This window comes from Pinus tabuliformis, chromosome 2_1, assembly GCF_031772625.1.
Source record: "Pinus tabuliformis cultivar Carrire ecotype Pingquan chromosome 2_1, CPIR1, whole genome shotgun sequence".
Lineage (NCBI taxonomy): Eukaryota > Viridiplantae > Streptophyta > Pinopsida > Pinales > Pinaceae > Pinus > Pinus tabuliformis.
This window is the reverse complement of record NC_142299.1, coordinates 746,179,539-746,756,254: the sequence shown is the minus strand read 5'-3', so window position 1 is coordinate 746,756,254 and position 576,716 is coordinate 746,179,539. Positions and strand designations below refer to the sequence as shown.

At 38.0% G+C, this 576,716-nt stretch overlaps 1 long non-coding RNA gene, 1 other non-coding gene and 1 pseudogene across 3 annotated transcripts; 2 read left to right on the top strand and 1 right to left on the bottom strand.

Annotated features, from left to right (window-relative positions):
• Positions 1 to 69,574: 69,574 nt before the first annotated feature.
• LOC149202738 (putative CoA ligase CCL13 pseudogene) lies at positions 69,575 to 70,015 on the bottom strand (annotated as a pseudogene).
• Positions 70,016 to 120,329: 50,314 nt separating this feature from the next.
• On the top strand, positions 120,330 to 120,402 carry TRNAK-UUU (transfer RNA lysine (anticodon UUU)). The gene has a single exon. It is a non-coding gene; the product is annotated as a tRNA-Lys (tRNA).
• Positions 120,403 to 280,093: 159,691 nt separating this feature from the next.
• On the top strand, positions 280,094 to 522,001 carry LOC149202736 (uncharacterized). 2 transcript variants are annotated; one of them, XR_016253570.1, is made up of 6 exons: positions 280,094 to 280,206; positions 280,295 to 280,469; positions 285,711 to 285,770; positions 285,870 to 285,977; positions 286,066 to 286,238; positions 521,552 to 522,001. It is a non-coding gene; the product is annotated as an uncharacterized LOC149202736 (long non-coding RNA). The 2 variants fall into 2 exon arrangements; XR_016253571.1 differs by lacking the exon at positions 285,711 to 285,770.
• The last annotated feature ends 54,715 nt before the right edge of the window (positions 522,002 to 576,716 follow it).

Below are 576,716 nucleotides of genomic sequence, written 5' to 3'. Positions count from 1 at the left end.
GTCTTCACATTTATATTCAGATGTGTACATATGTGAAGGGTTAGCATGTATTTAACATGTTTATTTTTATTTTTATTATTTATTTATTTATTTAAAAATCATAATTGAACATTTTAATTAAAATTTATGGTTAATTAAGTTAGATTTATTTTAGTTTTTATGTTTAAATGGTTAATATAAAGATGGGGTGTTAATATAAGGGTAGACTTAAATTAATGATGGTCTCTCATGAAGTTTTAGTGACAATATAAATTTGGAAAAATAGTAATATGTTAGCTTGGAAGGACGATTAGAGGCACTTAAGCAATGAATTTGGATGGAATGTTAATAAAAAGGTAGACTTAAGTTAATGATGGTCTCTCATGAAGCTTTAGTGACAATGCAAATTTGGAAAAATAGTAAAATGTTAATTTGGAAGGATGATTAGAGGCACTTAAGCAATGAATTTGAAAATGGTGTAAAAAGATGAAATGTAGAAAAATAAAGCTTTAGTGACAATGCAAACTTGGAAAAATAGTAATATGTTAACTTGGAAGGATGGTTAGAGGCATTTAAGCAATAAACTTGAAAATGGTGTAAAAATTTGAAATGTAGAAAAATGAATCATTTTTCCAAATATATCATTTTAATTTATGTAAATTGTGTCTATGTGAATTTTGAGTTTTCTTAACATTGTATGTTATTTTTCATACAAAATATAATGCATATGTTTGAATCAGTACAACTTTGAGTACCTAAATGATGGAATCTTACTACAAATTTTGGAGAGATGTAGAGAACAAATTGTTCTTTTGCACAACTAATTTTCAAAATTTATAATATTAATTTTATATATTTTTTAGATTATGAAATTTAATATATGCTTGAAATCACAAGGGCTTCCATTAGTGTAACCTAAAAGGGCCTTAACATTATTAAACATTTTTTTAGATTGTGGGTCTCAATGTCCTCTAGTTCACCATATAATTTTTTGATCAAATGGTTAAGGCCAAAAATAGTTATAATCGAAATAAACAAGGGATGTATTTTAAGATTTTAATAAATGTCAAGAGAAAATTGTATTGAAAATATTAAACACTATTATTTTTCCAAAAAAATATATATTTACAATCTCAGAGTCTGTATCCCTGTATACTTTCATGAACAACATATTTGTCTAGCTTGTAGAAAAGTAATGTGTGTGTGTTCTCAAAAAATGATGTTTTCATGTATTTGTAGCCCACCACATTTGTGATTCCAACCGTATATTTGAAGCAACCAAATCATCATGCAGCTAATATTCCTTTCTAGAAAACATTTAAATTCAAAACACCGTGTGCATGTTCCTAGCGCTAAAAATGTGTATACATTTCTAGCAATAGGAGTATGAGTGCATCCTTGCTACTAAGAATGCGCATTTGTCCACGCCATTAAAAACATGCACATGTTCCTGCAATTAGGAACTTTAAGACATGGGAAATAGTTAAGGTGGGGTTTAGGGGGAGGAGGAGAGGGAGGGAGGGAGGGATAAAGGAGCCAAGGGGGATAAAGAGAGAAAGAGAGGGAGAACACAAGGGTGAGACTGAGTGAATGAGTGAGTGAGGGGAAAAGAGGGGTAGAGAGTGCATGAGATTAAAAAAAAATGAGAAAGACAGGGAAATATGGTGAAGAAGGGGGCGATAGAGTTGTGGGAGACACATGGAGGAAGAGAAAGGAAAAGTTGGAGGGGCGCTTTTCCTATAGGAGGGACTAAGGAAGGGAGGGAGGGAGAAAGAGAGAGAGAGGAGAAAGAGCGTGTGGTGGGGGAGAGAAAGAGAGAGAGACGGATATAGGGAGGGATATAGAGACAAAGATGGAGGGAAGAGAGAGAAAGGGGGTTGTTTTGAACAAGAGATTGAGGGAGAGAAGGAGAGATAGAGATATAGAGGAATGGGGAGGGAAAATGGGAGAGAAAGACAGAGAGATGACGGGTGAGGGGGAAAGAGGGAGAATGCAAGAGGGAGGGAAATAGAGATAGAAATAGGGGTGGGGGGGGAGAGGTGTGGAAAGAGAATGTGAGAGAGAGGATTAAGCAATAGTGAGGAGAGGAGGGAGATAGAGCTAGAGGGATAGAGATGGAGATGGAGGTGGGAGATAGAGGGAGAGAGAGAGGGAAGATGACATAGAGAGAGAGAGTGAGAGAGAGATGGAACGAGGAGAGAGTTGAAGGGGGGAAATAGAGGGAGAGAGAAGTGGTAGAAGAAAGATAGCTAGAGAGTGAGGACGAGAGAAATAGACATATAAAGGTGGAGAGAGAGATTGATGGGGAAATATAGAGAGGGAGCAGTGAGGGAGGGAGGAGAGAGAGAAGTAGAGATAGAGAGAGAGGGAGAGAAGGGGGTGAGGGAGAGAGGTAGAGAAGGTAGGGTGAGGGAGAGAGGGAGAAAGGAAAAACTAAAAGGTGTTTGATTTGAAGGAGGGATTTAGTGAGCAGGGGAGGGATAAAGAAAGAGAGGAAGAGGGAGAGAGGGTGGTGGTTTTGATTTCTCAAGAGCAATAGATACAAGCACTAATTTATGAAAATCAATAATTACTTCTAATGTTGTAGATATTATTTTAGCACTTCCAATTTATCATTAAGAAAATAAACTTTATAAATTCAACCATAAATGCACAAGGACAATAGAGATCACAATGCACAAAGACAACACAATATTTAGCCTAGGAAAACCCAATTGGGGGGAAAACCCAAAAACCTTATCCTTAGAGAAACTCTTTGGTTCAATAAGAGATTCACCGAATTATGCTTGTCAATATGGTCGTCAAACTGACCAATAATACAATGGTCAAACTTGGTCAAACTACCCTCTTTGTCAAGCCCAACAAACTCGATCCTATTTGATTTGCCTAGGCCAAATTTCATCCTCCCAGAAACTGCCCAAAAACTTAGACCTTCTGCCCAAAATTTTGGCACTACTGCCTAGAATATGCCCAAAAAATCACATGTGTAAATTCAAAGAGAGATAGAGAATATGCTTGAGATATCTTCGTCCTTCTTCTTGTTCTTATTTGCTTGGATTCCCAAAAGATACTTTGATGTTTGAGTGACCAAATTGTGCATGTGGAAGAGGTTGAATTCTTATATACAGTGTTTTGCTTGTCCTGAATGGGTCTCTTTTCACTAGGGCTGACTTAACCTGAAAGAGGGCCAACTTGACAAGTTTGGAGCCAAAAATTCAAAAATTCAAAATTCAATTTTTTCTCTTTTGAAACCAACATGGAGAACATGTCTTATATTAATTATTTCAAGGCCTAACAATAAAATGACATGAAGAACATGTCTTATATTTTTCATTATGTATTTCAAGGGCTAAAAATATTAATTATGAATACTAACCATAGCTACAAAATTCAACACTCCCTATTAGATAGGGAAATATTCATAATGACTATCAGATGTTCTCTTGTTGACAAATTTATCTAATAAAAGGTTACAACAATTAATCATCAACATCAGCATCAACATCATTCAACTACCATAATTTTTCTCAACAACTTTGACACATGGTAAATCAATAAAATCAACAAGTTACCATAATTTTGGTCAGTACCTTTGACCTATGGTGTATCCTCACCATAATCTTGGTTGGTACTCCTAACACATGGTACAACATTAGCATCAACTAGTCACCATAATTTTGGTCCATCTAACACATGGTATACAAACTAGTCTTGGTTCACCATCATTCCGGTCAATATCTTTGACACATGGTGAATCTCCAAAGGCCTCACTCTTCATGAGTAATTCCAGGCCTAATGCTAAATGTGCTCACTCAACCTATTTGGAGAGTATGAGCTTGATGTTGAAAGGCACCCACTCAACTGAGTGATCCTGGGCTTCTAGGACCTTTATTCCTAATTTCAATCAACATACTTGACATATGAAGAATGGATGTCCTCTACTAGACCATTCTCCCTAATTCTAGTCATACTTGACACATGGAGAATGTTTGTCCCTGATGCTATCTCATCAACACTCCCTCTCCCTAAGGGAGGTATTCTCAACAAGTCTAAGATTGTCCTTGAAGTATATAAACTTTTCTCTAAATAGAGGCTTTGTAAGAATATTAACTATCTTCTAATTAGTAGAGATATATTGGAGCTTCACTTCTCCCTTTTGCACAATGTCATGAATGAAATGGTACTTGATATCGATGTGCTTTGAATTGTAATGGAAAATTGGATTATGTGTAAGCTTCACACAACTTTGAATATCACAATAAGTCATGGTCAATTCCAAAACCTGATCAAATAGTATTGTCAGTAACTTCCAAAGACAAAATGCTTCACAACTCGCTAAACTAGCTACAATATACTCAGCCTCGAGTAGTGGTGAGTGCAATAGAGGTCTGCCTTATGCTCATCCACTAAATCATAGCAAAGCCCAAACTGAAGAAATTTATGGATGTACTCTTTCTATCTTCTGCACTCTCTTCCCAATCTAATTTTGTATATCTTTACAATTGTATATCACTGTTTGAGATATATATTAAACCACAATCAACCGTACCACGTAAATATCTCAATACATGCTTTGTTGCAATCCAATGATCATGTCTTAGTTCCACTTAAAGTTGGCTCAGAGTGTTCACTAAAAAGTAAGTGTTTGGCTTGGTATTAACCAAATATATCATGGAGCCAATCAACCTTTGGTACTTGGATGGATCTACCAAATTTCACTCAGAGTATCTCAACTTCCTCGGATTAGTCACCATGGGAGTTGCCATAGATTTACAATGCATCATTCCAAACTTTTGAAGGTTCTTGATAATATACTTTCTTTGACTAAGGAATATTTCACCAGACTTATGCCAAACTTCTGGTCCCAAATAGTAGTGCATCAAGCCAAGATCCTTCATATCAAATTCAGAGGCCAAATCCCCATTACACTGAATAATGAGAAAATCTACACATGTCAGAAATAAGTCATCAACATAGAATAATAAAATCACAGGTTCATTCTTCTCAACCTTGAGATAAAGGTTTTGATCAACATCACTTTTAGAGAAACCAAGTCTTGTCAAGTAGCACTCAATTCGAAAATACTAGGCTCTAGGTGCCTACTTAAGTCCATACAAGGATTTCTTTAATCTGCAAATGTAAGAATCTTTCCCATGAACCTCAAAACCTTGAGGTTGTTCTATGTACACTTCTTCCTCAATCACACCATTGAGGAAAACAATATTTACATCCATTTGATGTAAATTCCAACCCATAGAAGAAGCAATAAAAATAATAGATATAGTAGTAGTGTACCTGAAAAATGGAGCAAAAGTATCATTGCAATCCTCTCCCTCTTTATGGGAGAATCCTCTAAACACAAATTTGGAGGCCATCCCCTACATGATTAATCTTGTATATCCATTTGGAGGTCACTATTGACTTCCCTTTCAGTCTAGGCTCAATTTCTCATACATCATTCTTCACAATAGATTTGTATTCTTCCATCAACACATCCTTCCACACTTGTAGGCTAGTTGCATCTTCATAGTTTGAGGGTTTAGAATTAATGAGATTAGTCATCAAAAAATACCTCTTCTATCTCTTGCTTTCCCTAAAGGTTCCACGTAGATTTGCATGTCCTTTTGATTCCTACAAAGTAGATCTAAGAGAAGCTTTCATTTTCTTGATTTCTGGAACAACAACTAGATTCATTGGTTCACTAGGCCCTTCTAACTCTTGTTGATGATCTATGAGATGATTTGAAGGATTGGATTTATCCCAAGTGAAAATTCCATGTAAATAAAGTTAATAAAGGAAAAATAATAACCACGGTTATGGGACACTTATTCCAAGCTGAATGTTAGGCAAAACATCCTAGTGTGAGTGTTCATTTGGTTTATTATGGCTAAGGAAATCGGCAAAAGCAATGGAAAATACTTTGGAAAGGCACGAGGCATTAATTGGAATTTTATTTATGAAAAATAATAGAAATTAGGAGAAAAGGAAGGTGAAAGGTCACAGGTTGCATGTGAGGAGGAAAATGAAGGAATATAATGAAAAATTAAAGAAAATAAAGGCCTCATTAATAAAAAGGCTTCTGAGAATAAGTTGGCACCTTTTGTCAGTTTAGTTTTGGAGCTCTCTCTCTATTCTCTCTCTCTCTCTCACTCTTGGAAATTTAGATTTTTCTTGGAGCACTTCAACATTGGATCAAGAAAATCAAAGAAGGTAAGAGGAATCAAGGATCAAGCAAGGAAGAGTAGGATCAAGCAGCTACAATGGGATTATTTGTAGGTACCTATTTGCATGTATGATTTCCTTGCTAGATTTGGCATGCATGGTACATGCATGTGTGTATTTGATTATATTGTTGTCATTGGCATGGTTTTTTCCAGGTGTGATAGTGTTCTTCAACCTTGCCTTTCCATTTCTGGATAGCCATGGTGTGATGGGGTTCTCATGTTTTGGTTGAGTTGGATTCGGATGGATTCTAAATTGAGTGATGTGGTCTCTGAAAGAAAGAACACCTGGACTATTGATTCCCAAATCAGAATGTTGATTGTGATAAATCCTTGGCCCAGTAACCCCTGAATTGGACTGTGGGTTGTGGTAAATCCAAATCTTGTGTTGCCTCATTGGGCCTAGGAATCCTCGACCGGTGAATGGTGAGATATACGGTAAAGCCTAGAGGTGGGTGCCCTCAATTAGGCCTAGTAATCCTTGGTCGGTGAATGGCAGGATATATGGTAAATCTTGGAGGGTGGAGTCTCAATTAGGGCCTATTGATCCAATGGGGAATGCAGTAAATCCTAGAGACCAGGAGACAGGTAAATTCCTCACATTGTAGGTGGAGAAATCTGGTGGCATCCATACGTGTTTAGGGCCTAGTTCTGGTGTGGATTGTGGTAAATCTTGATTCTATTAATGAGGGTGAGACGGTTTAGCCTCAGGAAGCCTTGATTGATTTTGGTTATGAGTCCCACATTCATGCTTGGAATATGGCACGGGGGTGATTACCTTAAATAAAGATTTGGTTCAGCCAATCTATCGTCGGGTGGTTCGTGGAAGTCCCATACCTATTTGGATTTTGCACTCATTAATAAGAGTTATTTATCCTTGGTATTTCATGTGCAAATGTATTGGTTTATATGTGGATTTTATGGTTGTTGTATCCTTATTATTTATGTTGTTATATGCTGGTTATGAGTATGTTTATGACAAAGATGATGTATGGCTCTCATCATAGTTTGATTTGTAAATAAATGAAAAATGAACATATGACCTAATAGATGATAATGTGATTAGGAATCAATGCTTCTTAGTGATTATCATATAAGTATGAGACCCCTATGCTCAGATTTATTGTTATGACCTGTAGAATGCATATTTGTGACATGTTTGATGAAATACCGGTCATGGCTAGTAGGGGTCCAGTCAAGTCTTTGTTCAAGTATTTGCATTAGTATCATTGTTTCAATGTTAATTTTCATTTTTGGAAGTTTCATGAAGTTATGAGAAGTATCCTGATTCCTGGCCCTTGTTGTGGGAGTCACTAGAGGGTCCCAGTCGCTTGCATGCCCATGTCATGGGAGCGATTGAGGCTCTATGCCAGTAAAATGTCAAATTACCTCAGGGGTTGGTCTCCTGGAAGGGTTGGTTGACTCCTTAAGGTTCTGTAACATGTGTAGAAGGTCAGATTGGTTGTGTTTTGTCGATTCCACTTCATTAACTACACATGGGGAGTTGAATTTGATCATAGTAGCCTCTCTTCACATGTTTGCCCCAGTGGATCGGTTAACTTAGGTAAATGTGGGAGGAGGGTGTTACAAAGTGGTATCAGAGCATGGTTCACCCCTTAGACTGGATGGGTGGTTTGTTGGTCATGCATTTATATCGGTTTCATATGTGTTATCTATGCTTTGTTGTCTATGTACTTGTTGAGTATGCATGGTTTTGGGCATGGTTGCATTTGTGTTGCCATATGAAAGTGGATGGTTTTTTGTTGGATGTGTTTATCATGAGTATAGGACAGTTATGCACTAGTTATGCATGACAGTGCTTGTATGTTTTGTGTATGCATGCATGTCGTACATATGTTGATTATGCATACATTGACATGGTTGTAGTTTTTATGCATGTGGTCATGATGTGTGGTTGATATGGTCATGAATTGACTACTGAAATATGGTTGGGATGATATCTATATGCTATTATGATTATGTTTATACATGTATTGCGCTAATCTAGTTGATCTTATAGATGATATATCCTCCCCGAACTATACGAAGGTATGTTGATTATGTTTATATTTTGGTTTAGCTGACATGGTATGCTTGGCAGGTAAGAGATCAAAGATGACTAGCAAGATGGTAGACTACAATTCCTGAGACTCTCCCTATGGATTTGATGAGAAGCGTGGTGTTGGGTACTCTTCTAACTTAGCATACACATTGAGAAGCTTGAAGGAAGAAATAATGAGCTGCAAAGCAGATAATGACATAACCATGCAGGCACAGGAGAAACAAGCAGAAGTCAATGTAGTAATCCTTTAGAGTTTGTCAGAATTGCAAAGACAGGGACCACTTCAAATCATCCATGAGCAACCGAATAAAACTAATGGGGCATATGGTAGTAGTTCTCATGGTGGTCACAGGTCGGATAGGGATGACACGATTAGTGTTGGTAGGTTCTTGGACACTCTATATAGGAGAGGTGATGGACATAGGTACTATTCTAGTTTTGATTCTGACAGGCACTATGATTGTCATCGTTATCACCCTTATAGGAGGAGTGAAAATGGATATTTGTCGGATGAGTTTAAAAAAGCTAAGCCACCTACCTTTGATGGAGATTTGAAGAAGTCATAGGATGTAAAGGCTTGGTTACTTGGGATGAAGAATTTATTTGAACTACATGAGTACACAGAGAATATGAGGCAAAAATAGCTATCTTCAACCTCAAAGGGAAAGCAGACATCTGGTGGGGAGATGTAAAACGGGTCAGAGACATCAGGACAAAAAATTTGAGTCGACATGAATTCAAAAGGATTTTCAAGAAGAAGCACTTGTCAGAAAGGTACCATGACAGTAAGGCCAAATAATTTTACGAGATAAATATGGGATCGATGGCAGACGAGGAGTATATGACTGAGTTCCTAGAGCTATTGAGGTATGTACCGTATCTCAGAGGATTAAAAGGCTAAATTTCAGAGATTTATCAGTGGCTTTCCATTAGATTTTAGAGATCAGATTGAGTACGATGAGCCTCAGTCACTTGAGGAGGTTATTTGGAAATTGAGACACTGTTATGAGCAGTCAAAGCGTAAGAATGAATCTCAGCAAGGATGGAAAGGGAAAGATAAAGGTAAAGGTAAATGGCAGTCAAAAATAACATGGTCTTAGAATGTAGAAGAGAAAGAGAATGTTGCACCATACAAGAAGTTCAACATAGCTAGACAGGGACATGGGTCACAGCAGCAGAATAGAGGTGATGGTACAGGATGGTTGCAGTGTTGGACATGTGTTAAGGAACATATTAAGGGGAATTTTCCATAGAATCAGGGTGGTAGGCCTCATATTTACAGTGCACAGGAGGCATAAACAATTTGGGAGGTTAGGTAGAGCATTCCATGGATTTATTCAGTGTTGCATAACAAGTCAACGGAACACCAGGAAATTGTTATCATGATGGACTATAAGCTTTATGATCAAGTTGTTTTCATTTTGATTGACCCTAGATCTAATTATAGTTATGTTAGTCCTGACCTTGTGGATAAGTGTGGTTTGAATAAAGAAGTGCGTGCAAAATCTTGGTTAGTGCAGTTGATTACAGGTACGAAGAAAAGAGTGCATCATTGGTTAAGAGCTTGTGCATTTGACTTGAATGGCATGCCTAAATCAACACATTTGCATGTATTTCCATTGGGATCGTATAGTATGCTTTTGAGTATGGATTGGTTGTATCTTCACAAGACTAAGTTGGATTTTTATGAAAAAGTCATTCAGTGCCTGGATGATAATCGAGAACATAAAATCTTGTAGGGTAAGAAGAAGGCAACATCAGTTAGAATGGTGACAGTTATGCAGGAAAAGCGTAGTTGTAGGAAAGGGCATGTGTTATTCACATTTCATATTTCTAGTGATAAAGGTAAGGAGGATGAGGATGCAAAGGTATTGATCAGGTACCTAGTTCTACAACAGTTTCAGGATGTATTCCCTGCATATATTTTAGAGTTACTGCTTTCTATTGAGTTGGTACTAGGGGCAGCACCAACATCAAAGGAACCTTACAGGATGAGCACACCAGAGTTAGTAGCGCTGAAGTTGCAATTGAAGGAATTTCTTGACAAAGGATACATTAAGCCAAGTGTATCACCTTGGGGTGCAATGGTATTGTTTGTGAAGAAGAAGGACAATACTTTAGGCTATGCATCGATTACAGGCAATTGAAAAAGGTAACCATCAAGAACAGGTATCTGTTGCCAAGGATTGACGACTTGTTCGATCAGTTAAAGGGAGCATCAATGTTCTTGAATATTGATCTAAGATCAGGATATCATCAGGTACACATTAAGGAAGAGAAAATATACAAGACAACTTTGCGGACCAAGTAAGGGCATTATGAGTTTGTTGTAGTTCCATTTAGTTTCAGTGATGCTCCAATTACCTTTATGTTCTTGATGAATTGCGTGTTGTGTCCTTATCGGGACAAATTTGTTATTGTATTCATTGATGACATCTTGATATATTCTAAAAATGAGGAAGATCATGCTGAGAATTTAACAACAGTGTTGAGACTACTAAGAGAGCATCAGTTGTATGTCAAATTTAGAAAATGCGATTTCTTTCAGACAAAGGTACATTACTTGGGACATGTTGTTTCCAAGGAAGGAATAATAGTGGATCTAGAGGGATCTAGAGAAGATAAGAGCTATCATGGAGTGGGAAACTCCTAGAAACGTGGATGAGGTAAGATCATTTATGGGGCTAGTGGGCTATTACAGAGGTTCATCTGGAACTTCTCTCAGATTGCATATCATATTACATCATTGCAGAGGCAAGGTAAGAAATTTGAATGGACAGAGGAATGTGCAACAAGTTTTGAGAAGTTGAGGAAGTTATTGACAAATGCTCCAATGTTAAAGATTGCAGATCCAGACAAAGAGTTTGTGATATGTAGATATGCTTGCAAGAGAGGACTTGATGGAGCCTTATGCAAGAAGGACAGGTAGTATGTAACGAGTCACGGAAACTGAATGAGAATGAGCAAAATTACCCGACACATGATCCTGAGTTGGCAGTGATCATCCATGAGTTGAAGATGTGGAGGCACTATATTCTTGACAGGAGGTTTGTCTTGATGAGTGATCACAATGGGTTGAGATACTTGTTTGATCATCTGAATCTGAATGTCAGGTAAGCTAGATGGTTGGTTTGACTTTGAGATCAAGTACATCAAGGGAAAGGAGAACAGGGTCGCAGATGCTCTTAGCAAGAGAGTACAGGTGAATCATGTAGTAGTTATGAGTTCTTACACGGACAGACTTACAGGATCATATCTTACAGGAAGGACAGTTGGATGACAGGTACATGGAGCTTATGCACAGGTTACAATAGGGTACAGGTGATTAGGATGTGGACTATCATCTCACAACAAATGGCTTGATCAGATTTAGGGACAAAATATATATGTTCCAGACAGTAGTGATCTCAATAACACTACCTTAAGAGATTTTCATGAGAAACCATATTCAGATCACCCAGGATACCAAAATACATTGACAACAATGAAGAAGTTTTATTATTGGCTGAATGTGAAAAAGGAGGTGGCAGAGTTTGTGGCTAGATGTTGGACTATCAACAGATAAAAGCAGAGTGTAAGCATCCACGTGGACTACTACAGCCTGTTCTGAGTCCAAAGTGGAAGTGGGAGGTCATTTCCATGGACTTAATTACAGGTTTGTCGAGGACATCTAGAAAACATGATTCCATCATGGTTGTCGTGGATAGGTTGACAAAGGTAGAACACTTCAATCCATTGAAGTCTATGTATTCAACTAGTGGTGTGGCACAAGTATTCATCAGATATGTGGTCAAATTGCATGGTGTACCAAGGAATATTGTGTTAGATAGGGATGCAACTTTCACTTCTAGATTCTGGAAAGAGTTATTTCCAAGTTTGGGTACAAAGTTGGCTTTTAGTACAACTTATCATCCACCGACAGATGGACAGACATATATGGTTAACAGGATATTGGAGGACATGTTGAGGATGTATGTGATGCATCAACAAAAGAGATGGGAGGAGTACCTTGCATTGGTTGAGTTTTCTTATAACAATGGTTATCAGGATTCAATGAGGATGAGTCTGTTTGAGGCATTATATGGGTGGAGTTGTAATACTCCCATCATTTTGAGTGATCTAGTGAAAAGGCTATCGATTGGACCGAATAAGTTCGAAGTAATGGTACAAGATATGTGTTGAGCCCTGAAACTACATCTCTTCTACACACTTTCCTAGACTTTTTCCCCTCACCAGTGCCTCATAAGCTATCAAAGATCATTACATATTGATTCTGAGAGTGCATTTAAGTGGTTTTCTAACTATATTTTTGTGTTTGCTATTTGACTTACATTTTTCTCATCAGCTGCGGAATGCAGCCACTTTCCGCAACTGACTTGAGATTCCGTGGTTGTTTTTATTGATCTCTAGGTTACAGGTGTCAGCAAGCAAAACAAGGCACGTGGGCAGTTCAGAAATGATCTGGACATGGACCAGGTCCTATTGGTTTAGCCAGATTTGTAGAGGAAAGCCTTGGTCAAACGGTGGTCAAACGAGGAGTTCTACGGCAAACAGGTCTCTGTTTTCAACACGTGAAGGGTCTGAGACCGTTCCTAGATCCATGGATTCATTTTGACAGCTGTAGACTGCCTCCACGACGCAAATCCAACAACCACCTTTTGGTAGATTGAATGATCATGGCAACCAACACGCTAAGCTCATGGGTGCTGTCTTTTTACGTGTCCTCTGCTGAAGGTGTTCCATAGGAAAAACAGTTATGTAATTTCCTTTATAAATAACGTGTTTGCAAACGCATGTAGCTAGTTTTTTTTATGTAGTCTTGTTGTTAGTTCATGTACTATGTCGTGACATTGGTCCTGTTGTTGTAACGAGAGGATCCTTCCTCTGTTTTGCAATATAACAAGACTCTGTTTTATATGACTATGTGAGCGTAATTTCGGACTAACAGCGTTAACCAAGGCCATGCAGAGGGCCCCTGCTGGATAAGGTTTCATTTCTTTATTTTTGTAAAGTTTTTATATGTTGTTGTCTTATTTCCATTGTAGATATTTCATAGTTTGTTCACCTGTGTATATTTCATATTTTAGTTATGGTGTTAATGTTTCATTCCTGTACATGATTTTCCAAGCATTGTATATTTTTTCTAACACTGATCAGTGTGTTTCAGGATAGGCTAGGCTCGGGCATTTTCATATAATTTTTGCATCAAATAGTGACATGAGATTGGCCTCTCTGCTGACTTTGTTTTCTTAGCTTTTCAATTTCAGTTATGCTCTGATTTCAGTCTTATTCATTTGTTGTTGTTAGTTAGTTTAGATATCAAATTCTTCATGTCATTTAACGTTATCTCCAGAGCCATGGCTTAACCCCGAAAAGCTACTTGGCAAGCTATCAGATTATGAGTGAAGTGATTTGATTTTACTTTTATTTATTTTTAATTAGATATCAGGTTCTTCATGTTATTGACGTTATCTCCAGAGCCATGGCTTAACCCCGAAAAGCTACTTGGCGAGCTATCGGACTATAAGTGAAGTGACTTGATTTTACTTTCATCTGCAATTAGGTAAATTAGATATCAATTCTTCATGTTATTGACGTTATCTCCAGAGCCATGGCTTAACCCCGAAAAGCTACTCAGCGAGCTATTGGACTATAAGTGAAGTAAATTGATTTTTCTTTCATTAGTCTGCAATTTTTGGTTTGTTTGAGTGCAATAACTTAACTTTTATTTATGTATTTAGATGAGCAGCAGAGATAGTGATTTCATGATCAGTAGTTCATCATTTGTTTGATTTGAATAGTTGTACATTTACATTCTTGTTCAAGTACTAATTTCATCACTAGTATGTTTTGAGATCCTCTGAAGTGTTAAGCTCTGGAAGTCATCATAAAGGACATAATTGCCTTAAAATCTATATCCTTACTTGCATTCTAAAGTATTCTTTAAACTTAGGAATAGGATTTCCATTCGCATTAGGAGACAAACAAAGATAAAATCCCCAAAAACAAAATAAAATTGAAAACAATAAAAAGTAAGAAAGAGGTTGTCTTGCACATATAGTGCACCACACTTCATCAGTTTACAACTCCCAGATTGATAATTAATGTAGCAATTTAGGACATACTAAGTTGACTAAAAAATATGCAGGTTATCAATAAGAATCTAAAGGCAACACAGGACATGTAGAAAAAAATTCAGATTGAAACAGGTTGTTTAGGGAGTTTCAGGTTGGGGAACAGGTGTATGTGCACATCAAGCCCAAGAAGAGCTCCTTGATCATTAGATCATGTGCCAAGATGGAACCTCAGTTTTGTGGACCTTTCAATATTATTGATAGGATTGGACTTGTAGCCTATCGACTTGCGTTGCCTCTGACAGTGAAAGTCCATGATGGTTTCCATGTGTAATTTCTTAAGAAGTATGTTAAAGATGTTGATCATGTGATTGATTGGTCTATAGAGGTGGAGCCAGATGGAGAATTCTAGTCGGAACCTCAGTGTATATTGCAGAGAAAGATTCTCATGCTCTGGAACCGAGAAATCGAGTGGGTTAAAGTGTAGTGGAAGCACTTTGGGCCCGATGAAGCTACATGGGAGATGGCAGATCAGATGCAGGCTATTTATCCTTCTCTATTCGTTGGTTGAGCGGATGATTTTGGCATATGTTTTGGTGTGATGTTTTGGTATATGTACATATGTATGTGGATGTAAATACCATGAGGCATTGTGTTAAAAAACCAATAAGCGGTATGGGTGTCATGTTGTTATGATTGTTATGTTTTTATGTGTCATGTTGGTTTTCTTCTCAACATGTTGATCATTGTAAACATTGCCTCAAGCTAATTTATAAAACTCCATGGGCAGTATGTTATGATTACAACAATTGTGTTGGTTATAGGTGTCGTTGAACATCGAGGATTGTGTTCCCCCAAGGGGGAGGGTTTTGTAACATCCCTGGTGAAAATTCCATGTAAACAAAGTTAATATAGGAAAAACAATAACGACTATTATGGGACACGTATTCCAAGCTGAATGTTTGGAAAAACATCCTAGTGTGAGTGTTCATTCGGTTTATTATGGCTACGGAAAGTGGAAAAGGCAATGGCAAAGGATTTGGAAAGGCATGAGGAATTAATTGGAATTTTATTGATGAAAAATAATGGAAATTAGGAGAAAAGGAAGGTGAAATTTCACAGGTTGCATGTGAGGAAGAAACTTAAGGAAAATAATGGAAAATTGAAGAAAATAGAGGCCTCATTAATAAAAAGGCTTTTGAGGATCAATTGGTACCTTTTGTCAGTTCAGTTTTGGAGCTCTCTCTCTATTCTCTCTCTCTCTCTCTCACTCATGGAGAGATTTTTCTTGGAGCACTTTAGCGTTGGATCGAGAAAATAAAAGAAGATAAGAGAAGCAAGGATCAAACAGCTACAATGTGATTATTTGCAGGTATCGATTTTCATGTATGATTTCCTTTCTAGATTTGGGATGCATGGTACATGCATGTGTGTAATTGGTTCTCTTGTTGGTTATTAGCATGGGTTTTTCCAGGTGTGACAGTGTTCTTCAACATTTCCTTTCCATTTCCGAATAACCATGGTGTGGTGGGGTTCTCATGTTTTGGTTGAGCTAGATTGTTGGATGGATTTGAAACTGAGTGAGGTGGTCTCTAAAAGAAAGAACACATGGACTAGTGATCCCTGAATCAGACTGTGGATTGCAGTAGAGACTTTGGCCTAGTAACCCCTGAATTAGGTTGTGGGTTGCGGTAAAGCTGGATTTTGTGTTACCTTGGTGGGCCTAGGAATCCTCGACTAGTGAATGGTGGGATATACGATAAAGACTAGAGGTGGGTGCCCTCATTAGGCCTAGGAATCCTTGGCAGGTGAGTGGCAAGATATATGGTAAATCCTAGCAAGTGGAGTCTTGATTGGGGACTAGTGATCCAGTGGCAATTGCGATAAATCTTAGAGACTACGAGATAGGAAAATTCCTCACGGTGTAGGTGGAGAGATCTAGTGGAATCCATGTTTGTTTAAGGCTTATTAGTCCGGTGTGGATTGTGGTAAAGCCTGTTTCTATTTATGAGGGTGAGGTGGTTTAGCCTTGAGAAGCCCTGGTTGATTTTGGTTATGAGTCCCATATTCATGCTTGGAATATGGCATGAGAGTGATTGGATGAAAGAAAGATTTGGTTAAGCCAATCTATGGTTGGGTGGTTTGTGGAAGTCCCATACCTGGTTGGCTTTTACACTCATTAATAAGAGCTCTTTCTCCTTGGTATTTTATGTGTAAATGTATTGGTTCATATGTGGACTTTACAGTTGTTGTATCCTTATTATTTCTTGTTGTTATATGTTGGTTATGACAGTGATGATGTATGGATCTCATCATATTTTGATTTGAAAATAAATGAACAATGAATATATGACCTAATAGATGATAATGCAGCTAATGTGATAAGGCATCAATCATTCTTAGTGTTTCTCAAAAAATTATGAGACCCCTATGCTCAGATTTGTTGTTATGACCTGTAGAATGCATATTTGTGACATGTTTGATGAAATTTCTGGCATGGCTAGTAGGTTTCTAGTCAAGTCTTTGTTCAAATATTTGCATTAGTATTATTGTTTTGATGTTAATTTTCATTTTTGGAAGTTTCATGAAGTTCTGGGCAGTAGCCTGAGTCCTGGCCCTGAAAAAGTGGCACCAAAACCGAGATCGCAGGCTCAGAACTAGTTGAAAAAGTCCCCAATCGCTGGCATTCCCTTCCTGTGGGAGTGACTAGAGGGTCCCAGTCGCATGCATGCCCATTTCATGGGAGAAACTGAGGCTCTAGGTCAGTAAAATGTCAAATTACCTTAATGGTTGGTCAACTAGAAGGGTTGGTTGGATCTTGAAGGTTTCGTAACATGTGTAGAAGGTAATATTGGTTGCGTTTTGTCAGTTCCACTTCCTTAACTACACATGGGGAGTTTAATCAGATCATAATCGCCTCTTGTCACATGTTTACCCGAGCGGACCGGTTAACTTGGGTAAATGTGGGAGGAGGGTGTTACATGGATGGACCTGAGCCTTCTTCCTTGGGAACTTCAGGTTCATCATTATCATCATCATCAAAGCCCATGGGAACTTCTTTAAACTTCCAAGAGGTAAAATTCTCATCAAAGGTAACATCCCTACTAACTTCAACTTGTTTTTGTCCAGGAACATAAATTCAATAGGCCTTTGATGACTTGTTGTATCCAATAAATGTTCCTTTCTTTCCTGAAGGCTCTAGTTTCTTTCTTTTGTCTTTGCGTACATGTATGTAAACTGGACAACTAAATATTTTCAAATGTACAACCTTTGTTTTATGTAATGTGAACACTTCTTCAGGAGTCTTATATTCTAAGATTCAATGATGACTTTTATTTTGAATATATATTGTTGTCGTGGATGCTTCACTCCATAAGAACATGGGAAATTCCTGATCATGCATCATTACCTTGAAATATTCTTCAATGGACATGTTCTTTCTTTCAAAAACTCCATTTTGTTGTGGATTTTAATGGACTATCAACTCCCTCTTAATCCCAACTTCTTTACAAAAGGCAACAAGTTCCTTGGAAGTGTACTCTCCTCCATTATTTGAAATCAGAATCTTGATTTTCTTTCCTGTAAAGTTTTCTACTTCAACCTTGATTCTCGAAATTTGTTGAGGAATTCATTCTTGGTTTTCATGAAGTAAATCCATGTTTTGTAAGAGAAGTCATCAATAAAAGTTACATAGTACAAATAGCCTCTAAGAGATTTCACTCGCATTGGGCTGCATATATCATAATGAACTAGATCTAAGATTTAGGGGGCCCTATTTTCACTACTTGGAAAAATATTCTTAACATTCTTCCCAAGCGCACAACCTTTACATACTCCTTCATGCTCGATTTTCAATTTTGGAACACCTGAAACTATTTGATTTAAAGTTTGAAAAACTCTATAGTGAAGGTAGCATATCTTGTATGCCATAGTTCACAGTGATTGATATCATTATGCACTAATGCTTGAATTGGTTGTTTCAAAAGTCTATATAACCTTCCTTCACAAACTCCAATTATTTTAGTAGAGTCTATACTTGAGCCCTTGTTCCACACAAGGAATTTTCCATCAACAAATGCTATTCTAGATTCTTTATCTTCCAACATGAAATAGAAACCAAATTATTTTTCAAACCTGGTACATATAGTACAGTTGCTAAGATGAACGTTTTCACCTGATTCCAACTCAATGGATGTTTTAGTAAAGTCTCTAGTTGAGCCCTTATTCCACACCAGGGCTTTTCCATCAACATATGCTACTCTAGATCCTTTATCTTCCAAACATGAAATAGAAACCAAATTATTTTTCAAACCTGATACATATAGTCCCAACACCTTTGACTACATAATTGTTCTTATCTCCAAGCTCTACCTTTTGAGTACATAATTGTTGTTATCTCCAAACTTTGCCTTTGACTACACAATTGTTGGTGATTTGTAAGGGGGTGGGCTTTCAATCCTATTAGATGCCTTTGGGTCTTGGGTCATTAACTTATTTCCTTATGTCTTAGGAAAACAAATTCTCAACAAAACAATAGCACTTAATAACAAATGTTATAATAATTCTAATTAATATAATTATTAATACAACTTTTCAATTAATATAATAAATATTAAAATAAATAATTTGGGAATTTTAATTTTTCATTTTCTTTGATTTTATTTATATATTAAATAAAAAAATATACTCAATTTAGAATATATACTTTTAAAATAATAAGATAACGTCTTCCTTATTTATTTTAATTTTAATTGTTGAAGGCTTCTTATTAAAACTTAAGGTGGATGAGGATCTATTGACTTTTTTAATTTTTTTAATTGAGGGTCTATATTGATTCTCAAGGGAATATGCTCAAGCATATGCTTAGTCTTAATTCTTATCAAGGGTTGTAGTGTGTTAGTTTGTTAGGGTGCATTGACTTTTAATAAATTTTAAAAATTATATTGAGTGCCAAGTGGTTCCCAGCCCACTAATTTCCTAGGGATTTGAGATTATTCCAATTCTAATAAGCTCATCTATGATAAGTTCCTCATTATTATTTATAAATTAATTTATATATAAGCAAATTTTATTTAGCAAAATGGTCCATTACTTTTAATAAATTTAAAAAATTATATTCGTGCCAAGTGGCTCCCTGCCCACCAATTTCATGGGGATTTGAGATTATTCCAATTCTAATAAGTTCCTCCATGATAAGTTACTCATTATTATTTATAACATTCATTTATATATATGCAAATTTTATTTAGAAAATAACTAAATATTATATACTAAAAACTAAATACTAAATTTGCAAACACAAATTTTTGTGAAGGGACTCGAAAGAACTAAATACTAAATTTGCAAACACATTTAGGAACTAAAAACTAAACTTGCAAACACACTTAAATACTAAATATTAAATTTGCAAACACACTTTTTTTCTTGAAGAGAATAAGGTCAATACAACAATATTCATATGCACATAGTCATTTCTCATCATCATGTCACTCGTAAGTAATTGAACCTAGGTAAAGGAGATAACAACCATTATGCCCAACCACGAGATAACCACAACAAAAAAATCTACATATGATAATTGTTAATAGTATTTCAATGAAATAACATCTTTCAAATTAATACGAGAAATAGAGATTTCAAATATTTATACTAAGAGGATCCTATTAATTTTTTGTTTGATTACAAATAAAATAAAATTGCTCTTATAGTTTGGAATTTAAAATCTTTTTGTTAAGAAAAATTACACACAATATAATTTTTTATTAAAATAAAAGACAAATTGAAATAAAGAGAAACATGATCAAATTTACAATAATCAGGTCAACTTTACCCACTAAAAATAACATTCAACTAAGCTTACACGTTTATAATAACTTAAAATTTTTCCAAAATAAAATAAAAAGAAATTCTAAAACTTTAATTAATTTTATTTAAAACTACGTAAGTTTATATAATTTGAATCATGATCAAAATATCAAAATATCGTTTTACTTTTAAAATTAGGTTAGGATAAAACTCTAATTACGTCTGTAACTTTTCCAAAATGAATAACTACCAAACAACTTCAATGTGTTTGCTTTGATACTATAAATATTATAGTGGGTACGACATATTAACTAGCTCTAGCTAGATTCAAATCTTTTATGTAACCACCCATAATTGCAATGCAGAATTTTTTTTTCCCCTTTAAATTTAAGTGAGTTTAATTTGTCAAAATCACAATTTAATTTTTTTATATTTAGCCAATCTAAATTAAATTATGATTATATAAAATTTCTCAAAGGCAAGTTTTAAGGAAAACATGGTTCTTTATTAAATCTCATGTATTTGTTTGAAACCCAAAACACTATGTTTTAAATCTCACACAATTATTATATTAATAATAAGTATGAACAACTTTGCTATTAATTTAACTTTTTGTGATATATATCTCAATGAAAAATCACAATATGACATGTTTGAAATAACAATTATATTATAGATGTAAATTTCTAATAAACCGTAGTTTTTAGTGAAATAAATGGATACACCTAACCGAGGTGGTAAGCCAATGCCATAAACTAATTTCACGAAAGTCAAAACAATTAAGACACATTAACTAAGGCCATAGATTTAATTGTGTGAAAAGTCAATATTTCAATCTCACTAGTGAGTTAATACTAGGTAATTATTAGTGACAATCATAAACAAAACTTGCCAAAAATAAATTTGTTGTTTACACTGAGCAACCCAACTATTTCATACATTACCACCAACAAATTTCAAATAATCACATAAAGACATTTAAACCAAATTTATCAAAATTTTAAAATTATGAATAACTTTAACACAAAAACACCATTCATTCCTTATTTATTAAACTTGTTGCTTCTTGTTCTAGCATGTTTTAGCTAAGTGCGACTGCCATCAAATCGAGGGTACTCCGCCATCAATCTTGATGACCATGGGGTGTAATTGGGCTCTCATTATGCTCTCCATTTTAATAGGAAACTAAACATCGTCAAGAAACTTAAATGCTAGTATATACTATTGATCCACCATTCAATTATCCATCGACTTAATCCACTACCATAGACACCATTTTGCTCAAACTTATTGATGGGAGAATTATTCCCACACATCATGAAAAAGGTAAGTAAAATATATTGCCTTAGTCATGCTCCATTCTTCCTTGATCCAAGATTGCTCCTTTATTCACTAATGCATCAGCCACTGTGTTCAAATGTTGATATATGTGGTAAAATTTGATTTCCTCGAAATGTTGAATTTGCAATATTATCCTTTGCAGAATGGGGGAGAGGGGAATGGTAAAATTTTCCCTAGCTTGCCTTAGTTGTTTGATTATTATCATTGAGTCACCAAAGACCAATAGCCTATGGATTCTTCTCACTATAGCTATTTCTAGACCTTGCCATAAGGCCAAGTATTCCACTTGATTGTTGGTTGATGTACCCAGTCCCCACACCAATTGTGACTCTTTTTGTTCATCGAGGTGTAAAATAACCACTCTCGCTTTTGCCAACCCAAGGTAGAGGATTTTGAAAACACCAAAACTATGACATGTTTATCAGAATTTATATGATGAGCACATTTTGGAAATCCATCAACCACTCTACATCTAGTGACACTAATCAATGAGAAATATATGCACCCTATCAAAATTTTGTTGCTATTGAAGACAGGGCACTCAGACCCAAGATAGCAGGTGTGCCCAAAAAAAAAATATGATAGTTGGCCCATCAATTTCCTCCAATACAAGTCACTCCACTATCAAATGTGTAAGATCCAACTCAAAATGTCTGACGTGGACCAAGTATTGGCATGTCCCTCCAAAAATATTAGGTAATGGTTACAAGTGTGGTCTCTAAGGTTTAATAATTATCAATTCATGTGAAAATACTTATATCCCCTAATTTGAGGAGTCAACCCACTATCTAAATTCTCAATCCATGTGAAATATATGCTAAAAAATACCTTGGAACAAGGGGATGGCCCTTCTTTAACAATAAAAAATGATATCAGTAAAGAGATGTCAATGTGCCAAGGTAAGGACAATTGGACCACTACTCAAAGATGGGCATCCACAAGCTAGCAATCTACTCCAACTCCAAATGTAATGTCACGACTATTGAGGCATGATACAATGCCTAATGCAATGTAATGATGCTTAAGGAAATAATGTAACTCCCAGTGTAATGCAAAATTCTCAAGATAATGTTATAAGTCCTAACACAATGCCACAATGTGTAATGCAATGTCATAATGCTCAAGGAAAAAGGCTCCTCAAAAGTTACATGGTCTATGGGTTTACCTTCAAATATGTTCCATAAAGTCAACAATGGGAGAGTGCTCCACTAAAAAAGATACTAAACCTTACCCAAATCTATCCAACAAATAAAAATTGTCAAAAAAGTAAGGGCACCCATGTAATATACCTCCATCAATATTAATCATGCCAAGTCACCTTAAAACCTTACGATGCCCCATCACAAGCTCATATAGTATGCATGGACCCATGCAACAAGAAGATGAGTGCTCAATATGAGACCCTAGTCCACATTAACATAAACCACTCCAAGAGGTAAACCATGTCACATAAGCAAGGATGCTCACATCATAATCCTCCAAACAAGATAACTAGTTATTGTAAGGGATAAGACTACATCAAAATATGTGCAGATGAGGAACACTCCACAAAGTGTTCTAGGTGTCAAAAATATTCAAGGAAACTAGAGCACTCAAGAGATATCCCTTCAATGGGGTATAATATCATCATCTATTAACCAAGAAAAAAATTATGGCACCATAGTGGAACATATGGGGTAGCGAGAATATCATCAAACATATGTCACAAAAATGATCCATGAAAAACATGAGGCATAATAAAAGTAGCTTCTACAAAAATTCCAACCTTTGGAAGGCTAGAACCATCTGCCACCTTGCAAATCTTTGAGTCATGTGATAAAAATCACATGTAAAATCCTTGTGTAATGTGGGTGATAACACACGTTGTGGTTAATATATACCTCAAATTTAATCATTTTGGTTATTTAGATTATTATTAGTTTTATTTCATTTCTTTAACTATAACAAAATTTCTAGAGAATCAGTAACTTCAAAAGATTGACTGCAACTATTACATCAGATACAACTATTTCATAAATGCCATAAATGATTCAGTAACAACAAGTCTCCAGTGTCGAAGAAACTTTAACTAGGTAATAAAAGAAATAAAATTATTTTTGTATGCCTTGTTAATTGGGTTTCATGAGCAAGAGGTTTATTTGTTACTGGCTCCCGTTGAGAACCTTAGGATTTATTATTGAGTCAAAGAGTCAATGTCATGTATGAAGAGCTCTTCTTGAGAATATGTAAAATATATATGAGTCAACCTAGTGTCTAGAAAAGCCCTCCAAAAGGACAAGCACAATCCTCTTGATGTCGGCCTGCAAAATGAATTAAATACACTCATGTCAGTTCACTTGAAATGACACATATCCTCATGAACATAAGTCGGTTAATTTATGGAAGACGAATTACTATAAATACCCAGCTAGGGTCTGCGCAAAATTAGAAGGTACAAAACTTGGATCCTATGAAATTTTGGATGAGTACAGAGGTACAATATTTTGGATGGCTACAGTAGGGTACATAACTCAGATTCCTCTACACCTTCATGGGTAATCACAGTGAGTAATAACAGTTTCATGATCTCACATTCTCAGAGATCCTTGTTCTTTGGATACCACAGAGATGAAATTCTTCGGCCTCTTCACAGTCTTAATGATTATAGTCTCAACCTCCTCAGTGGTTACAATCTCGACATATCTCAATGATGAAGATCTCGATGCAGGGAGAAAAACACAGTCACAGTCTTGGAATAGTTGTGATGATGAGGATTTAAGTGATCCCATAGTAATACACTCTCAACATACTAGACATAGTCATGATCTCGGCATAATGTGAAGGTGCAGAAATAATCTTGGTGAAGGTGCAAAGATCTCAGTGGTGCAATAATGATGACTTCGATGTAGCAGCAGTGATGATGATCTCAGCTATGACGAAGAAGAGGATTGATGTCTTGGTCTTGGGGTGGCTAAATAGGTCAAGGGTCATGGTCTTGGTATTCGTCAATTGGAATCTCTATAAGAAGAATTTTGTGTGGGTTTTTCTCTCAAAGAGTGAGAGGTTTTGGCCTTGGCAGAAAGCCAACTTCTTGTGTTCTTGTCTCTTTTGTTTTGGTAACTATTTGATGAACTAAGAAGACACACTCTAATAATATCAAGCAAAGATTGTGCTAATAAGGAAAAGTTAAAAGTACCTCACAAATAGTTATCATGGCAAGAAGAATGTTATCAACCTACATTGCCCTAGATTCTTCAACATGGTATTAGAGCTAAGGTGTTGAAGTCAAAGGAAGGGCAACAAAAAGAGACATTCAAGGATTAGTTTTCAAGAAGGACATCAAAGAAAATTGAAGTACTTTGTGTTTCAAAACCTACATCAAAGATTGAAGGATTAGTCTACAGCAGTATACAATGGAAATAGATTTTGTCTATATAATCAAGGAGACAATCTACAATAGCAAGACAATTTATTCTTACAGCATGACTTATTTGGATCCTTATTTGAAGTTCTAGGATAATTTCATAGTCTCACACTATCCACAGTATCAGAGCTATGTTATTAACATATCGGTGCCACAATATGATTAAATAATATCAGTCAAAAGAAGATAAGTTAGTTCTTCAATACATCTCTCAGTCACGGTGCTAATTCAGTCCCTCTATTCAGTCTTGAAATAACCATGGTGCTAGCCACAAATTTGGTGTCATTACAATCTCTATCATACCACAGTGATCTCAATAACTTATAGTCTGGAGCAGTTTTGGTGCTTGGTGTTGGATAGTGCAAGAAGGTCTCAAAGATCTTTGAAGGGGGATTTTAGTTGTTCATGCTAGGCAACTCAAGCAAGGATCTACAATAATATCACATCAACTCGAAGATTACCCCAAGGAAGAATCAATGCATCTTCAACGTGATCAAAGTGAAGATTTTATCTTCTCTTGCAAAGTAAGTATTTATCATTAATCAATTTGGTAAAATGACTTCGTGATTGCAAGGAGATCTATAGGTTGGTTGGGTCATCGGAATTCCTTGCATAAGAAAGGAGGATAGATACAGTCCTTCGAAGAGAAGTCATTGGTATCTATGGAAAAGTATCTGAAGGTCAAGCATCGTTTGAATGCATGGAAAAGGATCAAGGGACTTAGAGGATTCTTATGAAATCAGTTAAAGTTCCTCTCATCCCTATGTAGCAAGAGAGGAGACATAAAAGAGATATATGAAATGCTAGAAGATATACTCTCTGAAATGCAATGAAGAAGTTCATATCACTTAGACTTGATTGAAGGTATCAAATAATGAAGGAATATCTTCATGAGATCTCAATTGGGAGATCCGAGAGAGATGATAAGAAGATAATCATCATTGATCTAACTGATAAGCAAGATAAAAAATGTCCATGAACAAGAAGGTTACCTCATTCGACAACTTGTGGTCTCTATGCTAGATAGAAAATGACGAGTTGAGGGCAAAATTGTTGAAGGTTAAAGGACTCAAACATTTGCATAAAGGAAAGGGATGTTTGGTCCTCAAACAAGACAGAATAGTGCTATGGGAAGATTATGAAAAGAAAGCTCATATCGTAAGAAAGATGGAGGAAGCTAAAGAGAAGGGCCCTAGAAAGAGGAACATATCTACTATGATTGAGATGGTATCCCTCACAAAAGGGTCTTATCATAAGCTCATAAATATTTTGTTATAGATGACCATGATAATTAGATGCATCATGGCATCATGGACGCATTAGAAATAAGAGCTTGTGACATCACCATGGGAGTCATGAAGGACAAAATCCATGGTAGACAAACATGAAGGGTATGGATCTTGGGATCCTCATTGGGCATTGAAGGAAAGGATGAAGTCATCTAGGACAAGGCTCATCATACATCAAGTCAAAAAGGAAACATCTGCTAGATGGGGATATACAAGATCCTCAAAATTCTCTGATGGAATCCTCACCGGAGGGTTCACTAATATAGAGAGGAAGCAAGTGTTTCATAAAAAACTCCAACTTGTGGAGTTAATAGGATGATGGTATGATGACATGAGAGATGAATCATATCAAGGGGTTGAAGATATTTTCAATCAAGGAAGCTGCTGGAAGAAGCCTAGATGACCTAACGGTAAAATGTGGTATGTATGCTTGTATTTGACATTATAAAGATATGTTGTTTGGTTGTAGGTAACATGGATAACTACTTATATCTTGAGAAGCATGATCAAGGGAAAAGGATATCCTCATCTGAAAGGATGCAGGAAGGCATAAGTCACACTAGATGAAGTCAACATAATATGTTCTCATATGAAGTATGAGGTGGTTAACTACAATTAAGAAAATCTAATTGGAAGCTCTTGGGAATGGAATGTGTGAGGAAGGAACAGATCGTGAGATATGAAATCATGATGAAGGTGATCAACATCCAAAAGAACAAGAAGATTTGAATAGGAAATCTCCTAGAAACATATGAAGACTCTAATGAAAGTCTGAAAAAGATGAAGACCCTTGACAATGGATATCTTTGGGAGACGTGTCAATATGTATGCACGATGTTGATACCTACATGAAGATTTCATGATGAAGATCCATCTCGTAAGGTATGATTTTATTTAATTTTGTGTTTTTATTTCTTGAATAATATTTGGATGAGTTCATGTAGGGCTACTGGAACAAGAGTTGTAAGTACAAGTACAACTAGCATTCATGTGGTGGATGGAAATTCCTGAAAGAAACATGATGAGGAAGAAGTAGCCATATGAAAAAGGTTCCAGATATGTATCAAGAAGGCCACTTTCGATAAAGAAAAGAATGACGTGACAAACCAAGAAGGAAAGTGATGGATGGCTAATTCCCTACAAGGAAGAAACTCAACTAAATTTCATGACATCAAGGAAAGAGTTTGATCAAGGAGTTGAAGGACCCACGAAGAAGAAATTGCTGATGAAAAGGAGAGTCCCTAGTTAAGAGGGAGCTTTGACAAGTCCCTAATTAAGAGGGAGCTTGGGCAAGTTCCTAGTCAGAGGGAACTTTAGTACATTCCTTTACAAGAATGGGCATATCTTCCCTAGTTAAGAGGGAGAGATAAACACAACATTCTTGTCTTCACATGGGAAGAAATAATGGAAGGATTGGGTAATCGTCTAGCATCTGATGCTCTTTGAGGATGTGCAGAGCATCCAAGCTAAGAGTAGGCAAGAGGACCAATATTTTTTGACGACTGGGAACCCAAGATAAGAATAATCCTAGAAGTTCATACTCAGTGAACACCCGAGTGGGTATGTACCTTGAGAGACAATGATGAAGGTGTCTATAGTCATTGGTTTCGCCAACATTGTGCTCTGATCTAATGAGAGATAGAGTTGTAAGTCAAGGCCTTGTTGTAGAAAAAATGTTGGTTACTATGATGCTAAACAAATGGTTTATCAATATGATTCTTGTTATGAGAAATTCTTCATATTGAGAATGACCAAGTACCATAATGAATACCTCCCTAGTTAAGAGGGAGTGTTGAAGAAATTGTAACTAGGTTCAGTATTCATAATGACATGATCTTTGTAAATGATGAAATAAAAGAAATAAAATTATTTTTGTATGCCTTTCTACATGGGTTTCGTGGGAAACATGTTTGTTTTTTAGTGGCTCCCATTGAGAGCCTTAGGATTTATTATTGAGTTAAAGGGTTAATGTCATGTATGAAGAGCTCTTCTTGAGCATATGTGAAATATATATGTGTCAAACTAGTGTCTAGAAAAGCCCTCCAAAAAGACAAGAACAATCCTCTTGATGTCGACCTGCAAAATGAATTAAATACACTCATGTCGGCTCACTTGAGATGACACATCTCCTCATGAACACAAGTCGGCTGATTTATGGAGGATGAATTACTATAAATACCCAAATAGAGTCTGTGCAAAAGTAGAAGGTACATAACTTGGATCCTCTGAAAATTTTGGATGAGTACAAAGGTAGAGTATTTCGGATGGATTCAGTAGGGTACAAAACTAAGATTCCTCTACACCTTCATGGGTAATCATAGTGAGTAATAACAGTCTCATGATCTCGCAATCTCGCAATCTCGGAGATCTATGTTCTTCGAATACCATAGAGATGAAATTCTTCGGCCTCTTCACAGTATTAATGATTATAGTCTCAACCTCCTCAGTGGTTACTGTCTTGGCATATCTCAATGATGAAGATCCTGGTGCAGGGAGAAAAACACAGTGACAGTCTTGGCATAGTTGTGATGATGAGGATCTAAGTGATCCCATAATAATACACTCTCGACATACAAGACACAATCATGATCTCGACATAATTTGAAGGTGCAACAATAATCTCGGTGAAAGTGCAGCAAGGTGTAAAGATCACAGTGGTGCAATCATGATGACTTCAATGTAGTAGCAGTGATGACTTCAGTAGCAATGATGATGATCTCAGCAATGACGAAGAAGAGGATTGGTGTCTAGGTCTTGGAGTGGCTAAATAAGTCGAGGGTCATGGTCTTGGTATTCGTCAATTGGAATCTCTATAAGAAGAATTTTATGCAGGTTTTCCTCTCAAAGAGTGAGAGGTTTTGGCCCTGGCAGAAAGCCAACTTCTTGTGTTCTTGTCTCTTTTGTTTTGGTAACTATTTGATGAACTAAGAAGACACACTCTAATAACATCAAGCAAAGATTTCGCTAATAAGGAAAAGTTAAAATACCTCAAAAACAGTTATCATGGCAAGAAGAATCTTATCAACCTACATTGCCCTAGATTCTTCAACATTCGGAGACTTGAACCCGGAAATAATTGTTTACCAAACCACTCGAGCTAAAATCCTTTCACTAATAAGATAAAAAGGAGGACATGGGGTTGGGATTTGATCCACTTATATGTACAATTTTTATTATTTTTATTAGAGTTATATTTGTGCTCATTATATAATAAATATATTTATCATTTTTGTAATTAAATTTCATATTTTTCTAGAGAAAAAATTATGGAGTTGTCTTTAGTGCAACTTTTTGGGCTTTCCAGTGCCGGAATTTGGCAAAAATTTTTGAGGTGAAATCTTGATTTGTGTTATTTATACTAGTTTTTTTACTGTATATATGGATTCAACACCCTGAAAAACCCTAGGGCACTTCGATTGTGCAGGGGTTACCCATCAAGCTTGTGATTTCAATAAATTCATGTCGGATTTTAGAGAAATTAGACTGGAAAAACCCACTAGAAAAGCTTCCAAAAAGTCTCACTAAAGACAATTCGAAAAATTATAAGGAGTTCTAAAAAATGTTTCTTTATATTTATAAATGTCGTAGTCTAACTAATAGATGAAATGACCGTTTTTTAATATTTTCTGGTCAATTTTATTCAAAATTCAGTAAGATTTTTAAAAATCATAAGTTGTTTAATCTACAAAGATCAAGTGCATTAGTTTTTTTTAGACAATTCAATCCATTTATACATTCAAAAGTATATTTTAAATAATAATAAAAACACAATCTTACTAAATATTATATTGTTATTCCAACCAGGATGTGGGTGTTAATCAAGTCATTTAAGGCGATTAGACGGTCGGGCGGCGGGAGGACTGGCCACATGGCCGCCTGCATCTTCCCCCATGCCAACCTGAAGGGCATTCATGGCACCTTGCAGGCGCCATTAAATGAGTGCTCTGGCCGAGACATCACCACAATGCTCATAGCAATGGCCTCCGCAGACCATAATGTTATTCCTCCTCCCCTGCTCCACTGCGTTTGTCCTCCTCAAGCCGCAGAGCCCTGTTCACGCACAGTAATGGGAAACCGCTGCTGGCTGCTTAGCTGTATAGACCTTGGCAACGGGTTTCACTTCTCCCATACCAGGCTCTGCAATTTAGCTCCTGCTCAGACCTCCTTCGCTCAATCTCTGCGCAGTCATTCCAACAATCTCCCCGTTGATAGCCTTGTTTTGAATCCTGCCATGGCTCGCATCCGCCACCGAATGCGGAGCAGGAGAGGAGGCACTCATGGCGGGAGCATCCGCCCTCCTACAATGCCTAGCCTAGACTCTGTCTCCCCCTCCACTTCAACTGACATTCCCAATCCTTATGGCTCCTTCTCTAGCCGGTATCCCGACACCTGCAGCGGAAGGGGAAGAGCTCAACTCCAAGGTGCAGGGAGGAGGGATGTCGTTGTCCATACAACCAATTTTCCCCTTCCTCTGCACCCAGCTCCCCATACAACGCAATTCCGTTTTCACAGCACCCTGCATCGACCTGTAATCATAGCCACCGTCACTATCACATTCTCTGAAGAAATCGACTCGCCGGAAGCTCCACCTAAGCACAATGCTGAGCAGCACAAAGAAACAGATGCAATCGCAACCCAGGCAAACAACAACTCGACGAAGATGTTGCCACCCTGCATGGAAAAGAGTTGGTTGGCAATCAGCAGGCTGCTGAAGGAAGAATTGGCAACACGCAGGCTTCAGGAAGCAGACCGAGAGACACGTTCGGACCGCATGCAGGTGCGGGCAGCACCGCGGGTGCCCATCCAGCTCGAGGCAGCGGCACATCAGCAGAAGAGGATGATTGGTATCAATACGCGTGTCTGATCGAGGAAGAACTAGCCCCAGACAATCTCTAGTTTCAACACTTGGCAGCCAGGTGTCGCCCTTCTGCCAAGTGGATGATTTTTTGATGACTGGGCAATTTCGGTTATGTCTGTGTTTTCCGGTTATGTTTATGCAATGTCTGATATGCTTTTGGTCAAAACTGATAACCCCTATGTGGTTTTGTTTTGCTTTCATGGACTGGTTTCCCCATTATTAGGGCAGTCAAAGTTAGATAATCATTTTTTTTATAAACGATGCTCAGCACTACTAAGGCCCGAGCCTCATTGTAATTATATTTTGTCTCATATTAATAAAATAGTTTTACTTAAAAAACCAAAAAAAGACAAAACTAAACAAAACTAAACTAAACAATTTTAAATTATTCTCTTTTATTATTTAAATTTAAATTTATTGAAAAAACACGACACAAATATGTTACTCACACCCATATTAACATGGAATCAAATGCCCAATAATTAATTAAATTAAAATTTTAAAGTATTAAACATTATATTCATTAAAAATTCTGAAATGATTAAAGTTTATATTCATTAAAAGGCACGGAATTTTTTTAAAGTAAATATGTATTCACCGATAATGAAACACCGAACAACTGTGATAATAACCCATAAAAGTAACCCCTTAGTTTATTAAATTTTATGTTCACAAAAATAAATAAAATGTGCTAAAAACTATCTCTTCTTTAAAATATGTACCAAAAATGTCGACAGGTTTTTTTGGTATCTTTGTGAATATATATTTTTGGGGTCTTTAATGAATAAATGAAAAAAATTTAATTAAATATATATTCACCCATAATGAAATGCCAAACAACTTTGATAGTTTGATAATAACCTATCAAAGTAACCCCTTAGTTTATTAAATTTAATATTAAAAAAAATAAACTATGTGTACGAAAATGTCAATAAGTATTTTTGGGTATCTTTTTGTCGAAATAACAAATACCTTGAAATAACAAATACCTTTTTATGGAATGTGGACATATGCAGTGATAGCAAAGACCTTTCCCAATGATTAATCCTTCGCTCATTTTCACTCTTGGGTTGTTCAAGTGTATAATTCTCACTTCCTTATTGGGATTTGACTTATTTATTAAATACATTGTTGTATGAATTATCTACAATTAATATGACTTATAAAACCTTGAAAGGTTTTGACTTTTTTAATCAATGTATTATATAGGAATGATCTTCACATATATTGACTTACAAGGCATTATTGGCATGGTTTGGAAGTGCATCTCCATTCTCAACTATTAAAGTTACTCTTATTTTATCTCCATATGTGTCTTTCTTATTTTATCTCCATATGTGTCTCTTTTAACTTTAAATTTACTGGTGTAACTTGGGTATTTTTTTTTTTTAAACTTATTTTAATATTATAAATTTATTTATTTATTATTATTATTATATTTACGAACTATATTAAGTATATTTATTAGAAAGGATTATTTATTATTGTTTTAATTAGGGAATCTAATCCGAGAATATTAAAAGAACTATGATCACTTATTAACAAAAGTGCTTACGTTCGAACTCGATCAACTAATCTAACCCTCAAAGCTCTTTCACATTTAAATTCTCGAAACAAACAAAGATTTTAGTTTATTTTGAATAATGCATAAAAAAATTGTTTAGTAATCATCAATTATGGGACCACAAATGTCACTATTTAAGTAACCCCCCAAACACTTTTATTTTGAAAATTGTATCTTACCAACCTCCCAATTGGAAATCCTCACAAATCGCCTCACTCGTCCAATGTAGAAATTCATTCAACCATTTATATTTAGAGTAGTCTAACGAGGCAATAAATTCGCCCGAAAATAGTGGAAAAATGGCATGATTTTTGCCAAAATCCGGTACAATTTTTGGGAAATTTGGGTTACAATTATCAAGCTTCAGGGTTTTGAGTTCCCAGGGGGTTTTTGATGGTGTTGAATCCATTTCCAGCATCAAAAAAATGATTCAAACACTCTTATGATCATATTTTTTGAAGGAAAAAAACCGTCGAATTCTGGCGAAAAATAACTTTCAAGGCGAATTTGTGAACTCGATGGACAAAGCCTTTATATTTGAGGTCAATGTGTCATCCATCACTCGTAAAGGCTTCTCAAATTCAGGCATGATTTGTCAGGTAATGCAGAGAAGCACCACAACACCCTACATATAGAGAAGTGCATAATCATCATTTTTCCTTTATTATAATTAAAGTGAAAATTGAACTTGTAAATGGTAAAAATATTATAAAATTCGTCTAAACTTTTATTTTTCAAATATTAAAATATTTCTAAAATCCATAATAAAAATAATGATTACACACAAAATCTACAATGAAGATAAAAATTACCATTAAATAGGAAATATTAGCAAATATAAATTACTTGGGAAAGAGAAAAAAAAGCGCAGGACAAGCTAGCAAGCAAGAAGCAAGAATCTATGTAGAGGTATAGACCCTATCCACCCAAATGAGGGGATAAGGATTACCATTGAGTGGGTGGTGTGTTAGCAAATGGATTACCTATAGGTTGGGAAGAGAACAAAGGGCAAGCGAGCAAGCTAGAATCTACGTGGACGTATAAATCCTATCGACCTGAACACCTTATAGCTATGCTTTTCCTAAAGTAAGGCCTAAGTTGCAAGCAAGAAATTATTAATAAAGCTAAGCATTCATAGTTGGAATAGCTACTTGGTGATGTTTTTATTACTGAGGGATGAAACGTGGAAGTAAGATTTCATTGGCTGGATACGTTACCAAGCTTTCTCATCTTATCGTCACAACAAAAAACAATCTATTTTCTGTTTTTCCATACCACATTTCATATTGTAAAATTGCAATCCGGTTGCCACTAATATCCATGACGAGAGAAACCAGAGACATCCTAAAACATGAGAATAGCAAGGACCAACCCATACCTTGCCTATCATTTCTGCTTGCATGCATAAGCAAAGGCTTTCGTTAAGCATTAGGTAGATTGTGCGGTCAAGAATAAGGTAGATGGTGTGATTTGAGTGTAATTTAAATGTAGATTTTGGAATATTTTGAAAATATAATAAATGAGATGTAAAGTGAGATATAAATGAAATAAATTTCGCTAGAATATAAATGAAATCATATTTCAAATATAAATAAATAGTTAAGTCCCAAGGGATAATTCAGTTGGTCGAGTTCCCATTAGTAAATACATTTCCAGTTGGGAGGTCACAAGCCTAAATCTCCTCGACGCCCTTGGGGTTAGGCCTGACCAGATAAGCCAACGGGTAGATCCCAGCAGGTAAATCTGCCTAAAATATTACCCATAGATATTGCAGCTACTCAGTGACCATGAACCATACAAAAAAAAAGGAAAAAAAGGATCATTTCTTTTTTTAAGAAGAGTTTCGGCGTAAATCACACGTAGAAAACCTTTGTCGACGCGTTTCAAACCAACTAGTGTGGTTCATCATCAGGACAAGTTGAGGAGTCAGATCATGGCTGCAAGTTAAATAGGGAGAGCAGATCTTCCAAACGGCTAGGTGTGACCATTAACGGCTATATAAAAAACGGCTAGATTATATAATAATATTATAATGTTAATTATAGTCAAAGTAACCAATTTCCTTCTTAATAAATAATTCAATAATTTATATATTATAATATATTATATAATTAAATCTTATTCTATTTCTTTTTATTTATAAATTTGGTTATTAAATTAATTTATTCAATTTATTTAATCCTTTAAATCAAATAGGAATAAGATATAATCCATCTTGGTCATCTAAAAGGGTTACTTTATCATTTTATTTATAAATTTTATTTGGTTATTAAGTTAATTTGTTGAATTCTTTTTAATGAATTTAATATTTTTTAAATTTAAATATTTTAGTTAAAATTTATACGCAATTCAAATATTTGACTATTGTTTAGCATTCCGAGTATTTGACCATTGTTTGACATTCCAAGTTTGAATAGTTAAAATGTGTATGCGTTAAATAACGGTTTTCTATTTCAAAGTTACGTACCAAGATTTGGTTTGAAACGAAGAATCCCAAAGTCATTCAAAATTCGAAACATATAACTTTAATCCAACTAATTTACAAATATATAGAGTCGCATGTTAATCTGGCATGTTTAGAATCTAAGGGTCAAGATAAAGTAGGTAAACATGTTAATATACATCTTTTAAAGTTTGAAATATCTAGACGTACATGTTGATTTGGCCTATGTAAAATATAATGATTATTTTTAATTATTTTCATTGGTTTGTAATTTAATTATATTACCAAAAAAATATTTTATTTATTAAAAATTTAGCCAATAGAATAATTATTTTTAATTCTTTTCATTGGTTTGTAATTTAATTATATTATCAAAAAAATATTTTATTTATTAAAAATTTAGCAATAATTATATATAGATGCAGTCTAATTTTTAGACGTAATCAAAATGTGATAAAGATTTTTAAAAATTTGAGTTTAAGTTATTTAATCTATAAAATTTAAATGTCCCATGAGATTTTTCAAGGAGCTGAATCCATTTATGCATTCAAAAATGCATTTTAAATAACAAAAAATCACATTCATTCTTGAAATTGTTTTGCCTATGAAAAATCTACTTCATCTATAAATTAGACTATATATATATATATATACGCTCATATATGTAAATTAACAATTATGTTTAATTATTTTCCATTTCATTTACTTTTTATTAAATCCTTTTTCTTATCTTAAAATTAAAAAATATAGAAAATCACATCATAATAATTTTAAATTTCACAATCACTTAATATTCTAAAAATAATATACTATCTAACTTTAATATTACACAGTTATCAATAGCCTTATCATAATATTCTTATATTTCATCGTCGCCCAATATGAAACATATCATTTCATATGATATCAATGTTCGAATTATATTGAAATAATATACTATCTAGCTTTAATATTACAAAGTTATCAATAGTCTTAACATAATATTCTTATATTTTATCGTCGCCCAATGTTTTAGAATATCTAGTTATAAAAAAACAATAATAATATGAAATATATCATTTCATATGATATTAATGTTGTCATTATATTGAGATCCTTATATTACTAGTTTTTTTTAAATATATAAATTAGCAATTGCACTGAGAGGTGCAAAAGAATGTTGATAGTTGATTTGAAATGTTGGGAAAACTTGTTAATGCTATGCAAACTTCCTCACCAGTATTAAAAATGTGTTTAGGATCGTCTTATATTAACCAAAATGTGAAGGACTAATGTGTCAAGTGTTAAGTGTATTTTATTAGCAGTTCATGAGGTTAATTAGCTGTTTAAAAACACATATGCAACAAGTAAATCACAGAGAAAAAAAACATAGCAAACTCATAACACAAAGTTGATAAATGAGTTCACCCCTCCTGCGCTACATCTCCTTGGAGATGCTTCAATGGTTAGGCCCTCTTTGGATTAATGGTCAATTCTCTGATTACATGCACCTGCAGTGCTCCAATGGCTTTGAAACCCACTCCATTGGATTCAAAAGACCCAAAAACCCCAAAAATGACTCTCCAAACTCTACAATTGGACTTCAGTTGATCTAGGCTTGACCTCGTCTCCTGAATTGGATTCAAAAGACCCAAAAACCCCAAAAATGACTCTCCAAACTCTGCAATTGGACTTCAGTTGATCTAGGCTTGACCTCCTCTCTTGGTGGCCCTAGGTTTCCTTAAACGTAGAAAAATCACGTACGTAAGTGTTTTTATGCCTCTGAAACCTGTTACAAGCAATCAAAGCGTAAGAATGAATCTCAGCAAGGATGGAAAGGGAAAGATAAAGGTAAAGGTAAATGGCAGTCAAAAATAACAAGGCCTCAAAATGCAGAAGAGAAAGAGAATGTTGCACCATACAAGAAGTTCAAAATAGCTAGACAAGGGCATGGGTCACAACAATAGAATATAGGTGATGGTACAAGTTGGTTGGAGTGTTGGACATGTGGTAAGAAACATATTAAGGGGGATTGCCCATAGAATCAGGGTGGTAGGCCTCATATTTACAATGCACAGGAGGCGCAGATAGTTGGGGATGTTCGACAGAGCATTCCACAGATTTATGCAGTGATGGATAACAAGTCAGCAAGGCACCAGGAAACTGTTATCGAGATGGATGGTAAGCTTTATGATCAAGTTATTTTCATTTTGATTGACCCTGGATCTAATTATAGTTATATTAGTCCTGACCTTGTGGATAAGTGTGGTTGTTATGAAACCAGCTCAAGAAAAGATAGAAAAGATAGATCAACGCCTTAGAATTCAGCCTCTTCGAGGGGGCAACTTCCTTTACATTACATAAATGAACAATTCTTGGATGATTCAAATGACAAAACCTCCTTCCTATATAGGAGTCTAAGGAGTCACAATATAACCCAGCCGACCTAACAACAATAATATAAAGCCACAAAAATAACAATAGAGGGATTCTATGGGGCACAGTAATAACAATAAGGGGATAATAGGGGCACAACAATATTAATAAGGGATGCAACTACAATATTAATGGGGTAATCACTAGTATTATAGGGACCCAACATGCCCCTCTCCTTCAAAAAAGTGTTGTCCTCAACGCTTGAGTAGTTCTGGATGCTTCTGTATAAAATTCTCATCCTCCCATGTGGAATCTTCAGCGAATAAGTTCTTCCACTTGATAAGATACTCTGAAATTGATTGATTTCGTAGCTGTCGAGTTCTTGTTTCTGTGACTGCTTCTGGTTCCAATATAATTTTTCCTTCCTCGTCAAGTTCTGGCAATCTTGTTTGAACTGGGAGCTTGTCGCCTATAACCTTCTTTAAACATGGAACATGGAAAACTGGGTGCAATCGAGAAGCTGCAGGAAGCTCCAATTTGTATGCCATAGTACCAATCTTTTGCAACACCTTGTACGGACCATAATACTTTGGTGATAATTTATTATCCTTCTTAGCTTGCTTGAGGGACATTTGCTTATATGGTTGTAGCCGTAGGAATACATAATCACCTACATGAAAACTTCTTTTGTTGTGATGTTGATCTGCTTGTTGTTTCATTCTATTTTGTGCCAACACGAGGTTATCCTTTAAGAGTTGGAGGACTTGTTGTTGATGTTCGATGTGATGTTCCACTGCTTGAACCTTAGAATTTTCTCTTAAATATGATGTGATGGATGGTGGCTGATATCCATAAAGTGCCATAAATGGGGTCATTTTTGTTGCTGTATGGAAGGAAGTGTTATACCACCATTCAGTCAGAGGCAACCATTTGACCCATTGTGTCTGTTTATCAGATACAAAACAACGAAGATATCCTTCCAAACATTTGTTTACTATCTCAGTTTTCCCATCAGATTGAGGATGATAAGATGAGCTATGAGCTAACTGACTACCAAGACAAGAAAATAATTATGTCCAAAAATTTCCAGTGAAAATGGGATCTCCATCTCTTACAATAATCTTTGGGTTTCCATGTAGCTTTTGAATTGTTTCCATAAATGCAATAGATACTGTACTGGCTTTAAATGGATGTGATAATGCACAAAAGTGTGCATACTTGGTAAGTCTGTCAACTACCACCATGATGACACTCTTTCCCTTAGACTTGGGTAAACCTGTGATAAAAGCCATTGAAACCTCCTCCCAACGTTGGCTTGGAATGGATAAAGGTTGTAATAGACCCGGGGTCTTAATTGTTTCAACTTTATTTTGTTGGCAAACCAAACATTCTGCCACAAACTTTTGAACATCCGATTTAAGGCCATCCCAAAAAAATTCCTTCTTAACCCTGTGGTAAGTTTTTAAAAATCCTGAGTGCCCTCCTAAGGGAGAAGTGTGGAATTCCATAAGAATCTTTTGTTTTAGTTGGGAATTCTTACAGAGGTATAAGCGATCTTTGTACCATAAAGAATCATTTTTCCAGCTAAATGTATCAAACGTACTGGAATCTTGTTGTAACTTTCGAGTAAGTGCCCACACTTCTTCGTCATTCTTCCATTCCTCCCTTGCTTCATTTATCCAATCTGGTTGGATAATAGAAATGGTGCACAACAATGCTTCCACATCCTCATCCTTTCTTGAGAGTGCATCTGCCACCACATTTTGCTTCCCTTTTTTGTAGATGATTTCAAAGTCATAACCCAACATCTTTGTGACCCACTTTTGTTGCTCTTCAGAGGATAATCTTTTTTCTAAAAAGTATTTAAGGCCATCATGATCCGTTTTTACCTTGAAGTGTCTTCCCATTAGGTAGGGTCACCATTTCTTAAGTGCATGGAGTATTGCCAACATTTCCTTCTCATAAATAGCTTTGTGTAAAAACTTTCCCTTGATTGGACGACTTTCAAAAGAAATGGGTCTTTCATCTTGCATTAAAACAGCACCAATTCCATTTCCTGAAGCATCACATTCCACAATAAAGGTTTTTGTGAAGTCTGGTGTAGCTAAGACCAGTGCTTGGCACATTGCCTCTTTAAGATGTTCAAAGGCCTTTGTTGCTTCTGGAGTCCATGAAAATGCATCTTTCTTCAATAATGTTGTTAAAGGTGCTGCTATTCTCCCATAATTCTTAACAAACTTGCAATAATACCCTGTCAACCCGAGAAATCCTCGCAGATGCTTTATGGATGTGAGGATTTTCCATTCCTTAATGGCTTTAATTTTGCTAGGGTCTACCTTAACTCCTTCATGAGATACAATATGACCCAGATATTCCATCTCTTGTACTCCAAAGAAACATTTGGATCTTTTTTCATATAATTGTTTCTCCTCCAATAGTTGTAGCACCCTGTCAACATGTTCAACATGATCCTTCCAAGACTTGCTGTAGATTAGTATATCATCAAAAAATACTAACACGAATTTTCTAAGGAATGGTTTGAAAATGGAATTCATCAAACCTTGAAATGTTGAAGGTGCATTGGTGAGGCCAAAAGGCATGACCAAAAATTCATAATGACGCTCATGAGTTATAAATGTTGTTTTCGGAATGTCTTCAATCTTCATTTTGATTTGATGATATCCTGAACAAAGATCCAACTTGGTGAAGTAAATTGATCCATGCAATTCATCCAGTAATTCATCAATGACAAGAAATGGAAACTTATCTTTAATAGTGAGCTTGTTGCGCTCCCTATAATCCGGACACATGCGCCATGATCCATCCTTCTTGTGCACTAATACTACTGGAGCAAAGAAAGAAATTTGACTTGGTTGAATTATACCAGCCTCTAGCATTTCTGCAATCATACATTCAATTTCACTCTTTTGGGCATAGGGATATCTGTACGGCCTGATGTTTGGAGGAACACTTCCTGGAATCAGATGAATAGCATGATCATGATCACGAATAGGTGGGAGACCTTTGGGAGTCTCAAATACCTTGGAATGATTGTTCAAGACTTTTTGGAGATCTAGAGAAATAGATGATTCCAATGTGGAAACATCTAGCGAACATAATTGTGCAATGACACCCCTTTGTTCCTTTCTTAGAAGCTTTGTCATACCGTTAGAGCTTATTATCTTTCCTGGTTTCCCTGCAATACCCCTTAATTCAACTTCCTTTCCTTCCACAGAAAATTTCATGAAAAGTTCTTGAAAATTAAAATCTATTGTACCCAAGGATTGTAGCCATTGGACTCCTAGTACAACATCAACACCTCCCATTGGAATGGAAAGCATTGGGCTAGTCAATACATATTCTCCCATCGATAGCTTGATATTATGGCACTTTCCAGAGCAATTTATTGTTCCTCCATTTGCAACCATCACTTGACACTTTGGTGTTGGATATAAGAAGAAATTCAATTCTTTTGCTATCTTACAATCAATAAAATTGTGGGTACTTCCTGAATCAATCAACACTATTACCTTTTTCTTCTTGATTTGTCCTTATCTTGATGGTTTGAGGAGTGGTAATTCCAGCCAATGCATTACAAGATATGGTTGGATTCATTTCTTCTTTATCTAGGCTTTGTTCCTGGAGTATATCCTCTTCTTTTGACCTTTCTTGTTCCTTTTCTTCTTCCTCTTCGCAATCTATGTAGAATAATTTCTTCTCAGCACACTTATGACCTTTAGTTTATTTGCTATCACAACTGTAACAAAGCCCTTTTGCTCTTTTTTCTTCCAATTGTTGTGGTGTCAACCTTATAGGTTGTGGAAGACTAGGGGCAACAACACTTCCATCTTTATAGTTGTGAGTGGTATGCTTCCTGGTTGCCATAATTTTGCTTTCTATTTTTCTTGCTAACCTAAATGCCTTCTCTAATGAATCAAGTTCCCAAAGGTGAACATCATGTTGGATATTATCCTTTAAGGACCCTATGAAGACATCAATCCTATGCTCCTCTGGAATATTTTTTACCCTTATGTTCAATTTTTGGAACTCCTCAATGTGCTCCATTATTGAACCCTTTTCTTTGAGACTTATCAATTGGCTAAAAAAAGTGTTTCTTTTTGTATCCTCATAATGTGCTGTCAATTCTTTCGTAAAAATTGGCCAAGTGATAATTTGTTTACGAGAGCTGATCCAGGTGGATGTTGGTGGCCACCCACCTATCCCATTTGGACCCCCAACTGTCTCTTTCAGTCTTTTCAGTTTCCTAAATTGTAGCACAGTTTACTATTTTTAACAGTTTTTCGGGTCCTGAACTTCCGAAGCCATTTTGAGGCCCTAAACGACGTTTTTTGGGAAATCTGGGGCAACATGGGTCTATAGACCCATGTTGCCTCCCAAAATGGTAGTAATCGGATAGATCTTTCTAACGAGCTATCGTACGCGTCAAACGGAGATCGTATGCCAAAGTTACGACCCCGGGAAATTGATGTACCAATTTACCCAAACGGGGCCCACAATTTGGCGTTTCATATTCTAGGGTTAGATTTCGGAATGTTAAGGGTTTTCCATTGTTTATCAACAATAAATAGGCCTTCGAGCCTCATTGTAACACAGTTCGGAACAGTTCAGAGGCATGTAGCCGCCACATCTCTTCTTAGAGATAAGCTACCATCGCCCTAGCTGGTTTCTTTCTATTTCTGTTTGTAAGCATATTTCAGTATTTTACAGTAATGAAATGAAGTATTATTTCCGCTGCATCTTTGTGTTTATGGTTATCTCTATATTTTATTGCGTTCCTGTTTAAATCCGGATCAGTGGTATCAGAGCGGTCTGTTTTTTCTCTGTTTTTCTTTGCCTGTCCCCAACGAGGGCGGGATATAAGGAGTTAGGGCTTGAACTGGTCGAACCTTTACAAGACCAGCCTCGCAAATCTCGACGGCCTCCCATGGCGGATGAGAAGAAAGACGAGGGAGCAGGAGATCCTATCAAAATCTTGCTCGAAGAAGCCCTCGAGCGACAAAGGAACGCGATGATGGATAGCTTTGCGCAGATCCTTCAGCGGCTACCCAGAGGCGACGCATCGGCTTCCAACAGCGACTCTGGAAATGCCACACCGTTTAAGGTACAAGTTAATTTTGAAATCCCCATCTTCGAGGGTCAAATAGACGCAGATGCCGTAGATAAATGGTTAAATCTACTAGATGGGTATTTTTCTGTTCATGAATTTTCAAGTCGGGAAAAGATTGTTTTCGCTCTTCTCAAAGCAGCCCCCCACGTCAAGGACTGGTGGGAAACCTACTGCGAGCAGAAGGATGAAAGTACAGGCTCACTATTTTTAGCCGCACCCACTTGGAATGACTTCCGGGATGCCATCAAGGAGCAGTACTACCCTGTCGGAAGCTATGAGGACAAATACATCAAATGGACCACACTGCGGCAGGGACGAGACCAAGATGTGCCGGAGTTCACAAACATTTTTCATACCCTTCGCACACAGTTGAGTATCAAAGATTCTGAGCTGCATCTAGTACTCAAATACCGTGGCTGCCTGCATAGATACATCCAGGAAGAGATGGTGTTCTTGAACATCTCCTCACTCGGCACAGCATACCGATACGTTGTCAAAATCGAGCAAAAGTTCAAACAGAAGAAGCGAGACTTTGGATTTTCAAATCCGAAGCCCAAAGGACAAAGCCAAGGCAGGGTGACCCAAGACAACCCGTCGAAGCTGCAAGAAAAGAACAACACCATGAAGCCGAAGAAGGACACAGGGAAGTGGTGTGAGTTCCACAAGAGTCCCACTCATAACACAAGTGAGTGTCGGACCAAGCAGTCGCTGGTGGCTGAGTTGAAGGCTTCTGAATCAGATGCATGTTCTGACCCTGAGCCAGAACCCGACACGGGGAATGGCAAAGGGAAGCAAATCATTGATGCGGATCCCAGCGCCACTGTTGCCACCGCCAAGATCCAGAAAGAGGAGCCTGAAAATCCAGAGGAAGGGGAGCATCTTTCCACTCACATATGTGGGTGAAGGGTTCGCCACTACAATTCATTGTCGACAGTGGCAGCCAAAAGAACCTCATTTCAGCAGAGGTCGTGAAGCGGTTGGGCCTAGTGACTACACCGCACCCGCAGGCGTACAGTATCGGGTGGCTTCACGAGGGACGAGATCTGAAAGTTTGCCAGCAGTGCCGCCTTTCCTACAGCATCAAACCATTCACAGACGAGGTATTGTGTGATGTTACACCTCTGGATGTTTGTGATGTATTATTAGGCCAGCCATACTTGTGGAGGCGACATGTTGTGTATGAGTCCAGGCCTCGTGCTATCATTATTTCTTTGAATAATTCATTATACAGGATACCGGAGGTAGCCCCACCTACCGCCACATCTTTGATCACCGCTAAGAAAGGCAACAAGCTCATCTCCCAGACCAGGAAATTCATCTGTATGGGAAAGATCGTTGCTACATCCATGGCCCCCGTGAAAGGTTCCTCCATGCAGCAGCAGCAGCAAAGGGATACAGTCATGACAAAACACAGGAACAACTTCTCCTCACCCATAGGGGTAATACACAAGTTTCAGGTGGGCAACAAAGTCTGGTTGCATCTCCAGAGATAACGCCTTACCAGAACCCATCAGAAACTCAGACCACTCCGACATGGTCCTTACACCAGTACCAAGGCTACGGGAAACAATGCTTTGAAGCACAACATTCCTCCATTCCTTCGCTTGCACCGAGTGTTCAATGTGGACCGTCGTCGACCATGCTTCCCACCATTTCTGGACACATCAGAGATTGCAGAACAACTCACCAGAGAACCAACTCAGCAGAAGCTTCCTCATCTCAGGGAGGAACTCAACGCAATGGGGACCATTGCTTCCTAAGGGGGGAGGAATGATCCAGGTGGATGTTGGTGGCCACCCACCTATCCCATTTGGACCCCCACAACTGTCTCTTTCAGTCTTTTCAGTTTCCTAAATTGTAGCACAGTTTACTATTTTTAGCAGTTTTTCGGGTCCTGAACTTCCGAAGCCGTTTTGAGGCCCTAAACGACGTTTTTTGGGAAATCTGGGGCAACATGGGTCTATAGACCCATGTTGCCTCCCAAAGTGGTAGTACTCGGATAGATCTTTCTAACGAGCTATCGTACGCGTCAATAGGAGATCGTATGCCAAAGTTACGACCCCGGGAAATTGATGTACCAATTTACCCAAACGGGGCCCACAATTTGGCGTTTCATATTCTAGGGTTAGATTTCGGAATGTTAAGGGTTTTCCATTGTTTATCAACAATAAATAGGCCTTCGAGCCTCATTGTAACACAGTTCGGAACAGTTCAGAGGCATGTAGCCACCACATCTCTTCTCAGAGATAAGCTACCATCGCCCTAGCTGGTTTCTTTCTATTTTTGTTTGTAAGCATATTTCAGTATTTTACAGTAATGAAATGAAGTATTATTTCCGCTGCATCTTTGTGTTTATGGTTATCTCTATATTTTATTGTGTTCCTGTTTAAATCCGGATCAAGAGCAAAGCCATTGATACCATACAAACTGATTTGGTTCCAAATATAAAGTTGCAATACGTACCTTTTGTGTGTTTTGCACATTATTGAGATCGAAAAATTGCTCCATCTGTAATATCCATGTTGCGGGATCCTTGCCATCAAACTTCCTCATATCAATTTTTGGAATATGGTGGGTCTTCGATCCCACATTGGAGTCTATGAAATCATGGTTAACATTTCTTTTGTTCGCATCATGAGTTTCCTTTGCAACCTTTTCACCATTAGTAAGTATTTCTTGTAGAAAATTTGTCAAATCTATCTTCAAATCTGCCATGTCTGTCTTCAAATCTGCCATGTCTCTCTTCAAATATGTCTTCAAATCTATCTTCAAATCATCCATCTTAGCTTCCATTCCCTTTATCTTATATTCCACGCCATTTATCTTAGCTTCTGTTAGCCTTTGTGAGCGTGACATTTGTTGCACTTGTTCTTGTAATTTTGATATATCGTGTAGCATTTCTTCCTCTTCTTCATGAGTCATGCTAGGACTTTCAGTTTGCTTACTAGGTGTTTGCATTTTCTTTCCTCGGGGCATCCATTATTGATAATAATGCTCTACTATGCCCTTTGAATTCCTTCAAAATAAATTTTCAAACCAATCTTAAGCAAAAATTTAAAAGAATCTACACACCTTTTTTCACTTTGTAGGAGCTCAATATTGCCTCTGATGTATCTCTGTACTTTCAGATCATCCAGTTCTGAAATTGCGACCTGTAGTAGCCCTTTGTGTCCTCTTTCCAATGCCACCAATCTGATCCAAATTGGATTCTCCAAGGAAGAGTTATGCAAAATCTCCCACAGTGACCTGATTATAGACTAGTTCAGTAGAGCGAACTTGTACGACATGCCACGAGTCACTGTTTCGACCTTTGGCTCTAAAAAATATATACAAGAAACTACAATCTGTCCTCTTTCTGTACCTTCTTACGAAATTTCAATCAGATGCTCAGAGAGAAAGTTATGACGATTTTCCCCAGGTCACCTGTTTGGAATGAAATTCAGGAGTCTGCAAGAAGACCAACTTCCTCAGATCATATCTCCGCAAATATAGCATGAACAGCTCTGAAATTCGGACCAAGATTCAGTGCGATTTCTTCTCAAATGGGTTTTTTTTTTAGCTTCTGAAACGTCGCAGAAAAAAGTTATAGCGAAAATTCCACGATGACCTGTTTGGAGTAGCGAAACCCTAGAATCCAAAGCTCTGATACCAAATGTTATGAAACCAGCTCAAGAAAAGATAGATCAATGCCTTAGAATTCAGCCTCTTCGAGGGGGCAACCTCCTTTACATTACATAAATGAACAATTCTTGGATGATTCAAATGACAAAACCTCCTTTCTATATATAGGAGTCTAAAGAGTCACAATATAACCCAGCCGACCTAACAATAATAATATAAAGCCACAAAAATAACAATAGAGGGATTCTATGGGGTACAGTAATAACAATAAGGGGATAATAGGGGCACAACGATATTAATAAGGGATGCAACTACAATATTAATGGGGTAATCACTAGTATTATAGGGACCCAACAATGTTTTGAATAAAAAAGTGCAAGCAAAATCTTGGTTAGTGCAGTTGACTATAGGTACAAAGAAAAGAGTGCATCATTGGGTAAGAGCTTGTGCATTTGACTTGAATGGCATGCCTAAATCAACACATTTGAATGTATTGCCATTGGGATCATATAGTATGTTTTTGGGTATGGATTGGTTGTATCTTCACAAGACTAAGGTGGATTGTTATGACAAATACATTGAGTGCCTGGATGACAATGGAGAACATAAAATCTTGTAGGGTAAGAAGAAGGCAACATCAGTTAGAATGGTGACAGATATGCAGGCAAAGCGTAGTCGTAGGAAAGGGTGTGTGTTATTCACAGTGCATATTTCTAGCGATCAAGGTAAGGAGGATGAGGATGCAGAGGTATTGAGTAGTTACCTAGTTCTACAACAGTTTTAAGATGTATTTCCCACATATATTTCAGAGTTGCCGCCTCTCAGAGAAGTAGACTTTTCTATTGAGTTGGTACTAGGGGCAACACCAACATCGAAGGCACCTTACAGGATGAGCACACCAAAGTTAGTAGAGATGAAGTTGCAATTGAAGGAAATGTTTGACAAGGAATACATTAAGCAAAGTGTATCACCTTGGGGTGTAATGGTATTGTTTGTGAAGAAGAAGGATGGTACTTTAGGCTATGCATCGATTACAGGAAATTGAACAAGGTAACCATCAAGAATAGGTATTCGTTGTCGAGGATTGACGGCTTGTTCGATCAGTGTAAGGGAGTATCAGTGTTCTCTAATATTGATCAAAGATCCGGATATCATCAGGTATGCATTAAGGAAGAGAACATATACAAGACAACTTTCCAGACTAGGTACAAACATTATGAGTTTTTTGTAGTTCCATTTGGTTTTACTAATGCTCCAGCTACCTTTATGTGCGGGACAAGTTTGTTATTGTATTCATTGATGATATCTTGATATATTCTAAAAATGAGGAAGATCATGCTGAGCATTTAACAATAGTGTTGAGATTGCTAAAGTAGCATCAGTTGTATGCCAAACTTATCAAATTTAGTTTCTTTCAGACAGAATTATATTACTTGGGACATGTTGTTTCCGAGGAAGACATAACAGTGGATCTAGAGAAGATAAGAGCTATCATGGAGTGGGAAACTCCTAGAAACATGGATTAGGTAATATCATTTATAGGGCTAGTGGGCTATTACAGGAGGTTCATCAGGAACTTCTCTTAGATTGCATATCCTATTACATCATTGCAGAGGAAAGGTAAGAAATTTGAATGGATAGAGGAATGTGCAACATGTTTTGAGCAGTTGAAGAAGTTACAAATGCTTTAGTGTTAAAGATTGCAGATCCGGAAAAAGAGTTTGTGGTATGTACATATGATTGAAAGAGAGGACTTGATGGAGTCCTTATGCAGGAAGGATAGGTAGTATGCCACGAATCACAGAAACTAAATGAGAATGAGCAGAATTACCTGAAACGTGATCTTGAGTTAGCAGTGATCATCCACGCGTTGAAGATGTGGAGGCACTATCTTCTTGACAGGAGGTTTGTATTGATGAGTGAACACAGTGGGTTGAGATACTTGTTTGATCAGTCGAATATGAATGTTAGGCAAGCTAGATGGTTGGTTTGAATTTGAGATCAGGTACATCAAGGGAAAGGAGAACAGGGTCGCAGATGCTCTTAGAAGGAGAGTACAGGTGAATCATGTAGCAGTTATCAATTCTTATGGGATAGACTTACAGGATCATATCTTATAGGAAGGACAGTTGGATGATAGGTACATGGAGCTTATGCATAGGTTACAATAGGGTACAGGTGAGCAGGATGTGGACTATCATCTCACAGCAAATGGCTTGATCAGATTTAGGGACATGATATATATGTGTCAGACAGTAGTGAGCTCAAGAAGACTATCTCGAGAGAGTTTCATGCGAAACCATATTCAGGTCACCCAGGATACCAAAAGACATTGACAACAGTGAAGAAGTTTTATTATTAGTTGAATCTGTAAAAGGGGGTGGCAAAGTTTGTGGCTAGATGCTTGGACTGTCAACAGGCAAAAGCAAAGTGTAAGCATCCAGGTGGACTACTACACTCCATTCTAATTCCAGAGTGGAAGTGGGAGATCATTTCCATGGACTTCATTAGAGGTTTGTTGATGACATCTAAACAACGTGATTTCATCATGGTTGTGGTGGATAGGTTGACAAAGGTAGCACACTTCAATCCGTTGGAGTCTACATATTCTGCCAGTGATGTGGCACAAGTATTCATCAGAGATGTGGTCAAATTGCATGGTGTACCAAGGAAGATTGTGTTAGACATGGATGCCAAGTTCAGTTCTAGATTCTGGAAAGAGTTATTTGCAGGTTTGGGTACAGAGTTGGCTTTCAGTACAACATATCATCCGAAGACAGATGGACAAATAGAGAGGGTTAACAAGATATTGGAGGACATGTTGAGGATGTATGTGATGTATCAGCAGAGGAGATGGGAGGAGTAACTTCCGTTGGTCGAGTTTTCTTAGAACAATGGGTCTCAAGATTCACTGAGGATGACTCTGTTTGAGGCACTAGGGCGGAGTTGTAATGCTCCCAACATTTGGAGTGATCCAATGAACAGGATGTTGATTGGTCCAGATATGATGGCAGTAATGGTACAGGAAATGCAAGTTATCAAGAAGAATAAAAAGGCAACAAAGGACAAGTAGAAGTTTTATGCAGATCAAAACAATTTGTTTAAGGAGTTTCAGGTTGGGGAATAGATGTACTTGCACATCAAGCCCAAGAAGATCTCCTTGAGGATTGGATCATGTGCCAAGCTGGCACCTCGGTTTTGTGGACCTTTCAATATTCTTGAGAGGATTGAACCAGTAGCCTATCGACTTATACTGCCTCTGACAGTGAAAGTCTGTGATGTTTTCCATGTGTCATTTCTTAATAGGTATGTTAAAGATGTTGATCATGTGATTAACTGGTCTGTATTGCAGGTGGAGGCAACTGGAGAATTCCAGTCAGAACCTCAGTGTATATTGGAGATAAATATGCTCATGCTCCAGAACCGAGAAATTGAGCAGGTTAAACTGCAGTGGAACCACTTTGGGCCTGATGAAGCTACATAAGAGATGGTAGATCAGATGTGGGTTATGTATCCTTCTTTATTCGTTGGTTGAGCGAATGTTTTTGGCATATGTTTTAGTGTAATGTTTTGGTATATGTACATATGTATGTGGATGTAAATACCGCCATGAGTTGTGTTATAAAGCTCCAATAAGCGGTATGGGTGTCATGTTGTTATGATTGTTATGTTGTTTTGTGTCATGTTGGTTTGCTTCTCAACATGTTGATCATTCTAAATACTGCATCAAGCTAAGTTATAAAGCTCCATGGGCAGTGTGTTATGCCTAAAACAATTTTGTTGGTTGTAGGTGTCGTTGAACACTAAGGACGATGTTCCCCCAAGGGGGTGGGTTTCGTAACAACCCTGGTGAAAATTCCATGTAAATAAAGTTAATAAAGGCAAAATAATAATGATTGTTATGGGACACGTATTCCAAGCTGAACGTTGGGGAAAACATCCTAGTTTGGGTGTTCATTTGGTTTATTATGGCTAAGGAAATTGGCAAAGGAAATGACAAAGGAATTGGAAAGGAATGAGCCATTAATTGGAATTTTATTTATGAAAAATAATGGGAATTAGGAGAAAAGGAAGGTGAAAGTTCACAGGTTGCATGTAAGGAAGAAAATGAAGGAAAATAATGGAAAATTGACGAAATAGAGGCCTCATTAATAAAAAGGCTTCTAAGAATCAATTGGTACATTTTATCAGTTTAGTTTTGAAGCTCCCTCTCTATTCTCTCTCTCTCACACTCTTGGATAGAGTTTTCTTGGAGCACTTCAACATTGGATCAAGAAAAGCAAAGGAGGCAAGAGGAAGCAAGGATCAAGCAACTACAACGGATTATTTGCAGGGATCAATCCAAACTTGACCAAGTATCCTAACCCTCAAAACTCGACCAAGTATCCTAACCCTCGTAACTCTTTCACCTTTATATTCCCAAAACAAACAAAGATTTTAGTTTATTTTGAATAATGTATAAAAAAATTGTTTAGCGATCATCAATTATGGGACCACAAATTTCACTATTCAAGGAGCCCTCCAAAAACTTTTATTTTGAAAATTGTATCTAACCAACCTCCTAGAAATCCTCACAAATCACCTCGCCCCTCCAATGTAGAAATTCATTCAATCATTTATATTTAGAGTAGTCTAATGAGGCCACAAATTCACTCGAAAAATAGTGGAAATTCTGGCATGATTTTTGCAAAAATCCAATAAAATATTTGGGAAATTTGGGTTATAATTATCGAGCTTCAGGATTTTAGGTTCCCATGGGGTTTTTGATGGTGTTGAATCCATTTCCACCATCAAAAAAATGATTCAAACACTCCTATGATCATATTTTTTGAAAGAAAAAAAATATTGAATTCTAGTGAAAATTAACTTTCCAAGCGAATTTATGACCTCAGTGGACAAAGCCTTTATATTTGAGGTCAAGGTGTCATCCATCACTCGTAAAGGCTTCTCAAATTCGGACATGATTTGTCACACAATGCAGAGAAGCAACACCACAACACCCTGCATACAGAAAAGTGCATAATCATTATTTGCTTTATAAAATATTATAAAATTTGTCTTAACTTTTATTTTTAAAATATTAACACACAAAATCTACCATCAAGATAGCAATTACCATTGAATGGGAAATATTAGCAAATATGTATTACTTATACGTGGGAAAGAGAAAAAGAAAACAGGAGAAACTAGCAAGCAGGAAACAAGAATCTATGTAGAGGTATAGACCTTGTCCACCTGAATGAAGGGATAAGGATTACCATTGAGTGGGTGGTGAGTTAGCAAATATAGTGTTGAGTGAGCAAATATGGATTACTTATAGGTTGGGAAGAGAACAAAGGGCAAGCGAGCAAGCTAGAATCTATATAGACGTATAAATCCTATCTACTTGAACACCTTATAGATATGCTTTTGATAAAGTAATGCCTAAGTTGCCAACAATAAATTATTAGTAAAGCTAAGCATTCATAGTTGGAATATCTACTTGGTGATGAAACATGGAAATAAGATTGCATTGGCTGGCTACGTCACCAAGCTTTCTCATCTTATCGTCACGACCAAAATCAATCCATTTTCTGTTTTTCCATACTCTGATATTTCATATTAAAAAATTGCAATCTAATCGCCATTAATATCCATGGCGAGAGAAACCAAAGCCATCCTAAAACATATGAATGGCAAGGACCAACCCCATACCTTGCCTATCCTTTCTGCTTGCATGCATAAGCAAAGGCTTCGGTTAAGCATTATGTAGATTGTGCAGGCAAGAATTAGGTAGATTGGTGTGATTTGAGTGTAGATTTTGGAATATTTTGAAAATTTAATGGATGAGATGTAATGTGAGATATAAATGAAGTTAAAATATAAACGAAATTAAATTTCAAAATATAAAGAATAGCTATGTAAAGAGATGGAACAAATTCTCATATGGATGAGATGTAATGTGAGATATAAATGAAGTTAAAATATAAGCGAAATTAAATTTCAAATATAAAGAATAGCTATGTAAAGAGATGGAACAAATTCTCATAAATACATAATTTTATGTGGGATTAGACTATACTATTTGTGGAGATTAAACCTCTCCACTTGACCATTAGACCACATCCTGGGACTGAAAAAACATTCTTATACTAAACTTCTGGCTGAATTTGCAAACAGTAATATCCTAGTGAAAATGATTCGGTGTGCATGACTAGGTCATAAGTTATAACATGTTTTTATAAAATTTGAACCCCACAACCTGCATCAGCCTGTGTTTTGCTTCATTGATCTCACAAGCCTTTGCTTACGTCAAAGGATAGTTCAGATTACTTGTGACTTGTCAGTAAGTGAGGTAGGAGTGGCATCCACGTGGGGTGACATCCCTATTTTTATTGACGTCTCCATATTTTGGTTTGAAATTTATACGCAATTCAAATATTTGACCGTTGTTTAGCATTCCTAGTATTTGACCGTTGTGTAACATTCCGAGTTTGAATAGTTAAAATGTGTATGCGTTAAATAACGGTTTTCTATTTCAAAGTTACGTACCAATACCATACTCGCTGTCCATTGAATAATATAGCTTTCAGCAAGAAGTCATTTACAATTCAAAATATATAACTTTAATCCAAGTCATTTACAAATATATAGGGTCGCATGTTAATCTGGCATGTTTAGAATCTAAGGGTCAAGATAAAGTAGGTAAACATGTTAATAATATGCATCTTTTAAAGTTTGAAATATCTAGACGTACATGTTGACTTCGCCTATGTAAAATATAATGATTATTTTTAATCATTTTCATGAGTTTGTAACTTAATTATATTTAAAAAAAATATTTTATTTATTTAAAATTTAGCAATCTAATTTTTAGACAAAATAACTTTTAATCAAACTGTTGTAAAAACTTTTAAAATTCAAGTTTAAGTTGTTTAATTTATAGAATTCAAGTGTCCCATGGGATTTTTCAGGGCTGGGTCTATTTATGCATTCAAAAACGTATTTTAAATAACAAAAAATCACATTCTTTCTTGAAATTGTTTTGCCTAATTCATATGAAAAAGTCTACTTCATCTATGTAATTTAACAATTATGTTTAATTATTTTCCATTTCATTTATAATATTTTTATTTATTTTTTAAATTCTTTTTCTTATCCTGATATTACAAAAATTAGAAAATCACATCATAATAATTTTAAATTTCACAATCACTTAATATTCTAAAAATAATCTACTATCTAGCTTTAATATTACAAAGTTATCAACATCCTTATCATAATATTCTTATATTTCATTGCCACCCAATATTTTACAATATATAATTATAAAAAAAACAATAATAATATGAAACATATCATTTGATATGATATCAATGATTAGCATTATATCAAGATCCTTAGATTACTAGTTTAAAAAAAAAATATATAAACTAGCAATTGCACCTAGAGGTGCAAAGGAACGTCGATAGTAGTGGGGGGAATGTGGAAGGCAATAATCAAGCGAAATATATGGACAATGAAATACAATAGGAATTTGAGTTTCTATATATGTTCTATAGAGTGTAGTAGGAGGTACATATGAAATTTAGCAATAATTATATATAGACGTAGTCTAATTTTTAGACGAAATAATCTTTAATCAAAATGTGATAAAGATTTTAAAAATTTGAGTTTAAGTTATTTAATATATAAAATTTAAATGTCCATGAGATTTTTCAAGGAGCTGAATCCATTTATGCATTCAAAAATGCATTTTAAATAACAAAAAATCACATTCATTCTTGAAATTGTTTTACCTATGAAAAAATCTACTTCATCTATAAGTTAGACTATATATATATATATATATATATATATGCTCATATATATATATATATATATGCTCATATATATAAATTAACAATTATGTTTAATTATTTTCCATTTCATTTACTTTTTATTAAATCCTTTTTCTTATCTTAAAATTAAAAAATATAGAAAATCACATCATAATAATTTTAAATTTCACAATCACTTAATATTCTAAAAATAATATACTATCTAACTTTAATATTACAAAGTTATCAATAGCCTTATCATAATATTCTTATATTTCATCGTCTCCCAGTATGAAACATATCATTTCATATGATATCAATGTTGGAATTATATTGAAATAATATACTATCTAGCTTTAATATTACAAAGTTATCAATAGTCTTAACATAATATTCTTATATTTTATCGTCGCCCAATGTTTTAGAATATCTAGTTATAAAAAAAACAATAATAATATGAAATATATCATTTCATATGATATTAATGTTGTCATTATATTGAGATCCTTATATTACTAGTTTTTTTTTTTAAATATATAAATTAGCAATTGCACCGAGAGGTGCAAAAGAATGTTGATAGTTGATTTGAAATGTTGGGAAAACTTGTTAATGCTATGCAAACTTCCTCACCAGTATTAAAAATGTGTTTAGGATCGTCTTATATTAACCAAAATGTGAAGGACTAATGTGTCAAGTGTTAAGTGTATTTTATTAGCAGTTCATGAGGTTAATTAGCTGTTTAAAAACACATATGCAACAAGTAAATCACAGAGAAAAAAAACATAGCAAACTCATAACACAAAGTTGATAAATGAGTTCACCCCTCCTGCGCTACATCTCCTTGGAGATGCTTCAATGGCTAGGCCCTCTTTGGATTAATGGTCAATTCTCTTATTACATGCACCTGCAGTGCTCCAATGGCTTTGCAACCCACTCCATTGGATTCAAAAGACCCAAAAACCCCAAAAATGACTCTCCAAACTCTGCAATTGGACTTCAGTTGATCTAGGCTTGACCTCGTCTCTTGGATTGGATTCAAAAGACCCAAAAACCCCAAAAATGACTCTCCAAACTCTGCAATTGGACTTCAGTTGATCTAGGCTTGACCTCCTCTCCTGGTGGCCCTAGGTTTCCTTAAACTTCAACGTAGAAAAATCACGTACATAAGTGTTTTTATGCCTATGAAACCTGTTACAAGCAATCAAAGCGTAAGAATGAATCTCAGCAAGGATGGAAAGGGAAAGATAAAGGTAAAGGTAAATGGCAGTCGAAAATAACAAGGCCTCAAAGTGCAGAAGAGAAAGAGACTGTTGCACCATACAAGAAGTTCAAAATAGCTAGACAAGGGCATGGGTCATAACAACAGAATATAGGTGATGGTACAAGCTGGTTGGAGTGTTGGACATGTCATAAGAAACATATTAAGGGGGATTGTCCATAGAATCAGGGTGGTAGGCCTCATATTTACAATGCACAGGAGGCGCAGATAGTTGGGGATGTTCGACAGAGCATTCCACAGATTTATGCAGTGATGGATAACAAGTCAGTAAGGCACCAGGAAATTGTTATCGAGATGGATGGTAAGCTTTATGATCAATTTGTTTTCATTTTGATTGACCCTGGATCTAATTATAGTTATATTAGTCCTGACCTTGTGGATAAGTGTGGTTGTTATGAAACCAACTCAAGAAAAGATAGAAAAGATAGATCAACGCCTTAGAATTCAGCCTCTTCGAGGGGGCAACCTCCTTTACATTACATAAATGAACAATTCTTGGATGATTCAAATGACAAAACCTCCTTCCTATATAGGAGTCTAAGGAGTCACAATATAACCCAGCCGACCTAACAACAATAATATAAAGCCACAAAAATAACAATAGAGGGATTCTATGGGGCACAGTAATAACAATAAGGGGATAATAGGGGCACAACAATATTAATAAGGGATGCAACTACAATACTAATGGGGTAATCACTAGTATTATAGGGACCCAACATGCCCCTCTCCTTCAAAAAATTGTTGTCCTCAACGCTTGAGTAGTTCTGGATGCTTCTGTATAAAATTCTCATCCTCCCATGTGGAATCTTCAGCGAATAAGTTCTTCCACTTGATAAGATACTCTGAAATTGATCGATTTCGTAGCTGTCGAGTTCTTGTTTCTGTGACTGCTTCTGGTTCCAATATAATTTTTCCTTCCTCGTCAAGTTCTGGAATCTTGTTTGAACTGGGAGCTTGTTGCCTATAACCTTCTTTAAACATGAAACATGGAAAATTGGGTGCAACCGAGAAGCTGTAGGAAGCTCCAATTTGTATGCCATAGTACCAATCTTTTGCAACACCTTGTATGGACCATAATACTTTGGTGATAATTTATTATCCTTCTTAGCTTGCTTGAGGGACATTTTCTTATATGGTTGTAGCCGTAGGAATACCCAATCACCTACATCAAAACTTCTTTTTCTACGATGTTGATCTGCTTGTTGTTTCATTCTATTTTGTGCCAACACGAGGTTATCCTTTAAGAGTTGGAGGACTTGTTGTTGATGTTCGATGTGATGTTCCACTGCTTGAACCTTAGAATTTTCTCTTAAATATGATGTGATGGATGGTGGCTGATATCCATAAAGTGCCATAAATGGGGTCATTTTTGTTGCTGTATGGAAGGAAGTGTTATACCACCATTCAGTCAGAGGCAACCATTTGACCCATTGTGTCTGTTTATCAGATACAAAACAACGAAGATATCCTTCCAAACATTTGTTTACTATCTCAGTTTTCCCATCAGATTGAGCATGATAAGATGAGCTATGAGCTAACTGAGTACCAAGACAAGAAAATAATTATGTCCAAAAATTTCCAGTGAAAATGGGATCTCCATCACTTACAATAATCTTTGGGTTTCCGTGTAGCTTTTGAATTGTTTCCATAAATGCAATAGATACTGTACTGGCTTTAAATGGATGTGATAATGCACAAAAGTGTGCATACTTGGTAAGTCTGTCAACTACCACCATGATGACACTATTTCCCTCAGACTTGGGTAAACATGTGATAAAAGCCATTGAAACCTCCTCCCAACGTTGGCTTGGAATGGATAAAGGTTGTAATAGACCCGGGGTCTTAATTGTTTCAACTTTATATTGTTGGCAAACCAAACATTCTGCCACAAACTTTTGAACATTCGATTTAAGGCCATCCCAAAAAAATTCCTTCTTAACCCTGTGGTAAGTTTTTAAAAATCCTGAGTGCCCTCCTAAGGGAGAAGTGTGGAATTCCATAAGAATCTTTTGTTTTAGTTGGGAATTCTTACAGAGGTATGAGCGATCTTTGTACCATAAAGAATCATTTTGCCAGCTAAATGTATCGAACGTACTGGAATCTTGTTGTAACTTTCGAGTAAGTGCCCACACTTCTTCGTCATTCTTCCATTCCTCCCTTGCTTCGTTTATCCAATCTGGTTGGATAATAGAAATGGTGCACAACAATGCTTCCACATCCTCATCCTTTCTTGAGAGTGCATCTGCCACCACATTTTGCTTCCCTTTTTTGTAGATGATTTCAAAGTCATAACCCAACATCTTTGTGACCCACTTTTGTTGCTCTTCAGAGGATAATCTTTGTTCTAAAAAGTATTTAAGGCTATCATGATCCATTTTTACCTTGAAGTGTCTTCCCATTAGGTAGGGTCGCCATTTCTTAAGTGCATGGAGTATTGCCAACATTTCCTTCTCATAAATAGCTTTGTGTAAAAACTTTCCCTTGATTGGACAACTTTCAAAAGCAATGGGTCTTTCATCTTGCATTAAAATAACACCAATTCCATTTCCTGAAGCATCACATTCCACAATAAAGGTTTTTGTGAAGTCTGGTGTAGCTAAGACCAGTGCTTGGCACATTGCCTCTTTAAGATGTTCGAAGGCCTTTGTTGGTTCTGGAGTCCACGAAAATGCATATTTCTTCAATAATGTTGTTAAAGGTGCTGCTATTTTCCCATAATTCTTAACAAACTTGCAATAATACCCTGTCAACCCGAGAAATCCTCGCAGATGCTTTATGGATGTGAGGATTTTCCATTCCTTAATGGCTTTAATTTTGCTAGGGTCTACCTTAACTCCTTCATGAGATACAATATGACCCAGATATTCAACCTCTTGTACTCCAAAGAAACATTTGGATCTTTTTTCATATAATTGTTTCTCCTCCAATAGTTGTAGCACCCTGTCAACATGTTCAACATGATCCTTCCAAGACTTGCTGTAGATTAGTATATCATCAAAAAATACTAACACAAATTTTCTAAGGAATGGTTTGAAAATGGAATTCATCAAACCTTGAAATGTTGAAGGTGCATTGGTAAGGCCAAAAGGCATGACCAAAAATTCATAATGACCCTCATGAGTTCTAAATGTTGTTTTCGGAATGTCTTCAGTCTTCATTCTGATTTGATGATATCCTGAACGAAGATCCAACTTGGTGAAGTAAATTGATCCATGCAATTCATCCAGTAATTCATCAATGACAAGAATCAGAAACTTATCTTTAATAGTGAGCTTGTTGAGCTCCCTATAATCCGGACACATGCGCCATGATCCATCCTTCTTGTGCACTAATACTACTGGAGCAGAGAAAGAAATTTGACTCGGTTGAATTATACCAGCCTCTAGCATTTCTGCAATCATACATTCAATTTCACTCTTTTGGGCATAGGGATATCTGTACGGCCTGATGTTTGGAGGAACACTTCCTGGAATCAGATGAATAGCATGATCATGATCACGAATAGGTGGGAGACCTTTGGGAGTCTCAAATACCTTGGAATGATTGTTCAAGACTTTTTGGAGATATAGAGAAATAGATGATTCCAATGTGGAAACATCTAGCGAACATAATTGTGCAATGACACCCCTTTGTTCCTTTCTTAGAAGCTTTGTCATATCGTTAGAGCTTATTATCTTTCCTGGTTTCCCTGCAATACCCCTTAATTCAACTTCCTTTCCTTCCACAGAAAATTTCATGAAAAGTTCTTGAAAATTAAAATCTATTGTACCCAAGATTGTAGCCATTGGACTCCTAGTACAACATCAGCACCTCCCATTGGAATGGAAAGCATTGGGCTAGTCAATACATATTCTCCCATCGATAGCTTGATATTATGGCACTTTCCAGAGCAATTTATTGTTCCTCCATTTGCAACCATCACTTGACACTTTGGTGCTGGATATAAGAAGAAATTCAATTCTTTTGCTACCTTACAATCAATAAAATTGTGGGTACTTCCTGAATCAATCAACACTATTACCTTTTTCTTCTTGATTTGTCCTTCTATCTTGATGGTTTGAGGAGTGGTAATTCCAGCCAATGCATTACAAGATATGGTCGGATTCATTTCTTCTTTATCTAGGCTTTGTTCCTGGAGTATATCCTCTTCTTTTGACCTTTCTTGTTCCTTTTCTTCTTCCTCTTCGCAATCTATGTAGAATAATTTCTTCTCAGCACACTTATGACCTTTAGTTTATTTGCTATCACAACTGTAACAAAGCCCTTTTGCTCTTTTTTCTTCCAATTGTTGTGGTGTCAACCTTATAGGTTGTGGAAGACTAGGGGCAACAACACTTCCATCTTTATAGTTGTGAGTGGTATGCTTCCTGGTTGCCATAATTTTGCTTTCTATTTTTCTTGCTAACCTAAATGCCTTCTCTAATGAATCAGGTTCCCAAAGGTGAACATCATGTTGGATATTATCCTTTAAGGACCCTATGAACACATCAATCCTATGCTCCTCTGGAATATTTTTTACCCTTATGTTCAATTTTTGGAACTCCTCAATGTGCTCCATTATTGAACCTTTTTCTTTGAGACTTATCAATTGGCTAAAAAAAGTGTTGCTTTTTGTATCCTCATAATGTGCTGTCAATTCTTCCGTAAAAATTGCCCAAGTGATAATTTGTTTACGAGAGCAAAGCCATTGATACCATACAAACTGATTTGGTTCCAAATATAAAGTTGCAATACGTACCTTTTGTGTGTTTTGCACATTATTGAGATCGAAAAATTGCTCCATCTGTAATATCCATGTTGCGGGATCCTTGCCATCAAACTTCCTCATATCGATTTTTGGAATATGGTGGGTCTTCGATCCCACATTGGAGTCTATGAAATCATGATTAACATTTCTTTTGTTCGCATCATGAGTTTCCTTTACAACCTTTTCACCATTAGTAAGTATTTCTTGTAGAAAATTTATCAAATCTGTCTTCAAATCTATCTTCAAATCATCCATCTTAGCTTCCATGCCCTTTATCTTATATTCCACACCATTTATCTTAGCTTCTGTTAGCCTTTGTGAGAGTGACATTTGTTGCACTTGTTCTTGTAATTTTGATATATCGTGTAGCATTTCTTCCTCTTCTTCATGAGTCATGCTAGGAATTTCAGTTTTCTTACTAGGTGTTTGCATTTTCTTTCCTCGGGGCATCCGTTACTGATAATAATGCTCTACTATGGCCTTTGAATTCCTTCAAAATAATTTTTCAAACCAATCTTAAGCAAAAATTTAAAAGAATCTACACACCTTTTTTCACTTTGTAGGAGCTCGATATTGCCTCTGATGTATCTCTGTACTTTCAGATCATCCAATTCTGAAATTGTGACCTGTGGTAGCCCTCTGTGTCCTCTTTCCAATGCCACCAATCTGATCCAAATTGGATTCTCCAAGGAAGAGTTATGCAAAATCTCCCACAGTGACCTGATTATAGACTAGTTCAGTAGAGTGAACTTGTACGACGTGCCACGAGTCACTGTTTCGACCTTTGGCTCTGAAAAATATATACAAGAAACTACAATCCGTCCTATTTCTGTACCTTCTTACGAAATTTCAATTAGATGCTCAGAGAAAAAGTTATGACGATTTTCCCCAGGTCACCTGTTTGGAATGAAATTCAGGAGTCTGCAAGAAGACCAAATTCCTCAGATCATATCTCTGCAAATATAGCATGAACAACTCTGAAATTCGGACCCAAGATTCAGTGCGATTTCTTCTCAAATGGGTTTTTTTTTTTTAGCTTCTGAAACTTCGCAGAAAAACGTTATAGCGGAAATGCCACGATGACCTGTTTGGAGCAGCAAAACCCTAGAATCCAAAGCTCTGATACCAAATGTTATGAAACCAGCTCAAGAAAAGATAGAAAAGATAGATCAATGCCTTAGAATTCAGCCTCTTCGAGGGGGCAACCTCCTTTACATTACATAAATGAACAATTCTTGGATGATTCAAATGAGAAAACCTCCTTTCTATATATAGGAGTCTAAGGAGTCACAATATAACCCAGCCGACCTAACAATAATAATATAAAGCCACAAAAATAACAATAGACAGATTCTATGGGGTACAGTAATAACAATAGGGGATAATAGGGGCACAACGATATTAATAAGGTATGCAACTACAATATTAATGGGGTAATCACTAGTATTATAGGGACCCAATAGTGTTTTGAATAAAAAAGTGCAAGCAAAATCTTGGTTAGTGCAGTTGACTATAGGTACAAAAAAAAGAGTGCATCATTGGGTAAGAGCTTGTGCATTTGACTTGAATGGCATGCCTAAATCAACACATTTGAATGTATTGCCATTGGGATCATATAGTATGTTTTTGGGTATGGATTGGTTGTATCTTCACAAGACTAAGGTGGATTGTTATGACAAATACATTGAGTGCCTGGATGACAATGGAGAACATAAAATCTTGTAGGGTAAGAAGAAGGCAACATCAGTTAGAATGGTGACAGATATGCATGCAAATCGTAGTCGTAGGAAAGGGTGTGTGTTATTCACAGTGCATATTTCTAGCGATCAAGGTAAGGAGGATGAGGATGTAGAGGTATTGAGTAGTTACCTAGTTCTACAACAGTTTTAAGATGTATTTCCCACATATATTTCAGAGTTGCCACCTCACAGAGAAGTAGACTTTTCTATTGAGTTGGTACTAGGGGCAACACCAACATCGAAGGCACCTTACAGGATGAGCACACCAAAGTTAGTAGAGATGAAGTTGCAATTGAAGGAAATGTTTGACAAGGAATACATTAAGCAAAGTGTATCACCTTGGAGTGTAATGGTATTGTTTGTGAAGAAGAAGGATGGTACTTTAGGCTATGCATCGATTACAGGCAGTTGAACAAGGTAACCATCAAGAATAGGTATTCGTTGCTGAGGATTGACGACTTGTTCGATCAGTGTAAGGGAGTATCAGTGTTCTCTAATATTGATCAAAGATCCGGATATCATCAGGTACGCATTAAGGAAGAGAACATATACAAGACAACTTTCCAGACTAGGTACAGACATTATGAGTTTTTTGTAGTTCCATTTGGTTTTACTAATGCTTCAGCTACCTTTATGTGCGGGACAAGTTTGTTATTGTATTCATTGATGATATCTTGATATATTCTAAAAATGAGGAAGATCATGCTGAGCATTTAACAATAGTGTTGAGATTGCTAAAGTAGCATCAGTTGTATGCCAAACTTATCAAATTTAGTTTCTTTCAGACAGAATTACATTACTTGGGACATGTTGTTTCCGAGGAAGGCATAACAGTGGATCTAGAGAAGATAAGAGCTATCATGGAGTGGGAAACTCCTAGAAACATGGATTAGGTAATATCATTTATAGGGCTAGTGGGCTATTACAGGAGGTTCATCAGGAACTTCTCTTAGATTGCATATCCTATTACATCATTGCAGAGGAAAGGTAAGAAATTTGAATGGATAGAGGAATGTGCAACATGTTTTGAGCAGTTGAAGAAGTTATTGACAAATGCTTTAGTGTTAAAGATCGCAGATCTGGAAAAAGAGTTTGTGGTATGTACATATGATTGAAAGAGAGGACTTGATGGAGTCCTTATGCAGGAAGGATAGGTAGTATGCCACGAATCACAGAAACTAAATGAGAATGAGCAGAATTACTTGACACGTGATCTTGAGTTAGCAGTGATCATCCATGCGTTGAAGATGTGGAGGCACTATCTTCTTGACAGGAGGTTTGTATTGATGAGTGATCACAGTGGGTTGAGATACTTGTTTGATCAGTCGAATCTGAATGTTAGGCAAGCTAGATGGTTGGTTTGAATTTGAGATCAGGTACATCAAGGGAAAGGAGAACAGGGTCGCAGATGCTCTTAGAAGGAGAGTACAGGTGAATCATGTAGCGGTTATCAATTCTTATGGGATAGAATTACAGGATCATATCTTATAGGAAGGACAGTTGGATGATAGGTACATGGAGCTTATGCATAGGTTACAATAGGGTACAGGTGAGCAGGATGTGGACTATCATCTCACAACAAATGGCTTGATCAGATTTAGGGACATGATATATATGTGACAGACAGTAGTGAGCTCAAGAAGACTATCTCGAGAGAGTTTCATGCGAAACCATATTCAAGTCACCCAGGATACCAAAAGACATTGACAACAGTGAAGAAGTTTTATTATTAGTTGAATCTGTAAAAGGGGGTGGCAAAGTTTGTGGCTAGATGCTTGGACTGTCAACAGGCAAAAGCAAAGTGTAAGCATCCAGGTGGACTACTACACTCCATTCTAATTCCAGAGTGGAAGTGGGAGATCATTTCCATGGACTTCATTAGAGGTTTGTTGATGACATCTAAACAACATGATTTCATCATGGTTGTGGTGGATAGGTTGACAAAGGTAGCACACTTCAATCCGTTGGAGTCTACGTATTCTGCTAGTGATGTGGCACAAGTATTCATCAGAGATGTGGTCAAATTGCATGGTGTACCAAGGAAGATTGTGTTAGACATGGATGCCAAGTTCACTTCTAGATTCTGGAAAGAGTTATTTGCAGGTTTGGGTACAGAGTTGGCTTTCAGTACAACATATCATTCGAAGACAGATGGACAGATAGAGAGGGTTAACAGGATATTGGAGGACATGTTGAGGATGTATGTGATGTATCAGCAGAGGAGATGGGAGGAGTAACTTCCATTGGTCGAGTTTTATTAGAACAATGGGTCTCAAGATTCACTGAGTATGACTCTGTTTGAGGCACTATATGGGCGGAGTTGTAATGCTCCCAACATTTGGAGTGATCCAATGAACAGGATGTTGATTGGTCCAGATATGATGGCAGTAATGGTACAGGAAATGCAAGTTATCAAGAAGAATAAAAAGGCAACAAAGGACAAGTAGAAATGTTATGCAGATCAAAACAATTTGTTTAAGGAGTTTCAGGTTGGGGAATAGCTGTACTTGCACATCAAGCCCAAGAAGATCTCCTTGAGGATTGGATCATGTGCCAAGCTGGCACCTCGGTTTTGTGGACCTTTCAATATTCTTGAGAGGATTGAACCAGTAGCCTATCGACTTATACTGCCTCTGACAGTGAAAGTCCGTGATGTTTTCCATGTGTCATTTCTTAATAGGTATGTTAAAGATGTTGATCATGTGATTAACTGGTCTGTATTGCAGGTGGAGGCAACTGGAGAATTCCAGTTAGAACCTCAGTGTATATGGAGATAAATATGCTCATGCTCCAGAACCGAGAAATTGAGCAGGTTTAAACTGCAGTGGAACCATTTGGGCCTGATGAAGCTACATAAGAGATGGTAGATCAGATGTGGGTTATGTATCCTTCTTTATTCGCTGGTTGAGCGAATGTTTTTGGCATATGTTTTAGTGTAATGTTTTGGTATATGTACATATGTATGTGGATGTAAATACTGCCATGAGTTGTGTTATAAAGCTCCAATAAGCGGTATGGGTGTCATGTTGTTATGATCGTTATGTTGTTTTGTGTCATGTTGGTTTGCTTCTCAGCATGTTGATCATTCTAAATACTGCATCAAGCTAAGTTATAAAGCTCCATGGGTAGTGTGTTATGCCTAAAACAATTTTGTTGGTTGTAGGTGTCGTTGAACACTAAGGACGATGTTCCCCCAAGGGGGCGGGTTCTGTAACAACCCTGGTGAAAATTCCATGTAAATAAAGTTAATAAAGGCAAAATAATAATGATTGTTATGGGACACGTATTCCAAGCTGAACGTTGGGGAAAACATCCTAGTTTGGGTGTTCATTTGGTTTATTATGGCTAAGGAAATTGGCAAAGGAAATGACACAGGAATTGGAAAGGAATGAGCCATTAATTGGAATTTTATTTATGAAAAATAATGGGAATTAGGAGAAAAGGAAGGTGAAAGTTCACAGGTTGCATGTAAGGAAGAAAATGAAGGAAAATAATGGAAAATTGAAGAAAATAGAGGCCTCATTAATAAAAAGGCTTCTAAGGATCAATTGGTACATTTTATCAGTTTAGTTTTGAAGCTCCCTCTCTATTCTCTCTCTCTCACACTCTTGGATAGAGTTTTCTTGGAGCACTTCAGCATTGGATCAAGAAAAGCAAAGGAGGCAAGAGGAAGCAAGGATCAAGCAACTACAACGGATTATTTGCAGGGATCAATCCAAACTTGACCAAGTATCCTAACCCTCAAAACTCGACCAAGTATCCTAACCCTCGTAACTCTTTCACCTTTATATTCCCAAAACAAACAAAGATTTTAGTTTATTTTGAATAATGTATAAAAAAAATTGTTTAGCGATCATCAATTATGGGACCACAAATTTCACTATTCAAGGAGCCCTCCAAAAACTTTTATTTTGAAAATTGTATCTAACCAACCTCCCAGAAATCCTCACAAATCACCTCGCCCCTCCAATGTAGAAATTCATTCAATCATTTATATTTAGAGTAGTCTAATGAGGCCACAAATTCACTCGAAAAATAGTGGAAATTCTGGCATGATTTTTGCCAAAATCCGGTAAAATATTTGGGAAATTTGGGTTATAATTATCGAGCTTCAGGATTTTAGGTTCCCATGGGGTTTTTGATGGTGTTGAATCCATTTCCACCATCAAAAAAATGATTCAAACACTCCTATGATCATATTTTTTGAAAGAAAAAAAAAATCGAATTCCAGTGAAAATTAACTTTCCAAGCGAATTTATGACCTCAGTGGACAAAGCCTTTATATTTGAGGTCAAGGTGTCATCCATCACTCGTAAAGGCTTCTCAAATTCGGACATGATTTGTCACACAATGCAGAGAAGCAACACCACAACACCTTGCATACAAAAAAGTGCATAATCATCATTTGCCTTATAAAATATTATAAAATTTGTCTTAACTTTTATTTTTAAAATATTAACACACAAAATCTACCATCAAGATAACAATTACCATTGAATGGGAAATATTAGCAAATATGTATTACTTATACGTGGGAAAGAGAAAAAGAAAACAAGAGATTTGATTATTAACAGGTAAACATGTTAATAATATGCATCTTTTAAAGTTTGAAATATCTAGACGTACATGTTGACTTCGCCTATGTAAAATATAATGATTATTTTTAATCATTTTCATTCGTTTGTAACTTAATTATATTAAAAAAAATATTTTATTTATTAAAAATTTAGCAATCTAATTTTTAGACAAAATAACTTTTAATCAAACTGTTGCAGAAACTTTTAAAAATTCAAGCTTAAGTTGTTTAATTTATAGAATTCAAGTGTCCCATGGGATTTTTCAGGGCGTTGAGTTTATTTATGCATTCAAAAACGTATTTTAAATAACAAAAAATCACATTCTTTCTTGAAATTGTTTTGCCTAATTCATATGAAAAAGTCTACTTCATCTATATAATTTAACAATTATGTTTAATTATTTTCCATTTCATTTATAATATTTTTATTTATTTTCTTAAAATCTTTTTTCTAATCCTAATATTAAAAAAAATTAGAAAATCACATCATAATAATTTTAAATTTCACAATCACTTAATATTCTAAAAATAATCTACTATCTAGCTTTAATATTATAGAGTTATCAACATCCTTATCATAATATTCTTATATTTCATTGCCACCCAATATTTTACAATATATAATTATAAAAAAACAATAATAATATGAAACATATCATTTGATATGATATCAATGATTAGCATTATATCGAGATCCTTAGATTACTAGTTTTTAAAAAATATATATATACTAGCAATTGCACTGAGAGGTGCAAAGGAACGTCGATAGTAGTGGGGGAATGTGGAAGGCAATAATCAAGCGAAATACATGGACAATGAAATACAATAGGAATTTGAGTTTCTATCTATGTTCTATAGAGTGTAGTAGGAGGTTAAATTTAAGAAGAAAGTTACAGTGACATAAATGTCCCAAAACAATGGCAATCCTTGTAGGCATGAGGTACATAACAGAGGAGTTCATTTTTTGGGGGATTTTTAAAATGGCATGAAATAAATTATGAACATAAATAAGAGTGCATAAGGGTTGGGAGGACGCGTTCAACATCGTTGAAAGTGATTGCTTTAATAGAAAGGGTGAGAAGGAAGTGATGACATTTGATCTTGGTGGAGATGTCTCTAACATATTGTGGCATGCTTGAAAGGAGGCAAAGCTTCTTTGTTGTCACACCCAAGAGTTTAGTTGCAGCATCATCGAAAACAACAACATTTTCAAGATGGTCAGTAGGGTCATGCAATTCAAGATGGAGTACATAGCAGTAGTCACATCCAAGGATGGAATTGTTGCATTTCATGCAATGCCACATGTTGTTGGATCATTGGACAATCGTTTACATGCATTGCATCCCATTAATGCTAACAAAGCATACAAGGAAGTAAAAATATTCCATGTTAGTTATTGTCGCCATAGCACGAACAACAATCCATAGAGTTGGCTTATCATTTGAATCCACACTCACTTTAATAATCCTTCTTGGGCATGATTCTCTTTTTTCTCTTGTGAAGTATCTAAAAAAGTGACAGGGGTCCTCCAAATGCCATTGAAACCCCAAATCTCTGAGCAAATGCAATAGCCATAACTACTCTAAACTCCTCCAAATACTTTGACATCATCAAAGGAAATAGATGTGCCCTTGACAACCTTAACACCACTAGCATGTGCATTCCTGATGAAATCAAAGTAATCCCAAACCTCCCCTTCAGTTTTAGGACACTGGACTAGAACCCTACAAACATACTTAGAACTATTGTAATAAAAATCCTTCAAAACAACCTTCAAAACCTTCATATCAAGGCCACCCACCTGGATCAACATGGCTTCTATTGCAACAATGATTTCACTGAGAAGAGACGTGATGGACATGGGCAAGCCAGTGAGATTTGTAATCATTGTTTGGAAACTCAATCGTGGCTCCAACCACCCCTGGGCAATCTCTTCTAATCATTTTTTTGTCTAGCTCTTTGAAGTTGTTCTCTGAGTTGTATTGACTCGATCCATTTTGTTTTGCTTAAGTTTTGTTGCTCTTATTCCTAGTAGAATTGGATCTTGGCTAAGTTCACAGGTACCTCATGTTCATCCATGATGTATCCTAAATATTGAATTATATGTATTCCAAAAGATAATTTCTCCATATTAGCATATAATTTGTGTTGTTGTAGAGTCTTCAAGACATACCAGAGTGATATAAATGTTTTGCTTAAGTTATGGTAAACCAAGTCATGTTATTTATGAGTTAATCATTCACTTTCTGTTATACTAATCTAAATCAAGATCCAAATCAAATTCCAATTATTCTTCTTTAAGTTTTTCCAACAATGATTGTTTCAAGAAACATGTGTTACTCACACCATTTTCTAATGTCCTTTTTTGACTTTCCATTGTCATTCTTTACCTAAAACTAGGATTGGTTGTCTTGAAATTGGCTCTCTTTGCTCTTTCCTGTACTCTATGAGTTAGGGCTATCTTTACTATGTTTTTGTTGTGATACATTTGCAAACCCAAACTCTCGATTATTCTTATATTCATTTTTTTTTTTTGCTCAATTTTGATATCATATCGATAAGAAACTCCTAATGAAGAGATGTCCAAGAAATTCATTTCTTCTAAGGTATACTTATATAGACCATTATGGTATTTTAAAATTAAATAATCAAAATTTTTAATACCTAGTATCCTTTTTTTGTTTTATTTAACAAATAAAAAATATACTCTTGTTACATAAAAATAATGTGATTGTTTTAATTGCTAAATCTCATTGCAAACAATAAAAAACAAAACAATTATCACTTTCAAAAAAAAATAGTTCTTTATTTTGGTTAAACAAACTTTCATGAATATATATAATAAAATAGTCCTTTATTTTGGTTAAGCAAATTTTCACCAAATTTATTGGAAATGAATTTCCTTCTTAATAGAAATTCTGATTATATAAAACTAAGAGTCAAAAAGTTCTGTGAGTGAAAAACCTTTGAACAATAATTATAAATCAATTTCCTTCCTAATAGAAATTTTAATTTAACCCTATAAAACTCACAATCAAAAAAATTTGGTGAATAAAAAACCTTCGAACAATTACTATAAGAAAACAAGGGAGCCACTGTCGTAGCGGTAGTCCCTGCCGGGGTTTTTGCAATATTCGTGAAGCGTCTGTTGAACAGCCAATGCTTGGGCTCTGTGCGTAAGGAAAGGAGACATAAATGGCATCAAGTTGAACACAGTGTAAAAACATCATCTTCACCTGCATATATATGTTACATCTGACCAGGTTTTTTAATCATGATATTTCATTTTTAATGAGCATAAATAACAGTTTCAACTTCGATGCTGCAAATATTCTCGCCCCCTGAGATTATAATGTCTTTTGATCTATGCTTGAGCTCAAGGTAGCCGTCAGAATGAATGACCCCTAAATCACCAGTGTGAAACCATCCATTTTCAAATGCTTTGGCTGTAGCTTCAGCATTTTTGAAGTATCCGTTCATGACTATGCTGCCCTTGATCATGACTTCACCAATTGTAGTACGGTCATGAAGAACACTTTCCATTGTGCTGGGATTCTTGACATCTTGTTTAGAAACCCCCAAGTGAGGAACCCCTTGCCAGGTCTTTAGCTTGAATTGATCCTCTGATGGAAGCTTACCCCATTCAGGCTTCCAAACACATGAGGTTATGGGACCGTAGGTTTCAGTGAGGCCATATATGTGTGTTATGTGGAAACCGAGTTCCTCCATTCTGGATAGCAATCGGAAAGGAGGTGACAATTGATCAGAAATATATCACCAGAATATAAACAAGGTGACCTGAGTTTACCGTGGGCAAAATAACATAGCTTCTACCATATCTCTTTTTGAAGACAAGAACAAGGTTACCTAATCTAAGTATTTAGCTTAAAATTAGAAACACATTTTCTATTAAATTTCATGATGCCAGTGATGGTTGTATAGAGATATGTTAGAATATCTGAATTAGTAAAGCATAGGCTAACGCTGGCAACATCCCAGTGGAATTTTCATCCAATCGTTTTCTACCACTGTGTAAAATTAATGTTCCAGATTTAAGTTTTTCCAAGTAGATTATTTGTGCTCTCAGAAGAAATTTTGTACCCTAAAAAATCAAGAGATGAAACATACCCAGCACCAAATCTGGAAATTTCACCTGCATCAATAGTTGCAAAGAGACAAATTTAATGATATGCTCCTTTATTAATCCATGTTTTCACAATTCTAGTGTCTGATTGCAATTTACCACGAGTTCATGAAATCTGTCTAATATAAGTGGTGACAGACTAAAAAATGATCCGTAGAATTATAGTATGGAAAAAGACTACAGGGACTTGAGAAAACTCACCATAGAATTGAATGAAAGCCGATGGAAGAAAAAGTGGGCCCACCATGAGAGTAATCCACATAAAGCTCTTCAGAGGCCACCATCCTTAATGCCACAAGTCATGAGATTCATGTACCTTTGTAGATCCAACTGTAGGATAGGCATGCAAGGCTTGCATGTGGCCCACATGCCCCACCCCCACTTCGCCAAGAATCTAACCTAGGCCAGTCGTTCATTCCCATGGAGTGCATCATATAGATTTTGGGCCTGGATTGATTTTGTACTGGAAAAGGACTAGTGCACATCTCAGGCACATCAACAAGAAGTGACACTCCCTCGTTTTTTATTTGAGTTTGTCTAAAATTCTACATGGCCCCATTTTTCCATGCAAGGTGCCATATGCGTAGGTGTGTCACATTGTATATAGTGATGCATCTAGTTTAAATGCATACCTGAAACTAGTAATATATTTTAATTCCTGAAACCAAACCAAAACAAATAAGCAGACAATCCTAATTTCATCAATGTAGTAGTTGTGGCTATATCTGGGTCTGTGAAAAGGCTGGAGCACCTATGGTTTGGGTCTGTGAAAAAGGCTAGAGCACCTGTGGTTGGAGCGGCTGTGGCTAGATCTGGGTCTGTGAAAAGGCTGGAGCAGGAGAGACAAAGGAATCGACTACCTTGTAGCGATGCAAGACAGGGCAGTGGCTGTGAACATGTTGAAGCTATTCCCATTTCTGAATAATGGTTGTAAATGAGATTTTCGTTTTTGTAGAAAATAATAGATATCTGATTAATATACTAATAATTTTATTAGACTTAGATACATTGAAATCCCTAAATCCCTATCAGCTACATTGGTTTTCTCTTGCATTCAATAAAGATATCCATATATATATGAACAATGAAGTTATCAACCTACTTGAATTGGCAAGAACTCACTTCGGATGCATAACCAACCTCGTCGCTGCTGATGGCATAAGAGTCCATTGTCACTAAATGCATCATAGGCAAAGTCATCAATGCCTTCCTGTGCAAGGCTTCTCTTGTTCTGCTGTTGGTTCCTGTGCAAGGCTTCTCTTCCTCCGTTGTTGGTTCCTGTACTAGCAGGTTTTAGTGAGGAAACTAAAAATAAGATCCATTACTACCAGGTTTTAGTGAGGAAACTAAAGATAAGAGCCATATACCCTAACCTCAACGATGATGTCACATTGTTGCGGAAACATTGGGTATTAATTTGAAGAAATATTAAGTTCATGGACATTCAAGCATTCAAAATTATTAGCCAGTAAAGAAGTGGTTTAAGTGTTCTGTTTCTAACCTCAATTATGGCTCCAATTGCACATGGAAATGTCCTGCAGGAGTAGGCGACTATATATACTTATATGAGCCACTTTGGTGGGCTGGCACGATTACTAGTAAGTGCATATTCTGTAAATTATTTCCTCTTTAAATCAAGGAAAATGACTGTTTTGTTCATTTCATTATCGACATGCTAAGAAATCCTTGTCTCCAGGTCATGGCTTCTGCTATTGATAAGTGGTTTTGTATTTATAGTTAACTATTTGGCCAAACCATCTATGTTGTAGCATGCAAGCCCATAAATTTGGCTTTTCTATTTATCAATTTAGTGGTAAGAGGGATTAAGTGTTGCAACTGTGTTTACACGCTCAAACTACTGATATGGTCTAATTATGTAACAAACTCCCCTGAATCTTCTTGAATGATTTGGAACTTTGATTTTGTTTTTCAAGTATCTGGGTTGATTCAGAATTGGGCAAAACCCTTAGACTTCCTTGAGCTTGCTCAAATAAATTTTAGAATTCTACCTCCATGTAGAGATTAACCAGAGAAATTCGCAGTGCATTAGAAGCTGGTCCGGCCCTCATAAACTGCTTCAGGTTGCGGGAAGCTATGCAACTGGCTCGGCTTGGCTCTGCAGGAAGCAATGCAACTGGCTCGACTAGGCTCTTTTTTTGTCTTTCCCGGCTCTGAAGTGAATAGAACTGACCGCATCTTACCAGCTTACTACTTTAGTAACTGAATTTGTTTTTCATTCTAAAATACGAGATATCTTTCACATTTTACATCAGTAATTGAATTTATTTTTTATTTTGAAATATGCTAAATCGATGCGGATGATGTAGGATTCACAGAGGATCTTGCGAACCTCACAGGGAAGCTTCCGGGATCCTCTACAGTGCTCCAGAGGCCTCGGCCCTCATAAACTGCTTTAGGTTGCAAGAAGCTATGCAACTAGCCTTTCGTTGGTTCGTGAAGCATTCCTCGCGCTTGCCTGAAGCCACAGGGATTTTGATAAACACCTTCGAGGAACTGGAGGGTGAATAGATCAAAGCACTGAGGGATGGAAAGGTTGATCCCACTGATGCTAGGCAAATGCCCCAAATTTATCCAGTTGGGCCGCTCATATCATCCTCACCTATTGAATATGAAGTAGATTTCCTCAAGTGGTTGGAAAAACAAGCGTCCTCTTCGGTTCTGATATCATTTCAATGAATTTTCATCCCGGCGGGACACTTTCTACTCTGCTCCTCAAACTAGCTCATAACTGAAACTCACTCTCTCCCCTGCTCCTCTCCTCTAGAGGAAGGATTTCTAGACAAATGTGGACGCCTCTACATAGACATCAAACATCTGGCACTTGCAGCATGCAGGGCACGGAGAACAGGCACCAGAATAACTTTTTTTTTAGAAAAATTAGGATAAATTAAGTTGCGTGCACTAAAATAACATCGGGACAGGCACCAGAATAACTTTGTTTTGAGAAAACTTAGGATAAATTAAGTTGCGCGCACTAAAATAACATTGGGCCAAGTGATGCGGGCAATAAGAGGGTAAACTGAAAACTTTGGTTAAAATTTTCTTGCAGAGAAAGTGCCCAGCATAAACTTTGGTTAAACAGTAATTAACCCGTACAAATTGATGGTCAATGCGAAAATTAATAGCGAGTCAACGCCGTATCGAACGCTATAGTCCCTGCTATGCCGAAGGTAGGGACTAATAATATTATTAAATACATCGTCATTGTCAATCTCTATTGGCATTCTACCACTATTGGCTTCCTACCCACAAATATTAAAAGAATATAGTAAAAGAAAAGGCATTAGATATATTGATAAGGTTGAACTCCATCAAATGGAATAGAAATAACATTTTGGAACATGGCGGATAAAGAATATGATCGTATTATTAAAAAAAGAGTGCAAAAAGAATATGATATTATTGTTTGAAAAGCGTCAAAACAAAGCACAGAAATATTTTTATTGGCTATTATTCACTACATGACAAACAAATATATAGATGAACTGAAAAACAATGAAATTCTAATGCAGGTGCTGGATATTTAGAGCGATATTTGGTGTCAATAACAACTGTAGAACAAGGGAGCCACTGTCATAGTGGTAGTCCCTGCCGGGGTTGAGAAACCAATCCCGCATAGGTGCACAACTACAACACTAAGTGGGTCCATCTGTCAACCACTCGTCCACAATGAAATACATCAACATGCATGTTTACCAGATGTAACCAGATGTCACACTTCAACATTTGTTCATATTACCTCATGGCACGGACACTTGCATTGCATGCATATATAAGAAAATTCAAATTTCTTTCACTGATGATAGAAGAAGGTGTTTCGAGATGAACTATAACCAGATGCACGAGTATTCAAAATAGCTATAAAATTATTATACACCAAAAAGTTGCTGAAATTTTTTAATATTGATTGCATGTGTGACTCCTGTGCGGCCTCATCTCTGGATAGATTCAGTCTTATTTGAAACAAATCAAGGACTATTCGGCCCACTAATTAGGGTAGTTTTGAGACATTTACAACAAATATCCATGATTGCAGTGGCATGGTCGCGGTGGAGTTGAAGGCTTGATAACAATTGTCTTCTGTGCAAAAATCTTGTGACTAGTATTCTTCCGGCCTCCTTTGAAGATTGAGTAGAAGTGATTAGAGGAAAACCTCACAACAATGCGGCCTTATTGTCTAATCTCCGCAGTCGTGAATATTCATCCTGGGAGACCTTCTATCTAAAACATTTGGCATTGCATTCTCCAGTATTGTGAATTCACGAAGTCTTGAAGGTACAACAGTGAGGGTTTTGCTTGTTAAGACATTGTGATCACCCTAAAGCAACAGTTCTTCTTGAAGTCCAAAATTCTGAGCATAAGGACCTAATTACATTAACCTCTGTGGCAGTCTTTAGGGCATATATATATTTCTTCCTGTACATGCATCTATTTTTGTGTAGAGTTGACCTCTGGGCATCAACGGAGCAATAAACTTGTTGCTTGTGGTTTGAAGCCTTGAATCAGCAGTGCCTACTTGAAGATCAACGTCACTGTTGACAAGGATCCTGGTATCATTTGGGATTGCACACCTCAGATAGGAGTAACTTAACACATGTATGTTTTAATGATCTGAATCATGCTTCTTATGCCCTAGATATTAATGCTTGGAGCTATGGGATATACATTCCTCCTTGTCATAATTACTCCTGCATTAATGCAGTTTTATTACAGATTGATTGCTTTTACTGCCTATTTGAAGTTCAAAAATCTTGGTGTTATGGGACAAACTTGGAATAAACTTCGAACCAACTAAATCTGAGAAGTATAACATGTATTACTCCAATGACAAAATTAATGTCAGGATTACAACGAATAGATTTTGGTTAGTTAAATGAAGAAATATGCTAATTTTAAAGCCAGCATTAAAACATAACATTTTATGTTAAATACTTTCCGCATAGGTGCACAACTACAACACTAAGTGGGCCCATCTGTCAACCACTCATCCATAGTGAAATACATGAACATGCATGTTTACCAGATGTAACCAGATGTCGCCAACACGGTTCGAACAGACCTCAACATTTGTTCATATTACCTCATGGCGTGGACACTTGCATTGCATGCATATATAAGAAAATTCAAATTTCTGAGAAAGCCAAAGAAGGAGCTGAAGGCTGATTGCCAATTTTACGGCAGTGATTTCTCGCAAGATAGTCTGTCGAGTGGCCACTTCGCGTATTTCAACAGTTCGTTTCGAAAAGACGGTATGTTGAGCCTCTATGGCTCTTCGTTGAATTATTCGGATAATGGAATGCAGAAGGACTGTAAGGCTTTGAAGACATCACCCGCAGCTTCCAACGCAGTTAATTGCAGAGAGATCCTCGTGAAGGAAACCCATAGGGTTGTTCATACCGAGGTATGCTCCCTTTGCTATTTTTGAATAATTGTGTGCATGGAAGGCATTACATGATTTCATCTATGTCCCGTTCATTTGAGTCTTCAGTATTTTATCCTGATCGGTTGCAAGAAAAAGTATCAGTGAAAAACTTGTCCTCGCTCATATTTGTAAACTATGTTTGTTTGCGAATAAAAACATTTTTCTTCTACAAGTGTTTCAAGAAACATGAACTTAAGGAAGGTAAGTAGCAGGCTTCTGCCAATATCACGAGCACCATACAACTAAATCAGTGGATTAGAAAGGGAACTACTATTTTTGAAACTAGGGAAACAAACACAATAAACTCTGAAAGTTGAACTCTAGATCGCAAGGGTCTTCTGATAGAACTTTTTCGTTAAAATAAAACTTTCATGTAGTACAGAAGAAAGAGAAATTTCCTGAAAAGGTGAAGAATGCAAACCTAGGCCTAGAGTCTCCAAACTGTAGTATATGCAACAACGGATTAGAAGGGTTTTAGATGCAGCATGCCCGGAATACAGGGCCATGCAACGATATGCAATTCAAGCAATGGATTAGTATTATTTGAATTCCTATATTTGAATAGAACCATGAAGACATTTGTAACTGTGCATGAACATGGTAACCACCTGGAGAATGAAAAATCCTGCCCAAGCAAGGCATGAGGCAATTATCAAGAGAGAGCCCTTAGTTCAGTCTTTGCCAGGGACAGCTGAGGCAGACTTTACATATTTGGTATTCCGTTCCGAGTAACAGGTTTCCATAAGTCTCTGAAGACTTACTCCTCTTGTCATACTTCATTTTGGTAAGTCCATTTGAATTAAGTAATTAAGAAATTACAGTTTAACTGAATTTTGAAATTCAAAATTGTTTTTTGAAGAAGCATAACAAAAACAAGCTACTGTAATCATTTTTATAACTTGTTTAACTGAATTTCGAAATTCAAAATTGTTTTTTGAAGAAGCATAACAAAAACAAGCTACTGTAATCATTTTTATAATGAAAAGTTATGGTTTTTTTAGGCTGACAAAAAGAAATAATTGAATTTCGAAATTGTACCTCCAGGCGCAGATTAACCAGATAAGATAGGCGTTGGATGAAGCCGTGGATCGATGAAAAAGTGCAAATTAACTAAAGAAGTGTTCGGTGAAACAGTGGATCAACGAAGAAGTGCAATTAGGCTCTTGTCTTTCTCTGCTTTTCTTCTGCGAATTGAACTGGCTGGCTCTGATGCGAATTGAATTGAACTGACTGTGCTCTGATGCAAATTGAATTGCCTGGCTCTGATGCGAATTGAATTGAACCGACTGTATACAATCTGTTGTAAGCCACACGAGGACGCCTCTATCAATGTGACTACATGCAAAAAGACTCACAGACGGTCACCACCTATCTCGTCATGCAGTTCACTGCTCTGAACAATCATGTCAGCACGCAACAGTGACAAGTGTAAACAAGTGTAAGCTAGATAAGTTACAAAAACTTTGCATAAAATAACTTCCCGAAACCTTATTACTTTGCATAAAATAACTTGATCGGCCTTTGTTTTAAAACACTTAGGATAAAATAACTTGCACTCACTAAAATCACATGGAGGCAAGAAAAAACTTAGGATAAAATAACTTGCCCTCACTAAAATCACATCGGGGCAAGAGACGCTTGCAATAAGAGGGTGAAATCGAAAGTTTGGTTAAAATTTTTTGGAGCCAAATCGCCAGCAATAAACTTTGCTTAAAATTGCTTAAACACTGAAAATTTACGGTCAACAGAAGAACTAATACCTGGTCAATGCTCGATCGAACGCTATAGTCCCTGCTATGCCGGAGGCAGGGACTAATAATACCAAAATAGTATTGCTTATATAATATTTCATCTTATGAACATGGCGAGAGAATAAAACCAATAGGAACCTGCATATTGCGAGAGAAGAAAATGAATAGGAATAGGAGCAATGAGAATTAGCCATGTGTCAACTTTGAATAGGCACAAGGAGTACGAAATTGAGGGTCTTTTATTGGCATGTGATGTCAATGTTAATATATAATAATTTTATATATTAACAATTTCCCTTAGACGTGTAAAGATATACTGAATGAATAGAATATTTGGGGAGATCATCTAGTCATAATCCGGTGTTGAATTTATGTGCATAAAGTCTAACAAACTTTCCAATAAAATCAGTAATTAAAATATAAATTGTTAATTATTAAAAATTAATTAAAACTTTGTGCGCTCAAGTATGATTAGTTATCAAATAGTATCAAACTTAAAGAAATATTTTATCACTAAATGAAGATTGTGTGAATTGAATAAACCAAATTTAGTCTTGAGTAGTCATTAACCATTCTCAATTATGAAATGTTATAACTTATGACTTAATTTCTTATTTTAAGAAAAATCATAATAAATTTATAATTTTACGTGTACAATGTATAATTATAAAAAAAAATTTTTTTAAAGAAAATGAATAAAAAGAAAAATTAGTCATTAACCAAACTTCAATTATACCCCAACAAAAAAAAAAAAATTAAAAAAAAAACTTAGTTCTTCAAATCATAATAAAAAACTAAAAAAAACTTAGTTCTTCAAATCATAATAATTTTAATACTTTTATGTGTATAATATTTAATTAAAAAATAAATAAAAGTAAAAGGAAAAGGAAAAAAATACTCAAAAATTTCTTATAATTCTAAAAAAACACCTGGAAATAAGAAACTTATGTAACAAAAACACATAATAAGAAATTTATAAAACTTATAATACAACTAAAAACTAAAAATTAATCTATTTTTTTTTAAGAATGTTTTAGAGTTATTTATATAAAATATGATTTTACACTATATTATAAATTATTATTTTTTAAATATTGAAATTATATTAATTTTAAGCCAATTCTTTTGTAAAAATCACATAAGAGAAATTATATTAATTTTATTATGTAAATTATTATATTAACTCTATTATGTAAATAAATTTACATAGTATTTCATTCTAAATATAATATTTATTAAAAAATATAAAATTAATTAATTATACAAAATAATTTGAAAATACTTTTTTTTTTTTTGGCTAAATTTAAAATGATTTTTTACAATAAACTTATAATTATTAAAAAAAAATACTTACTAATATATAAAGTTGTAAAAAATACTTAATAATATACAAAGTTGTAAAGTTTAAAATACAAAAGATAAGGTTATGTTAATTTGATCTCACTATATGGTAATTATTAATATTTATATATAGTTCAAAATACAAATAGAGCCCAAATCTCGTGATTCGACTCACAGATGTTTCTACGACCAGGCAGCCACTCTACCACTATTTTCTGAAAACAAATGGGGTTGAATTTCCAAAGCCAAAGATTCAAGACTTGCTCCCGAAAATTATGAAATGTGATTCAGCCCACAGATGTTAATATTAAAAATGAAGTTAATATTTATCTACATGAATATGATGAATCAAATAGTGTAGAACTTGTTGAAAGAGAAAACCCATCAAATAAACACAAAATACTATTCAGATCTAAATGAAATACAAGATTTCCATGGGCTTATGTTGTAAAATATTGTAATGGTAATTAAAGGATAAAATGTTCTAGATGTGTTAAATTTAAAAGTGAGACTCCATTTGCAAAAGACGGAACTACTACTCTTATTGGTCTAAGTGGCCATGCAAAATCAAAAGCTCATAATTTTTTTTACAACTTTCAATGGAGGGACAAAGAAAACAAAACAATATTCCAATCACTAAACATGTAGAACTAACGGTAGATGTTGAGAAGGAGAGAATTATACAAGTGATTGAAAACATGTATTTTATTGCTATAAATGATTTATTTTTAGAAATGTATAAGTCAATATGTGACTTGAATAGGTATAAATGCACTACACGTGCTTCCAACAAATGAATATTATCCATCTACAAATACCACACCAAGAAAATAGTTTCTTCAAGTTGCTAAAAAGGTGAATTGGAACAAACTAGAAGAGGAGATTTTACGTAGTCCATTTTACTCAATTTTAGTTGATGAACGCACTCATCTAATTATGGAACACCAATTGATTGTTTATATTACATATTTGACAAATGGAGGAAGAGTTCAATGTTTAACAAATTTTATATGTTTGCTTCAAATAAAGGATGGAATAGCTCAATGTACGTATGATCTAGTGATAACTCTTTTAGCATAAATGGATTTATATTTGATGAAGTTTATCAGTTTTGGTTTAGATGGTGCATCTTCCATGAGGGCTATTCATGAAGGTTTATCTTCTAAGCTTCGTATGCTCCTCATTTATTAGTTATCCATTGCATAGCTTATAGGGAAGCATTAACAACCAATGAGGCTTCATCTCATTTTCCAGAGTTGCAATATATTAACAAATTTGGAAACAAAGTTTATTCATGGCTTGGGAAATCAACTAAAAAACATGGAAAATTGAGAGAGCTAATGTATACATTTCAAATCACTAAGTTAGTGGTCTTACAAATTCATCAAATTAGGCGGCTTTCTAGAGGAAAGGTCATGGAAAGACTTGTTAAACTCATGCATTCTTTGTTAAAGGATTGGGAGTTAGGGGAGAAAATATTGTATGAGTTGGAAACAATATTTCAAGTGAAATTTTGCATCCATCTACTTGCAAACATGTTCGTTGAATTAAATAATTTGAATCAAAATTTCTAAGAGGATCATGTTGATGTTACATCTATTGGAGATACTTTAGATGTTTCTATTAGCATGCTTCGTAAACAATTTTTGGGAAGCATTTTTGGTGTAGATGCAGTGCACATGTCTTATGTTTTAGTTAAAGCATAAAGAGGAACCCCTCAATTTGCAGATAGCATAGGTATGGTACATTTACATCCATTGAGGTTCGAAAGTTTTCCAAATATGAAAAGATCGGGGCTCCTAGATGATTGTATTCTTTTGGGAAGAAAATGTTTTTTTGTTGTTGTAAAAGTGATTAAATCTTTAGATAGGACATTCATAGATTTACATGTATTTAATGTGGCTAATTTTTTCACTTTTCAACATTATTATGAAGAAATGAATGATATAGCATCTCCAGCAAAAATATAGCTGAAATGTTTATGTGAAAAATTTAGCATTGGGGAATCATCTATTGTGGTTGCTACTAGATGTTTGGGTGAAATTGATGAATTTATTTGCACTATTTGTAAATCATATGCTAAAAAGAATATGTATGGCATGAGACCTATGTGGAGATGAACCTAAATGGTTTGAAGGCTTTCCATATTTGATGCAATTATGACAAGCTATTCTCATTATCCCAACAACTACATTAATGTGTGAAAGAGGCTTCTGAAAATTAAACACGATAAAAAATGATGATAGATAAAGACTTTCATTGGAGACACTATATATGTTAATGTTTCTATCTCTAAGTGCACCTCATGCTCTAAATAAGGTAGATTGGAATGCTACTTATGATGTATGGAAATAAATGAAAACTAGAAAGTCATTTTCATTGGGAAAATAGATTTATATTTTCAATTATGTAAGTCCAAATACTTTTGAAGATTATTGAATGAATAGAAGAAGCATATGTTTACCTTTTTTTAATGGAATTTGATTTTTTTTTTTTCTTATTTACTAGTTATATGTAGATTTTATAGTGTTTTAATGTAGCTACTCTTTTAATTTTTAATATTTTAAAGATTTAGACACGATTTAGAAGGACACTATTTCATTATGCAATTTTTTTTTATGAGATTTTTCTTTAATATATATTTTTCAGTAGAAGTGCAATTTTTTTTAAAACCTTTCATCTTGGAAGGGTTAGATGAATATATGCTCTTCCAAATGAAATTAAGAGCATACATTCAAATTTGATCACTGCTTTCCAGCCCTTTCCACCTGTCAGTTTTTTACTTTATGGAGGAGTTTTTTTAAGGACAAAAATGGAGAGCAGAAATTGGCTTTAGCTGGGGTGAACAATGTTGCCAACTGTACAGAGGAATACCTTCCGTGTAAATATAAGACTTTTAATTGTTTATGCTTTTAGTATATTCTTCAAGATATACCATATTATCATATGACTACATGATTTTTTATGCTAATTATCTTTTAATAATCATTTTTTATACATTTTAATTAAAAATTTACCTTTATGTATTTCAAATCTTCATTCTAAGTTATATTTATCCTTATAAACATTCAACAATTTTTTTTAATTTTATTTTTTAATTATATATATATATATATATATATATATATATATATATATAAAATCCATGGTCATTTCACTAGATTTCTTATTCATAATAATTTGTCACTAACAATTTTTTTCTATTTATATATTTTGTAAAAAAATGATAATTTATTTTATTCATGCTCATTCACTAGATTCCTGATTCATAATACTTTGTCACTAAATGTTTTTTGGTTGGGTAAACAAACTAGGTTTACTTTACATTATTATCATCAATAACAAATTTACCTTAGTTTTATCGGCCAATGTTTATCCCATGGTTAATATCTAATAACTTTATATAATATGGAACTTTTAATTGTTTTAAGCTTTTAGTATATTATTCAATATATACCATATTATTATATGACTACATGATTTTTTATGTTTTGAGGTAAAGTCCAAGGTTTTTGTGTAATTAGGGAGGGGCCACTGTTACTTCATTAACCCTCTTTTGCACTTTAGCTTAACCCTCTTTCTACTTAAGGAGGGATTCCTTATGATAGAGTTACTAGAACTTAGAAATTTAGGTCTAAGGTGAAATGAAGAGAAAGTTCTAACAATTTATATTTCAAAAATTCAATAACAAAGTAGATAGAAGTATCAAAGGCTAGTGGCTTTCAATTGGAAATGGGGTCGAGTCAAGGATAACATGGGAGATAATCCTTATGATGGAAAGATGATGATAAGGACAAAACACTCCGACAACGTTAACACTTTCCTTGTTATCCCAATTATTGTAGAAATTTAACTAATGACATTATTAGAGCAATAATATCTAACACTTATGAAGATAATGATCTCTTAGAATGAAATATATGTGCATTCAAGTGGATTGAAATTTTTCTCTCTACATTATTCTTCTTCTAGCTCTACCACACGATGTTATCTTACTTCACATCTATGGAGACTCTTAAATAGTTATCAAATGGTTACAAGGGAAAGTAGTTCTCAAAAATTATAATTTACTTCCTTTCTTTCAAAAAAATATCCAAAAGACTATCATCTTTATCACAAATCTCCTTTGATCATATATACATGCACATGAATGAAGAAGCAGATAAGCACTTGAAAGATGGATTGGATTTGGACCAAGGCGCATGCTTGGTCACTAAAATTAAAGAAGGCCATAGAACATAATTTCTTGTTGACCCTTAGGTTTGAGGAGCTCTATGAGTTGCACATTTATCTTCCTAGTTTGTATAGATCTGATAAACAACATCACTATCAATTTTATTGGGGATGGGTATATTTTTTTTGTCAATGTAATCATAAATCAACATCTCTATAAGATGTTTTTCTCAGTTTTTTGGGTGGATGTTATCTAGTTCTTCTAGGAGGACATTTACTGAGGTTGGGGGCCATCCAAATGCATTGTGCATAAACCGATGTAACCTTTATTTTCATTATAAATAAATGTTTCAGTTTTGTTTCTTTAGAACAAAAAAAGAATTGATCAAGTTTCCATCCAAATGTTTATATGGTTATATTTATTGGTTTAGAACTCTTTAAATAGAAATTTTGTTTCCTTGTCGATTGAATTTCTAAGAAGTTAAGTGTAAATTACGAATGGGGAACCTTTATTTTCATTATAAATAAAAGTTTCAGTTTTGTTTCTTTAGAAAAAAAAAGAATTGATCAAGCTTGCATCCAAATGTTTATATGGTTATATTTACTGGTTTAGAACTCTTTAAATATGAATTTTGTTTCCTTGTCGATTGAATTTCTAAGAAATTAAGTGTGAATTTATGAATGGAGAGTGGCATCAACTTGCATGTGTTAAGTATATCTCATACTAAAATTCTTCTCTTAGGTTGAGCACATGCCATTTAGATAATAAATTAATAATTTACAATCACCCTAACAATGAGAAGAATCCAAATATCAAATATCAAACAACCAAATTTGATAAGTTCAAAGGAAATAAATCATATTTTCCAAATTATTTTTTTTTCAAAATCTATTGACCAATTATCAAATTTTAATTAAAAAAAACCACATAATTCAAATATTCAAATATATTATTTTGTTTTCAAAATCTATTGACCAATTATCAAATTTTAATTAAAAAAAACCACATAATTCAAATATTCAAATATTTTATTGATTAGATAAATCAAGTTCCCATCTCATTATATGAAATAATATTTAATAATTAAAAATAGCCACATTATTCAACTCCATCCTAATTTTTATAATCATAAATAATAATATAATCAATTATCAAAAACTTCTAAAAAATAACTTATTAATATTCTTGAGTTGTAAAATAAATAAATTATATTACTATTAATTATATATTTATATATAATTATAATTTGCAATATCGTCTTTTATAGACTAATTAAAATATCATTTTTATTTATACTAATGAATTCATTCATGTATCACCTCATTCTTAACTTATAACTTACAATTCAATAAAATACTTTTTAAATCCAAAATGTTTGAGGTAGTTATTAATCTTATTAACAAAATTCTAGGGGTTATTTAAATATGTACAAGGCTTAGTCTAATTGTGTATATATCTTTTTTTAATCTTTTGATCTCGTAACTTTGGGATTGGTCTGTATAGAATTTTTAATGAAAGTCGTCATCATATAAGGCACTTTTAATATACATTCTATGTGTTTAAAATAGTACGAGTTTTTCTAGGATTTTTGTTTTTGTTGGTTCTTTGTAGGGATCCACGGATGTTGTCACGTCCCCAATTCTTTTTTCGTTAAATTGGTTGGGTGCGGCACCGCCTAAGTTAATAATTTTATCCATCGTTAATTAACTTTACGAACTTCGCCTTCAACAATTAACATTATTAATGTGCGGAATCCATCAATAATACAAGAACAATAATAACCCAATAATATAAGAGAAGTAATATTTTTTATTATATAAGAGAAAGATTACAATGACTGGGAGCCGCGCTCCACCGGCGTTCATAAACAAGGCGGGCGCCCGCCCGTGCAAGAGCACACGGCGGTCTTGCCTCAACTTTAACCGAATATACAATACAACATACACAAGTTCTTTGTCGAACGGGCGGGCGCGCCCGTGCACGACCCACGCCCAACACCAACCCAACTCATTGTATATACTTTGGCGGGCGGGCGCCTCAGTGCACCCTCCACCACGCCTTAACCAATTCTTCAACCAAGTGCCAAACCCCGTGTAGAGTGCCTGGCGAGCGGGCGCATATGCGTTGCCCTTGCTGCGGCTTCGCTCTTCCCTTTTGCGCACTTATTACTTGACTTGCGATGAGCCAAGGTTGATGCTCCAAATGAGCGTTCAACCCAAGTGTTTATACACTATCGTGGGAGGTGGCTAGCATTCGGCCGACCTCCAAATAACTTTCAACCTGCGCGCCTTTTGAATGATATGCGATGCTTTTACATGGTCGGCCCGCCCATGGTGCGGGACCGCCCCACCAGCTCGCCCTACATCCACCATCGCACCTCGGTCGGCTGTCTAAACGAGTCCTCCACAACTCGCCATATATATGTGTGAGCGCCCTCCATACTTGCGCGCACGATATAACTGCGCCTTCACTTGTTGGAGCGCTCGCACAATCCATGACTTAGTCATTTTTCGCGATGGGAGGGGCACGCGCCCGTGCATGCAATCGTAGGGCGTTACAGATGCTCTCAAGCTAGGGAGTGAATATGTTTTTCGTTGTAGGAATCCACAAATGGGGAACGTCTTGATCACTCCCACTTATGGAACGAGATTGTGTTGGATCCTGTATGAGAAAATCAACAGTTTTTGAGACACTAGATTTGAACGAACTGAGAGGGTGCGGCCGTACTGAAGGTTTACTAGGATGGGCGTATCTTTAGTGGATTGCGAAGGATCAAATTTTCTTTCATATGGTGGATGCAATTGGGTAAATAAGTTGCAGCGGAAACCTCTGCGTTTAGTCATTAATGGTGTAGTGCTTCGGAGGGAGTGGTCATGTCAAGTATGTACAATGGAGTTGTTCACTCTCTGTTTTTCTTCTAGCAGACAGAGATCTCATATTTCCTCTTATTCACAGGGTATGGAGGTGCTAAAGGAGACATCGCCTATGTTGGGTCTGGGGTTGGTTGCATGAAAGTTTGGGGTTTCTCCCTTTCCTAGGAGACCCCCATCTCTTCCTCTTAGATCTGGCTGAGAGACATTTAGGGAAGGATAATTCCATATTTTCCTAAAAAACTTAAATGGGAAGACTTTTTTCTATTGGATCTAGGGTTCAGGTCTAGTGGAAAATTTGAAGCAGGCCATTCATGACAATATGGGTATTCTTGTATCTTTACAAAGTTTAATATTTGAGGGGAAATTGATGCAAGACACCCTTCATTTGAAATATTATGGTATTGAAAGGAACTCAAGCATAATATTAAATATAAGGCTATAGGGGAGAGCTTCAAGACACATAAACCCTAAGGGACTAGCTTCATTCAAGGATGTAGTGAAAGGGAAGAATGTCACTCCCTTTGTTAGGATCCAAAATATTCTAGGCCCTTATGGAGTTGAGAAAATGGATAAGGTACCAACTATAGACGTAAAAACCTAGAGGTAAAATCATATTTTTCTTATCTACAACGTAAGGCATTGATATGCAGGTTTAATAGGTTCTGGCCAACACCTGAAAAATTATATCAGTGGGTGGTTTCGTCATGGACACCAAACTATGATCTCTACCTTTTCTTTAAGGGTTTCTTCATAGTTCAATTTGATACACAACAAGATATGGAAAAAGTTCTAAACGAAGGGCCATGGTTTTGGGGTAGAGTTGGGCTTTTTATTACCCCATGGTTCCCAGAATTTGATGCTACAAGCATGGTGGTAACAACAATGTCGATATGGGTGAGGTTACCAAATCTCCCTCTTCCCTTCTGGCACCATCAGGTCCTGGAGAATATTGAAAATAATCCGAGTAAATTCAAAAATATGGACTTAGACATAATAGCAAAATGCATCTTTACATTTTTCAAAATATGTATAGAGATAGACTTTAGTAAAGATATACCTGATCATATTCATTTAAAACATTAAAACTTTTAGTGGACTCAAGTTTTAGATTATGAGAATACAACATTTAGATCTTGAAATTGTTATCAAACAGGACACCGGTAGAACACTTGCCCACAGGAACAGAAGATCCCAAAAAAGAAAAAGACGCATGCCTCTAAGCCAAGGGGTTGGTAGTTTCCTAACACTTTTGAAGATGAAGAAGAAGAGCCTATGGAAAGGCTCCAAATTTAGATGCTCAGACACAACTTAGTATCCAATAAAATGGAGGAGTTTGGGATTAGACATTAATCGTGACTTACAACCATAAGGGAACTAAATCAACATAGACCATAGCATCAGAGCAGCAGAAAGCGGAAACACCCATCGAAAAGGATGTTAGGTCCCTATAATACTAGTGATGCCCCATTACTATTGTAGTTGTATCCATTATTAATATTGTTGTACCCCTGTTGTCCCCATATTGTTATTATTGTGCCCCATAGAATCCCTCTATTGTTATTTTTGTGCCTTTATATTATTATTGTTAGGTTGGCTTGGTTATATTGTGACCCCTTAGACTCCTATATATAGAAAGGAGGTTTTGTCATTTGAATAATCAAGAATTGTTCATTTGTGTAATGTAAATGTGGTTTCCCCCTCGAAGAGGCTGAATTCTAAGGCATTCAACTATCTTTTCTATCTTTTTGTGAGTTGGTTTCATAACATTTGGTATCAGAGCTTTGAATTCTAGGGTTTCGTTGCTCCAAACAGGTCATCATGGCATTTGCGCTATAACTTTTTTTCTTGAGACATGTCAAATGCTAAAAAAAACCCATTTGGGACGAAATCGTTATGAACGTCGAGTCCAAATTTCAGAGCGTTTCACGCTATATTGGCGGAGATATGATTGGAGGAAGTTGACCTTTTTGCAAACTCCCGAATTTCATTCTAAACAGGTGACCTGGGGAAAATCGTCATAACTTTTGTTTTGAGCATCAGATTGAAATTTCGTAAGAATTTACAGAAAGAGGACGGACTGTAGTTTCCTGTGTATATTTTTCAGATACTAAGGTCATAAGTGTGCTAAGAAGAAATTATTCTACATAGATTTTGAAGAGGAAGAAGAAAAGGAACAAGAAAGGTCAAAAGAAGAGGATATACTCCAGGAACAAAGCCTAGATAAAGAAGAAACGAATTCAACCATATCTTTTAATGCATTGGCTGGAATTACCACTCCTCAAACCATTAAGATAGAAGGACATATCAAGAAGAAAAAAGTAATAGTGTGGTTGATTTAGGAAGTACCCACAATTTTATTCATTGTAACATAGCAAAAGAATTGAATTGCTTCCTATATCCAGCACCAGAGTGTCAAGTGATGGTTGCAAATGGAGGAATGATAAATTGTTCTAGAAAGTGCCATAATATCAAGCTATCCTTGGGAGAATATGTATTGAATAGCCCAATGCTTTCCATTCCAATGGGAGGTGCTGATGTTGTATTAGGAGTTCAATGGCTACAATCCTTGGGTACAATAGCTTTTAACTTTCAAGAACTTTTCATGAAATTTTATGCAGAAGGAAAGGAAGTTGAATTAAGGGGTATTGCAGGGAAACCAGGAAAGATAATCAGCTCTAACTGTATGACAAAGCTTCTAAAAAAGGAACAACGAGGTGTAATTGCATAATTATGTTTGCTAGATGTTTCCACATTGAAATCATCTATTTCTCTAGATCTCCAAAAAGTCTTGGACAATCAATCCAAGGTATTTGAGACTCCCAAAGGTCTCCCACCTATTTGTGATCATGATCATGCTATTCATTTGATTCCAGGAAGTTTCCCTCCCAACATCAGGTCGTACAGATATCTCTAGTCCCAAAACAGTGAAATTGAACGTATGGTTGCAAAAATGATAGAGGCTGGTATAATTCAACCTAGCCAAAGTTATTTCTCTGCTCCAGTAGTATTGGTGCACAAGAAGGATGGATCATGGCGCATGTGTTCAGATTATAGGGAGCTCAACAAGCTCACTATTAAAGATAATTTTCCCATTCCTGTCATTGACGAATTATTGGATGAATTGCATGGATCAATTTACTTCACCAAGTTGGATCTTCGTTCAGGATATCATTAGATCAGAATGAAGACTGAAGACATTCCGAAAACAGCATTTAGAACTCATGAGGGTCACTATGAATTTTGGTCATGCCTTTTGGCCTTACCAATGCACCTTCTACGTTTCAAGGTTTCATGAATTCCATTTTCAAACCCACCCTTAGAAAATTTGTGTTAGTTTTTTTGATGATATACTAATCTATAGCAAGTCTTGGAAGGATCATGTTGAACATGTTGACAAGGTGCTACAACTATTGGAGGAGAAACAATTATATGCAAAAATATCCAAATGTTTCTTTGGAGTACAAGAGGTGGAATATCTGGGTCATATTGTATCTCATGAAGGAGTTAAGGTAGACCTTGGCAAAATTAAAACCATTAAGGAATGGAAAATCCCCACATCCATAAATCATTTGTGAGGATTTCTTGGGTTGACTGGGTATTATTGCAAGTTTGTTAAGGATTATGGGAAAATAACAGCACCTCTAGCAACATTATTGAAGAAAGATGCATTTTCATGGACTCCAGAAGCAACAAAGGCCTTCAAACATCTTAAAGAGGCAATGTGCCAAGCATCGGTCTTAGCTACACCAGACTTCACAAAAACCTTTATTGTGGAATGTGATGCTTCAAGAAATGGAATTGGTCCTGTTTTAATGCAAGATGAAAGACCCATTGCTTTCGAAAGTCGTCCAATCAAGGGAAAGTATTTACACAAAGCTATTTATGAGAACGAAATGTTGGCAATACTACATGCACTTAAGAAATTGCGACCCTACCTAATGGGAAGACACTTCAAGGTAAAAACGGATCATGATAGCATTAAATACTTTTTAGAACAAAGACTATCTTCTGAAGAACAACAAAAATGGTTCACAAAGATGTTGGGTTATGAATTTGAAATCATCTACAAAAAAGGGAAGCAAAATGTTGGGGTAAATGCACTCTCAAGAAAGGATGAGGATGTGGAAGCATTGTTGTGTGCCATTTCTATTATCCAACCAGATTGGATAAACGAAGCAAGGGAGGAATGGAAGAATGACGAAGCAGTTTGGGCACTTATTCGAAAGTTACAACAAGATTCCAGTACATCTGATACATTTAGCTGGAAAAATGATTCGTTATGGTACAAAGATTGTTTATACCTCTCTAAGAATTCCCAACTCAAACAAAAGATTCCTTTGGAATTGCACGCTTCTCCCTTAGGAGGGCACTCAGGAATTTTAAAAACTTACCATAGGGTTAAGAATGATTTTTTTTGGGATGGCCTTAAATCAGATATTCAAAAGTTTGTGGCGGAATGTTTGGTTTGCCAACAAAATAAAGCCGAAACAATTAAGACACCAGGTCTGTTACAACCTTTATCCATTCCAAGCCAACATTGGGAAGAGGTTTCAATGGATTTTATCATAGGTTTGCCCAAGTCTGAGGGAAAGAGTGTCATCATGGTGGTAGTTGACAGACTTACCGAGTATGCACACTTTTGTGCATTATCACATCCATTTAAAGCCAGTACAGTTTATACTGCATTTATGGAAACAATTCAAAAGCTACATGGAAATCCAAATATTATTGTAAGTGACAGAGATCCCATTTTCACTGGAAATTTTTGGACAGAATTATTTTCTTGTCTTGGTACTCAGTTAGCTCATAGCTCATCTTATCATCCTCAATTTGATGGGAAAATTGAGATAGTAAACAAATGTTTGGAAGGATATCTTCGTTGCTTTGTATCTGATAAATAGACACAATGGGTCAAATGGTTGCCTCTGGTTGAATGGTGGTATAACAGTTCCTTCCATATTGCAACAAAAATGACCCCATTTATGGCACTTTATGGATATCAGCCATCATCCATCACATCATATTTAAGAGAAAATTCTAAGGTTCAAGCAGTGGAACATCACATCGAGCATCAACAACAAGTTCTCCAACTCTTAAAGGATAACCTCATGTTGGCACAGAATAGAATGAAACAACAAGCAGATCAACATCACAACGAAAGAAGTTCTGATGTAGGTGACTAGGTATTCCTACGGCTACAACCATATAAACAAATATCCCTCAAACAAGCTAAGAAGGATAATAAATTATCACCAAAGTGTTATGGTCCATACAAGGTGTTGCAAAAGATTGGTACTATGGCATACAAATTGGAGCTTCCTGCAGCTTCTCGAGTACACCCAGTTTTCCATGTTTCATGTTTAAAGAAGGTTATAGGCAACAAGCTCCCAGTTCATACAATATTGCCAGAACTTGACGAGGAAGGAGAAATTATATTGGAACCGGAAGCAGTCATAGAACAAGAACTCGATAGCTATGAAATCGATCCATTTCAGAGTATCTCATCAAGTGGAAGAACTTATCCGCTAAATATTCCACAAGGGAGGATGAGAATTTTATACAGAAGCATCCATAACTACTCAACCGTTGAAGACAACACTTTTTTGAAGGAGAGGGGCATGTTAGGTCCCTATAATACTAGTGATTCCCCATTACTATTGTAGTTATATCCCTTATTAATATTGTTGTGTCCTTATTGTCCCCATATTGTTATTACTGTGCCCCATAGAATCCCTCTATTGTTAATTTTGTGCCTTTATATTATTATTGTTAGGTCGGCTTGGTTATATTGTGACCCCTTAGTCTCCTATATATAGAAAGGAGGTTTTGTCATTTGAATAATAAAGAATTGTTCATTTGTGTAATGTAAAGGAGGTTTCCCCCTCGAAGAGGCTGAATTCTAAGGCGTTCAATTATCTTTTCTATCTTTTTTTGAGTTGGTTTCATAACAAAGGAATTTGGGAGCACAAGGAGATCCCATGTATTTGAGGGCTCGGACTCAGACAAAGAAGTCCCCTTATAGGCAGATTGAAATTGAATGGAAATATTAGCAATTGCTCCCATACAATGAGTTTGGCAAAAAGTTTAGAAAAAAGAAAGGAAAAAAAAAGAAAAGAGGAAGCTAAGTGACTATTATCACACATAGCCTTGGCAAAATTTTGTAATTTGTTTTCAATTTTTTTTTTTTAATTTTTATTATACACCAGCCAAATGGCTGACATGGCTGAATTCTTACTAGCATTTGCAAAATGTGATTTTGTTCATTGTTTTGAGATTGAATAAAAAATACAATTTTTCCTTTAGGAAAAAAAACAAAACAACAAAAACAAAAACAAAAACAAACAAACAAACAAACTTTACTATTGATTATTAAGGTTAATATCAATAAATATATAATTGAGTTTTCTTTTAATAATCCATTTTTTCATTTTATACACACTTTTAAATTATAAATTTAACTTTATGTATTTCAAATCTTCATTCTATTTTATATTTAACCTTATAGACTTCTTTTCATTCAACATTTTTTTTTGTTATATATATATTATAATTTTTTTCTTATTTTATTTTATTTATGATCATTTTTTTCCTCCAGGAAAAATCATAATTTCCATTAAGTAAATTGATGAAAATTACATGTTGTATGGTTCATAGTTATCAAAATAAGAGAAAATCGTTGAGATAGTGCCTTCCACTGCAATGTAGGTTCATCCTATGAGATATATACATGTACATACAAAATTGTTATAAATATGAGAGTCGTCCAAAAAACTGTAGAAAGTTGTGGGATATTAGTGTTGATTATGTCCGCAAGTGTCTCTGGTGAGCCAAAAAACTCGAAAATATCAAAAATCATTCTTGTATGTGCACAAGTGCCTATTGTTCATCAATAAAAAATCTATGATAATATTGGAAGTTTTCTGAGTCAACCACCTTTGTAACCTGCCAAGTGCCAAACCTATTTTTTTTGCCTTCTTTGGATAGCTGATCGGAAATATGGTTATGCTCCCTGTAAATGTGGAAACAAGATATAGTATCAAAAAGAGATTTGAGCAGAAGCACCTCATCCAATAAACTTCTGAGAATGTGTGCTGGAATGTGGATTTTAAAGTGAACCAATTGGCCACCACTTTGGAATCATTGTTGGCTTAGGGGGTCCTGACCTAGGTTCGGAGTTAGTTGCACCAACCAACAAAACCCAACACTACTGGCCCTTTCGGAAACAACCCGCATAGCGCAAGCTGCAGTCTAACCTGAATCAGTATGAGGGGATGCAAGAACCAAGTTTCTGCATCCAAACATGATTGTGATGTATTTCTATACCCCAGATCTACCCTCGTGCAGATCTAACCTCCCGATAGAGCCTAAACCCTAAGGTTAGCTTCCATTAACTCCAATCCTTCGTGAAACAGATGCAATGTATTCTTAAAAGCTAATACGTAACAATTTGCTATTTTCGCGCCCAAATACAAGTCTTTTAGGGCTTCCGAGATCTATATCTATTGTAGCGCATACCCATCCTCCTAATTCGAAACTAAGTTAAAATATCATTAACACTTCACGAAGCTTATACAGTCATATTATTAGATGTAAGAAAGTTCAAATAACCCAAACGACACAAATATAAAGAATTAATTCTTGTAAAATGGTAAGCAGATAACAGATAAAAATATAGTAGACAATTGCTCATAACTTTGCTTCAAAATGATCTTTATTAATCAGAATATCTCAGTACAGACTTGATCTGCCCTGTACACACAGCTGCAGGGGTCCACACACTCAGCTGCAGACTCTTCCTAGGCCTCTGTGCACTAAGTTGCAAAGCCTTTCTTCTTCTAAGCTAAGCCCTCTTAAGCTCTTCACTCTTCTACCTTACGCTCTTCCACTGCCTTAGACTCTCTAAGACACACCTATTTATAGTCTTTTTCATACAATGCCATAGTCCGTGTGTAGAAATTTTGAATAATAAACACATATTCAACAGAGATTATCCTGATTATACACTATTGCGGAATACATGCATAATACATAACCTCCTCTACGTTGATCATTAATTTGCAGAAGCAGAAACAATAACATGCGCACATAGAAGCATCAATCACACATATCAACACAGTATTTTCCCGGGGAAAGCATCTCACTAAAAACCCCAACTATCTGTATATTATATTGAGAAAGAACATGTAACAAATATAGTACAATAATCCTCTCAAGTACTCAGTACTATCTCCACCTGTTACACACAATACAGCTCAGATCTAATCTCCAAATCTCCTCCACTGCTTTCCTGCCTCCACTGCACAATCCTGCAAGAGAATGAATGAGAATGGCTGATCCAAACTCCTATTTACCTTGTGAAAATCACCCACACTGTAAATCATGTGAGCACAAGCTATATTTCACTTGGTATTGGCCCACACTACGCAGAGATCATTGGCATAACTCAATCCCATGCATGTGCACAATCTCATGCACAACTGATAGCAATATCAACCACTAACGCCTATCTCCACTGAACTGTACATGCACTGAGTTAACTGATGTATTCTTCAGTTGCATTATGAGTTAATAATTAGTGAATTAATTAATAACTAATTCACAAAACTCATCACTTAGTCTATTGATCAGTTAGACTAAATACAACTAGTTCAACTAAGTCAAACTGAACACAACTCCATTAACTGCTCATCCAACTCCACAGAACTCAACCACATGAGTTCTAACTGATGTCCTTCATGCAATAGCTCAACTAACCCACAAAGAAAGCGTATTTCCTTCTGACAGCTGCATGTGCCACATCTGTAGCTCAAACTGAAGTGCTCCAAGAGAATAAGATAAAGTTTATAGTCTATGTTGACACCTAATCTTCATGATTGGGTGAATTTATGTAAATAATTAAATTAGTAATGTGAACAGTCATCGGGAGATGAACTGAACAATCACTCCCTATTGTATATAACAAAGACCTACCTAATGGAATAAATGAATCAGTTTTTCTGCCTAATGGAGTTACTGCCTGGCCTGACATGGTATCAGAGCCAACTCCTTTTTTAGCTCTCATGCTCCTTGTAACTCCTCTGTCTGTCTGCCATATTCCTTTTACCTGGCTCTCTGTCAGCTAGAAGGTGTCTGTCCATGAATGTTTGATGATTTGCCAAATTCCATTTATAAAACCTGCGCCCTGCTCTTCTGAAGCGTTGTCCTGTCCAGCGCTGTCCATACTGTCCAGACAGAAGCGTTGTACGTTAAAATTTTTTGTGAATGGCCCTGACATGGGAACGTTTGCGCTGTCATCCTGACCTGGTTTGAAACGTTTGCGTTGTCTTTGTGAATGATCTGACATAGTATTCTGCTGATTTGTGAAGGTCCTGACGGTATTGGTATCAACGCTGCCTGACGGTCTTGGATGAAACACTGTGATTGAACGTTGTTCATTCCTTATGCCCTCGCCTGTCTTTGAGATCTTTCTTGCATGGAAACTAATCTTACCAGTAGCCACATTTCCTGTTTTGCATTTTTTTGAAATGGGGGCGACGTTTGGTTGGGGTACATTCACTGATTCTTCTTCTTCAATGGAATGAATGGTTTTCCCTCTGCTTGTAGACAAGCGTGCCCTCTTCGTCTTCATCCTGCATAGGCTCTCTGTTAAAAAATTAACCCCTTTGTTTAGATTGGACAGCGCAATTTTTAGTGTGTCTTTGTGCAGAAAAAATACGAGCGACGAAGGTCGACTAGGGTTTGAGTGTGTCTTTGAAATGCCAGACTGGACGCCGATTCAGTGAAATGCCCAGCGTATTTACTGCTTCCTCAAGCATTTCATTTCGTTGAGCGGTAAGGATATCACCTACTGTGTAATGATAATGCCTTGATTCGACCTCTGTCCGGAATCGACTAGAATTTGCTTACTCAATGGCCCTTCAATTCAGCCCTGCAAACTTCAATTTTCGCCTGCCTGGACGCACATCAGAGATAATGTTTGCTCGGCTTGCTCTTTATGTTTGATGTTACTGGCTCCTGATTCCAAACTAATCCCAAGGACTTAAACTGTGAATGCGGCTTAACTACGCATTTTTCTTCCTCGCATACATGCTAAGACCCTGGTTCGAATTTTTGCTTGAGCGCTTGATGTCAGGGATGTTGGGTGTAACCCTAGACCACCCAAATCTCTCTTTCAGTGGGGGTCTGTTGGGCAGCGAAGTATAATGTTTGTAATATTTGAAAATACATACATATGTATTACACCATAGTGTTGGTTTCATAAAGTTGTTTTCAAAGTGACTAACATAGTTAACGCCCCTGCGTTTGACTGTGTTTAATATATTATTTGAGGCCAGAATACATTTTGATATCAGAATCAATTTTCTTTTAGTAGCAGAAGTATTTTTACAGATCTTGGGTTTTACAATGCATTCAATCATATCTATGGTGGGAATAGTTCTCACTGGCAAGGAGAACTATCCTGAATGGTCCCGGATGATAAAACACAACCTCATCTTCAATGAGTTGTGGAAAGGAGTGTGTGTCGGAGAAGGAGATAATGACCCAGTACAGCCTACCTCAAACAAAGAGCTCGTCATTTGGGAAAACAAGAACAACAAAGCCTATGCATTAATCGCAGCATCTGTAAATGAAGAGGTGAGTCGCCATATTTCGTCATATTCAACTGCCTTTGAAGCCTTACAAAGTCTGAAAGAACTCTATGACTCACATTCTGCACTTGAAGTTGTTCAACTCATGATTAAACTCTTCACTCTTGAACTGCAAAATAATGATCCTCTTGCTCTTGCATCTGAATTAAAATCTATAATGCATGATATCAATTCCACTAAGGTTGAGCTGGATATCCCTCTTATTGCTTTTCTCAAGGCACTTTATCCCTCTTACTCCAATTATCTTAAGTCTTTGCAAGCAAATGGCAATCTCAAAGATATAACCTTTGACTCTCTTGTGAAAAAATTTGCTGAAAGAGAGAAAGCTTTTGGAAAGAACACAGCCCCTGAATCTTTTGAAGAGACTTGTGTGCCTTGCTCATAAAGAAAAGCATCCCGCTCAAGATTCTACAAGAGGAAGAGGTGGACGAAGAGGAAGAGGAAGATATTTCAGAGGCAGGGGGGGCAGACATTCTCAAGGAGAAAAGGCAGATTTGCACTGCATTCGCTGCAAAAGAAATGGATCACATGATGCCTCTACATGCAAGCTACCATGGGACAAAATTGAGCAGAAAAGAAACCAACAGAAAGGTAAAGTTGATGATACAGACAAAGGTAAACCACCTGAATCCGCTCACTATGTTGAGGCACAATGTAACATTGGAGTAAATGAAGATTTGTTTAATGCTTCACTTGCTTCATGGAAAAATGATTGGTTGCTTGATTCAGGAGCAACCTGCCACATGACTCATAGAAAAGATTTTTTTGAAGATTTCACTGACAATGTTGATGGAGCAGTATACTTTGCAGATCAATCAAAAATCAAGCCATCAGGGCTTGGCATAATCAGGCTTAAACTGCCTGGTCTTCCAGACTTTCTTCTGTATCATGTTCTATATCTCCCACAACTCAAGATAAACTTGCTGTCCTTGGTCCACATCCGCCAGCAAGGTCACTCCATTCATATGTTTGATGGCAAGCTTGAGGTAAGAAAAGCATCTGACCACTCACTTGTCATGAGGGGAACAGAAGAAGAAAGGCTTCTCAAACTGCAAGGAACCTCTGCTCATGCACAACATTTCTCATATATTTCTCATCATGAAGAAGGTACACTTCCATCAAGTTTATTATGGCATGCTATATTTGGACATTTAAACTATGACAGTCTCCACTTATTGAAGAAAAATGGTGTTGCTGGTTTGCCTACAATTCCTAGGAAACTTAAGCAATGTGATGCTTGCATTCTAGGAAAGCATAGCAAACAGTCTTTTCATGATTCACATTCAAGAGCACATAGGAAGCTTGAACTCAATCATTCAGATTTATGTGGTCCAATGCCTGTTCCTTCTGCAAATGGAAATAAATATATCATGACATTTATTGATGACTACACTAGAATGTGTTGGGTTTATTTATTGAAGAACAAATCTGATGCTTTTCAAACATTCAAGAATTTTCATAAATGGATTGAAAATGATGCACAATCTCATATTGGGTCTATTCGCATTGATAATGGAAAAGAATACACATCAAATGAATTTGAAAATTATCTTCGCCAACATGGGATCAAACATCAAACAACTGTGCCTTATAATCCCCAACAGAATGGTGTAGCTGAAAGAATGAATAGAACAATCTTGAATATGGTACGATCCATGCTTTTCTTCAAAAATGTAAAGATAATGTTTTGGGTTGATGTTGTTCTATGTGCTACATATATAAAGAATAGATGTCCATCTAATGCTATAAGAAACAAGACTCCTTATGAATTGTGGTATGGACATGTTCCTTCTGTAAAACATCTCAAGGTCTTTGGTTCCACCTGTTATGCTTTGATACCAAAGGTACATAGAAACAAACTTGGTGCTATGTTGGGTCCCTATAATACTAGTGATTACCCCATTACTATTGTAGTTATACCACTTATTTATATTTTTGTGCCCCTATTACCCCCATATTGTTATTTCTATGCCCCATAGAATCCCTCTATTGTTATTTTTGTGGCTTTATATTATTATTGTTAGGTTGGTTGGATTATATTGTGACTCCCTAGACTCCAATATATAGAAAGGAGGTTTTGTCATTTGTATCATCCAAGAATTGTTCATTTATGTAATGTAAAGGAGGTTTCCCCCTCGAAGAGGCTGAATTCTAAGGCGTTGATCTATCTTTTCTATCTTTTCTTGAGCTGGTTTCATAACATTTGGTATCAGAGCATTGGATTCTAGGGTTTTGCTGCTCCAAACAGGTCATCGTGGCATTTTCGCTATAACATTTTTTCTGTGACGTTTCAGAAGTCGCAAAAAAAACCCATTTGAGAAGAAATCGCGCTGAACCTTGGGTCCGAATTTCAGAGCTTTTTGCGAGATATTTGTGGAGATATGATCTGAGGAAGTTGGTCTTTTTGCAGACTCCTGAATTACATTCAAAACAGGTGACTTGGGGAAAATCGTCATACCTTTCTCTCTGGGGATCGGATTGAAATTTCGTAAGAAGGTACAGAAAGAGAACGGACTGTAGTTTCTTGTGTGTGTGTTTCAGATTCAAAGGTTGAAACAGTGACTCGTGGCATGTCGTACAAGTTCGCTCTACTGAACCAGTCTAAAAACAAGTCACCGTGGGAGATTTCACATAACTCTTCCTTGGAGAATCCAATTTGGCTCAGACTTGTGGCATTGGAAAGAGGACGCAGAAGGCTACTACAGGTAGCAATTTCAGAATTGGATGATCCGAAATTATAGAGATACATCAGATTCAATATCAGGCTTCTATAAAGTGAAAAAAGGTGTGTAGTTTTTTTTTTAAATTTTTGTGTAAGCTTGGTTTAACGGAATTCAAAGGGCATAGTAAAGCATTATTATCAGTAACTGATACCCCAAGGAAAGAAAATGCAAACACCTAGTAAGGAACCTGAAAGCTCTAGCATAACCCATGAAGAAGAGGAAGAAATGCTACATGATATATCAAAATTACAAGAACAAGTGCAACAAATGTCACACTCACAAAAGCTAACAGAAGCTAAGATAAGTGGCGTGGAATCTAAGATAAATGGCATGGAATCTAAGATAAATGGCGTGGAATCTAAGATAAAGGGCATGGAAGCTAAGATGGATGATTCGAACACAGATTTGAAGAGAGACATGGCAGATTTGAAGATAGATATGAAGACAGACATGGAAGAATTGAAGAAGTTGCTACAAGAAAGGGTCACTAATGGTGAAAAGGTAGTAAAGGAAACTCATGATGAGAACAAAAGAAATGTTAATCATGATTCCATAGATGCTAATGTTGGATCGAAGAATCACCATATTCCAAAAATCGATATGAGGAAGTTTGATGGCAAGGATCCCGCCACATGGATATTACAGATGGAGCAATTCTTCGATCTCAATAATGTGCAAAACGCACAAAAGGTACGTATGGCAACTGTATATTTGGAACCAAATCAGTTTGTATGGTATCAATGGCTTTGCTCTCGTAAACAATTTATCACTTGGGCAATTTTTACGGAAGAATTGATAGCACATTATGAAGATACAAAAAGCAACACTTTTTTTAGCCAATTGATAAGTCTCAAACAAAAGGGTTCAGTAATGGAGCACATTGAGGAGTTCCAAAAATTGAACATAAGGGTAAAAGATATTCCAGAGGAGCATAGGATTGATGTGTTCATAGGGTCTTTAAAGGATAATATCCAACATGATGTTCGCCTTTGGGAACCTGATTCATTAGAGAAGGCATTCAGGTTAGCAAGAAAAATGGAAAGCAAAATTATGGCAACCAGGAAGCATACCACTCACAACTATAAAGATGGAAGTGTTGTTGCCCCTAGTCTTCCACAACCTATAAGGTTGAAACCACAATAATTGGAAGAAAAAAGAGCAAAAGGGCTTTGTTACAATTGTGATAGCAAATACACTAAAGGTCATAAGTGTGCTGAGAAGAAATTATTCTACATAGATTGTGAAGAGGAAGAAGAAAAGGAGCAAGAAAGGTCAAAAGAAGAAGATATACTTCAGCAACAAAGCCTAGATTAAGAACAAACAAATCCGACCATATCTTGTAATGCATTGGCGGGAATTACCACTCCTCAAACCATCAAGATAGAAGGACAAATCAAGAAGAAAAAGGTAATAGTGTTGATTGATTCAGGAAGCACCCACAATTTTATTCATTGTAGGGTAGCAAAAGAATTGAATTGCTTCCTATATCCAGCACCAGAGTGTCAAGTGATGATTGCAAATGGAGGAACAATAAATTGTTCTGCAAAGTGCCATAATATCAAGCTATCCATGGGAGAATATGTATTGACTATCCCAATACTTTCCATTCCAATGGGAGGTGCGGATGTTGTACTAGGAGTCCAATGGCTACAATCCTTGGGTACAATAGCTTTTAATTTTCAAGAACTTTTCATCAAATTTTCTACGGAAGGAAAGGAAGTTGAATTAAGGGGTATTGCAGGGAAACCAGGAAAGATAATCAGCTCTCATGGTATGACAAAGCTTCTAAAAAAGGAGCAAAGAGGTGTAATTGCACAATTATGCTCGCTAGATGTTTCCACATTGGAATCATCTATTTCTCCAGATCTCCAAAAAGTCCTGGACAATCATTCCAAGGTATTTGAGACTCCCAAGGGTCTCCCACCTATGCGTGATCATGATCATGCTATTCATCTGATTCCAGGAAGTGTTCCTCCAAACATCAGGCCGTACAGATATCCCTATGTCCAAAAAAGTGAAATTGAACGTATGGTTGCAGAAATGCTAGAGGCTGGTATAATTCAACCGAGTCAAAGTTCTTTCTCAGCTCCAGTAGTATTGGTGCACAAGAAGGATGGATCATGGCGCATGTGTCCGGATTATAGGGAGCTCAACAAGCTCACTATTAAAGATAAGTTCCCCATTCCTGTTATTGATGAATTACTGGATGAATTGCATGGATCAATTTACTTCACTAAGTTGGATCTTCGTTTGGGATATCATCAAATCAGAATGAAGGTTGAAGACATTCTGAAAACGGCATTTAGAACTCATGAGGGTCATTATGAATTTTTGGTCATGCCTTTTGGCCTTACCAATGCACCTTCAACATTTCAAGGTTTGATGAATTCAATTTTCAAACCATTCCTTAGAAAATTTGTGTTAGTATTTTTTGATGATATACTAATCTACAGCAAGTCTTGGAAGGATCATGTTGAACATGTTGACACGGTGCTACAACTATTGGAGGAGAAACAATTATATGCAAAAAGATCCAAATGTTTCTTTGGAGTCCAGAAGGTGGAATATTTGGCTCATATTATATCTCATGAAGGAGTTAAGGTAGACCCTAGCAAAATTAAAGCCATTAAGGAATGGAAAACCCCCACATCCATAAAGCATCTGCGAGGATTTCTTGGGTTGACAGGGTATTATCGCAAGTTTGTTAAGAATTATGGGAGAATAGCAGCACCTCTAACAACATTATTGAAGAAAGATTCATTTTCATGGACTCCGGAAGTAACAAAGGCCTTTGAACATCTTAAAGAGGCAATGTGCCAAGCACCGGTCTTAGCTACACCGGACTTCACAAAAACCTTTATTGTGGAATGTGATGCTTCAGGAAATGGAATTGGTGTTGTTCTAATGCAAGATGAAAGACCCATTGCTTTTTAAAGTCGTCCAATCAAGGGAAAGTTTTTAAGCAAAGCTATTTATGAGAAGGAAATGTTGGAAATACTCCATGCACTTAAGAAATGGCGACCCTACCTAATGGGAAGACACTTCAAGGTAAAAACGGATCATGATAGCCTTAAATACTTTTTAGAACAAAGATTATCCTTGAAGAGCAACAAAAGTGGGTCACAAAGATGTTGGGTTATGACTTTGAAATCATCTACAAAAAAGGGAAGCAAAATGTGGTGGCAGAGGAACTCTCAAGAAAGGATGAGGATGTGGAAGCATTGTTGTGTGCCATTTCTATTATCCAACCAGATTGGATAAACGAAGCAAGGGAGGAATGGAAGAATGACGAAGAAGTGTGGGCACTTATTCGAAAGCTACAACAAGATTCCAGTACTTCTGATACATTTAGCTGGCAAAATGATTCGTTATGGTACAAAGATCGCTTATACCTCTGTAAGAATTCCCAGCTAAAACAAAAGATTCTTATGGAATTGCACACTTCTCCCTTAGGAGGGCACTTAGGATTTTTAAAAACTTACCACAGGGTTAAGAAGGAATTTTTTTGGGATGGCCTTAAATCAGATATTCAAAATTTTGTGGGGGAATGTTTGGTTTGCCAGCAAAATAAAGTTGAAACAATTAAGACACCGGGTCTATTACAACCTTTATCCATTCCAAGCCAACGTTGGGAGGAGGTTTCAATGGATTTTATCACAGGTTTACCCAAGTCTGAGGGAAAGAGTGTCATCATGGTGGTAGTTGACAGACTTACCAAGTATGCACACTTTTGTGCATTATCACATCCATTTAAAGCCAGTACAGTTTCTACTGCATTTATGGAAACAGTTCAAAAGCTACATGGAAACCCAAAGATTATTGTAAGTGACAGAGATCCCATTTTCAATGGAAATTTTTGGACAGAATTATTTTCTTGTCTTGGTACTCAGTTAGCTCATAGCTCATCTTATCATCCTCAATCTGATGGGCAAACTGAGTTAGTAAACAAATGTTTGGAAGGATATCTTCGTTGCTTTGTATCTGATAAACAGACACAATGGGTCAAATGGTTGCCTCTGGCTGAATGGTGGTATAACACTTCCTTCCATACAACAACAAAAATGACCCCATTTATGGCACTTTATGGGTATCAACCACCATCCATCACATCATATTTAAGAGAAAATTCTAAGGTTCAGGCAGTGGAACATCACATCGAACATCAACAACAAGTCCTCCAACTCTTAAAGGATAACCTCGTGTTGGCACAAAATAGAATGAAACAACAGACAGATCAACATCACAGTGAAAGAATTTTTGATGTAGGTGATTGGGTATTCCTACAGCTACAACCATATAAGCAAATGTCCCTAAAGCAAGCTAAGAAGGATAATAAATTATCACCAAAGTATTATGTTCCGTACAAGGTGTTGCAAAAGATTGGTACTATGGCATACAAATTGGAGCTTCCTGCAGCTTCTCGATTGCACCCAGTTTTCCATGTTTCATGTTTAAAGAAGGTTATAGGTGACAAGCTCCCAATTCAAACAATATTGCCAGAACTTGATGAGGAAGGAAAAAATATATTGGAACCAGAAGCAGTCACAGAAACAAGAACTCGACAGCTACGAAATCGATCAATTTCAGAGTATCTTATCAACTGGAAGAACTTATCCGCTGAAGATTCCACATGGGAGGATGAGAATTTTATGCAGAAGTATCCAGAACTACTCAAGCGTTGAGGACAACACTTTTTTGAAGGAGAGGGGCATGTTGGGTCCCTATAATACTAGTGATTACCCCATTATTATTGTAGTTATAACCCTTATTTATATTGTTGTGCCCCTATTACCCCCATATTGTTATTTCTGTGCCCCACAGAATCCCTCTATTGTTATTTTTGTGGCTTTATATTATTATTGTTAGGTCGGCTGGATTATATTGTGACTCCCTAGACTCCTATATATAGAAAGGAGGTTTTGTCATTTGTATCATCCAAGAATTGTTCATTTATGTAATGTAAAGGAGGTTGCCCCCTCGAAGAGGCTGAATTCTAAGGCGTTGATCTATCTTTTCTATCTTTTCTTGAGCTGGTTTCATAACATGCTAGAAGTCGTAAGTGTATCTTCCTGGGGTATTCAAACACCTCCAAAGCATACTGACTCTATGATGAAGTAAACAAAAAGTTTGTTGTATCTAGAGATGTAATTTTTCTTGAATCATCCAAAACTGACAATGTTGTTGAGCAGCAACTTGATCGCTTGGATAAATTCGCAAAAACAAAATCATTTCAAGAATTTGATAATCAGATTCCACATCTTGAAGGGGGGATTCCTATACTAGATCAACATGTGGAATCTTCTTCTGAAGAACACTCTCCCCCGCATGAAAATCCAACAACGGATGATGCTTTAAGTGATGTAATTGATAGAATTGGGAGACTCAATCTTGATTCAGTCCCAACTCAATCAACAGAGAAGCCTGGACCATCTCAGAAAGGTCCCCCAAAGTGGCTGACGAAGACACTTGAAAGTGTTCATCCTGATGAAATTGGAAAAATAGGAACTAGAAATTCAAACTGAAAAAATGGAGGTGATGTAGATGACTCTAATTCACCTGTTGATATGGATGTTTCTTATGATTGTGAATTGAACTTGTCTACAGATTTTGAACCAACTTCCTTCAAAGATGTTGCTTCTCATGATGAATGGAAAGAAGCAATGCAAAAGGAGTATGATGCCCTCATAAAGAACGGCACTTGAAAGCAGGTTGATCCTCCATTTGGAACCAAACCAATTGGCTGCAAGTGGGTCTACAAGAACAAGTATAAAGCTGATGGCTCACTTGACAAGCATAAAGCTAGGCTTGTGTCAAAATTTTTTGCACAGAAGGAAGGGTTTGATTATGAGGAGACTTTTCCCCCACAGCAAAATGGGCCACCATCCTAACACTCTTTGCACTAGCAACTCAGAATGGTTGGAAAGTCCATCAAATGGATGTAAAAACTGCTTTCTTGAATGGAGATATAAAAGAGAATGTTTTTATGTCCCAGCCTGAAGGATTTGCTGTGAAAGGACATGAACATAAGGTATGCAAACTTTTGAAGTCCTTGTATGGCCTCAAACAAGCACCGCGAGCCTGGTATGAAAAACTAACTGAGCATCTTCTGAAACTCAATTTCAATCATTTTGATCTTGATGATGCAACTTTATTTGTCAAGAAAGTTGGAAAAACAATTGTATATCTTGTGGTATATGTAGATGATATTTTAATGACAGGGAGAAATGAAAGCTACATTGCATCCATAAAGAAGGAATTGGGAAAAAGTTTTGAAATGACTGATTTGGGCTATGTTCATTACTATCTTGGCATTGAAGTAACCCAACATCCAAAGTCCATATTTCTTTCTCAAAAGAAATACAATGGATATTTTTTGAACAGGTTTGGCATGACAGAGTGCAATCCTCTTACTACTCCAATGGAACAAAACTTGAAGCTCACATCTATTGAAGGAAAGGAATTTGAGGATGCAACAAAGTATAGACAGCTTGTAGGAAGTCTCAACTACCTAACTACCACCAGACCAGACATTTCATTTGCTGTTGGAATCCTCTCCAGGTTTATGCAAAAGCCTTGTGAGGGACATTGGTCTACTGCAAAAAAAGTTCTAAAGTACTTGAAGGGAACTCAAGACTTTGGAATCAAGTACACACAGGTGGATGACTTCAGCTTGATCGAATACTCTGATTCAGACTTCGATGGAGACAAAGAAACTGGGGTATCTACTTCAGGATATGCTATGAGTCTTGGATCAGGAGTTGTCTCCTGGAGATCACGCAAACAATCAGTTCTAGCAGATTCCACAACAGAAGCAGAATACGTGGCAGCAGCTGAAGCAACAAAAGAAATTGTGTGGCTTAGGAAAATTCTTGAAGATTTGCAGGTAAAACAAGTACAATCAACTCCACTCATGATTGACAACACCTCTGCAATAAATTTGGCCAAGAACCCAAAGTTCCATGATCGAACAAAGAACATCAATACTAAATATCATCTGATTCGACATCATGTTGAGGCCAAAACAACCCATCTCCGTCATTGTTCCACAAATGAGCAAATTGCAGACATCTTCACCAAAGCACTTGGAAGGGAAAAGCTTGAACGATTCAGAATGATGCTTGGACTCACCAACATCCCTTCAGATTAAGGGGGGGAATGTTGACACCTAATCTTCATGATTGAGTGAATTTATGTAAATAATTAAATTAGGAATGTGAACAGTCATCGGGAGATGAACTGAACAATCACTCCCTATTGTATATAACAAAGACCTAGCTAATGGAATAAAATGAATCAGTTTTTCTGCCTAATGGAGTTACTGCCTGGCCTGATAGTCTAAATATTATTATGAGACAATAATATTTGACTTTTATTTTTTTGACTAGCAGTCTAAAAATAGACTCTGATCACTCCTGCTGTGATCCAAAAATAGACTTTGCGCCATAATTTGCTTGTGGGCCCACTTAGTGAAGGCAACTCCTTTCCACTAAGCTCCATCATCTTGTTGCATTTTCAACAAGCATTTCTTGTTGCACACTTTTCAACACCGTGGACCATGGGTGAATCTCAAAAATTGACTCAAAACTTATCCAAAACAAGAGGCTAAGCCCCTTTGACTCCTATTCATCTATGCGCTCCGCATCTACAAATCGAAGAGACTTCACAAATTTTACAAAATTGTACCAAAATTTGGGTTATCTAACCTCAAACTAACCTAGGGGACCCCATCCCGACATGCCCCCAACACCAAGATCGTGACTCGCCCTCAATTCACTTTGTTGGCGCTGCAATCTTACTGCAAGGATCCACCAACTCCACTTGGATCATTGCAACTTCAGCAGCACTCTGTGCTACTGCCTGTCGAACCTCCTCGACCAATTTTCAATGGTTGGTCCTTCTACAGCTAGCCTCATCGTTCTCCGCATCTGCTGTAGTCCCTTAAGCTTATCTTGAATGGAGATCATGATCTAATAAGCCTCATCCAACCAAGGCTGCAACTTAGCCTTTAACAAGGCCTCTTTCTTCTATGCCTCCTCTACTTGTGCCAGTAGCTGCTTTCCTTCCTGTAACTTGGCAAGGTGTTGCACTGGTGCTAAGGTCCGCACAGTCACCCTGATCTCATCATATTGGCACTTCTTCTCCCTTACCTCTGTGTTTAATGTCTGTAGGTTTGGATTCTCCTGTAGATTGGTCCATAACTCCATAGCCTGATCAAACATTGCCGCACAGTCAGTGACTGTGGTATCTAAGGTAGCCATGCCCTCCTTAATTTAGATTTTGCGCTGCTCCCGGACCTCAGGCGGAGTCGTGGGCTGCAACTTCAACTATAGCTATGCAATCTTCATGTTGAACATGAAAGTTACTCGTCCAACTTCTGCTCTAGCCTCACGCACACCAATGACCAATTTTCTGATTTTTGCTTCAAGCTATGCATCCTCCGGGATGTGACATTCAAGCACCATCTTATAGGCCTCCACTACTGTTGAATCTAGACTTGAACTATGGGCCTGTAGTTCCTCCTTTCCCTTCAGAGCCTGTGTCTTCTCAACGAACATTTTTTCATTGTTGACTTTGCACTTGCTTATGAGGTTTAGGGTGCGATGCTCCCTAGTTCTCAACTCATCTGTCAGCCCCTTATGAAGTGCATGGAGGGCTTCGAGGGAGAGTGCCGTTATATTCAATCCTATATCCTTGACTGTACTAATTACAATATGATCCTCAGTTGACTCTGCTCGAATGGACCCGTCTAGCAATGGTATAGTTCTGAGATCCAGTGTCCTTACTAGCTTTGTTGCTTGGCTTGTCCCAAGTATCAAGCTCACTTGCTCCGCACTCGCTTGTCAAACACCCACTTTTATTTTGCTCATTTGGATATGCAGCTCACATAGATCCTTCCAGACGCTCCCAACATCTGCATGTATTGCTGCTCAAACTGTTGCAACACTTCTGTTGTTGTATCCCTTATTTTGTTGTCGATCTCATCGAGATCACTTTCTGTTAATACCATGGGATCAACCTATTTTTTATCAGATTAATGTTTTTTCGTGTACCACCCTTATGCTCCTTGCCACGTTTTTTCAAAATAACGAGGGTGTTCTTCCCCTCATCACCTCCTCCACCTTGGTATGAAATCTCTTCTTTCTCTGTCTCTGGCGAAGGCAACTCATGCTACTCTTTTTCCGCCTGCTCCTTAGCAGCACGCTCTTGCTCTATGTGGGCTTTTTCTGTAGATTCCTTCTTTTTTTGTTTTGCTAGGGCACACACAGCTTTCTTAGTGGCCTCCTTTCTTTTCTGCGCAGCAGAACTTTTTGTGCCCGTGCTTGTTCCAACATCTAACTCTGATGGGGTGCACCACTCTGTAGGCCATAATCCTACGATCTCCTGCACGTCCGTTTCTGACACCAAATAGGGCAACTAGTGCCATTTCTGCTCTGGATCCTTCTGTGCTTGGATATAGACTCTGTGGAAGTCATCCTTGAATGTCGTGTAGGCTGACAGCTACATGAACAAGGTTGGGGACAACCTTGGACGTTGACTGAGTACCATATGGATATCCATTTCCATAAAAGTCCAAAATATCTTTGTTTATGTAATCCATGCAGCATCCTTTGTAGATCATAAAGAGGCGAATTGCATTGCCTCCAACAATCCTTCCTCGAGATGAGGAAATGGGTTATCCTTCGGCAATCTCCATGCAATGAGCACAATTAATAATAGCAACTAAGCATAGTGGAATGGCTTGGTTTCCTCTTTGGCCTCTCAACAATTCGCTAGGAACTCCTGACAAAGGTACTTGGCCCAATTAAATTCTATGCCTTTCATGCACTGTGCAGCAAGTGAAACTACTGGTGCCGGAACTTCGTCCACACGACATTTTCTCATAACCTTTCTTGCTAAAATATGGGTAGCAAATTGAACTGCCTGGTTTGAAATAGAGACAATGGAATACCCTTGCGACTTCTTGAGGAGGCTGTATTCCTTCTTCATCTTGTCTGCAAGCTCTTTCTCCCCAACCTTCCCTCCAAACTCCTTGGTAGGGTTCGCGCCTTTGTAAGGTAGCCGTGTGATTCTGTGAATCAACATGTCCATGATGGGGATAGGCTCTCCTAGCCATAAGCACCCATCATGCACCAGCGTGAGGAGCTGGCGCACACACATGGTATTGATGTTAGAGCGGTGATAATGCGGCACTAGTAGCATGTTCAACAATCCCGACTGCTCAACTCCGCGGACCCATTCCATCGGCTCCAATGTTGTAACACCCATTTCTTCATAATAGATCTTTCACATATATTTATCTGTCGCCAAATGTGGAAACTTAGTGTGGTCCACGAGGTCCCAATCCTCCATCTTTAACAACGGGATTCGCATGAGCCGAGGACCTTCAAAGGGGACCTGCTCAGGCAGCAGGGGCATGGACACTGTAAACTTCCTGGTATCAGGGTCCTTCGTTACCTTTTCTTTTCCCTTTCGCGGAGGGATATACTTTGGCAGCCTCGTCATGGGTTCGATCCCCTCAGCGTCCACATCCTTGATGCCTTGGAATTCTTCTTCCTCAAGGTCCACCACCTGTTCAGGCTGCTTATCCTTTTTCTCCGGGTTCTTCCTCAGTGACATCCTCGCTGGCACATTCTTTTGCTTCTCCTTCACGGATTGTTTTGGCTTGGCTGGTTGTTTTTCTCTGGTAGGGGTGTGCTTCGGCCTAGGTGACCTCGGCATCGTAGGCACAACAGCTGGAGCTTCCATACTTACAACTTCCGGGGCTATTGCGTCAGAGACAACATCGTCACCACTAATAGTTTCAGCAAGGTTTGTTGCAGACATTTACTCAAGAATAATCTGACGGTTTATCTCAGGCAATTCGGCAAACACTTGGCTCGCAACTAAATCTTTCCAATCTTGATGATTCATCCAGCGAAGGCAATATCACTCAACTGTAATTCTCAAACAACAAAGTGTTTTCTTGCAGGCCAACATGCCATATTTATAGGTGCTTTTGAATTCAAATCTGACCGTTCCCTCCAAATTCTGATAATAAATGTTATTTTGGTGGCAGATCTTCAAATATTTTTTCCTTAATTACTGCCACCCCGCTCCTCTTAATCGTCTTCTGGCCATCAAGTCATGAATAGTAACTCTAATGTTCATTTTCCTGCTGGAAAGTGCAGTACCTTCCCCCATGGTGTAGTTTCCCGAGCGCAACTTCATTTGTTGCATATTCATCTCTCTCCGCGCAGCTTGGTTGCTGCCTTGTCCTCCAACACGGGCAGTGTAGTTTATAGTTTTGTGCTCCCTTGCAACTTCCCGGAGCACCAAGACTATCCTGCGGCCATACAGTGATTGTGCAAGATCCCCTGTATACAACTTCAACCTACTCCCATTCACTCTTCCCGGGAAGGGTTCCCCATTCAGCTTCGCGATCTGAATTGCGCCTCCATTTGTAATTTCTTTGACAATATATGGCCCTAACCAATGCATATGGCATTTACCCAGAAATTTAGTGAATTTACTATCATATAATAGGACAAGATCGTTTACCTTGAATCTGTGAAACTTGATATGGCGATCATGCCATGCTTTTTTGCGTTCCTTCTGCACTTGTTGATGGAATCTTGCCAAAAATCGGTCTTCTTTGAGCTCCATCAGCTGCGCAAGTCGTTCTTCCAAGGCCTCACGATCTGCCATATTTGTTAAAGCTTCTATGCGCAGACTAGGAACAATGTCTTCCATCGGCATTAATACTTCAACCCCATATACTAATCTGAACGATGTTTGTCCTGACAACCTCTTACAAGTAGTCCTATAAGCCCATAGCACTGTAGGTATGCGTACATTCCAGTCATCATGCTACGCATTACAGATCTTCGTCAGTATGTTCTCCAAAATCTTGTTAAAATATTCAACAGTTATGTTTGCCTGCGGGTGATATGGTGTACTCTTCTAATGGTAGACCTGGAATTCCTCAGTCAACACGCTGATCGTTTTGTTGAGAAAGTGCGTACCCCTATCACTCATCAACACTTTCGAGCATCCAAATCTTGTTAGGACATATTCAAACAAGAATTTTTCCATCGTAGCCTCAGTATAATCCTTAACCAGTTGTGCTTCCACCCATTTGGTTAGATATTCCATCATAGTGATAATATAGCGCACACCCGTTTTCTTTCCAGGGGGCTGAATTGGCCCAACAAAATCAATCACCCACTTCTCAAATGCCTGCAAGGACACCTGAGGATGTAGGGTTAGCTCATCCCTTCACGATGGTCTGCTAGTTCTTTGACATGCATCGCACGCCTTGCAGTAGGCCTTGGAATCTTTGTGCAAAGTTGGCCACCATAGTCTTATGCACAAAATCTTCTGCGCAATTGTTTTGCCTACATAATGGACTCCCGCATCTCCCCCACGAGCTTTAGCAAGAATGTTGTCCCACTCAAAGTCCAGCACATATCTTCGCAATATTTCATCTACACCCATTTTATACAAATGTCCTGTAATAACTAAAAAATCGGTCGCACACACTACTAATTCCTTCTTCTGTGAACTTGTATATCCTTCCAGTGTCATCCCCATAGTCAAGAAGTGAATAATTTCTGCAAAATTTTCATCTTCTACGTGCACCACAAAGAGCTGTGCATCTGGCAACCCTTCCTCTAGATTACTAGGTTCCTCTCCTGTTTCAATCCGCGACAGATGGTCAGGTCCTACATTTAACCTTCCTGGCTTCACAATGACTTCAAATTCATACTCCTGAAATAATAGAAACCATCTGCAGATCTTCCCCCCCAACACAGGCTTGTTGACCAAGTATTTCAAGGCAGAATGATCTGTATACATCTTGAAATGCCCTCCTAACAGATAGTGCCTAAATTTTTGCAATGTGCAGACCATGGCTAGCCCTTTGCACTTAGTTGTTGAATAGTTTCTCTTGGCCTTTGATAAATTCCTACTTGTGAAGGCAATAGGATGGTCCAATTCTCCTTCACCAACCTGTGTTAATACTTCACCCAGTGCAATGCAAGAGGCATCCATATGTACATGAAACTCCTTTTTCCATTCGGGGAATACTAAGATCAGTGTTGTGACCATCTTTTCTTTTAACACATCTAAGTTGCACTGACATTCTTTGTCCTAACAGAATGTCACGTCCTTCTTTAACAGTTTCTCCATGGGCATAGTAATTTGAGCATAAGCTTTGATAAATTTTCTATAGTATCCTGTATGTCCCAGCATCACCCGCAGCTGCTTGACATTCTTAGGGGCCTCCAAGTTTTCAATTACCGCAATCTTTGCAGGGTCCACTCTTGCACACAATAGGAACCAGCAAGATCCCGAAAGGTACACAAAATATGCATTTTTTCAAATTCAGCACTATCTGGTATCTGCGACATGTATCCAACATCAGGCACAGACTCGCTACATGGCGCTTCACTAATCCAAACACCGTCCAGTCATCAAAGTACACTTCTAGAAACTTATGAATGAACTCCTTGAACGTTGCTATGACTATATGGGAAAATATTGCAAGCGCATTCTTTAGTCCAAATGGCATCACAGTGTACTAAAAACAACCCCACTCTATCACGAAGGTTGTCTTGCTTCTATCCTCTGGCACGATCTTGATTTGATGATACCCCGAGAACTCGTCAGTAAAAGAATAGGCCTCCTACCCTCCAACATTTGCTAACACTTCGTCTGTAAACGACGTCAGGAATGGATCGTGAACACAAGCATCGTTAAGCTTCTGCAGATCTACGCAAATCCTTATTTCACCTTTTTGTTTCTTTTCCTGGACCACCATCGAGCTCACCCAATCAGATTCTTCAACAAGTTCTATGATGCCTGCCTTTAGCATCTTATCCAGCTCTTGGCGAACCTTTTCCTTATACTTAGGATTAAGGTGATAAGGCCTTTGTTTAATAGGCTTCGCATCAGTTTCAATGTGATCTTCATGACACCCAAATCATCGATGATGCCCTTTAAATCGAAAAACTTAGTGGGAAAGAGATCCTGGTATTCGCAAAGTAATTCAACAACTTTATCTACTATAGCGTCGTCCCAATAATCTCCAATTTTTACGAACTTCGGTTCTTCTTTAGTGCCAATGTTTACTTGCTTTGTCTTCAAAGGTGCGGAGATGTCTAGGTTTTCTATTTGTGGGCCTTTGATGTCGCGATGTCCTTCTATCTCCGAAATATTGATGTTCCTTGGGTCTTCTTCTTCCTCTTTAGTAGTCACATTATAACATTCCAATGTGTGGCGCAATTCTGTGCTCCAGTCTGGTTGGGTCCATTCCATAGTTTCCTTTGGTGTTCTGAAGATAACCGCTTAAATTTCTTGTAGTGCTTCATCAATGCTTGCAAACCCATCCTCAAAACTAAAAGTTAATAAGAACCCTTCCTTCAATACATCCCATTCTGTGGTGCCATGGCGGAGCTCTGTTTCGAAATACCAATTCATGGGGATTGTATCCAAGGTATGACAAAACATGTGTACCCATTCTGGCTACGGTTCTATGCCCCATGCCTTAGTCCATTTTTCCAGGTGATCATGCAGATCATACTTTCCATTATACTTCTCATTTATTCTGGTGTTAGCATGCCCAAATCGTAGCTTCATCATTCTTTTGTAATCTCACCATCTAGAAAAACTATCCTGACGTGTACCCCACCATCGTGTAAGTGTAGCACATAATGCCAACTCTAATTCTTGGAAGCGGTGATCCTCAGAGACCTCATGCTCAAATTCCTCCAAAAACATATCTACGTCATTTAAACCATCATAATAAGGTAATTTTATTACCTCCGACGAAACACAGCGCAATGCTTTCGCCATCATATTGCATCGCAATGTAGAAACTTCATGTAAGTGATTCTACCAATGCTCTAACTCCTCGTCTGAATCAGAGGTGCATGAACTCTTCCGGTCCCATGCAATCCACCCATCTGTCATCAAATTGATCCAGTCCTGATCTTGCGTTTTTATCTTGTAAATTTGATCCGGTTCATCATCATTTTCTTCATAATCGAGGACGGGTTCAATATAGCACGCCCCTTCTGTGGGATCCAATGGCACTATAACTCGAAGCAACTTTCTTTCAAACGAAATGGTCCTATTCTTCAATTTAATGACCCCATTCATATTAATAGCCCAATCAATTCCCTGGAGCATGAGGTAGGGATTACTATCATCGACAATTTCTATAACTTCAAAGTCTGTCGTCACACTCACACCTTCAATGTCAATTGTTACTCCATATAATCATCCCATGGGGATGATTTTCTGTTGGTTTTCCAATCTGAGTTGAATCGAAGACCACTACAACACAAGCCTCCCTATCCTTTCCCATGTCTATTTCAGTAAAACATTTCCATCGGACCCCAGATCCAAGACGACCTGATCCATTTCATAATCACCTATCTACTGCTAGCCTCATCTCTCGCCTTGTTCGTGCCTTATGCTTGCTAATATTTCTGACCACGCGGTGTCCATAAAGGGCTTTCTCTTTTCTGCCGCATTTGTTTATTAATTCCAGTAGGCCTTCCACAGCCTTGCTATCGCGCAGCAACTTCATGCAAGTTTCCAAAAACGTAGTGAGTACAGAAGGATCAACCTCTGCAGGTGCATTGACTTCTTGTATCTTGTCATGGTTCCCTGAGGTGGAGGCCTCAACGAAGCTCTTCTTGGCTTCCATAAATGTTTCCTTAGTGTGATCCAAATCAAAGTCAGCTTCTTTTTCTGGCGCTTTGCGGACCCATCCCTCTTCTTTAGGTTGTTTACCTTTATCAGTGTCAATCATCATTCCACTTCTCAACACAATATTAATGCTTTGATCTTCTTTGCGGGGCTCAGCCCTCATCATTTGTAAATTCTACGTCAACTGCTGAGGCTGCATTTTCTTCTCTTGCATTTTAGCTATTAGCACCGGGAATTCTTCTATAGTATGGTCAAATTGTCTGTAATATTGACATGATGGGTGTGTAGGATTATAGCACTCTTGCGCATAGTGCCCTGATTGTCCGCAGTTGTAGCAGATAATCTAACTATGACCTCTGCCAGGTCCTCCTCCTCCTTGGCCACGTTCTCGACCCTGATAAAATATACGCACTTCTCTGGTGCCTTGATATGTAGGCCGAGTTTCTACTTGCATACGGTACTTAGGGGTTCTTTCCATCATCAGCTCATAGCTTTGACAATGGCGCTCATCGTGGCCCATAAATTTGCAGAAATTACAGAACAACTGCTGGGGTGTCTGAACAAACTTCTAAAGTAAATGGCAATTATTCGTCACATGTTGCCCAGTAACTTGACAAATGGCACACCACAGTGTAGCCCCCATGCTCGGCCCTATTGGGGCTTCTTGTTTCAGGGGAATCACCCGCCCTCCTACAATATAACTCATGTACATGGGACAATGATCCTTATTGTGCCCATAGCCCTTTCACTTCAAATACCAGACTTTTGAGCACATTTATGGTTTAGTGTCGTTGTCTTTCTTCAAACTCCATAATTCTAGGTCTAAGCTCGCTAATTGTGAGTGGATCTACTATACTCCCAGGTTCATATCCTGAATAGGTGATGCATGCAGCCTCATTGCGATCTCCAAGGCTTTTGCTTGTATATCTATCTTCTGTTGTGACAAAGCGATTCTCAAATGGGGTAGAAGCGACGCAATAAACCAGTCGCGATGCTGGCTATCCGAGATCTACATGTTAGCATGTCTGATCTGACACTTCAACCTCTAATCAAAGTCCCAAGGTGTCTCTTCCACCTTCATCATGATCTCTTTGAATTCAATCACTGACTGTGAGTCAGATTTAGGCTTACTAAACTCTTTGTTTAAAGTTGTCTTAGTCTCTACTAGCGTTGCAAGAGGATTATCAACACAATACTTAATGTACCAGGTTAGTGTGTGATCCTGCAAAGAAGTAACCAACTCTGTCTTCTTTATATTATCATCGGTGATATATTGCGTTGTCCATAGAGCGTTCGTAACAAACCAGAACTGATTTGGGTCTTCAATTCCTATTCCTTTGAAAATCAACATCTTCATTGCGTTCTCCATGTGTAATGGTGGTGGTGGAGGTGGAGGTGTGGGTGAAGGTGTATGCGGTGGAGGTGGAGGTGGAGGTGGAGTGGATGGGTGATTTGTTCTAGGAATCCCTTGAGTGATTAGTTGAACAACACTTCACGGCGTAGTCTGCCTTGCCCCTTCGTCGTCACTTGAAGGAGGTCCAATCAATGGACTATACTCTGGTCCTGATCCTTCGCGATTTCTAAGGAATCTTCCACTTCGTGTAGCTCCGAACATCAAGATAATGGCATCACCCATTTTTCACATAATAGAATTTTAGTCCAAGTATTCAATGATCTTAAATACTTACCTTGTGATCCTTTGAAGAATCGTCACTCTACTTCGTTATAGCTGAATGAGGTATCAACTGCAAATTCTATAAGAAATCCTCCAAGAATTCAATCAAGCCAATGATCGACAACCCGCGCGATCGTGTTGTCAGAAGCTTCTAGTCATCGTATTAACTCTAGAGTCCAAACTATAGGACTATTGAGCTTCCACCTTCCTTGATTGTCTATCAATTTAGCTAACGATTCATACAGTTCAATGGGGAAGGTGCAGAAGAAGATCTCGTGTATCTCTGTATATAGATATTTGTTCAACCAATCTTCCTTTGAGAGGCATGGATTCCTGTTTTCTTACGCCGCGAACTCGTCAATTTTCCGATCCAACCACTTTTCAATTTCTTTCTTAGTTGGATTCCAATGATGCAACATGACACATCTCTTTCAAGCAGATCCCAATCTTGACAACAGAACCACTTTTTGGCATAGGGGGTCCTGACCTAGGTTCAGAGTTAGTTGACCAACCAACAAAACCCTACACTATTGACCCTTTCGGCAACAACCTGCGTAGCACAGGTTGCAGTCTCACCCGAAGCAGTATGGGGGGATGCAAGAACCAAGTTTCTGCATCCAAATATGATTACAATGTCTTTCTATACACCAGATCTACCCTCGCACAGATCTAACCTCCCGATAGAACCTAAACCCTAAGGTTAGCTTCCATTAACTCCAATCCTTCGCGAAACAGATGTAATGTATTCTTAAAAGCTAATTGGTAACAAATGGTTATTTTCGCGCCCAAATACAAGTATTTTAGGGCTTCCGAGATCTAGATCTACCATAGCGCAAACCTATTCTCCTTATTCAAAACTAAGTTAAAATACCATTAACACTTCGCGAAGCTTATCCAGTCATATTATTAGATGTAAGCAAGTTCAAGTAACCCAAATGGCACAGATATAAAGCATTAATTCATGTAAAATGGTAAGCAGATAACAGATAAACAGATAGTAGACAATTGCCAGTAACTTTGCTTCAAAATGATCTTTATTAATCAAAATATCTCAATACAAACTCGATTTTCCCTGTGCACACAGCTACAGGGGTCTACGCACTCAGTTGCAGACTCTTCTAGGCCTTTACGCACTCTGCTGCAGAGCCTTTCTTCTTCTAAGCTAAGCCCTCCTAAGCTCTTCGCTCTTCTACCTTACGCTCTTCAACTACCTTAGATTCTCTAAGACACACCTACTTATAGTCTTTTTCATACAATGCCATGGTCTGTGGACCATGGGTGAATCTCAAAAACCAACTCAAAACTTATCCAAAACAAGAGGCTAATCCCCTTTGAATCCTATTCATCTACGTGCTCCACATCCACAAATCATGGAGACTATACATATTTTACAAAATTGTACCAAAATTTGGGTTATCTAACCACAAACTAACCCAAGGGACCCCATCCCAACAATCACCAAACACTTGTAGATGATTGCAATTTTTCTTAACATAGTTGTGTAACTCAACATAGTTGTTTGTCCCCTGATCCAGGCTGAATTTTATTTTGTAGTGGTGAGTTTGTGTGAGATAGAGGACGCCACCTCTACCACATCGGCCTTGTTGAGAAGAACCATCAAAGTATGCCCATGGAGAGGTATAGTCAATTGCTTCCATGGCTACATAATGAGGAGCAGGAGGATTTTGATCCTCAGGTAGGAGAGAGAAGATTGCTGAAATCTGAGCAGTTGATTGATCTGGGGAGAACGGTATGTCTTGAAAAATCAGTTGGTTCCTACCAATCCATAAGCCCCAACATGCAAGGAGCAGGATATTTCACTGTTTGTGAGAAGTGGACTCATTCCACCAGGATTCCCAAGCAAGAGATATATTTTTTCCTTGCCAATTTTGAGATATGTTCATTCCCTGCTTTATGGAAATCCAAACTTGTTTTGTGACCTGACAATGGAGAAAGAGATGTTCTATTATTTCCTCTGATTCTCTGCATAAGGCACACCAGGTGGGTCCATAATAAGATCGATGTTTCATATTTTCACCAGTAGGAAGTTTATTTTCTAGTATACACCAAAATAACAACCTAGATTTTGCTGGCCCTTTTAATTTCCAAAGGTGTTTCCACCACCAACAGATATCATGCGGTTCCTTTGAAGCGATCTTAAATAGATAACCATCTTTTGGTGTATACAATCCCTGTTTTGAAGGAGCCCACAATAATTTGTCCTCGCGGTCGGTTAAACAAATGTGAATGGATGACAAAGCCCTGATATAGTTTCCCCAAGTATTGTGCCAATGTATAGGGATTTGGAGATCCGCAGTAGTGTGCCAGTGTTTCCCCCATATATCATATCGCTCTAGATCCCCAATCTGATACAAATATTTGATCCTATGAGATGTAAGATAGGTGACCAGATCCGAGGGAAGAATGTGATTGTCTCCACATCCAGACCAGGGGTCGATGCCAATCCTAACATGGTGCCTAGATCCAATGCGCCAAGCCAGACCAGATGTGATGATCAAGAAAGACTTTAGGACAACTTTCCAGATGGTAGATATATTTGAATGTTGTTTATTTGGTAGCTGAATCCAATCTGAGATTGATAATGGGTGTATATATTTTTGTTATATCATGTCGGTCCATAGATTGTGTGTGGTAAGTAGCCTCCATCCAACCTTGGCTGCCAGAGCTTGGGAGAAGGAGTAGAGATCTTTTAAGCCCTAGCCTCCCCAAGATTTGGGGAGCAAAATTATGTCTCGTCTAAAAGCAAAATTACACCCTTCCTTTGCCCCCCGCCAGAGATATCCACAACAGGTCCTCTGAATGAGATTGAGTATCCCCTTGGGGATCCATGAAAGAGCCATCTAGAAGACAAGAGTGGCTTTAATGACAGATTTGATCAAGACAAGCCTGGCAGCTCTAGATAACCACTTATGACACCAAGATTTGATTTTCTTTTCTATTTTGGCTACCAACCACATCCAATCTTCCTTCAGATAGTCATTTGGCTTCAGCCGAAAACCCATATATCTTATCCCCTCCTCAAGGGGCACAGATTGAAAAGGAAAGAATTGACGAGCATGTGTAATTTCCAACTCCGAACAGTTACAACATGTAATAGTATATTTATGCTGATTTGGGGACATACCTGTAGCAGTGCAGAAGATATGGAGGATCGATTTGAGTTGATTGATGTCGTTGCATGATCCATCCAAAAAGATCAGAACATCATCAACGAACAAAAGGTGTGAGAGGATTGTTGCATTTCTAATGCGAATTCCTTTGAGAGTACCATGGGAGATCGATCTGTGGATTAGTCTACTTATTCCTTCAATAATTAGCAAAAATAAAAGGGGAGACAGCCAAGGAGAGGATGCGTAAGCATGACTCGACCAACGGGAGAGGTCCGACAGGGTGAGGTAACGAACGCTCGACTAAAAGGCCGCCATCGCTCGACTGATAAGGAGAGGAACTTGAAGAACCACCGGGCCGCCATCGCCCGCCTCTCCCACACCAGAGAAGCACATGTTTCTCTACTGCTGCTATAATATGCTATTGATTGTTGGGTTGGTTTCAGGGAGGGTGTATAGCTCAGTTGGTGGAGCATCGGGCTTTTAACCTAATGGTCGCAGGTTCGAGTCCTGCTATACCCACGCCTGCTTGACTGATAGAGGTTATTAATACAGTGACCCAAAGTGAGGTCCCGTTCGGAACCAGAACGGACAGTGAGAGGAAGGTGAACAAGGTCCGAAAAGGACGGACTTTCTTTATCACGTAAGAAAAGGTGGGAATGGTATCGGAGCACGGCCCTATCTAAGCCCTCTCTCTACTTGTAAGTAATTTTATGTAGCACCATTGATTAATACCGCAAAAGAGGTAGATGTGATACAACACATGATCCACTTGATAAAGGAGTTTTGGAAGCCCAGATGGGTGAGAATCAGTTTGATATAGAGCCAGCTGACTCTGTCAAAAGATTTGGAGAGATCAATTTTGAGGATCATGCCCTTTAATCTCATGGTTTTAATGTTGTGAATCCCTTCTTGAGCAATGCCAATGGCTTCATGGATTTGTCGATCTTCAAGAAAAGAAAATTGCTCTGAGGATATATGGTGAGAGAAGATAGGGCAAAGCCTGTTGGCAATGATTTTGGAAATGATCTTGTAGATGACATTGCAAAGGGAGATCAGCCAATAGTCATTCAACAAGGATGGGGTATCAGATTTTGGTATCAGAGCTATGAAGGTAGAGTTGAAGGCATGGTACATTTGACCCGAAGAGAGAATTTCCTCAACAACATTTAGGAGATCATGACCAATAAGTTCATAAAAATTGAGGAAGAATTTGATAGTCCATCCATTAGGTCTCAGACTCTTATCCTTTTTGAACCAGTGTAGTATATATTCCAATTCCGCAGGTGATACAGGATGTTGTAATTCATCATTGTCTTCATCAGAGGCAAAACTAGGGAAGGCCTGCATTGTTTGCATGATTTCCCCCAAAGAGGCATGTCAAGGTGCAGAGAAAAGGGATTTGAAGTGTTGCACGCCCAGTCTGGCTAAATCCTTAAAATTTGAAGCAAAATTTCCAACATCATCTTTGAGGGACCAAATGGTATTGTAAGCTCTCTTAGCCTTTGTGTATTGGTGAAAAAGTTTTGTATTATCATCCCCAACCTGTAACCAGATAGCTCTGCTCTTTAGTCTCCATGTTTCTTCCCTGGCTTCCAACAGTCATCTCTTCTCTCTTTCAAGATGAATAAGGTGGAGTTTGGATTCATGAGATAGATATCCCCCCCCTCTGGTTGTTCCAGCTTATCTAGTTCAGATTCGATCTTCTTAAGGGCTTCCTCATCCCTCTGTCGTTTCCATTTGAGCCATTTGAGGGTTTTCCTTTTAATATTGCATAGGTTCTCATTGAATTGTGAGGCCACTGATCTTTGATTTGTAGGATCACACTTCCTCCAGTTATCATTCACTATGCTTCGAAATTCCTCCTCCTTGAGCCATGTTGAATTGAATTTGAAAGGGGCTTTGGGCTTGTCGAAGTATCCAGTCATCTGGAGGTAAATGGGATGGTGGTCAGATTGGCCTCCCGAGCTGACCCATTGCTTGAATTGTGAGAGGTGTTCCAGGAGGGATTCCTTAATCAGAAAACGATCTATTCTTCGAGCAATCACAACCTCCTTAACCGGATGGTTTATCCAAGTGGGAAGGAGTTTTTCCATGTCAATGTTGATGATATTTTGCGAGTCAATAAGTCGAAATAAAAAAAATCAATAGGGAGTCCTCATGTGCATGATGGCCCCAGCATTCCTCCCTACCCAAGGAGAAGTTCAAATCACCCCCAATGATGAGATTGTTTGAGGTCATGAAGGGTTGATTCATCAAGGTATTCCAAAAGATAGCATGGTTGTGACATGGCCCATATATGTTAACAATCCTAAGTGGTACCCCAAGTTCCTCAAAGAATATATCAGTCGTGAGGTAGTTGAGGTGACCCCAAATGTTGGATAATTTAACAGTCCTGGAGTTGAAACCAAGAGCGATACCCCCAGAATGGCCCTACGTGCTAATGGCATGAAATTTCTAGCCCTTGAATAATGTAGATAGTTGGTGCTCAACCTCCATACAGGATCCCAAGGTTTCTTGTAGAAAAATAATGTCGAGACAGTATGATAAAATCAGTGTTTTAGGGCTAGCTTTTTTGAGGGGCTAGCTAACCCTCGAAAGTTGAAAGATAAACACTTCATGGGGGAACCGTGGATGGGGCATGGGCTGCTCTAAGGACCCCTTCAAGAGATAGTTTCCGGCCAGTGAAAATGTCTAGGCTAGCTTGGTTCATAGCCTTTGAGATATGTGACTTTCATCCATGAGCGATTTTAGGCAATTTTGATGGGATATAGGGCCTGGACCAGTGCCATGGTTGGTGAGGACAAATGGCCCAGAGGATGGATGAGTCGAGGATCGAAGAAAGTATTGATGTCCCATACTGGAAGTAGAGGAGGAGTCACCCTGAGATAGAAGGGTAGGGGAGGGAATCAGACAGCAAATAGGGAGGGATATTGTCGGATGGCATAAGGCCCTCATATGGACCACATGAGAGAGGGTGCCCAAGAAAGTAACAGTGGATGAAAATGGAACAGAGGTATTTGTAACAATGCAAGAATTAAGAGGAGGGGGAGGGGAAGAAATACTCGAAGGAGTTGAAGAAGATGGGTGAAGAGGCTGCAAAACCACACCAATTTTTTGCCTCCCATCCACGATAGAGTGAGTAACCTCCCTAGATGTCGAGTTGTCGAGAGTAGTAGGGGGCCGGTGAGCTAAATATTTGCATGTTAGAACCCAACTGGCATGTTCATCCTGAGTAAAATTAAGGGTGAACCAACCCTTTTTCATAGTGCATACAGAGCGAAAGGCATCAAGAGCGTGTCCCCATATTTCCTGTGCCCATTTTCGGAGAAAAATGGCAGAATAATTTCACCCTCTGACCCTGCCAACCAAAACCCTTCCTGTTGTGTCCATGATATCATCCAATCTAATACCTTTTCTAAAAACTAGTGCCCAATTTTTATCCTTTACTTTGGGGAATTTGGTTTTCTTGAGTCCTCTTTTATGGCTGCCATCTTGATCTGGTAGTGTGGCCTCTCCAAGAACAGACAAATTTTATGCTTGAGCCGATACCTCTGGCACCTTCGGCAGAGGGAAGCATGATCCAGATTCAAAGCTGAGGGGATGTTGCACGTTTGAAAAAAAACATAGCTGCTTTAGGGTCAAAAGGAGCTTCATAATTGACAGATGATCCAAGAGGGGTCAATGGGGTGTCAATATGAGAAGATGCCTTAGAAAAAGATACAAGTAGTGAGCCAAGTTGATTAACCCCGCAAACCTCAGGAATAGGGATATCAGTAGGGAGAGAGGGGCTTCAGGGATTTAGGCAGGAGTCATGAAATAGGAGGGAATTTTGGGATGAATAAGTCAGGGGATCCATAGGAGCATGCGTGTCAAACTAGCCAAAAGATGCGGTACCAACAAAAGAGTCAAGTAAAGGCATAGGACAAGAAAGAGGGGAGAAAGTCGGAGTAATAGAGGAGGGAGAAATATTTCCATCTGGCAGAGGAGGCAGCAGAGGGAATATTTTGGGCAGTGGTTCATCAAATGTCTAGTCTGTCTCCATCCCGAGGAACAGATGTGGCGAGATAGCCCAAATAGATTTTTCTGGGGAGGAATCAGTTGAGAAGTCCACCAATTCTTCGTCCATGGTGATTTTCCACTCTGGCAAATCAAAAAAACTAAAAAAATTGGATAATGAAAGCTACTGACAAATGGCTTCCTTTTGTCGGTGAGTGGGAGAAAGAGTCAACCATAGAACGCTTCGCGCTAGGGTGGTTATCAAGTGAAAACCCTCTCGGACATCATGAAACCACCATGGAGGACCTGTCGAGCAGGTGAAGCAAGGTTAGAGAGGCGAACTGTTTGAAGAGTTGATTACCGATACTGCCACCTTATTTATGATCATTGACTAGAGTTATGATTCATAATACTTTGTTACTAAATTTTTTATTGGCTTGGTAAGAAAATTGGATTATGATCAATAGAAAAATTACCTTAGTTCTATCCATCAATGTCTATCCCATGGTTAACATATACCAACTTTATTCAATATGGAACCTTTAATTATTTTAATCTTTTAGTATATGCTTCAATGTATACCATATTATCACATGACTACAGGACTCTACGTTTTGAGGTAAAGTCCAAGGTTTTGGTGTAATTAGGAAAGAGGCCATTGTCACTTCACCAACCCTCTTTTTCACTTTAGGTTGACCCTCCTTCTAGTTAAGGAGGGATTCCTTATGATACGGTTAATAGAACTTAGAAAATTAGGTCTAAGGTGAAATGAAAAGAAAGTTATAACAATTGTTTTTTCGAATATTCAGTAAATAAAGTGCATGGAAGTATCAAACACTAGTGGATTTGAATTGGAAATGGGTTCAATTCAAGGATAATGTGGGAGGTAATCATTATTATGGAAATATGATGATAAGGCTAAAACATTCTAGCAACATTAACTCTTTCCTTGTTGTCCCAAAATTTAGAAATTTAACTAATGACATTATTAAAGCAATAATATCTAGCACTTACGAAGATAATGATCTCTTGGAATGAAATATATGTGCATTAAAACATATACCAAGAATAATACAACCATAAAAAGCATCCAAAGATAATATAATGGAAAATGAGAGAGAGCTTCTCAAATTCCTACTTCATCTTCGAAAAAATATGTTTTTATTCTGTATGAGGAATATACATGTTTCAATACTAAAGGGACTGTCAGACAACACATATCAAAGCCATTGCAAGAATATATCTATCATGATCTCAAAATGTCACATATAAGAATTAAACCCATACTGGAAGGATACCAATATTTCTCCCAACCACTTGAGCTACACCCAATTGACTTATCAAATTTTTTCTTCATAAACATAAGTTAAGATAATTCCAAAAACATGAGAGAGATTACTAATATATAGAAGACTCCTCATCTAGAAGGAATTTCATTGATCCTCCAATGCATCCAAAAGATATTCAACGAAGCTCCCAGAGATTTCTTCCCCAACCTAGCCATGAATTTTTTTAAGAGAGCAAACACATATATAGGTTTGAGATCCATCTTCATCTATAACAAAATATGAATTATTTCCTTGAATCCATTAACATCTCTAAGGAATATAATGAAAAAATATTTTCAACAACTTCATTACAAAAAGAAGCAATATTTTATCAAAATCCATTTTTTTCTCCAAGAAGGAACAATACAACAACTTCCACAAAGTCTTCCATGGTGAAATTCCCTATCAATAATACATAAAAGGTGGTTCGTGTTGCCTCAACAGATAGAGAACTCCCAACATGGGTGTACATCTATAATGGTATCCCGACATAGCCAAATTTCTCAAGCAATAAATGTGTACTACTGATCAAATGTGTGGTCAAAAGTAACAAAAAAAAATTGGTAAAGGATTTTGAAAACACCAAAACTATGACATTTTTTGTCAAAGTTTCTATGATGACGACATTTTGGAAATCCATCAACCATTTTGCATCTAGTGACACTAACCTATGAGAAATCTTAGCGCCCTATCAAAATGTTGTTGATGCTGAAGATAGGACACTAAGAGCCAAGATAGAATTTGCACCAAAAAAATAGAGTATGATAGTTTTCCCCTCAATCTCGTCCAATACAAGTCACTCCATTATCAAATATGTGTAAGATCCAACTCAACATGGCTCATGTGGACCAAGTAGTGAAATTTCCCTCCAAAAATAGTAGGAAATAGTTACAAGTATGGTCTCTAAGGTGTAATAACTATAAATTCATGTGAAAACAGTTATATCCCTTAACTAAGGAGTAAAACGACTATCTAAGTCCTCAATCTATGTACAATATGATAATAAACACCTTGGAACAAGGGGATGGCCCTTCTCTAGCAATAAAAAATGATATAAATAAAGAGATTCATGTTGGCATTATGATACAAGTGTTGTCCTTGATGGAAATTCACTCACAAGTCAGTTCGAATTTCAAAAAAGGCAACTCACAGTGTAATAGGTCAATTCAGAGGTAACTAGGCATTGGTACCGAAGAACAGGAAGTTCGAACAAAGGTCTACTGATTAGAATTAAGAAGTTGAAGGAAAAGGATGTTTTCAGATAGTTTAAGCTGTATACGCATGTTCACCTTGTCAAAACAGCGTATACACGCAGGTTCACAGAACAAAAAGGGTGTATACGTATGCACGCACTTTCACAAGAGGAAAAGTGCGTATGGGTTGGAAAATCAAGGAAATTCAAGATTAAAGAATACCAAGGGTCAATACTATTGTATTAGCCCACAATATTGAGTGGAGTAACGATTATTTGATCCCATCCAAGAATACCACAGGCTCTAAGTATTTTTTTGGTCCGAGGTATTAAGAAAGGCCAAAAACTATATAAGGAGGAGAAGATCGAAGGGCTAAGTGTGCAAGTGAAAGGGTTTCTCATGAATACTTCTATCTGAATTATATTTTATGTTGTAGCGGCTATGATGATGATATGATCTGAAATATTTTGTGCACCTTGAATTCAATGTTTGATCAGGATCATGAGACCTGAAATGACTTATCATTGAATGATCTAATATTGGTTGGGCTAGATATGATTTCTTACACATGTTTTATTCTTTAAATGTCATGATCTGGGTATGTTTGAAATCTGGAATAGAAGCAAATTTGTAAGTTAGTATTTGCAGATATATACGTTGGTTCGCATTGGTGAAGGCACGTCTACATGTTGGTTCAAAGCTTCCAAGTAGCGTATACAAAAGAAAAGTTTGTTATTCAGAAATGATTGATCTATCTAATCAATGTTACTGGTTTAACATTATCTGTCAATGATGTCTTCTTAGATCTGAAAGTAGAACTGAATACATAAGGAGATTGAGTCTAATCGATTGATTGATTAAGTGAGAAGGGTGATATTTACTGCTGACTTTCTAGATCTTTGTAATTTGACAGTAGATGTTCATAATTGTGTAAATCATCTTCTGGATTCATCTCGCATTAGGTTTGTTGTTATGATCGAGGTTTTTTGTACAGATTTGATTCAGAAGTTTTATGTTTCAGTAGTTTTGAAGGTATACACAGGTTTGGTTAAAGGAAGTAGCGTATACACGCAGGTTGGGTTCAGTAAAGTAGTGTATGCATTCTGATGTATGATTTTTGAGGTTGTAGTTGGTTCTGAATAATGATGTAGGTTTCTGCGTTCAGCACAGTGTTCTGGTGACAGTGATCTGAATGTTCAGATTAACTGATTATTGGTTGATGCAGTTTGGGTTTCAAAGTTTCTGATGGGTCCAGTGAGAAAATTTGATGAAACGAGGCATTCATATTATGTTGTTGTGTACCAGGAGCATCCCGTCTGAAAATTTATGAAACGTGGTCTCTGGAGGAAGAGAGAAGGTCGTAGCCTTATGTAGGTCGACGCCTACATACTAGTAAACATATCAGCTATTACAAGAGCTAGGGGGTTGTTTCTCCCTTCCAGTAGGAGCTGGAGAATGAGAGAAGGTTGTAGCCTTCTACAGGTGGGTTCCTATGTACTGGTATGAGTCTGCACCAATACAATATTGTAAACAGATTTTCTTTATATGAAAAGAAGACAAAGACGACAACAGCAGGTGGTTTTTCTCCCGCATTGGGTTCCACCTTAAATCTTGGTGTTTGTGAGTGTTTCTTATGTGTGATGGTTTATTATGTTATTACTGCAAATAATTACTACATAATAAGATATTGTTGCATTGATTAAAGACAACGCATGATAAATTGACTAAATCATAAGATCTTTGGGTATACATTGGTTTCTTTAATCACATTAGCATGCAACGCAAGTTCACTTCACTAAAGTAGCATATATAAATCTGATTGGGAAATGAAAAATTATTGGATTGTAAAAATTGATTCAACCCCCCACCCCCCTCTCAGTATTATTTCCAACAATTGGTATCAGAGCAGGTCCTTCAGAAGAAGCTTGATCACTTGAAGGGAGATATTTCAAGATGAACAATCACGAAGGCATGGGATCTATCAAACCACCAATCTTCAATGGGAACAACTTGGTATATTGGAAAATAAGAACCAGAGCCTATCTTTAGTCACTTGGAGCCAATGTTTAGGAAATTGTGGAAGGAGGATATCAATTTCCAGTAGCAATACCTACAGATACAGCAGGTAAGAAGTTATACGAAACCAATGCCAAAGAAGTCAATACTTTATTGGGAAGTCTATCAGAATCAGAATTCATCAAAGTCATGCAGCTCAAGACAACCAAAGAGATATGGGACAAAATCATTCAGAGCTACGAAGGAGACTCCCAGGTAAAACGTGCTAAGCTCCAAACTCTCAGAATTCAGTATGAAACTCTTAAGATGCATAGTGATGAAAGTATTGCTAGTTACTTTTTACGTGTAGATGAGATTGTTAATTGTATGAAGAATCTGGGTGAAGAGATAAAGGAGGCTACTTTAGTAGAGAAAATTTTGAGATCTTTGTCTTCTAAATTTGAGTCAAAAGTATCTGCCATAGAAGAAAAGCAGGATCTTCAATCTATTACTGTGGTTCAACTTCATGGAATTATAACTGCCTTTGAAATGAGGAAAGGAGGTCCATCAGATATGAGAGAAGCCGCTTTCAAAGCTTTAGCAAAGGGAAAAGAAAAGGAAGAGCACAATGAATCAGGATATATTTAAGAAGAAGAAGATGAGGTAAACTTTGTCAAGAAGCTTCAACAGGGTTCCGGAAGATTTAGAGGTAAGCTACCATTCAAATTCTTTTCTTGTGGTAGAGTTAGCCATTATGCTGCCAAATTTCCTCATAAAGATAATTATGAAAAAGGAAAGGAATATGCAAAAGGAAATAGAAAACAGGTTGTTAATAGAAGAAGTTACTATACCCATGAAGATAGTGATGGATTATCTAATAGTGATGAAGATGAAACTGAACAAGATTATAAACTACTCATGGCTTATGACAATGATGATTTTTTGGATGCCTTAGAAGAGGAAGACTTTCTTGAAGAAATCACAAAACTCAAAATCTGTTTGGAAGAAAAGAATATGATCATAGACACATTGACACATCAACTCACTGAAAGAGAAAAACACAATGAAAAACTAGAATGTGAAGTTATGGGTCTAAGAAAAGAACTTGAGAAGACAAAATATCTTAATCTTATATTTTCTAAAGGATCAAAAACTTTAAATAAAATCATCAAGGTTCAGTGTTCTCCTCTTATAAATACAGGTCTCGGATATACTGAAGAATCATCCCAATCACAAAAGTTGTCAGCCTCCACCAGAAGTTATCTTGATGCAGCAAAGACCAGTGAACAATATGTCAATCATCAAAAAAAGCCTAAAAGTACTCATCAGGTAAATCATGCTCAATTTACTCCAAGGATGAACATCAATAGAAGCATCAACCAAAAGGTAAACAATGCCAAAAGATTCTATGATCACATAAACTTCTTTAATGGACAATGATTTTCATGCCATAACTTTGGGCATAAGGTTGCTCAATGTGTTGCTTACAAAACTATCATGACTAGAGAAGCACAAATCAAAGGAGCGTAACAAGAATCAAGAAAAGTTCCTATAATAACTTTTCTCCTCTTGAAGATGAAATTGAATGTTTGTTTTGTAATAACTTTGGTCATGAAGAATCTGAATGCAGGAGCAAATTTCGGCCAACACTTCAAAAGGAGCAAACATCATCAAATTCCAAGGTATGGAGAAAGAAGGAATTTCAATTAAAAAGATGTGGCATAGATATGTTTGCAGAAGGACAAGAAAATCAGTGGTACATTGACAGCGGATGCTCTAAACACATGACAGGTGATAAAGAGAAACTTCATTCATATAATGCTTTAGAAAAGGAAAAGAATGTCTCCTTTGGAAATGACACACCAGCTGTCATTAAAGGTAAAGGTTCTGTTTATTTGAAAGAAAAGGTTAAAGCTGGAAATGTCATGTATGTTGATGGTTTAAAACATAACTTGTTGAGTGTCAGTCAAATGTGTGATCAAGGAAATGAAGTTGTGTTTCGATCAAACGGATGTGTGGTTCGTGAGCTTGATATAGGAAAGACTGTAATAAAAGGTACAAAAACTCCAAGCAATATATACATACTGAAAGGAGGACAAAAGCAATGCTATCTAAGCAAAATGGATGAAAACTGGTTATGAAACAGAAGATTGGGGCATCTAATATTTTCTCAAATAAGAAAAGAATGCAAGCTCAAGGTAGTCCGTGATCTTCCAGATATCAGCATCCCAGAAAATACCATATGCAAACCATGTCAAGTTGGTAAGAAAACCAGAGTTCATTTCAGTGAAAAAGAAGGATCAGCAAGTAAGCCTCTTGAACTCATCCACACTGATTTGTGTCGACCAACAAGGAAAAAGTCACCTCGTGGAGAATAATAATTTATTTTATCCATTGATGATTTTTCTATAATGTGTTGGATAGGTCTACTAAAGCATAAAGATGAAGCATTTGAAAAGTTTAAAGCCTTTAAAGATTTAGTTGAAAATGAATCAGATCAAAAAATCAAATGTCTCAAATCTGATCGAGGGGGAGAATTCATATCAGATGATTTTTTTTTTTTTTGTGAACAACATGGAATAAAAAGGCAGTTCTTTGTTTCTAGAACTCCTCAACAAAATGGCATAGTGGAAAGAATGAACATAACAATTCAACAAATGGCTCGAGCTATGCTTGATGAATCTGGAACTCCTGCCACCTTCTGGGGTGAAGCTGCATTTACTGTCGTGACTATTCTCAACAAAGCTAATGTTCGGGTAAATAGTGATCAAACTCCATATGAACTTTGGTATGGTAAGCCTCCTACTGTAAAACACTTTAGATTTTTTGGAAGCAAATGTTTCATAAAAAAGAATAATGAAAAACTTGGTAAGTTTGAACCCAGAGCAGACAAAGGAATTCTTCTTGGTTATTCTTCTAGAAGTAAAGGATACAAATGTTATAACAAAATACTTTGGCATTGGGTTGTGTTATATTCTTTCCACATGGTTAATAGGGGGTTTGAGGGGCACTCGTAACCCCACTTTATGGGGTCCGGGGCAACGCCCCGGAAAATTTTGGTTTTGGACCCTATGTTAGGTTGGGCAGACCCACCTATGGTTTTGTGCATGATTTTCGCACATGTTTTTTGGACACGATGGTTTTCGGTCCATGGTATTGGATGCTTCGGCATGTATAAATATGTATTGTAACATTTAAAGGAAAATAATGAAAAATCAAGCTGGCAGTCCCGGTTTTGGGATCCAGGGGAAAATCTCTGTGTTTATGTGTTTTATGTGTTCTGCTCTTGCATTATTTATTTTCTGTGTTTTACATTATTTATTTTCTGTGTTTTAGAATTCGTATGCAGGTAATTTTTGTATGGGGTTAAAACCTACATTTGGTATCAGAGCAGATTTGGCTTCAAGGGGACGCATTTGTTGCTGAGGGGTTTCGCTCGGGCTTGTGGTAGACCCTATTCAGTGGGAGATCTGCGAGATCGATTCTGGTGGTGAAAGAAGATGGCGAGCAGTGGAAAGATAGAGATCAAGAAATTTAATGGTTAGAGTTTTGAGTTGTGGAAAGTCAAGATGGAGGATCTGTTGGTGGATAAAGATCAGTGGATCGTGGTAGATCCGAGTACTAAACCAATGGGAGTGTCCGATGAAGAATGGAAGAAGTTGGATCGGAAGGCAAAGAGCACAATACGATTGTGTGTCTCAGATTCAGTATTGCTGAATGTATCACGGGAAGCTACGTCGAAGGTTTTGTGGGACAAGTTAGGGACTTTGTACCAATCTAAGTCTCTGGTGAATAAACTGTTCCTGCGGAAAAAGTTGTATAACTTGAGGATGAAAGATGGAGACTAGGTGACAGAGCATCTGAACGCTTTTAATATTGTGGTAAGTCAGTTAGCATCTGTTGATATTAAAATTTCAGACGAAGATAAGTGCATCAGTTTGTTGTGTTCTCTACCAGATTCATGGGATAGTCTGGTTATTGCAATAGGTAGCAATGCAACTGCCTTGCAGTTTGATGAATAAGTCTCAGCCTTGCTGACGGAGGAGATGAGACGGAAAAATATGGAGAGCCAAAATGGTGATGCCTTGTCTGTATGAGGACGGCCCCAGAACAGAAACAAAAATAAGTCATCGAGTGGGAGATCTAAATCTCCAGGAAAACCTGTAAAGGTGGTGTGTTGGAAATGCGGAAAGGAAGGCCACTTCAAAAGGGACTGTAAATCTAAAGCTCCTGACAAAGGAAAGGGATCTAATGAGGCTCCTTCTGCAGAGGCAAAAACCACCTCAGATGAAGGTGGGGATGTGTACTTGGCTTCTTCAAGTACACATGTAGATCATGAGGCATGGTTGATTGACTCAGGTGCATGCTTTCACTTCACTCGCCATAGAGAGTGGTTCTGCGAGTATGAGAAATATGATGGTGGTAATGTCTTCTTGGGGGATGATAGGAAGGCTAGAATCATTGGTCGCGGAAAACTAAAGTTGAAGTTGCAAGATGGAAGGGTTAGAACACTTCTAGGTGTTCTACATATTCCTGCATTAGCCAGAAATCTTATTTCTGTTAGCAAGTTGGATGATGCAGGTGTAAAAACAGTGTTTGAGAAGGATACCTGCAAGATGGTTTGGGGAGCACTGGTATTGATGCAGGGAGTTCAGATTGGAACTCTGTACAAGCTGAAAGGTAGCACTGTTATTGATGGGTGCAATAGTTATGTGGTTCCTGAAAGTGGAGCAGAAAATCTAGTGCTCTCTGGAGAGAAGACCATGCTGTGGCATCAAAGGCTTGGACATATTGGAGAAAAGGGCCTTCAGATACTTCATGGTAAAGGTATGGTAGAAGGTATGATTAATAGCTCTCTGGATTTTGATTTCTGTGAAAATTGTGTATATGGGAAGCAGAATCGGGTGAGTTTCCCCTCTGGTAGTAAGAGGGTGAAACAGATATTAGAACGTGTGCACAGTGATGTGTTTGGACCTGTGAATGTTCCATCACTAGGTAAGTCTGTGTACTATGCATCATTTATAGATGACTTCTCAAGGAATACATGGATATATTTCCTTAAGAAGAAATCTGAAGTCTTTGACAAGTTTAAAGAATTTAAGGCTCTAGTGGAAAACCAGACAGAGAAGAAGATAAAGGTGCTGAGGACAGATAACGGTGGAGAGTTTTTCCATAAGGAATTTGAAGAATTTTGTAAGAAGTGTGGTATAGCATGGCAGAAGACTACTCCATATACACCTCAGAAAAATGGAGTTGCAGAAAGAATGAGTAAGACATTGATGGAAAGGGCAAGAAGCATGCTTAGTGGTGCCGGATTAGGACAGGAATTTTGGGCAGAGGTGGTGGATACTACATGTTACCTGGTCAATAGGTCACCTTCATCAACGTTGGAGGATAAGACTCCACAAGAGGTATGGACTGGTAAGAAACCCTCTCTTTCACATCTAAGGGTATTTGGATGTGATGCATATGTACATGTTCCAAATGAGAGACGAACCAAGTTGTATAGTAAATCTGAAAAGTGCATCTTTATTGGGTATAAGGATGGTTTAAAGGGTTATAAGCTTTGGAACCCAGTAATAAGGAAGGTTATGTACAGCTGAGATGTGGTGTTCAGAGAGGTGAAAGATGTTATTAAACTTGAAGTCCAACCAAAGGAACCTGAGAAGATAGAGTTTGAGCTAAAGGAGGAAGAATCAGACTCTACAACAGAGGAGGAATCAGAAGATGAAGAGCCACAAACTCCGGCTGTGAGAAGATCAGTTCGAGAAAGAAGGCAGCCAGAAAGGTATAGTCCATCTGCTTTTTGTTCAAATTTTGCTTTGTCTGTTACTGATGATGATCCCAGAACTGTGAAGGAAGCAGTGGATTCAGAGGATGGAAAACTCTGGAAAGAGGCCATGGTTGATGAAATGGCATCTTTGCACAAAAATGAGGCTTGGGATCTGGTGGAGTTGCCAACTGGAAGGAAACCCATTGGCAGCAAATATGTGTTCAAAAAGAAGACAAATGCAGAAGGAAAAGTGGAGAAATACAAAGCTCGGTTGGTAGCAAAAGGTTATTCCCAACTGCCGGGAATTGATTTTGGTGATATTTTTTCTCCTGTTGCCAAGGTAACTTCTATTAGATTACTTTTATCTGTTACTGCTGCTTTTTATTTTGAGGTAGAATATATGGATGTGAAGACAACATTTCTTCACGGGGATCTGGAAGAGGAGATCTACATGAAGCAACCTGAAGGCTTTGTGGTGAAGGGTAAGAAAGAACTAGTGTGTAAGTTAAAGAAGTCTCTATATGGGTTAAAACAGTCACCAAGGATGTGGTATCAGAAATTTGATACATTTATACGGGGACTTGGCTTCACCAGAAGCAAAGCAGATCACTGTGTGTATTTTAAATTAATTGGTGACCGTGTTATTTATCTGGTCTTATATGTGGATGATATGTTGCTGGTTGGAAATTACAAAGAAATTATCTAGGATTTGAAGACCCAATTGTCCTCCAAATTTGACATGAAAGATCTTGGTGCTACAAACTATATTTTGGGCATGGAAATTAAAAGAGATCGTACAAAGATGAAGCTCTGGTTAAACCAGAGGAAGTATGTTGAGACAATACAGTAGAGGTTTAATATGCAGGATAGTAAACCGATGAAGGTTCCTATTCCTATAGGTGTGAGGTTATCTGCTGAACAGTGTCCCAAGACATAAGAAGAGGAAGAGGACATGTCCCGTGTTCCATATGCAAGTGCAGTCAGTAGCCTGATGTATGCAATGGTATGTACTAGACCAGACATTGCACATGCAGTGGGAGTATTGAGCAGGTTTATGTCAAAACCAGGGAAGGAGCACTGGACAACAGTGAAGCGGGTTTTCAGGTATTTGCGTGGCACTAGTGATTATGGTTTGTGCTACCAAGGAAGACCAGGATTGAACAAAGTGTTGGATATTCATGGCTTTGTTGATGCAGATTGGGCTGGAGATTTGGATCAGAGAAGATCTACAAGTGGGTATGTGTTTAACCTATTTGGAGGTGCATTCAGTTGGATGAGTAAGAAACAATCTGTAGTGGCACTATCAACTACAGAGGCATAATACATGGCAGCCACTCATGCAAGCAAGGAAGCAGTTTGGTTGCAGAGATTGTGTTCAAGTATGGGGTTAGTACAGGGAGCTATAAGGATAGACTGTGACAGCCAAAGTGCAATTTTCTTGGCAAAGAACCCCGCATATCATTCAAAGACAAAGCACATTGATGTTCAGTATCACTTTGTGAGGGATATGATAGAAGACAAAAAGGTGTTGTTGGTAAAGGTGGACACTTTGAAGAATATTGCAGATGCATTGACAAAATCTATGAGCTCTGAGAAGTTCTCTTGGTGTAGAGAGACAATGGGCATTTCAGGGCTGGAAAAATGACTAAGCTCTCTTGTGGCCCCCTGTGGAAAGAAAACAACAAGTGGGAGAATGTTGGGTTGTGTTATATTCTTTCCACGTAGTTAACAAGGGGTTTGAGGGGCACTCGTAACCCCACTTTAGCAGAAAATTTTGGTTTTGGACCCTATGTTAGGTTGGGCGGACCCACCTATGGTTTTGTGCATGATTTTCGCACATGTTTTTTAGACGCGATGGTTTTCAGTCCATGGTATTGGATGCGATGGTTTTCGACCGATGGTATTGGAAGCGATGGTTTTCGGTCCATGGTATTGGATGCTTCGGCATGTATAAATATGTATTATAACATTTAAAGGAAAATAATGAAAAATCAAGCTGGTAGTCCCGGTTTTGGGATCCAGGGGAAATCTCTATGTATATGTGTTTTATGTGTTCTGCTCTTGCATTATTTATTTTCTGTGTTTTATAACTCGTATGCAGGTAATTTCTGTACGGGGTTAAAACCTACATTCGGAAAATTGTTGAATGCATTGATGTAGTAATTGATGAAGCATGCAGAAATCTAGAACAAACAAAGGATGATGACAATGAGGAAGACGATGAATGATTTTCCATATCAAATCAAAATGACATAGAAGAAGAAACCAATGAAGCATCAAAAGAAGATACAATTGACAGGGAAAATACTCCATCCAGGTATGTTCAAAAGAATCATCCAGAATCTCAAATTCTAGGAGAAAAAGGGTCTGGAGTGCAAAAAAGAAGAACTCTTGCAGAAACTTCCAGTTATCTAGCATTGTTATCCTCCATAGAACCACAAAATTTTAATGAAGCTCGCAAATATGAATGTTGGGTTAAGGCAATGAATGAATAACTTGACCAAATTGAAAATGATGGTACTTGGGAACCAGTTCATAGACCTCTTGATAAAAATGTTATAGGAACAAAATGGATATTCAAGAATAAATTGAATGAAAATGGAGAGGTTATTAGAAACAAAGCAAGACTTGTCTGTAAAGGGTATGCTCAACAAGAAGGTATAGACTTTGAAGAAACATTTGCACCTGTTGCCAGACTTGAAGCCATAAGAATGTTTCTTGCTCTTTCAAGTTTTCAGAAATTCAAAGTATATCAAATGGATGTAAAATTTGCATTTCTTAATGGAGAGTTAGAAGAAGAAGTTTATATTGAACAAACAGAAGGATTCATTCTAGGAAATGATGCAAAGCTTGTATGCAAGCTCAAAAAGGCTCTTTATGGACTGAAACAAGCTCCAAGGGCTTGGTATTATCGCCTTGACAAATATCTACAACAACAAGGGTTCACAAAAGGATCTGTAGACAACAACTTATACACCAAGATTGAGAATGATAAACTACTAATTATTGTTGTTTATGTTGACGATAGGCAACAATGAAGAATCTATGAGTCAGAACTTCGCTTCGGTTATGCAGCAAGAATTTGAAATGTCCTTACTTGGTGAACTTACTTATTTTCTTGGTCTACAAGTTCAGCAAACAAAAGATGGTATTTTTCTTTCACAAACTAAATATCTCAAGTAGATTTTGAAGAAGTACGGAATGGAAGATTCTAAACCAGTATGTACTCCAATGGTAACAAGATGCAGTCTCAGTTCTAACAATGAATCACCTACAATGAACCAACTGGCATACAGATCTATGATTGGAAGTATGCTTTATCTAACAGGTACCGGACCTGATATCATGAATGCAGTAGGAATTGTTGGAAGGTTCCAAGAAAATCCAAAGGAATCACATCTTTAGGCTGTAAAAATAATATTCAAATATCTTCAAGGAACTCAAGACTTCGGTCTATGGTATCCTAAAGATACAAATCTTACTCTTCATGCATATACAGATGCAAACTGGGCAAGAAATGTTGATGATCGAAAAAGCACTAGTGGAGGTGCATTCTATATGGGATCATGGTTAGTGCCTTGGTTCAGAAAGAAACAAAGTTTGATTACCTTATCTACAGTTGAAGAAGAATATGAGGTTGTTGCATCTTGTTGCACACAACTACTTTGGATGATGCAAACATTGCAAGATATTCAAATCACATGTACTCCACCGATCTCCATTCTATGTGATAATACAAGTACCATTAACATTTAAAAAAATCCAACCATTCACTCCAAGACCAAGCACATTCCCATTAAGTACCATTTTCTACTAGAACAAGTGCTTGAAAAAAAGGTTAAATTAGAGTATGTTCCCTCCAAAGAACAGGTTGCTGATATATTCACCAAACCACTTCCCAGAGAAACATTTGAATATCTCAGACAAAAGTTGGGACTAGTTTCTGCATCATCCTGCGGTTAAATCCAGTTTTCAGAGGAAGGTTACTATATGCAGGTTTCATGAAGGATAGTTGTGTACACACGTGAGTTTCTATGGTTGTAGGAGCGTATATGTTTTTCTGATAGAAAAACAGTGGGTCAAACTCTGATATGGGTGCTCAGTCTGATATTGATGATTACAGTCTGTTGATATGCTTTGTTCATTGATTTTTATCTGACTGATGAAGATACCTTGATGAATGATTTGTTGACAATGCACAGGTAGCACAGGTTCAGGGGGAGCATTAGCCTTCTTAAACATTCTGCATTGTTGGCATTATGGTTGCTAACTTCATCTATGGTTTCATCTATTCATAACAATTGTTGCATAGGTCATGTAAAGATCTAGGGTGTTATATGTCTCCTTCTGTCATAGTCTATTTTTGAATGAGTCCTATTGGGCATATAATGTAATTTGTATCCCCACTATGAATGGGATGGGTGATGTAATAATTGATGTATTTAAGTCATGTATAAACAATTGGTATATCCCCACTTTGTTGGGTGGATGAGTCAAATTTGGGTATATCCCCACTTGGTTGGGTGATTGATGCATGTATGAGTCATTGGTATTAGATATGTTATACTCACTTAGTTGAGTTATAGAGTCATGTTTTTTCTTTTAAACAATATCTTTGCAAACTCTGCATGTACTTAGGGGGGCATGGACAGCATAGTGTATCTCAAAGGGGGAGAATCTCTTGGTCTGCCCTTTGCCCTTGATGTCAAAGGGGGAGAGTATTTTGGTGTTGCTTGATATCTCTAATAGTTTCTACAACTTGCAGTAATCAACACCAATATGGTTTCCATCAAGTCCAAAGGGGGAGATTGTTAACATTATGATACAAGTGTTGTCCTTGATGGCAACTCACTCACAAGTTAGTTTAGATTTGATAAAAGAAAAACTCAAAGTGTAACAAGTCAATTCAGAGGTAATAGGGCATTGGTACAGAAGAACAGGAAGTTGGAACAAAGGTCTATTGATTAGAATCAAGAAGTTGAAGGAAAATGATTTTTTCAGATAGTTTAAGTTGTATACACATGTTCACCTTGTCAAAGCAGCGTATACACGCAAGTTCACAGAACAAAAAGGGCGTATACATATGCACGCACTTTCACAAGAGGAAAAGTGTGTATGGGTTGGAAAATCAAGGAAATTCAAGATTAAAGAATACCAAGGGTCAATACCATTATATTAACCCACAATATTGAGTGGAGTGATGACTATTTGATCTCGTCCAAGAATACCACAGGCTCTAAGTGTTGTTTTGGTCTGAGGTATTGAAAAAGGCCAAAAACTATATAAGGAGGAGAAGATCAAAGGGCCAAGTGTGCAAGTGAAAGGGTTTCTCGATACTTTTATCTGAAGTATATTTTATGTTGCAGGGGCTATGATTGTGATATGATATGAAATATTTTGTGCACCTTGAATTCAATGTTTGATCAGGATCATGAGACCTGAAATGACTTATCATTGAATGATCTGATATTAGTTGGGCTAGATCTGATTTCTTACACATGTTTTATTCTTTAAATGTCATGATCTGGGTATGTCTGAAATCTAGAATAGCAGCAAAGTTGTAAGTTAGTATTTGCAGATATATACATTGGTTCACCTTGGTGAAGACGTGTCTACACACTGGTTCGAAGCTTCCAAGTAGTGTATACAAAAGAAAAGCCTGTTGTTCCGAAATGACTAACCTATCTGATTAGTGCTGCTGGTTTACTACTGTCTGTCAATGATGTCTTCTTAGATCTGAAAGTAGAACTGAATGCATAAGGAGATTGAGTCTGATTGATTGATTGATTAAGTGAGAAGGGTGATCTTTACTGCTGACTGTCTAGATCTCTGTAATTTGATAGTAGATGTTCAGAATATTACTGGTTGGTACAAATTTGATTTAGAAGTTTTATGTTTCAGTAGTTTTGAAGGTATACGCAGGTTTAGTTAAAGGAAGTACGTATACAATCAGGTTGGGTTCAATAAAATATTGTATGCATTCTGATGTATGATTTTTGAGGTTGTAGCTGGTTCTGAATGATGATGCAGGTTTCTAGGTTCAACATAGTGTTCTGGTGATAGTGATCTGACTGTTCAGATTAACTGAATGTTGGTTGATGCAGTTTGAGTTTCAAAGTTTCTAATGGGTCCAGTGTGAAAATTTGATGTAGCGAGGCCTTCATATTGTGTTGTTGTGTACCAGGAGCATCCATTATGAAAATTTATGAAACTTGGTCCCTGGAGGAAGAGAGAAGGTCGTAGCCCTATGTAGGTCGGCGCCTAAGTACTAGTAAACATATCAGCCAGTACAAGAGCTAGGGGGTTGTTGCTCCCTTCTAGTAGGAGCTGAAGAATGAGAGAAGGTTGTAGCCTTCTGCAGGTGGGTGCCTGCATACTAGTATGAGTCTGCACCAATACAAGATTGTAAACAGATTTTATTTATATTAAAAGAATACAGAGACGATAAGAGCAGGTGGTTTTTCTCCCGCATTGGGTTTCCACCTTAAATCTTGGTGCTCATGTGTGTTGCTTATGTGTGATGGTTTATTATGTTATTACTGCACATAGTTACTGTATAATAAGATATTGATGCACTGATTAAAGATCAACACATGATAAATTGACTAAATCATAAGTTCTCTGGGTATACGTTGGTTTCTTTAATCATAGTGGCATGCACATGCAAGTTCACTTCACTGAAGTAGCGTATATAAACCTGATTGGGAAATGAAAAATTATTGAATAGTAAATACTGATTCAACCCCCCCCCAAGTATTATTTCCAACAATTCATACATATGTGTCAAGGTAAGGACAATTGGAATACTACTCAAATATGGGAATCCATAAGATAACAACATACTCCAACTCCCAATGTAATGTCACAACTCTTGAGGCATGCTACAATGCCCAATGCAATGCAATCGTGCCCAAGGAAATGACATAGCTCCCCATGTAATGCAAAATTCCCAAGGTAATGTTAGAATTCCTATCACAATGCCACAATGCCTAAGGCAATGTCATAATGCTCAAGGAAAAAGGCTCCTCAAAAGTTACAAGGTGTATGGGTTGACCTCCAAATATGTGCCATGAAGTCAACAATGAGAAAGTGTTCCACTAAAAAATATGACAAACCTTATCCTAAATCCATCCAACTACCAAAAATTGTCAAAAAATAAACAACACCCAAGTAATATACCTCCATTAAGATTAATCATGCCAAGTCACCTTAAAACCCTATGATGCTCCATCACAAGCTCAAATAGTATGCATGAACCCATGTAGCAAGAAGATAAGTTCCCAACATGAAACTCTAGTCCACATTATCATAAATCACTCCAAGTGGTAAACCATGCTACATAAGCAATGATGCTCACATTGTAATCCTCCAAACAAGACAACTAGTTATTATAAGGGATAGGACTACATCAAAATATGTGCACATGAGGAATGCTCCACAAAGTGTTCTAGGTGTCAAAAATATTCAAGGAAACTAGAGCACTCAAGAGATACCCCTTCAATGGGGTATAATATCAACATTTATTAACCAAGAAAAACATCATGGCACCATAATGAAACATATTGGGTAGCAATAATATCATGAAACATATGTCACAAAACTAATCCATCAAAAAAATGAGGCACATTTAAATTAACTTCTACCAAAAATTCCAACCTATGGAAGGCTAGAATCATCATGCCACCTTGCAAATCTTTGAGTCATGTGATAAATATGAAAAATCCTCATGCAACGTGGGGGATAACACACCCTATGGTCAATATATACCTCATCTAATTATTTTGGTTAATATATACATCATTTTAATTATGTTGGTTATTTAAATTATTATTAGTTTTAACATAAATGAAAATTTCTAGAGAATGAGTCACCCACTACCTAACCACGCAAGCTAAGATCCTTTGACTAAAAATATAAAAAGAAGGACATGGCAATGGGCTTTGATCCACTTACATGTACAATTATTACTATTTCTATTATTGAATTAAAATTGTGCTCATTATATATTAAATTTATTTGTATTTTTATATTTGAATTTCGTATTTTTCTAAGTAAATTTTTATAAAGAGGTCTAAAAAACATTTCTCTATATAGACAAAAAAAAACCCTTTCTGGTCAATTTTGTTCAAAATCAAGTAGAGATCTTTTTAAAAATCATAAATTGTTTAATTTGCAAAGATCAAGTGTCGTAGGTATTTTTATGCATTTGAAAGTACATTTTAAACAATAGAAAATCACAATCTTACTAAAAATTATATTGTCGGATTCCAACCAAAAAACCATTTCATCTATTAATTAAACTTGGTCTTTATAAATAATGTCTCTAATAAATCAATTTACATAAATAAATACAGCTTCAATGTTTCTCAATATTTAAAAGTAACATTTCTAATCAATATTTATATAAATTTAAATTAATTTTTTTACTATTTAATTTTATATTTATAAAAACACCAAAATATATTAACATGGAATCAAATGCCTAATAATTTTCACAATAATTAATTAATCTAAATTATTAGATTTTATATTTAAAAAACACAACAAATTATTAAATTATTAAAATTTATATTCATTAAATAATGGAAATTTTTAAACTAAATATATATTCATCAATAATAAAACTCCACAAATAAAACTACTGCAAATAGGTTCCAGAGAAGTGCATAACTATCATTTTATGAATTCAGAGAAGTGCATAACTATCATTTTATGCATTCAGAGAAGTGCATGATTATCATTTTACCTATTATCATAGTGAAAGTGAAAGTTGATTTTGAAAATTGTAAAAATATTATAAAATTTGTCTTAACTCTTAATATTTTTCAAATACTAAAATTGTAAATTGTAAAACTAGCAATTTCCCCTAAAGGTGCAAAGATACGCCACAGGAATTGAACATGCCTATCATGTTACTACAAAAATGTTGCAGCAAAGGAAAGACAACAACCTAAAGGGTGGAGGATGGAGGGGAGGAAACGTGTTCAGGCTTGCAACAGTCTCACAGTTGTGTCGATGTCTGTTTGACAGATGTTGCTCTAACCACTTGGCTAAATAATTTTTTTCCAATCATACCGCTATGTAAAAATCTTATAAACATATTATATCCAAGTTATAACATGCAGGGTAATGATGGGAAACATTACTATAGACCTGGTGGGCACTAGTGCACAAAAAATGTAATTGCACAGAGGAAATGACTAAAGTCAGTGTGTGTTGATAATGGAATTAAATAAATATCATCTTTCACTTATTTGTATTGGATCATTATATTGTTTTTCATCCATCTCGATGCATTTGGAGTGGAAAAAGTGGAGGAATCCGCCCACAGGACCGTTTTTACCCGCGGGACCCAGTTTGGTGAAATGGGGTTTGAAACCTTCCAGGAATGTTTGGAGGCATCAAACAACATTTTTTGGGGGTAAAATTTTGCTGATTTAGTGCAGCTCCTTTTCATGACATTTTACACACGTAGACCTTTCTAACAATGCAAGAAGCGCATCAATCAGAATTTGTATGCAAAAGTTATGCCACTCAGAAGTTGACCTTCTTGTATTCACACCTATAGTTCGAGAGGATGCCCATCAGCCCCCGTTATTCATGGAAAAAGGGGCTAGCCACATGTTTGTGATGTAAAAGGCTCTAGAAGAGTCTATTTTGTAACTCTAGTTAAGAGTTGATGTAGTCAAACTTAACCACTAGTAGGCTATTGAGTTGTGTTATAACTGGGCCACTAGGAGGAAGACGCATTCCATTCTTTCGAGAGAATTTTGTTCCATAGTTGTGCACTATAGCAGCCCACAAGCCACAAGCATTACTTCTTTGTAACTGCATCCACATTTCCAGACAGAGAAAGAGAGCGAAGCAACCTCACCTTCTAGTTGTGTTTACTCCCGAAAGGGTTTCCCACTAAGCATATCCTATGCCTTGTGTGTGTGTTTGTGCTTATTTTGTCGTTCTCTACTTTTCTAGATAATTTCCATTCACATGTATGCATTAATTATAGTAAAATCTACAGATCTAGAAACTAAATTAAACCGTAATAGTGTAGAATCTCATATTTTTAATATAGTATTATCAGAGCTATTATGACGAACTTTCCAGTGGAATATCCATGACAGTTTATGGATCATTCACTTGAGTGACCTTCAGATTGCAGGATATTCTACAATCAACATAAAGAAGGGGGTTTGTTTTAGAATTTTAGCTATCTCCTTTTAAAAAGTTTAAATTAATTCAGAGCCATTTTCCTCGAGCCATTAATTCTAGTTTTAAATTTAAATTTTGTCTGGTAAAGATTTGTTGGAATTGCAAATTTATGTGGTGTAGTTTACACAATCCAAGTGTCCAAGTAAAGTTTTTGGGCATTGTATCCACTTATGCATTGAAAAATGCAATTCTAAAAATGAAAAGTTACATATGCTATATGCATATATAGAACCAATATAGATCCATTTTGAAAAGGATTAAATCTCTTGAGGTGCATACTTTTTTTCAAGTTTTTCACTCTAAAAGAGGTTCACATATCAAGATAATGAATCATATGCCTGGTAAGGTTAAAATGGATCTAAACCAAAATGTTGTTTTTTAAATATTCTGCCTTTTGGTTTTAGTTTTTTATTATTATTAAATTTACATAATTTTAATGTTATAAGTGAGTTGAATTTATTTATACATAATAAATAAATAAATAAAACATTTTAAAAAACATAAAATTACAATTTGACTAAATAATAGAACATGTTTTTAAATTAAATTTATTTATAATTAAAAATATATTTAAAACAACATAAAATCACAATTTATGGATAAGTTCCACAAGCGTACTTGGGATAAGGAGCTAGGGAGAAAGAAAAAATACTATATTGAAGAGTTTAATCCCACTCATAATCATCAACAAAAATTGTACATAGGGCCAATATTTCTTGGAGAGCCAAAATTCTTATTGCTCAGCTAAGGACTAATTCTCATCAACTCCATTGTGAAACAAGGCGCTAGAAAAGGCCAAAAGAACTGTGGGAGGAAAGAGTATGTATTTTTTGTTCTTCCAAAAAAGTGGAAATAGAAAAACATTTAATTTTAGAATGTGAGACATTCAAAGACAACAAGGAAAGTTGTATAGATATTCTGACAACTATCTCTTGGCGTAATCTATTCAACGAGGGGTTTGTTGAGAACCTAGGAGCGTTTATTGTGAGGCTTCACAGGAAAAGGGTTGAACACAAGAACCAGATGGAGAAACAATCTGTCCCATAGGCTATCTTTAGCCTTGTGGACATTAAAATAATTTCTTTCGTTCTTTCTTTCTTTCTCATGATCTTTCCAGAAGTACTTACGGTTGCTTTTGTGCAGCTCGTACGGGTCCCACAATAACGAGTGACCATGTAAGTTAACCATAGTTAATAAGCCTTTATGTCAAGGATGGTCATTCCTAAACAAAAAATACCCAATAACATCTCAGGTTGAAGCAGATCGAGAGACACGTTTGAACCGCATGCAGGTGCGGGCAGCACCGCGGGTGCCCATCCAGCTTGAAGCAGCGGCACGTCAACAGAAGAGGATGATTGGTATCAATACGCGTGTCTGATCGAGGAAGAACTGACCCCAGACAATCTCTAGTTTCGACACTTGGCAGCCAGGTGTCGCCCTTCTGCCAGGTGGATGCTTTTCTGATGACTGGGCAATTTCGATTATGTCTGTGTTTTCTGGTTATGTTTATGCAATATCTGATATGATTTTGGTCAAAACTGATAACCCCTGTGTGGGATTTTCTTGCTTTCATGGACTGGTTTCCCCATTATTAAGGTAGTCAAAGTTAGACAGTCATTTTTTTTATAAACGATGCTCAGCACTACTAAGGCCTGAGCCTCATTGTAATTATATTTTGTCTCATATTAATAAAACAGTTTTACTTAAAAAACAAAACTAAACAATTTTAAATTATTCTCTTTTATTATTTAAATTTAAATTTATTAAAAAAACACGACACAAATATGTTACACTCACACCCATATTAACATGGAATCAAATGCCCAATAATTAATTAAATTAAAATTTTAAAGTATTAAACATTATATTCATTAAAAATTCTGAAATGATTAAAGTTTATATTCATTAAAAAGCACGGAAATTTTTTAAAGTAAATATATATTCACCGATAATGAAACACCGAACAACTGTGATAATAACCCATAAAAGTAACCCCTTAGTTTATTAAATTTTATGTTCACAAAAATAAATAAAATGTGCTAAAAACTATCTCTTCTTTAAAATATGTACCAAAAATGTCGACAGGTTTTTTTGGTATCTTTGTGAATATATATTTTTGGGGTCTTTAATGAATAAATGAAAAAAATTTAATTAAATATATATTCACCCATAATGAAATACCAAACAACTTTGATAGTTTGATAATAACCTATCAAAGTAACCCCTTAGTTTATTAAATTTAATATTAAAAAAAATAAACTATGTGTACGGAAATGTCAATAAGTATTTTTGGGTATCTTTTTGTGGAAATAACAAATACCTTTTTATGGAATGTGGACATATGCAGTGATAGCAAAGACCTTTCCCAATGATTAATCCTTCGCTCATTCTCACTCTTGGGTTGTTCAAGTGTATAATTCTCACTTCCTTATTGGGATTTGACTTATTTATTAAATACATTGTTGTATGAATTATCTACAATTAATATGACTTATAAAAACTTGAAAGGTTTTGACTTTTTTAATCATTGTATTATATAGGAATGATCTTCACATATATTGACTTACAAGGACTTACAAGGCATTACTGACATGGTTTGGAAGTGCATCTCCATTCTCAACTATTAAAGTTACTCTTATTTTATCTCCATATGTGTCTTTTTTAACTTTAAATTTACTGGTGTAAATTGGGTATTTATTTTTTTTTTAAACTTATTTTAATATTATAAATTTATTTATTTATTATTATTATTATATTTACAAACTATATTAAGTATATTTATTAGAAAGGATTATTTATTATCGTTTTAATTAGGGAATCTAATCCGAGAATATTAAAAGAACTATGATCATTTATTAACAAAAGTGCTTACGTTCGAACTCGACCAACTAATCTAACCCTCAAAGCTCTTTCACATTTAAATTCTCGAAACAAACAAAGATTTTAGTTTATTTTGAATAATATATAAAAAAATTGTTTAGTAATCATCAATTATGGGACCACAAATGTCACTATTTAAGTAACCCCCCAAACACTTTTATTTTGAAAATTGTATCTTACCAACCTCCCAAATGGAAATCCTCACAAATCACCTCACTCGTCCAATGTAGAAATTCATTCAACCATTTATATTTAGAGTAGTCTAACGAGGCAATAAATTCGCCCGAAAATAGTGGAAATTATGGCATGATTTTTGCCAAAATCCGGTAGAATTTTTGGGAAATTTGGGTTACAATTATCAAGCTTCAGGATTTTGAGTTCCAGGGGGTTTTTGATGGTGTTGAATCCATTTCCAGCATCAAAAAATGATTCAAACACTCCTATGATCATATTTTTTGAAGGAAAAAAAATCGTCGAATTCTGGCAAAAAATAACTTTCAAGGCGAATTTGTGAACTCGATGGACAAAGCCTTTATATTTGAGGTCAATGTGTCATCCATCACTCGTAAAGGCTTCTCAAATTCAGGCATGATTTGTCAGGTAATGCAGAGAAGCACCACAACACCCTACATATAGAGAAGTGCATAATCATCATTTTTCCTTTATTATAATTAAAGTGAAAATTGAACTTGTAAATGGTAAAAATATTATAAAATTTGTCTAAACTTTTATTTTTCAAATATTAAAATATTTCTAAAATCCATAATAAAAATAATGATTACACACAAAATCTACAATGAAGATAAAAATTACCATTAAATAGGAAATATTAGCAAATATAAATTATTTTGGAAAGAGAAAAAAAAACGCAGGACAAGCTAGCAAGCAAGAAGCAAGAATCTATGTAGAGGTATAGACCCTATCCACCCAAATGAGGGGATAAGGATTACCATTGAGTGGGTGGTGTGTTAGCAAATGGATTACCTATAGGTTGGGAAGAGAACAAAGGGCAAGTGAGCAAGCTAGAATCTATGTGGACGTATAAATCCTATCGACATGAACACCTTATAGCTATGCTTTTCCTAAAGTAAGGCCTAAGTTGCAAGCAAGAAATTATTAATAAAGCTAAGCATTCATAGTTGGAATAGCTACTTGGTGATGTTTTTATTACCGAGGGATGAAACATGGAAGTAAGATTTCATTGGCTGGATATGTTTCCAAGCTTTCTCATCTTATCATCACAAAAAAACAATCTATTTTCTATTTTTCCGTACCACATTTCATATTGTAAAATTGCAATCCAATTGCCATTAATATCCATGACAAGAGAAACCAGAGACATCCTAAAACATGAGAATGACAAGGACCAACCCCGTACCTTGCCTATCATTTTTGCTCGCATGCATAAGCAAAGGCTTTCGTTAAGCATTAGGTAGATTGTGTGGTCAAGAATCAGGTAGATGGTGTGATTTGAGTGTAATTTAAATGTAGATTTTGGAATATTTTGAAAATTTAATAGATGAGATGTAAAGTGAGATATAAATGAAATAAATTTCACTAGAATATAAATGAAATCATATTTCAAATATAAAATTATTGTTAAGTCCCAAGGGATAATTCAGTGGGTTGAGTTCCCATTATTAAATACATTTCCAGTTGAGAGGTCACAAGCCTAAATCTCGTGGACGCCCTTGGGGTTAGGCCCGACCAAATAAGCCAATGGATAGATCCCAGCGGGTAAATCTGCCCAAAATATTACCCATAAATATTGCAACTACTCAGTGACCATAAACCAAAAAAAAAAAGAGAGATAATAATCATTTCTTTCCGATTAAAGAAATTATATATAAAATAGGCTCTAAAAAATACATATGCCTACTAAAAAATTTTGAAACCCAACAACCTAGTTGCTTCAACAAATGGAAAGTACAGACCGGGGAGCCTCCAATAAAATACATCAGCCTGTGTTATGTTTCATTGATCTCACAAGCCTTTTCACGTCAAAGGATAGTTCACATTACCTGTGAGTGGCAGCTGGTAGAGAGGATATTTTGGTTGAAATTTATACGCAATTCAAATATTTGACTATTGTTTAGCATTCCGAGTATTTGACCATTGTTTAAAATGCGTTAAATAACGGTTTTCTATTTCAAAGTTACGTACCAATGCCATACTCTCTGTCCATTGAAACTCTCTACAAAGAAAGAAGTCATTCAAAATTCGAAACATATGACTTTAATCCAACTAGAATCAAGGGTCAAGATAAGGTAGGTAAACATGTTAATATACATCTTTTAAAGTTTGAAATATCTAGATGAACATGTTGATTTCGCCTATGTAAAATAAATGTTTATTTTTAATCGTAATTTAATTATATTACAAAAAAAATATTTTATTTATTAAAAATTTAACAATAATTATATATAGACGTAGTCTAATTTTTAGATGAAATAATTTTTAATCAAAATGTGATAAAGATTTTTAAAAATTTGAGTTTAAGTTGTTTAATCTATAGAATTTAAATGTCCCATGAGATTTTTCATGGAGCTGAATCTATTTATGCATTCAAAAATGCATTTTAAATAACAAAAAATCACATTTTTTTTCTTGAAATTGTTTTGCCAGAATGCTGTGAAAAAATCTATGTCATCTATAAGTTAGACTATATATATATATATATACATATATACGCTCATATATGTAAATTAACAATTATGTTTAATTATTGTCCATTTCATTTACTTTTTGTTAAATCCTTTTTCTTATCTTAAAATTAAAAAATATAGAAAATCGCATCATAATAATTTTAAATTTCACAATCACTTAATATTCTTAAAATAATATACTATCTAACTTTAATATTACAAAGTTATCGATAGCCTTATCATAATATTCTTATATTTCATCATCGCCCAGTATGAAACATATCATTTCATATGATATAAATGTTGGCATTATATTGGAATAATATACTATCTAGCTTTAACATTACAAAGTTATCAATAGTCTTATCATAATATTCTTATATTTTATCGTCGCCCGATGTTTTAGAATATCTAGTTATAAAAAAAACAATAATAATATGAAATATGATATTAATGTTGTCATTATATTGAGATCCTTATATTACTAGTTTTCTTTAAATATATAAATTAGCAATTACACCGAGAGGTGCAATGGAACGTTGATAGTTGATCTGAAATGTTGGGCAAACTTGTTAATGCTATGCAAACTTCCTCATCAGTATTAAAAATGTGTTTAGGATCGTCTTATATTAACCAAAATGTGAAGGATTAATGTGTCAAGTGTTAAGTGTATTTTATTAGCAGTTCATGAGGTTAATTAGCTGTTTAAAAACACATATGCAACAAGTAAATCACAGAGAAATAAAACATAGCAAACTCATAACACAAAGCTGATAAATGAGTTCACCCCACCTGCGCTACATCTCCTTGGAGATGCTTCAATGGCTAGGCCCTCTTTGGATTAATGGTCAATCCTCTGATTACATGCACCTGCAGTGCTCCAATGGCTTTGCAACCCACTCCATTGGATTCAAAAGACCCAAAAACCCCAAAAATGACTCTCCAAACTCTGCAATTGGACTTCAGTTGATCTAGGCTTGACCTCCTCTCCTGGTGGCCCTAGGTTTCCTTAAACTTCAATGTAGAAAAATCACGTACTTAAGTGTTTTTCTGCCTCTAAAACCTGTTACGAGCAGTCAAAGCGTAAGAATGAATCTCAGCAAGGATGGAAAGGGAAAGATAAAGGTAAAGGTAAATGGCAGTTTGAAAATAACAAGGCCTCAAAATGCAAAAAAGAAAGAGAATGTTGCACCATACAAGAAGTTCAAAATAGCTAAACAAGGGCATGGGTCACAACAACAGAATATATGTGATGGTACAAGCTGGTTGGAGTGTTGGACATGTGGTAAGAAACATATTAAGGGGGATTGTCCATAGAATCAGGGTGGTAGGCCTCATATTTAAAATGCACAGGAGGCGCAGATAGTTGGGGATGTTCGACAGAGAATTCCACATATTTATGCAGTGATGGATAACAAGTCGGCAAGGCACCAGGAAACTGTTATCGAGATGGACGGTAAGCTTCATGATCAAGTTGTTTTCATTTTGATTGACCCTGGATTTAATTATAGTTATGTTGGTCCTGACCTTGTGGATAAGCGTGGTTTGAATAAAGAAGTGCATGCAAAATCTTAGTTAGTGCAGTTGACTACAGGTACAAAGAAAAAAGTGCATCATTGGGTAAGAGCTTGTGCATTTGACTTGAATGGCATGCCTAAATCAACACATTTGAATGTATTGCCATTGGGATCATATTGTATGTTTTTGGGTATGGATTAGTTGTATCTTCACAAGATTAAGGTGGATTGTTATGACAAATACATTGAGTGCCTGGATGACAATGGAGAACATAAAATCTTGTAGGGTAAGAAGAAGGCAACATCAGTTAGAATGGTGACAGATATGCAGGCAAAGCGTAGTCGTAGGAAAGGGTGTGTGTTATTCACAGTGCATATTTCTAGCGATCAAGGTAAGGAGGATGAGGATGCAGAGGTATTGAGCAGTTACCCAGTTCTACAACAGTTTCAGGATGTATTTCCCACATATATTTCAGAGTTACCGCCTCATAGAGAGTAGAATTTTCTATTGAGATGGTACTAGGGGCAACACCAACATCAAAGGCACCTTATAGGATAAGCACACCAAAGTTAGTAGAGATGAAGTTGCAATTGAAGGAAATGTTTGACAAGGAATACATTAGGCAAAGTGTATCACCTTGGGGTGCAATGGTATTGTTTATGAAGAAGAAGGACGTACTTTAGGCTATGCATCGATTACAGGCAGTTGAATAAGGTAACCATCAAGAATAGGTATCCGTTGCCGAGGATTGATGGCTTGTTCGATCAGTTTAAGGGAGTATCGGTGTTCTCTAATATTGATAAAAAATCCGAATATCATCAAGTACGCATTAAGGAAGAGAACATATACAAGACAACTTTCCAGACTAGGTACGGACATTATGAGTTTTTTGTAGTTCCATTTGGTTTTACTAATTCTCCAGCTACCTTTATGTGCTTGATTAATTATGTGTTGCATCCTTATCGGGACAAGTTTGTTATTGTATTCATTGATGATATCTTCATATATTCTAAAAATGAGGAAGATCATGCTGAGCATTTAACAACAGTGTTGAGATTGCTAAGGTAGCATCAGTTGTATGCCAAACTTATCAAATTTAGTTTCTTTCAGACATAATTACATTACTTGGGACATGTTGTTTCCGAGGAAGACATAATAGTGGATCTAGAGAAGATAAGATCCATCATGGAGTGGGAAACTCCTAGAAACATGTATTAGGTAATATCATTTATGGGGCTAGTGGGATATTACAGGAGGTTCATTAGGAACTTCTCTCATATTGCATATCCCATTACATCATTACAGAGGAAAGGTAAGCAATTTGAATGGACAAAGGAGTGTGCAACATGTTTTGAGCAGTTGAAGAAGTTATTGACAAATGCTCCAGTGTTAAAGATTGCAGATCTGGGAAAAGAGTTTGTGGTATGTACATATGATTGAAAGAGAGGACTTGATGAAGTCCTTATGCAGGAAGGACAGGTAGTATGCCATGAGTCATAGAAACTGAATAAGAACGAGTAGAATTACCCAACACATGATCTTGAGTTAGCAGCGATCATCCATGCGTTGAAGATGTGGAGGCACTATCTTCTTGATAGGAGGTTTGTATTGATGAGTGATCATGGTGGGTTGAGATACTTGTTTGATCAGTCGAATCTGAATGTTAGGCAAGCTAGATGGTTGGTTTGAATTTGAGATCAGGTACATCAAGGGAAAGGAGAACAGGGTCGTAGATGCTCTTAGAAGGAGAGTACAGGTGAATCATGTAGCAGTTATCAGTTCTTATGGGATAGACTTACAGGATCATATCTTACAGGAAGGACAGTTGGATGATAGGTACATGGAGCTTATGCACAGGTTACAATAGGGTATAGGTGAGCAGGATGTGGACTATCATCTCACAGCAAATGGTTTGATCAGATTTAGGGACATGATATATATGTGCCAGACAGTAGTGAGCTCAAGAAGACTATCTTGAGAGAGTTTCATGTGAAACCATATTCAAGTCACCCAGGATACCAAAAGACATTGACAACATTGAAGAAGTTTTATTATTGGTCGAATCTGGAAAATGGGGTGGCAAAGTTTGTGGCTAGATGCTTGGACTGTCAACAGGAAAAAGCAGAGTGTAAGCATCCAGGTGGACTACTACACCTCATTCTGATTCTAGAGTGGAAGTGGGATATCATTTCCATGGACTTCATTACAGGTTTGTCGATGACATCTAAACAACATGATTTCATCATGGTTGTGGTGGATAGGTTGACAAAGGTAGAACACTTCAATCCGTTGGAGTCTACGTATTCTGCTAGTGATGTGGCACAAGTATTCATTAGAGATGTGGTCAAATTGCATGGTGTACCAAGGAATATTGTGTTAGACATGGATGCCAAGTTCACTTCTAGATTCTGGAAAGAGTTATTTGTAGGTTTGGGTACAGAGTTGGCTTTCACTACAACATATCATCCGAAGATAGATGGACAGATAGAGAGGGTTAACATGATATTGGAGGACATGTTGAGGATGTATTTGATGCATCAGCAGAGGAGATGGGAGGAGTAACTTCCGTTGGTCGAGTTTTCTTGGAATAATGGGTATCAGGATTCACTGAGGATGAGTTTGTTTGAGGCACTATATGGGCGGAGTTGTAATGCTCCCAACATTTGGAGTGATCCAGTGAACAAGATGTTGATTGGTCCGGATATGATGGCAATAATGGTATAGGAAATGCAAGTTATCAAGAAGAATAAAAAGGCAACAAAGGACAGGTAGAAATGTTATGCAGATTGAAACGATTTGTTTAAGGAGTTTCAAGTCGGGGAACAGGTGTACTTGCACATCAAGCCCAAGAAGATCTCCTTGAGGATTGGATCATGTGCCAAGCTGGCACCTCGGTTTTGTGGACCTTTCAAGATTCTTGAGAGGATTGGACCAGTAGCCTATCGACTTATACTGCCTCTGATAGTGAAAGTTCATGATGTTTTCCATGTGTCATTTCTTAATAAGTATGTTAAATATGTTGACCATGTGATTAACTGGTCTGTATTCCAGGTGGAGCCAACTGGAGAATTTGAGTCGAAACCTCAGTGTATATTGGATATAAATATGCTCATGCTCCAGAACCGAGCAATTGACCAGGTTAAACTGCAATGGAACCACTTTGGGCCTAATGAAGCTACATAGGAGATGGCAGATCAAATGTGGGTTGTGTATCCTTCTTTATTTGTTGGTTGAGCGAATGTTTTTGGCATATGTTTTGGTGTAATGTTTTGGTATATGTACATATGTATGTGGATGTAAATACCGCCATGAGTTGCATTATAAAGCTCCAATAAGCGGTATGGGTGTCATGTTGTTATGATTGTTATGTTGTTTTGTGTCATGTTGGTTTGCTTCTCAGCATGTTGATCATTGTAAATACTGCATCAAGCTAAGTTATAAAGCTCCATGGGTAGTATGTTATGCCTACAATAGTTTTGTTGGTTGTAGGTGTCGTTGAACACTGAGGACGATGTTCCCCCAAGGGGGCGGGTTCTGTAACAACCTTGGTGAAAATTCCATGTAAATAAAGTTAATAAAGGCAAAATAATAATGATTGTTATGGGACACGTATTCCAAGCTGAACGTTGGGGAAAACATCCTAGTTTGGGTGTTCATTTGGTTTATTATGGCTAAGGAAATTGGCAAAGGAAATGACAAAGGAATTGGAAAGGAATGAGGCATTAATTGGAATTTTATTTATGAAAAATAATGGAAATTAGGAGAAAAGGAAGGTGAAAGTTCACAAGTTGCATGTAAGGAAGAAAATGAAGGAAAATAATGGAAAATTGAAGAAAATAGAGGCCTCATTAATAAAAAGGCTTCTGAGGATCAATTAGTACCTTTTATCAGTTTAGTTTTGGAGCTCCCTCTCTATTCTCTCTCTCACACTCTTGGACAGAGTTTTCTTGGAGCACTTCAGCATTGGATCAAGAAAAGAAAAGGAGGCAAGAGGAAGCAAGGATCAAGCAGCTACAATGGATTATTTGCAGGTATCAATCCAAACTTAACCAAGTGTCCTAACCCTCAAAACTCGACCAAGTATCCTAACCCTCGTAACTCTTTCACCTTTATATTCCCAAAACAAACAAAGATTTTAGTTTATTTTTAATAATATATAAAAAAAATTGTTTAGTGATCATCAATTATGGGACCACAAATTTCACTATTCAAGGAGCCCTCCAAAAACTTTTATTTTGAAAATTGTATCTAACCAACCTCCCGGAAATCCTCACAAATCGCCTCACCCCTCCAATGTAGAAATTCATTCAATCATTTATATTTAGAGTAGTCTAACGAGGCCACAAATTCAGTCGAAAAATAGTGGAAATTCTGGCATGATTTTTGCCAAAATCCAGTAGAATCTTTGCGAAATTTGGGTTACAATTATCGAGCTTCAGGATTTTAGGTTCCCATGGGGTTTTTGATGGTGTTGAATCCATTTCCACCATCAAAAAAATGATTCAAACACTCTTATGATCATATTTTTTGAAAAAAAAAATGAATTCCAGTGAAAATTAACTTTCCAGGCGAATTTGTGACCTCGGTGGACAAGGCCTTTATATTTGAGGTCAAGGTGTCATCCATCACTCGTAAAGGCTTCTCAAATTCGGACATGATTTGTCACACAGTGCAGAGAAGCAACACCACAACACGCTGCATACAGAAAAGTGCATAATCATCATTTGCCTTATAAAATATTATAAAATTTGTCTTAACTTTTATTTTTCAAATATTAAGATATTACACACAAAATCTACCATCAAGATAACAATTACCATTGAATGGGAAATATTAGCAAATATGTATTACTTATACGTGGGAAAGAGAAAAAGAAAACAGGAGAAGCTAGCAAGCAGGAAACAAGAATCTATGTAGAGGTATAGACCTTGTCCACCTGAATGAAGGGATAAGGATTACCATTGAGTGGGTGGTGAGTTAGCAAATATAGTGTTGAGTGAGCAAATATGGATTACTTATAGGTTGTGAAGAGAACAAAGGGCAAGCGAGCAAGCTAGAATCTATATAGACGTATAAATCCTATCTACTTGAACACCTTATAGATATGCTTTTGATAAAGTAATGCCTAAGTTGCCAACAATAAATTATTAGTAAAGCTAAGCATTCATAGTTGGAATATCTACTCGGTGATGAAACATGGAAATAAGACTGCATTGGCTGGCTACGTCACCAAGCTTTCTCATCTTATCGTCACGACCAAAATCAATCCATTTTCTGTTTTTCCATACTCTGATATTTCATATTAAAAAATTGCAATCTAATCGCCATTAATATCCATGGCGAGAGAAACCAAAGCCATCCTAAAACATATGAATGGCAAGGACCAACCTCATACCTTGCCTATCCTTTCTGCTTGCATGCATAAGCAAAGGCTTCGGTTAAGCATTAGGTAGATTGTGCAGGCAAGAATTAGGTAGATTGGTGTGATTTGAGTGTAGATTTTGGAATATTTTGAAAATTTAATGGATGAGATGTAATGTGAGATATAAATGAAGTTAAAATATAAACAAAATTAAATTTCAAATATAAAGAATAGCTATGTAAAGAGATGATATTTTTTTTTTTCAATCCAAGAAATAATGGTTGGAACAAATTCTCATAGATACATAATTTTATGTGAGATTAGACTATACTATTTGTGGAGATTAAACCTTTCCACTTAACCATTGGACCACATCCTTGGACTGAAAAACTTCTGGCTGAATCTGCAAACAGTAATATCCTAGTGAAAATGATTCGGTGTGCATGACTAGGTCATAAGTTATAACATGTTTTTATAAAATTTGAAGCCCCACAACCTGCATCAGTCTGTGTTTTGCTTCATTGATCTCACAAGCCTTCGCTTGCGGCTCACGTCAAAGGATAGTTCAGATTACTTGTGACGTGTCAGTAAGTGAGGTAGGAGTGGCATCCACGTGGGGTGACATCCCTATTTTTATTGACGTCTCCATATTTTGGTTGAAATTTATACGCAATTCAAATATTTGACCGTTGTTTAACATTCCTAGTATTTGACTATTGTTTAGCATTCCTAGTATTTGACCGTTGTGTAACTTTCCGAGTTTGAATAGTTAAAATGTGTATGCGTTAAATAACGGTTTTCTATTTCAAAGTTACGTACCAATACCATACTCGCTGTCCATTGAAACTCTCTACAAAGATTTGGAGGGCTCACACATTTAAATTATGAATAATATAGCTTTCAGCAAGAAGTCATTTACAATTCAAAATATATAACTTTAATCTGGCATGTTTAGAATCTAAGGGTCAAGATAAAGTAGGTACACATGTTAATATGCATCTTTTAAAGTTTGAAATATCTAGACGTACATGTTGACTTCGCCTTTGTATAATATAATGATTATTTTTAATCATTTTCATTTATGTGTAACTTAATTATATTAAAAAAAAAAAATTTTATTTATTAAAAATTTAGCAATCTAATTTTTAGACAAAACAATTTTTAATCAAATTGTTGTAGAAACTTTTAAAAATTCAAGTTTAAGTTGTTTAATTTATAGAATTTAAGTGTCCCATGGGATTTTTCAGGGTGCTGAGTCTATTTATGCATTCAAAAACGTATTTTAAATAACAAAAAATCACATTCTTTCTTGAAATTGTTTTGCCTAATTCATATGAAAAAGTCTGCTTCATCTATAAGTTAGACTATACCTATATATATGTACACTCATCTATGTAATTTAACAATTATGTTTAATTATTTTCCATTTCATTTATAATATTTTTATTTATTTTTTAAAATTCTTTTTTCTTATCCTGATATTAAAAAAAATTAGAAAATCACATCATAATAATTTTAAATTTCACAATCACTTAATATTCTAAAAATAATCTACTATCTAGCTTTAATATTACAGAGTTATCAACATCCTTATCATAATATTCTTATATTTCATTGCCACCCAATATTTTACAATATAAAATTATAAAAAAACAATAATAATATGAAACATATCATTTGATATGATATCAATGATTAGCATTATATCGAGATCCTTAGATTACGAGGGTTTTTAAAAAAAATATATAAACTAGCAATTGCACCGAGAGGTGCAAAGGAACATCGATAGTAGTGGGGGGAATGTGGAAGGCAATAATCAAGCGAAATACATGGACAATGAAATACAATAGGAATTTGAGTTTCTATCTATGTTCTATAGAGTGTAGTAGGAGGTTAAATTTAAGAAGAAAGTTACAGTAACATAAATGTCCCAAAACAATGGCAATCCTTGTAGGCATGAGGTACATAACAGAGGAGTTCATTTTTGGGGGGATTTTTAAAATGGCATGAAATAAATTATGAACATAAATCAGAGTGCATAAAGGTTGGGAGGACGCGTTCAACATCGTTGAAAGTGATTGCTTTAATAGAAAGGGTGAGAAGGAAGTGATGACATTTGATCTTGGTGGAGATGTCTCTAACATATTGTGGCATGCTTGAAAGGAGGCAAAGCTTCTTTGTTGTCACACCCAAGAGTTTAGTTGCAGCATCATCGAAAACAACAACATTTTCAAGATGGTCAGTCGGAGGAGGGAGAGTCTCCATGATTCTGCCCTTGACAATGATCATCCACGCATGTTTTACTTGCTACCACCCCAAAAAAGAACAAACATGAAATTGAGTGCAAACACATGTATATGGTACACATTTCCAATTTCAGCACTACATTTTGTTTCTTGGCTTTAACAGTAACGTCTAGAATATGTATTGTGCTCAGTGCCCAACTCCAGTTGAGAAATATTTGAGAGTGCCCATCATTCCAGAGCAGCCGGCTAGTACATGTCTGCAAAGTGGCCCATATCATGATTGCAGGAAAGAATTCAACAGCTCATGATCGACAACGAACTCACCGTTGTCAACAGGCTAGCGGGCTATTACAGGAGGTTCATTAGGAACTTCTCTCAGATTGCATATACTATTACATCATTACAGAGGAAAGGTAAGCAATTTGAATGGACAAAGGAATGTGCAACATGTTTTGAGCAGTTGAAGAAGTTATTGACAAATCCTCCAGTGTTAAAGATTGCAGATCCGGGAAAAGAGTTTGTGGTATGTACATATGATTGAAAGAGAGGAATTGATGAAGTCCTTATGCAGGAAGGACAGGTAGTATGCCACGAGTCACAGAAACTGAATGAGAACGAGTAATTACCCAACACATGATCTTGAGTTAGCAGCGATCATCCATGCGTTGAAGATGTGGAGGCACTATCTTCTTGATAGGAGGTTTGTATTGATGAGTGATCACAGTGGGTTGAGATACTTGTTTGATCAGTCGAATCTAAATGTTAGGCAAGCTAGATGGTTGGTTTGAATTTGAGATCAGGTACATCAAGGGAAAGGAGAACAGGGTCGCAGATGCTCTTAGAAGGAGAGTACAGGTGAATCATGTAGCAGTTATCAGTTCTTATGGGATAGACTTACAAGATCATATCTTACAGGAAGGACAGTTGAATGATAGGTACATGGAGCTTATGCACAGGTTACAATAGGGTATAAGTGAGCAGGATGTGGACAATCATCTCACAGCAAATGGTTTGATCAGATTTAGGGACATGATATATATGTGCCAGACAGTAGTGAGCTCAAGAAGACTATCTTGAGAGAGTTTCATGTGAAACCATATTCAAGTCACCCAGGATACCAAAAGACATTAACAACAGTGAAGAAGTTTTATTATTGGCCGAATCTGGAAAAGGGGGTGGCAAAGTTTGTGGCTAGATGCTTGGACTGTCAACAAGAAAAAGCAGAGTGTAAGCATCCAGGTGGACTACTACACCTCATTCTAATTCTAGAGTGGAAGTGGGAGATCATTTCCATGGACTTCATTACAGGTTTGTCGATGACATCTAAACAACATGATTTCATCATGGTTGTGGTGGATAGGTTGACAAAGGTAGCACACTTCAATCCGTTGGAGTCTATGTATTATGCTAGTGATGTGGCACAAGTATTCATCAGAGATGTGGTCAAATTGCATGGTGTACCAAGGAATATTGTGTTAGACATGGATGCCAAGTTCACTTCTAGATTCTGGAAAGAGTTATTTGTAGGTTTGGGTACAGAGTTGGCTTTCACTACAACATATCATCCGAAGATAGATGGACAGATAGAGAGGGTTAACAAGATATTGGAAGACATGTTGAGGATGTATGTGATGCATCAACAGAGGAGATGGGAGGAGTACCTTCCGTTGGTCGAGTTTTCTTAGAACAATGGGTATCAGAATTCACGGAGGATGAGTCTGTTTGAGGCACTATATGGGCGGAGTTGTAATGCTCCCAACATTTGGAGTGATCCAGTGAACAGGATGTTGATTGGTCCGGATATGATGGCAGTAAAGGTACAGGAAATGCAAGTTATCAAGAAGAATATAAAGGCAACAAAGGACAGGTAGAAATGTTATGCAGATCGAAACAATTTGTTTAAGAAGTTTCAGGTCGGGGAATAGGTGTACTTGCACATCAAGCCCAAGAAGATCTCCTTGAGGATTGGATCATGTGCCAAGCTGGCACCTCGGTTTCGTGGACCTTTCAAGATTCTTGAGAGGATTGGACCAGTAGCCTATCGACTTATACTGCCTCTGACAGTGAAAGTCCATGATGTTTTCCATGTGTCATTTCTTAATAAGTATGTTAAAGATGTTGATCATGTGATTAACTGGTCTGTATTGCAGGTGGAGCCAACTGGAGAATTCCAGTTGGAACCTTAGTGTATATTGGAGATAAATATGCTCATGCTCCAGAACCAAGCAATTGAGTAGGTTAAACTGCATTGGAACCACTTTGGGCCTGATGAAGCTACATAGGAGATGGCAAATCAGATGTGGGTTATGTATCCTTCTTTATTCACTGGTTGAGCGAATGTTTTTGGCATATGTTTTGGTGTAATGTTTTGGTATATGTACATATGTATGTGGATGTAAATACTGCCATGAGTTGTGTTATAAAGCTCTAATAAGTGGTATGGGTGTCATGTTGTTATGATTGTTATGTTGTTTTGTGTCATGTTGGTTTGCTTCTCAGCATGTTGATCACTGTAAATACCGCATCAAGCTAAGTTATAAAGCTCCATGGGCAGTATGTTATGCCTACAACAGTTTTGTTGGTTGCAGGTGTCGTTGAACACTGAGGATGTTGTTCCCCCAAGGGGGCGGGTTTTGTAACAACCCTGGTGAAAATTCCATGTAAATAAAGTTAATAAAGGCAAAATAATAATGATTGTTATGGGACACGTATTCCAAGCTGAACGTTGGGGAAAACATCCTAGTTTGGGTGTTCATTTGGTTTATTATGGCTAAGGAAATTGGCAAAGGAAATGACAAAGGAATTGGAAAGGAATGAAGCATTAATTGGAATTTTATTTATGAAAAATAATGGAAATTAGGAGAAAAGGAAGGTGAAAGTTCATAGGTTGCATGTAAGGAAGAAAATGAAGGAAAATAATGGAAAATTGAAGAAAATAGAGGCCTTATTAATAAAAAGGCTCTGAGGATCAATTGGTACCTTTTATCAGTTCAATTTTGGAGCTCCCTCTCTGTTCTCTCTCTCTCACACTCTTGGACAGAGTTTTCTTGGAGCACTTCAACATTGGATCAAGAAAAGCAAAGAAGGCAAGAGGAAGCAAGGATCAAGCAGCTACAACGGATTATTTGCAGGGATCAATCCAAACTTGACCAAGTATCCTAACCCTCATAACTCTTTCACCTTTATATTCCCAAAAGAAACAAAGATTTTAGTTTATTTTGAATAATGTATAAAAAAAATTGTTTAGTGATCATCAATTATGGGACCACAAATTTCACTATTCAAGGAGCCCTCCAAAAACTTTTATTTTGAAAATTGTATCTAACCAACCTCCCAGAAATCCTCACAAATTGCCTCACCCCTCCAATGTAGAAATTCATTCAATCATTTATATTTAGAGTAGTCTAACGAGGCCACAAATTCGCTCGAAAAATAGTGGCAATTCTGGTATGATTTTTGCCAAAATCCGGTAGAATCTTTGGGAAATTTGGGTTGCAATTATTGAGCTTCAGGATTTTAGGTTCCCATGGGGTTTTTGATGGTGTTGAATCCATTTCCACCATCAAAAAAATGATTCAAACACTCCTATGATCATATTTTTTGAAAGAAAAAAAAAAATCGAATTCCAGTGAAAATTAACTTTCACGGTGAATTTGTGACCTCGATGGACAAAGCCTTTATATTTGAGGTCAAGGTGTCATCCATCACTCGTAAGGGCTTCTCAAATTCGGACATGATTTGTCACACGGTGCAAAGAAGCAACACCACAACACCCTGCATACAAAAAAGTGCATAATCATCATTTGCCTTATAAAATATTATAAAATTTGTCTTAGCTTTTATTTTTCAAATATTAAGATATTACACACAAAATCTACCATCAAGATAACAATTACCATTGAATGGGAAATATTAGCAAATATGTATTACTTATATGTGGGAAAGAGAAAAAGAAAATAGGAGAAGCTAGCAAGCAGGAAACAAGAATCTATGTAGAGGTATAGACCCTATCCACCTGAATGAAGGGATAAGGATTACCATTGAGTGGGTGGTGAGTTAGCAAATATAGTGGTGAGTGAGCAAATATGGATTACTTATAGGTTGAGAAGAGAACAAAGGGCAAGCGAGCAAGCTAGAATCTATCTATGTAGACGTATAAATCCTATCTACTTGAACACCTTATAGATATGCTTTTGATAAAGTAATGCCTAAGTTGCCAGCAATAAATTATTAGTAAAGCTAAGCATTCATAACTGGAATATCTACTCGGTGATGAAACATGGAAATAAGATTGCATTGGCTGGCTACGTCACCAAGCTTTCTCATCTTATCGTCACGACCAAAATCAATCCATTTTCTGTTTTTCCATACTTTGATATTTCATATTAAAAAATTGCAATCTAATTGCATTAATATCCATGGCGAGAGAAACCAAAGCCATCCTAAAACATATGAATGGCAAGGACCAATCCCATACCTTGCCTATCCTTTCTGCTTGCATGCATAAGCAAAGTCTTCGGTTAAGCATTAGGTAGATTGTGCGGGCAAGAATTAGGTAGATTGGTGTGATTTGAGTGTAGATTTTGGAATATTTTGAAAATTCAATGGATGAGATGTAATCTGAGATATAAATGAAGTTAAAATATAAACGAAATTAAATTTCAAATATAAAGAATAGCTATGTAAAGAGATGAAACAAATTCTCATAGATACATAATTTTATGTGGGATTAGACTATACTATTTGTGGAGATTAAACCTCTCCACTTAACCATTAGACCACATCCTGGGACTGAAAAAACATTAAACTTCTGGCTGAATCTGCAAACAGTAATATCCTAGTGAAAATGATTCGGTGTGCATGACTAGGTCATAAGTTATAACATGTTTTTATAAAATTTGAACCCCCACAACCTGCATCAGCTGTGTTATGCTTCATTGATCTCACAAGCCTTCGCTTGCGGCTCACGTCAAAGGATAGTTCATCCAGGTAGGAGTGGCATCCACGTGGGGTGACATCCCTATTTTTATAAACGTCTCCATATTTTGGTTGAAATTTATACGCAATTCAAATATTTGACCGTTGTTTAACATTCCTAGTATTTGACCGTTGTTTAACATTCCTAGTATTTGACCATTGTGTAACATTCCGAGTTTGAATAGTTAAAATGTGTATGCGTTAAATAACGGTTTTCTATTTCAAATATTTGACCGTTGTTTAACATTCCGAGTATTTGATCAGTGTTTAACATTCCAAGTTTGAATAGTTAAAATGTGTATGCGTTAAATAACGGTTTTCTATTTCAAAGTTACGTACCAATACCATACTCGCTCTCCATTGAAACTCTCTACAAAGATTTGGTGGGCTCACACATTTAAATTATGAATAATATAGCTTTCAGCAAGAAGTCATTTACAATTCAAAATATATAACTTTAATCCCAGTAATTTACAAATATATAGGGTCGCACGTTAATCTGGCATGTTTAGAATCTAAGGGTCAAGATAAAGTAGGTAGGTAAACATGTTAATATACATCTTTTAAAGTTTGAAATATCTAGACGTACATGTTGACTTGGACTATGTAAAATATAATGATTATTTTTAATCATTTTCATTCGTTTGTAACTTAATTATATTTAAAAAAAAATATTTTATTTATTAAAAATTTAGCAATCTAATTTTTGGACAAAATAACTTTTAATCAAACTGTTGCAGAAACTTTAAAAATTCAAGTTTAAGTTGTTTAATTTATAGAATTCAAGTGTCTCATGGGATTTTTCAGGGCGTTGAGTCTATTTATGCATTCAAAAACGTACTTAAATAACAAAAAATCACATTCTTTCTTGAAATTGTTTTGCCTAATTCATATGAAAAAGTCTACTTCATCTTGTAATTTAACAATTATGTTTAATTATTTTCCATTTCATTTATAATATTTTTATTTATTTTTTTAAATTCTTTTTTCTTATCCTGATACTAAAAAAATTAGAAAATCACATCATAATAATTTTAAATTTCACAATCACTTAATATTCTAAAAATAATCTACTATCTAGCTTTGAGTTATCAACATCCTTATCATAATATTCTTATATTTCATTGCCACCCAATATTTTACAATATAAAATTATAAAAAAACAATAATAATATGAAACATATCATTTGATATGATATCAATGATTAGCATTATATCGAGATCCTTAGATTACTAGTTTTTAAAAATATATATATAAACTAGCAATTGCACCGAGAGGTGCAAAGGAACGTCGATAGTAGTGGGGGGAATGTGGAAGGCAATAATCAAGCGAAATACATGGAAAATGAAATACAATAGGAATTTGAGTTTCTATATATGTTCTATAGAGTGTAGTAGGAGGTTAAATTTAAGAAGAAAGTTACAGTAACATAAATGTCCCAAAACAATGGCAATCCTTGTAGGCATGAGGTACATAACAGAGGAGTTCATTTTTTGGGGGATTTTTAAAATGGCATGAAATAAATTATGAACATAAATCAGAGTGCATAAGGGTTGGGAGGACGTGTTCAACATCGTTGAAAGTGATTGCTTTAATAGAAAGGGTGAGAAGGAAGTGATGACATTTGATCTTGGTGGAGATGTCTCTAACATATTGTGGCATGCTTGAAAGGAGGCAAAGCTTCTTTGTTGTCACACCCAAGAGTTTAGTTGCAGCATCATCGAAAACAACAACATTTTCAAGATGGTCAGTGGGGTCATGCAATTCAAGATGGAGTACATAGCAGTAGTCACATCCAAGGATGGAATTGTTGCATTTCATGCAATCACATGTTGTTGGATCATTGGACAACCATTTACATGCATTGCATCCCATTAATGCTAACAAAGCATACAAGGAAGTAAAAATATTCCATGTTAGTTATTGTCGCCATAGCACGAACAACAATCCATAGAGTTGGCTTATCATTTGAATCCACACTCACTTTAATAATCCTTCTTGGGCATGATTCTCTTTTTTCTCTTGTGAAGTATCTAAAAAAGTGACATGGGGTCCTCCAAATGCCATTGAAACCCCAAATCTCTGAGCAAATGCAATAGCCATAACTGCTCTAAACTCCTCCAAATACTTTGACATCATCAAAGGAAATAGATGTGCCCTTGACAACCTTAACACCACTAGCATGTGCATTCCTGATGAAATAAAAGTAATCCCAAACCTCCCCTTCAGTTTTAGGACACTGGACCAGAACCCTACAAACATACTTAGAACTATTGTAATAAAAATCCTTCAAAACAACCTTCAAAACCTTCATATCAAGGCCACCCACCTGGATCAACATGGCTTCTATTGCAACAATCATTTCACTGAGAAGAGACGTGATGGACATGGGCAAGCCAGTGAGATTTGTAATCATTGTTTGGAAACTCAATCGTGGCTCCAACCACCCCTGGGCAATCTCTTCCTAATCATTATTTTGTCTAGCTCTTTGAAGTTGTTCTCTGAGTTGTATTGACTCGATCCATTTTGTTTTGCTTAAGTTTTGTTGCTCTTATTCCTAGTAGAATTGGATCTTGGCTAAGTTCACAGGTACCTCATGTTCATCCATGATGTATCCTAAATATTGAATTATATGTATTCCAAATGAGAATTTCTCCATATTAGCATATAGTTTGTGTTGTTGTAGAGTCTTCAAGACATACCAGAGTGATATAAATGTTTTGCTTAAGTTATGGTAAACCAAGTCATGTTATTTATGAGTTAATGATTCACTTTCTGTTATACTAATCTAAATCAAGATCCAAATCAAATTCCAATTATTCTTCTTTAAGTTTTTCCAACAATGATTGTTTCAAGAAACATGTGTTACTCACACCATTTTCTAATGTCCTTTTTTGACTTTCCATTGTCATTTTTACCTAAAACTTGGATTGGTTGTCTTGAAATTGGATCTCTTTGATCTTTCCTGTACTCTATGAGTTAGGGCTATCTTTACTATGTTTTTGTTGTGATACATCTGCAAACCCAAACTCTCGATTATTCTTATATTCATTTTTTTTTTGCTCAATTTTAATCTCATATCGATAAGAAACTCCTAATGAAGAGATGTCCAAAAAATTCATTTTCTAAGATATACTTATATAGACCATTATGATATTTTAAAATTAAATAATCAAAATTTTTAATACCTAATATTTTTCTTTTCTTTATTTAACAAATAAAAAATATATTCTTGCTACATAAAAATAACGTGATTGTTTTAATTACTAAATCTCATTGCAAATAATAAAAAACAAACCAATTATCACTTTGAAAAAAAAATAGTTCTTTATTTTGGTTAAACACACCTTCATGAATATATATAGTTTCAAAAAAATAGTTCTTTATTTTGGTTAAACACACCTTCATGAATATATATAGTAAACTAGTCCTTTATTTTGGTTAAACAAATTTTCACCAAATTTATTGGAAATGAATTTCCTTCTTAATAGAAATTCTGATTATATAAAACTAAGAGTCAAAAAGTTCTGTGAGTGAAAAACCTTTGAACAATAATTATAAATCAATTTCCTTCCTAATAGAGATTTTAATTTAACCCTATAAAACTCACAATCAAAAAAATTTGGTGAATAAAAAACCTTCGAACAATTACTATAAGAAAACAAGGGAGCCACTGTCGTAGCCGTAGTCCCTGCCAGGGTTTTTGTAATATTCGTGAAGCGTCTGTTGAATAGCCAATGCTTGGGCTCTGTGCGTAAGGAAAGGAGACATAAATGGCATCAAGTTGAACACAGTGTAAAAACATCATCTTCACCTGCATATATATGTTACATTTGACCAGGGTTTTTAATCATAATATTTCATTTTTAATGAGCATAAATAACAGTTTCAACTTCGATGCTGCAAATATTCTCACCCCCTGAGATTATAATGTCTTCACCCCCTGAGATTATAATGTCTTTTGATCTATGCTTGAGCTCAAGGTAGCTGTCAGAATGAATGACCCCTAAATCACCAGTGTGAAACTATCCATTTTCAAATGCTTTGGCTGTAGCTTCAGCATTTTTGAAGTATCCGTTCATGACTATGTTGCCCTTCATCATGACTTCACCAATTGTAGTACGGTCATGAAGAACACTTTCCATTGTGTTGGGATTCTTGACATCTTATTTAGAAACCCCCAAGTGAGGAACCCCTTGCCAGGTCTTCAGCTTGAATTGATCCTCTGATGGAAGCTTACCCCATTCAGGCTTCCAAACACATGAGGTTATGGGACCGTAGGTTTCAGTGAGGCCATATATGTGTGTTATGTGGAAACCGAGTTCCTCCATTCTGGATAGCAATCGGAAAGGAGGTGACAATTGATCAGAAATATATCACCCGAATATAAACAAGGTGACCTGAGTTTACCGTGGGCAAAATAACATAGCTTCTACCATATCTCTTTTTGAAGACAAGAACAAGGTTACCTAATCTAAGTATTTAGCTTAAAATTAGAAACACATTTTCTATTAAATTTCATGATGCCAGTGATGGTTGTACAGAGATATGTTAGAATATCTGAATTAGTAAAGCATAGGCTGACGCTTGCAACATCCCAGTGGAATTTTCATCCAATCGTTTTCTACCACTGTGTAAAATTAATGTTCCAGATTTAAGTTTTTCCAAGTAAATTATTTGTGCTCTCAGAAGAAATTTTGTACCCTAAAAAATCAAGAGATGAAACATACCCATCACCAAATCTGGAAATTTCACCTGCATCAATAGTTGCAAAGAGACAAATTTAATGATATGCTCCTTTAAGAATCCATGTTTTCACAATTCTAGTGTCTGATTGCAATTTACCACGAGTTCATGAAATCTGTCTAATATAAGCGGTGACAGACTAAAAAATGATCCGTAGAATTATAGTATGGAAAAAGCCTGCAGGGACTTGAGTAAACTCACCATAGAATTATAGTATGGAAAAAGCCTGCAGGGACTTGAGTAAACTCACCATAGAATTGAATGAAAGCCGATGGAAGAAAAAGTGGGCCCACCATGAGAGTAATCCACATGAAGCTCTTCGCTTGCGGCTCTCGTCTAAGGATAGTTCACATTACTTGTGACGTGTCAGTAAGTGAGGTATGGAAGAAAAAGTGGGCCCACCATGAGAGTAATCCACATGAAGCTCTTCGCTTGCGGCTCTCGTCTAAGGATAGTTCACATTACTTGTGACGTGTCAGTAAGTGAGGTAGGAGTGGCATCCACGTGGGGTGACATCGCTATTTTTATTGACGTCTCTATATTTTGGTTGAAATTCAAATATTGACCGTTGTTTAACATTCCAAGTTTGAATAGTTAAAATGTGTATGCGTTAAATAACGCTTTTCTATTTCAAAGTTAGGTACCATAGTTGAGTACTCTCTCTCAATTGAAACTCTCTACAAAGATTTGGTGGGCTCACACATTAATCAAGTTAGGTACCATACCTCAATGGAAACTGTCTACAAAGATTTGGTGGGCTCACACATTAATCCAAGTCATTTAGATTATGAAACATATAGCTTTAAGCAAGAAGTCATTTAAAATTCGAAACATATAACTTTAATCCAACTAATTTACAAATAGATATGGTCGCTCGCATGTTAATCTGACATCTTTAGAATGTGATGGTCAAGATAAGGTAGGTAAACATGGTAATATACATCTTTTAAAGTTTGAAATATCTAGACCTACATGTTGATTTCGCCTATGTAAAATATACTGATTATTTTTAATCATTTTCATTCGTTTGTAAAATTACATGAAAAAATATTTTATTTATTAAAAACTTAGTAACAATTATATATAGGTGTAATTTAATTTTAGACGAAATAGTTAAATTCAAGTGTCTTATAGGATTTTTCAGGGTGTTGAATCTATTTATCCATTCAAAAATGCATTTTAAACAACCAAAAAATCACATTCTTTTTAAAATTATTTTGTTAAATTCAAGTGAAAAAGTCTATTTCATCTATAAGTTAAATTATACCTATATATATATGTACTCACATCTATATAATTTAACAATTATGTTTTAATTATTTTCCATTTTATTTATAATATTTTATTTTATTTTTTTAATCTTTTTCTTATCTTAAAATTAAAAAATATAGAAAATCAAATCATAATAATTTCAAAATTCACAATCACTTAATCTTCAAAAAATAATCTACTTTCTAACTTTAATATTACAAAATTATCAACAACATTATCATAATATTCTTCTATTTCATTACCACCGAGTATTTTAGAATATCTAGTTTAAGAAAAATAATAATAATATGTGACGAGGTAACTCCTAAATGCATATTGTGTTTATTGATTAAGATTGCTCATGGTTATATACAAGGAGGGAGAGACTCTTGGGTTTCACCTCCCAGTGTCTTTTCATTTTCCTATTCTCCATTATTTACTATTTACATTATTTACAAATGTTCACCCAATCCCAATGATTAGGCGTCAACATTCCCCCCCTTAATCTAAAGGCATGTTGGTGAGTCCAAGCATCGTTTTGAATCTTTCGAAATTTTCTCTTCCAAGCACTTTGGTGAAGATGTATGTCATCTGCTCATTAGTGGAACAATGGCGTAGATGGATTGTCTTGGCCTCAACATGATGTCGAATCAGATAGTATTTTGTATTGATGTGCTTCGTTTAATCATGGAACTTTGGGTTCTTGGCCAACTTTATTGCAAAGGTGTTGTCAATCATGAGTGGAGTTGAATGTACTTGTCTCACCTGCAAATCTTCCAGAATTTTGTTGAGCCACGCAATTTCTTTTGTTGCCTCAGCTACTGCCACATATTCTTCCTCTGTTGTGGAATCCGCTGATTGATTGTTTGCGTGATCTCCAAGAGACAACTCCCGATCCATTACTCATAACATGACCTGAAGTAGAAACCCCAGTTTCATTGTCTCCATCTAAGTCTTAATCAGAGTATCCAATCAAGCTGAAGTTGCCCACCTGGGTATACTTGAGTCCAAAGTCTTGGGTTCCCTTCAAGTACTTTAGAACTCTTTTTGGAGTAGACCAATGTCCCTCACAAGGCTTTTGCATAAACCTGGAGAGGATTCCAACAACAAACGAAATGTTTGGTCTGGTAGTAGTCAGGTAGTTGAGACTTCCTACAAGTTGTCTATACCTTGTTGCATCCTCAAATTATTTTCCTTCAATGGATGTGAGCTTTAAGTTTTGTTCCATTGGAGTAGTCAAAGGATTGCACTCATCCATGCCAAACATGTTTAACAGATCTCCAATGTACTTCTTTTGAGAGAGGAATATATACTTTGGATGTTGAGTTACTTCAATACCAAGATAGTAGTGAACATAGCGCAAGTCGATCATTTCAAAACCTTTTCTAAATTCCTTCTTTATGGATGCAATGTAGCTCTCATTGTTCCATGTCATCAAAAGATCATCTACATATACCACAAAATATACAACTGTTTTGCCAACTTTCTTGACAAACAAAGTTGCATCATCAAGATCATAATGTTTGAAGTTGAGTTTTAGAAGATGCTCAATTAACTTTTAATACCAGGCTCGCGGTGCTTTCTTGGAGCTATACTCGGATTTCACAAGTTTGCATACTTTATGTTCATGTCCCTTCACAAAAAATCATTCTGGCTAGGACATAAAAACATTTTCTTTCAGATCTCCATTCAAGAAAGCAATTTTTACATCCATTTGATGGACTTTCCAATCATTCTAAGCTGTCAAAGCAAAGAGTGTCCGAATGGCAACCCATTTTGCTCTGGGGGAAAAAGTCTCCTCATAATCGACCCCTTCCTTTTGTGCAAAACCTTTTGCCACAAGCCTGTCTTTGTGCTTTTCAAGTGAGCCATCAGCTTTATACTTGTTCTTGCAGACCCACTTGCAACTAATTGGTTTGGTTCCCAATGGAGGATCAACCAGCTTCCAAGTGCCATTCTTTATCAAGGCATCATACTCCTTTTGCATCGCTTGTTTCCATTCATCATGAGAAGCAACTTCTTTGAAGGAAGTTGGTTCAAACTCTGTAGACAAATTCAATTCACAATCATAAGAAACATCCATATCAACAGGTGAATCAGAATAATCTACATCACCTCCATTTTCTCTGGTTGAATTTTTTCTTCCTATCTTTCCAACCTCATCAAGATGAACACTTTCAAGTGTCTTTCAGCCATTTTGGGGGACCTTTCTGAGATGGACCAGGCTGCTGAGTTGAGTGAGTTGGGACTGGATCAAGATTGAGTCTCCCAATTTTGTCAATCACATCACTCCAAGTATCATCAGTGGCTGGAACTTCATGTGGGAGAGAGAGTGCTTCAGAAGAAGATTCCACAGATTGATCTAGTATAGGAATTCCCCCTTCAAGATGTGGAATCTGATTATCAAACTCTTGGAATGATTTTGCATGTCTGAATCTATCCAAGAGATCAAGCTGCCACTCAACAACATTGTTAGCTTTGGAATATTCAAAAAAGATTACATCTCTAGATACAACAAACTTCTCATTAACTTCATCATAGAGATAGTATGCTTTGGAGGTATTTGAGTACCCCAAGAAGATATACTTACGTCTCCTTGCACCAAGTTTGTTTCTTTGTATCTTTAGTATCAAGGCATAACAAGTGGAACCAAAGACCCTGAGATGCTTTATCAAAGGAATGTGGCCATACCACATTTCATAATGAGTCTTGTTTCTAATAGCATTAGATGGGAATCTATTCTTTACATATACAGCACATAGAACTGCATCAGCCAAAAACATCAATTTTACATTCTTGAAAAACATCATAGAACGTACCATATTTAAGATTGTCCAATTCATTCTTTTAGCTACTCCATTTTGTTGGGGATTATAAGGCACAGTTGTTTGATGTTTGATCCCATGCTGGTGAAGATAGTTTTCAAATTCATTTGGAGTGTATTATTTTCCATTATTAGTGCGAATACATCCAATATGAGATTGTGCATCATTTTCAATCCATGTATGAAAGTTCTTGAATGTTTGAAAAACATTATATTTATTTTTCAATAAATAAACCCAACATATTCTAGTGTAGTCATAAATAAATGTCATCATATATTTATTTCCATTTGTAGAAGGAAGAGGCATTGGACCGCATAAATATAAATGAATGAGTTCAAGTTTTTTATGTGCTCTAGAATGTCAATCATGAAAACACTGTTTTCTATGCTTTCCTAGAATACAAGCATCACATTGCTTAAGCTTCCAAGGAATTGTAGGCAAACCAGTAACACCATTTTTCTTCAACAAGCGAAGGTTGTCGTAGTTAAAGTGTCCAAATCTAGCATGCCATAAAATACTTGATGGAAATGTACCTGCATCATAATGAGAATTGTATGAGAAATGTTGTGCATGAGCAGAGGCACCTTGCAACTTCAAAACTTCTATCCCCATCATGACAAGTGAGTGATATGATGCTTTTCTAACCTCAACCTTGTCATCAAACATATGAATGGAGTGTCCTTGTCGGCGAACGTGGACCAAGGACATCAAGTTTCTCCTCTGTTTTAGGAGATATAAAACATCATGCAGAAGAAAGTCTGTAAGACCAGGAAATTTGAGCCTGATTGTGCCAAGCGCTGATGGCTTGAGTTTTGATTTGTCTGCAAAGTATATTGCTCCATCAACATTGTCATTAAATTATTCAAAAAAATATCTTCTAAAATCCATGTGGCAAGTTGCTCCTAAATCAAGAAACCAATCATTTTTCCAAGAAGCAAGTGAAACATTAAACAAGTCTTCATTTACTCCAATATTACAATGTGCCACAACATAGTGAGTGGATTCAGGTGCTTTACCTTCCTCTTTTTCATTGGTTTTACCTTTGGCTTGATTTATTTCCTGCTCACTTTTGTCCCAAGGCAACTTGCATGTGGATGCATCATGTGATCCATCTCTATTGCAACGTATGTAATGAAGATTAGATTTTTCTCCTTGAGAATGTCTTCCCCCCTACCTCTGAAATTTCTTCTTCCTCTTCCTCTTCGACCACCTCTTCCTCTAGAATAATCTTGAGCATGATCCTTCCCTCTATGTGCAAGACACGCATCTTCTTCAGAAGACCGAGGAGTTGTCTTTTTCCCAAAAGCCTTCTCTCTCTCAACAAAATTTTTCACAAGGGAGTCAAAGGTAATCTCTTTGAGGTTTCCATTTGCTTGCAATGACAAGAGATAATTTGAATAAGTGGGATAGAGTTCCTTGACAAAAGCTATCAAAGGAATGTCTAGTTCAACATTAGTGACTTTTATATCATGCATAATAAATCTTACTTCTGGTGCTAAAGCAAGAGGATCATCATTTTTCAATTCCAGGCTGAACAATTTAATCACCAATTGGACAACTTCAAGTTCAGAGTGTGATTCATAGAGTTTATTCAACTTCTATAAGGCTTCAAAAGCATTTGAAAATCGTGAAATATGGTGACTCACCTCTACATTTACAGATGTTGCAATCAAGGCATATGCCTTGCTGTTCTTGTTTTCCCAAATGGCAAATTCTTTATCTGAGGTGGGCTTTGCAGGTTCATTATCTCCTTCTCCTATACAAACTCCTTTCCACAGCTCATTGAAAATAAGAGTGTGTTTTATCTTCCATGACCATTTTGGATAATTATCTTTCCCAGAGAGAACTACTCCAACTATAGAAATCAATGAATGCATTTAAAAAAAATGTGTATTGTGTAAAAATCGGTCTTCTGCTGGAAAAAATGTGTACTTGTTGTGTAAAAAAATTGTGTTGTAGTAGCAATATTGTGAAAATATAATTTTGATATGTATATATCAGAGGTATATTTGTGGAAGGCATTATATGGGGGAGGGTATATTTGGGAAAGGTGTATATAGAGGAGGGAGAATATAGAGGAGGGAGTAGTTGGGGAAAGTGTTAACTAGGGAGGTATTAAATGGTGCAACAAACAACATTAATTATGGTGGATAGTGTTATGGTATACAATGGAGAAATGGGCCAGCAGTATTATGGTGGACACCGTTATGGTATACGATATTATTAATGTACTGAGCTAACAGTAATGAGTATAATGGTATGTGTTTGCATTGGAGTAATGGTATGGGGAGAGGTATTATATAAGAAGGGGTCACGTTGTGGATGGACAGTGAGGTCGATGGACAATTCGATATACGTATGGTGGGAGGATGTATGGACCGCTGCACAGTGGGGAGAGTAGCGTGGTATGGCGGGTGCCAGAGGTATTGTAACTGGAAGGGGCGTATGGGAGTCGAACCTTAGTACCACAAACTGGGAGCGGGTATGTTGACCGGCAAGTATAACGTGTAGTGAGGTTTGTGTTAATTAAAATAAACACAGTGTGGAGTATGGGAGAAATGAGGTGGGAGGCGGAGTATTACACGACTTTGGTGGGAGATCCTGGGATATATGTTAACCATTCAGCAGTTTGCAGGAGCTATATCATTCAACAACGGGAGATATATGAAGGCGGAGTTATATAACTATGTGAGGAACAGTAGGGGTTATATAAATGTGTGACAACATTCAACACAATGCAATCAATGTCGTACATACCATTCGTGACACAGTCACAACACTTCCACGCTGACCGCACCAGCGCACCGCTCCGGCTTCAATGCACCTTATCATCGCTTGATCTTCACCATACCAACCACACCACGCTTTCACACACCGAGATGAATCTTCTCCTTATGCTAATATGCTAGCAGCACAAGATGTTGCACAAAAATATGTGCAAAAAATAGTGAAAATAACGTGGCGCAGAAAGCAGAGAGAGAGAGGGGTAAGCAAAGAGATTTGAATAGCAAACTAGAGGTGTCAGTATGTAGAAAATAGGTAGGAGGGAGTTACGAGGCAGAAAGGAAGCCAAAAATGGGGTTGGCTCTAATACCATGTCAGGTCAGGTAACTCCTTAATGAAAATTGTGTTTATTGATTAAGATTGCTCATGGTTATATATATGGAGAGAGAGACTCTTGGGCTTCACCTCCCAATGTCTCTTTTTTTTTTTTTGATATCTAGCTGAATCGGCAATGGCAGTGGTATCATACTCGTGTTACACGGGGTCGAATCCCACCGGCTGCCACTATAACAGCTAGGAGGAACCGCCCAACGCATAAAGAACGACCCCTCAGGGTAAGACGAGACTTGAACCCGTGACTTGCACAGTGACACGAACGACTTAGCAGACCGTTCGCTGACCACAAGACCAAACCCCTGCGGGCACCTCCCAGTGTCTCTTCATTTTCCTATTCTGCATTATGTATTATTTACATTATTTAAAAATGTTCACCCAATCCCAATGATTACGCGTCAACAATATAAAACATATCATTTGATATGATATCAATGATTAACATTATATTAAGATCCTTAAATTACTAGTTTTTTAAAAATATATATAAAATATATGGAAACGAGACTCTTTTTTTAGTCATATCTCATATCAAACATATTCACATTTATATTTGGATGTTTGTAAAGGGTTAAGATGTATTTAACATGTTTATTTTTATTTATAAATTTATTTTGATTTTGATTATTTATTTATTTATTTAAAAATGATAATTTTACATTTTAATTAAAATTGAGGGTTAATTAATTTAGATTTATTTCAATTTTTATGCTTGAGGAGTTAATATAAAGATGGGGTGTTAATATAAAGGTAGACTTAAATTAATGATGGTCTTTGTTTTAGTGACAATGCAAATTTGGAAAAATAGTAATATGTTAACTTGGAAGGATGATTAGAGACACTTAAGCAATGAATTTGACAATAGTGTAAAAAGATGAAATGTAGAAAAATGAAGCTTTAGTGACAACGCAAACTTGGAAAAATAATAGTATGTTAACTTGGAAGGATGATTAGAGGCACTTAAGCAATGAATTTAAAAATGGTGTAAAAAGATGAAATGTAGAAAAATCAATTATCTTTCCGAATATATAATTTGTATTTATGTAAATTGTGTCTAAGTGTGTGAATTTTGAGTCTTGCTAACACTAGATGTTATTTTTTCATACAAAATATAATGCATATGTTTGAGGTAGTACAACCTTTGAGTACCTAAATGATGGAATCTTGCTACGGAATTTGTAGAAGTGTAGAGAACAAATTGTTCTTATGCACAACTATTTTTCAAAATTTATAATCTTAATTTTATATATTTTTAAAATTATGAAAGTTAATATATGCTTGAAATTAAAAGGTCTTCAGTTGGTGCAATCTAAAAGGGTTTTAACATTATCAAACAATTTTTTTTAGATTGTGGGTCTCAATGTCCTCTAGTGCACCATATAATTTTTTGATCAAATGGTTAAGGCCAAAAATAGTTATAGTTGAAATAAACCAGGGATGTATTTTAAGATTTTGATAAATGCCAAGAGAAAAATGTGTTGAAAATATTAAACACTATTATTTTTTCTATGTATGTATATATATATATATATATATATCGAGAGAGAGAGAGAGAGAGAGAGATTTACAATCTCATAGTCCACTCTATATCCCTTTGTAGTTTCATGGACAACATATTTGTCAAGCCTATAGAAAAGTAATGTGTGTGTGTGTGTTCTACAAAATTGATGTTTTCGTGTATTTATAGCCCACCACATTTGTGATTCCAACCCTATATTTGAAGCAACCAACTAATCGTGCGCCTAAGCTTCCTATTTGGAAAACATTTAAATTCAAAACACCTTGGGCATGTTCTTAACACTAAAAATGTGCATACATTTCTAGCAATAGGAGTACAAGTGAATCCTTGCTACTAGGAACATGCATGCGTCCATGCCACTAAAAACATGTACATGTTCCTACAATTAGGAACTTTAAGACATGGTAAATGGTTGAGGCGGGGTTTGGGGGGAGGAGGAGGGGGGAGAGGGGGAGGGGTGGAGGAGCCAAGGGGGATAAAGAGAGAAATAAAGGGAGAGCACAGGGGTGAGATTGAGTGAGTGAGTTAGGGGCAGAGAGTGTATGAGGGTAAAAAAAATGAGAGACAAAGAAATTTGGTGAGGAAGGGGGGGAGATTTGTGGGAAACCCATGGAGGAAGAGAAAGGCAAAGTTGGAGGGGTGATTTTCTTGAAGGAGGGACTAAGGAAGGGATAGAGAGAGAGAGAGAGAGAAAGAGAGAGAGGAGGAGGGGGAGAAAGAGTGTGTGGTGGGGGAGAGAAAGAAAGAGAGGGAGAAAGAGGGGGGGGAGAGAGGATGAGTGGGGGATATAGAGATGATGGGTGGGGGGAAGAGATGAGAGAGGGAGTGAGGGAGAGATAGAAAGAGAGGTATAGAGAGAGGGATAGAGGGAGGGATATAGAGATAAAGATGGGGGGAAAGAGAGAAATAGGAGGTGTTTTGAATGCGAGATTGAGGTAGGGAGGGAGAGATAGATATATAGAGGAATGGGGAGGGAAGAGGGGAGAGAATGAGAGAGAGGAGTGGTGAGGGGTGAAGAGGGAGGAGGAGAGAGGGAGGGAAATATAGATAAATATAGAATGGGGAGAGAGGCATGGCAAGAGATTGGAGTGAGGAAGAGAGAAGGGAGAGGGAGGGAGATAGAGATAGAGATGGAGATGGGAGAGAGAAGGAGAGAGAGAATGAAGAAGAAATATAGAGAGTGAGAGAGAGAGATAGAGCGAGGGAGAGATTTGGAGGGGGGGATAAAGGGAGAGAGAAGGGTAGAAGAGAGAGAGAGAGAGAGAGAGAGAGAGGAAGAGATAAATAGAGAGAGAAAGGTGGAGAGAGAGATTGATGGGGAGAGATAGAGAGAGAGGAGTGAGGGAGGGAGGAGAAAGAGGGGGAGAGAAGGGGGGTGAGGGAGAGACATAAAGAAGGTAAGGTGGAGGAGAGAGAGAGAGAGAGAGAGAGAGAAAACTAAAAGGTGTTTGTTTTGAAGGAGTGATCCAGGTGAATATTGGTGGCCACCCACCTATTCTACCTAGACCCCCCAGTCAGTTTCATCTATTTCCTTAATTGTAGCATAGTTTACTATTTTTGGAATTTTTTGGGTCCTAAACTTTTAGAGCCATTTTGAGGCCCTGAACGACTTTTTTTTGGCAGAATTTCTCAATATTTTTTATGGAAATCACATCAATAGTCATAGTCCTTGGATAGATCTTTTCAACGAGGTATCATATGTGTCAAATGAAGATAATATGACCAAGTTATGACCCCGGGAAGTTGGTTGCCCAACTAACCCCAACGGGGCCCATAAACTCTTGATGTTACATCTCCTCGAGTTAGGGTTTTGGTTGTTTATGGTTTTCTCTTATTGTTCAATAATAAAAAGGTCCTTGAGCCTCATTGTAAGTCAATTCAGAGGCATATAGCCTCCATATCTCTTCTCAGAGATAAGCTACCATCGCTCGAGCTATCTTATTTCCATTCTATTTGTAAGCATAGTTCAATATTTTTCTATTAATGAAATGAAGTGTTTTTCTATTGCATCTCTGTGTTTATGATTATATCAGTAAGTTGTTGTGTTCCGGTTTAAGTTCAGATCAGTGGTATCAGAGCGATCTGCTCTTTCTCGATTTTTCTTTGCATGTCCCCAACGAGGTCAGTGTATAAGGAGTTAGGGCTCGATTTGGTTGAACCATTGCAGGATCAACCTCGCAAAACCTGACGACCTCCCATGGCGGCAGAAAAGAAAGACAATGGGGTAGGAGATCCTTTCAAAATGTTGCTCGAGGAAGCTCTTGAGCAAAAAAGGGACGCGATGATGGATAACTTAGCCCATATCCCTCGACGGCTACCCACAGGAGATGCATCTTCATCCAACATCCACTCTAGAGGCACCACTCTTTTTAAGGTACAAGTTAACATCGATATTCCCATATTCGAAGGCTTGATAGATGTAGACACCGTAGATAAATGGTTAAATATATTGGAAGGATATATTTCAGTACATGACGTTTCCAATCGGGAAAAGATTATGTTTGCACTTATCAAAGTTGCCCCACACGTCAAGGACTGGTGGGAAACCTACTATGAACAAAAGGATGAGACTGCACCCTCGTTGTTTTTAGTTGCACCCACTTGGAATTCTTTACAAGACGCCATCAAGGAACAATATTACCCTATCGGGAGCTATGAAGATAAATACATAAAGTGGACCACGCTACAATAAGGAAGGGACCAAGATGTGCCAGAGTTCCTTTTCATACTCTTTGCATGAAGCTGGATATCAAGGATACTGAGCGGCATTTGGTGCTCAAGTACCATGGTTGTCTACACAAATACATCTAGGACGAGATGGAGTTCTTGTACATTTCCTCGCCCGACATGGCGTATCGTTACACTATAAATATTGAGAAGAAGTTTAAACAAAAGAAGCGAGACTTTGGATCTGCAAATCTAAAGCAAGGAAAAGGCGCCACCAAACCACAGAACAAGGGACCAAGCCAAGGTGGGGCTACCCAGGACAACCTACCAAAGCCGCAAGCAAAGAACAACACCACGAAGACGAAGAAGGACACAAGAAAATGGTGTGAGTTCCATAAGAGCTCCATTCACAATACAAGTGAGTATCGGACCAAGCAGTCACTGGTGGTTGAGCTGAAGGCTTCTGAATCAGACGCAGGTTCTGACTTTGAATCAGAACCCGATAAGGGGACTGGAAAAGGGAAGAAGATCATTACTACGGAGCCAAGTGCCATCGTGGCCACCAAAAAGATCCAAAAAATTGAGCCTGAAGATCCAGAGGAGGGGGAATGCCTCTTCCACTCATAGATGTGGGTGAAGGGTTCTCCGCTGTAGTTCATTGTCGATAGCGGGAGCCAAAAGAACCTCATTTCAACAAAAGTCATGAAGCGGCTGGGCCTAAAGACTACAACACATCCACAATCGTACACCATTGGGTGGCTTCACCAAGGACGATATCTTTGTTTCAGCTGACAATGTCGCCTTCCCTACAACATCAAGCCCTTCATGGATGAGGTACAATGTGACGTTGCTCCTCTTGAATTTTCTGATGTATTGTTAGGAAAACCATACTTGTGGAAGCGACATGTTGTATAAGAGTCTAGACCTTGCTATGTGATTATTACTTTGGCTAATAAGTTTTACAGGATACCGGAGGTAGCCCCACCTACTATCATCTTTTTGATCATTGCAAAGCAATGTAGTAAGATCATTTCCCAGACCAAGAAATTTGTTTTCCTTATGATTCACCCCCAAGGCAAGAAGAAGGTTGTGGCCACGGCTTCCATGCAGGGCTCCTCTACATAGCAATAGTAGATGGACAAGGTCGTGGAGGAGTATAGGGATATTTTTGCCTCACCCACAGGGGTACCTCTGCATTGTCAAGTCAAGCACTCTATCGATTTGACCCCAAGTGCGTCGCTACCCAATGGACCGATCTATCGACGCTCTGTTTTGGAGAACGATGAGATCAAGAGGCAGATTCAGGAACTACTATAGAAAGGGAACATCAGGCCAATATCATCACCCTATGGGAGCCCGATTGTATTGGTACAAAAGAAGGATGGGACCTAGAGGCTTTGTATTGACTATCGAGCGCTGAACAAGATCAATGTCCAGAATAGGTACCCAATCTCGCGGATTTATGACCTTCTAGACTAGCTCAAGGGGACCAAATATTTCAGCAAGATTGGCTTGAAGTCAGGTTATCAACAGGTTCCTATCGAACCCTCCAATGTGTGGAAGACTTCCTTCAAATCCAAGGAGGGCCTTTTCGAATGGTTGGTCATGGTTCGGATTAACGAACGCCCATGCAACCTTCATGAGACTGATGGACGACATCTTGCAACCCTTCACCAATGTATTCGTGGTGGTGTATTTAGATGACATCTTGATCTTCAGCCAAAGTTGGGAAGAGCACCTCTACCATATTCGACATGTCCTTCAAACCCTTCAACAACACAAGTTGTGTGCTAACTTGGATAAATGCACCTTTGGCCTGACCTAGGTTCAATATCTACGGTACATCATTGATGAGCAGGGTGTACATGTGGACCCGTCCAAGATACAAGTCATTCAGGATTGGCCAGCCCCAACCACTCTAACAGATCTCCGCAGCTTTTTGGGTCTTGCCAATTTCTACCGTAGGTTCGTGTTGGGGTTCTCTCATATCACTTGGCCTTTAAGTCAAATCACCAAGGTGGAGCGAAAGAAAAGTTCTTTTGGTCGGAACCCCGACAATGAGTGTTCTCCGAGTTGAAGAATCGCCTATGTTCTCTACCAATGCTCACATTACCAGACCTGCAACAACCATTTGAGATTGAGACAGATGCCTCCGACTATGCTATTGGCACGGTTCTTATTCAACATGGGCATTCGGTGGCTTATCATAATGAGACACTTTCAGACACAGTCCAAAAGTACCCCACATACGAAAAATAAATGTATTCCATTGTGTAGGCTTGCCTTCAATGGAAGCATTACATTCTGGGGAAGGAAACGGTCATCCACATAGACCACCAGCCTCTACAGTTCATACAGACACAAGGGAAGTTGTGGAACAATCGCCATCACAAATGGTCCACTTATCTACAACAATTCCATTTGAACATTAAGTATAAGAAGGGCAACACCAATAATTTCATTGATTGCCTCAACTGACCACCGGTCATGGCGGTAATCACTGTGCTCGACTCCTGTGGGCATGAGACGTTGTGGTGGCCATATCTTTACAAGAGTGATTCAGAATTCAGCAGCATATACCAAACACCCTTGGAAGGGAAGCAAGTTCCAAATTTTCACCTTTAGGATGCACTGTTATGCCACTTGGGACACATATGTGTTCCTTCAAGTGAGCGTGCCAATATAATTTGCGAGGCACATTGCAATCAGGTCGCTAGACATTTCGAAGTAGAGAAAATAGTGGCGGTATTGCAGAAGTATTTTTATTGGCCAAAACTTCGTCAGGATGTTGGGAAGTACATTAGATCCTGCACCGCTTACGCCATTGCCAAACCAACCATCAAGAAGCAAGGCTTATATACTCCTCTACCTACTCCTAGTTGGCCTTGGGAATCTGTCTCCATGGATTATATGTCGGACCTTCCTTCTACTAAGCATGACAACGATTGCGTTTTCGTGGTCGTTGACAGATTCTCTAAGATGGCCATCATTGCGACCTGCAATAAGAGTATCACAGCAGAGGCCACTACTAAGCTCTTCTTCGAGCAAGTGTGGGTACACTTTGGGATCCCACAGTCCATTATCTTAGATCAAGAAAGCAGATTCTTGAGTGCATTTTTGTCAAGTCTATGGTCAATGATGGATACAAAACTTACTAAGTCCGCAACTTTCCATCCCCAAACTGATGGCCAAATAGAGGTTGTCAACAAGATGATCGTACACATTTTGCGCATGTACAACTTGAAGCATCCACGCACATGGGATGAAAGTCTCCCCTATGTCCAACACAGCTACAACAGAGCTCTCCACAGCTCAACAGGCCACAATCCCTTTCAGGTAGGGATGGGATTTCAGCCATTATGCCCCATTGATGTGGCCATACCAATTGCAGCCACTCAGGTAGATTCGGCTCACGTGCAGTCTAAAGCTGAAAGGGATAACAACTTCATTGAGCGCATTCAACACATCCACCAACATTTCCATGATATATTGGACAGAGCCAATGCTAAGTACAAGCAGTTCCATGACCAACATCAAGTGGCGCACAAGTTCCAGGTAGGCAACAAAGTTTGGCTTAATTTGCAAAAGGAGCGCCTTGCTAGACCTCACTGCAAGCTTCACCTGCTCCAGTATGGGACATACACCATCACCAAGGCCATCGGTGACAATGCCTTCGAGCTTAGCATCCCACCATTTTTTGGTATACACCCAGTCTTCAATGTAGATAGCCTTCGACCATACTTTCCACCATTGTTGGACACGTCTAACATTGTAGAACAACTCACACCGACAGAGCTCAACCCAAACTGCATGGAATAGAGCACAACTGATCAGATCATGGACACACAGATCAAGAACACTAGCAACAGAGGATACAATTATATCGAGTTGTCAAAGTACGCCAACTCCTTCACTAAGGCTCAAGTTCAACAGAAATATCCTCACCTCATGGAGGCTCTGCACGCAATGGGGACCATTGCTTCCTAAGGGAGGAGGAATGATCTAGTTGGATATTGGTGGCCACCTGCCTATTCCACCTAGACCGCCCAGTCAGTTTCTTCTGTTTCCTTAATTGTAGCACAATTTACTATTTTTGGCAGTTTTTCGGGTCCTAAACTTCTGGAGCCGTTTTGAGACCCTAAACGACATTTTATTTTGTAAAATTGCTTAGCAATCGCGCCAGCAGTCGTATCCCTCGAAGAGATCTTTCCAAAGAGGTATCATAGGCATCAAACATAGATAATATGACCAAGTTACGACCCCAAGAAGTTGGTTGCCCATCTAACCCCAACGTGGCCCATAAACTCTTGGTGTTACATCTCCTTGGGTTAGGGTTTGGGTTGTTTAGGGTTTTCTCTTATTATTCAATAATAAAAAGGCCCTTGAGCCTCATTGTAACTCAATTCAGAGGCATGTAGCTGCCACATCTCTTTTCAGAGATAAGCTACCATCGCTTGAGCTATCTTATTACCATTATGTTTGTAAGCATAGTTCAATATTTTTCTATTAATGAAATGAAGTGTTTTTCTGTTGCATCTCTGTGTTTATGATTATATATGTAAGTTGTTGCGTTCTTGTTTAAGTTCAGATCAAGGAGGAATTGAGTGAGTGAGGGAGGGATAGAGAAAGAGAGGAAGAGGGAGAGAGGGTGGTGGTGTTGATTTTTCAAGAGAAATAGATACAAGCATTAATTTCTAAAAACTGATAATTACTTCTAATGATGTAGATATTCTTTCAGCACTTCTGGTTTATCATTAAGCAATTACACTTTAGAAATTCAACCATAAATGCACAAGGACAATTTAGATCACAATGCATAAAGACAACACGGGATTTACCCTAGGAAAACCCGCTTGGGGGAAAACCAAACAACCTTTTCCTTGGATAAATTCTTTGGTTCAGCAAGAGATACATCTGATTCTCCTAGTCAATATGATGGTCAAACTTGGTCAAATTTCCCTCTTGTCAAGCCCAACAAACTCGGTCCTATATAATATATCTAGGTCGAATTTCAACATCCTAGAAGTTTCCCATAAACTTAGCCATTCTGCCCAAATTATGTTGCTTAGAATTTTGGCCCTGCTGCCTAGAATACACCTAGAAAATAGCATGTGCAAAGTCAAAGAGAGATGGAGAATATGCTCGAGATATCTTTGCCATTCTTCTTATTCTTCTTCTTCGCTTAGATTCCCATAAGATACTTTGATGTGTGAGTGATTGAATTGTGCCTTGTGGAAGAGGTCGAATGCCTTATATATCGTGTTCTACCTGGCTTGAATGGGTCTCTTTTCACTGGGGCCGACTTGATTTGAAGGAGGGTTGACTTGACAAGTTTTGAGCCAAAAATTCAAAATAAACAATTCAATTTTTCTCTTTGGAACCAACATGAAGATCATGTCTTATATTAATCACTTCAAGGGCTAACGATAAAATGACATGAAGGACATGTCTTATATTTTTCATTTTGTATTTCAAGGGCTAAAAATATTAATTATGAAAACTGACCATAACTACAAAATTGAACACTCCCTCTTAGCTAGGGAGGTATTCATAATGACTATCAGATGTTCTTTTGTTGACAAATTTCTCTAAGAAAAGGTTACAACTATTCATCATCAACATCAACATCATTCAACTACCATAATTTTGGCCAACAACTTTGTCACATGATAAATCATCAACATCAACAAGTTACCATAATTTTGGTCGGTACCTTTGTCCTATGGTGTATCCTCACCATAATCTTGGTGCGTACTCCTGGCACATATTACAACATTAGCATCAGCTAGTCACCATAACTTTAGTCCATCTAACACAGTATATAAACTAGTCTTAGTTCATCATAATTCCATTCAATATCTTTGACACATTGTGAATCTCCAAAGGCCTCACTCTTCATGAGTAATTCTAGGCCTAATTCTAAATGTTCTCACTCAACCTATTTGAAGAGTTTGAGCTTGGTCTTGAAAGGCACCCACTCAACTAAGTGATCTAGGGCCTCTAGGACCATTCTTCTTAATTCTAATCAACATACTTGACAGAGGAAGAATAACTATACTCTACTAGACCATTCTCCCTAATTCTAGTCATACTTGACATAGGGAGAATTTTTGTCCCTAATGTTATCTCATGAACACCCCCTCTCCCTGAGGGAGGTATTCTCAAAGTCTAAGCTTCTCCCTGAGTATATAAACTCCGCCCTAGACAGAGGCTTTGTAAGAATATTAGTTATCTGCTCATTAGTAGATATGTATTGGAGCCTCATTGCTCCCTTCTATACCATGTCATGAATGAAGTGGTACTTGATATCGATGTGCTTTGACTTGTCATCGAAAACTAGATTATCTACAAGCTTCACACATCTTTGATTATCACAATATATCACAGTCAATTCTAGCATCTGATCAAATAGTCTTGTGAGTAACTTTCAAATCCAAAATGATTCACAACTTGCTAAACTAGCTACAATATACTCGACCTCGGCAATGATGAGTGCAACAGAGGTTTGCTTTCTGCTCATCTAAGAAATCATAGCAAAGCCCGAACTGAAGCAATCTATGGATGTACTCTTATCTTCTACACTCCCTTCCCAATTTGAATCTGTATATCCCTACAGTTGTATATCAATGTTTGATACATATCTCAAATCATAATTAATTATAACACGTAAATATATCAATACATGCTTTGCTGCAATCCAATGATCATGTCTTCGTTCTACCTAGAGCTGGCCTAGATTTTTCACTGCAAAGAAAATGTCTGACCCTGTATTAACCAAATACATCAAGAAGCCAATCAACTTCTGGTACATGGATGGATCTACCAAATCTGACTCAGAATCTCTCAACTTCTTGAGATTAGTGACCATGGGAGTTGCCATATATTTACAGTCCGTCATTCCAAACTTCTGAAGGTTCTTGACAATATACTTTCCTTGACCAAGGAAGATTTCAATAGACTTCTGCCAAACTTCTAGTTCCAAATATTAATGCATCAAGCCAATATCCTTCATATCAAATTCAAAGGCCAATTCCCTCTTACACTAAATAATGAGATGCTCTACACATGTTAGAAATAAGTCATCAACATACAATAACAAAATCACAGGTTCATTATTCTCAACCTTGAGATAAAGAGTTGGATCAACATCACTTTTGAAGAAACCAATTCTTGTCAAGAAACCATCAATTCGATAATACCAGGATCCAGGCTCTTGCTTAAGTCCACACAAGGCTTTCTTTAATTTGCAAATGTGAGACTCTTTCTCATGAACCTCAAAAACTTGAGGTTGTTTTATGCACACTTCTTCCTCAATTATACCATTCAAGAAAACATTATTTACATCCATCTGATGTAAATTCCAACCAATAGAAGAAGCAATAGAAATAATAGATCTAATAGTAGTGTACCTGGAAAATGGAGAAAAAGTATCATCGTAATCCTCTCCCCCTTTTTAGGAGAATCCTCTAGCCACAAATTTCACCTTGTACTATTCAATAATGTAATCCACTTCAGTCTTAAGCTTGTATATGCATTTGGAGGTCACTACTAACTTCCCTTTAGGTCTACGCACAATTTTTCATAGAACATTCTTCGTAATAGATTGGTATTCTTCCATCATCGCATCCCTCCAAACTTGTTGGATAGCTACCTCTTCATAGTTGGAGGTTTCATATCAATGATATTAGTCATCCATGTTTCATATCCATAATACCTCTTTGGTATCTTGTTTTCCCTGAAGGTGCTACATGGAGTTGCATGTTCATTTTCTTATTGTAAAGTAGATCTAAGACAAGATGGCCTTTTCTTGATTTCTAGTACAACAACTATATCCATTGGCTCACTAGGCCATTCTAGCTCTTCTTGATGATCTACAAGATGTTATGAAGGATTGTGTAGACCTGATCCTTCTTCCTTGGGAGCTTCACGTTCTTCACGATCATCAGAGTCGATGGGAACTTCTTTAGACTTCCAATAGGAAACATTCTCATCAAAGGTAACGTCCCTGCTAACTTCTACCTGTCCTTTCCCATGAACATAAATTCAATAGGCCTTTAATGACTTATTGTATCCAAAAAATGTTCCTTTCTCTCTTTAAGGCACTAGTTTCTTCCTTTTATATTTGGTTACATGCATGTAAACTAGACAACTAAAGATTCTCAAATGTCCAACCTTTGGTTCTTTTCCGGTGAACGCTTCTTCAGGGTTATTCTCTTATAAGATTCAATGAGGACTTCTATTTTGAATATAGACTCTTGTCGTGGATGCTTCACTCCATAATAACATGGGAAAGTCTTGATCTTGCATCATTTCTTTGACAAATTCTTCAATGGACCTGTTCTTTCTTTTAGCAACTCCATGTTGTGACTTGTAAGGGACTATCAATTCCCTCTTAATCCCAACTTCTTTACAGAAGGTAACAAGTTATTTGGAAGTCTATTCTCCTCCATTATTTGATCTTAGAATTTTGATTTTCTTTCCTATCAAGTACTCTACTTCAACCTTGAATTCTTGAAATTTGTTGAAGAATTCATCCTTGGTATTCAAGAACTAAATCCATGTTTTGTGAGAGAAGTCATCAATAAAATCTACATTGTACAAAGAGACTCCAAGATATTTTAGTGGCATTGGGCCACATACAACATAATGAACTAGATCCAAGAATTATTTTGACCTATTTTCACTGCTTGGAAAATACTTCTTGAAATTCTTGCCAAGCGCACAACCTTTACATACTCCTTCATGCTCTATTTGCAATTCTGGAACACCTGAAACTTTTCGATTTAAAGTGGGAAAAGCTCTATAGTGAAGGTGAGAATATGTTCTATGCCATAGTTCACATGGATTGATATCATTATGCACTAATGCTTGAGTTGGTTGTTTCAAGAATCTATATAACCTTCCTTCATGAACTCCAAGTATTTTAGCAGAGTCTATACTTCAGCCCTTGTTCCACACAAGGAATTTTCCATCAACAAATGCTCAAGAGATTTCCAATGATGTAAAGTTTTTATGGATCCGAGTCCCCGATCAAAAGCTATACTCAAAATAAAATGTGTTCTGTTAACATCGGCCATGTCAAAATTAGCATGTGATGTGGTGTCTGTGTTGTTTTTCGATTTGTTCCACATGGCGATTCCATTCATGAACCAATGGTCCACTACACTAGCTCGGGTCACATTGATTATATATATATATATATATATATATATATATATATATATATATATATATATCTATATATAGATCTATATTAAATTTCATATTGCTTAGAGATTTGGCATAACACACATATATATTATATGTATCGCATTTATAAATTATTTAGATTGCTTGGGGGTTGACATATATACATCATGCCCACCTCACTCATATCCAACAAGGTCCACTGTCGAGACCATATATATGTGTGTGTGTGTATTATAATCCACGTCGCTCGGAGGTCTGACCAACTGACACACACCAATCCATAGATCATAATCATATACACCATGACTAGCTCACGAATATCTAATGAGATCCATGGTCAAGAACCTGGTGGGCCCTCCCTGCACCACACCCTTTGTTAGGTCAGTCAGCGACGATACAAATTAACATGTGGGGTTTAAGCCTAGAGCTATGATTATCCCAAAATCCAGGCAAGGCCTACCCTACATTAGGTCTGGGGCCAATCGTATTATACATTTAAATCACCCCCCCCGCATTGGGTCTGTGGATAATGATATTATATAGTTAAACACCCCCCATGGGGTCCACGGGCATCGATGATATATAATTAAAAAATTTAAGCCTTGAGGCCTGACAGTTGAAAGCAAGGCAGGCACTACCAAGGTCTACCCTAATTAGGTCCATCGAAAGCAATAAGGCAATTTGCAATAATAAACTTATGTGGCCCAAGACCCAAATTACTTGATGCAAATTAAATTGCATGGTCGTGAGGAGATTCAACTTTATTAAAGGCTCAAAGGCTAACTACCTGCTACTTAGGATATATTTCCATGTGTTTTTAAGTATCTCCATATATTGCATGCATATATAGGCGCATACAAGTCTTGAGAAACATATATATATATATATATATATATATATATATATATCTACGCCGATCCAATAGAGTCTATAAATTCGTACAATGATTGGGAGGGGAGTCGAAGGGTATTGTAAACATGATCAACTCTACCAATATACGATTTTTATGGGCTCGTACTAGTTCAGATAGGAAAATCCACCTTATTCATAGGGAGGTGTTGGCTTGAAAGGTAGATGAAGGAGGATGGGGTTTCAAAGATACAAAAAATTTAATTTGGCCTTATTACTCAAAAAAATTTGGAGGGAAAAGTGCGGTGATGGATTATGGCATCAAATCATTAAGTTTAAATATCTTAAAAACAAGGAATTATGCAGTTGGATTAGAGAGGGAGCACCGGATCCTAAGGTTGTATCACAATGTTGGAGAAGCATGTTGCAAACAAAACACTAGTTCCTTGGGAACCTAAGATGGGAGATTGGTTTAGGGTCTCTTCCAGATTTTGGTTTGGACACGTTCATTGGAGTGGAAGGTAATCATACTCTATCATTATCCATGATTTCATTTTTACATGAATTGAGTATATATGTTCTTAAAGATGTTACTTGTTCACTCGGGATAGTATCACATACAACCTCTTGGAAATATGTCGAGGATTTGGGTCTAACGGGTCTCTTTGCTAAATAATGGAAAGTATATATATTACAATTGAAGTATGCAGGGATAATGTTGAATCCAAATGAAGACAAAATGACTTGATGTGGTGAATTTCATAAAGGACAGATTAAGGTTGATGAAGCATACTCCATAATTAAGCAGGTTACATCTGTGAAGCTTCACTACAGTTGGCTCTACAAGACATGGAGGTGGAATATACCACAAAAACTCAAATGTTTCATTTGGTTAGTGGTTCATAATAGAATTATGATGTAGGATAATCTTATCAAGAGGGGATTCCAGGGTCTGTGTAGGTGCAGTGTATGTTTGGACCAGGTACAAGATGTTAACAATCTCTTCCTGTAGTGTCCCTTTCAGTTTCAGTGTGGTTTGGGGTGCTCAACATTTTAACCTTAAATAATATTAGGATAGGACAAACATTGTGTCAAGTCTAAAGCAGTGGGTTTTTTATTTCAAGTCTCACAAGAATTTGTCGCTTTTTGTCCAATGGGGATTTGGAGGGAAAGGAATGCATGCATTTTTTAGGAAGTGCAGCTAGATGTGAGGAGGAATTGCGTTAAGATTTCAACATATTTCAAGGATTATGGTATCCATGAGGAGAAGAAACCAAAATCCAATCGGTGCCCAAGGAACCTATGGGCCTTCTATCTAGTCTATTTATTTGATGGGGCCTCATCTTTTCAGTCTTGTGGCAGTGAGATGGCCATCCATTTGGGGCCCAAATACTTTTACAGCTTCGTCTGGTTTAGCAATAAAGGATCCAACACCAAGGAAGAACTTCTTGCATTGTGGAGAGTCTTATTTTGTTCCAAAAGACTTGGAATTGAGGATATCATCATATTCGATGGCTCCAAGGTAGTTTTTGAATGGCAAAGCGAGAGATATAAACTGGAGACTCCTGAGATTTATAAATGGAAGAGCAGAACCAGGTTGTTGATTAATGAATTTATAAGGGTCTTTATTTCCCATATTTACATAGAACGAAAGAGAGAGGAAAACTTATTGTCAAAAGAAGGATGCAGTGCAGAACCGGGGAAGATCAACTTCTAGGATTTTGTAAATGGATGCCTTCAACGGAATAGAGATATCATGATATGATGGGAAGTCATAGGAACATAGTCTCATGTGATGTAATTGAATTTTATGGTATAAATTCGTGACAGGGATATTTTGTATTTTGATTTTTTGATTGTTACTTAGAGGTAGTTACCTTCATGTGTAAAGGAAAACATAGAATTGGTCTTCATAAATATAGAAGGAGGATAGTATAGAGAGATAGATTATGTCCGAAACTATGTAAGATGAAACATGTTTATGTTAATATTTTGCTACAACAGGTAGTAAGTGGAGAAAATCATGTGTACTTGAACTTTTCTTTTATAATGAAAGATAGCATTTTTTCTTCGTGAAAAAAAATATTCCATGCTTTTTTGTTGGGAATTTTTTTGCTCCAATGTCCAAAGTCCAAATTCCTTGTAGAGGAAACACTCTACAAATGTCGTTCCTCCATTTATATTGCTCCATGGAACTAACATAGTCGATGCTTTGTCTACCAACAATTATAGCAATACTTGGTTTCGTGATTATGTTGATTGTTGTAAGAATGCTTTATAGTGTGGCCATGATCTCGACAAAGAAGACAGATCTTTTTATCATCCCATTTGTCCTTGGTGGGATAAGCTTTAGCAATATGATTTTGACACCACAGATGATGCATCCCTCTCTTGGTTTTGATTGGGGAACTCTAAGCAGGTGTTTGCATAGGATTTTAGGCTTTGGCTTCTTGGAAGCCTTCACATCCTGCATTCTTGCTCTCTCAATTTTAGTTCCATGGACATATCTATCGATAGTTTGGAGATAATCTCCACTAGACACAAAATACTTCTTGTGATCGAAATGTCATCTCTATAATGAATATTTCTCTCCATTAAATGATTGTCTAACCACCAACAAGGTGAGGCCTTTTGAATAATTAACATAATAAAATGAAAGAGTAATTTTGGACAACATCATCATGGGCCTCTTTACATTTATCAAGGGCTCGAAGGACGTGTATAAACATTCTGAGGCCTTTGGGAATTACAAACAACCACTCAACTAAATTTTATAAAATAATTGGTAATTCAACCGCGGATAAACACATGTTTATGATCTCGACAATACACATTTATTAATCCTCCAATTCAAATGCTTATTAATTCAATATTTTGCATGATTACTTGCTTGAATATATAATCACGCAATGTTAACATAACGAACCAATATTCCTTGGTTGCAAATTTGATGTAAGTCGCTTTATATTTTAACCAAGGCCCAAAGGCTAAGCCATTAACTTAATCGAAATATAAATTGGTATATAGTCTGTCCATGGTGGCTTATAGGTCAAGCGATCCAGGTTACATTAATTTGAATCTAAAACAATTAATTGAACTAAACACATAATTGGTGGTTTATAATTACCCAGACGACAAGGTTGAGGCTAGAAGAGGCACAATCCTAAATCAACTTCTCATATAATAGATATACACCTCAGTTGCTCATGAATGCCACTCTTAATAGTATGAGAATGTAAGGCCAATGAAATCGCTTAATAGAAATAAACACCACTCCAATTATGGTGGTTTTTTTTTTGTCTCTTCAGTACTATGGTGGTTTTTTTATTATTCTTTGGTCAAGTGTTGAGTGGTATGGTGGTTACTACACAGACCACTCAACACTTGACCAAAGAATAAACTCACATTATCGACCAGTTAGATATGTAATATACCACTACCTAACTGAGGACAACTACAATAGGCTATATTCATAATTGTAATGGTTAGGAAATGTGAGAGAGAGACAAGAATTACACAGACCTTTTCCCCTCTTAATCTTAAAAAATGGGATATGCAAGCATTTCATAAACAAAATACGAATTCCATTCAAAAATAAAGTTCAATTTTTTTAAACTAGACACGCAAGATACGTAGTCTTAGCACCAATTCAACATATAAACTCTAACTGCACTTATGAACATCGGAGGTATAATTTATGCACTAAAAAATAACCATGGACATGTATAATAGACATAAAAATATGATGTTGAATATTGTAACACCTCGGTGAGTTATCCATCAAGAAGGTAAATTCAGGAATTAAGTGTTCACACATAATTTACAAAGAGGCATAGATACAAAAACATAGCTCGATGTTCATAAAAACAACGAGATAGGATCTGGTTACTTATTTGAATGGTTTTAATGGGAAATTGAAGGAGGGACTTCCACTCTCCTCCCAATCGCATGCTAAATTCATTATGATCTCTCTTATAGTAGACCACCATCATCCATTCTAGAGAGGAGAATGTTAAGGAAAGGAAGGCATCTATCCACCTCAACTTCCATTATGAACTTGATGGATTCAGATTGGGAATTAAGGTGGTTCAGAAATAGATCCAATTTTTCACGACCATGGGGCCAAATGACACAAGTGTCATCAACAAACCTCTTCCACTTCTTAGGGTGAAATTGAGCTGAGGCTAAGGCCTTGGTCTCAAAATATTCCATAAATAAGTTAGCAACAATAGGGGAAAGAGGGGAACCCATCGCAACACCACAAGTTTTCTCATAGAATTCACCCTGAAAACTGAAGAAAGTCGAGGTGAGGCAAAGGCCAACCAATTTGGCAGTGTCCTGGTCATTGATTCGACTAATGACATGATTGGCTTCTTGAAAGGGGATTTTTACAACGTCAAAACTAACAAGCAGGTCTCCGAGGTCCAACCTTACATCCTTCCATTCTTGAACAAAGGACGCAAAGTCCTTAACATAGGAATCAATGTGACCCACAAGAGGCTTAAGCTTAAGAGCTAAGAATTTAGCAAGAAGATAAGTTGGCCCACCTATTGTGTTAACAATAGGTCTCAAAGGGACCCCAAACTTGTGAATCTTAGGAAGGCCATAGATTCTAGGGGTGAGGGGATTGCTTCAATGAGCTTTCAGGAAAGAGGATTGAGAGACACATCCGAGTTAATGGTTGTTGCTACTTCTTTAGAAACTGACTTAATGGGATTCTTTTTAAGCTTGAGGTAACAACCACTGTTAGTGAGATGGTCAATCATTTTGTTGACATAGTCAAACTTATCCAAAATGACAACGGCCCCACCTTTGTCATCTTTTAGGATGACAATGTCGGGGTTCTCCCTTAGGGCTTTAAGGGCGAGAAACTCAACTTTGTTAAGGTTTCTCTTGGGAGGCTTAGCCTTCTTTAGAACAATAGCACAATCTTGCCTGATTGCCTCCTTGACATTATCTGGAAGATCCCTAATACCAAATTCAATGTTACAAATAATGTCATCGATGGGAATCTTCTTAGGGGCAAGGGAAAAATTAAGCCCTTTATTAAGGAGACTAAAGACAGAGGGATCAAAATTAGAACTAGAAAGGTTAACGACATTCTTAAAATTATGAAGAGGGGAGGAGATGCAACTACTATTGTTATTATTATTATTATTATTCAAAATAATAATAATAATAATATTATTATTATTATTATCTAAAATATTAATATTAGTATTATAATTATTATTATTTAAAATAATATTATTATTGTTATCATTATTAAAATTATTATTATTATTATTTAAGTTATAATAATTATTAATAATATTATTATTCTCAATAATACCAATGTTATTATCAATATTATAAACATTATTATTACATTTAATTATATTCATAGATTGATTAAGATTAGGAAAATCAAACTTATTAAAGCTATAATAGATCAAGGCCGAGATGGGAGAGGTCAATGACGAATCAGAACAAGGAAGGGGACAGGGTAAATTTGGAAGGGACATTAACCCTGGGGAGGAAGAGTTGAAAGAATTGACGGGGTGGATGAGAAAGTTGGTGGGGCATGCAACATCGAAATGGGGTTGGATAGGGGTAGAGAAAGTTAACGAGGGAGACGAGATTGGGGAGGACGTAAAAGTCAAAGAGGAATAAGATGGAGAAGCCTCAGACTGCAGGGTAGAGGAATGGGAGACGCTTGGAGGCTGGGAGGTTGAGACATCAGGAAGAGTCGAGGAGGAGGGAGGAATACTTCCGTGGTTGAGTTCATCGACATGGAGGGAAGAATAGAGCGACGAGTATGATCCAAAGTCAGAGCTCCTGAGGATACGTTCATGAGAAAAAATGGTGAAATCATGAGAGCTAGGGCAAACGGTCCAGCTAGTGAGAACTGATGGGATAGAGGTGTAGGCTGGCACGTAGGACGCAACACTTCCCGATTCAGATTTTAGCCCAAGATCTGGCAGAGCCGTAGATTGAAGCAAATGAGACTAGTTCAAAACTTACCGGTGAGCCCACGCACTGAGTGCAGAAACCTGCTCTTCCTTGATCCTACTAGATGCCTAATCACCTGATGTATGTGAAATAACTTTCATCATTCTATCAAATTTGGTGGAATGTTTCTTCTTCAAAATCTCCTCCAGACGACTAGCTTTTATTGTAGATCCACCTTCAATAACTCCCCACAAAAAATAGGATACATTATTCGCCCTCCTTTGTCATCTCCCATTTGATGCATATATATCTCAGTGTCACTTCCCTTTATGTCCCAGATCCTTTACATGCACACTTTTCCTTTCAAACCTTAAGGAGGGAAATTGGAATGCACACCACCCAACCAACTTGTCCCTTCACATTCCCAGTGTTGTCCCTTCACATTCCCAGTAGTCTATGGCTCAAATGACTCAAACAAGTTGGCCCAACCGCATTAATTATGGATTTAGTCAAAACACGAGATGCCTTTTCCCACTCAATAAAAAAGGTTTGGTATTTAATTCAATGGGTAATGGTACGGATTTTCATGTTAGCAAGCAAAACCCAACAATCTTAACTCAAACCAGGGATTCATAATGCAGTCCAACATTCAGTTGTATAATTTTATTAATCAAGTCTGATTAACATTAATATCAAATATTAATTACAGTTTCAGGTAATCGTTGATCTCCCCACATTGTGTGGTTGTCACAATAGTAAGGGTAGAACAAGGGGATGGTACAAACCTTGACCCCTTAAAGGAACACCTTCATCAGTGTTGTATGACAAAGAACAAAGGTAATTGATTCATATAGCCACAACTCCTTGTATCAGTGACATCTTCCATGTCTTGAATTTGTCAGGTACAACGACAGTGTTCAATGCCTCTAGAGGAACAAATTCAGTTCATCGCTTCCTAGGACACAACCAATGGATTTTTTATCCCACTGAGTATGCTCATGAATTCTTAAAAAACAATTTACTTTGGTTTCTTCTTCCTTGTAATCACACACCTTCCAAGTTTAAGCATCTCCTTCTCTACTTCTTCAGTCCCTCAGGCGATACATTCCTTGGCAAGGCCCCCTCATGTAGAAAGAGTCTTATCAGCCAATGCATATGTAACACACCCCTCCTTATCTACCTTGATAACCTAAGGTGGTTACAATACTAATCTGATTCCCAATGTACAATTAAGGAAATGGGGTATAAATTTTTCATTTCCTTTCTTTTCCATTTGTATACTACATCATATTTTCTTATATTATCCAACACGCAAAAATTGGTTGTAGTTGTATTTGACAACCATTTCTATTTTCCTTGGTTATAGTGTATTTAACAACATTTTCTATTTTTTTGTACCTCTACTATGTTCTGTACCAATTATTTATAGTGTTACAATAATGAATCTTCTTTACGATTACCATGATTTTAGAGAGTTGTCAAAGTTCCTAGAGTAGTTACTTCTCCCAAATAACAAAAAATACTTAGCTTCCGTTATCCCTTGCATACTCCACCCAAACCAAATTAAACCTTCGTTGAAATTTCTTGTGGAAAACCTCACAATCAGATACTAGGCAAGTCGAATATAATGTTAATGTTCCTTGCATTTCCTCCTGCCTTAATTGAAAATACATGCAAAGCATCAAGATTCAGAGGAGTTTGATTCGGTATAGGAAGAACAACATGACATTTAACACTTCGGTGAATCACAATAGTCACCTTGGATGCCTAATATCCCTATGAAAAATTGACATTTATCAAGTGTGGTCAAGGTGGAAGTACTTGATCCTATCATGTTTATTTTGATTAGTGTTTTATTAACTTGAAAATATTGACTTATAATTATTAAGTAATATTGGTATATATGTACACTTGTGAATCTGTAATTTTATTTTACTGATATGACTTTTATTATTTGTTATTATTTAATTCTCAAGATGTCTTCTCAAATCTACCTTTGGATAAGATATGGTCTTCTCCAATCTATTTCTAAATCAAATACCCATATTTCTATTCCTAAGGTGTCTTCTCAAATTTACTTTTGGATAAGATATGGTCTTCTCTAATTCATTTCTAAATCAAATAGATATATATATATATATATATATAGATATTCCCAATGTGTCTTCTCAAATATACTTTTGGATAAGATATGTTAAGGAAATTCAAGGTTATTAAATTAAAAGGATGGGGGGTAGTCATGGCATTAATGCTAAGTGGTTGAGGTGGATAAAAGGAAGAGACATAAAGGGAAGTAGGATGAGAGGAGAAGGGGGCGAGATCCTTAGTCTTTGTTTTGGAATTGGAGGATTTTATTTCGGGGAGGAATGTGGAGAAGGAGAAGGGAAAGGATGAAGAGAAAAATGAGAGAATTCAAACTTGGATCTATTGGAGAGTGTTGGTTTAACTTTGATACACTACAGTTGGTTGAACTTGGGCTCAGAGGGCTAGGGAACCTGTGGAGGCTCCCTAGACTAGGAAATCATTCCTAGTTGGTTGGTAGGGAAATTCAGTCAAGTAGCCCAGTGGGAGCATCTCACCAGAATTAGGAGCATCCCAACTAAGCTACTGATACATGTATTCTCCCATTTGTTGATTATTTATGTAAATCGCTGAAATGAAATTTTGTACTTGTTTAATCTGTTGAAAATAAATTTTACTTGTATATTATCATCAAATAAATGTTGAGCTATAAATAAGCTATTTTCCTTCTTATTACGTTTAAATTAAAGGATAAATTTGGTTTAGTTAAAAGATCTAGGTTAAGTCCTCACATGTGGTATCAGAGCCAAGTTTCAACTCTTCCAGACTTTATAGGCCTTATGCACTTGCTTCAACATACTAAAATTATTTGTTTAGAGAAATTTCACTGCCAACTCATGGGTAGATGTTTGCATAACGTATCTATGTATCCAATAGCATTTTTCGTGTTATTTTTCCTTTTGGATGGTTCGAACAATAGATACACACTTTCTGGATTCACTAAATGCGCTTCAGGTTATCCATTGAACTTAACCCTATATATACACCCCTTGTCTACAACTACATTATTTCGTTTAGAAGCCTGAGATATATTAGTGGCTCTTCCCTAGTGATTTTACTTGAAAGTAATCAAGTAGTCTGCCACTGAGTGTCCCTCATAATTTGAGTTCATTTAAGCTATAATTTTTTTTATCTAGTCTCAGCCTCTATTCTCGAACATTCCGTGTCTGGGTACATTTCCATCTTGTCTTGTTTCATCTTCAAGATCAAATTAGCAAATGACCTTATGTTCGTGATAACATCACGTTCGGTAAGCTTGTGGATCTTAGCTTTGTTTGCATTAGTTTGATCAAACTTTATTAGCATTAGAGCAATAAAACTCTGGCCCTTTTTCAAGTTCATTTCCGACAGAAGGTTGTATCACTTGGCCTTTTCCAGCTGAAATGCCTTGAGATCTTTGGATGAGTAATACCTCTAAGTGTAACGGGGGGGGGGGGAAGGTGCGTGATGGCAAAGGCTTTAACCCATCATAGGAGGCTTTCCACGTGAAATTGATAAACATATAAGGAGGAAGTCACTTGAAATATAATACAATCTATTCTATAGAACAAGCATTGTTCATGAAATTTGACTAGACACTACAAATGCTTAAAGTAGGCTTTAAGTTGTGTATGTTTTTTTCTTCTTAGGAGATAGTTGTAGCTTTCACACACCCTACTCTAGCTCATGTTCGCTTTGGATTATCCACTCACAATAATGAAAGGAGATCATTGAACTCAAGGCCAATGAGACAGGGCACGACCTTGGAGAAGAGAGAGGACATCCGGGAGTAGGCATGAGATAACAACTCCCAAAAGAGGCACAACTACAACAACTTAACCATTTTCGGTGAACTTTGGATTTAAGACAAACTATGGACTTTGGGATCCACTACTTGTCATTGCGAACTAAATTCCTTCCTTGGATGTGTTGTGAGGTAGTTCGAGGAGTGAGAATGAATCAAGTATTCCCCCAGTTTCAATGACTTAGTTGTATCTCCCCCTTCAATGTGTCGATTGCACAGCAGGGGGGTCATAGGGGGGGTGGATATTCACAGAGTTTAAAGAGTTTAGATGAAAGGTCAAAATGAAGGAATCAACTAGCGTGAAGGATACAAACAAATTAGCAGCTTAAAGGGCAAAATATCAAACAACAAAGTTAGCACAACCTGAATAAAAGGGACAACAAAAAGCGGTTCAATAGCTACCCCTATCTTCTTGCATGAAGATATTTTCCTTTCCTAGAATAAATCTTAATCAGTTTTAGAATATTTCTTAAGTTTTATTATTGTATAAATAACTCTCTTCTCGAGATGTTATGGGTTCGGAGTTCAAGATTCATTGTTCATTACTTGTTAAGTCTTGACTGTTAATTCTACTTTGAACCTGGAAGCCACCTTTGAAGGAAGCTTTTCTAGACACTTGATGTACTCAGCTTTTCTAGAACATTAATACAAAGCAAAGGATTCTGAATCTGGTTTTACATAGTTTTTGTTATACTGTAAGTTTTTCCAGTTATCAATCATTATGTTTTTCTTCATATGCTTATGAATTATAGAGATATCTAGGTAGGAAGAATTGTGTCTCAATTTATTCATATAAGCCCCTGAAGTGATCATTTATTAAGAGAATGGATTAATGAATTGTCTGTTTAGCTAATCCCCCCTAATCAGTAAATCATCAACATCTTGTGTAAGCTTAATTATACTGCCTTGAACCTTTGGAACGTAGTTTAAAAGGTTTTCCCACTTAAGATTATTCTGTTTTACAGTCTGGAAACTGTGATAATCATATTATTTGCTATAAAATAAACATATAAGGAGGAAGTCACTTGAAATGTAATACAATCTATTCTATAGAACAAGCATTGTTCATGAACTTTGACTAAACACTACAAATGCTTAAACTAGGCTTTAAGTTGTGCATGTTTTTTTCTTCTTGAGAGATAGTTGTAGCTTTCACACACCCTACTCTAGCTCATGTTCGCTTTGGAATATCCACTCACAATAATGAAAGGAGATCATTGAACTCAAGGCCAATGAGACAGGGCACGACCTTGGAGAAGAGAGAGGACATCCGGGAGTAGGCATGGGATAACAACTCCCAAAAGAGGCACAACTACAACAACTTAACCATTTTCGGTGAACTTTGGATTTAAGACAAACTATGAAAGGAGATCATTGAACTCAAGGCCAATGAGACAGGGCACGACCTTGGAGAAGAGAGAGGACATCCGGGAGTAGGCATGAGATAACAACTCCCAAAAGAGGCACAACTACAACAACTTAACCATTTTCGGTGAACTTTGGATTTAAGACAAACTATGAAAGGAGATCATTGAACTCAAGGCCAATGAGACAGGGCACGACCTTGGAGAAGAGAGAGGACATCCGGGAGTAGGCATGAGATAACAACTCCCAAAAGAGGCACAACTACAACAACTTAACCATTTTCGGTGAACTTTGGATTTAAGACAAATTATGAAAGGAGATCATTGAACTCAAGGCCAATGAGACAGGGCACGACCTTGGAGAAGAGAGAGGACATCCGGGAGTAGGCATGAGATAACAACTCCCAAAAGAGGCACAACTACAACAACTTAACCATTTTCGGTGAACTTTGGATTTAATACAAACTATGGACTTTGGGATCCACTGCTTGTCGTTGCGAACTAAATTCCTTCCTTGGATGTGTCGTGAGGTAGTTCAAGGAGTGAGAATGAATCAAGTATTCCCCCGGTTTTAATGACTTAGTTGTATCTCCAGGTTTTGATTCATGCAATTTCGCATCGGTTAATTGATTTGATTCACTACTCACTAGAATAAATAAAAGAGGCAATTGCATATAAAATACCCTGGAATATTAGAGCTTATTTAAACACAATTTTAGATGTATTTTATAAATCATTACCCCGCTGTGGCACTACTTGCTGATTAAAAAAAATATCTAGCACCATTTCAAGTGTAGATAGTGTTATGGTTATCATTCATGTCTGAACTTTGGATGGAAAATACATTAGTCATATTAAAAATTGAAATCTTTATTTTCGAAGTCGAATCTCATGGGTTGACAAAATGATTATGGCAATAACAACATTAATATATTTTAATATAAATAGAATACTTTTGTTCAAGGCTAAGGGTGTATAATTTAGTCTATTTTATCGCTGGAGATATTTAATTTTGGCGCTAAACATGGCTAAGAAATATTTCTCCGACAATATTATATTTGACAAAATATGTGGCCAAGCTAAATTCTCATCGAACACGTGTTTCTCACATGATTTTTTTTTTTGTCATGCAAATGGTTCCCTATCTCGCCTTTGACTTTAATGGTGTGGTTCTCCATCCCAGACAAATGGAATTGGGCATAACTTTCGATTTAACAAATTGTCTCTGAGAATCCAAGCTACCACATCTCTCAATAGTTTCTAAGTTCCAAGTGATCTAAGTAGCATAGTATTTAAAATAAAAATATTAATGATGTCTAGGTTTCAGTTTCTATCACAACCAATATGATTTGCAATTACTTTGGAAAAATATAAAAATGTGTAGTTTAATAGTAAATTTAATATTTTATTATTTAAAAAACCTACCTATGATGATTTATAAAATTAATATGTTATTATTATTTTATTTTTTAAGAAATGAAATCCATAAATATTTGTTTTTAAATATAAGATTGAAATTAAAAGCTATTTAAAAGTAAATGATTATACTATTTCATAATAATAATATGTAATAGTAATATGGAATATGAATAGTTAAATTACGTTTAAACGTTTATATATTTGAAAATTTATTCACATATATTTCAATTATTTTAATATAAACATTTTGAAATTATTGGAGTTCTTTTACAAATATAGTTCAAGTGTGAAATGTGGTAGGAAGAACAACTTTTATAAATGTAGTTTCCTTTTATTGATAAAAATAGTTCAAGAGCTAAAATTTAGTACACAGTCTCGGCACTTTAAGTTTAATAGTAAGCTATTGTTTTCATACTTATTTTTTCCCTTATCCTTAGACTTGAAATTATAGAAATTAATGATATTTTCTTAATGGAGAACAGTAGCAAATATCTTATATATTTATTAAAAAAATAAAAATAAAACGACTCGGAAAACCTAATGGATTATCTTGAGAACAACAACTAGAGTCCAAGCAAATAGGATATGAGGCAGATTGTCATACAATTGGAACATGAGAGAGATCAAACATGGGATAACAGTGAACATTAGCCCACTTGCTATGTTAATGAAAAGAAATGTAAAAAATGAAAAATCGGTTAAAATTCTAATAAATAATAATAGAATTATATTTGAAAATTTAAAGTTTTATATTTTCAAATATAATGATTAATAACATGTATTTTTAAAGATTCACAAGTTTAAATGAAAAGTATTCATTCACACATTTAAATCAAAAGAAGTAAGGTATGCATTTATATTTTTAATGGATAATTAAAAGGAAGTAAAGTATGTATTTAATTTTTTAATGAATAATTAATTGTGAGTTATATATTACATTATTAAAAAAATTAATATATTATTATAAAATTGTTTAAGCGTGTCTTTTACATGGATATTAATCAACGCCAAGTAGATTGTTTTATTTATGGATTAAACTTTAAGATTAGGGAAATAGTGCGGATATGGAAACCATGTTCAGTTGCAGAAGTTGTTGAACATGCTCGTTATGTTGAAGAGCACTTAAATATAAAAGGTGGAAACAAAACCATTTTTCCATAATAGCCAAGGTTTATGGGGAAGGCCCCTTATACCTTCTCTAGGGGAGGAAGTTTGAGACCACTGCCATATGGAAACAAGGTAGTACCCAGAGCATGAACAATGGGGATTTCAATGGTTACCAGTGCAGCGTCACCGGTAGCTTCGAGGACTCATGCAAATCACGGTCAGACACGAGGAGCCACAAGAAAAGGTAGGGTTCTCAGGGGAAGGATATATTTCCAAAGAACTCCATAACATTATGTTCAGAGTCTACCTCACATCACTTGTTCGGGATGTGGGGGATCTCATTACCAACACGATTGTCCTGAGTTACAAATTAGTAACAGCCGTAGAGAAGGAAAAACACCAATGGGGGAAGCAATTTGCCACCATTGAATCTATGCAACAATTGATAACCAACAAGTTGAACACCAAACTGCCATGGTAGAAACCTCAAGTATGATCAACAATGTAAAAGTTAAAATATTGTTTGATTATGGTGCTACATATAGTGTCATTTCACCAGTTGCATTAGAAAAATGTGGGTTGGCAGCCTATGAGCACGATGACTTTAAACAAGTCGAAATGGCTTCTGGGATAAAACAAGCAGTAGGACCTAGTGTTGACCAATGTCAGGTGAATCTCGGGGTGTGTATAACTAATTTGAAGGCATCCATCACAACACTAGGGACATACGATGTCATCATCATAATGGACTAGCTAGAAGCTCATCGAGCTTTAGTAGATTGTTTCAAAAACAAGGTGATTTGTTTAGATGATGAAGGTAGGTCGATTGCGATTTGTGGTATCAAGAGAGGAGTGTCCCTATGATTCATCTCCACGATGAAGGTAAAACAATGTCTTTGGAAAAGTTTTAAACTATATGCGGTCAAGGCCGTAAGTGACCATAAAGGACCCTCCCTTGATCATCACCCAGTTTTGTCAGAATTCGAGGATGTTTTCCCTAAGGAATTTCCTGCATTACCGCATGTGAGGGAGTTCGATTTCACAATCGACCTAAAACCTAATGCAAAACCAATCTCCAAGACACCCTACAGGATGACAACTCCAAAACTTTGTGAGTTGCAAATGCAGAGAAATGATATTTTAGACTTGGGATGCACCAGTGATTTTCGTCAAGAAGAAGGATGGTTCCTTAAGGCTATGCATAGATTACAGGGACTTGAATAGAGACGCAATAAAGAATAGGTACCCGCTACCTAGAATAGATGACCTATTTGACCAGATGAAGGGAGCAACAGTTTTCTCAAAGATTGATTTGCAATCGAGATGCCATCAATTGAGGATTAAGGAAGGTGACATCCGTAGTTGTACCATTTGGTTTGACCAATGCACCAACAGTATTCATGAGTCTCATGAATGGTGTGTTCAGGAAGTATTTAGACAAAATTGTGAAAGTCTTTCTGGATGATATTCTCATGTATTCCAAGAAAGAAAAGGAACATGAAGAGATCTTAAGGGTTGTAACGAATTTTTTAAGGGAGGATCAATTGTATGGAAAATTGTCAAAATGTTCCTTCTTTCATAAGAAAATTCATTTTCTTGGGCACATCATTTCAAGAGAAGGGATTTCAGTTGACCTAGAAAAGGTAAAGGCCATAATGGATTGGCGAGTGTCAAAAAATTTTCATGAGGTGTGTAGCTTCATGGGGCTAGCAGGTTATTATCACAAATTTGGTGCATAGCTTCATGGGGCTAGCAAGTTATTATCACAGATTTGTGGAAGGGTTTTCAAAGATTGAAAAACCCATCACCACATTATAACGAAAAGGGGTTAGATATGAATGGACATATGAACATGACACTTCATTCACCGAACTAAAGAGGTTACTAACTAGTGCACCAATCCTTTGAGCTTCAACCTTGTAAGCATCACATTCACTTGCAAACAGTTAAATCCTCCTTGCACAAAGAAAACCTGGCTCAAATACCAAACTTGATATGAATGGGAAAATTAATTTTGTTGTGCTAAATTTCTCTTCAGAATATGTAAAAGTGCTTAAGGATTCATGAGGTTAACTGCAAATTTTAACATGCGTTTTTGAGTGTTTTTATGTAAATTTCATGTACAAATTAAGGTAAACAAATGATTGAACAACAACATATAATAGACATGAACATCACCAAAACAGTATCACAACAACATATGATGAAGGAGTTCACCCCGCCCGGGCTACATCTCTTTGGTCCAACTTCCAATGGCTTGGCCCTCTCTATTATGCTCAAAAGTGTGAATACATCAATTTACAATGCTCAGATAGCTCTGAAATTTGTTCCAATGGCTCCAGAATGCCCAAAAATGCATGTCTAGCCTCTTCCTGCTCTTAATTTGGTCAAAAGCTCATTCAGTTATGATCTCCCCAAGATTTGCTACTATTCTCTCTACGAACGCCCCAAATTCTGGCAGCAAACCCACAATTTTTCCTGAATTTCCGCTAATTGGGCACCATTTCCGCCGATTTCAGGGTGAATTTGTCGGGCAGTTTAAAAGCTCGCCAGGGCCTTAATTCCGAAATTTGTGGCCACATGGGGTGCCACGTGCCCGGAAGCTAAGGCCAACGACACGCCCCCGCCAGACGGGGCCCCACTCCACTCCTAAGAGGTCATATGGCACAATAGGATCGAGGGCTGGGACCTTAACTCCCTCCCCCATCAGAGTTCTCGCCAATACACAGTTTGAACCCTGCAGTTATGGTTTCGCGATCACATGTTTTCCTCCACCACGGTCACTGTTTGTTAACGGTTAAGGTTACAACAGGGGGGCCGAGGGGGGGGACGGGGCTAGCCTCCCACTTGTGGTCACGCCTCCTAGCGGTGACCAGGGCTGGGGCTAGACCCCAAGCCCCTTCCCCCATACGCCATTACATCATACCATATTATCAATCAAGGTTAAGACTCCTGTGATAGCTCGACTGGTGTAGGCCCTTGGTGTTTGTAGCGAGGTCACAGGTTCGACCCCGCCCACTGGTGCTCGGACCTTTGACCTATTTTGGTGGCCCTCGTGTTGCCACGTGGTAGCCTGTGCCAAAACACTCTTCCCAATGAAAATGCGCCATCTTGGACAAATTGAACTGTGCCACTTGGCACTCTTCCATATGCCGGAGGAACCCAGTCACCTACCCTATCATCACATAATCATCTTGCCATGTAATTAATACGAACTGTTGACTGTGTAGTGCTACTTCTCTTTTTTTTACAAATTTGCCTTTTTGGGAAAACAAACAGACCATGATTTTGGGATCATATGGTGTCCATTTCACACGAAACGAGTTGCATCAGATTTAGGAGGATGAGCACTAAGCGTTCGTTCAGCTTCCACACCAATCCGACAACTTTGATTTTTGAGCAAAATTTTTAGCACCTAATCATATTTTAAGGGTATGTGAAAATCACATTGGTTGAGTGGTGCGCATGAGAGAATGGAAAGGACATGGATGTGAAGGGTTGAGGGAGACGGTTCCATGTACTTTGTTTTACCTAAGGTTTTGAAACCTCTTGAAAGAATGTTGTCTGAATGTATCCCAATTTCTTGACTAAGCCTTTAATTTCCACCACAAGAACAAATGATGTGCTAATATTTCTAGGTGCAATGATGTGAAAAATATTTTTTCGTCATAGTCATACATTTGGTGCAACTCAAAATATTGATCGAGTCTATTTATCCATCTTATGGCCTCCCTTTCATCGTCTCCATCAAATTTGAGTACATCAAATTTTAGTTTTTTGTGTAAATATGATAAGGGAACCAAAATTAGATGAATGTTTTGGCATGAAAAAAGTAGAGTGTTAATTTTGACTACTCCGTCACTTGTTCATGTTCTTGCTAACTTCACTTTCCATGTCTTCAATTCTTTTGGAAAAATCATCCATTTTATTCACTTTTTGAGCCCAATGTGTCAAAAGACTTGTATCAAGGCCACTCAAGTGGTGAAGATCTCATCCACCAAAGCCTTCAACTCTTCTATATCTACATACCCAAGCTTGCTACACATTTTCGATGTTGTATATTTTAATTATTTTGGCTTACTATCAAAGTGACCATAGGTAGGTGATGTAATGCTTGGTTTTTGAGTATCCTTGGAGGACGTTTTGGAACTCTCTATCCGTCTTAATGAGAATTGCTAAGAATTTCATTGTGAGTTCTACAAATCTATGGGGCTTATGGTCACATGGTGAGCATATGGAATATGGCATGTGGGGTGTATAATGGTATATATCGTATGGAGAAATGAAATACAAAAGCATAATGGAATGCAAGGGTAAATAGAGATTGCAATGGACGAGTGGAGCTCATGAAAGAATAACAAGGATGTGGATGTGAAGGTTTGAGGGCAAGGGTATGGTGCTAAAGAGATGGAAGGATGGTTGCAACGAGGGTTGTTGATACACAGTGAAAATCTACAAAAATTGGCTGAACAAATGGATACAACAAAGGGAATGAGAAATGTTACATGATGCATGAATGGGAAAACAAAGTGATGAGAGTGAGGGATTAGAGAGAAATGTAGACGTTGAAAGGATGGTGGATGTTGAGGGACTGTTGGAATGCAACAAGTTGAGGAAGCATAATGCCTTGTCATTATTACATGATAATAATAGCTCTTTCCTAGGATTATTATTAAATCATACTTACTTTTAGGTATATTACATAGATTGTAGAAACTTATGTGATTTTTAGTAAGGAATAGTTCTAGTGAAATATCCAAGACAATTTAGATATCAATTTGCCTTGGATTTCCCCCTCTCTATAATGGAGGCATTTGGTGCTAAAATTATTCCTAGAATTTGTTGATTTCCCATCCCTTATATGCCATAAATTACACATTTAGATCAAATCAATTTGTTTCCTTTTCCACACCCATCGATTCCATGAAAGTGAGATTAAATTTGGAATGTGCACTTGGTTCTCTAAACTTGTCCTAGTTTCTCTTTTCTTTATTAAATCAAAAATGTTTTTTACCATAAAAATGTGAACAAAACCACATGTGAGTTGATGCTATTATATTATTTTGGTCTATGATCTACGAGGGGGATTATCAATAATGAACATTAAAACAAATCTAATAATAAAAACCATAGAAATAAAATTATGCTTACGTATTCACATTGATTATTCAACTATTTCATATACAAATCACGAAAGCAAAATGTCATAATGGCACAATGCTTCAACACTAATAAAACATAAATTCCATTATTAAAAAATGTATGATATACATAGATTTAGAAATCAAAAGAGGCAAACCATTATATATTGACACAAACATGATTGATATTAAGTTTAAGGAAAATAAGTTAGTTTGCATTCTCACCTATCAAATTTTGTCTACTATTATAATAATGCAAGTGGAGGTAGAGGAAGAGACAAAGAATATGAAAATAATTTTCTGATTGGAGTACACCAACTTTCTCTATGGTCTTGTATTATCTTAAATGGTTGTTGTAATTGTTGAGCTAATTTGTTTACCGAAATTAACACAAATATTTCCTATCAATCCGGGTTGTTTATGCTTTGAGGCAAGTTCACTATATGTGAAGATCAGATGTAATCAAACCTTGAAAGATAAGTTATTCAAAAACTTAAAGCAATATATCCTACAACTCTAATTCAATTAGTTTGAAAAGAGGAAAGATATTGAAATGGTTCTTGACTCAAGAAGTCCACTTTTGCCTCAATTACCACTTAATGAATCAGAGATTAAAACCAAGAACTTAAGATGGATAAATTATTAATGAAAGAAGGCTCCTAACTTAAGAGACACATAATGTGTTTCATCATAATTCATTCATCTCAATACCAAAATCACATAAAGAAACTACTTGCATGCAATCAAAGGAAACTAGTTTCAATTCATCATATTAGTAGAAGGGATGCTCAACTTGAACACTTTGTTTTTCCAACTTAATAAGATGATGAATAAGCTAAGAACTAATGAAATCAATCACCATTCATTAACCATAAAGCAATCTGAAGTAAATCTTTGAAAAACCAGTTCTACAATAACCAGATTACAAGAAATAAAACTAGTTAACAAGGAAGTGTACTTAGCTTGGAATGGGGGCCCTCCACCCTTGCCTTGCACACTTGAGAAGTGATATCAGAAGCTCAAATTCAGTCACACATCCATAGCATTGAACAGCAAAATAATAATAGCACAAGTCTTCAAATTAACTCTCCAATCCAAAAGTGTCTCAGCATAAAAGTATAATAAGTCAATACATAAGCCATCAAAGTCTTGGCTCTTAAATAAGAAGTCTCATGAAAAAAATTGATCTATATTCACTCAAACAAACCCATCTACTCTTATCCATCTATCTAAGTCGAATTCATTACTCCCATCCCAAGAAATATGACCAATCCCATAGAATCTCAAAACTGCCCTATTTCTATGGGATTTCTGAATGACTAGTCATGATTGACTAGCACCAAATGGGCCTAATAAAGCTTGTTCTGTTCGAGCTAAGCATAGCTGGCTTAGTCCTAGTTCCCAAGCTGTCCATCCATGCATTCAATTCATGCCCAAGTGTCCTACAACCACATCAACCATAGAGCTATTACGGGAATTTCTGAATCTGCCAATTTTGCACTTAAAACCAAACTTTCATAAAAACTTTAGAAATTGAAAAATTAAAATTAAATACCTGAATGGATATCAAATATACATCAAAATGGGATGAATGAAGGGAAAATGGATGGCAAATAGATGGATTAGTAAGTTTCTTAGAGCAAAAATAAGACCAAAACTAAGGCCCAACATCTCTCCCTTGCTTATCATCAAGCATGTCCCCATGCTTGCTTACTCCTCTTTGATCTTCTTCTCTCTGTAGTAGATGTTGTACCTGTAGATGCTTCCTGTTGTGCTACCCTGACCAAACAATCCAAACCTGAGTCATGTCTTTCCCTGAACAAAGCTGCTTTTACCTTCTGTTTTTCATACTTTGCCTGCCACATATTCTTTTCCTTTAACCATTTAAATGCTTGCTTAGAAAGTAGATCATTTTTCCGTTTTAGTCTCCCTAGCTCTTCATTTAGCTTTTCATTTGCCTTGACCAACTTAGTATTATCCTTCTTACTTGCCTTCTTTTCCTCTTTTAATTGTTTTTCCAAGATTTTACTATTTTCTAATTCGTCAGTTAAGTCCCTGATTCTTCCCAAATTGATTTCTTTTTCAAAATCTTGTGTTGTTTTCATTAGTGATGCTGCTGCTGCATCATCATATGAAGAATCCTTCTCAAATACTTCTTGTGCAATGTCATTTTCTTCCTGTTTTTTTGGAGAATATGTATCTACTTCCTTTTCTAAGTCAATGGGACTTTTATTCCTAAATCTTTTAGGAATAGACATAACAGATGTTTCATTTTCCTGCATGGCCATGTTATTTTGCTGTTTAGCTCTTGTTCTGGGATACAAGGGTGAACTCATCAATCCTCTGTTTTCCTGCTCTATTTTATCCTGTACTTCATTAATCTATTCAATAAACTGATTTTTAGACATGAACTCTCTCCATACTATGCCTTGTGACCTCACTTGATACTCAACTAGGATTTTGGTCAATCCCTGGTGGTAAATCTGTCCTGCTTTGGGCCTGTGTTCATGTCTCACTGTTTCAATCATTCTCAAGAGGCTCCTATATAGGAAATATGGCAAGTTAATCCTATCCTCTCCCTTAATATGCTGTAGAAGCCGGACATGATACAGGTGGGCAACACTATATCCTCTATCACAAGTCAAAAACTTATGGATGACCAAAACCAACTCACCCCATGGTTCATTGAACCATTCCCTTGGTATCCCCTTTGTTCTATCAAAAATCCCTTTCCGGTTCTTCTCAAGAAAGAAAGTCCATGCTTTCTCCTTGAAGTGCAGGCCTTTGTAATATTTCTCACCTATCATTGGTAGATCTAAAGCTTGGGAAAGGTATTCCTGAGTCACAGGAATAATAACATCTCCTACCCGTGTCTGGTCCTGACTGAAATTGTTTATAAAGTCCCTGGTTATCTCTTTAGAGTGGCCATCAAATTTTTGTAAAAAGCCTATCAGTCCTGCTTGCTAAAGTTTTCTATAATTTCCTTCCTCCAGCTCTGTATCTAAAATTTTGGCTCTACTCTGGTTGACATTGTTTCTAAAAACAAGTGAATATATGCTTCTGCTGTTACTAATTTCATCTTGACAATAAAAATTTATGACTATTGTTCTTTCCAAAATGAAATTATGAAAGCATAGAAGCTTACCTGCTTCTTCACAACAATTTAACTTTGATTTCCTCAGCCGCTGTTTACTCTTTCTCTGCAGCAGCACTGTTTTAAATCCCTGTTCAAGCAATCAAACACCTATATATCCTTGTCAATATGCTAAACTCTGTTCTGGTAAACAAAATACATATGAAAACAACTTTTCCATAAAGGGTCCTTAGTTTTCTAATGTATTTGTTTAGGCATTATTCTTATACTGTTCCATGTATGCCTATCACCCTACACTGTGTATACTGTCACCAAAATCAAGCAATATGTTTACTGTGTATATACAAGCTCTTAAAACTGGCAGTGCATTCAAATGGCTCTCAGCCTCCAACATAAAAATTTGAAAATCACCAAAATGCTCTCGGCCTGTTTATCTAAAAGCTTGAAAATCAAAAGCGCTCGGCCTCAAAAAAAATTTGAAAAACCAAATAGCACATTTAAATAAAATGGATTTTAAATGGCTCAGCCTTTACTCTCTCTAGCAATCAACAACGCTCGGCCTCCTAAAAAAAACTTAAACATTACACAGCTCCTTAAATGGCTCTCGGCCTACACAGACTTCAACCCATTGTTTTAACCAAAACAATGACACATATTTCATGTTTGTTTGCCTTACAGGCTGTTTCCATTCATAGGCATGCGATATATCAATCATATAAACAATGAAATCAACCAACAGCGTGCAACAAAACAAGCATATCATCATAAAAATCACATCTTCGGCGCTATGAGCTAGACTCTGCCTCCTTTGTTTTATAGACTTTGTTTTGGTTTGCAAAACTGCACTCTATTTTGGTTTACAAAACTTCACATGCAAGCCCATACCACTAGCGTGTTATACATGCAACAATGTTGAACTTAAATTGCTGCGCTGTTTGCTAGTGTTTTATGCCATGATATACGCAGTGAATCTTATCGCCAAGCTTCATGTTTATTAACTGCTGTCAACCGACCTTAAGGTTGTTACTGCTGGAGTTAATGCGTGGTTTCGGCGTTTTACCTGGCTGTCAACGAGCGCTGAGGAGTGTTAAATGGCGCTCTGAATCCATATTGCTTCGTTCAGCTAACTAATGGCAAGAGCAGGATCATTAATCATTAATCACAGGCAGTATACAATCACATCCCATATTTCCCGAACTAAACAAACCATATTGTTATCTGAATAAATCCCGAAAGTTCAGCGATCACTCAGCGTTAAGTTCGGGACAATTTCCTTCTTATATCCTCTCAAACCCGCTTCAGTTTCCTTTTTACTAGCTTGCAGCTCCAAACACAATCGTTCTGAGCTATTCGGCGATGAAGAATTAGTTTTGAACAGTGCAAGAACCATCGGTCAGTTCATGACCATTTCATGGGTGTACTGTGCACTATGTTTATTGGTGCTTCAACGTATGGTTGATATGGTTGTCCTGTTGACAAGTCGCCCGACTGTGTCATGAGGATGGCCGAATTATGTTTTCAATTTGAACGTATGCGCATAACTCCCTCCACAGCGCACAGTCCAATGGGAAATGGTCGCCATGCCACGGTGTTTACCCCGTACCTGTGTGTTGGCCTGTGTTGTGTAATGTATTGATTTGGATTGTCGTTTTACTCATTGTGTGATGTCGTTTGATTTGGATGCTCTACCTTGGTTGCATGCAATATGATTTCCGCACATCATATAAACTGTCGTGTGCTTATAACCTTTCTTGGCACTCATTCTCATATGCAATGATTTTAGGCGATGCGCTCTTATGCAATGAGTTTGGGCGATGCGCAACTAACCTTTAGCCCATATGCAATACCCCGCTGCCACATATTCAACATAGATTTGACTTTGTACGCGGTCTTGCCACATGTATTGCACACAGTATTCTCCTTATTCTATGCGCTATATGCACCTTACCTTATATCAAAGTTTATGATATATGCATATTATCTCACTCAACCATTTTGACTATAGCGCATATATTGATATATGCATATTACTTCAATCAACCATTTTGACTATAGCGCATATATTGCATTTGTTTGTTTTGCATATGGCATATATAGATTTACATATAGCGCATTACTTATTTGGTTATATGCACATCTTTATAATTTTAAAATGACCATCTTGGGTCATATTTAAAATTATCACCATTACTAATCATTGAGTTGTATGTGCAGGTTGAAAAGTTGTCCCAGTTTGGTCTTTTTATGCTTCTAAAGAAAAATACTTAGGGGTTAATGATCATGAAATGGATATAGGATATTTATGGATATGAAATGGAATATGATGTGTAAGGGTTATAGGGTATGTATAGGGAATATAGGGTATGGAATGATAATGAATATCTTTAGGTACTAATTCCAATTTAACAAAGACTAAAAATTTCTAAGAAAAATTTGAATTTTCAAGCACAAAATGACTATACATATACTCCCCTAGATGATGTCTGTACACGTGGGATGAAATCAGTTGATCAAATGTTGTAGATGGATTGAAAAGTAAACTTTATTGCTGCTCCTTGTTCTTCATGCTCTGGTTCTTGAATTGTTGTTCAGGTCCCTCTGTAATGATTTCTTGATTCAGGTCCTTCTGCAATGCTTATGGAATATATACATGTTGTTTTGACATTTGCACGTCCTTCAGGTCCCTCTGTAATGATTTCTTGTTTCAGGTCCCTCTGTTGACAATACAAGTTCCATCTATACTTCAGCTATCCAGCTAAAGTTCTTGTGCAATTCTCCCCCCTTGCTTAAGATTTGACTTGTCCTCAAGTCAGTTATCTGTGGAGAATTTGCTGCATTGAATTTATGTGAGAACAGTAGAACAAGAATATGGAATTCATAGAGTCCAAGTTGCCCTGGTTTTCCCCTATGAATTCGTGTTTGCTTGGTGCCAGTTTCCTAGTTTTCACTAGCAAACAGTTTTTTTTTTGTTTTTATATATATATATATATATATATATATTATATCCTTTTTATTTTTTTTTCTACTACAAGACTGGAAGATGGCTGAGCCTGGTGTGCCATGATTTCCAGTTCTGTGTCTTCTACCAGTTGTTTCATAAATTCTTCCTTATTGATAGGCCTGTTATAAACTTTGAGCCTATGTCCATTTACTACAAATGAGGTGGAGTCCTGGTCGATTGTCCTGATCTTTACTGCTCCATTGTCAAAGATTTCTTCGATTTCATATGGGCCTAGCCAATGTGTTGTGAACTTTGCTTTGAAGTCTTTGAATTTGGAGTCAAAAAGTAATGCCCAGTCTCCCTTGTGAAATGTCTTAGTTTTGATATATCTATTGTGCCACTTCATTCTTTGTTGTTGCACCAATGTGGCATGTTCTATGGCTTGTTGACGATGCTCATCTAGTCGATTCAATTCCATGATCCGCTACTGTTGTGCTTCAGACAGGTCCAGTCCTAGTTCAGCTGCCAGTTTGTATGTGTGTATCTGAAACTCTATAGGCAATAAGGCCTCTTTTCCATATACCAACTGGTATGGACTAAAACCAGTTGTATTCTTCCATGTGATTCTGTAGGCCCATAGTGCATCTTTTAATTTTTCAGACCAATCTCTTCTGTTCAGCTGTACTGTTTTAGTCATAATATTTTCTAGGACTTTATTTGTTGATTCAACCTGCCCATTTGCTTGAGGGTGATATGGTGTAGACTTTCTGTGTTTGATCTTGTATTTCTCTGTTATATCTTGTACCAACTTTGATGTAAACTGTGCTCCTTGATCTGTTACAATTTGTCTGGGTACTCCGTATCTTACAAAGATTTCTTCAAAGAGAAAGGTGACCACTGTATCTTCTGTTGCTCTGGTTACTGCTTTGGCCTCCACCCATTTGGTGACATAATCTGTACATACTAGGATGTACCTCTTTCCATTTGATGGTGGATTAATAGGTCCAACAAAATCGAGTGCCCATTGCTCAAATGGTTCTATGAGGACCTGTGGCTTGAGCGGCATCTCATCTGATATGATTGGTCTCCCTGTTCTTTGGCAACTGTCACATTGCTTGACATATGCTTTGGAGTCTCTGAAGATGGATGACCAGTAATAGCCCAATTGCAGCACCTTATATGCTGTTCTTTTGTCTGCAAAATGACCACCACATGGTTCATCATGACATGCTTTCAGGATGTCTAATATTTCATCTTCTCGCACACATTTTCTAATCATCAAATCTGAACCAATATAAAATAAATCACCATTTACCCAACTATACCTAGAACTTTCTCTAACAATTTTTCGTTTCTGCTTTTTAGAGAATTGTGTTGGAAACTTTCCAGAAGACAAATAATTTGCAATGTCTGCAAACCATGGTGTTTTTACTGTTATGGCAAACAGGTGTTTGTCTGGAAAGTTGTCTACAACCGGATTTGGATCGTTGGGTGAATGTATGCGGGACAGAAAGTCAGCCACTTGATTTTCTTTGCCTGGTCGGTCTTGTATTGTGATATTAAATTCTTGTAATAATAGTAACCATCTTGTTATTCTTCCATTGGTGATGGGTTTATTCATCAAGTATTTGATTGCTGAATGATCTGTATGAATGAAAACTTGATAACCTGTTATATAGTGCCTGAATTTGTTTACTGCATGTATAACGGCTAACATTTCTTTTTCTGTGACTGTGTAGTTCAATTCTGCAGGTGTTAAATTCTTGCTTATAAAGTATATTGCATAATTGAACAGGTTCTCTTTCTGCCCAAGAGAGGCACCTATCGCGGTATCAGATGCATCAGTTGAAATATGAAATGGCAAAGACCAATTTGGCCCACGGAGAATGGGTGCAACTGATAATTTTTCTTTTAGAATTTGAAATGCATTTTGACAATCATTTGTCCAGTGAAATTCAATATCTTCTACTAATAGTTTGAAAGAGGTTGGGCTATTTTACTAAAGTTTTCAATGAATCGTCTATAGTAGCCTACATAGCCCAAGAAACTTCTTACCTCTTTTTGTGTTGTAGGAGGCATTAAGTTAACTAGGACTTGGATTTTTGCTGGATCCACCTTAATTCCTGAAGCGGAAATATGGTGTCCCAGAACTATTCCTTCTATCAACATCATATAGCATTTCTCATTGCTCAATGACAAATTTGTTTCAATGCATCGTTTCAAGACTTTCTCAAGGTTGTTTAGGCAATCATTATATGTGTTTCCATAAACTGTGAAGTCATCCATATAAACCTCTACACATTCGTGAATTAGATCAGCAAATATTGCAAGCACTGCTCGTTGAAAGGTTGCAGGTGCATTGCATAAACCAAATGGCAAAACATTATATGCATAGGTTCCCCATGGGCAAGTGAATGTTGTCTTGTCTTGGTCTTCTGTTGCTATTCTAATTTGGTTGTACCCACTAAACCCATCCAAGAAGGAGAAAAATTTCTTTCCAGCTAATGAGTCTAACACCTGGTCAATGAATGGTAGGGGAAAATTATCTTTTAATGTGGCTTTGTTTAGTTCCCGATAGTCCACACATACCCTCCACTTTCCATTTTTCTTTGGTACTATTACCAATGGAGAAACCCATTGACTATCTGAAATAGGATAGATGAATCCAACATTTAACAATTTTTGCAGTTCCTCTTTCACTATTTCTTTCATCATGGGATTCATTCGTCTTTGAGGTTGCCTTACAGGTTTGAGTTGATCATCTATATAGATGTGGTGGATACATGTGCTGGGATGGATTCCTTGCATGTCAGTATAGTCCCAGGCAAAAGCTTTTGAATATTTCTGTAATAATGCAATTACCTCTTGTTCTTGTGCTGATTGCAACTGGTTTCCAATGTTCAAATGTTTTCCAGGATATACCTCAATTGTTTTTATTGTTGGATTGGAGATTGTGTTTACAGGAAATATGTCTATAAAAGAATTCCGCAAAGTTTGAACAGTACAAGTTTCCTGAAAGCATTGATTCAAAAGATTACTTGCAGCTTCATATTGGACCTCTCTAAGCTGCTCTAAAATACTCGGTTCTGAAATGAAAAGATCCATTAAGTCTTCATTCTCTTCTTCTTCTCTAAAGTCAAAGAATTGATTTATACTTAAAACTGATTTAGTTTGCTGTTTTTCTTGAGTTTCAAGTACTGATTCTAGAGAAGTTGATTGTGCAGGTGAATAAAGAGCAATGTGTTTCCTTTCATCTCCATGTGAAATAATCATGCTTCCTGATCTGCATCCTATAAAGGCATCAACGGTAGCTAACCATGGCCTGCCTAAGATTAGAGGATGTCCTCCCAAATTTGTTTTTGGTTGCAAGATAAGGAAGTCAACAGGATACTCCCATGAATCCAAAGAGACTATGATATCTTCTAATATTCCTTCCGGAACAACTTTAGATCTGTTTGCTAGTTCTAAAATTGTAGAAGTTGATCTAATGTTGTTTAAATGCAGAGTTTTCATTGTCTCCATTGTCATTACATTTATAGTTGCTCCCAAGTCTATTAATGTGTTTGGTACTGAGAAATTATTTATTGATATAGTAACCATAGGGATACCAGGATCAATATATTTCTCTACAATGGTTTGTGTAGACATGAGGCTTGCTAGTTTACCAATGACTTGGATTGTAGTAGGATCCTTCTTCTTTTTTCCTGTTTTCTTAATGCACAATTCCTTTGTTGTTTTAGCATATATTGGTATTTCTTTAATTGCCTTCAACAAAGGAATTTTTACATAAGCATTTTTTAACTCATCTAAAATATCAAATTCAGGAAGGGTCATTTCTTTTTGTTGTTCCACTAACCTTTCAGGATAAGGTGGTGTTTGAGTTGTAATGGTTTTTCCTTTCCGAATTTGTATCTCAGTTTGTGATGTTTCAGGTGATTCTCCTTGTTCAGTTGGTTCTTCTATGATTGGAGGAGAATCCTTTTTAAGCACTTTTCTAGACCTTAGATGGAAATCATTAAGAGGAAGAATCGAATATGTGGGAAAACATGCTGCTTCCTCTACAGTGTATGCAGATTTGTCCACCTTATTATTCGGATTTGCCATTGGTTGGGTTGGTAATTGAGTTGGTCAGGGTTGATTTGTGGGTAGCTGTAACTGTTGTGGTTGGGTGAACAACGGTGGTGGATTCTGCTGTGGAAATGGCATGGATTGTGGATATGCAGAATTTTGTTGTTGAAATGGTATGGACTGTGAATATTGTGGATATGCAAATGGCTGTTGGTATTGTTGCTGGTATTGTTGTTGATACTGTTGAGGTGGCTGGTTCCCATAACCATATCCTCTCCAACCTTGTGCAGGTTGTTGTGGATATTGTTGTGGAGGCCAAGCCTGCCATGGCATTAGAGGGGTCCAAGGATTTTGAGGTGGATAGAGGTAATTTTGTTGAGGGAATTGTTGTTGATTTTGTTGAGGCATCCTAGGTTGCCATGGTCTTCGTGGTGCTACATAATAAAAACCTTCTATTCCTAGCACTTATTCCATTGAGTTCATTTGTAATTCTTTCAATCTTAGATAGTTTTCTGTGGAATGATTTTCTGTACAAAGACCACACACCTGAATACTATCCAAAGGACATTCTCTCAATGGATGTTTCTTTCTACATTTGGAACAAAAGATTGCTAGAGCTTGTTCTTGTTCTTCTTTCTTTTTATTTGCCTTTAGAACATCTACTTGTGTTCCTAATGTACTTAAGAGGTCTATTTTGAGATTTTCCAATAAGCTTCCTATTTCTGCTCTTGTTATCCTTCTTGCAGCTGACTTTGCTGCTTTTGAACTTACTTCTCTCTTTCCGGTTTTTGATCTTCCTCTAGAATATTTTTGACATAACTCAACAATTTCTTCGAATGGTAGGTTTGAAATGTCTCCTTTACCCATCACATTCAAAATGTCAAGGTATTCATCCCTTACACCCTTGAGAAAGATTGTTCGAATGACTTCTTGATTTAGAGAGTGTTGTTTAGATTTTTGTAGATTATATGCAAATCTTTCCAAATATTCTTCTAAACTTTCATCTTCTTGTTGTGTCATTCTGAAAACATCTTCCTTTGAATCTCTAGATCTACAATAAGCTTGATATTTTTTAAGGAATACTGATCTCATATCATCCCAAAAAGCTATTGTTTGTTCTCCTAAACCCATGAACCATTTTAAAGTTGTTGCTTTTAATGTGGCAGGGAAAAGACGAAGTTTATGAATGTCATCAGTGTATCCATATGTTCTACATAAAATATCAAATTCAAACATAAAAGCATCAGGATCTTCCGTTGACATTCCATAAAAATTTGGAAATACAGAAGGTGGAATATTTTTCATTTTCACCTCTTCTCCTAATATTGCACTTGTGTCTACTATTGGAAAGCCAAAGGTAGCCTCTTGATTATTACCATCTTCTTGTCTTTTCCGATCATTTTCTATCTTCCTATCATTTTCTTGTTTTGCCTCCTCTCTCTTTCTTCTCCATTCTCTTTGTTGTCTTTCATACTCAATTCGTTGTTCAGGAGTGAAAATAGCAGATCCATGTCCCTCTTCTGCCATTGGTTTAGTTGTTTCAATTTTGGGTGGAGATTCAAGTTGTTGAAAGACAGGTGGATTTATGGATGGAAAGACAGGTTGTTTTTCTTTGATAATTTCTTTTTGTTTTCCTGAAATTGAGGGTTGTTTTTGTTTTGCTTCCCAAGCTAACAAAGTTTTCCTCTCAATCAAAGTTAATCTTTGTCCAGTTCTTTGTTTTTCTGCCAATTCCTCAATTATTGGATTACCAGTAACTGGGGTGTTTGATGATCCTATCTCTATTTGTGGGGGGTTTTTAACAAATCTACCTTGAGGATATCTATATCTAGGCATAAAGAAACATAACTAAAAAGGAATGTAACTAATGTTTTTGTTTTTTTTTTTAAATTTATCTTTCTATTGACTATGCCGATATTTGCCTCCCCGGCAACGGCGCCAAAATGTTGAGCTAATTTGTTTACCGAAATTAACACAAATATTTCTTATCAATCCGGGTTGTTTATGCTTTGAGGCAAGTTCACTATATGTGAAGATCAGATGTAATCAAACCTTGAAAGATAAGTTATTCAAAAACTTAAAGCAATATATCCTACAACTCTAATTCAATTAGTTTGAAAAGAGGAAAAATATTGAAATGGTTCTTGACTCAAGAAGTCCACTTTTGCCTCAATTACCACTTAATGAATCAGAGATTAAAACCAATAACTTAAGATGGATAAATTATTAATGAAAGAACGCTCATAACTTAAGAGACACATAATGTGTTTCATCATAATTCATTCATCTCAATACCAAAATCACATAAAGAAACTACTTGCATGCAATCAAAGGAAACTAGTTTCAATTCATCATATTAGTAGAAGGGATGCTCAACTTGAACACTTTGTTTTTCCAACTTAATAAGATGATGAATAAGCTAAGAACTAATGAAATCAATCACCATTCATTAACCATAAAGCAATCTGAAGTAAAGCTTTGAAAAACCAGTTCTACAATAACCAGATTACAAGAAATAAAACTAATTAACAAGGAAGTGTACTTAGCTTGGAATGGGGGCCCTCCACCCTTGCCTTGCACACTTGAGAAGTGATATCAGAAGCTCAAATTCAGCCACACATCCATAGCATTGAACAGCAAAATAATAATAGCACAAGTCTTCAAATTAACTCTCCAATCCAAAAGTGTCTTAGCATAAAAGTATAATAAGTCCATACATAAGCCATCAAAGTCTTGGCTCTTAAATAAGAAGTCTCATGAAACAAACTGATCTATATTCACTCAAACAAACCCATCTACTCTTATCCATCTATCTAAGTCGAATTCATTACTCCCATCCCAAGAAATATGACCAATCCCATAGAATCTCAAAACTGCCCTATTTCTATGGGATTTCTGAATGACTAGTCATGATTGACTAGCACCAAATGGGCCTAATAAAGCTTGTTCTGTTCGAGCTAAGCATAGCTGGCTTAGTCCTAGTTCCCAAGCTATCCATCCATGCATTCAATTCGTGCCCAAGTGTCTTGCAACCACATCAACCATAGAGCTATTACGGGAATTTCTGAATCTGCCAATTTTGTACTTAAAACCAAAATTTCATAAAAACTTTAGAAATTGAAAAATTAAAATCAAATACCTGAATGGATATCAAATATACATCAAAATGGGATGAATGAAGGGAAAATGGATGGCAAATAGATGGATTAATAAGTTTCTTAGAGCAAAAATAAGACCAAAACTAAGGCCCAACAGTAATGTCTAACTATAACTCATCATTGAATATGTGTATCATGGTTTGCATCATTATGTGATTGAATATTAGGGCTACTAGATTAGAGTGTACTAATTATGTGATTAAGTTGCTAGTGCAACTATAGCACAATGTTTCTATACACAATTTATGGATGTTATTTTGAATGGGTTGTAGTGTAGTGATTAGGCTACTAAAGTATAAAGTATTGGTTTAACTATGTCATAATGTTTTTACCCACAAATCTAATCTATGTAAATGTGTAGAAGTTTTTTATTATTGACCCATGCTATGAAATTTGTACAACATGTTGTTGTAGTTCTATTCTTTATCTTTATAAAGTAGGGCATAATTCTTTGTTCTTTGACCATTCTATAATCATAATGCCCTAAATCATTAGATTCTTCTTAACAACTAAATCTTAATAGAGAATATTTAAAGACTTTAGCCATTTCACAAAAGCCATACCTTAAATTAATAACTTGTAAATTTCAACAATGAAATAATTGAATGGGATTATTATCTTTATTAGTTAAATTTTGAGAGCATAGTCTTTTGGATTTTCAATTCTAAGTCCCATTGTTGAAACAACTTTCTAATAATTGATTTTATAACATGGTTGTTTTTTAGAAATTTTAGCATTTAAAAAGTCACATTTACCTTAAAGTTTCCAAGTGAAAATAAGATTTGTTGTTTCTTGGTGGTGTATGAATTCAATTTTCTAACAAAAATATCAAAAGAACATTATTATTGTCTTTGTTTTTGGGGCCAAAAGAAGTGATAAAAAATTCTAGGATGTCAAAGTATTTCATTAGATGTTGCAACACAAACTCTACATATAATCTTATGGGAAGTACAATAGAAACATCCTCATTATTGTGGAGTTTGTGGTAAAAAATCATGTAGGATATGTCCTTCTAGTATATACAATTTTATTATGTGATGCATTGACCAATAAAAAGGTAGCATTTATTCTCTAGGAAAGGTTAATGAATTTTAGGGTTCCTAAACACCAGAATTCTATTAGATTTTTGGAACTTTGAGCTATTTGATATGTTTATATAAAATATGCTGGGCCTATTACATACAATTATCCTCCCTTTATGTAGCATAATCATACAATTGTTATTATGTCTAACTAGTTGATCCAATGATAATCTTTATGGTATTAGCCAAAGATGCTCAAGTTTCTAGAATTTTTAAATATATATACCAGGCATATCAATCTCTCCATCATGCTAAGAATATTCATGTTTGTAACTAGAGGTTTATTATATCATTTTTAAGCTCTCAAGGATACTAGTATTGTTATTCAGCCATCCATATCAATTGTGTTCAAATTTTTAATTTCGGGCTCAATGAGGTTTTTTATATACATGTATTTTTATGACAACAAAAAAATTGAATGAATTATAAGTTCAAGATGACTAAATTTTACAACAAGACACAAAAACAAATGTATTTGGGCTCCAAATGTTGGTTCAAAAATACTTCAATTGCTTCTAGTTCCTATTATTATTGATTCTTTGATTGCATGATACTTCATTAATTAACCATTTGAATAGGAAAATATGACATTTATTTATAATAAATAATTTATTGACTCATTGTGTTATAATAGTTTAGGTTGACATTTCATACCCACAATATGTGATCCATATTCAATATGAGAGAGAGACATGCTAATAATTGAAATTGTTGACACCTAATCATTGGGATTGGGTGAACACTTGTAAATAATGTAAATAGTAAATAATGGAAAATGAAGAGTCATCGGGAGGTGAATCCCAAGGGTCACTCCCTCATGTATATAACCATGAGTAATCTTAATTAATAAACACAATTTGTTTTGAGGAGTTACCTCCTGGCCTGACATGGTATCAGAGCACAGGTCCCAGTCACTATTTTTGGCTTCCTTCCTGCTCTTGTAACTCCTTCCTGACTCTGTTATGCATTTCTGCATATTGACATATCCCTGCCAAATTTTATGCATTCTATTCTAACTATTGAAGAATCGATTTGCTGCATTGAGACATTTTTTTTTGCCTCCTATTAAGATTGGAGCGAGTTTCTACATTGAATGGTGTGTTGTGGCTGGTGCATTGAAGTCGACGGTGTTGTGGTGCGTCTACACGAATGGTATTGTGTAAGAACATTGATATATCATGGTATCGTGATTGCATATTGTTATCACTCCGAAATTTCCAGGGGTTGTTCAATGCATTAAAAATAAATATCAGAGGTAACTACAAACCTACTTTGGAGCTTAGGATCTAGCCTTCCTAACCTTAGAGAGGGCTCTCTCTATATGATTTAACTTTGTTTATTTTTATGGATTTTAGGCTAGTTATGTCTGCTTAATTGGATTGGTTTTGATTGGTTGGTGGAATTCATGATCTAGATGAATAGGTGCTTTTCCATTTCCATTGGGCTATGGAGTCAATATGACTTTGAAAACAGAACAATCAACAAACTATAAAGGAAGTATTATAGGGCAAGATAGGTGAGCTATATCAGATCTCAAGGCTGAATGGTGAAATGATTTTTTAATCGGGATCAAGGAGAAATTAAGAATTCCTCAAACCAGATACTGAAGAAGGATGAAGAAAATCAATCGGGATCAGAGGGCAATTAAGAATTCTCTAAACCAAATATCAGAAGAAAACATAGAAATGTATAACAGTTAAAAGCAGAGTGTAATGTTTAAGAAAATTCTGCAGTAAAACTCCTGTTATAACATTTAAATTTAGAACACATGAAAGTTTATGAAATACTTAGAAAGAAACATGAACAATTGAAATTTATACTTCACTAAGATAGCTCAACACATGAATCCTGTAAAGAAGTCTCTTTATAACTTGTTCTGTCTGTCAACTGGAAGTTGGTACAATAACCCTCAAGTAATAGATCAGTCAGCTACAGAAATATTCAGAAATCCACACCTGATACTTCAATGATGAAGTATTTATACAAAACTTTACAAAATACCCTGTCAACTGACTATGATTTATTTAAGGAAAATAAATGTCTTTATGCAAAAAGATAGTGACACATGTTTGACTTACTCAAATCTGTCCTTTTTTATTTGCTTGTTGTTACTAGACTATTTCTTTCATCTGCCTGTCTTTCATCTAATTTTCTTTCACGCTGTCTGCTCCTTTCACCCGCTTGTCTTTCACTTGATTCTCTTTTTTTCATCCTTTATAGTAATTCACACCATTTTTCCCATGTTTCTTCATTTGGGAGTTTGATTTTCATCATCCTCAGTAAATCTCATCTGCTTCTGTATACTTGGCAAATGTAGGCTTGTTCACAAAAAGGTGATTTACCTCATGCTGGAGGTAAAAGAATTTTTCTAAGGTCTAGAGGAGAACTTTGCCTGTGGGCACACATTTCATGGATGAACTGATGGAAGTCTCTTTAGCTACTTCTCTCATATTTTTATCATAGTCTTCATGTTTCATCAGTTTATAATTGATTACCAAAGGATTAGGCAGACCCTTCTGTCTCAATACTTCAAACTTGCCAAAAAAGTTTCATGTTTTGACATTTCTCCTCAAGTTATATCATCAGATTTCTTTTGAAAGTAGCTTTCTTCAATTCTAGAATAGTCTTTGTTCTGTCACTTATCCCAAGCTCCTCTAATTCATACTTGTTTTTAGAATTTAGAAATTTGATTATTTTAGAGGCTTCCTTTGGTTTCTCCCCAAGATCTGCTTTTACCCTTTGAGTTACCTCACTGGCTTCCTTCACCAAATCATTATGTTCAAATATTACCTGTATAGAAGGCCAAATATCATTCAATCTATTGGCTTCTTGTTTCTCAGCTTGATGCATCACTTCTGCTAATTTCCTTTCATCTTCTAAGCTCTTCACTTGCTCCTTGAGCTTATTAATCCATGTTGTTTGAATGGACATATCTTCCATTGCTTGAATCAATTTGTCGGCCTCATCAGTGGGATGGGTTGTTGGTTTTGCTGATGTTGTTGCTGCTGTAGATCATGTAGTTGCTAGAACTGATGTTGATGTTGTTGCTACTGTAGCTCCTATGGGAATAACAGTAATGGGAACTGCTTCTCTACTAGCCTGTTTTTCCTATACCAGTTTATCCATTTATGTGTCCATTTCTCTTAGTCTAGTTGTCAACTGGATGATTAAGTTCATCATCTCATCCTTTTGGTTAAGTGTCTCCAAAACCTCCTTGGTTTGTGGATGCTCAATGGTTGGTAGCTTTAGCTGTTTCTTGAGTGCAGCTATGTCTGCATTTTTCTTTTTAATGAGTTCTTTTGCTGCCTTTATGTTAGTTGGATTATAGTCAATTTCAATTAACAAATATTCCAATGACTTAATCATGTTGTCCTTTGCTTGTGATGAGGCCCTTTCTAGCTTTAATTGCGATTGTACATTTTCAAGAGAATTCTTCAATTTCCAGACACTTAGAGATTTTTGTGTCATGGTTGAATATAACATTTCTCCCGCCTGTTTATGAAATTCAATCTGGTCGATTTGATGCACATCCTTGGCATGAATTTCAAAGGTTGTTTTCTTATAATCTTCTGAAGTTCTTGGGGCCTTTACCTCTAGCTGTAGGAAAGTCATCTGCATTTTCCTTGTTTTGGGGTCAAAAGCTGCAAGCAACCTACTCTGATCACTGGGAGTTTGTTTCCAATATTGTGTACATATAGCAACTTTTAATGCTTCATTTTTTTATTTTAATCTCTTTGTACCTCTCCATGATATATTTCTCTTTTTCCATTGTTTTTCTAGATGATGAAACTTCTGCATTATTATGATTTTGAATGATCTATGCACTAGAATATGAGGGCATAGGTGTTTCTTCTACATGTGTTGAGGGTGCATCACCCCTGATGATAATCTTTGTTTCTGCTTCAATTGTATTTTCATGCTCTATTAATGGATTTAGCTTGGTTTTATTTCTACTCACAAGCTTAAATTTAGTATCAGAAGTAGTTTCAACTGAGTAGGATCCTTCTTCTCTAGCCCTTTTTGAATTTATGTCCTGTGGGTCTGGAGGATGCAGGATGGAACTAGTATCAACCTTCTTATCCACCTCTTGAAGAGTGTTTTCCAACCACTCTGACTGGTTGGGATACTTTTCAATTTCTGGTTTTGACTCATGGATAAAGGGGATCAATTTGAATTTGACTCTTAATTTACTTATGACACCTAAAGTATCTTAATTCCATTTGAAACTATTGCTAAACTTGAACTCTTGTAAAACATTTATCTGCTTCCTTTCCAGCATTTCTATTGTTACATATAAAAGGCCATGTTTGGTTTTTAATCTTGAACTAGGTCTCCTTTTTAGCTGAAAGGAAATGGATTTCATCAGAATTCAAGATTTGTCTAATGTATTCCAAAGCAAATATCCTCATTGGGAGGTATTTGGGAAGATTGTATGGAACTAGTTAGCTTCCATACACTCTGATCTCTGTATGATTTTGGTATAAATACCAGTCTCCTGTTTTACTTTGATCTGACAACTATAACACCTTCTTTATCTCTTCATTGATTCTAGGTTGAATTCTACTGATAAGCATATTGAAAATTGGATAAAAAAATGAATCAATGAAGACTTTATAGTTGGATTCTGTGGGATCCTTTCTGATCAAGGATGTCCAAAAGACAACAAATTGGGGATTACCCTATGTGTCCAGTTTTTGGAGGCTGACTGCAAACCTTTCTTATTGGAAATACAAAAACATATAGAGAAAAACTGAGGAGTATTTGAACACTCCTTCTTCAAGCAGATTGACTAGTTGATCATGTATTGTATTTGATAGGAATTGGGCAAAGTTGAAAGTTATAGTTGGAGGCTGGCCCGGGCAAAAGATAGAGAGGAAACCCAGGATGGATTCATCTACATGCTCATCAGTAAAATATCCTAAAATACAAGATAACATGGTTACAATTTGCCTGGTTTGTTCTGGGAACATGGCAGCAGAGTATGGTGGGTTTTTCTTAGGAATTTGAGTTGTTTTAGGGAGGAAGGTCTGAAATATTTGAGACCTTTTAGGAAAGTCTAGCTTTAGGTAAAGCTCAGTAAGGGTTTCAATGGAAAGAGGCACTCCCTTTGGTTGTGGTTGAATCTGTAGCATTTGATTAATGGATTGAGCATTGATAGTGAATAGGATTTCTTGGGCAAGGGTGACTATGGCTCTTTCATTTCGAAAATAATTGATTTGGCACAGTCTAATGAGTTTAGAGAATTGGTAAGTTTGTGGAAAGCCATACTTGGGTAGGTTAGAATCCCAGAGATGTATATCATCTACCTGGTCAATGAATTTGTTATGGCTCCAGCAATGGAGCTCCAAGATATTGGAATCTGTCATAGTGTCAACGATTTTGAAGTCTTTATCGGCCGAGGGTAGGTGTTCGACTTCTGCTACTGGCGGTTGAAGAGGGTTTACGATTAGAACACTTTAGGAAGCCAATAATTTTGATTTCTTTTATTAATTTGGTATTTAATTGATGGAGGTGGGTATTTAGAATTACCTATAAATCGTGAATTTAGGTTGCGGAAGGGTTCAGACGGCAGCAGGGGCTATTTTTCCAGTTGGCGATGGATTTCGGTCTGCTTCGCAAATCAACAGAGAATAGGAAAATAACGGAATAGAGAGGGTTTTATACTTTGGAGACTCAGTGGTTTATCGCATGGTGCGGTGGTTTATCACATGGCGAAAGGCGATATGGTGGTTTGGGACTAGGGGATGCGATAAGATCTGGTGGCACCATGTGGCAGGGAGGGGGTGGATGAAACCACCCATTTCGCAACCTTCATTAGCTTTAAACGTCGGATGTAAGGGGAATGCGGTAATGCATGAGGACCGTTGGATGTGATCCATGATCAAGCAGTGGACGGGGTTTTTATATGTGGGGAAGAGTATGAAGTGGGGTTAGACATCAATACCGTGGGGAGTTAAGCATATAAGGTGGGGGAAATGTATTAAGCAGGGGGGAAGGAAAGTGGGGTCCAATTGATTTTTATTTTATGCTTTAAAACCATGCAAAAGTGGGTTTTGCATGTTTTAATTGAATTATGCAGAGTTAGTAAAGGGAAATTGGATCTAAATGATGGACATGGGTCCTTTAAGGGGAAAATGGGTTAGGGTAAGGGGAAAGGAAGGGGATTTTCATTTGGGAAGAGTTAAAAAATGATATTTTTTACTAAGCATAATGATGCTTATGATTTTTGAAAAGTATTCCACCTACCCTCTAATTTATACTAACATTTTTTCTTTCTTTTATTGGGTGCATTTGAGCTTGCTGACACTTTTATTTTCTTTTGATAAGAAAACTAACTTATTTCTAAACTTATGCCTTCCAATGGCTCAGATTAAACTTATGAGCTCATTTTTATTCTCTACCTCACCAATGATCTACCAAGATTAAATGGTTTGGTCAGATCTTTATTCATTAACTATCATGACATAAAATTTAAAAGCATGAATAATCAAGATTAAACTGTATGATCATCAAGAATTGTGGCATTTTGGACAAGCTGCACACAATTTTATTTTCCGAGGAAAAGTAAACAAAGAGTAGTGGCATTAGAATGTGCAACACTTTCATAATTTCTTTTGTTTGTTTTTGTGGGGTTCATATTTTATATCTTTTTTTATCTTTCTTTCTTTTGGTCCTTTGATTATTCTTTTAGGACGTACCCTCTTTTCATTTTTTAATATGGAAAACATTTGCAAACAAAGCAAATGTATGTACAACATTACAAGACTTAACATAGTCAATTCAAAATTATGATCCCTGTTATTATAGGAACCTAACAGTGGCTCCACTTGGGATGGCATCTCTATGTGAGATGTCAAGAACTTTCTGATTAGTGGCCTTGGAACCTTGATTGTGCTTCACCTGGAACTGATTTCTGTGATCTCCTTTATTCAAACATATGATGTTATATATTTTAAATCCTAAGATTTCCTTTTTAGGCTTGAACTTTACAAGATAATCATCCACTCCAATCTAAACTTTGCTATGATATTTACAGTGAATAGAACAAATGAATTATTGATTATTCTGGTGAAAAATAGTGCTTCAGCATTCGACCATTGACTGGTCCACTTTGTAAGTCTTTCCCATCTAATTCTTTTAAGAAAAACGCATTGTTTCCTCTGTAACCATAAATAATATATGGTCCTTTCCAGATAAAGTTAAATTTCCCATGTTTTCCTTTGTCTTCCCTTCTAGAATCCCATTTTAATACTTGATCACCTATGAAGAAATCCTCTGCTTTGGTTTTCTTATCAAAAATCTTCTTGATTTTGTCTTAAATTACTTGGGATTTGATATAAACTTCTTTCCTATTTTGCTGCAAATGAATTGTTTGGTTTATCCTCCTTTGGATGTCATTTGGTTCTACTTGCAGCTCTTGAATCATTTTCATTACTGGCACTCCTAATGAGGATGGAAAAACAACATCCATCCCATATACCAATTGATAAGGAGATGTACCAATAGATTTCTTAGTAGTAACTTTGTCTGCCCATAGGGCATTCACCAACCTTTTATTCCAGGTTTTCTTGTTATCTTCTAATAACTTCTTGATGATGTTGACTAGGCTTTTGTTTGAAGATTCTGCAAGTCCATTACCTTGAGGGTAATAGGCAGTGGAATGTCCTAGGGTGATATGGTATCAGTTACAAAAATCTACCATTTTCTTAGATTTGAAGGCAACAACATTATCAGTGATGAGCTTTTGTGGGCACCCAAATCTAGAAAGGATGTTGTTCTCAAGAAATGAAATAATGACAGAATATGTGGCTTGTCTAGAAGGGATGGCTTCTATCCACTTGGTGAAGTAGTTAGTGGCTGTCAAAATCCATTTATGTTGGGCAGAGGAGGGTGGGTGAATTTCCCCAATAAAGTCTAAACCCCATTGTTGAAAAGGCATTTCTACTGAGATAGGTTTGAGGGGTAATGGTAAGAGTTTCTTCTTCCCTTCAAATATTTGGCATTTGTGACAGGAGGTCACATATTTTCTGACATCTGGAAAAAGGGTGGGCCAGTAAAAACCTGCCCTCAAAATCTTATCAGTAGTTGTTTTCTAGTATAGGTGTCCCCCACAATCTCCTGCATGACTTTGTCAGCTTCATCTTTTAACAAACAATTTAACAGGATGCCACCATGATCTTTCCAAAATAAAACATTGTCTAAGATACAATATTTTGTTGCTTTCATTTTTAGGAATCTACTTTTAGTTCTAGATAAACTAGGAGGAGCTTGTAGGTTGAGTAAAACGAATATAATGTCTGCATACCAGGGTGAATCTATAAAAGCTTCACTAATTTGTGGAGTCACCATCTCTTCCTGATCATCTATGGCAGCAATGAAATTTATGTCTAAGGCTCGACAATTCAATTCAGCCATGAGTTTGGCTAAAACTTGGCCTTTAATCAATTTTGCAGGCTTGATCTCAATTTCATATTCTAGTATGGTGGCAATCCATTTGCCTCTTTTTCCATCAGGCCCATTTTGAGTTAGAATGTCCTTTACCACTGAATTTGGAACATATGCTATTATGTGAGTGTCTAGTCAATTTAACGTCTTAAATTGCTCTACATAAATTATCAATCCGGGTATCGTAAACTGATGAAGTGTGGTGCACCATATGTGCTTAGTTAACCTTTTTCTTACTTCGTTGTTTTATAGTTTATGTTGTTTTTGGGGTTTTGTTCTTGTTGGTTTCCTAAAGTGTTTAATGCAAATGGAAATCCTATTCTAAGGTCTTAAGAATACTTTTAAAGGTCAAGTATGGATGTAGATTTCAAGACAAGGTTTATGTCCCTTATGGTAACTTCCAAAACTTAGCACTTCAAAAGATCTCAAAACATGCTATTAATACTTGAACAGGAATGTAAATATGCAGCTACTTAAATCAAACAAAAGATGAAATACTGATCATGAAATCATTGTCTCTGCTACCCATCTAATTACAGAAATAAAATCTAAACTATTGCACTCAAACAAACCAAAAATTGCAGACTAATGAAAGCAAGATCAATTTACTTCACTTATAATCCGATAGCTCGCCAAGTAGCTTTTCGGGTTAAGCCATGGCTCCGGAGATAACGTCAATAACATGAAGAATTGATATCTAAATTACCTACTTGCAAATGAAAGTAAAATCAAGTCACTTCACTTATAATCCGATAGCTCGCCAAGTAGCTTTTCGGGGTTAAGCCATGGCTCTGGAGATAACGTCAATAACATGAAGAACCTGATATCTAAATTACCTACTTGCAAATGAAAGTAAAATCAAGTCACTTCACTTATAATCTGATAGCTCGCCAAGTAGCTTTTCGGGGTTAAGCCATGGCTCTGGAGATAACGTCAATAACATGAAGAACCTGATATCTAATTGCAGAGATGAAAGTAAAATCAAATCACTTCACTCATAATCCGATAGCTCGCCAAGTAGCTTTTCGGGGTTAAGCCATGGCTCTGGAGATAACTTCAAATGACATGAAGAATTTGATATCTAAACTAACTAACAATAGCAAATAAATAAGACTGAAATCAAAACATAACTGAAATTGAAAAGCTTAAGAAAAATTTCAGCAGAGAGGCAAATCTCATGCCACTATTTGATGCAAAAACATGTAAAGAAAAACTAATCTACAATCAACTGGTTGAACACACTTGCATGAATTAAAATTGCATGAATGGAAAATCTAAACTATCAAACTTGAAAGAAACAAAATGACATACATAAATGAAATAAAAGCAAAATTACAAAATAAAATCTACTCTACCTTACATTCTAATATGCTCCATGACATCTACTTCACATCTCCTTCGATGTTTAGAACATCAAATCTTTATTCAAATTCTTCAAAATTACAAAGTACAACAAAGCTCTCCAAAGCTTTCAAAAGCCAACAAGGAAGAACTATAAACTCCAAGCTAAGCTAAGACTAACAAGCTAACAAGCTCTAAACTAACAAATGAAGGAGATAGATCTCCTATTTATACAAAAATATGAGGAGCCAGCTCATTAATGAGAGTCCATGAATCTCTCCCTCTACCTCTAGAGTCTTAATCAAAATAGGCACTAATAAGACACATGTCTCCTTAGAGTTTCAATACAATTAGGAGATGTGACACATATCCTCATGATCCCATGATTCTTTCCACTCAAATTCGAATTTCGCCTTAGAGTGCCACATAAAGGTCTTCTACAAGCCTCCTTTTGACCTACACATGTCAACAATCTCAACCCACTTGTTAGGTATAAGCATATGCACATTATTTCCTGATTTTTAACCACAAATTCACTTAAAAAGGCTAAGAATTAATAAAGTTTGGAAAAACATAAATGTGGCCCAATGATAATGAAAGTAGGATGAATGTAGTGACATAGTAGTGAAATGGAGGTGATATAATGGACATAATAGTGAAAGTGTAATGGAAATGAATGGCATTTTCAAGACCCAACAGTGAGAGTATAGGATATATACTTTGAAATATTTTATGGCTTTCACTAAAGCAAGAGCTTGCTTTTCCATTATATTATACTTTAGTGTAGCATCTCTCAAATTTTTACTGAAGAAAGTGATGGGTTGTTCATAACCCTCATCATTCTTTTGCAACAAGACTGCTGCAATGGTGTGCTCTAAAGCAAATGAAAAAATTATGAAATCTCTGTTAAAATTAGGACTTATAAGGACAGGTGTTTTAGTAAGGGCTTCTTTGATTGCTTCAAAAGACTGCTTAGCCTCTACTATCCATTTAAGTGTTGAACCCTTTTTTAACATGTTATTCAAATCTCTAATTAGTTCTGCTAAGTTAGAAATGAATCTTCTAAGAAAATTTATTTTACCTAAGAATGCTTGTAATTCTTTAATGTTCCTAGGATGACTGATATTTAGGATTGCTTCTATTCTAGCTGGATCAATTCTAATGCCCTCTTTTGAGATTATGTGTCCCAGGAGTTTTCCTTCTTCTAATCCAAAAAGTGATTTTTTAGGATTTAAGGATATGCCAAACTTTCTGCATTTTATGAATACTCTTCTTAGATGATCTAGATGTTCATTATCTGACTTGGAAAACACTGTGATATCATCTAGGTAGATGACTAAAAATTCATGGATTTCCTTCGCAAAGGCTATGTCCATGGCTCTTTAGAATGTCGCCCCAGCATTCATTAATCCAAAGGCATTTTCAAATACATGAAAGTTCCCTAGGGAGTGGTGAATGCAGTCTTTGCTTGATCTTCAAGTTGGACTAGGATTTGATTGTATCCAGAAAATCCATCAAGTAATGTAATTCTGGATGACCCTACTACCCTCTAGAGAATGTGATCCATTTTATGGATGGGATAGTTATCCTTCAGTAATACTTTGTTCAAGTTTCTGAAATCAACACAGAGTCTGATTTCTCCAGTTTTCTTTCTATTGGGGACTAAATTAGAGACCCAATCAGAATATCTTATGGGAGCTATGATTTGAGCATCATACATCCTTTTAACTTCTTTCTCTATTAATTGCATAAGAATAGGGTTAATTCTCCTTAGCTTTTGTTTAAAGGGTTTTTTATTTTCTTTAATTGGTATCTTATGCTAGATAATGCTGGTATCATAAGACTTGAGGTCTTCATAACTCCAGGCAAAGACATCTTGGAATTATTTAAACAAGCTAATGTACTTCAGCTTTTCATCTAGGGGTAGTGTCTTGGATATCTTGATAAGCTTAGGACTTTCTTTTGTTCCTATATTACACTCCTCTATACCTGACCTAAGAGGCTCCATGTTAGGTTTTCTAACGACATGATTCGAGCCAAAGAGGTCTTCTAGTGGGGCTAACCCCTTAGGCAAAAAAATTTCTTTGAGGCTCAAAACTTCTAATTCATCACTGATTAATTCCTCAATTTCAACTGTCTCTAGTTGTTTTATTTCTAGTTTGGTGAATTTGGTTGGTTCTAGCTTATTTACATTATTTAAATCTATTTCATTGTTTATGGTATAATCTGATGTATAGTCAGTGTCTATATTACCATTTCGAAATTCTCCTTCAGAAATCATAAAATCATGAATTTGATTGTTATGTGAAAAAATTTGTCAATACTTTAAATTATCAGGTATGGTTGGTCTATGTCTTACCTCAGCTGTGAACCGATGATTTGGCTAGAAGGGTAACCTGCATGTGCTGGAAAAAGTGGCTAAGCTATGAGCTTGCATGTTTTGCTTTCTTGGAATGACAACAAAGTCAGTTTCAAGGAAACAATTTATCAAGTCTAGGATGGTTTCTCTGTAACAACTAAGTCTAGGGTTATTAGTAATGTACTCACCCTTGACTTGTTTTATAATGAGTTCTGAGTCTCCCATGATGGAAACTCTTTTAGCTCCCAGTTTTCTTACAATTTGAAGGCCTAGCACTAATGCTTCATATTCTGCCATGTTGTTAGTGCATTTGAAATTTAATCTGAAAGCATGTCCTTCTGAATGATCATTTTCTAAATTGTAGATCCATACTCTAGCTCCTGCTCCTAATCTATTTACAGATCCATCAAAATCTAAATGCCACAGAGATTCATGTGTTATGTTTTCACTATCAATTTCTTTGTGTTTTTCTTCTACAATTGTGATTTTATCTTTGTCATTGTCTTAATTATATAAGATAAATGAGTCCAAATCAGAATGCATGGAATAAATAGAGTAATTTTGTGGTCTTTCTGAACTACTTACCATGTCTTTAATCAAGGTCTCTTTGTAAAGCTTTCTTTGCTGACAAAATACAGAAATGGTAGCATATGACATATCTAATTGCAATGACCCTTGTAATTTTGCTCCCCATGAGCGAGATAACAACATACCATACTTGGGTGGGATATCAGCAACTACTATATCCATAACAATACTCTTTTTTGAGCACTGGGCTAGAGTTACACATAGATATTTTATCGGGACAAGACATTTGACTTGACTAGAATCAAAGGAAAACAGGTCCTTGTAGGGTTTGGTGATGTCTAAGTTTAATCTTTCCATGACTGCTTTAGGCATTAGGTTATGAGATGCTCATGAATCCAACATAGCATTATGTAATATTCTATCATGAACGTTTAAGCTAATACAGAATGGAGGGATACCCCCTTGTTGATGTTTTCCATTTACTTCTGGACCGAATAATAACTCTGGTTGATCATTATTAATGTTTACAATATCTTCGCCTTCACCTATGTTTAGTGTTTCAGTGATTTGTGATTTGTATGATTCATTTTTTACCAACTCTATTAAAGGAATTGGTATTTTCAATTTGGTTATCTCAATTTTGATATTGAATGGAATTTGAGTTTTGCCTAATTGAACAATTTTATTCTTAGCAATTGTGGTTTGTGTGTTCTTGTCTTCTTTATCAGCACTTGCTAATTCAATTTGTATGTCAACTATTTTGTTTTCAATTTTCTTGTTTGGAACAGTTTGAGTTGCATTTGAAGTTTGAGTTGTAGTTGAAGTTTGAGTTGCAGTTGATGTTATGTCCACAATCTTTGGGCTGGAAGCCTCCTGAGCTCCTCTAAGTAGAATTTGTAGGATCTTGGTCACAGGAGCTTCTACTATTTTCTTAGTTTGGGTTTGGAATAATTTCTTAGGAGGAACTTTTGTGTTCTTTTTGCTTCTAAGGCTATATTGTTTATGAACTTCGTAGATAGCAGATTCATAGCCTTGTTTGTAGTCAAAGGACTCTCCAGACTCTAATTGTAATTGTTGTAACATGTACAATTCATGTTCTTCCTGAGTAAGAAAAATGGAATCCTCATTGTTTACTCCCATCAAGTTTATCTAGGTGTCCTGGTCTTCTTCATGTTGTTGTGAACTTTCAGCTTAATTTTCCTGGAAAGGTGGTCTAACCTGTTGATCGGGTACGACTTCTCTTGATTTTCCTGTATTGAGATTTTTTCTAAAGTTGGGGTTCCTAATTTGGGGTCCTCGTTGATTTACCCACTGAGGCTTTCTTTCCATATTCTCTAACCTATCCATTATCCTTTCTACACTTTTAGCTAAACTATCAATCTTAACATCTGAAGTGGATGGTTCTTCTTTAATGGTAACTCTCCTCTCATTCCTCATCCTAGCTCTTTTAGCCAATAAGTTAGCTTCTACACTAACTGCATCACTCTATATTTGTTCTAAAGTTGCAGAGTTTCTTTATCTTAATTGATAGGACATGTCAGCATCAAAACCATCTGGAAATTTAATCAGGGTAAGGTCTGGCGGGGGTCTGATATTCACTGGAATTGCATTGTAAATGTTGTTAAACCTAGTACAATAATCCTGGATAGATTCACTAGGAGATCTCCTTATGCTCTCATATTCAGATAATATCTGGAGAGGGTTTTTCTTTCTTTCCCACCTATTTATGAACAATTGGTGGAAAGCATCTAGATCAACAATATGTTTAGGAGGTAAAGATTTAAACCATTTTTTAACATCTCCTGCTAGTGTTTGTGCAAATAATCTCATTTGTACATCAACTTCATGTAACTCAAAATAATCTGTCATTTCATTTACATGTTGTTGAGCAGTATACTGACCTTGCTCCTTGAGCTTATTAATTTGTGTTGTTTGAATGGACACATCTTCCATTGTTTGAAACAATTTGTTGGCCACATCAGTGGGATGAGTTGTTGGTTTTGTTGATGTCGTTGATGTTGTTGCTGTTGTAGATGATGTAGTTTTTGTAACCGATGTTGATGTTGTAGCTCCTATGGTAATAGCAGTAATGGGAACTGCTTCTCTGCTAGCTTGTTTTTCCTGTACCAGTTTATCCATTTCTATCTCCATTTCTCTTAGTTGAGTTGTCAACTAGATGATTAAGTTCATCATCTCATCCTTTTGATTAAGTGTCTCCAAAACCTCCTTGGATTGTGGATGCTCAGTGGTTGGTAGCTTTAGCTGTTTCTTGAGTGCAATTATGTCTGCATTTTTCTTTTTAATGAATTCTTTTGATGCCTTTATTTCGGTTGGATTATAGCCAATTTCAATTACCAAATATTCGAGTGACTTAATCCTATTGTCCTTTGCTTTTGATGAGGCCCTTTCCATCTTTAATTGTGACTGTACATTTTCAAGAGAATTCTTCAACTTCTGGACACTTAGAGCTTTTTGTGTCATGGTCGAATATAACATTTCTCCTACCTGTCGATGAAATTCAATATGGTCGATTGGATGCACATCCTTGGCATGAATTTCAAAGGTTGTTTTCTTATAATCTTCAGAAGTTCTTGGGGCCTTTACCTCTCGATGCAGGAAAGTCATCTGCATTTTCCTTGTTTTGAGGTCAAAAGCTAAAAGCAACCTACTCTGATCACTAGGAGTTTGTTTCCAATATATAGTAGCTTTTAATGCTTCATTTTTTATTTTAATCTCTTTGTACCTCTCCATGATATCTTTCTCTTTCTCCATTGTTTTGCTAGATGATGAAACTTCTGCATTATTCTGATTTTGAATGATCTGTGCACTAGAAGATGAGGGCAGAGGTGTTTCTTCTACATGTGTTGAGGGTGCATCACTCGTGATGATAATATCTCTTTCTGCTTCAATTGTCTTTTCATGCTCTATTATTGGATTTAGCTTGGTTTTCTTTCTGCTCACAAGATTAAATTTAGTATCAGAAGTAGTTTCAGCTGAGTAGGATCCTTCTTCTCTATCCATTTTTGAATTTATGTCCTATGGTTTTGGAGTATGCAGGATGGAACTAGTATCAACCTGCTTATCCACCTCTTGAAGAGTGTTTCCAAACCACTCTGACTGGTTGGAATACTTTTCAATTTTTGATTTTGACTCATGGATGAAGGGGGTCAATTTGAATTTGACTCTTAATTTACTTATGACACCTAAAGGATCACAATTCCATTTGAAACTGTTGTTGAACTTGAACTCTTGTAAACATTTATCTGCTTCCTTTCTAGCATTTCTATTGTTACATATACAAGGCCCTATTTGGTTTTTAATATTGAACTGGGTCTTCTTTTTAGCTGAAAGGAAATGGATTTCATTAGAATTCAAGATTTGTCTGATGTATTGCAAAGCAAATATCCTCATTGGGAGGTATTTGGGAAGCTTGTATGAAACTAGTTGGATTCCATACACTCTGATCTCTGTATGATTTTGTTATAAATACCAGTCTCCTGTTTTACTTTGATCTGACAACTGTAACACCTTCTTTATCTCTTCACTGATTCTAGGTTGAATGCTACTGCTTAGCATATTGACAATTGGATAAACAAATGAATCAATGAAGTCTTTATAGTTGGATTCTGTGGGATCCTTTCTGATCAAGGATGTCCAAAAGACAACAGATTGGGGATTACCCTCTGTGTCTAGTTTTTGGAGGCTGACTACAAACCTTTCTGATTGGAAATACAAAAACATATGGAACAAAACTGAGGAGTATTTGAACACTCCTTCTTCAGGCAGCTTGACTAGATGATCATGGATTGCATCAGATAGGAATTGGGCAAAGTTGAAAGTTATAGTTGGAGGCTGGCCTGGGCAAAAGATAGAGAGGAAACCTAGGATGGATTCATCTACATGCTCATCAATAAAATATCCTAAAATACAAGATAACATGGTTACAATTTTCCTGGTTTGTTCTGGGAACATGGCAGCAAAGTATGGTGGGTTTTTCTTAGGAATTTGAGCTGTTTCAGGGAGGAAGGTTTGAAAGATTTGAGACCTTTTAGGAAAATCTAGCTTTAGGTAAATCTTAGTAAGGGTTTCAATGGAAAGAGGCACTCCCTCTGGTTGTGGTTGAATCTGTAGCATTTGATTAATGGATTGAGCATTGATAGTGAATAGGATTTCTTGGGCAGGGGTGACTATGGCTCTTTCATTTGGAAAATAATTGATTTGGCACAGTCTGATGAGTTCAGGGAATTGGTAGGTCTGTGGAAAGGCATACTTGGGCAAGTTAGAATCCCATAGATGAATATCATCTACTTGGTCAATGAATTTGTCATGGCTGCAGCAGTGGAGCTCCAAGAGATTGGATTTTGTCACAGTGTCAATGATTTTGAAGTCTTTATCGGCCAAGGGTAGGTGTTCGACATATGCTACTAGCGGTTGAAGAGGGTTTACATTTAGAACACTCTGGGAAGCCATTAATTTTGACTTCTTTTATCAATTTGGTATTTAATTGATGGAGGCAGGTATTTATAATTACCTAGAAATCGTGAATTTAGGTTGCAGAAGGGTTCAGACGGTAGCAGGGGCTTTTTTTCCCGGTTGGCGATGGATTTCAGTCTGCTTTGCAAATCAAAAGAGAATAGGAAAATAGCGGAATAGAGAGGGTTTTATACTTTTGAGACTGGGCGATTTATCGCATGGCACGGTGGTTTATAGCGTGGCAAAAGGCGGTATGGTGGTTTGGGATTGGGGGATGCAATAAGATCTGGTGGCCGCATGGCAAGGGAGGGGGTGGATGAAACCACCCATTTCGCAACCTTCATTAGCTTTAAACGTCGAATGTAAGGGGGATGCGATAATGCATGAGGACAGTTGGATGTGATCCATGATCGGACAATGGACGGGGTTTTTATATATGGGGAAGAGTATGAAGTAGGGTTGGACATCAATATCGTAGGGAGTTAAGCATATAAGGTGGAGGAAATGTATTAAGCGGTGGGGGGGGGGAAGGAAAGTAGGGTCTGATTGCTTTTTATTTTATGCTTTAAAACCATGCAAAAGTGGGTTCTGTATGTTTTAATTGAATTATGCAGAGTTAGTAAAGGGGAATGGGATTTAAATGATGGACATGGGTCCTTTAAGGGGAAAATGGGTTAGGGTAAGGGGAAAGGGATTTTAAACAAGGGAAGGGGATTTTCATTTGGGAAGGGTTAAAAAATGATATTTTTTGCTAATCATAATGATGCTTATGATTTTTGAAAAGTATTCCACCTACCCTCTAATTTATACTAACATTTTTTATTTCTTTTATTGGGTGAATTTGAGCTTGTTGACCCTTTTATTTTCTTTTGATGAGAAAACTAACTTATTTCTAACCTTATGCCTCCCAATGGCTCAGATTAAACTTATGAGATCATTTTTATTCTCTATCTAACTAATGATCTGCCAAGATTAAATGGTTTGGTCGGATCTTTATTCACTAACTATCATGACATGAAATTTAAAAGCATGAATAATCAAGATTAAACTGTATGATCATCCTGAATTGTGGCATTTTGGACAAGATGCACACAATTTTGTTTGCCAAGGATAAGTAAACAAAGATTAGTGGCATTTTAATGTGCAACACTTTCAGAATTTCTTTTGTTTCTTTTTGTGGGGTTCATATTTTATATTTTTTTTATCTTTCTTTCTTTTGGTCCTTTGATTATTCTTTTAGGACATACCCTCTTTTCATTTTTTAATATGGAAAACATTTGCAAACAAAGCAAAGGTATGTACAATATTACAAGACTTAACATAGTCAATTCAAATGTATGATCCCTATTATTATAGGAACCTAACATATATCATCCAATTGTGTGTATATCGTGATTGTATTATGCAGTGGTATATAACAACCTCGACCTTGCATCTTTCACTGTGAGTGCCATACTTGGCCTCCATACACTTCCATACCATACCTCCAAACCGCCTCCTCCATACTTCTTTGCACAATTAATATCATTGACTCCTCCATGCTATATAACTCCCACAGTTTTCATGGCTCTGCTCGAACCGGTTGTTGCGTCCCGCCATACCACACTCCAAGAAAACTCATATAATATCACTGCTCAGACTCCCAGTTTATGTAGCTCCTAGTTGCAACTCCGAGTCATAAGATAAAACTCTGCTCCCATTCCACAATTAACACCGCGCCTCCAGTTATATATCTTCGCCCCTACACTGCCTCCATATCACAGGTAATAACGCTATGCGTTAACACCATACCATTGACACTCTCGACCTTTAATACCACCATTGCTACCATACAACCCCATCCATAAATCCTCTCTCAGCCTTTAATACCACCACTAGTACCATACAGTCCCATCCATAAATCCGCTCTTGTTTTGTTTAACTATGAAATATGCATGCGCAGTTTTGTTAATAACGTCTCATACCATAAGTCATAATTGTGGGGCTCGAACTCATATAAACCCTAACCCCCCTATAAAACTCTCCCTCCTTCATATACTCCCTTCCTTATATAATACCTATGCTACCTATTTATATCAAAATTGTAATTTTTTTTACAAAACTACCATCAGAATTGCAATTTCTTACAGCATATTGGTAGAAGAAGTACATTTTTTTTTTTACAGTACACACATTTAAAATTGATTCATTGATCTCTATAGTTGGAGTAGTTCTCTTTGGGAAAGAGAACTATCTAGAATGGTCAAGGAATATTAAACACACTCTCATTTTCAATGAGCTCTGGAAAGGAGTTTGTGTAGGAGAAGGAGATAATGAACCTGCAAAGCCTACCTCAGATAAGGAATTCACCATTTGGGAAAACAAGAACAGCAAAGCCTATGCCTTGATGGCAACATCTGTAAATGAAGAGTTGAGTCACCATGTTTCACCATTTTCAAATGCTTTTGAAGCCCTACAGAAGTTGAAGGAACTCTATGACTCACACTCTGCGCTTGAAATTGTCCAATTGATGATTAAATTGTTCAGTCTTGAATTACAAAATGATGATCCTCTTGCTCTAGCATCAGAAGTAAAATCTATTATTCATGATATCAAAGTCACTAATGTTGAGCTAGACATTCCTTTGATAACTTTTGTCAAGGAAATTTATCCCACTTATTCAAATTATCTTGAGTCATTGCAAGAAAATGGAAACCTCAAAGAGATTACCTTTGACTCCCTTGTGAATAAATTTGGTGAGAGAGAGAAAGCTTTTGGGAAGAAGACAGCTCCTTAGCCTTCTGAAGAAGTTGTGTCTCTTGCACATAGAGAGAAGAATTATGCTCAAAATTCTTCCAAAGGAAGAGGTAGTCAAAGAGGAAGAGGAAGAAGAAATTTCAGAGGCAAGGGGGCATACACTTTCAAGGAGAAAAATCTAATCTTCATTGCATACGTTGCAATAGAGATGGATCACATGATGAATCCACATGCAAGTTTCCTTGGGACAAAATTGAGCTGGAAAGAAATGATGCGAAAGGTAAAACCAATGACAAAGAGAAAGGTAAAGCACCTGAATACGCTCACTATGTTGTGGCACATTGTAATATTGGAGTAAATGAAGACTTGTTTAATGCTTCACTTGCTTCTTGGAAAAATGATTGGTTGCTTGATTCAAGAGCAACTTGACACATGAATTAGAAGAGATTTTTTTGAATAATTTACTGACAATGTTGATGGAGCAATACAATTTGCAGACAAATCAAAACTCAAGCCATCTGGGCTTGGCACAATCAAGCTCAAATTTCCTGGTCTTCTAGACTTTCTTCTGCATGATGTTTTATATCTCCCATAGCTGAGGAGAAACTTGTTTTCCTTGGTCCACATCCGCCATCAAGGACACTCCATTCATATGTTTGATGGAAAGGTTGATGTGAGAAAAGCATCATATCACTCACTTGTCATGACGGGGATAGAAGAAGAAAGACTTCTCAAGCTACATGGTACCTATGTTCACGCACAAAATTATTCATACATTTCTCATTATGATGGAGATACATTTCCATCAAGTCTTTTATGGCATGCTAAATTTGGACACTTGAACTATGACAACCTTCACTTGTTGAAGAAAAATGGTGCTAATGGTTTGCCTACAATTCCTAGGAAACTTAAGCAATGTGATGCTTGCATTCTAGGAAAACATAGCTAACAATATTTTCATGATTCACATTCCGGAGCACATAGAAAACTTGAACTCATTCATTCAGATTTATACAGTCCAATGCTTGTTCCTTCTGCAAATTGAAATAAATATATGATGACATTTATTGATGACTACATCATAATGTGTTGGGTTTATTTATTGAATAACAAATCTGATGTTTTTCAAACATTCAAGAACTTTAATACATGGATTGAAAATCATGCGCAATCTCATATTGGCTCTATTCGCACTGATAATGGAAAAGAATACACTTCAAATGAATTTGAAAACTATCTTCGCCAGCATGGGATCAAACATCAAACAATTGTGCCTTATAATCCCCAACAGTACAGAGTAGCTGAAAGAATGAATAGGACAATCTTAAATATGGTACGTTCCATGATGTTTTCAAGAATGTAAAATTGATGCTTTGGGATGATGAAGTTCTATGTGTTGTATATGTAAAGAATAGATGTCCATCTAATTCTATTAGAAACAAGACTCCTTATGAAATGTGGTATGGCCACATTCATTCGGTAAAGAATCTCAAGGTCTTTGGTTCCACCTGTTATGCCTTGATACCAAAGGTACATAGAAACAAATTTGGTGCAAGGAGTCGTAAGTGTATCTTCTTGGGGTATTCAAATACCTCCAAAGCATACCGTCTCTATGATTAACTTAAAAAAAAAAATTGTTGTATCTAGAGATGTAATCTTTCTTGAATCTTCCAAAGCTGACAATGTTGTTGAGCGAAAATTTGATCGCTTGGATAGATTCGGACATGCAAAATCAGTTCAAGAATTTGATAATCAAATTCCACATCTTGAAGGGGGGATTCCTATACTGGATCAATCCGTGGAATCTACTTCTGAAGCACTCTCTCCCCCACATGAAACTCCAAACACCGATGATACTTTGAGTGATGTGATTGACAGAATTGGGAGAATCAATCTTGATTCAATCCCAACTCAATCAACTGAGCAACCTGGACCATCTCATAAAGCTCCCCCAAAGTGGCTGACAAAGACACTTGAAAGTGTTCATCCTGATGAGGTTGGAAAGACAGGAACAAGAAATTCAACCAAGAAAAATGGAGGTGATGTAGATGATTCTAATTCACCTATCAATACAGATGTTTCTTATGATTGTGAACTGAATTGTCTACAGATTTTGAACCAACTTCCTTCAAAGAAGCCGCTTATCATGATGAATGGAAAGAATCGATGCAAAAGGAGTATGATGCCTTGATAAATAATGGAACTTGGAAGCTGGTTGATCCTCCATTGGGAACCAAACCAATTGGCTGCAAGTGGGTCTACAAGAACAAGTATAAAGTTGATGGCTCACTTGACAAGCACAAAGCCAGGCTTGTGAAAAAAGGTTTTGCATAGAAGGAAGGGGTCAATTATGAGGATACTGTTGACCCCACAGCAAAATGGGCTACCATCCAGACACTCTTTGCCTTAGCAGCTCCGAATGGTTGGAAAGTCCATAAAATGAATGTAAAAATTTATTTCTTGAATGGAGATCTGAAAGAGAATGTTTTTATGTCCCATCCTGAAGGATTTGTTGTGAAGGGACATGAACATAAAGTATACAAACTTGTGAAATACTTGTATGGCCTCAAGCAAGCACCGCGAGCTTGGTATGAAAAGTTAACTGAGCATCTTCTGAAACTCAACTTCAAATATTATGATCTTGATGATGCAACTTTGTTTGGCAAGAAAGTTGGAAAAACAATTGTATATCTTGTGGTATACATAGATGATCTTTTGATGACAGGGAATAATGAGAGCTACATTCCATCCATAAAGAAGGAATTGAGGAAAGGTTTTGAATGACTAAATTGGGCTATGTTCACTACCATCTTGGTATTAAAGTAACTCAACATCTGAAGTCTATATTCCTCTCTCAAAAGAACTACATTGGAGAATCTGTTGAACAAGTTTGGCATGGCGGAGTGTAATCCTTTGACTACTCCAATGGAACAAAACTTAAAGCTCACATCCATTTAAGGAAAAGAATTTGAGGATGCAACAAAGTATAGACAGCTTGTAGGAAGTCTCAACTACCTGACTACTACCAGACCAGACATATCGTTCGTTGTTGGAATCCTTTCCAGGTTTATGAAAAGTCCTTGTGATGGACATTGGTCTGCTGCAAAAAGAGTTATAAAGTACTTGAAGGGAACCCAAGACTTTGGACTCAAGTATACACAGGTAGGCGGCTTCAGCTTGATTGGATACTCTGATTCAGACTTTGATGGAAACAAAGAAACTAGGGTATCTACTTCATGTTATGCTATGAGTCTTGGATGAGGAGATGTCTCCTGGAGATCATGCAAACAATCAGTTTCAGCAGATTCCACAACAGAGGAATATGTGGTAGCAACTGAGGCAACAAAAGAAATTTTGTGGCTCAGGAAAATTATGAAATATTTGCAAGTAAAACAAGTACATTCAACTCCACTCATGATTCAAAACACCTCTGCAATAAACTTGGCCAAGAACCCAAAGTTCCATGATCGAACGAAGCACATCAATACAAAATACCATCTGATTCGACATCATGTTGAGGCTAAGACAATCCATCTATTCCATTGTTCCACTAATGAGCAGATTGCAGACATCTTCACCAAAGTGCTTGGAAGAGAAAAGTTTGAAAGATTCAGAATGATGCTTGGACTCACCAACATCCCTTTAGATTAAGGGGGGGAATGTTGACACCTAATCATTGGGATTGGGTGAACACTTGTAAATAATGTAAATAGTAAATAATGGAAAATGAAGAGGCATCGGGAGGTGAAGCCCAAGAGTCACCCCTCATGTATATAACCATGAGTAATATTGATGAATAAACACAATTTGTTTTGGGGAGTTACCTCCTGGCCTGACAGAAATGAATGGCATTTTTCGCTTTTGTGTTTCCAATCTCTCTCTCTCTCTCTCTCTCTCTCTCTCTCTCTCGGTGGATTACATATTGTAGATCCAAAATGTTGACCTAAACTTTTCTCATGTAATGCTCATCCAAAAACGATCTATAATAATCCAACACACTATGAAAGTCTAAGACAACATCCTCTTTATTTGTTGACAAATCAATAAAATGAGGAAAAATATAATCACTATTTGCTTTCTCACAAAAAACATTTGCATGATGTAATGTGTTAGAATATACCACATGTAGGGTTCATAGAAATATCACACTCTCAACTATATTTTTTTATTTCCATGCCAACATGAAGAGTAATTAACATGTTAATATCAACATGTAGCAAATTTACATTCGTAGTTGAGATTTGACTTTATTAATCCTATTTATACGAAATATGAACATATTTTATAAAAATATGTGTATTATTTTGTAGCTAAGTGAAAATATGAATATCTAGATCTACAAACCACTTTCAATACTTTCTTTAACTTACATTCACCCATGAGTTTAAATCAATAATCATATACATTATGTATAGAAGCCAAATATAGAGTAAATACAAGTTTCTAATGCCACTTTCAAAACTTGTTTATCTCACATTCACAAACAAGTTTAAATCAACTATAAACAACCAATTTGTTATTAATCCTTTATAAATTTGAATGGGTATAATGGTTAATAACATGTGTTTCCTCCTATGAGGACATTAGCTGAAATATAGAAGTGTGGCGAGAGGGAAGGCTATGTACACCTTTGAAGATTTTAGCAATCAAATTGCTATGTGGAGGGGGTTCTTTCTCCCAAAAATAAGGGGGTATGTGCACCTTTGAATATTTTAACAGTCAAATCACTATGTAGACGGTATCTTTATCCCACAAATAAGGGGGTCTCATACACAAGTTTGGTGTTTGGCTCTGTTGTGACCTCAAAATTAAATCAATATTATATTTGTATTATATTATAAATCCGATAAAAAATATGATTTTAAGATACAACATAGGTCCATAATAGCAAAAGGATAAGTTGGTTATTGGACCTTTTACAAGTTTTTCATTTCCTAGACTCTAAATGGTGTTTCACATTGTGGTAATCATCTCCTTTTTGTTGATTTCTGGTAGCATCGAATATGCACTAAGCCTCAAAATTTGCAGGGAGGCTAGGACACATGTATTCCAGAATACCCAAAAATATTTTTGGGAAAATCCACCCAGAGACAGTTTTATTAAAATAATTAATTATTTTTAATGGATGCCTAAGTCTTAACTTAGGAATTTAAAATAATTAAAGGGTATTTATAAAACTAGGTGTGAATCTTCTAGAAGAAGATGAAGGTCGAGTCAATATGATCTGAGCCATTGATTAGAATTTAATTTGGGTCGTTGATTACTCAATGAGAAGAATATAAGAAGGACTTCGATGGGAATTTGGATGACACATCAAGTGAGAGATTAGAGATCGACTTTCTCAAGAGAGCAGCATAGCAGTTGCCAGAGAGGTCACCAAGGAGATTTCTTACAATGAGGGGCAAGGATAGTTTTCTGGTTGGAGAGTTTCCTGATCCGAGGATACATTAGAGGAGGCAAAGATAGATCTAGAAGAGGCAGCACATAGCCACGCTGGGCAGCGTAGAGCCACTTTGAGGCATTATAGAGTCCGAGAGGAGATTCAAAATTTGCTGGAGAGTCAAGTTTAAGAGCAAAAGTCGGGGTGTGAGACCGAAAGGGCAGAGATTCGAAGTTCTAGAGGCAAATCGACCAGCAAGAAGGGTGATGCATAGCCTAGTAATTGTGATGTTGAACTGCATCAGTTGGCGAAGAGGCAACCATAGTTTTAAAAATCGGTCGGCTTGAACCGAAAACTGGTCAAATAGGCCAATTCATTGGACAACGGAGTCAAATCGGCCAAAAAACTTGGTTAAAGGGTCCATTTCGCCCAAATTTCACAAAAATCGGACCAAATCGGCTGGTTTATGATGGAATCGGTTGATTCCATCATAAACTGGTCGGTTTATTGCCATGGTAGCTATAAACCCCACATAATGAATTTTTGTGAGTTTTGAAGTTATTTTGAGGGAAATTTGGGGTTGTTTTCCTCCAAAAATAGTCCCTCCAAGAAAAACATGCCTACCCTCTCATTTTCCTTACACATCTCAACCCTAGAAATGTTGGCAATTAATGGTAATGTTAAATGGCTCATGATGTTTAAGAGTGGTTTTGACCTCATTGGATTTCATATGGAGAAACTAGAATTTTAGATTTCACTCAGAATTCAGCAAAATTAATGGTTTTCAGGATTTCATGGTTTGCGGGTTTGTAATGTTTCCATTTGATTCTATCATACATGAAGGTAATAGATTGGCATTTGATCAAGAGCATGAATCCCTTTAAGAACCTTGATGTTGGTGGAATTGATTGTTGAACTTTGTTGATGTTAGTGGTATTGATTGTTCAACTCCTCTACCATGGCCTTAACAAGAATGTGCGCTTCACTCAAAGTAAAACAATTGGTTAGGCATGCTAACATTTTTCTACCACATTATAAGGTTGAGGAGATGAACCCTTCACTCAAACCAAAATCATTGGTTAGGCATGTTAAACCTTTTCAATTTCTATCATGTTATAAGGTTGAGCAATCCAAGTCTGAAGACTTTGAGCTAGATAATGTTGATGTATCTCTTGTTGATGATCCCATTTCTAGTAGCGTTGAATCAATGATGACTTTCATGAGTGACCATGATGATCAGTTATTTGAAGTTTTGATGTCTATTTTTTCTACTACTACTAAAGTTTTAGAGGAGTTTTAGGAGTCCTCAAACTATAATCCATATTACTTATGTAGCTCATGTTGATGATCTCTTGTCTAGTAGTAGTGGTGATGAGTTTGATCGTGATGAGGAGTGATCATGTTGTTGATCATTGATATGTAGACTTGTAGTAGGTTTGTGACCCCATAGCTTAGAGCATTGTTTTCAAACTCTAGAGGCCATTTAGAGCCTCATTGATTATGTATTTTGTTGTTGATATGTATTACACTCGATGCCATTTTGATATATTCACCTTTACATGGTATATAGATGAGAAAACCTTACATATTTTGTCTCTATTGGTTTGGAATCATGGTTTTAAATCTTAAAAATAGTTTTTTTTATTAAAAGCTAATTATTTCATGTATTTTTTTAAAGACTAGCTCATTTTGACCTGAGCAGTTCTGATTTGAAACCCAGTTTATTAGGTGGACCGTCTAGTCACCGATTCCGATTTTTAAAACTATGGAGGCAGCGCAGAGGCAGTGTGGGGCTTGCCATCCAGAGCCTGGATCAATATTGAATCTCCAATGATAGTGTAAGGTATTTCTCACTAATTTCTTTGTCATTTAGATTCTCTGTATCAAATAACCAGTAAGGCATCCAAAGATTGTATTCAGAAACTACTACATAATAATACAAACCCTTCGCTGCTGCATTGATTTTTTGGCATTGGGTTTTTTCGGGGACATTTGTCCAAAAACAACAGTGTCAATTGTGTGTGTGGTTATTTCTTCTTGCTCGGTTCTTGTTTCCGCATATAATTTAATTAGTGAAGGATGTAGTCATATTTACTTCGATATTTATAGTGTAACACAGTATATAACTTGCATGAATTAACACGTAGGAGAAGTAATATCAGTTTGTTGCAGTAGGGATTTGGGTGAAAATGGTATCAGAGCACAGGTGAAGTAAGAGATCAGGCTGGAAGAGCCTAGCATTGAAGAGAAGGAGATCGAAGTGCTGCGTAGGTAGTAGATCAAATCCCTAGTGGGTTTGGGTAGTCCAGGACAGGAGGGCAAGATGCTCGAGGAAAATATCTCTCTGAGTGGGTTAACAGAGAGGTAAGATTTCTAGTTCGTGATTTGTCATTGGTAGAGGGATTAGCATAGCAATAAATTCATCCTTGAGCAGTCTTCTGGTGGGACATAGTTTTCTGCAGCAGTTGCTGGGGCAGAAAAACGTTAGAAGAAGGAAGAAGACACTTTTTGAGGGAATTCCTTCCTTAATGAATTTTGAGCCAAGGAATTCTATTTCTTAGTTGTTGAGTAGCAGTAGTGAGGAGAGAATCTACTAACTCTAGTAGGGAGTGTGTAGGCCAGCCTAGCAGTTGCACAAAGGAGAAAGGGAGTAGTTCAACTTTTTGTTAGCAAATATGGTAGCTAATGGGTTAAGAGATCAAGATCGATTGGACAAAGCATCCAACTATATGATCTGGAAGGTTAGGATCTCCTGCCTTCAAGATGAACATCATCTCAAAACCTATGTCGATAGTGTGGTAGTTGAACCTGCTGATGCAAATCCACTCAAGAAGTACAAGGTTGATATGGCGAAGGCCAAGCGGTTGATCCTCAATGGAGTGAGGGATCACGTTGTATGTCACATTGCTGGAAAAAGTAAGTCCAAAGAGATGTGGGATGCCTTGGCTATGTTGTATCAAGGATCTTATGAGTAGTGGAAGATGTACTTGGTGGAGAAAATGAGATCTGCAAGGATGCAGAAGAGGGAATGCATTGATTTGTTCCTATCGAAGTTTCAGGAAGTCTGAGATTAGTTGGCAGTTGTAGGATCAACGCCTCAGCCTATAGAGATGGTGAGGTTGGCCTTGAATTCAGTCTCAGAAGAATGGAAAGTATTTGTCAAGAGTATCCTGGGCAGAGAGAAATTTCCAGATTGGGAAGGGCTGTGATCTGCTCTTCAACAAGAAGAGATGAGGCAAGACTTAATCAACTGCAAACTTGATGGCAGCAACAACAATGGGATGAAGCCCAAGAAGGAGGAGGAGAATGAAGCCTTGCATCAAAAGGGCAGTAGGAGCAGCGGAGGCAAAAGAAGGACGTCTCGAAGATCAAATGTTTCTGGTGTGGTGAATTTGGTCACTACGCTACACAGTGTCCTCTCAAGAAGAAGGAAAAGGATGAGAAACATGATCGACGGGCTACAATCACAAAGATGGAGGAGGAGGAGTTTTCCATGATTGCCTATATAACTCTAGGGGAGAGGTGGGGTGATCTAGAACTGTAGTTTGAAAGAACTATAGATGGGCAGGATCCTTGAGAAGTCCACCTCTTGGATCAATACCTTGCTATGGGAGCCCATAATCAGTAGTAGCAGGATGGACTAGTGTTAGATGGTGCAGTCAAGTGCCAGAGTGATAGAGGTAGTGGCTAGTAGAAGTCAGATACTGAGCAATGCAGAGCTAGTGTTGGCAGTAGTGCAGTTGGCACAAAGCAGAGTGAACAGTAGCGTAAAAGCTTCACCGACAACGTAGAGTCTAGCAACAGTCAGAACTCGGATGACAAATGCATCAGACTGAACACAGTTAGTTCATTATTTTGGTTTTTTTTTTTTTTTTTTTTTTTTTTTTTTTTTTTTTTTTTTTTTTTTTCTGTTGTAGATGTTGCAGTGGTAGTAACAACAGAGTTGCAGTGAAAATGGAGTAGTTGACAGCAGTTCAACGGAGTCAGTAGCAACACAAATGCATAGAAAATTAGAGTTGTGCAGTAGTTGATGGGCAATGATGTCAGACATCAACAACGTAGATGGAGATGTTACAGAGTTAGGGTAATGCTTTAGTAGGTTACATTACTAGAGCACATTCCTCGCTAAGAGGGAGTGTTGATTTCTGGTAGCATCAGATGTGCTCTAAGCCTCAAAATTTTGCAAGGAGGCTAGGACACATGTATTCTAGAATACCCAGGAATCATTTTGGGAAATTCCACCCGGAGACAATTTTATTAAAATAATTAATTATCTTTAATGGATGCCTAACTCTAAACTTAGGAAATTAAAATAATTAAAGTGTATTAATAAACTTGGGTGTGAATTTTCTAGAAGAAGACAGAGATCGAGTTAATATGATCTGAGCCATTGATTAGAATTTAATTTGGATCGTTGATTACTCAACAAGAATATTATAAGAAGGACTTTGATGGGAATTTGGATGACACATCAAGTGAGAGGTCAGAGATCGATTTTCTCAAGAGAGCAACGTAGCAGTTGCCAAAGAGGTCATCGAGGAGATTTCTTGCAGTGAGGGGCAAGGACAGTTTTCTGTTGGAGAGTTTCTTGATCCAGGGATATATTGCAAAAGAGGAAGAGGGAGATCTAGAAGAGGCACTGCAGAGCCACGCTGGGCAGTGTAGAACCACGCCGAGGCAACACAAGTCTGAGAGGAGATTCAAAATTCGCTGGAGAGTCGAGTCTTAAAGCCAGAAGTCGGGGTGTGAGACCAGAAGGTCATAGAGTCAAAGTTCCAGAGGCAAATCAACCAGCAAGAAGGGTGATGCAGAGCCTAGTAGATGTGACGTCGAACTCTGTAGCCTGACACAGAGGCAATGTGGGGCTTGCCATCCAGAGCCTGGATCAGTATTGGATCTCTAGTGATAGTGTGAGGTATTTCTCACTAATTTCTCTACCATATAGATTCTTTGTATCGGATAGCTAGTAAGGCATCCAAAGATTGTATTTAGAAACTACTACATAATAATGCAAACCCTCAGCTGTTGCACCAGTTTTCCCGCATTGGGTTTTTTTGGGGACATTTATCCAAAAAAAACGGTGTCAATTGTGTGTGTGGTTATTTCTTCTTTCTCAGTTCTTATTTCCGCATATAATTTAGTTAGTGAAGGCTACAATCGTATTTACTTCGATATTTACAGTGTAACACAGTGAATAACTTGCATGAATTAACAAGTAGGAGAAGTAATATCAGTTTGTTGTAGTAGGGATTTGGGTCTCCAAATTTTCACACTTTTATGAGAGCTCAAGTTTTTTGAAGTGATGAAGCATGTAATTAAGATTATTTTTTCATGCCATTTCCTTTTTTTATTATATTACTTTAAAATATAATTATACTTTTACATATTTTTACATACACACATCCACCTCTACATACACAGAAGGGTTCTACACTACTTAGGTTGAAACCTTGGTTCTTTGTTTGGTGGTGCCCCATCCAAAAAATTAAAGAGCATCTTGACATGTGTGGATGGTTTCCCTAGTAAGCCTTGTGGTGTAGACTAGCCTACTTAACCCATAGGGATTGAATCTAGCACCCACTAACATGAAACTAGACAAGTTCCCTACAAAATTGACACAACCAATTTAAACAAAAGACATCTAAACAACAATTGAAGTATCATTGTGAAAAGATGCTCAAGCAATAATTCCACTTCCTTGATGAATTCTCTTTTGCACATTGACAATTTTCCCTTTGAATTATCAAGAAGTAGCTAGACCACTTTGGGTTTCAAATAATTGGATGTTGGCTTCTCTTTACTACATAGAAACTTAGTTATATAAGCATTTATTTATCCCTTGTGCATTTGCAAATTTCTCTTCTATGTGTTGATATTTTTCCATTTACACCACCTATAAGTAGTCATACCAATTTTGGCTTTTAACAGTTAATACCTTGAATCACTATATTACTTAGAAACTCGATCAGATGTGGATTTATCTTTCTCTTGTGTGATTGCAACAACAAAGCCTCGACAATCCACATGTTTGTACTACTTTTGTTCTAGAGATTCTAGAAGAACCCTAGCATATTGTTCCAAATGAATATGAACATGTGATTGATAATCAAAACAAGCTTTAGAATATCTTTTAAGGCCATGGGAGAGATTCTTTAAGAAATATTTTATTTCTTATTTTGTAGCAACTACTATCCCTGTAATAATACATGGATGAGGCAAGACAAGGAAACTAATATCTAATTCTCTTTCACAACTTAACATTTTAAGTGTCAAAATGGCATCTTCAATTGCATTTTCTCATTTAAGTAATTGCTTAGGTGCACATGGGTAGGGATATTACACTCGAATGGTGTCAAGTTCATCAATTTCCATTATTGTGCTCATGATGTTTATCTTTAGATTCTTCTCCTCCACTTGGGGTGCAAGTTATTCTGGTAATAACCCTTATTTTTCCCATGCATAAATAATATCTTAATCCTCTTTTCACACTACAAGTCCACACAACCTTAATGACTTGAAGGTAGTTTTTGCTAAAAATAGTGCACATTTTGGTTAATTTTGCTCCTCTTTTTTTTTTTAAATTCGTCTCTTAGTGTAGTTTTTCCTCTTTAAACAAAACATGGTAGAAATGTTATTTTATAAAAGGCGGCAGTGGAGGGTAAAAACCATAGTTACAAGATTTTCTTAGCCTTAACTTTCAAATAAAAAAACTCATTCATTATTTTCCATGTACATTGAGTTCCCGTGTCTTCGAGAATTGTATCCTGGCTATTCTTACTGGTATATTTTCTTTAAAAAAATATCAAGATACAAATTGCTCTATAGTGCATAAGATTTAACAAAATACATGATAATGTTGTGCCTCTTCTAGCCCCAGATTCATTGGATTTGATTATTGGTTGTCAATGCCCATGTCTTCAAGAATTTGTTGCATAATCATATCCTCCTATATATTCAAATGTACATCATTGGTGGACATCTAAAATGTGACTATTTTCTTTTGCTAAAATTGTGGTCCAAGTTCCCGAGCATTTTACACTCCACTTCTAAAGAGTGATTTGTAGATTTTGTTATGCCAAAAATTGTCATAATTATGTAATTATAAGTTGAACAATAGTGTTAATTCTCATGAAGCTTTATGGTGACTAAGAATATTGTGGGTCTATTATGGTGATATGGATTGGATCACTATATTATCTTTCATCCATCTTGATGCTTTCATAGTGGAAAAATTAGAGGAAAAAGCTCATGAGACCATTTTTATCAACAATCCCATTTTGGAAAATTTGAGTTTTAAACCTTCCAAAGACAATTTGAGGCATTTCCTGAAGTGTTTTTGGGTGAAAAAATTATTTCTTGTGTGAGACCCTCTAGATTTGTTCTACACTCATATACCTTTCCAATGACACAAGAAAGACCTCAAATAGATTACGTATCAAAAAGTCATGCCACCCAAAAATTGGCCTTCCTGTTTTGACCACCATGATTCAAGAGCATGCCACATTAGCGTCATTACTCATAGAAAAGGGGCTAGCCACATGAACACAATGAAGAATTCTCTAGAAAGGTCAACATTGTAACTCTAGTTAATAGTTAGAGTAGTCAAACTTAACAACTAGTAGGCTATCAATTTGTGTTATAAGCAAGCCACTATGAGGAAAAGGGGTTCCATTCTATTCAAGTGTATTTTATTGAATATATGAGTCGAGTAGTTGCAAGTGGATAGAAATAGAGAACAAACAAAGGGGGTTTATTTTTCTAGAATCCCATGGGCCATAGGTCTCACTCTTTTTTACTTGCATCCATTGTCATTCAAAGAAAGAGAGAGCAAAGCAAACTTACCTTCTAGATGAGTTTTCTATCATAAGGGTTTCCTAGAGCATATATTGTGTCATTGTAGTTTGTGAGTGTTCATTTTTTCCATTATTCATTGCTTTTAATATTTCATGTATTGCATGCATAAGTAAGAACAATAAGTTAATAAATCCAAGAATATAAGGAAAATTAACCTTCATAGTATCTATTTCGTATTTTCAATATATTTTATCAGATATGCTTTGATGAATTGTCCAGCTGAATATCCACAACAATTTATGGATCACATAGTGGATGGAATCTTGATGCCAACAAATGTTTCTCTAGATGTATTTAGCCTCCCCATAATCCATAAAACTGGTAAAGAATAGGCCTGTTAGTTTTTACCAAAAAATAAGTTCGACTTAGACACAAGAAATACCTTGTTGCTTACCCAATAAACCAAGGGAAAAAACAAACTGAAGAAACCAAAGAAAAATATTGTGAAATAACCAGAACCCCCAAAAAATAAATCCCATTCACAAATTGGAAAATTGTCCACGTTATGGATGACACATGGATATGGTGGACCTTCAATCTTAGAGACACAAGTGGCTTTCAAAATCCAATTAAAGGATTCGACACACAAGAGACGACATCCAATAACCAAATAATGGAAACCTAAGCCAAAATCCCTTAAGATTAAATTTTGAAGAATCATTCATAAACAGGGGTATTCTCTCATTATACTATTGTCATTATTCTTTCTCGCAGAGCATGCGTCCATGACCAACTCTAATATCTCATCATAATTAAAACAAATCCACACATAGCATTCATAAAGCATGCCATTATTAAGAGTGCACATGCAAAAGGGTGATATACAAATCATGTTGAATCCATTCACCTCATATACAATCCATCTATCTTGATTGTGCACCATGTGGTTAATTAATGTGGGGTACAAGTCATTATTCAATAATTAGATTACCCTTCTCCTCATATGTAATCCATCTATCTTGATCATGCACCAAATGGTTAATTAATGAGAAGGTACAAGTCATGATTTAATAATGAGATGACTAAGTGATGGGGTGATACTGTAACATCCCTCTTTTCCATGGAATCCATTCTTGAAGTTATGAGGTTGGATTGGCTTGATTTTTTGCTCGGTAGTTTTGATCTTAAGGGACTTGGAAGAATGAAATCTTTTAGAAACAACTAGCTTCCTTATAATATTTTCTATAACAGAGGTGATATTATTATTAGAAGGGAGGGATTTTGAAACCATTAGAATGATTACTAAATTCAAATCCCAAATAACAATTAGACTTCTTATTCCTAGTTTGAAAAGAGTGGCCCCTAAATAAGAGTGTAAGCATCAACCTAGTTATTCAAAGATTTTTCAAGATCCAATGAAAAGTTTGTTTTTAGGATTCCTTTGGGACCGAGAATGATCCCATTGTGCCCCTCACCAAACCCAACCCCTGCGACCCCTTCATCTTTTATATAATATAGGGCAAGCATATATTATGGCAAGTTTGTTTGGCACTTTATACTTGTCAAAGATTTTGTGGGAGTAAGCTAATCTTGTAGCAAAATGAACTTTTCTTCTTTTTCTTCTCCTTGATAGGAAACAAGGGATTATGGAAAATCTCCAACATACTTCCCCTCATTTTCAGGATGGTACTCAAGGAAAGACATAGATTTGTCATTGACTAAGGAGCAACATGTCATAATTGTGGGATTTGAATTTGGGTAGACAAAATAACAACTTTTATTGTACAATCACTTGAGTTGGACCCACTTGATGAAATGACCATATTTCTCACTATAAAGAATGTGGTAGAAATTTCAAATATAATTAAATTTTTATCAATAATCGAAGATATTTACATAATGGAACAATGGCCATAAGTATTTTTTCCAATTTTGAATTTACGAAAGTCATCATAATTTTGGATCAAATGGATCTATTTTTTTATTTTTATCAAATATAACTAATTAAAAAAAATTATTGCAGATTTAAATAAACTTATTTTTTAAACACTTTTAATGTAATTTTAATTTTACATATTATTTAAATAACAATATATCATAATTATTATATATATATATATATATATATATATTAAAGAAGTAAACAAAATTTAGTTAATAATTAGGTTTAATTATAAAAGAAATGTTTATTAGATTTTTTTATTTTTTTTTGTAAACTTAGGCATTCCTCTTTCTATATTACGATAACAGAAACTTACAACAAACTAATGATCAGGTGGCAAATCTGCCTGTAGGAAACCAGACCGCCACCTATCAGCGTTAAAACCAGACCAAAATTTAAATATGTCTTTCTCCTTCATACTGTCATATCCAAAATGCTGAGTATTTCTATCTAAACTAACTACACAACCATTACATAGTAACTAGGCACAGTTCATTCCTAACATCATTTTTAAACAAAACCAGAGACTCATCTCTATCATTCCTCATCTGACGAGGTGACCGGGGCAGGCACCATGGCACTGCACCCGGGTTTCACTTGCTTCTGTTCCATTGCCCATTTCATTTCCTGCAACATTTGTTCCATCTTCATCAGCATCACGTGGTTTCGCGCTGTCTGGACTTGGACAGCCGCAAGCTCTTTCAGGAGGGTTGCCTTTAGCTTATTTGCTTCCTCCCTTGTCTGGATTTTTTCCTGTTCCTCTCTCTGCTTCCTATCTTCCTCCTCTTCTTCTCTGACAGCTTGGTTCATTTCCATAGATCGGGCGACCACATGTTTCATTATCCAATACTGTTGCAACGTCTTATTAAACAAAGATTTTCTGCTCCTAGTATTGCCGGGGTCGAGGATCAGCTCCTCCCATTCCCCTCTGGGAATTTCCTTATTCTTGCTAATGGCCCTCAGCTCTCGTTCCCACTCATGCATTTGAGCTCGTGTTTCCAGGGAGTTCCCAGCCATATACGCATTAATCAGGAACATGCTCTTCTCTGAGTCTGGCTGTCTTCCTCTCCGCTTCGGCTTGCTACTGGTACCTTCTTCCCTCGTTCAAGCTTGTTTTGCCTTCTTCGAAGCCATCTTGCGGTCCTAAAACCTTGACTTTATTGATGCTTGCCTACCACCTTTCTTCGCCATGACCTGAGATGAGGGCTGAACGCTGAGCCTTGCTGCCACCTTTCGTCGATCCTTCATTCTTCATGCTGTGTTGCATGAACGTTCTAATGGCCACCTCAGGATTTTTCTTATACCCTCTCCTTTGTATTTTCAATCTACCCTCCACTTGGCCACTTGATTGCCCGACTGTCATCCCCACATCCCTTCCTCGGGATTTGGTGATACCTGTCTGTCCTCCTTTATTCTTCATTAATCCTGCATTCTCCTGGCTGCTCCTATCGTACCCTTTCTGTACCCCCGCTGCCACCTGTTGTCCTTCCTCTGCCATTTATCCCGTCTTCCCACACTCCCTCCAGATCATTCCTTAATGATTCCTCGGTTCTCTCTACTTCCCCTTTAGGTGCCCTTGCCCCGTCATCTGCACTGCTTTGTCGCTTATGTCTCTCTTGTCCTTTCTTACGGATATGCTGTCCATTACTACCCGCAGCGATCTTTCCCCGCATCTGTTATGTCCTATCTGGTTCTGGTCGTTTGCCTCGGTATTTCCATTACCACCCTTATCGTCGTCCAGTAATTGTTGTAGTCTATCACACTCCTCTTGAAGCAACATATCCATTCCTTCATTGTCGATCAACTTTCCTCTATTCCGACTACCCCAATTCGCCAACCAGTCAGCTAGTTTGTTGCCCGAGCGCCTCACATGGGAGGGGATGAGATAGTTTATTTTGGTAAGGAGTTTCCCTATTTCGCCGATGAGCCACACTGTGCGCCAGCTCTTACTGATTTTTTCCACTGGTTTTTGCTGTTGTAGTTGCCTTACCATGTCCACCACCAATTTAGAGTCTCCCTCAATTTGGAGATTCTTAATTTTTACCTGTATCGCAATTTCCAGGCCCCGCTTCAAAGTATGTAGTTCCGCTTCATTATTTGTCGCCTCCCCGCAGTCCATTGCAAATATTCTCAGGGTGTTTCCACAGTGATTTCTAAAGACTCCCCCGATACCTGCTTCTCCCAGGTTATGTTTGGTAGCCCCGTCGAAATTTAGTTTTGTGAATCCCTGTGGGGGCTATCTGAACTTTGTTCTTTTTGCCACCTCTCTGACATGGGCTTTTCTTTGGACACTCCTGCTTATCATACTCTGGTTTACCTCTAATCTCTTCAGGATTTTCTCCTCCAGTGGCGACACCTGCCAATCCTCGTCTTTCCAACTCTCCATTAAAATCGTTTCTCTCATATTCTGAGGGTTTGTTCCCATATGTCTGTTGGAGCTCGGTTTTTTGCCTTAAAAATGACACTATTCCGTGCCTTCCATATGTTCCAGATCAAGAACCCAGTGGAGAGCAGCCATGCACGATTAATCACCGGAGTTTGGTAAGGTTTCCTCGGCCAGTTTTCTATGGAATTAATAATGCTTTGATAATTTCTATGACAACGCTCAAATAGTTTGCCATGGCTTTCCCATAGGATGTTGTTGAATATGCACCGTTTCATCAGGTGCTCCATAGTCTCCTCCTGCGAATTACAGAGCACGCATCGAGATGGTCCTTGCCGCCCCTTCCTCTGTATCTGGTCCCAGGTAAGCGCCCTTCCATGTAACATAGTCCAAACAAAGAACGACACTTTCGGCCAATGTTTAATTTTCCATAAATTTATCCATTTTTTTGTCTCTACCTGTTGATTCTGGTTAACTGTGTGAAAATATCCTTCTAATATTGAGAAAGTGCCTTGAATTCGGGTGCCCCATCTTAGAATATCTGACCCAATTTTCCTCGCCAGTTTTCGAGATGCCATCTCTTTGTAATAATCTTGCCATCTGTTTGTGTCCGGGGCCCTTTCCCAGTCTTCTTTCTGCTTCCAGTTACGCCAATATCCTCCTACCCCTGGTTTCCAGAATTTGCCTACCACCCTCCCCTCTGTCTGGGACGTGAATTCACGAATGGCTTGGAGGTTTTCTTTGAGGATGATGCTACCAAGATTCCTCCCAAAACCTGGCTTTATCTCAACCTCTTATCTCCCAAAAACTATAATCTCTTATCAATTCCTTGTTACTCCTTGCCAGGTTCCAAATTGCGGAGCCTCTAACCTCTGTCTGGCTTCTCACTTTGTCTTCGGGTTCCCCTGTTTCCTCATATTTCCTTTCCCATATCACTTTCCACAAATCTTGGCTACCCTGGGACCACCTCCACCAAAGCTTTGCCCCCATCACTTGGTTAAGAATGAAGGGGTCCCTTAATCCTAAACCTCCGTCTTTGGTTACCCTGCTAAGCCAAGTCCACGAGATTAGGGCCCATTTCCTAGACTTACTAGTTCCCTGCCAAAGAAATTTCTTGAACATCGCGACCATCTTTTGACTAATGGACTTGGGGATAGCTTGACATGAAATCTGGTAGATTGGGATAGCCTGCAGAACAGCTTTTAATAGAATTAACCGGCTAGGGGCATTTAGCGAGCGAAAAGTCCAATTTTCCATCTTGTTCCTAATTTTTTTAATTAAGGGTTCCTAGTTAAAAACCCTGTATTGGTGCTCATTAAACATAATGCCCAGATATTTTGTCGGGAAGGTTCCAATTCTGAACCCCATGGTGCGCACCAAGAATATTTGGACCGCAAGCGGGGTGTTAAAGAAGAAGACCTCAGTTTTCTCCTTATTAATCTCTGTCCCGGAAGCTTGATTAAATTCAGATAATGTTTTAACAATCTTCTGGGCCTCCTTGAGCATGGCCTGTCCATATAACATGACATCGTCCATGAATTGTTGGTGCGAAACAGGGAGATCATTCCCACATATCTGTAGCCCCTTTATCTGATCCCTCCCTTTATCTGATCCCTGGTGACCTGGGCTTTTACCAGCCTACCCAAACCTTCCGCAGCCAAGATAAAAAGAAAAGGAGACAGGGGATCTCCCTGCCTTAATCCGCGCGAGGGGTTGAAGGCTTCAGAGGGGGAGCCGTTCAGCAAGACTGGCATTACGGGGGTACTTACCATTGACAGGATCCAATTTACCCATCTTTGATCAAATCCGTGGGCCTTGAGAATGCTCTCCAAGAATCTCTAGCTAATGCGGTCATACGCCTTCGACAAGTCTAATTTGATAAGCATACCTGGGTTTCTAGAATTTTTCAGGGAGTGAATCACTTCTTGGGCCACTATGATTTCTTCCGTTATCTGCCTCCCTTTGATGAAACCTGTTTGTTCTTGCGCTATGAGTTCTGGCAGAATCGGCTTGAGTTTGTTAACCATAATTGAAGCTAAGATTTTATATACCACGTTACACAGAGATATGGGTCTAAACCCCTGCGGTTCGTCCAAACTGCCATTCTTAGGGATCAATGCCAAGAGAGTGGCATTCAGTCCCTAGTGCATTCTTTTAGAACACCTTAATTCCTCCACCAAGTCTAGCAAGTCGTTTCCTAAAAAACTCTAGGTTGCTTGGTAAAATTCTATGGTAAAGCCATCGGGACCTGGTGCCTTATTCTTAGCCATTTTATTTACTACTTCCTCTAATTCATCCTTGGAGATTACCCTGAGCAGAGCCATGTTTTGTTCTCTGGTAACTTTCTTAGGGATAAGTTGACAGACCCTTTCTATGTCCCCTGTTCTGTTTATGTTTGGTTCTATTAGGACTCCTTTAAAATGCTCCACCAGGAGGCTTTCCATATCTTTCTGCTTCATCACTCTGTTTCCTTGACCGTCTTTCAAGGAAAATATTATGTTCTGATGCCAGTGATTCAACATCGCTTTGTGGGAGAATTTGGAATTTTTTTCTCCCTCTCTTAGCCATTGGACATGGGATTTCTGTTTCCATAGAATTTCTTCCTATTTTCGTCTTTTCTCCAGTTGATTGATTACCCTGCCTTCCTCCTCGACTACCTCCTCATTCCTTCCCTCTGTAATGGTTTGTTGTTGTATTTCCTCCAGTCTAGTCTGGAGTTAACCTTTCTCCTGCTGTATATTGTCGAATTCTTCCCTATTCCATTTTTTGATTTTGCTCTTTATTTCCTTAAGTCTGAGCTGGAACGAATGCATTTTGTTCTGGCCTTCCGTTCCCTTCTTACTCTCTTGCCACCAGTTCTTTACTTTGTCTAGGAAATCTGGGGCTCTAAGCCAAAAGGATTCAAAACGAAAGGGTCTCTTTTTATTCTGATCATTCAAAGCTATTTCCAGCTTGATTGGCCAGTGATCGGACCCTATAGAGGGTAGGATAGAGGCTTCGTAGAAGATATCCAACCCTATTATGTACTCCAAGACTAGAAATCTATCTAGTCTTGACGCGATTTGTTTGGACCCCCCTCTTCTATTGTTCCAGGTGAATTTCCCATTTATAGTAGGGATATCAACCAACCTTAATTATGTTTGGACATCTCTGAATCTTTCCATCTCCGGATCTTCTCTACTTATTCCTCGTTTTTTCTCTTCTCTTGACATTATCAGGTTAAAGTCCCCTGCGATAATCCATCTATGTTCCTGGTGCATGTTTTTCATTTTTTCTAAATGGGTATGGGGTCCATACCCATCTTAATCTGGGTATGGGGTCCATAGACAGCCGACACCACCACCCATTCACTGTGCCCAATGAGTCTGAATCTTCCAGTCAGGATTCTTGGCATTTCTATCCACCAATCTGATAGGACTTCTACTGGATTCCAAGTAACTGCTATCCCACGTGCACTTCCTTTGGCATCAATGGTAACTTGTTCATATTGAGGTGTTATTTTATTAAGAATTTCCTCCATCCGCTGACCTGAAATTTTAGTTTCTTGAATAAGCATGATTTGAGGTTTGTCCTTCCTCAGTCTTGCTGCTAAATGTCTCTGTTTCCCTCTGCTGTTTAAGCCTCTGATATTCCATGATGTCAAAATCATTGATTAATTTGGGATAGGTTTTGGAACACCGCTGACAGTGGTACCATTCTCCCTGTATTCACCAACATTTCTCCCATTAGTTGGATGGAATCCTTAAGGTTTTTCCTTCCTCTTTTTTCCCCCCCTTTCCTTGGCTTGGCTGATCTATTCTATTTTCCTTCTGGCTCTCTTGATATTCTTCTGGCATAGTTTTACCTTTTTCCAGTTTAGCATTATACTGTTGAAAGGTTTCTGCATACAACCTCTTCTGATCTTCCGGGATAAATCTCTCATCCAAGTTCCTCCACTCATTCAGTAGTTTTCTTAGGACTTCTTCCTCTTGGCTTAAATCTTCCCTATTCGTTTCCAAATCCATCTCCATCTGTTCTGTTGGTTCTTCCTGTTCCTTACCTTTGTCCATGGTCTCGCTTGGGGCTTTCCTTTTTGTATGTATTCTTTCACTACTTGCGCTATTGTTTGACTCCTTATCCTCTTGATTTTCCATAGCTTGGTCCTCCTCTTCGCCCTCCTCCTGTAATATATCAAAACTGTTTGATTTCTCTGGTGTTGAATGTTTTTCCTTCCTATCTTCCCTGGGTATTTCTTTGTTCATTTTCCGTTTACTTTTCACCTCTTGGAATCCTTCTTGGTCTATTGGCCCTGTCTTTTGCAGGTTACTTTTCCTTTCTTCTTCATCCCGTGTAATCGGGCATTCCTTAGCCAGATGGCCATGTACATGGCACCTACGACATCTAAATGGTATGTGCTCATAGTCTAACTTTTGCTGCCAGACTTCTTCATGATACTCTATTTCCATAGAGTCTGGGATGGGATTTGCTAAGTTCATATAGACACATATCCTAGCGAACGAGGTGTACCTTCCTTTCTTCATGGATTCTGCTATTTTCACAAAACTTCCTATAGATTTTCCTATCCCCTCCAATATTTCTAGATCCCATAAATCTATAGGTAGTCCAAATAATCGAACCCAGACTGGCGCTGCTAGAAATTTTTCCCTGTCAAGGTTGTAGCATTCCTCCCAATAACGCATAAACAGACCAACATTATAATGGAAATAGGGGCCATTTTCAAAAACTTTTTCCTTATCTTTAAAGTTTGAGAAGATTACCGTGAAAAAGCCCTTTGCTCCCAGCTTGAGCTCAATGTGGCCTTGGGGCTGCCATTTTTGCTGAATCCACTTGGTAAGTTCTTTTTCTGACAACCAAACTCCTACGAACTTGTAGATAAGGGCGTGATCCTTCATATAACTTCTGTACCCTTCTAGTTTATTTGATGGAATCACGAACCTGGGTCTCTCCTCTGCACATGGCAGGCATCTGCCCCTTCGGCCGACCTGCCATGTTGCTCCCAACACTGGACCAACGCTCTGCGTTTCCTTGGTCGCCTGACTGTTCTGACCGTCTCCTGTCACAGTATCCCTATAGGAGGGGATCTCTCCCCTCCTGACATCTTCTGTCATACCTTTTGTCTATCAGATGTCAGCGTTTTCTTCTGCTAAATCCCTCTGGTGTCTGCACCCTTGCCGAACCTTCTCTCCTCCCTAGGGTTTTACCGCCTTGCCACCATTAGGTTTTTGGTTGCAGAGCGTTTTTTTAGGGGGATCCCTCCTTTATTAGATTTAATTTTAATGTGTATTAAAAATAAATTAAAATATTTCTAATAATATATTATGATTTTTTTTTCGAAATGTTTTTAAAAAAATCTTTATATTATCACTTGTAAATAAATTATATACTTTGTTTATGAATAATAAGTTACATTAAAATTTAGTTAACAAGAAATATCTATTAATCTTATAACTTTAATATGTGTATTTAAAATAATTCAATATATTTTTAATGATTTAACTTATGATAAAATTTTCAAATGCATTTTTAATTTATTTAGGTTAATAATTTTTTTTTAAATAATTTTTTTTTTGCACCTAAGTGAATGGGAGGATGAAAATTTTATAATGTGTCATATTATTATATTTGTCCAAAAACAGGTTATATTGTAATCAATTTATGGTCTAATGTCTCAATTTTTTCAATATTAAAATTTTAAAATATTTAAATATTAAATCAATTATTTCATAATTGTAAAAATAATTTTCTATTTTTTGAAAAATATATTCCAAATTTCTAATTAGAAAAAGACAATGAAATGACTAATTTTATGGGCTTAAAAATATATTTGTCAAAATTAAACTATTTTTTTTGTAAGTTTGATAGGACTCTCTTATTTTCGAGTTTACATGTCCATTATTCATCCGACTAATATATATTAAATATCTTGTACCTTACATTAATTAATTATTAATTTTCGTATTACTATTTTGGAGTCACTGCCTTATCCATATTTTAAAATATATTAAAAAACCATTACCCACACAAATCAAATCACAGAATTAATTTTCCTTGAAGAATGAACTGATGCACACACATGCACTGATTCTTTGATCTAGTTGTAACATTAAATATCATCGTCTGGAAAACACAAGTGAATTGTTGGAACATGTCTGAACCAATGGGATCACTTCGGTCTGTGTTTAAATCAAAGATTCAGTTTATAGAGTATTTTTAGAATGTTAGAATATTATTTTTTCATTATTGAAAGCATTTATTTATATGTAATTTTAGTTTTTTTTTATTATTTTTACTTTAATTTAACTATAAATACTTTTTGCATAAGAGGCAGGTACTAAGTAGCAACGCTGCATATTACACTTGTTTGTATTGTTTTTAAATCACAATGGCCCATTCTAAATTTGTGTGCTTTGTTTTGGGCCTAAGTGAATGGTGGGGCGTGTCATCCCTCGAATTTGATGATACATCGTATTGTTTTGAAGTTACAATGACACTACTTTTTGTGTTTTTTTGTAGGAAAGAAAAAAACCAATAGATTTTTATATTAATAATAGATTGTTTACATTTAGGAAAAAATACATTTTGAATAGCACAATTATCTAAAGAAGACTTTATGAGCAACATAGTCCATGTATCCCATGTAGCATCTGCCATAAAGATATTTCAAAGTAGTAGAAATTACATATATGTTCTCTACAACTTAAAGAGAAATATATAAGTTCTTATTATGAAAAAAAAACAAAAATGTTATCATTCTACAAAAAAAATACTCATGTAAAGCAGGGAAAATTTTAGGGGCCAATTTTCGCATGTGGGCTAATTTTCCACGTTTTTTCAAAAAAAAGATTTGTGAATTTTCTTTTTTTTTTTTCAAAAAATGATTAGCCCAAATTTTATAGTATAAAAATATTTTACCTTAAACATCGCCAAACATTTATAAGGACTATATAAAATCATTAGAAATTTCAGGTTTTTTATAAAATTATCACCAGACATTTTATAGCTTGCACATTAGGAACTAGTAATATTCACCAAGATTTCTAAAAATTAAGATAAATTTATTTCCTTAAATATTTCCTTGATGTAAAGTGGATTTTCCCAATCCCATCATATCTGTCATTGATGAACGCAGAGTAGAAGATCTCCCAGGATGATATTTGTGACCAATTTTAGATAAAGCATCAGTAGTTCCATTCTGTTCCCGAAAAGTATGAGTAAAATTCAACCCACCAAACAAACCAATCATGTTCCTCATTCTTTTCATCCAACAGGAAAGCATAGGAGGATAAAAGAAAATCTTCTCTGTGTCCCATTCAATAACCGCTTTGGAGTCACCAAATACATCCATCACCTCAATGGATAACCATTTAATGCAATATAAGACACTCTAGAGTGCAATGGTCTCCATCCTAGTGTTGCAGTGCCATTGTTCCAATAGAAATGAAAATATTGGCCAACCTTTAAAACAATGTATGCCCTGCCACCACATATATTCTTATTTGTAACCTCATTGAAAAATCCAACTGGGTATCTGCTCCAGATATCCACAAGTTTGATGCATCTCAATGGTCCCTTGTTGGCCATAGGTCCAATCTCATTAAAGTATGAACAAATATTAACGCAGATGAACTTTATGTCTAGTGGTATATTTTAAAAAAATGCAAGAATTTTTGTACCTCCAAATGCCCCACATAATATAGAAAGGAAGAGATCAATATTCCTTGAAGCCCATCTTCCAATCTTGTATACAAGCATCCATGGATGTTGTATTCCAATCAATAGATATCTTTAAAGTGTTCAACATTGCAACAAATGGATAATTTAGCGCAAGATGTGTCACGTCCTCAAGTGCAACCACACATAATACACACTTGCCTGGTCCAATGAAACCCCTGTCCCACCACGCAACCATTTCCCCAAAATGACCCAAATCCCACGAGCTACCTAGGATGGATATTGAAAAATTAGGATCATATGCCACTTGGACCTTATTTAAATAACATATTCCCATATTATGGATATGTCTGATGAGTGTTATAGGAAATGTATGATCACTAGTGAATCCCCGAACAGGATCCAACCCAATCTCCACCACTGTGCCCTATCCAATATCCCATCTTAAGTTCCCAATCAACCAATGTTTAATTTTCCTCAAACCATTCCATATGTATGAAACCAAGCAAGGTGCCCAAGCCCCAACCTTTATCCACTTAGTCATCAACATGTCCCTTTGATATTCCTCCTTTATAATACGTTGCTAGATGCCATTTCATAATGCATGCCACAGGATCTTCACCCCCAAATCCCAGCTAAACTTCTCAATATTCATTATACCCCATCCACCATCCTCTTTGTTCTTGGAAATATCTTCCAACCAAACCAGATGAATCTTTTTTACGACATTGGAACTGACCCAAATAAAAGTAGAATAATATAATTAATTTATTTGATGATATTGCGACGCAATAAATACAGATGAATCTAATAAAAATGATGTGCTGCAAGACCAAATGAACTAGAATCAACCTGCCACCAAGTTTCAACCACTTTAGAGACCATTTGGATAACATTTGATCGAATTTTTCAATCAACCAACTCCATTCTCTAATGCCATAATTATTTGGTTTCAAATGAAAACTAAGATTTGAATCCAAAATCCATTGGGACTACCTCAACAACAAATACATCAGCAATGTCCACAACAATGTTTGGTTCCAATGTCGCATCGATCAACATAGATTTTGCATGGCCCATATAAAGGCCAGAGCCATGACCAAAATCGAAAATAATATGGTGTAAATTTTTCCATTCCCCATAGAAAGCCTTCCCAAGAAATAAGAGATCATACACAAATATTAAGTGAATGATGGAAATGTTTTGGTGGTCTGCAGCTCTAAGAAAGAACCCTGGTGATGAGCCTCATAAATCATTCTACTCATCCCATCAATGAATAACAAAAATAAAAGAGGGGATAAAAAAACTTCTCTACCTCAAACCCCTAGAGGCCTTGAAGAATCAAGAAGGCACCCCATTAATCAATACTACAAAGTTTATAGAGGTGATACAAGGCATAATCCAATCGACTACCTCCACCGAGAGACCAATCTTGTGAAGGATCAATCACAAAAAACACCAGTCAACAAATTCATAAGCTTTTATTATGTCTAATTTAAATAAAAAAAACATTCTTCTTTTTTAACTTAATGGAGTGCATATATTCCTATGAAATCACCATTGCATCTTGAATTTGTCAGTTCTTTAAGAACGCAAATTGTCTAGATACAATATCTTTTGACAGGGTATCCTTCATCGATATTGCAATAATCTTCAAAATCATTTTGTAGACAATATTGCGCAGTGATATTGGCCTATAATCCATTAAGGATTTTGCCTTTAATACTTTAGAAATCAAAGCAATAAATATGGAGTTTATAACACCAAATATCTTATAGGAGATCCATAATTCCTCAACAAGAAGAAGCAGGTCAGAACCCATGAGATCCATAAAATGTAAAAATAGTTCCACAAGCTACCCATATGGCCCGAAGTTTTTGAAACTCACAAATGATTTTCACACCAAATATAGTGCATCATATGTGATCGTCCTGAATTTTTTTCATTTTCCCCCTCATCAAACATTCTTGGATAAATTGAATGACCTCTAATTGATTATCAATGTCCATCCCTTCTCTAACACAATATAGATTCCCAAAGAACTGGATCGCCTCCTCATGTAGTTCCTTCAGTGAGGAAATATGTCAGTCTACTTCCCCACTTCAAATCTCATATGGTATTTTCACTTCTTTGGGAAGCAAATTTTTGAAAAAAAGTTATATTTTTATCGCCCTCAACAATCTTAATGGCATGACCTTTAAGCCTCCATTATGCTTCTTGTTGATTTAGAATATGCCTCTTTCTCCCTTCAAGATCCAGTTCCATTTGTTTCCAAGTATCATAAAAGAAACCCGAATTCAAAGGGTTAGCAATGGCCGTGAGATTTTGGTCAATTTCATATAATTCTTTGATGTTTTTTCTCTCTTTTTTTCACTAATCCATCATCGTACCACCTTTTTGAGTTTTGATAGTTTCCAACAGACCATATCCATGTGAATCATTTTCATGATATTCCCCCTTTGGCCATAAATCTCACATCAATCACACGAATTCACAATATTCCTTTGTTAACAGAATCCCCATTCCATTGAGCGGATGGGAAACAGATCGACGAAAATTTTTCAGATCGCCAGTCAGACGCGCCAAATGACCCGCGAATGGGAGAACAAACTTTAAAAGTTTGTAGATTACATGCACCGATTGCGATGGCATATCATCAGGCAAGATTGGGATCCCCGCAAGCATCGGCTTATATCTATTAATTAGGCAGAGGTTTCCCACTATCTGCACGTCGATTCAGATTGGATTGAAAACTCATGGCTAGATTTATACAGAGTTGTCTCTGCAATTATAGATCCAGCCTCCCCCATCCTGGATCTGAAATCAAAGAAGGTGAAGACCTACGTCAATGGGGATACACCTCACAGGAATCAACTCCAAATCCTTTTCAGCAATCCATGGAGACAAGAGCACTCCAGACCCGCCCCTAGCCAAACAATCTCTAGATCTGGTAGATCTAAGGTCGAAAGTATAAGTTGGAGAGAGAGTCGAAGCATTGAACAATGGATAACAAGGGTTACAATTTACAAATTGCCCGGCCTCATGGAGCTCCATTTGGTTTTAGATCTGAACGGTGTCCCCCATTATGGCAATCTGTGCTCTGGGAAAACACATGGGAAAGATCTGGTGGGAACAAACGTGATCTCAACAAAGGTTACTGATTATCAGAAGCTTTTTGATGCAGTGCAGATAAATCACTTGATCTCACCGAAGAGTCATTGTGTCAAGATTTCTTCCCTCTTTCTCACTCGTTGATCAGGTGGAAGGAACAACAAAGTTTGTTTTAAAAACAAGGCTTGATGGAATCGCAGAGATGGATGTTGGAGACCCGACCCATAAGAGGACGGATTTGGGCTGTCAACCCTCAGATCCGAATGAAAGAGAATTGGCCCAAATATTTATTAAATCCCTGACTGGGAAGTCAGTAAGTATGAGGATTGGAATATGGAACGAGCACAAGTTTTGCAGCAGAAGATTCATCAATAGATAGGTATTCCAAAATGTTTTCAAAGTTTGATTTATGCAGGGAAATATTTGCAAGGAGTCAAGTTACAGGACTATGGTATAGGAAATGATTCTACCATCATCCCGAAATCACGTCTACTTGGAGGTTGTCCAAGAACCAGCTCCAGCTCCAGCTCCAGAGGCCCAACTTCTTTCAAGGACACAGTTAAAAGGAGATAAGAACCACAAACTAAGGAAGAACAATGTCCCAATATACCTGGTCCCTATATTGTGGAACAAATGAACCAGGTGTCGACATTGACAATCAACATGCCAGAAGTTAATGAGATATACTCTGAATTTTATACAAAAGCAATAATATGCAGATTCAATGGATTTTGGCCCAAATTAGAGAATTTACATCAATGGATATACTCTACCTGGACAGAAAACTGTGAAGTTCATTTATGCTCAAAAGGGTTCTTCATAGTCAAGTTTGATTCAACAACAGATCTGCAATATGTTTTAAAAGAGGGACCATGGTTCTGGGGCAATGCAGGTCTCTTCTTGACACCATGGTTCCCGAATTTCGACACATATACCATGGTGGTTTCCAGAATTGCGGTCTGGGTCCGACTACATAATCTTCCTCTTCATTTTTGGCATCACACAATATTTCAAGGAATAGGGAATTCTTTGGGGAAGTTCTTAAAAGTGGATGCAGATCGTGTCTCTAAAGGAATTTTCACTTTTGCTAGAATATGCATAGAGGTAGATCTTAGTAAAGGATTACCCGATAGAATTATTCTACTACATAACAATCTAAAGCGAACACAACCACTTGATTATGAGAATATGGCCTTTCGTTGCCATATGTGTTTACAAACCGGTCACCTTCAAAACACTTGTCCATAAGCAAAAGCAGATCCAAAAAAGAAAAAACCGACAATATTCAAAACCAAAAGGATGACAATTTTCTGAATCACAGGAAGCTGAAGCAGAGGAGGAAGAAATCATAGAAAAGAAAAACTAAAAACAAAAATGTCCAGAAGTCGCAGGAATCTATGCAGAAGAATGATGAAAAACATAACTCCTCAATAGTTCCTATGCCTTCCATACAACAACAGCAGGTAAAGAAAATCCCAACTTAAAAAGACGTTAGCGGAACCAAAAGAATACATGCACCAAAAAGTTCAGATTCAAATAAAGAATCACCTCTGAATATAACAAAAACGCAAATGTCTATTGTATCTTCCACTCCCAACAATAATAGTTGGAGGAAAGTGGAAAAAAAGAAAGGCAGAAGGGAGTAGATTATTTTATGAGTTTTTTGTCTTTGACCTTGGATTCCAGGATCAGTTATTTTTGAATATGCTTTTTTAATCATCTACAATATGTAATTTTGTTCATTTATGAAGAAAGTTGTGATTTTTCCTTGGGAAAAAAAAATCCCCATGTCATTGGAAGATAATGGGAACATGATCAGATAGCATCGCCGAGGTGACCCACGAATGCATCGACCCCAGACACTCCAACAAATTTTCAAGAACCAAAAATTATCAAACCTTTTGGCTATCCCATTCAAGCCTGGATGTTCATTCCTATAGGTAGGCAAAATAGGCATCATCATTATATCCACTAATTTTTTCACCCCAAAAATCCCTTTAAAAAACCCCATGGGATCAATTTTCATTTTGACCCCCAAATCTCCTCAACAGATATTGTCAACTTTAAATCACCAACCAAGATAAAAGAATTGATCTTTAACATACTGCATCTATCCAACCTATCCCATACCGCATCTATCCAACCTATCCCATAACTCCATCCTAGAGTCATATGGGGAATATACATTTAATATATGAAAGCATAATTTAGATCCTATGGAGAAACTAGAGAGAAAAATACTTGCAAAAGTTTTATGAGCCCTGAAATTAACCACACGAGGATCCCATAACGTGACCAAACCCCCGGATTGACCGAGGGCATTGATCAAACAAAAGCACCACCTGGAGCACAATTTTAAAAGTATGACCGTGCCTTATCCCCCGATGCCATCCTCCCCTGTATAAGGATGAAAAATGGGCTATGAGTCTGAATCAAATGTTGCAAATAACACCATTTTTAGGCATTCCCAAAACCCCAAATGTTTAAAGACAAAACCATCATGGCTGAGGTAATTCAACAAGAACTATATCTCTAAGAGCTCGAGCATCTGAATCAACATGGAGGTTTGGAATTTGGGGGTCCATACATTCAAAGAATTTTAATGATAGTCCAATATAATTCGGCTTCTCAGACAAGGCCAGTTTATGTCTACCCCTCTGCTTTCCCCGGATAGTAACATTCCTCATAGAATCAAGACTCATAGAGGGGAGATCCGAGGAATTAATTTTCAAGTGTATAGAAAATAGCTTGATATTCAAAGTTGGATTAAGTCTCAAGAAAGCAGTTTTGATGGCAATAGAATTTGAAGGGGAAAATTCCCCCAAGAAAGATCCAAATCTAATAACCAGAGAGAATGGATCCATGGGATGAATAAAATGTCTCTCCAAATTTATAAGGTCTGAGCCCATCAATGGTAACTTAGAAACCGAAGAGTCATTAAGAGGGGAACAAATCCTCATTTTGGGGAAGATTTAAATATAGTTGACACACCCGAATAACATGATTCATAAAAGGAGATAATTGAACATCCAATATATCCCCCACATTACCATTAGATACATTTTTCCATGCATCAATAAAAATGACATCCTAAAAAACAACTATGGATAAATCAACAGTGAAATGATGATCAATACCTAGAGAGACTGAATGTACTGTAATAGGTCCACCATCCAAAACTACATCAGAATATGAGGTATCAATCTGCCACTCCAAATATGAACAATCTGTCGACCCTTGAATCCACTTCGAAACCCCATAGCTCCAACAGAAATTGGAAATTAGGGGGCTCGTCCCATGGCACCCCAAGCACCAGAATAGGGTCCCCTAATAATCTAAATTAAATATTTGATGAAAAAATCAAATTGTATTTTAATTTTCTAATTTGTTAAAGACATCAAAGTGATTATTTTTTTTAAATGCATTTATAAAATAAAATAAATTAATTGAAAAATATAAAATCTGAAAACTATATTGTAATTTCAAGTAGCACTTACAACTATACTATGTATCTATATTTAAATAATGTATTTAATTTATACAACAATTTAAGTAATTCATACTTTATATTATATTATTTTATGGTTTTGATTTGAAATTTTTGAAGTTTGTAAATTTTACATAATGGTGTGTAGGGGAAGATCGTGCAAACTCATTTTAGTTTATAAGGGTGGAAGGATAGTTGGAAATGGGGCAACTTTAATTCTAAATTGGTGCTTTGAGAATTAAATATGAAAATTTAAAACAATATTACATTAGTGAGCTTTTTTTTTCCAAGGAAAAAATTGAACTTTCTATTAAGGCAATAAAAAGTTACATTTGTAGATGCAGTTGAGCATTTAAAATACTATATGTCCATAAGTAACATATAGTAATCCATCTCTGGGTTAATCGTAGAAGTGGAAACTACTCACACTCAAAAAGTCAAAAAGAGACATTCAAATCATGGGCCTCCCCATTAGTGAGGAAAACGACCCTTTGGTAACTAGATATTGTTCAAAATATACAAAAATGATATAACCGGAAACATCATGTAAAGTTTATGTCAACTATAAACCAACAAAATCAAAAAAGTAACTAACATAACCGAATCAAAAAGAATTTTTGATGGACATCCCTTTCCATCAAGAGATAAACAACTGTTGATTCGACACACGGATCCTGTCTTCTTCAACTTTTGTTATGCGCCAAGAGCCCATAGCCTGTTGCAGACCCTCCTTAGAAAGGAGATATGCATGAGTGTTCCGCTCCCTGTAAATGTGACATACAATTATGTAATCAAAATGTTGTTTCAAATGTAAAGTTTCTTCAAGTAATGGAATCAAAATATAATTATAACATCTTTGTTCATCATTAAGCCATTTTATAACATTATGTTTGTCTCCAAATATTTGAATCGATCCCATCCTCATGTGAATAAGCCAACATAGTAAAAGTTTCAGAGATTATAGTTCAACAAATTTATTTGATCCTGAGCCAAGGCCCACCAAATCTTTCAAAAAAAATTGTTGTTGACATACATGACAAAACTCAAGCCACAAGTGCCCTGTGAATTAGACGCACCATTAAAGTAAGCCCATGGAATTTCACCTCTTATCTGTTCTTCTCTAATGTACCTAGGTGTCTTGACAGGGTTTGGCGGAGGTATAAGAGCATAAATCGAGGCACTTTCTACAATAATAGGAGAATGAGAAGGGACCAAATCCTGAAAAATGCTTCTGTTTAGAGCTAGCCAAATGCCCCATGAGATTATCAAAGGGAAGCTTTTCATGTTTTCCTCTAGGCCATCCCTCCACCATCTTTGCCAGGCATCACATATATTTTCCCCATTCCAAATTTGGGCTTTCCCCAAGAGTCTCAATGTTTCATCCCATGTTTTAATACTAAATGGACACCTTAAAAAGAGGTGTTGGACTGATTCTTCCTCACTTTTGCAAAGAGTACACCATCCTGGACCCATTTTGTCTCTCTTATGAAGGTTATCCCATGTAAGGATTTTGTTTTTTAGGATACACCAAAATAAGAGTCTTGATTTTGTAGGGCTTTTTAGTTTCCAAAGTGACTTACACCACCATTCATGTACTCCCCAAGCCCTTCTTACCATAAGGTAGTTGTAACCAAACTTTGGAGAGTATTTTCCTGTAGGAGCATGTACCCATCTAAGCACATCTGACCGATCCCTTAATCGAACATTTGTTCTCTGGAGTTCTATGATATAATTCTTCCATTCATCTTCCCATTGGGGTTCCATTTGTAAGTATTCCGTTAATTTCCATCCCTGGTGCAAGAAATATAAACCTTGGGAATGTAAGCAAGTCATAACATCCCATGAGAGGGAAAAAGCCTCATTGCATCCCACCTATGGATCTATGCCTATTCTGAGCTTCTCCCTTTTGCCAATGTGTCAAGCCAATCCATCTTCTATAATATCGAAAGAGTCCAAGTCACCTTCCATACAACTGAAACATGCGGGGACTTCTTGTCAGGACTTCGCAGTCATTCATCCATGGGAGTCAGGTCTATGTATTTCCTTTTGATAAATGTTGTCCACAGATTCTCCATTTTTATTAGTATCCACCCCGATTTTGCTGCTAGTGAGGATGCAAAATTTAATAGATCTTTTATGCCCCATCCACCCCATTCCTTTGGTCTATCGACTTTGTCCCAGGCTACCCATAGCAGCACTGAGTCCTCCTTTGTTCCATCCCACAGGAAATAGTTGCACACTTTCCCGATTCATGAAAGTATTTCGTTTGGAACCCATGTCAGCGTCATCTAGTATACAAGAATTGCGACAAGAACCGATTTAATCAAAACCAATCTTCCCGCTTTCGACAACCATTTATAATTCCAATGTTTTATACGATTTTCGATTTTTGCCAGGAGCCAATACCAATATTGTGTCCGATAACTGTCTGGTTTAAGGTGAAATCTTAGATACTTGAAACTATCCTTCATCGACTTAGCTTCAAATGGTAGAGCCGAGGTAACACTGGTGGTTGCAATCCCTGAGAGACCTTTGAGGATCAGAGATGATTTTTGAGAATTAATTCACTTTCATGTTGCTGCTAGGAACAGGTTGAGGTCAACTTTTATGTGCTGGATGTCACTTCTATTTTCATCACTGAATAACAATATATCATCTACAAACAACAAGTGGGTGATATACAGATTTATAGCAACTTTGATACCTTTTAGGTATCCTCTTCTCTTCCCAGCCAAGATCAGATGACTAAGTCCTTCTGCGCTAATAAGAAAAGGAGGGGGGCAGTGGAAATCCCTGTTAAATACCTCTTTGGCTATGAAAGAAAGAGGAAGTTTCCCCATTGATCAAGACAATGAAGCTAACATTTGATATACATCCCATCATCCAAATTTTTTTGTTGTTTTCGACCTTGTTTGTTGGGCAGTCCCTGTAAAGGTGTCTGTGTTCATGGCATTTGCAGCATCGAAATGGTATGTGCTCATAGTCTACCGTTTATTCCCATTCTTCATCATAAACTTCTAAAATGATCTTGTCTGGGAGTGCTCCAGATAGGTCCATTTCCACACAGATTCGGGCGAAAGAAGTGTATTTGCCTCTCAATGTCACATATGATGTCTTAATAAAATGACCTAGTTTATTGCCAATAGCTTTCAAGGACTCTGGCATCCAATAATCTAAAGGAAGGGAGTATAGTCTTATCCATACTAGTACTGAGGTGAACGTTTCTCGTTCTGGGACAAAATTGATCACCCATGGTCGCATGTAAAGGCCTGCAGTAGCGTAGAAGTATGGTCCTCCCTCGAACACTATGTCTTTATCTTCTAAGCTTGTAAACACCACCGTAAAAAAGCCCTTGGATCCAAGGTGCAGGTTTATGTCCCCTTTGGGTTTCCAGTGGTTTCTTATTCATGCATGTAAACCTTTCTCCGTCAGCCAAATCCCCATCAATTTGCATATGATCGCCTATTCTGTCATGTGATCTCTGTGTACTTGAAGCGCTGGGTCACTCAAAACAACCCTAGGAGTGATGGTCGTTTTGGGTTTGCAGATCCCTGTTGCCCTTTGGGTTCATCTTTTCAACTGCCCCCCTCTTTCCTCTTCTCCCTGCAATCTTCCTCATGGTTTCCTCTCTATTCATGATTTTTGATATTTCCTGTATTGGTATCCTCAGTTATCGCCTCTGCTGGTCTCTTGACATTGTACAGATCCTTTTCCTTCTGTTCGCAGTCATGTGACTGTAGGAGGGAGCCTAACTCCCTCCTCCACAATCCTCCATGGTTGACAACACCAAACCCTAGCTCAAAACCTAGTTCTTGTACCGTCTTTCGTTCAAAGATTTCCAAAACCTATCAATTTTATTTATTTATTTTTATTATATATATATATATTTAAATTTTGAATATATTCATAAAATAATCAAAATGTTTTTCATTAATTTAATTGGATATATAATTAAAATAAATTTAACCTTAAAATTATTTTTTAGAATCTAATAATTTTTATAGTGGAAAATTGAAATAAATTTATCTCTATCAACAACCCAACAAAATCTAAAACTTGAAAACTATAACCCAAATTTCCCAAACTTTAAACCCAATTTTAATAAAAATTTATGAAAACTCTAACCCAAATTTCCCAAACTTTAAACCCAATTTTATTTATGAAAACTCTAACCCAAATTTCCCAAACTTTAAACCCAATTTAATAAAAATCTACCAAAATTTCCACTATTTTCCCATTAAAACAATTGTAAAACATAATGGAGCGATTCGTGATAAAAAAGTTACATTTGTCTTTTTACACGACATGCACTGACCATGACGGAGTTGTTGCATCGACAACAACGCAAAAGCTAAAAGCCATAAAATAACAGACGGAAAACCCAGAAAAACAAATCATCTGACACTGTTTCCATTCTACTGTCCGCCCTTCTGTATGACACGATAATGCTTTTTGCTTCTTACATATATGTAGCAGGCTTTTTGGCTTTTTGTAAGTAACCGTTGCATGGTTATGCCTGTGCCTCCTCTCTCGACCTCCCGTTTATTTAAACACTTCCATTCATCACCCTCCCATGCTTTCTCAATTCCAATATCGATGGAGGTGTGCAACCAGCCTCCTCTCGTTCTTTCATTTAAACTTCTAAATTTCTAAATTCCTTTGATTTTGTTGTTGTGGACGTCCAATTCATTTTTGCTTTGGAAGATTTCTTTGGCTTCTTGATTTTTACACTTCTTTATGTTTCTATGGGATTGGGTTTTTGAATTGTTGTTGCTTTTATTCTCATTTATCGATTTTTCCCATTACTTGAAAGTCTGGAGACATGTATCTGCACTTGTAAATGGAGTCGACAATTTCGGACAATAAAAACTCAGTAAGCCTTCAGGTAAACAAGTTTCATCCATTTCTCTTTCATTTCATATTATGTTAAATGGAAGGTTGAGGAGAATTACTCATAAATCTTTGTTTTCTGTTTTCTTTTCGGACAATAAAAGCTCAGTAAGCCTTCAGGTAAACAAGTTTCATCCATTTCCCTTTCATTTCATATTATGTTAAATGGAAGATTGAGGAGAATTACTCATAAATCTTTGTTTTCTGTTTTCTTTTCAGTGCTTTCCTCTGCCCAAGGAATGACAGCGTGCAAAAAGTTGAGTTGAGCTTCGGATTGTGCCATAATGGCGCCTGAAAGAGGAGGACGGTCATGTTGTTCTAAACTTGGTAAATGCCTGTTTTGGTTGCTTTCTGTATGATTTCCTCTGCATCAAGAGGGGACGAGACCCTAACCATATGACTATGGGTGATGTAGAATTACAGATTCCCTACGAGTTGGGTTTGGGTCTTCAGATAAAATAGACGAGGAAGAAAATTGTGATGAAGTCGCCTGGTTAGCCGATGGTGAAAATTGTGCCCCCAACAAAATGTTGACGTCTTCTCTTGTCTCACAGCAGCTACCAGTCTTCCTGGACCACGACAGTGAAAAGGTAGGTAGTCTCTGCTTCCGACATTGATTATCTAGATGAAATAACATGCATAGAAAGTGCATTTAATTTCTTTTTGAAACACTAAGTGAGAGGACGTTTTGTGGAGTAGATGTTACAGACAAATATTCCATCAATTACATCTGGGTTTAATATATCAGTTTTTAGATATCAACTAAATTTACGTTTAACACAGTAGTTTTCAACAATTCACATTTCAAAGGAGCTATAAATATGTTCTTCTTCAATATTTAAACATAGCATATGAATGCATAAGAAAACGATGCCATTTTCTGTCACTAATATGCTATCAACAATAATTATGTTCTTCATTATCTAACCTAGGATATGATGTATGAAGAAAACCATTTGTTTATTGTTATATTTTTTTATTTTGTTGTATCTTATCGGCAAACAAGGCACTCTAAATGATGGTTATTTTGGTTATTAAGACAATATCACTTATTAATCTACGGCTAGAAATACTTTCGCTAGACTATCTTGGAATACTACATGACCTGTATATATTTCATTTAATTTAGAGTGCTGAAAGTTATTTTCTTCTCTGGGTGAAATTTGGAGGAAAATTCATTATTTATCACCCAAACTAGAATCTAATAACTAGAATGCAATCATAATTGTCTAGCAAAAAGGGTTTTAGAAGGAGAGAAAATACTCTCGTGCTCTTCTTTTTTGATCACAAAATAAACTTATGCCTAAAAATGTCAATGCATTGCATTGCTGGTGGTATTGTTTATAATAGTTTTGAAATTCTTTAAAAGACATCAGATTATATATTTATTATTGAGTAACTAGGAGTCCATTGTTACCTATTTTAGATGCAAACACACTATTTATATTCTTTTCCAAAATTTAGGTTTTTGTTTTGTCTAAACATTGATTGTTCTTTTTTTTATTCACAGTTACAACGCTGTATATTCCATATGAGGAATACACATATACTGTCAATACTGTGAACATCTATCATGTCACTCGCAGGAATTGATCCTGGGTGTGGAGGGTTCCATTCCTTCCTCCCAACCACCTAGAATAACCTCAATTGATGTTGATTGTTCTTTCTATTACCATTTGAGAAATACATAATTTTACAAGTTAAAAACATTTTTCACCATTCATACATACATTGGGAAGCATTGGACTCTACAATTTAAAACATAGAAACTTTCCTTCCTTTGATAGTCCGAGAGAGACAAATGCACAAGTGCACTTACATGCATATTACCGCAGGGATAGGATCTAAATGACTATCCACTAATTTTTTTTCTTAAAATTATTTCATGAGTTGAATAGGAGGGGTTTCAGTTAAATGTTTGCATGAGCATGAATCCATGAAGAAAAAAATTATACTGACTATTAGGCACGAAGAAATGTTGTTACCTTCCTTCTCTATACTGAATTTTAGGCATGAAGAAATGTTGTTGCGTTCCTTCTCTTTTTGTTGATTGCTATCAAGTGAAACTTGTTATCTTGCTTGGTGGCCTTTGGGTCCAGGGAGGTGTTGTCTGTCTTAAATGTTAAATAGAAGTCATTTGGTACATATGAACTAAGGACGTAGAGTCCATGACAGAGCCAAAATCAGTCTAGGAGAAACAAGTGGAGTCATTGAAACCATTGACGAAGATAGAGAAATGTGAAGGGGGTTAGGGCATGCTTAGATTTATATTCCCTTCATTTGATGAGATAGGTTGGTTATAATTTCTTTATATCACAGGAGCAATGAGAAGATATTTCTAAAATCCTATTGCTATCTTCTTTCTCCATAGTGTGCATTTTCCTTTCTATTATTGTATAGTTGTAACACTATAATAGTGTATAGGAAAATAGGAGTATAAGAAGTAACAACCTTTTTCCCATTGTCTGTAGCACTTTCTTCTTCCCACCATGGCCCTGGAGGTTTCCTTTGCCCCCTATTTCACCTTTATGGACTTATCACCATTTAATTTTTGGCTTATCTCCTTTAAAACTCAAGATGAGAAAGTGTTCATTGTTTTCACCTTTGACTCTAGCTCAAGGTCTATACCCTTTCTTTAATTCTATAATATGTTGTAGATGGCTATGCCATTTTTAATTGGTGTAGCTTACATATAGTTTCATCGCTAGTGTCATTATTTTATGGAATCTGATTTCATTTATGGAGAATCCATATCATGGGTGGCTATCATATCACATATTTGCTTACCATCATGTCATGTCCATTTACAAGGTTTAGCAATGATTTTAGTCCCTCTCATTCTCCTAAGTTTTCTTTTTCTTTTCGCCAACTTTTTTTTCTAACTCTACATTTATTCTCTAAGTGATCGATCTCCACTCCTTTGCAATTCCTCAAGATTCAACTCTACTTTCTACTCTCTTATTTAGTAACTTACCTTCTATAATTCTTTTTTTTCTTTCTATAACCCTAATTTGCATAATCTTCATTATGATATCCTTCTTCCCCTTGTCCTATTAGGGTTAGGTTTTAACCTCCCCTTCCTCAATTTCCCTACTACTCGACTATTGTGGTTGCCCTGGTCTTTACCATTTTTTAACGTCAAAGTTCACAACCCTCCAAAAACTGTTCACTTTACTTTACTGTTTTAAGTGTAAGCCTAAACCATTATCAAGGAAATAATACTTTATAATCTCTTCAATTGTCCTATTAGGGTTAGGTTTTAACCTCCCCTTCCTCAATTTCCCTACTACTCGACTATTGTGGTTGCCCTGGTCTTTACCATTTTTTAACGTCAAAGTACACAACCCTCCAAAAGCTGTTCACTTTACTTTACTGTTTTAAGTGTAAGCCTAAACCATTATCAAGGAAATATTTCTTTATAATCTCTTCAATCTTGGCTTCCTTGAGCCAAACTACATATATCTTCTGTAGTGGCACCAGCCTCCCAGGGATTTTGGCACTAAATTTGTATCGAAAAAGACTCTGTAAAAGTTTTCATAATATGGAGCATTAATTGCACAATCACTAACAGGTATAGAAGTTATATGATGTTATATGTTTGGTAGCAAAAAAAATTCTTTAGTACGATGAGTTTCTATTGTATCCATGCTTTGGCATTCTTTTGTTTGACTTATAGTGCTATCCAAAGATGACCCTGTAAAAGTTTTCATAACATCGAGCATTCATTACATATTTACTAACAAGTATAGAAGTTATATGATGTTATATGTTTTAGTAGCAATTTTTTTTTTATTACAATGAATTTATATTGTATCCATACTTTGGCATTCTTGTCTTTGACTTATGATGCTATCTAAAGAAGCTTCTACTTCATCATTTTTTCCAAGAGAAAAAATGCACATTCGACATTTCAAGCAGAAATCAGAATATACATAGAGATAAGGCTTTGTGGCTCTTGCAGAGGACTAGTCACTCTGTTTTTTTTAGAAAAACTAAACCATAAAAAGAAACTGCCTGAAAAGTCAGCATTGTAGTCATTCCAAAATATATGGCCAAAAGTGTCAGGTCTGTAAACAAAATGAATTGTTCAGTCTAGCAATCCGCAATGGAATTCTTCACATATTTTTCCATTGAAAAGGCATCGTTTCAATGAGCCTTTATACATGTCAAATCCTTTTCTGGGACTACTCTTCCTTCCTCAGATTTGTTCGTTTAGATTTTCAGCCAACCCTCCTGTAGCAGCAGTACTTTCTTGGAGAGTTTGATTGCTTCCTTGTTAAGTTTTATCAATACCTGCTGGAAGGAAACCATTTTAAACTTTATCTATTTTATTCTGTCCATGATAGGTTGAAGTAGTAGATTTTCCATATTGTTTCTCTCTTGTCCAATCTATAATGAGCATAGAGTCTCCCATTATTTTGATACAAGATACTCATCTTTTTGATGCAATTTTTAGCAATAAAAATGCATATGGTTTAACCCTATCGTTATTTTTTAACCTATTGCTGATTTGAAAGATATACAATGGCTTTCCTTCAAGAATAAGATGCCTCCAGCTCATACATCTGGAACCCCATAACTCATTGCCTTTGATTTATCATATTATGGAGCTATTCAAAACACGGGTTTCTTACTTTGTTTTGGTTTCCAAATTCCTCTATAAGCAAATATGATTTTATAATTGACCTGAATCAGGAGAATCTCCTTATCTTGAAATATAATATCATTTCGTAGTTAGCCATAATTCCCAGATAACAGTGCACTGTTTTGTCTTAATGCCATTTCTCAAAACAAACCAAAAGATTCTCGTCTTCCCAAGTTCCTTTTCCATCTGTCATTTCATATTTTCACTTGGTACTTGTTTTGAATAACGACAATGTAGAAATAAGGGATCAATAGATTCATCTTATAGAGAATGCACCTCTCTGGCCCCTGGCATGTTCTCTCTTCACAGTTGTCCCAAGTGAGGAATTTATTGGATAGTGCCAGCTATAAGAATTATCTGGTTTTTAAGTGACAATTCAACTTTCAAACAGATTTCCACCACCACAGCTTTTATCTCTCTTCATTCTTCTACATTCTGACCCCGTAGCTCAATTTTGTGGTATAATTTCTGGTAGCTTTGTTTTTTGACGAGATAATTTAATCGTCTTCTTTGAGCCTTGTGGCACAGTGACTAAGACTTGAAATAAACTACTGCCATTTTTCTACTTCCCCACTTTGAAGATCTAGTTGAATTGCGGATTTCCATTCTTGTTTCCATATAGCACTGGTACCCCTCTCCATAGCATTTTCTAAGCTGTAGATTGTTGTTTCTCCACGATCTTGGGTCTAGGATAGAATCTTAGAATATCTGATGCTACCAAACCAAGAATCACAACGATACTATTTTGCACAGCGGAATATAAACAACAGTAAATCTGCTAGTGCACAAAATATGGACAACTTTTGTAAGTAACCGTTGCATGGTTATGCCTGTGCCTCCTCTCTCGCCCTCCTATTTATTTAAAACTTCCATTCATCACCCTCCCATTCTTTCTCAATTCCAATACCAATGGATGTGTGCAACAAGCTTTCTCTCGTTCTTTCATTTAAGCTTCTAAATTTCTAAATTCTCATTTGAAATTTCTAAATTGTTATTTTTTTCATTTTGTATTTTGGTGTTGTGAATGTCTATTTCGTTTTGCTTTGGAAGATTTCTCTGGCTTCATGATTTTTACACTTCTTTATGTTTCTATAGGATGGGGTTTTTGAATTGTTGTTGCTCTTATTCCTTATTTATCGATTTTTCCCAATACTGAAAGTCTGGAGACATGTATCTGCTCTTTTAGGTATTTTATCCCATTACCGAGTTAACAATTTCGGACAAAAAAAGCTCAGCAAAGCTTCAGGTAAACAAGTTTCATCCATTTTCTTTTCATTTCATATTATGTTAACTGGCAGGTTGAGGATAATTATTGATAAATCTTTGTTTTCTGTTTTCTTTTCAGTGCTTTCCTCTGGCCAAGGAGTGACAGCATGCAAAGAGTTGAGTTGAGTTTTGGATTGTGGCATAATGGCGCCTGAAAGAGGAGGGCATTCATGTTGTTTTAAACTTGGTAAATGCCTGTTTTGGTTGCTTGCTGATTGATTTCCTCTGCATCCAGAGGGGACGAGACCCTAATCATATGACTATGGGTGATGTAGAATTACAGGTTCTCTATGAGTTGGGTTTGGGTTTTCTGATAAAATAGACGAGGAAGACAATTGATGAAGTCGCCCAGTTAGCCGATGCTGAAAATTGTGCCACCAACAAAATGTTGATGTCTTCTCCCGTCTCACAGCAGCTACCAGCCTTCCTGAACCACAACAGTGAAAAGGTAGGTAGTCTCTGTTTCGGATTTTGATTATCTAGACGAAATAGCATGCATAAGGTGCATTTTATTTCAGCCTTGGTTTCTTTTCGAAACACCGAGTGAGAAGAATTTTTATGGAATAGATGTCACAGGCAAAAATTCCGTCAATTACATCTAGGTTTAAAATAGCAGTTTTCAAATATCAACTAAATTTACGTTTAACACAGCAGTTTTAAAAAATTCACGTTTCAAAGGAGCTATAAATATGTTCTTCAATATTTAAACATAGGGTATGAATGTATAAAAAACGATGCCATATTGTTTTCGATGCCATTTTCTGTCACTAATGTGCTGTTAACAACAAATATGTTCTTCATTATCTAACCTAGGATATGATGTATGAAAAAAGCCATTTATCTCATTATTTGTTAACGGGTTTTATGCGTTACTCCTCTATATTAGTGTTTATACGTATTTTTTTACAATTATGTTTACTGTTGTCTTTTTATTTATTTATTTTATTTTGTTGTATCTTATCGGCAAACAAGGCAAAATAAATGATGACTTTTTTGTGTGGTTATTATGACAATATCACTTATTAATCTTAAGTGGACAAACACAACTTGTCATATTTATAGTCTTCTCACATTTCTAAAAAAGAAAATAACTAATTGCTACGACTAGAAATAATTTCACTAGACTATCTTGGAATATTATATGACCTGTATATATTTCATTTCATTTAGAGTGCTGCAAGTTATTTTCCTAGCTGGGTGAATTTGGAGGAAAAATCATTATTTATCACCCAAACTTGAATGTAATAACTAGAATGCAATCATAATTGTCTAGCAAAAAGGGTTTTAGAAGGAGAGCAAAAAGGGTTTTAGGAGAGAAAATACTCTGGTACTCTTCTTTTTTGATCACAAAATAAACTCGCCTAAAAATGTCAATGAATTGCATTGCTGGTGGTATAGTTTATGACAGTTTGAAATTCTTTAAAAGACATCAGATTATATATTTATTATCGAGTAACTAGGAGTCCATTGTTACCTATTTTAGATGCAAATACACTGCTTATATTCTTTTCCAAAATTTAGGTTTTTGTTTTGTCCAAACATTGATTGTTTTTTTGTTTGGTTTTCACAGCTACAATGCTGTATATTCCATCTGAGGAATATATATATACTGTCAATACTGTGAACATCCATCATGTCACTCGCAGGAATTGATCTTGGGTGTGGAGGGTTCCATTTCTTCCTCCCAACCACCTAGAATAACCTCAATTGACGTTGATTGTTCTTTCTATTTCCATTTGAGAAATACATAATTTTACAAGTTAAAAAACATTTTTCACCATTCATACGTACATTGGGAAGCATTGGACTCTACAATTTGATACATAGAAACTTTCTTTCCTTTGATAGCTTGAGAGAGACAAATGCACAAGTGCACTTACTTATTCACAATTTTACATGGATATTACCACAGGTATGGGATACCTCATCTTATTCCCATGGAAATCTAAATGACTACCCATTAATTTTTTTTCTTAAAATTATTTCATGAGGTTAATTGGAGGGGTTTCAGTTAAATGTGTGCATGAGAATGAATCCAAGAAGAAATAAATTATACTGATTATTAGGCATGATGTTACCTTCCTTCTCTATACTGAATTTTAGGCATGAAGAAATGCTGTTGCATTCCTTCTGATTTTGTTGATTGCCATCAAGTGAAACTTCTCATCTTGTTTGGTGGCCCTTGGGTCCAGGGAGGTGTTGTCTGTCATAAATGTTAAATAGAAGTCATTTAGTACTTATGAACTAAGGACATAGAGTCCATGACAGAGCCAAAATCAGTTTAGGAGAAACAAGTAGAGTCATTGAAACCATTGACGAAGATAGAGAAATGTGAAGGGGGTTAGGGCATGCTTAGATTTATATTCTCTTCATTTGATGAGATAGGTTGTTTATAATTTATTTATAGCACAGGAGCAATGAGAAGACATTTCTAAAATCCTAGTGTTATCTTCTTTCTCCATAACGTGCATTTTCCTTCCTCTTATTGTATAGTTGTAACACTATAATAATGTACAGGAAAATAGGAGTATAAGAAGTAACAATCTTTTTCCCATTGTATGTAGCACTTTCTTCTTCAAACCATGGCCCTGGAGGTTTCCTTTGCCCCCTATTTCACCTTTATGGACTTACCACCACTTATTTTTTGGCTTATCTCATTTAAAACTCAAGATGAGAAAGTGTTAATTGTTTTCACCTTTGACTCTTGCTCAAGGTCTAGACCCTTTCTTTAATTCCATAATATGTTGTAGATGGCTATGCCATTTTTAATTGGTGTAGCTTACACATAGTTTCATCGCTAGTGTCATTATTTTATGGAATCTGATTTTATTTATGGAGAATCCATATCATGGGTAGCTATCATATCACATATTTGCTTGCCATCATGGCATGTCCATTTCCAAGGTTTAGCAATGATTTTAGTCCCTCTCATTCTCCTAAGTTTTCTTTTTCTTTTTGCCAACTTTTTTTTCTAACTCTACATTTATTCTCATTGCTTTTAGATGATATTTCTCTAAGTGTTCAATCTCCACTCCTTTGCAATTCCTCAAGATTCAACTCTACTTCCTACTCTCTTATTTTTTTAACCAGAATGAGTCTAGATTATGTTAAAAAAGTCGCACCCATTTGCAACAAAATCGGGTCTTTACATCAGTTTATCCATGCTTCAACAAGCTGATAAAAATTTCTTGGCCCATCTAGACTATTGCAGTAGATATGGCTATCCTGCTTACAAAAATTTCCCATTCTGGGATATCTACAACTATAACTTCGACATAATTGAAATAAGAGGTATATACATTTACAGTTCATCATTTTGATAAAACAAAAACAAAACCAATACAGAGGTGGTCAGATATCCATAGGAGTTGGGCAGTTTAGATCCAGGCCAGGGGAGGCATCTTCTGAGTCTTTGGAATTCTCTTGGTCTGTCACGCCCTCCATGTTTGCCTCCATGCCATCCTCCATGGCTTCCACCTTGATCTTCAAATTTTCCAGCTGATGGCGCAGTGCATCCACTTCGTCCTCCAATTGCCTGATGCGTTCCCATTTCTCAATCTCCCGTTCCTGCATGGTCATGTTCTCATGCATTTGCTGGTGCATGTTGCATTGGAGTTCTGACAGTGCTTCCCTTAGGTCCCAATGGTCTTGAACACAGGTGAGACAAGAGGGTCTGTATCTACCACCCTACCCCGAGGAACCGGCCCTCAGCCCACCAGACCGCGGCCTGTGGCTTCCCCACGTGCCCGACCAAGAACTGTCTTTTGTACCTTGCATGCTGGCTTCCAAAACCTCACTTTTTATCAGGCTCCAGAAATTGTCACTATTTTCCACGATCTCCCACAGCCAGGCACCCTCTCTCACCCACCAAAGACTGCCCTGTTCCTCGGCAAGTATGCACCTCCCAACCTCTCGTCGACTCCAATTCTCCTCCCTCTTCCGGAGAGAATTACGAACCCACCCGGTGTCCCAAATCCAGTATGACTGCAAACACTCAGAACAACCCAAGCCCAAACCATCCAACACCCGTAACCTTCCAATTATACTCAGAATTTCTTTATTTTCCTTTAGAACCTCAGACAGATAGACCTTCCTACCCTCATTTCGACTTTTCACAGCATAATTCCCAACCTCCATGACACTGAAACTGATACACAACAACCTCGACTCTAGCCACCAGGCTTTCGCAGAGGCCACCGTCCCACTCTCAAACCTTAAAACATACAAAATCCACATACTGGTTTGCACTTTATAATTGTTGCCTGATTGAGAGGTGATGCAGAGATGAGTGAGGAGATTGCTGCAATCAAGATCCCATGAGTACTCCATCATAATTCTACCATCCTCCATTAATTTCCCACCAAGCTCTTGATCTCTATCAGTCATCCCCACAATTCTCCCACGAGCGAGCCCGACTTCACTGAGGTCCTGAATTAAATTCTACTTCGTAAATCTCAAATCCTTGCAGACGCCCAAGGTGCTGCGCTGCCCAATTCTCCAAGAACCAGGGCAAAAACGGTGAGGCCGCACGCTGTGACTTAATCTTGAAACAGATGTGGTACAAAATTTCCATATGACTCCACGTTTCGAGCGAGCCTGGATGTTCATGCTTGCCACGAGTCCTCATGGCTGGCAGGAGCTTGCAGAGGGTGATGCGACAGGGGGAGGAGGAACCTAGGGTGGTGATTATAATGCAGAGGGACAAAGGAGAAAGGGGAGGGGCCACAGGGAAGGGGGAAGGGGAGGGTAATGAGGAAGGGGAGGGGGAATGGGAGAAAGGGGAAGGGAGGCGGGAGGGATGGGGGGAGGGATAGGAAGGGGGAGGACGGGGGGAGGAAGATGCCAGGAGAGAGCTAGGGGGAGGAGGGGGAGGCTTCATATCTTTATGGTATGCTAGATGCGACTTTTCCACTTCCTTAGCTATCCTTTGAGACTTTATTTCCCGCCTACATATATCTCTCTTCATTTTCTTAAGGAATTTTTGTCGTGCTCACGACATCGTTTATTACACATTTTTCCTCCTCCAGATGGCATGCCTTATTAGCCTCTCTATCAACATCATGGTTATTTCCCCTCAAGACATGATAGAAGGACATCGAGTCGAAAGCAGGGAGCAAGTTCTGGGCTCTCATAATGATTTGATTTAGGTTAGAGATATTAGCCTTTGAAGTGTTAATCATATGCCTTATAATGATCATGGAGTCTCCTAACACCTGAATCTTTTTTATCCCATTTCTTTGTGCCAGGATTAGTCCCAGGAGCATTCCATAAGCTTCAGCTTGGTTATTGGTCTTTCAGCCTAGCCCCCAAGCATAACTAAATTCAATGATTTCTTCGGGATTAATGAGAACTCCTCCCCCTCCTACCACTCCATTGATACTCTTCCTACTCTCTTATTTAGTAACTTCTAATTCCCCATTTTTCTACTTACCTTCTATAATTCTTTTTGTTCTTTCAATAACCCTAATTTGCATAATCTTCATTATTAGATCCGTCTTCCCCTTGTTCTATTAGGGTTAGGTTTTAACCTCCCCTTCCTCAATTTCCCTACTACTTGACTATTGTGGTTGCCTTGGTCTTTAACGTCAAAGTTCACAACCCTCCAAAAACTGTTCACTTTACTTTACTGTTTTAAGTGTAAGCCTAAACCATTATCAAGGAAATAGTGCTTTATAATCTCTTCAATCTTGGCTTTCTTGAGCCAAACTACATATATCTTGTGCAACGGCACTTGCCTCCCAGGGATTTTGGCACGAAGTTTGTATCGAAAAAGACCTTGTAAAAGTTTTCATAATATGGAGCATTAATTGACAATCAGTAACAGGTATAGAAGTTATATGATGTTATATGTTTGGTAGCAAAAAAATTCTTTAGTACGATGAGTTTCTATTGTATCCATGCTTTGGCATTCTTTTGTTTGACTTATAATGCTATCCAAAGATGACCCTGTAAAAGTTTTCATAACATCGAGCATTCATTACACATTTACTAACAAGTATAGAAGTTATATGTTTTAGTAGCAATTTTTTTTTTTTTTTACAATGAATTTATATTGTATCCATACTTCGGAATTCTTGTCTTTGACTTATGATGCCACCTAAAGAATCTTTTACTTCATCAGAAATCAGAATATACATAGAGATAAGGCTTTGTGGCTCTTGCAGAGGACTTGTCACTCTGCTTTTTTTAGAAAAACTAAACCAGAAAAAGAAACTGCCTGAAAAGTCAGCTATTGTAGTCATTCCAAAATATATGGCCAAAAGTGCCAGGTCTGTAAACAAAATGAATTGCCCAGTCTAGCAATCAGCAATGGCATTCTTCACATTTTTTCCATTGAAAAAGCATTGTTTCAATGAGCCTTCATACATGTTCAAATCCTTTTCTGGGACTACTCTTCCTTCCTCAGATTTGTTTGTTTAGATTTTCAGCCAACCCTCCTGTAGCAGCAGCACTTTCTTGGAGAGTTTGATTGCTTCCTTGTTAAGTTTTATCAATACCTGCTGGAAGGAAACCATTTTAAACTTTAGCTATTTTATTTTGTCCATGATAGTTTGAAGTAGTAGATTTTCCATATTGTTTCTCTCTTGTCCAATCTATAATGAGCATAGAGTCTCCCATTATTTTGATACAAGATACTCATCTTTTTGATGCAATTTTTAGCAATAAAAATGCATACGGCTCAACCCTATCATTGTTCCTTAACCTATCGCTGATTTAAAAGATATACAATGGCTTTCCATAAAGAATAAGATGCCTTCAGCTCATACATCTGGAACCCCATGGCTTTCTCCATAATAACTCATTGCCTTTGATTATCATATTATGGAGCTATTCAAAACACGGGTTTCTTACTTTGTTTTGGTTTCCAAATTCCTCTATAAACAAATATGATTTTATAATTAACCTGAATCAGGAGAATCTCCTTATCTTGAAATATAATATCATTTCATAGTTAGCCATAATTCCCAGATAACAGTGCACTGTTTTGTCTTAATGCCATTTCTCAAAACAAACCAAAATATTCTCGCCTTCCCAAGTTCTTTTCCATCTGTCAGTTTCATATTTTCACTCGGTACTTGTTTTGAATAAGGACAATGTAGAAATAAGGGATCAATAGATTCATCTTATAGAGAATGCAATTCTCTGGCCCCTGGCATGTTCTCTCTTCACAGTTGTCCCAGGTGAGGAATTTATTGGATAGTGCCAGCTATAAGAATTATCTGGTTTTTAAGGGACAATTCAACTTTGAAACAGATTTCCACCACCGCAGCTTTTATCTCCCTTCATTCTTCTCCATTCTGACCACATAGCTCAATTTTGTGGTATAATTTCTGGTAGCTTCGTTTTTTGACGAGATAATTTAATCATCTTCTTTGAGCCTTGTGGCACAGTGACTAAGACTTGAAATAAACTACTGCCATTTTTCTACTTCCCCTCTTTGAAGATCTAGTGGAATTGTGGATTTCCATTCTTGTTTCCATATAGCACTCGTACCCCTTTCCATAGCATTTTCTAAGCTGTAGATTGTTGTTTTTCCACGATCTTGGGTCTAGGATAGAATCTTAGAATCTTTGATGCTACAGAACCAAGAATCACAATGATACTGCTTTGCACAGTATAATATAAACTAGAGTAAATCTACTAGTGCACAAAATATGGCCAACTTTTTATAATTTTTCAACCCAACTTCGTTATATTAGTCAACATATAATACAATAGTCTAGGGCTCCTGTACCAGGGATAATGGCCCTCATACATCCACTAGTACAAGAATACAAAACTGGGGCTTGGTGTCTGTCCATCAACAACCAATCTAACCTCAACAAGATACTTTGACCATCTCGCTGATGCAGTCGACTCTCTTAGATCCTCTCGGTCAGAGTTGTGGGGGAGCGCCCCCGCCCCCCTCGAACCCGTTCCCAATCCGCGCTTCAGGCGGGAGCGGGCTGCCGACTAAAAAATTTTCGCTTCCTGCCAATTTTGGGAGCGTTGTTGGGAGCGTCGCTCTTGGAGCGAAATTAAAAACCTGGGAGCGATCGGGGAGCGATCGCTCCCGACCGCTTCCGACCTTTAAAAAATCGCTCCGGGAGCGAATCGGGCGGCACTGGGAGCGTTCCGGCGGAAAAAAAAATTTGCGGACCCCAAAAAATTATCATTTTTTATTTTTTGTTTTAAAAGCCCAATGGGCCAAAAAAACATTTCATTATCACTTGAATGAGTTGAGAAGAGCTGGAGAGCAAGAGCAAAGGAGCTAGGAGAAGCGAGGAGCAAGTGCCGAGGAGGAAGGAGCAACCCTGCAAAGAGGTAAGTAACTTAGTAATTTAGTTAGTTTAGTTAGTTTAATTTAGTTAGGTAGTAATTTAGTTAGTTAATTTAGTTAATTTAGTTTATTAACTTTATTTAGTTTAAAAATCATGAATCTAAATTAAATTTATTAATCTAAATAAATTAAATTAATTTGCAGATTCAAAAACCTACAAATATCAAACACCATGGACCTGGCTATATTTCTTGGCATTTTCCTCTTCTTGTCCCTTTTATGGTTATTATGGTGCTGGAGAGTAGGAAACGGAGGGGCCAAACTGAAGAGGGGGATGAAGAAGTTGGAGAAAGTCGAATTGATGAAAACCCTGGTGAGGAGGAGCTGGAGGAGGGTGAACATGACCCTCAAAAAACTAAACAAGACCAAACCCCATTGTGGAAATATGTTAACAGGGCTGAAACAGGGAGAGGGGGTGGAACCACTAAATTTCATTGCCCCCATTGCAACAATGATTACACAGGTTCATACACCCGTGCTAGAAGACACCTCTGCAGGAAAAGGCCATGGGATGGAGACAAACAAATAGGAATCAAAACTTGTCCAGCGGTGTTAGCAGCGGATAGAGCCAAATACATAAGGGAAGATGAGGAAGCCCAATACAAATCAAAAAAATCAAAGGGTTTCTTTGAACCAAGCTCACAATCACAAAGAACTCCTTCAACATCTTCCCAAGGCAGTGGATATGGAGGCACAGGGTCATCAGCTTTAAGGCGTAGAACCATATCAGATTTCCTTGATGAGGGGTGTAGGAATGATGTGGATTCAAAGGTTTATAGGTTTCTCTATGTATGTGGGATACCATTCAATGTTCTTCGCTCACCTTATTGGCATGAAATGGTTTCTGCCATAAATGATGCCCCTAAAGGATACAAGAGCCCTGGGTATGACAAGGCAAGAATCTTTGGCCTTGATCATGAAAAAGCAAAAATATCACATTCTTTGAATAGAATGACAAGTTCTTGGACTGACCATGGGGTGTCCATTGTATCTGATGGATGGACAAATGTAAAAGGCAAGCCATTGATAAGTGTTCTCGCTGTGTTTGTTAGTGGTCCCATCTTTCTAACTGCACATGATTACTCAGACAAGTTCAGGACCGCCATCAACATTGCAGAAGCATTACTTGAAACAATTGACCGTATTGGGCCATACAATGCAGTGTTCCACGGGGACTCGCCCCTCCCCCCTAGAGGTCTAGTTTCCTCGCACCCCCGCGCTCCGGGGAATTGGGGACGAGTAGGGGACGTTTCTCCACGCTCCCAAAATGAAGGAAACTCGGGGGCACGTGCCAGGGAAACGTTTCCCTTCCCTGAGGGGGCGTTTCCAAAAAGGGGGACGTGGGGGGACGTGAGGGGGCGTGGGGGGACGAGAGGGGACGTGGGGGGGCGTGGGGGGACGAGAGGGGACGTGGGGGGACGAGGGGGGACGTGGCACACCTTTAATGCATTAAAAACCATTTTAATTAACTAAATGTTGAACTTAATCTTTAATTAAGAGTTAATTAACATTTAGGGTTTTGGAAAATCGTTGTTTCATGTTATAAAAACGACACCTTGAACCATGAACAACACACTCACAGCCTTTGCAAGTTCGCTGAGCGCTCCACTCACAGCGTTGGATTTCACTGTTCAGATTTTAATAAACAGTGCCTGTATCATTATTGATTGTATTAGGAATTGTATACAAAAGGTAAATTACCTAAAAAAAGTCAGTGAATTAATACAATTAGTTGAAAGTGCAAGCTAGGAAAACCAAGACCTTGAATCGGTTCAATATGGGCTCTCCCCGTTCATGGTGATAGTAGGTTTAGGAAAAGAGCCTATTGTCACATGTTCTGAAAAGTGGATCTGACTATTTTGTTTCCAGGAACCAATTAACCACAAGTATGGGTGAAAAATCCGACTTGTAAAAACTTAAAAGACTGCCTCCTTGACTACCATGCGTTGTGTTGATGAGACCTGACTGAAATATAATATTGTTGATATAATAAGACCTGATTAAAATACAGAATGTTAATATTCCACCAGCCACCCAACTACTTTCCTATATGATTTCTCAAAATTCTGCCTTGACATCTAATTTTGATCCCATGAGAACTTAAAGGGTTCAAAATAAACATTCACTCAAAGAAAGAAACCAGCAGGATCTGTAAAATGGAAACTAACTAAGCAGTCTAACAACATGAAAAGAAGAAAGTAACTTCCACTTACGTGTCTATCATTTTTTGCATGAGATTGGCGATGGAAAAATTTATGGCACAAGGTTATGGTTGTCACAATGGTTACCTGGGAACTGAATAAACAATAGACAGTCAGCCTATTACTATATTAGGCCTATGGTCTTTACCTGTGGAAAAAGCATCCAAGTTCTGTTTAGTCCAAGTTCCAAAAATGATTTCTTTTAGACTTTTTCTCTAGGTTAGCAGTATCTAAAACAGAATTGTGAAGGTATATCAGACCTATGGGCTAGTCCTATGGAAGCATTGCCAAATAGGCTATTCATATATTAATATTATCAGTTGAAAATCTACGCCCTGCCTAACTAATAGGTCAAGAACTTAGAAGTCCAGTTTCTCAAAATCATTATACATAATCCACTATAGTTTTGAGTTCTCTCTATGTTTAAGTTTTCTTCTAAGAAGGACAGTTCTCTCTTTGTTTAAGTTTTCTTCTAAGAAGGATTGTGTAAATTTTCAAATTCATTGCTTTCTTGCTCTAGGAATTCATATCAATGATCATGCTTTGCAGCTTTTCAATTCAATCCAAATTGTCATAGTGGACTCAATTAATAAATTATATTTTATATTTATAAATTTTTAAGACCCTGACGCTCCCCCATGTTTCCTAAAAAATGGTAGGGAGCTTTTGCATAGGCCGCTCCTGCGCCCCCTCGCTCCCTCGCCCCCTCGTCCCGGAACCTTGGTGGAACATTGATACAATGTCATCCAAGTCATCACTGATAATGCTCCTAATTGTAAGGCAACGGGAGCAATTATTGAGGATAAATACCCTAACATATTTTGGTTTGGATGTTTGGTTCACACATTGAACCTTCTGATGCATGATGTTGTCAAGAACAAAAATGCACAATACCAATGGATTGGTGATTTGTACAAGAAAGGCAAACAAATGATAAAATTTATTACAAATCATAGCAATACCCATGGCCTTTTCCGCAGTCACTCGAGATTGGAGTTGTTGAAGATTGTGAAGACCAGATTTGGTAGCTATTACCTCACCTTCAGGCGCCTTTTGAAGGTAAGAGAGTCATTGGCTAGCATGGTATCAAGTCCACATTGGCAGGTATTAAAGGAGAGGGCTACAAATGCAGCTGACAGGCAAGGTTTTGAACTGGTGGAGGAGGCGGCTCTTGATGGTCAGTTTTGGACAAGTGTGAAGCAAGTATTGGATTTCACCAAGCCCATTTATCACATGATTCGGTTTGCAGATACAGACAAACCAGTGATTGGCGAGGTGTATGAACAGATGGATACCATGTTGGGGCAAATAAAAGATATTGTTCATAACAGAGATCCCGACTTGTACAAACTGATTCACGATTGTGTGTGTGAACGGTGGAATAGACTTAATCTTCCACTACATTGCTTGGCGTATATCCTTACGCCAAAATACTACTCTACATATTGGTTGGGCCAACCTGCACCAGGGGATGGGATTAGGACCAAACCCCATTTAGATGCAGAGGTAACTAGAGGATATTTGGAAGCATTAGAAAAGTTGATACCTGACAGGGAGGAATGTGCAGCTGTGCGCCTTGAAATAGGCAAATACTTCAGTGGCATTGGTTTGTATGGTAACTTCCATGCAATGGACGACAGAGATAGATTTGATACTCTCACATGGTGGGAAACATATGGTGGCCAGGGACTTTTGCCAAAATTGGCAAAAAAAGTTCTTTCACAGGTTGTAAATACTTCTTCTGCAGAGAGGTGTTGGAGCACCTACAGCGACATACATAATGTGAAAAGAAACAGACTCAATGAAAACCAAGCAGAAAGCTTGGTTTATGTGCACTACAACTTGAGGTTGTTGAGTCATTACTGTGATCGGGCTTATGAGGATCCCACATATAAAATTTGGGACAATCACCCAGAGGATGACAATTTGGAGGATGGCATTGTACATCTTGAAGAACTGGAAGAGGAACTTGTAAGGGATGAAGATGAAGTAGTTGCAGCAGCCATGCCACCTCCACCTCCACCTCCACCATCCAGTAGCAGTGCTCGAGGTCCGAGTCTTGTTCCTTTGCTGTCGCCACCTCTATCTACACCCTCACGTGGAGGTTCTAGTTCTAGTCGTCGGTCTGTGCGGGAGACTCCTAGAAGACCACCACGACCTGCTTATACTCCTGGAGACTCTCGTGGCAAGGGCCACATGTAGATTTACAGTTTACTTGTCTTTTTTAGTTTCTATTAGACTTTAGTTTTCATAAATGTTGAGTTTTGTGTCCTTGACTCTTGACTCTTGACTCTTTCATATTATAATGATATTTTTTGTAAACAATATATCACTGTGACAATGAAAATTTGAAGTTTGAAGTTGGGCCTTGGCAATTATAACTCATTGGTAATGATTGTGAATTATGAATATGATGCTTCGTGAAAGACTAAAGTTGTTTCATTTCATTTCATTATTCATGTTTCATTTTATAAATTTATAACATTTCATATCATGTTAATAGTTAGAAGTTAGGACTTAGAAATATCTAAGATATTACTTCTTGTAATGGTTAAACTTAGCTTACAAGTACAACTTTGGTGATCAATGATGATAAATGTTATTGAATTTTCAATTTTGAAAGCTTGAAGTTGAAACTTTAAGATTGAATTTGACGAATCATGATTCATGAGACTCAATATGTTGCAGTTGTAATATGTATTTTACTAACTTGTGGACATGGTTGATGACGATTATAATTTCTAGATGATTGCTGTGATATAGTTCAATGATCAATCTATGTTTTTTTATGTTTTTTATGTCTAATTCATCATTCTACATGTTTTTGTTGACATATATGTATCAAAAATTAAAAAATATAAAATATATATATATATATATATATTTAAAAAATCGCTCCCGGATTCGCTCCCAAACCGAGAGCTTCTGAAAATGGTCGCTCCTGCTCCTGTTTTTGCTCCCGCTCCCCGCCCCCGCTCCCGCTCCCAAGCAACATTGCTCTGGTTGTACCCTATACGTGCCCAGTCCTTCCCCTCCCAATTTGCAGCGCCTGCCTCTATCAATGCTCCAAGTCCATCTGGCCACTGAATCTCGGTTATCAAATCTGCTCACTAGTTGTGCCTTAGTCCATCAAGGGAACAACACATCGAGACTCCTGTTGAGTTGTTCACAACTCCACTTGAGAACAACTCTCAACTGCCCACTGCTACTCCTTAGCTACTCAAGGACTTTAGCCCACTATAGTCTTCTTGCGCTGCTCCAATGAAGACTAACATAAGGCACGGAGGGCTGCCACCTATCACTGTAAGATGTCCATCTCCCATAATGAACATGGGCTAGGAGGACTGCCCATCATCTGTTGTAGAAGTCCTTCTCCACATACAAGTCTAGGGTTGCTCAACTGCTCCTCTGGTTCGTCAACCCTTGAGCTCAACAACTGCCACTCTAGCAACAATTTTTGTCCATCAAAGGGTTGCACACCAGTCTCCAATTTGGGCACTATCATGCTGTCCTCCAACAGACCATAAATGCCCAATCACTATCCACACTTGGTCCACTGTCACACTGCCCTCCAACAGTCCACGAGTGACCAATCCTTGCTGTAGCATCTGCTCCTAGTTAGGGCATCCAACACCTAGGAAACCCCTCCACATGGCTGTTAATAGACTTCCAAATTGTCCTCTCCTAGGACACCATCCACTAGCATCAATTCAACCTTAACACATCAATACAATACATACCTTGCCCTGTTAAGCTTTTGCGTCATCTTGGTGTAGTCTACTACACGCTCAACCGTCTCTCGCATTGCCTGCACTAGTGTTCATGCACTCGTGTGTCATCTTGGTGTAGTTTGCTACAAGCTCAACCCTCACTCGCACTGCCTGCACTAGTGTTCCTGCACTCGCGCTTTCCTGCACTCGTGTGTTCCTGCACTTGCGCGTTCCTGCACTCGTGTTCCTCCACTCACGCGTTCCTTCACTCGCGCGTTCCTGCACTCACGTTCCTGCAACACTGCCCATCATCTATTGTAGAAGTCTTCCACATACATGTCTAGGGCTGCTCAGCTGCTCCTTTGGTTCATCAATTCTTGAACTCAACAACTGCCACTCTAGCAACTACATTTGTTCGTCAAAGTGTTGCACATCGGGCTCCGACTTGGGCACTATCATGCTGTCCTCCAACAGACCATAAATGCCCAATCACTATCCACACTTGGTCCACTCTCACGCTGCCCTCCAACAGTCCACGAGTGACCAATCCTTGTTGTAGCATCTGCTCCTAGTTAGGGCATCCAACACCTAGGAAACCCCTCCACATGGCTGCTAATAGACTTCCAAACTGTCCTCTCCTAGGACACCATCCACTAGCATCAATTCAACCTTAACACATCAATACAATACATACCTAGCCTTGCTCAGCTTCTGTGTCACCCTGGTGTAGTCTGCTACACGCTCAACCCTCACTCGCGCTGCTTGCACTAGTGTTCTTGCACTCGCGCTGCTTGCACTGGTGTTCCTGCACTCACGCTTTCATGCACTTGTGCGTTCCTGCACTCGCATTCCTGCACTCAAGTTCTTCTTGCACTCAAGTTCTTGCACTCGCGCGTTCCTCAACTCATGCGTTCTTGCACTCACGTTCCTGCACTTGCGCGTTCCTGTACTCGCGCGTTCCTGTACTCACGTGTTCCTGCACTCGCATTGCCTTTCTTGATGTGTAGAATATGAAAGATGCTTCTTGGATGTGTCTAAATGCCTCACACTTGACCTATATTTATAGGCATCAAGTGGCTCCAACGAATTTGTCTTTGGGCACTACTTTAACCTTAAACCAACCTACCCATCTAGTCAAATTTACCCATCTTAACTTCAAAAATTCATTTCTCTTCAACCACAACTTGAAATCGGATGATTTTCACTGCGTCGGATTTGTCTTGACAAGTACTATCATCCTCATCCATGACATGTTGAAATCTATGCATAGTTTTGTCCCCAACATCAATGGGTGCAAAACCCTAGCTTGGGTTTCAAGCCCACAAGGCCATTTGTGGAGCTCCTTTCTCCAAATCCTCAATCCTCAAGGCTTGGAGTACTTCCCAAGCTACAAAAATCAACACTCCCTCTTGGCGAGGGAGGTATTTCCAGGACTAGGAAGTAACCATCATCATCGGTGACACTAGCCCATTTGGCGTCCATCACTGCAGCATACCCTGTAGAATGAACCTGGAAACCTCGGTAGTGCCTCTGCCTCATCACATCTGAACTTGAAGATCCCAAATCTCCATAGGGCTGCTCCCTCTGAGACTGGACTCCCTCTGAGCCTACATGATCTCCACTGGTTCAGTCCTGTAAGCACTCATCCTCCTGGATCAAATACTACTTGTGCAAATCCCTCCAATCTCGAATATGCAACATCACGATCCGATGAAGACTCTAGCCTGCCAATTTGCAGTCCATCACATGAAGCCATCTCGATCAACTTGATCTCGTCCAAGCCAAAGAAACCCTCGAGCTGTCCCAACTATCCATGACAAATCAACAGAAGTCCATGATCAACAATTTTCCTTACAACAAACTGTTTTTCACTAGGCTCACCACCAATTCACTAGAACTCCCAGCCAATCTCCCTGCCAAGCCAGTCAAGACCACATCTCCATGTCTTCAGCTGAACCCTTTGCTCCATGTTCTAGACACCCACAACTCCCTGTTGATTTGGGGTAGCATCGGATGTGCTCTAGCCATGAAATTTGGTTGAGAGGTTAGGGCACATGATATCTCCAATACCCAGAAAGGTTTGGGCAGATTCTAAACAGTTTGGGAGATATAAAATAATTAATATTTTTAATGGAGTCCCTAAGTCTAAACTTAGGGAAATTAAAATATTAATGTGAATTAATATAAAACAGTGTTAGAATGGTCCAAAAGACATGGATCAAGCCAGATCTAATCTTAGCCGTCGATTAGGGACTTAATCTCGGCCATTGATTTGTCAACGAGAAAAGTATAAGAGGAGGCTTGAGGGTCACTTGGAGAATACACCAGAGTGATCAATCATTCTATTCTCTAGAGCGGGGTTTGCTAAGAGAGATAGAATTAGTGATCAGTTGCAGCAAGGGGCAATGGGTACGAGGCAGAGAGGCAGGGATAGTGCCGAGAGACCAACGTAGGAGTAGAGAGAGATAGACACAGAGCCAGAGGGAGCCACGCAAAGGCAACAGAGATTGCGCAAAGTCAGAAGGGCCTGCGTCATCCACGCAGAGGCTGTAGGAGTGACGCAGAGAGCTAGAGAGGCTGCACATAGCCTCAGTAGGCTGACGTAGAGGCCAGCAGGGCTGATGCTGAGCTTCAGAGTGTGCTGGAGAGGGATTTTGTGGAGCATGCTTTCCGAATACTTGTTTCTGAAGAGAGGTATTGTTGCCAAATTTTTATCTCTGTTGGGTTAGCCAATTTGGCACCTAGTGTACTCAGAAAAGAATTGCTTAATAATAAAACCCTCAGATTGCTGCACTGGTTTTCCCGCATTGGGTTTTTCCGGGGACCTTAGTCCAAAAATAACAGTGTCATTTGTGTGCTTGTTTCTATTTCCTTTAGTTGATATTCTGTAATGCATTGAGCATGCACTTGTATTTATTTTCAGTATTTACATGGTAAATAACTTGTTAATTAACAGAACAAGTAGGTAGGAATAAATCAATAATGTGCATGGAGGGTTTCTAACTGTTAGACTTAGAAACTTTAACATGGTATCAGAGCCAAGTTGCAGATCATGGGAGAACTGAGGACATCAACAGAGTAGAGTAGTAGCAGCAGAAAACAGTTGTCCCGAGTGACAAAAGTTGTTCCTAGTAGCAAAGAAACAAGGAAGGGGTGACGCGGTGCATGCATCATCAAGTTCGAGCCAAGAAGAGACTGCGGAAAGGCAAAGACAGGCTCACGCAGAGCCACGTAGAGGCCAGGAGGGTTGACGCACTTGGCTGAGGGAACTAGTTTGCCGATGCCGGGACTGCTCAGAGCCTAGGAGCTGTCACCTTCAGGTTGCTGGGGTTTAGGAGGCTGTGGGTAAGTTGCAGAGTGGAGTTGGTGGGGTATTGTAGTCAGAACAATACCTAACAGGGAAAGGCCAAGGAGGAGGGAGTTTCTACCGAGGGTTTCTAGCCGAGAAATCTGGATCAGTGGTGCAGTTGCACAAACGATCAGAGTAGGGGGCATCTCGACATCGACAGAAGGGTTTCCAGGAGGGAAATCAAGGCTCAGAGGGAGTCACATCGAGAACTTCCAGGAGGGAAGTAGAAGAGCAGCATGGCACTACACGGAGTAAGAGACCAGGACAGACTGGACGGAGCCTCAAACTTTGCAGTCTGGAAGGCTAGAATCTTATCCGTACTTGACAGAAATCATGTCAAACACTTCATCTTGAGGATGATAGCGATCCCAATTGACCCAACTGATAACGACAGGTATGAGGAGGCAATGGTGAGGGCCAAGAGCATCATCCTTGACCATCCTTGACGGGGTCAAGGACCATGTAGTACCACACATTACTGAGAAGGAAACGACAAATGAGATGTGGGAGGTTCTAAAGAAATTGTACCAGCATACTTCTGTGCAGAGAAGGATGTTACTAGAAAATCAATTGCGGTCATACCAGATGAAGAAGGGAGAACCGATCGACACCTTCCTCGGTCGACTGAATGAGATCCGGGATAAGATGACTTCCATAGGGGCCATGCCATATCAGGAATTGATGGTGAGAACAGCCCTAAATGCATTCTCAGAAGATTGGGAGGTATTTGTCTAGAGTATACTAGGTAGAGCGGCCCTTAAAGAAATTGTACCAGCATACTTCTGTGCAGAGAAGGATGTTACTAGAAAATCAATTGCGGTCATACCAGATGAAGAAGGGAGAACCGATCGACACCTTCCTCGGTCGACTGAATGAGATCTGGGATAACCTGACTTCCATAGGGGCCACGCCATATCAGGAATTGATGGTGAGAACAGCCCTAAATGCATTCTCAGAAGATTGGGAGGTATTGTCCAGAGTATACTAGGTAGAGCGGCCCTTCCACATTGGGAGGAAATGTGGGCGGCTCTTCACTAAGAATAGATCAGAAGGCTAAGCAAGGCGGGAAGCAGCGGCAAGGGGATCAGAGTCAAGAAGGAGGAAGAGGAGGAGGATGTTGCCCTAACATCTAAGGGAAAGCAAGAGAAACGGAAGAAGAACGACCTCTCCAAGATCAAATGCTTCCATTGTGGGGAGCTGGGTCATTATGCGACCCAGTGTCCGAGGAAGAAGAACAAGGGAGAGGCCTCCGAGACCAAGGCAATATAAGCAAGGGCAGAAAAGGAAGTGGAGACAGACAATGACTGTGCCATGAGTGCACACACGCCACTTGAGCGGAAATGTGGAGACATCGAGCTGTAATCCAACGGACTACAGGTGATGAGGGGTAGGATCCTCGAGGTACCCAGCCTCTTGGATTAGACCATGCTATGGGAGCCCCAAAGAGGAGTAGCAGGACTGGCGGATGTGGATAGAGATGGATGCGGATGAAGTGGCAGAGATAGCTACAATGTAGAATTCCCAGGACAAGGCGAGGCTAGCAGGCTGCAATAGTGTAAGAGGCATAGGAGTGTTGCACCAGTGCAGGATGGCACAGAGAGGGGTGCAACGATGCGAGATGCAGGGAGTTGTTGCAGCAACACAGAGGTCAGAGAGGGAGCACTTGTCAGCGGCAGAGGGAGCTTCAACATCAGGAGTACTCTAGCCTGATGAGAGGAGATGCAGTGCAGACGCAGCAGTGGCAGTGGCAGGGCCATGGGCAGTAGCACGGATGCAGAGGGAGCTGTCGTACAAATGTAGCAATGGCAGTGGCAGAGCTATGGGCAGCAGTACAGGATGCAGCAGTGCATAGGATGATGGGCAGTAATACAGGATGCAACAGTGCAGAGGATGATGGGTAGCAGCCCTAGCATCAACACAGGGACCGATGCTAGTTGATCAGGGTGATACTTAGTAAGGAGTATTGCTAGAGCACAGTCCTCGCTGCTCTAGCCACGAAATTTGGCGGAGAGGTTAGGCCACATGGGATCTCCAATACCCAGAAAAGGTTTGGGCAGATTCTAAACAGTGTCAGAGATATTAAAATAATTAATATTTTTAATGGAGTCCCTAAGTCTAAACTTAGGGAAATTAAAATATTACTGTGAATTAATATAAAACTGTGTTAGAATGGTTCAAAAGACATGGATCAAGCCAGATCTAATCTTAGCCGTCGATTAGGGACTTAATCTCGGCCGTTGATTTGTCAACAAGAAAAGTATAAGAGGAGGCTTGAGGGTCACTTGGAGAATACACCAGAGTGATTAGCCATTCTATTCTCTAGAGTGGGGTTTGCTAAGAGAGATAGAATTAGTGATCAGTTGCAGCGTGGGGCAGTTAATACGAGGCAGAGAGGCAAGGACAGTGTCGAGAGATCAACGCAAAAGCAGAGAGAGGCAGACGCAGAGCCAGAGGGAGTCACGCAGAGGCAGTAGAGACTGCGCAGAGCCAGAAGGGCATGCGTCATCCACACAGAGGCTGCAGGAGTGACGCAGAGAGCCAGAGAGGCTGCGTAGAGCTTCAGTACGCTGACACAGAGGGTTTCAGGCTAACGCAGAGGCCAACAGGGCTGACGATGAGCTTCAAAGTGTGCTGGAGAGGGATTTTGTGGAGCAGGCTTTCCAAATACCTGTTTCCGAAGAGAGGTATTGCTGCCAGATTTTTATCTCTGTCGGGTTAGCTAGTTTGGCACCTAGTGTACTCAGAAAAGCACTGTTTGATAATAAAACCCTCGATAGTTGCATCGGTTTTCTCGCATTGGGTTTTTCTAGGGACATTAGTCCAAAAATAACGGTGTCATTTGTGTGCTTGTTTCTGTTTCCTTCAGTTGATGATCTGTAATGTGTTGAGCATGCACTTGTATTTATTTTCAGTATTTACATGGTAAATAACTTGTTAATTAACAGAACAAGTAGGTAGGAATAAATCAGTAAAGTGCATGGAGGGTTTCTAACTGTTAGACTTAGAAGCTTCAACACTCCCTCTGAGTGGCTTTGTTGTGCACACTCTCATTCACTGTCCCTCAAAGTAACTTAGATACCCTCTGATACCATATTGTTTTTCCACTATCTTGGGTCTAGGATAGAATCTTAGAATCTCTGACGCTACCAAGCCAAGAATCACAACGATACTACTTTGCATAGCGGAAATATAAACAACAGTAAATCTACTAGTGCACAAAATATGGACAACTTTTTATAATTTTTCAACCCAACTTCATTATAGTAATCAACATTTAATACAACAGTCTAGTGCTCCCGTACTAGGGATAATGGCCCTCATATATCCACTAGTACAAGAATACAAAACTGGGGCCTGGTGTCGATCCATCGACAACCAATCTACCCTCAACAAGATACTCTGACTATTTGGCTGATGCAGTCGACTCTCTCAGCTCCTCTCAGTTGTACGCTGTCCCTGCCCGGTCCTTTAGCTCCCGATCTACAACCCCTGCCACTATCAATGCTCCAAGTCCATCTGGCCACTGAATCTCGACTATCCAATCTCCTCACTAGTTGTGCCTTAGTCCATAAAGGGCACAACATATCGAGGCTCCTATCGAGTTGTTCACAACTCCACTTGAGAACAGCTCTCAACTGCCCACTGTTGCTCCTCAGCTACTTAGGGACTTTAGCCCACTATAGTCTTCTTGTGTTGCTCCAGTGAAGACTAACATAGGGCATGAAGGGCTGCCACCTATCACTGCAAGATGTCCATCTCCCACAATTAACACGGATTAGGAGGACTGCCCATCATCTGTTGTAGAAGTCCTTCTCCACATACAAGTCTAGGGCTGCGCAACCGCTCCTCTGGTTCGTCAACCCTTGAGCTCAACAACTGCCACTCTAGCAACTACTTTTGTCCATCAAAGTGCACGAAGCTCCAACTTGGGCACTATCACGCTGTCATCCAACATACCATAAATGCCCAATCACTATCCACACTTGGTCCACTCTCACGCTGCCCTCCAACATTCCATGAGTGACCAATCCTTGTTGTATCATCTGCTCCTAGTTAGGGCATCCAACACTTAGGAAACCCCTCCACATGGCTGCTAATAGACTTCCAAACTGTTCTCTCTTAGGACACCATCCGCTAGCATCAATTCAACCTTAACACATCAATACAATACATACCTAACCCTGCTCAGCTTCTACGTCATCTTGGTGCAGTCTGCTACACGCTTAGCCCTCACTCGCACCGCTTGCACTGGCGTTCCTGCACTCACGCATTCCTGCACTTGCGTGTTCCTGCACTATCGCATTCTTGCACTCATGTTCCTACACTCGCACGTTCCTGCACTCGTGCTACCTTTCTTGATATGTAGACTATGAAAGATGCTTGTTGGATGTGTCTATATGCCTCACACTTGATCACACTTGACCTATATTTATAGGCATCAATTGGCTCCAATGAATTTGTCTTTGGGCACTACTTTAACCTCAAGCTGACCTTGCCCAACTAGACAAATTTACCCACCTTAACTTCAAAAATTCATTTCTCTTCAACCACAACTTGGAATCAGATGATTTTTGATGCGTTGGATTCCTCTCGATGAGTACTATCATCCTCACCCATCACATTTCGAAATCTCTCCATAGTTTTGTCCTTAACATCGATAGGTGCAAAACCCCAAGCTTTGGGTTTCAAGCCCACAAGGCCATTTGTGGAGCTCCTTCCTCCAAACCCTCGATCCTCAAGGCTTGGAGTACCTCATAAGCTACAAAAATCAACATAGATCCCATTGTAACAGAGAGAATTATTTAAAGGATCAGAAAGCCTATAATTTTTTGCGAAACACATTTATGGATCTTTCTCTATACTTACCTCATTCCCTCTTCCCTACCTTCCAACCAACCATCTTCTTAGAAGAGGAAAGGCTTTCACCAAAGCCCTTTGAGATGATTGAAGCCCCTCCAAATTCCTTCCCTTCTCTCCTAATCCAATTCTTTATTGATCCAGGTGCTATGTAGTTCTCAGATATCACTTTTTTCCACAATCCTTCATCTTGCATTATTCTCTATAGGCACTTGGAAGCTAGTACTTGTTGCCTAAAAATCTAGCAGGTCTTGTGAGGGGAGCTCACAAGACAAGAACTAGACCAGGGGACAATAATGAGGTGGAGGCCCACTGTCACCACGACACACCAACTCCTGCGCTTTAGTGGATTTTCGCCACAAGGGAGGCTTACCAATAGGTCACCTAAAGGATAGATCTAGTCCAAGAGGTAAAGGTAACAAAATAGGCCAAGGAGGGATGCTCTTCTTAGGGACAAGGCTTAGCTAACACAATTAGGGCAATGTGCATTCACCAAGAGGCCTAGTTAGGGCACAATGTGACCTAGGGTTAAAGAATAATCAATGACAATAAGCTTATCTAGGATCAAAAGACCAAGAAAAGGACAAGAAGCCTTCAACAAGCCTCAAGTTGAAGCCTAGGGCAAACTAGGGCTTTTCTAGGGCACAATTTACCTAGGGCAAAGGACGTCAACCCTAAAATGGAGAAATTAACAAAGGGAAAAGGTTAATTTTGAAGAAAATACCTCACAACCAAGTGTTTAATCTCTCCACAAGGCAACAGTGTCTACCTTAGTTGAAATTTATGCCCTAACCCTAGCTAGCAGCGTACCTTAATAGGTTGAAATTAGGGTTTGGGATAGAAAAGAGTGAGTTTATAAAAGTGTTTGGTGTGATGAACAATGTTACCAAGGCTAGCGTCTTGACCTTGGGTGATAGAGTCTATGGGATTCCTAACTTAGGAGAAAGTACTAAACCCTAGCAAGGAGTAAGGGAAATATGAAACCCTAGCTATTATTTTTGTGAGGGAACAAAGTCAATGAGGAGAGCTAGTTGAAAGATTCACTCATGGGATTGTCATACAAATTCTATAAGTGAGTAATCCATGCAATACCATTGCTAATATTCCATAGAATAATTTTCAATAATAACTAGTACATAGAAGTCCTAGATAATTAACCATTCCATACAATAGCCACAAAATATAAAGATTTATCAATTACAAGGAAAACTTACAAGATAGAATGCATGAATCAATCCTTATTTCTCTAAAATGACATCTCCAATACCAAAGATAGCTCCATAAGCAAAAATTCTCAATAGATCACATCTCCACATGATACAAGGTACACTTCAGCTAGGCCGAAATCTATAAGAGGGCTGAATTAGATCACAAGTGACGATGAAAATGAAATGTGGCTAACCTCTATGTTTAACACAACTATTTTAGGCTAACGAAGCCCCTAAAGTCAAGTTTGACATTAAACGACCTTGCGTTACAAGCTAACCAATTAGCTAATGACAAAATAAACCAAATTAGACACACATGTAAGCCATAACCTTTGAAATTGCTAATGTCATGCCCAATTAAGGCTCAAAATGCCATGCCAAAGTGTGATGAGGTGTAAAAATGTGTGTGTAAATGCCTTGATGATCCAAAATTTGGCGGATGGCCCTCAAATCCACCTCAATATCTCATGTGGGGTCTCAAGTGTTGATTTGGGGTAGCATCAGATGTGCTCTAGCCACAAAATTTGGTGGAGAGGTTGGGGCACATAAGATCTCCAATACCCAGAAAGGGTTTGGGTAGATTTTAAACAGATCAGGAGATATTAAAATAGTTAATATTTTTAATGGGGTCCCTAAGATTAAACTTAGGGAAAATAAAATGTTAATGTGTATTAATATGAATTTGTGTTAGAGTGGTCCAAAAGGCATGGATCAATCCAGATCTAATCTTAGCCATTCATTAGGGACTTAATCTTGGCCGTTGAGATGTCAATAGGAAAGTATAAGAGGAGGCTTGAGGGTCACTTGGAGAACACACCAGAGTGATCAGTCATTCTATTCTCTAGAGTGGGGTTTGCTAAGAGAGATAGAATTAGTGATCGGGAGTTGCAGCTGAGGGGCATTGAGTATAGAGAGACAAAGAGGTAGAGATAGTGCCCGGAGAGCAGCGTAGTAGACAGGGAGAGTGACACAGAGCCAGCCAGGGCTCACGCAAGGCCATGCAGAGGCAGCCGGGAGCTGCGCAGGGCATCAGAGAGGCCAGCGTCGTTGACGCAAAGGGCTAGAGGGTTGACGTAGGGCCTCCTAAGGCTGATGCAGACCCATCCGGGGTGACGCAGGGCTAGCGCTGGGTAGAGAGGGGCTGACGCAGTCTAGAGAAGGCTGACGCTGGGGTTTCTGGGGCAGATTGGTGCTGAGGAGCTGTCGGAAGGATTATCCGGGGTTTCAACCAGGAGATTTGTCTCAAACTGAGAGGTATTACTGCCAAGGAAATTCTCTATTGGGTAGGCTAGTTTCGACACCCAGATTGTACTCTGATAATGCTCAATAAGAAAACCCTCAGATAGCTGCACCGATTTTCCCACATTGGGTTTTTTCGGGGACATTGGTCCAAAAATAATGGTGTCATATGGTGTGATTGTTTTTGTTTCTTTCAGTTGTTGATTTGTAATATGTTGAGCATGCACTAGTGTTTATTTTCAGTATTTACATTGTAAATAACTTGTTAAGTAACGAAACAAGTAGGTAGGAATAAATCAGATAAAGTGCATGGAGCGTTTCTAACTAAGTAGACTTAGAAACTTCAACATGGTATCGGACCCTGATTGCAGATCACAAGAGGACTGAGGACATCAGCCGGGCGGAGCAATAGTAGCAGAAAACAACTGTCCCGAGGTGACAAAAGCTATTTCTAACAGAGTAGCAACAAGGGAAGGGTGACGCAGTACCTGCGTCATCAAGGGTGAGCAGGGGAAGAGGCAGCGCAGAGGCTAAGGAAGGCAAAGGGAGCCTCATGCAGAGCCACGCAGAAGCTGGAAGCGTTGACGCAGTTGGCTGAGGAGGCCGGGTTGCTATTGTCGGGATTGCGTAGAGCCTAGGAGCTCTCACCTTCAGGTTGCTGGGGTTTAGAACGCTGTGGGAATAATGCAGAGTGGAGTTGGTGAGGTACTGTAGTTAGAACAATACTTGATAGAGCAAGGCCAAAAGGAGGGAGTTGCTACTGAGGGTTTCTATCCGAGGAACACGGATCAGTGGTGCAGTTGCACAAGACGATCAGAGCAGAGGGCATTTCGACAGTGGCAGAGGATTTCCAGGAGGGAAATCGGGTCTCAGAGGGAGTCCAGAGGAGAACTTCCAGACAGAAAGTAGAGACTCAGAGGAGTCGAATAGAGAACTTCCAGGAGGGAAGTAGAAGAGCATCATGGCACTACATGGAGTAAGAGACCAGGATAGACTGGATGGAGCGTCGAACTTCGTAGTTTGAAAGGCCAGAATCTTATCCGTACTTGACAAAAATCGTGTCAAGAACTTCGCCTTAAAGGTTATAACTATCCCAGTCGACCCCAATGATAACGACAAGTACGAGAAGGCAATGGTGAGGGCCAAGAGCATCATTTTTGACGGGGTCAAGGACCATGTAGTACCACACATTGCTGAGAAGGAAACGACATATGAGATGTGGGAGGTGGTCCTCAAGAAGTTGTACCATCATACTTCTGTGTAGAGAAGAATGCTACTTGAGAATCAGCTAAGGTCGTATCAGATGAAGAAGGGAGAACCGGTTGACACCTTCCTCGGAGGACTGAATGAGATCCGAGATCAGTTGACTGCTATAAAAGCCACGCCGGATCAGGAGTTGATGGTGAGGGCAACCCTGAATGTTGTCTCAGAACACTGGGAGGTATTTGTCCAAAGTATACTGGGCAGAGGGACTCTCCCACCTTGGGATGAGATGTGGGTGGCTCTTCACTAGGAAGAGATCAGACGGCAGTCGAAGACAGGTAGCAGTTGCAAGGGGATCAAAGTCAAGCAGGAGGAGGAAGATGTTGCCCACCTTAGGACGAGATGTGGGCGACTCTTTGCTAGGAAGAGATCAGACGACAGTCGAAGACATGTAGCAGTAGCAAGGGGATCAAAGTCAAGCAGGAGGAGGAAGATGTTGCCCTAGCATCTGAGGGAAAGCAGGAAAAGCGGAAGAAGAATGATCTCTCCAAGATCAAGTGCTTACACTGTGGGGAGCTGGGTCATTATGCGACCCAGTGTCCAAGGAAGAAGAGTAAGGGAGAGTCTTCCGAGACTAAGGCAGCGCCAGCGAGGGCAGAGAAGGAAGTTTTGACAGACGATGATTGTGCCATGAGTGCACACGCACCACTTGAGCGGAAGTGGGGAGACATCGAATTGTAGTCAGGTGGACTACAGGCAATAAGGGGCAAGATCCTCGAGGTACCTAGCCTCTTGGATTAGACCTTGCTACGGGAGCCTCGAAGAGGAGTAGCAAGATTGGCTGAATTGGGTAGAGATGGATGCGGATGGAGCGGCAAAGAGAGCTACAGTGCAGGAGTCCCGAGACAGTGCAGAGCTAGCAGGCTGCAGCAGTGCGAGAGGCGCAGGAGTGTTGCACCAGTGCAGGAAGGCACAAAGAGGTGTGCAATGGTGCGAGATGCAAGGAGTTGTTGCAGCAACACAGAGGTCAAAGATAGGGAGCACTTGACAACGACAGAGGGATCTTCAGCATCAGTGGGTGTCTCTAGCCCAACAAGGAGGTCAGTTGGGAGATCAATTACTTACTTCTCAGTAACTGAGTTGCAGTGCAGCAGTGGGTAGCATGATGCAGCTTGATGAGAGGAGGTGCAGTGTGGATGCAGTGCTGGGAGAAAGGACCAGCAACAGCATGGATGCAGAGGGAGCTGTCGTACAGATGCAGCAGTGGCAGTAGCAGAACCATGGGCAGCAGTACATGATGCCGCAGTGCAGAGGATGTTGGGCAGGAAGGCCTAGCATCAGCACAAGTACCGATGCCGGATGATCAGAGTAATACTCAGTGAGGAGTATTGCTAGAGCATAGTCTTCGCTAAGAGGGACTGTTGATTTGGGATAGCATCGGATGTGCTCTAGCCATGAAATTTGGTGGAGAGGTTGGGGCACATAAGATCTCCAATACCTAGAAAGGGTTTGGGTAGATTCTAAACAGAATAGGAGATATTAAAATAGTTAATATTTTTAATGGGGTCCTAAGTCTAAACTTAGGGAAAATAAAATATTAATGTGTATTAATATGAATCTGTGTTAGAGTGGTCCAAAAGACATGGATCAAGCCAGATCTAATATTAGCCGTTGATTAGGGACTTAATCTCGGCCGTTGAGATGTCAATAGGGAAAGTATAAGAGGAGGCTTGAGGGTCACTTGGAGAACACACCAGAGTGATCAGTCATTCTATTCTCTAGAGCAGGGTTTGCTAAGAGAGATAGAATTAGTGATCGGGAGTTATAGCTGAGGGGCATTAAGTATAGAGAGACAGAGAGGTAGAGGTAGTGCCGGGAGAGCAGCGCAGTAGCTAGGGAGAGTGATGCAGAGCCAGCCAGGGCTCACGCAAGGCCACGCAGAGGCAATCGGGAGCTGCACAGAGCCTCAGAGAGGCCAACGTTGTAAACGCAGAGGGCCAGAGGGCTGATGCAGACCCATCCGGGGTGACGCAGGGCCAGCGCTGGGCAGAGAGGGGTTGACACAGTCCAGAGAAGGCTAATGCTAGGGTTTCTAGGGCAGATTGGTGTTGAGGAGTTTCCAGAAGGATTATCCGGGGTTTCAGCCAGGAGATTTGTCTCAAACTGAGAGGTATTACTGCCAAGGAAATTCTATGTTGGGTAGGCTAGTTTCGACACCCAGGTTGTACTCTGATATTGCTTAATAAGAAAACCCTCAGATAGCTGCACTGATTTTCCCACATTGGGTTTTTCCGGGGACATTGGTCGAAAAATAATGGTGTGATTGTTTCTGTTTCTTTCAGTTGTTGATCTGTAATATGTTGAGCATGCACTAGTGTTTATTTTCAGTGTTTACATTATAAATAACTTGTTAAGTAACAGAACAAGTAGGTAGGAATAAATCAGATAAAGTGCATGGAGGGTTTCTAACTAAGTAGACTTAGAAACTTCAACATGGTATTGGAGCCTGATTGCAGATCACAGGAGGACTGAGGACATCAGCTGAGCGGAGCTATAGTAGCAGAGAACAGTTGTCCCGAGGTGACAGAAGCTGTTTCTAACAGAGCAGCAACAAAGGAAGGGTGACGTAGTGCCTGCGTCATCAAGGGTGAGCCGGGAAGAGGCAGTGCAGAGGTTAAGGAAAGCAAAGGGAGCCTCACGCAGAGCCACGTAGAAGCTGGGAAGGCTGACGCAGTTGGCTGAGGAGGCTGGGTTGCTAGTGCTGGGATTGCGTAGAGCCTAGGAGCTCTCACCTTCAGGTTGCTGGGGTTTAGAAGGCTGTGGGAATAATGCAGAGTGGAGCTAGTGACGTACTATAGTCAGAACAGTACCTGACAGAGCAAGGCCAAGAGGAGGGAGTTGCTATCGAGGGTTTCTATCCAAGATACCTGGATCAGTGTTGTGGTTGCACAAGACGATTAGAGTAGGGGGCATCTCGACAGCGGCATGAGGATTTCCAAGAGGGAAATCGGGACTTAGAGGGAGTCCAGAAGAGAACTTCTAGACGGGAAGTAGAGACTCGGAGGAGTTGAACAGAGAACTTCCTGGAGGGAAGTAGAAATGCACCATGGCACTACATGGAGTAAGAGACCAGGATAGACTAGACGGAGCGTCGAACTTCGCAGTCTGAAAGGCTAGAATCTTATTCGTACTTGATAGAAATCGTGTTAAGAACTTCGCCTTGAAGCTTATAACTATCCCAGTCGACCCCAATGATAACGACAAGTACAAGGAGGCAATGGCGAGTGCCAAGAGCATCATCCTTAACGGGGTCAAGGACCATGTAGTACTACACATTGTCGAGAAGGAAACAACATATGAGATGTGGGAGGCCCTCAAGAAGTTGTACCAGCATACTTCTGTGCAGAGAAGAATGCTACCTGAGAATCAGCTGAGGTCGTATCAGATGAAGAACGGAGAATCGATTGACACCTTCCTCCGCGGACTGAATGAGATCCGAGATTAGTTGACTGCTGTAGAAGCCACGCCGGATCAAGAGTTGATGTTGAGGGTAGCCCTGAATGTTGTCTCAGAAGACTGGGAGGTATTTGTCTAGAGTATACTAGGTAGAGGGACTCTCCCACCTTGGGACGAGATGTGGGCGGCTCTTCGCCAGAAAGAGATCAGACGACAGTCGAAGACAGGTAGCAGCAGCAAGGGGATCAAAGTCAAGCAGGAGGAGGAAGATGTTGTCCTCGCATCTGAGGGAAAGCAGGAAAAGTGGAAGAAGAAGGATCTCTCTAAGATTAAGTGCTTCCACTAAGGGGAGCTAGGTCATTATGCGACCCAGTGCCCAAGGAAGAAGAGTAAGGGAGAGTCTTCCGAGATTAAGGCAGCGCCAGGAAGGGCAGAGAAGGAAGTTTTGACAGACAATGATTGTGCCATGAGTGCACACGCACCACTTGAGCAGAAGTGGGGAGACATCAAGTTGTAGTTAGGCGGACTACAGGCAATAAGGGGCATGATCCTCGAGGTACCCAGCCTCTTGGATCAAACCTTGCTACGGGAGCCCCGAAGAGGAGTAGCAGGATTGGCTGAGTCGGGTAGAGACGGATGCGGATGGAGCAGCAAAGAGAGCTATAGTGCATGAGTCGCGAGACAGCGCAGAGCTAGCAGGCTGTAGAAGTGCGAGAGGCGCAGGAGTGTTGCACCAGTGCAGGAAGGCACAGAGGTGTGCAACGGTGCGAGATGCAGGGAGTTATTGCAACAACACAGAGGTCAGAGATAGGGAGCACTTGACAGCGGCAGAGGGATCTTTAGCATCAGTGGGTGTCTCTAGCGCAACAAGGAGGTCAGTTGGGAGATCAATTACTTACTTCTCAGTAACTGAGTTGCAGTGCAACAGTGGGCAGCACGATGCAACTTGATGAGAGGTGCAGTGCGGATGTAGTGCTGGGAGAAAGTACCAGTGGCAGCATGGATGCAGAGGGAGCTGTCGTACAGATGCAGTAGTGGTAGTAGCAGAACCATGGGCAGCAGTACAAGATGCAGCAGTGCAGAGGATGTTGGGTAGGAAGGCCTAGCATCAGCACAGGTATCGATGCCGGATGATCAGAGTAATACTCAGTGAGGAGTATTGCTAGAGCATAGTCCTCACTAAGAGGGAGTGTTGATTTGGGGTAGCATCAGATGTGCTCTAGCCACGAAATTTGGTGGAGAGGTTGAGGCACATAAGATCTCCAATACCTAGAAAGGGTTTGGGCAGATTCTAAACAGATTAGGAGATATTAAAATAATTAATATTTTTAATGGGGTCCCAAAGTCTAAATTTAGGGAAAATAAAATATTAATGTGTATTAATATGAATCTGTGTTAGAGTGGTCCAAAAGACATGGATCAAGCCAGATCTAATTTTAGCCGTTGATTAGGGACTTAATCTCGGCCGTTGAGATATCAACATGAAAAGTATAAGAGGAGGCTTGAGGGTCACTTGGAGAACACACCAAAGTGATCAGTCATTCTATTCTTTAGAGTGGGGTTTGCTAAGAGAGATAGAATTAGTGATTGGGAGTTGCAGCTGAGGGGCATTGCGTATAGAGAGACAAAGAGGTAGAGATAGTGCCAGGAGAGCAGTGCAGTAGCCAGGGAGAGTGATGCAGAGCCAGCCAGGGCTCACTCAAGGCCACGCAAAGGCATCTGAGAGCTGCACAGAGCCTCAGAGAGGCTAGCGTTGCTGACGCAGAGGGCCAGAGGGCTAACGCAGTCCCATTCGAGGTGACGCAGGGCCAGTGCTAGGCAGAGAGGGGTTGACGGAGTACAAAGAAGGCTGACGCTGGGGTTTCTGGGGCAGATTGGTGTTGAGGAGCTACCAGAAGGATTATTTGGGGTTTCAGCCAGGAGATTTGTCTCAAACTGAGAGGTATTACTGCCAAGGAAATTCTTTGTTGGGTAGGCTAGTTTCGGCACCTAGATTGTACTCTGGTATTGCTTAATAAGAAAACCCTCAGATAGCTGCACCGATTTTCCCACATTGGGTTTTTCCGGGGACATTGGTCCAAAAATAATGGTGTCATATGGTGTGATTGTTTCTGTTTCTTTCAGTTGTTGATCTATAATATGTTGAACATGCACTAGTGTTTATTTTCAGTATTTACATTGTAAATAACTTGTTAAGTTACGGAACAAGTAGGTAGGAATAAATCAGATAAAGTGCATGGAGGGTTTCTAACTAAGTAGACTTAGAAACTTCAACACCAAGTTCTAACTGGGGTGCCATCAAGTGGTTTCCATGGATCTACAATTGTCAAATAAGGCCTCCTCTCCAATCTTAGGGCTTCCTTTGGTACAACAAGCCCTCCCTAGTCTCTCAATGGGCAACCATCCTCATCTGGTTTCTGAATCAACTCCTGCCCTTTAGGTTGTGTCAAGGCCAACCTAGGGGCATATTGGGTCCAATAGTGTCATCATGAAGAATCCTCAAAACCAAGTCAAAGTTGACCAACATCCTAGGTCGTGGAGGTACACTAGGACATGTGTCATCTGATACTGCTATCAGGAGGCTCTAGTCTCTCAATGCTGCATCTGCTTGGGTCATGTACTTCTTTGAAAGGCCTAGGTACTTGTGGAGTGGGTGCCCAAGGCTTGGGATACAGTGATCCGCCTGACAAAAACAACATGGATTCTAGTGAAAGCAACCATCCATTAGAGACTAAGACCATTAACACATCTAGGTGGCCCAAACTTGAATGTCAAGGGAATATTAATACTTCAAACAAAGATCCCCTTCCAGAAACAGGACCAAGTCCCCGCAAAGGTGTTTTCTCCCTTAGTACATGTGGCTAATTTTCAATTGTATTAGGTACTTCCAGCCCCTAAGGGGAAGTGACATTTCCATGGTCCACCCTGCAATTGATAGGTTTTAGTGTATAATAATGTGGTAATGGAGGGGAGAATATTTCATGGTCAAAGGTAGCAATTGATGGGGGTTTCCACATTCTGAGTGTGCATGAGTTACCAACTCGACCTGATCTTTCGACCCCTCTTATTGTGCACCTCTTACTTCTTGATTATTCCTTGTATTACCGCTTATAGCTCAAGGGTTAGAGCTTTCTTTTTTTATGATGTAGCAGTTTTATTACCCCTTTAAGATGGGTCAATTTATCACTCGTTAGGGTTGGGACATGTAATGGTTCCTTTTTGATATAATAGAGCATCATGTGCTCAAGAACTGGGTGATGGCCATATGAGGGAGGGTAGAGCTCATGCCAGACTTTTGCCCATGTGCTAATCTTTATGTCTCGACCATCTTTTGCATTTTGATTTTCTTTCTTTGTTTTATTGTGGCCATGATATGCTTTTTCTTTTCTTTTAGCTACATCAACCTACCAGGGCAAAGCTTCCGGGCCCTACTCAAGGTATGTGAACATATGAGTGGCAAATCCCCAAGGATCAATGACAATTTGTACCTAAGGAATGGAGGTGAGATATGGGGCTTGTAATGTGGTAGGGAAAATGTTAAGTATGGTATAGGGAGAATGGAAATCGCTATCTCAATCATGGCTTTCCAAGTAATGCCCCTCCCATAACCCAAAGGGCCTTAAGGGAGGTCCCACTGGACTAAGGTCAAAGATTAACCTTCCTTGTAAGGTGAGAGAACAAAATTATGGTCAAGGTCTGTTAATCTTCGAGATCACCCCGTTATCCATAGTAAATGCCCAAAACAAATTATTATAAGCACTTGATTACAAAATGATCAAAGTACCTTTTGAATAGCATCCCAACTTCATTCAAATGTCAATGTCGGATTGTGAGAGGCACATGGCTAATGCAAATGGCGGAGGCACATGACATATCATCGTCAAATAGTGCCTAGCAGGGGCTGCTCGCTGTCTGGTTGTCAAATGTAGGAGAAAAAATTCTTCCTATGTGGTTACCCGTTTTGGTGGGTAACAATACCTACCAAATAGGTGAATCTTCAATCCCCATCATCCTACTACATAAGAATTTGCAAGATTTTTCCACTTAACCAAAGAAATGACTCCCTCTCCCTTTCCCTAGTCCATAAGAAAATGAAACAATTTTTTCTAGTTTCTCCACTTTCTATTTGGAATATGGGCTAAGGAAAACTAATAAATAGGGCTTTCTTCCAACATCAATTTTACTAGGGGAAGCCTACTTTCTCTAACCACCTTTTGCACCAATTAATCACCCACCCTTCTATTTTTTCATAAATCTAGTACCAATCTCTAAATTCATAGTTGGTTTAAGATGAAATCTATAGTATCTAAATCCACTATCCAACGAAGGAGGAATAAAAGCAACATTTGGGTAAATTAACTCTTTAACTCTTCTTCTACCCCATTAAAAAGAATTGAGGGGACTGATTTGCATTTACCTTTGTTACCTCCCAAGTTCTCACTTAAGACATAAAAGTCCCAACCATAAATTCGAGACCCCAAGGGAAACTTGGAAAAACTACCCACTATCACCTTGGTAATGTTACCTCTCCAACTCGCACTTAGTGATAAAATCCCTGATCTACAAGGTGCAACTCGAGAGAGGACTAATAGTACAATCACCACTATCACTTTCGGTTGGCTCTTCTCAATTCAAGGGGGGTATCCCTAGGTTGTAGGATTAGCAAAACTACAGCGAATGATTCTCAAAGGTGATGTGAAGAGATAGTTCCGGTAAAATAACGTTTTTGTAGTTTTTTAAGAAGTAAAATTGTGATGGAGGGATCAAGAGGTTAGTGCCAATCCAACAAGGGAAAGTGGAGTCAAGGGGCCGATCTAAGAGGGAAAGCTCAAATAAGCGTAAATAAATGTAAAGACTACAAAGACTATAATACACGTCATAATAAGAACTTAACATTGTTGAAAATGAAAGTAAAGAAATACTATAAGGGCCTTGAATGTTCCACATCAAAACTCTAACAATATGGTATGCCCCACACACTGTAGTATTGTTCTAGCACCTATTACGAAAAAATTAGGAACATTGTATGATGTAAAGTCCCAAGTAGCAAGGGGCTAGTTTGCGTGGAAGGTTACTCATTATCACCTTAGTAGCCATTCCTTCCTCTTTAGGTTGGTGTTTCTCTAGTTCAAGGGGGGGCTTCCCTAAAAAGAGGGATTGCTAAGGCTGTGGAGTGGAGGCTCTAGGTGATGCATGAAGAGTAAGCCTTAAAATACAAATGGTTGCGGTGAAAGTGGAGTAAATGAGTGGTGTGGGAAAGGAATATGAAGGTATAAACCCCTAGACCAAGTGCAAATCCATATATGCACTGAATGGAGTTGAAGTGGTATGAATCCAAGAGGGAAAGTGCATGAATGTGTAAGACAAATAAGGGCTGCTATGTGTTTTCACTCACTGCTATTCAGTCACCAGTTGTTTCAGAAAGTCAAATAGCAGTGATGTTTGAGGCTAATTCCTGAGTCTCAGAAGCTGCCAAAGCTTGATTGGACCCCCCTAATGGCCTAGTGCTCAAAAAGAGCTTTCCAACGGTATAAAGAAGTCCAGAAAAGGGTTCCTGGATCAAAAGATACACTCAATTGAAGAATCCCTTTGGAAAGCCCTGAAAGCATGAAAATGAGAAAAATGGCTAAGTGTTGGAGAGAGAGACCTCGCAATCGGGACAGTGGAGGCATATCGACATATCGGCTATCGGCGAAGTCAAGAGGCACAGACTTAAGATTTATCGGCGGTTCGGAAGGCCGATTGCGATTTGCGATCCCGCATATTGCAATCGGCGATCGGCGAGTTATAAGAGTTCAAAGACCGCAGCGGGGGCTGATATTGCGATATAGACCAAAATCGCTGGGAGGGCCGATTTTCAAAATACAAAGGAAAGCATGGAAAAACAAGGCCTCGACCGACCTTTTTCTCTCTCCTCCAGGGGCCACATGGTGGCTTCTTATTGGTTCGCAGAGCTGATGTGGTGGATGACGTCAGCGATAACGTGGCAGGTACGGAGGATGATGTGGCAGGGGGACATGTGTCACTCGTTTTTGGCGTTTTCAGGGGTCCTATGGGCCCGTTTCTGGGTGCCACGTGGTAGTGATGATGTCACGATGACATCAACAGGTATCGGCGATTGGCGGACTTCTATCTCTGTTATATCGGCGATTTGCGATGTTACGAGGGAGGCTCCGGACGCGATATTTATTAAACTACAAGCTATAAAGTTTTTGGGTCCGGGCACCTGTGTTATCGGCAATCGGCGATCGCAATGTGCTAAAGGTTAAAAGAGGCAGAACAACAGAGAAGCGCCGATTGCGATATGTGGGGTTTCTCCCGGATGCGATAAATTATAAGCTGCAATCTATAAATATTTCGGGTCTGGGAAATCTGCCAATAAGGGTTTCATTGTGATATAAGGAAAAAGCCTTCCCTGCACGTTATGGAGATCCTTAAGCGCTTTACAGATGGGCTCTTGGTCTCTGCCTGTGGTCATATGCAAAAATTCATAAAAGGGGCTATCAAAGGGGGCCTGAGACTTATTTAAAAGAAAAAACCGGCCTGTTCGCCAATTTGCTTATTCAAAGCTGTTCGTCTGCCTGTTTTGAATTAAAAGCCTGCGACCAAGATAAAACACTGCACAGAGAGCTTTTCACAGATCGAGGGGGCGGCCGCTGGAAATTAATGAAGTATGGGCATAATCAAGAGAAAGACGGCATGTCATACCTTATCAGTCAGCGCCGAACGAACTTTCGCTGCTGAAATGAATCAACGTCAATCAACTCGCCTTAAACCGCCGAAGGAAGCTCAGAACAGTAAGAATGTGGCTTAACGAGCGACTTCCACTGAAACATCAGCAAGACACCTCCTCCATTTCTTTATCCTCTTCCTCTTTGTATAAATGATTGAATTTTTTGAAAAATGGATTTAATCCTGTTGTAATCACTTTCAAGGGGGTAGAGCTTGACAAAGCCGCAACAACTTGTCCTGTGTGACAGTTGAGGGCTCAGACTTGGATTTTCTTGTAAACATAAATGAAAGCCTCCCCTTCACCTCTTATAAAAGGGCCAAAACAATATTGTAAAGGGGGGTTGGTCTTTTTGGGGGTTGGGAGTTTTGGTTGCAGAGATTATCAAACCTGCGAGGGCTGATCTCTGTGAGTCGATTTAACTCAATCTGCTTGTAATGAGGGCTTCACTCACTTGAGGACTTAATAAAGGATTGGTTATTGGACCTTAATGCATATGGCATTTTCTTCTATTGATTTTGAACATGTGAATGTACAGTAAGTCCTCCCTTTGTGATTCCATTTCAATATGTTTCATTTCTTAAAAATATAAAGGAAGTTATGTTTACTTCTGGCTCATTTGTGGATTTACCTTCGCTGTGAGATTGCCAACAGTACCTGCATAGTTACAGATTTGTTTAAGTTGCCTACTAATAGTACAACACTTGTTTTCCAGATTTTCTTTTGTTAAGTAACAATTTACAACACCTATAACTATTCAGATTTACCCTTGACTATTTAGCAGAGTTTGGTACCCATCATACACAACTTGAAGTCTTTAAACAACTCCCTCTGTAGCTCCCATTCCACCTTATTCTTCTTTCATATTTCTGCCAGAAATCAGTAACTGAAGATTATGTTTTCACAACCTTCTCCAACTGATTTCATCCTTCTCCTACCTTTCTTCATCGCCACAACAATTTCAGTTCAAACTGTTCCATTTCCATGTGTGGGCCAGCGGAACAAGAATCCATCCCTCTTTGAAGTTGTCTCATACACCTCCTGCATTTAAATCCTTAAATTGGCCTGAAATTCCCTCATTAAAGGCACATTGAACCAAAGCTAAACCCTTTGATCACCGTCTCTATTTCCTGACAATTGGAGTGCTGCACACCCCTTTCAAACCATTTTACAAGCACTCCTCTACCCAAGATGTCCTATGCCCTGGTCTAAAATCAACCCGAGACTGTCTCTAGGAGGTTAATCTTTGCCTTGTGCTGCAAGGTGCAAGATTTAGCCACAACATCTTTTGGCGCCGTTGTCGGGGAACGAATTAGAATATTTTTCCTTGGGTACGACAGAACATTTCATTTCCTTTGATAGGTTAGCATAGGAAGTGTGGGTTGAAGATCTCTCACTTTGGCGACTCCACTGTCAAATCTATGGTAAATATCTTGGCGACTCCATTGTCCAAATCCCTGTTCAAATCATCCTGGGCTTTCAAATAGCCTCATACTCACTCATACTACAGCATTCAAGATGGCCATTCCTGCATTCTTGGCCAACCAATTTGCACCACTGGATTTCTCTGCTATTGTTGGTTTTCCTCATCATGTCCCTCCATTTCATGAGTGGAACACCTATTTTCCCAAATTCAGTGAGAACTCTGAGAAAAGACCTGATCAACACCTCAAAGACTTTCACAATTGCATGGAAGAACAAGATATCTTTCTTGAAGATGTCCAGATGAAGCTATTTAAATTGTCTTTAGAGGGAGAGGCTAGGATCTGGTTTAAAACACTACCTCATGGCAACATATCTTCCTTGAAATCCTTCCATTCAGCATTCTATAACTACTATAAGAGATTTTACCCACAAAATGCATTGTCTGAAGATTGCTGCATACTTTGTAATGAAGAAATCAGTTCTGAGGTAGATGAATATGCTGAAGATGCTTGTGGAGCTTCTCTCCAAGAAAGCATTCTTTCTCATCAGGAAACAGTGCCTTATGAGCAAGAAGAAGAAGGAAGAAACACCTCTGATCTGCAAACCAGCTCTCAGAGCACTTATTCTTTCGATTTTAATGTTTTCCCTTCTTATGATCAATATGTTTCTGATGAAGAGACAGGTGAGGCAGAGCTTCCATTCTCCCAGTTATGGGAAGCTGAACAAGAAGAAGAGGCCCATCAGGAGGTCAGCAAAGGGGCTCCAGTCCATGATGCATATCTTTCACATGAAGAGAAGGATCAAGAATCTCCTCCTATCTATGACTTATATGATTCAGAGGAGGAGGAAATGGTCATAGAGTTGCAAAAGGAACTAATTACCAGTCAGTGGAAGGAAAGCTCCCAGTAGCAAGCTTTCCATGAAGAGCCCAAAGAAGAGTTGCTGCAAAACTGCTCAACAGGCCCTCCAATTTATGATTCTTACAGTTCTGAAGATGAAGAGCCCGTCGCAGATTTTCAGAACAACTGTCCCATTGAAAAAGGTGCAGTAAATGAGCAACAGTCAGTCTTTCTTGGAAACACTGAAGTTGAGGAGCTGGATAATGTTTGTGGCTGCCCTGGCCAAAAGGATATTGGTCAGCAGACTGCAGGTGAAATCAAAATTGCTGCAAACATTCCTAGTCTATTCCATGACCCTGTGGCTGAGTACATGAACCTATTCTTAAGCCAGCAACAGAGGTCACTTCACCAGCATGTGACAGGTCCCTTACTTGCTGATTTTTCATGGTGCATGCTGATTTTGGTTGTGTTTTTTCAGTAGTATGAAGGTTTATGGTCCAGTACTCTAATGTTGGCCTGGTTCTACTGGAGAATGGAACATACTTAGCTAAATTTAGCATTGTATAGAAGTAGGACTGTACATAAATAAGCTCACCAACTGAGCATTTACTTTCAGTTGCTAGTTTTATTTTCTGCATGTATATAGATAAAGAAAGGTCCTATGGAGATCTTCCTGATTTTTGAAGTACATATACTACTAACTCCATGCCCAATGGTGAAGAAGGCTGGTCTGTAGGTTCTGGCACTGTCCCCAGAAGGAGCCAATGTTGTCACTCATTGCTATTTAGTCACCAGTTGCTTCAGAAAGTCAAATAGCAGTGATTGAAGCTGATTCCCAAGTCTCAGAAGCTGTCAAAGCTTGATCGGACCCCTCCCCCCATGGCCTAGTGCTCGGAAAGAGATTTCTAACGGTATAAAGAAGTCCATAAAAGGGTTCCTGGATCAAAAGAGAGAGATCACAGTTGGGACAGTGGAGGCATATCGGCATATCGATTATCACTGAAGTCAAGAGGCACAGACTTAAGATTTATTGGCGGTTTGGAAGGCCGATTGCGATTTGCGATCCTGCATATTGCAATTGGTGATCGGCGAGTTATATGAGTTCAAAAACCGCAGTGGGGGTTGATATTGTGATATAGACCAAAATCGTCGGGAGGGCCGATTTTCAAAATACAAAGGAAAGCATGGAAAAACAAGGCCTTGCTCGGCCTTTTTCTCTCTCCTCCAAGGGGCCACATGGCAGCTTCTTATTAGTCCGCGAAGTTGATGTGGCGGATGACGTCGTTGATAACATGGAAGGTACGGAGGATGATGTGGCAGGGGGACACGTGTCACTCGTTTTCGACGTTTTCAGGGGTCATATGGGCCCATTTCTGGGTGCCATGTGGCACCACTCATAGGGTGAGACGTGGTAGTGATGACATCAGTGATAGCGTCAACAGGTATCGGTGATCGGTAGACTTCTGTCTCTGTTATATCAGCGATTTGCGATGCTACGAGGGAGGCTCCGGACACGATATTTATTAAACTACAAGCTATAAAGTTTTCGAGTTAGAGCACCTGTGTTATAGGCAATCGACGATCGCAATGTGCCAAAGGTTAAAGGAGGCAGAACAATAGAGAAGTTTCGATTGCGATATGCGGGGTTTCTCTCGGATGCAATAAATTATAAGCTGCAATCTATAAATATTTCGGGTCCGTGAAATCCTCCAATAAGGGTTTCATTGCAATATAAGGAAAAAGCCTTCCCTGCACGTTATGGAGATCCTTAAGCGCTTTCCCTTAAGCCTTTCCCTGCCTGTGGTCATATGCAAAAATTCATAAAAGGGGGCTATCAAAGGAGGTTCACCAATTTGCCTGTTCAAAGCCCCGCCCGTTTGCCTGTTTTGAATTAAAAGCCCACGACCAAGATAAAACACTGCATAGAGAGCTTTTCACAGATCGAGGGGGCGACTGTTGAAAATTAATGAAGTATGGGCATAATCAAGAGAAAGACAACTTGTCATACCTTATCAATCGGCGCCGAATGAATTTTTACTGCTGAAATGACTCAACGTCCATCAAGCCACCTTAAACCGCCGAAGGAAGCTCAGAACAACAAGAATTTGGCTTAACGAGCAGCTTCCACTAAAACATCAACAAGACACCTCCTTCATTTCTTTATCCTCTTCCTCTTTGTATAAATGATTGAATTTTTCGAAAAAGGGATTTAACCCTGTTGTAATCACTTTCAGTGGGGCAGAGCTTGATAGAGCCGCAACAGCTTGTCCTGTGTGACAGTTGAGGGCTCAGACTTGGATTTTCTTGTAAACATAAATGAAAGCCTCCCCTTCACCTCTTATAAAAGGGCCAAAACAATATTGTAAAAAGAGGTTGGTCTTTTTTGGGGGTGGGTGGGGAGTTTTAGTTGTAGAGATTATCAGACCCGCGAGGGTTGATCTTTGTGAGTCGATTTAGCTCAATCTGCTTGTAATGAGGGCTTCACTCACTTGAGGACTTAATAAAGGATTGGTTATTGGACCTTAATGCATATGGCATTATCTTCTATTGACTTCGAACATGTGAATGTATAGTAAGTCCTCTCTTTGTGATTCCATTTCAATATGTTTCATTTCTTAAAAATATAAAGGAAGTTATATTTACTTCTGGCTCATTTGTGGATTTACCTTCGCTGTGAGATTTCCAACAATACCCGCATAGTTACAGATTTGTTTAAGTCACCTACTAATAGTACAACCCCTGTTTTCTAGGTTTTCTTGTGTTAAGTAACAATTTACAACACCTATAACTATTCAGGTTTACCCTTGACTATTTAGGAGAGTCTGGTACCCATCATACACAGCTTGAAGTCTTTAAACAAGTCCCTTTGTAGCTCCCATTCCACCTTATTCTTCTTTCATATTTCTGCCAGGAATCAGCGACTGAAGATTCTGTTTTCACAACCTTCTCCTACCTTTCTTCATCGCCACAACAATTGCAGTTCAAACTGTTCCATTTCCATGTGTAGGCCAGTAGAAGAAGAAGCCATCCCTCTTTGGAATTGTCTCATACACCCCCTGCATTTAAATCCTTAAATTAGCCTGAAATTCCCTCATTAAAGGCACATTGAACCAGAGCTAAACCCTTTGATCACCATCTCTATTTTGTGACAATTGGAGTGTTGCACACCCCTTTTAAACCATTTCACAAGCACTCCTCTACCCAATATGTCCAAGGCACTCGTCTAAAATCAACCGGAGACTATCTCTAGTAGTTTAATCTTTGCCTTGTGTTGCAAGGTGCAAGATTTAGCCACAACACTATGCATGCCACAAATCATCCTTAGGTTGCTGAAAATTGATGCAGAAAATTATCCTTGGAGAGTGACTCTAAAACAAAACAGTGACGGTGATGTTGTATTAATTCAAGCAACAAATTGGTTTGTTAAATGCAGGTTAACATAACAACAATGAATGTAAGAGTAATGATGTACTCGCATTTCATTATCCCAATGGTAGATGCACCATTACAAGGCCTTCGTGACTAGTTACAAAAGTTTCTAACAAAATAAACATGTGAAGGAATTGCATAAATAAAGCCTTACATAAGATAAATGCAATACCTCCAATCTTCCATTAAGCTTTCCAATGCAGTACAATTAGCCCACGGGGAGAGCTTCTCAATTTCCAAATTCCCCAACCGTTACATTGGAGAGAGATCCTATTTATAGAGTGAGGCTTTTGTCTCATACAATAAAATATTATGAAATTTTAACGAACTCCATGACAAGTCAAACAATGTAGTCATATCTCTCCTCAATTCATGGTTGACCATGTTGCAACATGTGGAAACTAGCCTCTCCAAGGCAAATTGCCCTCAATCAAAAATAGTAGTAGTATGCTCCAAATAATGCTCATGAAGGGGATGCACCACCAAAAGTAGGCATCAAACGAAGTCAAATGCCAAGTGTCCACATGAAATGCTCCTTGAATGTGCATGCATGCAGCCACTCCATGTGTCAATTCGGAGTAACCAACTCCATGGATGAATTTGCAAAATGCTAAGTGGATGTAGTGCACCACAAAAAATTGATGTTGTTGAAACCCCAAAATAGTAAATGGACCATCTCCACAAAGCAAATCTAAGGAGATAAGGTGAATTAGGGTTTTGACCATGCATGAACTCCATGAAATAATAATATACATGTATCTCCATGAATAGCAAGAAATGTCTCCTTGAATGCACCCTCCAAGAATATCTGAAATAGTAAGAAGCCTTTCACATGTGCGCCCTCCAAGAATAATCTCCAAAAATAAAAAGGAGACCAAATATAAGAGCATGCTAAGTCACATGTGTGACCCTGTTCACGCACCATAGTCCTCCCAATAACAACCTTCATAAGCACCACAAATAAAATAATATATATTTTCCAAGTCAAAGAGGTGAAGATACTCTCTAATGATGGTCAAGATTTGCAAAATGTAGTTGAAATATCATGCAATAAAGATGAGAGAGCACCTATAGGCGGTATGTCCTAGAAAGATGTGCCATGTAACTACCTCAACCACCCAATAAAACATAAAATAAAATTGTGCCATGTAACTACCTCAACCACCCAATAAAACATAAAATATTCTCTAAGTGAATAATATTCTTAGGAGAATATGTTAAGGTGGTTAGAACTCATCAACAAAATACTTCTCCATATGCCATGTCATAAAAGTGTCCAACCAACCCAAGAGAGTGCACTCTAGAGAAGTGTGCCAAGCTCTCTAAGAAACCAATAAAAAATTGCATGCCTTGAAAGTTGTGCCCAAGAAGGTGGGATGACCACTAGAAAGCTTCAACTAAGTCCAATAACCACTCCAATTGTAAAACTGAAGCATATAAAATAAGGTGCCCAAGCTATTAACCTTAATTTTGATAAATTAGAATAATTTAATCTCTGAATAGTTGACACAAAGGGTAGTTTCTCAAAAATAACTATATTCCTCCTCCCATTTAGTCACTAACAAACTAAATCACCATGAACACATGTGCCAATGAGGGGTGCACTTGAATAAAGTGTTGGACCATGTAAATAAACGATGTTTTCTCTAGAAAAACTTGTCCACGGTAACAACAAAATATAAAGTCCAACCTAAAATGCACCACCGCTGATGGATTATTACATTAAAATCACTATCTAACCTTAGGAAAAGATTAGATCACCATCAAATCATAAGGTAATACCCTCTCTAACTCAAATTAAGGAAATAAAGTTATTTTTCCACATACTGGTGTCTAGGATAGAATCTTAAATCACTGACGTTACCAAACGAAGTATCACAACATATTACAACGGAATATAAACAATAGTAAATCACACGTGCACAAATATAGACAACTTTTTACAAATTTTCAACCCAACTTCATTATATTAATCAAACTGAATAATACAACAGTCTAGGGCTCTTGTACCAGGGATAATGGCCCTCATACATCCACAGATACAAGATATACAACGATGAGGGCTTGGTGTCTATCGTGATGACCACCAATCTACCTAATCTAATATATTCTGACTGTCTAGCTGATGTAGAACTCCTCACAACTACCTTGATCGTACCTTGTACATTTTCCCGGTCCTTCGATTCCCCATCTGCAACATCTTACCTCTATCAATGCTCCAAGTCCATCTGGCCACTGAATCTTGGCCATACAATCTTCTCTCTCGTTGATCGTTTGCCCATCAACGCATCGACACATCGATACTCCTGTCGAGTTGTTCACAACTCCGTTTGTGAACTACTCACAACTGCTTACTGCTACTCCTCATCTACTTAGGGACTTCAGCCCACTATAGTCTTCCTGCGTTGCTCCAATGAAGACTAACATAGGGCAGAGAGGGCTCTCATCTATCACTGTAAGATGCCCATCTCTCACAATAAACATGGGCTAGGAGGATTGTGAAAATTCCTAGTCCAAGGAACCCCTACTGCAGTAAAAACTGAATTTACTTCTCCTACTTGATTTTAATATACATTATCAAGTTATTTTATGAATACTGAAGAAAATTACTTCTGCAGCCTACACTACTTTAAATTTGATTACATGAAATGGAAAATTGAGCAAAGAACAAGATACATAGGGCACAATTATTTTTGGACAAAATAGCCCTCGGAAAAACCCAATGCGAGAAAACCGGTGCAACAACTTTGAGGGTTTTCATTTATTAAGCAGTAATTCTGAATACAATGCTGGATGCCCTCCCGACAAACCAGTGACAGAGAAAATACAATGGTGGAAAACTGAGTGAGTTTTACCTCACTTCACCCGGCAGATTCCGGCTGATCCAACAACAAAACTAGCTAACCCCGAATACCTCTGCGTTGGCCCTGCGTAGGACTTGCGTCAGCCTTACAGGCTCTGCATCAACTCTACACTATCTCTTCTGCCTTCTGCGTCAACCTTCCTAACTGTTCCAGCAGTTCTCCGATAGTTCCAACTTTCTGCGTGAGGGCAACTACTGCTTCTGCGCTGGCCCTTCGGGCTCTGCGTGGGCTCAGATTGGCCCAACGTTAGTCCTTCTAGTTGCTGCGTTGCCTCAACTAGCTTCTCTCTGCCTCTCTGTCAGTACTCCTGAATTATCCCTGCCCCTCCGCTGCAAAATGATCACTTAGTTCGAAATCTTAGCTTCCTAGCCCTAGAAATCGAACTCCAGATCAATTCGTTCTCTTCGTGTGTGTTTCTAAATGAACTCCAAGCCTCCTTCTTATATATTTCTCGTTGAGACTTCAACGACCGGGATTAAGTATCTAATCAACGGCTAAGATTAAAACTTGACTTGATCCGCCTTCTAGATCATTCTCATCCATAGTTTGATTAATACCCATTAATATTTTAGTTTTCCTAAGTTTAGACCTAAGAACCCCATTAAAGATATTAATTATTTTAATAAAATACAATCTGGGTGGAATTTCACCAAACGGTTTATAGGTTCTTTAGAAATCATGTGCCTTAGCCTCTTCACCAATTTTTATAGATAATTTTTACCCATATTTTGATTAATACCCATTAATATTTTAATTTTCCCAAGTTTAGACTTAGGAATCCCATTAAAAGTATTAATTATTTTAATAAAATACACTCTGGGTGGAATTTCACCAAACGGTTTCTGGGTTCTTTAGAACTCATGTGCCTTAGCTTCTCCACCAATTTTCATGGCTAGAGCACATCCGATACTACTAAACACTAACACTCCTTAGCGAGGAAAGTGCTCTAGCAACAATGTCCAACTGCATGCTGCTCCGTCTTTGAAGCATCTCCTTTCTGCACTGTTGCTGCCACCAACACTGTGCTGCTGTTGCTACTGTACCGTTTCGCTTGACACTACCACTGCCACTGCTGCTTTTGTACTACAACTCCCTCTCAAATGCTGCATCTGCTATGCTACTAGCACTGCCACTGCTAACACTGCATTCGCACTGCAACTAAGTTGCTGAGAGAAGCAACTGGGAAAACATCCAAAATCATTGAACTTAACTGTGTTCAACATAATGCCATGAATGTTGGAATCTGACTGCTACAAGTCTCTGACCCTCTGAATCTTCTGCACTGCTGCTGACTTCTATACTGTGCCATCTGCGCTGCTGGCAACCTTGCTTTGCACTGATCAGTCTCTGGTCTCAGGCTATTGCATCTGTCTCTCTAAACAATCCACTGCATCATTTGACACTAAGTCCATCTCGCTACTGCTGAATCTTGGGCTCCTGTAGCAAGGTGATGATCCAAGAGGTGGACTCCTCAAGGATCTTGCCCACATGTAGTCCTCCCGACTACAACTCAATATCGCCCCATTTCCCTGCTGGAGATGCATGGGCACTCATGGCAAACTCATCTTCGTCAATATTTGCTGGAGCAGCCTTAGGATCATGTTTCTCATCCTTATCCTTTTGCTTCATAGGACATTGGGATACAAAGTGGCCCATCTCGCCACATCTGAAACATTTCACCTTGGAGACGTCCTTCTTTTGTCTCTGTTGCCCCTGTTGTCCCTTCGATGCAAGGGCTATGTTATCCTACTCCTCTACTTTGGGATTCGACCCACTGCTGCTGCTGCTTCCGTCAAGTTTGACCTTGAGCAGGTCTCTCCTTAGCTCTTCTTGTTTCAAAATCAACGCTCTAATACAATGTGAAAATTCCTAGTCCAAGGAACCCTACTGCAGCAAAAACTGAATTTACTTCTACTTGATTTTAATATGCATTATCAAGTTATTTTCTGAATACTAAAGCAAATTACTTCTGCAGCCTACACTACTTTAAATTTGAGTACATGAAACAAAAAACTGAGAAAAAAACAAGATACATAAGACAGTTATTTTTGGACAAAATAGTCCCCGAAAAAACCCAAGGCGGGAAAACTGGTGCAGCAACTCTGAGGGTTTTCTATTATTAAGCAGTAATTCTGAATACAATGTGGGATGCCCTCCCGACAAACCAGTGACAGAGAAAATACAATAGCGGAAAACTGAGTGAGTTTTACCTCACTTCACCCTGTAGATTTCGACTGATCTGGCAACAAAACTGGCTAACCCCGACTACCTCTGCGCTGGCCCTACGTCAGCCTTATAGGCTCTGCGTTAGCTCTGCGCTATCTCTTTTGCCTTTTGCGTCAACCTTCCTGGCAGTTCCCCGACAGTTCTGGCTTTCTGCGTGATTGTAGCTACTGCTTTTGCGCTGGCTCTTTTGGTTCTGTGTTAGGCGTGCGTGGGCCCAGATTGGTCCAACATCAGTCCTTCTAGCTGCTACGTTGCCTCCACTAGCTTCTCTCCACCTCTCTGTCAGTACTCCTGAACTATCCCTTCCCCTCTGCTGCAGAATGATCACCTAGTTCGAAATATCAGCTTCCTAGCCCCAAAAAATCCAAACTCCAGATCAATTCGTTCTCTCCATGTGTGTTTCTAAATGAACCCCAAGCCTCTTTATACTTTTCTCGTTGAGACTTCAACGACCGAGAGTAAGTCTCTAATCAACGACCAAGATTAAAACTTGACTTGATCTGCCTTCTAGATCATTCTAACCCATATTTTGATTAATACCCATTAATATTTTAATTTTCCTAAGTTTAGACTTAGGAACCCCATTAAAAACATTAATTATTTTAATAAAATACAATCCGGGTGGAATTTCACCAAACAGTTTTTGGGTTCTTTAGAACTCATTTGCCTTAGCCTCTCCAAAAAGGTCCGTTTAGGCTGCGACCTTCAGGAGATGAATGTAGCTGGGTTAGAGGGTCTCTCCCAGGCCTCTTGGCCCACTCAAATCTCCCTCCTCAATGCTGCTGCAACTTCTCTAATCTGCGGCCCAAACAACAAGCAATGACACACTTAAACAATGCACAAAAAGTCCCTAACTCACCTCTGACACAATGACTTAGGATATGCACTTATGGACTACTTCAACCAAGCCAAGGCGCATCCCAGTTGCTCCTGAACATGCCTCAAACCCGTGGCTCTGTTCCTCAGAAATCCACACGCCTAAAACAGGCCCAAACTCATGCTCCTAGTCCTCCCTTAATCTTGTTGTCCAATTGCAGAGGTATTCGTTTGATGTAAATGCACTTGGATGTGTTAAATGACCTCTCACATATCACCTATTTATAATCTCTTCTAGGGCAACGTCTAGCCCAACAAGGGGTCACCTCATGTCAAGGCCGACTTGACTGACTTGACTTCTCTAGACCATTTGCCCACACTTAACTTCAAAAATTAATATCTCCACAAGGACAACTCAGAATTAGATGATTTTCATTGCATTGGATTCATTTCAACGTCCTCTATCATCTCCATCCATCACATGTCCAATTATCTCCATGGTTTTTGCTCCAACATCGATGGGTACAAGACCCCAAGCTTGGGTTTCAAGCCCATAAAAGAATTTTGTGTGCCAACTCCTCCACAACCCTCATGCTTAGTGTTTGGAGTACCTCCCAAGCTACAAATCTTAACACTCCCTCTTAGCGAGGGAGGAACTTCCAACACTAGGAAGTCTCCATCAATATGACCGACGACATTAGCCCATTTGGCGTCCATCACTGCAACATACTCTATAGAATGAACTCTGTAATCTCGTTAGTGCCTTTGCCTCATCACATATCAATCTGAAGATCCCAGACCTCCATATCGCTGCTCCCTCTAAGGCTAGACTCCCTCTGAGCCTACACGATCTTCATTGGCTCAGTTTTGCAAGCACTCATCCTCCTGGATCAAATACCATACATGCAAATTCCTCCAATCTCAAATATGCAACATCATGATTCGATGAAGAGTCTAGCTTGCCAATCTGTAGTCCATCACATGAAGCAATTTCGATCATCTTGATCTCATCCATGCCAAAGCAATCCTCGAGTTGTCCCATTCATTCATGACAAGTCATAGGAAGTCTACAATCAACAACCTATACTACAACAAACTGATGTTCACCATGCTCTCCACCAATCCACCAAAACTCCCAACCAATTTTGCTGCCAATTCAGTGAAGACCACGTTTCTATGTCTTCAACTGAACCCTCTGCTCCATGATCTAGATACCCACAACTCCCTTTGAGTTGGTTCACTGTGCACTATCCGATTCACTAGCCCTTCAAAATAGCTCTGATACCAAGTTGTTTTTCCACGATACCGGTGTTTAAGATAGAATCTTAAATCACTAATGCAACAACATATTACAGCGGAATATAAATAGCAGTGAATCAAACATGCACAAATATAGACAACTTTTTATAAATTTTCAACCCAACTTCGTTATATCAATCAAACTGAATAATACAATAGTCTAGGGCTCATGTACCAGTGATAATGACCCTCATACATCCCTTGATACACAACAACTAGGGCTTGGTGTCTGTCGTGATGACCACCAATCTACCCAATACAAGATATTCTGACTATCATAGCTGCCTTGGTCGTACCTTATACATTTGCCCGGTCCTTCGGCTCCCCATTTGCAACATCTGCCTCTATCAATGCTCCAAGTCCATCTGGCCACTAAATCTTGACTATCCAATCTGCTCTCTCAATGATCATTTGTCCATCAACGCATCAAAACATCGAGTCTCCTGTCGAGTTGTTCACAACTCCATTTGTGAACAACTCACCACTGCCCACTACTACTCTTCAGCTATTGAGGGACTTCAACCCACTATAGTCTTCCTGCGCTGCTCCAATGAAGACTAACATAGGGCACGAAGCGCTGCCATCTATCACTGTAAGATGCCCATCTCTCACAATGAACATGGGCTAGGAGGACTGCCCTTCTTCTGTTGTAGATGTCCTTCTCCACACACAAGTCTAGGGCTACTCAAAACTGCTCCTGGCTGATCAGACCCTTGAGCTCTTCTTCTGCCACTCTAGCAACCACCTAAGTCCATGAAGATGGTGCACACCAGGCTCCAACCTAGGCACTATCATGCTGCCCTCCAACATACCATAAATGCCCAATCCAATGTCCACACTTGGTCCACTCTCACGCTGCCCTCCAACAAACCACGAGCGTCCAATACAAATATCCTCTTCTAGGACACTTCATCACCTAGCATCCATCCATCAACAAGACGACATTTGCAACTCACTGTTGTTGCCTCCTTGTCCTTGGGATCTGTGCATGTACTAGACTGGTTAGGGTGTTCACCTTCTCCAACTAGGCTTCTTCACTTGCTGTTCATTCTAGGCACCAAAGCACAATAGTAGAGCTTGAGGATCCTTCTCACAACACCCTACAACATACCTGTACCTTCTAGCAATACAAATATGCCCAAATTCATGGAGAAAAGGTCTATTTACACTGCGAGCTTCAAGAGATGAATGCGACTGGGTTAGAGGGTCTCTCTTAGGCCTCTCATCCCACTCAAATCTCCCTCCTCAATGCTGTTGCAACTTCTCTGATCTGCGGCTCAAACAATAAGCAATAACACACTTAAACAATGTACAAACTGTAACAACCCATCTCAAATTACAGGCAACATAGGAATATTAATATGTATACGAGGCATGCATATGATAGCTACATATGCATGCATTGCGCTAGTATGCATATTAACTTATTATGAAAATTCCCAAGTAAAATATAAATGAATTAATTATTGAAAGTGCTGTACTAGTATTCATACCAATTTAATTACATAAAGTGTCTATGTATGGAAAATGAATTAAATAGTAAAAGAATTAATTAATACCCTATTTTATAATATATTAATTTAATTTCACTAGTTTCAATCCCACTTCTTCACCCCTATGAGCATCACCCGATGCAATGCGTGCTAAGTGAACTATTAAAAAATCATGAGAAATTAGTTAGTTATGACTACCTCTCATGGAAATGGTCATACGTGAATGACTTACTTAACGCAGTTGAATCCCAAAAATGATATCTAATATAATGCACTGCGTAAACTACTTAAATTCAAAAATACTGAAGTCATGAGGCACAATACTTGCCAAGGTTTTGCAAATGGGGTAGCAAGCTAAGTGGGCTTGATTGTGGGGAAAACTCCATAGTTAAGTGCGCTTGAGCCAGAGGCGATCTGGGATGGGTGACCTCTCGGGAAGTCCTGGTTACTGGGTGCAAGCCCCGGAAGTGATGATTGACGCTATGTTATTCATTTCACTAGTTTCAATCCCACTTCTTCACCCCTGTGAGCATCACTCGATGCAATGAGTGCTAAGTGAACTATTCAAAAATCATGAGAAATTAGTCAGTTACAACTACCTCTCATGGAAATGGTCGTACGTGAATGACTTACTTAACGCAGTTGAATCCCAAAAATGATATTATAATGCACTGCGTAAACCCCCTAATACTTAAATTCAAAAAGAGTGAAGTCATGAGGCACAATACTTGCTAAGGTTTTGCAAATGGGGTAGCAAGCTAAGTGGGCTTGATTGTGGGGAAAACTCCACAGTTAAGCGCGCTTGAGCCAGAGGCGATCTGGGATGGGTGACCTCCCGAGAAGTCCTGGTTACCGGGTGCAAGCCCCGGAAGTGATGATTGACGCTATGTGATTTATTTCACTAGTTTCAATCCCACTTCTTCACCCCTGTGAGCATCACCCGATGCAATGAGTGCTAAGTGAACTATTCAAAAATCATGAGAAATTAGTCAGTTACGACTACCTCTCATGGAAATGGTCATACGTGAATGACTTACTTAACGCAGTTGAATCCCAAAAATGATATCTAATATAATCACTGCGTAAACCCCCTAATACTTAAATTATTAATATTACTATTACTATGGGACAAGGTTAATTAACTTCATAATCCTTAGGCAAGTCATGCTAAGGTACTTAAAAGATCCTATTCTCGAAGTCGGTTGAAATGATAAAGTTCAAAATTCCATCTAATTTTTAAGTAAAAATCTGATTTAATGTATGTATTTAAAATAAAGATGACCGACTCAAGTAATAAAATATTATGGATAAGGACAAGGTCGATTGGAGGAAAAGAGGGTGGGATTTCTTCGGAGGGAAGGATCCTTCCCTATATAAAATCTAAAAGAAGTGAGTTGGGGGGTACATTTGGACGGAAATTTGGATGGGGAGGAAGAAAATGGAGAATCTGGGAGAGAAATTTTGTGAAGTGATGAATGAGCCTTGGGGCTCAAGGTTTCAGGATCTCAGATATAGATCTATGAGAATTGGGCCCTGTTCTTGGAGGTTTTGGGCACGGGGGCCAAAGGGTTTCGCTTTCAAAGCGTTTGGTATTAGGAGAACAACATCTTCCAGGGATCAACACCAACTTAGAAAAAGTAGGTAAGTACATAATGTCTAAATTGATTTGTTTAGCTATAAAATTGAAAAGTATATTCTGCTAGAAAATGAAATTATAATTACAGTATGTTAGAAATGAATTTAGATAGACAAGCATATACTGCTAGAAATGTAATTACAATAACAAGCGTTACACAAAGAATCCCTAACTCACCTCTGACCCAACAGCTTAGGATCTACACCTATGGACTGTTGCAACCAAGCCAAGACACGTCCTAATTGCTCCTGAACATGCCTTAGACCTGCGGCCCTATTCCTCAGAAATTCGCGCTCCTAAAATAGGCCCAAACTCGTGCTCCTAGTCCTCCCTTAATCTTGTTGAAGAATCAAGGGCAATTAGGTGTAGTGTGATTCTTCTTGACTTGATAACAATTTGTGGAGTCTTTTTACTTTTTTTTGTTAGCTTAATCTTCTTCTTATTATTATTAATGCATGTTTGTGTACTTCATCGAACTGCTACCAAAAACATAAGAACAAGAACACAAGATGTTGGCTGTCCGCTAGGCCCACAACCTCTCTTCTCTTGAGAGGAAAACCCTTCAGTAAATTTCTCTTATTGAAGCTTCTTATTGATCAATGCCAAACCCTACACCCTTGAAAAGAATATTCTCCAAGCACAAGTCAAGTCCTTCCTCCTTTCTGCGCTTTTTTCCCCGACACTTTGTTTTCTTTCTTCCGACATTTTGTTCCCCGACACTTCATCCTTCTTCCGACAACTGATAGTAGTCCTTGTTATGTTTCTTCTATAAGAGATATTCCTCTTTGTTCCTTGGTAGATTCCTTTACATATGAAGAGTATTTTATCCTTCCTCCAACCGAGCTCTTTCTTGAGATATAGTTGCAGGCCTGATATGACAACAGTTTATCATTGTTTCTTCGCATGTGTGAGGGGTTTCCTTCAAGATCCTTATGTGGAGGTCCTCTTTTCTTCTTCACTTGAGTGAAATTCCTTTTTGCTTGAGTGAGAGGCCTTATAGGCCTACTTTTCTAGCCCAACCAATGAGATATGTATGACTGTGGTGGAGGGCTGCTATGACAACAGAGATACCCTCTTTATCTTCGCACGTGTGATTGCAGCTTGCCCTAGAAACAATCCTCTTAGGCTCGGTTGTGTACCCTTCTTCTTCGTTGCACTTGGAGACCCCTTCTTCGTCCTTTGTTCACCCTTTTCTTTTTCCTTCTTCCTTCACTGATTTCAGAGATGAATGCTTGACGTTATGAGGGAGTGGACAACCTCTATATATAGAGGTCTGTCCCTCCTTTAGGCCGACTTGTAGATTGCAGGCCGACTTGTCTTCTTTGCTTCAGATGGGTTCTTTTGATGGTGCCTTTGCTTGGAGGAGACTTGACTTTGCTTGGAGGTGTCTTCTTTGACTCTAATACATAAGTATACCTAGTGTAACATGCCCTTAAGGTCTTCAACATAATTCTTTTGACTCTTTGACTCACCTATAGCACTTTAACATGTGCTAGACCTATTTCAACGAGCACGAAACTCATTGACATATATTATAAAATTAATATTTCTTTTCTTGAATAAATACAAATATCAAAAGTACATTTATGAAGACCGAACCTAGTTACATTTCCTTCAACAAGTATTGTTGTCCAATCGCAGAGGTATTCCTTTGATGTGAATGCACTTGGATGTGTTAAATGACCTCTCACATATCACCTATTTATATTCTCTTATAGGGCAACGTCTAGCCCAATAAGGGGTCACCTCGTGTCAAGGCTGATTGACTTCTCTAGACCATTTTCCCACACTTAACTTCAAAAATTAATATCTCTACAAGGAAAACTCAGAATTCGATGATTTTCGTTGCGTTGGATTCGTCTCAATGTCCTATATCATCTCCATCAATCACATGTCCAATTCTCTTCATGGTTTTGGCCCAAACATCAATGGATACAAAACCCCAAGCTTGAGTTTCAAGCCCACAAAAGACTTTTGTGTGCCAACTCCTCCACAACCCTCAAGCCTAGGGTTTGGAGTACCTCACAAGCTACAAATCTCAACAAATAACATATCTGTGAGGTGCTAACATCATGAAATGCATTCTCCCCTAGGTGATGTCTAGCAAATGTGACATTGTAAGGTTTAATCACCTAGGAAAATTCTGCAAAGGAAACATGAATCATCCCACAATAGCAACATCATAAGAGAAAGGGACATAATAGAAAGGCTAACCCATCCAACATCAAGAATGTTCCCCAAAACACATCCAACATATAAGGACTATGTCGAACGCCCCTCCTGATGACACCAACATTATACATCAGCACAACAAGTTACTAGGAAATATCAACAACATCATGAAACATACACCTCCTAACACCATCATCCAATCCCTTGGGGGGATAGAACCATCGTCCATATCCAAGATTAGAATATATACCAAACCCCCATAATGAGATAGAGTGCTTCACATCCATCAAAAGTGCAATCAAAGGGTGATTAACAAGGCACGCACTTGTCAGAAGATGACCAAGTAGCCAACACAATCACCATTCAACCAAGGAGAAGTGAGACTCCTCCAACCAAAGATCTCCATCAAGTGATTAAATACAACGAAGAGAAGGGGCTCCATGAAATTGAATCTCCCCAAGGCAAGAGCTAGACCAAGATACAACAATGAGGTGGATTGCCACTGTCACCTTAGCAATCCTCCTTCTGCTCTTTAGTGGAATTTCACCACACGGGAGGTTTCCCAGTCTTCACCTAAAGAATATTTTAAATCAATTGGTTCAAGGTGATATATATGAAAGGCTAAGCAAGGTACTTCTTGAATGGACAAATGGTACAATTCTCAATGTATAGGAACAATCTACCATGAACAAAGCCTTAGAGAGGTACTTGACACCTATGGTTTCAAGATGTAGTTCAAAAAAGGAGTATCTAGGCATGCAAGCACAAAGAAAAGGTTTGCTAATTGAAATCAATAAAAGGAGATGGAAAACCTTCAAATCATGCCCCAAATTGAAGCATTAATCAAGATTAGGGTTTTTGTTAGGCACAAATTTCCTGGGGTTGATAACATCAACCTTATTAGGGCTAATTCAACCATGAAAGAAGCTAGATTTTGACGTCATCCAAATAGAGGCCCTAGTTGAATTTGGCCCTATGCTCTAGCCCTAACGACATGCCTTAAAGGGATTGGAAAAATGAATAGGTTCAAAAAGAAAAAAAATTACGAGTTTTGACCACCACAAGGATTCCCAGTGCCTTTCACTACCTCGGTAATTAGGGCTAAATTTAAGATATATCAAATCTATGCTTGGATTAAGGGGGAAGCCCTAGTTTTCATTTAACACACCCTAGCCATCTTTTTATGAGGGGAGAAGTGAAGTAGAAGAAATCTCTCTAGGAGGTTGTCTAAGGAAAATAAGTTTATCATGCAATGATCAACCAAGATTCTCCAATAAAGATATGCATTTAGACATGGAACAATGGAAAAATCCTAGTAAACGTTCATCACATGAAAACCATTAAAAATCTGCAATACCACTAACAATTTTTCCAAGAAATTTCCTTATTTCATGCAATGATCAACCAAGATTCTCCAGTAAAGATATGCATTTAGACATGGAACAATGGAAAAATCCTAGCAAACGTTCATCACATGAAAACCATTAAAAATCTGCAATACCACTAACAATTTTTCCAAGAAATTTCCTTATTTCAATCCCTAAAGACTTCCCCAACACGCAAATTTGTCTCCAATAACAATAGCTCCAAAACGATCACATCTCCACAAGTAGTGAGTGGCAATAAGGTTAAGTCGAGCTCTCTAAAGGAGGATGAAATCCACAAGTGATGATGAACAATAAGAATGGAGTGATCCTCCTCTATATGAGGTTTATCACATCCATTGATCCAACTAAAAGCCCTATAACAAGTTTGATTATGGGTAAACATGAAGCAAGTAGGTTACAAGCCAACCCAATAGCTCAATAAAATAAAATTAGCCATTAATTTGCTGTACGTGTGAGCTGAAATCCCTCTCTAAGCATTATGTCATTAACTTTTAAGGCTATTAAGGCTCCAAAAGTGCAAAATATTGGCTAGATGCATCTCCACCCATCATGATCTGTTGAAAAGTGTAACTAGGTTCGGTCTTCATAATGACATGTAATTGTGAATTTTGTAAATGATGTAATAAAGAAAATAAAATTATTTTTGTAAGCCTTGCTTTATGGGTTTCATGAGCAAGTGATTTTATTTTAGATGGCTCCCATTGAGAGCCTTAGGATTTGTCATTAAGGTCAAAGAATTAATGTCATGTATGAAGAGCTCTTCTTGAGCATATGTAAAATGTATATGAGTCAATTAAGTGTATAGAAAGCCCTCCAAAGACGAGCACAATCCTCTTGACTTGATGTCGGCCTACAAAATGAAGTAGTAACTTACGTAGGCTCACCCAAAGTGTCACACCCATTCAGATGCTAAAGTTTGGCTTAAATATATGGTCGAATCACTATATATAGGAGGCTAGGCTCTTCGCATAAACACAGAACAGACTTCACATATCTCTGAGTCTTTCGATGGAGATGACAGAAAAGAGTTCGGAAAGGTTTCGGATGGTTACATTATATATATTGGATGTAATCACAGTCAAAAGGGAATTCAGTTCCCTCTGTGATTTCGGAGGACAAAGACAGAAGACAGTTCAGATCTATCTATTCAGATCTCCTAGTGCAGAAGACAAGTTCATATACCTCTGTACTTCGTATAGGAGACTGCAGTTTCATTGTTTCGGTGTTGAGAAGAGTCTACAGTTCGGTGATCTGAGAAGACTATGATTCGGTGCAATTTATATTTAGATGAAGGAGTCTCGGTGCTGCCATAGGGAGAAGGATCTAGTGCTAACCTCGCTCAAGTCACTGTCTTGATGATGTCACAGTTCAGACATGATTACAGTTCATGAAGTCTCAACGCTCCTACAAAGTGACAAAACCTTGATCTCAGTATTCTGATAAAGTCCTTAATGATATTCCAGTGATGAACTTTGGAGCTCTCTAATTGCTATCATAGTGAAGGTTTCAAGTGATGTAGTCTTAGTGTTAAGAAGTGGAAGAGGAATCAAGAAGACTAGGGCAGAAGGTTGACAGTCAAGAGGACTCGTGTCTTGATCATGGAGTGGCTAATAGGTCAAGGGTTTTGGTCTTGGTATTCGTTAATTGGAATCTCTATAAGAATAATTTGTGCAGGTTTTCCTCTCAAGACGGAGAGGTTTTGGCCCTGGCTCATAGCCTACATGTTGTGTCTCTTGTGTATTTATGTTCATGCATTGGTTATTGTTTGATGAAGAAGAACACTAATAATCTAACATGAAGAAGATCCTAATCTAAATAAGTAAAATGCATTCACCAACAGTCACTAATAGAAGAGAAATCACCTAATGCTAATGTCCTAGATTTCTCAACCTGGAATCAGAGCTAAGGTGTTGAAGTCAAAGGAAGGGCATCTAATCAAAGAGACACTCAAGGATCGAGTTTCAAGAAAGGCATCAAAGCAAGTTGAATATTATCAAAGCAAAAGATTAAGATCTACATTAAAGAATAAAACCATAGATCGAAGAAGTAGTCTACAATAGCAAAAGTTTTGGATACTCTAATCATCATAAAAAAAGATCATCCAAAAGCAAGGTAGCTCGAAGGACTTTAATGACGAAGGCCACATCATCTTAGATAAAATTGAAACCCTAGAAGCAATTATGATCTGCACTCATTCACTACCAAAGTAGTTGAAGTGTCATGAATGCAAGAAGGCATTATCATCATCTTCAAAGCTATGAGGCAAGTTCCCTCTCATTGAAGCAAGGATCCTCTCCTTGCCCTTGAAGAAGATCATCTAAGGAAGCAACAAATACATCTTCTTCAACCATCATCAAAGTGATCAAGTAGAAGATTTCATCTTCACTTGTCAAGTAAGTATCTTTCATTCTTTAATTAAATTTGGTAAAATGAATTCATATTTGCGAGGAGATCTATAAGTTGGTTGGGTCATTGAAATTCCTTGCATGAAAAAGGAGGATAGAGATAGTCCTCAAAGAAAGTGAAGTCATTGAACACATCCAAAGGTCTCCTTTGAATTCATGGAAAGGGATTCTTATGAAAGGTCCCCTCATATTGCAATATTGGAGACATCAAAGAGATGTATATGATAAACTCGTAAGTATATTCTTTGAAGATGCGATAAAGAAGGTCGCATGACTTATATTTGATCTACACAAAATTGGAGGTATCAAAGAATGGATGGATCTCTTCATAAGGTCTCAACTGTGAGATCTGGGAGAGATGATAAGAAGATCATCATCGTTGTTCTAAATTCACTAACTGATGAACAAGGTAACAAATGTCCATGGGGACAAGAAAGTTACCACATTGAACTTGTGGTTTCAATGCGAGATAGAAGAAGACAAGTTGAGGGCAAAGTGTTGAAGGTTAAAAGACTCAAACATTTGTAGGAAGGAAAGGGAAGTTTGGAAAATTTGTTCCTTAGGAAAGGGAAGAAGAGCATAGCTGAGATTCAATGCTATGGATGTAAAGACTATGGACATTACAGAAAATATTGTCTTAAAGGGACAATATCAAAAGAAGAGAAGAAGCCCATATCACCGAAGAAGTGGAGGAAGCTGAAAAGAAGAAGTCCAAGAAAAGAGGAAGTAAGAGATCTCTACTATGTCTGAGATAGTCTCCCTCACAAAGGGTCTTGACATAGCTTCTAAATCTTATGTTATAGGATATGGCTATAATAAATAATAAGATGCATCGTGGCATCATGGAAGCATTAGAAACAAGAGCTTGTGACATCACCATAGGAAACATGAAGGATGTCTGATAGTCAACTTTGAAGGATATAGCTCTTGGTGACCTCATTGAAAAATCAAAGGAATAAGTCATCCAGGTAAAGTCTCATCATACATCAATTAAAAAGAGAAACATATGCTGAATAAGGATATGCGAGATGGAATCCTCATTGGAGGATTCACCGATCTAGAGAGGAAGCAAGTGTTTCATCAAGAACTCCAACTTGTGGAGTTCATGGGATGATGGTATGATGACATGAGAGATGAAGCAGATCAAGGGGTTGAAGATCTTTTCAATCAAGGAAGCTGCTGAAAGAAGCCTAGATGACCTAAAGGTAAATGAGGTATGTATGCTTGTATTTAATATTATAATGTCATGTTGTATGGTTGCAGGTAACATGGATCACTACTTCTATCTTGAGAAGCATGATCAAGGGAAAAGGATCTCCTCCTCTGAAAGGATACAGGAAGGCATAAGTCACAATAGATGAAATCAACATAATATGTCATCATATGAAGTATGAGGTGGTTGGATACAATTAAGGAACTCTGAGTGGAAGCTCCTGGGAATGGAATGTGTGTAGAAAGGAAGGAAGAAATCGTGAGATATGCAACCATGATAAAGACAATCAACATCCAAAAGACCAAAAAGATTTGACTAGGAAATCTCCCGGAAAGATATGAAGACTCTGATAGGAGTAAAAAAAAGAGGAGACCCTTGACAATGAATATCTTTGGGAGATGTGTCAACATGCATGCAGGATGCTGATACCTACAGGAAGATGTTATGATGAAATACCATCACAAAGGTAATTTTGATTTAAGTTTTCATCTCTTATTTTTGAACTAATATTTGGATGGGCTTATGTAGGATTGCCAAAGGTAAGATTTGTGGATGACTTCCAATAGGACCATATTGAAGGATGTAAGATCCTTCTCGAAAATATGGCATGAAAGCAAAATGACATGAAGCAAAGCCAGATAGAAAATCTGATGGATTACTTTCTGATAATATGAGGACATGACTAACTCACGGATGAAAGTGATGGATGGTTTGTGCCATATGAATAAGTAGTCCCCGAAAGATGAAGCCTCCATGATGAAGAATAAATTCATGACATCGAAGGAAGGAGATCTTCAAGTAGTTGGTTATTCCATGATCTCCACATGAGGAGCTGCTATAGGTCCTTAGTTGATAGGGAGCTTGAAAAGAAGTTTCTTACTTGGAAGAAAATTGGAAGTTCCTAAGTCAAGTGGAAGCTTAGGTACATTCCTTCTGTAGGAATGCGTACATACCTTTATTGGAATATGTCCTCCCTATTAGGAAGAGATAGACATGTCATTCTAGTCCTCACCTGGGAAGACAGAATGGAGGATTGGGTAATCATTTGGCATCTGATACTCTTTGAGGATGAGATAGGGCATCCAATAGGAGAGTAGTCGTGGAGGACTGATATTCTTTGAGGGCTGGGAAGTCCAAGATAAGAATAGTCCTCATGGAACACACCTTGAGTACACGGGTAGGGGATGTTCTGAGAGAGACAATGATGAGAGTGTCTATAAATCATTGGTCTCGCCAACATTGAGCTCAGATCTTGTGGAGAGATGGAGTTGTTAGTCAAGGCCTTGCTACGTAACAATGTTGGTTGATATGATGCTATACAAATGAGTTACCAATCCGAATTCTTCTTGTGAGAAATTTTTCAGATTGAGAATGAACAAGTACCATTATGAATACCTCTCTAGTTAAGAGGCAGTGTTGAAAATTGTAACTAGGTTTGGTCTTCATAATGACATGTAATTGTGAAATTTGTAAATGATGTAATCAATAAAATAAAATTATTTTTGTAAGCCTTTTTTTATGGGTTTCATGAGCAAGTGATTTTATTTTAGGTGTCTCCCATTGAGAGCCTTAGGATTTGTCATTAAGGTCAGAGAATTAATTTCATGTATAAAGAGCTCTTCTTGAGCATATGTAAAATGTATATGAGTCAATTAAGTGTATAGAAAGCCCTCCAAAGATGAGCACAATCCTCTTGACTTGATGTCGGCATGCAAAATGAGGTAATAACTTATGTCGGCTCACCCAAAGTGTCACACCCGTTTGGATGCTAAAGTTGGCTTAAATATATGGTCGAATCACTATATATAGCATTCTAGGCTCCTCGCATAAATACATAACAGACTTCGCATATCTTTGAGTCTTTCGGTGGAGAAGACAGAAAAGAGTTCGGAAAGGTTTCATATGGGTACATTATATATATTGGATGTAATCACAGTCAAACGGGAATTCAAATCCCTCTATGATTTCGAAGGACAAAGACAGAAGACAGTTCGGATCTATCTATTCAGATGGCCTAGTGTAGAAGACATGTTCAGATACCTTTGTACTTCGTATAGGAGACTGCAGTGTAATTGTTTCGGTGTTGAGAAGAGTCTATAGTTCGGTGATCTGAGAAGACTATGATTCGGTGCAATTTCTATGTAGATGAAGGAGTCTTTGTGCTGCCACAGGGAGAAGGATCTAGTGCTAACCTAGCTCAAGTCACTGTCTTGATGATGTCATAGTTCGAACATGATTACAGTTCATGAAGTCTCGGTGCTCCTACAAAGTGACAAGATCTTGATCTCAGTATTCTGATAAGGTCCTTAATGATATTATAGTGCTGAATTTTGGAGCTCTCTAATTGCTATCACAGTGAAGGTCTCAAGTGATGTAGTCTTAGTGTTAAGAAGTGGAAGAGGAATCAAGAAGACTAGAGCAGAAGGTTGACAGTCAAGAGGGCTCATGTTTTGATCATTGAGTGGCTAATAGGTCAAGGGTCTTGGTCTTGGTATTCGTTAATCGGTATCTCTATAAGAAGAATTTCTGCGGGTTTTCCTCTCAAGAGGGAGAGGTTTTGGCCCTAGCTCATAGCCTACATGTTGTGTCTCTTGTGTATTTATGTTCATGCATTGGTTACTGTTTGATGAAGAAGAGCAATAATAATCTAACATGAAGAAGATCCTAATCTAAACAAGCAAAAAGCATTCACATGCAATCACTAATAGAAGAGAAATCACCTAATGCTAATGCCCTAGATTTCTCAACCTAGAATCAGAGCTAAGGTGTTGAAGTCAAAGGTAGGGCATCTAATCAAAGAGACACTCAAGGATCGAGTTTCAAGAAAGGTATCAAAGCAAGTCGAAGGTTATCAAAGCAAAAGATTACGAACTACATTAAAGAATAAAATCCTAGATCGAAGAAGCAGTCTACAATAGCAAAAGTTTTGGATACTCTAATCATCATCAAAAAAAGATCATCCAAAATCAAGGTAGCTCGAAAGACTTTAAAGACGAAGACCACATCATCTTGGAGAAAATCGAAATCCTAGAAGCAATTCTGATCTGCACTCATTCACTACCAAAGTAGTTGAAGTATCATGAAAGCAAGAAGGCAAGTTCCCTCTCATTGAAGCAAGGATCCTCTCCTTGCCCTTGAAGAAGATCATCCAGGGAAGCAACAAACACATCTTCTTCAACCATCATCAAAGTGATCAAGTAGAAGATTTCATCTTCACTTGTCAAGTAAGTATCTTTCATTTTTTAATTAAATTTGGTAAAATGACTTCGTATTTGTGAGGAAATCTATAAGCTGGTTGGGTTATCGAAATTCCTTGCATGAAAAAGGACGATAGACATAGTCCTCAAAGAAAGTGAAGTCATTGAACACATCAAAAGGTCTCCTCTGAATTCATGGAAAGGGATTCTTATGAAAGGTCCCCTCATATAGCAATATTGGAGACATCAAAGAGATGTATATGATAAGCTTGTTAGTATATTCTCTGAAGATGCGATAAAAAAGGTCACATGACTTAGATCTAATCTACACAAAATAGGAGGTATCAAAAAATGGAGGTATCTCTTCATAAGGTCTTAACTGTGAGATCTGGGAGAGATGATAAGAAGATAATCATCGTTGTTCTAAATGCACTAATTGATGAACAAGATAAGAAATGTCCATGGGGACAAGAAAGTTACCTAATTCAACTTGTGGTTTCTATGCGAGATAGAAGAAGACAAGTTGAGGGCAAAGTATTGAAGGTTAAAAGACTCAAACATTTGCAGGAAGGAAAGGCAAGTTTGGAAATTTGTTCCTCAGGAAAGGAAAAAAGAGCATAGTTGGGATTTAATGCTATGGATGTAAAGACTATGGACATTACAGAAAAGATTGTCTTAAAGGGACAATATCAAAAGAAGAGAAGAAGCCCATATCATCGAAGAAGTGGAGGAAGTTGAAAAGAAGAAGTCCAAGAAAAGAGGAAGTAAGAGATCTCTACTATGTCTGAGATAGTCTCCCTCACAAAGGGTCTTGACATAGCTTCTAAATCTTATGTTATAGGATATGGCTGTAATAAGTAATAAGATGCATCGTGGCATCATTAGAAACAAGAGTTCGTGACTCACCATAGGAAACATGAAGGACGTCTGATAGTCAACTTTGAAGGATATAGCTCTTGGTGACCTCATTGAAAGATCAAAGGAAGAAGTCATCCAGGACAAGTCTCATCATACATCAGTTAAAAAGGGAAACATCTGCTGAATAAGGATATGCAAGATGGAATCCTCATTGGAGGATTCATCAATCTAGAGAGGAAGCAAGTGTTTCATCAGGAACTCCAACTTGTGGAGTTCATGGGATGATGGTATGATGACATGAGAGATGAAGCAGATCAAGGGGTTGAAGATCTTTTCAATCAAGGAAGTTGTTGAAAGAAGCCTAGATGACCTAAAGGTAAATGAGGTATGTATGCTTGTATTTAATATTATAATGTCATGTTATATGGTTTAAGGTAACATGGATCACCACTTCTATCTTGAGAAGCATGATCAAGGGAAAAGGATCTCCTCCTCTGAAAAGATGCAGGAAGGCATAAGTCACAGTAGATGAAATCAACATAATATGTCCTCTTATGAAGTATGAGGTGGTTGACTACATTAAGGAACTCTGATTGGAAGCTCCTGGGAATGGAATGTGTGAAGAAAGGAAGGAAGAAGTCGTGAGATATGCAACCATGATAAAGACAATCAACATCCAAAAGACCAAGAAGACCCTTGACAATGAATATCTTTGGGAGATGTGTCAACATGCATGCAGGATGCTGATACCTACAGGAAGATGTCATGATGAAATACCATCACAAAGGTAATTTTGATTTAAGTGTTCATCTCTTATTTTTGAACTAATATTTGGATGGGATTATGTAGGACTGCCAAAGGGAAGATTTGTGGATGACTTCCAAGAGGACTATATTGAAGGATGTAAGATCCTTCTGGAAAATATGGCATGAAAGCAGAATGACATGAAGCAAAGCTAGATAGAAAATCTGATGGATCACTTTCTGATAATATGAGGACATGACTAACTCATGGATGAAAGTGGTGGATGGTTTGTGCCCTATGAATAAGTAGTCCCCGAATGATGAAGACTCCATGACGAAGAATAAATTCATGATATCGAAGGAAGGAGCTCTTCAAGCAACTGGTTGTTCCATGATCTCCACATGAGGAGTTGTTATAGGTCCCTAGTTGAGAGGGAGCTTGAAAATAAGTTTCTTACTTGGAAGAAATTTTAAAATTCCTAAGCCAAGTGGGAGCTTAGGTACATTCCTTTTGTACGAATGAGTACATTTCTTTATTGGAATAAGTCCTCCCTATTTGAGAGGTAGAGATAAACATGTCATTCTAGTCCTCAACTGGGAAGATAAAATGGAGGATTGGGTAATCATTTGGCATCTGATACTCTTTGAGGATGAGATAGGGCATCCAATTGGAGAGTAGTCATGGAGGACCGATATTCTTTGAGGGCTGGGGAGTCCAAGATAAGAATAATCCTCATGGAACACACCCTAAGTACTTGGGTAGGCGATGTTCCGAGAGAGACAATGATGAGAGTGTCTATAAATCATTTGTCTCGCCAGCATTGAGCTCAGATCTTGTGGAGAGATGGAGCTATTAGTCAAAGCCTTGCTATGTAACAATGTTGGTTGATATGATGCTATACAAATGAGTTACCAATCTGAATTCTTCTTGTGAGAAATTCTTCAGATTGAGAATGACCATGTACCATTATGAATACCTCCCTAATTAAGAGGGAGTGTTGAAAAGTGTAACTAGGTTCGGTCTTCATAATGACATGTAATTGTGACTTTTGTAAATGATGTAATGGAGAAAATAAAATTATTTTTGTAAGCCTCGCTTTATGGGTTTCATGAGCAAGTGATTTTATTTTAGATGGCTCCCATTGAGAGCCTTAGGATTTGTCATTAAGGTCAGAGAATTAATGTCATGTATGAAGAGCTCTTCTTTAGCATATGTAAAATGTATATGAGTCAATTGAGTGTACAGAAAGCCCTCCAAGGACGAGCATAATCCTCTTGACTTGATGTCGGTTTGCAAAATGAGGTAATAACTTATGTCAGCTCACCCAAAGTGTCACACCCATTCGGATGCTAAAGTTGGCTTAAATATATGGTCGAATCACTATATATAGGAGGCTAGGCTCCTCGCATAAAGACAAAACAGACTTCGCATATCTTTGAGTCTTTCAGTGGGGAGACAGAAAAGAGTTTGGAAAGGTTTCAGATGGGTACATTATATATATTGGATGTAATCATAATCAGAAGGGAATTCAGATCCCTCTATGATTTCGGAGGACAAAGACAAAAGACAGTTAAGATCTATCTATTAAGATGGCCTAGTGCATAAGACAAGTTCAAATACCTCTGTACTTCATATAGGAGATTGCAGTGTCATTGTTTCGGTGTTGAGAAGAGTCTACAGTTCGGTGATCTGAGAAGACTATGATTCGGTGTAATTTCTATTTAGATGGAGGAGTCTCGGTGTTGCCACAGGGAGAAGGATCTAGTGCTAACCTCGATCAAGTCGCTGTCTTGATGATGTCACAGTTCGGACATGATTACAATTCATGAAGTCTCGATGCTCCTACAAAGTGACAAGATCTTGATCTCAGTAGTTTGATAAGGTCCTTAATGATATTACAGTCATGAATTTTGGAGCTCTCTAATTGCTATCACAGTGAAGGTCTCAAGTGATGTAGTCTCAGTGTTAAGAAGTGGAAGAGGAATCAAGAAGACCAAAGCAGAAGGTTGACAGTCAAGAGGACTCATGTCTTGATCTTGGAGTGGCTAATACGTCAAGGGTCTTGGTATTCGTTAACTGGAATCTCTATAAGAAGCAGGTTGTCCTCTCAAGAGGGAGAGGTTTTGGCCCTGGATCATAGCCTACATGTTGTGTCTCTTGTGTATTTATGTTCATGCATTGGTTACTGTTTGATAAAGAAGAACACTAATAATCTAACATGAAGAAGATCCTAATTTAAACAAGTAAAAAGCATTCAAAAGCAGTGACTAGTAGAAGAGAAATCACCTAATGCTAATGCCCTAGATTTCTCAACATGATCAATCATAAATTGAGGAAGATTCATCAAGTCAAGCCTCAAAACATATCTCTGTGTTGAAAATCAACCTCTAGGTGCCTTGCGTCATCTTCATAGGTTCCATCAAGACAACATAGTGTAATCTCTCTCAACATTAGGGCTCCATGAGGTAGTACAATCCCTCCCTAATCATCTTGGGGGATGATCATCATCATCTGGACTCTAGATCAAGGCATGCCTATCAACCATTTTCAAGGCTATCTTGGGGGCATGATGGATTTGTTGGGTACATTGTTGAGAATCTCCAATGCTAAGCAAAGTGCGCTCAACGTTTTGGCATTGGAGGGTGCTTTGGGGTGTCAAGCAATTGTGAGGATCATCAAATTGCTCGATGTTTTGATGTGGAAGGGAAATGCCGCATTTGTGAGGTCCTTATGCTCTTTGGAAGTGTAGTATTGTTGGAAAATGGAAAGCGACAACTATTAATCTTATTTTCCTTAACCTTGATATTTGCTTGTGAATCTCATTTATATTCTTTATGTTCTTTGGTTAGATATTTTCATCAAACAATATCAAGAACAATAATAGCAACAATAGAGGACACAGATATTAGGCTCTTAGCGAGGGAAAAATCCATCCAAAGGGAAAACCCAGAAACTCTTCTCTTCTTAAAATCTGCTTCAAATGAGATACAAAGACACAAACCCTGGATCAAGTCCTTTTCCTAGTACCAAGTCGGCCCTTTCTCAATTCCTTCCTTTCATCTGCACCAACTAGCTTCAATATTGCAACTTCGACTTACCAGCTTCAATACTATAACTCGTCCTGCAACTTTGACCCTGCAATTTCGGCCTTGCAGCTTTCTCAGAAACCCTGTTCCAGTCTCTTCTTGAGACCTTCCTAGATCAAGGCAGCGCTCTTCTCAATGTCAACGTGGTCTAGACCGAGTATTCTCTCTTTTAGCTATAAGAAGAATTTGTGTGGGTTTTCCTCTCAAGAGGGAGAGGTTTTGGCCCTGGGTCATAGCCTACATGTTGTGTATTTATGTCCATGCATTGGTTACTGTTTGACGAAGAAGAACACTAATAATCTAACATGAAGAAGATCCTAATCTAAACAAGTAAAAAGCATTCACAAGTAGTCACTAGTAGAAGAGAAATCACCTAATGCTAATGCCCTAGATTTCTCAACATGATCAATCATAAATTGAGGAAGATTCATCAAGTCAAGCCTCAAAACATATCTATGTGTCGAAAATCAAGCTCTGGGTGCCTTGCGTCATCTTCATGGGTTCCATCAAGACAACATGGTGTAATCTCTCTCAACATTAGGGCTCCATGAGGTAGTACAGTCCCTCCCTAATCATATTGGGGGATGATCATCATCATCATCTGGACTCTAGATCAAGGCATGCCTATCAACCATTTTCAAGGCTATCCTAGGGGCATGATGGATTTGTTGGGTACATCGTCGAGAATCCCCAATGCTAAACAAAGTGCGCTCAACGTTTTGGCATTGGAGGGTGCTTGGGGTGTCAATCAATTGTGAGGATCATTAAATTGCTTGATGCTTTGATGTGGAAGGGAAATGCCGCATCTGTGAGGTCCTTATGCTCTTTGGAAGTGTAGTATTGTTGGAAAATGGAAAGCGACAACTATTAATCTTATTTTCCTTAACCTTGATATTTTTGTGTGAATCTTATTTATATTCTTTATGTTCTTTGGTTAGATCTTTTCATCAAACAATATCAAGAACAATAATAGCAACAATAGAGGACACAGATATTAGGCTCTTAGCAAAGGAAAAACCCCTCCAAGGGGAAAACCCAAAAACTCTTCTCTTCTTAAAATCTGCTTCAAATGAGATACAAAGACCCAAATCCTAGATCAAGTCCTTTTCCTAGTACCAAGTCGGCCCTTCCTCAAGTCCTTCCTTTCATCTGCACCAACCAGCTTCAATACTGCAACTTCGACCTACCAGCGTCAATACTATAACTCGTCCTGCAACTTCGACCCTACAATTTCAGCCTTGCAGCTTTCTCAGAAACCCTATTCCAACCTCCTCTTGGGACCTTCCTAGATCAAGGGAGCTCTTCCCAAGGTCAACATGGTCTAGACTGAGTATTCTCTCTTTCAATTACAAGTTACTGCGCTTTGTCCTCTTGCAACTCGAACCTGCAACTTCGACCTCTTTGGCATCCTAGAAACCCTAGAATTTCGTACTTATGAGAGAGATAGAGCCCAAAAAAAGAAATTTCATCCTTTTTGCTTCTTCTAGACCTTCTCTCTTCTTCTTCCTGCTTCCTAGCTTCAGATTGAACTCTTTCTTGATTGATCGAACTTGTGGAGTGTGTGTCCCAATGAGGTCGAACTGCTTCTTTATATAGCCTTCTCAAGGGATCAAATTCCCTCCTTTAGGCCGACTTGATGTTCCAAGGGCCAACTTGTACTTTGGAGCTTCCAGGGCTTTCTAGACTAAAAAATAATTCTTTTTACAAATACATTTTGCCTGGAAGGGTCTTATAAACATGATGTTGAATCCTTTGACTCAAGACAATAAATCCTAAGACCTAACAAGCCCTAGAAGCACGAAGAACATGCTTTTACCTAGAAGACCATCAATAATGAGCATGAAACCCATGCTTTAATAATAATAACTTTTTATTTTTATTTTCTTGTTTGTTACATAGGATACATATTGAAATGAGTACAACAATTATAAAGACCGAAACTAGTTACATTTCTCAATACTCCCTCTTAAATAGGGAGGTATTCATAATCGTACAGTGAGTACAACATCATATCTCAAACTGAAGACTTCTCACAAGACGAATCATATTGACAAGCCATACTGTAAGCATCATCATCATGACCAGTACTGTCTCTGGGGCTTAACTAGACAAGCTTTTCTTTAATCAAGAGCATTATGTTGGGAGGCTTTACGTGTGATACTGCACTACCTCTAAAAGGTACATACTCCATCTGAATGTCTACAAAGTATGTCCTTTTAGGACTATTCTTATCTTGGATCTCCAATCCTGAGTCCTCAAAAAATATCAATCCTCTTCGACCACTCCTCTCTTGGATACCTATCACATCCTCAAAGAGTGTCCGTACCTTTCCTTTCTTGAATGTTTTATCATCAAGAAAATGACAAGTGCTTATCCAATCCTCCGCTATTCTCTCTTCATCCCCTGAAGAAGAGAACGCACATTTGATGTCCAACATCACTCCCTTTCAACCAGAGAGGACATTGTTGAAATATGTAACTAGGTTCGGTATTCATATTGACATATGTAATCGTGATTTTATGTATTTAATGAAAAGAGAAAAATAAATTTATTATTTGTGTTCTTGAGGCATGGATTTCATGCTCAAGGGAAATTTATTTTTAGGTCAAGCACCCATTGAATGCTTCTAGGTTTGTCATAAAGTAAATTGAGTCATTGTCATGTATTGAAGAGCCATTTGGGCATGTTACATATTGTAAAGAAAAATTGATTGAGTCAAAATAGAGTCAAAAGAACCTCCAAGACCTCGTCTCATGACACAAAGATCAAGTCGGCCTACATGTAGGGACAAGTCGGCCTCAAGATAGCAATTCGTACCCCTCACAAGCCTATAAATAAGAAGGAATTCGACCTCATTTGCACACTCACTCAAGCAAGTTTGATCTCCTCAAGATAGAAGCTAGAAAAGGACGAAGAAGAAGAAGAAGATCAAGATCGAAGATTTTGGGCCTCTCTCTCTCTCTCTCTTTCGTTACGGTTTCTACAGTTTCTGGGCTAGACGAAATTCTGAAACTACATCGAAGCTGTGAAGATGCAAGGTCGAAGCTGTGAAGCTGCAAGGTCAAAGCTGTGAAGTTGCCTCTAGATCGAAGCTGTGAAGTTTCTAGATCGAAGCTGGTCGAAGCTGCCTCTAGATCGACGCTGGTCGAAGCTGCCTCTAGATCGACGCTGTGAAGCTGCTAGGTTGAAGCTGGTGAAGTTGCATCAAGGTCGAAGCTGTGAAGTTGCTAGGTCGAAGTTGTTGAAGTTGCTATGTCAAAGTTGCAGAAATTGTTTCTGGGGTCGAAGTTGCTGGAAGGTTGAAGTTTGTTGCTGGAAGTTGTGTAAGGAAAGCTCATTAAGAAGGAAGGATGACTTGGTGTTGGAGGGTCTTGGTTGAGGGTCATAGGTCTTGGAATTCGTCAATTGAAGTTTTATAAGAAGAGAAAGATTCTGGTGGGTTTTCCACTCAGTTGGAGAGGTTTTGGCCCTGATTGATTGCCTATATCTTGTGTCATATTGTCTCATTGTTTTTTATGATTTGGTAGTTGTTTGATGATAGAGAACACGAATAATAATAAAGGAAAAAAGAAGTTAATCAAATAAAGTAAAAATCCATCACAAGCAATTATCAAAGTAAGAGAAATCATCTACACTTGTTGCCCCCTTGATTTCTCAACATGGTATCAGAGCTAAGGTGACTACATCAAGGAAGGGCAACACGAAGAAGGACTACTCTGGGGCCGAAGTATAAAGGGATCATCTTAGAAACATCAAGAACATCAATCATCAAGAAGGACTAACCCTCTCATCATATTGAAATAGAATAATTAAGAGCATCAAAGAAGACCTCAAAACCCTAGCTCATCCAAAGAAGGGTTCCACACTTGAAGCTTTCTTGGGAAATTCACACATTCTACAATCATTATCACAAGGAAGGAAAAGCGAAGCACTTTAGGATATGTTTTTTAGGCTATGTTCTCCACAGGTGCAAAGTATTAAGATATCCTTCTTTAGCTGCAAGTATTGAATTGCAGCTACCATCAAGGATCAAGTTCTGTGCCAGGAAAGGTCTCCTTTGCAAGCCGAAATAACAAGAAAAAGAAGTCAAGTCAAGATAAGTAGAAAGGAGGCAAATTTGTCCATTTTCTGGCCACACGTGTGAACTAGGGTTATTGCAGAAAAGGCCGAAATTGCAAAACTGCTACATCAAGCCGAAATTCTAAAGAAGGGTTGAAATTTGAGGTTGTGAAACAAGTTTAACTAGCATTGTCTTTAAGGAAGAAACGCAAGAAAAAGCGTTTTCATCATCATCAAGGAATCAATGTGATCTCCCTTTGACCCAAGAATCCCTTTTGAAGAAAGACATCCTCACCAAGAAGACATCTTCTATTATCATCAAAATCAAGAAGGCATGAAGTCGAAGATTTCATCATCTAGGAGTATCTTCACTTGACAAGTAAGTATTTTACTATTTTTATATCTATATTTGAATATGTCAAAATAGCTTCATATTGCAAGGAGAGCAACAAATTGTTTGGGTTGTCAAAATTTCTTGCATGGAATAAGAGGATAGATTTGATCCTCATAGAAAATGAAGTCGTTGGTCATGTTAAGGGTTTAATTGTCGAACTGCCGAACGAAGAAGCTCAAGCTCTGCAAGATGAAGATATCAAAAAAAGAAGGAATAGTCTCATACTTTATGAGGGTGTTAGAAATAAGAGACCAACTCCAAGAGTTGGGAGAAATAATGTCTGACAAGGAAATGACTACCATAGTGCTCAATGCACTACCAAAGGAATGGGGCAACTTCACATCAAGCATCTATGGGAAGAAGGAAGCTACTCCATTCAATGAACTATGGTCATTGTGCAAAATTGAAGAAACTAGGCTGAAGGAAAAAATCGATGTAGGATCAAGTGAGCAAGCTCAAGCATTTGCTGCCATGGATAGAAGAAAAGGGAAGTTTGGGAAGCTTGGTCCTCAGAAAAAGAAGAAGAACATGTTGAAGGTTCAATGCTATCTTTGTCATGAATATGGGCACTATAAGAGAGATTGTCCAAAGCTCAAGAAGGATGGAACAAAAGAGGAAGGGAAGAAGTGGAAGAAGCTGAAAAGAAAAAATCCAGGAGGGAGGAAGTAAAAGATCTCTACTATGATTGAGATAGTCTTCCTCACCTAGTTCTTTTCAAGTTTCTGTTTCAAGTTTTATGTTGTAAAGTATAACTATCATGGTAGGAATCATTAGAAGCATGATAGGATGCATCATGTTAGGAGATGGCATCATAGAAGCATACGATTGAAAGCAAGAGCTTGTGACATCATCATAAAGAAGCATGAAAGATAGCTGAAATAGAAGTCTATGGTTGTCACCTATAGAAGGATGTAGCTCTTGGTAACCTCATTAGAAGCATAAGTGGTACTTATGGGAAAAGAAAGGCGCATCTAGTATAGAGCACATCATACATCATTCAAAAGGGAGCATTTGCAGGATGAGGATGATCAAGATCCTCCATTGGAATCTTCATCGGAAGGTTCACCTACTGGAAGAAGCAATTGTCTCGCCGAGAATTCCACCTTATATGGGATTCATGGAATGATGGTATGATGTCAAAAGAAGTGAAGCAGGCCAAGGTGATTGAAGTTCTTACAATTAAGGACGCCGCTGAAGGAAGTCTAGATGACCAAAAGGAAGAGATGAGGTGTGTATGCTTGTATTTGATAAACTCGGGTCGTGTCATAGAGTTGTAGATAACATGGATAAATGCTTCATCTCATGAGCATGATCAAGAGAAAGGGATCTCCTCCTTTGGAAGGATGCATGAAGGCATGGTTCACATATTGACTAAGATGAAATCAACATAATAAGTCTTCATATGGAATATGAGGTGGTTGACAAAAATAAAGGAACTATGGATGGAAGTTCTTGGGATGCAATATGTGAACAAAGTAAGGGGAGATAATGAAAGGTGCAACTATGGTCACATAGAAAAGGAAATCAACATCTAATGAACTATAAGAATTGACCATGACATCTCCATCGAAAAGCTACGAAGACTCCGAAAAAGTCTAGAAAGGAAGATGACCCTTGACATTTAATATCTTTTTGGAGATGTGTCAATATTAATGTAGGATGTTGATACAACAAGGTAATTTGATGTAAGACCATCACAAAGGTAATTTGATGTTCATTTTTTTATTTTTGAACAATATCTCGGTGCACTAATACAGGGATACCAAAGGAAGAGTTGTAGATGTCATCTACAATTGATACTCATGTGGTGGGATGATAAGATCTTGAAGAAAACGTGATGTGGATAAGGTAGTTGTATGAAGTAAAGCCAGATATGGATTAGTGAATCAATTTCTGATGAAAGAAAGGATGACATGACTGACATGTTTCATGAATGAAAGTGATGGATGGCCAATGCCCTACGAAGAAGTCCCAAAAGATGTAGGTTCCATAACAAATAAGAAATTCATGACATCAAAAAGAGGGAGTCCTACATGCAGTTGGTTGTCTCATGATCTCCACCTAGAGAGTTGCTAGAAGCAAGTCCCTGGTTAAGAGGGAGCTTGGGTACATTCCTTTTATAGGAATAGGTGAATTGCTTCATTGGAATGGGTATATCCTCCCTAGTTGAGAGGGATAGGTAGACACATCATTCTTGTCTTCACTTGGGAAGAAAGAATGGAGGATTGGGTAAGCATCTGGCATTCGATACTCTTTGAGGATTTTGGAGGGCATCCAAGATAAGAGTATTTGTAGAGGACCAATATTCTTTGAGGACAAGAATCCTAGATAAGAATAGTCCTGGTGGAACATACTCTGAGAGAACCCCGGTGGGGTATGTTTCGAGAGAGACAATAATGAGGGTGTCTATAAATCATTGGTCTTGCCAACATTGTGCTCTGATCTTGTGGAGAGATAGAGATGTTAGTCAAGGCCTTGTTATGTGAAAATGTTGGATGATATGATGCTATACAGATGGGTGACCAATCCGACTATTCTTATGAGAATTCTTTAGATTGAGAATGTCCAAGTACCTTGTATGGATTATGATTACCTCCCTAGTTAAGAGGGAGTGTTGAAATATGTAACTAGGTTCGGTCTTCATAATGGCATATGTAATCATGATTTTATGTATTTAATGAAAAGAGAAAAAAAAACATTTATTATTTGTGTTCTTAAGGCATGGATTTTGTTACCCACCATTTTGTGGGTGATATCTCTAGGAGAAATTTTTTTCTGAGATGATCCTCAGCCAGCAGCTAGTAGCCCCTTGCAGCCACCAACTAGCTCATTGTGCCATTTCTCCACCACCTGAGCTAGCCATGTGGTCCCTCACCCATCTGTCATGACCGTATGTTTGAAAGTGGGCCTCCCAAACCTAAAGGTATCCCTTGTCATTTGGTAATTGAGTATTGTAGTTTGTTTATCATGGATACTTCTAAGCATGGATTAATGGGGGAATTCAGCGGAAAGAGTGGGCTAGGTCTGTGATCTTGTCCCCCAGGCCTCTTTTGGATGTTAACCTTGGACCCTAGTCCCATGGGATCTCTTTTACTGACCTTTGGGCTATAGGGAAACCCTGATTTTGGTTGCGTGGTTTCTCTCCCTCATCCACATATATCACTCCCCTTCCACTCATTATAGTGCCCATTCATCATTTAGGGAAAATTTTAAGAATGGAAATTCATCTTAAAGTTTATAATCCTTGGTGAATTTCACTAGTCCATGATATGCAATTTGTAAAATGATTGGTGATATTTATGTAAAAATAATCAAATTTCTGATAATTTTATATAGTCTCTACATAAATTTTTGGCGATTTTTAAGGTAAAATAATTTTATACTATAAAATTTGGGCAAAACAATTTTAGAAAAAATGGAAATTAACGAATCCTTTTTTCGAAAAAAACATGGAAATTGCCCACCAATGAATATTAGCCCCTAAATTCTTCCATGTCATCATTTCTCCCACCTGGGTCCACATCCCTCCACTGGGTCCATATCCCTCCACTAGGTCCACATAGGGTTAGCCTCCCCCCCCCTTGCCCACACCTTGGGTTAGGCCTGGAATGATGCCCCAGAGGTTGATGCAGCTGAAAAGAAAAGTAAACGCATAATTGGCCACATTCAATAGTAAAATGTACCACTAAATGCAAAAGATGGCCGAGATAAACACATTTAGCACGTGGGCAAAAGCCAATGCATGAGCTCTACCCCATTCTCATGGCCATCACCCTGGTTCCTATAGGCCCTAGATGAACCTCCTCTATCATTCAGGAACCCATGATTGTCCCAAACCCTAGTGGGCAATGAAACACCCTACTTTAAAGGGGATATCCACTGCTATACCTTATACATCATGCTCTTATCCCTTGAGCCCCGAGCAATTAATCAAAGAAAAATCATAAAAGGTAAAAGGCATATAAAAAAGGGTGTGGAAAAGTCAATGTTGGGGCACTGTTACCACTCAAACCTGCAGGGGACCTAAAAGGGTTCCCTAAGAGGGCAACTGCTTGGTCAAGGGCAACGGTGGAGGCTGACCCCACTGTCACCACAACTAAGTCTCCCTACTCTTTACGGACTTTAATCGACGGGAGGAGTCCCGGTAGTGTAGGGATCACTTTGTAAAGTAGATGTCAATGGATAGGTGAGAAGTGACCCTAAAACCCCTTTCCCAAGGATGGAGTTAAAAATGGAACTTGCTTGCTCTTTAACCAAGGGACTTGGTCCACCAGGGGTAAGGGGTGAGGATTGGAGGGTTGAGGGAGAAATAATATGCTTATAAAGGAGTTTCTCAATCCCTATAATCATTGGAAACTTGGATTCCCAAATGGTCTTTGACAAATAACTTTTATTGAGAAGTGGGACCACATAGGGCCAAGTGTACCCAGCCCAGGTTCGGGGCTGGAATACAGCAACCAATGATGTTCCTATGTTGAAAAGGTGAGGGGAAAGGACCAAACAAAAATATCTACCTCAAAAGGTTGAATTGATCCTATTAGTGTCTAGCCTTGGGGATGCCTAGGCAAAGTTCGGTCCTAGAGCTAGGGCTTGAGATTCCTGGAGATTCCACCATCAGAATGGCCTCAAATTTGGAGGAGAGGGAGTGGACCCTTCCAACGCAGTAGCCTAAAGGAGATCGAAATTTTTCCTTATGCCAATTGTCGAGAAATTGATGCCCTAGGTGACCCTCTAGGGCTAGACTTGGGGAAAAGGGGAAAATGGTAAAAATAGGGTTAAAATGATCACCCTTTTTGAAGGATCAACACCTAGTTCACTTGGGGATATGGAGTCAAGGATAATGATTAGTAAGAACTTGGTTTCCTTGATCAAGGATGCCCAGAAAGTCAACTTCATCCAATGTTGAGAGAAAGAAAGGAAAAGAGACCTTCAAGCATTTATACTTCAAAGCAAATGATGCAAGCTTCTCGAGATAAATAAATCTCTAGGACATTTCATTCATATAACATTGACCCATGCATCAAATTAGCTAAAACATGCTCAATTCCACATTTTGATAATGCAACAACTAGCCCTAATTTTAGCAGTATGCAGCAACAAGAATAATAGCATCAAAATTTACTTACAACGTTATAGAGTATATCCAACCAACATTTCGTTTGCTCAATAAAGCTCCAAGACAAGAGAAATAGCCCAAATCCATACATCAAAATTCATCCATCTCCAAAAATATCCACCAAGGAAAAAATGTGAAAATTCTCTATGATTAGAGAGATCCCAAGTCAAGTGATGATACAAATGAATGTATCTAACATCAATATATAGCTTCCTAATGAGTTCTAATTAGCCTATGTTATAGCTTCCTAATGAGTTCTAATTAGCCTATGGGCCCCTAAAGATAAAATAATGTGCAAATAATAACTCCTAATGGTGACAAGCCCACCATACTAACTCATAATGTAAAAACAAGCCTCATAAGGGGCCAAATAATGATATGTGCATGTCGTAGGGCCCTCTAAAGGCCCAATAATATCTTGAAGTGCCATATTGAGGAATAAATTCCTCGGAATATGATGGACAAGGGGGTGGCCCCTTGTTCTCCAAGTAGTAGACCTGTGGTGCTCTTTGTGGGTCTGAGGGCACATCGATGATCCCATGGGTCTCCATATGAATCAGAGATGTCTGTATATCCTCTGCAATGGTCCAGGTGGTGGAATGAATGCTGCCATGCCATCGTACAAGTGCTGGGACACCTGCCAAGAGTGTCGGGCTCTTGTGGGGGCTCGCTGGGCATAGTGTACCAATCATGTCACCATCGTCCCAAAAGTGGATCGCTAGTAGTCTCTGAACATCCATGAAGATCTGTGGAGTTTTGTCTACTGCTGTGGAGGCCCATGGCTCTCTATGCACATCCTACATGTGCCAATGTGGACCTATGGAGGTCAGGATCCCGTATAGGGAAGCCAAACCCAAATGGAAACCACTTGTAATCTCGCATAAGATCCAATGCATCCCGTAGGCTTCTAGTACAATCAGTCATTAGAATAATTGGGTAAAGGAGCTTACAAACCATGGATAATAAAGTGGGCACTTCATAATGGCATGCCCTTCCGTAGTGGGCTTTGGAATTTGCTAGTGTCTCCAAACTCCAAAGGGGGTTAGCCAAGTACCTTATTAGGTGGTTTCCACCTTTAGAGGGGATAGTATGTCAAAGGTACACATTTCTAATGGGGGTGGCAAGTGACAATTAGGTGAGATGGAATAGGGAATAAGAGGGGCAACCCTGGGCCACATAGTGGGGCATAGGGGTAGCTAGATAAGGGGAAGCCTACACTTGGGTATATAATGTATAGGAAGTAACAATTGTGGTACATGAGGTGCCCCGACTTTGATTTTTCCACCCTTCTTTATATGCCTTTTACCTTTTATGAATTTTCTTTAATTAACTGCTTGGGGCTCAAAGGACAAGAGCATGATGTGTATAATATAACAGTGATTACCCCTTTTGAGGTAGGGCGGTTCATTGCCCTCCAGGGGTTGGGACAATTATGGTTTCCTGAATGATAAAGGAGGCTCATCTAGGGCCTATGGAACTAGAGTGATGGCCATGGATGGGGTAGAGCTCATGTGTCGGCTTTTTCCCACGTGCTAATTATTTTTGTCCCGGCCATCTTTTGCATTTTGTGGTACAATTTCTTGTTAAATGTGGCCAATTATGCTTTTTCTTCTTTTTTTTAGTTGTCTCAACCTCCGGGGCATCATTTCTAGGCCTGACCCAAGGTGGGGGCAAAGGGGATAGGGAGGCTAGCCCTATGTGGACCCAGAATGGGAATGTGGACCTAGGTGGGAGAAATGATGAATGGGGGTATAGTGAGTGGAAAGGGAGTAGTATGTGCGGGTAAAGGAGCGGGACCACACAACCAAAGTTGAGGTTTCCCAAGTAGTATCACCCTAGAGCCAAATGGCCAATAAAGGAGATTCCATGGGACTAAGATCCAAGGGTAACAACTAAAAGAGATCAAGGAGACAAGAGTACAAACTAAGCCCACTCTTTCCACCAAAACCCCCCATCAATCCATACCCAAAAGTATCTGTGATAAGTAAACCCAATACTCAATTACCAAATGACAAGACATACCTTTAGATTCGAAAGTGTGAAAATTCCTAGATCTAACAATCTCAGGAATCCTACTGCAATCAGCTAAATCTACTTCACCTAGATCGTAAATTACATTACAAACTTATTTCAGATTTCTTCTTGAAATATTGAAGTAAATTATTGAAGCAACCTACACCAAATTAAATATGATTTTGAAACATAGAAACTGAGCAAGGAAATACAAACACATAGGACACTGCTATTTTTGGACAATGTCCTAGGAAAAACCCAATGTGGGAAAACCTGTGTAGTAGCACTGAGGGTTTATTATTATTAAGTAGTAGCAAATTCTCAATACATCTCTGAATACCTCACAGGGTTATTCAGTTACAGAGAGATACTGGAATAAGCTTTGTGAGATTACATCACACAATCACTGAGAAAAAGTCTCGGTTTATCTGGTCGTTGGATGAGGTGCCCTTGGTAGGCCCTTCGTTGCCTCTGTGCTGCCTCTACGCTGTCCCAGCTTCAAATCTCCCAGGCACTGTGTCACCCAACTGAGGAATCGATCTGCAACCCAAAGTCACTTCTCTCAGCCTCCTGGTCTCACACCCTGGCTTCCGGCTACTGAAATTGACTCTGCTGCTAGATTTTCGAATTTCTCTCTCACCCTCTACGCTACCTCTATGTGGCCCTGCGGGCCCTGCGTCAGGGCTTCTGGATCTCCCTCTGCCTCTCTTTGTTGATGATTCTTTGGTTGAGAAAATCTCTCTTCGGAAGCTATCCCTGCCCCTATACTACCAAAAATCTCCTCAATCGAATTTCGCTCTTGAGAACTCACTTCAGAAAATCGATTTCTTGATCTCCCTTAGTGTATGTTCCAAATGATCTTTAAGCCCAGTCTTATATTTTCCAGTTGGATAACCAACGTCCTAGATTAACTCCTAATCAAAGGCTCAGATCATTTTGACTTGATCTTCGTCTTTTTCTAGAAGTTACCCCCACAATTAGATTAATACCCATTAATATTTTAATTTCCCTAAGTTTAGACTTAGGAACTCCATTAACAATATTAATTATTTTAATAAAATTGTCTCTTGGTGGAATTTCCCAAAACGGTTTCTGGGTTCTCTGGAATGCATGTTCCCAAGCCTCCTGCAAAATTTGAGGCCTAGAGCACATCCGATGCTACCCCAAATCAACATTCCCTCTTAGCGAGGAATGTGCTTTAGAAATATAGTGTTGTTGCATACTGCTCTGACTCTGGAGCATCGTCCTCTGCGCCGCTGATGTCTGACATGTTGTCCACCAACTAACACCCTGCTGCTGCAACTGTACTGCTGCCTTTGACACTGCCACAACCAATGCTACATCTGTACTACAATTCCTTCTTAAACGTTGCATCTGCTATGCTGCTAGCACTGCCACTGCTAACATTGCATCCGTACTGCAACTTAGTTGCTGAGAGAAGCAACTGAAAAACATCCAAAATTACTGAACTAACTGTGTTCAGTATGATACCACGTGAATGCTGGAACTGACTGTTGCTAGTCTCTGCGTTGACCCTCTGAATCTACTGCGTTGCTGCTGACCTCTGCTCTGTGCCATCTGCACTGCTATCAACTCTTCTCTGCGCTGCTTAGACTCTGGTGCTCCTAGTCACTGCAACTGTCTCCCTGACACTCCTCGGCACCATCTGACACTAGTCCATCTTGCTACTGCAAAATGTGAAAATTTATGAATCTACACATCAGAAATCCTATTGCAATCACTGGTTTATCATCTCCCACTTGTTTTTACATTCAACAAGTTATTTAATTATTTAAATATAGATGAAAACACTATTGCAGACTACACATACATACAGATCATGAACTGAAATAGAACAAGACAAATACACAAGGGACACCGTTATTTTTGGACAATCGTCCCCGGAAAAACCCAATGCGGGAAAATTGGTGCAACATATAGAGGGTTTGTATTATTAAGTAGATTTATGAATACAACTAGGGGTGCCAAATCTGTCTCACCCAACAGAGAATAAACCTGGCCAGCACCTGGATGAATAAACCCCACAAGTGACTGCCCTGTTCCCAGTGCTGGGCAGCGATGGTTGCTCCAAGCTTTGTGCTGGAACTGCGTCACCTCCTCTAGGCACTGCTCATTGCGTCACTGCGACACTGCGTCATTGCGTCACCTCCTCTAGGAGCTACTCACTACTTCACTGCAACACTACGTCACTGCGTCACTGAGACCCCTTAACCTCCACTGCGTCACTGCGACACTGTGTCACTGCATCACTGCATCATTGCGACACTGCGTTAGAGCTCTCCCTTTGCGTTGTCTCTCGTGGTGCTACTCTGCCTCTCTGCTATTTATTCTCGCCCTTGGACTGAAGTCCGTCTGCCGAACTTCGTCTCTCACTGCAACTCAGATCACTTATTCGATTTTCTTAGCTAACCATGCTTTAGAAAAATCGAACTGACTGATCTCTCAAGTGTATCTCCAACTAACCCTCAAGCCTCCTCTTATACTTTTCTTGTTGATGAATCAATGACCGAGATTAAGTCCATAATCAACAGCTAAGATTAAAACACACTTGATCCTCGTCACTTAGAAGTTTCTCACCCATATTCTTATTAATACCCATTAATATTTTTATTTTCCTAAGTTTAGACTTAGGAACCCATTAAAAGTATTAATTATTTTAATAACTCCTCATCCGGGTGGAATTTCTCTAAACGATTTCTGGGTTCCGGAGGTCTCATGTATTCTAGCCCCTCCACAAAATTTCGGAGCTAGAGCACATTCGATGCTATCCAAATTCAACACAAAACTGGGCTCCCGTAGCAAGGTATTGATCCAAGAGGTGGACTCCTCAAGGATCTTGCCCATCTATAGCTCTTTCAAACTATAGCTCCAAATCAACCCACCTCACTCCTGGAGGTATCTCGGATGTCATGGCGAACTCCTCCTGTTCGATCTTGGCGGCTGCAACCTTAGGATCATGCTTCTCATCCTTGTCCATTTTCTTCAAAGGACACTGGGATGCATAATGGTCCATCTCGCCACATCTGAAACACTTCACCTTGGAGACGTCCTTCTTTTGTCTCTGTTGTCCCTTTTGTCCCTTCGATGCAAGGGCTACGTTCTCCTCCTCCTCCTTGGGCTTCGACCCACTGCTGCTGCTGCTTCCGTCAAGTTTGACCTTGACCAGGTCTTCCTCAGCTCCTCTTGTTTTAGAGTTATCCACATCTCATCCCAATTAGGCAATGCAGCTCTGCCCAAGACGCTTTTGACAAAGCCTTGCCACTCATCTGAGACAAAATTTAGGGCCAGTCTCACTAACTTTGAATCCTAAGGTGTATGCCCCGCAATTGACAACTCATCACGGGTCTCCTTCAGCTTCGTGAGGAATGGATCCACGCACTCTCCCTTCTGCATCTGAGCACACCTCAGCTTCTGCTCTAAGTACATCTTTTGTTGCTTGGAAGATCCCTGATATAACGTGGCCAAGGCATCTCACATCTCCTTAGTAGTCGCTCTGCTAGCAATGTGGCACACTATGTGATCCTTGACTCCATGCAGGATCATCCTCTTGGCCTTCGCCATCTCAGCGTTTTACTTCTTCAGCGGATCTGCATCCGCAGGTTCAGATACCACACTATCAACGTACGTCTTTAAGGCATGCTCATCTAGAAGAAAAGACATTCTAGCCTTCCAGATGATGTAGTTGGATGCTATGTCCAACCTGTCCCGATCCCTCAAGCCACTGGTTGCCATCTCCTCCGAAAATTGTCGAACAACTCCCTCTTTCTCCCTATTGCGTAGCTTCTAGGCTGGCTTACGTACTCCCTAATGGAGCTGGTAAGCCTGCTGCTCATCTGTTGCCCAACAAATGAGAAATACTGATTTCCTCGGCAAGAAACCACTGAGGAAGTATTCCCTCACTATGCGGTTTGCTTCCTTCTTTCGACGACTTTTTTGCCCAACTCTCAGCTTGCAAAAAACTATGTCCCTCTAGCTCCGCACTGAGGCTCTGTGTGGCTCCCTTTGCCTTGGCAAATTCTTGATCCGACAGTCTTACCTCTCTGTCGACTCACTCAGAGAGAGACAACCTCAAAAATATAGCCCTCTTGGCTAGAACTGCGCAATCCCTCAGGGGATTCGAATTGTTGCTTGCTGCAGCAAGTTGGCCCTTGCTTTAGTGCTAGATCTACTCTTCTTGTTTCACATCAAACGCTTTGATACCATGTGAAAATTCCTAGATTTAACAATCTTAGGAATCCTATTGCAAACAGTTGAATCTACTTCACCTAGATTGTAAATTACATTCCAAACTTATTTCAGATTTCTTCTTGAAATATTGAAGTAAATCACTGGAGCAGCCTACACCAAACTAAATATGATTCTGAAACATAGAAACTGAGCAAGGAAATACAAACACATAGGACATCGTTATTTTTTGACAAATGTCCCCAGAAAAACCCAATGTGGTAAAACCGGTGCAGCAACTCTGAGGGTTTATTATTATTAAGCAATAGCAAATTCTGAATACATCTCTGAATACCTCATAGGGTTATTCAGTTACAGAGAGAACTACTGGCAGAAGCTTTGTGAGATTACCTCACACGATCACTGAGAAAAAGTCCCCGCTGATCCGGTCATTGGATGAGGTGCCCCTGGCAGGCCTTTGCACTGCCTCTACACAGTCCCAAGGTCAACTCTCCTAGGCACTGCGTCACCCAGCTGGGGAATCGATCTGCAACCCAGAGTCACTGCTCTCAGCCTCCCGGTCTCACATCCCAACTTCCAGCTACTGAAACTGACTATGTTGCTAGATTTTCGACTTTTTCTCTCACCCTTTGCACTACCTCTACATGGCCCTGCTAGCCCTGCGTCAACCTCTGCGTCTAGGCTTCTGGATCACCCTTTGCCTCTCTCTGTTGATGATTCTCCGGCTGAGAAAATCTCTCCGGAAGCTATCCTTGCCCCTCTGCTGCAAGAAATTTCTTCAATAGAATTTTCCTCCTAAGAACTTTTTTCTCACTTCAAAAAATCGATTTCTTGATCTCTCTTGGTGTATGTTCCAAATGACCCTCGAGCCCCTTCTTATATCTTCGTGTTGGATAACCAACAGCCTAGATTAACTCCTAATCAAAGGCTCAGATTATTTTGACTTGATCTTCGTCTTTTTCTAGAAGTTACACCCACAATTAGAATAATACCCAATAATATTTTAATTTTCCTAAGTTTAGACTTAGGAACTCCATTAAAAATATTAATTATTTTAATAAAATCATTTCTGGGTGGAATTTCCCAAACGATTTCTAAGTTCTTTGGAATGCATGTGCCCAAATCAATAGGGAGGCCCACCTTCAAACATACGATCAATACAGGTGGGTGAGGGGCCACATGGCTAGCTCAAGTGGCAGAGAAATGGCACAATGAGATAGTAGGAGGGCATCAAGGGGCTGCCGGCTGAGGTTCATCATGGAGAATTTTTTTCTCTTGGGGATATGACTCATAAAGTGGTGGGTAACAGGCACCTCATGCACCATGATTTCTCCCTCCTATACATTATATACCCAAGTGTGGGCTTCCCTTTTATTAACTACCTTTGTACCCCAACATGTGGCCCATGGCTACCCCTTTTCATTCCCTATTCCATTCATCTCTTTATGTTGAAGAATGTACCTTGAACATACTATCCCTTTTAAAGGTAGAAACCACCTAATAGGATACTTGGTTAACCCCATTTGGAGCTTGGAGAGATTAACACATGCTAAAGCCCACTATGGAAGGGCATGCCATTATGAAGTGCCCACCTGTTTTCCATGGGTTGTAAGCTCTTTAACTCGCTTTCCTTTGATGACTTGTTGTACTGGAAGGCTAGGAAACGTATTGGATCATATGCGGGATTGCACGTGGTCTCCATTTTGGGTTTGGTCTCCCTATACTGGGTCCTAACCTTCCAGAGGGCTACATTGGCACATGTAGGGTGTGTGTTGAAAGCCACGGGCCTCCACAACAGTGGACAACACTCCATGGATCCCTAGAGATGTTCAGAGGTTTGCACGAGATTCACCTATTGGACGAGGAAGATGCACTTGGCTCACCATGCCTATCCGACCCCACAATTGTATCAGACACTTACTAGATGACCCAGGACTTGTATGTTGATGTGGCATCACTTACACCATCATTTGAGCCCTTACAGTTGGTCTACAAAAATCTTCAACCTACTTGGAGACCCATGAGTTTAGTTGTGTGCCCTCACACCCATTGGGAGCACCACATGTTTATTATTTGGAGAACAAGGGGCCAACCCCTTGTCCACTACTTTTGGGAGTCCTATTCATCATTGTGGCACTTATGGACTTCATCAGGCTTCTTAGAAGGCCCAATGACATGTATTATTGATCATTCGACCTCTTGAGAGGCTTATTGTTTTGTTTATGAGCTAGTTTGGTGGACTTGTCACCAAAAGTTAGTTTGTTTTGCACATTATTTTATTTGAGGGTCTAATCATTAATGTAAGCCCAAGTAGGTAAATTGAACTCATTAGAAGTGTATAAATAGAAGTGTTGAGGATTCATTTAGCGTCATCAATTGGATTTGGAACTTGTATCTCTTTAGATATTTTTGCTATCCTTCTTGGAGGACGAATTTCTGAAGCATGGAATGAGTTTTGATGTTTGGATAATTTTCATGTCTTGGGGCTTCTTGATGGCAAATTTTTGGATGGTTGGATATATTCTTATACATGTAAGTACATTTTAATGCTATTCTTTCTTTCTAATTTTGTCACATACATTGTTGCTGGGATTTTGCTATGCTAGGGCTTATTTGCTTGCATCTCTTATGCAAAGTTGTGGAAATTTTATTTCTGGATAATGAATGCTTCATGTATGGGCCATGTATAATGAATGAATGTTCCTAGGATTCATTGTTGAAATTCATTTTGATAAGCCGTCTCTCTTGCAAAATGCAGTATAAAGTCTTTGAAGCTGCTTTTGCTGCTGCCCTAGTGCCAAGCGAAGTTGTTTCTGAGGCCTCCTTGACCTAGAAAATTCAAAGGTCCATAGTCATAATTATACCTGACTCCAATCTCCCCAAAGGATTAGGCACTGGTCCACCCAAAGGTGATCACTTTAAACCTATTTTCCTTCTCCCCTCTCCTCCTCTCTAGGTCTAGTCCTCTAGGTCACCTAGGGCATCAATTATCTCACAATTTAGCCATCCAAATACTTCGATTTTTGGTCCACAACTGCACTGGTGTTTTCTCAAGATGCACTCCAAATTTCATGAGATTCTGACAGTGGTATCTTGAGATATCACAAGCCCTAGCTCGAAGACCAATTCTTGCCCTTGGTTGCCCTTAGGCTAGAGACCTCGTTGGGATCCTTGCATTGCCTTTCATTGAAAATTCATTTCTTGATCCCTTTCCCCTCCCTAATTAGGTCAAGCATATCAGTGGTTGCTCAATCCTATCCCCTTGACCTAACCTTAGGTCCACTTGGTCCTGTGTGGTCCCATGCACTATCAAGGTTAATTCTTCGAAGATCACCTGGAACCCAAGTTTCCACAAGAATTCTAGGGCTTAGGGATCTCATTTATAAGACACATACTCAAAACCTAACCCTTGAAATTCTCCCCAAGCCCTTCCTTGAGAGCCTTCCATATTGTCTTTTAATATAAGCAAGCCACATATTTGAGCCTCTCTTGTGAATAGGCTTCCAGGATCACCCCTCGCCTTATCATTGCTCCATCCATTTCGTGATCCTTATCATAACGAGTATCCTACCATCGGTGAAAGTCCGTAAAGAGTAGGGAGCCTTAGCCGAGGTGATAGTGGGCTATCGCTCCATTGTTGCCCTTGGCCTAGTAATAGCCCTTCAAGGATCCCCTTATAAGACCTCTGCTAGTTTGAACGGTAACATGTTTCATGCTCAATGGAAATTTATTTTTAGGTCAAAGCACCCATTGAGTGCTTTTAGGTTTTTCATAAAGTCAATTGAGTCATTATCATGTATTGAAGACCCATTTGGGCATGTTACATATTGTAAAGAAAAAATTATTGAGTCAAAATAGAGTCAAAAGACCCTCCAAGACCTCGTCATGGCACAAAGATCAAGTCGACCTACATGAAGGGACAAGTCAGCCTCAAGATAGCAATTTGTACCCCTCACAAACCTATAAATAAGAAGGAATTCGACCTCATTTGCACACTCACTCAAGCAAGTTCGATCTCCTCAAGATAGAAGTTGGAAAAGGATGAAGAAGAAGAAGAAGATCAAGATCGAAGTTTTTGGGTCCATCTCTCTCTCTCTTTCGTTAGGGTTTCTATAGTTTCTCCGCTAGATGAATTTTGAAGCTGCATCGAAGCTAAGCTGCAAGGTCGAAGATGTGAAACTCCAAGGTCAAAGCTGTGAAGTTGCAAGGTCGAAGCTGTGAAGTTGCAAGGTCGAAGCTATGAAGTTGCCTCTAGATCGAAGTTATGACACTGCTAGGTCAAAGCTACTAAAGCTGCATTAAGGTCGAAGTTGTGAAGTTGCATCTAGATCAACACAATGAAGCTGCTAGGTCGAAGCTGCATCAAGGTCGAAGTTGGAGAAATTGTCGTTAGGGTCGAAATTGCTGGTTGGTCGAAGTTTGTTGCTGGAAGTTGTGTAAGGAAAGCTCATCAAGAAGGAATGATGACTTGGTCTTGGAGGGTCTTGGTCAAGGGCCATAGGTCTTGGAATTCGTCAATTGAAGTTCTATAAGAAGAGAAGGATTCTTATGGGTTTTCTTCTCAGTTGGAGAGGTTTTGGCCCTAGCTGATCGCCTATATTTTGTGTCCTATTGTCTCATTGTTCTTTATGATTTGGTAGTTGTTTGATGATAAAGAACACTAATAATAATAAAGGAAAGAAGAAGTTAATTAAGTAAAGAAAAAATACATCACAAGCAGTTATCAAAGTAAGAGAAATCACCTACACTTGTAATAAGAGAATAGATCCTTGCTCCCATTCAAGGAGACTCCTTTGCTCCCTCTAAAATCTAGAGGAGATTCCAAACTTCCTTTCTATTTGGGAAGTCAACACCTTTCTATTTGGGAAGTCAACACCACCAACCTTACAATTTGTCTCCATAAGAGTACCAACTATTTGACTTCATAGCTACATGGCACCCATTTTCTTTTGCATTTCTTGCATCGAGCTTGCTTTTGTTTGAGGTATCATGGAGCCATCTCCACTCTTTGTTTCTGTGACGGGATCGAGGTAATCTTTCTTGCTCATCACTTTCATCTTTGACATGAAGGCTTTGCATTGAGCCTCTGCAAACTTCAAGTTGATAGTAGCTTCCTTATGAAAGTGATCTTCCTTGACCTTCGGGTTATTTTCTTCCATTGCTACCTTTACATCTTGACTTCATAGTTGCCAGGTACCAGATGTTGAGAATCTCTCAACTTCTTCATACATTTCCGTCCACACAGTTGAACTTGCCTCAACTATCATTATGTATTCCTGCGACATTTTTCCAGGTAGCACAATAAAATGTTAACAAAATAACCAATAATAATTAAAAATAGACTTACCTCATCATGATGACCTTCTCATTCCAACAACGTCCTTATGGTCCATCTCCATATGAATCTTCCTTCATGCATCAAAGTTCCCAAGGATCGAACTTGATTACCAAGTTACAACTTTTCTTCCGGAGACTATACTGGATGTTAATCATTATTATATATATTCTAGAGAAAGTCTTAAATTCTTTATACATCCTTAAGTAAGTCAAATCCTATTCTTTTCAAGCATCATATATCCATATACCTAAGCATATTTTATGACCAACTTTCTTTCCACAAGATTCTATACATATGAATCTTATCCAAAGTTTTATATCCAACATGCATTCCTATGCTTTCATCTGATCATCTAGCTATCCATATATCTCACAAAGAGCTTGCATCCTGACCCATTGCATTCTTTCATCCCTTTACTAGTATTGATTCCACATTACATGGAATGTCTACTAACCTTGTCATGATGCTTTTCCCAAAGGCCTTCCAAAATAATAGTCCTTCCTGAATCATGTTGATTCAACTAAGCAGGATGATAACTTCTAACATAATGTTAGATAATACTTGGATGAAGATTATGCAAAAATGGTCTATTTAGTCATCTATCTAAATGATCTCTACAAAGCAACTTAATCATGTAAATCCTAGACATGCTACTATCACATGCTTCTCTCTATGATGCTATGCAAAACATACTATTCTAAAAAGAAAGATTACTCCTTATAAAGAATGTGATAGTCAATGAACCTTTTTTAGTAGTAAAGATCCTTCACTTCTTCCTTCTTTGCCTTCTTCTTAGGTTCTCCCACTGCTTCGGCTACATGAGCTTCACTCCTTTCCTTTCTCTTGTTGTTTTGTTGGTTTGGACAGTCCCTTTTAAAGTGTCCAAACTCAATGCACTTGAAGCATTGAACCTTGGACATGTCTTTCTTCTTGGACTTAACAAACTTTCCCTTTTTCAACTTCTTGACTCGGGCTAGAAAGGCTTGAGATTGCTCATCTAATCCAATATCATCTTTTACTTTGATCCTTGATTCTTCCAATATGCATTGAGCCCACAACTCATCAAAGGGAGTTGAATTGTTCATGGAGTAGATGCTTGTTGCAAAGATGCTCCATTATGGTGGCAATGCATGTACACAAATGGTTACTTCAGAATCAGTGATTGGTTCCCCAAGTCCTTGCAGATGTTCTCTTAGTTGAGAGACTCTCATGAGAAAGGATGCCACATCCTCATCCTTTGATTTATTCATTCTATACAACTTGTTCCTCAACAACACCTTTTGTCCTGATGTACTTACAAAGTACAAATTCACTAACTTATCATGCATAGCCTTGGAAGTTTTCAAGTTTGCAACAAATGGAACCAAAGAATGTTTAATAGATTCGACTATGATCCTTTGAGCCCTTACTTCCCTTTCTTGTACTTAGCTAGTTCTTGTGTCTTGTCTTTGCTTGGTTCAGTAATTTCCCCAGTAACACTCTCCATTACTTCTTGTTCTATGAGTATTAGGTCAACCCTTTTCTTCCATGTTAGATAATTTGATTCTCCAACGAGCTTATTGCTAAGTATGGGGGATTTACGCAGTGCATTATATTAGATATCATTTTTGGGATTCAACTGCGTTAAGTAAGTCATTCACGTATGACCCATTTCCATGAGAGGTAGTCGTAACTGACTAATTTCTCATGATTTTTGAATAGTTCACTTAGCACTCATTGCATCGGGTGATGCTCACAGGGGTGAAGAAGTGGGATTGAAACTAGTGAAATGTGGAGAACGAATCACATAGCATCAATCATCACTTCCGGGGCTTGCACCCGGTAACCAGGACTTCCCAGGAGGTCACCCATCCCAGAACTCCTCTGGCTCAAGCGCGCTTAACTGTGGAGTTTTTCCCCACAATCAAGCCCACTTAGCTTGCTACCCCATTTGCAAAACCTTAGCAAGTATTGTGCCTCATGAACCATTCAAGTAGAGATCCCTTGACTCTTTTTGAATTTAAGTATGGGGGATTTACGCAGTGCATTATATTAGATATCATTTTTGGGATTCAACTGCGTTAAGTAAGTCATTCACGTATGACCCATTAGCTTATTGCTCTCCTTGCAGAAAGAACCCATATGACCTGTAGATTCAGACATGATGCAATAGTGTGACACTTACTTAATGACCAAGATTCCCCTTGATGATGTCTTCAACCTTCTTGATGCCTTCAAGATCCTTGAAGTGCCCTTGATATCAAATTCTGAATTCCCTTGACGCTTCCTTCAAAGATGCCTTACAAAAAGATCTTCTTCTAAAGAGATATCAACACTCTTCTTAAAGTCTTACTCTTAGATCTTTCTTTGACGTGAGCTTGATGTAGACTTGATCTCCATTAATGTAAAAACCCTCCTTCCTTGAGTCCTTTCTCAAATGATCCCTTTTGAAAATCAGTTTCTTTTTGAAGAGCTTCCTTTTTCCTTCCCCTTGACAAGTAACTAGTGTCCTTTCAATTGCCTTCCTTGTTCACCTTAGCCTTGATATCATATTAGAAAATGGAAAGCGACAACTATTAATCTTATTTTCCTTAACCTTGATATTTGCTTGTGAATTTTATTTATCTTCTTTAGTTAGATCTTTTCATCAAACAATATCAAGAACAATAATTATTAATAGCAACAATAGAGGACACAAATATTAGGCTTTCATCAAGGGCAAAACCCCTCCAAGGGGAAAACCCAAAAACTTTTCTCTTCTTAGAAGCTGCTGCAAATGAGATACAAAGACCAAAACCCTAGATCAAGTCCTTCTCCTACTACCAAGTTTGCCCTTCCTCAAGTCCTTCCTTTGATTCACACCAACCAGCTTCAATATTGCAACTTCGACCTACTAGCTTCAATACTGCGACTCTTCCTACTACTTCGACCTTGCAATTTCGGCCTTGTAGCTTCCTCAGAAACTCTAATCTAGCTTCCTCTTGAGACCTTCCTAGAGCAAGATAACTCTTTCCAAGGTCAACGAGGTCTAGATAGAGTATTCTCTCTTCCAGCTACAATTTACTACACTTTTTCCTCCTGCAGCTTGGACCTGCGACATCGACCTCTTCTTGTAGCCCAAAATCCATAGAATTTTTCACGTGTGAGAGAGATAGATCCCAAAAACAAGAAATTTTACAGTGTTCCACGGGGATGCGTCCCCCAGGGTCAGGTGCGCGCACCCCTCGCACCCCATGCACCCGGGACGGGGAGACTCTCGGGGGTGCGTTTCCCCACGTCCCCCTTTTGGGGAGACTCGGGGAGACGCAAGGGGGTTCGTTTCCCTAGTGCGGAAGACTGGACTCCCCGAAAGGGGTACTTCTGGGCGTCCCCCCGAAAATGGGGTTCTTCTGGGCGTCCCCCCTTCATTTTTGTCTAATTACCCTTTATATAAAAAAAATGAAAATTAATTTATTAAAAAAAAAACAATAAACTAACAAATAAAAAATAACATGGAAAGTTAGTTTTACTTTTCATTCTACTGCCATTTCATTCTGCTCCCACTTCTAGCTCTGTTGCCACAACTGAGCGCATTTTTTCTTCCGCCATTTCACTCTGAGTCTGCTCCCACTGCGCCCACGAGAGCTCACGCCTTATCCTCCCTCTGCTGCTCGACCTGTCCATGCAGCGGTTGCTGCTCCACCAGCCATCCATGATTACCTTGCTGCTCCACAGTTACCTTGTTGCGCCACCAGCACTCCACGCAGCATTGCTGCTCCACGCATCTGCAGACTGCTCGCAGCTCCACTACCCGTCCACGAAGCTCCACGCAGCAGACTGCTCCACGGCCCATCGGACCTGTCCACGCAGCAAACTGCTCCACGACCCGTCGGACCTGTCCACGCAGCGCTGTTGCTCGAGACTCTAGGCAGTTGCTGCTCCACGCAGGACTGCTGCTCCAAACTCAATGCAGCGCTGCTGATCCAGACTCCACGCAGCGCTGCTGATCCAGACTCCACGCAGCACTGCTGATCCAGACTCCACGCAGCGCTGAGCCGTCGATCTTTGTTGCTCCATGCAGCGCTGCTGCTCCAGTCTCCAGATTCCACGCAGTTGCTCAGGGCCCGTCCAGACTCCGCGCAGTTGCTCCAGAAAGTGTACAGTAAGTTTTGCTGCAATTTTTTTTTAATTTTTAATTTTTTTTTTTCATGTTTCAGTGTTAAAGTTTTATCATTTATGTGGCATTAAAAAACTCAGAACTGTAAATTGTTTGTCAAATTCATGGTTTAAATTTTTTCAAAGCAATATCAGTAGTAATAAAAATTTAAAAATAAAAATTAAGAATTTTAATCTTTGTGAACTTAGAAGTTAGAACTATACAATTTGGAAACCAGTTGGCACTAGGCAGTAATCACTTAGAATAGAATCTGTTTTATAAATTTAAATTTTTATAAATTATTAGTTGTTTTAAATTTTAGATTTTGAAACCCTTCTTACAGGGCATTAAATAATACAAAATCTGCAAAATAAATTATTTGCAAAATGAGTGACAACAACCAAAGTGGTAGTGGCAGTGAAACTAAAAGTGAATATGATCCTCAAACTCAAACAACAAGTCCTCTTCAAACTGAAACTCCATCAACAAGGAATGAAACCCATGGCAGTAGTGCTGCTAGTGCTAATGTCACAGTCATTCCAACGACTCCAACCCCATCAAATTCATTGGCAGAATATGCAAAGGGGACATTTAATCCAAGCAAACCTCTTTTGCTATATGCTACCAAAATGTCTGGCTCTTCAACCCAACCAAAACCGGGAAGCAAAAGAGGTGGGACACGCCATTGGAAATGCAACGTTTGTGGCCATTCTTGGGCTGGGAGTTATAGTCGTCTCAGGATGCATCTTTTGGGTGTAGGTGGCAAAGGGGTTAGTATATGTTCACATTTAACCATGTTGCAAAAATCAAAGCTCTTGAGAATGCAAATGGCAACAGATGCAAAGGGCATGTTCTCAAACAAAAATGTCATGGCCCAAGCTCAACAAAATTTTAATGAAGCCACAAGCTCAAAAAGAAAATTAAAACTAAAAGAGATGAAAGATATGCCTCCACCATCTCCTATTGGGACTAAGGGTTCTCGCTCTTGTGCAGTGGGACCAACTCTTGCAGGGATGTATAGTAAGCTGAACCGTGATGATATAGATGATGCCATTGGCAGATTTCTTTTTGCCAATGGAATTCCTTTCCATGTTAGTCGTTCTCCTTACTACAAGGAGATGGTCAAAGCAATTGCAGCAGCAGGGCCCTCATATGTGCCCCCAGGTGAACATAAGTTGAGGACAGTGATATTAGAAAGGCAAGTGGCCAATATTAATGTGCAAAAGGAAACTTTGAGGTAGACATGGGTGAGGGAAGGTTGTTCTATTGTTATGGATGGGTGGACAGACATTGCCAAACGTCCACTTATCAACATTATAGTTACTTGCCGAGAGGGGTCTTTCTTAGAGCTATTGATTGTTCTGGAAAGCGCAAAGATGCAGCTTTCCAATTTGAGCTTCTTCGTGATGCTATAGAGGAGGTTGGCTCTACAAATGTTGTACAGGTTGTGACATATGCAGCAACAGTGTGTAGATCAGCAGGATTAATGATTCAGAGTAAATACAGACATATTTTTTGGACCCCTTGTTGTGTGCATGCACTCAATAATGCATTGAAAGACATTGGCAAAATTGAGTGGGTATCTAACTTGGTGACAGCTGCAAGAAATATGCAAATGTTTATTTGCAATCACCACACCTCCTTAGCCATGTATACGTCTCATGCGAGGAAGGAATTCCTCAAGCCTACCGATACCAGATATGCTAGTTATTTTCTTTTATTAGAGAGGATGTTAGAGGTGCAGTCAGTATTGCAAACCATGGTTGTGACTCCAGATTGGAACAGATGGGCAGAATCCAAGACAGAGGAAGGGAAGAAAATCAGGATTCAGATATTGGATAATGATTGGTGGACAGATTGTGGTTATTTGGTGTCACTCTTACGTCTTGTAGTTGAGGTCATTCGCTACACTAACACAGATTCTCCTACTCTTGGAGAAATCTATGAGACTTTTGATAGTATGTTGGATCAAGTAAGGGTGGCCATTCGTGAGAAAGATCCTTCCTTAGAGTTCTATACGACTCAGATTCGACCCATTATTCAGCGTAGGTGGGATTGAATGAATACACCTTTGCACATGGCGGCATATGCACTCAACCCAAAATGGTATGTGGCAAGAACTGGTAGAATTCTTCCCATTGAAGATCCAGAGGTCAAAAAGGGATTTCGAGCAGCCATTACAAAGATGTATAGTTCAGAAGAAGGGAGAACCATTAGGAGACAGTGGATGCAATTTGCAAGTCTCAATGGTCCCTTCAACAAGCCTGATGCAAGGGAAGATCGCAATGATTTAGGCCAGACTGACCCCATTGGTTGGTGGACCATGCATGGGGATGAGGCTCCAGAGATCCAACAACTTGCTATTCGCTTATTGTCTCAGATTGCTAGTTCCTCTACAGCAGAGAGGAATTGGTCCACATATAGCTTCATCCACTCTATCAAGAGGAATAGACTTTCCTCTAGGAGAGCAGAGAAGCTAGTTGCAGTGCACAGTTCTCTACGTCTTGCACATAGGAAGACACCAGAGTATCGGAGGGGACCAGCAACACGATGGGATGTGGATCCAGAGGATAGTGCATAGATAGATAATGAGGATGGACCAGATGAGTTGTAGCATGGTTTGGTTGGAGTTCCATTGGTTACTCACGAGAGTAACTCTGACTCAGATAACGACATTCCCATTGATGGTCCTGATGACTTCATGCAGTAGATGGATGTAGAGGACCAATCATTGAGATTGAGTCCTTGAAGTTGATTTTATTTTCAGTGTTCATTTTCCATTTTTACTTTTCAATTTTACTTTTAACATTTGAGTTGTGACACTAGATATTGATGACCGACTCTTCACTCTTAACTATTTTTGAGTTTGAAACTTTGAGTTATATAAATTGAAATTTTTAATTTAGTGTTCAAACTTCAGTATCTAGTATATTAAAATTTAATATAGTATATAGTAATATACTAGTATGTTTTGCTTTCAATTTAGATTCTAGAATGATGAATGATGAATTCAGAATTTTCAATTTTCAATTTAATTTTTAAATCAATGATTCAATGTAGATTATAGAATGATGATTGATGAATGATGAATGATGAATGATATGGATCAATGTACATTGTATTTGAATATTTCATTATTGAATTTTATGGTATTGATGAATTAGAATTTAGAACATTATAATGAGTATGTCATATGAATGATGTATGTATCAAAATGAATGATGAGGACGGATCAAGATTCAATTACAGTATCTCATTATTTGATTCAATTATGAATTTAAATTTTATGTATGGATCAAATTTGAAATTTCAATGTATTGGTATTGCTATTACTAATTAGTCTATTTAATATGCTTTCATTATTGAACAATGAATATGAACATGAAAATTTACATCCCCCCGTCACCCCTAAATTTACCTAAAATTTGAGGGTACTCCCACACGTCCCCTTTGTGCGTCTCCCCGCACCCACGTCTCCCCGTCCTGGAGACTTGGTGGAACATTGAAATTTTGTCCTTCTAGCTTCTTCTAGACCTTCGCTCTTCTTCTTTCTACTTCCTAGCTTCAGATCGAACTTTTTCTTGATAGATCGAACTTGTGGAGTGTGTGTCCCAAATGAGGTCGAACTGCTTCTTTATATACCCTTCTCAAGGGGTCGAATTCCATCCTTTAGGTCGACTTGATGTTCCCAGGGCCGACTTGTACTTTGGAGCTTTTGGTACTTTCTAGACTAAAAAATAATTCTTTTTACAAATATATTTTTCCTAGAATGGTCTTATAAACATGATGTTGAATCCTTTGACTCGAAACAATAAATTCTAAGACCTAACAAACCCTAAAAGCATAAAGAACATGCTTTTACCTAGAAGACCATCAATAATGAGCATGAAACCCATGCTTTAATAATCATAATTTTTTATTTTTCTTTTCTTGTTTGTTACATAGGATACATATTGAAATGAGTACAACAATTATAAAGACCAAAACTAATTACATTTCTCAACAAGTACGACCTAGGCATCATATGGAGTAGACATGGAATGGGTTTGCCCTCAAGGTCTCTGCTTCTCTGTGTAAAACCACCTAGAAAAACCATCTTGAACTCAAGTGCAGGCAACCACTCATTAGAGACAATGACCATAGATGCATCATAGTGGACCACACTTAATTGTGAAGGGCATAATAATACTTCAAACCAGAATCACCTTCAAATTTCTAACTAGTCCAAGCTCCCTAAAATTGTTCCTACATTGGTAGAAGTGGTTAGGTAATAAACTCTATTAGGTGCTTCCAACCCCTAATGGGAGGTAACATTTCCAAGGTCAACCCTTCAATTCATAGGTGTTAGTGAAAATAAATGGCAATGGAGGGGAAAGAGTTCATGGCTAATTACCATTGCCATGGGACTTGTTACCGCTCAAACTAGCAGGGGTCCAAGGAGGGGATACTATAGAGCAACTACTAGGTTAAGTAGCAACAATGGAGCGATAAGTCACTGTCACCTTAGCTAAAACTCCTTGCTCTTTACATACTTTCACCGATGGGAGGAGTCTCGATATGAGAGGAATCACTAGAATAGATGGACCAATGATAGGATGTGGGGTGATTCCTAAAGCCTATTCACAAGAGAAGCTCAGATAATGGGATTACTTGCTATAAAAGCAAGATGGATGGCTCTCTTAGAAGGGCTAAGAGGATGCCTTGACCTAGGGTTTGAGGAGTGTTACTTGAAAAGAAGTGCCCAAGATCAAGGAATCCTAGAAGATTAGGGTTTGTAAGTGATCTTTGTGAAATTTAAGTTGTAATGTAGTGGGACCACAAAGAAGCCCAAGTGGGCTCGAACGTGGTCAAGGGTTTGGATTGGAGCAACAAATGCATGATCTTTACCAAGTTGAGGAGGAGAATAGGATCAAAGGAATTGAATTCTTCTTGGAATTTGAATGCAATGATCCTAATGAAGCCACCAAGCCAGTGTTGCACTAAACGTCCCCCCCCCCCAAGGATCCAAACTAGGATCCGCAACCTGTACGGATCTGTTGGGGATCCGCCGTCAGATCCGCGGTTCGGAATTTCGGAACTATAGGATCGGGCCGGCGAAGACGATTCCTGGAAATTTGGCACTGTGTCAACCTGATTCGTGGATCCGACGACGGATCCTCCTAAGATCCACAACGGATCAAGCACGGATCCCAAGCAGATCCGAAGGGAGAAAGGTGGTTCCACAGGGTTTCATAGGGTTCTAAATATTTTATTTATTTTTTCTTTGACTTAAGTTGGATTGGGGCTTCTCGAACACTCCCAAGGTGCTCCCTTGATGCTCCTTAGATGCTTCCTAGATGCTCCCTCATGGTAATGTAAATTCTTAAGGTAAAAGTGACATTCTCCTTTATTTTTCATTTTCATCCCTTTACTTAAATTTTTAACATTACCATGAAATGACTCAGGATGTTTGAGAGTGGTTCTAACCTCATTGGGCTTCATATGGAGAAAATAGAATTTCATATCCTATTCAAAATTCAGTAGACTTAACAGTTTTTAGGAATTTAGGATCAATGGGATTGTGGCATTTCATTAGATTATATCATGTATGAAGGTATGTGATTACAATTTAATCAAGAGCACCAAGCCCTATATGTACCCTAGTGTTGGTGGTGTTAATTTTTGAACTCCTTTGTCATGCCCTTAGCAAAAAATTACCTTTCAATCTAGTCAAAATCACCGATCAAGCATGTTAAGCTTTTTCTACCATATTTTAAGTCTTGGATTAGGTAGTTTGATCAAAATTTTGGGCAATGTTGACTAATATCCTTAGACAATCGAGGTAGAGGCAAAGGCTAGACAAGAGGAGAAGAATCTAGATTCTAGATGGTTGATGCTCGAATAATTAATCATTAATGTACAATGGATGCCTTATCTATCTTGATTTATGTAAAAATATGCATGCTTCCATATCTTCTACAACTAATTTGGTATTTTGGATGTTTTTTTTAATATAAATGCAACAAAAAAAAAAAAAAAATTATATATATAGTAGATTCTTCCGAGACGCTTTGCTTCCTAGATTTTTGGGAAGTGACGCTTCCGCGTCCCTGCTTCCGAAAAACGTCCCCGTTTCGTGCAACATTGCACCAAACAAAGGGAACCTAGGGATGAGAATGGTCTTCAAGCTAAGGCTTGTAATATATTGGGATTCCACCGTGGATCGACCTCAAATTTGGAGGACCTCTCAAGAAAACCCCATCGCAATAGTTGCCCAGTTTTCAAGGATTTTCAATGCCTAGAAACAATTCTAGGTGATGCCCTAGGAGGCCTACTAGGTTAGGGCTTAATATAGAGGGAAGGAGGTGAAAAAGAGTTTTCTTTTGCGATCACCTTTGGACTAGACTAGTGCCTAGCCTTTTGGGAGAATGGAGTCTAATGGAGACAATGTTTAGAGATGCTTAATTTCAATCAAGGAGTTCCCCGACAACTTCGTATAACACTAACAACATCTAGGTTACAAGGGAATTTTATACCTTCTAATTATTTGAAAATGATGACTTATCAAAATAATGCATGAGCAATCATGTATCCCTAGGACAATAATCCACCATACATTTCATCAATCAATATGAAAAATCCATCACAAAGACAAGATAAGCAACTTCAGATAAGCCCAAGAGCATCTACACTAGTGTCATGAAAGAAAATATTCCATAGATCATTTCATGAGACAAAATTACAAGATAAGCATGAAAAGAGTACTCACAATGTATAGAGAAATTATTCCAATCATCAAGTGAAAGAAAAGCGAAGCTCCAACTCAAAAATCAAGATCTTCCAAACATCGAAATGCATTAATACTCCAACTCGTCCATCAAAAGGTCTAGTGAAAATCTCAAGAGATACAAATGATCCAAATCCAAGTGATGATGAAACTCAAATGAACTTTCATCAATTTATATCCTTCCTAAACAGTTCGATTCGGCTAATTAGGCCTAATTAAGCCTAATTAAGCCCCAAATAATAAAATAATGTGCAACAATAACATCCCTTGGTGACAAGCCCACCAAGATAGCTCCATAATACAAAAATAAGCCTCCCAAGTGGGCAAAATAGTGAATACAATGAGTCATTGGGCCCTTGAAGAGGCCTAGTGGAGTCCAAATTGTGCCAAGGTGAGAGGATAGACTCCAAACATAGTGATCAAGGGGCCGATATCCAAGCAAATCAAATGTGGTGCCCATGAGTGGATGTGGGGACACAATGACATCCTCACGGGTCTCCAAGTGGATCGATAATGCCTATATACCATCTATAAGGGCTAGAATGATGACATAAACCCTCCCTCTGTCTCCCATGGTGAGACACATGCTCATCTTGTTAGAAAAACAGAAAGGAAAAAAGATTTTCTTATACTTGATAATTACTAGTGATGTTCTTGATTTGTTATTACGTTTCTTTATATCTTCTTTTCTTTTAGTTCATCAAGAAATTACCAAAGCAATAGCACATAAAACAATGCACACCAGATGTAGGCTCATAGCCAGGGCCAAACCCCTATTTAGGGAGAAACCCAGTTAGTAATTCTTCCTTCAATAGTTTTACAGAGATATTCCAAGACTTTTGACCTTGACATAAACTTTCCTCCACACCAAGTCAACCTTCTTCCTTACTCGTACATGATCCTTCTTAACCTAGCAGCAATAGCATCAATGACATCACTTTCTTCGATCCAGCAACTTCGACCTTGCCTTAGAGACTTCGATCTTCACTGAAATACTTCGATCTTTACTTAAAACCTTCGATCTTGGCCCAATACAACTTCTTGAGGTGTCAACATCACACGGCAACTGGCTACAACATCAACGCGACAACTGGTTACAACATCATATGCAAACTGGCTACAACATCAATAGGAAAACTTTGATCTTCGAAACTAGGGCATGAGAGAGAGATAGTGGCACTAAAGGTTCGATTTTCCCTTTTTCCTTCTCCTAGACCAAACTCGCACTTCCTTCTCCTATTTCACACTTTTTCCAGCTTCAAGAGAGATCGAACTTGCTTGTGAGATAGTGCTTCAAATGGAATTCCAATGGCTTCATTTATGGCCCTTTGGTGAGGTCGAATAACCTCCTTTGAGTCCGACTTGATCATCTTAAGGTCGACTTGGTGTGGAGACAACATAATTCATATTTGACTCAATACTTAACCTTTTTACATGATTCAAAAGCCCAAGAAGAGTCTCTTTAAAAGTATATGACTCTATTAACTCAAAATAAATCCTAGAAGTCCTCAATGGGGACTTGACTTAAAACATGGTGATCCAAGCATGAAACCCATGCTTTAATAAGTCACAATAATAATAATAATAATTCTTTTCTTTATTTTTTTGACAAGTACATTACATGATGACTCAAATACATTAAATGAAGACCGAACCTAGTTACATTTTCCAACACTCCCTCTTAACTAGGGATGTATTCATCATATACAAATACAAGGAAGATCTCAACTATATGAACCGTGAAGAACTTTAGGCATCGCAATGCCATGGACTAGTTTCGTGACCAGGGCAATCTATCCATTGGTCTCTCAACAATTTAGGCGCCGCAATGCCACAGACTAGATTATTGACCAGGGCAATCTATCCTGGTGGGACTAAGATGGACTCAAGCTTTCAGCCTATCTACGTACCATCAGGCTTACTTGCTAACCACCAACCCAAAGATCCAGGTTTGTATCCAAAAACAGAGCTTTACAATCAACACCACCTTTTCCAACTTTGGGACCTAGACATCAACACAAAGTGCCGACTAGATGTGCTCCCAAGCAATGCTTCACTCACAAAGCCTCAACACTCCTAGATCCATAGATCAAGGATAACCAATGTCTCCCAATCAAACTGATTGGTAACTAGCATGCTATCAACACCTTCGAGAGATTCACTTGAACAAACACAACCCCAATCAATTATATACTTTCATATGTACATAATCAAATAAAAACCTTCGAGGTCTTTCAGACAACTTGATGTTGCTTCTCAACTTTTCATAGTAGGACTATCAATTGAAGATTCGTCAATCATACACTTTCCTTTCCTATTTCTCATGTAGAAAAATATCCTCCGAAATTCATTCTTCAATCAAAACCAAGGAATGCCCTCTCTCTCAACCAAAGAGCATATCTTTATCCAGGCTCCCTCTTAATTTCAGGGAGATCTCTTCTTCTTTTCCTCATTGGAGAATCTTTCATGGCTTCTAACTATTTCATTAGAGTTATCATCATCCCCATCATGTTTATCAATGGACAACTTCACCATATTGAATATTGTGTACCTGCACAACTTAGATACAACCAAATCTCTAGAAGCATGAAGTTAGCCATATCAGAATTACGGAAGCATTTCAACTTTATATATATCAGATACTGAAACTTAAACAAGAGACACATACTCTTCAACATCTTGCTAGGGACTTTGCCATAAACTCTAGACTACTTCATAACACCTTTCATTATATCTAGGGTTTCAATGTTTCTTCCAAAGGTATGACATACCTTACTACAACACATAGCAAACCCTAGAAACAATTCAAACAAACATAGATCAGCAAAGTATCTAACAACTTTCAGAATTCATATGTTAGACTAGGGTTTCATACAAATCCTAGATTTCATACAAGAGTATTAATCAATCAAAGCCAATCACAACTTAGTCATTAACATGGCCAACTTCTACTAGGGTGAGTTGGAAACCCTAGATTTTCAATCAAACATCAATCCCAACTAAAACTCAGATTTCAACAATCTTACACAAATCTCAAATCATCATATTGTCATCATACATCAGAGATTTTACTTCTGTTAAGGTTCAACTCCAAAACCCTAGAATTTCACAAATACTATCATCCTAGAAAGACAAACTTTGACTAGGGCTTAGTTCCAAACCGTAAGATTCCGACAAATAGGTTAACTCATATATCTAGGACTTCATCATCATGCATAGGCATTTCATATCAAGTGTTCGTCAAACCCAACTTCACAAAGATCAATAAGAGTTAGACAAACTTGATTAGACTATGGTTTGATTAGACAAACACACACACACTAAGGAAATCATTTCTAAGACATTATAAGGGTCTTGCTTACACATTCCACAAAACCCTAATAAGTTAGTGTTTCAATATAGGAACATAGAAAACCCAAAATTACCAATGACATTATTAACAAAATCTTCAAATAACATTTCTCAATAACCCTATGCAGTTTAGGGTTTCAGACATTCACATTAGAATACCCTTAGGTTAGGGTTTTTCAGAGACCCTGTCTAGGGTTCTATAAGATCAGTTAAGAATATGAGTGGGGTAGATTTATCAAGTTATGAAACACCCAAAATAAGAATCATTATGATTCAATATAGCTAGACATAACAATGTTAGTAATAGATTATCAAATGAATAATCATTTAAAGAATTCAATGTTCTGTAGTTTAAGGCATACCTTTGTTTCTTGACAAACCTTACCTTGGGTGGCTTTCTTCCATAATCCTTGAGGTCATGGCAGATGTCTTCCTAATTAAGACAATAGAGGGAGAATGGTGATTAGTATTTAATATAGTCAAAACTAAATGAGTACACGAAACCAAAAACTGAAAGGAAATAAGATACTTATCTTTGGGAGTTGTTGGTGGCTCCCTCCAAAGGTTAAGGGATACCTACAAAACTTATAAAACAAAATCTTTTCCAAAAACATGTTAAAACCTATAAATTCTAAACGTCAAAAATACAAAATAGAATATCTAAGACTAGAAGCAATGGACTTAATAGTGTAAGTCCCTTATATCAGATTCTTCGGGTTTGGCTTTCTTTAGGTCTTCTTCTTCAGCAACATTGGTTTGATCTCTTTTTCCTTCTTTTGTTCCTTGGATTGTTAGGACAGCCACTCCTGTAGTGACCCTTCTTATGACATTGATAGCATTCTACTTTGGACATGTCTACCTTCCTCTTTGGTCCTTTCGATTTCTTGAAGTCCCCTTTGTGATGAGCAACGTAGGCATTTGAAACTTCTTCAAGGTTGGCAACTAATGAGATCCTTAATTCCTCTTGACTGCAAGCGGTCCATACTTCTTCGAAAGTGTGATCTTCCTTCCAACTGTTGAGTCCTGCAACAAATGCACCCCAAGTAGGTGGCAATCCTAATAGGGCAATGATCACAAGTTCTTTGTCTGGAACAGTTTGATCAATGGCCAAAAGATCATCTTTGATTCTTGCTATCTTCACAAAGAAGGAGGCCACTGTATCTTCTTTAGTCATCTTTGTGGTCCTTAGTTCATTCTTTAACCCTGCCACTTGACCAATGTTCTTAATAATGAATAACATTGACAAGGCTTCATACATTTCCTTTGACCAAGTGAAGTACTTCCTATTTTCAAGGATGAGGTCAATCCTCTTCTTCCAAGATTTATAATTTGAGGCTCCAAGTTTGTTCTCTCCCTTGATTTTGTTAGACATCTTCCTTGAATATAGTAGATTCCTTCCCTGAGATAATCCTTTTGAATGATTCCTTGATTAAGTGCTTGAGACCGCCTTTTTCTTCTTTCTTCACCAAAGCTCTGATACCATGTTAGAAAATCAGAAAGGCAAAAAGATTTTCTTATACTTGATAATTACTTGTAATTTTCTTGATTTTTTATTACGTTTCTTTATATTTTCTTTTCTTTTAGTTCATCAAGCAATTACCAAAGCAATTGCACATAAAACAATGGACATCAGATGTAGGCTCACAGCCAAGGAAAACCCCATCTCTAGGGGAAAACCCAATCAGTGATTCTTCCTTCAATAGTTTTCCGGAGATATTCCAAGACTGTTGACCTTGACGCAAACTTTCCTCCACACCTAGTTAGCCTTCTTCCTTACTTGCAAATGATCCTTCTTAACCTAGCAGCAACAACAACAACGACAACACTTTCTTCAACCCAACAACTTCGACCTTGCCTTAGAGACTTTGATCTTCACTGAAATACTTCGATCTTTACTTAGAACCTTCGATCTTGGCCCAATACAACTTCTTGAGGTGACAACATCACATGACAATTGGCTACGGCATCAACACGGCGACTGGTTACGACATCATATGACAATTGGCTATGACATCAATAAGAGAACTTGGATTTTCCCTTTTTCGTTCTCCTAGACCAAACTCGCACTTCCTTCTCTTCCTTCTTCTATTTCGCACTTTTTCCGGCTTTAAGATAGATCGAACTTGCTTGTGAGAGAGAGTGCTTCAAATGGAATTCGAATGGCTTCATTTATAGCCCTTTGGTGAGGTTGAATAACCTCCTTGGAGACCGGCTTTATCATCTTAAGGCCGACTTGGTGTGGAGACAACATAATTCATATTTGACTCAATACTTAACCTTTTTACATGATTCAAAAGCCCAAGAAGGGTCTCTTTAAAAGTACAATGACTGTATTGACTCAGAATAACTTCTAGAAGTCCTCAATGGGGACGTTGACCTAAAACATGGTGACCCAAGAATGAAACACATGCTTTAATAAGTCATAATAATAATAATAATAATAATAATAATTCTTTTCTTTATTCTTTTGACAAGTACATTACATGATGACTCAAATACATTAAATGAAGATCGAACCTAGTTACATTTTCCATGGTACATCCATCAAGTGGTAGGTGGCACATGATATAATGATGGGATGGAGTGGGGCATTAGGGGAAGGCTCCAAACCACATGCCACAGTACAAGGGTAGCTACAATAGGGGAAGCCCACACTTGGGTATATGAATGTAGGGGGGAGCAATCATGGTACATGAGTTACCTCGACCTTTGTTTTTCCCCCTTTATTCATATGCCTTTTGCCTTTGATTGATTTTTCTTCATAATTGCTCTGGGCTCTAGGGGATGAGAGCATGATGTGTAGGTTATAACAGTGATTACCCCTTTAAAGTGGGGCAATTCATCACCCATCAAGGGTTGGGACAATCATGGGTTCTTTAATGATGAAAGGGGTCAATATGAGGGACCCTAGGAACCAAGGTGATGGCCATATTGATGGGGGTAGAGCTCATGTTCAGCTTTTGCCCACGTGCTGAATATGTAAGTACCGACCATCTTTTGAATTTTAGGGTAATCACTTGTTGAGAGTGGCCAAATCATACTTTTTCCTTTTCTTTTAGTTGCATTAACCTCCAAGGCATCGTTCCAGGCCCGACCCAAGGTGTGGACAAGGGGAGGGGGAGGCTAACTCCTTGTGGACTTGTTGTCGCTCTGATTGTACAGGGACTGCGACAACGACTTGGTGCGGGGGCTGCAATTTGATCCCTGCCCACTCCATTCTAGTTGTTTCCCAACAACAGGCTATGGGAGGTAGTTACTATGGAAATGTGAAGACGGAAGACAAGATGGCAACCAACAAGTCTGGGAGACACGATTGAATGGCTTAGTTACTTGGTTAATTTTAGCAAGAAGACTAGTGCCTTATGGAGTCAACTTCTTGTTTATTATCGATTAAATGCCAAGTAACCGGATGAACAATTGCTGCTTGGATGCTTCACTAACCTAGATGAAATGCAAATCCTACCAGTTAGGTAAAATGCACAGTCTTGGTTAATTTTAAATTAAATGCCTATTCTGAGTGTAACCTTTCTCTTAACTATTTTGAAAATAGTCTCTAGAGTAATTTGTGGGATGGAAGCCAACGGGAAGCAAGCAAAGGCTTGATTAACAATACCTCCCCTTGTGTTCCAACCAGCCGATCCCTTCGGTGCTGCAGAGATTGTGGCTCTGGCTACTGCAAGGTCACCATGTTAACCACTAAAGAGGGGCTAAATTCCTCAAGCTAACTTGAGAAAGGGTGGCCCTAAATGTCTATCAACTTGGAGGTGAATTATTAGGTGCAAGACTAACTTAGGATGAAATGGAAGATGAGAGAGTGATCCTTGAGTTAAGATTGATTAATGTTTTAAGTACTTTAGTTATGATTAGCCTTATGACAAGAGTACTTAATAAATGAATGGAAAAACAATCTCAACAACAAGAATGTGTGCCAAACATGAACAGGAGATCCTTTCAAGTGCTCAAGATAAAATTATCCCCCACAAGATATTAACCAATAATGATAGCAATTAAGGGAACTTAGAGCACTTATCCACTTTAACAATTAGCCAATGATTTTTACAAGATGCCAATTACTCAAGATAGAGAAGAAGATTACCAATGCTCAAATCAAGATATCATTCACGAAAGATACTAATCATAAAGCAATAAGAACGAGAGCACTTATTTATTTAGAACAATTATCCAATGAAAATTTCTCAACACAATTAACAATGCTCTTTAGACAATTTAGAAATTCAATTAGAAAATGCCAAGTAGATATTCAATTTAATTTGCAAATGCTCTTAGATCTTCAACACCAATATCTTAGATTAGGATTTAACCACTTAAACAAGATTGCAATATTAAATAAGGCTTGGATTATTTTACTTAGGCAACCAAGATGATATCAATGTGCTTTAAAGAGTGAGCTTATTAGATGTGAACTTTATGGCTTGTACAAATCATGAACTCACAAGAAAACCCACTGTTAGATACTTCACCAAAGCAATTTAATGTCAAAGTCAATTTTCACAAATGAGCACTTGTTATGACTAGAGCATAAAACCATGAAATTTATTATGTCACTTATGTTCCAATTACTTTACAATGAGCAGTAAATGACAGCAGATAACTGAACCACTTTGAAGCCTTGTAGACGCGTATGCTAGTCAAACGTGAGAAATATGAGCCCCCAAGTGTCAAACCAAGTTTGCCAGCTCAATAATTTAGATGTATTAGCCTTCTTATGATGCAATTGCTATTGTTATATCAGATCTAATCACACTTACAGTCAGCGATAAGACATAAAACAAGCCTAATTATAGATGCCCCAACTCAAGCAATTAATTTATTAGTATGTAAGACAATTTGTGAATTGATTTTAGGTTAGTTAAAATGAGATTTTACCACTATTAGAAATCAGACTTCAGATGTATTTGCAAACAGAGATGACAGTAATTAAGATCATGCAATTTAACTTAAAACAAAATTCCCAATGTGTTCAATCAATTCCTCAGTTTGTTAGGCCAATTATGAGTGATTTTTAGAGCAATTTCATGAGCATTATATCACTGTTATGAATTAGATATGACTGCTGTAGGTAAACAGTGAAATGAACAAGGGTTTAGAGGTCAAACCAAAGGCCCTAGGCCTTGAAGATCACTTACCCAATTTGCCAAATTTTTCCCAAGAGCTATGATACCTCAAAACACCAAAGATTGTGCTAAATGCTTCTGCAAAACACACCAAGACTGAGTCCAGAAAATCAGATGCACTCACAAAGGTAAGGAGAGGGAAAAATAAGGCACAAGATGAGGGTAAAGGAGGGGGCAACAAGCCTCCTGGAGGCTGCAGCTAAGGCTAAAGCCTTAGATAGGTCCACAACACAAGGGAAGGAACCCTAACGGGCTCACTGCAGGCCCAAGAGCGCTGCTGCTAGGCTTGAGGAGGAGGCCGAGAGGGATGAGAGGTTAGCAGAGGCCAAGGAGAGGAGGACAAAGGGTTAGGAGGGCCAGAGAGAGGAGAGGGAGGCCTTCCAAGGCCACGATAGGGCTAAATGAGGGACGCTGAGGCCCTTAGAGGCCTGCAGCTAGCCAAGAGGGCGACATAGGGGGTTAAAGGGCAACAACCAAGGCTAAGGAGGGTAGACGGCTAGGCTGGAGGAAAACCCTGGGTCTGGGAGGCTTGAAAAATTTGAAACCCTCGCCTTTAAAATTGTTTTGCTTCATATCGTCAATTTCATTGCAAATTTTCCAATAGCTAGCCTTGCAATTTTTTTTTTGGTTTTAATCCAGAGGCTAGATATTACCCTCAAGAGTTTAGATCTAGTGCTAATCCAACAAATTTCCTTGGATCTCACTTGCACAAATAAATTTGCAAGTATACAAAAAAATCAAAATCCAAAAACCCCAAACCCCAGCTGCAAAACAAGGGTTAGAAAATAAAATTATTCACAAAAATTTATTGTACAAAATATGCAAGTGTACAATGCTTAGGAGGATTTAGAAAAAAAATAGAATTTTTGTAAACTTTGACAATGGCTAGATGTATTTTAAAAAATAAATGTTAAGTCACAACCTTAGCGAAGTTAGAACCACAGCCTTAGCGAAGTTAGAAAATCCCATAAAATATTCAAAATCCAAGCATGGTCAACCTATGCCCACAATTTGTGAATTTGGAGCCCAAGGGCTGGGGAACCTGCAAACTCTATATATTTTCTCAAGAAGAAACTGTTAGAACATACAATGAATCAGATCACCTAAGACAAACCCGAAATTTACCAATTGAATGTTCCTATCATCTAGAATGAAATAACGATTTAATTAATATTTGAAGCACAATATAGGAATGCACATACCCAGCACATACCACAAATCAGTGAGACAAAGACACTATGAACTGCACCCCAAAGTCTTTTATTATGATGATCAAAACGTTCCTAGCAGGACAATGGCTTTACACCAACATTTACAAAGTGACATCAGACCAGAGCTAAAGATCAAGATGCTCCATAGAGGCAAAATGCCCTCTATTTATAGAGAAATTACCACAATTTGAAAAAAACGACTAGTTGTCTTGATCCCCATTAAAATAATCTCGAACGTCGATAAATCTTTGATAATCTTTTTAATCTCAGTGGTCGAAAATAATTTTTTTTTCTGCGTAAATACTAATTCTATTAAAAAAGAGAAAAATATGTACATGGAGGTCGAGACCTCAGAGGGGGCAGAGGCCAGCCCTCAGCCAGAGATTCTGAGACATACATATCCTACTATCTGCCATTTCCGGATTACAGACTTCAAAAACTTGATTTGTTAGACAGTGACCCACTAAAAAATAATTCTGTTCTGAGTCTAACATATCATAGCTATCACCGGCAGAGGCTTTACTGAGACGCATGCTGTCATGCCCGTCATGGACAAAAAGAGGCAAAACAGAACTCATCAAACCCAGAGTTGTTGCTACAAACTAAGAACAGGTTGGCTAGCGCCAAAAACTTAAACAAGAACTGAGACCAGACCCATAACCAGAGACCCAGAAACAAAGACACATAGCAAAAAATCAAACAGAGCGAAGGCGAGAATGCCACCCGTCGGTGATGAACCAGCCTCAATCTGCATGTTGCGGAGAGTCGGGCATGTCCTTGTCCACCTGGCTAGACGAAGCAACCCAAGTGACGAAACCATTATCTTCAATTCCTTCAATGCCACCTTCTGGAGGAGTTACCAGGTTGAGGATGCTGCCTGCACGATGAGTCGGTCCACAAGCAAGGATCTCATGCTGAGTTGAATCAGCCGGATGCGGAGGCGCTTTAGGAATAGGGGTATCGTCCTGCATATTGTCTGCATTAAACACAACCCCAGCCATCTCCCCCTGAAGGACGCTGTCTTCCTGAGATTGAGAGGTGGTGGTGTGGGCTGAGCTGTTGGGATTGTCCTCTTCCTCAGCAAGAATAACCGTGATACTAGCAGACAAAACTGGCCTGTTGAGCCTGCTATGGAAGGTGAACCGGGTAGTTTGAAAGGAATTGTGCGGGAGAGGCCCAGCATGGCCAGAGGGCGGTGAGGACGGGGAGGCCGAAGCAATGGGGATGACATTCTGAGGAGCAGACCGAGAGGCTCTGCCTCTGTTACCGGTGTTACCTCCTCGGCGAGAGACTCCTCGACGGCGAGGCATTCTCGAAATGACAGAACAGCTGAGAAAGGGAAGATGGCAGAGCTGACGGGAGAGGGACTGAGCACAGAGGAACCCGGCGATACCAAATAACCAGGCGTGCTTCCAGACAATCTGAGCGAGGCAGGGGTGCGGGAAGAACAACGGGAGGAGGTGAAAAGAACCAGGAGCGATGGCGTGAACCAAATACCGAGCCATACATAAAACCTTGAGCATGAACTCTCGAACCAGGCGCACATTAATGCCAATCTGTGCGACCAACATTCCGTCCAGCAGCCAAATAAATGCGCATGCCATGGAGATCTACAGCCTTCGTCCGCCAGCCAGGTGCAGGGCCAGCTGCCTGCCTTGAGCGAGCCCTCATAAATGCAGCACATTAACACCCGCATCTGGGTACAGTGGTCGAAAATAATTATTTTTGAGGAATTTTCGAATTTCTCATCAAAACCATTTTTTATTAGCTTAAAAATAATTATTTTGAGGTAATTTCATAAAAAAATTGACTTTGACTCAACCACCAAGGTCTAAGGGTCCAAATTTGTTTGAAATTTCCAATATTTCCTTGGTGGGGGACCTCCAAAATTTGGCTTCTTTTAGACCCACGAATTTTTCCACTTGGAGAAATAAATTTTAATTTTGACTCTAAATTAATTAATTTTATGGTTTAGGATTTTATTTTATTTTTTCCATAATTGACTCATGAGAGGATTAATTGTTTTTCCACCCTCAAATATTTTAGCATGGTGTCTAAATATGAGGGACCATCACTAAAATATTTTCTACATAAGATTTTACAATAATTCAATCCTCAAAGGGGGAATATCCGTTCGTTATAAACCCTCATAAAACTTACCCATTTCTGCGACTCAATATGATCTAGTAGACCAAGTGACTTGTAATAAAATAATTTATCCAAATAGCTTAAATTATTCCCAAATCACTTTTACAAAAGACTTGACTAAAACACTAGGACTAACCTAAGACTTTGACAATAATTTTCACCCTAGCTTTTGGGTTGAGGTTAGAGGGAAAAACTCTATCGATCACTCGTGTTTAGAAACATAGATAATCAGTGAGACGAAAAATCTCCTAGGATGAAATTCATTGCCAAAATAATAGGCTTACCTAGGTTGTTACATATATACACGGTCTTACTAGCATCATTTACATTACAAATTTGTAGAATGGGTTTACAATGGCTAAAAAAACTGTTGGCTGATAATCTAGATCTTTTGAAAAAATTTGGCATCACTGCTTGCCTGAAACATTGACAAAATGTGTGCAACAGGAACTAATGGACAAATGTGAACCCGGATGGAAAATATGGATAATGGGGTTATAATGAGTGGAGGGGGGTGATGTATGTGGTGTCGGGAAGCGGGACCACACAACCAAAATCAGGGTTTCCCATGTAGTGCACCCCTAAAGCTAGTATCCAATAAAGGAGATCCCATGGGACTAGGATACAAAGTCAACCATCAATTCCGGTCAAGGAGACAAGAGTACAGACCTAACCCACTTTTTCCATTGAATCCCCCCACTAATCCATGCCCAAAAGTGCCCATGATAAGTAGACAAAAGATACCCAACTACATAATGAAAAGCCATACCTTAGGGGTTGGAGGGTCCACCTTCAAATATACAATCATAACAGATGGGCGAGGGACCATATGGTTGGCTCAGGTGGCGAAGAAAATGGCACATCGAGCTATCTGGTGGCTGCAAGGGGCTGTCGGCTGAGGGCCATCTAGGAGAAATTTTTTCACCCATGGATACTGTTATCACTTAAGAAACAATTTCCAAATTGTTCATATCAGTTTGATTGTAAAGGTTAGGTGCCAATCCAGGTTTAATTTTTTGTTTGCTTTAGTGTCTAAGTCCTAGGAGTCTTGGTGGTATGGTTAAATAAAGGTCAACTATCCATTCTCATTCATCACTGGTCTCATAACTCACATAGTTTCCATGTATCAGCTTTGTTCGAAAGTTCTTATGTGTTACGAAACTGTTTAGGAGTTTTCGTAGTGCATAAACTTTGTTTAGGTGTTTTCGTAGCACAAAACCCAGATTTTGCACTGGCTGCACTACGAAATCGGGGGTTCGTGTGGATTCGTACCAAATCTTGCTTAGCTGTCATATCTATCAAAATCAGTTATGTTTACATCATCATTTGTCAGCTTATACACTTCGCTTATCATGTCCAACCGCTTATCCTCATCATTAGAGTCATTAGGTACCTTGGTACACTCAGATTTCAAGTTTCAAGAAGAGCCAAGTATTCACAGTCATGATTTGTGTTTGGGTTCATGCATGAGAAATAAATTGTTCAACCTTCAATTTGAATTCCCTGAAGATCAAGCAAGGTCGTTTTCAAGCGAGGTAGCTCTCAAGAGAGGCAGTGATCGAAGATTAAGGCAGTGCCAGTATTTCAAATTTCTATTATGCTGGAATTTCATGGAGGGGTCTACAGAAAGAAAGGAGCATAGGTCAGGAAAATGTTTGAGGAATGAACCTGAGGGGTTAGACAGCATCCTAAAGAATGACGAAGTTGAACGAGCCTTCAAACAGGTTGGCTGTTGGAGGTTTTGCGAAAAACTTCAAGGAGGCCATATGCAAGTCACCAAGGAATTTGCCTTGAATTTCACAGGATTGAATTCGAAAGTTGGGGTGCTTGAATTACCCATCTCTCCAGAGGTCATATCTGCAGTTACTGAAATCCCAAGGGGAGAGGAAAGATGGTTTAAAAATTTCAAATTTGATATGACTCCCTGCAAAGAATTTCTGAAGCCAGAGTTCATTGATTCAGATTTAAATAAGTCTGTGCCCAGGAATTTTGTCAAGGACTCATATGCCAATTTACTTACCTGCATACAGAGGTACTTTACCTGCGAGGGGAGGTATCATAAGGTGTATTCATATCACTTCAAGCTTCTACTGCATTTCACAGGAAAGATATCTCTTGATTTACCTTTCTACTTGTTTCGTAGCCTAGGCAAAATGTGTGACAAGGTTCAGCTAAAGAAGGAAGCCTGTGAGACCTCATTGTTTCACCACGGCTTAGTCAAGTTGATCGTTTTGCATGAGCTCCAGAGAGTAGACAGGGATTGGTCCACGTTCATGTTTATGTCTGGCTTCAAAAATGAAACTGGCCTCAGTCCTCAGGCTGTAAAAAATTCTCCACCAGCAGCCAATGATCATGCAGAAACAAGATCTAGGAGATTTGTAAAGGTGAAGGCTAGGAAGCAGGTAAAGGAACCCACCAGACCACTGATAATCCAAGACACACCCCAACAGTCCTAGAAAGAGAAAACTCAGATCAAAGAAGGTGTACATGAATCATCTACAGGTGAAGTAGTCCAGAGAAGAATAACCAGGAGCCAGTTAGCTAAAGAAAAAGGCAAGACCGTGGTTACTGAGGAAAGCCCAATTTCAAAGGGAAGTCTAAATGACTTACTGCAGGCTATTGATATTGAAGAATCTCCCCTGGTTCGAGCAGATTTGATAAAATCAGGGAAAGACAAGACCAAAAAGATCAAAGCCTCGAAAAAACTCAAGTTTGATGATCAGGTTGCTAAATTTGTCTTTAAGCCAAGGAGACCCGTGACGAGGCGTTCAAAGTAGATACAAGAGGCGCTGCTAGAAACAAGTGAAACAGAGGAGACAGTAAAATGTCATGAAGGACCGATAGCTCTATCAGAAACATCATCTGAGCTGCATAAAAGAGATAAAGGTAAGGCGGTTATCCCTCAAGAGGAATATAGTGTTGAAGAGTTAAAAAAGAAGTTGAAATTAGCAAACCTGGAAATTGCTAAACTGAAGAAAGCCTCAAGGAAACATGCAATTAAGGAAGCTCATTTTAACAAAATGGAGGCTCTGTGGGAAGACAAAACAATTCAAATACCCGAGGTGGTCGACTGTCATGCTCAATACTACACCTGGTCAGTTCCCGCAATAAAGGAAGCAAAATTCATCAGAAGAGTTAATACGAGACTGAGAGCTGGGATCAGAGTTATGAAGAGGCAAATTAAGGATTTGAAGATGCAGCTAAGACAACGGGAAAGATTTCCTTAAGGAAATCACACAGCAAGTAAGGTTATGTCCCAAATTTTGATGATTCACCTTGTTGCAGTTTTTCTTGAAGAATGATGCATCTCCATTCAGTTTTGAATAGCTCCAGGGCAGTTGAAAATGACATTTCAATATAAAGAGGCTCAAGACAGTCGAATTTTTGTATTAAAACTGTGTTTTGTGATTACACAGCAGTTTCGTAGCGCGCTACGAAATTGCTGTAGGTGATGCATAATGCATAGCAGTTTCGTAGCGCGCTACGAAACTGCTGTAGCTGCATAATTAAACTCAGTCGACCAATTTTGAGTAATCAAGGGGAAACTTTTTTGAAAGGGGATTTCAAAAAATGATCATTTACAATGTGCAAGTATCCAACCAGGGCAAAACAAGCGGAGGAACTCTAATCTTTTTGTTATACAAATGATCACAACTAGTATTTTGCATGACATCTCAAACAGCTTTGAAGAGGTTTTTTCTTCATACGAGTATATGGGAAGGGTCTACAGCACATGAAGAACGTGGCACCCCAATACATTTTTGTGTAATCAAAGAAGAACAACATGGTTAATTGGTTTTGAATATCCTTGAGGAAACCAAAATCAGAAAAACAGGGGCAGTTTCCTACTTTCCAGCAGCGGTAAAGAGATAAGACATTAAGGGCCAGCGAGGAGTTTTAAACATCCACCAAAGCAAAACTGAAGGAAACCACTTGTCAGAGAACGAGTTTTGATTGTAATAAATGCTATTATCAGCGTGATGTAGAGTTAGACTCCTAATTGTCTTAGGTTTCTAAAACTTCCAGTTAGCAATTGTTGTATTTAATAGTTAGTTAAAGTTTGAGTAGGTGTCATAGCAAGCAGAATTCGAGTTCCCCTCATGCTGGAGGAGGAATCTCATCTATGTAAATAATTCTATATATAGGAGAGAGAGCAATGTACTTAGGGTTGGAAAATTATTGAGAAAAGCTCTCATATTGTGCTTTGTGTAAAGACTCTGTTTTCTAGTAATACAGTATTGGCTTTGCTTCTCAAGAATCAAAAGGAATTCGATGTTCTGAATGTCTTGTGTTGTCTCTTTCCTATTATCTACAGTGTTATGAATGTCTGATTACTTAGAAATCACTAACAGTGCTCTAATTTCCTTCATACATTTGTAAATTGTGTTGGTCCTCTATGTGTTTGGTGTGTTTACATATGTTGGATTCTGAATGCCCTGACTTCTATGCAAAGCTAACCTTACTGTCAATACTGAAGCATATCTGACTCCATAAGCCCAATGGATACTTTTTAATTGTGTTTCAACCTCTTATACTGGTTCATTTTGTTTCATAGAGTTAGCCATCTTATTCATTATTCAAATCTTTAATCTTGTGAGAGAGCCCTCTCAGGTTGGGGAGGCTAAGCCTCAGCCTAAAGTAAGTTTGAAATAGTTACTTAAAGTCTACCTGATCACAGCAGCCTATCAGGGTTTGATTTTGAGATAACAGATACCACCCACGAATGGTGCGTAACATGACCATTTATTGAAGGTCCACATTCAGAGTGTATATTTGTAATGGAGGGAGCAATCATGGAGGCATGAGTTACCCCTTTCCTTGGCTTGCTTTTTCCACCCCTTTGGTGTGCATTTTACTTCTTTTTGATATTGCGTTTATATCGAGTGTAGCTTAGGTGTCCAAGCTTGCTTTTTATGATATACCATTTATTTACCCCTTAAGGATGAACCGATTTCTCGCTCATTAGGGGTGGGACATGCAAGGGTTCCCTATGATGAGATGGAGCATCCAGTGCTCATGAACTAGGTGATGGCTAATGAGGGGGGTAGAGCTCATGCTTTTCCATGCGCTAATTATGTCTTGGCCATCTTTTGAATTTTAAACTTTCTTTTTTCTTTTGTTGTAGCCATCTTATGCTTTTATCTTTCTTGTAGCTACATCAACCTCTAGGGTAAAGTTTTTCGGCCCTAACTCAAAGATGTGGATGAATAAGTGCTAAATCCCAATTTATCATTGACAGTTAACCCGAAGAATGGATGTGATATCATGGGAATGGTGAAAAGTGGTATGGAATGCTTATGGACACGCTACTTCAATCCAATTTCCCAAGTAGTGCCCCTCCTATAACCCCAAGGTCTTAGAGGTGGTCCCACTAGACTAGGGTTGAAGACTAAACCCCTAGTAAGGTGAGAGAAAATGTTTATAGTCAAGGTCGGTCAATTATCCAAATCACATCTTTATCCATGTTAGAATGTTGAAAATGTAGCGAGTAAAGGTCTTCTGGCTTATGCCTTAGCTAGTGAAGATCTCGATTTGTCTCTTTCAGTATGAGTTTGAGCTCATGAAATAGGCCTCAGTTAGGATGAGTTATTTCTAGTTTATTGGAATAATAATCAAGTTAGCATGTGTAGAGTTGGAGCTTCAGTTAAGTGGAGTCTTCATCAATTTGACTACAGAAGGAGGTGGCAGTTATTAGTTTAGTTAGAGCGAGTTAGTCAGCAATCTCGATTGAAAGAAGAACGAGTTAGTCTCTAGTGTTGATTGGAGAAAGGATGAGAAGAACTCTCAATTAACTCGCTAATCAGAACTCAAGTTTCTAAATTGAGTTGGGCCTCCTTGCATGTTCGAATTGGGTCTATAAAGAGGAGGACGAAGGCACATGAAATAATAAGTTTTGGGCACAAGGTTGTGAGACAAGACAGTTTACACGTTTGCGAGAGCATATTTGATTGTGGAGAGTGTAGACCTTGTGTCCTAAGAAATAGTAGATCACTGTTAAATTTTCTTAGGGCTATATTGTTCTTTGCTTTAGATAATTGCATTTCATCATTTACATATTGAATTCACCCCACAACATCATAACATTATTCAGTTTTACAACATTATTCAACAACATATGCAATTATATAGAAAGAACAATATCATCATCAATGCAGCGGAACATAAAGGAACAATAGAAGAAAAGCATTCACACATAGAGACACCAGGATTGGTCGGAGACCAAGGCAAAACCCCACAAGGGGGAAAACCCTTTCAAATTCTTCTTCTTATTAGATTGCCATTGAATGTTTTAGCAAAGAGAGAGTATAATGATCCATATCTTCATCCACAAAATTATCCAGCAAAATCAATTAAACAACATTGAAGGGATGAACCCAACAATGATAATAATCAAAACCCTGATTCAGAAGCCTGTGGTCAACTATCAATATCTACGGCCAACTGTCGAACTTTGTGGTCAATTGTCGAAGTTTGTGGTCAACTGTAAAAATCAAACCCTAGTTTTCAGCTGCACAGAGGGAGTGTACATGCATGCGGTTGAAACCATCCAATCACATGCATGAGCTTGCGTGCCTGCAGTTGTGACTGAAAATACCCTGTAGCATGCTTGTGCCCAGGAACCAAAAACCCTAATCACACGTGCAAGCTTCAGACCCTGCAATTTCAGATTTGTGCGAACCAACTTCCGTGAATCAACTTCAGACTTGTGCGAGCCAAACCAAAGAAAGAAGAATGATTGATGATCTCTAAATGAGGGTCACTTGATTTGTATTTATAGCCATCCAAGGGTGTCCAGATTCTTCTTAGTGCCGACTTGTCTTTTTGTGCACATGTGAGTTTCCATATCAAAATATATTTTTCTTTAACCATATTAAATTCTTCCAAGGGTTAGGAGGGGTCTTTCTTGATGAGGAGGACTATCAAAAGGAGGAAATTTGTCCCTGAGCTGCCAAAAATTAACACTCCCTCTTAAGCTAGGGAGAAATTACTCACTGCAACATATGTTCCATCATATATATCTAGTCAACAAATGTCGTCATTGCATATCTCAGCTCATGTCTACTCATCTTTGTTCATCTCAGATTATCTATGTTCATCTTTGCTTATATCTACTTTACTCTTGCTTGTCTCTGCTCATATGCTGAACATTCTCGAATCTAAAAAAAGAAGAATTTGATATCGGAGGGGAGTCCAAGCTACCACCCTCTACTTATTTGCCAGCGGGAGCCCAATGCTACTACCCGTGAAACATTAGAGAGCTTAACCTCAGGGAGCCCTGCTCAACTTGGAACCACATTGGGGATGTGGAGCACATCTCAACCCAAAATCCAATGATAATGAGGAAGGTCCTATGGGACACTCTCACCTCATGTCCATTATAGTGGGGAAGGTCTTATGGGACACTCTCACCCCAAGTCATCTCATAGGGGAGCAAACATCTTCCACCCTATGTTGAGCAATAGGACTCACCGCATAGGGGAGAAAACATCATTCATCCTATGTTGATCAATATCTCATCCATCCTATTGCCCACTGACCTTTCCAACAATAACCCTCAAGAGTCATGTGGTAGAACACTTGCATCATAATCGAGCTTTGATGAGATTCCAAGCTTTTCTCAACCCGTTGGCCAGATGAGGAGCCTTCCCAACAAGCCCAACTTGTGGGTATGATGCCAACTGGGGTATACTCTACTAGACCAAGATAAGGGAGCAACATCTTCCACCCTATGGGTGACAGATAGGGGTAATACCCTATTGTCTAGAGATCCCTCAACCCCAGGAGCCCTACATCTCAATTTCTGAACCTGGGAGCTCTAACAAGGGGGAAGAGCTGGCTTAGTGTCCTTGATCAATCCTACTCTCTGCATATCAAAAATATATTAACGTGCATTGCAAAAGTCCTTTGTCTTCTTGTTCATGCAAGTCATCAAATCAAATTTTATATTAGAATAAATACATGTCACAAAAAGGATACCTTATTCATCCTCCCTCTCACAGAGGCAACAACCACAAACCTGAGCTTGTCTTATATAGCAACACTGTCTCAACATATGAAGATATCTCAATCCCAACAATATACGAGATTTTTCAGCTAATGGGATCCCACTCTTTGTTGCTGCAATGTATCACTGTTGCATCCAGAACTTGCTCAAACCACTCTCCAAAGAGCTTCCTCAACCAAATTTCCCCATAACTATTTATGCTAGCAATAATGTACTCAACCTCAACCGTGCTTAAAGCTACGAACTACTATTTCCTGCTCATCAAAATGTCATGGCAGATCCAAAGCTAAAACGACACCCAAATATGCTATTTTTGTCATCATCAATGCATTCATGCAGTTGTTCATCTCTAAAAGTGTATCTTAGACCAAGGTTGATCGTCTCATGCAAATGTCTCAAAAATGTGCTCGGGGGAAACCCAATGTGTATGAAGCAGCTCAATCATGAATTCACTAAGGTTGTTCTCTCTATATATATATATATATATATATATATATATTCATAGGAACATCAATGCTTCAATCAACTGTCGGTTTGCCAAGTCAGGTTCAACAATATCTCTGTATAACTTCTTAAAATTCAATTCCATTGGGATGTCCAAGGATTTTCATTTCTTTCCAAAAATATCTCCAATATCTTCACGATATATTTTCCTTTTCCAAACTTCATCATGCCAATATTCCTCATCTCGAACTTCAAAGACCAACTCCCTCCTACTTTGATCATTAGATGTTCGTTCCCTGCTAAGAATAGATCATCAATATATTAAACCAAAATCAAAGACATATCTTGGACCACTTTGAGGCTAAGTAACCTGACATGGGGATTCAGGATGACCCCTGTATACATAGTCGTCTATGCATCTGCTAGTGTGGAGGATGGCCCCTCTACAATATCACCATCATCAAATATAATAGGCTCTAGCACTGGATCATTGAGATCCATGTTAGCCAATGCCAACTCAACATTGTTGTCCAGACCCATATCATCAGGAAAGACATCCCACATCTTTGTCTTTCCCTTCAACCACGCTTCCCTCTGCATGTAAATAAGATGAAGGTTGGTGTGCACATACACCATTGTCTTTGCCCTGGGCTGCTCAAGCCTGCTTTTCTTAACACTATACAAATTCCCATATGTGCTCCAATTCCTCTCGCAACAAGAGGATGAAGTCACCTGAGAGAGGAGCCTCACGGCTAATTGCTATAGAGGAGGGTTTGTTGCCCCATGATTTGCCCACCAAGAATAGGGCTTCTTAGCCCCCTTGTCTCTAATCACATCATGTCCTGCAAATCGAACAATGCTAGTGCAAAACTCTACAAAGGCGTCCTCCACCTCATCGAGCAATGCTCTATCTTGAAAAACCCGTCTGAATGCATCTTTCCTCCCCTGTGAGATTTCACCATCCATGTGAGGAGGGAATCCACGGGAAGGTCCACCATTCAGCCACTCATGGTTGTAATATTTTGGGTTCAATGAAAGAGCCAAACAATGTAAAGGTGGGCAATTCTTGTCCCATCCGCTGACAAGAATATCCTAAATAGTACCACAGAAGGCCTTTGGTGATGTCTCATACTCGGGGCACTCACTCTGTAGAATAATGCTCCTCACAGACTCAATCATAGAATCCCATCCCCCATAAGCCTCTCCTAGGATGGATTTGTCTGTATCTGCAAATCGGAGCAAAGAAATGATAGGGTCCATGATCTGAACAATGAGATCTACCCTCTCCCACCAAACATCATCTAGCATTGTGTCCTTCACTCTTTTAGAGGCTAGTTGATCTATCTTTCTCCAAAAAGACCAAAACTCTGAAATAACCATGGCCCCAAGAGCGGTCTTGACCTTCCTCAACCTTTTCAACATGATGAATGAAGAGGCAAATTGTGTATCCGCAATCTTCAACATTGATAGATTGTTGCACTCCTTGTAGATAGTGAGGGCATTTGTATGATTTTGTACAAAGTTACGGATATGTCGTGCATCCTCAATAATGTTACCAATCCAAGGCACATCAGAAGAAATGGATTTCAGTGCTAAGTTCAATGAATGGACAATGCAATGTGTCCAAAACACTTGTGGATATTTAGCTTCCACAATCATGCCAACAGCCTTGAAACAGGTGCATTATCTGTAATGATTTGCACACAAGAATCAACACCTACATCTTCAATAACTTTAATAAACAACTCACCCATATATTATGCATCCTTGTATTCTCCAAGTGTATCCACTGCTTTCCACTGCTTTCAAGAAACTGGACCATTCAAGGAAGACACCATGAAGTTGATGAGTGGGTGTCGTGCTGGATTTGTCCATGTATTAGAAACAATGCAAACCCCAGATGTTGGCCATGATGCTTTAATAGGCTCAAGCATTTTTTGCACCTTTTTTTTTGCCTTCGTCAACAATGTGGTTCTAAGCTTCTCTGAACTAGGAGGCACATACCATGATGGAGACCCGTGAGTTAGAGCTTGGCACATCTCAATAAATAGAGGTGAGCGTGCAACATTAAAGGATATGAATTTTTGATAGAAAAAAAAGGCAATGGTGAGATCAAGCTCTTCCCGTTTCTCTTTTTGAAAAATCTTGTCCATTGGACCAAGTGAAATTGCCTTTCTTTTTGCTACTTGTCCCCCAATAGAACTCTCAAATGGAAATTTGTTGGTGCCTTTCCTAAAAAATGGAAGGGGGTCATCATTCTTGGTTTTGTTTTTTTTGTTTTGGTTTTTGTTTTTGTTTTTGTTTTTTTGTGTTTTTTTTGCAGCCACACTTGCCATACCAACAATGAACTATTTTTCCATTTCTTTCCTCTTTTGTAAAGAAACTTGTGTACAAGATCCAACTCCACAACCCGGTAAAGCCAACAAATGGCCTTTCACATGAAAATATGTGCTGGTGAAAGTATTGTGGCAAAAGTTGCATCTCCAATTCACATTGCCTCCTCCCTTCCCCTTGCTGCTTGGCCCATTCTCTCTTGTGACATATTTCCACAAGGGATATTTCTCAATGTTACCTTTAAGAGGAAGTCTTCCCTCAACATTACTTGCAACAGACTTTGATGCTATTGGGGGAGGATGGGAATCTCCAATGGGGACATTCTTCCCCTTCCTTTGCCCCCTACCTGCTGCCCTTGTTTGAGAAATGAATACTGTAAAAAAAAATAAACAAAACATGCACAATTTTGTAAAATAAATGCATATACAAACTGCGGATATACAAATCCAAAAAAATAGAGAGGAAATGCACTTACCCGTTGCTTGAATCTCCTTGAAAAGGCTCCAAACCCTTGGCTCCTTGCTCCGAAATCCTAACAACAAACCCATAGCTTACCTCTTGCAAAAGGAATGATACAAAATGATACAAAACATAAGCTTTTTCGCCCTTTTATGGTTGTGCAATTCCCGATTTGCCGGATTCGTGTTCGGATTTCGTGACACGTTGTGTCCGAATGAGACACGATCCGGATTCGATCATGTCCTATTCGGACATGACATGTCACGAAATCTGGACTCGAATTAGGGCGAATCAAATTCGATTCGCCAGATTCGGACACGTGGCCCTCAAACAATGAATCCAGTTTCATAGCTTTGAGGTAGAAGTTCAGATCGATGCATATTTCATCAAGAAGTTGACAATGTGGACATACCAGGCTCGGGAAGCTTGCTTCAAACCATACAATGCTTACTGTAAACATTATACTGACCAAACCAATATGCTCAACCTCAAACAAATCAATACTGTGCAATCAAATCAACCAAGTCTACTCATCAAGCCTTAAATGTCAAACTAGAAACTAATATCAAAGCCATTAAAAATTTCCTACCAATATCACTATCAAACTCTTCAGTCCAGGTACCAGGTAGAGCTCACATCCAAATATCAGGTTACAACCTTATCTATTTGTCATGTCAACAACTGTTATTTACCAAGCAATATCAAGGCAAACTTTATCAAGCCATCCTCATGATCATAATATGAATCATTTCTGCCCCTTGATGCAAATGCATACACCAAGGATAAGTCATATAAGTTTCATCCATTCATTTTCAGATTTTTGCAATAAAAACACTACATATTGAATCACAACTGTTTACACTTCAACTAATGTGTCAATGCCAATGATGTTAATATTGAATCAATACTGAATATTGAGAGTCACTATGCCCACCAAGTCAAACAAGTCATAGCATTGTCACATCAAGGTAAATTTCCATTGTCAAGTACCAAATCTGATCAAAACCCTAATTTGTTATCATTGTGAATTCAATCAATCCAAAACATATCTATGAACTATCAAACATCATGTCAAAGTTCTAAGGCATCATCAACTATCTAGGCCAATATTGCTCATCTATACTAAGTCAAGCCAATAAGTCAAATCTTGTCAAGTCCTTGCATCTGTTACCAAATACTGTCATATACTAGCTCAAATGATCAAGTCAAGGCAAACAACATATTGATATGCATATTTCAGTCTCCTGCAAACACAAGATTAGCCAAGACATTCACATTCTCTATTATAAGTCAAATATTATGTAGATTTTAAAAACTTCCCTGCTTATAGAACTCTTCATCATTTGTTCCATGTATGTAGGTTTGTCATACTCCTGGAGTGCTCCTGGTCTCATAAGATTTTAGTTTTACAGGCTGAACCGCACACATAGGCCTTCTTCCATGCGATTGAGAGGCTTATAACTGCATCCTTGAGCCTTTCTCCTAGTGGTTGGGCCTTGGACTAGGAGAAACATTTTTTGCTCAGATTAGAACCAAAACTTCTTCAACAACATCAGATGGTTATTCATGTTCAGAATCCTTTCAACAATCAAGTGTCTTCTATTCATTTTCTGCAAATAATAATAGGTGTTGAGATCTCATAGAGAGTTTCTCCCTCTGAATGGGGAGCCACTTCAGTCATCATCATTTAAGACATCAACTTGTCTATCATAATGCTATCATGCATCAACAAAACTGTTAGATCATAAAATCAAACTATATCAGGTTTTCAAACACTTATGCATCATATTCATAGCATATCAACATCAGCTACTTCATCATCACATATGAACATGACATTAAACATTCATCAAGGGTTAGTGTCAAATAGTTGACAGGTGTATACTTCAAGGATCATAATCACAACATCACTTCTTTATCACATTACTCAACCATCAAGTTAGGGTATCCAGATTTACCACATTGTCAAATTTACTAAGCATATCAAAACCTAACCAACAAGAAGATCCTTAGTATCAATCTTATTGTCATACTTTTATCATCATGGTTATCATGCTTATCACAAGCATTATCAATAGTATCAAGTCATCATATATCAGAAACAATGTATCTATCTTGCTTCATAAAATCAAGAAATCCATTATGTAAGATACTTGCCAAATATCAAGTGTATCATAAATCAAACTTACTTTCATATGCATATATGATTCATTGATGAAGGTGATATTCCCATCATACCTTAGGGCTTACCTTTCCATCCAAACTTGCAGCTAAATCATAATACTGAAACAATACACTATACATACCTCAAAGTATTCAGATACCTGTGCAACTTGTAGCTCTTAATTGTCATTGATAGTTGCAGCACTTGCATATTGTAATTTCCAGATGCTACTTTGAAACCTTTTCATCAGGTACCACCAGCTCTTTTCTACCTACACTAGCTTTCTTTTCCTGCACCTTAGATGATCCTTAAGAACGATCTACTTATCACATCTCATATGGAGGTTAGAAGTATTCTCATACTCGAGTATCCATGCAGGAAGTATAAGCAATAATCAAAACAATAAATCTAAACAAGAATAGTATCACAAAGAATTAACATAAATCTAAAAGATACTTATCTTTAATGAGAGGTGATCATCTCCCTCTTGAACTAGCCTTCAAGAGTCATTACCATCTATTATCCATATAACAATGTTGCCTTCAATATTTCCAATTGTCTTCATCAGCGACCAAGGCCTAATTGAGACTAGCCCATCTAGGTTTGAATATGTCACAAGTGCTAGAGCAACTCCTTACTCAACTCTTTATCATACTTTGAGGTTTCTTCCAAACCCTAACCTCATGAAAACCCTAATAACCAAATTGCCTAGGGTTTCCTTCAAACCCTAGTATTCTTTTAGGTCTCTTCTATGTTCTCTTGGTTCCATCAATGGTGTCTTCATTGTTGGTCAATAATTGTCATTGATAATATATATATTGTTGATCTCTCCTAGTAAATACCACCATGAAGCCATACTCTCCTAGTGAAAGTCACCATTGCGAAATGGCCTTACTCTCCATGAAGCCATTCTATCCTACCTCCAATTCTGCATTGATTGATGGCCAGTCACATTAAAAAATGTTTTTCACTACCTTAGAGGAAACCTCTAAATATGATACATATACCATCTTTTAGAGCATAATTTTTCCTTTCCAATGAGCTCTTACTTGGTCCGAAACTCCAAATAGTTTGGGAGATATAGATTTTTTAAGTTAAGGATATTATTCTGGACAATGAGCCGACCTTAAGTGGCCTCTCATGTCGGCCTACCTATGAGACATGTCTCTTCGCTTGTTCACTGTAAAAACACTATAAATATAGGATGCACGACCTCATTTTGATCCAGTACTTCGGCATACAATCACAGAACAATTAAAAAAGGTTCACATCTCATGAAAACTGATTAAGAAAGGGTTAAAGATCTCAAAAAAGGCTATACTTATGGACCTCGAGCTTCAAAGAACAGTATTGTGCCTTTTGTACCTTTCTTTGATTGTGCCTCTCTATGATGCAACTTGGATTCACTACAGGATTGCACCTCGAATTCCTTGCAAGACTTTTATTTCCTTGGCGTCTTTGTAGGACTGCAACTCGGACTCACTACAGGAGTGCATCTCGGATTCACTGCAGAACAGTTTTTTCCTCAGCCTCTTTGCTGGACTGCAACTTGGATTTGAAGATTACTCTTGGTGATAGCTTCAGTACTTTGAACACAATGCAGTGGACTCAGACAGTGCTCCATCGTCTCATCACCTATCGGACAATAGTACCTTTAAACGTTGAACAATGCACTTAATTTTGGAATTGATTCTTTACACAAATTTATGTGACAGTGATTCAATCAATGTGAAAACAATGACATAAATCATTGTGATTTTTGAGCAATGAACAAGTATATTTGATGGACAGTGGACAGTGAAGTAAAGCAAAGACGAGTACATAGTAAAGGCAAAGTATTTTTGTTTTTGAAGTGGTGAAGACAGTGAAGAATATGCCAAGAACATTCAAGTAAGTACTTTACACATTCTTTATGAAACAAGAGGATTGGTGTCCTTGGAGTTGGTGCTCCTAAACACAAGGTTGGAGCCTTGGATAAGATAGGGTCGAGGCCTTAGAGGTCGGAGCCTCACCAAAGACCAAGTAGGTGCTTGGAAACAATTATTGTATTCAATCATTTGTACTTAACAAAATTATTGTTCTACATTTTGGTTAAATTGTGAAGAATATTACTAGTAAAAATAACAATTGAAAAGAAATACTGATTCACGCCCCTCTCAGTGTTTCCAACAATTGGTATCAGAGCTAGCTTCTTCATTATCAGCCTAACAACTGGAAGAAGGATTCACAGGTCACAATGAAGAATCAGGAAATGACAGGAAAGATTCCTCTATTTGATAGTACAAACTTTGGTTTTTGGAAGAAGAGGATGTCCTACTATTTAATGTCTCTTGGACCTGAAGTATGGCAATCTATTTTGGATGAGTACAAAGCTCCTCCCACTCTTTCGACTGATCAAGATGGAAGGAAAGCTTACATTGCAAATGCCAAAGCATTGAATTCCATAACTAGTGGAATCACTGACTCTGAATTCACAAAAGTCATGGGCTGTGATTCTGCAAAACAAATGTGGGACAAGCTCATTTCTTTATATGACGGGGACTCCAAAGTTAAGAAGGCAAAGCTCCAAACTCATAGAAGGCAATTTGAGAGTCTTAAGATGGATGACGAAGAAGATATTGCATCATTCTTTCTTTGAGTGGCTGAAGTTGTCAACTCACTTAAAGGCTTAGAAGAAAATATTGAAGAAAGCACAATTGTTCAAAAAGTCTTGAGATCTCTTCCAGAAAGATTCGACGCTAAAGTAAGTGCCATAGAAGAAATGAAGGATTTGGATAATTTAACAATGAATGAACTTCATGGAATTCTCATTGCCTATGAAATGAGAAAGGGGATCCCAAACTCCAAGGAAGCAACATTCAAAGCTTCAAAATCAAGAAAGAAGGGGAAGAATTGGAATACCAGTAGTGATACTGAATCTGAACTTGCATAATTTGTACGAAAGCTAAGAAAAAGATCCAAGCTAAAAGGTAAGTATCCTCTCATTTGTTTTAAATGTGGAAAGATAGGTCATTACACTGCAAAATGTCCACATAAATATGATATGATGATGAGGAGGAATATAAAATGGGAATGTTAAAAAAGAAAGGATCTAACAAGAAGAAATTCTTCTCCAAACAAGACGATTATGATGAAGATGAATTAATAATCACCAAGAAGAAATCAACTAAAAATATCACTTTTCACAAAAGAAATGATGATGAGTCAGATGAGGAAAATAACTATGCTGGAAGTAGAGAAGTATTATTCATGGCATTTACAAATGATGATGACTTTGAACAAGAAGGCAAAGGAAGTGTGGATGAGTTACTAATAAGTGCCATTGAAGAAAATGAGAAATTACGAAAGTAGATCAATTCTCTCAAAGTAGAAAAGGAGGAAGCAAAAAGGAGGGAAGACTTCTTGAACAATAAACTTAAAGAGAAATTTGCAAAAAACGCAAAGCTGAAATTGTTTCCCTAACAAAATAATTGGATCAAGTTAGAAGGAGTTGGCAAAGCTCTCAAACACTTGATAACATCCTTAATACTCAAAGACCTCAATATGACAGATCTAGGATTGGTTTCAAAGGAGAATCATCAAATACAAAGAACAATGTGAATGAGGAAATCCAAAGAAGCTACGTTGATATTCTTTCTAGTCATCCAAAAGAAGAGAAGTCATCCCACCAAGAACAAAGGTCCAATCCATGGAATGAAGGAAGGACAACTCCCAGGAAGAATACTACCTCAAGTCAAGGCTATTCTAACAGGTACCAAACAATCTTTCTTGGTTATTGTTTTTATTGCAAAAACTTTGGTCATCAAGCCAAGCATTGCAAGGCTCGTAAGGACAATGATACTTCAAGAAATAAGAATCAACAAAGCAAGCCACTTGGCCTCAACGGATAAGGACAAATCAAGACTTACAACTCTTTTGATCCTTTGGCTAAGTATGATCCAATTTGCTCATCATGTAATGATTATGGTCATGATGAACAAAATTTTCCATTAAAAGAGGAAGATCTACAAAAGGATGAACTTGCTATTGACAAATGTGGCCTAGCTATATGTGCTCATAGTGATGAAAATCAATGGTTCATAGATAGTGGATGTTCAAGACACATGTCAGGTGACTGAAAGAAATTTACCTCCTTAATCAAGAAAGATGGAAATGTGTCTTTTGGAAGTGGATTTGCCAAGATAGCTGGAAAAGGAACTATTGCTCTCATCAATGGAAGAGCAAAAGCCCAAAATGCATTGTTGGTGGAAGGACTCAAGCACAATCTGTTGAGTGTAAGCCAACTTTGTGATCAAGGACACAAGGTTGTCTTTAGTACGAAAGATTATGAGATAAGGAGCTCCTCCTCAGGTGAACTTATAGCTAAAGAAATAAGAACACCAAATAATGTATACATTTTGAACAAAATTCAAGAAGATAAATGTTATGTAAGTCAAGTAGATGAAAGTTGGCTATGGCACAAACGATTGGGACATATAAGCTTTGATAACTTGATCAATATCAATAAAACAAATTTAGTAAGGGACATTCCAAAAATCATCAAGCCGGATCAAGTTGTCTGTGGACCATGTCAACATGGAAAACAAACAAGAATCAGTTTCAAGACTAAGGAGTTCTCTACATCAAAACCTTTGGAGATCATACATGCAGATTTATGTGGACCAACCAGAACTCCAGCTCTACAAGGCGAAAGGTACTTTGCTTTATTTGTTGATGACTATACTAGAATGATGTGGGTATACTTTATAAAATTCAAATTTGAAGCATTTGAATGTTTCAAGAATCTTAAGGCCTTTGTAGAAAATGAAAAAGATACAAAGATTAAATGTCTTAGAACAGATAGAGGAGGAGAATTTACTTCAAAAGAATTTGATGAATTCTGCAAAGTTCATGGAATCAAGAGAGAACTCTCTGTTGCTAGAACTCCTAAACAAAATGGAGTTGTAGAAAGAAGAAACCGAACCGTACAAGAAATGGCAAGAACAATGTTATTAGCAGCAGATTTATAGCCCAAATTTTGGAGGGAAGCAGTTGGGACAACAGTCTACACCTTGAACCGAACTCAACTAAGACCAAATAATAACAAAACACCATATGAACTATGGAAAGGGAGACCTGCTTCAGTAAAATACTTTAGAATCTTTGGAAGCAAATGTTTTATGAAGATCAATGATGACTCACCAGGAAAATTCGATTCTCAGGTTGATGAAGGAATATTCCTTGGATATTCCACAAGGAGCAAAGCTTACAAATGCTACAATAACCGACTACGAAAGATAGTAGAAAGCATTGATGTAAAAATTGACGAAGCCATTCCAAAAAAAGAATCTGAAATCCTTGAAGAAGTGGAAGAAGAAGCAACAAAAGAAGAAAAAGATCAAGAAAGTCCAAAAGAACCATCTCAAACTCCTTCAAAGATGAAATTCCTCCAAAAGCATCATCCTGAAGAACAAATTATTGGAAACATAGATGAAGGTATACAAACTCGGAGAAGGATGACAAGTACACCAAGGAAAGATGATGTTGCTCTTTTATCAATGATAGAACCAGAGAATTTCTCTCAAGCAAGAAAGGATCCTCATTGGATAGAAGCCATGGAAGAAGAAATGTCTCAAATCGAGAAGAATGAGACATGGGAGATGGTACCTCATCCAAAAAATAGAAATATAATTTGAACCAAGTGGGTGTTAAAAAACAAAATGAATGAAGATGGACAAATCATCAAAAACAAGGCAAGGCTTATTTGTAAAGGTTATTCGCAAATTGAAGGAATTGACTTTGAAGAAACCTTTGTGTCAGTAGCTCGTATGGAGAGGCTAGGCTATAAGGATGTTTTTGGCATTTGCTTGCTCAAAAGGATTCAAAGTCTATCAAATGGATGTCAAAATCAACATTTCTGAATAGGGAACTCAAGGAAGAAGTTACATGGAGCAACCAGAAGGGTTTGATCTAGCAGAAGGAAAGGACTTTGTATGTAAGCCGAAAAAGGCATTATATGGGTTGAAACAATCTCCTAGAGCTTGGTATGCAAGATTGGTTCACTATCTACAACAATAAGGCTTCAAAAAGGGGGTGGCAGGGAGTATTCTCTACATGAAGATGGACAAGGATAAATTACTAGTCACTCTTGTATATGTTGATGATCTGATTTTTGCTAGCAATGATGATGAGATGAGCCATGAATTTGCTCAAAATATGTCAAAAGAGTTCGAAATGTCGATGATTGGTGAGTTATCTTACTTCCTTGGACTACAAGTATCTCAAACCATAGCAGGAATGTTCATATCTCAAGCAAAATATCTTAACGACATGCTTAAAAGATATGGGATGAAAGAATGTGCACCTATGAGCACACCGATGACCATAGATTGCAAATTGAGCAAAGATGATGAATCCCCCTCAGTAGATGCAACTTTTTACAGGTTAATAGTTGGAGCTCTCCTATACTCAACTGATACAAGAACCGATATTATGCAAGCAGTAGGAATGGTGGGAAGATTTCAATTAGCTTCTAAGCAATCCCATTTGTTGGTTGTGAAAAGAATTCTTAGATACTTGAAAGGAACTCCTAACTTTGGTCTTTGGTATTCCAAAAGCACAACTCTTACAATGACAGCTTACACCGATGTTGATTGCGCTGGAAGCGTGGACGATCGAAAAAATACCAGTGGAAATGCATTCTTCATGGGAGATTGTCTAGTATCTTCGCTCAGCAAAAAGCAATCATCTATATCTCTTTCTACAACTGAAGCCGAATAAATAACTGTCGCAGATTGTTGCACGCAAATACTATGGATGAAGGAAGCTTTGCAGGATGTCAACATACAAACTAAACAACCAATCACCATCTATTGCGACAACACTAGTGCCATCAGTGTCTCAAAGAATCCAGTGATGCACTCAAAGACCAAACATATTCTAATCAAATATCACTTTCTCTGTGAACAAGTTGTTGAAAAAAACATGAAGTTGGAATACATCAATACAAAAGAAAAAATTGCAGATATCTTCACAAAGCCTCTTCCACGAGAAGTATTTAAACATCTTCGCCAAAAGATGGGGGTTATTGCTCTTGCATCACATTAAATAGACATTTTTACTAAGGAGCATCATGACAGGGGGAGCAGTTTGATAGGGGAGTACTTGGGCACTCCATTTTCCATTGATGTCAAAGGTGGAGAGAATGGAAAAATATTTCCATCAATGACAAAGGGGGATATTGTTGGTCAATAATTGTCATTGATGAAATATATATTGTTGAGCTCTCCTAGTAAATGTCACCATGAAGCCTTACTCTCCTAGTGAAAGTCACCATTTCCAAATGGCCTTACTCTCCATGAAGCCATTTTGTCCTACCTCCAATTCTGCACTAATTGATGACCAGTCACATTAAAAAATGTTTTCAGTACCTTAGAGGCAGCCTCTCAATATGATACGTATACCATCTTTTAGAGCATAATTTTTCCTTTCCAATGGGCTCTTACTTGTCCCGAAACTCCAAATAGTTTGGGAGATATAGATTTTTCAAGTTAAGGATATTATTCTGGACAGTGAGCCGACCTATATTGGCCTCTCATGTCGGCCTACATATGAGACATGTCTCTTCGCTTGTTCACTGTAAAAACACTATAAATATAGGATGCTTGACCTCTTTTTGATCCAGTACTTCGACACACAATCATAGAACAATTGAAGAAGGTTCACATCTCGTGAACATTGATTAAGAAAGGGTTAAAGATCTCAGAAAAGGTTATACTTCTGGACCTCGGGCTTCAAAGAATAGTACTATGCCTTTTGTACCTTCGTTTGACTGTGCCTCTCTGTGATGCAACTCGGACTCACTTCAGGACTGCACGTCGTATTCACTGCAAGACTATTCTTTCCTCGACCTCTTTGCAGGACTGCAACTCAGACTCACTACAGGACTACACCTCGGATTCACTGTAGGATTGTTCTTTCCTCGGCCTCTTTGCAAGACTGCAACTCGGATTTGAAGATTACCCTCGGTGATAGCTTCAGTACTCTGAAAACAATGCAATGGACTCAGACAGTTCTCCATGGTCTCACCACCTATCGGACACCAATACCTTTAAACGCAGAACAATGCACTTAATTTTGGAATTGATTCTTTACACAAATTTATGTGACAGTGATTCAATCACTATGAAAACAATGAAAAAAGTCATTGTGACTTTTGTGAAATGAACAAGTATATTTGATGGATAGTGGATAGTGAAGTAAATCAAGGAAGAGTACATAGTAAAGCCAAAGTGTTTTTGTTTTTGAAGTGGTGAAGACAGTGAAGAATATGCCAAGAACATTCAATTAAGTACTTTACACATTCTCTATTAAACAAGAGGATTGGTGTCCTTGGAGTTGGTGCTCCTAAACACAAGGTTGGAGCCTTGGATAAGATAGGGTTGAAGCTCTAAAGGTCGAAGCCTCACTAAAGACCAAGTAGGTGCTTGGCAACAATTATTGTATTCAATTATTTGTACTTAATAAAATTATTATTCTACATTTCTCTGATTAAATTGTGAAGAATCTAACTGGTAAAAATAACAATTGAAAAGAAATATTGATTCACCCCCCTCTTAGTATTTCCAACAATTGGTATCAAAGCCAACTTCTTCATTATCATCCTAACAGTTGGAAGAAGGATTCACAGGTCATATTGAAGAATCAGGAAATGACACGAAAGATTCCTCTATTTGACGGTACAAACTTTGGTTTTTGGAAAAAGAGGATGTCCTACTATTTAATGTCTCTTGGACCTGAAGTATGTCAATCTGTTTTGGATGAGTACAAAGCTCCTCCCACTATTCAGACTGATCAAGATGGAAGGAAATCTTACATTGCAAATGCCAAAGCATTGAATTCCATAACTAATGGAATCAATGACTCTGAATTCACAAAAGTCATGGGCTATAATTCTGCAAAACAAATGTGGGACAAGTTCATTGCTTTATATGATGAGGACTCCAAAGTTAAGAAAGCAAAGCTCCAAACTCATAGAAGGAAATTTGAGAGTCTTGACGAAGAAGATATTGCATCATTCTTTCTCAGAGTGGCTGAAGTTGTCAACTCACTCAAAGGCTTAGAAGAAAATATTGAAGAAAGCATAATTGTTCAAAAAGTCTTGAGATCTCTTCCAGAAAGATTCGACGCTAAAGTAAGTGCCATAGAAGAAATGAAGGATTTGGATAATTTAAAAATGAATGAATTTCATGGAATTCAATTATCAGGATGATAGATTCTAATAGAATTTATTGCAAACCCTAGATTTTCATCATTATATCAACAATATCATCATGTCCTAGAATATCTATCTTTACAAGGGTTTTGTTCAATACCTCAAACCAACAATACTAGCATATGCATATCTAGGGTTTCATCAGTTTATCAAAACTTACTTTAGTACACCCTAGACATAAACATCAAAGCATCAAAGTTAGATATACAACATTTTTAATCAAGTTAGGGTTTTGATTATGCAGAAGAACACACATCTAGGGATTCATTCGTAGGACTTTATTTTATCTATTACAAAGGTCTTACTCATAAACCCTAATTTACCAAACCCTAAAGTCTAGGGTTTCAACTTAATAACAGTAAACCCTAACTTATCAAAATCTTAACGATTTCGGTTTATAACAACAACAACAAACCCTAAAGGACCAGGACTTTGCCACAACAATACGAAAACCCTAAACATTACAAGAATTTTCTTTATTGGATCTTTACTAACAACCCTAAGAGGACTAGGGTTTCATTGTCATTCCTAAGCAAGGATAGAATTTCTTTGTACAAACCCTAAGTAGATGAGGGTTTTATTAACATACCCTTAGGTTAGGGTTTTATGAACCCTAAAGGTTCGGGTTTCATAAGAATGATTAAAAGTATAATGAGGGTAGATTCAATCAAAAGATTAATCACCCTAACAAGAAGCCTTATGATTCAGAACCTAGACATGAGAGAGTTAGTATTATATAGCAAATTATAAAAAGATCAAACCTTTTTATATGATGAAGACTAGTTACAAATTATGTGGATTTGAACATACCTTGAGATGTTTCTCTTACAAACCTTGTGGGATTTTCTAAGTACACCCTTTGAAGTCTCCCTCTAAATTATGACAACAATGTCCTCATTTTTTATTCAATGATCCAACTTGATTTACTGAGTCATCATTCTTGATATATACCTGCAATATTCATTTGACAAGCACAACCAAAATATACAAGAACAATACACTGCTGATTATTTAGGGTTTCTAAGAGGGAATAAGTGAATGGAGTTTACATATACACTATCTAGGGTTTACAACTCCTAGCTATAAAGAGATTTTGCAGACCCTAGGATCATACAAGCAATAAAAACTTAAGACATTAGATTCATATGGACATGTTTATATATACCTCTGTTCTTCTATTGATTTTTTCTTGCAATCTTTTGAAAATCATACCTAGGAGAGGTGTTACTAAGCATTTATCCCTTTTAGCCTAGTGTACCATGTACATTTCTAATATTAAAGTCACTTGCGCTTTATAAAGTGACTTTATGTGTAAAGTACTAAATGTATTTTTCTAATATTAAAGTCACTTTCACTTTATAAAGTGATTTTTTGTGTAAAGTACTAAGTTCACTTTTTCTAATATTAAAGTGAGTTGAGAAAATCATTTTATGAGAAAATAGAGAAAGGTACACAACTTGAAAAAGGTACTAGGAGGCTATTAAGTAATGGGGCCAATGTGTGAAAAGGGTCAATTGGGAAAGTTAATCTCAACCACACATATTGATATTTGGAGATCAAATCTCATCCATTGAATCCTAGGTTTAGGGATTCAATATTTTCTAAGAGATAAAAGGAAAAGGGAGAGCTCATTTTTATTATTCACTCATGAGATTGTTGAGAGAGCAAGAGGAGAGGAGAAACGGAGATCTTCAAGGAGAGTTTGTAGCTAGAAAAAGGAGGCACGAATTTCTAGGAGGAAACCATTGAGAAGCATGATTTTCATGGAGGCAAGCATAGAAATCAAGGGGACAGTTAGCACACAGTTCGAGGAAGCAGCAACACAAAAATCGAGGGCAAAGGCACGAGTTTCAAGGCTGATGTGCACATAATTCAAGGACTGTTCCACCATTGTTTGGGCTCGAATTTTGAGGCAGAAACCTCAGGTTTGCTGCTACAGACAGCACATATTCCGGGTGTTTTCCAGGCACGAAAATTGAGGGACAATAGTCACCTCCAGTGCAGAAATCGAGCCATTTTCAGGCATGAATTTTGAGGCATCAACAACACAAATTTCAAGGTTGAGTTTGCACAGAAAACAAGGCAGATTTGGCACTGATATCAAGGCAACATTTCTAGGCATAAAATTTGTAAATTTGTAAATCTGGAAATTATTTTCAGTGGGCACAAATTTTCTGAAATTGAATTAAATGCTTCAGCTGAAGGAGATAAATTTTGTGGTTAATTTTTATGTAATTAAACTAATTTTTTCAAGCAATAAAATCATCCTTTGAAGACTGGCTTTCCCCAAAAGGTTGTGGGGTTTTTCTGGGGTCACCTTGACCAAAAATAAGTGTCTCTTATGCTTGAATGCTTGCATAAATTTAGCATTAATTACAGCTGATAGGAAATGTGTTAAATAGTAGAAGTACTCTTTGAATGTTTACAAATAATGCATTCTGAAATTTATATCAGCGTGACAAAACATGTGGGTTGCGTCAAATGAACACATGCAAAATTGTAAACTGGCGTTAGCTTGCATATCATTAATTTTCTTCACAATCTGTATACACAATTGTTAGACGACTAAAATATAAAGAGTAATACTTACTTGATGAGGACTTCAAGCTGGTCCCAAAGTGCTAGATGCCCTTTTTCTTGACTGTTGTAGAGGTTTCCAAGAATGAACTGCTACAAGTCTTTAAATAGACTTTCTCCTCATACTGATATAAACTGCTTCTTCTCAATAGTTGCTACAGGACTATTTTGATCACTGGAATAGGCAACCACTGAAATTTCCTTTGATTCTTTGGGTCGGATTTTATGAAACTGTGGTGACTTGGCCTTCCTTTATATGCATAGATCTGCAGTCTTCTCGGCTTCTACACCAATGTACAAGACTAGTATGGAACAACGAATTTTACTTCAAGAATGGTGACTACAATTTGGTGATAGATCAATTTAGTAGATTCAGTTTTGAGTCCTTTATGTGCATAGGTCTAGGTTCCTTTTTGTGGGTGATATGGAGGCTATGATTCAGGCCTTCCACTATACACTTATACCCAAAATTTTGTGGGAGACTTGGCTCTCTTCCAGGGTGACTGTAGCTTCACGTCCAACCTTTCAACTATGCTTACAACACCTTAAATAAATTCTATCTTGGTCTTTTTGAAATAGAGATACTTCATTGGATGTCAAGGCTTCCACAATAGATGCTCTAAGATGAGTTTTGATTACCCTTAATTATGATTGGTTGATTCATATCACTGAGATAGCACATAATTCAGACCTTTGATGATGATTTGTAGACTGGGCTTTAGAACCTCACTCTCTTTTCCAAGAAATTTGGCCTACTTTGGGCTAGTAGATTAGCCTCTCGGACTTCTAGAACAGAGCTTCTAGGCTCTCAAAAACTCGCTCTTCTTGCACAGGCCTGCAACCTAGTTACTATGATGAGAGTCAATAAATGTGCCCAGAATTTGGTTCCTCTTTCTTCTAGGAACTCGGTCCTAGGTAATTAACCTTCTTTTCTTGTCTAGAATCCAATTGGACGTTCTTATTGCCCTTATGTAATCAAACCAAGCTCTGATACCATGTTGAGAAATCGAGGGCAGTATTGTTTAGTTTGATTTCTCCATTAGTTGACAATTTCCTGTGATTAATTATTTTTCTTCTTCTTTGTTGTTACATTAGTATCATCAAGATAATTGCCAAGAACACAAAAACACAGAGAACACAAGATATAGGTGCATAGCCAGGGCAAAACCCCTAGGTAGGGGAAAACCTAGTCAAGAACTCTTCCTGCAATAGATTCAAATCAAGTGAGACAAACAAGACCATTTGACCAAGACTAAGACTTTCCTCCAACCATCAAGTCAGAATCTCATATTTATCAATTGAATACTAGTCCATTCCTTTATACTTCTGCTTCTCAAAAAATCAAGTCAACAAGGTCTCTATTCCATCATTTTGGACTTTCGGTCCTGCAATATTAAGCATGCAATATGTTCATATTATTCCTTCAGCGTTGCCACTGTAATTCAACAATCATTTCGTCCTTGTAATTGTAGAGAACTTCGGCCATGAATTGCATAGAATTTCGGCCCTAATCCTCATTGCATGTAGTCATATGAACTTGTTGACTTCTACACCATTAGGTTGACTTCATTGGGGTATATATAGTTGTTTATGCCTGTATATTGAGCCGACATGACTAGTAGGATAAGCTGACTTGTAGAATATGAAATTGAAGCCAAATTTGAAGAGCTTGAGGCCAATTTGATGGTGGAGGAGTTAACATGACTCAAATAATTTTCTTTCTTTAATACAATGATCTCAAGAAGGGTTTGACTTTGACTCAACAAAATCCCAGAGCACTCAATGGGTGCTTTGAGCTATTGACTATTGACCCGAGCATGAAACCCATGCTTTAATAAGTCAATTTACTTAATAATAAAACTATTTTTTGACAAATATATTATATCATGATTCAAGTACAATTATGAAGATCGACACTAGTTACATTCTTCAACAATCTCTAGTGTTGATTGGAGAGAGAACAAGTTAAGAACTCTATTGTTGATTGGAGAAAAGATGATAAGAACTCTCAAATAACTTGCTTAATCATAACTTGAGTTTCTAATTTGAGTTGGGTCTCCTTGCATGTTCGAACTGGGTCTATAAAGAGGAGGACGAAGGCACAAGAAATAATAAGTTTTGTGCACAAGGTTTGTGAGACAAGATAGTTCACGAGTTTGTGAGAGTATCTTTGATTGTGGAGAGCACAGAGCTTGTGTCCTAAGAAATAGGAGATCACAAGTGCGCTAGAATTTAGGAGATTGATTGTGTGTAGTTTTGAGGAGTTGGTGTCCTAAGAAATAGGAGGCAGGAAGTGTGCAAGGAAATAGGAAGACTTGTGCTAAGATACAGGAGCCGGACTTGCGCTAGGAAATAGGGGAATCACAAAAGGAAATAGGGTTGCCGAGTGCACAAGGAAGGAGGAGCAAGATCAAACAAGAGGCAGGGTAAGTCAAGGAGGCAACAAGGAAACAATTGCGTGTTACAGGGCCGAGATCAAGCAGTGATCAAGGCAAGCTGAGATCAATTGTATCAGCTGAGATTTGTGAGAAGAAGTCGAATGTTTTCTCGCAGAGATATATTGCTTTGTAATGGATCCACTGCTCAAGAACAATCAATAAAATACCACATCAAGGAAGCAGGTTTTCCCTGTTGGGTTTCTTGAGAAAACAAGTGTGTCAATTTGTGTGCATGTGTTTTTATCTCTAGTGTTTTATTCCGTTGCTGCTAATTTGTTAAGAAACTCTGTATCTTGGTGAAAGTAAATTTGGTTTCAGTTTTCAGTTGCCTAGTTTTTCAATTATTCATCTAAGTTGTTTCAGAGTTTCATGGAAATTTAACATAGAATGCCCAAAACATGAAGTAAAAGCACTTGATTTCAATATGGTTCAAGTACATCCCAAGTGGTAGCCCACCATCATTCAAGAGGAATGCTGGATGGCGGGAGGTGTATCATCCATGCAACTGGCAAAGGAATGTGGCATATCATCATCACTGAACAATACGTAGGACTGTTGGTTAGTTGGCTATCCAAGATCGGAGAAAAGTTTTCTCCTATAGGGTTACCCACTTTTGGTGGGTAACAGGCCCAATAACTCCAAGGCATTTAGTAGCAATTTTCCATCAATGCTGAAAATCACAAAGTGGAACCCATACAATATGGGTTGTAACAACATCCACTGAACAAGATGTTAGATACAAGAAAATACCACCAAGCATAAGACAACCAAGGGTTCAAGAGGGAGGAACTCTTCACATAAAACCTTCCCAATGGGGTAGAAATACCCTTCTCTCTTGGCATACAAAGAATGCTCTAGCAATCTCTATCACATAAGCAACAATTTAGAAGCATCAAAACCATAAGGCACACATTCAAAGGAGAAAAAACTTACCCATCACATATTCTCCAAGAACAATGTATCTATTAAGCTCTAAGGAGGAGAAACTTCAAAAATCCAATGATCATACTGATCGTTTCCACCAGTTCGGATAACACAGGTGCAAACTTCCCTCTCTATTCAGGTTTGTGCTTGCCTACCATAGGGGGGTGTCCCTAGTCTTTCATGAACAGTTTTCATCTAAAAATTTGTAAAATAACATAGAAAAAACATCATGCAATTGTTGTTTAACCAACAAGTTAGTGGGAAAACCAATTTGTAAAATACTTTGTGTTTTAAATGGTTAATAATCTCTAGCATCATAACTGGAAGATAAAATAAATAGAAAATGCATTTTAATGGCAGATTTAAACCAATGAAAATGGCTTAGAAAATTTTAAAATATTGCATAAGATAAGCATTAAGACATCAATCAACCCAAAAAAACAAAACATAGATCAAATCTGAGCTTTATTCTGCAAAGGATAGGAAGCTAACTACACCAAGATGACTATTGCAAAACCGATAATAATGATATTAAGATACAATAGAGTAGGAGCTAGAAGAGATAATGAAAATGGAGACGAGAGAGAAAGATAGTATAAGTTGTTGTTGAAGACAATTCGATCGAAACCATAGCTTACAATTGTATTAATAATTCTCTACCTCCTCTAATGCGCACTAGGAATAAGGAGGTCAAATTCCTCAAAAAGGAAGATCAATGTGCAATTGGAAAATCATGTAGAGTCAACTCCCATCCCACTAAACTCAATTGGAGGAAAAAAATGAGTGAAGTGGGCAATACATGAGTTCCATTGAAGTAGTTCTGAGTTGTCACCAAATAAAAATATCCTTGGGCAATTTTTGACAAACTCAACTTGATAAACATATCCTCAGGTAATTTAAACTAGGATAAAAATAGCTTTGAAGAAATTTGGGATAATGGGACTTAATAAAAATATCTTTGGGTAATATTGAGAAATTTCATTTAGAGGAGGAAAAACAATGCACAGTAGTTCACTGGGTGTATTTTTTGCTAAGTTACCAGGATTTGAATATGGATTCAGATATGGATACGAATCCGAATCCGCAATTTTTTTGAAATCTAGGATCCAGATATGGCGAGGATACGTCAAGTACAAAAAAAATAATATTATTTTTTAAGCTTTAAAAAATACTTTTAGAGTTCAAAAATCAAATCCATTTATAAATCACAACATTTAGAACTGAAATCATTAGATATATTATAAATATGAAGACTGAAACACTGAAAGGATGCATCCTCTCCAATACAAAAAGGATAATATCATAAATGATAATAGTAAATACAAAAATGAGTGTATAATCCATGATCACTCTACTAATATGATAATGTGCAGTAGGTTTAACTACATATCCTCAAATGGATCTACATTCTCTTCTTTTGCATATTGCGACTCTACGTCATGAATAGATGATGAGGTCTTGGAATGTAGGAAGTTGCATCAGAAGAATGGACAAGTGGTGGAACAACATCCTTAAGTAGGTTGAGGTGAGTCATGGCATTCAATGTCATGTTCAAGTCAGAGATCTCAAGCTCCACATCCCACATCCTGCTTGGACCTTTTTTATACTCTAGTTCAACATGTGATAGAAGACGGAGGTTGGAATGAACATACACAAGATCCTCATCCTTTGTTGCTCCCAGCCCGTTTTGCTTCACTGAATGGATGAAGCCATATGTACTCCAATTCCTCTCATCTTATGAGGAACTAGCAACTTATGATAACAACCTGGTGGCTAGAGTCAACAGATGAATGTTATCACCACCATGGAAGCCCCACCAAGTAATAGGATCAAGATGCCCTCGATCATCAATAGCTACTGGATCTGAAAAGCTACCAGTAGATCATCTTTGTTGCTGTCTGAAATTGAGTAGGGTGTGGCCGACAAACTTGTGGAATAATGCAAGCGCGAACCACTTCATCGTGTTAACCACCACACAAAACCTAAAATCTAAAAATTGCATTGTAATTAGGTTGAAATTTGTGGCAAGGTAGGATTTCCTTGTGGGATCCGTTTCCCTTTTGCAGGATTCGTTTCCTCAACATGGGATCCGTTTGCACCATGTAGGACCCGTTTCCCTTTTGCGGGATTCGTTTCCTCAACATGGGATCCGTTTGCACCATGTAGGACCCGTTTCTAGCAAATCACAATCCGCCACATGGCGTTTCCCTACATGGATCCAAATCTGGATTAGATCTGCAGATCCTAGACCCCCCTGTCAACTAGGGAAAGATGAGGTGGAAAAAGTGTATGAGTTGGAGGAGAGAAACTGCCATAAAAAGATTAAGTGCATACAAACTAGGGAGGAAAAATCAATGCACATTACAAGAGAAAATAGACTGCAGGGAATAAAAAATAAACTGTCGTCAGTGCCACATCACACTTCCATCCATTCATGTGCTCTACAATTCTAGAATTTTTCCAATTTACCCATGTGCTTTGCCACATCATTGACGACTCATTGTCACTTGTCCATTCCAGACACTGCCATGTGTCAACTTTCAAGACAACCACATGTCACCTAGTTATAAATAGATGTGTAGCATTCCCCCTAAATATAGGAAAAGATAGAAAATGTCACTGCTAAAAATAGAAAATTGTCTACATGTTTAAAATAACATGTTAATTTTTGTAGCATCAGATGTGTTCTAGCCACGAAATTTGGTGGAGAGGTTAGAATACATAAGATCTCCAAAACCCAGAAGTCGTTTCGGGAAACTCTGCCTAGAAATGACTTAATTAGATTATTAAGTCAAGGCGAGAATCATCTAGAAACTCACAAGGATTGATTTAGAGATGATCCTAGCCATTGATTGTGTTTTAATGTTGGCCATTGGTGCTCCAACAAAGGATTATAAGAGGAGGTCGATGTGGTGAAGGAGAATACACCAGTGCAGATACTAAGTTGCCCAGGCAGTTCGATTTTCTCAGTAGCAGTAGCTCAGCGGAGAAGATAGAGTCTGAGGGTGAGTAGCAGGTGGAAGAGGAGGGCGGCAACATTCCAGGAGGAAGGTTTCCAGTCCCTGGAAGAGGCAAATGAAGGAAGGTCGAAATTCTCATAGGGCCAGTGTAAGCTCTACGCATAGGGTGACGCAGGAGGCTCAGTGTAGACGCTGGGGAGGTAATTTCGGAGGCAAAAAACAATTGTGGGGTGAGAGAAAATTCCTCACTAAATTTTTCCTCTATTTTCCTCAGATTAGATTGCAAGTTGGGCATCTAAATTATGGTACTTAGAATTGCTGCTAAAGAAAAATAATAAAACCCTCATTTGCTGCACCGATTTTCCCCTATTAGGTTTTTCTGGGGACAATTGTCCAAAAATAACTGTGTCAAAATTATTGTGTGTGCTAGAATTTCTCAGTTTCTAGTATTTTCTTTTCCGTGGTATTTTTAAGGTGAAAATTGTAGTTGTGGTTTTATTCGTTGTCTGCCGTAGGAAATAAACTGCAAAATTAAATTTTCAGTTAGAAGAATAATTTCTAGTTGTTGCAATAGATAAAAATTTCACATGGTACCAAAACACAATTGATCAATCGGAGAGCTTAGAAGTGAAAAGAAGGAATTTTGCTACTTAGCGTGGGCAGCAGGTCGAAATTCCCAAGGGGCAGTGACGTTTTTTGCCAAGAGGCCAAATTGCTTGAGTAAGACAGAATTTTCTGAGAGGGGGAAAAATTCAATCCTTCCAGAGCAAGTGATTCTAGAGGCAGAGGGAGTAGCTTAGGTTTTCTCGTTGAGAAGATCTCTAGGTGGACGTAGAGAGTTTTTGCAGTATTTCGCTAGAGCAGAGCCAGTGTCGTGGTGGAAAAGAGGAATAACACACTACAAATTCTTCAGCATAACCATGGACAAAAGTAACATTCAAGAGACTTCAAATTTGTCTTCTAGATTGGAGGACTAATTTGCTTGCTTATCAGGATCAACTTCACAAGGTGTCTGGGATATAGACAGTGGGGCATCAACTCACATGACAGGGGTTAGAGAATATTTCTCTAGCTACAAGGAAGAGCAGATGGAATTCTAGATTACTATGGGAAACATAACAAAATGTACTCTAGTAGGGAGAGGTACCATAGATTTTCAGAGGGAGTTAGGAGCAAGCACCAACGCTACAAATGTATTGCATGTGCCAGGATTGGGTATGAACCTGATTTCAGTATCCTAGCTATAGGATAAGGGGTACGATATTCACTTTGTAGGGAAGAAAGTGTATGTCAAACACCTGAGCTAGAAAAAGGTAAGGCAGATTGGAGTTCGAAGTAACAGATTGTACTAGCTACAGATTGATTCTCCAATGGCACTAATAGGTAGTGATAGTAGCAGTGGGAAGGAGATGAATGAGTTATGGCCTAGGAGAATGGGACATCTACACCATGGAGCACTCAGGATGTTCAGAGAAACAGTAACGGGGGTTCTAGAATTTGGCATGGAACACGATGATGTATGCAGAGGATGCGTATTTGGGAAGTATGCTATTGCTAAGGAAACATTTCCAAGAAGTGACAGCAGAGCTGATGGTGTGTTAGGACTTATACATTCAAATATTTTCGGCCCGATGTCCACTAGAGATCTCAGCGATGCCGAATATTTAGTCACCTTTATTGATGACCATTCCAGGAAAACCTGGATCTGCTTCTTGAAGACCAAAGATGAGGTCTTCGATCATTTCAAAGAGTTTAAGGCTATCATGGAGAATGCTACAGGAAGAAGATCAAGTTGCTTCGTTCAAATAATGGTGGAGAATATATTGATAAATTCACAGATTTCTGTGCAAAGGAAGACATCAAGAGAGAATGAACAACTCCATATAATCCGTAGCAGAATGGTGTAGAAGAGTGGAAAATTAGAACCATTGTTGGAGCTGCAAAGGCTATGTTATATGACTAGGATCTACTCAGATTTCTATGGGCAAAGGCATGTAACACGACAATATATATTCGGAACAGGACTCCTCGTAGAGCATTGGGGAAGAAAATGCCAGGAGTCTTCACAGGGAAGAAACCAAAAGTTAGCCACTTCATAATTTTTGGCAGCATCGCTTATTGCCACGTGCCAGATGAAAACGTACCAAACTAGATCAGACTGCAGAAAATGGGTTCTTCATTAGGTACAACGAAACCTCAAAGGCATACAGAATCTACACTCCTAGCAATAGGAATATTGTAGTAAAGGCGAGACATGAAGTTCATGGAGGACCGAGATTTAAGGAGATCTCGTGAGATGCATGCAGATGATTAGAATCAATCAGCAGAAGCTCCTTTGGTCCAGCAGCAAGGGCAAACAGTGGGACAGGCAGGAGGAAAGTCACAAGGATCGACTACTGTGACCAGTACCAGTATTTCCTCAGGTGCAGGAAATCCAGGGAGTTCTCAGCAGAGAGACAGGATGAGGAGGAGATGGCTGAACCTCCCACGACTAGTGGTCAAGCCAACATAGAAGTTTGTTTGACATTGAGAGATGCAGAGGAGTTTATTGGAACTCCTAGGATGAACAAAAGAAAACAGAGACAACTTGATAGATACCAAGGATTGGTAGCTCAGGTTGCAGAACCTTCCAACTTTTAGGAGGCCACACAGCATCAGGTATGGGTAGATGCCATGGTAGAAGAGTATAGCTCTATCATGACGAATGATGTTTGGGAGGTAGTGCCAAGGCCAGAAGATAGATCAGTTGTAGGTTCTAGATGGATCTACAAGATCAAATATGTTGCAGACGACAATGTGGAGAAATACAAGGCTAGGTTTGTGGAAAAGGGGTATGCGTAGAAAGAAGGGATAGATTATGAGGAGACCTTCACCCCAATTGCTAGATACACTTCTATCCGGTCAGTTATATCCCTAGTAGCTCAGGTGGGATGGCAAATTCATTAGATGGATGTCAAGACAACCTTCTTGAACAAGGTGATAGAGGAAGAAGTGTACATAACAACCAGAGGGCTTTGAGACTCATGAGAAGCGCACTCATGTGTGCAGACTAAAGAAGGCTCTATACGGACTCAAGCAAGCTCCCGGAGCATGTTATTATAGGATTGACAACTACTTGTAGCAGATGGGATTCGTCAAGAGTGACGCAGATCCCAACCTTTACTATTTGATGGTAGAGCAGCCACTCATTCTAGTTTTGTATGTGGATGATCTCTTTTTGATAGGATCATCAGGGCTCATAGAGGACTGCAAGAGGAACTTGGAAGCAGAGTTCGACATGAAGGATTTAGGGTTGATGCACTATTTCTTAGGATTGGAAGTTTGGCAGAAGGATGGGGAGATCTTCCTTGGACAAGTGAGATATGCTAAAGATATTTTGAAGAGGTTCAGAATGCAGGATTGCAGACCCATGTCTATGCCCATGATCACCAACTGAAGAAGATAGATACTTCAGATGACAAGGATGTTGACCCCACCTTGTATAGACATCTTACTGGATCTCTCATGTATCTATTCAATACATTGCCAAATATTTGCTTCGCGGTCAATACCCTTAGTCAATTCATGGTAGAGCCGAATAGGGTACATTGGGTGGCAGCAAGGCACATTCTGAGGTATGTGCGTGTCACAGTTGAGTATGGGTGAGATATACCCGAGGAGATGACGTCAGATTATATGGATTCACAGATGCAGATTGGGTAGACAGTTTAGTGGACAGGAAAAATACCTCTAGGTACTGCTTCAGTGTTGGATCAAGGATAGTTTCTTGGTCTAGCAGCAAGAAGAAGTCTGTAGCACTGAGCTTTGCAGAGGGTGAGTATATGGCAGCAAGCATGGCTACGTGCGAAGCTATATGGCTTCAGAAGTTGTTAGTAAGCTTGTTCAGGCAGAGGATGGAGGTGACCAGTGTTTACTGTGATAATCAAAGTTGCATAAAGCTCTCTAAGAACCCAATGTTTCATGACAGGTCGAAACACATAGATATTCATTGTCATTTCATCAGAGATTGTGTACAATGTGGAGCAATCCAGCTACAGTTTATTCCCATAGAAGTGCAGGTTGCAGCCATACTCACAAAAGCTCTAGGAAGAGCTAATTTCGTCTACTTCAGAGAACAAATGGGTATGGTGGAGAACGCGTTTCAATAGCAGAGGCTGATTCTTAGCTGCAACAACCACAAATGAGAGGGAGTTGTAGTGCAGATGCAGTGCTGACAACAGTATAGCAGGGTCAGCAGCAACACAGATGCAACATATATTCAAGTTGCACAGTAGTTGGTGGGCAACAACAGCCAGACATCAACAATGTGATAATAGATGATGCAGAGACAGGGTGTTGTGGTAGGGAGTGTAGCACTAGAATGCATTCCTTGCTAAGAGGGAGTGTTAGTTTTTGTAGCATCAGATGTAGTGTTGTTAAAAGCGCGATTTAATCGCGCTTTTTTCAAAAACGCGCGCGTTTTTTCCCTTTGCTGCATAAAACGCGCATTTTATACGAAAAAAGCGGCAATTTTTTTTATAGCGCTTTTTCCGAAAAAAGTGTGCTTTTTAAAAAAGCGCCGAAGGCGCGGGCAGCGGGCTTATAAGTTATGAAAATCGATTTTTAATTAGTCATTTCTGACTGTCGCCGCGCGGAGGAGGAGGAGACGCCTTGTGGAGAAGAGCTGAAGGGTTTGGGAGCGAATCCAAGTGTTTTTAGGAGAAATCCAAGACAAGATCACCAATTTGTCCATAAAAACGGTATGTAGATTAATTTTTTTTTGTTTTCCTTGTTATAAACTTTGTTTTTCATTGTTTTTGGTTGAGAAATTTCATATGGGCACCATTTTCCTTTTGTTTTAATTGTTTTTAAAGAATTTTTTGTAATTTTTCATTGATTTGGGATGGGTAACTTGGTATGACTATGGGAACCAATTTTTTATTTTTTTTTTCATTTTTTTTAAACATTGTTTATGTTTTTTTATTTTCATTGTTTTTTGGCATTTGCCATTTGGTTGGGTAACTTGGGATTTTGGAAATAATTAACTTGTAATTTTGTAAATGCTAAATTGTAATTTGTAATCCTAAATTCCTATTTCCTAATCCTTATTTTTCCATAGGTTTGCAAATTCAAAATTCAAAAACAAACATGCCAAGGAAATTGGATCCTTTCTGGGAATATGGTGAACCTAAAGCTCCGAATGATAGACAAAACTTGAATTGCAAGTTGTGTGGAAAGGAGATACGCGGGGGGGTGTACAGGTTAAAGTACCACCTTGCACAAATCCCTGGACATGATGTGGGGCCCTGTATAAATACAAATCCTGAACTTATCCAAAGAGCCATGAGAGCATTGGGAGAATTAGAGCACACTAGAGAGGCCAAAGAAGAACTTAAAAGGCAACTAAGAAGGTCAGCTGAAGGAAGTGGACCAAGTGGCACTGGTTCTACTGCAGCGTCAGTCAATCCGGTAGCTGCATCATCATTTTTTGTTCCTCGAACCACACCTGGTTCACAACCAACTATCGGTTCAATGCTAAAAAGAACTGAAAAAGAACAAGCTGATAGGTTGATGGCAAAATTTCTCCTCTGGAGTGATATTCCTTTCAGCATTGTAAGGAATAATCCATTTTTCCAACCTACTGTTGATGCTATTGCCAGTGTTGGCCCGGGGTACAAAATCCCTTCTTATCATGATTTCAGAGGCCGGATTCTTCAAGAGGAAAAGCGTGACTGCACCCAAAGATTGGAGGATTTTAGGGCATCATGGGCACAAACAGGATGCACTGTTATGTCAGATGGTTGGACTGACCAAAAGGGGAGAACCCTTATAAACTTCTTGGTTAGTTGTCCCAAGGGGACTATGTTTATCAAATCTATTGATGCAACTCATCAAATCAAAGATGCAAGAACTTTATGTGATTTGCTGGATGTGTTTATTTTGGAGGTGGGTGCAGAAAATGTTGTCCAAGTCATAACGGACAATGCTGCAAATTATGTTGTTGCTGGTAGAATGCTTATGGACAGGCATCCTACTTTATTTTGGACACCTTGTGTTGCCCATTGTATTGATTTGATGTTAGAGGACATAGGGAAAATTCCCTTTGTCAAAGATATTGTTGACTCATCAAAAAGCATCACAAAATTTATATATAATCATACATCTGTGCTTAGCTTGATGAGAAGATTCACCAACAACAAAGAGTTGGTGCGCCCCGCCATTACACGGTTTGCGACGAGTTTCATATCTCTTCAATCCCTTTTGAATTCTATGTGGGATTTGAAGAGAATGTTTCTTTCAGAGGAGTGGCGTGCTTCGTCAATGAGCCGCAAACCAGAAGGAGAGGCGGTATGCAGACTAGTTTCATACCAGGAAGACTTCTGGGCGGGAGTGCAGGAGGTGTGCGCCGTTACTGAACCTTTGGTAAAGGTTCTTCGGTTGGTTGATGGTGAGAAGCCCGCAATGGGCTATTTGTATGAAGCCATGGACAGGGCCAAAGAAGCCATTCGGTCCTACTATGATGATAAGGGAGATGATGGGTTTCAGAAACAACTCCTTCTATGGGAAGTGATTGATGAGCGATGGAACAACACACTCCATCGTCCCATTCATGCTGCTGGGCTTTTCCTGAACCCTGCATTTTCTTATGCATGTGGGTTTGATTTTGATGCTGAGGTCATGGATGGATTATTATCCTGTGTCCAGAAGATGGTGAGATCTCCAGAACAACGTATAGAGATCTCTAAACAAATTGAGACATATAAGATGTCAGGTGGCACATTTGGCTTTGAGATGGCTGTCATTGATAGGACGATTAAAATGCCAGGTATTTTTTAGTTTGTACTTTGTAACTTTGTTTCAAATTTCATTGTCTCTTCAAATTCCATTTTTTTCTTATGTTTATTTAAAATTTTATTTGTAATTTTGTTGTAGACGCATGGTGGAAGATGTATGGTGGCAGAGTACCCCTTTTGCAAAAGCTTGCCGTACGCATCCTCAGCCAAACATGCAGCTCCTCAGGATGTGAGCGCAATTGGAGTGTATTTGAAAAAATACACAACAAGAAGCGCAATAGGTTAACACTTAAACATTTAAAATATTGCAAATTTCCAAATAAATTTTTGAATTCATTAAACAATATTTTTTTTATAATATTAATTATTAATTATTATTTCATGAACTTTGTACAGGTTGGAGTCCCATAGACTTAATGACATGGTCTATGTCTACTACAATCTTCGATTGTGGGTGAGGCAACTAGAGAAGACACCTGATATGGATGCCATCTCATTGGATGGGATTGACACCACTGCTGAATGGAGGGTTGAGACCGAGAGGCCTCTCATGGATCCCACTGATGATTGGTTAGTGCAGGATGAGGGGGAGGAGGAGGGGGAGGAGGAGGAGGAGGAGGAGCAGGAGCAGGAGCAGGAGGAGGAGGAGGAGCAGGTGGAGGAGGAGGAGCAGGAGGAGGAGGTGACACCGCCTACCCGGGCTACCACTACCACCACTAGAGGACGTGGTCTCCGTCTAGCTCCTGTAGCTGCTACTACTAGTTCTTCAGCTTCTAGAGCACGTCAGACTCCACTGCCATTTCCACTGCCATTTTCTCGCAAGAGGGGCAGAGGAAATCAATAGGATTAGACTTTCATTTTATTGTATATGACATTATGACATGATGAGATACATTATCATATTTTTTGTTGATATTTTGAGGCTGAGTTGGGACTCAGGACTTACTATTCAGGACATGATTCAATGTTATGTGTGATTTTAGCGCTAGAAATGATATTAAACATCTTATATATTAGTTTTTTTATCATATTTATGTGTCAATGTATTTATTTTATGTTGTAGATGGTTTAGATATTAAAAAAATTGAAAAAAAATGAAAAAAAATGAATATTTTTGTGCCAAACGCTTTTTTCCCGCTTTTGCCGATTTTTTCCGCTTTATTCCCGGCGCCGATTTAATCCCGCTCGCGCTTTTAACAACATTGGTTGAGACCGAGAGGCCTCTCATGGATCCCACTGATGATTGGTTAGTGCAGGATGAGGGGGAGGAGGAGGGGGAGGAGCAGGAGCAGGAGCAGGAGGAGGAGGAGGAGCAGGTGGAGGAGGAGGAGCAGGAGGAGGAGGTGACACTGCCTACCCGGGCTACCACTACCACCACTAGAGGACGTGGTCTCCGTCTAGCTCCTGTAGCTGCTACTACTAGTTCTTCAGCTTCTAGAGCACGTCAGACTCCACTGCCATTTCCACCAGCACAGGCACCAGCTTCTACCTCTAGAGGGAAAGAGAAAGCTGTGCCATTTTCTCGCAAGAGGGGCAGAGGAAATCAATAGGATTAGACTTTCATTTTATTGTATATGACATTATGACATGATGAGATACATTATCATATTTTTTGTTGATATTTTGAGGCTGAGTTGGGACTCAGGACTTACTATTCAGGACATGATTCAATGTTATGTGTGATTTTAGCGCTAGAAATGATATTAAACATCTTATATATTAGTTTTTTTATCATATTTATGTGTCAATGTATTTATTTTATGTTGTAGATGGTTTAGATATTAAAAAAATTGAAAAAAATTGAAAAAAAATGAATATTTTTGTGCCAAACGCTTTTTTCCCGCTTTTGCCGATTTTTTCCGCTTTATTCCCGGCGCCGATTTAATCCCGCTCGCGCTTTTAACAACATTGATTAGATGTGTTCTAGCCACGAAATTTGGTGGAGAGGTTAGAATACATGAGATCTCCAAAACCCAGAAATCGTTTCAAGAAATTTTGCCTAGAAATGACTTAATTACATTATTAACCAGTTTTTAAATATTTCCTAAGTCTAAACTTAGGGAATATGGTTTATTAACCAGTATTAATTAAGTCAAGGCAAGAATCATCTAGAAACTCGCACGAATTGATCTAGAGATGATCCTAGCCGTCGATTATGTTTTAATGTTGGTCGTTGGTGCTCCAACAAAGGATTATAAGAGGAGGTCGATGTGGTGAAGGAGAATACACCAGTGCAGATATTTAGTTGTCCAGGCAGTTCGATTTTCTCAGTAGCAGTAGCTCAGCAGAGAAGATAGAGCTAAAGGGTAAGTAGCAGGTGGAAGAGGAGGGTAGCAACATTCTGCGAGGAATGTTTCCAGTCCTTGGAAGAGGAAAAGGAAGGAAGGTCGAAATTCTCATAGGGCCAGCGTAAGCTCTACGTAGAAGGTGACGCAGGAGGTTCAACGCAGAGGTTGGGGAGTTAATTTTGGAGGCAGAAAATAGTTGTGGGGTGAGAGAAAATTCCTCACTAGATTTTGCCAATATTTTCCTCAGATTAGATTGCTAGTTAGGCATCTAAATTATTGTACTCATAATTGCTGCTAAAGAATAAAAATAATACCCTCATTTGCTGCACCGGTTTTCCCGCATTGGGTTTTTCCATGGACAGTTGTCCAAAAATAACTGTGTCAAAATTATTGTGTGTGTGCTAGAATTTCTCAGTTTCCAGTATTTTATTTTCCACAGTATTTTTATGGTGAAAATTGCAGTTGTGATTTTATTTGTTGTTTACCGTAGCAAATACTCTGCATAATGAAATTTTCAGTTAGAAGAATAATTTCCAGTTGCTGCAATAGATAAAAATTTCACATGTCATACTCATCAGACTTAGATTTCTATGGGGAGTCCAAATATGCTGTTAGAACCTCCACGAAAAGACTGCTAAAAATATAATATTTCTCATGTTGATGAAAACACCCTCATCAGACTCAGTTTTCAATGAGTCTGAATATGTAACTAGATCTGACATGCAACCACTGACAAAAATAGAAACGTATCACATATCCATGAAATCATACTCATTGGATTCATCTTTAAGCAAGGAGTCCAAATCTGCACTCAAAATTGACATCCAAGTGTTGCTAAAAATAATAGAAAGTGCTTGGAAGTCTCCTAAAAGTGGCTCATCAAATTCAGAATCTCACAAAGATCCCAAAAATACCATTATCTTAGACATATGAGTCTTTGGACCAAAATTGCTAAAAATAGAAAGTGCCATGCATGTCACTTGAAGAAGTCTCACTGGAATTTTGAGTTCATAAGGACTTCGAATATGTAATCAATACTACCATGCAAGCCCCAAGACTTTGTCTCCTAAAAGGTAGGAGAATTGCTATAATTAATAAATCTCTCCAATTTGATAAAAATTTGTGGAAATTTTGTGTTTGAATAACCATGACATCACTGAATCCACACTGCAACCATCTCCCTAGGAACCAACCCCCAGCCCAAGCAAAATTGTGTCTGCATATGTCTCTCAACCTCCAACCTGATGAAATATGCTGGTCATTAACCCTCCAGATTTGCAAAGGGGTGCAATTCTAGGGGTTTACATAACCATACCCGCGCTTTAATGTTTAAATAAAGGAAATGAATGTTAACTGGTTGTATGAAGGATCTTATTGTTTTCTATGCATTTATGTTAATTATTCTCATATTGACTTTATTGGTTATATTATTATTATTATAATAATCTCTTATCATTTTGTGTTACTTGTTTTCATATGTATTTTATTGGCTATATTAATTTTTATTTTTTAATATAATATCTCTTATGCTGCTATATCGTTATTCAATAGTTGTATCTTTATTAGATAATAAGACACTTCTTAGTTAAAGGATGGCAAATTTGGGTATTAAGACACTATAACCTACAGTGGACAATATTAACTCCGCATTTCTACGGTTTTATAAGGTTTCTAGAAGAGAAGAATAACTAGTTGCCTCAACCTGTAAGTCTTAATCTACCTCTATTTATTTCATGTGGAGTGTCACAAGCCATTTTCTTCTCTTAGCCAAACTTGGAGGCAAAACCATGATTTATCTAAACGTAAATCTAATAACCAGAATACAATAGTAACTGTCTTGAAAAGGGTTTTACAAAGAAAGAAAAAGCCCCAATACTCTTTTCCATTGCTCAGAAAATAATCTCAAGCCTAAAAATGGCAATTCATTGCATTACCAGTTGTACTATTTATCATATTTCTAGAATTCTGTAAAAGACATGAGATTATGTATGTATCTATAATCAACTAGGAGCCTGCTATTACCTATTTCAGATGCAAATACCTTATTCATATTCTTTTCCATAATTTAGGCTTTGGTTTTGTACTCATTTTCTTCTATTATTACTGGAGAAACACATTATTTAAAGAAAAAAGCATTATCCACAATACAATGATACATACATATGTTGGAAAACATTGAACTTTATGGTTGATTCATAGAAGCTTTCCTTCCTTCGGTGACAACACTTCTATTGGTATTGTATGATGATGCAAAAGTGCACTTGCTCATACAGTATTTTACATGCATATTACCATTGGGATGGGATACCTCATCTTACTCTTATGGAAATATGAATGACTAGTCACTACCACTGTTTCTCAAAATTATTTCGCGAGTTTCATGCAAGGGTTTTGGTTAGATGTGTGTATGATACCGAGTCTAAGAAGAAAAAAATTGCATTGACTTTAGGTAAGAACAAATGTTGATGCCTTCCTTTTCTTTTTCTTTATTGCTATCAAGTAGAACTTCTCATCTTACAAGGTGACCCTCGGGTCCAACTTATATAGAGTGGGTGATGGCCTGTCATAAATGTTAGAAATCATTAGTACATATAAGATAAAGACATGAAGTCCTTGTTGGAGCCAAAATCAGGTTAGGAGAAGCAATTAGAGACACTGAAACATCTGACAAAAGTAGAGAAATGGAAGGGGCTTAACTCATGTTTGAATTTCTAGTCTTTGCAGGTCATGAGATAGGATGTTTATATTTTCTTTATATCAAACTAGTGATGAGAAGATGCCTCTAAAATTCTATATTGCCATCTTCTTTCTCTAGAGTGTGCATTTTCCTTTTTATTGTTGTGTAATTGTAAACAACCTTTTAACAATATGGAAATAGGAGTAGAAGAAGAATTGTTAACCTGTTTCCAATTATCTATAGCTCTTTCTTCTCCTTGCCATGGCCATAGAGCTGTCCTTTATCCCCCATTTCTCCTTTTTGGAGCTATTGACATTTAAGTTTTTGCATATTCATGTAAAACTCAAGGTGAGGAACCGTTAATTGTTCACCTTTGACTCTAGCTCAAGATTTGTGCTTTCTTTAATTCTGTAATATGTTGTAGTTGTCTATGCTATTTTTTGGTTGTTGCATCCAAAGGCACTAGTTCTACAACCCAACATGATAGAGATGTTGTCACATGGGTAATGCTTATGTCATCATATGTTGTCTTTAAAAAAATATAATACTCGTAAGATATATGTTAGTAATCCCCTATGTTAGTGACACACACACACAAACGCACATAGAAATATGCCTATATATATGAAAGGGAGATAAGATAATTTTATTAGTGTTTGATGGATGACGACAAAAGTAGGTCAATGGCATTGAAGAATACAGCCAATATGAATATATTGTGGGAGGACAAGTGCAACTCCTAGAGAATGCTGAAAATAATGTAAAGAAAGAAACCTGCAGTAGTACAACCCCAAAACACATGTATATAATTGTGACAAAGGTACAATGAGACAAAATACTAAGTAGGTTTGTCCAAGTTTGGAAAGGTGGACAACTCAAGAGCCTATATATATATATATATATATATATATATATATATATATATATATATATATATATATATATATATTTAGAGATAGAGAGAGAGACAGATGTCAAGGTCTCTTGGGTTTGACTGTTGAGGGCGAGGGTGGGTGAATTTGGCATTGGCTTGTTGTCGGAGTCCTTTGGGACCATTAGGGGGGAGGTATGAGCTGGGGATACTCCTACAATCCGAGGTCAAAAGAAGGAAACTATGAATAAATCTTTTGTTGCTCCTCTAGAGCTGTGAGGTAATCTGATGGGAAGGTGTCCTATTCTAGATTCGATTTGTAGGTAATCCCTCTCACATTTTGAGGATGTGTGGATTGATGTACAATTTGGCACCTCCAAACTAGTCTCAATGATACGGGTCTATTTCCTTCAGGGGGAGGGTGAAGAGAGATTCAAGGTCTCACCATTTTTTTGTCTAGTGCACTTTGTAACTTTGTCCACCACTTATTGCTCCATTCTAACGGCTCATCATGAAAGAATTATGTGATCGTGTAGGAGCTAAGATTTGTGGCTGAAGATCTTCATGATGGAAGAGGTGTAAGAATCTCCCTGGTATTAGAAGAAAGTAGAGAGGGATCCCTTTGAGTCCCTGTAGAGGAAATGGTAGTGTTCTCTAATCTCATAATATAGGGGAAACCAAAAAATGAGGTGAATCTTTGTCTCTAGCTCCTATAGATGGCACATTTACCAGATCCTATTAGATTGTGGTATATGGTGGTTTGTCTCCATCTAGAGTTGATGAGAACCGACCTAGAGTTGTCCCAAAGGGATATTGAGTGAGTGCATCCAATGCCTGTGTGTATAAGGGGGGTGGACAATAATGCCATCCCAAAGCTCCAAAAAGTGCACTAGGTAGAAGGACATCTTCGAGCCCAAGTTCATTGGAGGAGACGTCCAAGTGATTAAGTGTACAATCTATAGATATCTTCTCTGATAGTCTGTTACAATACCTATCTAGTCAGCAAGAGAGGATTTGGCGCATCTAGGGAGAATTCGAATGGGGTAAGGTGCTCTGGGGAGATTGTTATTGATTGGAGAAGCTGAAACGCCTTTGAGAACCATCCTCGTGCATAGCCTGGGGAGGATCCAAAGCAATAGCCTCAGAGGAGAAAAATGAAAGGGAGGGTACATCTCTCTCTCAGTGGTAGAGTCTCTTAGAGACTTGACTCTGTGAAGGAAAGAAGAGCAAGCAGATAAAATATTTTTATTTTTTATTTTTTTCAAAGAAATGGGTAGTAAGTTAATTTAGAAAGAAAATATGGATTCTAGGCTAGAACCCTTACATATTTCTTCACCGTTCCAAAACACTGATAGGTTTTACCAACTATTCTAAATAAGTGCCTGCTATATACTCACAAAAAATTCCTAATAGCAATATATATCTACATAACATCAAAGATTTCATAAACTATTAGATTATCTGTTAGAGGAAAGTCTTGGTTCATCATCTTCTACATGCATCTTGAGTCCCCATCCTTATCCCACTGTTCCTGCCTCCCGAGCACTTTTGGCATCTTTCTTCATAGGTTCATTGATGGTCCCAATTGCTTCCATTGTGAACTTGACATCGTTGTTGAAGTTTTCCTGGATAAAATATTTTTTATCACTTATATCATATAGTTCCTTGATATCTTCAATATGAGACATCCTTTCCTCGTCATTCTCTGAATATTAAATATGATGCAATAATGGTTCATGGTAGGGAGGAGAGGAACAAGCCTCTTCATGTAGGTCATCTTCTCGAGTGGAAGGCTCACCATATTTTTCTATAACATAGTCATGCATGAAAATGCATGCAAATTTTCTTCTTTTTATTTTGCAAGAAGATCATTTGAGGGATATTCATCATATTCCATTATTAGGTCATTAATTGTTTCCCTCGTTATAGCCGTAGGTCCATTTTCTTTGATTTTTTTTTAATTAACTATGGGAACAATTGGATCTCTTTAGGCTTGAAATTGCAATATCAATCCCATTCACATTTTCCTTGCATTGAATGCAAATACTTTCATCAAGACATGATCCTAGAACATGTTAGTCTCTACCATATAATTCGTAAAATATGTAAGGTATTTTGAAGCCAATCAATGATTTCCCCTAAACATTGGGACATTAGTAATTCATGCATCCACATGAAGCTCAAATGGCCCAGTTGAAAATTCTAAAGGACCAAACAAATCTTCCGAAAAAAATTATTTTGTTAGAAGCCATACTTTAGACATATAGGATGATAACTTCTTAAGGATAATTGTTTACCAATCATACAAATACCAAAGACGTGGAGTTGCCAATATACGTTAATTCTTTTTAAGGGGAATTACCTCTTGTAGTCTTCGTTGTATTTTGATTTGGTGGAGTCACTAGATGAGACTTGTCAAGTTAGCAATAACAATATTCTCATAAAAGTATAGATACAATAGAACTTTACCAACAACCCAAGAGATGGACTTTCTCCCCGACAATGATAGCATAAAATGTTACTTCTCAAATTAGCACCTTTTGTGAAAGTCATGCCAACGTACCTATGAGTGTAAGCACACTTGGGAAATGTACCACTGTCACTTCAGCACAATCTCCCCTTCACCTTAGACCAACTACTTGAAGCCATGGAGGGTATCCTAGAGTATGGAACGAACTTGTTAAGTATATAATTGTAAACACTAAACAAATCATCTCACAAACAAACATCCAATATAAGGTTAGATGGACCAATGTCAATTAAATGATATAATGCATTAAGATTGTGTAATAAAAGCTAGGGCATCAATCATGTAGTGTACAGGGGAAATTTTGCCCTAAAATTTCCTAGGCACTAAGGTTTCAACAACAATTAAATTCAATAAATAACATAGAGCTCGAATACACAACGTTCGCTTTCTCAATAATACAATAAAACCCAATCAATACTATATTATTATTCAACAAATCCAAGTTCAAAAATATAGTTCCAATAAATCATAATCAATTTGACAGTTTGACAATGCCCTATCTAGAGATTCCATAAGACCAATCAACAACTGGTATATCCTATGTGAAATTCTGTTTGGGTAAATTTCCAATATTGCCTTAAGCTCACAGTTATTTTTACCACTGTATTACTTGCATAAGCTCACCAACTACTAACTTCAATATCTTGAACCGCGTCAATGGATTTCAGCTCTAGGACTTTAGGATCGTATTTCTTTAGGTTCCTTCTGCTATAGGGGGGTTGAATCCTCTTTCAAAACTTCGGCTTATAGAGATGGCATCAAATCACTTGGCAGGAGTATCAAGGAAGAATATTCACCCTCGTTCTGCTCAGCGGTCACCCTCGGGAGGTCCTCCCAAGACTTCAAAATACTCTGCCTTAGGAAAATTGTGATGCCTCAAACTTCACTCCACTAGTTACAGGGGTCCCGAATGTCTCAGAAAATTTATAAAACTATCACCGAGAGTTGGTCGCACTTTGATGATCATGCCTCAAGTCCGCACATCCACGATCTTGAATCTATTGCTAGAATAATCTTCGCACATCCACCAAAGTCCCCATTACTTGCTTACAGGACTCACACCCTCCGTTAGGCCTCTGGATCTTATGCATCTGCCAAAAAGAATATCAAATGAATATTTTTGTATTCGATCTACTACAGATCTCACAAATTTCTCTTAAATGGATCTCGCTCAGCCTCAGAGAAAAATATGTCTTCCAACTTGGTTTATCTTGGACCTTCCTCACTTGAACGATTCGATACTTCAATCTCTAGGAGGTCCCAACTGTCTTAGATTGATCTCGACCTACTGTAGACGAGTGAGAATTTGGGCTTCAGACAAAATAGGATACTTCGCTACCCATGGTTATAATTGTGTCTAATTATTCTTTACCTAAGGAGTGTTTGCCTTAGGATTTTTTACATCTTGCTTCAATATTAACTTCTACCGTCTCAAGTGAATTTTCTGGCCTTAGAAAGAAAGCAGATCTCCTATTTTAGCCTTCCTTTCATTAACAAACCTTTGGTATACTGAGGCAAAATTCTTCCTTGCTTTTCCACAACAACAGCAAAAATAGAAGAGAAATGGAAATAAATTTATCAACTAGGGTGGGATCTTTCACCACCAAAATTGATAGGAGTAAAAAGGGGTCTTAAAACCCTTAGAGCATCTTTCTCAAAGAAAAACAGGGATGATGATCCAAATGGACCAACCCTCTTGAATTTATAGATTTCTTTGAGGGACTTTCCTTTCTTAATTGGTTGAGTAAACTTTAACTCACAGCCCAGCTGCCTCAAAACTCACCCCATAGTGGGAATTTTGGGGTTATCCCCCTTTATGGAGGACTATAGCCTACGGGGATTGATAGGCTACTTCATCCCCTGAACAATTAATTGTTCGGGAACATTACAAGCCCCCCTTTCCGACATTGCTTGTCCTCAAGCAATGACAAATCCTGCTGCTGCCCGCTTGGTCCCCCTTATTCAACTTGATGCTTCTTTTCATCCTTTATTTCATAATCAAGCTCATATTTTTAACCATCAAACTCAACATTCTTTGTAGATTGTTTATCCAATCCTTGCTCGGTGCTTCCAGGATTTTTCTTGGTGACGTTGATACCTTTCACATAAGCATCATTAGTCACAACATTTGCATCATCAATTACTGCAATGTCATATTTCCCTTCATGGTATTCATCTTTGATATATTGCACCATTTCCAAGGCCTTTGCTCTTTCTTGGATGTTGGATGATGCCCCATTGAATTAGTGCTCCTTGGACTCAATATCCAGGACAAAAACATCATCATGGTTTAATGGAGTCCGGGAAAAAGTTACTTATTTTACTCTTTCAAGACCCTTGCCTTTGCATACATAAAGGCGTGGATCAAATTTTGCTATCCCCGACTTAAATCTAAAAGTTGCGCGTTCCATGCTCCACTGACCAATCTCAAATGATTGTTTTTTTTCTTTGGTATTAGCATGCTAACCAACCCAAATAAAAACCTTATTATGTGTGGCTATGACCATAATACTCGCTTCTAACAAATCATCCTTTGTGAAGTTAAAAACTTCGGAAACCTGCAACATGCCATTCTCAAATATGCACGCATAGAAATGAGGGTCTTTGTTGGTTTCCTGTGCTCTCCTCTGTGTTATGTAGTTTTGTTTCCTTCCCAATGTTGTTGGTTCTTTATTAGAAGCATTTCTATCCCCATGCTTCACTCCTTTTAAATTCGGGCTTCTCAACATTTTGGTGTTGTTTGTAGTCGTAACCTGTTTGGAAAGACGAGACCATATAGGTAGTCCCTTCTGTTGAATGTTTTTACCAATTTCGAGTTTCGACTAAAAATTTGAATTAGATAGGTCATTTATGCTTTTTTGGGATACCCTGGATATTCTCACAAACCACTGGCTTTTTAATTTAGGAATTGAACCAAGAAGATTCTGATTTAAGTTGAAATTGGCATCCTTTTGTGTTCTTTGTATTTATGCATTTTGCAATGTATCCATCCATGTCGTATCATTCTTCACTGTAACTCTAATGTTCCCTAAGTTATCTGTGACCCTGGGTGATGAATAATCCATGTTCTCTTCTACAATAGTAGACACATTCCTCTTAGCTGCAGTTGTATCCCCTATTCCATCATTACAACTTGCTTGACGTTGTAGAAATTTATGACTTGAGGTACACAATGGATGGACTTCCTTGTTACATTTTGAGACCAAGCTGGGACTGATCTTAGTCCTCAATGCATCGAGGTAATCACTACCCAACATGCACTGACTTAGAGAAAATGTCCCTTCCTTCACTACTTTCAAAAGAGTGTTTAGCTTAAGAAACTCAACAATTCTGGCAACTAAGTGTTGTTGCTCCAATGTGCTAGATTTTTCATGCCAAGCAAAGAGTGACATCCCAGTTTGCAGTAAAAAGTAGTCGCAAGAATTTATAGACTCTGTCATCAGATCGACTTGAACTGCTTCACTATTGTGAAGCCTTGTACCACAAACTTGAATGTGGGAAATCCCATCCCCACTGTATGTTTCATCATTAATGCCTTTCTTAGCAATGTGTTTTTTGTAGCCAATACTTAATCCACCCTTTAAAATGGCCATGTTAGGGAATAATCCGATAAATTGAGGTGGCTTTTTCCCTTCCAGAATATGTTCTTGTACAGGTCTCCCTTCCAGGGAGTCAGCCATTGTATTTGTTAGACGAGCAACTACTGCTTTATCCTCCTGGTTGCTTTGCCTCCCAATATCCATTTTAGGAACTGGGGCTTTAAAAACATTCTTGACCCTCCAAACTTCAAATTTTTCCCCATGCAATCTCTCATCAAGGTCTATAAGAGTTCTCATGAACCCATCATTTGGCTGTGAACGATAGTGAACTTGCTTGAGTTGATTCCATGCTTCCAAAAGAGTTTGATGCTTGTGTAACATAAGGTATGCAAGGACAATTGTTGCACTTAGACTTTTTCCTTTAGAGCAATCAACAAGAATCTTCCCACTCTTGTCGTTTTCAACTTTCTCGATGAAGTTAGGAGCATCTTCAAAAAGGGAACTGATGTTTGCATTATCAGTATCATATATCAAAAAAATTTCTGTACTCAAGGAGTTTCGGATATTGTGCTTCTGATTGACCAAGCTCATTTGGGCAGAGGCACAAGATGTGAGTAATTCCAAGATATTGCAATGAGTAAATAGATTTGGCAGCCAAAGCTCCACCAACAAACAAATAGTTTGTAACAGATGAGGGGTGCTTTGTGTCAGTGGCCTGAGAGATTAAAGCCATCCTTTCAAGAAGGTGCTCGAGCCTTACCTTTAACTCATAAGTGTCCACAACAGTATGGTTATTTGCACCCTCACATAAGCCCATATTAAAACCATTTTCTTGACAGTACTTAACTGCTTCTGCTCTAAGAGACTCATTCCATACTTCCAATTCCTTATTTATTTCGCCATCCACCGTTGCATTCTTATTGAAGTCCTTCAACTTTAAAGTTAGGCGCATGTTGCGAAGAGGATCTCCATTTCCCCTAGATTGTCTTCCATGGGAGTTGTCTCGGGTCATTGGTGACATTGTTTCTGGCGAGCTGTCTTTGAAAGGAGATTTCAATGATGGTTTTCCTGAGGGATCTTGAGGACTAGAACCCTCGTTCAATGGAGCATCTTCAGTTTCTGCACTAGCTTCAGGAGTCATAAATTCTTTATACAGAGTTGGTGACTAACAATTACTTTGAAATGATGGAGTTGAACAGGTTCCATAGCCCCGAAATATTCCTTCTTATTGTTACTCTCTGGCATAAGTCTTGTGGATTTCTTACCCTTCTCAACAACTGGTTTGTCTTCAAGCTCCTTAGCATTACTCTGCCATTTCATTCCATCATCATTATCACCAGTTTCCTTATTATGGAAATCTTGGCAAACTCAAAGCGAATGATCATCCTTACTAGGAGATTCCTTCTTCTTAGAGGAATACAACCACGTCCATGCCTTTGCCTCTGCTTCGGTTTCTTTTGTACTTTATTTAGCAGTCTTAGGTTTATCATCAAAATCACTTGATTTGTTTTTCTTGCTTAACTCCTCTAATTTCATAAGAGCCACCTTGTTCCAGAATTTCAAATTCTGTATAGTTTCCTCTCGCTGCTTTTCTAGCTTCCCCCACAATTTAGCATACTCCTTACCAAAAATCTCTTCCAGTTGGTCCATCTTCACACATCCTTCAGGTTGGTAGGATTTCTTCTCTAATAACACTGTAGTGTATAGGTGTAATTTTACCCTAAAATTTCTTAGGCACTCAGGTTTCAACAACAATTAAATTCAATAAATAATATATAACTTCGATACATAGTGTTGGATTCTCAATAATACAATACAACCCAATCAATACTATACTATTATTCAACATACCCAAGTTCAAAAATACAGTTCCAATAAATCATAATCAATTTGACAGTTCGATAGTGCCCTAACCAGAGATTCCTTAATACCAATCCACAACTGGTCAATCCTATGTGAAATCTTGTCTAGGTAAATTTCCAATATTGCCTTAAGTCCTTAGTTATTTCTACCACCATATTATTTGTAGAAGCTCACCAATTACTCACTTCAATATCTTGAACCACATCAACAGATTTCAGCTATGGCACTTTAGGATTGTATTTCTTTAGGTGCCTTCTGCTACTATGGGGAGGGGGGGGGGAATCTTCTTTCAAAACTTCGGCCTATAGAGATGGCATCAAATCACTTCTCATGTGTATCAAGGAAGAAAATTCCCTTGTTCTGCTCAACGTTCAGCCTCGGGAGGTCCTCTCAGGACTTCAGATTACTCTGCCTCAGGAAAATTGCGATGCCTCAAACTTCGTTCCATTGGTTACAAGGGTCCCGAATGTCTTAGAAAATTTGTAAAACTGTCACCGAGAGTTGGTCTGCACTTTAATGATCATGCCTCAGGTTTGCACTTCCACGATCTCGAATCTGTTGCAAGAATAATCTTCACACGTCCACCAAAGTCCCCGTTACTTGCTTACAGGACTGGCACCCTCCGTTAGGCCTCTGGATGTTATGCATCTGCCACAAAGAATATCAAATGAAGATTTTTGTATCTGATCTACTACAGAGCTTGCGAATTTGTCTTAAATGGATCTCGTTCAGCCTCGAAGAAAAACATGACTTCTAGCGTAGATTATCTCGAACCTTCCTCACTTGAACGATTCAATACTTCAATCTCTAGGAGGTCCCAACTATCTCAGATTGATCTCGACCTACTGTAGACGAGTGAGAATTTGGGCTTCAAACAGAATAAGATGCTTCAATACCGAAGATTATAATTATGTCTAATTATTCTCTATCTAAGGAGTGCCCCCCTTAGGGTTTTTTTACGTCTTGCTTCAGTAGTAACTTCTACCGCCTCAAATGAATTTTTTGGACTTAGAAAGAAAGTGGGTCTCCAATTTTAGCCTTCCTTTCATTAACAAACCTTAGGTATACTAAAACATAATTCTTCATTGCTTGCCATAACAACAACAAAAATAGAAGAAAAATGAAAATAAATTTATCAGCTAGGGTAGGATCTTTCACCACCAAAATTGATAGGAGAAAAAGGGGTCTTAAAACCCTCAGAGCCTTAGGCTCAAAGAAAAACAGGGATAATGATCCAATCCAATGATGATCCAACCCTCTTGAATTTATAGATTTCTTTGAGGGGCTTTCCTTCCTTAATTGGTTGAGTAGACTTTACTCCAAGCCCCAACTTTGGGTTTCTTCACCCCGCTGCCCCAAAACTTGCCCCGTAGTGGGAATTTTGGGGTTTTTCCCCTTTATGGAGAACTATAGCCTACGCGGATTGATAGGCTACTTCGTCCCAGAACAATTAATTTTTTAGGAACATTACAAATCACCACCTAATGACGAGGGTTAGGAGCCAATTAGTGAGTGTTGAAATCTGTGATATGATTTTTTACAACAGAAATATAAATCAGCACAATGATTTCACTCTTAAAGCTATAGAAAATTACCTTTCACTACACAAGAGTGAAATATTATTGCACAAATCAATGCCAAATGATATTCTCATATTAACTTTGATGTTGTGTTGTATTTTGGACAAGCTTGCTGCTGTCCAAATTTTTCAGAATCTGATTTATAATAAAAAATGTAGAAATAAATATTTTGGATGAAGGAAAATTCATCCAAGAGTGCCTAAAAGCACTTTTAATTATGGAACTTGCATGCCTTGGCTATGGCGACGAAATATACATGATGGATAATGCCTTGTTTTGGAGCCCATATGAGATGGTTATCATTGGGATGACTTGGGAGGGCTAGAACACCCCTCTTCTATGCCAATTCTTGCCCTAAATGGTGGCACATCACTCTTACATGTATGGAAAGGGTGACATAAGCCTTCTTTTGGATGATGTCACAACGGAGGAGGTGCCTTTTGGAGATGTACACATGCACTTTGAGATTTTCTTGGAGTGAGGAGCACTCTTGGACCATTTCATCACTTCCTTGATGCATTAATTCCTATTTTGGAGGATGATGTCATGGTGGAGACCATTTTTCTCCCACATGTGTGGGTTATTTTTAGCATTTTGCTATGTTTTGAAGCTATTTCAAGGTTGGCTTGTGACCTTTGACCTAGTTGAACGCTCAAGTAAACTTGTTTTAGGGCTTTGCTTGTAAAATCATGAAAAAGTGACTTGGTTACCCTCATATAAATAAAGGGGAGTCACTTTTCATTTTTATCATCATTATTCATCACACTTCTTTAGAAGTGTGCACTAGCTCTTGTCTTCTATTCTACTTGGCCGCAATGTATATTTATGGTTCGAATTTGTCTTTAAGGAGGATTTTTGCATGAGGAGGCTTCTTTGGGATAGATTGAAGAAATTCTTATGGAAATTTTGTGTCTATTGTGTATTTTATAAATTTTTCATGCTACCTGATGTGAATTAGGGTTTTTAAGCGTGACAGGTTTAAATTGCAATATTTATCTTGAAATCTTGATTCTTTATTCTATGCAAAGTTGTTTTCTTTGAAACCTTCAAGATAAATTTGATATGTGCATTTCTTGAACTTAAAATCTCCCACCTAAGGAATCCATTAGGGTTTGTAAGAATAGGCAATTGCCCTCTCATCCTCTTCATCAAGGCCGTCTTTATTAAATTTGGCCTAAAAGACTCCATTGCCCATTTAGATCAAGGCACTAGTTTAGGAGGTGTTGTTTGATCTTTTCTTTATAACCATTCTCTCTCTCCTCTAAATTTTTTATATTTAGGGTTAGGGTTAGGTTTTTCTTGAAATTGTGCTAAATAGTAATTTTACTTGATGTGTTATTGCCTTTTTAATAGAGATTGAATTTAATAATTGGAGAAAAAACAAAATCGAGCATTAATTGCATAATAAGACCTTCATACTAGGGTTGATGGCATCTTTATTATTGTTGTTTTATGCATGTTTTAGCCATAAAAACTTAATTGCATACCTTAGACCTTGCATACCTAATTGATGGCATTTGTGGATCTATTCTTGTAAGGTTGTTTCTTCTAGTTGTAATATGACATTCCATGCCATATTGTCAAATATCTATCAAACCCTAATTTATAACAACGTTGTAATCTATTTAATTGGTCTTAAGGATAAAGTACATGAACCTTGGTAAAGAGTATTTCAGCCCTCTTGGCTCCACATAGTACCTTATCCCAATCATTAAACTTTGCACCACCTTAAACCCTTCCTATTGGATATCCCTTAGATGATATATATAAGGTAGCCTCCCTTGCAGTTTAATTTACCACTAAACAACTTGAGAAGGTCATTGAGGTGACATTGCTGGCCAAACTTTTGTTGCCATAGGATCTAGATCTTCCTAGTGGGGCTTTGCACTAGGTTTGCAAGATTTTGCGTTAATGGAGACTAAGTGAAAATACAATTAAATGATTATTTTACATGCTTGAGATCCTCATAAAAGAGGTGATAAGATATTTCAAATGGAGCAACATCCTCCAAAACAATCAAGGAAAATTTTAGGGGCTAATATTTGTAGGTGGGCTAATTTTCCATGCTTTTTCCAAAAAAAAAAGATTTTCCAATTTCCATTTTTTTCCAAAAATGGTTCGCCCAGATTTTATAGTGTAAAATTATTTTACCTTAAAATTCACCAAAATCTTATGGAGACTATATAAAATAATTAGAAATTTGAATATTTTTACAAAAATATCACCAAATTTTTTACAATTTACATGTTAGGGACTAATAAGTTTCGCAAAGTTTTCTAACCTTTAAGATAAATTTTCATCCTTAAAATTATCCTTTCAAAACAACTCCATAAAAGCCTCAAATAATGTTCATTAACTTTCTAAATATGTCTCAAATGAATGCCTGTGGCCATACTTTAGGTCAAGGCACTTCCATGAAGCATGGGAATGACTTTTCAAGTCCAAAAATTAGTTACAATACCCGCAACAAGTAAAGTGATGTCTAACTTAGAAGAGGACCATTTTACTTTAGGAGTGCAATGTTATACTTGTAATGTGATTGGGATGCTTCATTTAGGAGCAAGTAATGTCCTTTTGTCCACTTTACTCCAATGTCTAGATAGAATAGGTTGAATGACCTCTCCATAAGTAATAAAAACCTTCTTTAAGTGTATGACTTCCCCTTTTTGGGCTAGTTAATCTTAAAAGAATAGTTTTAAGTCATCTTTTCATCATAAAACCACTTTAATTGAGTGCCATGTCATATTAGTGAGGTGACTGTTACCCAACAAAATTGGTAACCCCATAGGAGAAAACTTTTCTCCTATAATTGTCAGCCAACCAATAGCCTTTGATATTCACTTCTTGATGATGATATGCCATATGCCATCGCCATCTGCATCTGCCATACCCTCTCACCATTCAACATTCCTCTTAAATGAAGGTGGGCTACTACTCAACAGGTACTTTGATCAATTTGCAATTGGGTGCTTATTCTTGTTGTTTTGGGCATTTAGTATGGATAAGGGGTGATTTGGAAGTTGACTGATCTTAACTGTAAATCCATTCTCACCTTATCGGAGGGGGTTAATTTTTAGCCCTAGTGCAGTGGACCTCCCTTAAGGCCTTAGGTTTATAGGAGGGGCACTACTTGGAAAACTTGGATTGAGATAGCGTGCTCATTTTCCCTTACACATTATAAATCCCTTAAATCCACCATCTCCATTTTTCTGTTCTATCTTGCCATTGGTTCACTAGTTTTGACACCCTCTTATCCACATCCTTTAGTAGGGTTGGGAAACATTACCCTAGAGGTTGACGCAGCTAAAAGAATGGAAAAACATAAAATGGCCACAATGAAAGAAAAAGAAGGTTAAATGCAAAAGATGGCAGGGACATAAATTAACAAGTGAGCAAAACCCTAGCATGAGCTCTACCCTCATTAGCCATCACCCAATTCCTGAGCACTTTGATATTCCATATCATCAAAAGGGACCCTTGCATTTCCCAACTCTAATGAGCGATAAATTGTGTCGTCTTAAGGGGTAAAATTGAATGCTATATCATAAATAGCAAGCCCTAACCCTTGAGCTATGCACCTAAAATAAAAGCATTATTATGAAAAAGTAAAAATCTCACTAGAGGGGTGGAAAAAGTGGGCTAAGCAGGGTAACTCATGCCTCCATGATTGCTCCCTCCATTACATCTATACACTTAAGATGTGGAATCCCATTGTGGTCCCCTTGACCATGGCACTTGACCATGAAGCTTGTCCCCTTGACCATGACACTTGGCCATGAAGTTTGTCCCCTCCATTTCCACTCATTTACACCAATACCTATTGATTAAAGGGTTGACCTTGGAAATGCCACCTCCCCTTGGGAGTTGGAAGCACCTAATAGGGTTAACTATTAGCCACCCCTACTAAGGTAGGGAACACCTTTACGAGCCTTGGTTTAGTTAGATATTGGAAAGTGATCCTAGTTTAAAGTATTAACATGCCCTTAACATACAAGTTTGGTCCACCTAGATGCTTATATGATCTCAGTCTTTAATGAATGGTTGCTTTCACTTGAGTTGGTCTTGCTAGGTGGTCCACAACAACAAAGGCTTTGAAGGCACCTACACCATAGGTGCCCAGGCCTTATAGAGAAGTTGATGAATTTGTAGATGTAATGTTTCCCACTTGTTGACCACTCCATGTCAACTACCCCATAGCAGGAAATTTTTCCGCACATGGATTTCCATCATGTTCGAGCACTTAGATGATCCACAAATTCATCATTATCAGCGATATGTGCACTGGAGTTTTGTAAACTCATTCTGCATTTTGTAATCTAAATGATCCTAGTAAGACAAATGCATGAAACAACCTAGGTAAATTTATTTTTCTGATGATGATTTCTATCCTAGGAGGTTTTTAGTCTCACTGATTCATGTGTGTTTCTAAACACAGATGATCGACAAAGTTTTTCCCTCCAGCCTCACCCCAAAGCTAGGGTGGATTTTGTCGTCGGAATTTTAAATGAGTCCAAGTGTTATTTATGGAGTCTCTGTAAAAGCGATTTGGGAATAATTCTAATTATTTTGTTAGATTATTTTATTACAAGTCACTTAGTCTACTATATCATATTTTGTGTCGCAGAAATGGGTAATTATTGAGGGTCTATAACGAATGGGTATTCCCCCTTCATGTGTTAAAAATGTAATATTTCATGTAAATAATATTTTAGCTTTAAGGCTAAAGTATTAGAGGGCTGGAAAAATTAATAATCCCCTCATGAGTCAATTAATTAAAATTTCTGGCTAAAATAAATTAAAATGGTAAAGCCAAAAATTTAATTAATTTAGGTCTTAGCAAAAATTAAATTCTCCAACATTTAAAATTCGTGGGTTTTAGAGTTTTTAAATTTTGGAGGTCCCCGACTAAGGGAATATTGAAAATTTCAAGATATTTTGAACCCTTGGGCCATAGTAGTTAAGTCAAAGTCAACTTTTTTGCAATAAGTAACTCAAAATCATCATTTTTGAGTTAATTAAAAGTGAAATTTGAATTTCCTCAAAAAGTAACTTTATTTCAACGATGATGATTAAAACATCATTTGATCTTCATCAATGGTTGAGATTGCTTTGACGGGAATCAAGCCAACTAGCTGTTGGAGAAATTTTCTATAATTGAGAGGCCTCTCTCCATTATTTGCATCCGATTTTTCAATCGTGTACTTGCTCTGAGAAAGCTCTTGTAACTTTTTTCTGATTAATAAAACGCTAAAACTTTGGGGTTTCAAATCGTGGTGTTCCTCTTTCATATTTATGTGGTAATATTGCTCTTAATACTCTGATGCTTTTATTTGTATTTGCTGGATAATAATCTTTGAGGATTGATCTGTGCACAGGTATCTTGCACAAATTTCTGGGTTTTTAAAATATCATTTTGATTTGATAGAAGTAGTAGGTATCTCTATTAATCTAACAATCAGAGCTAAGTGTGCAGGAGTCGTCATTCAGGACTTGGGCTTTTGGAGAAGTCCTCAGCTGGACCAACTGACTCTCAGATTATAGAATCTAAAGAGCCTACTATTTTTAATTTCCGAAGTCATCTTACAAAATATTTTATTTGCAGGGTTTTTCTTGGGCTTGTGCCTCTTTAAAATTTCCAGTTTATTTATAAATTTGTGAAAAATTATTTAGATCTAGCTAATAGAGGGCTTTGATCTACATATCTTCTAGATCTATAGAATATTATTATAGTTTTGTAAATATCAAATTTTTAATTCATTGGGGTTTTGGGTATTTCATATTTTTTAAATATACATGTTTTGGGGTTTTTTAGCTTTTGTTTGTGCAGGAACAGATTTGAAGATTGCAGGCGATTTTTGTGGATTTTGAAGACAAGCTTTGATCTCCAGTTTATTTGCAGGTTGAAGAAAATTCTAAGAAAGATCGTGGGCAAATTTTTTAGGGCCTTGAGGCCCTTTGCTGGCCATCTCCAACCCCCTCGCTCCCTCATTCCCCTTCTCGGCCTCCTTTTCTTTCCTCTCAGCCTCCCTTTTCCCTCCAACTCTCGGTCTCCCTCTCGGCCTCCATTCCCTATCTCCCTTACGACCTCCTCTTTTCCTTATCCCCTTCTGCCGTCTACCAGCCTTACGGTCTCCTCTCTTCCTTCACCCTCCTTCATCACTAATTTTTTCTGTAAAATTTCCCTAAAATTTTTAAGAACAGAATTTCTGAGTTAGTGTTTGGATTTGAGTAGTGACTTGGATAACTTATTTCCAAGTATCTTCAAGCCCCTAAAGGTTGACTGGTGCACATCCTCTAAACCCTTACTTCATTTCATTGATCTAATTGAAAGCAAGACTACTAGTAGCATAAAGTTTCAATTAGCTGAAGTTTAACAACAAATTTAGTTTGCATCTTTTACTGCAGTACATTTCTGAGTTTTTAGATCAAATGCATAACTAGATTGGAAATAGTTAAACTCATAAATTTTCTGAATAATTAATTATCATTTGTCATTTGAAGTTTTTGTTGTTACACAGAAAAAATATGAATCTTAAATGGCTATAAAAGCTCTGGTTTAAAATAAATTGCTGGCATTGTCACTTGTTCTAAGAGCAGATTACTAGAACTGATATTTCAGACTTTGTGATCTGAATTTAATAACTTAATATTCCTAAAGTGCATTTGTTTTTACATACTCATTTAAGTAGGATTGATTTAGTTTTACTTATGCATCTAATGATCTCTGATTGAGTACTTTGTACAAATGGATTTCTGAATATAAAGTGTTTTATTTCCAACATTTTACATTGGTTTCCTGTTGTGTTTTCAGTAATTATTTGTGTAGACTTCATATGCTACATTCCTGGTATAAGTATTTGTTTTCACATTAAGATCATTTTTCTAAGCCTTAAGTTAAAAAACATTCGAGACATGTTTCATAAATAACTTTAGGCTCTTTCTTGCACAATCGCATCTTTTCACTTTGCATTTGCATACTAAGCTAGTATTTTCACATTAAAATTTTACTTCCAAGCATAAACTTGGTCGACGTAAACATTAAGGGATCAAAATTAAAACAAACATTTAACTAAAATTAACCATGTCCTTGCATTTCACATGCTTTAAGTTTTGCATTTGCATATAAGGTAGTCGAATCATTCAGCGGTAGTTTCCCATCCATTATTTTGTTAGGATATTCTGACACATAGGAAATAGTTAAGTACAACTTAGTCTAGTATAGAGTTAGGTAAAGTGTGTTTCTTTACCTTGTACATTTTGTAACTTACAATCCGACGGTCACGATATGTAGTGATCCGACGGTTCATTCTCTCCTCGGTATTACTGACACTTGATCCGTGGCTTGACACCCGATTGGTCCATGATGTCTATTTAAAGCGCATGGAGGGTCATTTGTAGGGTAATCCGTCTATGAGAGAAGCATATGTAAATTTTCATTCTTTTATTAATAAATTGTCTGAAGTGGCCGTGTTGGCTCAGGCCGTGGACTGTTTCCCTCTTTGAGGATTTTAACCACGTCAAAAATACTGGTGTATTGATCTGCGATCTAGTTGTGAGCGGTGTCCTTTGGTGTTTTGTCTGAGGAACTTACCCTGTAAATTCCTACATGGTATCAGAGCTATTTGAGGGCCGCGTCCATTGGTGATCCAAATCTGAAGCCGGTAGAACTACATCCGACTGTCGTTTCCTAGATCTACTGTTTCTAACTACTTTCGGGCCGAGAGGACTGCTCTGTTGTGTTGGGAGCATCTGTTCCAGTGAGGAACCCCTTTCGTTTCACTCGAAAAGGTTTCCGGTTGCCCTAGCTGCGTCATTTTTAAGATCTGGAGGTATACAGTGTTTATTTGCAGTTTACAATTATTTTCTCTCTGTTTATTTTGGTTTCGGTTTATTTAGCTTTTTTTATTACCAGATCTATACCTTTCATTTCTGCGTATGCTCTTTGCCCTGCGACTCTGTGCGATTTGGGCAAATCAGAAACAGAAAGGAAGGATTTTTCTCATGCGTATGCTCTTTTCCCTGCGCCTTAGTGTGATCTCGGAAAATCAGAAACATTGAGGAAAATATTTAGTTTCCGGCTAAAGCTAACTTTGAGCCGCAAGGTTCATTTTTTAAAATATTTAGTTTTTCGACTAAAGCTAACTTCGAGCCATAAGGTTCGTTTTCTTTGCATGTCTGTGTTGGGTTTTGTGTTTTTTGTTTTGTAGGGAAAAAGAGTCTTCTCAAAGCAAGCACGCAACCCAAAGCATCAACCCCCCCCTCTCTCTCTCAAATTTTTTGTATAGCTCAATTGGTTCAAAGCTATTTTAAGAGAGTAGAGGTCTTGGGTTCAAGTCTCCATTTTGTGGGGGCGGACTTTTTCATTTCCGCACATTCCCGCACTTTGTCGGCAACTTCATCAACCTTTTTTTCAAAAAGCCATAACTTCTTCATCCGGAAGCCGTTTTCAGAGCCGTTTTTTTAAAACCAGCCTAATTTTTCGAGATCTATCCATTGGAACGCTTAGTTTCAGCATCTTTAGCTTCAGTTTCCGTTGAAATGGAAAGTCAATACCAAGTTACCCTTGATAGCACCAACTACTTCCAATGGTTGTCCTACATTGAGGATTTACTTAGAAGTAAAGGTCTCTACAGAATAGCCTCAGGCCAAGAAAAGAAACTGAAGGATGAAGATAAGGCTGCTAAATGGGAAAATAGGCAAGATCAAGCACGTGGATTGATAGGGATGTCTATTTCTCCAGATCTTAGATTCCATATTGCAGAACTTGATACTCCTGATGAAGCAATGAAACAAATCAATAAAGTTTTTGGGATTAAAAATGAACTTAGAGCCCATCAACTTGAAAATGAGTTTCTTACATTGGACCCTAATAATTTTTCTTGCATTGAAGATTTCTTGTCCAAGTTCAAGACCCTTAGATATCTCTTGGAAGGTGTTAAGGTTAAGAAAGAAGATAGTAACCTTATCTATTCCATTTTTACTAAGTTGGGACCAGCCTACTCTGTGTCTGTTTCCACCTTCCATTCTACAAGAGAAGCCTTCATTTCTCAAGGAACAGACTACAAGTCCCCTTCCTTTGACTCTTTTTGTGATTCTTTAATAAGAGAACAAGAAAAACTCTTACACCTTGGTCTTCTTAATCTTGGAAACTCTTCCAAGAAAGCGTTAGCCGCCTAGCAGCAACCAAATTCAAAGAATCCTAAGAAGTCATATCCTAAAAAGAATGGTCCTAAACCAAACAAGGGTCCTAAGCAATCTCAGCCTCAAAATGAAAAATCATTTCAACAAAATGATAAGACAAATAAAAACAAATGGAAGAAGACTGATAGACATTGCAACTTTTGTAATCAAGATGGCCACTAGAATCCAAATGCTTTAAGAAGATGGAAGCCTTGGAAGTAGTGATGAAGAAACATAACATCCATTTGGAGCAATATTCAACTTCAACTTCATCTTCAGGAATGGCACTTTCTGCATGTGGTTGTCAAGCATCTCAGACTGACTACGCACTAAATGTATCTTCTTCTTCTCATTCTCATGAGTGGCTCATTGATTCTGGAGCTTCTTATCACATGGCCAAAAACAAAGCCATGTTTTCTTCTTTAAATGATTGTAACACCAAAAATATATATGTTGGTGATGATAGATCTCTTAGTGTTGTAGGGACTGGAACTGTTCATCTAGACAATGGTCAGTTTAATGATGTATTATGTGTTCCAACCTTATCCTGCAACCTTCTATCTGTATATCAGATAACTCATTCAGGTGAAGGTAAAATCGTTGAATTTTCACCTCATGATGTTGTAATCAAGGACCTAAGAGATCCTAAAAAGATTTTAGCTACTGGCATTGTTGATGATTCTACAAGGTTGTATAAGTTTCACAACTTTGGGTCATCAAATCTTCCCTCAGTATTTGTTGCTCATAACGATGAAGTGAGCAAACTTTGGCATGAGCGATTTGGTCACCTAAACTATCGCTCCCTTCAGCATCTATGTAAAGAAAATATGGTGACAGGTCGTCCTATGGTATCTTGCAGAGATGGTGTTTGTTCCGGATGTGTACTCGGAAAACATCATCGGGACAGTTTTGAAAAACGTGCCTCTTGGCACGCCTCAGCCCCTTTACAGCTTGTGCATAGTGATTTATGTGGTCCACTTCCAATTGTGTCATTCTCTGGCTGCAAGTATTTCTTAACTTTCATTGATGATTTCTCCAGACGCACTTGGGTATACTTCTTAAAACTCAAGAGTGAAGTATTTAACACATTTTTGGCCTTCAAGGCCTTTGTTGAAAAACAATCTGGACATCAAATTCTTAAGCTAAGATCTGATAATGGCGGAGAATATGTTAAAAACACATTCATCAACTTTTGCACTGAGAATGGAATTCAAATGCAACATACTGTTCCATATACTCCACAACAAAATGGTGTAGCTGAAAGGAAGAATCGCACCTTAAAGGAAATGGCTAATTGTATGCTACAATCTAAAGGACTTGGTCTTAGTTTTTGGGCAGAAGCAATTAACTGTGCAAATTACATAATAAATCGCACTCCTACTAAGGCTTTAAAGAATATCACTCCAGAAGAAGCATGGAGCTCAATCAAACCAGATGTAAGTCACTTTCGTGTTTTTGGAAGTGAAGCGTGGGCCCATATTCCAGATGAAAAGCATAAAGCTTTAGAACCTAAGAGTGAAAAATGTACTTTTGTTGGATATTCTAAAGATGTCAAAGGCTATAGACTTATTCCATTTAAGTCCAAAAATGTTATCATTAGAAGAGATGTAAAATTTGATGAAAATATATCGGCCTGTGAGCCTAGTCCGGCGGATGTGCCACCTCTCCCTATCTCTTCTACTTTTGAAAACATTTCTTCTTCAGATGATGAAAGTGAGGATGACAATCCTCCCCCACCATCTCAGGATCCTCCTTCAGCTCCTCAGCTTCCAAAATGGGTTTGTGCTACTCGAGATGCAGCAGGTGATCTTGTCGGTGATCCTACAAATCAGCAACGCACACGTTCTCAATTTGACAGAGCCTCTTCTTTACTGGCTCAAGCTCCAGTAAATTATGATCTTGACACCTTTGCAGAAGCTTCAAGCCATCCAGATTGGGAAGCAGCTATGAATGAAGAATATCATTCATTATTGGCAAATGATACATGGGATCTTGTTCCTCTACCAAAGGGACGAAAACTTGTTAGATGCAAATGGGTTTACAAAACCAAGTATGGACCAGATGGGAAAGTTGATAAACATAAAGCTCGTCTTGTTGCTAAAGGTTTTTCACAGGTTGAAGGCATTGACTACACTAAAACCTTCTCCCCTGTTGCCAAAATGAATTCTATCTGCCTTGTTCTTTCCCTTGCTGCCTCGTTCAAATGGGAAGTCCATCAGATGGATGTTAAATTTGCCTTATTGCATGGGGACTTGCATGAAGAAATCTACATGGAACAACCCATTGGCTTCATAAAAACAGACTCCAGCCTTGTATGTCGGCTTAAGAAATCCCTTTATGGTCTCAAGCAAGCTCCTCGAGCTTGGTATGCCAAAATGGATAGCTTTCTTTTAAAATCTAGCCTTTCTAGGTGTCATTCTGACAATACTGTCTACACCAAGAAAGTGGGCAAGTCTCTTATCATTTTTGTTCTTTATGTTGATGATCTTATCCTTACCGGTAGTGATCCCAACCTTATAAACCATGTGAAGTCCAGCCTTAAAAAGAAATTTGAAATGACAGACTTAGGACACTTACATTATTTTCTTTGTCTTCAAGTCTTGCAATCCAAGGAGGGTATTTCCCTTTCCCAGTCCAAGTATGCCTGTGATATTCTACGCCATTTTCACATGGAAGACTGTAAGCCAACTCCTTCTCCCTTTCAGTCTGGAGTCAAACTTTCAGTCACTTGTACTTCTCCTGAAGTTGATGCTACCTTATACCGTCAACTTGTAGGGAAACTTTTGTATCTAACCCATACTCGTCCTGACCTTTCCTTTGCCGTTGGCCTTGTTGCTCGATTTATGCAAAACCCACGTGAAAGTCACTGGAAAGCAGCTAAAAGAATACTTCGTTATGTTCGAGGTACAGTTCAGTTTGGGATTCATTACAGTGCCGAAGCATCTCCTCTATTGGTTGGTTTCACTGATTCCGGTTGGGCTGGTGACCCTGATGATCGGAAGTCTACTGCCGATTATGTGTTCACTCTTGGTTCTGGATCTATTACATGGGCTTGCAAGAAACAAGGTGCCATTTCTCTTTCTTCAGCAGAAGCAGAGTATCGTGGTGCCGTAGAAGCTAGTAAGGAAGCCTTGTGGCTTCGTCAGATCCTGTCAGAGTTTGGCTTTCAGCAGCAGCATCTGACTACACTTTGGTGTGATAATCAAAGTGCCATTCAACTATGCAAAGATCCAGTCCAACATCAGCACAGCAAACACATTGAACTGCACATGCACTTCATCAGAAAGCTCATTCACGACCATGTTCTTGAAGTGCAATATTGTTCAACAGATGATCAAGTTGCAGACATCTTCACAAAGGCTCTCACAGAGGCGAAGTTCACTAAACTTCGATTTATGGTTGGAGTTCAGGAAGTTGTCACTAAGGGGGGATAGGCTCTAGTGCCTCCTTCCTTCTCCTATTGTGTCATATTTGTAAATCCTTCAATCCTATCCCAAGTTGTTCTTAAGGGGGGATGTTAGGATATTCCGACACATAGGAAATAATTAAGTACAACTTGGTCTAGTATAGAGTTAGGTATAGAGTTAGGTAAAGTGTGTTTCTTTACCTTGTACATTTTGTAACTTACAATCCAACGGTCACGATATGTAGTGATCTGACGGTTCATTCTCTCCTCGGTATTACCGACACTTGATCCGTGGCTTGACACCCGATTGGTCCATGATTTCTATTTAAAACGCATGGAGGGTCATTTGTAGGGTAATCCGTCTATGAGAGAAGCATATGTAAATTTTCATTCTTTTATTAATAAATTGCCTGAAGTGGCCGCGTTGGCTCAGGCCGTGGACTGTTTCCCTCTTTGAGGGTTTTAACCACGTCAAAAATACTGGTGTATTGATCTGCGATCTGGTTGTGAGCGATGTCCTTTGGTGTTCTATCTGAGGAACTTACCCTGTAAATTCCTACATATTTGGACTTTATTTCCTTCGCAAGATAGTTGACTCCACAAGGCATTGATATCATTTTTCTCAAATTTAATTGAATCCTTCAAAATCTTGCACAATCTAAAACAAGTATTGGTTACTTAACTGTGTCTCCCAGAATGGTTGGTTCCCAACTAAACTTCCCTCATTCCATTTCCATAGGGTCTACCCCTCTTAATTTATTATTGGGAGACAACTCAAATGGAGACATTGGGGATCAGTGTGACAGCCCCGATTTGAGTCGTTGTCACGGTGCCTAGACCAAAGTTACTTAGGAGTAGGAGCGGGAACAACATTTTTAGAAGCTCCCAGTTTGGGAGCGAATCCAAGAGCATTTTTTATATAATATATATATTTATATTTTTTATATTTTGATGCATATATGTCGACAAAAACATGTAGAATGATGAATTAGATATAAAAAAAAACACAAAAAAACATAGATTGAACCTTTTAACAACAATCATCTAGAAGTTATAATCTTCATCAACCACGTCCACAAGTTAGTAAAATACAACATATTGAGTCTCATTAATCATGATTCATCAATATTTAAGTTTCAGGCTTGCAAAATTCAATATATAACATTTATCATCATTTATCACCAAAGTTGTACTTGTAAGCTAAGTGTAACCATTAGAACAAATAATATCTAACATGAAATGAAATGTTATAAAATGAAAAGAAATTAAGCAACTTTCAACTTTCACGAAGCATCATATTCATAATTCATTACCAATGAGTTATAATTGCCAACTTCAAACTTCAAACTTAAGTTGTCATATATTGTTTACAAAAAATATCATAATAAATATGAAAGAGTCAATAGTTATAAAAACTACTAGAAACTAGAAAAGACAAGTAAATCTATCATCTACATCTTCCGCTTGCCACCATGAATAATGTCTAATTTCTGAGCAGGTCGTGGTGGTCTTCTAAGAGTCTCCTCCGCACAGTCCCACAACCAGAACCAGAAGGCAAATGCCCTCCACGTATGTACATGGAGGCAGCGACAACGAAGGATCAAGACTTGGAACTCGAGCACTGCTACTGGATGGTGGGGGTGGCATGGTTGTTGCTTCATCTTCCTCTCTCATAAGTTCTGCTTCCAGTTCTTCAAGATGTGTAGTGCCATCCTCCAAGTTATTGTCCTCTGTGTGGTTGTCCCAAATTTTATATGTTGGATCCTCATAAGCCCGACCATAGTAATGACTCAACAACCTCAAGTTGTAGTGCACATAAACCAAGATTTCTACCCTGTTTTCATTGAGCCTGTTTCTTCTCACATTATGTATGAAGCTATAGGTTCTCCAACACCTCTCTGCAGAGGAAGTATTTACAACCTGTGAGGGAACTTTTTTTGCCAATTTTGGCAAAAGTCCCATGCCGTCATATGCTTCCCACCTTGTGAGAGCATCAAATCTGTCTCTATCTTCCATTGCATGCAAAGAACCAAGCAAATCAGTGCAACTGAAGTATTTGCCTAATTTAAGACGCAGATTAGCACATTCCTCACTGTCAGGTACCAACTTGTCTAAAGCTTCCATATAACCTGTAGATACCTCTGGATCTATATGGGGTTTGATCCTAACCCCACCCCCAGGTGCAGGTTGGCCCAACCAAGATGGAGAGTAGTATTTTTCCATAAGGATATACACCAAGGCATGTATTGGAACATTAAGTTTATTCCACCGTGTACACACACAATTGTGAATCAGTGTATACAAGTTGGGATCATCTGTTTCTTCTCACATTATGTATGAAGTTGTAGGTTCTCCAACACCTCTTTGCAGAAGAAGTATTTACAACCTGTGAGAGAACTGTTTTTGCCAATTTTGGCAAAAGTCCCATGCCGCCATATGCTTCCCATCCTATGAGAGCATCAAATCTGTCTCTATCTTCCATTGCATGCAAAGAACCAAACAAACCAGTGCAACTGAAGTATCTGCCTAATTCAAGACGCAAATTAGCACATTCCTTCCTGTCAGGTACCAATTGTCTAATGCTTCCACATATCCTGTAGATACCTCTAGATCTATATGGGGTATGACCCTATCCCCACCCCCAGGTGCAGGTTGGCCCAACCAAGATGGAGAGTTGTATTTTGTCGTAAGGATATACGCCAAGGCATGTAGTGGAACATTAAGTTTATTCCACCATGTACACACAATTGTGAATCAATGTATACAAGTTGGGATCATCTTTCTGAACAATATATTTTATTTGTCCCAACATGGTATCCATATGCTCATACAAAACGAATCATGTGATAAATGGGCTTGGTGAATTCCAATACTTGCCTCACATGTGCCAAAAACTGACCATCAAGAGCGGTCTCCTCCACCTATTCAAAACCTTGCTTGTCTGCTGCATTTGTAGCCCTTTCCTTTAATACCTCTAGTGTGGACTTGATACCATGCTAGACAATGACTCTCTTACCTTCAAAAGGCACCTAAAGGTGAGCTAATAGCTAGCAAATCTAGTCTTCGCAATCTTCAACAACTCCAATCTTGAGTGACTGCGGAAAAGCCCATGGGTATTGCTATGATTTGTAATAAATTTTATCATTTGTTTGCCTCTCTTGTACAAATCACCAATCCATTGTATTGTTGCCTTTTGTTCTTTATAATATCTTGCATCAAAAGGTTCATTGTGTGAACCAAACACCCAGACCAAAATATGTTGGGGTATTTATCCTCAATAATTGCTCCCGTTGCCTTACAATTAGCAGAATTATCAGTGTTGACTTGGATGACATTGTATGGCCCAATACGTTCAATTGTTTCAAGTAATGGTTCTGCAATGTTGATGCCGGTCTTGAACTTGTCTGAGTAATCATATGCTGAAAGAAAGATGGCACTACTAACGGACACAACAAGAACACTTATCAATGGCTTGCCTTTTACATTTGCCCATCCATCAAATATAATGGACACCCCATGCTCAGTGTAAGAATTTGTCATTCTACTCGAAGAGTGTGATAATTTTTCCTTTTCATGATCAATTCCAACGGTTCTAGCCTTGTCATACCCAGGGCTCTTGTATCCTTTAGGGGCGTCATTTATGGCAGAAACCATTTCATGCCAATAAGGTGAGCGAAGAACATTGAATGGTATCCCACATGCATGGAGAAACCAATAAACTTTTGAATCCACATCATTCCTACACCCTTCTTCAAGGAAATCTAATATGGTTCTCTGCCTTAAAGAGATGTTTGGTGACCTCGTGCCTCCATATCCACTACCATCGGAGGATGCTGAAGAAGTTCTTTGTGCATGTGATTGTGAGCTTGGTTCAAAGAAACCCTTTGATTTTTTTGGATTTGTATTGGGCTTCCTCCTATTCCCTCATCTATTTGGCCCTCTCTGCTACTGACACACCTGCACAAGTTTTGATTCCTATTTGTTTATTTCTATCCCATGGCCTTTTCCCACGGAGGTGTTTTCTGACACGGGTGTATGAACCTGTGTGATTATTGTTGCAATGGGGGCAGTGAAATTTAGTGGTTCCACCCCCTTTCCCTGTTTTAGGCTTAGTAACATATTTCCACAATGGGGTTTGGTCTTGTTTAGTTTTTTGCGCTGAATCATGTTCACTCTCCTTGAGCTCCTCCTCACTAAGGTACTCTTCTTTGGGTTTTCATTAAATCCACTATAACCCACTTCTTCATGTTCAACCCTCTTTTTTCTACTCTCCAACACTATAATAACCAAAAAATGAACCAAGAAGAAGAAAATGCCAAGCAATATAACCATGATGTTTGAAATTTGAAGTTTTGAATCTGCAAAAAAATGGAATGGGAATGGGAATCGGAAATAGAGAATTTTATTTATTTATTTATTTAGCAATGAACATGAAAAAAAAATTGCTAGATTAGAGTGTAGATCCTACCTCCTTGGCCTCCAATCCCAAGCTCCAATCTCCCCTTCTAAGCTCTTCAAACTCCTCCAAGCTCCTCTCTCACCAAGCTCCACTCCTTGCTTCAAACTCTCTCCAAAATCTCTTGCTCTTTCAATGGGATGAAGTGAATAATGGGAGGGGAGAGGGTCTATTCATTCCTCCCCCCTCCCCTTCCCTCTCTCCCTTTTTCCCTCCCTTTCTCTCTCTCCTAAGCTATCGTCGCTTCTCTCTCAGCTGCGTAGGCGTTGCTTTCCTCCAGTTGGGAGCGATCGCTCCCCGACCGCTACCCGGTTGGAAAAGTTGCTCTCGACCTCGATTCTGAAAAAACTAGGGAGCAGTTTTGTGCTTGGTAGATCCCGACTGGAGCGTAGATTGGGAGCAGGCTCGGGGGGGGCTCCCCCGTAACCCTGGCCTGGACATTATGTGCGACAACGCCACTTACATCAGAGCGTTGGGAAGTATGATGACTTGAACAACTGATACACATCCTAGAGTACCCCTAGGACTTAAGACGTTTATCTTATTTTTCCAAGCACAAAATATTCTTGATGATTGCACCACAAGACCTAGCATGCCCCCAAGCTAGCCTTGACACTACTTGATGGGAAGACCATGATTCAGGGCCTAGATGAGGATGGTCTTCCATGAGATGACTAAGAGGGGCTTGTTTCACCTTATAGAGCCCTTACACTGGAGAAAGGAAGGACTACATTGACCATTGGAGACACATGGAGATGACATGGGGGCACCTCAACTTGATTTCAGACTTTTGGAGATGCTTTGAGGTTGGATTTGATGACTACTCCTCAAATTATGGATGATCATGATGCTTGGAGACACCTTCAACCTTCTCTTCATCATCACCTAACATTTGAAGCCCAGAAAGGGCATGACATCATCATATTAGAGGCTTACGGCTCATGTGTGGGTCTATTTTGGCATTGTTTGTGTTGAGCTAGTGGGTTGGCTTGTAACCCAAGGTTTACTTGTCTTTATTCATTAACAAACTTGTTTTAGGGGCTTCTTAGCTAAATTTAGGTGAGGTGTGTTAGTGTCGGTCTTGAGCCCTCCATCAGTGATCAATAACTCTTTGCATATGCATTTATAGGTGTCTCATCAGTGTCAGTTTTGCATCCCACTAGGCATGCCATAACACTGAATGGAGGAGCTGGTCTTTGTTCCCTTCTTGGCTTTGTTGGATCACGTCATACAACAATATAATTGAGTCATGCTTGTTCTTATTTTTTGTCTTGAGATCCCATGGTCTTAGGTCTAGGGTTTTGAGTCAAAATCATTTCAAGGTAATGAGTTCAAGTTCAGTGAGTGCCCAGCAAGCCAGAAGGAGGTATGTACATATGTTTCAGCTACAGCTCATTTTATGCCTTGGATTTCAAAAATTTTAAGTCCAAGGTCATGTCAAATTTGTAAAAATAAAGAAATTTTCAAAAGTTTGCAAAAGTGTCGGCAACAGCCCTGGTTCCTTCACTACAGTCCATCAGATGGTCAACCTGCAAAAAGAACGGAGTCAAATGCATCAAGAGAGCTCATTTCAGGACAAAAAGACTCTAAACAGTGTTAAAAAGCAAAGCAAGTTGAAAACATTAGAAAGTGGGTTCTAAAGTTAAATTTTTTTTAAAGTGACCCTATAAAAGCTAATTTCCCTCTCAATTCACTCTTATTGTGCATTTGAAAGTCAAAAAATTTGTGTTAGAGGCAAAAGGAGGCAATTCGGGCAAGTTTCTGCAAGTTCCAAGGTTAGAAGTGGTGCGCGACCATTCTGGACAGGTGCGCGACCACCTGGGTGCGCGCGACCAAACGGAGGCCAAAGCGCAGTGTTAAATAACACGGGCGCGACCAAACGAAGGGGCGCGACCATTCTGAGGGCGTGCGCGACCAAAAAGTCTGCCCGCCTTGAAACTCTCCCAAACGCTCAAATTCACTCAAATTTTTAAAGGTATGCCTATTCCACGTGTTGTGTGATGGTGTTGAGGTTACAAAAGAAGATTATGATGATGATTTTATGCCAAGAATCCATAGAAGATAGGTTGAATTGACTTGATGTTTTGCATGCATATGTTTGACTGTTTGTTGTTTTTCAAGGCAACTTTTTCCTAGTCCCTCCATTCATTTTCCCAAAGTTAAATTACATATGTTAACATGTCATTTTCATTAATCTCATTTGCAAGAAAAGCTCAAACCCTACCCCCAATCCTATGAAACCCTAACCCCTTCTAAACCATTTCAAAACCCTAGTTTCCCCCCATGTGTCATGTTCAAACCCTACACTAGTATATACAACAAATTTACATATGTAAATACACAGCAGAATGAAAAGAAACAATATGAAAACAAAAAGAAAAAATGATAGCAAGGCATGCTTATGAATATCACACAAAAAACAGTGAAAAATGTGACTTGCATAGCCTTATAAAAACAAAAGAAAAATGACCTCTTGCTGTGTAAATGTCAAAGATTAGTAGCTGTATGGTGCTCATGACAAAAATTCATTAAATATACAGCTGCATAGTTATCAAAAGAGCAGTTTTGCTGTGCTAGGGTTTGCAAAGTGACATGGTATTTATCTCCCTATCCCTAAACTCTGTTTTCCCTTACCTTTCCCCTCATAAAAACCTTGATTCAATTGCTCATTAATCCCCTAAAATCCCTATGCAATTGATACCCTTCCCTTTTGACAAAGTATGTAATTGAAGACCCTAATTCACATATGACAAAAGTATGAAAGCTGCCAGCATTGTAAAGGACTGCTGTTATGAAATATGGTTGGCAGCATTGTTGATGGGTTCCTACTCCCTAACCCTAATTCCCATATCCCTCCATCTCCCTAATTCCCTTGATACAGTCCCTTTCCCATTTCCTTTTCAAATTGTCATAAAAACCCTTCTCTTCCCCTTGTAATCAAAATAACAAAATCCTGTTTCCCATTTAGTATCAATGACCATTTCAAAAGCTATGAAAAAACAGAGTATGCTCTTAAAAGACATTCAAAGTCAAAATTTAAGGAGAGCGGCCTGTTAATGGTTTATAAATGATGCTGCCCTATTCCCCTATGCCCATGACATCATTCCCTCCATGATGAAGATTTTCATTGTCCTTTCCCTTGGTGCTTAAAAAACACAAATTTTCCCTAATAAAGTATTAATTCGCAAATGACGAAAGATGGAATGACATGTTTAGCATTGGGTGATGATTTCCTTCAGAATTCCCTGCTTATATATATATTTTTCCCTTTCCTATATGTAAATTCCCTCCCCTAACATTTCCCTCATGATGTTTCCCCTTGAAAACAGCATACTTCACAGCATTTTGCAGGCAGGGCAGCGGTCAATTTGACTTGTTTATTCCACCTTGCTCAATAACACCATGTCAACCACTGAGACTAATGAGCAAGGTGATGACCGATCATCATCTTCTGAGATTGAGACACAGCAGAGGCCTCGTAAGGGTGGCAAAGGTGGTCATCATAGTGGTTACATGTTTGCAAGGCTAAAATGAAAATTCTCCAAAGGAAGCTGTCTGAGGCCCGGAAGAGGAAGAAAAGGACAAACCCACTCCGCATCTTGGCTGAGGCATCTCTCACTCATCATGGTACTGATCAGCCTTGATCTAGCATCAAAATGTGAAAATTTTGAGAATTTTGGAGCATTTTGGAAATTTTTGGTAAAATTACAGGTTTTGCCCACGGTTTGGTCTCACCCCGGGTGAGACCATTTTGGAGGACTGCTCGGAATTTTGAAAACTTGGCATTTTTGGAAAGGGCATGCAAAAAGAAAAATTACCAATGCTTGGGAGAAGCCTGGTTTTGAGTTTTGAGCCTCCAAAAGCTCAAAATACATCAAAAAAATGACTTTCTGCCCACTTTTTGAGTTGCAGAAAGTGACCTTGGGAGAAATGGTTTTTGAGGGGTCAAATCAACACCAAATTCAGAAATTCCACTTGGGATGGAAAGTAGACAGGCCAAGCTTTCCAATGAGCCATCTTGCACCTGATTTGGACCAGTGGAACCCACTCAAAAACAGCTGTGAAGGGGCGCGACCAGAACTTCCAGGGGCGCGACCATAAGTTCCAGTTTTGCCAGAACTGACTTTTTCGGTCAAAAAACACTGTTTTGACTATAGTTGACTATTTTTACTTGTAGATGATGGATAAATGTAATATTTTCATGGCACTTTGATGGATTTTATCTCTCTTTACCCTTCTAGAAGCTTCCATGATGTAAAAAGTGAAAAATTAATGCATGGATGAGTTAGCTAAATAATAGAGGCAAGTTGTTTGGCTGCCTATTTTCTAGTTCTTAGTTTAGAATTAGTTCAAACTGCTCCTAGAAAGCTGAGCTCGACCCCTAGAGGTGGGGAAAGGAGTTAGATGGTCTAGATGGTCTATATTATGCTCTCTCCTTCTCATTTTGATGGTTGGACTCTTGTGTAAGGAAGCTTCATTGTATATTGTGCATCTATTTCTGCAATTGAAGGCAAGGAAAGCCAGGGTTTTACAGACATCTTTGAGGATTCTTGTGGATTGATGTGTTGATGGTGTGCTCTCTACATGTTCTTGTAAGTTTGTTTATGTGTTTCACATCTCTCTTATGCTTCTAAATTGGACAGATGAAGTGGTAAAGTTTGAACTCATGTTTTGACATGCTCAGCTTTTTAGTTTGTTCAATATTAATGTTTTCTACTGTCTAGAGAGGATTCGAATTGTGTGTTTGCCCTCTTTAGCTTCTCCTCTATCATCTCTGATCATCCATCTCATATTAAGACATCAGCACTCATTCCTACCTTGCCCCTTAGATACCCCTGTGAAAACTGTGCTCAATCCCCGCACTTTGAATTGCACTTCCACCAATTGCCACCAAAAACCCCAAAAATCATTAAATCAACCCCCTTATCAATTTACTAGCCTAAAATCTTTATTATTAATTGGTCAGCCTAATCATATTGAAAGATCTATCGAATCTGACCCGAGAGAGCCTTCTCATACCTCGTAGGGCTAGCTACGAGGTGAAATGGTTTGATGTAGCCTTGAGAGTTTGTCTATCTCAGCCTAGGTGAATTCCAAGCGCTAACATATTGGCGACCATACTGGGGAAGAACAAATTTGTAATTTGCTCATTGTAGTGTGATTTCTTAAGTCTTAGACGGAGCCTGAAGTTACGCCAGAAGCCTTCGAAAACGCTCTTGTTTTACATCAGCGTTAGTAGATAAACGCTACTTCAGTCAATCTCCGTGAGCTTTTGAAACCCTCACTTCATTGACACTTTACCCCAGCACATATATCAAGTTCAGATCTGATTGTTGATGGTGAACAATGATCAGACACTGACAAGGCTGAGATCATTCACCCGACGACTCCATTCACTGAAGAATCCAGCAATCCGTGCTTCATGCTTCATGGCGACTTCACTGCAGGAGGATTAGTAGCTTTGAGATTTTCATGATGGACCTAATTGCAAGAAGATATGCTCCCTTGAGCCGAGATCACATTCCAGGTTTTCCGAATAAAATTCCAAAGGAAGATTGGTCAAGGAATTTGCCTATATTTAATGATGATGGTAAGAAGGATGCTGCTTTACATTTGATTAGATTTCATATGCATATTCGCAAATTCAAGATCGATTTTCCTGAGGATTGCTTGATGAAGATATTTTTGGCCACTCTGGAAGGTAAAGCTCAATCATGGTATGAAAGTTTGCCGCCTGCTTGTATTTACTGTTTGAAGGATTTTCATGTCTTGTTCATTGAAAGATATCAAGCATCTTATCCATCATTAAATTTCGTTCATGACTGTTGCAAGCATGCTTATAGTTTTATTGAAAGCCTTGAGAAGTATTATGAAGATGATAATTTTATGGATGAAGAGATCATGGAAGCCTTGTATGAAAATCCGTTTCAGCAGCACACAGAAATCTTAGATACTTGTCAAGATCAGCAGGTTGAAGATGGCCATATGGCTGAAAATGATGAAAGAGAAGAGCTTGTTTCAGATCTGCTCACGGAAGAGGACAACATGCATATTGGAGAATGTGGGACAGCTACTTCAGTTCTGGATTCAGATTGTGATAACCAAGCATACCTTGTGTTGAATCCGGAAAGTTTTGTTGTTGAGGTCATCCGGAATGAAGAAGACAAAGCTATTGACCAAAGCCTTTGTGAGGAGGTAATTCAGCCAGCTCATGAAAATCAAGATGAGATCTTCATTCAAGTAAATGAAAAATCTTCTTTCAATCATGATTTGGATAGTTTGATTGCCATGTCATATGAAGATGATCAACAATGTTTCCAAGTTTCAGAAGATCAGGACTGTCATTCAGATTTTTCATGTTTTGAAATGTTATTTCAAGAAGACAAGACTTGTTTGAGCAAAGGGAAACAAAAGCCATTGTCTCCTTTGTCTGAAGAGGAGATAGATCAGCTTTTGAAAGGTCATGCTATAGCGCAAACTACAACAGATTTGCAGTGCACACATAGTCAGGAAAGTGTTGGTGAAACTTCTTCCTCTTTTGCAAATGATGACTGTCTTGTACTCAGTTTTGTAGATCAGCAAAAAGATAAGGCTGTCATGTTTGATCATCTTGAAGAGTGTTTTTTGTTTAAGAATGACCTAGAGCATGAAGTTGAGAGAGACAATATGATCAAGGAATTTACAGTCAACACTCATATGGCAGAAGTTTACACCTCTCTGTGCCTTCCTATCAATCAGCAACCCACTGTTCTTTCAGATCAGGATGAAGCAACTACTTATATTTTTGCAGCTGGATCTCCAAACGAGATAGTGCTTCAGGATTATCAAGATCCCTTTGGCATTCTTCTGCAAGCACTAGAGAAGATAAATTTTACCTGGTTCATTATCATAAGCTTTGGTTTCAGTGGTTATTTTGAGTTGCCTACAGGTTCATCGTTCCGCCTGCTCGAGATACGTGAGAGCAGAAATTTGGTATGTAGCCATCTGCTGGATTGGTTACATTGGAAAGCTCATTATACTTGATTGTACATATTTCATTAGTATGCAGGTGGTTGTCATCATGATTCCAGATCTTGATGGACTGCTGCCCTTCAATAAGCTTTGTAAGTTTTTGTTTTAGTTAAGTCAGTCATGAGTCAGTTTGTGTCTTAGTCCCTTTAAATTTTCAGTTTAGTCCAAGTCGAATAAAGTCATTTCATGGTTGGTTATATTTGTACTAGTTGACTCCATTGCCCAATGAATAAGACACTGGTCTGCTCTCCCAAGAGGTCTGAGGTTCTTGGCACCTCCAAGGAGCTGCCATCCCCATTGGAGCCAATGTTAGTGTCGGTCTTGAGCCCTCCATCAGTGATCAATAACTCTTTGCATATGCATTTATAGGTGTCTCATCAGTGTCAGTTTTGCATCCCACTAGGCATGCCATAACACTGAATGGAGGAGCTGGTCTTTGTTCCCTTCTTGGCTTTGTTGGATCAGGTCATACAACAATATAATTGAGTCATGCTTGTTCTTATTTTTTGTCTTGAGATCCCATGGTCTTAGGTCTAGGGTTTTGAGTCAAAATCATTTCAAGGTAATGAGTTCAAGTTCAGTGAGTGCCCAGCAAGCCAGAAGGAGGTATGTACATATGTTTCAGCTACAGCTCATTTTATGCCTTGGATTTAAAAAATTTTAAGTCCAAGGTCATGTCAAATTTGTAAAAATAAAGAAATTTTCAAAAGTTTGCAAAAGTGCCGGCAACAGCCCTGGTTCCTTCACTACAGTCCATCAGATGGTCAACCTGCAAAAAGAACGGAGTCAAATGCATCAAGAGAGCTCATTTCAGGACAAAAAGACTCTAAACAGTGTTAAAAAGCAAAGCAAGTTGAAAACATTAGAAAGTGGGTTCTAAAGTTAAATTTTTTTTAAAGTGACCCTATAAAAGCTAATTTCCCTCTCAATTCACTCTTATTGTGCATTTGAAAGTCAAAAAATTTGTGTTAGAGGCAAAAGGAGGCAATTCGGGCAAGTTTCTGCAAGTTCCAAGGTTAGAAGTGGTGCGCGACCATTCTGGACAGGTGCGCGACCACCTGGGTGCGCGCGACCAAACGGAGGCCAAAGCGCAGTGTTAAATAACACGGGCGCGACCAAACGAAGGGGCGCGACCATTCTGAGGGCGTGCGCGACCAAAAAGTCTGCCCGCCTTGAAACTCTCCCAAACGCTCAAATTCACTCAAATTTTTAAAGGTATGCCTATTCCACGTGTTGTGTGATGGTGTTGAGGTTACAAAAGAAGATTATGATGATGATTTTATGCCAAGAATCCATAGAAGATAGGTTGAATTGACTTGATGTTTTGCATGCATATGTTTGACTGTTTGTTGTTTTTCAAGGCAACTTTTTCCTAGTCCCTCCATTCATTTTCCCAAAGTTAAATTACATATGTTAACATGTCATTTTCATTAATCTCATTTGCAAGAAAAGCTCAAACCCTACCCCCAATCCTATGAAACCCTAACCCCTTCTAAACCATTTCAAAACCCTAGTTTCCCCCCATGTGTCATGTTCAAACCCTACACTAGTATATACAACAAATTTACATATGTAAATACACAGCAGAATGAAAAGAAACAATATAAAAACAAAAAGAAAAAATGATAGCAAGGCATGCTTATGAATATCACACAAAAAACAGTGAAAAATGTGACTTGCATAGCCTTATAAAAACAAAAGAAAAATGACCTCTTGCTGTGTAAATGTCAAAGATTAGTAGCTGTATGGTGCTCATGACAAAAATTCATTAAATATACAGCTGCATAGTTATCAAAAGAGCAGTTTTGCTGTGCTAGGGTTTGCAAAGTGACATGGTATTTATCTCCCTATCCCTAAACTCTGTTTTCCCTTACCTTTCCCCTCATAAAAACCTTGATTCAATTGCTCATTAATCCCCTAAAATCCCTATGCAATTGATACCCTTCCCTTTTGACAAAGTATGTAATTGAAGACCCTAATTCACATATGACAAAAGTATGAAAGCTGCCAGCATTGTAAAGGACTGTTGTTATGAAATATGGTTGGCAGCATTGTTGATGGGTTCCTACTCCCTAACCCTAATTCCCATATCCCTCCATCTCCCTAATTCCCTTGATACAGTCCCTTTCCCATTTCCTTTTCAAATTGTCATAAAAACCCTTCTCTTCCCCTTGTAATCAAAATAACAAAATCCTGTTTCCCATTTAGTATCAATGACCATTTCAAAAGCTATGAAAAAACAGAGTATGCTCTTAAAAGACATTCAAAGTCAAAATTTAAGGAGAGCGGCCTGTTAATGGTTTATAAATGATGCTGCCCTATTCCCCTATGCCCATGACATCATTCCCTCCATGATGAAGATTTTCATTGTCCTTTCCCTTGGTGCTTAAAAAACACAAATTTTCCCTAATAAAGTATTAATTCGCAAATGACGAAAGATGGAATGACATGTTTAGCATTGGGTGATGATTTCCTTCAGAATTCCCTGCTTATATATATATTTTTCCCTTTCCTATATGTAAATTCCCTCCCCTAACATTTCCCTCATGATGTTTCCCTTGACTTGTTTATTCCACCTTGCTCAATAACACCATGTCAACCACTGAGACTAATGAGCAAGGTGATGACCGATCATCATCTTCTGAGATTGAGACACAGCAGAGGCCTCGTAAGGGTGGCAAAGGTGGTCATCATAGTGGTTACATGTTTGCAAGGCTAAAATGAAAATTCTCCAAAGGAAGCTGTCTGAGGCCCGGAAGAGGAAGAAAAGGACAAACCCACTCCGCATCTTGGCTGAGGCATCTCTCACTCATCATGGTACTGATCAGCCTTGATCTAGCATCAAAATGTGAAAATTTTGAGAATTTTGGAGCATTTTGGAAATTTTTGGTAAAATTACAGGTTTTGCCCACGGTTTGGTCTCACCCCGGTGAGACCATTTTGGAGGACTGCTCGGAATTTTGAAAACTTGGCATTTTTGGAAAGGGCATGCAAAAAGAAAAATTACCAATGCTTGGGAGAAGCCTGGTTTTGAGTTTTGAGCCTCCAAAAGCTCAAAATACATCAAAAAAATGACTTTCTGCCCACTTTTTGAGTTGCAGAAAGTGACCTTGGGAGAAATGGTTTTTGAGGGGTCAAATCAACACCAAATTCAGAAATTCCACTTGGGATGGAAAGTAGACAGGCCAAGCTTTCCAATGAGCCATCTTGCACCTGATTTGGACCAGTGGAACCCACTCAAAAACAGCTGTGAAGGGGCGCGACCAGAACTTCCAGGGGCGCGACCATAAGTTCCAGTTTTGCCAGAACTGACTTTTTCGGTCAAAAAACACTGTTTTGACTATAGTTGACTATTTTTACTTGTAGATGATGGATAAATGTAATATTTTCATGGCACTTTGATGGATTTTATCTCTCTTTACCCTTCTAGAAGCTTCCATGATGTAAAAAGTGAAAAATTAATGCATGGATGAGTTAGCTAAGTAATAGAGGCAAGTTGTTTGGCTGCCTATTTTCTAGTTCTTAGTTTAGAATTAGTTCAAACTGCTCCTAGAAAGCTGAGCTCGACCCCTAGAGGTGGGGAAAGGAGTTAGATGGTCTAGATGGTCTATATTATGCTCTCTCCTTCTCATTTTGATGGTTGGACTCTTGTGTAAGGAAGCTTCATTGTATATTGTGCATCTATTTCTGCAATTGAAGGCAAGGAAAGCCAGGGTTTTACAGACATCTTTGAGGATTCTTGTGGATTGATGTGTTGATGGTGTGCTCTCTACATGTTCTTGTAAGTTTGTTTATGTGTTTCACATCTCTCTTATGCTTCTAAATTGGACAGATGAAGTGGTAAAGTTTGAACTCATGTTTTGACATGCTCAGCTTTTTAGTTTGTTCAATATTAATGTTTTCTACTGTCTAGAGAGGATTCGAATTGTGTGTTTGCCCTCTTTAGCTTCTCCTCTATCATCTCTGATCATCCATCTCATATTAAGACATCAGCACTCATTCCTACCTTGCCCCTTAGATACCCCTGTGAAAACTGTGCTCAATCCCCGCACTTTGAATTGCACTTCCACCAATTGCCACCAAAAACCCCAAAAATCATTAAATCAACCCCCTTATCAATTTACTAGCCTAAAATCTTTATTATTAATTGGTCAGCCTAATCATATTGAAAGATCTATCGAATCTGACCCGAGAGAGCCTTCTCATACCTCGTAGGGCTAGCTACGAGGTGAAATGGTTTGATGTAGCCTTGAGAGTTTGTCTATCTCAGCCTAGGTGAATTCCAAGCGCTAACATATTGGCGACCATACTGGGGAAGAACAAATTTGTAATTTGCTCATTGTAGTGTGATTTCTTAAGTCTTAGACGGAGCCTGAAGTTACGCCAGAAGCCTTCGAAAACGCTCTTGTTTTACATCAGCGTTAGTAGATAAACGCTGCTTCAGTCAATCTCCGTGAGCTTTTGAAACCCTCACTTCATTGACACTTTACCCCAGCACATATATCAAGTTCAGATCTGATTGTTGATGGTGAACAATGATCAGACACTGACAAGGCTGAGATCATTCACCCGACGACTCCATTCACTGAAGAATCCAGCAATCCGTGCTTCATGCTTCATGGCGACTTCACTGCAGGAGGATTAGTAGCTTTGAGATTTTCATGATGGACCTAATTGCAAGAAGATATGCTCCCTTGAGCCGAGATCACATTCCAGGTTTTCCGAATAAAATTCCAAAGGAAGATTGGTCAAGGAATTTGCCTATATTTAATGATGATGGTAAGAAGGATGCTGCTTTACATTTGATTAGATTTCATATGCATATTCGCAAATTCAAGATCGATTTTCCTGAGGATTGCTTGATGAAGATATTTTTGGCCACTCTGGAAGGTAAAGCTCAATCATGGTATGAAAGTTTGCCGCCTGCTTGTATTTACTGTTTGAAGGATTTTCATGTCTTGTTCATTGAAAGATATCAAGCATCTTATCCATCATTAAATTTGGTTCATGACTGTTGCAAGCATGCTTATAGTTTTATTGAAAGCCTTGAGAAGTATTATGAAGATGATAATTTTATGGATGAAGAGATCATGGAAGCCTTGTATGAAAATCCGTTTCAGCAGCACACAGAAATCTTAGATACTTGTCAAGATCAGCAGGTTGAAGATGGCCATATGGCTGAAAATGATGAAAGAGAAGAGCTTGTTTCAGATCTGCTCACGGAAGAGGACAACATGCATATTGGAGAATGTGGGACAGCTACTTCAGTTCTGGATTCAGATTGTGATAACCAAGCATACCTTGTGTTGAATCCGGAAAGTTTTGTTGTTGAGGTCATCCGGAATGAAGAAGACAAAGCTATTGACCAAAGCCTTTGTGAGGAGGTAATTCAGCCAGCTCATGAAAATCAAGATGAGATCTTCATTCAAGTAAGTGAAAAATCTTCTTTCAATCATGATTTGGATAGTTTGATTGCCATGTCATATGAAGATGATCAACAATGTTTCCAAGTTTCAGAAGATCAGGACTGTCATTCAGATTTTTCATGTTTTGAAATGTTATTTCAAGAAGACAAGACTTGTTTGAGCAAAGGGAAACAAAAGCCATTGTCTCCTTTGTCTGAAGAGGAGATAGATCAGCTTTTGAAAGGTCATGCTACAGCGCAAACTACAACAGATTTGCAGTGCACACATAGTCAGGAAAGTGTTGGTGAAACTTCTTCCTCTTTTGCAAATGATGACTGTCTTGTACTCAGTTTTGTAGATCAGCAAAAAGATAAGGCTGTCATGTTTGATCATCTTGAAGAGTGTTTTTTGTTTAAGAATGACCTAGAGCATGAAGTTGAGAGAGACAATATGATCAAGGAATTTACAGTCAACACTCATATGGCAGAAGTTTACACCTCTCTGTGCCTTCCTATCAATCAGCAACCCACTGTTCTTTCAGATCAGGATGAAGCAACTACTTATATTTTTGCAGCTGGATCTCCAAACGAGATAGTGCTTCAGGATTATCAAGATCCCTTTGGCATTCTTCTGCAAGCACTAGAGAAGATAAATTTTACCTGGTTCATTATCATAAGCTTTGGTTTCAGTGGTTATTTTGAGTTGCCTACAGGTTCATCGTTCCGCCTGCTCGAGATACGTGAGAGCAGAAATTTGGTATGTAGCCATCTGCTGGATTGGTTACATTGGAAAGCTCATTATACTTGATTGTACATATTTCATTAGTATGCAGGTGGTTGTCATCATGATTCCAGATCTTGATGGACTGCTGCCCTTCAATAAGCTTTGTAAGTTTTTGTTTTAGTTAAGTCAGTCATGAGTCAGTTTGTGTCTTAGTCCCTTTAAATTTTCAGTTTAGTCCAAGTCGAATAAAGTCATTTCATGGTTGGTTATATTTGTACTAGTTGACTCCATTGCCCAATGAATAAGACACTGGTCTGCTCTCCCAAGAGGTCTGAGGTTCTTGGCACCTCCAAGGAGCTGCCATCCCCATTGGAGCCAATGTTAGTGTCGGTCTTGAGCCCTCCATCAGTGATCAATAACTCTTTGCATATGCATTTATAGGTGTCTCATCAGTGTCAGTTTTGCATCCCACTAGGCATGCCATAACACTGAATGGAGGAGCTGGTCTTTGTTCCCTTCTTGGCTTTGTTGGATCAGGTCATACAACAATATAATTGAGTCATGCTTGTTCTTATTTTTTGTCTTGAGATCCCATGGTCTTAGGTCTAGGGTTTTGAGTCAAAATCATTTCAAGGTAATGAGTTCAAGTTCAGTGAGTGCCCAGCAAGCCAGAAGGAGGTATGTACATATGTTTCAGCTACAGCTCATTTTATGCCTTGGATTTAAAAATTTTTAAGTCCAAGGTCATGTCAAATTTGTAAAAATAAAGAAATTTTCAAAAGTTTGCAAAAGTGCCGGCAACAGCCCTGGTTCCTTCACTACAGTCCATCAGATGGTCAACCTGCAAAAAGAATGGAGTCAAATGCATCAAGAGAGCTCATTTCAGGACAAAAAGACTCTAAACAGTGTTAAAAAGCAAAGCAAGTTGAAAACATTAGAAAGTGGGTTCTAAAGTTAAATTTTTTTTAAAGTGACCCTATAAAAGCTAATTTCCCTCTCAATTCACTCTTATTGTGCATTTGAAAGTCAAAAAATTTGTGTTAGAGGCAAAAGGAGGCAATTCGGGCAAGTTTCTGCAAGTTCCAAGGTTAGAAGTGGTGCGCGACCAGTCTGGACAGGTGCGCGACCACCTGGGTGCGCGCGACCAAACGGAGGCCAAAGCGCAGTGTTAAATAACACGGGCGCGACCAAACGAAGGGGCGCGACCATTCTGAGGGCGTGCGCGACCAAAAAGTCTGCCCGCCTTGAAACTCTCCCAAACGCTCAAATTCACTCAAATTCACTCAAATTTTTAAAGGTATGCCTATTCCACGTGTTGTGTGATGGTGTTGAGGTTACAAAAGAAGATTATGATGATGATTTTATGCCAAGAATCCATAGAAGATAGGTTGAATTGACTTGATGTTTTGCATGCATATGTTTGACTGTTTGTTGTTTTTCAAGGCAACTTTTTCCTAGTCCCTCCATTCATTTTCCCAAAGTTAAATTACATATGTTAACATGTCATTTTCATTAATCTCATTTGCAAGAAAAGCTCAAACCCTACCCCCAATCCTATGAAACCCTAACCCCTTCTAAACCATTTCAAAACCCTAGTTTCCCCCCATGTGTCATGTTCAAACCCTACACTAGTATATACAACAAATTTACATATGTAAATACACAGCAGAATGAAAAGAAACAATATAAAAACAAAAAGAAAAAATGATAGCAAGGCATGCTTATGAATATCACACAAAAAACAGTAAAAAATGTGACTTGCATAGCCTTATAAAAACAAAAGAAAAATGACCTCTTGCTGTGTAAATGTCAAAGATTAGTAGCTGTATGGTGCTCATGACAAAAATTCATTAAATATACAGCTGCATAGTTATCAAAAGAGCAGTTTTGTTGTGCTAGGGTTTGCAAAGTGACATGGTATTTATCTCCCTATCCCTAAACTCTGTTTTCCCTTACCTTTCCCCTCATAAAAACCTTGATTCAATTGCTCATTAATCCCCTAAAATCCCTATGCAATTGATACCCTTCCCTTTTGACAAAGTATGTAATTGAAGACCCTAATTCACATATGACAAAAGTATGAAAGCTGCCAGCATTGTAAAGGACTGCTGTTATGAAATATGGTTGGCAGCATTGTTGATGGGTTCCTACTCCCTAACCCTAATTCCCATATCCCTCCATCTCCCTAATTCCCTTGATACAGTCCCTTTCCCATTTCCTTTTCAAATTGTCATAAAAACCCTTCTCTTCCCCTTGTAATCAAAATAACAAAATCCTGTTTCCCATTTAGTATCAATGACCATTTCAAAAGCTATGAAAAAACAGAGTATGCTCTTAAAAGACATTCAAAGTCAAAATTTAAGGAGAGCGGCCTGTTAATGGTTTATAAATGATGCTGCCCTATTCCCCTATGCCCATGACATCATTCCCTCCATGATGAAGATTTTCATTGTCCTTTCCCTTGGTGCTTAAAAAACACAAATTTTCCCTAATAAAGTATTAATTCGCAAATGACGAAAGATGGAATGACATGTTTAGCATTGGGTGATGATTTCCTTCAGAATTCCCTGCTTATATATATATTTTTCCCTTTCCTATATGTAAATTCCCTTCCCTAACATTTCCCTCATGATGAAAACAGCATACTTCACAGCATTTTGCAGGCAGGGCAGCGGTCAATTTGACTTGTTTATTCCACCTTGCTCAATAACACCATGTCAACCACTGAGACTAATGAGCAAGGTGATGACCGATCATCATCTTCTGAGATTGAGACACAGCAGAGGCCTCGTAAGGGTGGCAAAGGTGGTCATCATAGTGGTTACATGTTTGCAAGGCTAAAATGAAAATTCTCCAAAGGAAGCTGTCTGAGGCCCGGAAGAGGAAGAAAAGGACAAACCCACTCCGCATCTTGGCTGAGGCATCTCTCACTCATCATGGTACTGATCAGCCTTGATCTAGCATCAAAATGTGAAAATTTTGAGAATTTTGGAGCATTTTGGAAATTTTTGGTAAAATTACAGGTTTTGCCCACGGTTTGGTCTCACCCCGGGTGAGACCATTTTGGAGGACTGCTCGGAATTTTGAAAACTTGGCATTTTTGGAAAGGGCATGCAAAAAAAAAAATTACCAATGCTTGGGAGAAGCCTGGTTTTGAGTTTTGAGCCTCCAAAAGCTCAAAATACATCAAAAAAATGACTTTCTGCCCACTTTTTGAGTTGCAGAAAGTGACCTTGGGAGAAATGGTTTTTGAGGGGTCAAATCAACACCAAATTCAGAAATTCCACTTGGGATGGAAAGTAGACAGGCCAAGCTTTCCAATGAGCCATCTTGCACCTGATTTGGACCAGTGGAACCCACTCAAAAACAGCTGTGAAGGGGCGCGACCATAAGTTCCAGTTTTGCCAGAACTGACTTTTTCGGTCAAAAAACACTGTTTTGACTATAGTTGACTATTTTTACTTGTAGATGATGGATAAATGTAATATTTTCATGGCACTTTGATGGATTTTATCTCTCTTTACCCTCCTAGAAGCTTCCATGATGTAAAAAGTGAAAAATTAATGCATGGATGAGTTAGCTAAATAATAGAGGCAAGTTGTTTGGCTGCCTATTTTCTAGTTCTTAGTTTAGAATTAGTTCAAACTGCTCCTAGAAAGCTGAGCTCGACCCCTAGAGGTGGGGAAAGGAGTTAGATGGTCTAGATGGTCTATATTATGCTCTCTCCTTCTCATTTTGATGGTTGGACTCTTGTGTAAGGAAGCTTCATTGTATATTGTGCATCTATTTCTGCAATTGAAGGCAAGGAAAGCCAGGGTTTTACAGACATCTTTGAGGATTCTTGTGGATTGATGTGTTGATGGTGTGCTCTCTACATGTTCTTGTAAGTTTGTTTATGTGTTTCACATCTCTCTTATGCTTCTAAATTGGACAGATGAAGTGGTAAAGTTTGAACTCATGTTTTGACATGCTCAGCTTTTTAGTTTGTTCAATATTAATGTTTTCTACTGTTTAGAGAGGATTCGAATTGTGTGTTTGCCCTCTTCAGCTTCTCCTCTATCATCTCTGATCATCCATCTCATATTAAGACATCAGCACTCATTCCTACCTTGCCCCTTAGATACCCCTGTGAAAACTGTGCTCAATCCCCGCACTTTGAATTGCACTTCCACCAATTGCCACCAAAAACCCCAAAAATCATTAAATCAACCCCCTTATCAATTTACTAGCCTAAAATCTTTATTATTAATTGGTCAGCCTAATCATATTGAAAGATCTATCGAATCTGACCCGAGAGAGCCTTCTCATTACTCGTAGGGCTAGCTATGAGGTGAAATGGTTTGATGTAGCCTTGAGAGTTTGTCTATCTCAGCCTAGGTGAATTCCAAGCACTAACAAGGTGGACCTCACCTAAATAAAAGATCACATCACATTCTTATTTCATCATCACTAGTGAACTATTTTAGGCCTTATTACCCACCAAAAGTGGGTGACCCCTAGGAAATTGTTTTCTCCTATTCATCTCTTCCAATTGACAGCCAACAACCCTTGATAGCCACCTTGTAGCTAATGTGACGTGACATTCATGTCTCTTCCACCTGCATCAGTGATACGTCTCCTCGCCCATTTTCCAAGAGCACATGTTGGAAGGTGGGATTCTGATCAAAAGGTACTTTATTCATTTTGTAATCGGGTGCTTATGGTTGTTTGTATTTAGGCATTTTTGCATGGAGTATGGAGTAACTTGGAAGAAAGAAGGGTCTTGGTTGTGATCTTGTTTCCTCACCTTAAATGGGGGGTTAATTTTCAATCCTAGTCCAATGGGACCTCCCTTAATGGTCCATGGCTTTAGGAAGGGGCACTACTTGGGAAGCCATGATCGAGATAGCATAACCCCATCTCTCCCTATTCCATACTTACGACTTTCCATTTTACATTATGAGCCCCTATTCTATCTCCCTTCTTCGGGTTCAATTGACCATTGGTTCTTTGGGATTTGGCACCCACACATCCTCATACCTAAGTAGGGCTTGGAAATGCACCCTAGGAGGTTGAGGCAACTAAAAGAAACATAAAGAGCATATAATGGCCAAAAGAAAAACAAAAGAAAAAATCAAAATGCAAAAAATCGCTGAGACTAACAAATTAATACATGGGCAAAAGCTGAGCATAAGCTCTACCTCACTCATATGGCCATCACACAGTTCTTGGGCCAACGTCGCCCTGCTTCATAGAAGACAAGGAACCCTGGCATGCCCCAACCCCTAATGGGTGATGAATTTCCCCATCCCAAAATGTGTAATAACTATTATACACCATACAAAGCAAGCTCTTATCCCTTGAGCTAAGAGTAGTAATACAAAGAAAAACCACGAAAAAGTAGAAGGCATTTAGAGGGGTGGAAAAAAAAGGCTGAGGTAACTCATGCATCCACAATTGCTCCCTTCTCACATCTATACTCCCAGGGTGAGGTATTCCATCATAGCCGGTCCCTCTGACCATGGCACTTGGCCATGAAGTCATTTCCCCTCTGTTCCATCATTATTCACATGGCACCTATCGATTAAAGGGTGGACCAAGGACATGTCACTTCCCTTTGGAGGTTGAGAACACCTAATAGGATTGTCTATTAACCACTCCTAACTAGGGAGGTAACACCGTTACGTGACTAAGGGTCCAATTTTGGAAGAGAAGCCTTATATGAAGTGTTAATTTGCCCATTTATTTCAAGCTTGGTTCACTTGGATGCAATAATTATTAATGTACATAATGGTGAAAGTGGCAACATTGGATATTGTGTGTAATTGGCAGGCAGTTCCATCTATGGCCAACTTAACTGTGGTCCAACTCCTCCAAAGGGACATATTAACACCCACAAGTGATGCATTGAGAGCCATGGGACTTTAGATAGTTGTAGAGCATCACGTGTATCCATGGGCAACTTCAACACCCACAACATTCCTGCATTTTTCTTTATTATTCATGGGTTGATGCACTTGGACCAGCGTGCCCCAGCCAGCTTAGTAGTTATCACATGATTTGACAGTTGATCTAGGGCCCAAATGAGGTTTGTCTCACACCTTAAGACATGGGAGGGCTAGCACTATCCTCAAAGCTCTCAATGTTGGAGTAGAATCAGGCTTCACACCATCAGGAGACCCATGAGACCAATTTTGTGCCCCAAACCCATATTTGCGGTCCACAAGATGATATTGACAGAGATCTAGGGGCCAACCCCTAGATTATGATTTTAGAGGCCCTCTACACTTTTGATGGCACCAAAGGAGCCTAATGCAAGCCCTAGAGGGGCAATCTGCTAGCATGATGTCATCATTTTGCTCACTTCGACTCACACGTGTGGAGATGTTTGTGTCTTAATGAAAGCTACAAGGTCGGCATGTAACCTTACTTATAGTTTACCTGTTATTTTATTATCTGAGGGGTCTGTAGGCTAAAATAGGCCTTAGTAGGACACATATAAATTGGAGATCATGTCATTATGATCTCTCATCATCACACATTGGAATTTCGACCTCTTTAGAGGAACTCACACTTAATCTTTTGTGGATGTTTGGAGATCCTTGGATGCATTTTGATGTGTGGAGATGATTTTGGATATTCTTTGGTCTAATGGATGGAAATCTTGCATGTTATCTTGTAGGTGCACTTTATTGTTGAATATTTATTTCTTGAATGCCTAATGTATGGAATTATTGATTCTAGGTTATGCTAAATTGTGCCATAATGTGGGCATTTTGCATCGGATTACGTGCCGGCGGTTTAGGGGGTTGAGCCCAAGGTTTTGGGCGCTGGGTCGTATGGCATGGGGGGTTGGCCCTTAGGGGCTGGCCCCATTTGGGCCCCGCCCAAATGAATTTTAGACTTCATATTGAAATCGTTCCACCCACATAACACGTCTGATCCTTGTGGCGCGTTGGTAAGTCTTTGGCATGGTCCACGGGAGGTCATGTGTTCAATTCCACTCACCGCCGAAAACAAATTTTAATATGCGCCAAATACCTTTGCTGACGTCACCCAGGCCACGTGGCAGCCTGTGATTGGTTGTCGAAAAGGAATATTCCCTGGAATATTCCAAGGAATATTCTGTGGAATATTCTTTTTTTAAATTTTTTTTTTAAAATTCAAATTTTCAATGTTATTGAGAAATTCTTCTTTTTGGCATAACTTTCTCATACGGCGACCGTTTTTCGAACCGTTTGCGGCGCTGGAATTAGGAAGACAAGCACTTTCCAGTCGTTCAACTTTGAACCAGTTCTGAGCATTTTAAATTTTGAGCATTTTACGACACTTAGGACATGAGCACCTGATCACGCCTCCCCATTGGGAAGCTTTTGGACCCCAAAAGCCTTTAACTACCTGTTAAAGAGGTGAGGGTACAGCTCCCTCACTCTGTCCACCTCCATCCACTTTGCCTTGTTCGGTTTGCTGCCTTTGAAACCAACCTGAACATAATCTACATTGCCCCTCCTTGAAGTGCGTGTCCTTCTGTCAAGGATTGTGTCTTCTTTCAGCTGATCTAAGAATTCTGGCGAGAAATCTTCTATAGATGGCAGCTGAACAGCACTTTCATGATCAGAAATCAAAGGAGGTTCATACAAACGTAAGTTCTCCACATTGACAACAGAATACATTTACATGTAGGAAGGCAAATCTAATTGAAAAGCATTATTTCCAACCTTCTTGAGGATTTTGAATGGACCATAACGAATAGGCTTTAGCTTTTTACCTTCTCCTTGCATCCTTTCCTTACTAATGTACAGCCATACCTCATCCCCTTCTTGAAACTTATGATCGACTCTATGCTTGTCGTGTCTTTCCTTGTACTTGCCTTGACTCTTCTCAAGCTGTTCTTGAATTTGCTGATGTATTTGCTAAATTCTTTCAATGAATGAACGAGCTTTGTCAATATCACTATGTCCCTCAATGGCGACATCTTTCTCAAAAATGAAATCAAGAGGTGATTTTGGCAAGTAACCAAAACAAGCTTCAAACGGTGAGGTATTTGTGGAAGAGTGCTTGGCACGATTGTAAGCATGTTGTATGTAGTGCAAATGTTCATCCCAAAGTTTGGGATGCTTGCTGCAATAACCTCTCAAGAGGTGCACAATGGTTCTGTGCACAACTTCTGTTTGTCCATCTGTTTGCGGATGGAAAGCAGTACTTTTCTTCAACTTTGTGTCCATCATCTCCCATAGGTTGGACCAAAAATTCCCCACAAATCTGGAATCCTTGTCACTAATAATGGAAGTAGGCAAACCAAAGTGAATCCATACATGATGAAAAAATAATTCAGCAGTTTGTTCAGCAGTTATAGTTTTCTTACAAGGCATAAGTATACACATTTTGCTGAAACGATCAACTACTACATATAAATAATCATGCTGCTTTTTAGATTTTAGCAAACCTCCTACAAAATCCATAGAGATGCTCTCCCATGGTCTAGAAGGTACCGGCAAAGGAGTATACAAACCAAGCTTCCTATTACTAGGCTTGCTTATAGCACATAATGAACAACCTCTTTTGAATCTTGAAACAGAATCTACCATGCGAGGCCAATAGCAATACCTCTGTAGATGTGCAACTGTTTTGCTTACCCCAAAATGGCCAGCAATAAGAGAAGAATGAGCTTCTCTTATGACATTTATTCTCTCCCCCTGTGGTATACACAACTTGCCCAAATGAAACAGCAAATTGTTATGCATGTGATAGTCATTTTCCTCTACATGATTCCCTTTACTCAAGTTAGCATACACATCTTTAAAGTCATCATCGGATGCATATTGTTCTATGTAACTATCATGTACAATGGAATCATTCTTAAGTAAAGTAACAACACCAATAATAGGCCTTGAAAACATATCAGCAACCTTATTCAAAGTACCTTTCTTGTACCTTATTACCAAATGGAACTGTTGCAAGAAGCCCATCCATCTGAAGTGTCGTGACTGTTGTAACTTGCTTTGTGATTGCAAGTATTGTAAGGGCTGATGGTCGCTATGTATAACAGTTTCTTTGCCCATCAAATAGTGTTTCCACTTTTTGACGCTTTGTACCAATGCATACAACTCCTTATCATATGTAAGATAATTTACAACAGCACCATTAAAAGTTTCAGAATGAAAAGCAATAGGCTTACCATGTTGTAGAAGAACTGCACCCATGGCATAATCACTAGCATCGGTTTGTATCTCAAATGGTTGTCTCAAATCCGGTAATGCAAGGACCGAAGCTGAACTAATCTTCTCTTTCAAAGATTCGAAAGCTTTTTGCTGCTTGCCTCCCCATTGGAAAGCATGCTTCACACTTGTCACTGCATGCATAGGGGCTGCTATAGAAGAGAAGTTAGAGATGAACTTCCTCCAATATTGAGCTGCACCCAAAAAACTTCTTACCTCTGTTATGGATTTGGGAGTAGGCCAATTCACAATAGCCTCTATTTTAGCAGGATCAATTCTCAAAGCACCTCCTCCTACTATGTGTCCCAAATAAACCAAAGAAGTCTTTCCAAATTCACACTTTGACATTTTAAGAAATCACTGATTCTTCTTCAAAACATCAAGTACTTTCCTAACATGCATGACATGATCTTCTCTAGACTTGCTGAAAATTAAGATGTCATCTAAGTAGACAATAACGAAATCATCAAGAAAAGGACGCAAGACATCATCCATTACCCGCATGAAAGTTGCAGGTGCATTGCACAAACCAAACGGCATCACAAGCCACTCAAAAGTCCTTGTTTGGTTTTAAAGGTTGTCTTCCAAATGTCACTTTCTTCAATTCTTACTTGATGATATCCACTGCGCAAGTCTAACTTAGTGAAATATCGAGCATCTTTCATCTGGTCTTACAAATCATCTATCCTTGGGAGTGGGTAACGATTCTTTACCGTTATCTTGTTCAAGGCCCTAAAATCAACACACATACGCCAAGTGCCATCTTTCTTTGGAATCAATACAATCGGTGACCCACATGGCGAAGTACTTGGCCTTATGAAACCCTTGTCCAACAAGTCCTTGATTTGCTTCTTTATTTCAGCATTCTCCATAATAGACATGCGGTACATGCCTATGTTTGGAAGAGGACAATCTGGATGCAAACGGATTTCATGCTGAATCTCCCTCTTAGGAGGCAAACCTATTGGCTCCTGAAACATCTCATGATATGCATCAACTACATCATACAGTTCTGACTTAAGTTTTGGATCACAATTGTCAAATGACTCATGATTCACATCAACCTTGGGCTTAATCATAAGAAGAACAAAATTCTTACTTGAATTGACCAGCCTTTTTACCTGTCCTACATTCACCATCGCTATATTTGTCTTCTTGCGATGAGCTCTAACAATGAACTCCTTGCCATCTTTGAAAAGATGATATTTGTTTTCATGGCGATGAAAGATAGCTTTCCTATCAAACAAGTAAGGACTTCCCAAAACAATTCCTGCTATATCAAAAGGTACGACATCAAGTTCAACTGTGTCAATAAAATGTGCAGTGATTGCAAAGCACAATGTGCACTTTCTTGAAACTTGTAAATTTGCATCCTTGCAAATCCATCCAAGTGGATATGGCTTCGGATGTGGAACGGTCTCAAGTTTAAGCTGCTTGACCAAGTCCTCTGATATAAGGTTTGCTTGTGACCCACTATCAAAAAGTGTGTCAATTTTAGTATGTTTTGAAATCACCCTCACATGAAACAGTTCAATTCTTTCTTCCTCATTAGGAGTTTGTACATCGCAGTTTGAGGTACTAGTGTTGGCTTGAGTTTCAATTTCTTTTCCCTTCAAGTTTTTCAAACCCATGGCTGCAATTTTGGTTTCATCACCTGAATCATCCCCTAAATCCTGTGGTGTAGATGTAGTGGCAGCAGTTTTTGTTTCCCTTTGGATTTGTTAGATTGAGGTCTTTTTTCAGGATGTAATTTCCAACAGTTTTTCTCCTCATGGCCTGGTTTAGAACAGTGTTTACAGATCACTTTCTCACTCTCATGTTTGACAGATGCATTCTTTTTTCCCTTTCCCTTGAAGGTTTTCTCTTTGTTTTTCCCCTTGGGGGGCTTGTTTCTACCCTCTTCAAATGTGTTTTTTCCCCTTGCCTCTAAATGGGTAGCTTGGACACAAACCTCGTCCAGGCTAGTAGGGTTAAACATCAAGATGGTGTGTCTAAGGTAGCTATGCAAGCCACCAATGTATTTCAGCAAGGTTTCCTGGGTTTGTAAATCTACCCCTAACAAGAGAGCTCTTCTCCTGAATTCTTGGGTGTAGTCTTGGACACTCTGACCCTTAAGTTGTCTGAAATTTTTCCAATTCATAATGGCTTTCTGCATGTGAGCAAGAGGATAAAACTGTTTTTTAATGGCTAACAGAAATTCAGGCCATGTTAAGGTAACCTTACCAAATTTCTTGATCTCCTCTTTAATCTTGGCCTCCCACCAGACCAATGCTGCTCCATCCATTCTCAAAGAAGCCAACTGAATCTTTGTGGCATCATCATGCATATTCTGGATCCTCAAGTAAACTTCCAACTGCCTAATCCAGTTGTCAAGCTTTTCTGCATTCACTTCACCATTAAACATAGGTAATTCGAATTTTACATCAAGCTTCAAAAAAGGACTTTTTCCAGAGGATCTATGCTTATGCACAGAAGAAGAAGACGAGGATGAAGAGGAAGAAGGTGACGATGGGGGTGGTGGATCACCATTACCTCCATGTCCTTTCTTGGAATGATCATCATCCTTCTTACCTCCTGAAGAGCCCTCTCCTTCATGTGGATGTTTGGACCCTTCTCCAGCCAATTTCTCATTTCTTTCTTGGTACAATATCCTCACCATTTCAATGAGGTCCAAGAAAGCCTTTCTGAAGACTCTTTCTTCTTCTTTTGGATCCATGTCTGCAGGAATTTCTCCTTTATGTGCAGACATTCTTGAAGCTTCTGCTGAGACTCTTGAGGGTGAAATTGAAGGTGGAGGTGATGGCTCTCTGGCCTTCCTTGACTGAGGATTCTCTCGTTCTCTAGTCAACTGTCCTTCCCCTCTTTTAAGTTTCAACCTAGTAAGCATCAATACTTGCAAGACAGTTAGAAGATCTTTGCACAAAAACAATCAAAAGACAACTACACCAGAAATTGACTGAAAGAGCATTTATCTACTTTGCAATTGTATAACAAGAGCATTTCAAAGGCTTCCTGACTCGTTTCAGGCTCTGTCTATAGTTTATTTGACTGCTTTTGATACAAAGAAACAACAACATAGCTCTGATACCAACTTGATCTGAATTTGAAACTACTTGTAAATGGTTTGCAAGGTATTCAATTCATATATATACATGTTTAAAAGATGTCCATGTCTTGCAGAAAGAAAACAAATGAAATTTTCAGCTGTTCATAACCCATTTAAGTATAGCAGATTCATTTCCTTTTACTGTTTAACACACTAAAACGAATTTGTTCTGCAAAATAAATCAACCATAGATGCAAAAGAAGTTGATGAAGCAGTTCACCCCTCCTGGGCTACGTCTGCTGGGTCCAAGGCTCCCAAATGGGCCTGTCCTTGTTTTAATTAAATGCTCAAATTGAATATACAGCTGAATAGAAGCATCTACAGGTGGAATAGATGGTAAAAACGGATTCAGAACACTTGAATCCTTCAGGATTGACTACTGGTTCACCTCCAATGGATACCTGCAACCCTATACAATCTTCACAATACTGGGCCCTGGTGGCTCCTAGAACTTTCATGGCTCCAAAACCTCTGCAAATGACCTCAGATGGTTGTAAGACCTGCACCAATAGCTTCAGAAGGTCGAAAATACCCAAAAACAAACAAAAAAAAATCGTCCAAAACTGCCTTTCCTAGCCAAAGTTATGGCCAATTAAAGTTTCTCCAGTCTGCCCCTAGAAAAACTCCAGCTAACTGTAGTTGGAGGCCAGATAAGCCTGCTAATTTTGGCGGTCCGCCCAAATTTGGCGCTCCGCCAACTTGACTGCAGTCATTAATGTGCATGTGACCAAAAATTTCGGGTGGCAGTTTGCATCGGATTGCGTGCCGGCGGTTTAGGGGGTTGAGCCCACGGTTTTGGGCCCCGCCCAAATGAATTTTAGACTTCATATTGAAATCGTTCCACCCACATAACACGTCTGATCCTTGTGGCGCGTTGGTAAGTCTTTGGCATGGTCCACGGGAGGTCGTGTGTTCAATTCCACTCACCGCCCAAAACAAATTTTAATATGCGCCAAATACCTTTGTTGACGTCACCCAGGCCACGTGGCAGCCTCCGGGCCTGCCACATGGCAACCTGTGATTGTTTGCCGAAAAGGAATATTTCAAGGAATATTCTTTTTTTAATTTTTTTTGAAAAATTCAAATTTTCAATGTTATTGAGAAATTCTTCTTTTTGGCATAACTTTCTCATACGGCGACTGTTTTTCGAACCGTTTGCAGCGCCGGAATCAGGAAGACGAGCATTTTCCAGTCGTTCAACTTTGAACCAATTCTGAGCATTTTAAATTTTGAGCATTTTACGACACTTAGGACATGAGCACCTGATCAACGCAAGCCACTAGAGCTAGGGCATAGGACTGAATTCAACTAGGGTTGAAGTGTTGGCTTGTTTTGAGGTAGTTCTTTCTCATTGGAACTTATAGCATCAAAATCTTGCATTTTGCATGGTTGGCATAACCTCCTTAGGGCTAATGTCATAAACCTTAGGCAATTCTACCCTAGGGAAACCCTAATTTAGCATCATGGCTTCAACTTAGGACTTGTTGGAGGCTTATGGCTCCATTTTTGTTGACCATATCTTTCTTACAAGCATTTTTTTGGTCTTATAAGCCTAAATGTGCCATTTGTGTAGCATATCATCCAAACCCTAGGTTGTAAGCCTTCGTTGTAGGTTCCTTATCACATTGGATTGAAGCTTGTTCTTAGTTTGAGTTCCCTACCTGATCCTATCAACGCTGTCACCTTTGAGCTATTGCTTTAGAATATCTTCTAGGTAACTTATACCAAGAAGTCTCCCTTGTGAAGAAATTCCACTAAAGCGCAGGAGGTGGGGCGCTAAGGTGACAGTGGCCTCCACCCCTTTGTTTTATCTTAATTTATCCCTTATCTTGTGAGATCTCTCACAAGACCTGCTAGATTTTGAGGCAATAGTGACACTTCACTTCAGTGTGATCCACAACATCAAATTAGCTTGAAAATACTCCCCATGGCAGCCATAGAAGCCCACATGTGTGGGTTTACCCTCTATAGTAATGAATATCGGCTCAAATATGCAAAAATATGAGTGTTCTAGCATGTGACACGTAGCATGTGTAAGGGAAGTCTAAGTGGATGCAACTAGCCCATTTATGCCTTAGCGAATGTGACTAATCCCTGAAGAAACATGATATGCCTAAAAAACTGACACTGTCTTTGGAAGCATGAAACTCTATGAGCATGAGTAGAATCACCTCTAAGGGCTCGTGGTGAAAGTGTGGAAGATACATAAGAAAATAGTGGGTCCATGTGCGGAAAATAGGTGTTCTAAACCATGGCTGTGACAACCCTTACAAAGTGCAATAATCTTTTATATTGGTTAGGTGTCAAGCATGCAAGAGTCATTTAGAGTCTCCTTAGCATACTTGCTCAATTTATTAGGTTGATTTTGTAATTTATCCTAAGTCTAACTTAGGAAAAACACATAATTAAGTATGTTGGCTATTGGGCTAAAGAAACTAAGGAGAAGTAAACTATTTACCTTAATGAATTTGTTTTAATCTCAATTGTGGATCTCAACTGGGTTAGAATTCAATCCTGGGCATCCATCAATTTGGAGATTAAGGTTAGGGATTTAGTTCAATGAGAAATTATAAAAGCAAGGCTAAGGAGAGGAGAAATACACAAGAGAGAGTATAGAGCCGAGGAGAGAGGAAGTGTTGCAACAATGGAGAAAAATTTAGAGAAGGAAGATTGAGTGAAGGTTGAGGCTATATGAATTTTCTAAGCACCAAATTTGTAGAGGGCCAAATGTGTGGACAGGTTTTATCTTCAAAAAGGCTACAGAATTGAAAGGTTTGTGTAAGGTAGCTGCATGTGTGATGACAAGGAGAGATGTGGGATGCACGTGCGAGAATAGCACACAGACGTATGTGTGACAACTGAGAAAATGTGAGGCTGCATGTGTGAGTCTGTACCGACTTTTGTAGTGGGGCTGCATGAGTGGAGAGAAGCCAAGAAAGATGCAAATTAAGTTTTTCAAGGTCTGATAAGCCAAGTTCTAAAATTATGGTAAATTTTCCAGTATTTTCTCTATGGGCCATTTTCCTAGTAAGGGAGCACTCATTATTCAAAACATAACAGTGAAGAGTAATGGGAGGATCATTTGCCACAACATGCTAAGGAGAGGAGTAATGGGAGGATCATTTTCCATAGCATGCTAAGGAGAGGAGTAATGGGAGGATCATTTTCCGAGAGATTACCTCTATGTGTGTGCTTTTGCTATTTAATTCTTTGTTAAAATTTCAGTGTGTTTCATATTCAATAATTACAAAAATATTTTCTAGGTATAAAAAGCTGCTAGTAATTAAAACCAAATCTAGAATTAAGAAACTAACATGGTATCAAGGCATCAACTTTGAAGAAGGGGAAATTAGATTTCATACAGTGTTGCAAAAAATTTGATTGCTAGCAACATATTTTTTAGTTGGGTTTACAATTTGGGAGATGGCTGCAACTAGTGTGGGGTTTGAGGACAGGTTGGAGGGAACATATAAATTCATCCCTTGGAAGGCGAGGGTCACATTGATCCTTATGGAGAATGGCATATGGGAGTTTGTTGATACCAAACTCACCCCACGTATAGGTGCTGCAAAGTTGGTCATTCATAACCAAAAGGACATGAAAGCCAAGAGAATTATCTTGAATGCAGTGAAGGATCATGTGATACCTCACCTATATGAGAAGAAGATAACAAGGGAGATATTGGAGGCTCTGATGAATTTAAATTAGAGCGATAACAACAATAAGAATATGGTGTTGAGAAAGAAACTTAGGGGCACCGAGATGACCAAATTAGATATGAAGACCACTTATCTCACTGAAATCACACGGGGCCATGATGCGTTGGCGACAGTTGGAGAGGTTGTGATAGATGAAGAGATGGTGAGGATGACCTTGAATGGTTTCACCAAGCCATTCCCCCCATTCATCAAGGGCATTGTTGCACATGAGACGCTTCCCAAGATTGATAGGCCATGGGATGACTTCATCTAGGAGAAGATTCGAGAGGTATCTTTAGCAGGCTAAAGTAGGGTGATGATGAGAACCTTTCCCTTGCCAGTCAGGAAAGAAACGACAAAGGGAAGGTCAACAAGAATATAGGTGGAGAGATGATTTCACAATCTAGAAAGAAGGTTTTGAGCAAAATAAAGTGTTTTGCATGCCACAAGAGTGGGCATTGTGCTGTTTCCTGAACGAAAGAAGGGGAAGGGAAAGCCTCAATAGGTAGCAATATCTGCAGAAACTCAAGTCAATGAGTTTGTTGTGAATTTTGAGAAGGAACTATCACTAGTATCTTGTCTTTATGGCATGGTTACCAAGGGTGCATGGTTCGTGGACAGTGATGCTTCTCGTCACATGACGGGATCGCAAGACGTATTCACTATTTTTTTTGGGAAGGACTTAGATTTGCATGTGGAACTTGGCGACAATGTTAAGTATGATGTAGACGAAGTTGGGCCCATTTTGTTTCAACTGGATTCAAGAGGTTCAAGATGGTGGACTATAGGTCCCAACTCCCTCTACATCATACTTGGAAATGTCAAGTATGATGTAGAGGGAGTTGGGGCCATTTTGTTTCAACTGGAGTCAGGAGGTTTTGGATGGTGAACTATAGGCCTGTTACTGCTCAAACTAGCAGGGGTCCTAGGAGGGGATCCCATGGAGCTACTACTAGGTCAAGTGGCAATAATGGAGCAATAACCCACTGTCACCTCAACTATAGAGCCCTTCTATTTACGGACTTTGATTGATGGTAGGAGACCCAATATAAGAGGAATCACAAGGATGAATAAATCAATGAATAGGTGGAGAGTGTTTCAAAATTATTCAAAATTAATCTTTTTGGTAGTCAGACAACTTTATTTGTGTGGTAGAGATTGATGAAAGGGAGCCAGCGAAGGCATAGATTGATGAAATGGATCTAGTCAAGTTGTTCAAGAAATAATTGCATTCTACCTCCAATTAATATGCAGTTTGTAATGCAAATGTTTATACACTTATAGATGGAAACGAGGATAGCAAGTACATGAAGGTTGGACATTGGAGCTACTATTGATCATAGTGAATTAAACCATTTTAAAAATATCCACTTATTCATTTAGCAAACGAGATCAAGCTATCAATGAGTGCTAGAGCTTCAATAAGATACTTGAATTCTATCCTCCTTTTTACTGGTACAATAGTTTGTAGGAATATCCAAGTGTTGTGACATCAATATTTTGCAAAGCATCACTTGTGAAGTTCATGAATTGTAATAGTTATCCATTGCAAATGGATTATATAGTACAAGGCTCAGGTTTTCCCCTTTTAAGCCTTTTAATGTATTAATGACTACCCTAATTCATCCAACTACTCACTAGACTGCAACTCTCAAAGGTGGATATGAGTGCCCATATCCATTTTTCCTCTACTTCCATATTTCCTTGAAAAACTCAAACAACTTTATCTAATACAATAGACAATGATGAAAGGGAGTTAGTCAATGAAGTTATATACGTGAAACTCCTTCAGAAATTTTCCAATGGGTTAGTCTCACCACTCTTGATTTGGGAAATAATCATCTCAATAGCTCAATTCCCAAAGATTTTGCAGATGTCCAATTGTAGTGTTTGGTTCTCTCCCATAACCAACTATTAGAATTTATCTTGACTCAAATATCTTTATATTTCAAGCATATTGCAATCCCGGTTTCAAGATTTGTGTAGCATTATGGAGTCTTTGATTTGTCTTCAAATTAACTCTTAGGACCTATTCTAGGAGAAATATACAATTGCATTGTGGTTGTAGATTTGCTTCATAGAAACAACGAGCTTATAGGGAGAGTGCCCACATTGACAAATTTGACTGCATTGGCCCTTTCCCATAACTATCTCACTGGAGAGATTCTAATATGGCATGGAGATTATGTGAAGCTTCAAGGGTTGTACTTTCCATTCAATCAGTTGATAGGCACAATTCCTGTCACTTTAGGAGGCATTAGTAGCTTGGTGAGGCTAAACATTGTTTGTGTAATTCATGCACTCTTAGATATTTAAATGAGCTGACTCATCTCGATGTGTGTAACAATAACATCTTAGGTTATTTACCCCATTCTTTTTCAAACATGGTAAACATTGTTAGCTTATATGTGCAACAAAATAAGCTTTATAGTAGTGTTGATGTATTGTTCTTAGAGGGCTCTTCATGGAGAGTTAATCCAAAAGATTTGAGCTCAAACCTTTTCAATGGAGAATTTTCAAGATTTTGGAATCTTTCATAACACAACTACTTGGACCTCCATAACAATAAATTCATTGGCAATATACCTTCAAAGTTGGGTGGAATTGCACAACTCATGTATTTGGATACCTCTGGAAATGAGCTCAGTAGGAGAATGCCTCGTGAGCTATGTGATCTATTAAGTGTTGGGTGTGTATTATATTATTTCCACAACTAGTCTCATGCGTGGGGGGGTCACAGGGGGGTGATAGACCCACCTGTTCATTGCATTGGGTGCAACAGGGGGGCAGTAGCCCCCCTGTACGGGGTCCGAGGCAGCGCCCTAGGAAAAAAATGGACCCTATATCAAGTGGGTGGACATACCTATGGTTTTTTGCATGGTTTTGCACGTGGGCTTGGGCATGAGGGTTTTCTTCCCATGGTATTTTGTAGATCTGGTCAAGGTAACTACGATTATGTTCTAATCCTGGGATAATTGATTGAGATTTATGAATGTTTCAGCTTGTATATATATGTATTGTAAGATTGAAAGGAACATAATGAAAAATAAATCTAGTAATCTCGGTTTTGGGATGTAGGGAAAAATATCTGTGTATTTGTTTTATATTCTCTCCATTGCATATTTTCTATTTTTAAGAATTCGTTTGCAGGTAATTTATGTACAGTGTTAAAACCTACATTAAGGCTATCCTTCTTAAACCCTTCAGAGAAATCAATGGAATGGCCAATTCTGAAAGGTGGAGTCTTTAAATAGTTCATGAGGTTGTCTTTACCATAGAAAAAGGGTCTAGGTGGAAGGAATTGGGCCTTAAATTCCAATCTGCGTACATAAAAATCCCATTCATTGAATAGTTAGGTGGCTATAGGAATCTCAATTAGAAGCATTATTGCTCTATTAAGCTTAACATTTCCATATCCAATCAAAAATAGGATGGGAAGCTCTTTCAGAACTGAAAAATGGAAGCAAATTCAATGCAACCATGGAACCAAACCTATGCTTTCAAACAAAAAATGCAAGGAACATGTTAGCATAAATGTAGTTGTGTTTGAGAGGCCTCTACTTTGATAACATTAGTTGACATTCTTCATGTCACAATTTTCTATATAATCGTTGGAGAGCATATAAAATGTATGGGGATCCCAAAAAAATGACTTTCTAAAGAGACAAAAGGCATGAAAAAGTGTGGTAGTTTATATATGAGAAAAAAAAAAGTAAAATCTAAAGTAATTAGATGAAAAATAATAGAAAATCGAGAAATGTTAGGGACCACCATGAGGTAGAAAGGTGGTATGCCCTCCATGTTTTGAATTCTTTGATTTTGGAGTATCGGTTTATCATTTTAATATATGGAACCAATAAAATATTATATATATTGAGTAGTAGATTGTTAAAGCATGGATTACTGTTAAATTGCTCCTTCAAAATGTAGTCTTAGTTGGAACATTACAAGTATATTTATATTTATCTATTGAGTGTTACATGAACCTATGCAACTAGATAATTGGATAATTTTTTTCCCATGGAATGGTGTATTTTTTACCTTGTAAGTTTCCCATGGGAAGGTGTATTTTAACCTTATAAATTTATGAGATTTGGTCCAAATGGAAATTAGTGACAAATGTTGTTTTATTTGCAATTAGAGTGTTGGCCCTAGTGACAATTATAGGCAATTGGTTTTTTATTTGCAATTTGAGTGTCTTTTAAATTGATTGATTGATGAGACTTCTCCAAAATAATCTTGTTGCTACAACCACTCATGAGATTATATATCTGCACATAAAAATAAATATAGAACATCGCCTTTATCTTCTAGAATCATTTGATAAGGAATTTGGAAAAATGATTAATGTTGGTGTAACAAGGTTGTAGTTTTGCAACTAGTATGCATACTAGGCTCAGTAGAAAGATCTCTATAATTTATAGAGGCTAATATGTTGGGTGTTATTAGGTCACCAAAATTAGGACTGTATGATGTGTATCATAACCCCGATATTGAGTAGGGGATATTCTAACAATCCAAGCTATTGACATAAAATTCTATATGTAGACCTTTCACCCCATAAAGAAAATCTATGTATAGATCCTAGAGGAGAAGGTAGCAGAAGAAGGAAATTTAGTATATTGGTTTATAATTGCTTAGAAGGTAAGTAGAAGGTAACAAAATATAGAGATTTAGCATATATGTTGACATCTAACCAAGAGATAAATAGAGAGACTTCCATGACCAATAGTTGTTTCTATAACTTTTGGTACTTTTCTTAAAAGTCTATTGTCCTTCTGTTGCACTTTATCATTTTACCACCTTTTCTAGTGGCCTGTTTTTCCTTCAAAATGTCAAAATCACCTTGAGTTAGCTATAGATGTTCTTATGACCATTCATATCCTATTCCAAGATGAAATTTGGATCAAGAATCACCTAGTCCTATTTACTCACTCATTTTAAATGCTCTTCCTTCGATGCCCTTCTCGACTCATTAAAAATGAGAATCAATCATGTCTCACTAATGAAGTCTCTATCTCGCTTTGGTTGACTAGAGATGAATTTTGGAGGGAGCTAAATGCTAAATAATATGTTTCACTTTCGAGTGCATTTTTTTACATTTTTGTTTATGTTAATAATTTATTTTTTCTCTTTTCATTGCATAGTGGTTTTTTATTTTATTGAGCTTTGGCTAGTATCTTTATAGAATACATGTATATTGTCAAGTGATTTTATTTAATGATAATTATCAAACATTAAGTCATTGAATCAAGTATAATTAAATAACTAAATAAATATAGGTAACTAAATATATTGGACAAAGCTGACCACCTATTTGTATTGATCAAAACCATATTTATTAGAAGGGGACCTTATCTCCACTATTATATATGTGTGTGTGTGTGTAAGTTCCCATTGTGGGGTTTAGGTCATGGGTGGGAGTCATTAGCAAATTATGAACACTAATTCACTTATTCACCTACAACTTTGTAGAGGGAGAAATGAATAAGTAAATAATTATGGAAATATAAATATAGATATGCAATAAATATATTTTTTTAACAATAATGAGTATTTATATTAGATAAAATTTGTACCTATCATAACTGGTACTTGGGGATTACATCTTATGTCATGATTGTGCCTTCTTATGAAAGCTATTGGTTTCAAAATCTTTTGATGCATCACAAAATTGACTACATATCAAAATGTAGACAACCTGCAGAAGGAGCCTAATATAAAGTGAAATTTACAGCAGTGCATTGGTCAATTTGTGGTCTCCTCTGGAATTTGATTAATATCCAGGCATTAGTTTACCTCTTTGCCACTCCTTGAGTTGGGTTCATTTGCATTGGTTTGCATATTTTAAAGTTGCTCTTGTAAGGTCACAATCTGTTGCCATAGTGCTTCCAACTCGTCCATTTGTCTCATTGCCATTCCTTAAAGCCTTAGGATTTCCTCTAACATGTTTGATTCAGTCTCCACTTGTTTATGTTTCTTCACTGCCATGGCCATTAATCATCTTGGATGGTACCAATTTGTTCTATCAGTCGATTGATTTGCTCTATGTAGATGCACCTGTGTGGCTTTTCTCTGCCACTAACACTCCCGCCAATTCCTTTGTTGCTCCCCTTTTTCCAGTGACCCTTCCTGACAATTCTGTCACTTGTCTCCAAGGAACAAACAGTTTCCCACGCTCTATTGTTCACAGCCTTTCTCCCAAGCTCCTTCAGCATACCCCCTCCACAAAGATCGTCCAGCCAATACAATCCTCGATAACCACTATCAACCCAATTTTCCTCTAGACAACAAATGTTTTGGTTCATTGTTGTTAAAACCGTGTGCCAACCAAAAAAATTATGTCGTGAGTTTGAATCACCATGTAGAAGGGATGATAGATGCGTAATTAAAGGATTCAAATGTTGATACACAATCAAGAGTGGTTGGGAAGTCTAATCGACCCAAGCTCCGATAAATCCAAATGCCTATGGGTAGAGAAGGAAATTGTTTGTCGACGCCCCACAATACCACCCTGAGCTTCGTCCCAGAAATTCCTCACTAAAGGAAGTGAAACAACAAACCCGAATCCCCAATATGAATCGACCAACCATAGTGAAGATAGATGAGCATAAGAATTCATTCCGACCATATGAAACAAGAGAGCAGAAAGCCAAAACAAACTTAATTGGAACTGCCACCCTAAATCCAGCGAAATTTTGAAGCTTTCCCCAGATCTTGCTGACTCAAAATCTTTCACGTCCATCGATCTACAAATGCTCTGCATTCCCTGAGTTATAGAGTGCCTTCGAGAATTCCCACATGTGCGAGAAATAATGGTGACTTTCTTCTTCATAATGGCAACCATGGTGTGGGTGAGAATTGGAGAGATAGTGAGTATTACTTCAAAGATAAGACACTTATTGTGATTTTCATCCCATAGAAGTGTAATGCACCGACTCATACTTGAAATATGATATTTCTCATGTAGGGCACCATAATAGCATCCAACAATTCCTTTTTTAATTCCTCCTGCCATTTGATTCAATCATAGTCATAATATATTTTAAGGAATTGAATTGGATCATCGACTCTTTGGTAGAGTCCAACGGCCTACAACACCATTGATTTCTATTTTCCCTTCTTGTAGTTGACAAGCCTAGTTGGCAAGTTTATTTGCTTCTACATTCTAAGCCCAAAGAACGTGGAAGTATTCTCTTTTTGGGATATCATCCAAGGGTCTTCTAATCATGTTTAGTAAATTCCCTAAGTGCTTATTTCTGGGTGAAGTACCTTTGAATAGATGTCGTATGATGATGAGGGAGTCTCCCAGTGTTCTGATGTTGGATACTTGAAGGGCTCTAGCCAGAATTATGCCTTAGAGAACCATAAAACTTTGTTTGGTTGTTTGTCATTAATCCTAGACCCCATGAGTACGTTTTTTCCAAGTTTCCTCTGGGGCTATACAAGACCTTGCCTGCTCCTGCACCCCTTTAGGAAATAAATTATTATAAAAGTAGAAAAAACAATTATTATGAGAGAAAAAAATTATTACAAATAAAAAAAATTATATCAATAAATCATGCGTATGAAATAATTATAAATTCCTTTTTTTTAGGGAAAAATTACTACATGTAAAAAAAAATATATTCACAGCCACACCTGTGAAAGAGCTATAAATTCTTGTTCCAATGCACTTTTTCTGAACATTAATGCCTTTAAAATATTCCATAACAATATCATTAAATGGATTTGTAAGGACCATATCCAGACTATATACGTTCGTTCGTTTTTTTTTTTTAATCACAGCAAAATACAACCAGAAGATAAACACATTGGGAATTCACTTCAGGAAACTTATCATAACATTTACATACATTTAACTAAGACCAAAATAGTATTGCAACACATGTACCATTCACCAGAAGACGAGACTTCGCTTGCTTTGTTGTTGCTGGTATTCCCTTGTTGCCGGTCACCTTCGCGAATGAATGACGATGTACTTGATCCGAATGCGATGACCCACCGGTTAACCTCCCAGCCTACTCCTTGGGTACTCTTCTTCCCCGCGGACCCCCGAGCTGCAATGGGGTTGTACAATGGAGGAATGCACTAGCTGGTAGAGGAGAGCACTCCTTGGCTCAAGAGTCCCCTCTCTAAAATCCTCTACCTCACCAAACTCACTATAGTTTCGTAATCACTGCTCTGACATCATCTCATCCATCCAACAATAGGGTTTCCCCAAAAAAGTCCTTTCTCCCATGGCTTGCCCCTTCTTTTATAGGAGTCCTCATAGGTGACACTTGGCATGTCATGCATAATTAATTATTTTTTTATAATTCAATAGCTTGATTATTCACCCACCCATGTGTCACTCTCTCATCAAGGGTCTCCCAAAATTATTTACTTAATTTTTTATTTAAAACTAATATTTTCCTCTCCTCAACAAGATTCATATTTCTTCTCCTAGTTGTCTCTTTATTTCCCCCTTTTTATTCCTTAATTTGTGTTCATTACTTAAAGTCAATTAATGAGTCAAGATTTGATCCCCTATCTACTCCCTAATTTAACTCAAGTTATCTATTAGATGGATATTCTTATGTTGGTTGTTGCCACATGGAGGTTCTCTACATTTCTCTAAATTTAATTTATTATTCTTATTTTAATTCTCCTTCCTATTTTCTTAATTAGGTTTAATTAGTTTAGGATTAATCTTTATCCTTACAATTATGTCCCTCTTTCCCCTTTTACTTAATTAAACCGCATAATCCACCTATTATTTTCCAACATGGGAAGGGTAGAGTTTTTGAGGTAATCTATTTTATTTCTTCCTATGATCCTCTTAACCCAAGTTTTATTTTTGATTTAATTACCTCGGTTTCTAACATCATTTACCCTTGATGTAAATTTACCTAGTTTTCGTTCCTTGATTATATCTATTATTTAATTTATTTTTAATGATTCCAAGGGTGTCAAGTTTGGTCATGCCCTTCAAGAACTTCCCTTGAAGGTCTAAGAGTGCCACGCCTAATAGTTTATTTGTGATGCCAAGGGTGCCAAGTTGGTCGTGCCCTTCAAGAAATTCCCTTGAGGTTCCAAGGTGCCACGCCACTTGCCCTTCAAGAATTCAGTGACTACGAGGGGAAAGTATAGGTGCAACATCATAGACCACTATCATCTCTTATGTTGTCTGCTATAGTGAGACTAATGGTGTCGGGGATCAAGGAATCCTCCTTGATGCGTGCCCCCTGGTAAAATCCTCATTAGCGACCCAACTTTTGGACCTGCCCTCATGGCATCGTGATCTTCAAGGCGAAGGTGTTTCAACCTTTCTAGCCCAAGTCACGGCGGGAGTGCTAGTGGGTGAGAACAGGGACACTGTCCCACCCCTCCCATGTAGTTCCATCCACTTGTACAACCCCATCACCCATATGTGAGTCATTCAGCCAAGCAACTAATTTGTGCCTGCAACCACTAGCATATCATTAGAATATAGATAAACATATATAGCAGATTTCAAAATTGACTTAGAATTTCAAAGATATAATAATATAAATTTTCATCAAACCAGGTGGTCAACTTGTCCTATGCGAATGCCTCTAGTGGTTTCCTGCCATACTCAATAATCATCAGTGACAAGGTTTCTCAGTGTTAGCCATTATCATAATAACATTATCGCCATCACCTAGTCATTCGCATCATTGTTCATTGTGAACTCGAACTAATGCAAGTAGGTAACATAGGGGACATATCCATCATGGCTAGCATCATCATAACATTAATGGAACCATACATATAGATCAAAGCTATCATCATTATAACATCAATAGAAAACATGTCTATCCTTTACTACTATCACCATCATGATATCAATAGAGAGTACACATAACCATTAATTATATCGTAATCATAATATTAATAGAGAACATACATAACAATCACATTCACTAATAATAGAGTCACATTTCTGGATCCTCGACCTGAGTTCCTCAAAGAATAAAGTATCTAAGATAATGTCATATTAGGGTCAGGAAACTAGAGTGGGCACTACATACACCCCCTCTTAACAATGGACTTCGTCCCGAAGTCCTCGGAACATAAAGGAAAAATAGTGACACCTCTCCTAGGAATCCTTCCCGAAACTCTTGTTAACTTTCTAGTGGCAGGTTATAATTTTCCCAAGGTATCTATACCACGAATATCATTATAAACTAAAGGACTATATCTGGGGAACATTGCAACCCCAAAAAAAAAAAAAAAAAAAAAAATTATGAACTAAGCAACAACAAAACAAGGGGCAGGATAATCACAATCAATATTCATCTCATGGTATATTCCAATGAGTTTTTTTTTTTTTTTTCTTTTTTAAACGTTTGATATTTTCAAAAGTCTTAAATTCTAAGTTATCCCTTCTGATAATTCTGCAATATTTTCCCCAATATCTCAATAAGTGTCATTTTGGACCCTTGTCAGCATGTTCCCTAAAATGATATTTGTAGCATTGCATTTAGGACATAGGCAGAAAAATTCCGAAAGAGGTGGCCAAGTAAGAATAAGAAATTCAAATGGCGAACCTAAGCTCACAAGCTAGCAAAAAGATCAAGGACTTTGATGTCAAAAGTGCTAAAATTAAAACATTCTTATTAGCAGTTGTAAATAAATAAATAATTAGATGAATTACAAAGCAAGTGATTGTGCGTCAAGATGTAGTGTTCAATGAATAGTTCCTAGAAGTTCATCCAACCAAGAAACTCTTTGAAACATCACCACATTATTTAACTATAGATAATATCCTAGTAAGTAATGATGTTAGTGTCTCAACTAGTTAGAGATGATATGGCACGTGACCTAACAATGGAAGAATTTAAACATGTAGTCGATAATATATCGAGCATTGAATTGGGCATAAAGAAGAATACTCTAAATAAGGAAGTTATGCCAATCAAACAAAAACATACCTTCCCAATCCAAGGAAGTTGTCTTCTATTTGCAAATGTGGGAAAATTTTGTTTTAGCTACATAAAAATTATCGAGAGGAAACAAATTGGTTATAACACCTACCACACCTCACTTATCAAGAAAGAGCTAGTGACATCCCTACTATCACTCAAGTTCATCTCCAAAGAAAGATCCCAACCTTTTTCAACGTAAACCCAAAGATACTATTAAGTGATCACAACTTGTGACAGGTGACCACTCCACTTCACTTACTCAACCTATTGAAAATATGATATCTAAATTGTAATATATATTTATATCAATAATTATATTTATGAAAACTATAATTTAATTCAAATTATTATTAACAATTTCAAAACAAATTAATTTAATAATATTTTAAAACACACTCCTAATTTTTCATGTGCCCAGGTAAAAAAAACATCCTTTTGCAATCAATATTTAATTATTGACTTCTCTTTAATACATACCAATATATAAAAATTCTATACAATTGATGTAAATATTAAATTTAACCAAGATATTACTACATAAAACATAATTTCCATATGTCGATTTATAATGTGGCACTTTTAACTCGTTATTAATTATTAAAAGAATGGCTTGATTATTGTTAGAGCATTAAAATGTTTCACATCCAAGCACTCATAAAGCCTAAACCAAGAAAATTAGCATATGACGAAGTCAAGATTAAGTTTTTGGTATTATACGATGGAAAAGACAACTTATTGAAATGAGATGGAACTAGTTTCATTAGTCAAACTTATTTGTATGTTTTATTTTATTGTTATTATTTTCTAGTGATTGTTAATCATTAAATTGTTATAAATATATTAAGCACTCAGACGTCCTTCGCTGTCATAAAACATGTGCATTGACCAGTTCATTTTAAGGATGAGTGCTTCTCAACTGTATGTTTCATTACTACCCTAAGCAAAGTCTCTGATTCTTTAATTTTAGCAGTTCAATATGTGTATTAGAAATTGTAAAATAAATTCCATAATCCATTAATTCATAAAGCTTCTTTCTTAATTGGTTAAATTCATGGAAAGGGTCCCATTGGTACTTGTCAGTGATATTTAGTGTCTTCATAGATTTGGTCCAAATTTTTATTGACTTTTAATAAATGATTTTTGCAAAAATCAAATACTTTTATAGAATTAAATTTGTAATGTTTATCTAGAAAGCTTCTCACTCTTGGAATAGTGTAGTGTCTAGCATAAAATGAGTATGTTTGAGGTGCAAATTAGTTTTCAGGTTATGTGTTTTGACTCTTGAGAAATGCTCTCTAACAAAAGAGAGACCTCCAATTCCCACAGCCATTGAGTAGCAGGCCAGCGATCCACTGCAAACCAGAGGAGATTCCAACCTCTTCAAATACATAAGTTATATCAATTTTCTTGTTTTCTGTGCATTCCTGCGTATAGGTCATATAGAATAGGCATTTTTGTTACACTTTATTTTCACTTTCTGTCAAACTACAGCAAGGTATCTTGCTGGTTTTCATCTTAGCTTCATTGGCTTGCATGCTCACTTTTAGTGAACATTTGTTCCAGAAGTTTATAAAGGTTTTCTGCTTGCTATCTTGTATATTTTAACGCAGAACTGCAAGGTACCTTTTCCCTTTTGATTTTTAGTTTGCATCATTTTTCATACACTTTAGCTTGGTGTCTGCTTTTCCTGTTTGTTGCTTCAACTCGATTTCCACAGAACAACAATTTTTTATTTTTATCAATTTGAGGTACCACTTACAACTGGCGATTTGCAATTGACACCTTAGATCACTTAGGGATAACCTTCTAATGTCAATGGCACACACACTAACTTGAAAGTGAGAGGAATCAAGCAAGATGACATTGGCTTGTTTCCAATAGTTATCTGGACTCCACTTACAATTTTGTTTTTTTTTTTTTGAATGGGAATTTCTCGGTGATAACAGGCTGCTAGCAGAGCCTATCAATAGTTTTGTTTCTTATGTCTGATGTCTAATGAAATTCTGTAGCTAAAACTGCAGAACTATTATTTGTTAGATAAGCAATACTTAGACTTGTTTACAAGAGAGAAATGAGTTTATGGATTACCCAACAATTTGTTTTTCATCAAATTCTAAATGAAATATTTTAAATATGTTGAGGATTCGTAGAAGACATGTATAGGAGTATGACACTGACAAAAGAAATGGTAGCAGGAGGCCCAAAGGCTGCTAGCAGACAATGCAGAAACAACAATCCATATACAACAGAAGGTGGACTAGAACAGAAATTCCATCCAGAGTCCCCACTACTGGATTTCCTTTGCAACTATGATTACAAAATGACTGAAAAGGAATGAGATTGTTCTTGATCTTATTTGGGAAAAGATGGTTAATGAGGAAGGGAGCTTGAGTGAGCTTCTGATTGCAAAGCTGTGAATGGTACTCAGATTATGTCATTTCACAACAAGAAGATAGGCTTGGGCCAAGGCCCAAAACACTGGTATAAGGGCCAAGCCTCAAGACACAATGTAAATCTAAACTTTAAAGTGATTTTTTTTTTTTTGATTGAGGCAATGTCATAATCATATCTTTTCTATGGTTATGCTGAAGAATCTTCATGTACCAAGAGCAGGTCATAACAGCTCTGAGAAAACTCTTGCTCAATTTGGTTGCTACTTATGAGTACTACCTCCTTTAAAGAGGATTTGCAATGAACATTCTGTCAGCAGTTTTCCTGTGGTATGACAATGAAGAAATCTAGTATCCAAACTCAGCATTGGTCACAAATCTCATTAGCAATTTTATATCGCTGTCCAAATATGAATGATGCCCTGGAGTTGATTGTGGATGTTTCTATCTGAATCGAAAATATTGGTGCTCTGAGAGAATACCAAAGTACCTAATTTAATTTTTCATTTGTTTTGCATATGAATTATCGGTCTTTTAGTTCCAGATGCTCAATTGATTAGGATTAAACAGATGCGGTTCAATTTTTGTATTCACTACTATTTTACCGTATAAAATGCATATGGTTTTACATGGAAGGTACTTTAATTTCAGAGAAAATTCTAAATCGTTTTGAGCAAGCCTTACTCTGCAGTTAAGTTGGAAAGCAAGGCACAACACAGACACTCAAAACATATTGTGGTTTTAAAAAAATTTGCTATAAGACAAATAAAATTTAAAATGGACACAATGAACCATCAAATGGACGAGAAATTGAATTGAAGAACTGAACTCGTACTGGAGACGAAAATTTGTTAGGAATGGAAATTAAATACCATTTGTTCACCCCAGAAGTCCATGTCAATTTTGTTGGTTGTCACAAATTAGATTCCACTGCAATGTGACATGCGTAGTTTCGAAAAACTAATATTCCTCATGTTTTGGGATTCTATTCTCTGTCATTCATATTATCCGTCAGATAATGGCAGTTCCCAACATGTCATGAATATATACGTATGTGAGTGATGATGAAGCCTTTTGGCAAAGAAGACGGAACTGCAGATCCCTGGAAGGGATCCGACTGGAAACGACTCCCGAATTTGGAATTGGCCTAGAGCTGTCTGGGAAATGTATCCAGAGGCCAGTGCCCAAAGCACGTGGATCCCAAAACGTATTTTCTTAGAAAAAAAAATTAATGCCCACATGTACTTGATTGTTGAAAGTTGAAACCCTAAAAAGGTTCATGCCTTAATCCCTATGAGGGTTATTGGTGTCTTCTAGTTCTGTGCATAAAAGGGACTAAACTCATTCTCCTCTCACCTAGTTTATGCGATCTCATAAATGTTATCGAATCTCATTCCAGTAAATGTTGTTGTGGCTGTTATCGAATCTCATTCTCCTCTTTAGGCACTGAATTTCAACTAGCAGAATATTGTGACCCAAAACTGTAAATATGCATATAAATTGTTGTATTGTGCATGCTATTTGTTGTTGTTCTGTTCTCAGTTAGGACTCTAAACTGAGAATACCGATACACTTTATTGCTGTCCTGTGCTTAAGGTTTATTCAAATATTACTATCAGAGACATTTTCCCACGCTCTTAAACGAGGGTCTGGACAAAGCCCACAAACTCGAATTCAGAGTCAGGAGACTAAGGGCAGTCATGGTGCCGAAACTGAAGTGATCTCGGGGACAGTGGCAATTACGAGATAATGGCAGAATGGGAGAGTAGAGGATGCACAGCAACTGTTTGGCAGAATGCCTGAACGTAATGTAGTTTCATGGACCACGCTGGTTGCAGGGTATGCCCAGAGTGGCTGTATTGAGCTTGCTTGCCAATTGTTTGAGGAAATGCCTCAACGAATATGGTCTCATAGGATGCTATGATTGCGGGATATTGGCAAAATGGGAGGACCGAGGATGCTACCAGGCTATTCAGCTGAATGCCTGAGTGAAATATTTCCTCGTGGAATGCAATGATCACAGGATATGCACAGGAGAAAAGAATAGGATATGAGACAAATTGGGTTTCCTGTATACTCTGGTCACCGAATTTACGGAAAATCTTCAAACGTCTTCTCATTTCGGTCCAACATGTGCGAAGGAGCGACTTCAGAGATTCAACACCCATACAAGCCATCTGCAGAGTTTACCGTGTTCGATAAGTGGACTCGTTCGACGTGAATATGAGCTCCGTCAAGCATGCAGTGCAGACTCTTACGTTGGCACCCAGATCAGGTCTGATGCTTGAGCATAAACAACCAAATTGATTGTAACAGAGAAAGGAATGCAACTGGAGGAATAGCTCAGGATAAGAGTACTGGTGGTGATTGGATATTTACACAAGGATACCCCAGTTTGCCCACAGAATACTTTGGTGCATGTATATACCCTCGTAGATTTATGAGCTGAGTCTGCCAAGAAGATATTTCAGCAGAAGCTATTTCTTGATTAATCTTAAGAATCGCTATGATTAAAATTTTACATTAGGACTGAATTTCAATGCACAGAAAATAAAAACACAATACCTGGTGGGAAGCCCTAGATGGTATTGGGGAATAGGGGGAATATGAGGTTTCTGATGAGCAAATCCATTACAGCTTTTGTTTAGAGAGCAAACAGAGAAAATGATAAATGCATTCATAGGATTTAAAGTGAATACGCGAGGTAGAGAGGCAGCAGAATCTTCATATGACAAGGCAAATGAGCCACGGCCTCTGATTTCTCCCTGGGCATTCTTAAAATTGTCACGCAAACGAGCTAACATCTCGGGCATGCCCACCTCACACTATTGTTGTCAGATCATGGTTGAGTGTTCAATATGCCTGGCATATTCTTCTAAATAAAATGCTAGAAAGCAGATTGTGGGATCACCATCACAACATACGGCTGTATATGCAATAGGTAATGTAGACACAATTAGTTTTAGAAGTAATCAAGCACCAGAGCTTCTCTTCTTCTTTCTTTTCTTTTTTTTAATAAAAGACCTTAAAATACTTAGAATATGCGAGAGGAGGGAAATTAAAGAAACAATTTGAGAAGGAAGCAAAAAAAAGGTGGTCCATAGGTCCTAGAGGTTGAACCTCGGTCTGATACCAAGTGTAAGGACCACATCCAGACTATATACGTTTGTTCGTTTTTTTTTTTTTTGTTTAATCACAGCAAAATACAACTAGAAGATAAACACATTGGGAATTCACTTCAGGAAACATATCATAACATTTACATACATTTAACTAAGACCAAAATAGTATTGCAACACATGTACCATTCACCAGAAGACGAGACTCCGCTTGCTTTGTTGTTGCTGGTATTCCCTTGTTGCCGGTCACCTCCGCGAATGAATGACGATGTACTTGATCCAAATGCGATGACCCACCGGTTAACCTCCCAGCCTACTCCTTGGGTACTCTTCTTCCCCGCGGACCCCTGAGCTGCAATGGAGTTGTACAATGGAAGAATGCACTAGCTGGTAGAGGAGAGCACTCCTTGGCTCAAGAGTCCCCTCTCTCAAATCCTCTACCTCACCAAACTCACTATAGTTTCATAATCACTGCTCTGACATCATCTCATCCATCCAACAATAGGATTTCCCCCAAAAAGTCATTTCTCTCATGGCTTGCCCCTTCTTTTATAGGAGTCTTCATAGGTGACACTTGGCATGTCATGCATAATTCATTATTTTTTTATAATTCAATAGCTTGATTATTCACCCACCCATGTGTCACTCTCTCATCAAGGGTCTCCAAAAATTATTTACTTAATTTTTTATTTAAAACTAATATTTTCCTCACCTCAACAAGATTTCTATTTCTTCTCCTAATTGTCTCTTTATTTCCCCTCTTTTTATTCCTTAATTTGTGTTCATTACTTAAAGTCAATTAATGAGTCAAGATTTGATCCCCTATATACTCCCTAATTTAACTCAAGTTATCTATTAGATGGATATTCTTATGTTGGTTGTTGCCACATGGAGGTTCTCTACATTTCTCTAAATTTAATTTATAATTCTTATTTTAATTCTCCTTTCTATTTTCTTAATTAGGTTTAATTAGTTTAGGATTAATCTTTATCCTTACAATTATGTCCCTCTTTCCCCTTTTACCTAATTAAACCACATAATCCACCTAGTATTTTCCAACATGGGAAGGGTAGAGTTTTTAAGATAATCTATTTTATTTCTTCCTATGATCCTCTTAACCCAAGTTTTATTTTTGATTTAATTACCTCGGTTTCTAACATCATTTACCCTTGATGTAAATTTACCTAGTTTTCATTCCTTGATTATATCTATTATTTAATTTATTTTTAATGATTCCAAGGGTGCCAAGTTTGGTCGTGCCCTTCAAGAACTTCCCTTGAAGTTCCAAGGGTGCCACGCCTAATAGTTTATTTGTGATGCCAAGGGTGCCAAGTTGGTCGTGCCCTTCAAGAAATTACCTTGAGGTTCCAAGGGTGCCACACCACTTGCCCTTCAAGCATTCAGTGACTACGAGGGGAAAGTATAGGTGCAACGTCATAGACCACTATCATCTCTTATGTTGTCTGCTATAGTGAGACTAATGGTGTCGGGGATCAAGGAATCCGCCTTGATGCGCGCCCCCTGGTAAAATCCTCATGAGCGACCCAACTTTGGGACCTGCCCTCATGGCATCGTGATCTTCAAGGCGAAGGTGTTTCAACCTTTCCAGCCCAAGTCACGGCAGGAGTGCTAGTGGGTGAAATTAGGGACACTGTCCCACCCCTCCCATGTAGTTCCATCCACTTGTACAACCCCATCACCCATATGTGAGTCATTCAGCCAAGCAACTAATCTATGCTTGCAACCACTAGCATATCATCAGAATATAGATAAACATATATAGCAGGTTTCAAAATCGACTTAGAATTTCAAAGATAAAATAATATAAATTTTCATCAAACCAGGTGTCGTCAACTCGTCATATGCGAATGCCTCTGGTGGTTTCCTGCCATACTCAATAATCATCAGTAACAAGGTTTCTCAGTGTTAGCCATTGTCATAATAACATTATCGCCATCATCTAGTCATTCGTGTCATTGTTCATTGTGAACCCGAACTAATGCAAGTAGGTAACATAGAGGACACATCCATCATGGCTAGCATCATCATAACATTAATGGAACCATACATATAGATCAAAGCTATCATCATTATAACATCAATAGAAAACATGTCTATCCTTTACTACTATCACCATCATGATATCAATAGAGAGTACACATAACCATTAATTATATCGTAATCATAATATTAATAGAGAACATACATAACAATCACATTCACTAATAATAGAGTCACGTTTCTGGATCCTCGACCTGAGTTCCTCAAAGAATAAAGTATCTAAGATAATGTCATATTAGGGTCAGGAAACTAGAGTGGGCACTACAGGATTGGTGCTCTAGGTATAAATCTTTGTTCTTCGGTTTTTAGAAGTAGATTTCTCTATTTAATTAACTTCTTTATGATGTCATCCTTGTTTCCTAGGGAGACATCAGGTATTTATAACTCTTAGTCCATCCTCGTTGTTTGCGGGTCTTTGCTTGTAGTCATGTAGTGTTAGTTCTTCCAACATTTTTATTTTTCAGTTTGTGAGTTTAATTTTGAGATTCTGGGGAGCAAGGAAGAGAGTTCTTTTTCTCACCTTATTTACATGTTGTGGTTTAGAGTTTCAGCTTGTCAACAAAATCAATGTCGTTGGGATTGTTATCGCTCAAATTCTCTCTACAAGGAAAAGTCATGACTTTATTGGAAGAGCTTAGAGGCACTATAGGCAAGCTACCCATTATCACATTGACAACCTTGCCTCTCACTTCAAACTAATGTAAAACTACCATTGTCTAGGGGGGAATAATTAGGATCCAAGCCAATTATAATAGATTGGGTGGAAGTGCAAGCTTAAATTCAAAACCCAAATCAAACAAGCTCACTATGTTGAAGATGCAATCCAAAAGTTCCCAAGGAACTAGTAAAACTCCTCAATGTTCAAGATCACAGAAATCTCAAAATTGCTAATCTAATATCTTCAGGTATCAACACATGTTGAAGTAGAAATGTGTGCAAAATATGTAAGATATTAAAGTCCAACTAAGTTCTATGTGAAATGTGAATGCTAACAGTGGATGAACCCTGAGCCCAGTGCTAAATTATAAATATTTCCAAATGTGAAGTTGGGAAAATTGTTGTACATGAAGAATCAAAATCAAAATGTATGAACCAATTATCACGACACCATGAGGATGGATTTGTGGCAATTTTTGTTTTGTGACAGTGAAGAGTGAAACCTAAGAACCAAATATGATGCCAACAATCCATTGTATGAATTATTTTTCTATCACATTTAACCAATAGATTTATTGATGCCTCCAAAAAAAACACACCATATATTGAATACAATGTCAAATACTTTATTTCATATGTCTATTTTCTAAAGAAATTCAACGATTAAAGAAGGAAATAAATTCAGTGTTATTTAAACTTTAAAATTCATAAAATTTTATCTCTCTTACATTTCACAGTTAACAAAAGTATTCAATATAAAAAGGAAATTAAGATCTAAAATTTTCAATCACTAAAAGTTCAAAGGATAAAAAAATTCCATAACCATAAGTGTAATTTCTCGCAAAATTGTTATCACAAAATTGTTATCAAATGTGTAAAGATGTTAAGTTCCTATTCACCAAAATGTTGTATTGTCATTTTAGTGCTTTAAAATCAAAAATTGATCAAAAATGAGACTATACAACAATATTTAAGATTAAATATATAAGTAGCATTTTGATTTTCATATCATTCCATCAAAAGAAAAGTGCCCAGACATAAATGATTAAATAAATTCCAAATTCTAAAGGTTAACTCTAAGAATATTAATGCATTATTCATGTTAAAATGAGTGCGCTATCAACGGTTAAGTAATATCTTAATCCTTTAAAAAGTGTCTATAAGGTATATAGTGGCATATACATGGTGATTTATGAAACGCATGAATCATATGGTATCTGGTGGCACACTAAAGCTAGAGAGTTGAATTAAGTTTTATAATGGAAAACATATTGCATAATTGATATTCCTCATGAATCATAAGGTATCTAGTCGTGCATTAAAGCTAGATATTTGGTTTAAATTCAAGTTGATTTCTAATTTTAAGCCTATTAAGCATATTAGTAAGAATGTCAGTGCCATCCCAACTTGCACTGAAACTATAAATGAGGTTTAAGCTCATTTTCTTAGGCTTGACATTTAATCTGGTAAAGATGGCTAATTCATTTTCTTAGGCTCATTTTCTTAGGCTTGACATTTAATCTGGTAAAGATGGCTAATTCATTTTCTTAGGCTTGACATTTAATCTGGTAAAGATGGTTAATTTTATTTGATTTAGGATGATTTCAATTGATTTCCAATTTTAAAATATTATTAAGAATTTTGGTATAGAAATTTACTTGGTATTATTTTATAGAAAGTGTTATAAAAGTAATTTATTCCCATTTATGATTCAAAGTGAAGGAAACTAAAAATAATGTCTTTTGTTTTTTTATGCGGAGAATTAAGATTTTTTTATAATGTAGTTCTTATGTGAAGAATAGAAATAACTTATGGTATGAAAACCATAAATATTTTGGAATCGTGGAAAGCATGCTCTTTTTCTTCACAAGTATCTTTTACAATTTGAGGCCGGTAATTGTATGGCATTTGTATTGAAATTTTTAAGAGTTGCTACCATTGAAAGTATGACCAATTCATAACCCATTTCACTAACCTTGGCTAGATCTGCATTATGGTCATTGATATAAGACCATGTCTTCTCCTATCAAAGATATTATAAAAAAAATAGCTGCAAATAAGCTAGGCATAGTTATTCAACTAGGAGGTTTTATGAGGTTTAGAAGTGTATTGTGAAAATTTTAGCCAAGCAACTACAAAATAGTAAAAATATTCTATTAAAAATTAGGCCAGACAACTAGAAGATGGGTTATGCTTGAAGTGTACATGTCACTTAAACAAGAAACTTATTCAAAATAAATTATTAAAGACAATCATCTATTGTACATAAATTGTAACATGGGACTGAAGCTCAACAAGTTACTAAGTTTTTATAGAATAATCATTGAAGGGAAAAATTTTATTGAGTTTCATGTAGTCAACCTTTTTCCCAAGGGATGCCCACTATTTCAAGAAATATCTTGAAGAAATTGTATTCTCGGAAGGCACTTGATACCAACGACAATGAAAACTCGATCAAATTACTTCCAAGCTTTTGAGTGTTGTTATAATGGGGGAAATCTCATGAAACACTAATCCATTAACATTCAAGTCTTCTTGGCTTCTTATTTTCAGAGTGTTAAGCTTAGGGAAATTCATTTTCAACACTTTTGCTATCAACATATAGACCTAAATCATCTAATGTTGAGAGCGGAGATGGTGGGCCTATTTAGAATAGAAAATTTAAATAGTTGAACTTACGAAGAAGAGAACAATTTAAAAGAAATCGGGCTAAAGAGACATTTGTCATATGCACATTTGTCATATGCACATAAATGAAGAAGCACTTAATGAGATTCTTATCAACTCTTTATGCAGGTGGAAATGTTCAAGATTAGGAAGCCTCAAGAGCATTTCCAGAAGAGGAACCATAATATTTATTGGCTTTTGAAATGAAAGCCCAATATCTATGACAAACACTTTCAATGATCCCGACATCCCCATTGTTTCATTAAATCTCTCCACACTTATCTCCTCATCATCGAAGTCTGAAGTTTCTCCTTATCGTCAAAATATTTTATATATATACACCTAGCAAAAGACCTATCAGCTAAAATACGCCACTAAAACCTTGGGTGCACTCCTTCACTGGGTGGAAGATCAATTGATATCCATCTTTGTTTGAATCAAATCTAATGAACACATAAGCTACACCTATCTCCTAATTGTTTTCCTTTTTCCCAAGGGATGCTCAAATCAAGAAGCGATTAACAACATCTACTTTTGTCCAACAAATGAAAATTATGTTATCCATGACCATGGAAAATTATGATGTTAAAAAGACAGTTGGCACTTTATACGACAAATAAACTCCTAATAAAGTAAGAAACCAAAGTAGTTGATATATTTATTTAATAACTAGTGTAGAGACACATGAAGAACCACACAAAAGATACAAGTGGAGATAATACAAGTAAGCAATAAACCTCACTAAAGAACTCGTAGTGGTTTAAGCATAAACTCCTATTGTTTCTCCTAGTAGAAATACATGAATGGCTAGGCAAGAACTCATTAGGTTGAGCCTTGAGATTTTTATATAACTCTACCTTTGAGGTTCCAAAGAAAAAGTTCTAGAAGTTTCTTCAAAAACAAGTGGAGGAGGAAAAAATTGCTTACCCAAATCATGTTAGTGTTTGATCATGTTCTTTTGTTCCAAGGGATGCGCCTTTTGTTGACATTTTTCCTCCTTTGCTAGTGTAATTGATGTAGAATTTCTTTCAAAAGATGTTTTTAGGTTCCCCTCTAAGTGGACCTTCTTCATTGAAGACTAGTCCTAATATTTATTTCCTTAAAGTGCCTTGTGAACCAAAATTTCCTTCATTTGAGAGATGACAACCCTTAACCAGATACGCATACTTATGGCACCACCAAACACATTTGAAAGGAATTATACCCTAGTCAAGGGATTAGTAAAAATTTCGAGGTCCCTTTTGAATAGCAATATATTCAAACAAAACTTTGGAAAGTTCCAACCCAACTCAAATCCTAGCCATCCCCATATAAGTAGAGCCAGGATAAGAATTGTCTACTTCATAGAAAAGTCCTAGAATGTTTCCAATTTGTTTAAAAACCTCCTCAGACCATAGAAACAAGGGAATCCCTAGTAGCCTGACCCAAACCAAAAAAAATTGACAAGGTAGGTTGAGTGGGCATTGAAATCCTTGTGCCGTTTTTTTATATATAGGCATTGTGGAAACCACTTCCATCTATTTTGAAGAATTTGATCTCCATCTATTGTGGTCCTAAGAGTCCAAACTAGCCAACCCTTCACCATAACCATGCTATGGGGAGGGTATACTAACAAATATTTGAAATTTTCCATCACCAAAGTTTCTAAGGAATCTCCTCCCATCTTTTTGCATGGGAACTAACCTACAATGGTTGAGTATTCCAAATACATTATACCATGTAGATGTATATTATTTCCCAATTACAAATTAACAACCTCTTGTTTGTGCTTAGTACACTTCTTCCATTCCCTTGGTTTCCTTGGTCCTTTGAATCCTAATCAAAACCCCAAGAATTTGATAGAAAGGTGTTGCTTATAAGATCCCCAATTAACATCATGTCGATAAAGCCCTAAGCTAATAAAACTCCCCCATTATGATTCATGCCACTATAAAAATAACCAAGAGGGTATGGCGTAAAATCCAAATGTACCAAATTAATCGGATTAAATGGATAGGGTAATGCCCCTACATTAGGAGTAGTTCCTCCAATGGTTTGGGATGTAGAGAATAGACCACCTGAACCACCAAATCTTCTAAAATGTACTATCCTTGTGCCATTATTGATCCAAATTGACTATATAATGGGATTGATGCAACTAAGCTTGGCATCATAACATATGAAGATACCAGATTACATATCTAGTTGTGTGCATGAGCTCTCGAGATTTCTCCTAGGATTGTTATCGTCTCTTCTTCTAGTGGCTAAGACCTTGTCTTCATGGATCACATTGAGTAGGATTCAAGCCCTTGGCAATGGATCATGAGAAAAATAAACTAAATATTCCTCCATGCTATCTTTTCACAATTTCAATCATATAAAAATCCCTAAATTAAAAACCCTAGATGAAAAATCCCTTGAACTGTGTAAACCCTAGCAACACCTCACCCATCAATTCATCCTTACTATTAATTTTAGATATATATTAAATAATTACTAAAAAAAAATTAAATGTAAATAAATTTTACAACATAAAAATTTGTAAAAATATTTATATTTCTTTATTTCCTTGAAAATATTAATAAATAATTACTAAAAAAAATTAAATGTAAATAAATTTTACAACATAAAAATTTGTAAAAATATTTATATTTCTTTATTTCCTTCAAAATATTAATAAATAAAAAATAAAGCAAAATTCATTTTAATAAAGGGCCTGGAATATGCCCTAAAATTGGTTTGGTAATTGTTTTATTTCTATATTGATATAATAGATTTTAAGAAGTTATTTTTATGTGACTGTGTGACATATAGGATGGACAATTTTGGAAGATTGATGTTGCGACAATGGGCTCCAATTAAAATTTACTTTTCTGTAGCAGGCACTCAATAAAAGTGATTTTCTTTCACTCAGAATGCAGAGTGGAGTTCGCCAACAACCGTTAGTGAATTAGGAAGTGTTCTAGAAAAAGCTTCAATGCCAAACAAGAGTATGATAACACACCCATAAACGAAGCTTGGGCAGAAGAAAACAGTATACTAGATTTGTACCTCCACAGCTTTCGAATTGGCGAAGGGACACAAGATTTGTTGAATCATCTCCTCCTCTTTGCAGTCGACAAATGCGCATTTAAGCGTTGCAGCAGAATCATCCAGGCTGCTATATTTTGCTAAAGAAAGGATCTAATTTTTCAGGGAAGAAATTTTTTATGACCCAAATCTGATGTGGGCCACAATACCTTTTCTGAAACATGTGTTGGCGTTGGGTGACAGTTTTGTTTTCCCAGTATGTATATTTCAATTTCATACATAGTAGAGGCACTTAAACCTTAGTTAATGGTTGAAATATCTCTAAAATTAACCATGTTTTTCAATCAAATCTACTACTACAGTGCAATGATTAATTGATTCTAGTGTATGATTTACTGAATCGATGTACAGTAGTTCTGGAATCTGTTCCAATTGTTTGATGAAAAATATGATTTTCATATTGCCTGTGATCATTACACGGTTGATCCACACAATGTGTGTAGTTTTTTAGGCTCCAATGTCGGATGTCAAAGAGGATAGGTGAGGCATTGTAAGGGAATTAATTTAATGGTTATGTATTGAATTTTGATGTTAACCCAAGTTCTAAAATTGGTTAGTCGTGCTAAAAGGATGGATGAAGATTAATTCGTATTGAAAAATCTTAGAATTATAGCGACTTAAAGCCGAAAAAGAGACATAGTTTCACGATCAAAATTGAGCTTTTCAGGACCTTTTTTTTAAGGAAAAAACAAACGTCTATCTGTCCATTAATATGAAAGTACTAATGCAAGATAGAGATTGAATCTACTGTGTATTATAATCATCATAAAATGCTTTCTCGGACAATTAACAATGTTTTAAGCATAATACACTAATCAGAGGGATCAAATCCAGAAATTGAGACGGTGTTATAAAAGTTCTAATTTTCAAAATTGTTCAGTACCATTTCCTGAGGAACAAAAAGTTATCTAGTGGATTATGTACAAATCAAAAAGAAAAAGCAGAAATTATTGAATAAAGACATCTTCCTGAAGCTTATCCCAACTGTCGCATGTTTTTTTCCTCGAGCTTTCCTTTATTGAGGATTTTGTAGTAGAAAGAACTCGAGCTCTCCCTTATTGAGGATTTTCTAATAGAAAGAACTAGGAAAGGATTTGGTTTTGCACTGATACCTTTTTTTCGGATAAGGAGTCTGTTGTAGATTTTTTTTTGGAAGATGTAAAAATTATTTTTCAGAGAAATCACAAAATAGTTTTCAAGATTGGCGCATTTCAAACTATTTACCATCACAAAATAGTTTTCAAGATCAGCGCATTTCAAAATAGTTTTCAAGATCGACGCATTTCAAACTATTTACTGTGTTTCATCAAGTTATAGATATTTTTTAAAGATGTGTTTGACAGTGATAACAGAGAAAAATACCTTCAAATTTTCAATACTGCCTATCCAATTTGTTAAATTTAGAACACTGTTTTATCTTACCATATATACAATCTATCCCAACTTTTATATCTCCTAGAATATTAATGTGTGCTAGTTCCATCCTCTTAGCAAAATACATTAGACCCCACAGTGCAATATTTTCTGGGTGAGTTGTTGGGATGAACCCAATAACAAAACATCCAGCATCTATAACAAACCTCCCTACGTATGGCATCTCTTAATACATGTCGTCCAGAAGTTCAGGAGTCTGTTATACAGTTATATTGCATATGTTTCTAAATTATCTTTTGAAAATGCTTAATTTGAATTGTATTATCATACACATATTTTTACTAATCGTATCAATGGAATGCATTCCACAATGGTTTATGAAAGTGTAAAAAATACTTCCCTCGCACTAGAATGGGATAGTTTGAGCAAGGGTTATTTATGTTTATTCAATTTCTAAAATATTATAAGATTTAATTTCTAAAAGTAAGATAAAAATAATTGTTTAAAACTAATTTTTTTAATTTTAAATGTAATCTTGATATTTAAGGATTTGAGAATATTTTATTTTTTCTAAATAAAATAAATTATTTTGAGTTATTGCAATATTTTATAATAGTTATTTAAATTTGAAATGTAAAAATAAAAAATTTAAAAAAATAAATTTAAAATGTAACTAAGGAGAAAAATAAAAGTAAAATATTAATGTGTTATAATTTAGTGTTGATTTGGAAAATATTGAGAAATAAAAGATAATGTGAGAAATAAAGGATAGTGTGCTAATTAATACATCTTACATAAGTACAACATTCATCAAAAGAACAGGGGAACTTGTAAATGAGTAAGTTATTGTTGATTTAGTATCAAAACCAAAAGTAATAATTTATGATTAATTTTTTTTACCAATTTCATTTTATCCATCAATATGTTGCAGTAATTCATTATATGTACGTGAAGGCATCGTGCAGACAAGCTTGTCATGATGATCAGGATTTTGAGAATTTTTTCAAACTCTGATTTTATGGTCCCTCACTGGGGAAGCAATACCATACCATGTGCAAGCTTGTCATGATGATCAGGATTTTGAGAATTTTTTCAAACTCTGATTTTATGGTCCCTCACTGGGGAAGCAATACCATACCATGTGTTTTCAAACTCTGATTTTATGGTCCCTCACTAGGGAAGCAATACCATACCACGTGCATTCATATTGGGGGATATATACTGAGGAAAAAATGACATAATATAATGGAGGATATATAGGGAGTAAAGGGTTTTTGTATTGGCAAGTATACAAAATAGAGCTCAAAGTTAATGAAAAATATAAAGGGGTATAAAAAATGTTAATGAAAAAATGGATACCTACAATATCTCATGAAAGTAGAGGATTTTTAAATTGGGAAAGTGTATTGGGTTCATATTGGTAGAGGGTTAAATAATGTGACTTTTAGAAGTATTTTCCAATATGTAGTCAAATTAAGGGTATTGTTTAGTATGCCACAAACGCATGTGATATGTCAAAGATTCATTTTTTGAAACCTTTATGTGGTCTCTTGTGTGCACAAAAAATCTTGTCACCAACAACATTGATGGCCTTCACAACTCTATAGTTGTTGCACCCATATTTTAGATGACTCAGTGGACTACTAGCATGATGACCCTATCATGCTTGAATGCCCTCATAAGACCCATTGTATATGTCACTTGCATTTTCCTCTTCCAATTACAACCATAAATAATACGTGGCTTGTAAAATCCTAGATAAATAAGTGCACAACTAAGTAATCCGATTTTATGGACTTTTATTTTTTGTGTTTCATATTTTAAGACCCATTGTAGAGGACGCTTTGGAATTTTCTTATTCCCGTTACAACCAAAGATAATACATGACCTGTATCATCCTGAATAAATGAGTGCATGACCATGTAATATGATTTTATGGACTTTTATTTGTTGTGATTCATATTTTAATGGTCAAGTACTCACTTTAGTCGTTATTTAACTTGATCAACTATATGCACAAAATTTATCTAACAAAAAGAACAGTGGCATGCCACCATGTGGCTCTTGTTTTAATTGTTCTTGAACATTTAATGAGTAATTTTTTTCAAATTGTTTTTTAACATTTATATATGGTTAAATGCAAGCATTATAACAATATCTTCTTCTTTTTTATGATGAAGCCAGATATACCACAAATTATATGTCGGGAATTTATGACTTAGCAAGATCCTAAACTCCACAAGGGTGGGGAGTCTACTCCTTAGCCTTATCACAATGGGTTAAAGATGCCTCCCCATGGGATTTGAAACCGCATGGAAGGGATAACATCCCATTGTGTCAACCACTTAATTGTTATAAAAATTTTAAAATAATAAAAAATATAAGGCTAAACGGTGCCGAGAGAGGGAGGCGTACTCTATGGCCCTAAGGAAAACAAAGTGTTTAGGTACTCATGGGGTCTTGATCATATGACAAATAGTAAAATAGAGATATACGGTCTCTATCAGGGACTTTTGTTCGCCTAAAAACATCATGTGGACACACTTATGGTTATGGGAGATTCTCTCCTAATCCTACATCATCTAGTTAAGGGCTCCTAATCCAGCTGGATATTGGTGGCCACCCACCTATTCCACCTATACCTTCAGTCGGTTTCATCTATTTCCTTGCTTATTTAAGAATTCACTATTTTTAGCAGTTTTTCAGGTCCTGAATTTTCGGAGCAGTTTTGACCCCCTAAACGACGTTACTTTGAGGTCTGCTCAGGCTCCTAGCTGTAGGCAAGAGCCTGCCACAAATCCTGTAGTATTTCGAGAGACCTTTCCAACAAGGTATCGTACGTGCCAAACGGAGATAATATGACCAAGTTATGACCCCTAGAAGTTGGCTGCCCAAAAAACCTCAACAGGGCCCACAAACTCTTGGTGTTACATCCCCACAAACTCTTGGTGTTACATCCCCACAAACTCTTGGTGTAACACAGTTTAGAGACATGTAGATGCCACATGTCTTCTCAAAGATAAGCTATCATCGTCCGACCTAGTTTATTTCCATTATGTTTGTAAGCATAGTTCAGTATTTCCCTATTAACGAAATGAAGTGTTATTTCTGTTGCATCTCTGTACTTATGATTATATCTATAATTTGTTGCGTTCTTGTTTAAGTTCAGATTAGTGGTATAAGAGTGGTTTGCTCTTTCTCTGTTTTTCTTTCCATGTCCCCAACGAGGTCAAGGTATAAGGAGTTAGGGCTCAATCTGGTTGAACTATTGCAAGACCAGCCTCACAAACCCCGACAACCTCCCATGGTGGAAGAAAAGAAAGATGAGGGGCCATGAGATCCTTTCAAAAAGTTTCTTAAGGAAGCCCTCGAGCGACAGAGGAACGCGATGATGGTTAACTTTGCCTGGATCCTTCAATTGTTACCCACAGGCGATGCATCTTCATCCAACAGCCACTATGGAGGCACCACTCCTTTTAAGGTACAAGTTAACTTCGAGATTCCCATATTTGAGGGCCAAATAGATGCAGACATTGTAGATAAATGATTAAATATGTTGGAAGGATATTTTTTCAGTTCATGACTTTTCCAACTGGGAAAAGATTACTTTTGGCTTCTCAAAGTCGCCCTACACGTCAAGGACTTGTGGGAAACCTACTGTGAACAAAAGGATGAGAGTGAATCCTCATTGTTTTCAACGCACCCACTTGGGATTCTTTCCGAGATGCCATCAAGGAACAATATTATCTTGTCGATATTTATGAAGTTAAATACATAAAGTTGACCACGCTACGGCAAGGAAGGGACCAAGATGTGCCAGATTTCACAAATGTTTTCCATACCCTTCGCACGAAGCTAGGTATCAAGGATTCTGAGTGGTATTTGGTACTCAAGTATTGCGGTTTTCTACACATGTACATCCAGGACGAGATGTAGTTCCTGGACATTACATCACTCGGCATGGCATACCGATACGTTATCAAGATTGAGCAGAAGTTTAAACAGAAGAAGTGGGACTTTGGATCTGCGAATACAAAGCAAGGAAAAAGCACCCCCAAACCATAGAGCAAAGGATAGAGCCAATGCAGGGCTACCCATGACAACCCGTCGAAGCCACAAGCAAAGAACAACACAACGAAGACAAAGAATGACACGGGAAAATGGTGTGAGTTCCATAAGAGCTCCACTCACAACACAAGTGAGTGTCGGGCCAAGCAATCACTAGTGGCTGAGCTGAAGGCCTTTGAATCAGACACATGTTTTGACTCTGAGTCAGAACCCAATAAAGGAAATGAAAAAGGGAAGCAGATCATTGATGTGGAGCCTAGTGCCACTGTGGCCACCACCAAGATCTAGAAGAATGAGCCTGGAGATCTAGAGGAGGGGGGACGCCACTTCCACTCACAGATGTCGGTGAAGGGTTCTCCGCTGCAATTCATTGTCGACAGCGAGAGCTAAAAGAACCTCATTTCAGCAGAGCTCGTCAAGAGGCTGGGATAAATACTACAACACATCCACAGTTGTACACCATCAGGTGCCTTCACCAAGGACAGGATCTCTGCGTTAGCCATCAGTGTCGTCTTTCCTACAGCATCAAGCCCTTCACGAATGAGGCATTGTGTGATGTTTCTCCTCTTGAAGTTTGTGATGTATTATTAGTATAACCATACTTGTGGAAGCAACATGTTGTATATGATTCTAGACCTCGATGTTGGGATTTATGATGTTAAATAAATAAAGTGGACCACGCTATGGCAGGGAAGGGACCAAGATGTGCCATAGTTCACAATTTTTTTCCATACCCTTCACACGAAGCTAGGTATCAAGGATTCTGAGTGGTATTTGGTACTCAAGTATTACGATTTTCTACACAAGTACATCCAGGACAAGATGGAGTTCGTGGACATTTCATCACTCGGCATAGCGTACCGATACGTTATTAAGATTGAGCAGAAGTTTAAACAAAAGAAGTGGGACATTGGATCTGCGAATACGAAGCAAGGAAAAAGCACCCCCAAACCACAGATCAAAGGACAGAGCCAATGCAGGGCTACCCATGACAACCCGCTGAAGCCACCAGCAAAGAACAACACAACGAAGACAAAGAATGACACGGGAAATTGGTGTGAGTTCCATAAGAGCTCCACTCACAACACAAGTGTGTTGGGCCAAGCAGTCACTAGTGGCTGAGCTGAAGGCATTTGAATCAGACACATGTTCTAACTCTGAGTCAAAACCCGATAAAGGTAATGAAAAAGGGAAGCAGATCATTGATGCGAAGCCCAGTGCCACTATGGCCACCACCAAGATCCAGAAGAACGAGCCTGGAGATCCAGAGGATGGGGAACGCCACTTCCACGCACAGATATCAGTGAAGGGTTCTCCACTGCAGTTCATTGTCGACAACGGGATCTAAAAGAACCTCATTTCAGTAGAGCTCGTGAAGGGATTGAGATAAAGACTACAACACATCCACAGTTGTACACCATCGGGTGACTTCACCAAGGACAGGATCTCTGTGTCGGCCATCGGTGTCGTCTTTCCTACAGCATCAAGCCCTTCACCAATGAGGCACTATGTGATGTTGCTCCTCTTGAAGTTTGTGATGTATTATTAGGATAACCATACTTGTGGAAGCAACATGTTGTATATGATTCCAGACCTCGCTGTCGAGATTTATGAAGTTAAATACATAAAGTGGACCACGCTACGGTAGGGACAGAACCAAGATGTGCCATAGTTCACAAATGTTTTCCATACCCTTCGCACGAAGCTAGGTATCAAGGATTCTGAGCAGCATTTGGTACTCAAGTATTGTGGTTTTCTACACAAGTACATCCAGGATGAGATGGAGTTCCTGGACATTTCCTCACTCGGCATGGTGTACGGATACGTCATCAAGATTGAGCAAAAGTTTAACAGAAGAAGTGGGACTTTGGATCTGCGAATACGAAGCAAGGAAAAACCACCCCCAAACCACAGAACAAAGGACAGAGCCAATGCAGGGCTACCCATGACAACCCGTTGAAGCCACAAGCAAAGAACAACACAACAAAGATAAAGAATGACACGGGAAAATGGTGTGAGTTCTATAAGATCTCCACTCACAACACAAGTGAGTGTTGGAGCAGTCACTGGTGGTTGAGCTGAAGGCCTTTGAATTAGACACATGTTCCGACTCTGAGTCAGAACCCGATAAAGGGAATGAAAAAGGGAAGCAGATCATTGATGTGGAGCCCAATGCCACTGTGGCCACCACCAAGATCTAGAAGAATGAGCCTGGAAATCCAGAGGAGGGGGAATGCTACTTCCACTCACAGATGTCGGTGAAAGGTTCTCCATTGCAGTTCATTGTCGACATCGGGAGCTAAAAGAACCTCATTTCAACAGAGCCCATGAAGAGGTTGGCCTTAAAGACTACAACGGTTGTACACCATCGGGTGGCTTCACCAAGGACGGGATCTTTGCGTCAGCCATCACTGTCGTCTTTCCTACAGCATCAAGCCCTTCACGAATGAGGTACTGTGTGATGTGCTCCTCTTGAAGTTTGTGATGTATTATTAGGATAACCATACTTGTGGAAGCAACATGTTGTATATGATTCTAGACCTCGCTCTGTGATTATTACTTTGGCCAATATGCGGTACAGAATACCGGAGGTAGACCCACCTACCTCCATCTCTTTGATCACTACAAAGCAACGCAGTAACATCATTTCCCAGACCAGGAAATTTGTTTTCCTTATAATTCATCCTCAGGGTAAGAAGAAGGTTGTGGCCACTGCTTCCAGATAGGGATCCTCTGCACAGCAGCAGCAAATGGACAAGGTCGTGGAGGAGTACACGGATATTTTTTCCTCACCTATAGGGGTATCGATGCACTATCAGGTCAAGCACTCCTTCAATCTGACCCCAGGTGTGCCACTGCCCAATGGACCGATCTATCAATGCTTTATTCTAAAGAACGATGAGATCAAGAGGTAGGTTCAGGAACTATTGTAGAGAGGGCACATCAAGCCAAGTTCATCACCCTATGGGAGCCCGATTGTATTGGTACAGAAGAAGGATGGGACCTGGAGACTCTGTATTGACTATCAAGCGTTGGACAAGATCATTTTTCAGATTAGGTAACCAATCTCATTGATTGATGACCTTCTGGACTAGCTCAAGGGGGGCAAATATTTCAGCAAGATTGATTTAATGTCAGTTTACCACCAGGTGCCTATCAAACCCTCCGATGTGTGGAAGACTGCCTTCAAATACAAGGATGGCATTTTTGAATGGTTGGTCATGCCTTTCGGGTTCACGAATGCCCCTGAAACCTTCATGATATTGATGGACAACATCTTGCGAACCTTCACCAATGATTCGTGGTGGTGTATTTAGATGACATCTTGATCTTCAGTGAGAGTTGGGAAGAACACCTCCACCATATTCGACAGGTCCTTCAAACCCTGCGACAACACAAGTTGTGTGTTAACTTGGAGAAATGCACTTTTTGCCTGACCCAAGTTCAATATCTGGGGTACATCATTGATGAGAAGGGTGTGCATGTGGACCCAGCCAGGACACAAGTCATTCGTGATTGGTCAGCCCCAATCACTCTAGCAAAGCTCCACAGCTTTTTGGGTCTTGCCAATTACTATCGCAAGTTCGTGTTGGGGTTTTCTCATATCACTTGTACTTTAAGTGAAGTCACCAAGGGCAGAGCAAAAGCAAAGTTTTTTTGGTCTAAAAGCCAACAGCAGACATTTGGTGAGTTGAAGCATCACCTCTACTCTGCACCAGTGCTCACAGTACCAGACCTGCAACATCCATTTGAGATTGAGACAGACACCTCCGACTATGCTATTGGTGCAGTTCTTACTCAGTAGGGGCATCTAGTGGATTACCACAATGAGACACTTTCAGACACAGTATGAAAGTATCCCACTTACGACAAAGGAATGCATTGCATTGTGCAGGCCTGTCATTAATGGAAGCATTACATTCTGGGGAAGGAAATGGTCATCCATAGAGACCACCACCCCCTGCAGTTCATAAATACACAAGGGAAGTTGCAGAACGATCACCATCAGAAATGGTCCACCTACCTGCAACAGTTCCATTTGAACATTAATTACAAGAAGGGCAGCACCAATAATTTTGCAAATTGCCTCAGCCAACCACCATGCATGGCATTGATCACGTGCTCAACTCCTGTGGGCACGAGACTTTAGGGTGGCCGCATCTTTACCAAAGCAATCCATAATTCAGCAGCACATACTAGATACTCCTGGAAGGGAAGCAAGTTCCAGATTTTCACCTTCAGGATGCATTATTATGCCAACTAGTACACATCTATGTTCCTTCAAGCGAGCGTGCCAAGATGATTTGGGAGGCACACTACATTCGGGTCGCTAGACATTTTGGAGTAGAGAAAACAGTTGTGGTATTGCAAAAGTATTTTTATTGGGCGAAACTTCATCAAGATGTTGGGAATTACATTAGATCCTTCACCACATACGCCATTTCCAAACCAACCATCAAGAACCAATGCCTATATACTCCTCTACCTACTTCTAGTCGACCTTGGGAATCTATCTCCATGGATTACATGCAAGGCCTTCCTTCTACTAAGCACAGAAACGACTGTGTTTTTGTGGTCATCGACAGATTCTCTAAGATGGCCATCATGGTAGCCAACAAGAAGAGTATCACAGCAGAGGCCACTGCTAAGCTCTTCATTGAGCCAATGTGGGTACACTTTTGGATCCCACAATCCATTGTCTCAGATCAGGATAGTAGATTCTTGAGTGCATTTTGGTCAAGTCTTTGGTCAATGTTGGATACAAAACTTACTAAGTCCACGGCTTTCCATCCCCAAACTAATAACCAAACCAAGTTTTTCAACAGGATGATCATACACATTATGTGCATGTACAACTTGAAGCATCCACATACATGGGATGAAAGTCTCCCCTGTGTCCAACACAACTACAACAGAGCTCTCCACAGCTCGATGAGCCACAACGCCTTTCAGGTAGGGCTGGGATTTCAACCATTATGTCCCATTGATGTGGCCGTACCATTTGCAGCCACTTAGGCAGATTCGGCTCACATCCAGTCCGAAGTCGACAGGCTAACAACTTCATTTAGCGCATTCAACACATCCGCTAGTAGGTCCATGATATATTGGACAGATCCAATGCCAAGTACAAACAGTGCCATGATCAGTTCTTGTTTAAGTTCGTATCAGTGGTATCAAAGTGGTCTGCTCTTTCTCTACTTTTATTTTCATGTCCCCAACAAGGTCAGGGTATAATGAGTTAGGGCTCAATCTGGTTGAACCGTTGCAAGACTAGCCTCGCAAACCCCGAGGAAGTCTCCCAGTATTTTGATGTTGGATACTTGAAGGGATCTAGCCAGAACTATTCCTTAGAGTAACCACAAAACTTTGTTTGATTGTTTATCATTAATCCTAGACCCCATGAGTACATTTTTTCCAAGTTTCCTCTGGGGCTATACAAGACCTTGCCTGCTCCTGCACCTCTATATGAAATAAATTATTATAAAAGTAGGAAAAACAATTACTATAAGGAGAGAAAAAAATTATTACAGATAAAAAAAATTATATCAATAAATCATGCTTATGAAATAATTATAAATTCCTTTTTCAATAGGGAAAAATTACTACATGTAAAAAAATATATATATATTCACGGCCACACCTGTGAAAGAGCTATAAATTCTTGTTCCAATGCACTTTTTCTGAACATTAATGCCTTTAAAATATTCCATAACAATATGATTAGATGGATTGGTTCTCTAGGTATAAAGCTTTGTTCTTCGGAGCAGTTTTGACCCCCTAAACGACATTACTTTGAGGTCTGCTCAGGCTCATAGCTGTAGGCAAGAGCCTGCCACAAATCCTGTAGTACTTCGAGAGACCTTTCCAACAAGGTATCGTACATGCCAAACGGAGATAATATGACCAAGTTATGACCCCTAGAAGTTGTCTGCCCAAAAAACCTCAACAGGGCCCACAAACTCTTGGTGTTACATCTCCTAGGGATAGGGTTTTGGTTGTTTAGGGTTTTCTCTTATTGCTTAATAATAAATAGGCCATTGAGCCTCGTTGTAACACAGTTTAGAGACATGTAGATGCCACATGTCTTCTCTTCTCAAAGATAAGCTATCATCGTCTGACCTAGTTTATTTCCATTATGTTTGTAAGCATAGTTCAGTATTTCCCTATTAATGAAATGAAGTGTTATTTCTGTTGCATCTCTGTATTTATGATTATATCTATAATTTGTTGCGTTCTTGTTTAAGTTCAGATTAGTGGTATAAGAGTGGTCTACTCTTTCTCTGTTTTTCTTTCCATGTCCCCAACGAGGTCAGGATATAAGGAGTTAGGGCTCGATCTGGTTGAACCGTTGCAAGACCAGCGTCGCAAACCCCGACAACCTCCCATGGTGGAAGAAGAGAAAGATGAGGGGCCAGGAGATCCTTTCAAAAAGTTTCTTGCGGAAGCCCTCGAGCGATAGAGGAACACGATGATGGATAACTTTGCCTGGATCCTTCGACTGTTACCCACAGGTGATGCATCTTCATCCAGCGACCACTATGGAGGCACCACTCCTTTTAAGGTACAAGTTAACTTCGATATTCCCATATTTGAGGGCCAAATAGATGCAGACGTTGTAGATAAATGGTTAAATCTGTTGGAAGGATATTTTTCAGTTCATGACTTTTCCAACTGGGAAAAGATTACTTTTGGCTTCTCAAAGTCGCCCTACACATCAAGGACTTGTGGGAAACCTATTGTGAACAAACGGATGAGAGTGAATCCTCGTTGTTTTCAACGCACCCACTTGGGATTCTTTCCGAGACACCATCAAGGAACAATATTATCTTGTCGATATTTATGAAGTTAAATACATAAATTTGACCACGCTACAGCAAGGAAGGGACCAAGATGTGCCAGATTTCACAAATGTTTTCCATACCCTTCGCACGAAGCTAGGTATCAAGGATTCGGAGTGGTATTTGGTACTCAAGTATTGCAGTTTTCTAGACATGTACATCCAGGACAAGATGTAGTTCCTGGACATTACATCACTCGGCATGGCGTACCGATACGTTATCAAGATTGAGCAAAAGTTTAAATAGAAGAAGCAGGACTTTGGATCTGCGAATACAAAGCAAGGAAAAAGCACCCCCAAACCATAGAGCAAAGGACAGAGCCAATGCAGGGCTACCCATGACAACCTATCGAAGCCACAAGCAAAGAACAACACAACGAAGACAAAGAATGACACGGGAAAATGGTGTGAGTTCCATAAGAGCTCCACTCACAACACAAGTGAGTGTCGGGCCAAGCAATCACTAGTGGTTGAACTGAAGGCCTTTGAATCAGACACATGTTCTGACTCTGAGTTAGAACCCAATAAAGGAAATGAAAAAGGGAAGCAGATCATTCATATGGAGCCCAGTGCCACTATGGCCACCACCAAGATCCAGAAGAATGAGCCTGTAGATCTAGAGGAGGGGGGACACCACTTCCACTCACAAATTTCGGTGAAGGGTTCTCAGCTGCAGTTCATTGTCGAAAACAAGAGCTAAAAGAACCTCATTTTAGCAAAGCTCGTAAAGAGGCTAGTCCTAAAGACTACAACACATCCACAATCAGGGAAAATTTTAAGAACCCCCCCAAATTTATATGTATAATAAATGGGCGAATCTCCATGGTATATAGGAAAAATGGAAGGCGATTTTATCAATAATATAATATGCATATATAATTTTTTGGCGAATCTCTCACTAGGCATGGCGAATATTTTACTCAATTATAAAATCTTGTAAGATCTTGGTGAGTCTTTCACTAAATAATAAAACTTTGTAAGGTCCTAGTGAATCTTAGCATTGTGAACTCTTAGAGAATTTTTTGAAAAATTATAAAACCATATATGACAAGAGCCACATGGTGGCAATAACACTGTTTTTTTCACATTTCCACGAAATGGAACTTGTTTATAAAATTATAAAAAAGCCAACCAAGTCCCTTATAATATGTAGGTAAGCTTATAACAGAGTCTGATACATCTACTATGCTTGTCTTCATTCAAATGTCATAGCTGCTATACTTAACACTGTGAATCACAACTCTCTCAGAACTCAACTCTATAGTGTAATTAAAACCTTTGGAAATTGAATCTGACAACTCTATAAAAAGGATTAGTGAAATAGAATCTTTTGTGAATGAGCCCACTAATTATCACTGCTAAACAATCAATCCAGGCTATGAAGTCTTCCATCTTGATCACAATCGTGCTCACGATCAAGGGAGTGCGACCACCTAGCCTGACATAATGGCCATCATAGCTTCCAATAATCAACAACCACCTTGCAAGGACATCCTAGCTCATGTCTCATGAATTTTATTCATCAATATTAACTAATATAAATCTTATAAAGATAATATTAGAATCCTCTCCGGATTCACTGTTAATACAAGGGTAAAGGAAATTTTCTAGCTCAAGGCACTAGCCAATACCAACTTTGGTATTTGTGACCCCTTTGTGGGGATGCACCTACCCTGCCCCATTGGGTTTCTACCTTGTAACATAGTTCAAGGATCACAAGACTTTTCAATCTTCCTACTCCATTAGACACACTTTATATGCTATACATAGTGAATGGAAAAGAAGCATTATAGAACACACAATTTCACAGAAGGAAGAAAAATCTTAGCCAGTTCAATATCAAAATCTTAACCACTGATTAATAAAGAATAACAAGTAGTGTAATGAATTGTTCCGAGTTATTTATTTACAAGCTGTAAAGAATGTAGTGGAATGGAAAATATTACTTAGGCAACCCTTCAATATTTTCTACTAATATGTCTGTGCATGTACATATGAAATTAAGAGCATTGTTGAATACAAAGTTTCCTTTTCTCTTGCCTCCATTTTGACAAATCAGTGTCACTTTGAATCTCCTTTCCTGTGTGGATGTTTTGACAAATCAATGTGAAATCAAAGTCACTTTGAATTTCCTTTCCTACGAGGGATCACATCCACAGTTGATTAGTAAAATATAATCTACTATATATTATGTTCAAGAAACTGACTGCAATCTACAGTGGAAACGAGACCTCAATTCTTATTCTGAATTTGAATATCTCAGGACGACATAAGAAATAAAAATGCATATGGCCTTAGTAGCTAGAAAACAATCACTCCAGCATTACAAGACCACCTAGATTTCAGCATTTAATCTAAATAATGGCACTAGTTGTAGTGCTTATTTGAATTAACACCATGGAAAAGCAACAACAATGTTTCAAAGTACACTTACTAGAAAAGTTGCAACGTTCTGAGAATATTTAATGATAGCATCTAAACCTCATAGCTATGTTGGAGAAACTAGGGAACCCAAGTATTGGAAGATATCTCATACCAAATCTGAGAAAAAAATAAAAAAGGGAAAAAATCAAAATCTATAAATCAAGCAATGAATTGTTTACAAATCAAATACAATTCATTTAACTAACAGTTAAATTGTGGTGATATATTTAAATATTTAGCAAGAGGGTAACTTCAAACCATGGAATATTACCTTTGTCATTACTGTCATCCCTCAGTGACTGAGATTACAAATCAATACTTATGGAAAGATTGTAAGAAATTCTGTGAAATAGTAAAGTGTAACCTCTATTTTCAAGCAACAAAATCAAGACATTGTTACATCAAGAGCCATGATTGATACATAATCAATGAATCAAGTCCTTGTATGGCACAAGCTTGTTTCACAACCTCTATTTTCTCAATAAAAAAATCAAGACATTGTATGTGGTTATTGCCAAAAGGAAATTGCATTCTAATTTGGAAGAGGATCTTATCAAAAGAGATGGATTTATTCAAAGCTACAAAGCCTAATGGGTTGCTGAAAAATAAGTTGGAATATGGGATCATGATACTTAAATTGAAAAAATATGCTTTCCTTTTAGAAACATTACAGTTATACAATGTTTTTTGAAAGCATTAGAATTTGAAATTGGGTCTTTCTATCAAGACAAATTTTCATTAACAGAATGTACTTTCCCACCTGAAACATTGTAGATATCCAAGAAAAACTGGAAAAGCATAAGAGAACTTAGCATAATGTACTTTCTTTCCTTCCTTAACATTCTTAAAGAGTTGAGGTTCCCCAAGTCATTAGGTAACTTTCGAAGGAAATGACAGTTAGTAATAGTCTAATTCACAACTGAAGATGTGTCACAAATACGAGAGGGCATCTCCTCCAAATCACAAAAGTGCTCCAAGTTAAAATCTAGCATTATTGGAAGCTTAATGCTCGATTGGTTGTTATTGAACCCAGACATTTTTCCATTATTCACTAAAAGCTTAAAGATAGCTTCTCTAAGTTCTACATGACTTTACTATGCTCTTGAAGTGGGGGCACATGTAGGCTCTCCAAGTGAATAGTCTTAAACTAAGTGAAGATAAGGCCGATAGATCATTCAGTGTGGATCTCTTTAACCCATAATTGAATACTATGTCTCTCTTGAACCCATAATTGAATACTATTAGGACTTTCAAATTTTTGATGGAACTCAAAAATGTTGGAAGAGAGTATTTACTTCCAAAAAGAGTAAAACTAAAGCCTCTGCTTGAGGAAAATAGTTGTCACACCACTAACACTTCTCCATGGAATCTATATAGGTAAACCACAAATGCAGAATTCCATTAGAATATTGTGTTTATTGAATACACAAATGAAATCATTGCATTTCTTTAAAATATCTTTTGAAATCAAAATCACTGAAATTACATATCAATAACCTGGTGGGTGTAGGATAAAATTCACCCGTGTCATTCACATAAAGCATGAGAAAAAACCTAATACTATATATAAAACCAAGAAAAATTCAAATTCATCACTTCTAGGGACATCGTAACCACCCTGCCAATACATAAGTATGTTCCTGTTTGCAGTTAGAAAAATTACCCAAATTACAATCTGTTTACTCCAGCATATGTTGGAAAGTTATAGAAGGATGACTAGTGCAATCAATCCATTCTTTTTAGCCCTGGATTTGTTTCAGTTTAAAACAGAAGTATACAAATATACTTGTCCAATGTCTATGCTTTAACCATTCACCTTAAGATGTTTTTACAATATAATTTCCTAAGTCTATTTAATATCTTCATTATCATAAAAACCAACCTATATCCATCTTAACTCCACATCTACCACTCTTAGGGGGATGAAATCTATTTATCCCTTTGAGCACTTGGTGGACCCAGAATTAAGATGGATCTAAGATGATAGAATTTCCCCTTTAAATAGTCTATGCTCACATGAATACCATGGTATTACCATGGGTCAATACCATGGGTTATCATAAACATGGAGCTTAAAAATTAATATTAGTAATTTATAAAAATTAATAAAATTAATAGTTGAATTTTATTTTATTTTTTATTTTAACCAAGCTAAAATGTTTAACATACATTAAATTACAACATCCATCTTTACTCTTTATCCACCAAGCCCCGAGAGGGATCAAATATTTTTTCACTCTATGCTAGTTTGCATATTACGATATTTGATACCTCTCGGGGGTTAGTAGATCCAGAGTAAAGATGGATCTATGCTGGTTTAATTCCCCCATTTAAATAGGCTACATTCCAGGTGAATACCATGGGTCAATACCATGTGCCATTTTGGTGAATACCATGGGTCAACACCATGTGCCATTTTTTTTTTTATTAATACTAATATTAGGGTTAATAATGTTTTTTTGCATGGTATTAATAACAATCTAGTCCATGGTATTTGTCCCATAGTATTTTGCCTATATGTTTCACCTAAATATAACACATTTTTTGAGTGTTCGCAAATATAAGGTGACTTATGGAGTAAATATAAAAAAATGTTTTATTTGTTTACCATACCTCTAGTTTATTTATATTTTTATTAATTTACCATACCTCTTTTACAAATATGGTATTTGGCCCATAGGATTCACTTAAATAAAACCTCTTTCTTGAGCCTTCATAAATAGAACGAGGGTTATGGACTAAATATAAAAAGAGGTTTTATTTATTTACCATACGTCTAGTTTATTTTTATTTTTATTTATTTACCATACCTTTTGAGTAAGTATAAAAAGACGTTTTATTTATTTACCATACCTCCACTTTACTTATATTTTTATTTGTTTACACCCTTGCATGTATATAAGGTGACTTATGGAGTAAATATAAAAAATGTTTTATTTATTTACCATACCTCTCATTTATTTACATTTTTATTAATTTACCATACCTCTTTTATAAATATGGTATTTGGCCCATAGGATTCATTTAAATAAAACCTATTCTTGAAAATGGGCGATGGAAGGTTGTAACTCCTAGTTTCAAGGGCTAAATTTACCTTTTTTACCCTCTCCCTTAAAATAAGGTGGGCTATTTGAGGTGATTTGTAAAAATGTGTTATGATACAAAATATTTGCCCACTAAAAATTTAAAACCCCTTAATTTCGCCAAAGGGCGAACATTCGCCCCTAAAATTTTCTATGTCCACAATTGTACACCATCGGGTGCCTTCACCAAGGACAGGATCTTTGCGTTAGCCATCAGGGTCGTCTTTCCTACAGCATCAAGCCCTTCACGAATGAGGTACTGTGTGATGTTTCTCCTCTTGAAGTTTGTGATGTATTATTAGGATAACCATCCTTGTGGAAGCAACATGTTGTATATGATTCTAGACCTCGCTGTTGGGATTTATGATGTTAAATAAATAAAGTTGACCATGCTATGGCAGGGAAGGGACCAAGATGTGCCATAGTTCACAATTTTTTTCCATACCCTTCACACGAAGCTAGGTATCAAGGATTCTAAGCAGCATTTGGTACTCAAGTATTACGATTTTCTACACAATTACATCCAGGACGAGATGGAGTTCGTGGACATTTCCTCACTCGGCATAGCGTACCGATACGTTATCAAGATTGAGCAGAAGTTTAAACAGAAGAAGTGGGACATTGGATCTGCGAATACGAAGCAAGGAAAAAGCACCCCCAAACCACATAGCAAAGGACATATCCAATGCAGGGCTACCCATGACAACCCGTTGAAGCCACAAGCAAAGAAAAACACAACGAAGACAAAGAATGACACGGGGAAATGGTGTGAGTTCCATAAGAGCTCCACTACAACACAAGTGAGTGTCGGGCCAAGCAGTCACTAGTGGCTGAGCTGAAGGCCTTTGAATCAGACACATGTTCTGACTCTGAGTCAAAACACGATAAAGGTAATGAAAAAGGGAAGCAGATCATTGATGCGGAGCCCAGTGCCACTATGACCACCACCAGATCCAGAAGAATGAGCCTGGAGATCTAGAGGATTGGGAACGCCACTTCCACTTACAGATATCAGTGAAGGGTTCTCCATTGCAGTTCATTGTCAACAGCGGGATCTAAAAGAACCTCATTTCAGCAGAGCTTGTGAAGGGGTTGGGATAAAGACTACAACACATCCACAGTTGTACACCATCGGGTGACTTCACCAAGGACAGGATCTCTGTGTCAGCCATCGGTGTTGTCTTTCCTACAGCATCAAGCCCTTCACGAATGAGGAACTATGTGATGTTGCTCCTCTTGAAGTTTGTGATGTATTATTAAGATAACCATACTTGTGGAAGCAACATGTTGTATATGATTCTAGACCTCGCTGTCGGGATTTATGAAGTTAAATACATAAAGTGGACCACGCTACGGTAGGGAAAGGACCAAGATGTGCCATAGTTCACAAATGTTTTCCATACCCTTTGTACGAATCTAGGTATCAAGGATTCTAAGCGGCGTTTGGTACTCAAGTATTGTGGTTTTCTACACAAGTACATCCAGGATGAGATGGAGTTCCTGGGCATTTCCTCACTCGGCATGGTGTACGGATACGTCATCAAGATTGAGCAGAAGTTTAAACAGAAGAAGCGGGACTTTGGATCTGCGAATATGAAGCAAGGAAAAAGCACCCCGAAACCACAGAACAAAGGACAGAGCCAATGCAGGGCTACCCATGACAACCCGCTGAAGCCACAAGCAAAGAACAACACAACGAAGAAAAAGAATGACACGGGAAAATGGTGTGAGTTCTATAAGATCTCCACTCATAACACAAGTGAGTGTCGGACCAAGCAGTCACTGGTGGCTGAGCTGAAGGCCTTTGAATCAGACACATTTCCAACTCTGAGTCAGAACCCGATAAAGGGAATGAAAAAGGGCAACAGATCATTGATGTGGAGCCCAATGCCACTGTGGCCACGACCAAGATCCAGAAGAATGAACCTGGAGATCCAGAGGAGGGGGAATGCTACTTCCACTCACAGATGTCGGTGAAGGGTTCTCCACTACAGTTCATTGTCAACATCGAGAACTAAAAGAACCTCATTTCAGCAGAGCCCATGAAGAGGTTGGGCTTAAATACTACAACACATCCACAGTTGTACACCATTGGGTGGCTTCACCAAGGACGGGATCTTTGCGTCAGCCATCACTGTCGTCTTTCCTATAGCATCAAGCCCTTCACGAATGAGGTATTGTGTGATGTGCTCCTCTTTAAGTTTGTGATGTATTATTAGGATAACCATACTTGTGGAAGCAACACGTTGTATATGATTCTAGACCTCGCTCTGTGATTATTACTTTGGCCAATATGTTGTACAGAATACCGGAGGTAGACCCACCTACCGCCATCTCTTTGATCACTACAAAGCAATGCAGTAACGTCATTTCCCAGACCAGGAAATTTGTTTTCCTTATAATTCAACCTCGGGGAAAGAAGAAGGTTGTGGCCACTGCTTCCAGATAGGGATCCTCCGCACAGCAGCAACAGATGGACAAGGTCGTGGAGGAGTACACGGATATTTTCACCTCACCTATAGGGGTATCAATGCACTATCACGTCAAGCACTCCTTCAATCTGACCCCGGGCGTGCCGCTACCCAATGGACCGATCTATCAATGCTCTATTATGAAGAACGATGAGATCAAGAGTTAGGTTCAGGAACTATTGTAGAAAGGGCACATCAAGCCAAGTTCATCACCCTATGGGAGCCTGATTGTATTGGTACAGAAGAAGGATGGGACCTGGATACTCGGTATTGACTATCAGGCATTGGACAAGATCATTGTCCATATTAGGTAACCAATCTCGTTGATTGATGACCTTCTGGACTAGCTCAAGGGGGGCAAATATTTCAGCAAGATTGATTTGATGTCATTTTACCACTAGGTGCCTATCGAACCCTCCGATGTGTGGAAGACTGCCTTCAAATACAAGGAGGGCATTTTTGAATGGTTGGTCATGCCTTTTGGGTTCACGAATGCCCCTGAAACCTTCATGAGATTGATGGACAACATCTTGCGACCCTTCACCAATGATTCGTGGTGGTGTATTTAGATGATATCTTGATCTTCAGTGAGAGTTGGGAAGAACACCTCCACCATATTCGACAGGTCCTTCAAACCCTGCGACAACACAAGTTGTGTGTTAACTTGGAGAAATGCACTTTTTGCCTGACCCAAGTCCAATATCTGGGTACATCATTGATGAGCAGGGTGTGCATGTGGACCCAGCCAGGACACAAGTCATTCAGGATTGGTCAGCCCCAATCACTCTAGCAAAGCTCCACAGCTTTTTGGGTCTTGCCAATTACTATCGCAAGTTCATGTTGGGGTTTTCTCATATCACTTGTACTTTAAATGAAGTCACCTAGGGCAGAGCGAAAGCAAAGTTTTTTTGGTCTAAAAGCCAACAGTGGGCATTTGGTGAGTTGAAGCATCACCTCTACTCTGCACCAGTGCTCACAGTACCAGACCTGCAACATCCATTTGAGATTGAGACACACGCCTCCGACTATGCTATTGGTGCAATTCTTACTCAGCAGGGGCATCCAGTGGCTTACCACAATGAGACACTTTCAGACACAGTCTGAAAGTATCCCACTTACGACAAATGAATGCATTCCATTGTGCAGGCCTGTCATTAATGGAAGCATTACATTCTAGGGAAGGAAATGGTCATTCACAGAGACCACCGCCCCCTGTAACTCATAAATACACAAGGGAAGTTGCAGAACGATCACCATCAGAAATGGTCCACCTACCTGCGACAGTTCCATTTGAACATTAATTACAAGAAGGGCAGCACCAATAATTTCGCAGATTGCCTCATCCAACCACCATGCATGGCATTGATCACGTGTCGACTCCTGTGGGCATGAGACTTTAGGGTGGCCGCATCTTTACCAAAGGGATCCAGAATTCAGCAGCACATACTAGACACTCCTGGAAGGGAAGCAAGTTCCAGATTTTCACCTTCAGGATGCATTATTATGCCAACTGGTACAAATCTATGTTCCTTCAAGTGAGCGTGCCAAGATGATTTGGCAGTCACACTACATTCGGGTCGCTAGACATTTCGAAGTAGAGAAAACAGTTGCGGTATTGCAAAAGTATTTTTATTGGGTGAAACTTCATCAAGATGTTGGGAATTACATTAGATCCTTCACCGCCTATGCCATTTCCAAACCAACCATCAAGAACCAATGCCTATATACTCCTCTAACTACTTCTAGTCGACCTTGGGAATCTTTCTCCATGGATTACATGCAAGGCCTTCCTTCTACTAAGCACAGAAAGGACTGTGTTTTCATGGTCGTCGACAGATTCTCTAAGATGGCCATCATGGTAGCCAGCAAGAAGAGTATCACAGCAGAGGCCACTGCTAAGCTCTTCTTTGAGCCAATGTGGGTACACTTTTGGATCCCACAATCCATTGTCTCAGATCGGGATAGCAGATTCTTGAGTGCATTTTGGTCAAGTCTTTGGTCAATGTTGGATACAAAACTTACTAAGTCCACGGCTTTCTATCCCCAAACTAATAACCAAACAAAGTTTTTCAACAGGATGATCGTACACATTATGTGCATGTACAATTTGAAGCATCCACATACATAGGATGAAAGTCTCCCCTATGTCCAACACAGCTACAACAAAGCTTTCAACAGCTCGACGAGCCACAACGCCTTTCAGGTAGGGCTGGGATTTCAGCCATTATGTCCCATTGATGTGGCCATACCATTTGCAGCCACTTAGGCAGATTCGGCTCACATTCAGTCCGAAGTCGACAAGGCTAACAGCTTCATTTAGCGCATTCAACACATCCGCCAGTAGGTCCATGATATATTGGACAGATCCAATGCTAAGTACAAACAGTGCCATGATCAGTTCTTGTTTAAGTTTGGATCAGTGGTATCAACGCGATCTGCTCTTTCTCTACTTTTATTTGCATGTCCCCAACGAGGTCAGGATATAATGAGTTAGGGCTCAATCCGGTTGAACCGTTGCAAGACTAGCCTCGCAAACCCGAGGGAGTCTCCCAGTATTCTGATGTTGGATACTTGAAGGGCTCTAGCCAGAATTATTCCTTAGAGTAACCATAAAACTTTGTTTGGTTGTTTATCATTAATCCTAGACCCCATGAGTACGTTTTTTCCAAGTTTCCTCTGGGGCTATACAAGACCTTGCCTGCTCCTACACCCCTATATGAAATAAATTATTATAAAAGTAGGAAAAACAATTATTATAAGGAGAGAAAAAAAATTATTACAGATAAAAAAAAAACTTATATCAATAAATCATGCTTATGAAATAAATATAAATTCCTTTTTCAATAGGGAAAAATTACTACATGTAAAAAAATATATATATTCACAGCCACACCTGTGAAAGAGCTATAAATTCTTGTTCCAATGCACTTTTTCTAAACATTAATGCCTTTAAAATATTCCATAACAATATCATTAGATGGATTGGTGCTCTAGGTATTAAGCTTTGTTCCTTGATTTTTGGAAGTAGATTTCTCTATTTAATTAACTTCTTTATGATGTCATCCTTGTTTCCTAGGGATACATTAGGTATTTATAACTCTTAGTCCATCCTCGTTGTTTGTAGGTTTTTGCTTGTAGTCATGTAGTGCTAGTTCTTCCAACATTTTTATTTTTCGGTTTGTGGGTTTAATTTTGAGATTATGGGGAGTAGGGAAGAGAGTTCTTTTTCTCATCTTATTTACATGTTGTGGTTTAGAGTTTCACATTGTCAACAAAATCAATGTCGTTGGGAGTGTTATCGCTCAAATTCTCTCTACATGGAAAAGCCATGACTTTATTGGAATAGTTTAGAGGCACTATAGGCAAGCTACCCATTATCACATTAACAACCTTGCTCTCACTTCAAACTAATGTAAAACTACCCTCGTCTAGGGTGGAATCATTAGGATCCAAGCCAATTATAATAGGTTGAGTGGAAGTGCAAGCTTAAATTGAAAACCTAAATCAAATAAGCTCACTATTTTGAAGATGCAATCCAAAAGTTCCCAAGGAACTAGTAAAGCTCCTCAAAGTTCAAGATCACAGAAAGCTCAAAATTGCTAATCTAATATGTTCAAGTATCAACACATGTTGAAGTAGAAACATGTGCAAAATATGTAAGATATTAAAGTCCAACTAAGTTCTATGTGAAATGTGAATGCTAACAGTTGATGAACTCTGAGCCCGATGCTAAATTTTAAATATTTCCAAATGTGAAGTTGGGAAAATTGTTGTACATGAAGAATCAAAATCAAAAAGTATTAACCAATTATCATGACACCATGAGAATGGATTTGTAGCAATTTTGTTTTGTGACAGTGAAGAGTAAAACCTAAAAACCAAATATGATGCCAACAATCCATTGTATGAATTATTTTTCTAATCCATTGTATGAATTATTTTTCTATAACATTTAACCAATCCATTGTATGAATTATTTTTCTATAACATTTAACCAATAGATTTATTAATGCCTCCAAAAAGCACACCATGTATTGAATACAATGCCAAATAATTTATTTCATATGTCTGTTTTCTAATGAAATTCGACAATCAAAAAAGGAAATAAATTTAATATTATTTAACCTTTAGAATTCATAAAATTTTATATCTCTTACATTTCACAGTTAACAAAAGTATTCAAGATAGATAAAAGGAAATTAAGATCTAAAATTTTCAATCACTGAAAGTTCAAAGAATGAAAAAAGTCCATAGCCATAAGTGTAATTTCTCTCGCAATTGTTACTAAATATATAAAGATGTTAAAATCAAACATCGATAAAGAATGAGACTATACAACAATATTTAAGATTAACTATATAAGTAGCATTTGATTTTCATATCATTCCATCAAAAGAAAAGTGCCCAGGCATAAATGATTAAATAAATTCCAAATTCTAATGGTTAACTCCACACTAAGAATATTAATGCATTATTCATGTTAAAATGAGTGTGCTATCAACGGTTAAGTAATATCTTAATCCTTTAAAAAGTGTCTGTAAGGTATATAGTGGCATATACATGGTGATTTATGAAATGAATGTAAGGTATATAGTGGCGTATACATGGTGATTTATGAAACGAATGAATCATATGGTATCTGGTGGCACACTAAAGCTAAAGAGTTGGTTTAATTTTTTTAAGCAAAGCATATTGCACAATTGATATTCCTCATGAATCATAAGGTATCTAGTGGTGCATTAAAGCTAGATATTTGGTTTAAATTCAAATTGATTTCTAATTTTAAGCATATTAGTAAGAAGGTCAGTGCCATCCCAACTAGATCATAAGAAATAGAAACATATTGCACAATTCACAAACCTCGTGAATCAATGAAATATATATGGGTGCATTGAAACTATAAATGAAGTTTAAGCTCATTTTCTTAGGCTTGACATTTAATAGTGTAAAGATGGCTAATTTTATTTGATTTAAGTTGATTTTAATTGATTTCCAATTTTAAAATATTATTAAGAATTTTGGTATAGAAATTTACTTGGTATTATTTTATAGAAAGTGTTATAAAAGCAATTTATTCTTATTTATCATTCAAAGTGAGGGAAACTAAAAACGAATGTCTTTTGTTTTTCTTATGGGAGAATTAAGATTTTTTTATAATGTAGTTTTTAAGTGAAGAATTGAAATAACTTATGATATGAAAACCATAAATATTTTGGAATTGTGGAAAGCATGTTATTTTTATTCACAAGTATCCTTTGCAATTTGAGGCTGGTATTTGTATGGCATTTGTATTGCAATTTTTAAGAGTTGCTACCATTGAAAGTATGACCAATTCAAAACCCATTTCACTAACCTTGCCTAGATTTGCATTATGGTCATTGATATAAGACCATGTTTTCTCCTATCAAAGATATTATAAAAAAATTAGTTGCAAATAAGCTAGGCATAGTTATTCAACTAGGAGGTTTTATGAGGTTTAGAAGTGTATTGTGAACATTTTAGCCAAGCAACTACAAAATAGTAAAAATATTCTATTAAAAATTAGGCCAGACAACTAGAAGATGGGTTATGCTTGAAGTTATATGTCACTTAAACAAGAAAATTATTCAAAATAAATTATTAAAGACAATCATCTATTGTACATAAATTGTAACATGGGACTAAAGCTCAACAAGCTACTAAGTTTTTATAGAACAATCATTGAAGGGAAAAATTATATTGAGTTTCATGTAGTCAACCTTTTTCCTCGAAGAAATTGTATTCTCGGAAGGCACTTGATACCAACAACAACGAAAACTCAATCAAATTACTTCCAAGCTCTATTTTGAGTGTTGTTATAATGGGGGAAAGCCCATGAAACACTAATCCATTAACATTCAAGTCTTCTTGGCTTCTTATTTTTAGAGTGTTAAGCTTAGGGAAATTCATTTTCAACACTTTTGCTATCAACATATAGACCTAAATCATCTAATGTTGAGAGCGGAGATGGTGGGCCTATTTAGGATAGAAAATTTAAATAGTTGAACTTACGAAGAAGAGAACAATTTAAAAGAAAGTGGGCTAAAGAGACATCTGTCATATGCACATAAATGAAGAATCACTTAATGAGATTCTTGAATTTGGTGATACAAGTTATTACCAACATCAACTCTTTATCCAGGTGGAAATGTTCAAGATTAGGAAGCCTCAAGAGCATTTCCAGAAGAGGAACCATAATATTTATTGGCTTTTGAAATGCAAGCCCAATATCTATGACAAACACTTTCAATGATCTCGGCATTCCCATTGTTTCATTAAATCTCTCCACACTTATCTCCTCATCTTCAAAGTTTGAAGTTTCTCCTTATCGTCAAAATATTTTATATATATACACCTAGCAAGAGACCTATCAGCTAGAATACGCCACTAAAACCTTGGGTGCACTCCTTCACTGGGTGGAAGATCGATTGATATACATCTTTGTTTAAATAAAATCTATGAACACATAAGCTACACCTATCTCCTAATTGTTTTCCTTTTTCCCAAGGGATTCTCAAATCAAGAAGCGATTAACAACATCTACTTTTGTCCAACAAATGAAAATTATGTTACCCATGACCATGGAAAATTATGATGTTAAAAATACATTTGGCACTTTATACGACAAATAAACGCTTAATAAAGTAAGAAACCAAAGTAGTGGATATATTTATTTAATAGCTAGTGTAGCCACACATGAAGAACCACACAAAAGATACAAGTGGAGATAATATATGTAAGCAATAAATCTCACTAAAGAACTCATAGTGGTTTAAGCATAAACTCCTATTGTTTCTCCTAGTAGAAATACCTGAATGGCTAGGCTAGTACACTTCTTCCATTCCCTTGGTTTCCTTGGTCCTTTGAATCCTAATCAAAAGCCCAAGAATTTGATAGAAAGGTGTTGCTTATAAGATCCCAAATTAACATCATGTCAATAAAGCTCTAAGCTAATAAAACTCCCCGATTATCATTCATGCCACTATAAAAAGAACCAAGAACCAAGAGGGTATGGCATAAAATCCAAATGTACCAAATTAATCAAATTAAATGGATATGGTAATGCCCCTACATTAGGAGTAGTTCCTCCAATGGTTTGGGATGTAGAGAATAGACCACTTGAACCACCAAATCTTCTAAAATGTACTTTCCTTTTGCCAGTATTGATCCAAATTGACTACATAATGGGATTGATGCAACTGAGCTTGGCATCATAACACATGAAGATACCAGATTACATATCTAGTTGTGTGCATGAACTCTCAGATTTCTCCTAGGATTGTTATCGTCTCCTCTTCTAGTGGCTAAGACCTTGCCTTCATGGATCACATTGAGTAGGATTCAAGCCCTTGGCAATGGATCATGAGAAAAATCAACTAAATATTCCTCCATGCTATCTTTTCACAATTTCAATCGTATAAAAATCCCTTAATTAAAAACCCTAGCTCAAAAACCCCTAGAACCGTGTAAACCCTAGCAACACCTCACCCATCAATTCATCCTTACTATTAATTTTAGTAATATATTAAATAATTATTATTTTTTAAAATTTAAATAAATTTTACAATATAAAAATTTGTAAAAATATTTACATTTCTTTATTTCCTTGAAAATATTAATAAATAAAAAATAAAGTAAAGCAAAATTCATTTTAATAAAGGGCCTGGAGTATGCCCTAAAAGTTCTTTTGTTTGGATAAGAGCTCGTCTTCCTCATACCTAAGGATGTTTGAATAAGAGCTCATCTTCCTCATACCTAAGGAAATAGGTTAACAGCCCAAGATCCAAATGCATATGGTAGGAGTAAAAACCTGCCCCCTTAATGGACCACCAACACGGGTTATTCCAAGTGGCGTTTTCCTTGAATAACAATGACGAGTCGACTTGCATTCATGAATAACAGCTAGTGATAATTATCCTCACTACTAATTCGACAACTGAGTTATTATAGATTTTTAGATTATATCAAAAATAAAATCATTTTAATAAAAATAAAATTATTTTGTAAAATTTAAAATAAACTCTTGTATAAATAAAACTAATTGAATTAAACAAAATCTTTCGGTAGAAATCACATGAGAGAATTTTTTTCGCCGACGCGTTTCGTTATGGATCACAGAAACTTGAAAAAAAAAAAAAAAACAACAACAACAACAACAACAAACAAACAAACCAACAAAAAAAAAAAAAAAAAAAAAACAACAACTAGTTGACTTTTGTAAAATTTAACATCATGTAAATACTTGCATATAATTAGTCTTAGTCCTTGTCTTTTTACATGTATGTTGTACATGTTATATGTTTTAAAGATATGTGGAGAAACCTGTTATCATGTAAATACTTGCATATAATTAGTCTTAGTCCTTGTCTTTTTACATGTATGTTGTACATGTTATATGTTTTAAAGATATGTGGAGAAACCTGTTATCAGTTTTTTGGAAAACCAACGTTTCGGACTAGTTTAGTGAGTTCATCATCAGGACAATGTGATCTGCATTTTGAAAAGAGGGAGCGTGAAAGTATGGAGCAATTAATAGTTAATTGAGATAAATATCTAGTGTCGGCTTAATTAATTAATATAAATTTATTATTAATTTATTAATTTTTTTATGTTTTTTTTTAAACATATGTTAGATATTATGCATGTTAGATATTATGCATGTTAGATATTATGAATTTGAAGATTAAAGATAATGCTTATGGTTTATCTATTCAAATTTGATTAATTTATTTAAATGAGGGAGTTTAAATAAGGTATTGATAATGATATTAATTAATTTCATGTTATATTTACATTTCTTGTTAAATTGTACATGTAAAAACCATGTTAAATTATATGTTTAAATGTGAGTTGTTGGGATGAACCCAACAACAAAACATCCAGCATCCGGTTTTCCAGCATTAATAACAAACCTCCCTACGAATGGCATCTCTTAATACATGTCGTCCAGCAGTTCAGGACTCTGTTATACTCTTTTCTCTTTCTTTTTTTTTTTTTTTTTTTTTTTTTTTTTTCAGAGTGAAAATCCATATATGGCCGCAGCCCTCATGATTACATTATGGCCGAAGCCAGTCAGATACGGCTGAAGCCAGTCAGATACGGCCGAAGCCAGAATACAATACGGCCGAAGCCAGGCAGAATACGGCCAAAACCGGCAGATACAGCAGAGCCGTCACAATGCGCCGAAGGGGGACCTCCGCAAGGTTCGAACTCGGCTGGGGGGAGCGAAAGCACATATTTCTAAATTATCTTTTGAAAATGCTTAATTTGAATTGTATTATCATACACATATTTTTACTAATCGTATCAATGGAATGCATTCCACAATGGTTTATGAAAGTGAAAAATACTTCCCTCGCACTAGAATGGGATAATTTGAGCAATGCTTATTTATGTTTATTCAATTTATAATATAAAATATTATAAGATTTAATTTCTAAAATTAAGATAAAAATAATTGTTTTAAACTAATTTTTTTTTAATTTTAAATGTAATCTTGATATTTAAGGATTTGAGAATATTTTATTTTTTCTAAATAATATAAATTATTTTGAGTTATTGCAATATTTTATAATAGTTATTTAAATTTGAAATGTAAAAATAAAAAAATTAAAAATGTAACTATGGAGAAAAATAAAAGTAAAAATATTCTTGTGTTATAATTTAGTGTTGATTTGGCAAACATTGAGAAATAAAAGATAATGTGAGAAATAAAGGATAGTGTGCTAATTAATATATCTTACTTAAGTACAACATTCATTAAAAGAACAGTGGAACTTGTAAATGAGTAAGTTATTGTTGATCTAGTAGCAAAACCAAAAATAATAATTTATGATTAATTTTTTTTATCAATTTCATTTTATCCATCAATATGTTGCAGTAATTCATTATATGTAAGTGAAGGCATCGTGCAGACAAGCTTGCCATGATGATCAGAATTTTGAGAATTTTTTCAAACTTTGATTTTATGGTCCCTCACTCGGGAAGTAATACCATACCACGTGCATTCATATTGGGGGATATATATTGAGGAAAAAATGACATAATATAATGGAGGATATATAGGGAGTAAAGGGTTTTTGTATTGGCAAGTATACAAAATGGAGCTCAAAGTTAATGAAAAATATAAAGGGGTATAAAAATGTTAATGAAAAAATGGATACCTACAATATCTCATGAAAGTAGGGGATTTTTAAATTGGAAAAGTGTATTGGGTTTATATTGGTAGAGAGTTAAATAATGTGATTTTTAGAGGTATTTTCCAATATGTAGTCAGATTAAGGGTATTGTTTAGTATGCCACAAACGCATGTGATATGTCAAAGGTTCATTTGTTGAAACCCTTATGTGGTCTCTTATGTGCACAAAAAATCTTGTCACCAACAACATTGATGGCCTTCACAACTCTATAGTTGTTGCACCCATATTTCAGATGATTCAATGGACTACTAGCATGATGACCCTATCATGCTTGAATGCCCTCATAAGACCCATTGTAGATGTCACTCTTGCATTTTCCTGTTCCAATTACAGCGATAAATAATACATGGCTTGTAAAATCCTAGATAAATAAGTGTGCAACTAAGTAATCTGATTTTATGGACTTTTATTTTTTGTGTTTCATATTTTAAGACCCATTGTAGAGGACACTTTTGCATTTTCTTATTCCCGTTACAACCAAAGATAATACATGACATGTATCATCCTGAATAAATGAGTGCACGAACATGTAATCTGATTTTATGGACTTTTATTTGTTGTGATTCATATTTTAACGGTCAAGTACTCACTTTAGTCGTTATTTAACTTGATCAACTATATGCACAAAATTTATCTAACAAAAAGAATAGTAGCATGCCACCATGTGACTCTTGTTTTAATTGTTCTTGAACATTTAATGAGTGATTTTTTTTTCAAATTGTTTTTTAACATTTATATATGGTTAAATGCAAACATTATAACAATATCTTCTTATTTTTTATGATGAAGCCAGATATCCACAAATTATATGTCGGGAATTTATGACTTAGCAAGATCCTAAACTCCACAAGGGTGGGGAGTCTACTCCTTAGCCTTATCACAATGGGTTAAAGATACCTCCCCATGGGATTTGAAACCGTATGGAAGGGATAACATCCCATTGTGTCAACCACTTAATCGTTATAAAAATTTTAAAATAATAAAAAATATAAGGCTAAACAGTGGCAAGAGAGGGAGGCATACTCTATGGCCCTAAGGAAAACAAAGTGTTTAGGTACTCATGGGGTCTTGATCATATGACAAATAGTCAAATAAAGATATACGGTCTCTATTAGGAACTTTTGTTAGCCTAAGAACATCATGTGGACACACTTATGGTTATAGGAGATTCTCTCATAATCCTACATCATCTAGTTAAGGGCTCCTAATCCAGCTGGATATTGGTGGCCACCCACCTATTCCACCTATACCTTCAGTCGGTTTCATCTGTTTCCTTGCTTATTTCAGAATTTACTATTTTTAGTAGTTTTTCGGGTCCTGAATTTTCGGAGCAGTTTTGACCCCCTAAACGACGTTACTTTGAGGTCTGCTGCAGGGTTGTAGCTGTAGGCAAGAGCCTGCCACAAATCTTGTAGTACTTCGAGAGACCTTTCCAACAAGGTATTGTACGTGCCAAACGGAGATAATATGACCAAGTTATGACCCCTAGAAGTTGGTTGCCCAAAAAACCTCAACGAGGTCCACAAACTCTTGGGGTTACCTCTCCTAGGGATAGGGTTTTGGTTGTTTAGGGTTTTTTCTTATTGCTCAATAATAAATAGGCCATTGAGCCTCGTTGTAACACAGTTCAGAGACATGTAGATGCCACATCTCTTCTCAAAGATAAGCTATCATCGTCCGACCTAGTTTATTTCCATTATGTTTGTAAGCATAGTTCAGTATTTCCCTATTAATGAAATGAAGTATTATTTCTGTTGCATCTCTATATTAATGATTATATCTATAATTTGTTGCGTTCTTGTTTAAGTTCAGATTAGTGGTATAAGAGTGGTTTGCTCTTTCTCTGTTTTTCTTTCCATCTCCCCAATGGGGTCAGGGTATAAGGAGTTAGGGCTTGATCTGGTTGAACCGTTGCAAGACCAGCCTCGCAAACCCTGACAACCTCCCATGGTGGAAGAAAATCAAGATGAGGGGCCAGGGGATCCTTTCAAAAAGTTTCTTGAGGAAGCCTTGAGCGACAGAGGAACGCAATGATGGATAACTTTGCCTGGATCCTTCGACTGTTACCCACAGGTGATGCACCTTCATCCAGCAGCCACTATGGAGGAACCACTCCTTTTAAGGTACAAGTTAACTTCGATATTCCCATATTTGAGGGCCAAATAGATGCAGACGTTGTAGATAAATGGTTAAATCTATTGGAAGGATATTTTTCAGTTCATGACTTTTCCAATTGGGAAAAGATTACTTTTGCCTTCTCAAAGCTGCCCCACATGTCAAGGACTTGTGGGAAACCTACTGTGAACAAAAGGATGAGAGTGAATCCTCGTTGTTTTCAACACACCCACTTGGGATTCTTTCTGAGATGCCATCAAGGAACAATATTATCCTGTTGATATTTATGAAGTTAAATACATAAAGTTGACCACTCTACGGCAGGGAAGGGACCAAGATGTGCCAAATTTCACAAATGTTTTCCATACCCTTCGCATGAAGCTAGGTATCAAGGATTCTGAGTGGTATTTGGTACTAAAGTATTGTGGTTTTCTACACATGTACATCCAGGACGAGATGTAGTTCCTAGACATTACATCACTCGGCATGGCATACTGATACGTTATCAAGATTGATCAGAAGTTTAAATAGAAGAAGCGGGACTTTGGATATGCGAATACGAAGCAAGGAAAAAGCACCCCCAAACCATAGAGCAAAGGACAGAGCCAATGCAGGGCTACCCATGACAACCTGTCGAAGCCACAAGCAAAGAACAACACAAGGAAGACAAAGAATGACACGAGAAAATGGTGTGAGTTCCATAAGAGCTCCACTCACAACACAAGTGAGTGTCAGGCCAAGCAGTCACTAGTGGCTGAGCTGAAGGCCTTTGAATCAGACACATGTTCTGACTCTGATTCAGAACCCAATAAAGGAAATGAAAAAGGGAATCAAATCATTGATGTGGAGCCCAGTGCCACTGTGGCCACCACCAAGATCCAGAAGAATGAGCCCAGAGATCCAGAGGAGGGGGAACGCCACTTCCACTCACAAATGTCGGTGAAGGGTTCTCCGATGCAGTTCATTGTCGACAGCGGGAGCTAAAAGAACCTCATTTCAAAAGAGCTAGTAAAGAGGCTGGTCCTAAAGACTAAAACACATCCACAGTTGTACACCATCGGGTGGCTTCACCAAGGATAGGATCTACGCGTTCGCCATCAGTGTCGACTTTCCCACAGCATCAAGCCCTTCACAAATGAGGTATTGTGTGATGTTTCTCCTCTTGAAGTTTGTGATGTATTATTAGGTTAACCATACTTGTGGAAGCAACATGTTGTATATGATTCTAGACCTCGCTGTCGGGATTTATGATGTTAAATAAATAAACTGGACCACGCTACGACAAGGAAGGACGATGAGCCATAGTTCACAATTTTTTTCCATGCCCTTCACACGAAGCTAGGTATCAAGTATTATGAGCGACATTTGGTACTCAAGTATTACAATTTTCTACACAAGTACATCCAGGATGAGATGGAGTTCCTTGACATTTCCTCACTCGGCATAGCGTACTGATATGTTATCAAGATTGAGCAGAAGTTTAAACAGAAGAAGCGGGACATTGGATTTTCGAATACGAAGCAAGGAAAAAGCACCCCCAAACCACAGAGCAAAGGACAGAGCCAATGCAAGGATACCCATGACAACCCGTTGAAGCCACAAGCAAAGAACAACACAACGAAGACAAAGGATGACACAGGAAAATGGTGTGAGTTCCATAAAAGCTCCACTCACAACACAAGTGAGTGTCGGGCCAAGCAGTCATTAGTGGCGAGCTGAAGGCCTTTGAATCAGACACATGTTCCGACTCTGAGTCAAAACCCGATAAAGGGAATGAAAAAGGGAAACAGATCATTGATGCGGAGCCCAGTGCCACTATGGACACCACTAAGATCCAGAAGAACGAGCTTGGAGATCCAGAGGAGAGGGAACGCCACTTCCACTCACAGATGTCGGTGAAGGGTTCTCCACTGCAGTTCATTGTCGATAGAAGGATCTAAAAGAACCTCATTTCAGCAGAGCTCGTGAAGAGGTTAGGCATAAAGACTACAACACATCCACAGTTGCACACCATCGGGTGACTTCACCAAGGATAGGATCTCTACGTCAACCATCGGTGTCGTCTTTCCTACAACATCAAGCCCTTCACGAATGAGGTACTATGTGATGTTGCTCCTCTTGAAGTTTGTGATGTATTATTAGGATAACCATACTTGTGGAAGAAACATGTTGTATATGATTCTAGACCTCGTTGTCGAGATTTGTGAAGTTAAATACATAAAGTGGACCACGCTACGGCAGGGAAGGGACCAAGATGTGCCAGAGTTCACAAATGTTTTCCATACCCTTTGCACGAAGCTAGGTATCAAGGATTCTGAGTGGCATTTAGTACTCAAGTATTGCGGTTTTCTACACAAGTACATCCAGGATGAGATGGAGTTCCTAGACATTTCCTCACTCAGCATGGTGTACAAATACGTTATCAAGATTGAGCAGAAGTTTAAACAGAAGAAGCGGGACTTTGGATTTGCAAATATGAAGCAAGGAAAAAGCACCCCCAAACCACAGAGAAAAGGACAAAGCCAATGCAAGGCTACCCATGACAACCCACTGAAGCCACAAGAAAAGAACAACACAACGAAGACAAAGAATGACACGGGAAAATGGTGTGAGTTCTATAAGATCTCCACTCACAACACAAGTGAGCGTCGGACCAAGCAGTCACTGGTGACTGAGTTAAAGGCCTTTGGATCATACACATGTTCCGACTATGAGTCAGAACCCGATAAAGGGAATGAAAAAGGGAAGCATATCATTGATGTGGAGCCCAATGCCACTGTGGCCACCACCAAGATCCAGAAGGATGAGCCTGGAGATCCAGAGGAGGGGGAATGCTACTTCCACTCACAGATGTCGGTGAAGGGTTCTCCACTGCAATTCATTGTCAACATCGAGAGCTAAAAGAACCTCATTTCAGCAGAGCTCATGAAGAGGTTGGGCCTAAAGACTACAACACATCCACAGTTGTACACCATCGGGTGGCTTCACCAAGGACGGGATCTCTGAATCAGCCATCAGTGTCGTCTTTCCTACAGCATCAAGCCCTTCACGAATGAGGTACTATGTGATGTGCTCCTCTTGAAGTTTATGATGTATTATTACGTTAACCATACTTGTGGAAGAAACATGTTTTATATGATTCTAGACCTCGCTCTATGATTATTACTTTGGCCAATATGTTGTACAAAATACCGAAGGTAGACCCATGTACCGCCATCTCTTTGATCACAAAGCAATGCAGTAACATCATTTCCCAAACCAGGAAATTTGTTTTCCTTATAATTCGTCCTCAGGGCAAGAAGAAGGTTGTGGCCACTGCTTCCAGATAGGGATCCTCCACACAGCAACAGTAGATGGACAAGGTTGTGGAGGAGTATACAGATATTTTTGCCTCACATATAGGGGTATTGATGCACTATCAGGTCAAGCACTCCTTCAATCTGACCCCGGGTGTGCCGTTGCCCAATGGACCGATCTATCAATGCTCTATTCTGAATAACAATGAGATCAAGAGGTAGGTTCAGGAACTATTGTAGAAAGGGCACATCAAGCCAAGTTCATCACCTTATGGGAGCCCGATTGTATTGGTACATAAGAAGGATGGGACCTAGAGACTCTGTATTGACTATTAGGCGTTGGACAAGATCATTGTCCAGATTAGGTAACCAATCTTGTTGATTGACAACCTTCTGGACCAGCTCAAGGGGGCAAATATTTCAGCAAGATTGATTTGATGTTAGTTTACCACCAGGTGCCTATCGAACCCTCCAATGTGTCGAAGACTACTTTCAAATACAAGGAGGGCATTTTTGAATGGTTGGTCATGCCTTTCAGGTTCACGAATGCCCCTACAACCTTCATGAGATTGGTGGACAACATCTTGTGACCCTTCACCAATGATTCGTGGTGGTGTATTTAGATGACATCTTGATCTTCAACGAGAGTTGGGAAGAACACCTCCACCATATTCGACAGGTCCTTCAAACCCTGCAACAACACAAGTTGTGTGTTAACTTGGAGAAATGCACTTTTGGCCTGACCCAAGTTCAATATCTGGGGTACATCATTGATGAGCACGGTGTGCATGTGGACCCAGCCAAGACACAATTCATTCGGGATTGGTCAGCCCCAATCACTCTAGCAAAGCTCCACATCTTTTTGGGTCTTGCCAATTACTATCACAAGTTCATGTTGGGGTTTTCTCATATCACTTGTACTTTAATTGAAGTCACCAAGGGTAGAGTGAAAGCAAAGTTTTTTGGTCTAAAACCCAACAACAGGCATTTGGCGAGTTGAAGCATCACCTTTGCTATGCACCAGTGCTCACAGTACCAGACCTGCAACATCCATTTGAGATTGAGACACATGCCTCCGACTATGCTATTGGTGTAGTTCTTACTCAGCAGGGGCATCCAATGGGTTACCATAATGAGACACTTTCAGACACAGTCTGAAAGTATCCCACTTACGACAAAGGAATGTATTCCATTGTGCAGGCTTGTCGTTAATGGAAGCATTACATTCTGGGGAAGGAAACGATCATCCACAAAGACCACCGCCCCCTGCAGTTCATAAATACACAAGGGAAGTTGCGAAACGATCACCATCAGAAATGGTCCACCTACCTGCAACATATCCATTTGAACATTAATTACAAGAAGGGCAGCACTAATAATTTCGCAGATTGCCTCAGCCAACCACCATGCATGGCGCTGATCACATGCTCAACTCCTTTGGGCACGAGACTTTAGGGTGGCCGCATCTTTACCAAAGCGATCCAGAATTCAGCAGCACATACTAGACACTCCTGGAAGGGAAGCAAGTTTCAAATTTTCACCTTCAGGATTCATTATTATGCCAATTGGTACACATCTTTGTTCCTTCAAGTGAGCATGCCAAGATGATTTGGGAGGCACACTACATTCGGGTCTCTAGATATTTCAGAGTAGAGAAAACAATGGCGGTATTGCAAAGTATTTTTATTGGGCAAAACTTCATCAAGATGTTGGGAATTACATTAGATCCTTCACCACCTACACCATTTCCAAACCAACCATCAAGAAGAAATGCCTATATACTCCTCTACCTACTCCTAGTCAGCCTTGGGAGTCTATCTCCATGGATTACATGCAGGGCCTTCCTTCTAATAAGCATAGAAAGGACTGTGTTTTTGTGGTCGTCGACATATTCTCTAACATGGCCATCATGGCAGCCAACAAGAAGAGTATCATAGCAGAGCCCACTGCTAAGCTCTTCTTTGAGCTAATGTGGGTACAATTTTGGATCCTACAATCCATTGTCTCAGATCGGGATAGCAGATTCTTGGGTGCATTTTGGTCAAGTCTTTGGTCGATGTTGGATACAAAACTTACTAAGTCCACGACTTTCCATCCCCAAGCTAATGACCAAACCAAGTTTTTCAACAGGATGATCGTACACATTATGTGCATGTACAACTTGAAGCATCCACATACATGGGATGAAAGTCTCCCCTATGTCCAACATAACTACAACAGAGCTCTCCACAGCTCGATGGGCCACAACGCCTTTCAGGTAGGGCTGGGATTTCAGCCATTATGTCCCATTGATGTGGCCATACCATTTGCAGCCACTTAGGCAGATTCGGCTCACTTCCAGTCCGAAGTCGACAAGGCTAACAACTTCATTGAGCGCATTCAACACATCCGCCAGTAGGTCCATGATATATTGGACAGATCCAATGCTAAGTACAAACAACGACATGATCAGTTCTTGTTTAAGTTCAGATCAGTGGTATCAAAGCGGTCTGCTCTTTCTCTGCTTTTATTTGCATGTCCCCAACGAGGTCAAGGTATAATGAGTTACGGCTCAATCTGGTTGAACCGTTGCAAGACTAGCCTCGCAAACCCCAACGACCTCCCATGGCGGAAGAAAAGAAAGATGAGGGGGCAGGAGATCATTTCAAAATGTTGCTTCAGGAATCCCTTGAGCGACAGAGGAATGTGATGATGGATAACTTTGCCCAAATCCTTCGACAGATACCCACAAGAGACGCATCTTCATCCAACAACCACTCTGAAGGAGCCACTCCTTTTAAAGGACAAGTTAACTTCGATATTCCCATATTTGAGGGTCAGATAGATGCAGACGTTGTAGATAAATGGTTAAATCCGTTGGAAGGATATTTTTTAGCTCATGACTTTTCCAATCGAGAAAATGTTATTTTTTCACTTCTTAAAGTTGCCCCACACTTCAAGGACTTGTGAGAAACCTACTTTGGACAAAAGGACGAGAGTGAATCCTCGTTGTTTTCAGCCGCACCCACTTGGGATTCCTTCTGAGATGCCATCAAGAAACAATATTACCCTGTCAAAAGCTATGAAGAAAAATACATAAAGTGGACCATGCTATGGTAGGGAAGGAACCAAGATGTGTCGGAGTTCACAAATGTTTTCCATACCCTTCGTACAAAGCTAGGTATCAAGGATTTTGAGCGGCATTTGGTACTCAAGTACCACAGCTGTCTACACAAGTACATCTAGGACGAGATGGAGTTCCTGGACATTTCCTCGCTCGGCACGACGTACTAATACGCTATCAAGATTGAGTAGAAGTTTAAACAGAAGAAGCGGGACTTTGGATCTACGAATCTGAAGCAAGGAAAAAGCACCCCCAAACCATAGAGCAAAGGACAAATCCAAGACAAGGCTACCCAAGACAACCTGCAGAAGCCGCAAGCAAAGAACAACACCATGAAGACAAAGAAGGACACGAGAAAATGGTATGAGTTCCATAAGAGCTCCACTCGCAACACAAGTGAGTGTCGGGCCAACCAGTCATTGGTTGTTGAGCTTAAGGCCTCTGAATCAGACGCGTGTTCTGACTCTGAGTCAAAACCCAATAGACGGAATGAAAAAAGGAAGCAGATCATTGATGCGGAGCCCAATGCCACCACGTCCACCACCAAGATCCAGAAGAACAAGCCTAAAGATCTAGAGGAGGGGGAACGCCTCTTCCACTCACAGATGTGGGTGAAGGGTTCTCCGTTGCAGTTCATTATTGGCAGCGGGAGCCAAAAGAACCTCATTTCAGTAGAGGTCATGAAGAGGTTGGGCCTAAAGACTACAACACATCAACAGTCATACACCATTGGGTGGCTTCGCCAAGGACAAGATCTCCATGTCAGCCAGCAGTGTCACCTTCCCTACAACATCAAACCCTTCACGGATGAGGTAATGTGTGATGTTGCTCCTCTTGAAGTTTATGATGTTTTATTAGGACAACCATACTTGTGGAAGCAATATGTTGTATATGAGTCTAGACCTCACTATATGATTATTACTTTGGCCAATAAGTTGTACAGGATACCTGATTTAGCCCCGCCTATCGTCATCTCTTTGATCACTCCAAAGCAATGCAGTGACATCATTTCCCAGACTAGGAAATTTGTTTTCCTTATGATTCGCCCTCTGGACAAGAAGAAGGTTGTGGCCATGACTTCTAGACAGGGATCATCTGCACAACAGCAATAGCAGGAAGATTCATGAACTATTGCAGAAAGGGCACATCACGACAACCTCATCACCTTTTGGGAGTCCGATTGTATTGGTACAGAAGAAGGATGGGACCTAGAGAATTTGTATTGACTATAGAGTGTTGAACAAGATCACTATCTGAAATAGATACCCAATCCAGCGGATTGATGACCTTCTGTACCTACTTAAGGGGGCCAAATATTTTAGCAATATTGACTTGAAGTCAAGCTATCACCACGTGCCTATCGAACCCTCTGATATGTGGAAGACTACCCTCAAATCCAATGCATTCATGGTGGTGTATTTAGATGACATCTTGATCTTCAGCGAGAGTTGGGAAGAACACCTCCACCATATAAAACAAGTTCGTCAAACCCTGTGACAACACAAGTTGTGTGCTAACTTAGAGAAATGCACTTTTGGCCTGACCCAAGTTCAATATCACCGAGTATCTCACAAAGTTCACCCAATGCCGGGATGAGCTGGGAAGTGTGGGGGTGACTGTCGATGATGAGGACTTGGTGAGCTTGGCTCTCCTTGGTCTTCCGAAGAGTTGGCATTCCTATCAGGACTTTGTCAATGGTCGGGAGAAATTGCTAGGATGGGAGAGACTTTGGTCGGATCTTGTGCAAGAGGAGATCAGACGGAGCACTAGAGACAGTTCTTCATGCATGCATGACGAGGAGAACTGTGCCATAGCGAGTAAGGCAAAGAAGGGGAAGGAGAAGGTTTCTCTTTCCGAATCCAGTTCTTCCAATGATGGGAAGAAGGTTGAAAAGTCGAAGGTGAGATGCTTTCGTTGTCATGAGTTGGGCCATTATGCTACTAATTGCCCAAAGAAGAAATCCAAGAAGGGATCCGGGGAAGGATCTGAAGGTGAGGCACTTGCTTCACAGTTTGAGTTGGATTTCACACTCTTCGCATACATGGTTTCATCCATGGTGGGAAGTGGTTGGTTTCGTGACAATGGAGCTTCTTTCCACATGACTGGTGACAAGAGTTTGTTCAGTACTTTGGAGGAGAAAGATCTCCAGATACTCATAGCGATGGGTAATGATGAGAAGTATAGTGTCTCAGGTGTAGGCACGGTTATTTTTCAGAGGGAGCATGGAGCTCGCCTTACCTTGACCGATGTCAAGTATGTACCAGGACTGAAGAGAAACTTGGTGTCGATCGCGATGCTGGAAGACAAAGGCTATGATGTAGTCTTCAGTAAGGGAAAGATTTTCCTTGGACACATCACCACTAGACAAGTGACGCAGATTGGTTCACGGGTCAAGAACCTGTATGCTCTTGAGGTTCAAGATGCATGCAAAGCCTTGAGCAGCGAGGCAACTGATGGAGACTTGGTGGTTGAGAGGGAGCGTATATTACCTCTCAACATGCAAAGCCAGAAGAAGTCTTAGATGATTGTGGAGGAGCCACGATTGGTGCAGCAGCTTCAGGAGGCTGTGGAGCAACCACAACAAGGGAAGCTGAGAGGAGGTCGAGTAGAGACATCTACTCATGCAGAGACCTCCAGTAGGGGGAAACTTCGAGCCAGGTGGGCTGAGGGATCACATGCAGCCATACCTCCAGGTAGGAGGTAGGGCGATATAGAGTGATCGTCCCAAGGAGGAGGGGCAGGATCCTTGAGGTACCCAACCTCTTGGATGAGACCTTGCTACGGGAGCCCCGATGTGGAGTAGCAGGAACTGACTGATTGGGTAGAGACAGATGCGGATGGAGCAGCAGAGAGAGCGACAGTGTAGCGAATCCTGGGACAACGCATAGCTAGCAGGCTGCAACAATGTGAGAGGCACAAGTGTTTTGCACAGTGCTAGGTGGCATAGAGAAGTGTGCAATGGTGCGAGATGCATGGAAATGTTGCAGTAGCGCAGATGTCAGAGAGGGAGCACTTGTCGGCAGCAGGTAGAGCTTCAGCATCAGAGTATGTTCCTAGCCCAACAGAGTGGTTAGTTTGGGAGTGTTTTTGTTCCAAGTGTTGTTGGAGCAAAGTGGACCGGGCAAATGTGTTGCATGCAGAACATTCCAGGGTTGCAGGATAGGAGTTGCAGATAATCCATATCTTGTTGAGAGGGAGTGTTGGAAATGCAACAAGATGATGGAGCTTAGTGGAAAGAAGTCGCCTTCACTAAGTGGGCCCACAGGCTATTTTTGGTGCAAAGTCTATTTTTAGACATATGGATCATGGTCTATGAGTTGCAGGATGCTATTTGTGGATGATTGGTCATGTTGGTAAAAATAGATGGAATTCTATTTTTAGACATATGGGCGGTTTTTATTTTTAGACTGCCAGGCTAAAAATAGAACAGTCGAATATTATTAGCTCATAATAATATTTGGACTATAAACATTATCTTATCCTCTTGAAGCACTTCAGTTTGAGCTACGGATGTGGCACATGCAGCTGTCAGAAGGAAATACACTTTTCTTATGGGTCAGTTGAGCTATTGCATGTTGGACTTCAGTTAGAACTCAAGTGATTGAGTTTGGTGGAATTGATTGAGGAGTTGATGGAGTTGTGTTCAGTTTGACTTGGTTGAACTAGTTGTATTTAGTCTAACTGCAGAATACACTAGTGATGAGTGATGTGAATTAATTATTAATTAATTCACTAATTATTAACTCATAAAGCAACTAAAGAATACATCAGTTAACTCAGTGCATGGACAGTTCAGTGGAGACAAGTGTTAGAGGTGGGTGAAAGAGTGAGACTGCTGTCAGTTGTGACTATAGTTGTGCATGAGATTTGCACAATCAATGGATTGAGTATTGCCAATGAGGATTGCGTGGTTTAGCCAAGGGAAATACGAGTTTGGATCAGCCATACTCATCTATTCTCACATTGGATTGCGCAGTGGAGGCAGGCAAGCAGCGGAGGAGATTTGAACCTGTGATTGATTCAGATCTGAGCTAGTTTGTGTGTAACAGGTGGAGATAGTACTGAGTACTTGTGAGGAGTATTGTACTATGTATTGTTACATGTTCTCAATCAATATAATATACAGATAGTTGGGGGTTTTCAGCGGTATGCTTTCCCCGGTTACATACTATGTTGATATGTGTTATTGATGTTTCATTGTTTTTAATTCCGCAAAATTGATGATCAACGTAGAGGAGGTTATGTATTATGCATGTATTCTGCAATAGTGTATAATCGGGATAATCTCTGTGAATAAGTGTCTAAATTATTCAAATTTTCTGCATTATTCATAGTCTCCAAGTGGCCATCTCCTTTTCCATGAGTCATTACGGCTGATGTGGCATCGTCTTGAATTATGGTGGTCAATCACGACAGACCAACTTCTAAGAGGCATAACTTTGGCATCGAAACTTTGACTAATGTAATTCTTAGACTATTGGAAATATATTTATGTGTAGAATAACATCACAAGGTGTGATGCTTGTGACAAGTTGTGATGCTCAAGCAATAAAGTTTTACCCACTCAAAAACATTATTTATGGCCTCAAACTAGCCCTAGAAGGTTTTAGACCCCAATTCTCCAAATTGGGTCTCATTTCCAAAACTACTCCCATAAGTTGGTTCCTTCAATATTTCCACGTTGAAAGCATGGAGATAGATGGAAAATTAATTAGTGATCCAACCCTAATCATATTTAACCACTTATACCTATGATGTAGCTAATGATTTATCTATATGAATAACTTGATTAAGAATCTACAAAACCATCTATCCCTAAGTAAAAAAAACATGCAACCATGTGCCAAATTTACAAGGCACTTTGTGAATCCTTAATGCAGTGTTGATGGATCAACCAAGCAATCCATCTCATAGCATATCCATGAACAAACACGGATAGACGTTTTGATCCAATTTTGAGGGAACCAAAGACATTTATGGATTTTGAGGATATCCAATTTGGATTCTAACACCATTCATGAAACTAGGCTCTACATAAGATTTAACTGCAATTCATAGACATGAGCCCTTGTTTTTAAATGGAAATTGTTGTTTGGACATACTAGAATTGACATTCCTTAACCCTTGTGCCATTGAATGAATTTCTCATCCCTGTCTCCATCACAATTTGTTTTACTTAGTTTGTTTATCTATTATATAGACAAACAACCACATATCAATTAAGACTTATAAAGCAAGACACTAACATATTGACAATATCAATACAAAATATGTAATGAACTAAATTTATATAAAAATAAACATAAATAATGTAAAAAACAACAAATAAGATTAATGATTAATTAGTTAGCAATTAATAAAAAGGTATGTCCCTAAAGGACATAACTGTTCGTGAAAGGGTACTTACCTGGCTATATATACAGGACCATCATTATCATTTGTATCATCCTATATCAATTACTTTCTATAATATACAATTTGTACTTACTATCCTATGATGGATGTATTTGTCTACGAAGTATTTTAATATTTCCACTGCGTATACGACTTTTGGTCGTTACATTGGTATCGAAGTTGTTCGATCATCTGGATGCTCAACCGTTGAAGAGAACCGCTCTGATCCGGCCTTTGGCCATTAATCGTTCGTCAACCTTCTTGTCGTTACAATTGAAGTGTTTTGCTACACAAAGTCGGAGTTTAATTGTTTCGTCATTCGGGGCTTTGGCCATTTAAAAAAAGAAGGAAGAAAAATTAAGATAGTCAAAGAAAAAAAAAGTACATATAAAGATTAAAAAAATAAATAAATATAGTCCGATGTAAATTTTGAAGGAGAACATTCATATATATAAAAGGGTTGTACATTATTGATAAAAAGTGCATGATAAAGTTAAGAGAGAATCATTCCAAATATCTTTAAAACTATATGTTAGAGAAAGAAGAATAGATAATATTATCTTGATTCTTCATTAAGTGGTTTATAAGCCCGTGGTTTTAGCAACTCATGGTAATTGTCCATGGTATTTTCAAGGTAAAAGAAAAACAAAAGGAATAAAAAAACTATTTATGTGAATGATAAGTTTTACTTTTTACGTAGAGAAAATTAACAGAGTCAAAGGCACATAAGTGGACATATATTTTATAGTATACCCCAACTAGGTGAATAGTCAAGTTTCACTGGGGTTGTAACTTTTTAAAAAGAAAAAGAAAAGATTATAAATAAAAGATATGTAAATAGAAGTTTTATATTATAGAAGAGTATTTTAAAAAAGAATTCAAGTCATAAAATTATTGAAAATATATATAAGTACAAAGGGTATTATTATAGAAGGTTACTTAAAAGATCCATATATTAAAGTATATAAAAGGTTAAATCTAGAACTATAAAGAGACATAAGGATAACAAGTTATAACAAAGGAATAATACTTTTTAAAAACATCATAATAAATATAAGGTGCAATTTATTTAAATAGTGGAATTATATTAACTTATTTTTAAAGTGGGAAAAAATATATAATTGAGGAAAATAAAATTTAAAGGGATTTATAAAGGTGTTCAAGTTTATCAAATAAAAGAACACTTATTTTAAAGAAAAAGTCCATTTTTGAAGAAAAACGAATGGAGCCTAACTCTAAAATGATGAAGGGAGATTTTCCTATAAGGGTGTTTTAATCACACATCATAAGTTAATTACATTAAAAGAGACTATCCAATGGAAAAAAATTAATATCGCTATTAGTACAAGCAACGACGAAAATTACATAAATATTAATCTGGCGAATTGAGTGTTAATTTCAGATGCCAATATAGGCGAAACAACGGATTTTTAGCTTCTTGGATCGGACGCATGGTTGGACTACAACTACCCTAGCTGCATTCTCCCTTCCTATCGAGCGGTTCCTTGCCGCAATGGATCTTGGAGGTGGCTCTGAGGCCCCTCCTTCCTCGCCTCCTGAAGTCGAAGCATTCAGGAAGTTAATAACAGCAGCTGGAAAAAGAACGATCTCCAGATCACAGTAGAAGTTTGTGAAAAAACTGGATAATATCCCCACGGTGGTATTGCCGGTGGAAGAAACTTGTAGATCAGCGTTGAATCTAGCCGAAAGGGGTCTTATTGGCCAGTTCACAGGGCTATGGCCATCCCCGAAAGCAGTAGAAGAATGGGTAAAACGAAACTGGATTCCATTGGTTTCAGAAGGAATTAAAAGTCACTTCGTTGGCAAAGGGTTCTTCATCTTTGTGTTCGACAATGCGGAAGACAGAAGTCTGATCTTCAGGAGCGGGCCATATTTTATGGGCCCTCAAGGGCTTTATTTGAATAAATGGTCACCAGATTTCGATCCGGCACAGGATGTGGCCACAACAGTTCCAGTGTGGTGCACCTTCCTCATCTCCATCTTCATTGCTGGAACCAGAGATCGCTACAGTATATAGGCAATGCCCTAGGCAAATACATAGACCAAGCGGTGAGAAAAGACCAATACTCCTATGCTCGAATCTGTGTTGAAGTTGAATTGCAAGTTGGCTTACCTGAAGCCATCAAACTTTCAGTTGCAGACTGGACCCACATCCAAGAGCTTGACTATAAACAACTTCCCTTCATATGCCGACACTGCCACGAGTATGGGCATTTCACAAGGTACTGCAAGAAGAAGAGCGAGGAGACAGCAGAGAAAGACAAAGGAGAACAATGGAAGCAAGTAAAGAAACCAACGCACAATAGGCAGAATAATAAATCCAAAGGCAAAGAGACGGGGAAAAGATCCGGGCAAGACAGTGGAAACCCTCAAATCTCAGGGAGCATGAAACCAAACAACACAGAGAAAGATAAAAACTCCTTCGAACCTCTCAACACTCCTCCAGAACCACCAGAAGCAGATCGGGAAAGACTCATCTAGACGAATGACTTCGCCTCTCTGGTTTCAGGTAATGTGGAAATCCTTCCCTCAAGTTCGGTTCTAGGTAGTAATTCCTCTCCGTCATATGCAGACATTATAAAAAAGAAAAGAAAAAGACCATAGAGAATTCTGGCTCATTAGAGGATGAGACCTTTGAGAGGCCCTCAAAGAGAACCGGAAGGAGAACTCACAAGGAAACTAGAGAAGAAGAAGTAGAAAGACAAAAACCCTAGGGAGCCAAGCCACCATCGAGATGACTCTCGGGAGAAGCACCAGAACCAGACCTCCCAAGGGAGGTGGACCCATCCCAACAAGCAGTAAGTAATGCAGCTGGTCTCTTGGAACTGCAGGGGATTGGGGAATCCTTCAAAGGCAAAAGCTATTAAAGACTTATTGAAAATGGAACCCACAGACATTCTCATGCTCCAAGAGACAAAAATAGAAGGGGAGCTCCTTCTAAATACAAGCAGCACAAAATGGAAATTTGACAATGGGAAGGCAGTAAGTGCCAGAGGCTCGGCTGGAGGAATAGGCACCTTTTGGTCTGGAAAAATCTTCTCGTTAGAAAGATCCTATGAGACACAACATTGGATCTTCACCGAGCTTCGACATACCTCAAGCAATCTCATCTTAGCTCTCTTTAACTTGTATGTTCCTGTACACTATGCTGAAAAGAGAGAGTGTTGGAAGTCACTCTCGGACTTTTTAGAACTTCATAATCCAAAGAACATTGTCATAGGAGGAGATCTGAACATTATTATGGATCCCAAAGAGAAGAGAGGAGGTTCTTATACCAGGGATCCTATGCTCTACATAGTGGAAAACCTCATGCTTCAATGGGATCTGGTAGATTTCAAGCTAGTGAAAGGAGAATATACCTGGACCAACAATAGAATAGGGGAGAATCATATCTCAGCCAGACTAGACAGATTTCTCACCCACAGTTCAATCATGATGGATAGAAGAATCATCTTCTCCAAGATTCTTCCAAAATTAACCTCGGACCACAAGCCAATACTTCTCTGTTTGAAAGAAGAAGAGGACTTAGGCCCACTTCCTTTTCGATTTAGTCCTCTCTAGGCTGAAAGAGAAGGGTTCTTCGAAACAGTTCAAACAGCTTGGCAAAAAGAAGTAACAGGCTCCCCAAGCTTTGTGTGGGAGCAAAAGTTAAAAAATGCAAAGTATGCCTTGAAAGATTGGATAAAGAAGGCTTTAAAAACTCCTACCAGCCAGAGGAAAGAAGTTGTCTGGCTGAAATCCAATTTGAGTTGGAAAAGAATGAAATCTCCTCATTGGACACTTACAAAGAAAAATCTGCTCAAAGGAATACTTACAGTTACTTCAGAAGAGAAGAAGAATATTGGCGAATCAAGTCCCGTAACTTGTGGTTCAAAGCTGGAGACAGAAACACTACATACTTCCACAGATAGTATAGGGCTCGCCTCTCGCGAAACCACATCGCTGAAATCACCACTTCCAGTGGGCAGGTGTGCAAAGGTTTTGACTAGATGAAGGAAGCAGTTGGGAACCACTTTCAAACTCTTCTTAGCGCTGAAAGGGATGGGTGCGAAGAGGACATAAATGATTTCCTCACTCATATCTCGAACCTAGTTAACACAGATGACAATAACATGTTGTTGAATCCCATCTCGGAAGAGGAAATCTCTAGAATAGTGTGGTCCATGGAGCCCGACAAAGCTCCTGGGCCAGACGGCTTTTCAATTCATTTTTATAGACTATATTGGGAGATAATTAAATCAGACCTTCTGAGAATGCTTCATGGATTCCTAAGGAAAGCTAAGGTTGGAGGTGGAATCAATTCCACCTTCCTTGCCTAAATTCCCAAGGAAGCGAATCCTAGGTCTTTTGAAAGATATAGGCCGATCTCATTATGCAATGCCTCCTACAAGATTCTGGCTAAACTCCTGGCGAATAAAATCAAACCTCTGCTGCAAAAATTAATTTCTCCAGCTCAAGGGGGGTTCGTCAAAGGAAGGCACATCTTAGACAATGTAATTCAAATCCAAGAAGCTTTGCGTTCCAGCCATTCTCGAAAAGAACAAGGTATGCTGCTCAAACTGGACATGTCTAACGCTTTTGACAGAGTTAACCGTTCATTTGTGTACAGGGTTCTTTTATCCTTTGGTTTTAGTTAGGAGTTCGTTAATCTCATCAAAGCCTGCATAGAAAAGATATAGATCACGCCTTTGGTAAATGGTAGGCTTGCCAACTACTTTCTAGCCACCAGGGGATGAGGCAAGGCTGCCCTCTATCCCCCTTCCTTTATATTCTGATGGTAGACTCCTTGAGTAGAAAGCTTTCTTTTGAAAAATAAGTTGGCAGCATTCCTGGGATTCGAATAGTAAAAGGAATTGAACCCGTGAGCCATGCTCTGTTCGCAGATGACTCCTTAATGCTTGGAGGAGCTTCTTTGAGAATAGAAAATTCTTTTAAAGTCATCCTCCAAAAATTCTGTAGCATCTTGGGAGCCCTTATAAGTGAGAGGAAAAGCATTGTGTTTGGATGGAACACAGATCAACACACAATTGAGAAAATTGCAAACCATTTAGGCTTTGCTGGGCACGTTTCCTGGGAAAAAATAAAATACTTAGGCCTTCCTCTAACGCTGGGTTCCAACAGAAACCAATTGTGGGAGGAAGTTATAGCAAAATTCAAGAAGAAAATCACTGTCTGGGGAGGTTTTTGGCTCACCACAGGAGGCAAGCTCACTTTAATCAAATCTGTTCTTTCGGCACTGCCCACTTTCCAGGCTTCTCTAATGTTGGCTCCAAAAGCAATCTCCGATCAAATTTCAAGGCTCAATTGTGATTTCCTGTGGAATGGAGGCCATGGAAACAATAACCGATTTCACTTAATAAACTGGGACATGGTGAAGCGACCTATCGTGGAAGGTGGATTGCAAATTAGAGACCCCACGCATGCCAATTTAGCAATGGGATGCAAGTTATTATGGCAGATCCACGCAAAGCCTTGTCAGCCAATTAATCAAACTTAAATATCTCAACAATCAGTCATTGAGGCAATTCACGGTGGAGAAAAATCCAAAAGGATCTTTGGCTTGGAAGTTGTGTAGCAGAGGCATTGAATTTTTTAGATCCTACCTGTATCAGATTCCTGGCAATGGCAAAAACACAATGTTATGGAGAGACAACATTATGGGTCATCCTCCTCTTGCAGAATTTAACGAAATCTCTAAGTTAAGAGCATGGTTACATGTGAAAGGAATCAGGAAAATAGAAGACATCTCGGAATGGGACAACCATGGGAACTGGCAGCGATGGAAGTTTCCTAGAACTCCAGAACATTTACAAATGCAGTTGGAAATTATTTTTGAAGCAATCTCTGATTTCGCACTGGTCCACAAGGAAGGAGAAGATTCCTGGGGCTGGGGCAAGACTGGGGTCTATTCGGCAGCTCAAGGCTACATTCAGATGCAAACTAGGAAGGAATCGACTCACCAGGAATCTTTTTGGAAGCAAATTTGGGATAGCTTCAACATCCCCAAAATTAATTTCTTCTTTTGGACTTTGATGCACAAGAAAATTCTGACCGAAGAAAACTTGTGCAAAAGGAATATAGTAGGCCCCCATCGCTGTGTGTTATGCAAATGCACAAAGGAAACTTCTGATCACTTATTTATAGAGTGTGAGTTCGCGAAGGAGGTCTGGTCCCTTTTCCTACATGGGTTGAATGTTTTCTCTCCATCTTAGGTCTTAGTTGTCTCCATGTTTACCTCTTAGAAAGATAGGTATCCTCATAGCATCACTAGTAAGTCTCTTTGGCACCGAGTGTGGATTGTTGCCCCGAAATACGTCTGCTGGAAACTTTGGCTCGTCAGGAACGATATCATTTTCAACAATACAGATTGGTCTCCAACAATGGTGGCTGCCCGAGCAAAGGGCCTGCTCTTAGAAACTTTGAATCATTTCCCCGTCAAAGATGACAGTTCCCTTCTAATTGAAGAAAGGACGTGGTTGGATGCTTATTCCAGCAAGGTCAGAATCAAAGTAAATCCTCGCCAAATTCAAATGGAAAGATGGCAAATCCAAGATTTAGAGGACAACTTTCAACATTGGTGGAGATCCCAGGGCAAGTGCACAATCTTCTTCGATAATGCTTCAAAAGGAAACCCAGGAAAGTCAGGAGCGGGCGGGGTGATTTTTTCACCGAATTGGAACAAAGAAGATAGTTTCAACTGGGGGCTTGGTCAGAGAACCAACAACCAAGTAGAAATTCTCGGGTTATTGAAAGCTTGTCAAATGGCGAGAGAGGAAAATCCAAGAGAAATCTTAGTCTTTGGAGACTCGGAAGTGCTGATAAAAGCGCTCATTAGTGAGAAAGAGCTAAAGGATCCGGTGCTAAACAAGCCGCTAACAAGACTAAGAGAATTCTGAGAGAAATTCCCTTGGTTCAATTTTACCATATTCTCAGGGGTTTAAACAAGGAAGCGGACAGATTGGCAAATATAGGATGTACATTGCAAATTGGGATGATAAGTACAAATGTTGATTCCCTGATCAAGGCAATAATCCCTTGAGTGGGAAGGTTGTGCTTCTGACTTTCTGAAGAATGTATTTTGGTTGTTTGGCGTAGCCCAACCTGATTCTCTCTATAAATAAAACATAACCGTTTCAGTTTAAAAAAAATATGGAGGCGAAACGATAGATCTTTTTGGAAAAAAATATGAAAGTAATGATTTACAAATGACAATAGATCATTATGAGTGCATGTCCCAATTTTGTGTTGTAAAAATGTATGACATGGAGGTTGACATAATTTTTTGTCAACCTTGGTTTAGAGAATTGGGTGTGTTCATGTTAAACATGGAGATTTTTTTGTTTGATGTTTTTTTGTAAGGGAAGGATGATCACATTTCGAGACATTGCAATGAAGTCAAAATCAATAATGTCCTCATCAGAAGGCTTTAAAGATGTTACAAAATTATACCTCAAATGAATCAAAATTCAATATCGGAGAAGCAAAAAGAGTTTGAAGAGGCCATATCCAATAATGAAAATTCTCGTTTAAAAGATCTTATCTAGAAACTACTTTCACAAGTCAAAAAGTGTAAAACTAGGAAGCAAAAGTTAGAACAAGATAAAGAAAATTTAAAAGAGAAGCTCAACGAAAGTTTATCAGAGAAGGAAGAGGAAAATTTAAACTTAAAGAACCTTAATAAAAAATTATTAGAACAAATTAAAAAATTAAAAGATCAAGAGAAGGATAATAGCGACAGGATCAACGATTCAGAAAAAGAAGAACTTTTACATCTAAAAAACCATAACCAAAATCTTCTTAACTAGATTAAAAAACTTAAGACTGATAAGAAATCATTGAAGAATAGATATGAAGAACTTATCACAAAGGAAACATCAAAATTTCCAGATGTAGCAAACCAAGCTGAAGAAACAAACATCGATCCCACTAATCTCATAGTTCGGGCAAATCCAAAATCCTACTAAATTAAAGACGTACTCAGAGGTTGTAGTTCAAATGAGAGACACCCCAAATGAGGATTCAGTAATCAATTCAACAACAACAATGCATGAAGGAAATCACGAAAGTGCCATAAAAACGTTAAAGGAAGTTCAAACAATAAAAAATCCTTATCTACATCTGAATCACAAGAGTAGACACCTTAATCAATCTACAGAACATAAACAACAAACTTGTGTTCCGAATAATACTAAAGTGAGCTCAATTCAGTCTATTGATAACAATTCGTTACAAAGTTCCAATGATCAGAAGATTCCACCAAAGATTAATCTAGGATGGTCCGATCCGTTTTCAGTACGACAATTCTGTCTATCGCTCAGAACATCATATCGTCTTGTATCAACAAAGATGAAAGCTCATAAATAAGAAGATATTCCGATCAACAGAAGAGAACCGATCCTTCATCAATAAGCTTTGAGGACAAAGCTTTTTGAAGGGGAAGGCAATGTAATGAACTAAATTTATATAAAAATAAACATAGATTAATGATTAATTAGTTAGCAATTAATAAAAAGGTATGTCCCTAAAGGACATAACTTATCGTGAAAGGGTACTTACCTGGCTATATATACAGGACCCTCATTCTCATTTGTATCATCCTATATCAATTCTTTTATATAATATACAATTTACACTTACTATCCTATGATGTATGTATTTGTCTACGAAGTATTTTAATATTTCCGCTGTGTATACGACTTTTGGTCATTACAAAATATTATCATGATGAAGTGAGCACGGGGTTTCTATTCCACCTAAGAGTTAGTATACACAACAACCATACATTATAACAATCACCATGTCAATCACCCCCACACGAAGTTGTCTAACTTTATAGCAATATTTTGTCTAATCACATGATTTTAATGAAACATAAAATTAAGTTCTCCTTCATTTGAAAATATAATTGAAATTTTAACAATTTAATACAATTAAAAATTGGATACAATCCTTGATAACATTGTTCCATCATAAATGAGCTTTAAATTGTGGTAGAAATTCGTCCATATTCAATTTTTTTTTTTTTTGTTCTTCGACACAAATGAGTAGTGATTTTATTAAATCTGCTCCCAGTCACAACAAATATACGGGGAATTCATTATCTTTCCATTTTTTTTATGGGATCTTCCACTGACATAGTGACTAAATTCATGGGAGATAAATCCCAATATTTTCCACAAGTACTACACCTGTGTCCTTTTACATGTTTACAAGTGTAAATTCTTATGTATTACGAGCACAAGAGTATGCAAAAACAATACATCGAGCTATTTGGGAGGCTTTTGGAGTAGAGTGTCCACTCAGAGTTGGGATCTTTTAACCAAGTTTGAATTCCTTCCACGTTCTTGCTTTTCTTTATTGGATTTCTTACCTCTTGTGAGAGGTGCTTCCACTACATTTGAGGAGAATTTTTTTTTAGCGCTGTCTCCTCTGCATGATTTTCGTGAGCTGCTCTAATTGCCATAGCTTTATGGTAAAACTTTGGGGTAGAATTCTTCATCTTCGTAAGAGCAAAGGAAGTCAATTCCAATGTTCTTTTCTCAAAATATGAATCTGAATCTGGAGAGTCGACCCATGAAGGGGCTTGCTCTTCATTTTCCACTGACACTTCTGTATTTCCTTGATCCTCATTTGGGGTTTCATCCATAGGGGAATCTTCATCTTGTTTTGGATCTTGAAGTGCCTCAAAAGAGTTTTTGTCGGGGGAAGGTTTTAGCATTGGATATGCTTGAATAGATTTCTTTGGGGCTACAACCTTGTTTTGTTGTTTCCTTCTTTGCTTTTGTGTTGGTTGGAAACTAGCTTCTTTAGAAACAGGGCTTGCGCCTGCTCCTCTTTTTTTCATTGGGGGCGGTTTTTGGCAAAGTGCCCATTATAATGAAAAATGATGCACTTGAAGGGAATCTGCTCATAGTCCAATTCTTGGATATGGATCCATTCTCCTAGATTTATCTCTAGGGCCTCTAGGAAACCTCCTTGAGGTTTACTTCAACACAGATACGAGCACAATAATTTTGAGCTTCTCTTGGTTATGCTTTATCCAAATAGCGACCCAACTTGTTTCAAATGTCTTTGGTGCAACAGGGCCCCAAAGATGAAGAGGGAGGCGTGGCAGCGAAACCCACACTAACACGACAATAATCTCAGAATCTGGATTGAAATCCAGAGTCCATGGAGTGATAAAGAGACCTCCAGATCCCATAAAATACAACCCTGATAAGAAAATCAAATCTCTTTCCATTTTATTGAAAAACAAAAAGACATACAAGCCCCTTCATACTTCAAAGAAAATTACCTAACCTTGAAGCTTGGGGGTCCTTGTTCTATGACCAAGATTCAATAGATTTTGGATTTGGCCACAAGCCCATAAACTTGTTGACCAACACTTTTTTTGAGAGAACTAAAGCTCCCTTACATGGACCCGAAGGAGAGAGTTCTACTGCAGGGATCTCAACTAGTTTCTTCACAAAATTTGAGGGGGAGAAGAAGTCCCTCGAGGTTTTTGAGCTTGCACCAGGGCTCTGAATGCAACCTCGTCCTCCATAGCACGGTGA